Here is a 538,548-nt window from a genome sequence, read left to right on the forward strand (position 1 = left end):
ACCACTTGGTGATGTCATCACCATCTTCATATTTTGTCACAATCCCTTTGGGGATTTTTAACATGTCAGGAGAATCTCTGACCCTATTTATATTGCTGCCACCATTGATGGGTCCTAGGCCCATCTCTTGTCTTTCCCTTTCTATGGCTAGGAGCTGTCTCTCTAAAGCCAATCTTTTGGCCATCCTGGCTAGCAGGAGGTCATCTTCACTGAGAGCATCCTCAGTGATTTCAGAAATGTGGGACCCTCCTGTGAGGGACTCACTATTTCTGACTAACACAGTTGGAGACAGGACTTGAGGGGTCCTGTTCTCCCTATTTAGGACTGGAGGAGGGACATTGGCCTCCAAGTCACTAATTTCTTCCTCTGTGATGTCATCATCAGAGGGGTTGGCTTTTTCAAACTCTGCCAACAGCTCCTGGAGCTGAATTTTGGTAGGTCTGGAGCCAATGGTTATTTTCTTTATATTACAGAGAGACCTTAGCTCCCTCATCTTAAGATGGAGGTAAGGTGTGGTGTCGAGTTCCACCACCTGCATCTCTGTATCAGACATTATTCTGCTAAGAGTTGGAATACTTTTTAAAGAATCTAAAACTGTTTCTAGAATCTAATTTCAAACTTTTAACAAACTTTTAAACTCTAAAAGACAATGCTAAACAGGGACTTAACACACAAGGCCCTAGCAGGACTTTTAAGAATTTAGAAAAATTTCAAAATGCAAAAATGAATTTCTAATGACAATTTTGGAATTTGTCGTGTGATCAGGTATTGGCTGAGTAGTCCAGCAAATGCAAAGTCTTGTACCCCACCGCTGATCCACCAATGTAGGAAGTTGGCTCTGTATGTGCTATTTCAAAGTAAGGAATAGCATGCACAGAGTCCAAGGGTTCCCCTTAGAGGTAAGATAGTGGCAAAAAGAGATAATACTAATGCTCTATTTTGTGGTAGTGTGGTCGAGCAGTAGGCTTATCCAAGGAGTAGTGTTAAGCATTTGTTGTACATACACATAGACAATAAATGAGGTACACACACTCAGAGACAAATCCAGCCAATAGGTTTTTGTATAGAAAAATATCTTTTCTTAGTTTATTTTAAGAACCACAGGTTCAAATTCTACATGTAATATCTCATTCGAAAGGTATTGCAGGTAAGTACTTTAGGAACTTCAAATCATCAAAATTGCATGTATACTTTTCAAGTTATTCACAAATAGCTGTTTTAAAAGTGGACACTTAGTGCAATTTTCACAGTTCCTAAGGGAGGTAAGTATTTGTTAGGTTAACCAGGTAAGTAAGACACTTACAGGGCTTAGTTCTTGGTCCAAGGTAGCCCACCGTTGGGGGTTCAGAGCAACCCCAAAGTCACCACACCAGCAGCTCAGGGCCGGCCAGGTGCAGAGTTCAAAGTGGTGCCCAAAACACATAGGCTAGAATGGAGAGAAGGGGGTGCCCCGGTTCCGGTCTGCTTGCAGGTAAGTACCCGCGTCTTCGGAGGGCAGACCAGGGGGGGTTTTGTAGGGCACCGGGGGGGACACAGGTCCACACAGAAATTTCACCCTCAGCGGCTCGGGGGCGGCCGGGTGCAGTGTAGAAACAAGCGTCGGGTTCGCAATGTTAGTCTATGAGAGATCTCGGGATCTCTTCAGCGCTGCAGGCAGGCAAGGGGGGGGATTCCTCGGGGAAACCTCCACTTGGACAAGGGAGAGGGACTCCTGGGGGTCACTTCTCCAGTGAAAGTCCGGTCCTTCAGGTCCTGGGGGCTGCGGGTGCAGGGTCTCTCCCAGGCGTCAGGACTTTAGGTTCAAAGAGTCGCGGTCAGGGGAAGCCTCGGGATTCCCTCTGCAGGCGGCGCTGTGGGGGCTCAGGGGGGACAGGTTTTGGTACTCACAGTATCAGAGTAGTCCTGGGGTCCCTCCTGAGGTGTCGGATCTCCACTAGCCGAGTCGGGGTCGCCGGGTGCAGTGTTGCAAGTCTCACGCTTCTTGCGGGGAGCTTGCAGGGTTCTCTAAAAGCTGCTGGAAACAAAGTTGCAGCCTTTCTTGGAGCAGGTCCGCTGTCCTCGGGAGTTTCTTGTCTTTTCGAAGCAGGGGCAGTCCTCAGAGGATGTCGAGGTCGCTGGTCCCTTTGGAAGGCGTCGCTGGAGCAGGATCTTTGGAAGGCAGGAGACAGGCCGGTGAGTTTCTGGAGCCAAGGCAGTTGTCGTCTTCTGGTCTTCCGCTGCAGGGGTTTTCAGCTGGGCAGTCCTTCTTCTTGTAGTTGCAGGAATCTAATTTTCTAGGGTTCAGGGTAGCCCTTAAATACTAAATTTAAGGGCGTGTTTAGGTCTGGGGGGTTAGTAGCCAATGGCTACTAGCCCGGAGGGTGGGTACACCCTCTTTGTGCCTCCTCCCAAGGGGAGGGGGTCACAATCCTAACCCTATTGGGGGAATCCTCCATCTGCAAGATGGAGGATTTCTAAAAGTCAGAGTCACCTCAGCTCAGGACACCTTAGGGGCTGTCCTGACTGGCCAGTGACTCCTCCTTGTTTTTCTCATTATTTTCTCCGGCCTTGCCGCCAAAAGGGGGGCCTGGCCGGAGGGGGCGGGCAACTCCACTAGTTGGAGTGTCCTGCTGGGTTGGCACAAAGGAGGTGAGCCTTTGAGGCTCACCGCCAGGTGTGACAATTCCTGCCTGGGGGAGGTGTTAGCATCTCCACCCAGTGCAGGCTTTGTTACTGGCCTCAGAGTGACAAAGGCACTCTCCCCATGGGGCCAGCAACATGTCTCGGTTTGTGGCAGGCTGCTAAAACTAGTCAGCCTACACAGATAGTCGGTTAAGTTTCAGGGGGCACCTCTAAGGTGCCCTCTGGGGTGTATTTTACAATAAAATGTACACTGGCATCAGTGTGCATTTATTGTGCTGAGAAGTTTGATACCAAACTTCCCAGTTTTCAGTGTAGCCATTATGGTGCTGTGGAGTTCGTGTTTGACAAACTCCCAGACCATATACTCTTATGGCTACCCTGCACTTACAATGTCTAAGGTTTTGTTTAGACACTGTAGGGGTACCATGCTCATGCACTGGTACCCTCACCTATGGTATAGTGCACCCTGCCTTAGGGCTGTAAGGCCTGCTAGAGGGGTGTCTTACCTATACTGCATAGGCAGTGAGAGGCTGGCATGGCACCCTGAGGGGAGTGCCATGTCGACTTACTCGTTTTGTCCTCACTAGCACACACAAGCTGGCAAGCAGGGTGTCTGTGCTGAGTGAGAGGTCTCCAGGGTGGCATAAGACATGCTGCAGCCCTTAGAGACCTTCCTTGGCATCAGGGCCCTTGGTACTAGAAGTACCAGTTACAAGGGACTTATCTGGATGCCAGGGTCTGCCAATTGTGGATACAAAAGTACAGGTTAGGGAAAGAACACTGGTGCTGGGGCCTGGTTAGCAGGCCTCAGCACACTTTCAATTGTAAACATAGCATCAGCAAAGGCAAAAAGTCAGGGGGCAACCATGCCAAGGAGGCATTTCCTTACATGCGGGGTCTTGCATTATGAATTTAGCGGACATAGACATGTTGTTTGGGAATGTTGTTCCACAGCCTTTATGGGGAAAGATTCGCCATGCAGACCATGCTCAAGAATTAGGTGACACATGGGCTAATATTGCTGCTGCAGACGCCCGACAAATTGGTGATGCTAAACCTGAGCCTTTAGTGACAGAACTTCCTGGTAGAATTATTGATTACATGAAAACTATAATGCCTGCGATGCGTGTAAACTGGGATAAATTGTCTGCATGTAAGCAAAAGAAAGAAGAAACGGTATCAGATTTCTTCACCAGGTTTGAAGAAACGTTTGTGGACCACAGTGGTCAAGATATGAGCACGGAAGGTGGTCAACGTTTGTTCGTCGATAAATTTGTGCATAATCTGCTTCCTGAGTTGTGTAAAAAGTTAAAAGATTCAGAAAGTTCTTAGGCAGTTTCCTCTTCAGCGCAGATATTGGCTACTGCACAATACTACGAAAATAGAGATAAAGATGAGAGAGATAGAGTAGAGAAGAAAACAAAAGATTTGAAAACGAAGGTTCTGTTACAACAAGCGTACCCGCCACGTGGTGGTCAGAATAGTGGTGCACAGAACAACTATCAGAATAACTATCAGCCCCAACCGTTTCAGAGAAACTCGCAAAGAGCTGAGTATCCCAGTAGGTCCCAATCAGTGTTCATATTGCAAGGAAGAGGGTCATTTCAAGTATAGTTTCCCTGCTTTGCTACAGCGCGCAAATGATACTTCCAGTTTAAGAGGTCGAGGTGTTCCACAAGCACCTAGAGGAAGAGGACGTGGATATGTTCCCCAGAACGCGCGCCCATTCCTCCCTCAAAACTCAATGAACAGATTTGATCAACAGGTTAATGCATCCGGTAGGACGGCTCAGTACTATACTGATGATTACTATACAGAGGGTGAGCATTTGGACAGTAATGATTGCTAGGACAGCCATAGACAAAGAGAGGGAGTTGTTTCAGTTCCAGTAGATCAGAGTGGGCCTTATGTTGAGGTGATTGCATCAGGTGTGTCAGAACCTTTTCTGTTGGATACTGGTGCTACCAAGAGTTCTATTATGCACTCAAAACTCCCTGGCGCACCTTTGTCTGGCGAAACAAATGTATCAGTAGGTTTTTCCGGCGCCCCAGTTAGAAATCCGATTTCTAACCCTATATCTCTTTCTGTTGGACCTTGTAAATTTGAAACACCCCTTATTTTGACGACAGGTTGTGGCGAGAACTTGTTAGGATTAGATTTGTTAAAAAGATTGTATGCGACATTGTATTGCTCTCCTTCTGGAGTGCAACTCACATTGGGTAAGAAAGTGGTTTCACCAATGTATTTGTCAAAAGACAGATTTCCACCAGAATTTTCGTCTCTTCCTAATACTCTTTGGGCTACTGGACCTAATGATGTAGGTCTTTTGGAAATTCAGCCATATGTGATAACATTAAAAGCCAATGTTAAAATGCCACGTATTCCCCAATACAAGATCTCTAGTGAGGGGGAAAAAGCGTTGATGGAAATTATTCGTGATCTGATTGAGAAGGATGTAATTGAAGAGACAAGAGGCAACTTTTGCAATAGTCCTGTTTTGCCTGTCTTGAAGCATACTGACCCTACTCAGCCACCTGTTTATAGGTTTGTAATTGATCTTAGAGAGGTGAACAAAATAGTTGTGCCACAGTTTCCAGTCGTCCCCGATATCACTGCATTGTTGACAATGATTCCAGCTTCAGCCACTTGGTTCTCAGTAATAGACCTGAAAAATGCTTTCTTCAGCATCCCCATTGCAGAAGAGAGCAGGGACATTTTTGGCTTCAATTTGGGAGGACGAAGCTTCAGATTTAAGAGAGCTCCTCAAGGCTATTGTGAAAGTCCATCCATCTAACGTATCCGTTTGAGGTTTTGCAGCTAGATTTCATCCACATGGAGAGGTGCAACAACTTAAAATATGTACTCGTTGTTGTTTGTGCCTTTTCAAGATGGGTGGAAGCCTATCCCCTAAAAGACAATACTGCGCTATCCACAGCCAAAGCCCTTGTGAAAGAGTTCTTCCCTAGATTCGGAATGCCGAGAATGATCTGGAGTGACAATGGAAGTGAATTTGTGGGTCAAGTGATGAAGAAAGTATGCGAAGGGCTAGGCATCAACCAAAAGTTTCACGCTGCAAATCACCCCCAATCAGCTGGATTAGTGGAGTGCTATAACGGCACTCTAAAGCTAAAATTGGCCAAGATACAAGCGAGCTCTGGTCTCAAATGGCCTGACGCTCTACCCTTAGCACTCCTATCAACCAGAATGACTGCGCATTCACGAGTGAAACTTAGTCCTTACGAAATAGTCTTTGGCCGCCCGGCCAATATATGGGGAGTGCCTAGGCCCAAGAAGTTCAGCGAGATAGAGCATCCTGTCTTGCTTGACTATCTGTATGAATTGACGGCTAAATTGCGTGTCTTACATCAACAGGTCCACAACACCTTGCCCCCGGTCTCTGAATCTCCAGGTCATCCTATTGAGCCTGGATCCTGGGTTTTAATAAAGAACTTTCAGCGAACCAAAAACGAGCAGCCCAGGTGGACCGGACCGCACCTCGTTCTTCTCTCCACAAGATCAGCTGTTCGAGTAGAAGGGAAGAAACACTGGATCCATGGGACCCATTGCAAAAGGGTACCCCTACCTCTGCCATGTGACCAGTGGGTTCAGGAAGGTGTCGCCGACTCAGAGACTGAAACCGTGCCACGTTTTCTGCCTTTCAGCGATGCACGAATAAAAGGAACACTCACTGAGAAAGAAAGTGATGACATTTTACAATCAGCAGTATCACCGTCAGTTCGATTGGACACTACAGAACCTGAACTCCTTTTTCAGGACCACACGATACCTGGGACTAACCGTTATAATCTACGACCAAGAATAAAAGACAAATAAAACAGTTTACTTTTCTTCTCTTTAGCAAAGTTCTCCAATATGGAAAATTATTTTTGAATGACTTTTTGCTTTTTGTATTTTTTGAACCTCCATCCGGGTTCAGCTGTAGGATCGTGGCTGAAAAGACTTAGGGGGGTAGCCTGTGGACACAAGGTCTACAGGTCTGGTTTGTTCTAGGGCGGCCTGGAACATTCAGAACACTCCTAAGTGAAGTAAACCAACCGCCACGAACGGCAACGATTAGAGGATGGAATCTTTCCAAAATGGAGAACATGTTGAAAGACTGAGTTTCAAGAAGAGAATATGTGAAACGATAACCAGGAAACGGTTTTTGCTGCTGTGCATTTTTATGTTATTTAGTATACTTATGTTTTTTATAGGATATATTTTATTCTGTTTTAATGTGATATTGGCACCCACTACCTCGTCTGCACCTCCTCCTTCCACTGTTTCCCCACATTCTTTTCAACTCCTCCCTAAACATGAATCTGCTAGGAGACTAGAATTCATTAATAACTCCTTCATCCAGCTTTTGCACCAACACCAACTAGTGATAAATACAACTAACTGTTGGGTGTGTGGCCTTATGCCTCACACAGCAGATAAAGGTATCCCTTATCTGATCCTGCCTTTTAGCCACAATGGTTCCGTGTGGGCATTCAGAACGATATTCATCTATGCACACTACCCCCTACGTTTTGTGGAAGACAACCCTAAGAAAAATGCTTTAGTTAAAGGTATCATAGACATGATGAAGGACAATATCTCTTACGAGACTATCCCCAGAGATGAGACAATGGCATATATAGGATGGAACATGACCGGATATGAAGCCACAATGAATGAGAAACAGCAAGCTAAGATATCTTCCCTGATTTGGGTTGTACCCCATCAGGGTCACCTGTGTCTGCAAGGTACTGGCAAGAATCCCAGAGCTCAGCTAGGGGAAAGCGTCTGCACTGAGACATATGTCTTCGCATCTCAGACCTCCCCTCCGCTCTTGGCAGCTAAGGGTACCTATTTCATCTGCCATGATAGAGCCTTTACATGGTTGCCCCCTGACTTTTCGGGCACATGCTTCGTTTAGTTCCTGTTGCCCCCTACCTACACAGCAGCGGCAGATTACCACAAGACAAGGATAGTTAGAGGCGTCTTCAGTGAAGAAGACACTGCAGGACAAGAATTTGGGGACTTCGTAAAGGGTTTTCTGCCGTTCTGGGGACAAATAAGTAACAGCAGGAGCATAAGGCAATTGATAAGAGTGGTTGAAGCCACCGTGGCTGAAACCGCTGGTGCCCTTGGTAACTTGACTGCTGAGCTCCAGTCGGATCGTCTTATGACCCTTCAGAACAGGGTCGCATTAGATGTCATACTTGCAGACCCGGGTGGAGTATGTACATTGATCCAGTCGAGTTGCTGTGTTTTTGTCCCAGATAACGCTCCAACAGTATACCAGGCCATCTCCAAACTGCATAGAATTTCCGAATCTATTCATTTAGATAAAGGAGATTGGTCATTAATGGGATGGTTCTGGGAACTGATATCAGCATGGGGATGGAAGATTCTAATGGTCATTGGAATGATATTGGCCATTCTTTTTCTGTTCTGTCTATGCGTGCAGTGTGCTCCTACGATATGTGGTTTCTGTGTTACATCATGCATAAGGAAACCTGCACCAAGAGACGAGCTAAATACTAGGATGATGTTACAGCAACATCTCAACGACTTTAGAAACATAGACCTGGACTCAGATTAGCATGAGAATAGGTATATTGCCTATGTAAGGGCAAAAGGAGGGTTTGTGGTTCTAAAAATTCTGGACCCATGTAATTTACTTTGCCACAACAGTACGATTTTAGTATCAAAAGGCTGATAATGACTAGTACACTAAGCATGAGCATTTTCGCTCAATTCCAGCAGCGTTTTCACCTCGAAATCGCCATTTTCGTCCTGCACTCGTGACTCCCATTTTTTAAAGTTGTCCTCACATAGGCTTATAATACAGTCGGATTTGATTCCAAGGACACGTACACCTTGATTGACTTTTCTCTGACCTGGGCAAGCTGGAACCATTGCCTCAGGCCAAACCTGTTTGGTCAGTCCCTCTCCCAGTGGCCGAATCAGATAGCATCAAGGCACACCATGCCATAAAACCCTTATTATCGCTCACACACCCTGCCTAATCTTACTCCCACCTGCACCTGCTCTTTTCTTCTTCTTACTTTACGAGGGGGAGGTGCCCGTTTTTATTGGGGGTCCACACTTATCTGATGAGAAATTCTAGGCCTTGCCGGGTAATTTATTATGGGTTGGATGACATGAAATATGAGGTTTCATCATGACACTGTTTTTTTCCTTTGTAGTGAAGACATGTGAATGACCAACCAAAATGTCAAGAATGTTTGCCTGAAGCTTAAAAAACTGTATATAAGGAAACCTGATTTTGCATTGACACACAGTCTCCTGAGAACATACAAGTCGTGCTGTTGTACTTCTAGGACGCTTGTCAATTGGTTGCAGCCAATAAATTCGATCTTTTACTTCACCTAGAAGGCTCTGAGTTTCTGTAGTCTGAATCAGGAAAGTACCCGAGGTCTTTGGGTGTACCCTGGCACCGCTGGGTTACCGGATCAGTACCGGTTCTGAAAAACCCAGTACCTCAAAGGCCAGCTGGTTCACCACGAACTCCAAGAATCAAAGCAAACCTGCAGACGTTTAGAGAAAAAATGGAGGAACAGCCAATCCAGCGAAGACCTCTCCTCATTCAGAGCCGCATCCGCCGCCCACCGACGAAAAATCAAGAACGCAAGGAAGGATGCACTCCGGGAGCGCATCAACTCCTCCGCACACAACTCGAAGGAACTCTTCTTAGTCATCAACAAGTTCACAGGTCTCCCCTCCAAAGCCACCAGTATCCCCCTTCACAGAACCTTTGCAACAAACTTGCCTCCTTTTACCACCACAAGATCATGACAACTACGACAGCTTCCTCACGGAAAATCCTGGCACTCGAACCTGTGACCGACCCACCCCCCCAGAACCTACCGACCATCCACGGCTGGTCCACGCTCACCACAGAGGAAACAGTCAACATCATGAACAGCACCCACTCCGGAGCCCCCTCGGACCCCTGCCCACCCCACATATACATCAGAGCCAGCACATCCATCGCCCCGAGCTTCGTAACACAATCACCTGCTCCTTCAGCACGGGCACCTTCCCCAAGGACTGGAAACACACCAACATACGCCCTCTCCTGAAGAAACCTTTGGCAGACCCATCCCAACTAAAGAATTGTCAGCCCATCTTGCTGCTACCCTACCCTGCCAAAGTACTACAGAAAGCAATCAACACACAATTACGGAATTTCATTGAGGCCAACAACTCCCTGGATAGCTCCCAGTCCGGCTTCCACAGCAATCACAGCAGGGAGACAGCACTCCAGGCAGCCACTGCGACATCCGATTACTCCTAGACTGCAGCCACACTATAGCACTCATACTCCTCGATCTCTCAGCAGCTTTCAACATGGTCTCCCCCAGCACTCTGCGCACCAGACTCCACACATAGAAATCCACGGAAGAGCCCTGGAATGGATCAACTCCTTCCTCTCCGGGAGGACGCAGTGGGTCAGACTCCCACCCTACACTTCCAGACCCAAAGGAGTCAACTGCGGAGTCCCCAAGGATCCTCACAGAGTCCCACACTGTTCAACGTATACACATGTCCCTTCTTGCTGCCATCGTCAGGAGCCACTGTATGAACATCGTGTCATATGCCGATGACATACACACATTATTTACCTCACCGAAGACCCGCACATGGCCAATAGGAACTTTCATTCAGGAATGAAAGCCATCGCCACCTGGATGAGAAGAAGCTGCCTCAAGCTTAACTCCGACAAGACGGAGCTCATCGTCTTCGGAAACGCCAACTCAGCTTGGGACAACTCCTGGTGGCCCACATCCCTCAGTGCCCCCCATGCACTGACCAAGCATGCCCGCAACTTAGGAATCATCCTTGATTCCTCCCTATCCATGATCCACAAGGTAAACTCTGTTGCCTCTTCCTGCTGGCACACGCTCCGCAAACTTCAGAAGATCTTTAGAGGGATCTCAGCAGACTGTCAAAGGACAGTCACCCACGCCTTCGTCACTAGCAAGCTCGACTACGGTAATGCCCTCTACGCCGCCACGTCAACTAGGAGCATCAAAAAATGTAAACTCATCCAGAACACCGCCACCAGACTCATTCTGGACCTCCCTCGCCGAGAACACATCTCCCAACACCTGAGGACCCTCCACTGGCTACCGGTCGAGAAGCGAATCCCCTTCAAACTTCTCACCCACACGTAGAAGGCCATACACAACGCAGGGCCAGCATACCTGAACCACCGTGTCTCCTTCCACACCCTTGCCAGATCCCTCCACTGTCCCCAGGTGGCCTTGGCCACTGTCCCTCGCATCCGCAAAACCACAGCCCGAGTATGATCTTTCACCTACACTGCAGCAAAGAGCTGGAACAACCTCCCCCTGCACCTCAGACAAAGCACATCGCTCACCATCCTTAGGAAGAACCTCAAGAAGTGGCTCTTCGGATGAGGCCCCTCCCACCCAGCGCTTTGAGACCCTCATGGGTGAGTAGCCGTGCTTTACAAATATTGATTGATTGATTTGCACTTCCACCCAGGAAGGGCTTTGTTCTGGGACCCAGAGAGCAGGATCTCTCACCCCAGGGTTCCAGAATCTTGTCTGGTGGGTGCATGGTACCATGCCAGGGTAGTTAACTTTTGCAGAGGGTACCTGCAAGGTGATCCCTGGGTACATTTTGTAATATCTCCAATACTGGTACCAGTTTGGATTTATCATTCTGAGTTGTTTGATACCAAACAACCCAGGGTTCAGAGTAGCCATCATGTAGCTGTGAAACTCGTACTGACCATTGTCCAGCACATGTATAAAAATGGCTGCTCTAGGGGAATATTTCTTGTGCTTCTATGCCCTTGCATGCAGTATAGTACACCCTGCCTTGGGGATGAAAGGCCTGCCAGAGGGGTGACTTACCTATAGTGCGTGCAGTGTGTAGTGGACGGGGCACCCAGGCTGTTGAATTTGTCTTTTAGGACTGCATCAGAACACTCAGCCTGCAATAGCAGTGCTAGGTGCTTCTGGATGCATGGCCCAAGAGGTTGGCACACTCTGTGCTATTGCCCTCAGGGGCCTACCCTTAGTACCCCATGCCCTAAGTACCATTTACTAGGGACTAATAGTGGCAGCTAAAGGTGTTGCCAATTGTGCCAATGCATCACAACAGTTTCAGGGAAAGAGATCTGGCTCAGAGAACCTGGTTAGCACAGGCCCTCGGCACTAACAATTTTGAGATACATTAAATACCATAACAAAAGTGGGGGCTAACCTTGACAAAAGAGGCCTTTTCTCACAGTGAGGTGCTAGAATATTGGAGTCAGGATAGTGTCTGACATAAATTTGGGGTCTTACATATCATTTTAGTAATATTACCCCATTAGGATTTATAATTACAAAAATTACATCTAACTTGACAATATTTCTGTATATGTTATTTAAGACACAATGTTTGTGCTACATGATACAGCTCTATATGATATTTTGGCATATGACCAGCACTTTATCTCTTTGACCCTGCCTATTCTGGTCCATCTTTTCTCTTCCTTTCCACGTCTTTCTCCATTTATATCACTCTTTCTTCTCTCATAGGTTGCTTTTGCCTCACCTACCACATCTATATCAATGATTCCCATTTCTTTTAGTTTTTCTCCTTCTTTCCTTATTTCAATTGGCCTGTCTGCTGTCCGGTACTTGATGCTTTCTCATTCTCTTCACCATAACTCCTCTAACTCTGAAATTTGATTAACTCCTACAGCTTCTCAGTGTGCCTGCCCTTCTCGTGGCCCTATTCATTTTCCACATTCCTTTTTTCAACTCCAGTCTTTTGCTCACAACTTAGGTGACTTTTTTTTATCCATCACTAGTCCTCCAACAACATGTCTTTGGTTATTCCCACCTGTTTCCATTTTTGCGTTTCATTCACCTAAATACTTAGTCATACTGGTGTTTTTTCTCATGTCTAATTCTTTTCCTCTCGGTCCCTGTTCACTTACTTCACTTCAGTCTGTGTTGAATTTCTTTATTAATTTTTTGCTTCTACTCTCTCGGATTGCCCATAATGCTCCTTTCCTTATTTCTCTTCATTAGCTTCTATTCCATTTTTATCTCCTCCTTCACATTCTCTCTACTGTTTTCAAGCGTATTTTCAGACATTGTTCTGCATATCTTTAACCTCGTGTTACTATTTATAATTCTTGTAACATTTATTCTGCTACTCCAATCCTCCCTGCCACCCCGCATGTGCCCTGCTTGTTTTATTTTTTTCATCCCCTCAAGTCGGAGACAAACCTGGAGTTGCTCTGCTTCAGCTAGGAGGGGGCAGTGCCTAGCAGGCTGGGCAGGGCACCTCCTAGATTAATTTGCATACATTTAACCCTGTTTGTAATGTCACAGACAGTTCCAAGTTATGAAATATAACAAGTTCCGATCCTTGGTTCAGAAATGTATTCACTCCGAGCCTGGGATTCAGATTGCGCAAAGCATTAGTACCTCACCCTTCTTCCATGTTGACTACCTTGTCCTAGGTCGGTGTGGTGTGTCCAGGAAACAGCCCATTGTTTTTAGTCGGTATCACGGGCAGCAAGGGTCCAGCAGAGGACTGTGAGGTAGATGGAAAGCAACCAGCGCAACTAAATTTAAGGCTTCTTTGAATGCTTATGTATATACATTGCAAGTGTATGGATGTAGTAAAATGTGTGAATGGATTGTGGCCAGTGTGGAAGAATTTTGGCATTGTTAATGAGGGCAGGCTGCTGATATGGTCTTGCTGCAAAAGTGTGGCTACACATATGTGGTATGAAACTAAAGCGAGTCATACATTGTCACGCACCTATATAGGCCTCCATCATTTGCATGATTTGTTCCAGTGTTGGGTCTTATTATCCTGAGTTCTGTACTACCCAGTCCTGTTGCAGAATTGGGTGATAGTTCAGTCCACTCATTGTGAAATTGCTTTGTGAAGAGGAAGGTGTTCACTGCTTTCCTGAATTCGAGAGTAGCCTTTCATTTTTCTTATCTTTGCCTTAAAATTTTACATTGGGACTAAACCACCCACATATGTGGACTGTCTTTCAACAAAGAATTTGGTTAATTATTCATTTGAGTGTGTTCTTCTTTCAGTTACTCACTTCTCTTGTAGGTACATCTCCCACAAGGGATCTTTAATTCCTCAGGCTCAACTTATTTGCCACTAGAATTGATATACGCATCAAGAATGACTCAATACTGGAAAAGAGTTGGCTTCCCCGGGGAAGTCCTTTTTACGTATAGATAATTACAGACTTAAACCGGCATATTGTGTAATTTGTATCTAATACATGTTTACAGACTGGAAAAGTATAATGTTGAAAACTACCAAGCACTATATCTGCAGCACATTCTCACGTAGGACAGTTCTACCCAGGATAAACCTGAGCATCCATTAGAGAAAGATGGAAACATTCTAGATCAATGGTCCCCAACCTATGGTCCGGGGACCCCTGGGGGTCTGCAAAGCCTCCTCAGGGGTCCGCGACTGCTTAGAAAATTAAATAATATTAACAGATTAGGTTCCCATCTTTCAGTAATAACTCAGTGGGGGAGTCCTTGGATCCCAGTAATGATTCAGTGGGAGTCCCTGGGTTCCAGTAATGATAACGTGGGGGTCCACAGAAGTCAAAAGGTTGGGATCCACTGTTCTAGATTGAACTTATTTTTTAATTGGACAAACATTCAGTCAAATTGCAATAAAATGAATGGAAATTATGTGGCCCATATTGATGGAAAGGTAAAGAAAATCATAAAACTGGGACTCCTAATAACAAAGGTACAGAAAATCAGGAGAAGCACAAACAACTTCCTGATTCTCACAGCCACCTGCTGGCAAAACAAGCCTGATATTCAGACACGTGTCCAAAGGCTGAACACTGAACGTCTAACAGATATCACACTTGTTATCACAGAATATCCACTCCACCTCTCTGAAAGAAAGCATCATTCCTAAGGAAGTAACTCTTTCTCACATGAACTAAATTATGGAGAAATTACATGTATGTTGTTTATGGGCACATAACAAGTCCAAAATGCTTTAATTGAGAATGCAACTTAAAGTTAAAATCAGCAAGTACTATATTGTTTTCTAACGTTTATATGACTTTCATACCCTGTTTTATGATGTCGAAGCATGTTTTTGGTTGGGTATCAACCTAGACAATAGGGGATTATGTAGGTTGCACAGTATTATATTTGTTGTAATCCTATGTGGGTAGCATTTTGGTGTCATGCATGAAAGGCCAGAGAGGTATTCTTGTCCTGAGGAGAAGTGCCTAGCAATGTGCTGCAGGAGGAGGTCGGAGATATGTGCATACAAAATATGCATGTATTTAGCTTGTGGATTATACTTTACTCTACCGGTTCCATGTTATGTTTCATGATTTTTATTATGCTAGAGACAGTGAAAAGAAGTAGAAATCTACTTATACCTGCAGATCGGAGTTGCACTGTGCACATGTACCCCTTGAACAGCATGTAACCTGAGTGGAAGTTCCTTTGGACTGCCTAAAACATTGTTTTGTTTTTGTGATTTGTCTCCATTAAGGTGCTTTATTTCTTTGGGAAGTTTTTGTTTGATAGATAAAGGGATGCAACATATATTGAGATATAGGCCAATATGTAGACATTGGCGAACTTTAAGTCTAGTCTATAGCGTCCTGCCTTCCCTAAACTTACCTTTCAAGTATACATTAAGTTTGGCAGTTTTCTAGATTGCTCTATATGTTTTGGTTTTCATTCACATGTGTTCTTTTCTCCTCTGATAATAAATAACTGTATGTTTACCTAATTTCTATCTGTAAATATGTCTTGCCAAGTCTTAGGTTTATTTGGCGTATTCTAAGTGCATTTTGCAAGTTGGCTTCATTTAACACTGTGCATTAATTTTGAATGACAACTAATGATAAAGCAGTTATTTTATGTTAAGTGAGAGACAGAGTTATTTTCTAGCATACAAAATTGTAGATTTTGGTACCCGCACCCTAGGCTCAAATCTTTCTTTTCCTTGTTGACCTAAGCGGGTGATAATTAACAATTCACTTTGCTTCACTTTGTCTAATCCTCCTTAACTGCCAAATTTGGAGGCGCTCAATAGTAATTCTTTACCACATATGAACTACACAAAACACTCACTTGCATATAATAATAACATTGGCTATTTATATAATGCCTCTTCGCTTACTTAATAACAGGAAGGCATGTAGGTCCACGGGTATTATTCCTTTGATGTTTGTAAGAGTATGTGAAGATATTGTGAATTTTAATAAATGCTGCTCGGTGAGGTAATTAATTTAATGAACTAAATGTAAACACTTACTTATGTTAAAGACTTGGACTGTTTCATTATTTACATGGCAATTCTTTTGATGGCTGGTCTAATATTTTGGCATTTGGTGCCAAACCATAATCCTGACTTGACTCTGAATTGGTTATCTCTATGAATTTGCAGGCATGTTCACTGGGTGTGAAAGCATGCTAAAACATGAAATAAGATACAGGAAATATCACCGGTTGTAATATCTGCTTTTTGGAAACTCTCGAGAGCACTGAAAGCATCCCCTTCCCCGCCCCCCCCAACCGATACCAAAGAAACACGACAATAAATCCGGATTGGTCCTGATTGATTCAGCCTTAGGTCTCTCCTGATTTCCACAGTGGGCGTTACCCCATCTTGATTTCTGGAAGGCTGTAGCCAAGATGCGTCATGACAGCTGTGACGCACCAGGGATGGCTTTCTCATCACTGTAAAGCTTCCGGAAATGCAAATACTGCTGCAGATATAGTGGAAACGGAACCAGGAAAGTCGCACAGGCTCAAGCTGTTCTGTGAAGGCGGGAAATTTATTTATTTTATCAGTGGCTCCGCTCCCACTGGCAGCTTCCACTCCCCTGCGCATGAATGCAACTGTCAAGTAAAGGGAACCGAGTGTGAAGAGTGGGGGTACTGAATTTCTCATGTTACTTCAACTCAGCTTACTGGCAACCATGTGCTATCTGCAAGGTTCTCTTTCCTATAGTGTGTGTGTGTGTGTGTGTGGGGGGGGTGTGTGTGTGTGAAGTGTGCAGAGAATGTTTGCAACTAGTGCACAGCTTTGCATGTTGTGAGCCCAGGAGGTAGTGCAAGCAATAGTTCTTCGAATGGAAGAACCATGAGGTAATAAGATGTGCTTGGGCCATGGCCAGGTGAACAGCAGTGCCCAGTGGGATACCACTGTAATTGTTCCTCTGTGGGAGTTTTTGTCATGTGAGAGCATGTATACCCTTGAGGCTTCCAAACGTGCACCACAGTTCCATTTCAGTAGACCAAGCGGGGAGCTCGGAGATGACATCTACTGAGCCTTGGCCATGCCTCTTCTACTAAGGAGCAAGAAAAAGTGAAGGTATCACTTGGAGAGGATCTTGACAGCTGGAGGCCTAGCTCCAAGAGAATAGATTGACCCATGGGGTAGACACAGCACCTGTAGGCTATGTTCAGTCACAAGTGTGCAAGATCTCTGGAGCCTTATGAGTATCAGCAGCTTATTTCTGCCAGGCACAAAAATCTAAAGAGTTTGAGGGAATCTGAACCTGATGAACTCTTGCCAGGCTGTAAGTAGGAGATGTGCCATTCTGCACCATTGGTAGGGCTGTCTACCCTGGTGGTATATTTTACCCTAGGTGACACCTCACTCTACTGTCAAAGCGTGGACTAGGTTTTCAACATTGAACCTCAGTCATCTATTTGTGCTGCATGTTAGTCAGCCAGGGACTCTAGGTACACGGTCAAATTTGGACCATTATGGGGCTTAGTGGATTGACAAAAATAGGCGCCGAACCCTTTTGAGTTGGACTGCCTTGAAGAGGGCCAGTGCCGAAGATTGTGGGAGACCTATTGATTTATTCACATATTTAAGTTTAATTTATGGGTTTTAAAAAGCACTGTACATTGTATAGGCTATTTTGTAATGCTGGAACAGAGAGAAAATACCTGATACAGACAAGTCCTCACATCATGAGTGTTAGACTCCAGCTGGAGCAGGACGAAGCTAAATATTTATTGATATTCCCCATGGCGATTTTAGACTTAGTTGAATACCTACTTGAGTAGTTTGGTTTCAGGAGTTTCCTAAAGAGAAGGTAACTGACCTTGGTGCATAGAATGAACTTTTTTAGAGGTTTGACCCCTGGAACTGCAAGGATCTTTCACCCAACTTTAAACCCTTGAAGAACATTTGTTGGATCAAGCACTCCAGGGAGCAATGCCGTTTCCTGGATGCAGCTTTTTGAAGAGCCTTATTCTAAAGGAAGCCTGGACATCTGCCCCAGTATGCTTTATTCTTACCGCATAGTGCGTCTATAACGAGGCCTCATAGTTCAAGAGGTTAGCACCATGAAAGGTAGACTTATATGTTGCCACTATGTGTGAGATGTATCTTTTTGCTCATTCATTATTCTGGATAACTGATAGGCTTATGTAGTTCATGAGTGCCTATGTTTTGCTGCCCAGTGAAATGTGTAAATAAACTGCTGATTTTGGCAGTAGTCGCTCTTGAAGCTTGGAATGAGTCACTTAAAGAGAGTTTGGAAGCAATCAGTTCCCTGCAAGCAGTTGCACAACAGATTAAGAATGTCTGCTGCTCCTGCACAGGGTACCAACAAACCCAGACATACCGACCGAGGGGCTGGATGTAGAAATGTAAGCACCCCAGGCTTACACTTTAGATAACACTGACTGACTATGCAACGAACCTTCTATAAGGACAAACAAGAGCAGATATTGCGGTTACCTACCCACCACACATTTGCATCTGCCAGGCAATGGGCAAGTGTACTGCACAAGAAGATATGTATATATATCCCTGATAATACACAAACCATTCCTTTCAGTGCTTAATTTGTGCCGGCGTTACCCGCTGCTGGGCACCAGCAATTATTTCATAACATCCAAGCATATTTATGACAGTGCACCACATGGAAGCACTGCCAGTCCAGTAAAAAGCACAAGAGTTAACAATTCAATATCCTCTCATACAAATAGTAATTTCAGATCATTCTTACAGCTTTGAGTCACCTAGCATAGTCCAAATTGTCTCTTTTTTTGGACTATAATGGTAAGTAGATGTTGTTGGTATTGGTATTTGGCAGCACTGGCAGAGACCGTGGAGGTACAGACTGCAGTGGCCTCCTGAGAAATATTTTGGACCCCAGCACTTATTTTACAAATTAAGCACCAATTGAAGGCTTGATTCCAAGTAGATGGGTAATCTTGTTTTAGCAGAAAACTGCAGTTAGCAGCTGAAAACCACAATTTTCATCTGAAACTTGATTATGATTTTCAGTATTTCCGGGCACATATCTATGTGCAAAACACAGATGGAAATGTACATAAAACATGCAGAAAACAGTACAGTAGTACCCTTTTCCGTATGTTGTTTCCGATTCCATATGTGGAATTTCAGAATCACCTGATTCAAATGCGGTAATGCAACGCATTGTTGGTAATACCATGTATGGTATTACCGAATGTTCTTCCCTGGTCACTCATGACGGGTTCATTGCCTGAAAGATTAACTTAACATATTCATTCCGTACATCAAAACAACTCCACAAACCACCTCAGGCTCAGCCTAGCCTTGAACTGTTCCCTACCAAATACAGTGCTAATGGCTGCTTGTGCGCTATACAAGTGCCAAAATGATTGCATTTACAATAAGGTAATGCACTGTGACACTAATTCAAAGCAAAGGCATGACCTTCGTTTTACATATTCTCTCTGAATTGCTTCTTGTATGTCTTAGTCCTGCCTTGCTATTTAAGATGTGTAAACACCCTAACATTGTTAAGTACCCAGCAAGGAGATCTGCAGATGCTCAAACCTGATTTAGATCCCTTATGTCAAGACTTTGAGCCTGATTTAGAGTTTCACAGACAAGATAATCCTTCATAAATGTAATAGATGTCTCATCTGCGTACAACCTCATTGTTGTAGCCTATAGCACTCATAATACAACAGACGGGATATACGTCACATTCTGATAGTGTCCCTTCTGCCAAACGCCAAATAAGGCCTGTTGTTTTCTCTTACTTCTACCTGTGACAGTGATACACTGAATCCTAAATCTAGCCAAGTGCCTCTTCTTCAGTCCACCTCTGCTGTTTATATAGTTTCAGATGTTTTAAGGATTCAGCAAAGGGGGCAGTTGCCAAGGGCCTCAAACATCTAAGGGGCCCTAAGGGAAAGGGTTTTTTCTCTTTTTCAGAATCCGTACATCTCACCCTCTTCTCTGCATACCTCTACTTTTGACTCTGTCTTTCTCAGCCGTGGATCACCTTAAGGATTTTTGCGCCCTGGGAAGATATATTTTAAATCATTTTGTATCACCCTTTTACTGAACATTTTGCATATGATTAAGCATTGTTTGGCATCATGCAGTGTGGATTTAGCCGAAAATTGGTAATAAAATTAATAGTTGTTTTGGGCAGGACCCCCAAAATATGCTTTGCCTAGGGCCCCTAAATCCTTACGATGCTACCGTGTAGTCTGTCAACATTGTAAACTGTATTTTAGAACAAATATTCCAGCTAAAATGTTTTTAGTGAAGGATTTTCCAAAAAATTCTTACTCATGTATCTTCCACCACCACGTATGGTGAATTCTTCCCTGTGCCAAAGGTAATACTAAAAAAAAAACATTTTGCAACTGCAGACAGCGACAGTGATTATTTTAGGCATTACACCAATGGTTATATATATATCACACACATATGTATACGCATATATATGTGTGTGTAGGTATATATTTATATATAGATATATTATCTATATATTTATATACGTACATCTTATACATTTATATAATGTTTATTGATATATCTAAATCATTTATCTCATCGTCAAAAATAGCAGTTCATAAATCTAATTAAAACAAAACACATAATACTATCTGCATATATCGATAAATAAATAAAAAACAGTAAAAGTGGACTAATTTAACAAAATCATCAATTGGTGTACAAAATTTAAAAACATACAATATTAAGTAGGATAAAATAATAGATTCCATACTTTAACTGATAGCCGCAAAATTGTATTTCCACCAAAACTTAAAAGCACCTGGAGGTTTACCTAGGGGCCATAAGCTCTTTTGGTCTTATGTACCAAGCAGCAAATATAGAAATTTCGAAACAATTGTTACAACCAGTAGTGAAGAATCGCTTTTACATACTCTGTAAGCGTTAACACGATTAGAAAGTGTTAGAGTTTTGCATAGTAGCTCAATCCATTTTCTCCTCCACGCTACATATTTTGGACAGAAGAAGAGAAAATGTATATATTATTCTGCAAGCGTTCCTTCCTCTGAAGAGCATCCGCACCAAGTAAATGCCACATTTGATTACCACTCCAGAGGTGTTAGTATTTTGAAATATCCTCATTTATTTAGATTCTCACACCATACAAAACAGGTAGCCAACTATTTTCGTCAAATTTAAATATATTAGAGTTGTGCAAACAACTGAAAGCTCAAGCCTGAAGCCTGGCTCTGGCTTATCTCGAGTCCTGTTGGAACCTTGTGCCTCTAATGAACCGAACTTACCTTTCACGTGGCTTCTGCCTACCACTTTCCCTCCAAACAGCATGTGGCATTATCGTTGCAGCTGTAGAAGGTAGAATTTGGGATCCAGGTTTGGTTCTTGGCATCAGCTCAACATCCTGTGATTCTGGACAAATCACTTACGGGCTCATTATAAGTTTGGCGGTCCCAACCCATGGCAGTGGTGTAAGCCCCGCCCTATCACAATGTTTCTGCCGGCCTGCCCTGTCTGACTGGCGGAATCCTTGAAATAGAGCATTCCTGCCGGTCTGATGGGCTGGAACAGTGCTACGAGATAGCACTCAACTTCTTTAAGGGAGCTGAGTGCTATCTCGTAGCACAGAGGGGCTGTCCAACACCCTTGGAATGTGCACTGTCTGCAAAGAAGACCATGCGCATTTTGATGGTGCTGGGCAGGGGGGGCTTGCGGAGAACAAGGCTGTAATCAGCAGGGTGGCGCTGAGTTCAGGACCACCATCACCCCATCCGGTTCTAGGGTCCTGGCAGAGACCGTGGTCGTATGGCGTTCCGACCACCAAACTTGTAATGTGGCAGTCAGACCACCACAACGAGGCTGGCGGTCTTGTGACCACCAGCCCTGTGATGAGGCCCTTAATCTCCCCAGTGCCTATAAACAATGCATGTGACCTTATGTAATGTAACTGATGCTTATATAAAGTGTTTGAATACTTTTGGGTCAAGTTTGCACTGTATTTTAAAAACTGCAGAAGAATGCACTGAGAAGTAAGAACAAAGCCTTAACAGGAAAGACAAATCAACACCCATTTACTGCTTGCCAACCTGAGTGGACCCTTCTTGGGGCTAAATACTCTTGGTGTTTAAATGGTTAAAGGCCTACACTCCTGCGTGCTTGCTTACACCAGGTGGTTCTGGGCTCAGTATCTGTAGACACATGGGGATCTTTCTCAGAGACTGGATGGAGTGTGGGAGCAGGGGATGAGTCTGGAAATACACACAGCCAAGAAAGTGATGGGAATCCACATAATTTCTCGGCAATGGTTCGACATGTGATATAACCTGAAGGAGGCTGAAGCTCTCACTTATGTTTCAGAATGCCCATGGATGGGCCTCCAAATCAGGAGTTGTCTGCTCCTAAAGTGGTTCGCATGTCCACAGAGGGTGCCCTTTTGGGGAAAGAGCATTGAAAGTAGGTCCTTTATGTTATGGCAGAACGGCACTCCTGCCGTCACTTATTGCTTTTCCAAGAGAACCTGGAAGTAATATTAGTCGTTATAAAAAAAAGAACTGTAAGGTCTCCAGTGTGCACTAGGAGATTCCTCCCTGTGTGTAAGTGACATTTTTAGACTTTTCTGTTGAACCTTCATTAACACCGGTAGGAATGGCATCAGAGGTTACACCGTAAGTTGTGCATCCCCCTGTTGCTCTAGCATATGGTCATGTGGTTGTTAGCCACAAGCATTTTACTGGTGGCAAAGATGGGAGCAGCTCTGCGATCAGGAAAACTGCATATACTTAACTTCTAAATAGGGACCTATTTTTGGGAGATGTTCCTTTTCCGCCCTCTTCTAAATGACCGTCAGTCACTGCCTTCCCTAGTATAAGGCAGGTTTCATGAGGGTTTTCCAGAAGAGGTTGTAAGGACATGTCGCCATGAAAGAAAACAGAGTAGCCGCACTGCCCCGATACAGAACAACAGGGCAACTTCTTGCTCTTTTGACACTCCTAACAGGCTTTGGAATTTTATGAAACCAAATCATGAGCTGGTTCAATGCATTTATTAACTGAGGAGTTATGCAAGACTCTAGGCATTCGCCATTGTGGACAGCATTTCTCACGAAAAGCCTGTAGAAAAGAACATAATTTCGATATAGGGGAACCGACTATACCATGAGTGAGAAAATTAATTTCCACAGCAGAGCAACACAGAACATAAGCAGTTTGTATACATTGCTGTACTGTACCATAAATATTTACTGCAATCTCTCAGTTTCCATATCGGAAAACAAGCGTGTCTTTTGTTGTTGGCATTGTAATGTACTCATCACGTTGAAGTGTCTGTCACTCTCAAAGGGAAGCAACGCTCTGAGTGCTGCCTCCCGTGCAGGCACCGTCAGCCGGCTCCGCAGCTGGCATCTGTCACGTCAACACTGAGCGGTTATACACAGCCGTGATACACTGGGCATTGCCGATTTAAAGCCGAATGTGCAATTAACTAGCTATTAAGGCATCTAACAGCATTCATTAGCGTAGCTCCCAGGGCTGGCCTTTAGTATGTGCGAGCTGTGCCCACGCTCAGGGCTGCGACCTCTAGAAGGGCGCTGGAACGCTCTGCAGCAGTCTCCCTTTGACTTAAGTCCAAAGAAGAGTGTGTTTAAACACTGATCCTGAAGGCTGCTGTCCCCTTTGTCTGCTTTCTCTTCGTTTATCTCTTTTCCTGGGCCTCTTTAATCTTGCCCACCTTCCCTTCCTCCTACTCCTCCCAACTTTTCATAACAGGGACATTTAAAGAGGAAGAATGGGATGGGCAGTTTTTTAAACGCAGGGTGCTCTGTGAGCAAAGACCAACTCTGTTAGATCCTTATCACATAAATATATTTGCTGAAGGGTAAGTGCACATACCAAATGAGAAAATGCATAAGTAATTTGGTACAGCCTTCCAATCTCACTTATAAAAAGCTTACAGCCCATTAAAGCTCACATACGTATTGTACTGACTGCAACAAATCAAATCAAATTAAGGTTTATAAAGTGAAGCTACTCACCCGTAAGGGTCTCAAGGCGGTGAGGGGGTTTGTCCTCTGAGCTTCAGTTGAAGGTTTTAAGGTCCTTCCTGAACTGATGCAGCAATGGTGACTGCCTGAGGGGCAAGGGCAGGGTATTCCAGCTCTTTGCCACGAGGTAGGTGAAGGATCTTCAAACAAGTCAAGGTCTTCTGTATATGGGGAATGGTGGCTAGTGCTTGTTGAGCAAAGCAGAGAGGTCTAGTTGGGGACCGCATATCTCCACACACCGAATGAAACTCCGGTCACCAACGGATATTTGAGGGAAGTCGTACCCTAGAAATCATAATGGTACAGCAATACAATAGTGCTGTCTTGCGTCTCGCATTCACCCTTGCATCACAGTAAAAGGGTGTATGCATGATGTCTGTCATGGATTTTGTACTGGAAGGGTATCCTTCAAGTACAAAATCCTACGCTTAGAGATAGTTTAACACTGTTCTAACTTGGTATGTATGCGGTATATTACAGCACACATGCAAAGTTCAAAAAGTTTTAAGAAAATACATTTCTCAAACTTTATGCCTGCCTCGAGAGGGCATACATCTTTCTTAATAGATTGCATATTACATAAAAAAACATGGATGATTACTTGGGAACACCCATATACCAACCAAGGGATGCACCTTTGATGCAAATTAGTGGAAAGTGCTATTTTCAGACATTGGTCCCCTATTCAGGCCAAATATGAAACCCAACTCAAGACTTTGCACCAGTTTGCAACACTTTTTAGGCTACTGAAAAGCCTTTATAAATCTGTCCTGATATGTCATCAAGGACCACATCCTGGTTTGACAGTTTACAAATTGTATTTTTCAGGTATGTTATTCCAATATGTTCCACTGAAGTCAACAAGAAATACACAGTCCTGGGAAAGTGTGTCCCTGGTGCCTCGGCATTGTGTAGCACACTAGCAGCACTAACTTACCGTAACCTATTTGATTTATTGTAACATCAACTTGCTGCCAGCCACATCCCTTAAACAGAACATCTCTGGAAAACTCCTACTTGTGTCTCCTGAATTTTCGCAGAAGTGATCTTGGAGACGCAAACATAGCTTAGAACGCCCATCCATTCTTTATAGGGTGACCCACAGTCAGAGAAAACCAGGCATGGAATATGTCAGACTCTAGGCCAGATTTGTTGGCTCTCTACGTCCATGTCATTTCTTTTGCCAGGGAATTAAGTTTCACTATGTGAATAGTGACTAAATCATCTTGTTGCTCAAAACATGCCTGAAAATACTTTCCCTATCTTTGAAGTCTATTGCTCTTACAAATATTTGTATATCAAGTTCCTTAAATTGTTTATTTCATTCAGTCGTCAAAAGACTCTAGTTACAAAAGTTAAAACCATTTCAAGTATAAAGCAAAGTGAGTTAGTAAAAGAAAATGCCAAAGGAGTAGTAATCAAAATGGACCAACAACTTAGAGGGGGACGAAAGTAGGGAATAATGATTGGCAACGATAAAAATCAAAAAGTGTTGTGAGTAGGTCCTCATCCTGTCAGTTTCTCATTCGTATTATTTACATAATTAAACAAATAAATGAGCACTGGTGATTATTGAATGAAACAATGGTTTCACTTTATGACAAGCTTAGGAATCCAAACGCAAGCAGTAAAGTCATAAGTCAAACATTAAAATGCTGTTATATCACCAAAGTTTCATGGTGCCACAATAAAGAAAAGATAAAGTTATACATTGAGTTGCATATGCAATCTGATAGAGACTTCTAGCTGCAGATTCCTTACATTTGAATTCCCTGCCATCAGCTTTGAATCTGGATTCTTTTTACTGAGAATACCCTACGTGCGCCATCAGGTGGCATTGTTCGGTTCTGCGTGCGTCATCCGGCTCCGTGTGGCCTTATCAGCGTCGCTGGAGCCATCTGCGACGTTACAGTTGTCTATATAGATGCCACCTTGGTGCGAGTACGTCAGTTCTTTTCGTTAAGCGCAGGTTGAAGATTTTTGTCATCTGTGCGAGGATTTCCTCTAGGAAAACAGGGTTCAAGCCGTGCGGCGCCTGTCTTCACTCGATGTCGGTGATGGACCCCCAAAGGGGTATGTCTCTGGTGCCTCGACAGGGACCACGACTCGAAGTCGTGCTCCAACTGCCGGGCCATGGCCCCGAAAGCTTTGAGGGAGTGGTCCCTAAAGCTCATGGTGGCTTGGCAGTCGATTTCGGTTGGTCGCGGTCCCGTTCGAGGAGGAGGTTGTGGAACCGCTCCAGGAGCACCAAGTCCTTTGTGGTCCCATTCGAGGTCCTCGGGGCACTCGGGGAAGAGGCATAAAAAGAACAAGTCCAAAAGGACTTCGACTTCACTGTGCCCATCAGCCGAAGAGGCGTCTCGGGAAAGTTGACGTTCTGAGCACGGTTCCGCAGAGCCGTTGTTAGGGCTGACTTCACGCCTCCCCCCCTTTCCGGGAGCCGGAGCGACCCCCACTCAAATAAAGGACTTTTACAAAGCCATGCACCTTGTTTTTGAGCGGGCTGTCCCCGCAGGTTGGTCTTTGGAGCCCATGGTGTCAGCAGGGCCCCCATCGGATTCGACACTGGCAGCTTTGGCCTCGCGCAGTTGGGAACCCGAGGATCCGATAGTGGATCAGGGCTGGCGCCGGGTTCTCACAGTCGGCCTCCTCCAGTGCTGGGCCCAATGTCGATGCTCCCTCCACCACCAGCGCCCACTGGTGGTGGTAGCTCCATCCTCATTCCTGATGATCCCGAGCTGGAATTATGTCATACGATGCTGATTCCGACTTCGACGCGCCGACTAGACCCAGATCAGTGCCTGAGGCTCATTTTGAACAGCCAGGCACAGGTGAGGAGTGGGAGGGATCTGAGGATCCTTTAGAATATGGATTGGAGCAGGAGAAGGACTGGTATGAGGATCTAGGGGAAGCCAGTGGACTGGATACTTCTCCAGATGCTGGCATGCTCTTACCTCTTTCTGTGGCTATGGAGGAGGGAGCATCTTATGCCATGGTAGTGTGTAGGGCAGCTGAGGTCTTGGAAATAGATTTGCCTACGGTGCCAGTCAGGATTAATCTCCTGAGGTGCTTCAGCGAGGGGTTGCTACATCAGAACTGATGTTACCCTTCACTGAAGCCCTTACAGATGTCCTACTGGGGACTCGGTCTAAACCCAGCACAGGGACTACTTTGAATAGGACAATCGTCCGCCGCCATCTACCAGCTCCAAACGACCCTAGTTTCCTTACACAACACTCCACCCCGAAGAGCTTGGTGGTCCAAGCCTCTACTTCCCGTGGTGCCTTCCCTTCTGCTCCCGCAGATAGGGAATCCAAGAGGCTCGACCAACTTGGGAAGAAGAGGTTTTCTTCCTCCTGCCTGGCATTGAGGTCCAGTAAACACCTCTTGCCCATTGGGCCTTTTTTTCCATACTTTATGGGATACGCTGGCATAGGTGCTGCCCCAGGTCCCAGAGGGCGAACGGGACACTCTCACACAGGCTGTCAAGGATGGGAGAGATGCAGCCAAGTTTACCATCAAGTGTGGTTTGGAAACGACTGACTCGCTTGGCAGGGTGATTTCATCTACAGTGGCACTCCGGCGCCACCCTGGCTGCGTAACACTGACTTTTTGGGGAATGTCCAGTCGAACTTGAGGGACATGCCTTTCGATGGCTCACGCCTTTTTTGGCGAGAAGGCAGACTCTACGCTTGAGAGTTTCAAGGATTCTGAGCTACGGCCAGATCCTTGGGCCTCTCAGTGTTTGTTCGCCAGCAGTCTGCCTGTTGCCCCTTTCGAGGCTTCGGGAGGGGCACAGTACCACACCAACCACAGGCTAGTCACCGTCCTCTGGTCTCACAGCATCTTGTGCGAAGATGAGGTTGTGGTACCTTCAGATCCAGAGGGTCTAGCTAGAGGTCAGCCACCACTCAGCCCCTTTCTTCCGCAACACACAAGCCCTCCTAGTATGGTTCTGCAAGACCATGTCTATCCAGTTGGAGGGAGGACTCAATTTAATCTCCCTCACTGGCGGTCCATAACATTGGACAAATGGGTCTTGCAGATCATACAGAATGGCTTTTCCCTCCCCTTCCAGTCTTTCCCTCCCTCCATCCCTCCGGTAAAAGAACGGCTGATGGAGGATCATTTGCTTTTGCTCCACAAGGAAGTTTGGCTCTCTTGGCCAAGGGAGCCATAGAAAGGGTCCCGATGTCAGAAGTAGGCAGTGGTTGTTATTCCCGATACTTTCTGATCCCAAAAAAGAACAAGGGTCTTTGCCCTGTTTTGGATTTAAGGGACGTCAATCTCTTCCTCAAAAAGGAGAAATTCAAGATGCTCACTCTTGCTCAGGTCCTGTCTGCCCTAGACTAAGGAGACTAATGGTAGCGTTGGACTTGCAGGATGCATATTTTCACATCCCCATCCTGTCTGCCCACAGGCATTACTTGCGGTTCAAGGTGGGCCACTAGCACTTTCAGTTTACTGTGCTTCCTTTCGGTCTCACCAGTGCCCCTCGGGTGTTCACCAAGGTGATGGCAGTGGTGGCAGCTCATCTGCACAGGTTAGGAATGTCAGTCTTCCCCTACCTCGACGGCTGGCTGTTGAAGGCTCCTACGCCCCAGGCTCTCCTCACCCACCTTCATACTACGCTGGACCTCTTGCATTCACTGGGGTTCACAATAAACGTGCCAAGGTCGCACCTGACTCCTTCTCAGAAGCTCCCTTTCATCTGAGCTGTTCTGGACATAGTACAGTTTCAGGTCTATCTTCCTGAGCAGCGAGTCCAGGATATTCAGGTTATGATACCGATGTTTGGCCTCTGTCCTAGATTTCGGTGAGACAGACTCTGTGGCTGTTGGGACTCATGGTTTCCTGCATCTTGTTAGTCAAACATGCCAGATGGCATATGAGGGCTCTGCAATGGGACCTGAAGTTCCACTGGGTACAGCATCAGGGAAATCTTACCAACACGGCTCAGATCTCAGAGGGAACTGCAAGAGATATACAGTGGTGGTTAGTGAACTACAATTGGGTCAAAGGCAGACTCCTCTCCCATCCCCAACCAGACCTCACAGTAGTGACAGATGCATCACTTCTGGGATGGGGTGGCCACCTGGGAGAGATGGAGATCAGGGGCCTCTGGCGACATCAACTTATTGGAGCTCCGGACGATCCGGCTAGCATTGAAAGCATTTCATCCTCTGTGAAAGGGACGATAGTGCAGGTGTTCACAGATGACACCACCGCAATGTGGTACTGCAACTAGCAGGGTGGTGTGGGGTCGTGGACACTTTGTCAAGAGGCTCTGAGTCTGTGGACATGGCTGGAATAGCAAAGCATAACCCTGGTGGTTAACACCTGGCAGGTTCTCTGAACGCCAGGGCGGACTAACTCAGCTGTTGAGCCTAGCGGATCACAAATGGTATCTCCATCCGGAGGTGGCGCAAGGACTCTTTCAGCAGTGGGCAGAGCCTTGGTTAGATCTGTTCACCTCCGCAGAGAACGTGGAATATCAGCAGTATTGCACGTTGGAATTTCCAAGACAGCAACGCTTTTCATCGCGAGTGGAGTTCAGGCCTCCTGGACGCCTTTCCGTCTATGCCACTTCTGCCCAGAGTTCTCAAGAAAATCAAGAACTACTTGGCCCAAGTCATCATAGTGGCTCCAGATTGGGCACGAAGAGTCTGGTATCCCGAGCTTCTCAGAATGAGCATCAATCTTCTGATCAGACTGCCCCTTCAAGAGGATCTTCTGTCGCAGCAGCAGGGGAGGGTTTTCCACCTGAACCTGTCAACTCTGCGCCTTCATGCGTGGAGACTGAATGGTGGCAGTTGATGGCTTTTGACCTTCCTCCCGAAGTATGTAAGGTTATTTTGGCAGCCAGACATCCCTCCACTAAAACGGTATAAGCCTGCCGTTGGAAACTTTTTGTATATTATTAAGCAGAAAGGTCTATTGACCCTCTTTCTTCTTCTCTTTCTGACATTCTTCTTTTCATTCTGTCTCTAGCCCAGCAGGGTTCTACCTTAGGGACTCTGAAGGGCTATCTTTCTGCCTTATCGGCATTTCTTCTGCTGCCTGACCACTCTACTTTGTTCAAATCTCACATTGTACATAGATTCCTTAAAGGTCTTGTAGATATGTTTCCCCTACACCCTTTATTATACGTCAATAGGACTTAAACCTTGTCCTCACATTTCTCATGTGTGCGCCCTTCGAGCATTTGCACAACTGTTCCCTCCGGCTGCTCACCATCAAGACAGCCTTCTTAATGGCAATAACATCTGCCAGGAGGGTGAGTGAGATGCAAGCCCTGTCATCAAAGCCACCGTATCTCACTATCCATCCAGATAAAGTGGTTCTCAGAACTCGTGCCTCTTTCCTCCGCAAGGTGGTGACCCCATTTCATCTGGGTCAGAATATCACCCTGCCCACCTTCTTTGCTCCACCGCATCCATCTAAAGTGGAGGAGCGACTCCATCTACTGGACCCAAAAAGAGCATTGTCGTTCTACCTTGACCGCACAAAAGAGTTCCGGGTGGATGACCAACTCTTTGTGTGGGGTATGTTGGAGCAAAGAAGGGTCGGGCAGTGCAGAAGCTAACCATTCCGTTCTGGGTCGTTCTCTGCATTACGATATGCTACGCACTGGCCAAGAAGCAGCCTCCTGATAGCTTGCAAGCTCCTTCCACCAGGGGCAATGCTGCCACCACTGCGCTAGCTCGAGGGGTACCAGTCCTGGAGATCTGTCAGGTGGCAACGTGGGTGTCTTTGCACATGTTTGTGAAACATTACTGCCTGGACACTCAGGTGCGAAGGGACGGGTACTTTGCCCATTCAGTCCTACAGGACTTTTTAGTGTAAGGGGTACTATCTGCAGCTCACCACCAGGAGGTTATGGCTTGGGCATCTACTCAAAGGCAAAGAATCTGCAGCTAGAAGTCTCTATCAGATGAATAAGTACTTACCTTTAGTAACACCTTATCTGGTAGAGACTCTATCTAGCTGCAGATTCCTTACACCCATCCATGGCTCTCCGCTCTGCGGATATGACTAGTAGGGTTAGGGTTTATCCCTTTTCAGGGCCCTAGTTTTGCACCGACAAATGTTGGTTCTATCCATGACTCTGTGCTTCTGGTGTGGAAGTTTTGTGGATAAAAGATCTGACGTATACACACGGAGGTGGCATCTGTATAGACGACCATGATGTCACAGACGGCTTCAACGGCGCTGACTAGGCCACACAGAGCTGGACGACGCACGCAGAACCGATCTACACCACCCGACAGCACGCGCAGGGTTTTGCTCAGCAAAAAAGTTCCAGATTCGAAGCTGACACCATGGAATTCAAAGGTAATAGGAATCTGCAGCTAGATAGAGTCTCTACCAGATAAATCGTTACTTAAGGTAAGTAACTTGTTCTTTAATAAAACAACTACTTTATTTAATCATGCTCAAAATTACAAGACCTTCACTAACAACTCATCGGAGCACTGACAAACCATAAAAAATGATTATGGTAGTATATCTCGATACTGAAAACATCGACATATACAAATATCGAAATATACAAAATATTGTACACTCCATAGTTATAATTAAAATGACAAAAATACGGAATGCAAAATATTGTTGAATAGAAATATCTAAAGTTTAATAATTGGAAACCCAAAATGTAGATAACAATAATATAGGGCCTTATTACGACCTTGATGGAGGGGTTTCCTCCATCACAAATGTGGCGGATATCCCATCCGCCGTCTTATGATCCCATTATATTCAATGAGGATCATAATATGATGGACGCAATATCCGTCACATTTGTGATGGAAGAAACCCCTCTGTCAAGGTCGTAATAAGGCCCATAGACATTTTAAATTAGCATTAAAAATACCAAAATATAGACTTAAAAACAGTTCATTTGTTAAAATATTAAATAGATTTAACTGTAAGTAATTTAAAACATCAACAATTTACTTATATATTAATACAAATGTGTTACAAAATGAAAAAAATAATAATGACATTGTTTGATGAAAATTATATATACATTAAAAATATTTGAATACAAAAACAATAAGGAAGACCTTTTTAAAAACAGTTATATCTATATATAAAAAGACATTTTTTAAGTGTACAAAACAATGAGGAAAAACAACTGTCTTTTAATTATTTTCAGTACATTAACATTTATTTAGTGGGGAAACATAATTGTCTTTTGGCGAATAATCATTGAAACAGATTACAATATGTGTGTGTACATATATGTCAAGAATTATCCCCCCCTTACAGACACCCCTGAACCCTAAAATCATACTTGTCACTGAGTCATAAGAAATCCTTCTTACAACTATCCTCTGTCCAAACCTGTGTCTTAAAAAAATACTCGCTACCACTATTCAGTACCCATCCTTTTGCTTTAAAAAAAGAATGTTAATGTTGCAACACCCATCCTTGCGCCGTAAAAAGTAACCACTAACTTGTGCAATACCCATTCCTTTTTCCTAAAACGAATCACTAATCCGGTGCAACACCCATCCCTACACCCTAAAAACAAATCAGTAACCCAATGCAAAAGCCATACCTGCCCCTAAAAACTAACCAGTAGCCCAGTGCAAAACCCACATTTGCACCGTGAAAACTAATCAGTAACCTGCTACAACACCCATCCATATGCCCTAAAAACTAATCAGTTACTCTGTCCAATACCCATTTCTGCACCCCAAAAAATAATTATTAAAAAAATGCAGCGCCCACCAATCAACATGTGTAAACCTGAGAACGAACATACTGAAATAATATATCAAATTGTTAAAAATGTAAATAAAAATGATATTTTTTAAATAATGCACAACTCTCTAAACCAAAAAACAACACAAAAATAAAACAGATAACATATAAAAAAGTAATAGAAACATATATTAAATTACAATTGCAAAAACAAATTTTAAACATTTCATTAAAATTTAAAATGTAATACACTACGCACCCAAACCCCTATAAAACACTAAAAACCTGCATAAAGTAACATAAATGTCATATAACAATAGTAAAAAGATAACTTAAAATTACAAAATCAAACTGTAAAAATGTAATTACAATTAGAAATGTAATACATTACCCACTCAAGCCCCTATAAAACCCAACTCTCCCACGAAAAAAATAACATAAGTAACATAAAAAAATTAATAATATCATTATAAAAAAAATACATAAATAAAATAGTTACATTTAAAAACGTAGTACACTACCCACCCAAACCTCTATAAAACACAACAAATTGAACTATAATTAGTTTAAGCACATCTTTCATTTACAAAATTGTAAAAAATATTATTAGCATTTTAAAAGCACAAACGAATAAACTACACACTAAAAACTTCAAAATAATCAACACCACCAAACATAAATAGTAGTAATTAATTTAAAATAAGTTATGAATCTAAAAAATTGAAATTTCCACTAAAATATAATTATACACCAATAAATAAGTTTTAGATATTTAACACTGATATTATCCTATAATTGTTTTAAAAACAATATATTTACTAATGATAATATCTCAATAAAATGATACTCTTGATAGTCTGTCTCTGATATTTAATACCATCAATATTCTGACTTCAATAATAATGGTGCACACCTAACAAAATATGAAAACCAATGGCTGAAGAGGGCTGATCCAAAGCCTACTCTTTCTATATACCTGTGTTGATGACGAGAGATTTGGCATCTGACAGCTAAACCTGTTTTTAGCAAGACCTGCAAGAGCTAAAAAGAATGAAAGGACATTATCCAGTTCAAATCTATCATCTTTACGTTCTGTGGCTCTATAAAGCATGCTGCATCATATAATTACTTTGTTACATATTATACGTTTGTAACATAAAGTTTGGCAGACTGCCAGGACAGTCCCGGCAGTCATGAACAGAAAAAATTGACAAATGACCCCTATACACTGAGAGTAAACTCTAAGGGTGTAAAGGTCATTTATTTTTGTTTTCATAAACAAACTCCCACTTTGAAAGTATGTTTTTGGAAAAAAAAGGTCTTGTGAGTGGCTGTCTGATACATAGTTGCTGCTCATTAAACTTTCAGTGTATTCAGGGAATCGACTGTCACAATAGTTCTTCTGAAGGCACAGAGCTTCCCTCGGTGGGCTGTGTGCTCCCAAAATATAGTCGTTGGAGGTAATGAGGTCCTTAACCCCTTGGGTACCAGAGATGAGCTGGTAATGTCCTTAGCCATGGTTGCCATGTGCCGAGGACGTAACCAGCTCGTCCTGTACCCGGCCCACAGGGGGAGCGCTAGCTCTCCCCCAGTTGGCCTCTCACCCCCTCCCCTGGGCAGGGATGGAAGGGGAATTGCTTCCCCTTCCACCACCAATTCCCCCCCCCCCCCAGTGATGTCTGATGATGTCAGCGCACGATTGCATGCTGACCTCATTAGAGGTCGCCCTCATCGCACTGGAAGCTCAGCTTCCAGCACGATCAGAAGAGAAATGCTTTCATTTCTCTTCCGATCGGTGGTGGGGGAGATCAGAGAGGCATGAAAGGAAAGGCTTTTCCTTTCCTTTCATGTCTCTCTGAGCATTTCTGCAGCACGACCGTAAGGTGATCGTGCTGCAGAAATGCCCACTAGACACCAGGGAGTTTGTTGTTTTTATTATAAACAATGAAGGGGAGTGATCTCTTGAGCAATGGTCGCTCCCCATTTTTTTTAAGGCCTTTTTTGCCCCCTTGGGGGCAGATCAGCTTATTTTAATTACGTCGATCTGCCCCCAGGGGGAGTAGAAGCCACTAGGCACCAGGGATAAAAAAAATTCTGTGACAATTTCACGAAAGGGGAGCGACCCCTTAGGCAAGGGTCGCTCCCCTGGTGGGCAAATTTATTTTAGGCCATTGCTGCCCCCTTTGGGTGCAGATCGGCCTATTTTAATTAGGAGGGGCAGAACCCACTAGGCACCAGGGATTTTCTTTCTTTATTTTTTAAAGATGGGGGGTGACCACTTAGGCAATGGTCACTCGCCCTGGGTGGCAATTTTATTTTAGCCCATTTCTGCCAACTTGGGGGCAGATTGGCCTATTTTTCTTAGGCTAATCTGCCCCCAAGAGGGGCAGAAACCACTAGACAACAGGGAATTATTTTTGCAACAATTTCACGCAAGGGGAGCGACCCCTTAGGCAAGGGTCGCTCCGCTGGGGAGCAAATTTATTTTAGGCCCATCTGCCCCCAAGGGGGGCAGAAACCACGTAGGCACCAGGGATTGGTGTGTTTGTCTTTTATTTGGGGGGGAAGCCCTTTGGGCAAGGGGCGCTTCCAATGGGGCACATTACTGTTTGCCATTTCTTTTTGTAAGGCCCATCTGCCCCCAAGGGGGGGCAGAAAGCCCACCAGACACCAGGGAATATTTATTTTCAAAAATAGAGGGTGGAGATATGGCCATATCCCCACTCCAAATAAATGGGGATAAAGTTGTTCTGCCCACCGGTGGGCAGATGGGGCAATTACTCCCAATTCACTCCCTAGAGGGCAGAAAGGCTACTAGATGACAGGGAATGTTTTTAAAATAAATAAATAGTGGGGTGGCGACTTCCATCCAGTATGGGTAACAGTCTTTCAGCTCTCCCCACGCACACTAAAAGATCTTATGTCAATGGCAAGCAAGAGGACATTTGATTATTTGGGGTTTTGGTTTTACATTTGGGCCATGAGAGCTTGTCTAACTCTCAAAATCGTCCCACTTGGAATGGTGAGGGCTGCACTTTTTGGACTTTGGGACGCTGCCATGTAGAAAAATCTATGAGACCTAGACACATCTGAAAACTAGACATCTGGGTGGGTCCAGGGTGGTGTGCTTCACATGCACCCGCACTTTTTTCTTACCCACAATGCCCTGCAAACCTCCAACTTTGCTTGAAATCACACATTTTCCCCACATTTTTGTGATGGAACCTTACGATATGTGCAGGAATCCACAAAATTCCTACCACCCTGCATTGTTGCATCTATACCAATAAAAATTCTGCCCCACTTGTTAGCCTAAAAACGCTTTTTTCTAAACTGCCCTTTTGGACCCGCTTTGGTTCCCCATCAATTTCAACATGTTTTCTCTCTTCCTTGTCACAGGCTCTTGGCCCACCTACACAAGTGAGGTATCATTTTTATCGGGAGACTGTGGGGAACTTTGGGTGGTAGGGAATTTGTGCTGGTGCGGTGATCCGACACATAAATGTGGGGAAAATGTGATTTTTGTTGTCTAAATTTGAGGTTTGCTGACAATTCGGGGTAAGAAAACACTGGGGGATCCACACAAATCACACCTCCCTGGACTCCCTTGAGTGTCTAGTTTTCAAAAATGTGTGGGTTTGGTAGGTTTCCCTAGATGGGTGCTGAGCCCAGGACCAAAAACGCAGGTGCCCCCCCTTGCAAAAACAGGTAGTTTTGTAATTGATCATTTTGATGTGTCCACGTAGTGTTTTGGGGCATTTCCTGTCGGGGGCACTAGGCCTACCCACACAAGTGAGGTACGATTTTTATCAGGAGACTTGGAGGAATGCTGGGTGGAAGGAAATGTGTGTCTCCTCTCAGATTTCAGATCTTTCTATCACCGAAATGTGAGGAAAATGTATTTTTCTGCCAAATTATGAGGTTTGCAAAAGATTCTGGGTCTCAGAACCTGGTGAGAGCGCCACAAGTTACCCCATCCTGTGTTCCCCTAGGTGTCTAGTTTTCAGAAATGTCAAGGTTTGCTAGGTTTTCCAAGGTGCTGGATGAGCTAGAGGCCAAAATCCACAGCTAGGCACTTTGCAAAAAAAAAAGGTCAGTTTTCATAAGAAAAATATGATGTGTCCATGTTGTTTTTTGGGGCATTTCCTGTTGCGGGCACTAAGCCTACCCACACAAGTGAGATACCATTTGTATCAGGAGACTTGGGGGAATGCTGGGTGGAAGGACATTTGTGGCTCTTCTCAGATTCCAGAACTTTCTATCACCGAAATGTGATGAAAAGTGTTTTTTTGCCAAATTTTGAGGTTTGCAAAGGATTCTGGATAACGACTGTTCAGAGCCCCACAAGTCACCACATTTTGAATTCCCTAGGTGTCTAGTTTTTAAAAATGTATAGGTTTGCCAGGTTTCCCTGGGTGCCGGCTGAGCTAGAGGTCAAAATCCACAGCTAGGCGCTTTGTAAAAAAACAGGTCAGTTTTCTTGGGAAAATGTGATGTGTCCATGTTGTGTTTTGGGGCATTTCCTGTTGTGAGCACTAGGCCTGCCCACACAAGTGAGGTACCATTTTTATTGGGAGACTTGGGAGAATGCTGGGTGGAAGGAAGTTTGTGGCTCCTCTCAGATTCCAGAACTTTGCAGCACCAAAATGTGAGGGAAATGTTTTGCCAAAAGTTGAGGTTTTCAAAGGATTCTGGGTAACAGAACCTGGTGAAAGCACCATCCTGGATTCCTCTAGGTATCTAGTTTTTAAAAATGCACAGGTTTAGTAGGTTTCCCTAGGTGCCGGCTGAGCTAGAGGCCAAAATCCACAGCTAGGCACTTTCCAAAAAACACATCCGATTTCAATGTAAAAATGTGATGTGTCCTTGTTGCGTTTCCTGTTGCGGGCACTAGACCTACCCACACAAGTGAGGTACCATTTTTATCAGGAGACTTGGGGGAACACAGACTAGAAGAACATCTGTTATTGCCCCTCGTCTTTCTCTACATTTTTCCCTTACAAATATAAGACAGTCTATGAAAAAGAAGTATATTTGAGACATGCCCTGTAATTCACATGCTAGTATGGGGACCCCGGAATTCAGAGATGTGCAAATAACCACTGCTTCTCAACACCTTATCTTGTGCCCATTTTGGAAATACAAAGGTTTCCTTGATACCTATTTTTCACTCTTTATATTTCACCAAATGAATTGCTGTACACCAGGTATACAATGAAAACCCATTAAAAGGTGCAGCTCATTTATTGGCTCTGGATATCTAGGGTTATTGATGAACCTACAAGCTCTATATATCTCCACAACCAGAAGTGTCCATCAGATGTAACAGTATATTGCTTTCGAAAATCTGCCATAGCTGGAAAAAGTTATAGAAGAAAATGTGGACAGAAATGCCTCTCTTTTTACCTCAATTTCAATATTGTTTTATTTTAGCTGTTACTTTCTGTAGGAACACGTTGGAGAATCTACACAAATTACCACTTGCAAAATTCAAAATGTCTACTTTTCAGAAATGTTTAGCTGTCTGGGATCCAGCATTGTTTTCACATCCATTTCTGTCACTAATTGAAAGGAGGCTGAAAGCACAAAAAATAGTAAAAATGGGGTACGTCCCAGTGAAATGCCACAATTGTGTTGAAAAATTTGGTTTTCTGATTCAAGTCTGCCTGTTCCCGAAAGTTGGGAAGATGGTGATTTTTAACACCACAAACCATTTTTTGATGCTATTTTCAGGGGGAAATAACATGCTTTCTTCTGCAGACCTTTTTCCCCATTTTTTTTGTAAGAAACAACATTTTAGCTGTATTTTGGTTAATTTCTTGGTTTCCTCCAGGGGAACCCACAAACTCTGGGTACCTTTAGAATCCCTAGGATGCTGGAAAAAAGGACGCAAATTTGGGGTGGATAGCTTACGTGAACAAAATGTTATGAGGGCCTAGGCATGAACTGCCCCAAACAGCCAAAACAATGCTCAGCACAGGAGGGGAAAAAGCCTGGCAGTGAAGGTGTTAATCACCATACACCGAAAGTTGTGAAATGACCTATATTCGTGAATTGGACTCCCCTAATTGATGTAGACAATCTTATATTGTTTCTGTGCACCTATTTAATTTACATTATTCCTTTGTTCACCAGTTAGGTTTGCCCTGTTTTATTGATACATACCAGTCCTGGTCCTGCCTCTAATATATTTAACCTGTACACACACAATTAAGAATATGTGATCCCTGTGCCCTGTACAGCCAGGAGGAGGGCTAGTTTATCAGGAAAATGGGAGACACGTAGACATTACAGGGTCTCTAACAGACCAGTTTTGGATGGCAAGAAAGACCAACTTGCCAGACAGCTTTTTCACACATGTGATTCAATGAACTGAATCCTACGATCGTTTCAGAGACATTGCTTTGTCTAGATAGCTTCTGACCAACAACCTTCCACTTACTATAGCCTCCCAGAACTCGCACCTACAGGGTCAGACTGGGAAATAAAATAAGTCTGGGTACCACATTTAAAGTAGCCCCCATAGCGAATCAGACAGCTAAAAAGTGTCCCGAATTTGCAAATCAGGGCATTTTAAACTTGTGAAGTCAAACTAGGTAGTTGTTTTGCAACATAGGAGAGCCTGCGTGCATTTGTGCTTGCCACAGGCAATGTTTCTAGTAATATTTGGGAAATCAACAGTAAAAAGTGGCATACCAGACAATAAAATAGCCCCACAAACTGTCAAAATAAACCAGGCTATACTCAGGTCTGTCCGACTTGCCCTTCGTACAGTGCCTGATTACCGTATAGGCTAGTCCAACCCTTCACATCTCCAGACTTAAAATAATCGATCAGGCAGCTGAAGCACTTGAAAGTCCTGTTATCCATAATGGGCAGAAGGTTTTTCTAGTGCTGCGGAATAACACAGACACACATACAGATCCACAATCCTCTGCAGTCCCCAGGATCAGGATTTCAGGTTTGTAAATTCTCAGATGCAGGCATTAACTAGTACAAATGTTGGTACACTTAGAGACACTTTGATATTACTTAGAAATAAGAAATCGTCCTATCACGAAGTGAAAGACTGCATTTACATCATAAACATTGTTCCCTGAATATTAACAGCAAAAAACTGTTTAGCCTGCGCAGTCTCAGCTGAATATGTGTTTAATTGGATTGTGATGTGTGCTGGCATTGTTTTATTATATGTGCATATTAGTATATCATAGAATATTCACTGGTTATAGTCCACTGTTTGTTTGGTGGCATGTAGCAACTATAGCCTGTGTCTGGAAACTATTTAAACTATATTTTTCTCACTGTGTGTGATACTAAAATGTATTGCTGGTGGAAAACTTTTCTTCTACTCTGTAGGATTATGATATGTATTTTTATTGTTATGAAACGGTACAAATGGTGGCATTACTCATGTAGGTTCCTCACATAAGAATCGATCATTTGGAGGTGTTCACCCATATACTGATTTATATACACCACCCCACCAGGGGTATTATCACACTAAGGGGGTTATTCTAACTTTGGAGGAGTGTTAATCCGTCCCAAAAGTGATGGTAAAGTGACGGATATACCACCAGCCGTATTACGAGTTCCATAGGATATAATGGACTCGTAATACGGCTGGTGGTAAATCCGTCACTTTTCCGTCACTTTTGGGACGGATTAACACCTCCTCCAAAGTTAGAATAACCCCCTAAGTTAATTGTATGAAGATATATCCACATTCTTGTGGTCGCAGACATGCATGTGTTGTAATGTCCTAGTACCAGACCGAAAACAAACCTTTAGTCAGCAAGGGGGCAGGAGCGTCTTTTGGAATATTAAATGATAAATGTTTCCTTAGCACATTGTGCTGCCACAGAAGGAAATGCAGGCGTCTGGAAAAGATAATCGTGTCCTTGAAATAACTTTACAAAAAACTGGTTCGAATCTGCTTGGTACTCAAATCTGTAGAACCGCCATTTTAGTTGGGATTGCGCTCAACCCTCTTCCCCAAGATCATAATCAGAATTCTATAAAATATAAAATCCACAAAAACGAGTGCTCTACTCCTATTGGGTCTCTCGAGTATGTTTCACGTGCTCAGTTTGTTCCGAGATTCCCTCAATCTGCTCTGTGGATAGCTCCTGAAGTGTTAGCCCCGCCCTAAATTCTTACAGTGTTAGCCCCTTCCCAAGCCCCTAAGCAGGGGCATACCACAGGCCCCTGCGATCCCTGTGGTGCGTTGGGGTGGGGGCATCCTTCCAGCGGCCCCCAACCCTTCAAGAAGACTCCATTCTGCCCAAAGCCAAATAAAATCTCTAGCTATGGGAGACTCGGGGCTCCTCGTCACTTTCTGCCGGGATGGGTGGGCATAATTTCACGTGAAGTCACTGCCCAGGTCTATCTGCGTCTCTTGTCAAAATGTTGCCAGGATGAAGGAGAAGGTAAACAGACTCCCAGACATCGGGAGGCTGGTAGGATCTGGGCGTAGGCTGTTTCAGTGTCTGAGGGTGTGTTTTGTAGCGCTGCTACTTTAAAGACAGTGTCTGGGGCCCTTGCCAGTGCTGCCGATGTCCTCCCATGAATGTTTGATGAGGCCTGGTTTGCGGATTCTTTTCTTGGTTACACTCCTGCCTCCTTCTCTCTCGTTTTCTGCATGTTTATTTGTTTAATGAATTATTTATTCACACCTCACTCTCGCTCGGCTGATTACCACTTTACTCCATTATCGTATCGTCCCCTCCTGCCCGATTTCCTCCCCTGCCAATCCTCGCCGCCCTCCCTCCCCCCAGGCTTAGTAGAATGATTTATTGAACACTGTCTTCGTTTTGTGATTGTGGCTCTCTGTCACAGGAAGATATGTTTAAAAGTTTAACAGGTTTAAAAAAATGTAAAAGAAAATTTGACTGTGGAAGAATGTACCTGGCCACACCCCTGTCGCTCCTGCTGCCTCTGTGTGTCCTTTGAAGTAAGGTTAGGATAAGAGGTGGAGGGTTTACTGAACTAAATGACTTCCTGTGACATCACCTCCGCTTCGCACCGCAACCCTGGTCTCACCGACGCCGTCATCGGATGACTTCACCGAGCTGCTGCTCACACCGTGACCTGTGGGCCCCACACTCCGGCATCGCCTGCTCACACCGCAGCCTGCGCATCTCTGATGATGCCGCTCCTGCTGACACCTGCACCACTGCCTGCACCCTTGCCTGTGGACACCGCTCATGAGGTACACAAAGCACCGCCCCATCCTGCGCCGCAGCCCCGGTCCACCGACGCCAGCACCATCGACTCCTGTGTCGTCACCAGGCATCCTGCCTGCACCATGGCCTGTGGACACTGCTCGTGAGGGTCACAAAGCACCGTCCCATCCCGCACCACTGGCTTGGGCCTACCAACGACAGTGCTTCAGCAGTGACAATGCTGCTGCCTGCACCGTGACATGTGGGCACCGCACGTCGCACCGCCCCGCTTCACACCGCAGCCCTGGTCTCACCGATGCCGCTGGATGCCGTCACCGAGCTGCTGTCTGCACCGTGACCTGTGGGCACCGCACGTCGCAAAGTCCTGCTTCGCACGCAGTCCTGACGCCATCCACGCCGGCGCACCTAATTTTATCGGGCTGGAGTTCGATCTGTAACGCGTGTGACCTCAAGGGTCTGAAGACCCCTGCACCGACTCCGGAACCGACACCACAACGTCAGTGACACCGCTCTCTGGAGCTCACCGCGAGGATCACAACGCCTTGCAAATCCAAGGTACTGTTTGCGGGTCTTCCCGACACCGTAGCTGGCCCGCAACGCCATAGCTGGCCTGAACTGTTGGTTTTGTTGATCACAACGCTGTGATAGCCCCAGGAGGAGCTATTGACTATAAGGAACTGTAGTTTCGAGTAAATCTTGCAGAATTCATATTTTTCTTAAAGTATGTTGGATTTTTATCGTATTTAGTCTTGTTTTATATAGATGCATATTGGCTATTTTTCTAAAACTGATGCAGTGTCCTTTTGTAGTGTTTTCACTTTTTACTGTGTGTTATGTGCAAATGCTTTACACATTACTTCTGAAATAAGCCTGACTGCCCCTGCCAAGCTACCAAGGGGGTGAGCAGGGGTTATCTGAGTGTGTATCTCCCTTCTCCTGACTAGAGTGAGGGTCCCTACTTGGACAGGGTGCAAAAACCGACTGCCACCTAGAGACCCCATTTCTAACAGTAGTGATATATAAACAGTTAACAATAGTAAAACAAAACTAGGCTGTAAATTCAGGTGAAGACTTGTAAGCAAGAAGGAGGTCATTTAGACCTTCCAAGGCAGCGCACCACTCTGCCAAGAAGACAGTCGCTCTGGCCTCCACCCATGGCAGACGAACAGCCCCCATATTTAGAGATCCTTCTGCCTCGCTAAGATCTCGGAAATTAAGTTGCTTGTACACCTGTGGCAGCTGCACTTTCTTTACTTTTGAATACTGATTGGGGTCGCCATCTTAGAGTGGCCCGCTTGGCATTCTCTTGTGCTGTGCATCGGGGTGTTGTTCCTGCAAAGCAAAAAACAAATCTCTGAGATGCTTGTGGATTGTTTCCTGTGCATCAGTGGCATTTGAAAAATTTATTTCCAGTGACTGCCATGCAGAGAACAGTGACATTGCCACTATGCAGGTGCGGCTCCCCCGCTAGGGTGGAGGAGCGTCGCCCCCCTGCCAGCAGCAGCTGCTGCAAACCTTTTGCTAAAAATGATAATAAACTACGTTTATTATCGTTTTTAGTAAACACGGGCAGGGCCACAGGCTGTTACGAGGACTGAGGGGGAAGTGCACAGCACTCCCCCTCACTGCGCATGTATGTTTGGCCGGCAATCTTGGGCCAGCCAAACACAGATTCACAGTAGGATCTCCCCAGTCCAGCAACACAGTTGCCAAGACAGAGAAAGCCTGCACAGGGTCCCAGTCTGCCTAGGAGCGCCCTGGCTGGGCGCTCCCAGACAATCCTGACGCGGCTCTGACCAGCATCAGGCTTGGCTGGCAGGCTGGGAGCCTGTGCCTGCAGCCTTCCTGCATTAGAGGAGCAGTGTGGGGTTGACGGCGGCGACGATGAAGGTACGTTTAAAAATAATAATAATAATAATAATTCACCCCCCAAGCTGGCGCCACCCCGCCCCCTGTTACCTCATCGAGACGCTTCTGCCACTATGGCCTGCTGGTCGAATGGTGGGTGGATCACCATGTGAAGAGCTTCCACTGGGTTTGCTAGCTAAGGCTGCATGGAAGGAAACCCAGCAGCTCCCCATTGCTAAGTGGGGCAGTGAACTATGAGCTTGGCATGTAAAAGCACAACCAGTTTACATGCATTTTTCAGTGTGGTCCTCTGACAATGCAATGACCTACAGCACATAAGGCACCACAGTCACGCCTTGCATCATAGCCTGATGTCCTGCTAATGTTGTGTATTGCTCTGAATAATGCTTTCCAGGCTGCTTGTACATAATACAGAAAATGTCAAACTGGAGAAAAGAACCTGGTACGTTGTTTCTCTTTTTTTAATCCTTCAGTTTGAGCCAAACAAATAAACATATGTAAGAGTGGAGGATTCTTTCCTCTGTGAAGTCTTTGGAAAGACCTAGTAAACGCAACTATATTGTCCAGCCTAATACAATCCTAGTGAAGTAATTTATTCAAATAGCTTAAAAACATTGCAGCATTATTCATAAAATTCGAATATAGTAGTTACTTTTCCTGCAAGAAACAATTTAGTTAATTTAGAAGTTACTGCACTTGACAACGCTAGCATTGTTGGGGAATAAATACATATAGATTCAGGCCCAGACCTTTAAAATAATAGTTCCAAGTAAAACCTTTATATTCAACAAACGGATTATATTGTTGTTATTAACATTAAATAGATCACAAACAGATATAGCACATCTGGTTGTGGCATAAAGAAATGTGTGCACATGACTGGGAAGGTTTGACTTTATGTCAGTGTTGAGACTCCCACATCCTATCTTGGACTATCCTGGCGTGGGCTTTCTTAGGAGAAGGGGGTCAGACCATCAGGAGCCTGAGAGTTTGAGTGGCTAACACTAAGGTAAATGATGCCACAAAAAAAACTCATTCCACAAGATCCTCGTGGTTTCTTGGCATCTTTGTAGTCCATGATGAGGCTGTGATGTGAAGAAGATACATCTGAAACCAGGATATACTGAACTTCACTGCATTGGGTGCAGGGAGTATGGTTGTTCAGCGCTAATAGGCCTACTAACGTGGGTAGATGAACCAGGGTACGGTTGGTACCAATAATGTTGTCCCAAGGGTGAGCCCAAACCAAGCAGATGCCAAGCCACAGTTTCTCATTAAGGTTCCAAAGTCTTCTCGTCTATCCGGTGAGCCAGCTTCTGGACACAAGAGTTTTGCCCACTCTTGTGAGTTGTTACTTCCTGACAGTTTTTTTGGGGCCCCCCTGGGAACGTGGCAAACGCTCCTGAGATTCCTGGAGGTGACCTTGAAATGTCCTAGGCACACACCCTTGCCCACGGAGACACACTGTGCCCACCTGTACGACAGGTCAGAATGTGAGCCTGCTCCCGGTCAGGCTAGCAGACACAGACCAAGAGGTGGTCGCCAACAATAAGCAACTAAAGGCTGCATGTGGACTCTACTGCCAAAGCAAATCATCCTTACGTTATGTTAGGGCGATTTGAATAGGACCTGTTTTACCATTAGGATTGCCTAGTTGGTGTTCTGTACAATAAAACCCTAGTCCTGAGGATCCCATCGCAGAGGGGAGTGACATCAGGATATCTGGCCTGAATCATCTGTGGTGTAGATGTGGTTCTTGTGCTGTTTCATTGTGCATGATTTGCTAATATCTCCATCATACAGGGTGGTAATGTTTGATGTTTGGGCCCGACTGAGAGCCCAAAGCAGCCCTTGCAAAAGTTGTCAGACCAGCCCCCATAGGGTGCATAACCAGTGAGTCTGACCACTACAGTGAAGCTTGGGGGGGAGGGGTTCTCCCCCCAAGTTAATTAGGGAACAAGTGGCAAAAAAAGTGCATCTACAACATACAGTGCACCACAATATGGCATACTTTATTGGGGTTCTTCCAATTAATCCCTCACTGTCATCCTCTAACAGAGCCTCTTATTTTTCTTTAGCCCCACTCTCACATGTATTTCATTTGTTTTTAGCGCCTCTCTTACCAATGTAGGTTGTTGGAGCACTTTACATCACACGCACATACAGAGACAGTGAATCATATCTGTGTAAATCAGTGTATAGAAAATGTTCCATAAGACAACTGGGACTACAGTGTGTAGGATTCACATGTGCTTGGTCTGGGGAAACAAAAATTCAGGATTCAGAACTAATGCGAGAGGGCGGAAGTGTCAGGCCAGCAAACGTATGACCAGCGTACAGGGCTCGGGCCACGGCTGCCCGGGTCCTAAACGCCGGGCCCCCCCAGTTGGGGAGGCGCTCTGTCAGATAACTTTCTAACCTGTACCATGCAGTTTGCACGCAGCTCTTTGATGGCAGGTCATGGCTCACTGTGCTAGATTAAGATTGTAATTTATGAACTGCACAGTAACAAATGATCTCTGTGACAAAAGCAATATCCCACTGAGCTATGCACATAAAATACTGTTCTGTGCTCTGCATAGTACACGTTCTTTGCAAGAGGCACATTAAGCCTCTGCGCTACCTTGGATGAGTCAAAACAGACACTAGAGAAAACCCGATCTCTCTGCAGCAGGTACATTAATCACCAGAGTTATGTTGGGACCTTTAATTGTTGCTTGAAAACTGTTGGATATACAAGGGCCTATGTATTGCTTTTAAAACTGCTCCACTGCTACCAAACCGACCCCAGCAACAAAAGCGGACACCCCTCCCTCCCAGAAACACCCGATGCCGGTATGACCAGACCCAGTGCTTTAAAAGGAAATATAGAAGTGCAGGTAATCTATTTAAAGGGCCTTTTTGCTCCTGAGAAGTGCCAGTACTCATCCATTATAATGTATTGCAACTGTATTGAGAAGTGCAGGTACTTTCCCCTTCAAATTAAGGAAGTGCAAGTTCTCGGTACCGGACAGTACGCGCCCATTTAAAGCACTGGCCAGAACCGCCTTGGATCTGTGTGTATGTTATTTGGGATGAAACCATGCTGCTGTCTCTCGCAACCAGCTAGAACGGAGGATTGTAGCCAGACTGTCTCTTTAAGGTGGACATCATCTGTCGCCGCTCTAGGGGCTAGCAGGCGTCTCATGTTGGCTTCAGCAGGGCCTGGGCTCCTGCAGAGAGGGCCTGACATGCTGCGTTATCTCAGACCCCAGCTCCCTGATGGGCCCAGGCGCATGTCACCGGCATGTCAGAAGCAGCGCTTAATGAAGTGCCCTGGACTGGAGGTGCCAGCCCAGCGCCCTTCTCAGCAGGCCCGAGTAATTACATCTGTACCAGTCACACCGCCCTCTCCTACAAGCCGACACATCAAATGGGTCACCTGCTCAGAGGCCTGCTTCGTGTATATATTTACTTCCTCCCGGCGCTCCCTCTGCGCCTCATTTTGAATTAAATTTATGGCAGCGGGGCCCGGCTGCTCTCAGAAGCCCCGGGTTGGGGATCTGAGATATGTGCGCTTGACCTTAATTGCCGCAACGTCGAGGTAGCTCCTTCTAACGAAGTATCAAAAAGGACCGGAGGCGTGTTGGTGAAGAGGCGCAGGCTTCCGGTGAATCGAGTGAAGGAGGGGTTCGGAAAAAATCCACCTGTGGGTAGAGGTGCACACGGTGAAGGGTCCTGTTGCCCTAAAAATAATTTGCTTTTATTATGTAGTACCAGATCAAGGTAACGTCTCACTCAGAGTTATTGATTTGCTGGGCCACTCTGATTATGAGGCAGGGGAGCACCAAAATATACGACATGGTTTACTAGGTTATGCAGAAAAAAAGGCAAATTATGTGATTGAATGCAGCACATTTTTTAAAGTATTCATTATTTTGTATTTATTTTTTTTTTTACATGGTACCACTGGTCAAAGATTTCACCCCATTAGTACCAGTTTAAAAACCAATGCGGAAATAAACAATGGAAAAATGAACAGTTAACCTTTACGAAGGGCCATCCACTGCGTGCAGACATGGTGCCATGATTTTTTTTTAATTTGATCCGTTTAAATAGGAAACAATATACATTTGTGAAAATCTGCACATTTTTCTGTTGAAGGATTATGTGGCAAATCTATGTGAAGAATCGCATAATTCCAGTGGCTTGTTGATTTGTGAGGGTACAGTAGTGATTGGACTGGTGCTGCACTATTAAGAGTTGTTACTCTTGGATTGAGAAATAACCACTGGTATCCGTTTTGCACACCTATTCTGCACATTGTTCTATAATTCTAAACATTTATCCCTATACAAATGCAACTTTTTTCCACCGGGAAACATGTTAAAGGAATATCCATCCCTAAGTATGCATTTTATCTAAAATCGTGCAATTCTGATTTAGGCATAAAACTGATTATCAATACGTTAATATTGCAGGAAATTTAAATGAAGGAGGCCAAAACTGACGTCCATCACCCCTATGTCTATTACAGTGTTCATATGTTACCTGTGATGCCATAAACAGTAAGCAGCTTTAGGTTATTCTAGAGCTCAAATTCATGAATTATACTTTTATTCCGCTGGAGTTCGTATACATTATTACTCTAGGGCAGAATCTTTGTCCAATGTCTGCTTACAATTCTACCTCACCAAGAAAACCTATCTTTGCTAAACAATGGTTTCATTCTTCCACAACCCGAAAGGTCACCCCTCTCCCCACAGGACTGACTACCAAAACATCCAAGAGAAGTTTCATCCTGAAGGATGACTCCCCATGCCAGCAGTTGCCATTTCTCTACAGGGATCACCTGTTGTGCTCACGGTTAGCCTCTGTGCAAGTGATGTCCAACCTCTTCAACCTACCCACTCCCTAAACATGAGAGATCCGCTGACAACTGACCTCCCTCAAATGATGTCCTCTCTACCCCATAGACTAGACTCTTCAAGTGATGACTTCTTTCCCCAATAGCAGACTTCTTGCCAAAAGTACCCTTCTTTCCAATGGTTCTCCTCTAACAGAAAATATTACTCCTCCCTATTCAGAATTTCACCTCCAAAGGCCAAAAGTTGTGCTCTTTTCATGGAGTGATGGCCTCTACTACTAAACGTATGGCAGCTTCCACACCTGCAGGTCTTTGTCTTTTAATTCCCAGAGGTGGGTTTTGACATGCTTTTATATCACTATTTCTAATGCTCCTGCTTCCGATCACACTAACTTACTTTTTAAGTGGTATTTTTCCTTTTTAAATTCCTTGCTTCTTTCCGTCATGACCCCCACCCTCAATTCCCGTTTCTGAGCCACTTTGTTATTTTTTGTTCATGACAGTCCCCCCATGTTCCCTTGCTACTTCCTGTGCCGTGGCTTTTTCCCACATCATCTTTACATTTGGAGACCAGTACACATAGAAGACAGACCACTTCAATGCGTTTATATAAATATTCCCTAATATTCTTAATTTTTTAAAAGTATTCTTTCGATTTGTACGATCTTTTGAGTGAATGCTTTTCGATTTCACATCTGTAATTCAACAATTGGGTCACTCTGCCATTTTGATGAAAATTCTCAAATGGATTTTTTTGGGTGTTTTTCCAGTACTCCTGACTGGAAGTTAGACAGTCTGGGTTAGCCATACGGGCTTCTTCCAGTTTAAAACCCGTGAAATGAACACACTCGAACCACTGATGGGCATTTCCATCGTGATTGACAGGACCCCGGGGATTCGAGAGACAGAGACCGTTCTCAAAGTGTTTCTAACATACCCCTGGCCCAAGGGAAGGCTCCCTGCTTAGCATCAACTTTCTTCTCAAAGAGGGCCCCATAATTTCACCAATGACTCAAAGCATTTCATATGCACTTTTCTTTCATATTCATGATTACCAGCCAAAGGAGGGTACAGAGACACTCCCACCTTCTAATCGCCGGAGGCACGACTGAATTAGTTCAAAAGAATTGCAATTTTTGTTCCTGTTTTCAGTGTCAATAACCAGGGCCTGACTTGAAAACAAAATTAGCCCCTCAACTCGCATTGTAGGAGACTTTAGCTACAATGGGGTTTTGAGGCCATGGTTGGGTCATAGAAGCTCATTCTACTTCGAGAGCAGCCTAACCTTCAGTACACCAGGATGATGGAAGAAAGGCAGAACTAAGATGTTTGGCCTTACCTTCTATGGGCTTAAGTCTACCTTTAAAGTGGAGGCATGATGAAAGGTTTGCTACATTACGCTACGGAGCGTGTGGTCTCGCCTCGAGTTCACCATAACAAGCACTGTAGATGTTTGATCCCACATCTGCACACATAGCAGTCATGCTTGTGTACTGGAAACAACCATTTTTAGCACATAGATTGCTACATAGAGTGGAGTTCTGAAGTCTGGAGGGGCACACCCCATGCACCCAGTATACTGAAGTTGACTATTATCAGCTATTGGGACTGTGGAGGACTGACAGCGATGGCAGCTGTAAGATTATAGTGCCAAGCCAGGCTGTTATACCTGTTTCCGTAAAGGGGAATTGCTTACAGAGTTTATCGCAAATTCTTGTGGTACATGGATGTGGAATGTGTATATATCACTGTTGTGTGTGAAGTATGTGTGTGTGACGTGGTTACAACCACACTGGAATCCATTTTGTGTTTCCTATTTCAAAGGGGTACCTAAGTTGGAGGGTGGAGGAGAGCCCCAGAATGCTATATAAATTGTATGGCTCCTTCAGAAAATTCTCGAGATCCTTTGTAGTGGGTGAGACTTTTGTATGTAGACGAGAGGAGTCAGTGGGTCTCTTTTAAGCTTAGGGAGTTTACACTGCCCCTTCCAGGCCCATTGTTTAATGCAAAGAAATACATTAACATGTAGTGAAGTGGAACAGACTCTGTTCTTTTTATACTCTTGTTGTGGATCCCTTTGGACAGGAGTCTCTCAGTTTCACCCTACTTTCTGTTAGCACTTTATAACAAAACCCATGGCTGAATTTGTCAGAGTGGAATAAATAAAAGGACCAGAACCAGCCTCAAAGGTTTCTTTGGCATCATCTTTCACCAAAGAACACATATTATGGCTGGAGAATTGTACCTATTATCATGTTATAGCAGAAGAGAAGCTCCTGGGGTAGTGCTGAATGCCATGTGAGCAAAGGGATAAACAATAGCCTTCAAAGAAGAGCCTACAGGATGGGGGCACCATGCATCGAGAGACAAAAGAAGAGGGTAATTACAGCATCACTGAGTGCAAGTCTCATTTTTTGGAGAAGAGCCTCAGTCACTGAGCCATTGATTGCCCTTTCTAAGTCTCCCTCCTTGGATCACATACTCACTGTTTGCCATTTGTACGCGTAAGTGCACAGCTTCATTCAAGTGGTGTGAGTCCCAGATCTTGATACATAGTATCTCCAAGGTGCTTGCAAGTTTAAATATTTGCTGCTCCATTACTCACATTATGTGCATGTCTCACACCTCATTGACTGTCTCATTGACTGTGAGTGTCACTACTTGTAACACTATAGTCCTCATTATCACATTGATGGTAATAACCACCTACCACCGCGGTGACTGTCTCTAAGGTACCACTGCAGCAGCAACTATCCATCCACCAGATTATGAGCACTGCCTGACTTCCGCCACAATAAGGGTGGAAATCCGGCAGTGCTCCTACTGGCGGACGGTGGTGACCTGGCGCTGCTAACACCAGCACAACCCTGCCAGTAGAACGCCACCAGCCATATTTTGAGCATTAATATGGCCTGGCGGTGACCTGCTGGCGGAGCGCAGCTGGCTGTAGCAGCGACCCTTCCTGCCGGACAGTCTCCTCTCCCAAGGTAAGTCGGGCTTCCAACAGTGGAGGGGGTGGGAGGTTGGGGGGGTTGTGTGTGTGTTTTAGAGTGCATGTGTGAATGCGTCTGTGTGTGGGTTGTATGCATGTGAGTGAATGCATGTAACAACGGTGAAGTGAGTGCGTGTCTGCATATCAGTGTGTCTGTGTGTAATAATGTCTGTGAGTATGTCTGGACGAATGCGTATGTGAATGTGTGTATGCCAGTGAATGCGTGTATGCCAGTATACGTGAATGGGTGTATGTGTGGTGCATGTGGGTGTATGAGTGCGTGTATGCGGGGAGGGGGTGTGGGGTGAGGGGCGCTGTGTCTGTAGTGGGGGTGGGGGAGGGGGTGATGTGTGCATGTGTGTGTGTTTATGGGGGGTGAATGCATGTATTTGAGGGTGTGGCAGGTGTTTGGATGGAGGGGGTTCGGGGTGTCAGGTGAGTGTTTGGGGGGGTGGGGGAGTTGCCTACCGGTGACAGGCAAGGAATTCCCTGTCACCGGGAAGGGCCTACCTCCATGGTTTTCATGGTATTGCTAATGCCATGGAAACCATGGTGATAGGCCGGTGATACTCTGTGGGCCTCCAGGTCGGAGATTGACATCTCCGGCCTGGCGACTCATACCGACATGACGGTATGAGTACAGAATATTGCGGCGGTATGTACTGCCAGCCTGTTGGCAGTAATACCACCACATTAACCCTGGCAGTCAAAAGACCGCTAGGGCTAAAATGAGGGCCTATGGGGGTCATTTTGACCTCAGCGGTCTTTTGTCAAGACTGCAGAGGGACCGCCGTGTTGAAGACCGCCAGTGGTGGCGGTTTTCCGCTCGGCGTATTATGACTGTTGGCAGCTCTCTGTCCTTTTTCGGACGGAGAGCCGCCAACAGCCATACTGGCGGTCGGCGGGGAAGTGGAGGTTGCTCCACCTCCACCGCCACGTCAACAGAACACCGCCCACCGAATCACGTCCTGTGATTCGGCGTGGTGGTGTTCTGTTGACGGTGTGGTGTCGGCAGAGCAGCCCCCATGGATCCCGTCCCCTCCCGGATGATCGACGGCTGATAGAAGGTAGCTATGGCAAAGCAGCTTAGGCTGAACTAGGAGACACGCAAAGCTCCTACTATACCACTTATATCATATAGCACAATATCATAAAAAAACACAATACTCAGAGTTACTAAAAATAAAGGTACTTTATTTTTATGACAATATGCCACAAGTATCTTAGTGAGTACCCTCAGTTAGAAGGTAAGTAATATACACAAGTTATATGTACACAAACCCAAAACAGGTAAGTAATAGTAAGAAAAGTAATGCAAACAGTGTAGAATTACAATAGGATGCAATAGGTGAACATAGGTCTAGGGGCAACACAAACCATATACTCCAAAAGTGGAATGCGAATCACGAATGGACCTCAGACCTATGGGAGCTTGTAGAGGGTCGCTGGGACTGTAAGAAAACAGTCAGGGTGTCCAAGATACCCTACCCTAAGACCCTGAAAAGTAGGAGTAAAGTACCCCTACTACCCCAATAGGACACAATAGTCATGATAGGGGGATTCTGCAAGAACCACAAATGATGGAAGAAGCCTAGGATTCTGCAACAATGAAGAGAGCTAGGAACTTCTCCTTTGGGTGGAAGATGTCCCACACAGTGATGAAGGTTGCAGAAGTGTTTTCACGCAGAGATACCGCAAACAAGCCTTGCTAGCTGCAAGAGTCGCAGTAGAGGTTTTTGGGTGCTGCTGGGGACCAGGAAGGACCAGGATGTTGCCCCTTGGAGGAGGAGACAGAGGGGGCGCTCAGCAGCTCAGAGAGCCCCCACAGAAGCAGGAAGCACCCGCAGAAGTACCAAAGCAGGCACTTAGAAGATTTGTGAACCGTAGCTGACTCAGAGTCACAAAAGAGGGTCCCAAGACGTTTGAGTCCAACTCAGAGGGTTGAGCACTGCAGGACGGAGTACTGGGGACCCAGGCTAGGTTGTGCACAAAGGAATCCTTGGAGAAGTGCACAGAAGCCGGAGCAGCTGCAAATCACACAGTACACAGGTTTGCAGTCTAGTGTGGGGAGGCAAGCACTTACCTCCACCAAACTTGGACCGAAGGATCACTGGACTGTGAGGGTCACTTGGACAGAGTTCCTGTGTTCCAGGGACCACGCTCATCAGGATGAGAGGGGACCCAGAGGACCGGTAATGCAGTCTTTTGGTGCCTGCGTTAGCAGGGGGAAGATTGCGTCGGCCCACTGGAGATTTCTTCTTGGCTTCCAGTGCAGGGTGAAGGCAGACAGCCCCCAGAGCATGCACCACCAGGAAATAGTTGAGAAAGCCGGCAGGATGAGGCACTACAATGTTGCTGGTAGTCGTCTTGCTACTTTGTTGCGGTTTTGCAGGTGCCCTGGAGCAGTCAGCGGTCGATCCTTGGCAGAAGTCAAAGAGGGAAGTGCAGAGGAACTCTGGCGAGCTCTTGTATTTGTTATCTGATGAATACCCCAGAGGAGAGACCCTAAATAGCCAGAAAAGGAGGTTTGGCTACCAAGAAAGGAGGATCGGCTACCAAGAAAGGTAAGAGCCTATCAGAGGGGGTCTCTGACGTCACCTGCTGGCACTGGCCACTCAGAGCAGTCCAGTGTGCCCCCAACACCTCTGTTTCCAAGATGGCGGAGGTCTGGGACACACTGGAGGAGCTCTGGGCACCTCCCCTCGGAGGTACTGGTCAGGGGAGTGGTCACTCCCCTTTCCTTTGTCCAGTTTCGCGGCAGAGCAGGGCTGGGGGATCCCTGAACCGGTGTAGACTGGCTTATGCAGAGATGGGCACCATCTGTGCCCATCAAAGCATTTCCAGAGGCTGGGGGAGGCTACTCCTCCCCAGCCCTTCACACCTATTTCCAAAGGGAGAGGGTGTAAAACCCTCTCTCTGAGGAAATCCTTTGTTCTGCCTTCCTGGGCTGGGGCTGCCTGGACCCCAGGAGGGCAGAATCCTGTCTGAAGGGTTGGCAGCAGCAGCAGCTGCAGTGGAAACCCCAGAAAGGTAGTTTGGCAGTACCCGTGTTCTGTGCTAGAGACCCTGGCGATCATGGAATTGTCCCCCCAATACCAAAATGGTATTGGGGGGACAATTCCATGATCTTAGACATGTTACATGGCCATGTTCGGAGTTACCATTGTGACGCTATACATAGATAGTGACCTATGTATAGTGCACGTGTGTAATGGTGTCCCCACACTCACAAAGTCCAGGGAATTTGCCCTGAACGATGTGGGGGCACCTTGGCTAGTGCCAGGGTGCCCACAAACTAAGTAACTTGGCACCCAACCTTCACCAAGTGAGGGTTAGACATATAGGTGACTTATAAGTTACTTATGTGCAGTGAAAAATGGCTGTGAAATAACGTGGACGTTATTTCACACAGGCTGCAGTGGCAGGCCTGTGTAAGAATTGCCTGAGCTCCCTATGGGTGGCAAAATAAATGCTGCAGCCCATAGGGATCTCCTGGAACCCCAATACCCTGGGTACCTAAGTACATATACAAGGGAATTATATGGGTGTACCAGTGTGCCAATGAGAATTGGTAAATTTAGTCACTAACCTGCAGTGACAAATTTAGAAAGCAGAGAGAGCATAAACACTGAGGTTCTGGTTAGCAAAGCCTCAGTGATACAGTTATGCACCACACAAGGAGCACATACAGGGCACATACTATGAGCACTGGGGTCCTGCCTAGCAGGATCCCAGTGACACAAGGGCTAAAACAACATACATACAGTGAAAAATGGGGGTAACATGCCAGCCAAGATGGTACTTTCCTACATCTGTTTCCTAAGATCTTTCTTTTCTTGGCAGGTTTGTTGAATGGAAATTCCATTGCACCCTTCAATACACCTCATGGACTGCTGCATGTTCTATGTCAACATCCACCACCGGTGTTCCGTGGGGCAAGGGGCAAAAGTGAATCGGTGCTGCTTTGAAACTATTTTCTGACAGTACTTCTGCTGTCATGTAAAAGACTGTGAGTTCAAAGATGTTCTCCATCATGAGGTGGACGGTGCACAGATGTTCAGAATGTTCTTTCAGATCTGCCTCAAACAGGGTAGGATATGGGCAGCAGACACATATGCCAATAGTTTGAGGACCAGAGAGCTTTTCTCAGACTTTGAGGGCAAAAACCTTCTGCTCTTCACTGTGCTCTACCTCCTTTGTGGTGTAGTGGTCTCTCGCCACAGATTGACTTGCCAGGAGAATTCAGTGACTTAGAGCCTGATTTAGCGGTTGGCAGACCTGGTACTCTGTCAGGAACGTGATGAAGTACCCTTTTCCCACACCAAGACCTCCATCTGCCCTCTATTCTGAGTCGACGGACCATCAGTTTTTTGCCTTACTCTGATACCCCAGCAGAGTAGGGGGCAACCGGAGTAAGGACAGCAAACTGCTTGCCCTATTTAGAGCTGACAGTCGGATATATTTTTTTTTCCCTGTCTGTCACTGCCAGGAAAAATCTGGTGGTCACGGATGAAAACAAATAATTACCCTCACACCTCTGTAGAAAACTTCATCAATGCGGGGTCAATAATATGTTGTTTTTCAGAAACAAACTGCCACTGTGGGAGTTTGTTTCTGAAAAACAAAAATGTTTGGTGACCGGCTGCTTAACAGATGCTGGACGTTACCATACTTGTAGCGCCTTCAGAGACAGCGATTCATCGCAAGGCACAGTGCTCACTGCTGGGGCGGCAGTGATCTCTAAATATGACGGTCTTTTTTCCACCCAGGTGGCTGATGTCCTTCACCACCTGCTGGACAGAGTAAAGACTGGTATATTTTAAGTCAGGCCCTGAGTCACTGTGTGTGTACTATGTGCATCAAATGATTTTACAGGGGAGGGAGTATGGAGTGTGAAGGCCAGGAGGGACAGCATTTGCAAAACATGGTTGTCTATCTTGAGTGTTCAATTTAATTTGGTATGGAAAGCCAACCTACTGGCAACTAACAGTATTAAAAGGTCATAATGACAGTACTAGCTAAAAAAAAAGTATAAAGTTAATTTAGATAGTACATACTCCCTATAAATGGCCGAATCCAGCACAACAGGTAAACAAGATACTTGCAAGGGTAAAAAAGAATTATCCTCCTAAAAACTGTCAACGCTGCACCACATCTGATTCAGCTGCTTAAACACTCAAATAGTAAAAGATATTTTTGAATATGGGATGTGATTAGCCCTCCCAGTCAGTCAGCTCCTGCAATTCATTGCCTCTTATATGTCGCCATGGTTTACCCTGCGGATCAAACCCAAATTAACGAGCCTAAAGTGCATTATACAAAAAAACTAAGATTTTAGGCGCCCATTAAGTGCGCACTCCCAGATAGTCGTCTGCTCTGATCTAAATAAGAGTGGTACTGGAACATTGCTTCAAGCACAATATGCTTCTTGAGATAAAAAATCTCTAGCCCTTCCTCCAAACTTAACAAATAAAGCAAAACATGATTTGTATATTCTATGGTCTTGTACCTCTGCCGACGAATAGATGCCACTATTTCGCACTTCCATGGCGCTCATTGTAACAACTGCAAAAGAATGATAAGTGAGCCATCACAATTCAGATCAGTGATCTGCAACTTGCACACAGATTTGGGAAGTGAGCGCCTAGCTTGCTCTGTTACCGCACTGTCTGCTGGTGGTATTTCTTAGGTGAACGTCAAACAAGGTGCTACATGTTGTACACACAGGTAAATAGGTTGCCTCCTTTCCATTCAGCACACTCTTGACCAGTAGCAACAAGGAGCTGGTCTCTTATGAGTTTCAGGGCATCCGCACCAGCACCAGCACCTTCCCCTTGGGATACAGCAGCATTACTGTTGATCCTTTCAGGCTAAGATGCTAAGTGCAATGTTTGGGAACCAAAATTCCAAGTGCTCCCAATTTATATTCAAGAAGCAGAAGCACACGAGGAGATTTAACAAAATGGTGGAGGCAGATCACAATCAGTCTGAAGTTCTCCTAGGACAATGATGTGTACAACTGACATGCACATTGAACAATAGGATGTACTGTCCAGCAGATGAAATGAGACACAGCACTCACATAGACTAGGATAATAACTCTGTGGCCTCTTCCTGAGTTCTCTGTCTTCCTCCGGGTGCGGACACGATGGCTGGGCACACTCTTTGGCTTGTGCAATTTTGCAGATGTGCTTCCTGGGAGCAGTACGCACCAGTTGATGAGCTCCCGCCTTGAATGCAGCTCTGCAGAACCTGATGGGTAGATGGGCGGAGAGTGACTCAGTCCCAGTGGAGCCTTTTGCCCATACACACCCCTCTGCAACTGATATGTTCCAGGCCCAGAGGCTATAGTTCTCTCAGTGTAGTTAAGGCTGTCCCTGGTGCACGGGAAATTAGCATAAGGGCTTTTGGGAGCTGTGCGCCAAATGCAAGCAAAAAATTGGATTCTGAAACTTCGCCCCAAAGAGCGACTGGGCTAGCCTTCATCATGAAAAACAGCCATTCTTTTGTGCATGTTGTAGAATCTCTGTTCTGATACTCCTGCCTGGGGATGTCTATCCTGGCACTTACATTGAGGCAGAGCTGTAATAGTGAAGACCCCTGTGGGTGAGCTCCATGGTGGAAATATAGGGACATTCATTGGTCACAAGGCTGTGGGTAGAATGAGAACTGATGCTTCCTCGGCACTTCAAACATGTCTCTAAGATGCATAAGCATTTTAAAAATAAGATTGGCCGACTGGCCCTTCAAAGGCGACAATAGAATATTATTACATTGAAATATTAAAAATGTTATTGTGAGAAATAAATAAGGATGAACACAGTTTTTAATTAAAACGTCCCCAATGATGTATCAGCCTAACATCCCTCAGACATTTTGACGTTCTGTTTTACAGTATATTTTTTATTTCACAAGCTGGATTTAATGAAAGTAAAAAAAAAGCACATAATATATTTTGTGAACGTCTCCTTCAAGATGCACCTCTCCACTGCCACTTGAAATGTTTGGCTCGTTTGCAGTTCTTTATCCAGCATATATTTACTATGGTACATTCGAAAAACACTACAGCTTATCAGTTACTTTTCTTGTAGGAAATGTCCTCCGGCCCCACTACAGTGCTTAAAATTCCTCAAAATATTTGATATTGATTTCATATTTTAGAGAAAATAATGTCACTTGGAGAGGGGATAGTTAGGTCTAGGGATAAAGACGTTTGAAGACGACTATGTTAAGAGCTTTTGATCCCCGCTGAGGGATGTGCACTCTGGTACTCATTATGTGAGCATTCATTGGCAAAATCCCTCTGACCTGAGCCCTTCTTGCAAACCTGTTGATGAGGGATATATATATGTTAGCCTCCTGTTGTGGGCCAATGCCCTGGGTGACATCAGTGCACTCATTGGCTTATAAGATGCTGCGAGTACAACCTAAAGTTCTGTTACTCGAGGACTGTGCACTAGTCAGCTATGTAATGAAAACTCTATTCTTGGATTCCGGAGTAGCGTACTACTCATTGCAAAGAGCTTCAATGCCTCGTCGGGACTAGTGAGTGCTTTATACATATAATTACAAAATCATTTAATCTCATCTTTATAATCTGTATTCTTAGTGGCATTAATTCATCCTACGTTTTATGACAGTATAAAAACAGAAGTGATGTCTCCTCTTTGTCAGTTTTTAACATACAATAAAATCACAAATTCATTCACACAGTGATAAACAAGGTCCAACCACCAGGTGCATAAAATGTTTGAGAGAACCACTAATTCCATCACAAATGTTCGATGTATAGATGTGTGACTTGTCACAAAGCAAATTCTTTAGCATTTTAAAAAGTGTGCATAAAAAGAGGTACTCGTACACGTCTTTACATATTTTTCGTCTAATCCCATTTTTCCTTTGCCGTGATCCAGTCCACATGCTCATTGTGTTACAGTATCGTTGTTGCAAAGTTGCAGTCAATGAGCATCACTCAGTAGGTCTTGTTATACAAAGGAGTGTGAGCATGCACTTACAGTTGCAAAACCGACAACACACAGGTGAGCGCTGTGTGTCAAGACATAATTTTTCCAATGCACCAGTATTTTCATCCTTGTGGATAGCACGTGGGCCCTGCCGTGGAACGCGTGTGTAGCGATGCTAAGCAGGTAGCCTGATAACTTGGTTCTGTCAAGTACAACTTCCTTGAATTGGGAATGTGCACCCTGCAGACCACTGAAGTCCGAGAGAAGCAACATTTGAAGTGAGGCCTTACAGCCGTAAACTCGTAGAGAGATGCTTTTTCAAATAAATTGAGAATCAGAATCAGCTACTTTGAGTTATAGAACCTTTTGCAATATTGCTAGTCGGGTAGTAAAAACTAATTAAGTATACATTTCCCACTGTCCTGTTGATTAGTAATTTGGAAACTTTTGCATATTAATATTATACAATGCTTCCAACTAGACCACACTTCTTGACCACCACTGAGACACACCTCTAGAATATCATTGTGGAAAGCGTTCTGTGTTTTCACTTACGCATAGAGAACCAACTGTGAAAAACAAAAATGGGACCAATCATCGTAATTTCTTGACACTGCTTCAGCCAGAGACCGTGCCATATGCAAAAGAGACTTGGATCTGCTCCAATAGGAACTGTCAAGCCCGAGGAACCGGGCCAGGTCTTCTGTAGATGAGAACACCAGCCACTCGCAACCAGTTTTGGCCTTTTTAGGTATCAGCAGTTGTGTACAGCTTAAGTCCTATGGCACATTGAGCATTGGGTGCACTTTTGTCTTTGCCAGTTGTACCTAGAGTGTCTCAGTTAGAAAAACAAAAGGTGTTAGTTTTTAGAATGCTTGAATTAACCCCAGGAACAGTTTATTAATGATTCGAGACAGTAACCCAGTAAATCACTCTTTTGCCCCCCTGTGCTGGTCCAGAGAGAGACCTGCAATTTTCTAATGAGAATTATTTCCTATCAACTGTTTCAGACATGACAACCAAAGTCTGCCAGGGTGATTGGACCTCAGGGGTGTTCAACATAGTTCCAGGAAGCTGAATCCATACCAGATTTTCAGGCCATACAGGTAACATTACCATTTATTGATTATACATGGCAGTAATATACTTAATGGTTACTTTTAATATATGTCCCTTCTCGGCCTACGTGAGATGACCCAGGTCAGTCTCATGGGTAGCTATCTACCTGATCCAGAACTCAGGGGTGAAGGGGAGCTTTGTGAAGTAGGTGAACCTCACTCCCTATGATATGTCTGCTTTGTGGGCTCCATATATGCCACCACTTTGAGTATGACCGTGCAAATCCAAACCTACACACACACCCGAAAGCTAAGGCCAAGTAATGCTAAGGTAGACGTCCAAAAGTTCCCTGAAACTGTTGTAAGAGGAGGTTTTGAAATAAACATACTAAGCAAATTAAGTAATGCCTCACATTTAGTTACAATCAGTTTCCCAACCATGCCTAAACTGGGTATTCTCACTCACTGATGAATGCAATCTGTAAACAGAGCATGTACGTGAGCATGAATATTTGTGTAGTACAAACCAGCCCGAAGAAAGCTGGAGCACAGAACAAAGGTGGGAACCCAGGGATATGATTCTTGTATCATGTGCAATGCCCAAACGTGGATGGTGAATTCTATCCAGTAGAGCTGTAGTATTCCTTGAAGCAGTGAATCTTCATTTCCTTTCTGAATATGACATTTAAATAACCAACTCTGTTCGTTGGCTCCTTCAGATAGAGAGCATGAGAACTGAGGGATGGGGAGTACAGAATGAGGATATCCTAAAATGGATGCTGTACCTTTACACCTCCATCGGTCCAGAGTTTCATTTGTATCCGATGGCAGGCCTCCTCTGGGGAAGGCGGTAAATGGGCAGCCACGGGAAGACAGGGAACAGCTGACGCAGAGATTACAGGGTCTCTGAACGTGGTCCATCAACACCTAATACTTAACCATTACATGTGTCATTGGCTGCTGCAAACAGAGCCGGATCAATGCGATCTGCCTTTCACTGCATCCTAGGCAGCCCCCAGCCCCAGGAGGGGAAGGCTGCTCTGCTCTGCAGCTGCCTCTGCATCGCATGATATTTACCGCCCCATCGAGACACGCCTTCTCATTTACGTCTAGTTACTGCTCCGAGGTTAAATAAAATATTGCAAAGCATGTATGAGTATAGAATTAACAAATAGGGAGTAAAGAAGCCATTTATTTAGACCACAAATTGAAGAGTCTGGATTTCGTCCAAAAAATCAGCCTACATTCGCGGGAATGCTATGGATGTAGTAATTCAGACCTGGGATCTACCTTAATACGCAAAGATGAGAAAAAAAAAAAAATCCTTCTCTGAAGATCTGTATTTGAGTTGTACTTTTTTCAACCACGTGTTGACGTTTTAAAAAGGAAAAGTAGCCCCTGCATGATCTGAAAATGAATAAGGGAAGTTAGGTATTTTCTAGGCAGGGGCACAGTTTTCAATTTTGCTGGCGGAATCGGAGGAATTTGGGAATTTCGCATTCCAAACTTTAGAAATCACAGCATACCACTCGGCACCCTCACATACTGTGCAGTGACTTAAAGTTTTAATCACGGCAGAATATGCAAGGGCACCAAGTGGAATTTGGTCACACCATTTTCTTATACAAAATGCATCCTTGCACCTATTGTTTGGACGAATGGGTGCATTTTGCGCTAAAAATAACGCCAAATGCTCACTCTGCTCTGTTGCGGAATTTTAATGTCATTCTCCATGATTCTGCGGAATCAAAACTCAGCGAATTCTGCCCACCCTTATTGTGATTGGTTGGGGGTCCTGGTGCAGTCTTTGTTTACCAGTTACTATTCTGTTTGGGAGGTTTTGTTTATCACATCTGAACCAGAACCACAAAGACTGTTGCACTGTAATTGGATAACCACATTCTTAGCTTTGGGCATTTAACTCTTCCTGGATAGCAACACCAAGCAAGGTTTGGTGGTGGAGGCAGTGGGGTTAGAAACTAGGGTTACAGGCTGACATGGCAGAAAGCACTCGCATTAGATGTCCAGTCTACATACCCACAGAAGAGTAGAATTTTTATATAATGCTAAGTAAAAAAGATAATTAAAATGATGTTAGAGGGTGAAAATCGAAAGCTGCCAGTATCTTCTGGGGCCAGGATATAACCCCAAGTGCTTTTTTTATCATGTTTGCAAACTGGAAAGTAGATATTTTGTGACACTAAGACCTCAGGTTAATAGTACGATATGGATCAGTGTTCAGATGATTTGACTGCTCCCGAAGCCGATGTACTAAAGTGTTCTTTAAAAGGTTCTGCAGTGGTCTGCTAGACCATATTAAGAGGTCTGGAGTCCTGTGCTGTGCCCACTGCTTCCTACCTGCAATCTTAATGGTCCGAGAAACGCATCTATTGGGGACCCACTGCCCCATCCTGCGCTGTCAAGAGTATGACTGTGTCTTTCATGCTGGGTTTGCGAGGGGCTCTCAAGGGGTGGCAATACTCCTTCACCGCTCCATTCACATAGTGATCAACTGCGTTCTTCCCTATGCCTAGGGCCGATTCCTTGTTCTTGAGGGCAGTGTGGAGAAACAAGACGTAAATTTGGTATGTGCCTATGCCGCCTGTCAGTGACTGAGCCCTTCCTACACACTCTCAAGGATTCTATTCTGGCACACCCAGGTGGCACCACAGCGGTGGGAGAGGACTTAAGTGCAGTCCTAGACCCTGGCACTCACTCTAAGGGCACATCGTCCAGGTATTTTCAAACTAATCAAGGGACCGTGGAGTCTACTGGCACTCTGTGGTCGGCCTATAAAGCTACCATTAGGGGTTATGCCAAAAATATTCCTAAGTTGAAAGAGAAGTAAAGAGTCCAATGCAAGCCATTACTGGAGGCTTAAGCCCTCTGGCTGGAGGAAAGCTTCCAGGCAACCCCCAAGGGGAGGCCCAACAAGTGTGGTGCATCTCCACAGCACGGGTATACAAATAGGGCTACAAAAATGGCAAATAGCTAGACTGAATAGCTACTTTGCCCAAAGCCACCAGAGTTATCTCTAAGGTGTTGGACTCTGAGGGCACCCCCTTCGGTCCACCCCAGACATAGTCCAGGTATTTATGACTTATTACTCCTGCTTGTATGCAGCAGTTCCCCGACCGGAAACAGAAAAGATCTCCCCATTTTTAAATGACAACCCATTATCTAGTGTTACGTGGACTGACAGACATGACTTAGAGCAGCCCATCGTGACTGAAAAGATTGCCACTGCCATCTCTGACCTATCAACTTAGATAACACCTTGTCCTGATGGGTTCCCTGCAGAGTTTTACACAAAATATAGAGGTCTCCTCTCCCCGCACCTGCTTACCCTTTACAACAAAGCAATCAGGAAAGACCATTTCCCACCAGAACTTGAAATGACCACCATTGTGGTCATCCCAAAGTCAAACACCCCACCCAATACCTGTGCGGCTTACTGGCCCATCTCACTCATCAACGGGGAGATTAAACTCTTTGCCACAATACTTGCCATTCAGCTGAAAACAGCGTTTAACATTCTTATCCACCTAGACCAGTGTGGCTTCATGCCTTCTAGAAGCATGAGGCACTGCATCATACGACTCCATGTTGAATAGCATACTGACACCTCCTGCCCCGCCCATACCCTTACTACTAATAGACTTTAAAAAGGCATTCAGCATGGTGGACTGGATCTACCTGTCACAAGTGCTGCAATAGTGGGTGCTGCTGCCCCACCTTTGTAGTTACGTTAAACTGCTCTACTCCAAACCGACTGCGGAGATGCATATCTATGGCATTGTCTATGACCTGTTCCCTACTCTTCGGGACACCAGGCAAAGATCCGTTGTCCCCTTTCCTTTTTACACTTGCCATTGAACTGCTGGCACGGCTCATTCGGTACCATGCACAGGTGCAGGGTTGGAAGTAAGAAACAGGCCATGATGATCGTATTGCACTTTATAATGATGACAACCCTTTGTTCATGGCGAACATTGCCGTAACTGCCCGTGCTGCCATAACTTCTACTCCTCTAGGTAAAGACCTCTTGCCTACAGGTTAATCATGCTAAATCAATTTTGATTCCTTTCTACCCCTCCAGAGAGTGTGAGACATGACAAACAGCAATTTCTGTGCGGCACTTGAGTTTCCGCTACTTGGGGATTCACGTTGTGCTCCACCCTGAGATGGCACAGACTCTTAATTATACCTTGTTAGTCAAGAAAGTGAAAGCAGATCTTGAAATTTGGCAAGCTCTCCCGCTGAATGTGATGATGGGAATTGCTCTCTACAAAATGATGATATTGCCAAGGTTTTTGTATCTTTTTCAGAACTACCCTGACACAGTGCCCTGGCAATGGTTTAGGGAAATGGACTCCTTAGCGTCATCTTTTCTCTGGCATAATCGAAACTGAGACTAGCTCTCACTAAATGTCAGCAGGCACCTTTCAAAAGGGGTTTGTGAAAGGCCAAATCTATACCTCTATCATTTAGCGACCCAAATCCTGGTTAAATAATGATTTGTTTAATGGTGGTTGGTCAGATCCTGCCTATAGAATGGAATCAACCTCGCTGAGCTTTGAGGGCGTACTGAGAATGCTTTATGACACCCAAATATCCAAGGGCTTACCCAAAGTGACCTACATGATATTTCTTATTTGGCATGCTGCATTCCATTACACAGGCTGGGACTCCAAGTTCACTCTCCAAACCCATTTATGGCGAGGGCAATGACTGCATGAAACATCTGGCCTGGAAGGGTTTACTAACAGGGACACAATAGGCATTTCACTTCTGAGAAATATATGGTCTGGCACTCAGATTTCCTCTTTTCAAGAGCTCTAATCAACTTATGCCCTAGTAACCACACAGTTCCATAAATATATTCAACTACAGCACGCATTGAGGGTTCACATCCCCCCAGGTACGACAGTCCTCGAGTTAAGTCCCCTAGAATCTAAACTCCGGATGGGCACACAATCGAAAGGAGGAACCTCTCAAATATAGAGCTCCATAACCAATCATGCCCCTAACACATTCACATTGCTCCGGATCCAGTGGAAGGAATGGATGGGACAACTGGATGATGATGGTTGGCGAGATGTTGAAATGGTCCCCGTCCCATCACAATCTCCTCTAAATTGGACTGGTGTGCGCTGCAGGGAAAACCAGTGTATGAAGCCAGGGTCTTCCCTAAAAAAACATGTAAAACTCTGCAGCAAATGGTAGGAACATTTGCTACTTGGTTCATTGTTGTAATCTATAGTTGGGTGTACCTTCATGAAAGTACCTCTGTTATCTTTTTATTGATAACTGTGTAATATGTGCTATATCTGAGGTCTGATAATAATGATAAGTTATATCTGGATGTGGTATGGCTTTCTATGTTGCAAAACCTAATAAAGTCATATATGGAAAAAAATGGATTCAGCAAATGTAACTGTGGTGACAGACGTAAATACACAACATAGAACGGTTGCTTTGATGTCTGGCCTTTTGTTACAGTGTCTTCTGCTTTTAGCTCCACTGGACCGGTCAGGTTTGAACACTGGAATTTCCATTAAGCTTGTCCTAAATTGTTACTTGAACAATGCTTGGATGGCTCTCTGAAACAGCTTCTGAGCCTGCCCAGTGTGGTCTTCACTGACTTGGTCTACAAGAGGTTATGGCAACCCCTCCCAGTAGCCACAGTGCCACTGACATAGGAAGCATGCAACAGCTAGTGCCTTCCAGAAGGAGCCACAAGGGGAAAAAGCCGGTGTGGCTAAAACCTCCAGAAGTCTGATGAAGAAGGCTTCAGAACAATGTAAATGCTTGTTGACAGTGGATATCAGCGGGGATCCAATGTCGAATGAGGAGTAGAAACCAGACTCCCAAGCGTCCTAGAAAGATCAGCAGGCAGACTGAAGTGATGATACTGGAACACCAGAAGAAAGGCTGCAGAGGATTAGAGAAGGAGGTGAGACAGTAACTGGCACAAAACCAGGAGAGGAAACACCAGGATTGAGCCAAGATCAGGGAACATGATGACTCCACTACTCGAAGCGTTGCGACACAAGGAGTAGAAGGATTTACCAGCGGCAGGGCTAGCTGGGCTCTTATGAGTTTCATGACTTCAACACCAGCACCCTCTCCTTGGAATGCAACAGCCATTACTGCTGACCTAAGTGCAAGGTTTGGGACCATAATCTCCAGTGCTTCTAATTCATGTTCTATAAGCTGAAGCACACAAAGAGAAGATTAGACAATATGGTAAAGCTGGAGGTACTTATCCAGCTGACTGTTAAAATCAGAATCAGACTGAGGTATTTCTTTGGCAGTGATGTGTATAATTGCCAGGTGCATTTAAGAACTGCTTGTAGTATTCAACAGATGAAAAAAGGCTGAGCACTCACAGACCAGGAAAGTAACTTTGCATCCTCTTTCCTGCATGTTCTGCTTGCTTCCAGATGGGGCGCTAGTGTCTGGGAACACTTTTAGGCTTGTGAAATTTTGATAATGTGCTTTCTGGGAGCAGTATGCACCCGTTGGTGAGCTCCTGCCTTGTTTGCAGCACTCTCTGGACCTTGATGGGTGGAGAGATGACTCAGTTCTATGCAAAGATTTTGCTCATACACACCCATCTACAACCGAGCTCTGCCAACACCAGAGGCTGCACTTCACTCGTTCTAGTTCATCCTGTTCCTGCTCCAGAGGAAATCAGCATAGTGCCCTCAGGAGCTATACGTAAGAAAATTCAATCTCGGATATAGCCATACTGATACTCCCGCCAGAGTAGAGCTGGTCCAGCCTTCATAGAGAGAAACAATCATTCCTTTGCTCATTTTTTGGAATCACTATTCTCATATTCCTGAGGGATATTTTGGACATTCACCCCTTTATAAGTGCAGCACGAAAATTTGTTGTGCTAAAAAGTAGGGTCCAACCCAAGTATAATGATAGTTATGAATTGCCAAAAGTCTCATTGTCCAGTTCATCTGGCTACAGAGGCCTGGTAATCGATGCCCTGGTGGAAAAAAGTCCAATTGGAGAGCAATTAGGAACCCAACAGGTTTCCAAGTTTATATATGTAACTTTCGGAGGAGTCAGATATAGCTTTGGGCCACCGATTGTAGAGTCCTCTCAGTAGTACATATTAGGAGACCTTGTCTTAAAAATGGACCATTTGGATTCAATATTTGGTAGTAGCCCAGGCATGAATGAGGCTTAGACAATCCCACTAATCAAGGGGCTCAATCTGTCCTAAAAATCTCTTGTCGACACTTATTCACATACTCAAAAGAGAGAGCCATGAGGAAAGGGTATGTCCCTGTTAAACATCTCTTAACACTGGAATAAAGGCTCCACTATAAACCTAGACGAAATAGAAGTCAGTGGCTTAAGGGAGTCAGTAAAAACCTGTTTGAGGGCACAGGCAGGAAGTGTGGGCCAGCAAAATGTTTGCTGTATTCAACTTTAAATCCTTGCTCCATTCCTGATGAAGTGCATATTGGCCTATAGCCTTGTCTTGGCAAGCTTTCTGCTGGAGAAGTTACAGGTCAGACCAGTGAGACCATTGAGAAATGGCCTTTGTCAGAAGGGATGTGTTTCTGTCAGAGGTACGTTATAGTAAGGTTCTGAATTTCCTCACACAAAACCGTAGACATTCAGCATTAATAGTTATGGTTAACTCAAGTAACTATAACTCATGTGGCTCCTACTGTTAAAATAATTGTTGCCACGGGGAGGTGGTGGTCCCTGAGGCCTGGGGGAGGGGGGTCTGCTGGGACTACCCATTAATTAACTATTCCTTGCCCATGGGAGGTCGTGGTCCCCGGGGCTGCAGGAGGGTTTGTAGGCCTGACGCACAATTTATGTTTATAGCCCTGGGGAGGTGGTGGTCCCTGGGGGGGTCCTTAGGATCACCCTTATACTTTTTTTTTTTTTACATCTATGCCCCAGGGAGGTGGTGGTTCCCGAGGCGTGGGAGGCTGCACGGCCCCCTTGCATAATTTATAAGCAAATCTCTGAGGAGGTGGGGGTCCCCGGGCTTCAACATGCACTAGTAAGGGGCCCTGTGCACCCCCTCCTCAAAATAATATGCTCCCTGGACCGGGCCCACCCAGGGGCAAAACGAAACACAAGCACATCAGACTGCGCTTGCTTTTTTTTTATTTTTTTATTGCAGCGAAATTTGTGAACAGTCACGATTTTTCCCATATTTAAAAAAAATGCTTTTTAGCCCTGGGGGACCCCTGCACCAAGGCTAGTGGGGTAGGGTAAAGGTACCCTGCCCCCTTTTCTTTTGTTATGTTTATTTTTCAGACTCCGGTGAAGCTGAGTCTAAAAATGTCTGTCAACACTTCCTGATTGATGTGTTGACAGCCAATCAGATCTCTACACAAGATCATCAGTATTCGTGAAGTCGTCTCGACCCTAGATTTCCAAATTTAAAATTCCTTTAATTTCTCCTAAACTACTGAATGGATTTACACCAAATAAGAAAAAAAATGCTCATCTGCGGACCAAGAGCTACCTTTCTGGCAAATTTGGGGTAATTCCATCCAGCGGTTTAGGCTGCAGGCATGTCTAAAGAGTATATGGCAATTAACATTGGATGTTTTTTGACCTCCCTCCTTTTTTCTTAACCCTGCTTGACGGATGATCCAAAAACTTTCTATGCATAATAACATTCTAAGGAGTACTTATTTTGTAAAAGTTTGTGAAGATTTGTCAAGCAGTGCCAAAGATATAGGCAAGCCAAAAAATGCTTTTTCTTTGAAAATTAGGTGCTAAATAAAACTACCTGCTGGCAACTGCCAGTAGGTAATTATACACATATTTGGAGCAACCCAGTTTCTAAAGTATGTTTAATTTATAACGATGCAGCGTTTCCTATGAATTGAATACCGAATAGAATGGTTTTGTAGCCTCTTTCTATTGTTATGAAATCAGAAGCAGTGATAATGAGTATTTCAGACTTCATTTTGTAACTCTTGGAATTTATGATTGCCATCTCTTCATTGATCATTGTATTTGCACGATTCTATCGATGAATTTTGGTGTGAACTAACCCACCGTGGTGTAAGTTTCCGACAATACAATGGGCAATATACAATGAATTTATTTGATTGATTAATTCAGTAATCTTTCTATTACCATGTATTCGTATGCTTTTATGAGCATTTCAAACATTAATTGGTGTTGCCATTTACGTGCTGACAACTTTTTAAATATTTTTGATTTGTGTTGATAAATGAATTTATGTATACAATTATATAATATTTTTAAACTATATACCAACAGTGCACAGTCTGTTTAGTATGTTCACTATATTCACTGTTTTATGTTTGTATTTAAAGAGAGTGAGCACTTTTGGAGTGGGTTTGATGAAGGACATCTTGTCAAAACGTGATACCTGCAATAAAGAAGCAATATATATATATATATATATATATATATATACATATATACACCCATTACATAAGCTGCCTACCTCCGCCTCGACATCCACTCTCAAATCGGCTTCACACTTCAAACTGCCAGGCAGATCAGTAATGAATATCCACACAAATTGCAGTGTTGGGACACCCACGAAAAAACGTACAGCACTCCAGGACCAAGAATTATTGAAATGATATCTTTATTTTCGTAAATAAAGTTACAAAGTTATGCAGCTGTTCTATAACAAAACGTATCTATGAGAAAAATAATAAATGTGCTGCATGCATTTCTGTGGATTTCCTGACACAGTAATTTGTGTTTCTTCTTAACTTTGCATCTACTTACCAGTCGCGGCTTGCAGCACATGAAATGGGTGGGGTGGTGCGCGGGGGCAAGGGGGAATAAACATTTAATTACATTTTTTTTTTTTTAAAACACACTTACCTTTATTGCCAATGCCGCACTGCTCCATCCGCTCCTCTGCTGCAGGCACAGCTCCCAGCTTGCCCTGCGGCCAATCCTGACGCTGCTCAGAGCAGCGTCAGGATTGGCTGAGAGCGCCCAGCCTGGGCGCTCCCAGGCAGACTGGGAACCTGTGCATGCCCTCTCCAGCCTGGCAACTGTGTTGCTGGGCTGGAGAGAGCCTACTGTGCATGGGTGTTTGGCCGGCCCGAGACGGCCGGCCAAACATACATGCTCACTGAGCATGTGTGTTTGGCTGGCCCGTGACGGGCGGCCAAACATACATGCTCACTGAGGGGGGTTGCTGTGCACTCCCCCTCACTGCTCATCATTCCGTGGCCCAGCCCCTTTACAAGAAAATGATAGTAAACACTGTTTATTATCTTTTTCTTGTAAAGGTTTTGCAGCTGCCGCTGCTGGTGGGGGAACAGCGCTCCTCCGCTCCAACGGAGGAGCCGCCCCTGCTACTTACACTGTGCTTACTTTTTCAAGTAGTGATTAGGTCGACATAGTGAATGCAGTATTTTGGTCATGCAATATATTTTTGCATGCAATATTGTTGGGGAATACCCCACTAGTGAGGATAGGCAAGAACTCCATTTAAAGGATTCCAGAAAAAAATTCTAGAAGGGAGAACAGGTAAAAAAGCATGTACACCACACGGTAATCTGCTGCCATCACTGCAAGTTGCTTCATAACTGGTGTCGTGGGGAACCCTTATACTGTTGGGAGCACCTCCATTGGACAGAGTAAAGCTTTCCTTGTCTTATTTCTAGTTAAGAGGTGCGTCACCATAGTGGGCTTACTGGCTGACAAGTGCACTGGAGCAAAGACATACAGCAGAAAATCGCAGGGAAGAGCGGCTCACCTTTTCAAAGCCATGTAATTGACTTTTCTTTTCCATTTGGGTGTCCTGAAAAAACACACAGAAAATTGCGACAGTGACTAATAAGAAAAGTACTGCAATAGAAAGAAATGTATTGTTATAGATCAGAAATACTTTAAAGCCAGTTGGAAAGGGTATAAAGGTATATAAATCTAACATATCCACAAATCACCAAGGACAAGGGGAAGTTAGGATTTGAGCGAAGCAGAACTGGAATGGGGTGTCTCTGTGTTTTACGAGGTGTTATTAGGTCTGGAAACTGTTAACTTTGCCAGATGCACACATTTTATTTCATTTAGAGTTTTGGCTCAGCACAGCTAATTGCTACAAGCAGGTTCAGGGTGTTATGAGAGAGGAACATATGTGAAATCCTGGTACACAAAAATCGTGGGTCAAATGTGACATCTGGTTGCAAAATAAATTTGGAGTGGGAATATGTGCCTGGCCTGAACAATCTCAGGATGGGTTCGTGAATACGAGCCCTTCAGAATTGGAAAACCTTTTGTGTCCCTATCTGTAGTTGCCAGGGTTCTTAGACCTACTTTCCTTTCCCTCTGCTGCCTCGTACTGGTGTTTAGAGAAGGGAACGAGGGTGGAGGTTAGTCGTCTTTGATGTTGGGATTTCCTGGAGACTCCTACAGTGAGGTTGCCCCTAGTGAGCCACTACTGGATGGGACACCTTGTGGGCATTATGTGACTTCAGATCCAGGAAACTTAGGTTTCAGACATGAGACGATGGGGAAGCTTAGCTAACTTTTTAGGTGTTTACGATCTAGAGATGTGTTTGGACATTGCACTGGTTGAAGTCCTTATTCACTGGATCCAAGTTGTATCCCAGAACATCGGAAATGGGAAATCCCATTTCCAGGAGAGAGCTTACAAAGGAAGCTACATACAAGTTCCTCACTTTCTTGAAAATGTGTGAAGTTTAGCAGCTCTCTGGAAGCTTGCTTTCAGCCCCTCTCCATTTTCGAAAATTGCCAGATTCAAGGGGATCCAAACACCCAATGGACTTCAGGAAAACAGAACGCCATCTGTCTATTATTGCATTTTGTTTTAAAAACAGATTTTTTTTCCGTTTCACCTGCCACTTTCTAAGGTAACCTTCTAAGGTAACCTGAGCCTGTTGAATCAATGAGTAATGTCCATATAGATCCGGTCTTTGGCACCAAGAGGCCATTGTTGGGTGAGTTTTGCACTTAAAAATCTGTATATATCCGATCTTTGGCACCAAGAGGCTATTGTTGAGTGAGATTTGCACCTAAGAAACGTCAGTCTATGAAGCGACTTGTAGTGTTTGCAGCAGATTACCGTCTGGCGTATATGTTTTTTACTTGTTCTCCCTTCTAAAGTTTTTTTCTGGAACCCTTTAAATGGAGTTCTTGCCTATCCTCACTATTGGGGTATTCCCCAGGTATACCGCATGCAATGTATTGGTTGACCAAAATACTGCAATCTGATAGAGACTTCTAGCTGCAGCTTCCTTACCTTAGAATTCCCTGGCGTCAGCTTCGAATCCAGAGTTTTTTCTGAGCAGTACCCTGCGCGCGCCCCGTCGGGTGGCGTCGTTCGGATCCGCGTGCGTCGACCAGCTCCGCGTGCGTCATCAGCGTCGTTGGAGCCATCTATGAGGTCACAGTTGTCTATATAGACGCCGTCTTGGCGCGCGTACGTCAGTTTTTTTCCTTCTGCCCAGGTTAAGCGCAGTTTTGGAAACAGCTACCCTGCTTCGACGGTTTGTCAACGCTTTTTTGGCTGTTTGGAGTCATGTCTTCGAGAAAGACAGGATTCAAGCCGTGTGGTGCGTGTCATTGCACCATGTCGGTGACGGATCCGCACCGAGTTTGTCTTTGGTGCCTGGACAAGGACCACGATTCCACCTCGTGCTACGATTGTCGGGCCATGGCGCCAAAGGCCTTGAGGGAGACATCCCTTAAGCTTCTTGCGGCCCAACATTCGTCTTCGGTCGGCGCGACTCCGCGGAGGTCACGGTCTTGTAGTAGGAGGATGTCGCGACACCGCTCTCGGAGCTCCAAGTCCTCTTCCTCGCATTTGAAGTCATCGGAAGGTAAGAGGCACAAGAAGAAGAAAAAGTCCAAGCGGACTTCGTCTTCGCCACGCCCGTCGACCGACGAGGCGTCTGGGGTACGTCGATGTTCCAAGCGCGGTTCTGCGGAGCCATCGCCAGGGTCCACTCCGCGTCTTACCCCCTTTCCGGGGACCGGATCGACCCCCGCTCAAATAAAAGAATTCGAGGAGGCCATGCGTCTCGTTTTTAAGCGGGCTGTACCCCCGGGTGGGTCTTTGGGCCCCGCGGGGTCAGCAGGGGCCCCTTCGGGTCCGACGTCGACGATTCCGCCACTGGCGCCCACCGGTGGCAGCCCCATCCTTATTCCGGATGATCCGGAGCCGGAGCAATGTCGTACGACGTCGACTCCGACTTCGACGGAGCCGATTCGGCCCAGATCATTGTCTGAGCATTATTTGGAACAGCCAGATGCAGGAGAGGAATGGGAGGTGTCTGAGGACCCTTTAGAATCAGGATTGCAGCAGGACTGGTATGAGGATCTAGGGGAGGCCAGTGGACTGGACACATCTCCAGATACTGGTATGCTCTCTCCTCCTAATGTGGCTACGGAGGAAGGGGCTTCTTTCGCTATGGTGGTGCGTAGGGCAGCTGAGGTCTTGGACCTAGATTTGCCTACGGTGCCAATCAGGACGAATATCCTCACAGAAGTGCTTCAGCCGGGGGTGTCAACATCGGAGCCGTTGTTGCCCTTCAATGAGGCTCTTACAGACGTCCTTCTGGGTACGTGGTCCAAACCCAGCACAGGGGCTCCTGTGAATAGGACGGTCGGCCGCCGCCATAGACCCGCTCCCAGCGACCCTAGTTTCCTGACACAACACCCCACTCCTGAGAGCTTGGTTGTCCAAGCCTCTACTTCCCGTGGTGCCTTCCCTTCCGCTCCCCCGGATAGGGAATCCAAGAGGCTGGATCAGCTTGGGAAGAAGATGTTTTCTTCCTCCAGCCTGGCATTGAGGTCTGTAAACATCTCTTGCCTATTGGGCCGTTATTCCCATACTTTATGGGATACGGTGGCGCAAGTGCTGCCCCAGGCCCCGGAGGGCGTACAGGACACTCTTACCCAGGCTGTAAAGGATGGGAGAGATGCAGCCAAGTTTACAATCCGGTGTGGCTTGGACACGACCGACTCGCTGGGCAGAGCAATTTAATCGTCAGTGGCCCTACGCCGCCACGCCTGGCTACGTTCTGCTGTTTCTTCAGGGGATGTCCAGTCCAGCTTGATGGACATGCCCTTTGATGACCCTCGCCTTTTTGGGGAAAAGGCAGACTCTGCGCTTGAGAGGTTCAAGGATTCTCGAGCCACGGCCAGATCCTTGGGCCTTTCAGTGCCGGCACGACAGCAGTCTGTCTTTCGCCCCTTCCGAGGCTTCGGGAGGGGCGTGGTACCACGCCAGCCACAGTTTAGCCATCGTCCTCAGGCTTCACAGCAACCCGGAAGAGGACGTGGTCGTGGTACCATCAGACCCAGAGGGTCTGGCCAGAGGTTGGCCGCCACACAGCCCCCCTCCACTGCACCCAAGCCCTCCTAGTGTGGTTCTGCGGGATCATGTCCGTCCAGTTGGAGGGAGGATTCGTTTTCATCTCCCTTGCTGGCTTTCCATCACCACGGACAAGTGGGTCCTGCAGATCATACGGAAGGGCTACTCCCTTCCCTCCCAGTCTTTTCCTCCTTCTATCCCTCCGACAAAGGAATGGCTGATGGAGGACAATCTGGCTTTGCTCCGCGAGGAAGTTACAGCTCTCTTGGCCAAGGGAGCCATAGAAAGAGTCCCGATATCAGAAGTAGGCAGTGGTTGTTATTCCCGCTACTTTCTGATTCCCAAAAAGAACAAAGGCCTTCACCCTATCTTGGATTTAAGGGACGTCAATCTCTTCCTCAAGAAGGAGAAATTCAAGATGCTCACTCTTGCTCAGGTTTTGTCTGCCCTAGACCAATGAGACTGGATGGTAGCATTGGATTTGCAGGATGCATATTTCCATATTCCTATCCTGCCAAGCCACAGGCGTTACCTGCGGTTCAAGGTGGGCCACGAGCACTTTCAGTTTACCGTGCTTCCTTTCGGTCTCACCAGTGCCCCTCGGGTGTTCACAAAGGTGATGGCGGTGGTGGCAGCTCATTTGCGCAGGTCAGGGATTTCAGTCTTCCCCTACCTGGACGATTGGCTGTTGAAGGCTCCTAAGCCCCAGGCTCTCGTCACCCACCTCCAGACGACGGCGGACCTCTTGCATTCGCTGGGGTTCACTATAAATGTGCCGAAGTCACATCTGATTCCCTCTCAGAAGCTCTCTTTCATCGGAGCTGTTCTGGACACAGTGCAGTACCGGGCTTATCTGCCCGATCAGCGGGTTCAGGATATTCAGGTTATGTTCTGATGTTTCGGCCTCTATCCTGGATCTCGGTGAGACAGACTCTGAGGCTGCTGGGACTCATGGCTTCCTGCATCCTGTTGGTCAAGCATGCCAGATGGTGCATGAGGGCTCTGCAGTGGGACCTGAAGTTCCAATGGGCACAGCATCAGGGAAATCTTACCGACGTGGTTCAGATCTCGGAGAGGACTGCGGAAGATCTGCAGTGGTGGTTAGTGAACTGCGAGTGGGTCAAGGGCAGACCCCTCTCCCTTCCCCAACCAGATCTAACGGTAGTGACAGATGCGTCACTTCTGGGATGGGGCGGCCATCTGGGAGAGGTGGAGATCAGAGGTCACTGGTCTCAGACGGAATCCGGGCTCCACATCAACTTGTTGGAGCTTCGGGCGATCCGACTAGCATTAAAAGCATTTCTTCCTGTTGTGAAAGGGAAGGTGGTGCAGGTGTTCACGGACAACACTACCGCAATGTTGTACTGCAACAAGCAGGGCGGTGTGGGGTCGTGGACCCTTTGTCAAGAGGCTTTACGTCTCTGGACATGGCTGGAACAGCAGGGCATAACCCTGGTGGTTCAACACCTGGCAGGTTCTCTGAACGCCAGAGCAGACAAACTCAGCCGAAAATGCTTAGAGGATCACGATTGGTGTCTCCATCCGGAGGTGACGCATGGACTCTTTCAGCAGTGGGGAGAGCCTTGGTTAGATCTGTTCGCCTCCGCAGAGAACGTGCAATGTCAGCAGTTTTGCGTGGTGGAGTTTCCAAGGGGGCTATCGCTAGGTGACGCTTTTCATAGCAAGTGGAGTTCAGGCCTCCTGTACGCTTTTCCACCTATACCTCTTCTGCCCAGAGTTCTCAAGAAAATCAAGAACGACCGGGCCCAAGTAATCCTTGTGGCTGCAGATTGGGCACGGAGAGTTTGGTATCCAGAGCTTCTCAAAATGTGCATCGGTCCTCCAATCAGGCTGCCTCTTCGGGAGGATCTTCTGTCGCAGCAGCAGGGGAAGGTTCTCCACGCGAACCTGTCAACTCTGCGCCTTCTTGCGTGGAGATTGAGCGGCAACAGTTGATGGTTTATGACCTCCCTCCCGAGGTCTTTGATGTCATTCTGGCAGCCAGGCGTCCCTCTACTAAGTCGATCTACGCCTGCCGTTGGAAACGTTTTGTTTCATATTGTTCAGAGAGGTCTATTGATCCTCTTTCTTCTTCTCTGTCTAACATCCTTTTGTTTATTTTGTCTCTCGCCCAGCAGGGTTCCTCCTAGGGGACTCTCAAGGGCTATCTTGCAGCCTTATTGGCTTTTCTTCAGTTGCCTGATCAACCATCTCTGTTTAAATCACCTATAGTACAGAGGTTTGTGAAAGGGCTTGTACATCTGTTTCCGCCTGTGCCTTTCATTATGCCCCAGTGGGATCTTAATTTGGTTCTTACCTTCCTTATGTGTGCTCCTTTCGAGCCCTTGCATAACTGTCCTCTCCGGCTGCTCACTATTAAGACAGCCTTTTTGGTGGCAATTACATCTGCCAGGAGAGTGAGTGAGCTGCAGGCTTTATCTTCTAAGCCACCTTATCTCATGATATATCCTGACAAGGTGGTGTTAAGAACTCGTGCCTCTTTCCTCCCCAAGGTGGTGACCCCTTTCCATCTGGGTCAAAATATCACCCTGCCCACCTTCTTTGCACCACCACATCCCTCCAAGGAAGAGGAGCGTCTCCATCGACTGGACCCAAAAAGAGCGTTATCGTTCTACCTTGACCGCACTAAAGAGTTCTGGGTGGCCGACCAAATTGCGGCCGGATTCGCAGAATTGGACCGTTTGCAACAGGAAAAAAACATTTTGATACGTACATAGCCTATTTTGCAATTCGGTAATCTATTTACCAAATACCAAAATAGGTTTGCCAGTCGCAAATAGGAAGGGGCATTCCCTTCCTAATTGCGAGTCGCAGTGCGATGTAGCATTGTTTTGTGACCATGAATACGGTCACAAAACAATCACAGTTAGCACCAGTTTTAAACTGGTGCTATTCCATTCGCACACGGCTTTCCCTTTGTGAATTGCAGCGAAAATATTTTTTCAGAGCAGGCAGTGGTCCCACAGACCACTGCCTGCTCTGAAAAAATGAAAACTCTAAACTTTTAATTTTTGTTTTTGAAATGCATCTCGTTTTCCTTTAAGGAAAACGGGCTGCATTAAAAAAAAAAACCTGCTTTATTTAAAAGCAGTTACAGACATGGTGGTCTGCTGTCTCCAGCAGGCCACCATCCCTGTGAAGATGACCATTCCCAATGGGGTAATTTGCGACCCCATTGTGAATCGCAAACAGTGTAAGATACACTGTTGTACATCTGGTTTTGTGACTCGCAAATTGCGAGTCTCTAAGACTCGCAGTTTGCGAGTCGCAAAACCGGATCTTTGTACATGTGGCCCCTAGTCTTTGCCTGTGCCTTCTGTGCGTAGCACTCCCATTGTCTGCCTGTTCCGTGCATGTGCTGCTCTGACAGATTCTGCCTGTATTCTGTGAGTGCAGTTGGCATAGACTCTGCCTGTCTCCTGTATGTGTAGATCTCCCAGAATTTGTTTTGTCCTTTGAGTGCAGCTCTCGCAGTCTCTGCATACATCCTATATGTGCAGGTTCTCATAGTCCCTGCCTGTATCTTGTGTGTGCAGGCTCTCATAGTCTCTACCTGGATCCTATGTGTGCAGCTCTCCCATACTATGGGCCTGATTCTAACTTTGGAGGACGGTGTTAAACCGTCCCAAAAGTGGCGGATATACCACCTACCGTATTACGAATCCATTATATCCTATGGAACTCGTAATACGGTAGGTGGTATATCCGCCACTTTTGGGACGGTTTAACACCGTCCTCCAAAGTTAGAATCAGGCCCTATGTCTGTATCTTGTGCGTGCAGGCTCTCATAGTTCCTGACTGTAACCTGTGTATGAGGACTCTTATAGTCTCTATCTGCATCCTGCATCCAGCTCTTACATAAAGTATCTGTGTTCTGTGAGTGCAGGTTCTCATAGTCCCTGTCTGTATCCTGGGTGTGCAGGCTCTTATAGTCTCTGCCTGCATCCTGTGTGTGCAGCTCTCCCATACTCTGTATCCTGTGTATGCAGTTCCTATAGTCCTGTCTTTATCATGTGTGTGCAGGCTCTCATAGTCCCTGCTTGTGTCCTGTGTATGCAGGCACATTTAGTCTCTGCCTGCATCCTGTGTGTGCAGCTCTCATAGTCCTCTCTGTATCCTGTGCGCGCAGGCTCTTATAGTCTCTGCCTGCAACCTGTGTGTGTAGTTCTCCCAGTCTCAGCCTGTATCCTGTGTGCACAGGCTCCTGTAGTCTCTACCTGCATCCTGTGTGTGCAGCTGTTTCAGAATGTCTGTATCCTGTGTGTGCAGCTGTCACTGACTCACCTGTTTCCTGTGTGTGCAGCCTCTCATAGTCCCTCCTTGTATCCTGTGTGGGCAGGCTCTCCTAATCTCTGCCTGTCTCCTGTGTGTGCCGCTCTTCCAGTCTGCTTTGTCCTGTGAGTGCAGCTCTCATAGTCCCTGCCTGTATCCTATGTGTGGTTGCTGTAATAGCCTCTGCCTGTCTCCTGTGTGTGCAGCTCTCACAGATTCTGCTTTGCCCTGTGTGTGCAGCTCTCATAGTCTCTGCCTGTATCGTGTTTGCAGCTCTCACAGTTTCTGCCCAGGCATTGTCTGTGCCTTCTATGTGTAGCCCTCAAATTGTCTGTCTGGGCTGTGCATGTGCAGCTGTCACATTCCCTGCAGTGCATGGTGTCTGCAGCTTTCCTAGTCTACCTGTAGCCTATGTGCGCTGTCATCACAATACTTAGCAGTGCTCGCAAATGCAGCTCTCAAAGTCTCTACCTGAATCCCATGAGTGCAGCTCTCACAGTCTCTACCTGAATATTTTGAGTGCAGCTCTTTCAGCCTTGGTCTGCATCCAGCATTTGCAGATCTCCGAAGCATTGCATATGGGGGTTCTGAATGATCCCAATTTTACATGTGCGATCTGCGTGTAGCTCCCACACTGTCTGCCTGTTCTGTGCATGTGCTTGTAGGAAAGTACCATCTTGCCTGGCATGTTACCCCCATTTTCACTGTATGTATGTTTTTTTTTTGCCTATGTGTCACTGGGATCCTGCCAGGCAGGACCCCAGGGCTCATAATGTATGCCCTGTATGTGTTCTCCTTGTGGTGCCTAACTGTATCACTGAGGCTCTGCTAACCAGAACCTCAGTGTTTATGCTCTCTCTCTGCTTTTAAAATTGTCACTGCAGGCTAGTGACTAATTTTACCAATTCTCACTGGCACACTGGAACACCCTTATAATTCCCTTGTATATGGTACCTAGGTCCCCAGGGTATTGGGGTTCCAGGAGATCCCTATGGGCTGCAGCATTTCTTTTGCCACCCATAGGGAGCTCAGACAATTCTTACACAGGACTGCCTCTGCAGCCTGAGTGAAATAACGTCCACGTTATTTCACAGCCATTTTTCACTGCACATAAGTAACTTATAAGTCACCTATGTGTCTAACCCTCACTTGGTGAAGGTTAGGTGCCAAGTTACTTAGTGTGTGGGCACCCTGGCACTAGCCAAGGTGCCTCCACATTGTTCAGGGCAAATTTCCCGGACTTTGTGAGTGCGGGGACACCATTACACTTGTGCACTACATATAGGTCAATACCTATATGTAGCGTCACCATGGTAACTCCGAACATGGCCATGTAACATGTCTAGAATCATGGAATTGTCACCCCAATACCATTCTGGTATTGGGGGGACAATTCCATGCATCCCCGGGTCTCTAGCACAGAACCCGGGTAACTGCCAACCTAGCTTTCCGGGGTCTCCACTGCAGCTGCTGCTGCTGCCAACCCCTCAGACAGGTTTCTGCCCCCCTGGGGCCTGGGCAGCCTGGTCCCAGGAAGGCAGAACAAAGAATTTCCTCTGAGAGAGGGTGTTACACACTTTCCCTTTGGAAATAAGTGTGAAGGACTGGGGAGGAGTAGCCTCCCCCAGCCTCTGGAAATGCTTTGATGGGCACAGATGGTGCCCATCTCTGCATAAGCCAGTCTGCACCGGTTCAGGGATCCCCCAGCCCTGCTCTGGCGCAAAACTGGAAAAAGGAAAGGGGAGCGACCACTCCCCTGACCAGCACCTCCCAGGGGAGGTGCCCAGAGCTACTCCAGTGTGTCCCAGACCTCTGCCATCTTGGATTCAGAGGTGTTGGGGCACAATGGACAGCTCTGAGTGGCCAGTGCCAGCAGGTGACGTCAGAGACCCCCTCTGATAGGTGCTTACCTTTCTCAATAGCGAATCCTCCTTTCTGGGCTATTTAGGGTCTCTCCTCTGGGCTATTCCTCAGATAACGAATGCAAGAGCTCACCAGAGTTCCTCTGCACTTCCCTCTTCGACTTCTGCCAAGGATCGACTGCTGACTGCTCCAGGACGCCTGCAAAACCACAACAAAGTAGCAAGACGACTACCAGCAACATTGTAGCTCCTCATCCTGCCGGCTTTCTCAACTGTTTCCTGGTGGTGCATGCTCTGAGGGCTGTCTGCCTTCACCCTGCACTGGAAGCCAAGAAGAAATCTCCTGTGGGTCGACAGAATCTTCCCCCTGCTAACGCAGGCACCAAACTTCTGCATCACCGGTCCTCTGGGTCCCCTCTCATCCTGGCGAGCGTGGTCCCTGGAACACAGGAGCTGGGTCCAAGTGTCTCCCACAGTCTAGTGGCACTTCTGTCCAGATCTGGTGGAGGTACATCCTTGCCTCCCCACGCCAGACAGTAATCCTGTGTACTGCGTTATCTGCAGCTGCTCGGGCTTCTGTGCACTTTTCCAATACTTCCTTTGTGCACAGCCTAGCCTGGGTCCCTAGCACTCCATCCTGCATTGCCCAACTCGCTGAGTTGGACTCCGACGTCGTGGGACCCTACTTTGTGGCTCTGAGTCGTCCGCTGTCCTCAGATTTTCTAAGTGCCTGTTCCAGTACTTTTGTGGGTGCTGCCTACTTCTGTGGGGGCTCTCTAAGTTGCTGACTGCCCCCTCCGTCTCCTCCTCCAGGGGGCAAACTCCTGGTCCTTCCTGGGCCCCAGCAGCACCCAAATTCCTCAACCGCGACTCTTGCAGCTAGCAAGGCTTGTTTGCGGTATTTCTGCGTGGAAACAACTTTGCATCCTCCAATAGGCCGTGGGACATCTTCTGACCAAAGGAGAAGTTCCTGGCACCTTCCATTGTTGCAGAATCTTCGGCTTCTTCCACCCGGAGGCAGCCCTTTTGCACCTTCATCCGGGGTTTAGTGGGCCTCTGCCCCCCCTGGACACTTGTGTGACTCTTGGACTTGGTCTTCTTCCTTTACAGGTGCTCAGGTCCAGGAATCCATCTTCAGTGTTTTGGTAGCAGTTGTTGTTCTTGCAGAATCCCCTATCTTGACTATACTATCTTTCTGGGGTAGTAAGGTGACTTTACTCCTACTTTTCAGGGTCTTGGGGTGGGGTATTTTGGACACCCTTACTGTTTTCTCACAGTCCCAGCGACCCTCTACAACCTACCATAGGCCTGGGGTCCATTCGTGATTCGCATTCCACTTTTGGAGTATATGGTTTGTGTTGCCCCTAGGCCCATTTCTACCTATTGCATCCTAATGTGATTCTACATTGTTTGCACTACTTTTCTTACTGTTACTTACCTGATTTTGGTTTGTGTATATATAATTTGTGTATATTACTTACCTCCTAAGTGAGGGTATCCTCTGAGATACTTTTGGCATATGGTCACTAAAATAAAGTACCTTTATTTTTAGTAACTCTGAGTATTGTGTTTTCTTGTGATATAGTGCTATATGAGATAAGTGGTATAGTAGGAGCTTTGCATGTCTCCTAGATCAGCCTAAGCTGCTCAGCTATAGCTACCTCTAACAGCCTAAGCTGCTAGAAAAACCTCTATTCTACTAATAAGGGTTAACTGGACTTGGCACAAGTTGTAAGTACCACAAGGTACCCACTATAAGTCAGCCCAGCCTCCTACAGTGCTGCTCTCTCAGATTCTACCTGTATCCTGTGTGTAGAGGCCTCATAGTCTTGGCTGGTCTCCTGTGAGTGCAGCTGTTACAGACTGCCTGTATCCTGTGTGTGCAGCACTCACAGAATGTGCCTGGATCATGTGAGTGCAGCTCCATAGTCTCTTTCTGAATACTTTGAGTGCAGCTCTCACCGTCGGTATCCAGCATGTGCAGCTCTTCGATGCCTTTCCTATGGGTGTTCTATCCCAGATTTGGCATGTGCCATCTGCGTGTTGCTCTCCCACTGTCTGCCTGTTCTGTGCATGTGCTGGTCTTGAAGACTACATGACTCCTGTGTGTGCAGCTGTCATAGTCTTTGTCTGTATCCTGTGAATGCAGTTATTATATCCTCTGCTGCATTCTTTGTATGCAGCTCTCAGAGACTCTGCATGAGACCCAAGAGTGTAGCTCTCATAGTCTCTACATGTCCCCTGCATGTGCAGGTGTCACATACTCTGCCTATATCCTGTGTGTGCAGCTCTCACAAACTCTGTAGGAAACCTGAGTGCAGCTCTCATAGACCCTGCCTGTATCCTGTGTGTGCAGGCTTTCATAGTCCCTGCTTTTATCCTGTGTGTTTGCTGGTTTTCATATTCCCTGCTTGTATCCAGTGAGTGTAGCTTTCTCAGTTTCGATCTGTGCCCAGTACTTTAATCTCTCCTAGTCGTTCCCTATGGGTATACTGTCCCAGATTTTGCACGTGCCTTCTGTGTGTAGCTCTCACTCTATATTACCTGGACCGAAAACAAGCATCCTGGGATCGGTTTCAGGTTATCACTCCTCATCTGCCAGGTTAGCTTGAATCCAGTGGCACCGTGAGCAAAGTACCCACATCTGGGCATACTTAGCCACTTAGGGTGACTGGAGTGAGTGTTTGAAAAGGTTCAGCACTCCCTCCATCATCTTTTTGTGTTGCTAAAGTCACCCTAAGTGGACAGGGTATGCCAAGATGTGGGTCCCTTGCTCACTGCACCACTCGATTCAAGGCAACTTGGCTGATGGGGGTGATACCCCAAAACTGGTCTCAAAATGGTTGTTTCCGGTCAAGGGAGGACCTGGCCTGGAAGTTCGGGCTGCACTTTTTCCATGGGGAGCATGGTCAAGACTGATTTGCATAAGTCTGGATCCAAACTGTGGTGGCATGGTGAGCAAAAGAGCGATGGACTATACTTAGATCTGTGACTGGGGGAAAGTGTTTGAAAAGTTTCAGCACTCCGTCCATCATCCTTTTGTGTTGCCATGTTTAAAGTGCCCACTCTGCAAACTTATTGTTAAGATACAAACTCCCGAAGTAGGATTTTTTTTCTACTTTATACAGAAGTGTCTCAAGGTGCGGTGAGTTTTCGCCTTCCACATATTGGCCATTGTACATTTACTCTGCTGTTTCCACCATATCTTGAATGGCAGGAAAAGAGATGGAAGAAAATGAAGATCACCCAACACGCAGTAGGACAGAACAACCATATTTGTAACCTGGTGGCCCTTAGGTGGATGGTTTGGCAGTTCACAAGTCTTCACTGGACCATCCAGTAGAAGACTCCACCATTGTAAACCTTATGCTTCCTGCAACTCTGGATGGAATGTTGAACTGTAAATTTGTTGGGATGGGATATCTGCTGATATACTGTGCTACTTCCTCTCCATCGAACTCCAAAGAAGAAAATGTGTTACTAGTGCATTTTGCAGGTGAAATTTGGTCAAATTTTGCATTTTAAGAAATGTCAAAGAAGTTGTCCATCCCTGGAAGCAGGAGGTGAGTGGAAAGTGTGGGGGTGGTGAATGTGTGTGTGTATATTTGACTTTGCTGAAGGTTTCCTGCCTTCAAGCCTAGCAACTACTCGGATCAGTTTTCCTTGTTCTGTATTAATCCTGCAATCAATATGAAACCATCTGCCTTGCCCAAACAAACACCAGGTTATATTGTTACAAAAAAATTCCAGTATTAGCTATTTGGACCAGCCTTCCGGGCAATACCGAACTGCCAGAATGATCAGCTTAGGACTTGCTCAAGATGGTGGCTGACACTACGCTTTTATATTCTTTAGATATCTGTAGGGACTCATAGACATTAGTTCAGTTATGACAATGAGAGGATACTAAATATTCTGAACAATTGAATCAAATGTCCTTGGATCATCCCTGACCAGAGAGATGATGGGGTCATGGAGGCTAGCAAATTATTCAGCCAGAATGTTGACCTATGGAAGATGCAAATGACAGAAAACCCCTCTCATAGTTAATTTAAGGTTTGAAAGCATGCCATATATCTGTCGACACTCCGTTCACATCCTTAAAGCTCAACGCAATATATTCAGTGGCAGCCAGTGTAAGATCAGATGACTTGTCACAGGTGAGGGAACCAGGTCTTCATTCTTGTCTTGAGTCTTTCGGTATGAGTGGGCGATGGGAGTCAATAGGCTTTACTTCCCCCTAAAGTGAAAATACACTGCCTGATGTATGCACTTCTCGTTTTCTTTCTTTCCTTCTCTCTATTTATTATACTGCCTTAATTCAGAACACTTTACAATTTTTACAGCGCAAATGCTGAAAAATACATGTCTAACCGAGAAATGTGACTGCAGGCAAAGCACAGTTTAAACACTAGCAATTTCAAACACTAAAATCTTCAAAGGCTGGTCTCGGGCTCTTACAGCAATGGTAGTTTTATTTGCTGATCTGGATTCATTCCCTAGGTACCGTGAGGGGGTGGTAAGAGGGAGAGAAAAATACAACGAGCGAAGGGTGAGTTAGAGAGAGAGAGAGATAGAGGGAGAGAGCGAAAGATAGGGTGAAAGAGACCAGGGGAGTGCCAGAAACCTGGGCAGAAAAGGTGGGGGCCACACGGAGAGCGGGGGTAGGGACAGAAAGACAGACAAAAAGGCAGACTACATATAAACAAAATGAGAGATAACGTGAAAGAAGGAGAAAAGAAGATCTATTTGAAAAGATGAACAAAGATTAAGAAGAAAGGACGGTCAGACATTCAAACATGGAAGGAGGGAGAAGAAAACATAAGCTAGAGGAGAATAAAGGGAGAATGGAGAGACCGCAAAGGGAAGAGTGATGGATGAGAGTGAGGAGAGAGATGGAAGGAGTGGGAGAGTGAGGAAAGCATTGTTAGAACGTGTGTGGGGGCGACAGCCAAGAAGCAGACATGTTAATGGGGGTACATGGGAGAAGGTGAGAGTGTCATGAGGGGAGAGATTGAGGAGGAAAAAATATTGAAGAAAGAGTGACAATGATGGACACAAAGAGAGAGCAAGAAGAAATGAGGTGGCAGGTGTGTTAGGACTAGAGTGCTGGAGAGAGGGTAAGCAAAGGCTGGATGAGAGAGCCAGAAGAGAGATAAAGATGGTTTGAGAAGGTGAATCCTAAGGAGGGAAACAGGATTAAAGAGATGGGAGAGTAAGGAGATAGAAAACAAAGAGAAGAGAGTTTGAGCGAATATGAGGAATAGAGAATTATGAAATGCAGAAAGGGATAAATGGAGGATAGAGAGAGAAATGGAGCAAGTGTGAAGAAGATAGATATTGTATGGAGGGATAGAAGTGGAACAGCTGTAATGGAAGGAACGTGGAGAGGAAAGAGATGGAGAGAGTCTGTGGAGGAGATGCCCACGAAAGATAATAGTTGTTGTAGAGTGCACTAACCAAATCCTTATGACACTCCATGGGGGCAAAATAACTGTGGCCCTCCATGATATATCACAGTATGACGCTATCCACGTGTAGGCTTATTTATTGCTTACAAACCCATACAGTTTTCATAGCTCTGCTGTGGAAGTCTACCTCAGTGGCTTAAAGTAAAGTGATTTGACCCTTCTGCAGAATGTGGTGAGTGACCCTGGGATGCCCATAGCTCATGTATATGCAGAGGCCTTAGGCTGAATGGGTGGGGGACGCAATGGTGAGGGCACTCCTCTGCCGCGGCACTAGCAGGGGCCTGTCTGGCACCATTTTATCATTATAGTGTGTACAATTCCAATAACCTCCATCAGTCCTGGCTGTTCATTTCGCTGGTCCACTAAAGGCAACCCATACCTACCTTTTTTATATAAACACATTAAACTCAGTTCCTAGACAGTCTTAGCCACTGAGTAGGACTAAGCAGGGTGGGCTAGGAGATGGAGATATATATATATATATATATATATATATATATATATATATATATATATAGAGAGAGAGAGAGAGAGAGAGAGAGAGAGAGAGAGAGAGAGAGAGAGAGAGAGAGAGAGAGAGGTAGAATGAAAGAGTGAGCATCAGAGAAGCCCTTCAATTTCCATTATTAAATAGTTTCAAGATGCTCTTGTGAGGCCTCTCGGTCTTGCATCTGTGGGGGACTTTCCCTTAGCTCTGCATGCACTAGGGAGAGCCCCAGATAGAGACACTTTTTGATGTTATGAAATTTGCCACTGCAACTTAAAGTTTCTAAACAGGGTGCTGTCTGTCATGATTTACTGCATGGCTCCCAATAGAGTACTTCTGGATAGCTGGGAACGGCTGGCACATAAAATAAATAGAGAGCTAAGCAGTCTGGCAATTAAATGTTAAAGGAAGATTTAAAAAAGGACATTAATGATTCAACTTCACCCAAAGGTGGATATTGCATTCCTAAGCAAGGCGTTGCCCAGTTTTCCTGGAGCAAGAGTAGCAGGGTGGAACTGGAATGATTGATTGAATGCCTAACTAAAGTTTGAAAGAGGCAAATAGGTTAGGGGCTCTTACGGAATTAGCCTAGGCTGACTAACCTTTTCAAAGAGACTAGGAATTGGGCTCCATAAACGTTATCAAAGAGGACAGGAGCTGGGTTCCTGTTGAGGTGGACAGTCGAAATTGTCTTCTGATCAAGGATGTGTTGTGCAGAGATCTGAGGTCTTGATTTGTGAAACGAGAGCCAATGAAGCTCAAGAGCAGAGGGAAAGCTTGGCCAGACAAATCCTTTGTAGTCTGTTGGTGAAATGGACTAAGATTTTGTTAGCTAAGGAGTTCTCTTCTTGGTGTTCAGTCTATAAGTCTTAAGAAGAGATAGCAACTGGGTGTAAGAGTAATAAACCAGTGTCACTCCTCTGCTGTATTAATAACTTACAGAGGCATTTAGGGCCATATGTACAAACACATTTTCCCATTGACACAGAATGGGAAAACCCTTTGCTACATCTGGCCCTTAGATCCATGTTTTGGTGCAAAAGTGGGTGCAAAGTGTATAGCACTTGTGTTAGCACGTGCTCTGATTAGGAGCCGAGGATAAGTTGTGCGTGTTCCTGTTTTGTCCAAACACACTCGACATCAGAATTCTGCAGGTGGTGACTGCCCACTGAAAGTTTAAGCAATTTGGAAATAATATGCAAAAATTAGATAAAAAAATGTTTGCGTATGCTAATCAAGGGTGTGTAGGGCAGGCAAGGGTTGGAAATGTTGATATCCAAAGCTATACCAGAGACAAAGAAAACTGAATTTACTAGAGGTTATCCAGTTTTTCTTTTAACTTTACTTTCGTTCTTTCGATTTTTTCTTACGTCTTGTAGCCTCTAATACGTACTCATATTGCATCATATTTGCCTTAACAACTGCAGCTGTAAATGACTTTCAGCAAAAAACATTACTAACATAAATACTCTCCCAAAGCTTTCTCTCAAAATATGGTACTGTAAATAAAAGAAGAACTATTACCTTGTTTTTCCACTAGAAGCAGTGCTTCATTTGAGCCAGTGGTTTCAGGTGCGAGGCACTGGCACTTATTTTAGTTTTGTGCATCATGCAATTACTGCAAGCAGAAGACACATCTGGGAAAGGCCAAGAGATAAGTGAAAAAGCATCACAAAGGGAGAAAGCTGCAAGAGTGAGCTGAAGGGGCAGGGAGTGGCTGTAAATGGATCAAAGAGGCCCGAGATGGCCTCAGGATTACCATGCCTCAGCATTCAGTGCTCGCACATTTAAATGCAGCAGCCGCGTATTTCAAATGAGAACTTTTGGCACCGGCACGTCTTTATTTACTAATTAAGCACTGACTTGAAGTATGCCAAAAGGTACTTGGTCACTTCTAAAAAGAACAGAAACAAGCCTAATATAGCATAGGAAAATAACTTTGCAAAAATTCTAAAATAACTTGATGTGTCCACCTCTTCCTATTACTTGGGCATCCTGAATACCATATGACATCTGGTTTTGGAATTGTCATTGACACCAAAACCTAGCGATGTCTGTTCGAGGCCTCAATTATGCACAGTCGGCCATGGTTTAATTGCCTATTGTGCTCTGCTGAAATTAATACACTTTAGAGACAAAGAGATGAAAATGACTGCTGTGTGCAACAAGCTGACATCAAGTGCTGGCGTGATCATCGTTCCTGGTACCAATTCTCAGACAGAGTTTAGATTTCTCCATGCCTTTGGCTCAGCCTGATTAGCCGCTGCCAATCTGAAATTGTACCCGGCAAATATCTCTTGGTGATTTAGAAATCTGTGTTCCTGACTTTGATGTGTTTCGGGTCGTTGGTATCCTTAGTAACTGCTGATATGAAAGCATTTCCAAATATGTTACAAATGAAACCTTGTGAAAATCGATAGATTTTTAAAGAGCCAATTCAACAAGTGGCTTGTCACCAGGGCCGGCCTTAGTGCTGGTTGCGCCCTGTGCTGTTTTGTTACGCATTAGGATTTTAATTTATAAACTGCAAGTAACAAAATTACCTCTCTGACAAAAGGAGTAACACGCCGCCCTACTCTGACATCTCTCTAGGCAGAACATTAATCACTAGAGTTATATTGACATATTTATTATTGCCTGAATTTGACAGGAGCATGTGCTTTTAAAACCATAAGATATCTGAAACATGGCGCCCCCACCCGAAGTCAGCACCCCGTGCGGTGACAGGGCCGGTCTCACTACCCTGGAGCAGGCCCGATCTGTCACACTGCATGAGGCTAAGGGACCGAAAACTCAAATATGATGAATCTGTGTTTCCTAACGACACATAGAAGGGTAAAACATTGAAATATGCAAAACACTTCATACCAGAGACAACTGAGTAGATGTTTTCCTGAGATTGCAGATTTCCCTAGCCAGTTCATGTTCAGTTGTTCATATCCTGTGTCCTCTTGTCAGCCTCTATAGCCATCAACATAATCCATCACTTAACAATATACTAGGCTGTTGCAACCTCGCTGCCCGCTTTATGACAGGCCTGCGAACAGTATGAAACATAACCCAATGCAATGCCAGAAGGCCACTTGGACTTCAGTTAAAGAGCACCTAGATATTAGTAGAGCAAGTAAAACAAGAAGGTCACTGTGGAAGGCAGTTAAATGTAGATTCTGAAATGGTGTTAAGATGCAGACACAATCAGGTGATAGACCCACAGTACCATTGTATGTGTTACTTTATTGCGTTATCTCTCTCAGTACATTAATTCTTTAAGTTTGTTGTAACTATGTGGTGGCACAAATAGCTCTATATGCTGTTATTTGTGAACACCCCTCCACAGAAGGTAGGCCCTGACCATTGTATTGTGGCATCCCACTTATTTTGGTCATTGAATAGCCGGATAGGTTATTTTCAGCTGAAATCTTGCTATGTGTTGGAATCACAGGAGATCAGTAGCTTATGAGTTAGGTTTAATCTAAATTCTTCATATTTGACACAGACTTCTAGTTGCAGATTCCTTACCTTTTGAATTCCCCCCAGGTGTCAGACTGAATCTGGAGATTTTTACTTCGAGCAGTACCTCTGCATGCCGTCAGGTGTCATCGGTCGACTCCGCAGGTATCGGTGGCGTCGTGTTCGCTGTGAAGACATTTCGGTCATATATAGGTGCCACCCCGGCACGCTGACGTCAGTTCTTTTCTTTCTGCGCCAGCCTACGCGCAGATCTGGAGAGGAGCTACCTCATTCAACATTTTTGTCGAGGTCGTGGATGCATCGAGAGATGTCCCGCAAGACCGGTTTTAAGCCCTGCGACTCCTGTCACCGAATGATGCCGGTGATGGATCCGCACCTCGTGTGTCTTTGGTGCCTGGAGCGCGATCACTACCCAAATTAGTGCTCTGAGTGTCGAGTCATGAACCTGAAAGCTTTGATGGAGTGGTCCAAAGCTAATGGTGGCCCGAAACTGGACTCCGCGGCACTCACGGTCTCGTTCGAGAGGAAGGTCGCGAGACCAGCCGCAGAGTCACCACCACTCTTCGTCCTCAAAGTCATTGGGACATTCAGGTCATAAGAAAAATAAGTCAAAGAAGAACAAACGTTCTTTAACTTCACCCCGTCACTCGGACGATGCGATGATGGAAGAGTGTTGACGCTCTAGGCCCCCGACCACGGAGCCTCCATCTGGGTCCACCCGCGCTTCTCCGACTTCCTGGGAGCCGGAGCTACCCCTGCCCAGCTAAAATAATTTTATGAGGCAATGCACCTCATTTTTGGGCAGACCGACCCACCTTTGGCGCCCTCGGGCACAGGTGAGTCAGTGAGGGGCCCCTTGGGTTTGAAGTCGTTTGCTTTGGCCATGGCTCTGGAGGGCTCCTCTGGATCCAATCTCAGATCCATCCCGAGGCTGGTCGTGCCTCGGTGACCTTCCCCTGAGTCAAGTCAGACGTCGACGCTCCTAACGTCGGTTGGGCCCACAATCGACGTCGATCCTATTCTCATACCCGATGACCCGGAGCAGGAACAACGTCGATCGACGCCGATTCCGTTCTCTGTGGGCTCTCCTGGGCCCAGGGTTGATTCAGACCCTTATACTTAAGGGTATGGATGCGGGGAGAGTTTAGAGGGGCCGCTGGACCCTTTAGAATACCAGCTTGACCCCCAAATGGACTAGGTACAGGATTTGGAGGATGCCAGTGGTTTAGACACCTCCCCTAACACTGGTATGCTCTCTCCCCCTACTGTGGCTACGGAGGAGGGCGCCACATACTCCATGGTGGTGAGAAGGGCGGCTGAGGTCTTGGACCTTGAGCTACCTTCTTTGGAGGTTAGGCCTAATATCATAACCAACATGCCTCAGCCGGGGTCTTCCACATCCGAACCCCTTCTTCCCTTTAATGAGGCACTGACGGACGTCCTTTTGGGTACCTGGTCCAGACCCAGCACAGGGGCTCCTGTGAATAGGACGATTGCCTACCGCCATCGGCCTGCGCAAACAGACCCGAAATTCCTCACCCAACACCCCATGTCTGAGAGCCTTGTGATACAGGCTTCCTCTTCTTCTTCCTCTGACGCATTCCCTACCGCCCCCCCCAGATCGGGAATCAAAAAGAGTAGATAATTTTGTAATTTTGGGAAGAAAATGTTTTCTTCTGCCAGTCTAATGCTGCGGACGGTGAACACTGGATGCCTTTTGGGCTGCTATTCTCATACTCCCTGGGATATGGTCACACGGGTGCTGCCCTACAGTTCCTGAGGAGACCCGGATTGTCCTCTCCCAAGCGCTCACAGATGGAAGAGATGCAGCCAAGTTCGTCATCTGCTGTGGACTGGATACGACCGAATCTCTAGGCAGATCTGTTGCATCGACAGTGGCACTAAGGCATCACGCCTGGCTGAGAACATCTGGATTCTCGGGGGATGTCCAGCAAACATTGATGGACATGCCATTTGAGACAAGGCGGACTCGGCGCTCGAGTGCTTTAAGGATTCCCGAGCCACAGCCCGGTCCCTTGACCTCCTACCTGCCCCTAGACCCCACCAGTCTGCCTCTCGCCCCTTTCGTAGCTTTGGGAGGAGCACCGAACCACGTCCTTTTCCACCGAGCCATCGACCCGTGCACGCAGTACAGCTCCTACGTGGCCGCGGGATCCCAAGATCTTGGGGATCAGGGAGCCAGCAGGCCGCCAAGTCCACCCCTACCCCCTCCTCCTCAGTCTCCAAACCTTCCTAGTCCATTGGAACACCTAGAACCAGTTGGAGGCAGGATTCGCCATCATCTGCCTCACTGAAAATCCATTACCACGTACAGGTGGGTCCTCCAGATTGTTCGGAAGGGCTACTCCCTCCCTTTCGAGTCTTCTCCTCCAGCCATGCCACCTTCATTCAACCACATATCGGAGGATCACATGGCACTTCTCCGCGAGGAAGTCAAAGCTCTTTTAGCTAAAGGAGCTATAGAGATGGTCCCTGCGTCAGAAGTAGGTCATGGTTGCTATTCCTGCTACTTTCTGGTGCCAAAGAAGGACAAGGGCCTTCGTCCTATTTTAGAACTTCGGTCCCTCAATCTCTTCCTCAAAAAAGAGGCTTTCAAGATGCTGATATTGGCTCAGGTCTTATCTGCCCTGGACCCAGGAGACTGGATGATATAGTTGGACTTGCAGAACGCATACTTCCACGTCCCCGTCTTGCCGGCCCTCAGACGTTACCTAAGATTCGTAGTAGGCCACAAGCGCTTTCAGTTCACTGTGCTCCCATTTGGCCTTACCAGCGCCCCTTGGGTTTTCACAAAGGTGATTGTAGTGGTTGCAGCTCATCTGCGCAAGTTAGGGGTCCCAGTCATCCCCTACCTTGATGACTGGCTGTTGAAGGCAGATACTCCCCAGAAAGTCGTCTCCCACCTCCAGACTATGACGAACCTCTTGCATTTGCTGGGGTTCACTATAAACATGCTGAAGTCACACCTGACTCCTTCTCAGACGCTCCCTTTCATAGGAGCTGTTCTGGCCACAATGAAGTTTTGGCCGTATCTTCCCGAAAAGCAAGTCTAGGATATTCAGGCTCTGATACCGCTGTTTCAGTCTCTGTCCTAGGTTTCAGTGGGAATGACTCTGAGGTTGCTGGCCCTCAGGGCCTCCTGCTGGTTCAAAAGGCCAGATGGCATATGCAGACTCTGCAGTGGGACCTGAAGTTCCAGTGAGCGCAGCATCAGGGGATACTCTCAGACAAAGTCCAGATCTCTGAAGGAACTGCGAAAGACCTTCAGTGGTGGCTAGTGAATCAAGATTGTGTCAAGGGCAGATCCCTCTCCTTTCCCCAACCAGACCTCACAGTAGTGACAAATGTGTCACTCCTGGGATGGGGCGGCCACTTGGGAGATGCAAAGATCAGAGGCATTGAAAAATGTCTTCCCTCTCTCAAAGGGAAAGCAGTGCAAGTGTTCACATACAACACCACTGCCATGTGGTACTGCAACAAACAAGGCGGAGTGGGGTCGTGGACTCTTTGTCAAGAGGCCCTTCATCTCTGGACTTGGCTGGAACATCAGGACATTCCCCTGGTGGTTCAACATCTGGCGGGTTCCTTGAACGCCAGAGCAGACAAACTCAGCAGACGATGCATAGTCGATCACAAATGGCATCTCCATTCGGAAGTGACGCAAGGTCTCTTTCAGGATTGGGGAGAGTCTTGGTTAGATCTCTTCGCCTCCACAGAGAACGCACGTCAGCTGTTATGCACGTTGGAGTTTCCAAGGCGTCACTCGGTTGGCGACACCTTTCGTCTCGAGTGGAGCTTAGGCCTTCTGTACGCCTTTCCGCCTGTGCCACTTATGCCCAGAGTTCTGAAGAAGATCAGGCAAGACCGGGTCCAAGTTATTCTGGTGGCTCCGGACTGGGCAAGAAGAGTCTGGTATCCTGAGCTCTTGAGCATGGCCATAACTCCTCCGATCAGACTGCCCATTCGGGAGGGTCTTCGGTCGCAGCAGCAGGGGAGGGTCATTCACCCAAACCTGTCCACTCTCTGCCTTCTTACGTGGAGATTGAGCGGCGACAGTTGACGGCTTTTAACCTTCCACCCAAAGTCTGTAACGTCATCTTGGCAGCCAGGCGTCCCTCCACCAAAATGGTAAATGCCTGTCGTTGGAACAAATTTGTGGCATGGTGTATCGACAAATCTGTGGATCCTCTCTCTGCACCTCTTTCTGAAGTTCTGCTCTTTGTTCTCTCTCTTGCCCAACAGGGGTCTGCCCTAGGCACTCTCAAGGGTTATCTTCTTGCTGTCTCTGCCTTCCTGAGACTACGTGACCAACCTTCTTTATTCAATTCTCCCATTGTAGGGAGGGTTCTTAAAGGACTCACAGATCTCTGCCAACCTATCCCATTTATCATGCCCCAATGGGATTTAAATTTAATCCTCACATATCTGATGTGCGCTCCATTCGACCCGCTTCATAGCTGCTCTTTACGGCTCCTAACCATCAAGACTGCCTTCTTGGTTGCCATTAGCTCTGCTCTCAGGGTAAGTGAGCTCCAAGCTCTGTCATCTAAACCACCTTGTAAGGAAATGCCTCCTTGGCATGGTTACTGTTGGGTTTATGTTGGAATATTGTGGATGTAATGTTGCTTGGCAACGTAGTGGGATGGAATGGAATGTTGAGGGGCTGTTGCCCTGGCAGTGGTCGTTGGTATCTGCCAGGGTTGGTAGTACTTTGCTTGTCTGGAATAAAACCAAGAAAAAGAAGATTTGAGTGGCGTCTTTTTAGTGGCGACGAGGATGGGATGCCACAAGTGACCAACCCTGGTGGAGCGACATTCCTACGTCACGAAGAATAGAGCATCCAGGTGTGTTACGAGTTTCATACTACCAGCAGAGGAGTTTCAGCGTGTGACAAAGTGCCTGGCTTGTGAGAAACTTGCGTAACGTCAGGTGATATTCGGCCTGAAGAGATTCATGAAGATGGTCGGCGATTCAGTATGAGGAAGTGCACATTAATGTCAAGGTTTGCCGTAAAATTGAGGTACAGCTAATCGGGCATCGCGTTAGTGCAACCTAACTAATTGAGCACTGTATGGAGACTGTGCTTGACATTAATTTGCCGAAGTTACTTACCTATGTGAGCACCTCATGCTGGATTGTTTATTTTTGGGAGCCTGTTGTTAGGTACTGGTGCGCGTGGAGTGAATCTGCTCGCGCTTACATATTCGGGTGCCGCAGCAACGGTGCTAGCGCGCGCAGAGACTTGTTTGTCTTCAAAGGCTGCTACCGCTCGTGCCAGCGCGAGCCAAGGTGGGAGTAGTCGCGCGCTGGAGTCTTCGCGTGTGTGTTGCCATTGACGTTTCCTAGGCAACACGTTGTGTGCCACGCTGTTTCACGCTCAATAACAAGGAGGAAAAAAAAAAGGGTAAATCGATGCTCAGGTCGCTGTCGTGAAGTCTTTCGATAAGAGGAGGACTTTTGCCTGGATCAAAAAGGGATTGAAAATGAAAAGGAACATTCAGACAACAGAAGAAAAAGAGTATTAAGACTAATAATAATAGTAATAATTTTTTTTTTTTTTTTTAAACGTGTGTTCTGTTTAGGCAGCTGAAAGGAAAAGAATCAAAGGCAACACCTTCATACATCATATACTATGCAGTCCATAGCGCCACCACCTGCATTTTTACCGCTCCCTGGTGACCCCCTTGTGCCATGGGAAGATTGGCAAGAGACCTTTGAAACGTATTTGGAGGCATTAGGAGGAGCTATATTCACAGCAAAAATGAAATTAGCCTTATTGAAACATAATTTAGGTATTGAAGGCAGGAAAGTATTGAAAACCTTGCCATACAATGCTGTTGTTGTGAATGATGAAGGATCCGATGAAGAAGGGGAAGGTGACGATGTATACGTGAGAGCTATACAAGCGTTAGAAAGTCATTTTAGCAGGAAAGTGAGTATCGTGGTGGAACGCCACAAGTTTTTTTTCATGGCACAAGCGCATGGTGAATCGATTGACCAATTTGTAAGTGCATTAAGAACTTTGGCTAGTAGCTGCAAATTTAGGGACCTGCATGAGGAAATAATTAGAGACCAATTAATTAATCGCACGAGGAATTTGAAAATCCAGGAAAAACTTTTACGTTTAAAGGATCCATCCGTGGATGAAGCAATACTTATTGCACGGCGTATCGAAGACACGTCACGTTATATAAAAGAATTGAGTAAAAACACGGCAGAGAATGTGACTGTGCAAGAAGTTGACAGAGTTAAAAGCACCAGTAATGATAATAAGTTGGAAGAAAAAAAGAAAAAGTGTTATAGATGTGGTAGTACGAAACATCTAGCATTCTCTGGGAATTGTCCGGCTACTTATGTTAAATGTTTTAATTGTAACAGAATGGGTCATTTTGCTAAAGTGTGTAACCAAAAGAAAGGTGGAATGGCAATGAAAAAGAAAAGTGTAAATTGTTTACAGGGCGACAGTAAAAAGGTGGAGAGAACGTCTTCTGATGATGAAGAAGACCACATACAAATATTGATGTTAAGTGATGCCCCTACGGAAGAAATAACAGTTGCGGACAGTGTGATGCAAATAAGGAATGAGTGTTATAGGCCTCCAAAATGTAGTGTAAGCTTGAATGGTGTAGTAATTGATATGTGGGCAGATTCGTGTTCTCCTCATACACTTATTGACAGAGATCTCGTGGCTCAAGATAGGGAAATTGGAGTTATTTAAATCTAAGATTGATCTAGTGGGTTATGGAGGTACTAAAATACCTGTTGTCGTATGTTTTCAAGGGAATATTGTTTTCAAACGGAGAGAGACCATTGGGTGTGTGTATGTTGTGGAAAAAGGAAGATGCTTGTTGGGTTGGAGTGAGCAGAGAGCATTAGGTATAGTGTTGAACCCAAACTCAGAGGAACAGGTGCTGACTGTGGTACATGAAGACCCTATGATAGAGAAGTGGAGATCCAAGTTTCCGTTGTTGTTTGGGGAAAAGTTGGGTTGCCTTAAGAAATTTCAACATAGGATTGTTTTAAGGGACGGTGCGATACCCAAAGTGCACAAAGTGAGGGCTGTACCATTAGCATTAAGGGATGCATTAAAGGTTGAATTAGCAAGGTTGTTGCAATTGGGCGTAATAGAAGAAGTAGGGTCTTCGGAGTGGTTGAGCCCAGTGGTGTTAGCTCGGAAATCTAATGGCAAAATTAGAATGTGCATAGACCTGAGAGATTTAAACGAGAATATATGGATAGACAGACATCCCATACCGAATATAAATGAGTTGCTGGCCAGTATTCATGGGGGGAAGGTGTTTTCCACCCTTGATTTATCTAATGCGTATCACCAGATTTTATTACTCCCAGACTCTAAACATCTCACCTCGTTTATCACGCCTCAGGGTGCGTATAGATTTGTACGAATGCCATTTGGCCTGGCATCTGCTTCTGCAGTTTTCCAAAGTGTGATGCAGTGCTTGTTGGGCAAGGTTAAGAATGTAACGTTTTTCCAGGATGACATGTTAGTGTGGGCAGAAAATAGTGTGGAACATGATAAGGTGCTGAATAGGGTGTGTTCGATTTTGGAAAGGGCAGGTTTGAGTGTTGAGATGAAAAAGTGCAAATTTGAATGCCATTGTGTGGAATATTTGGGTCATACGGTGTCTGGGGATGGAATAAAACCCATGGTAGGATTGATGGAAGCGATTGAGAAAGCGCTGAATCCACGGGATAAGGATCAACTAAGATCATTCTTGGGTTTAGCGGAGTACTATGCGAAATTTGTGAGAAATTTTGCGGACATAGCTCATCCTCTACGCGCATTGATGAAGAAAAACCAGACGTTTGAGTGGTCGGAGGCGTGCCAACAAGCATTTATTGAACTCAAGAAGAACATTATAAATGCTGTGGAACTAAAGCCTTTTGTGACAAGTGATCATACCGTTATTTATACTGATGCTAGCATGTACGGTTTGGGGGCGAGGAAGGGCAAGGAAAATGTAATTGCCTTTGCCTCAAGAACACTTAGGGGGGTGGAAACGACCTACTCGGCTATTGAGAAAGAAGCTCTTGCTTGTTGGTGGGGGGTGCAACATTTCAGGAATTATGTATGGGGGAGAAAATTTGACTTGCGGACAGACCACAAACCATTGGTGGATATTTCTACAACCAAGGGTGCCAGCCGTGCGTCACCTCGGATAGCAAAGTGGTTATATAGACTTCAGGAATATAATTTTGCTATTGAATATGTTCCGGGTGTGGCAAACGTGAACGCTGATTGTTTTTCGAGACTACGAATGGAGGGTATAAAATATGAAGAGGATGGAGATTGGGTTGTGGCAGATATTCACGCAATTGAGACAAAGGCTATAAAGGAGGAGGTATGGAAGACAGCAATGTTGGAGGATGTAGTGATGCAAACGATATTAACCAATTTGAATAAACATTGGTGGGAATTGGGAGAGGATGTGGGGGAGATGTTATCAAATTTTAAATGTGTGTGGTCGGAGTTATCTGAGCAGGGAGGAGTGTTAAGAAGGGGCAACAAAGTGCTTGTGCCACACAAGCTGAGAGAAAATATTTTGGGAATGCTGCATGAGGGCCATGGGGGTATGTCAGGTATGAAAAGGAAGGCGAGGGAGGATTTTTGGTGGCCGGGTATGGATCGGGATGTTGAGAAGTTTGTCAGAAACTGTTTGCGTTGTGCGTGCAGTGATAAAACGCATATTGGCAAGAGTACATCTGTGGTTCCCATTCCTTTTCCACATAAACCATGGGAAAGGGTAGGTATGGATGTGTGTGGTCCATTTAATTTGGAGGGTGAGGGAAAAACTTTTGCCATTGTGATGATGGATTATCACTCGAAATGGCCTGAGGTCAGTTTAGTCCGTGACGTCAGATCAAGTGTGATCATTGAGTTGTGTGAAGAAATATGGAAGCAAGAAGGTTATCGTGAGGTTCTGGTAACTGACAATGGTCCACAATTCACGTCTTGCGAGTTTGAAAATTATTTAGAGTGTTGTGGGGTTAAACATATCAAGACGGCTATAGCACATCCCAGGGAGAATGGATTGGTAGAGAGATTTAACAGAGTGTTAGAAGAAAACATTCAGTTGGCATTGCAAAGTGGGTTGAATTGGAGGAAGGAGATCAAAGATATGTTGTGGAGCTACTGCACCACCCCACATTCCCTTACGATGGAGACCCCTTTCATGTTGTTGAAAGGTAGAAAACCTTGTACCAGAGCAGTTCCAGGGTGGATGGGCAAGGCAGGTAGGAAAAGAGTGGATGAGGGAGGCTTAATAGGTCGTGTGACGGATATGCAGGGAAAGTACGAAGGTAAGGCTATGGGAAGTGTGATGGAACGAGAGTTGGCAGTTGGTGATTGGGTGCGAACTAAGGTGTGGGACAAAACTAAGAAAGGCGGTTCTAAATGGTCTATCCCTAAACGTATTGTGAAGGTGAGGAGATATAGTGTGGAACTGGAGGATGGAAGGAGGTGGAATGTGGAAAGTGTGGTAAAGTGCAATGAGTTAGAGTTGAGGAAATGGAAAAATGAAATAGAGGATGGTGGTCGGGAAGAGAGCCATGTGGGATTGAGGGGAAGAGAAAAGCGAGTCGTGAAGAGTCCAGAGTATGTTAAAGATTATGTAGTTTAAATGACGATGTGTAATCTGGATTTAGGTATTTACTGAATAGTATATGAAAGTATCTTAATCTTTACATGGTTTAAATGTAAATGTTGTAATTTATATTTAGATAATTTATTAAGTTGTTGTTTGTTATTTTGTAATGTTCATGCTAGAAACTTTTTTGTTAGTTTGGGAAGGCGATATGTTGGGTTTATGTTGGAATATTGTGGATGTAATGTTGCTTGGCAACGCAGTGGGATGGAATGGAATGTTGAGGGGCTGTTGCCCTGGCAGTGGTCATTGGTATCTGCCAGGGTTGGTAGTACTTTGCTTGTCTGGAATAAAACCAAGAAAAAGAAGATTTGAGTGGCGTCTTTTTAGTTACCCCCTGACTTTTTGCCTTTACTGATGCCAAGTTATGATTTGAAAGTGTGCTGAGGCCTGCTAACCAGGCCCCCAACACCAGAGTTCTTTCCCTAACCTGTACCTTTGTTTCCACAATTGGCACACCCTGGCATCCAGGTAAGTCCCTTGTAACTGGTACCCCTGGTACCAAGGGCCCTGATGCCAGGGAAGGTCTCTAAGGGCTGCAGCATGTCTTATGCCACACTGGAGACCCCTCACTCAGCACAGACACGCTGCTTGCCAGCTTGTGTGTGCTGGTGGGGAGAAAAGGACTAAGTCGACATGGCACTCCCCTCAGGGTGCCATGCCAACCTCACACTGCCTATGGCATAGATAAGTCACTCCTTTAGCAGGCCTTACAGCCCTAAGGCAGGGTGCACTATACCATAGGTGAGGGCATAGGTGCATGAGCACTATGTCCTATAGTGTCTAAGCAAAACTTTAGACATTGTAAGTGAATGGTAGCCATAAGAGTATATGGTCTGGGAGTCTGTCATACACAAACTCACAGCACCATAATTGCTACACTGAAAACTGGGAAGTTTGGTATCAAACTTCTCAGCACAATAAATGCACACTGATGCCAGTGTACATTTTATTGTGAAATACACCCCAGAGGGCATCTTAGAGATGCCCCCTGAAAACATACCCGACTTCCAGTGTGGGCTGACTGGTTTTGCCAGCCTGTCACACACCAGACATGTTGCTGGCCACATGGGGAGAGTGCCTTTGTCACTCTGTGGCTAGTAACAAAGCCTGTACTGGGTGGAGGTGCTTCTCACCTCCCCCTGCAGGAACTGTAACACCTGGCGGTGAGCCTCAAAGGCTCACCCCCTTTGTTACAGCACCCCAGGGCACTCCAGCTAGTGGAGATGCCCGCCCCCTCTGGCCACGGCCCCACTTTTGGCGGCAAGGCCGGAGGAGATCATGAGAAAAACAAGGAGGAGTCACTGGCCAGTCAGGACAGCCCCTAAGGTGTCCTGAGCTGAGGTGACTCTGACTTTTAGAAATCCTCCATCTTGCAGATGGAGGTTTCCCCCAATAGGATTAGGGATGTGCCCCCCTCCCCTCAGGGAGGAGGCACAAAGAGGGTGTAGCCACCCTCAGGGCTAGTAGCCATTGGCTACTAACCCCCCAGACCTAAACACCCCCCTAAATTGAGTATTTAGGGGCTCCCAGAACCTAGCAAGATAGATTCCTGCAACCTAAGACGAAGAAGGACTGCTGACCTGAAAGCCCTGCAGAGAAGACGGAGACACCAACTGCTTTGGCCCCAGCTCTACCGGCCTGTCTCGCCACTTCAAGAAAAACTGCAACAGCAACGCGTTTCACAGGGTCCAGCGACCTCTGAAGCCTCAGAGGACTACCCTGCATCTAAAAGGACCAAGAACTCCCGAGGACAGCGGCTCTGCTCCAAAGAAGAAACATCTTTGCAACAAAGAAGCAACTTTTAAAGACCACACGTTTCCCGCCGGAAGCGTGAGACTTTGCACTCTGCACCCGACGCCCCCGGCTCGACCTGCGGAGAAACAACATTACAGGGAGGACTCCCCGGCGACTGCGACCCTGTGAGTAGCCAGAGTTGACCCCCCTGAGCCCCCCCAGCGACGCCTGCAGAGGGAATCCAGAGGCTCCCCCTGACCGCGACTGCCTGCTTCTAAGAACCTGACACCTGGTAAAGACGCTGCACCCGCAGCTCCCAGGACCTGAAGGATCTGACCTCCAGTGCAGAAGCGACCCCCAGGTGGCCCTCTCCCTTGCCCAGGTGGTGGCTACCCCGAGGAGCCCCACCTTGCCTGCCTGCTTCGCTGAAGAGACCCCTGGGTCTCCCATTGAACTCCATTGCAAACCCGATGCCTGTTTGCACTCTGCACCAGGCCGCCCCGTGCCGCTGAGGGTGTACTTTTTGTGCTGACTTGTGTCCCCCCCCGGTGCCCTACAAAACCCCCCTGGTCTGCCCTCCGAAGTCGCGGGTACTTACCTGCTGGCAGACTGGAACCGGGGCACCCCCTTCACCATTGAAGCCTATGTGTTTTGGGCACCACTTTGACCTCTGCACCTGACCGGCCCTGAACTGCTGGTGTGGTAACTTTGGGGTTGCCCTGAACCCCCAACGGTGGGGTACCTTGGACCCAACTTTGAACCCTGTAGGTGGTTTACTTACCTGCAAAGTTACCTCCCCCAGGAACTGTTGAAATTGCATTGTGTCTAGTTTTAAAATAGCTTATTGCCATTTTTGTGAAAACTGTAGATGATATTTTGCTGATTCAAAGTTACTAAGCTACCTAAGTGAAATACCTTTCATTTGAAGTATTACTTGTAAATTTTGTACCTGTGGTTCTTAAAATAAACCAAGAAAAGATATTTTTCTATACAAAAGGCTATTGGCCTGGAATTGTCTTGTGTGTACAACAAATGCTTAACACTACCCTCTGATAAGCCTACTGCTCGACCACACTACCACAAAATAGAGCATTAGAATTATCTCTTTTTGCCACTATCTTACCTCTAAGGGGTACCCTTGGACTATGTGCATGCTATTTCTTACTTTGAAATAGTACATGCAGAGCCAACTTCCTACACACCTTTTCTGGCAGTACATCCTGACAAAGTAGTACTTCTCACTAGGGCTTCTTTTCTCCCTAAAGTGGTAACACCCTTCCATGTCGGTCAATCCCATCACCTTGCCTACTTTTTACCCACCCCCACATCTCTCACATGAGGAGGAGAGACTCCAACGCCTAGACCCAAAAAGAGCGTTGTGTCACGACTTACGTGCTGCTTTACCCTGGAGGCCGCAGAGCATGTGGCGTGGATCCTGTTCTGGAATGTTCGGCCTTGGCCCAAGTAGGGGTGACTCTTTCTGGTAGCCACGGTGGTGCAGGCAATGGGTATGCCAAGAGCAGGCCGTGTGCCTCAGAAGCAGTGCCAGAGGGGAAAAAAAAACTGAAAGGGGGAAAAAAACTCCAAAAAGATAGAATCCTGCAACAGGAACAAAAAGAATAGGTAACAGCAGGAACAAAAGACAGGAAAATACACTGGAACCGACGAGAACCAGCACAGGAATACAAGGAAGCAGGAGCGAAGACACCATCCAAACAGAAAGTGTTGCAGCGCAAGAAGAGAAAGAAACACAGCCCTTAAATACTAACAAACAGGAAACGACCAACAGGAAGTAAAAGGACACCATCTTAGATAGGGAAAAGCACATAGAACAGAATGGACTAGATACCATAGAGAGTAGGGAACAAGGAATGCTGGGAAGAGAACAGTACTATGGGAAAGGGGGAAAAACATAAAAGAAGGCACAACCAGATGTCCAGAAAAAAGAAGAAAAGAACAGGTGAGTGGGGGGTCAGACCTGCCTAGACACGCGGTGCGCTAAAAAAGAACGAGGCCCCATGCCCAATATGGGGCCTCGGAAGGTACAGAGCAGGCTGGGGGCACGGCGCGTCTTATGACCGCGTGCGGTGGCCCGAGCCAAATGTTTGGCTCGTGCCACGCGCAATCGGCGCAACAGTAGGTTCCCCCCCCCCAAATGCCCAGGTCTGTGCGGAAACAAGCGGTGAAAATGGCAAATCAGAAGAGGTGCGTGAACAGAAGATGCATCTTCCCAAGAGCATTCACTGAGAGGGTAACCCTTCCAATAAATCAAATACTGAAGATGTTTGTGAAAGATACGAGAGTCATGAATCTGTTGTACCTCATATTCAGGTACATCATCCACTAACACAGGAGGAGGACAGGGAAACTGACGAGAGTAAGGATCAGGGACATAGGGTTTGAGCTGAGAAACATGAAAGACCGGGTGAATCCTCCAGGTACGAGGCAGGTGAAGACGGACAGTGACAGGATTAATCAGCTGAAGAATACGGAAAGGACCATAGTAACGAGGTGTGAACTTATTTTGAGAAAGGCGTAAAGGTAAAAATTTTGACGAAAGCCAGACTTTATCCTGAAGGTGATATTCTGGAGCATCCCTACGCTTCTTGTCTGCTGTTCTCTTCATGTATCTCTTGGTGTTCAACAAGTTAGCTCGAATCAATTTATCGATCTGTAAAAGTCGTCTGGAGAATGAAGTAACAGCAGGAGGAGAAGAGGCAGACTGAGGAGTAGTGGGAAAAGAGGTAGGATGATAGCCATAAGAACAGAAAAAAGGAGTGACCTTGGAGGCACTATGGACAGTGTTATTGTAAGAGAATTCAGCGATAGGAAGGTAAGTGTTTCAGTTGCTCTGGGTAGAATTACAAAAGCAGCAAAGGTACTGCTCCAGTCCTTGGTTGAGACGCTCAGTCTGTCCATTGGTTTGAGGATGGAAACCCGATGATAGTGCTATGTTCATATTCAGTGTCCTACAAAAATGTTTCCAAAACCGGGAGATGTATTAAGGTCCCCTGTCAGATTCCATGCTGTGTGGAAGTCCATGGAGACGGAAAATATGATGGATAAATATCTGACTTAGTTCTTGGGACGTAGGTAATTTTTTCAGGGCAGTGAAGTGAGCCATCTTAGTAAAGAAATCTATGGTGACCATTATAACCCGGAGTCCTGCTGATGGAGGTAATGAACACATAAAATCAGTAGAAATCGTGTGCCAGGGAGCCGGTGGAACAGGTAATCGTTGTAGTAGTCCTGCAGGTCTGGTACGGGGGATCTTTACTTGAGCACATATGGGACAAGCCTGCATGTATTTTTCGACATCCGATTTCCAGGTAGGCCACCAGAAAGATCGCGAGAGTAGTTCTTGTGTGGCCTTACTGCCTCTATGACCAGCGACCAGCGAATCATGGCACATTTGTAGTGCCTTTTCTCTTACTCCATTAGTAGGGAGAAACAACAAGTTCTTATAATAATAATAATACCCTTGCATTTTGGGGCCTCGTAAGGTACAGAGCAGGCTGGGGGTGCGGCGCGTTTTATGACCGCGTGCTGCGGCCCGAGCCGAATGTTCGGCTCGTGCCACGCGCAACGGCGCGACACGTTGGCGTTCTACCTTGATTGTACTAAAGACTTCCGGATGGACAATAAACTCTTTGTGGGATATGTGGGAGTGAAGAAAGGGAAGGCGGTGCAAAAGAGAACCATTTCACGATGGGTCCTCCTATGCATCGAAATGTGCTATGTTTTAGCAAAGAAGCAACCCCCTGAGGGTTTGCGAGCTCACTCAACTAGAGCAACTGCAGCTACTACAGCTTTAACACAAGGCGTTCTAGTCCTGGATATCTGTCAGTCAGCCACGTGGGCATTTCTTCACATGTTCACCAAGCACTACTGCCTGGACAGTCAGGTCCGTAGGGACGGCTACTTTGGTTGTTCGGTCCTACAGGACTTCCTGGTGTGATCTTGGTTCGCAACCCACCTCCGGGGATGATATTGCTCGGGTATCTATTCAAAAGGTAAGGAATCTGCTACTAGAAGTCTCTGTCAGATGTACAAGTTACTTACCTTCAGTAACAATATATCTGGTAGAGACATATTCTAGTTGCAGATTCCTTACCGACCCACCCATCCTCCCCGCTCTGCAAACTGATTTCTAGGGGCAGGAACTTTCCTTAAAGGGCCCTAGCTTTGGCACACCACTATCAGTGTTCTTCTTGGCTCAGCGCTTCTGGCGTGGAAAGTCGTGAAAAGAAACTAACATCAGCGCACTGGGATGGCGCCTATATAGGACCGCAACATCATCACGGTGAACATGACGCCTTTGACGCCCACTGAGTAGACCAACGCCACCTGGTGCACGCAGAGGTACTGCTCGATTAAAAAGTCTCCGGTTCCAGTCTGATGCCTGGGGGAATTCAAAAGATAAGGAATCTGCAACTAGAATATGTCTCTACCAGATATATTGTTACCGAAGGTAAGTCACCTGTACGTTTCTGCAGTATATTCTGTTTTGGAGATGAGTAATAAGCATAGGCATGGGTTAGTTTTAATTTTAGCTAGACTGTGATGACTGGAGACATTATAAGACAACCACTTCTTGTATCTGGTTCGCTGCCTGATACCCCACCAATTACACACCTCAGATGTCCATGCAAGTGAATATTATTTGTTGCTAGAAGCCCAAAAACTTCTATTGCAGGTGTGTGAATAAGGTTGGACTGCAGAAGTGAACAAGATATTTGGAGGGTATAAAATTGATCATGTTCACTCATCATTTGGGTATTTTTCTGTATAAGTTGGTGTATCTCTACCACATGTTTCCAGCTCTAAGAGCCTCACAGACTGATAATAAGATAGCAATGACAGCTTTTGGCCTGGGTAACGGAATTCACATGTGCAGGGATAGATATGAAGAAAAACATATCCAGAGCCTTAGACCTCTGCTTTGGATGGTTGGTTCAGGGTGGCAGCTATGGGAGCAATGGCTGAATTCTTGACACGTGAGCCAGAGACATCATGCCATGTACCTTCACTGCCCAAAGGTGCCTTGAAGTCTGTGCTCTCCTAAGTTCCGATAGATTCCATGTATAATGTACCATCATCAATCTGTGCTGTGACATACTATGTGCCAACATATTGCTACCTTGTGAGAGCACAGACAAGTCTTGTTATCACGCAGCATGAGGCTGAAGGGTGCCATTATGAAGAGAAATTGGCATGTATAATCATGCCTCTGTTCCTCAGAGTTTGAATGGTCCTGTAATGCACTTGGCTATCATAGAGCGATATAGGCTGTAGCACCTCTGTCCCTCGAAGCTGTAAGGTGCTACTGTGCAAGTGCCCTTTGGGGTGGTGACAAATGCTGTCACATTCTGCCCCTCACAACTAACATATGATGTTTTACCTCTGCCCATAACGGACAAGTTCCACAGTGTATCTGTTCCCTCCCCAGAGCTGACAGATGCCAATGTTTTTCAAAACGAGGGTGATATGTGTCACAGTAACTCTGCCCAAGGAATGGCATCTAACATTGTGTTTCTGTCCCTCAGAGCTAAACATTTCCCATTGTGCCTCTGCCACATTCGAACCTGAGAAGTGGTATTAAATATCTGCTATTTGAGGTGCTGGCACCTGCCACCATCACAGGTGAGAGGTGCCAGCAAATATCTGAACATCAGTGGTTGTCAGGTTCAATGAAATCTCTGCTGCTTGCATGCTGGTTGGCATCACCATGGTTTTGCATTTCAGAGGTAGAAAGGTGCCACCATCACTTCAACACTTGTTCCTTTAGAAGATGAATATTTTATAATGGCCCTCAGGGGTATATTTCATCCCATATTAAAGGCTATATTTAATCCTCATCCTAGGCTGTTTTCCAAACCTCACTGGTTCACCCCTCATCCATGGCTCTGTCCAGGAGAATAGCAGGTGCCATCACACTTTTGCTACTCATAGGGTGGTAGGTGCTGTTACATTACTCTGACTCAAAGGTTGAGAGGTGCCTTCACGCTTGTGCCTATCAGAGGCCAACAGATTTAATCATGCTACTGTACTCCAAGAGTCTGACAATTGCCATCATGCCTCAGATCATTGAAGGCTGACAGATATGTTCTTCTAGCTGCCTGATGAGGACTGCCTGGTGACATCTTGTCTCTGTCCTGTAAGGGCTGATGATTACCATCTATTCTTTGACCAGTGAGAACTAACTTTGTGGCTTTTCCTTGTAGGGATAACGGATGCCATCACTGATGTTTTCTGCGGGATGCTGATGAGCACCATCCTACATCTGTCTTGAAGCTTCTAATAGGTGCCATCATAGCCCGGTCTGTGGGAGTCTGATGTGTGCTCTTCTTGTCTGTATGTTGAAATAACTAACATATCCAATTTCAGTGTGTTACTGTTCTGTGAGAGGCTGGTGGTTACTGTTGAAAATGGCCCTTTTTGCAGGGTCATCCCCAGTCTTTTTTCCTCCTTCCTTCTATTTTTTCCTGACCTGTTTTTGTTGGCTTTAGGACTCTGGGCACTTTACCACTGCTAACCAGTATTAAAGTGCATATGCTTTCTGTGTAAAGTGTACTGTTGATTGGTTTATCCACAATTGGCATATTTGATTTGATTTAGTGGTAAGTCCCTAGTAAAATGCTACTAGTGGGCCTGCAGCACTGGTTGTGCCACTCACATTAGTAGCCCTGTAAACATGGTTCAGACCTGCCACTGCAGTGTCTGTGTGTGCAGTTTCAAACTGCCAATTCGACTTGGCAAGTGTACCCACTTGCCAGGCCTAAACCTTCCCTTTTACTACATGTAAGTCACCCCTCAGGTAGGCCCATCGGCACGTGCAGTGCATGTTTAAGGTAGGACATATAGTAGTGTGTTTTATATGTCCTAACAGTGAAATACTGCCAAATTCGGTTTTTAATGTGTAAGGCCTATCCCCCTCATAGGTTAACATGGGGGCTGCCTTTAAATATCCTTAAAGCGCAGATTCCCTTTGAGAGCAAATATAAATGTGGGGTTTAAGGTCTCTGAACTCACAATTTAAAAACACATCTTTTAGTGAAGTTGGTTTTTAAATTGTCTGTTTGAAAATCCCACTTTTAGAAAGTAGGCATTTTCTTGCTTATACCATTCTGTAACTCTGCCTGTTTGTGGATTGTCTGTCTAGGTCAGTTTGACAGTTGGGCTGTTTTGTACCTCTCTAGACAGTGACACAAAAGGGGGCAGGGGTGTAGCCTGCATATCCTGATGAGCCATCTGAGCTAGGGAGGAGGGAGGAGTGATTGTTCACACCTGAATGGACTGTGCCTGCCCTCACACAATGCAGTCCCCGACCCCCTGGTGTGCGTCTGGGGCCTGGCCTGGACAAGGAAGGATCTTGCAAACACTTGAGACTTTGCTTTGAAGTTTGCCAACTTCAAAGGCAGAACTGGGTATAAGAAGAAGACCCAAAACCCCAGACTTTTAGAATCTTTCTGGAACCTCTGCCCAGGAGAAGAGCTGCAGAACTGAAGAAGGAGTACTGTCCCTTTGCTGTGTTGCTTTGCTGGATTGGCCTGCAGTTGCTGCTTCTCCCTGAAAAGAGTGCAAAGGGTGAACTTTGCTGTGTGTCCTGCTTGAGAAAATTCTCCAAGGGCCTGGAGTAGAGCTTGCCTCCTGTTGGAAGTCTCGGGGACTTCAGTTTCCTTGGCCTGCAGCACTGGGAACTGTGTGTTTTGTGCTGTTCAAGAGAAGAAGCCACTGCGACACCACCAACAACGCCGCTGGCCTGCACTATTACCTGCTGACGCCGCATAGAGTCACATTGCTCCAACACGCACTGCAACCCTGGTATCACTGACTCCGTCATCGGACGACTTCACCGAGCTGCTTCTTGCATCGCGACCTGTAGGCCCTGCACTCTGGCATCGCCTGCTCACACCGCAGCCTAGGCATCCCCGACGACACTGCTCCTGCTGACACCGGCGCCGCTGCCTTCACTGTGGCCTGTGGACACCGCTCGTGAGGTACACGAAGCACCATCCCGTCCCGCATCGCTGGCCTGGGCCTACCAACGACAGCGCTTCAGCAATGATGACGCCGCTGCCTGCACATTGACCTGTGGACCCTGCACGTCGCACCGCCTCGATTCACGCCGCAGCCCTGGTCTCACCGACGCCGCTAGACGCCGTCACCAAGCTGCTGCCTGCACTGTGACCTGTGGGCACTGCACGTCGCAACATCCCGCTTCGCACCACAGCCCCGGCGCCATCCACGCCAGCGCACCTGACTCAGCCAGGAGTTCAATCCGCAACACGTGTGGCCTCAAGGGCCAGACGACTGCTGCACCGACTCCGGAACCGATAACCATGATGTCAGCGACGCCACTCTCTGGTGCTCACTGCGAGGATCACGATGCCCTGCAATCCAAGGTACTGTTGTGGGTCTTCCCGATAGCGTAGCTGGTCCAACACCGCGGACGGCCTGAACTGTTGGTTTTGTTGATCACGACGCCGTGATAGCCCCAGGTGGAGCTATCGACTTCAAGGAACTGTACTTTTGAGTAAATCTTGCAGAATTCATATTTTTATTACTGTATGTTGGATTTTTATTGTATTTGGTCTTGTTTTATATAGAAAAATATTGGCTATTTTTCTAAAACTGGTGTGGTGTCCGTTTGTAGTGTTTTCACTTATTACTGTGTGTTATGTGCAAATACTTTACACATTGCTTCTGAGATAAGCCGGACTGCTTGTGCCAAGCTACCAAGGGGGTGAGCAGGGGTTATCTGAGCGGGTATCTCCCTTAACCCGACTAGAGTGAGGGTCCCTACGTGGACAGGGTGCAAACCGACTGCCAATTAGAGACCCCATTTCTAACAGTTACCACCATGTATTTTTATTGCCACAGCTGTACAATGTGCAAGACTTGTGTGTGCCACCATGTCTTCATCCCTCAGAGGATGCAAGGGGCCAAGATGACTACCTGTCCGGGGGTGGCATGTACTACAGTCTCTTTGCCTTGGTGACACTGTGTGCCATTGTATTTCTGTTCCTCAGAGTGTGACAGGTGTTGTCATGTACATCCGTGAATGGTGACATGTCAAGAACCTTGTGTCTTCATGCGCCGTCATATCTCAGGTGGTTTGATATCTTTCTGCGTAAGAGGTAGACAAATGCCCTCAGGTCTATGACTTTCGTAGGATGACACGGGCCATCAGGGAACTAACTTCAAGGTCATGCAAAAAATAATAATTATCTGACGTAAAGTAGTTAGTAGACATTGTGTGTCTGATCCATATTGTGGTATCAGTTTGTCTTTAATTGTCTTTTCACTGTAGGGGCTCATTATTTCCAAAACTTTGCTGTATCTGCCCTCTTCATATTAACACTTATCTGACACAAAACATCCACTTATTATGAAAAGAGCCTGTACACATTGTTCTGTGACCAGAAGCTCTAAAGAGCTGTTCATAGTACTTTAAGCGATCCCAGAGTTAAAACTAAGATGTGACCTTCCTGGTTGATCTATAACAAAGTGGCTAAACTATTTTTCATTTTTTCTTTATTTCGGTGTTAAACGGATATTAAAGAAATGAAACCTTACATTAGCAAAGCCAAAAACTATTGGATATGCGAGACCTATGGGATTTGCCAATGCTTGTTTTAGTTATGGGTTTCTCACTTTGGTTTGCTTTTAGCAACATTTAGAACCTACATGTTCTCAAAATAAAGGTGTTTTCATGCTCTTGTAAAATAACTGGGAGCCCAAACGGTGAAAGATTTGCTCCTAATCATCAATTTCATTCAGTTAGGCATTGTTGTGAAGATTATTAATATGCAATTGTGCTTCCACAACTGAAAAAGTGACATATATCATAACCCCTGCCTGTTTCCATTCAAGCCAGTTACGGAATAGAATTGCTCTATGCTGCCAAATGACAACAAAAAAACAATGGTTGGAATACTTGATTTAATATCTGCCTCTGATAAGTACTGGAAGCTGTATTCCAGTCCATCATTTTTGCTACCTCATACAAGAACCAGACTTGGACGTGCTCCAATAGGAAATGTCGAGCCAAACAACTAGGCAAGTTACCATGAACGGTAAAAGAACTAATCCCAGATCACTGTCAGTAGGTATACCCTGGTTCCTGTTGCACTCAGAAAGGGATCCGTGTTTGACCATAAACTATGCTCTTAGGGCATTGCACTGAGGAAAACAAAAAATGGGCAATGGAATGCTTGAGGTAATCTAACCCACTAATGATTACTTTGGGTCGCACACAGTCCTTTGTTATTTTGTATACAACAGCATCTCTGACAGGTACCGGCCACATTCTAATCAGCCTTGGTCCTGCTCGATTAGGAACAGCCCGACCCCAACTGCCATGCCTGGTCCCTTTAGAAGGTTCTTAGATGATAGCTGTGGGAATCCATTGAATTTGCTATATCTATCACCTACATTTACCATTGCCAACCTTGTGGACCTCTGAGATGGCTGTTTCTAGCTGGGCTACATACCGGGTTGTAAGTTGGGTTTCCTAGTTTGTTCTAAATTGGTAGGTTTTTAAAAGTCATCACGATATGGGTTTGTGGGGTAATTTCAATGGATAAGCCACAAAAGCGTTTGGTTATTGAGTCCATTGTGGGGGATGTCTGTCATTCATCATTGAGCAGGGAGTAGCTATTTAGTTAATGGAGGAGTTCAAAAACATATGTATCTCGTCAATGGAGCCGAAATTCCTTGAAATTGCTCTGTTGCTCTTTTGTTTTGCCAATGACTTCACTGCATCCTCTTGAAGATGCACTACGGGAGAACATCTATTTTAATACACATTCATAGTAATGCAGTCTTAGCCCTTTTCCAGGTATATCCCTCCTTTAGCAGATATGTAATTTCTTGTCACCAGCTGTAGATTCTCCATACAACTGTCTCTGCCCATCGCCCATAAGTTATCTCTGCCCATCAGTGCAGTGACATATCATGGGTGCTATTAGGCCTTTGCAAACACATAAAAAAGGGTGTGTGCAAATCGGTGGGGTACAAAATGGTAGCCCTAGTTGGGGAGGTAGATTAGCGGTTCCCTGTGTCTCACAGAGGCACCTGTCTCTCTCGGGCAGTATTTGTTGCTGCTAAGGCTGTTCCTCCTTAGTTGCTCAGGTGAGTATGCCCCTCGCCGGCCTCTTCTTTCTCTTCATTTCAGAATTGGATTCAGAACCTTTCTCTAACCACATAAGCCCTGCCCCTGCGCTGCAGTGGCCATATATCCTCCCCTCGGTGGCTCTCGCTGACTGAGCGTCGACAGCTCCAGGGGCCCGACTGTCACCTTCCAGGTAAACCTCGCCCATCGAAGTGGGCGGGACACTTAGGTCCAATCAGCGCCCTCCGGTGGATGCCGACCGGGGGCCGGTGTCCAATGGGAGAGTTGCTGGGCAGCAGCCAATGGAGTGCGCCGGTGGCTCAGAGCAGAGCTGCTCTGGGTGCGTGCGGGCGCGAGGCTGCGGCGCGAGCGGACGGAGGTGCCTCTGAGTCCGGGAGCAGAGGAGCGGGCGATCCAGGGCGAAAGAGCCAGGGAGCGGTGCACGGAGGGGGAGAGACCCAGGCTGCGCGAGGCTGAGGAAAGGGGGAGCGGCGGAGCCGGGCGGTGAGAGCCGCAGCCGCACAGTCCCCAGATGTCTAGGATGGCCCCCCCTGTGCCGCTGCTTCTGCTGCCGCTCCTGTCCCTGGCCGTGACAGTCACCCAGCTCCCGGGGAGTCAGTGCAACCGACACAGCGTGCACTGGAACAGCTCCAACTACCAGTGAGTGCCAAAGAGGAATCGAGGGGAATGAAGGAGGGCGGTGGGCACTTGACTGATGGAGAACGGGGACCGTATGCACTGGACGGCCCATCCACTAACTGCCAGTGTGGGGGCACTTAAGAATGGGGGCAGTGTGTAGTGGAACAGCACTAATTGACCGTGCCAGAATAAGGTCTCAGAAGGGTGGAGCAAGGGTCACTGAATGATGAGGGGCCTTGGGGTTTGCAGTGAAACATTTCTGTTTACCGTTGTTGCGCACCAGTGAGGGGGTACTAGAGGATGGGGCTTCAGTGAGCACTGCAACCGCATTCACTAGCAGTGACAAACATTGCGAGATCACAAAAGGATGGGGGCAGCCTAGACTAGGACACCTACAAGGGACTGCCGGGCGGACTGAGTGAGGAACAATTCCTCCTATCGGTGAGTGGCACTGCAGGGGGTCTGGAAGGAGAGGCACTATAGCCTGGAAAGGTCGGTGTTCACTGCAGGTAGGGTAAGGGATGAACCTCACTGCACTGGAATAGCACCAGGTGTTCTGGTGACATTGAGTGGTGTGTGTAATCCCCTCAGTGGTGTACATGTGAACAGCTCTAACAGCCAGCCCGGAGGCTGGGGCACCCCCAACTACCAGTAGACAACTGAGGGAGGGGCGTACCTAACCACTAATACTTCAGCAGAGACGGATGAGTCCTGCAGGAGGGGATGGTGAATGGGCAGCCCACTGGAGGAGAGACGTGGAGCATGAGAAGCATGGGTAGAAACCTATGGGAGGAGAAGAACGTGGAGGCTTGTAGTAGGAGAGAAATAGGCATGGACCAGCAGGAGGAGAGGAATATGGAGAAAAAAAACATGCAAGAGGACGAGTCAGGAGAGGTGAATAAGTGGCGGAATTAAGGAGATATGCGTGGAGGAACAAAGGAGAAAGTTGCATAAATGGAGTAGAGGTGCATGAGTGGAGGAGAAACATGCATAGGTGCAGGAACGGAGTAGAGGTGCATGTATAGAGAAAGATGCATTAGTAGAGGAATCGATTAGAGGTGCATGAGTAGAGGAGAAAGGTGCATGAGTGGAGGAATGTAGTAGAGGTGCATGAGTAGAGCAATAGAACGGAGAGGCACAGACCTGTCGAAAAAGATCTTTAGGAGGTGAGAAATGGGGCAGGACTTGCAGGGCATGAGTACTGGGGTCAGATCTGCAGGAAGTGACGAATGGGGTGAGGCCTGCAGAAGGTGAGGAATGGGGAAAAACACGGCGGAGGAGGGAATGAGTAGAGATCTGCAGTAAGAATGGGATGAACTGGGATGGGACCTTCAGAAGAAGAGGGATGGGAAGAACATGCACGAGGAGAGATAGGGGGATCTGGGAGCAGAGGAATGGTGGAGGCCTGCAGCAGTAGAGGATCGGACAAGGGGCCGTCCTGAAAATAGGGCTGCTGCATGAGAGGTTTGAAGCAGAATACTTGCAGGGCAAGAGTATTTGCAGAGTAAACTAGCCTCAGAAAAGGGTATTTCAGCATAGGGGTGTAGCTGCAGGGGTAGAGAGGGAAATCCTTGCAAGAGTTGAGATGAGGAGAAGCGGGGGGCGGGTTAACGTGATCTCTATTGTAATTGAAGCACAGCGGTTTTTCCCTCTGTTTCTTTACAGTCGGTGTTTTCCGTGGGGGTCTATGCATGTGGGATTGCAGCCTTTGAGCCTGTTTTCTTGTATTGGCAGAGGGTACATAGCGACTGTGACTGTGGCACAGGCCTTGCTTCCTCATACTGTGCCCTTCTGCAGTGTATTCTCACAACACTATTTTGACTGTCTCAACATTTGAGAGATGCAGTGTTTTTATATGCTAACGCACGTGTAAGCTTTTATGGTCAAGACTTGTAATGGAATCTCGAACTCCTTTTGCAATGTCAATATCGACAACATTGCCACCCAGGTGCCCTTTATTTGATTTGCGGACCAGAAACATTTAATCTTGCAGACTCTGCCTATGCAGTAGCACAAACCCCCTGTAGTAGGTGATACCTACTGAGGTAGTAAAGGTGTGCATGTATAGTAGGGAAAGGGTTAGTTAAGGCATTTAAATGCAGCGGGGATGAGATCTAGAGAAAGTGGTGGGGGGAAGATGTGAGGGTGGGTTGGTTGCAACTCTATAGAGAGAGGTGGGTGACATTGTAAGCACAGGGTGGTATGTTTGTTGTAAACGGGTAGCGGGCAAAGTAACATTTAGAAAACTAGAGCTATGGATGTAATTGAACCTCTCCTCGTTTTTATTATTTTTTGGTTAGTTAATAGAGATGAGTAGGCTGAAAAATACTGTTTTCCTTGAAATGATTAACTACGCACAGATAACTTCCTCAGTCTGGAGCAAACTTGTGATGTATGTTTCCCAGTCCCCCAAACATTTGGCTAAATCTTCCTATTAAAGAGTGACACCTGCACAGAGAAGACGGCTGAATTAGTGGTGGTGATCTGAACTTCATTGGATTGTAACCTTACCCACAGTTTCACCTTGTCTCAAGATGGAGATGTTTTCAGCTTGGCTTGTGTGAAGGATTGACACCTCGTGGAGTGCCAGACCTTTATGCCCTTAGGCACTGCCGCGTCCTATGTTTTAAATTGCTTCCCAGTAGCCTGCTGATCGTTGCCTAAAGTTGTGTAAATCTATGTCCATTTTCACCTGTCTTCTGAGACGAAATGATGAAAAGCTTGTATCCAAACCTTACAACTAGATGGCATACTCCTTTAATGGGAGTGGCAAGCTTTATTGACGAGGATGGAGTAAAACTGCAAAGAACGTGTTGGGCACAATTCATGATCTTAGCAGAGAAGTTTCTTCAAAAGTGATGTAAGTCTCAGTAAAATTGTAACCGGTTTTCTTTTCTTGGACCTCCTCCATGCCTCTAGCAGTTTTTTTGCGCCTGGGACTTCTACACAAAAATTACGCTTTAGCCTTGCAAACAATGAACTGGTATTTTTTAAATACTATTGAAACATCTTTACTGTTTGCCTTTCACAGCGAGCTATTTTACATGCGTAAAACAAGAGGAAATGGGCAGGTTGCTGGGCTTATTTATCGTTTGATCACAAACTGTCTTCCTAGCTACATATATCTGTGGTTGTTTCTCCTTTTTTTTCTTCTTTTTCGGGTGGATGCTCTCGAGTCTCTCTTGTGCAAACGACGTTGTGCCAACGTTTAAACCAGCGGTGGAAAAGGAACAAAGAGAGGGACCTACATCTGCACTTCCAGTTGCAGCATCCGTCATCCCTGCTCCTGAATAATAAGGGGGCTGCTTGCATAAAGCAGGCTGAACCAGAATGTTATGATGGATTCCGGCTTTAGGTTCTGGGTGCAGGGAATTACTAATTAAGGCTCACATAAATCAGCAAATTAATTATGGCATAATTTCATTTTTTAACATACATTTTTCTTAACGCTCCCTCTAGTGGGTTGCAGCCGAATCCCGCTTCTACAAGGCTTAGCTTTTTTCCTATGGAGCTGTCTTTCGGTTCATTAGTTTTAGCTGCGTTTGAGTTATAAACAAAGTGTACAAAGATCTTCCTGTGGGGTGGTGGAAACCAGCAATAGCTTTAAAGGAAATCTTTAACACCTATAGATCCTGGGTGATCGATTCGGTCACATGCCACTGTGTGTTTAGGTACAGACGCCTAGCAGAAGGGAGCCCTATCCGGGGCTGAGGTGAGACGAGCAGATTCTAGTCTCAGTCTTGAATATATATGTGTTTTTTCAGCTTCGTTTCTGTCCATTGGTGCAATGTAACTGATGCACCCGTGATTGCCTAATCGCAATCAAGCCATACATTTCTGTATAAATCTTGCAAGCCTTAACCAGCCTTGTTTGGAATTTGTCTGTTCCAGCGCAGACATGCTTATAAAGCTAAATGGATGCTATCGATGGAAAATAGGCGGCTCTGCTCGCGACTTGGGGGTTCATTCAAACCTCTCAGAATTGCCTGTTTAGTATCTTATTTGTTTCTTTTTATTGTACAGGGTATAAATTAGCCCCTGCAGGTGCTGGATTCAACCGAGCCCATATTTCCGGCATTTAGTCGGCTTTACTTTTATCTGAGCATTGACATTTCAAAATTTTTGATTTTTCTCATCACACACCCTTTTCCGACTTGTTTTCTTCTGTCTAAGACGAACAATAGATCTGGCTGCTATTTGGGTGCACGTTCTGTTAAGAACAAGCGAGGTAGTTTGTGGGCTAAATAGACGTCTTTAAATTATACAATCTGTTGCACAAATGCACTATAACACTGTCTAAAAAACATTCATCAGTCCTTGGATATTGGTGATTTTACGGTGACTTCTTCGTTTCTTGTTGGAAGAAGAATGCAGCCGGTATTATAATCATTTATAAGGCGTGTATCTTAATTACAACCTTGCTAAATTGTTGATGTGCGACAGCAGACCTTACATTTAAAGTGGAAATTGGAAAACAGGTAATAAAGGTAGCACTGCATAGAAATGACAAAACAGTTTTACCAGTCTTAAACACCAACGAACAACACAGTTACCGAAAAATGTCCTAAGTCATCATGTTTTCTGGTCCGTGAGATTTGTATAGTTGTGTTTTTTATGATATGTGCACACACTACTACGTTTTAAAAACGGTTGAGCAGCAGTTAGCGGAGTAGTGCATGAGATCCCTCCCACTAGACCTCAAAGTTTCAAATTCTGCTATTTTTTATTAGAAGAAATATCGGGAGAAATGGTCGAGGTTCAGCTAAATTGAAATGGTTAGGACTGGGCTCAAGTAACAAAATGAATCTTGCACTCGGGTGTCTTTGTGGATGGCTTCTCGTTATTGCATTCATTTTCATTATGGTGATTATGCAAGCTTAAAAAACGAACTGTGTCTCGTGTGAAATGGAGTTTTCAGTTGCACTTCGGACTTTTTACATTCGGAGTTTTTACTTTCTTTGATGGGTGCAACTGCAGTGTGCTTCATCATCTGCAATTTTTAGCGTTTGCGTTAACTGGGCTTGATTCCTCATTCCACGTGGGATGCAGATTGCAGGTTTGCCTGGTGGGTGTTACTTGTTTTTTTATTGAGCCAGTAGGTAACTTGATCAAATCATAAAGTATATATTTGAAGTTCTTTCTTGTTTTGTTACAATTAGTGCATTGAGGATCCTGAAACAGTTTGTTGGATGTTCTAGAACTTGATCTAAATATCGAATGGTCAGCATGAGTTAAACCAAAAATCTGAACTATGCTTTTTGGGGCTAGTTGCTTACTTGTAGTTGCTACTTTTGGGTGGAGTGTTATATGGGTAGCTCTCTTTATGAATGCAGGGGAAGCAATCACATTTCTGGATGTGCCTTTTAACCCATTTACACCAAAAACAAACAGTACCAGTGGTCTTCCCATAAAAAAAGAGATGAGTGAGCATAGTAGACTGATTGTGTACCTAAACCCACGGCTACCCACTGCCCTTCCAAAGATGCTATTGTTGGAGTTTCTATTGCTGGAAAACGCTTCTACATTATGTCTGAACATGAATACATTTAATTCTAAAGCAGGTATCCTGGCACTAGTTACCTATAACAACAAAGTGGAGCGGAAGGGCAGGTGCTGGATGTGGGGTGGTGACTAAAGTAGAAATATACTTCTTTTAATGTTTCTATTCTGGATCTCTAAAGCTTTCTGAATCCTGAAGGACTCATAGAACTGGTGGAGATGAACTGTCAAAGTGTTTCATAGTTGTGGGCCAGAATGCAGAATGATCCACTTGCACAGCATGCCATTTTAAGTCATGGCACGATAAGCATATTTAGGGAGCCCAGTCTCAGGGACCATACATGAACATGAGGCATTAACAAATCAGAAACCAATATCAGTCCAGATCAGTAGAAGGCTCGTTGAACAGAACAATTACCATTTAAGGACCTTTACATTTGTTGCTTAACTGCATTCAGTGATGTATGTGGTGTGCCAGTGCCACATGGAGGAACTTCTGATCCTATTGACAGGCCGGTTCCCAAATACTGCAGCCGAAGCAGCTTCCCCACCAGTGTCGCTGAGATTTCCATATAGACAGTGTTTCCCTGTCAAGACTTGAGAGAACAGCTGCACAGTACAACACATCCCACGGCTCACCCTTTATGTAGGCGTGCATGTTTTAATACAGCTTTGCCGCTATAGACACCAGTGGTGTGTGTACTTAAAATGTAACCATGTAAGATACACAGACTTTGCCAGTTGTGCTAAGAAGTTAGTAGACAATGACAACCGCCCGATGCAGACATCCATTGCACTTGTGCGAGAGGATGGAGCAGTCTTGAGCCCTGCTGAAATGTATTCCTCCCCCATGCCGCTTGTGATCTAGTAGCACATGCTGCCAATGCTCACATCAGGAGATTCCACGGTAGAATGAACTGGACCTTAAGATCAGTGTTTACTGGGATTACGGAAAAGCTAATGAAAATCGACACATAATGGCAAGCCATACTTTTTTGTATTGCCAGGGAAGTGATTGACCCTTTGTTTTCAGTTGTCAATACTCTTTAATTGTGTTGACAGCTGCGTTTTATTCATACAATTTTGCTTGGGTCATAACCTTATGGAACATACACTTACAGATGCGTGACAAAAGTAGTATTATGATGTCCTGCTCATTGATGCTTGGAATATCTCACTCTCTAAAGTAAACTGGGTGGATTCGTCTGAAGTGATTTTATTGGATGATACATTCCATGCTAAGAATTTTACAGCCAGTTTTGTTTCTGTCACCTGCCTCTAGATTACGAATTGGATTCAGAACAGGTTTCTTGAGGGAATTGGTGTGTTCACTCATTGAAGGTTACATGGATTTGCTTACATAGTAAGCAAATAATGAATTAGGTCAAGGATGGGGAAGTAATTACATAGGGCTGTGAAAGATAATCGTTGATAAGTGGGACAGTACCATTATATTGTACGTATGATTTTATGGATCTTTGTATATGCAGATAAGATATAAGTGGTGTTTGTGTGTATCTGTTATTAGTACAAATTTATCACACCATGGGAATTATGTGAGTTATTGCTTTGATTACTCAACATAATCAATGCATTGTTAGGTGCAGCAGAAATTGTGAATCTAAAGAATAGTGGAGTTAGTCTCTGTCAATATGTGTCTTAAAACAAGAAGTCTGAATCTTTTCTGTAAACTACGTCTTGACTCTGTGAACATGATCAGAGTTGGGATCTACCAGAAATGTCAGTTTGTTTGTGTAAATTGCATATTTGCTGTCTTTATGTTTGCCCTCTAATTTGAAGCTATGCCTCTTCATCCTATTAACTGTTTTTTGTTTTTATTTAAATAAACAATGAACGTTTATTTGTCATCTAGTTTGAAACTAATGCCATATGGGGCAAAGTTAAAATATTTAGAAAGGAGGACAGAAGGGGCAAGAATATTGAGAAAAGAGGGCGAGTAGTGAAAATACTTAGAAAAGAAGGCGGAAAGTGGAATCTTCATAAAAGAAGGCAAGTAAGAGCATATGTATAAAAAAAAAGAGGAGAGAAAACGTTTAGTTACAAGTGTAAATAAGGACATGGTTGTGAACATAGGATGAAGAATGAGAATCAAGAAAGTGGGACGAGTAGTGAGAATATCCAGTAAAAGGGCTAGTAATGGAAATATTTAGGATCAAAAGTGAGTAATAAAATATTTACAAAAGGAGGTAAATAGTGAGAATGTTTAGATAAGAGTCTAAATAGTGACGTTATTTAAACTGGCGTGAGAGTACTTGGAAGGGAGGGAGGGTAATGAGAATATATAGAAAAGAGGGTGACTAATGAGAAGACATAGAAAATAGCTGAAGTAGTGAGAATATTTAGAATAGAAGGTGAACATATTTAGAAAAGAGGAGTTGTAGTGAGGTTATTTAGAAGCAAGGTGTAAAAGTATTTTATACAGTGGGTAGCGGGAGATTTGGAAGGAGGCGGGTAGTCAAGGCATTTAGATATCTTTGTGAGTATTTGTGGGTAATTTAATGAGGAATTGTGAGGGGTTTTGAAAAAGATGACGATTGGCGAGAGGTAATTTGAAAGGAGATTGGGGTTGTGATGTTAGGAATGAGGACACACCAGTTTAGAGTTTTTTTTAATTTTTTTTATCAGCATTGATCCCAGGGTGAGTTGGAAAGAATTGACTCCTTCAAAGGATATATAGTTTCATACAAGAAAGTACACTGAAATACCCTTGCACAATCATGGAGAAACTGAGGAAGAGGTCTGACTCTGACCTACAGCAATTTGTTTCTATTTTTGAAATATTTGAGCTTCCTGCGAGTAGATATTTATTTCTAGAACTCTAAAAGAACCACATTAGGTAAGATAAATACCGTAAATATAGTTAGAATGACACTGTGACATCATGAAACTGATGCCGTTAGGATGTTTATTGCTAACTTTATTTTCTGTGCTATTTATGGTTTTGTCTTTAGTATCTTGAGATCACTAGCACAGATTATACTTTTGGCTCTCTTTTGTGGCCCAAAGTCAGTGGCGCGCAGCCTGTATTTATAATGGGTGATTGTACCCAGTAGATCCTTGCACATATACATCACCATCACGTACCTTTGGGTAGTTATAGTGAGTCGTGTTATAAAGGTTAATATATTTTCTCTCCGATGTGCTGATCAGCAGAAACAATGCACTGAAATAATCTGTCTTTATCGCTTAACATGAAACCAGATTAAAAACATGTATTTCATTTTATGTAACTCACGGATGTCTTACAACACTCAAGTTATAAAAAGCCTTTTTAATTGTCATCTAGACTTTTTATTGCTAATCTTGGAAGGATTTCCATATCCTTTGATTTCACTAGCAGCTCTTTCACCAAGCCAACACGCAGCCCTTTGATGTGGTGTATGATTGTTTGACTATCTAAACACTATAATCCTTTTTATACATCTGGGACATGGAACACACCAACTTGGCATCACCAATCTCCTCCTTAGAATGGAAAAATCTTCAGTGATCGATTATTTCTTCCTTACTTCCACACTCCAGCAATCCAATTTATGATTACCTGCGCAACATGAGTTATGGCATTAAAACTTCTCTGTACTTTACAGTTGAATACTATAGATGGGTCAACATGTTCAGTGTAAGGCTTCCTGCAAATCCATATGTCCTTAAATGGGAAGGTTCACCTAGATCACCAATAGGAAAGCTCTTCTTTATTCCTTATGAGAATACTTCAGGATTTCTACTCTGGTAGCACACAAATCTGCTTCAGGCAAACAGTTCTTTCCCCTCCTGTCAGAATTCTAATTTGTAAATAGCCAGAAAGCCTTTTGGGTTGAGTAGTAGTTAGTTGTACTTAATAAACTTCTGTCAGTGAAAGCACCCAGACACAGAATGGCCAGCAGTGTGTGTAACGACAAATTTCCATACTCCCATTTTACATATATAAGTGAGGCCCAAGCAGAACCTCCATCCAGGCATTGGTTAAAATATTGATTTATTTTCTACTGGGTGAGTAATTTCACCTGCAGGTATTTACACTTCATAGGAGCAAGCCTGTGCCCTTCCTTCTCCTAGATTTCCATGGTCAAAACCACCTTCAGGCTGATCCATGTGCCGTGCCATACATGAGCATAAATTGAAATCTTATCTTCCAGCAGTTCCTTTTGTGTAGAGTAGTTTAGAGATACTAAGGTGGCCAGTAGGGCCTTAGAAACTGCAACAGAAGGCCTGATATTTCATTTTAGTTTGTTTCTCATATAGAATTATAGTAGAATAATGTATCTTGCAAAACAAGAGGAAACATTTAAGAAAAAAATTCTCTTGTAAGCACTGCATGACTGGATTATGCCAGCAGAGACTGCAATGGGTAATACTGTCATTTATTAACTGCACAATTAGGTGTTCGGTAACAGGAAGCCTAAGCAGTATCGGGTAAATCATTATTGTTTTTTTAATGCAATTGCAATCTGTACGATCCTTTTCTTTCTTTATTTTAGTTACAGATGAGAAATTTCTTGCGAATGAGTGAGGGATCAGATAGCTGGCTGCATTCTCAGCACTACCCTGCTGGTTGTGTGCAGAATATCTTATGCCTGACGCTTTAGTCGGTACTTGTTCATCGTTCTGCTTATGTTGAGCTATCACAGGAGCTAGAGCAACGGAGCAAGGAAAAAGTAAGACCCAAAGAGAGTAAATACCGCCAACAACTTTTGTAAAATGATTTGCAATATTGCCGCTGGGTAACTAGATAAAGCAAATGAATGCATAAAGTTCTGGTTTCATTAACGTTCTACTCATGAAACACAATCGAGTGTTTATCTGAGCCAGTTGCATCTGATTCAGTTTTGGGTTTTCTCTAGATAATTTGTTTGTTGAAGACTGAGAGCAGACAACCCCTTCCACAATGCACCTTTTTCCTTGGCATCCGCATGACATGATAGTAGTAGCCCAATGATAACCCATTTACCTTGATGACAATCACTTCCTGTTCCATTATTAGAGCTAATATTAGCCTAGCTTAATCAAAATGTAATTTCTGGATAAGTTAGCCTTCTCCACAACCCTGTAGGAAATCTATCCAAAAGATGACCATTACATTACTTTTTAGGCACCTACACGTGCATAGTTAGGGTTATTTTCTTACTACTGATATTATCACTAAGGTTTGTTAGAATTGCTCCACCAGTAGTTGCCATGTCACCAATACAACAATTCCCATATGTATGCATGGATTCTTCTTAGTTTGATGTCAAATATTTTAGCTGTTAATATGGATTGATAAAACCAAATTAAGAAAGTGCTACAGAACCATGTTAAAATTAAGCAGGCCACTCATACTAACAATTTAACACGCCCAGCCTATCCCACTAACTCGTTTTTACTTGGTAGAAATTCGGCAGTGTGCACTTTAGTAACAAGCACTGGAAGCTCATAGGTCTCACCTCTGGGACTGATTGGCCTAGCAAATGGTTTTATCATATGGCTCAGCATCCATAATGCCACGCCAGATGGTTAAACCATTAAAACACTTTTTAACGCAGACACATGTCATTTTATAGGTGTTTGTTCTTTTTATTTTTTTTTATTTTTTTTAAAGCAAGTGTGGGAAGCGTTACTAGGGGTGCGGGATAGGAGCAGCATGGGAGACTAGGGCCAAAAGCAACAAAGGGTGGGTTTGTTAAGCAGTGGGGGAAGCAACAGAGGGTCCTGGGTGTTTGAGTTTAAGCAACATGGTGGGGTAAAATAGACAAAGGATAGCAGTGTGGAACTGGCAGGGAGAAAGCATACAGGCCATAAGGCAGTGTGGGGGAAGCACAGGGGCTGGAGAGAGAAACAGAGTGTTGCAGAAGATGGGACAGAAGCACGTGAGGAAGACAGTGGGGAAAACACATGAAACTAGCATCTGAAAAACCGAGCTGTGAATGGTCATAGTAATGCGTCCATGCTCCTGGGGCAGAACAAACACAAGAAAAGGAAAGCACACACTGCTAACAAATCAGAAGCAAGAAATGTGACAGTGAAAAAAACTAGTGGTAAGCAGCTGGAGTTGTCTGTTCAAATTTTGAATCGAGGCATTTAAATAAGATGCTTACAAGTGTTCAGATTTTGCCAGAAAGTCAGTTTGATGCAATTTGGGTTTGTTTCTCTGCTTTCTTAATGATAAATGTGTTGACGATATTCACCTGTCGTTGACCCTCAGACTTTGCTTCCCGGGAGCTGGCGGTAACCTCTGAGACTGACCTGCGCAGGTGAAGAGTGATGCTGCGCCCTCTTATTTGAGTGCAGCGGATGTATTTCCTGAAGCTCTATTGATGTTATCAGGGTTTGGGGTGGAGTGTGATTAAAACGCAGCTAGCTCCTCATCAGCAGTGTCTTTCTGATGGGCCTTTTGCATCTGCTCTTTGCTTTCTGCTCTTTTGTTGGTGTTGAATTGTTCCGTTTGAGATGAGGTGGCTCTTGGGTGGTGAGTGGTGTTGGAATGCAGCATTCTTCTTTTCCATGCCTGTCACTTAAGAAATTCCACAGTATTTTGGTGATCGGTGAAAGAGTCGGACTTTAAAAAAAGCCGAACTCAACCGGCATCCTGTGCCGATTGTTTCTTTACTCTTTGTTGGCCTTACTACTAGGCCTTATCAGCCGTGTGAGAGTTTATTTTTGGGGTAATTCGTAATGTCTCCTAAGACGTTTTTATTGAAGTACCTTTCACGGCAAGGACTGGGAAGGAAGCCAATTTGCATGTTCTTGGTCCAGTGTCTATTTCCCACATGATTTCAAACACCTGTATTCGCAATAGTAAAGGTTTCACCTGCTAGACAAGATTATTTCCATGCCACAGTCTGACATATCCTGGGGTCCATAGCTAGACTCTGTAAAATGAGTAATGCCCTCTTTCACTTTGGAGTGCCAGTATTCACTTTATTAGTACCACCCCAAAAAGTTAAATGGACCCCTGGATCGGATTAAAGCAGTAACGTATTCCCAGGGCCACCTAAGGCAGGGTTGGGAGCTCTCCTGGAACCTCATACTACAATTATAGCCAAAGTTGTTTTTGTTTCGTTTTGTTAGTGCATTTGACTTCGTGTTTCTCCTGCTGTAGAGTTTGGTTTGACTTCATGACTAGTTGTTATTACATTTATGTCCAGCTTTTTTCTTTTTTTTTTCGTCCACTGAATGAAGACTCAGTAATTCTCAAATTGCGATCAGGTGCTGTTCATGCAGAACTATTTGTTCTGAGAAGCAGCTGCCCTCTGGACATTGGAGTTCTAATTGGGGTTTTCAGTCCCAGTACCAGCCATGTTTCTTTGCTTGAGTTCATGTGCCTTTTTCGTCATCGCTCATTGAATTTCTCATAATGATAGAATATTAGCAGCCATCACCCTGCTGGGTGCTGCTCCGATTAAGGACCCCTAAAGAATAACGAAAGACTGTTGTGCTAGTATTCAACTGGTGGGACATGTTGGGCGTTTGTTGAGCTAAGTGTCTCAGTTACCAAGTAATATGTTGTGTTTCCAGTTTGGAGCACATACAGTTGTGAAATGTTGCAGTGCTTCTTTTTTATGCAGCAAAAGTCACTTTGGTGGCGAAACACTCCCTTTTCTTAACTTGAAGTCAAGGCTGAAGGTATATTTGACACAGAAGTTCAATCTAACTGTACAACTTCAATCCATCTTCTTGCTTTTCTTCCACATTCTTGTGTTTTCCTTCATGCAGTTTATATATAATTTCCTAGGTGAGGCCTTATTCCGATTACCTTTCCACATTGTCAGAATGAAATAGTGTGTTTTTCAGCTCGGATCCAACCTGGGGGAGAGTTCATGTTTCTCCGTATGTTGTTCTTCCCTCGAAAAGGAGCGTGGGATCTTATCTTTGTAGTCTTGTGAGCTGGCAGACAATTTGAAGACCTTCTGCAATGATTGATTTGCATTGTCCTATTTCTTTCTGCTTATCTCTTCTCACAGGTAGGTTGCTTCCTCTCCTGCTCAAATAAACAATAAGCCCCCCCCCCCACTGTCTAAACGCCATCCAGATTTATATATGGCTACTTGGAAAATACTTAGCAATCATACATCATAGTTTTAGACACCATTTTTCGCCACTGCTAGGTTGCATCTGTCACCCAATTTCACCTGGGGCTCTTTCTTGTTACATACCTTCAGGTCAATCTTTCTTTTTCCCGATGTGTCCTGTCCCATTTACAGGGAAGAAAATCTGACAGCAAGTGCACTGGGTGCTGATTTAATGTTTATAATCTTTTATAATTCTGGCCTCTGCCATAATTTAAAACGACCTGCATCTTTCGGAAATCGAGGAAGAATGTTAAGATTTGAATAGATCACATTAATTTTTGTTGCAGTTTTTAGCAGATGGTCAAAAGCAGCTGTTTTATTTAATGAAGGGTTTTTGTCTTTATTCAAACGTTTTGAATCTTGATTCTGTCACAGTTCTAATTTCCATTATATATTGATGTTCAGTGCTGTTGATGAAAGCAGTTCTGCACAAGTGCATCTATTTCGTGAAGAATGTTTACACACACAAAAGCGCCTGAAAAATAAATACTACAGAAACTAAAGCATTCCTTTTTTCGGTAAAATCCATTTTCAGATGCTTGTATCTACACTATAGTACAGTAATGTTATCATTTATGGAGTGTGCACATGCCAGACCCGGCCAAACCTTAAAAGTATTGGCTTTGCCAGTGCTGGTCCTGATACATGAGCCACTTTAAGAGGATAGACTTAAGGCCTCAAAACAATAGGTAGCAATTTTTTTGGGCGGGCTCAGATTCTGTTGCTGGTTCAATTGTTTTACAATTTACCAATGCTTTTTATGTGAGAATAATCTAGGATAAGGAGTGTTTTGTCTTAGTTTGTATATTCATGTTTTTCTCAGAAATGGACAAGGGGGGAAGGTTTTGGGTCTTGTATCTTTAAGTTCACCTGATTAAAATAAGCTGCCATTTCCTCTTCGGTTGTGGCTTGTTGTTTACTGTGCAGGTGGGATTTTCTACAAGTGTTGCTGACTTTGCTTCTCTTCTCATATTATTCTTGAAATGGTTTCAGGTGTGCAGTGCTTCCATCTGCTGCTGTCCTGAGTTAGCGCAGGGGTTGGACAGTGGAGAGTAGCCAGAAGAACGGTTCAGTTGCGTTCAGTGCTTGAACACAAGTTTTCTCGCAGAGCAAAGGAACAACCTGTCCTTTCCTGAAAGGCATTACTTGGTGCGCGGCCCTCTTATTTTAAGACAGTCTGCTGAAACCACTTGGATATGTTGAGTGCAGCAAGGCCGTGATTTATTGCTTATTGGCAGTTGATGATTCAGAGGGTTGGCAAATGGCTTTGAGTCCATTTGCTTGCTAAGTAGGCAGTTTTACTCTGGACGATTTAATTGCGCATTATGTGTGTGTGGTCGGAGAAATGTTGAGTGTGGTCATTTGTGTGAGATGAATTGCAGAGTTAAATGAACTACCGTTCACATCTACATCCCACTCTTGTGTTTTGGAAATTGACACAGTGAGGGGGAAGAATCCCAAACGCCCATAGGTGGGTGTACATACATAAACACGCAATGACGTCAAAAGAAGATCAGAGAATTACGACCACAGACTCCCCAGACTAGGTTTCATTGAAGGCTTCTGTCTGGAGTGCCGATAGTTGGAAAAATGCCTCTTTTAGAATGCACCAAAATTACTAACCTTTTTTATACCCCCAAGTACTTGGAATTCGTCTTTTTGTATATAGAAAATGAGATTGGTTTTGTAAATAGGCTTTATGCAAATTAAAATAGTAAGTTTACAGGTAGGAACTCTGGCATGGATGGAAAGGACATCAAGGGAGTGTTTTTGTTCCAGATGGTCCCACAACCCACCCGTGAAGGAGAATGCGTAGGTGGAAGCTAATGTCGCCATTGCCCATGAATTTTGCTAGTGCTGTAAAAATCAGTCCTTCTAATGCCACTAATCAACCCTCAGATACCTTCACGACATTTTCACAAAATGTTTTAACTGCTTCTCAAAAAATTAATTATTGTCACTACAACTCCTGATTCCGATTAAAGCCCCCATAGTGCACCATACATAAGCATCATAACTCTAAGGTGATTTCATATGGAGGGGCTGTGCACTTCCAAACGTGCCTCTATTCACAAAATGAATGAATGATTACATTATCTTCAAAGATGGCAGATTTGTGAAATAGTCTGCTTTTTAATTATTTTTAAAAACAGCGTTTGCCCAGGATTTCAAATTTTCAATCTGTATTTTGTATATCAATACATTTACGAGTGGAATAAAGTCCAGAGGAGCTTTCTGAACTTTTCATCCAACATCACAGTACAGTTCAGTGCCAGGTCAGTCAGTGCTTGTGCACCAGTTTTGATATTTCCAATCTAACGTGGGGTTTATACTGTTGGAGCAGTGTGAGAGCCATGTGCATTAGTGCTTGGAGCCTTTTGCATGGCGGTGAAAGTTGTTGTTAGAAGCTACAAACTTTCTGATAAGTGACATGTTTCTGATATGAATAAGAATATGTCTGCAAAAAAATGACACCCATCTTCCATTTAGTGTGCTAAAACCCCACTTTTCAAGAAGCCCGGTCTAATCTCTCCTCTTTACACCGACTCACCATCCCAAGCTGAGCCTAAGTGAAGTCAAGTTCGAATGGCATGTGGAACCGCCCCTTTCCCCATGCAGTTCCATTTGAGTAAATTCGTACAAATCAAGTACTTGCATTAAGGCTTTAATGGATTGAGGGTCCTTCACCAGAGCAGGCTTTGAGTACGTCCATGCATACATTTCCTCACCTACAGTACTTGAAAATGCCATCTGAATTTGATCAGATGGCACTTCGGAGGAAGCAGACAATTTCTCTAACCTTTTAGTGTCTCTTGCTTGACGACTTTGGGTTGAACCTGCCTACTGTCTCCTCGCTCGCTTCTAGCATCTCATTACCTTTTCACAATAAGTGCTTCCTTTGACCTGAGAGTTATGAGTGGAAAACAACGTGAAGGGGCATGGGCACAAATGATGAGGCTGCTACTTAAAAAAGATTCTTAAGGTAGAATATTACAGGCATATCTGATAATATGTGTCGAACCCCTGTCGAGTCAAATGTTGCTCTTTTCTGCTTTGAGGTACTTATTGCTGGTTTAAATTGTGTGCTTGCTGAAGGTGTCAGATATGGAGCCCTCTGTACCGATGTTCTTTTCAGTTGCTAGTTCCCTGCCTGGAGTCTAGTTTTGGAGGCCGTTTATCTTAAGAGCAGACTGTTGAGCGAGCAGTGTTAGACTCACACATGGTATATGCTGCATGGCTTTGCAGACAGCGTCAAAAATCTGATTATCTATGAACTGGAGGAAGGTGGGTATGGTAGATGCTCAGTTTCATCAAGAGAATAAAACCATGAAACGGAAACTCGCAGAGGTCAGACTTGTGATACAACAGTGGATTGGATTGGCTGGAGATACAGATTCCGTAGTCTTCCTATGAGAGAGAAGCTATGGGGTGAACACCTTTGCTGCACGAGTGTTTCATAGACTCGCGGTAACATTTTAAGCATTGCCAATTCCACTCAGCTTCGCATGCATCCTGCTGGACGCTTCATAGCCCGCCTATGTAGAGCCAGACATTCATTGTGCTCCAGTGTGTCAGCAAGTAGAACATTTATTTGCCGGTGTGGCCTATATGTATATGATAGATACTGATGAAAGGAAGATGCATATGCAGAGGTGTTGCCTGAGCATTTAGTATGTTGCAAAGTGACACGCATTTCTGTCTGGTTCTTTTTCTCTGTAGGGCCAAACCTCAACCTATGATAGGTACAGAATGGGATTTGATGGGGAAGTATGTGTGCAAAGATGAGCATCTTTCGGTATGTGACCTTGCCATGGAAATGGTAATTACATCTAACAACCGATTGTGATTTGATCTTTGTACATGCTACCATCCCACACCCTGACCTGATTTCCCCCTACGTCTTTTTGTGGCGGGATAGAATAAGTCTGCTGAATCCTTTGCCCACCTTGTGGTGGTCAACAAGGATTTAAATTCATGCTCAACCTCAGTTTTAAGTTTATTTAGATGTCCGTGCCTACTGAACATAAACTTGAATCAGCAGCTCTTTTCCATGCCCTAAATGAATGCTACACTACAAAATAAAATAAAGACCGAGTCTTTCTTCGGAGTTCCCGAAGCTACATAGGAGGCAGCAGATAATTCAGCGTGGCCACGGCCTGTTATTACAGAAGGCTGGCTCTTCAGTGGTAAAACCTCGTTTTTCTAAGAGCTGTGACGTTTTTGGGTGTGGAAAGATTTTGGACTTGTTATGTGTGTGTATGGTAGATATGTGGTTTGCCGATGGAATAACCTGGTCAGCCTTTTCCCCTTTAATGTAGGACCCAGTTTTGTTATTTATGCTGTATAGATGGCTTTGTACTGCAGAAAACCAAAAAAGCTGGTTATTTTGTTTCGTCCTAGCCAGGCACATCTGATCGCTCCTTCTTTACATATTAAAATTCAGGCAGGACGAAATCGAGAATGCTGGGCTGTTTTATCGAGACAATGCTTGTGTTCGTTTGAAATACCATTTATTTTAAGAAGGGTTTCTTAGGGAGCGTTTCAGCTTTTAACGTCTCTCTAGTGCTTTGAGTGGAAGATCTAGTTTTTCGCAGATTCTATTTTTAGCTGCATATCTTGACTACGCTTAGCTCGTTTGCATCTGTCATACAGTTGTGGGTTCGGAGGTAATAACACAGTGCTGATGTTTCTTTCTTAAATGCTTCACGTTTATAAAAAACGAAAGCTAATAAAAGCTGCAAGCTGGCTGAACTATTGTTTCACCTTTTAAAATTGAAGCACTTCACCAAAACGACATGCATGAGTTAAAGGTCTTCTAATAATAACTTGTTTTATATACCACTTGGTACTGCAGTTACAAAGCCTGTAAATAGCATGTCACTATATGGAGTCATGGGTGTGTTTAGCCTATTCGAATGTATCCTTCCACTTACATTGAAATGTACGAGGGACTATTTTACATCTGAAAAGCACTTGCAATATTCATTTTAGTGACCTTGGAAAAGATAGAAGGCCTTACCTGGATTCGGCCCCGATCTGCTGATAACCACTTTGTTCCAGCTGCAAACATCATCCAGTTGACCTGTCTCGCCGTCTATTACAGGATGTTTCACTGGTGTTTTCAGCTGAAGATCTTTTGGGGATCCTGTGGGTTGCCGATTTCTCAACCAATGTGGTTGCCAGGAGTGGACAATGTTTTAGGCACATCCCTACATGGTTATGCTTGGAGGACATAGCCATCCTCATCGGAGGTGTGCTGATCTACTGGATCTACCACAAAGCGCTCTCTCATTCTTGAATGGAGAACCTGCACACAGCAGTACGGATACACCGCAGTGCTGGCACAAAAATTGAGACACTTACATTTCCTAAGAAGTTAAACATCTGATTTTTAATTTGTTTATTTTTTAACTTTGCTTTCCTTTAATTGCATTCTGAGTGGTGTGTGTGCTCGCAAAATTAAATATTTTAAACTATTATCAGGGCCATTCTGCATCAATGATGCAGTCTTTTTGTTTTGTACAGTGCCAATGCATTTTTGCACCAAGCATAATTAGTCTGTTTTTAAAATAACGTATATAGGCATTGACCACAACAATATGTTTGATGCTTACCAACCAAGCACTGAAAATATTAATGAAAAATTGCCAGCTATAAAATGAGCTGCTGTACTTAAGGGTCCCCTTCCTGGAGAGATGTGTCTTCACTCTTCATGCATTTCCACCTTCTTCTTTAGGAGGGCCTCAGCCACAGTGACCACCAACCCGTTGAAGATTTCAAGTGTGTTTTTGAGTGCATCATGTTGGTAAGCAATCACCAAAGAAGACTGTACGAGTAGTTTCAGCTGTTTCGGAGTGATGTAAACTTAACCTTGCTCTCTCCGTAAGTCACATTTTCATAGGTGTTTGGGTGAATCATTCCACTGAAAAAGAAGAGAAAATCCAATGTTTAATAAAAGCACCCATTAAAGTTATGAAAATGTTGCTTGAACGTACTAGCTGGTGACGTAAGAGTCAACAGTTTGCCATCTGTGGATTTTATTTAGCTGGCCACGATCTGCCCATGAAACTGCTTCAGGTGTCTAACAGATTTATACGCCTGGTGTGTTCCTGTTCGGAACTCTCTAGGCAGGTGCTGCAGGGGAACTCACAGCTATTTTGTCCAACATTTTGCTTCACGCTGACATTATGAATCACTGTAGTTATGTTTTTTATTTGAATCCTCGTTCCTTTATACCTTTGGGAGTTGGGCATATATATTTGAAATAAATGTGTATATCCCCTAAATAGAAAGATATAAAACTACTATATTGCAAAAAGAGAAAGACAAATCACATTTTCTTGAAACTCCTTTTGCTGTATAATGTTAATTTCGTTCTTGGAAATAGTATTTTGGTCTGTCTAACCTATTCCTTAAATCTGCAAAATCTTTTCCAACGTTGACGTGTGGAGCATTGCTTCGGTGTTATTAATTTTCTACTCAGACATTATTTGATGAAGTGGAGGAGAATAGTCAAAATGTGTATTGGTCTTTAACGGGTTACGATTTTCGATTGTGCCACCAAGAAAAAGAAATAGCATCCTGTACTTGGCTATTATTCCTGCACCACAGTGTGCCAGACATTGAGTTGACATGTTGAAAAACAAATGGCGGAGTGAGTGTGCCGTTCGAACGTTGTTGCATATTTTTTCTATTCATGTCGAAGTTTCAAAAGTGAAAGTGATGTATCTATGGTGCCTGAGCAGGACCAGCCTCAATGTTGGAAGTCTTCACAATCGGGTCCTGTTTGAACGCCATTGTTGCCGGTATTAAAGTCATTTGACAGAGATTTTTGGGTAGCATGAGTGAAAATAGTGTAGGATTTTGCTTTGTTTTCATAGTGGCGTCCCCTCAATCTCACCTCTGAAGAGCTCTCCCTGGTGTAGCTAGCACAAGTCAAATAGCTACTGATTTAGACTGAAGCCTACACTAAACACAGCAAAGTTTTCCAACTGTGTTTAGGAGTGGATAGTGAGTTTCCCTTGCCCACGTTTACTGAGGTAGAAGAGAGTTCCTGGCTTGGTGCTCCATGCTATACCAACGATGTTTAACATTTCTAGAAGGACTTCTTTTGGGGGGGTTAACTATCAGCTTCACTTCATCCTGGACTTTGCTGATGCTGAACTTCACAAATTCCACTCTTCTTTCTGTTACCAACAAAACTGTGTATTCTTTGGGATCTTCCATCTGAAATACAGTTTTCCTAATTTCCTTTGGTAGTAACATTTAGATGAAGCACATTTGGAAATGAAAGCCTAACACAGGAAGACCTGGTTCACTAAAAAAAAAAAATACATAAAAACCTAGACCATTCTTAAACAAATCTGTGTTGGAAGACTGTGACCCCGCTGCCCATTTGGATCTTGGTGCAACGTTGTTTTGTATAAGGCTGAGGTCTCAAAAAGTAAAATGAAGGGTAACACAGTAGTTTTCAGGACTTAGTAAAGGTTTTCGACTTGGGGAGGTTTGCGGCCCCTACTTTAAACTGGATGTTGACCATCATTTTTAAGATGGGACATATTTTGAAAATTATAGAGCAGTGGTGAAGTATTTTGCATGTGAACCATTTTATCTACCTGGCATATTGACTTGCATCCTATCACATTTTAGAACTATGAAAAGTGAAAATGTTATCCAACCCTCAGTGACTTCCATTGTAAAGGTACAGAATAGGTAGTGGTACTTCAAGCTTCCCTAACAAAGAGAACTGGGTAAATGCTACACTTGGCTTTTAGAGGCAACCTCTGGTGTGTTCGGTCACAGACTGTTCAGTACTGAATACCACCTCTTAACTAGTTATTTTTATTTTTAGCAAACACTGCTTGGTGAATACTCACGCTTCAGGTTGAGGGGTGGGGCTTATCTAAGATGTGTCCATTTCTGGAGTAGCCACTGTTATATGCGTTGAGTTATGAAGAATGCCTCTAACCTACTTCTCCAAGTGCCTGAGTATCATCAGGATTTTTCTGTCTGGTACAGGAGACACCAGTTTCAGCACTGATATTCATGAGTAATTGGACTGTGGAGTTGGAGTGGAGAAGGATTAGGAGAATTTGATGGTGCCTTGTATTGACACCTCAGATGTACGTACGTCTAAGTTCGTTTGGCACATTCTTTGCACAGTAGTACAACAGTTACTGCTGACTAACATTTGGTACTACAACAGATAAATTACATTCACTAATTGTGAATCTTGATATAGACACAACGTGTAGTACTCTACCTCTGAAGATGTGGTTTCTAAATTTTATAGTCATTTCCAGAAGTGTACTAACTGAAACCTCTCATGTTAAACAGGGAGCATTGTGTAGCATTGTGTAAGACAAACCTTGAAGAACCTTTTGGATGACAGAAGATTGGAAGAATGGTGCAGTGAAGCCACACCTTATGGCAAGCCACTGCCACACAATAGTCTGATTCTGTAAACATTACAAGGCATGAACTGCAACTAGAGACATTGAATGGTGCTTTGGGGATTGCAAATGTCCACAGCGATCATACTTAATTCTCTATTTGGTATCCTTAGACTGGGTAAGACAGTTAGACCTGGTGCTTATGTCTGTAACATTTTGTGTGGAGCGGAATTGAATGCCTCATGTGTTGTATTACCTCCAGCTGTGCATTTTCCCTTGACCCTCTGGCTTGTGAATCCCTGCATTACACTGAAATAGTAGGAGCCCGCTGTGACGTTTCTCCTGCCTGTTGATGCGTGAAAGCCTAGGGTCACTATGTGTTTTTTACAACAGTGCGTAGAATACTTGGGGCGTCTACCCTTGGTCCTAATATTGGGTTGATACTTGATCAGACTTTCCATGTTCTCCTTTTTCCCACCTGTCCACTTCCCCCGATTTTATTTTTGGCAACACACACATTGTTTGTCAGCAAGTGCAAGAGAAGCTGCAGTCTCTCTTAGGCCTGTACTTCAGCGTGAGGGACACCAGTGGATAGATTTAACTGTTTTGCAAAAATAATCCAAGTACATGGGTTTTTGGAAAGCACTTGTCATCCATTAGTCTGTGTTTTTCACATGTTGCTTCTGTATGTAGCTTGCATCATGGAGCTATGAGTTAGTTCACCTTCACTACTGGTTCTCTTCACTTTGAATGATACACTTGTCCACATCAAGGTCGAAAGTAGTTCACTTCTGTGCTAGGGCTTGTATGGCAGTATCTCCCTTCATTTTGAGTTTGTGATGGGTCATTTACTTTTACTTTTTTCCTAAAGATATGCAGGCCGCATTCAACCAGCTCTTTTTTAACTTTGATCATTTCCACATGTTTTAATGCTTGTTTTGATGTTTGACAATAAATAAATACATAAATTGCTTGCTTCCAAAGGTTTATCCTATTAGCTCTGCCAATGCTTGTTTTTTTCTGTTGTTGAAAATGTGATTCCTATGTAAGATTGGTGTTGAGTATAGGAAGCCCATGGGCACCAGGGAGAAGTCTGAGCTTCTACCCTTTGTCCAATAATGCCAGAAACCTTGCATCAGTTGCTGTTCCCCTTTTGTCCGAGGTGCTTACTCGGAAGGGTTCATGATTGTTAAGAAAATTTTAAAAGATAAGCAGCTTAATAAAGTTTATATGTGTATATAATACATTTATATATATACACACATTTTTTTTATTTTAAAACGCCCTGTAAATGTGTACGAATTTGAAATTGGAGGCTAAACATTGTTTACATATTTTCCTTGATTTGTGGGACCACAGCACATGAAGCAGAGAAAATCTGTTGTGGATAATTGGTGCCCTCAAAATAAGCATTCGTAAGTGTAGAGGAAAAAAGAGCATGCATTAAGAATAAAAAAAAGACAGTGGTATGACAGATTCTAGCATATTGTTTTGTAAGTGTAGAGGAAAAAAGAGCATGCATTAAGAATAAAAAAAAGACAGTGGTATGACAGATTCTAGCATATTGTTTTGTCTTTTTAGAAAAAAAAGTCACATTTAGAAAAGATATAACTTTCCAAATAAAATGTTGATTTTTGTATAAATATTTTTAGCCAGTTAAATAAAATACATCAAAATGTAATGTTGTCTTTGGTGCACGCCTCTTTCAGCGGATTTGCCATTTGTTTTGGGTTCCGATCGCTTAGGTCGTGGTCCCTAGCTTCCGGTAATGATCGGGGGCCCACAGATTTCAAAAGGAAGAACCGCAGCAATACACAAGGTCGGCTGCTCTGTGATTATACGCACTGACATGTGTAGATCACAGGGGAACAGCCTTGTATTCTGTTAAAGTTATTTTCGTCCCTATCTGAACAGAACAATTTATTAAACTAGAGCTTTAGACCAGTGGCCGTGTTTTCTGGTCTATGAATGGCTGGCGTTGGTAAGACTTGTTTCTGCTTTTTCGCAAGGTGTGCTTGAGCCACGTGCGGGGATTAGCCAGTTTTCGGAGACAAACCGAGAACATACATGTGTACAACAACATTTGTTGTGTTACCATTTAAATAGTCTATGCCCAAAATCGGCGGCCATTTATAGTGTGAATTTTTAAGATTGTAATCTTGTGCTTGGCCCTCAGGGTGGTGGGGGTGTATGTGTTTGGGTGTGTGGGGTGATCATTAGAAAGCGCGCGAAGATAAAGCAGTTGGATTTTTAAATCACGCGGCCCATTTGATTGCCTTCTTTCAGATTGCAACAATAACAACAAATGCAGCGCCCTACTTTGTCCCTCTAAGCGATCAGTCAGAGGGTGTCAGGGGACAACATTGTGTTAAGTCAGTCTTCTGCTTGCATTCTGCACTTCAAGGAAAGGCTTATATTTTTTTTCTTTTTGCTAAAACTTCAAGTGAGCTCTTGAAAGGACCTTTCAAAAGACAGCATCCACTTTTTAGCTCGATCGTGGAACTTTGGGGGCATTTGCGTATCTAAAGGAGATTAAAAATGTGTTTATATATTGCAGGTATTTATATGCAGTTCCCATGTCAAACGTGTCTTTTAAAAATGTGATATTTTGAAAAGAATTTTCCAGACGGCCTTTGCGTTTCTAAAAGACATTTTGCTATTCCGAAAGTAATCCTTTCCACATGCTGTGATTTTTTTTTTTTAACGCAGCAAGCAAGCGGTTTCCCAATAGTCTCCTTCAAATTCTCCCCTGCACATTTTTTAAACATTTCTTTTATTGAAATCTTTCATAGAAAATAAGCCAATCCCGGGGTGTTTTGAGATACAAAAGTGAAAGTTGAATGAAAGGCCCTGCATAGTAATCTGTTTTTTTTTTAACTTCCCTTTGAAGGTAATTTTATTTGTGCTAACTATATATTTTGAGAAGTACTTTACATTCTCTTGCATAAACCATTTGAATGTTTATGGGGGCGTTGAGGGCAGGGTAGAGAGGGTAATCTGCCAGGTCAGTTACTTTGTCCCAGGAGAGAATCCATTTCTCCGCAAAGGCTTCCCAGCCATGGAGGGATGAGGAGAACACAATGTGCGATGAGAGATATTCAGTTTCTGGCTGAAATAAAAAGAAATTGGAAGTGGCTGTGGGAGGAGTGAAACGTGATCTACAAAAAAAGATGATGTATGACCAAGTTTGAGTAATTGGCCGCAGTTGCATCTCTGCGATTCTGGTGACATTACCAATCCACAGGAGCTTAGTGCTCTTGGCTTGTGATGTCACATGAACCCCTCAATGGAATTACAGCCTTATTGTACAAAGTAGGTCATGCACAATTCCTTACATTAATAGCTATGCTGAAAAATTGCTTGCAGTTGATTTTTTTTCCTTTCCCCTTAAGATACTACGATGGAAGTGTAGGCCAGAAAATCCTACATGAAACAGTTAACACTGCTCCAAAATAAGCAAAACGTGGTATTGTTCGAACCAAGCTGTCCTGTGGCATGGTAAACTCTAAGCGTTTCAAACTGAAAAAATTGAGGCACTTTGTAAGATAAACTGTCTAGCAAATCCGAGAAATTGACAAGCCTCAGATTTAAATATGTTCTTTTTTATTTTATATATGGTATTTTAATAGCTTAAACCTTGCAGTAGCGACACTAAGTGTGAAACAACATACTCCACTTGTTGGCTGTGCTTCCTGGTCTACAATGGACTGCGTGATTGATATTTTTTCAGTGGAAGGCTCTTCTCAAAAGCACATACAATTTTACATTGGATACTAGAATGGGGTGACATTTGGCATTCGGTTAGTTGTGGTGGCTCTGTTTCAAGTCATTATAACCTGTTTGCCAAAGTATCAGTGGTATAGTATCTGAAAATGGTATCTGGTGAATTTTCTAAGAAAAGCCATTTGAATACCCGGGGTGGGAATAACTGTTTAAGGAGTTAAACCTACAGCTGATCTGGTAAGTCATTAAGAATACCGTTCAGCCGGGGCTACTGGAATTATGCAATTCCGCTACTGCAGCGTTTTCTGCAAGATTATGGATTTGCAGTACTTCCCACATACCTCATCATCTACTGCATAATTTGCGTTTTTTATCAAAACTGATTCCAGTTCAAACGTCAAAAGTTAATAAAACACTGCTACATTTGCTACCATGGAGTAACCGATCGCCTTTCTTTTTCTGATTTTTAAATTTAGGTGGTAAAATGAAAATAGATGCAACCTCTGCCCAGACAGTGTCAACATCGTAAAAATTACTAAACAATGAAGAAGACTGCCACAAAATGTACTGCATTGCACCGCATAATTTGCCTTTTCTTGCTGGATTATTTTTTTAACCTTGCCACCTAACTTGTTTCTCCCTGCTGCATAATTCCAGTGGCCCTGCGTTCAACCTCTTGATAAGGTACAAATAGTGTCAATAAGTCAGGATTTTGTGATCCATGAATGCCTTCAAATTCCACAGTGCATGAGGAAGCTGGTAAGGATTTGTGCTACTTGGAAACTGAAATCGAATTTCAGGAGTTACATTAAGGAAATAGTAAAGCTTCCATTGTGTGTGGTTTGTTAAAACTATTGCATGATCACAACAGATGCAAGTGCTTATCTCTTTGGCACCTTCTTGACTTCAAGGTGGGGAAAAGAAGAGTATAACCTTGTCCTTTACCTTCCAGTTGGTAAGGTGTTGAAGCAATGTATTCTAGGACAAGAAGCACTCATGGTTAGAACAATGAGTACATTTATTTAGGAGGTAGTCTCAATTTCTCTATTGGGATGGTTTGCAATTGTTGAAAGATACTTTATTATAACAAATATGGATAGTGTGTTCTCAATTATTTGTGTTAGCCCTACTATCTTTAAAAAACATATGTTCCATGCGGAATATAGCCTTAGAGCCCACTGTAACAGGCTATACTGACCATTAAAGGGCTGCTTCGGCTCAGGCCTTTAACAAGGGAGCAGGACTTTAATTGCCAGTTTAGCCTTACTACGAAGGGCTATAAGGCTATTAGAACATTCTGCCTCTAGAGGTTAAAAGCTATGTAAAGGGTGACTGGCCTGAGAAGACTGGTGCTCCTGATGCGCTGTGCTGTTAGGGAAGAATTAAGGAATAAAGTTAATCTCTTATTAAAACATTGGAATGTTGAGAGCTCCATTGAAGACAATGAGTGCTCTGGACTTCTAATGGCTGGTAGAAGCCTGGAGCACCAACATCCCACTGTTTGTCTCACAGCAACAGCTGTGAACAAAGGCCTCACGGTGCCCAAGAGGAGTTCATTCCCCTCGGGCTCTGTGAGGCCTTTGTTTTATTTATTAGAACATTTTGCCCTCTAGTGGCAGAATGTTGTAACAGCATTATAGTCTCCTGTAGCTGGGCTATACCAGCCTTTGGCTCAGGCCTTTAACGTTGGAGCAGTCCTTTAATGACCGGTACAGCCTGCTACAGTGGGCTATAAGGATATTATGAGAGGAGAACTATTACTCTCTCTGAAGGAAGTGTGGAATAAACTGCGTGCTTTAGCTTATCCTTTAAAAGTCAGTTAGGAATCTTCATGAGTTTATACACAGCTCTTTTGTAGAGATTTGTGATGTACTAAGATTGGATAATGAAGCAGAAAACATAATGTAAAATGGAAAACCATGCACAAATTCTCAAAAAACGTGTGTTCCAGGATCACAAAGAAGAACTTTGGTCAAGTGGAAGGAGTGAAATTGACTGCAAAACAATTAACAGTTATAACGGCATGATCAACACTTCTTTACTACAACAAAGTATAGACAGTTTGATTGGTTGTGCTGACGGTCATGTTTGAAATCTGGATGTGATCTCAATGTGAGAAAGCAAGGGATTGGGAGAAGGCAAATGACATGGTCCGATGTTTAGGAAGCATCAGAAAAGAGGTGCGGAATTCAATTCTCCCCATTTTTTTTATCAAGATTCTCAAATTAATCTGAAATGGTTCTGTTTTGTTTTCTTTTGTTTGGAAGTCTGTGAGTGTGTTGTGTGTCAGTGGAGCCGCAGTGGCGTTGGAAGAGCAGCTTTAACTTTGAGCTCTTCGGTGTGGTCTTTTTATGATTGACCTACAAATTGTTGCATTTGAAATACCTGTTGTGTACAGTACCAGTACTACTTAAAGGGGCTATGGGTCAGCCCATTGCTAGTCATTGGTTAGCTTTCCAGTCATTCTCATTTGCCAGCTTCTTATTTGATGTCTTTCTTTCCTATTTTTTTGTGCTTGTCTTTCTTCTGGCACATAGCTTCTATATAGTCCTTTTTTACCTAGTTGCCTTGTATCCTCCTTTGCGCACACTCAGGAAACAACATTTTCATTTGCTTTTAACACTCCAATAGTAGTACAGTTGTTTTTTGCACACTTCTTCATGTGCTGCTCCCGTCTCACATCTGTATCACATTGATGTCTCTGTCTTGCCCCCTATACATTCCGTCAATTGCTTTCCACACTTGTTTGACTTTTTTTTAATTTAAACTCACTCCACCCAGCTCTACTGGTGCCAACCACCCACCATTAATCTCACTGCTCTGCTGTGTTTGTTTCCACCCCTCACCATCTGCTCCACCATTGCCCACGCACCCACAATTTCACCTTTCAAAAAAAAAATAATAATAAAGTATTGAAGCTTCAGCAGCTCTAATGTGCTGTCTGCCCATCCTTTCTAAAAAAAAAAAAAAAAATTGTGCAGTTTTTTAATTTTACTATTATTTTTTATTTTATTACTCCTTACAGGCATCCACCATCTTGAAACAGTATCGACATACTGCTAAAAAATTGACTCCAGTAATTTAATAAGAAACAAATGCTGCTGCATGGTGATGATGATGCATGCACATGTGTACATCATAGGGGGTCTGCAATGCCTACTCAGGGTGTCTGCAACTACTTTGAAAATTAAATAATAGTAAACAAATAATAAAGTGCATATTAATAAGAAGCTAAATTTGACATTTTAAAACGTTTAGTAAATGTAGAAGACGTTTGCAGTGGGACACTAAAAATGAAGTTGGTGTCCTCACATTGATTTGTAGGAGCAGTGCACATGTATTAAACAGATTATAGTATGACCGATGGGTGGCCTCAGTTGAGTTTAGAAACGGCACTACTGTGCCATTTAAAATTGTGATATTTTTTCTATTTGTTTATAAATTAAAATATTTTATCATTTGAGTATTTGTTTCATGAATGCTTGTTTCTGTATTTGTATGTATGGTTTTGTGGTTCAAAATGTCCGAATTGCTTAAGCCAGTGTTCCTGACTTACAGTAATGACTCATTAGGGTCCCCTGGTACCAATAATGATTCAGTGCGGGTCTCCGGATTGCAATAATGATGAAGTTGGGGGGAGGCGGGAAAAACAGTCAAAAGGCTAAGAACCACTACTTTAAAGCATTGGTATTGTGTTCTTTCTTTTTGCCAATGCTGAACAGCATTGGCAATGCCAAAAGGTGATACTAATTGGGGTTGCCAATGCTTGTTATTTATTTACGTCCTCTGCTGGTTAACTGTTCCTCCCTGTCCACAATGAACTACTCTGATGCGTGTGCTAAACGACTATTGTTTTATTTCTTGTACAGGAGACTGTTCTTCCACATAATGTACTGAATTTCCACTCTTGTTTGACTGGTTGGTACCTTGGAAGTGCCAAGGTGCTCTTCAAAACATGTCATAGTCTTAGGTGAGATCCATCTAGAGAGTGGCATTGTTTCAAACACCTGGGTGCAGCAGCTCCCAGTTATTCCATAGTTGTCTGTTTTTGGTGTTTAAGTGCCCTGTGGCGCTTTGATATGTAGTATACATCAGGGAGACATTGCTTATTCTTTTAATGGTGTTTGATTCTTAGCTGGTCTTCTAAGAGCAATAGTGTGCAAACATGAGTTGGGTTACACTTGTTCTTACTGTAGAACTGTTCTGAGGACCTGGATGCCTTGCTTGTTAGCTTTTGGCTTCTGGAGCTTTAAATTTGTTGTCCACAATACTAGTTGTTTCTAGGTTGTTTGCACACCTGTCAAGAAGTATAATCACAACCTGTGTATAATAGCATGGATTTGGAAGTTATCTTCTGATTTCTCAAACATGCTTAGTTGCAAATACCTGATTGTGTGCTTTAAGCTTTCCCAGCCTGTATTCACCCTTTCCCAGACATGTTTTCCATATTTGGCCCCATTTCTCTTACGCATCATGTTGTTGCACGATGTGTACAAAAAGCCTTCACTCGTCCTACGGTAAAAAGTCACTTGATACGCTTCAGTTAACTAGTAGTCTTTCATAAGCTAGCATGGAGTCTCAGCGTCTTAAGCACTCCCTGCCATCCTCTGTGTGTGAGCTCCAGGGTGTAGGTTTCAGTCCGTAAAGGCATATTCATCCTTCAATCCTTTCAAGGTAACCGTTATTAAATGATAACCCCTGTTTACGGAGTTTACAAATGTATACACACTGGTTAAAAACAAGTTATCATCATAACTTTATCTTCAGTTTTTGTCCATATCCTCTAATAAAATTTGCGAAGTTAATCCGTTTTCACTAGTCCATGTGTATGGACTAGTCCGTGTGCATGATTTTGAGTGATCTTTCAAGAGCATAGAGAAAGAAGATGCTCCTTCTTGTGTTTTTGTGATCCTTGATCGCATATTTTTTAAAGTTATTTCTTCTTAATTGGGTTGTTTTTTATTTAAATGGTCATACAAACTTCACTTTTTGTTTTATGGAAGTATAACTTTATACACAGTCTCCTTATTAGGTTATGCCCTTAATCGGATATGATCTTATGAGTTACTGAATACTTTATCCACTTACTGTTTTTATCTAAGGTATCTTCAGAATCCTAGCCTAGATAATCAAAATGACCACTGCTATAAATATTGATTTTGGATATTAATTGCTGCCTCCTTAGATTTTCTTCACTTCAGCAGGGACTAGCATATGTAATTATAATTCTGTTCCTCTTATTTTTACCAACTGCGTTTATAAATCTGCCTTGATAATGCTTCTGTTTGCTTACTCTTTTTCTTACAGTTCTTTAAAATGCACATAAAGTGGGCTTTGGCTGCTCCCTCATTGAGTAAATATCACCTCATACTGTTGGCTGGGTGATGTATCATTCCATCTCTATTTATATCTCAAATGTACACTGGATTGTGACACATTAGATGTGGTAAATTTAATTGACATGTAAAGCATTAATTTTTGCTTTGCTTTTTTTTTTTATTTTTTTTACTGCATCAGGATTCTTATAATATTTTAGTCATCATTCCGAATGCAGGGCAAATCTACCTTCTTGTTTAATGGTCCTTTCTGGATGTAGATGTAGTAGCAGCTATTACTCTTCGAAAACAGGATTCATTCCTTCATAGTCTTTGGGTTAGATCTAGTTTAAATTTCTACTTGTAAACAAGATATGTTTATCTTTGTGCCAGTTACATTAACAGTCTTATTTAATCTGTTCTCGCATTTCGCACAATATTGTTTTTTTTTTTCATTGGATGGTTCTGTAATATTGAATATGCTAAGTACGATTTCATCACTTCATGAAAACACAGAGCATTCACTATCACTGTAAATACTTTTGTACTCGGTTATAAATGATGGTCTTCAGCACAGCTAAAAAGCCCAGAACTGGAGAATGACCCAGTGCATGGAATATTGTACACAAAACAGAAGGCTCTTACTTAGGCACTCGTTGTAAGAGGATTGTGTCCCAAGGAGAACCAGTCCGCGTTCCCCCCCTAACCCTCTGCAATGACATGTTTTGTTTGCTCTAATGCCTGTGCCCAGGCAAGGAACTTAAGTGCTGGATTATTGTAAAACCATCCACGTCAAGCTTGGTATGACATTAGCATTCTTCATTCCAGGTAAAATGTTGAAACTTCATCTGAATAAAAAGAAAAATGAATACTTTGCCTGGAGTGGTGAACGTTTACCATTTTTCCTCATGGCATGATTGAGTGTCTACAAATATATTAGCAGAGAGCAGTCACTTGAATAGAAAAAGAGCCTGATTTAGAACTTGGTGGACAGGTTGCTCCATCACAGCGGTGACGGATATCACATCTGCTGAAACCTTAAATCCCGTTATAACCAAAGGGATTTAGATTTCAGCAGACAAGATATCTGTCACTGTTGGGACAGAGTAACCCATCCGCCGAGTTCTAAATCAGGCCCAAAATCTTCTAGCTGGAGTTTGGTGCTCATCTCTTGAAATGTTCTCTGCTTACAAGGAGAATGTTCGTGGACCACTTTTTAAAATCTAAAAAAAAACTGGTCTCTAGCATTCCTGGGTTGTTCTAAAATCTAGTATTGATCTCTTAATAAGCAACTCTTTATCAAAGTTAATCATTTGCTACATTAGTTTTAATCAGGGTTCTCCAAACGTTTCAGTACGAGGGCCCCATCAAATATTTTACAAATATATGCGGGCCGAAAAAAAACTGTTTAATAAATGAATGAATACAATTTAAATGAATGAATAAGGTTTACTTGTATCTTCTTTGTAATTAGCATGATGTGATTCAGAACAAAAGAGAAATGTGGCAACTACAAATTAAACTGAGAAATAATCAATTACATAACTGTAAATAACAACAGAGGATCAGATAAAACCTTGTAGTGGGCCAGATGTGACCTACAGGGCTTAGTTTGGAGACCCCTGGTCTTAATGCTTAAATAATTTGTTCCATTTGCCTTGTGCTCACAACACTGAAGTCTGTTGGTCACAGTTCCTAAGAAACATAGGTGATCCTTCGGTGCAGGACTAAAGATGGCACGTATAAATGCAAGTCTAATATCTGAGGGTACAGAATTACAGATTACTGGTCCATAAGTAAAAGAGGCCCTCCCACCTCTAGATATAAGCCTATGACATGGATGGTTACCAGCATCCTATGTCCCTGATGTTCTGCTTGTGAAAGTATTGTGAGATTTTATTGGGCAGTTAAGCTGGGCACAGGTTTTTAATGCATTTAACCCCATGACACCCAACTTGAAAGCAAATGCAGTTTCTGATTGGGAGTCGGGTTTGACATTTCCTTCCTTGTTAGAGGTAATACCTCCTCTTGTCTGCAGCCCGAACCACCTCAGCATTAAGTGGAGTATGGGTGCATCTTTTGTGATTGTGAACAAAAAACTTGACAAACCATTCTCAAAGATTAGCTATCGAGGATCAGTTCAGCAGTTTATCAATAATTGCATTACCAATCCAAGATTGAAGCGGGGCCCATTGATATATTTTATTTTGTACTTTCTTTTAATTGGAAGCACTTGGCCTTCACAATTATGAAGAGCTGTTTCCTTTTCCTTCTTTTTTTTTTTAATTTATCTTACATATGCCTGTTGAGTTTGTGTGCATGTTTTTTGGTTGATCTGTGAGTTGATAAACACGAGTGAATGTGAATGAGTTAGTGGCCAGATAAATTGATGCTTTAGTGCAGGGATGAATGACTGAGGTATGAATAATGGCGGTACTCAGTGCCTACACTTGCCAGTGACGGAAGAGATGCTTTCAGGTAAGCACCAGATCGATTGACATTGCTTGTGCCTCTTTGTTGTGTTGTTGGTCTTAAAGGGAACCCCGTTTTTTAATCTATTCTCTAGTTGGTAACTTCCTACTTGTGACATTTAACAGGACATTCTGGAATGGACATAAAAAACTCACCCGAAACCATCTCCCCAACTGTCTTCCTGCATCATGTATTTCTTTCAGCAGATGTAGGAGGATAAAAACTAACTTTTTCTTCTTAAATATCAAGAAGTCAGGTGCTTTTGATAACACTTTCCATGATGAGAAATTGTCAAACGTTATGGGATGAGTGCATAATATCATGTGTTTCATACCTCATAAACATCCATTATGAGAGATTGTAAAATGTTATGGGATGAGTGCATAATATCATGTGTTTCATACCTCGTAAACATTTCAATTGATGTTGTTTTTTTTAATCCTTTGTAACTTACATTTATTTTGCTTATTCTTCTGGTTGTTTTGATGTCATAGCTGTTTTTTTTTAGTTTTAGCCAAGGTCGGTGAACCACATTTTTTGTTTATTGAAACTCGTAGGCTAGCATATTCTAAAGATTAAAGTATCCCACAGACTACAGCATTCCACATACAATGAGCATGGATGCAGTGGACACTGGTAACACCCTGTCTATCCTTGGCCATAAGGTCTTGTACATCAATCCTTAATCCCACAGCTCGTACTGTAGATGAACCAAGGAATGAGCTACTTGAGGAGGGCACAAAACACTATATTAGGAATGATGAGGAAGAGCACATATTGCTTTGGTCTGGTCTGGTTCATAGTATATTGGTAAAGTTTCAAATATTGGCCACTAGGGGGCTTGTTTCTACACATTGTGTTGTAAGTCACTGAGAAAGTAGAAGTTAAGGTCATGTGATAAGGTTTTGCATGCGCTACCCCACAACAGCAGTCTCTTTGTTACATGTGTTCATGATGTGGTTGTCAAGCTCTTAAAAATAAGATCATTTGAGTGCAAGAAAATTTGATACGCATGTGGGCATCAAAAACCTGCGTGGTTTTGAACACAACGGTCCGTGTTTTTTTATTTTTTAGGTGGACTAAATCAATTGCTTTCAAGTTTGAAGCTTCGGTGTGGAAAATGAAGATGCCACTGCTTTACAAGGAACACTTTTTAAAAAAATATGATTTTAAGTACGGAATGGAATCATGTTTACAATTTTTTTTTAATTTCCTAACGGGGTTGTCATTCGATATACATAATAGAACCACACTCTGACACATAAAAGGACCTTGGTGCACACCATGCTTTATTTTTTTACACGAAATCATACAGTGGTCTGTTTCAACCTCTCTGTGCACTATCTTGCATTACACATCTTCAAGCATTACAAAATTACTGCTAGATTCCAGTGCAACAGTTCACTCTTAACTTCGATTAACAAGACCAAGTGATAGGAGTCATACTAATGGTGGTAAAGTGCTATACTAATGCAAGTAATCATAACTGATTCCAATTTGGTGTTGTGGCTCAACAGGCACTCAACATCTGAGCTGGTATTTCTGATATGGGCCCAATTTCGGTCATCTTGCATTCCTGCAGCATTTGGTTCATGCTTTGGTAGGTGTGAAGAAAAATCAGTTTTACGTTCACTATCTTATGGCATGCTTGCAATACTTGCCCGGCTTTGGACGAGGGGCCAGTAGTTGTGCCAGAATTTATTGAGTCCCTGCCCGACAGCGTGGGTTTATTCTTAGCTTGGGACCAATGAAAGATGCCAACAATAGCTAGCTAGTTTTACAATGAAGTAAGTAGTTTCTATTATTCTACTTTCTTTTATTTTTTTTTCTTTGACATGCTCCTGGGTGTGCTCCAACTTTCTCCTCGCTGCCAGTAATTTCTTGTCAAATAAATGCTAGGCAGTGGGATTTTCCTGTTTGGTGTTCTCAGAAATATTGATGTGAAACTTAAGTCTTTTTTGTTCAGCTCTACTTGGGTTGGGTGAAGATGTTGTTGGCTGTGCAGTTTTGTAAGGGCTGCTTGCTTCCTGTGTCCTGATCATTGGCCGGGCTCAGCAATTACTCTTGTAATTAGATTTTTCCCCTACTGCTCCATTGATGAATTGATCGTTTAGCTGCCTTCTCGAGTTGAGCTGGGACGGTCTATATCTTGGCCTGACAGCTCATTCTAAAGGTCGCAGTCTTTACCTATTTTTGGAGCATTTGACCAGTTATTATTACCTCCCTATCTTATTCACTGCTTGAGGGATACTAAAACTTATTTTTTTAATAAGTTAGAAACTGATAACGACTGAGGGTAATAAGCTCGTTTAATTAAAAAGGTGCTCGCCCCCATAATCAGTTGACTTCACTGCCCACGTTAATTTATACAGTCTACCTGGCAGCAATACTCTCCATGTAGCTTCCTCAGTCAAAGGATTAGAGGTAGTTTTACATTCCTTCCAGAGGGTAACGGCTGTTCTGCCTCTGTGGAGGAAGCGTATGCTTGCCATTACAGTAAATTCAGAGAAGGAAAGGAGGCGAGAAACCTCCAACAAAATTTTCAGAGAGAAGCGTGCCTGACAAGTGGGTGAGTTAAAATTCCAGGTGGGAACTTGACAGATTGTTATGGTACTAAGTGAGATGAACAGATTACCTTTTGGGGCGGGGGGGGCTGTTTAAAGGCTTGTACCTGACTATTAGAAAGCTCTTGATAGCTCCCAATTTTCTGTCACCCAAGATGTTTAAAACCACGGGGCTCACCCATCACTTACATAACTGTGAGGAACAGTGTCCTCCTGCAAGCAATGTATATCCATCCTCTGGTGGTGGTTGCTCTTGTTCAGTTAGAGAGGAAGACCTGTTCCTCTTTCTAGGGCTGTGGTGGAGTGGACCTCCTTTAGAGAGCTATTGGTTTTGCCTATTTTTGTAGGTCTCGGGACAAGCACAGTTGGAGCTGCTTTTCAAGTCTGGATGGGACACTGCTTTCCAGGTCTGAGTAGGCGACTTGGTATCTGTGTCTGGGAGCAGGCGAGGAATGGGGCTTCATTATAGGTCCGAACTGCTCTTTACAGATGTGATGGTAGGTGAGGGAACATGCTTTCCAGGTCTGTATGCATGGGAGAATGGGGCCTGCTTTCCAGGTGTGAAAATGGGAATGCCTTCTGGGTCTGTGGGTTTGCATACGCAGTGGTCTGGGGTGTGCAGCTTTCTAGGTCTTTAGGAGCCCGATTTGCAGGTCTGTGGGCATGGGAAGGTGGGACTGATTTCCAGATCATATTGGGGCCTTCTTTACAGGTCTGAGGTTGAGGGTCCACTTTCTGAAGTCTGATGAGATCCACCTTTCTAGGTCTGATATGGGAGCCTGCTTTCTAGATAAGGTAGGAACCTTCTTTCCATGTGTGAGGAGCACTGCCATTCAGGTATGAGGGAGAAGGGGACCTCCATTCCAAGTCAGTGTGGGCGAGTGATGGTGTGTGTGGGGGGACCTTTTTTAGGCCTGTTTGCAGCTCTGCATAAATTGTAATCTTCATGTTCACTTTGCACAGTCGGAGCTTGCGTGGCAGATAGCACAGTAAAAAGTCTCGATTCATAGGAGAGTCTCAAGTAGTACTGTGGCAGATAGTCCATATTCTAATTCAGTGCTGCAGTTCAAAACATGCTATTCTTTTGGATTTGCCTGGTTGTTGCTTTTGTGCAAACTGTTTATTTGGAAGCACTCGCCGTCCCCTTGGGGTGTTAGGTGATGCAGTATTTAAAAAAAAAGACCATTAATGTGCCAAGTTGGCACGCAGTCATCAGGCCAGGCCCCTTCAATTAAAATGGCCTGATCTAAAACGAAATCGAGAATGCATTGACCAGGCTCAGAGTTGGACTCCGCAGAGACTGAACCTAATTAAACGGTTATCACTGGCCTGATGTTTTTGCTAATTTCAGTGTTTTTCTTTCTTGTTTGTGCAGCCCATGAAATGAGGCAGTAGTATTTGTCAATTTTTTTATTTTACCGATGAAGACTCTTTCTTAAGCTTGCAGTTTCTTTAAAGTTTGGATTTTATTGGTGTTTACATTGTGTTCATTTATAATTCACAGTCCAAAGACCTATCAGCAGCAATTAACTATGGAGGTCCTTATTCTGAGAGGTTTGTCTATGGAGGGTTTGCCAGTTTTGAACCACAATGGGCTTTATCGGGTTATGACTTTTCACTCAGATTTTTACCACCTCGTGAACCTCTTCGCTGCCATAAACTTTTGTTTTTTTAACCTATGTGTCAAAAAGTCCTGACATCAAGGGACAACAATTCTTCTTTTTTTAATAGAAAAATCCATCCTGGTCTAGTCCTTGTATGCATATTGTTAAAAGTAGAGTGCAAACACCTTCCTTGTCTATTCCCACTTTCCATTTTCTTTTCGATGTCTGTCAATACCTCAGTAGCTGATACATCTCGAGGCAGACGTTTAGGGAAAAAGTGTATGTTTTGAAATAAAATCTTTAATATACTGTGTGTAAACAAATTGTTCTGTTTAGTACAGGGCGGCCCGACCTTATCTCTCTCTGTTGTATTTCTGTGCTTTGTAAATGAGATGTAGAGTGTAGCCCAGGAAGGATTTTGGCCTCGGCTACCCCGCAAAGTTAGTTTCTTGTTGTATACGAGTTTGCAGCCTGGGATAGCCTTTCTAATGTTCAAGCAGACGTCATCTACTCAAAGGCAGGCCCTTTCTCAGAAGTTAATAAAAAAGTCACATTGAGACCTGAGCTTTAAATATTATCTCTTATGAAGCTAAAAGAGGAAAACTGCATGGGTGTATGCTGTGGCAGAAAAATATGTTGCAGAGATGTAATAAAATGCCACCAATGTGGACTGTGTCCCCCAGAACGAATAAAGCATCATTCCGTGTTGGAAGGCCGAGGTGTAACCATTTGCATTAAAAGAGACATGCAAAGGAGTCATCATAGTTTTGGAGAACAGTTAATACATTTTCTAGGGGTATAGTGTCCAGGTGGTGGTGTGTGTGGTAGGGGTGGTGGGGGCGGCTGAAGAGGTAGAATTAATTTGCCACTTTAGTGGTGTGATATTTTTAAAAGGTACTATATCAGGACACTGTTTTTTCACAGAGATGTGAAAAATAATCAGCTGCTGATCAGAGAACGGACTATTCTTGGAGCAAATTGCTGAACGCCCTGAGGCGTTCTAGAATCCATGTTTTACGCATTATAGAGCTTGCATAAATGTAATGCCTGCCAGGCCGTTGTAACATGAGACTGCATCACTTATGTATGCACACATATTTCAGCTCATCCAGTAGTTAGGGATGAGATTTTGTTTCTTCAAGTCAGATGCTTGCCTCTAACCAAACATTGTAACCCCTGAACTCCCCGTCAGATATATCAGCCCTTTTGTGATCTAGATGTTTCCTTTCCAGTTGATACGGGTCTCTAATCCTGTATCTCAGTTCGCTGTCCAAAGAGCTCTTTGGACTCTCTCACTTCCCCTCACTGGAGTAATGTGGATTCTGAGTCCTGGGATAAAAAGATTCTACTGAACTAATATTGTACCTTCGATGTCTGCCAATGAGAGGGATCCCTATACAATCAAAGCTTGCTCCATTAGTATTGCCAATGCCTGTTTATTTTGGCTCTTCCTGATACAAACACGACTTTGAGGAGCCTTTACACCACAGTCCTTAGTATGCAGTGTTTAGGTTGCTGCCGAGGCTGCATTGATTGTGGTGGGTGGAGCTAAAACTAGTGGTTAGAGCACATCATGTATTTCTAGCCCTCCTCGACTGACGTCTATTCACTGATTTGGCTGCTGTGCCTGATAGATCAGCGAAGCACTGTTAATATTTAATTTCCGTGCCCTGGGTGGTTTGGAAATGGAGTCCAGGATTTAGTTTTGGACGCAGTTTATAATAAGGCTTCGCAGGTGGGAATCGCTCTCCGCATCTTCGGCTTGTTATTCAGAATCTACCCTCAGGGATTTGTGGGGGAGACTTCCCGGGGTTGTCTCTGCTGGGACAATTTAATTAAGCAGCTTCTAATTAGCTGTGTTTCGGAACTGAGGCCTCCCTTTGGGTGTGATACCAGGGAAATAGGCTCATCGGCCTCCAGAGCAGGGATTTTCGCTACAAAGCACAAGGGGAGCTGCCCAATGGTGGGGTGTGGAGGGACTGATAACCTGTTGTTATTGAACACATCTTTTGGGGGTATTATGCTATATGTATCTCTTCATTCCCATCTAAGAGTTCAGACTCCTTAGTCACTAAAAGGCCTTCTCCACGATCTTTCAAAGATGGGCAGACATTTTGGCCATTTCACAGAGGGACTGGAGCCTGCCATATTCTTAATTTCTTATTCAAATATTTGCTGTTTTAGGAATTGGCACTTAAAAATTTTCAGAAAGCACCTGAAACGCCGCTTGCCAGTTTCATTGTTTTTGAATTAAAAGCATTGATATGGTTAGAAGGATGCTCGGTTGTTCATTGGAGAAAGCCGATTTTAACTGCTATTACTGTACTCAGCACGGCTTTCTCCCTGTAACCCTTCCATGTATATTATGGGTTTGTCCCAGTTGTGCTTTCTTAGGTTTACTCTTCTCTTGAAAGCTTTGTGATGTGCACATGAACTTAAAGGACATTCGCTGCTAAGAAAAGTTGCAAAGGGCAGTATATTTAATAATAACCTCCTAGTAAGGACTTCCTGCATATGGAGTCTATGGTGGATTTAAATTAACTTACTTTCCGTAGCTGAACATCAATGGCTAAAACAGTGTTCTTTTGAGAGCCACAGGTAGTACTTTGTATGAGAATGATCATTACACGTGCATTAAGCTAAAATCCATTATTGCATAGAGGGCTTATGACCAAAGTTCATAGTGATTATAAACTAATGCAAATCCGTCCCATAAGTAATATTTATGTTTTTATATTTTGTTTTAATTATTGACTTCTCCTTATGCTGTGTCTCATCTATACGTTTTTCCACCTTTATCACTTGGAAAGTTATGATTTCCTCTGCCATGCGACACGCCAGAAAATAAAGGACATACAAGGTTGTCAAACAGAGACTGGATGCTGGACCATAATATAAATCTATCAACATGACCTAGAGATAAGCTCCTCAGTAAGCCTAACTGGGGGGACTAAAGAGTTCTTGACATGAATGTTTGCTGTTTTTTTTATTTTCTTTCATCTCCTTGCCTGGGACCACTTAGTATGAGATGCATATGCTGCTACGTTTACAGCAAAGGGCTACTTTATGCCTCCTGAGCAGGTAGACCTCTGCTTTCATTTCCTTTTTCAGTCTCCTGTCAAGGAGACTCAAATTTCACCTTTGACATTGCGCTTCTGAAATATCTAGCAGAGGTGTGCACACCTTGTGATTCATTGGTTTGTACAGCAGCTATTCATGAAATTGACGGTGATTGTGATTCATAACTAACGTCAGCTGGCAGGTTTGATGGGGACAGTTCCTTTTGTAGCTAAATGTTAAAGTGAGTTCATTATCGTTCCCAGGATCTACATGCCTGCCACTTTTTACTTATTTTGGAAATGAAGCCTCCATATTTTTGTTTAATTCACTGTGTGAAAGTCGCTCCCTTCACTTCGACCTGGTTGCCTCTCTTCAGCAGTTGTTCTGAACTGTGGTTTAATCCTTCATCTAGACTAAGGGGGTTATTACAACTTTGGAGGAGGTGTTAATCCGTCCCAAAAGTGACAGTAAAGTGACGGATATACCACCAGCCGTATTACGAGTCCATTATATCCTGTGGAACTCCTAATACGGCTGGTGGTGTATCCGTCACTTTTGGGACGGATTAACACCTCCTCCAAAGTTGTAATAACCCCCTAAATCTCTTGTGTCTGCTGCTCTCCACAGCGCACGTGTTTAATCTCAGAAGAACTAGTCTTCTGGCTGCTGGAGGGCCAGACTTGGTTATTACCCATAGTGCTCACACCACCCTCTTTGCAAAGGGGCTAACTACCTTACAATCCTTTCCACCTTCCATACATTAAGGTCATTGGGGATCGCCTGGTTTGCAAACCCACCTTCCACGCTAACATTCCTCACCTCCTTTGACTTTAGTAGGGCCATCCGTCTCAAGCAGGTGACTTTACCCTCCATGGACACTCAATTTTTTTGATATGTGGAAGTTTGGCCCATCCTGTTTAAGGTTGAAAAAACTCACTTGCTTGGCAATGATTGATTGTTTCAGAAACTGACATTTACTGAAAAACCCGGAGAATAATAGCCCTCTTGTCCTCAAAGCTTTTCTTCTTTAATGAAAACTTGAAATATTTTGCCATTACTATACCAAAGTTCTCAATGGTAATAGGATTTGAATCAGATAAATATTCCTTATTTATGGCGCAGTAACAAGTGTAATTTTTATAGCCAGATTAACGTGATGGGCCAACTCCACCATAGGGTCGCTCCATTATTATAACAGTGAGTTAAAATTTGCTTCTACAGTAATTCCATAAAGCTTAAATTGTTGCTTTATTATGACGAGTTAAAAAAAATATAGGGATAATGTGCTACATTGATGAGGCACATAAGAAACTTCCCCTGTGATCACAGGCACGACCTATTCTTAAAAGTTTCAACTCAAATTTTTGGCAGATATCGTAGGTGTGTGAGTACTCAGACAATCACATGTTTAGAGGGACACTCCCTTTGATCTCGGATTGTATGCTAGGAACACAGAAAACAAGAAGTGTGGGGGGGTATTGTTCAGCATGTGTAACAGCACACCCTCAACCACTGCTTGCATCTGAAATATCTTCAAGGGTTTTGTAGGACCATCTGAGCGGATAAAAGGTTGAATTTCTTCACATTTACACATAAATAATATTTACACTCCTTTATAGTAGGAAATATTCTTTGAGAAGATGAAACCCATCCATAACCTTTGTTCTACTGCGCATCATTCAGGAGTTACTTTGATGTTTTGTATAGTCCCACAGGTTTATCTTACTCTATTTCCTCCATTCATATCGCTTGGCCCCTCGCCACTAGTCTTCAGAAGTTGGTATTTTTATTTAATCAGAAATAATGCAAAAATAAAGTGCCTTTTCTCTGATCCTCATACCAGGCAAATCATTTGAGGAGTAGCGTTTTCTCAATAGCTGAAAGCTGCTATGAGTTGTAAGAGAAGAAGTGCTCTTATTTGGCCCACATCCCTCAGGATAGGAGTTCTTCGCTTGCATCCAGAGTTATGGTTTCTTATACATGCACAAGGAGGAAGCTAAACTGATACACTGATGCCTGAAAAACTTGTGGGTCTCCAGGTGGAGTTAAAGAAGCCCTATCAAGACTGCCACAGAAGTCTTCTAGGCACAGTCAAAGGCATGATTTGGTATAAAATGTGCTGGTATGTAGAATGTCTGCAATAGATATTTTTTTTTAAGGGTGAGTGCGATTTTGGGGCACTATAAGTATGTTGTTGTTGAAGCACCAAATCTTCATATAAGAGTTTGAAACCATTCAAATAGGAAGTAAGTTGTTAATTTCCTGGTACTCACTTACGCAACAGCAGGTAGGTCCTGTGACTGCCCATCCTCTCTAACTGTCCCTATCTCCTAACTTCCGCTCCCACACCAGAATCCTATTTCATTTTTCAATAGTGGTGTTCTAGACACCAGCTCAAATATACAGTGAATTTAAACACACAGCGTATTCCACACACCCCTTTCTTGCCAACAGTGAATAGCCATTCCCTTGCATATAAAGCAGGACGACAGCCATTCGCAGTCACTCATTCTCCGGCATGTCTACTTTACACACTCGCCCTCCAAACCAACCCGTTAAATTCTCCAGTACTCATGCAGACAAACAAAGACAACAATTACAGTCACAGAAGCTCTGCAGTGGGTCAAGATATTAGCCTCATTACACCTCATTTCAAACAAAGAAGCAGAACAACAATCAGATTGTGATTATAATTGCACAACGATCCAAGATGAGCAGGTCTTGGGACTTCCTCTGTCTTGCGCTCTTACCACCACATATCTGCATAACTGCACTCGTTCACAATGTCCAAGACGTCCACTTCACATTACTAAACAACATAGCACACCAAACAAACCATCACACCTTTCCCATTATCCATAAGCAAAACATACATCCCCATAAGAACAACACACTGCACAATGTACATACACACAGACATTTAGTCCCAGTACTCCAACATAATCCTACACCCTGTTACACTAGCTGGCCAAATAAACATGACTAAGTGTTGGGCCGAAGGAAAAAATTAATTTGCAGCTAGTACTATGCATTCTGGGCATACCATCAGAAAAAGTTAGGACATTTTCCTAGCACAATGATGACAGCCTCTAATAGACGAATACTGACAAATTTACACAACACAACAATTAAAAAGTAGCGTCAGGCAATGCCACCATTCTACGTTGGCAACTAAAGAAATACTTACTGCACACTAGATCTACACTAGATCTACATTAATCACTTGCATTCAGACATGTCACTGACAGGCTCCATTATATGCAAGCTAAATAAAAACACCACAAAACAATCACAGACACACTCTGCCTCCTGTACCTCACACCTGTCAAATCTTTCCACTTGTATACAGTGATAACTGGCCGCAGAGCACACTCAAACAAAAGCTGTGGCTATTAACCACAACACAACGGAGCACTATACTTCCCCACCTTTTCACTCTATAGCATACTTTCCATTGCATCCCCTTGCAACATGCTACTTCTCTTCTGACCCCTCAAACTCTGGGCTTCTCCCTTTAATTGCTGGTACTAAGCTGCCGCACGTTTTCACTCCATGGGATACTTCCCCATGCAACCTGTCACAGCAGAGTACTTTTCTTCCCCAATTTAGTACACTGGGGTACCCCCATGCATCGTCACACAACAGGGATCAACACTTACACAATTTTACATACCGCAGGGTGATTCCTGCATACAATATATAGTGATAGGATGCTACTCTATACTCTTGAACCAACACAAGGTGTAGTCACTCTTGTACCTTGTGACGGGGTACTGTGGTTCCACACATCTAAGACACTTGGAGAAGCATAACAGCTGCATCTATATAACACACAGATGGGTACTTCACTGTCTTCCACAATCTGCTAACTAGACTGGTTAAGAAGATAAGTGCTTACACAGTACTCACAAAATAGCCTACAGGTGGATTATTTAATTTTACCAACCTGTGTTGCAGCACTAAGGAATCTGCATCACAACCATAACATAAACGGCTATTGCCAAACCGACATCAGCTTATAGAGAAACCTACTAACCTGACACATTCATTTCGAATAGGATGTGTATGACACGTCAATATGCAAGAATCACCAACCAAAATGTTCCCCAACCTAATGAACCTTCTATTGGTAAACAAGTTACTTTTTTTAAAAGAAGCAAATTGAATAATACAGACTCCATGAATGGCAAATAACTTTACTGAATAATTAACTGAATACCATATTTTTAGGGTCGAGCCTGCCTCTTTAGTGTTCAGAAAAGGGCTCGGAGCCCTGTCAACATGACGTCAGTGTTTTTTATTGGTTCGTGGGCTTGCCTAATAAAATCTGCTTGCTTTAATTAGTCGGAGGCACGCATAGGTCATGCCTTTTCCGGTGGCTGGCCCTCCTCCAGCGCAGCGACCAAGTACAGAAAACATGCGAGACTCGTTGTTTTCCATCGGGCTCGTGGACCTCTTTTTCTCTAATTTACGAGCGCGATCTCGCTTGGCAGAAGTCGAGCGCTTTACATAGTTAATCTCACTTTTTCGGGTTATGTACATAAAGCACTTTTGCCCTAAAGGTGAAAAGTCGGGTTAGGAGTTTACAACGCGATCAGCTCTAACATGAGCAAACGCGAGACCCGTTGCATTGTAAATGCTTGTTAACATTGCAGTTGGACAAAAAGCAGGCGGTGTTTCACCTTTCCATGACTTCAGGATACATTGTACCCCCGAACAACTTTAGTTTCAATTCTATCTCCATGTCCTTGGAGATAGTCCTTCTTCTTGTAAATTAACCAGGAGCCTTTGAATAGTCTTTCTTCATCGCCCCCAGACCAGTCTCAGTCGGACATCAGTTTACTAACTTCCTTCATGATGTCAAAGTCTACAAAGCCAGTGCCTCCTGTTTAGCATCCAGCTTTGGAATTGAAGACCTTGATGAGGCTATCTCATGAGAAAGTTGCACTGCTATACTCCCAAAAAACATGCTGCTTTTTCCATCACAGACTGACTCACACCAGAGAGAAAAGACCCCATTTAACAGGTAATGTGTATAGTCACTGGACCTCTGTTCATCTCCTTGAGCACAGTACTAGCAGGAGCCATGTTACCTCTTCTGGTCACTCCGCCTTGAGTACCATAAAATATACAGATGAAACTGCCACCTTAATATGGAAAATCCTCTGCGCACTCACCAACGCTTGTTTTTATTCGATCATCTTCATGAATGTATAAATGCCTTCATCTGCATGGGTTATTTGAATTTCAGAGTTATGTTTACTATAAAGGAGATATCCTGCCTCTTCCACTGTCTCCATAGCACCATCTCCACAGTGCTGTCTTTATAACACCGTTTCCATAGCATTGTCCTTAAGCTGAGACACATTACGTAAATTTATTACTCCCCTCAGCTGGATTCTTCTCCTTGCCAGACCTTGTCCATCCTCCTCTCTGGGCTCCTCCTGCTCAACACTTTAGCTGAAACCACTTTACTATTGGTCTGAGGATATGCAGTCCTAAAACTAGACCACCAAGGTCATAGAGCTGTCTTCTTTCTCACGACAGGCCTCCTCCTGTGCCAGAAAAAAAGCTCCCAACTGCCACCACAGTCTTGCTGCATGTTTAGGCATTACCTTAACAAGTTGTCGCCAAAATGTTGTAGCTAGAGGGCAGAATTTTCATATAAGAGTGCGGAGCCATTCAAGTAGGAGCTGCGTTATTTATTCCATGTTAGTCAGTTGGGTTACAGCAGCAGCAGCAGGTAGGTGTTGTCAGAGCTCCATTCTCTAGCCCACTGGTTCCCAACCTGTGGTCCGGGGACCCCTAGGGGGGCCGCGAAGCCCCCTCGGGGGTCCATGACTGCTTGGACAATTTATTAATGTTAACAGACTAGATCCCCAGCTTTCACTAATGACACACTGCGTGGGTCCCCGGATTCCAATAATGATTCAGTGATGGTCTGCAGGTTCCAGTACTGATAAAGTGGGGGTCCACAGAAGTCAAAAGGTTGGGAAACACTGCTCTAGCCTCTCCACTCCCCATACCAATGTTCTATTACATTATTCACTCTCAATATTCCCGACACCAGCTCAGACATAAAGGGAATTGGGACACCCAGGATACTACAGGGATAGATTATGGAGAGTATTGGCAGACGCAGATTAGTTACATTAGTGTTTCATATTAATGGTTGGTGAGGTGGATAGTTTGAATGAAGGGTCTTGATAACACCTTTCATCCATTCAATAAAGCTGATGTGTTCCTTCAGTGATAGTAGGCCATGAAGAACAGTCTTCAAGAATAGATCGGGTAAATTAATCTATCAACAAAGAACAAATGAATGTAAAATCAATAAAAATTCATAGAAAGCAGCAAAATAATCGGAATTGTATAACCAGATATCTAAACATCAATAAACCTAACACACCTGCTCGATGTTTTAGATCTTATGAGCCATGACTTAGAAACAGTGAAAACTATAAACAAACTAGTGTCGGTTTTCCATATTCTCAGTCCATCGATATGATAAACAAACATCGACAGAAAGGCACAACCCGTCTGGCTCTAGGTTTTGAATAAACTTAACAGTAAAAGAATACATGTTCCTCGTATTCCTCTGAGCAAGCAGCATATGAGGCACAGTTTGGACTGATGAGCAGGGAGCGACAACGAAACAATGAAAGTGGCTATTGGAAGGATGCCATATCGGAACATCGAAAAATCAGATATAATCAAAATTCCTTTTGCTTAAGTGCACATTTGTGGCGCTAAAATGCTTGTCTCTATCTACCAAGAGAGTCAGAAGATTCTCTTCTTTCAGTAAGTCGACCCTAGTATCTGTCCTTCACAGGAGCAACTAAAGCTGGCTTTATCGAAGGAGGTTTGTGCCAGCTATCTCTCATTCCTAAATCGACCAAGGACTCCTCAAGAATAGTCTTTCCTTGATGTTTATATAGCAGTGGACGGGTGTAATCTATATTTTATTTTATAACATAACTGTGGTCACTCTGTAACTTGCAGATATGTAAAGCTGTTGAATGTTTTTTTCAGAAATGTCTTAGCTGGACACGAATCTGTTTTTGCTAAATTGCTTTTTCTCATTGACATTTTATTGTATTTGAATCCTCGGCCATGGCATCTCTGTACTATTTTTTGTAAGCAGTTTAGGCTGCAGATTTTATTTGCTTAAAACAGAATTTAGTTTTGATGCAGTACCTACATTGACCTCAAATTTTGTTACATTAATGTTTGGCCATGGACACTGGCTTTTTTTGTGGTTCATTATTTCAATATATGTAGAGTGCTGAATGCATTTGTGACCCTGCGCACCATGTAGGCTATTGGGATTGTGTGCTCCTACATGCCCCATGTTTCCTTCAAAATGGATTGTTTCAGGCATTGTATTCTGGTTCATCTCTAAAACGGTTATGTCCATGTACAGGTTGAAAACCGAGATATCTTTCATGAGGGTCTCAAGTTGTAATTTTTGAAGTTTGGTGGCAGAGCCTTATTTATTGAGTCGTGGGTTTATGATTGTAGCTTGGGAGTGGTATAGGCAGAGTGCTGTTCTATTTGTCTTCCAAACTTAGGTTGCTTTGATGCCTGTTTCCCAGCGGTCTTTGCATTGTATTGCACAGAATGTGGCATGTACGATCAGTAGTGGAAATGATTAATGTGTTCTGTATGTGGCATGGATGTCTTATTAGTTCTGTTGATATTGATGTGATAAACTTGAATACATGACAAGTCTGTGCAGTATTGATGTGGGTGAGTTGTTCCTACTAGTGTGTATTCCTGTTCTTTCAGGCTGCATTTGCCATACTGATCAGCAGATGGTCTTAGTCTGTTCAGGTTCTCCCAGTTGAAAAACTGCACTTTGCAAGAACATCTCCACCTTTGATGTTACCACTTCAATGCAGGGTGTCATTTTACCAAGTAGGTTCATCTTCGCCATCAGTGATGGATATTGCTCAAGAAGGGGGGGGGGGGCTTTGAAAAACCTGGATTCTCTACTGAATCCGAAATAAAGTATCTACTAAATATACTTTTTTGCTCCCAGAAAATGTATCTTCTGGCAGAAAGTACAGCAAGATGTTTTGATTTGATACTGTGAGTTGATTTGATATGGCATCCATTGACTGGCACTTTGTGAGCACCTTTGTCACTGTACCTCAAATAGTAACCCCATGAACTGTTAATGTTTTGGACTTAGCCTAGTTGCTTCTTTGACCTATCAGGATAAGGACAGGTATGCACATCATGCCCGCTGTTGTCACGTAGCGGCAATCCTACACTAGTGGAATCACATCCATTATCTTCAGTCTGACCCATGTGTTTAGCAGTGTGAAGTCCATTAGAGGTCCTGACTTTTCTGATTTTCTTTGGTTTGAGAAAATATATTGAGTTTTCTTTCTAATAATCTTAGGTATGCTTCTACCTGCTTTCAGTTATTCAGGATATGGTGGCTGTCCATTTATGGTTGGCCCAGCTTTGGAATAAATCCTGACACTCCCCTGTTGTCATGATTCCCGAAAGGCTAAATAATTGCAGTTACCTTCTGCCTTCTCTGAAAGCCTGTTTGTTATGTTAATATGGTTGTAGTGCAACTCTTTTAGGACAGTTGATAAAACAAATCATGTTGTTTTAACATGGGATAAAAACATCATTTTAAGGTTTGGATCGGTGGTTGTTCACTATTTTAGACAGAAGAAAGGGGTTCCTGGCATTATCTCTTTTCTCAATATTCCCAATACACACACGCTACTTGGAGCCACTTGGTGTATGTACAGGGGAGATATACGCCTTTAAAATTCTCTGTAGTTAGGTGTTAAGCTGTGAGAGGCCATCCCCAAGAAGGTTGACCTTTTATTCTCCCTGTAGATGACTTGAATGTGCTGGAGGCAATGGTCATACAACTCTTTGTCAGAGCCCCCTTTTTAAGAGCTGCTGCTCTCACTTATAATTTAACCTTGTCACAGAACTAGTATTGATAATATTTTTATACCATAGAATTGAGTACTTCTTTGATCCTGTGCCTTCCCGGGTCATGATTTGAGGCATGTTGTTTCCTTTTAGTTGGTACTTTGAGTGGAATCATTGAATTTTGGACCCAAAGTTGATTATTATTCCTAACAAAGATACAAATTAGAATAAAACAAAACATTTATCAAAGCCACTGAAATTCATTTCTGCCACACGATCCTTGCAGTATTTGCAGTAACTGAGATTTAAGATGAGTCTTCTGGTTTTTATTATTTTTTGCGGTTAATTTGCCTGGGCAGATTGTGGCTTAAAAAGTTAGATTATGTCTCTGTTACTGCCAACAGCCTCCTTTTTTTCCACACTTTAACACAATCTTTGTGTCTGTGTAGTTGCACATTTATTGTATCAACCTCATTCTGCCCCTCCACCACCTCGCAACATCAATCCATTGGAAACTCTTGAGTGAATTAGTATTTTGAGGGTGCGTGGAGAGTGTACCACCGGGAGTGCTGCTTTGCTCTTCCTGATCACTCTTGAGACTTTACTAAATTCCCTTTGAGCTCAGAATTTACGGTGATGGATGACTGTTCTATATTTTCTTCCTCGGATCAATAAAATGTAGCATCTCGGCTGTCGCATTAAGTATGACTCAACGGGGGAAAAACTTAAATCGATTCAACTTTTTTGCCTGCCCACAGATCGATTGCAAACCACATTTGCCAAAAGGGCAAACCTGCCAGATCAAAACGTCAAGGCCCTTTTGGAGGGATCAACATCTTGTCTCCAAGGACAACTGCACAGATTACTGACTTGGAGTTGGGTAAATGTCTCACGATATGGAGTGAGGTACAACTTTTTGGACTAATACCTTAACACAAATGTCCCTATGTCAAGGCACTACATACGGTACAAAGATCATGTGTCACGGTGTCACCCTGTACAGTGTGACAATGGATTCCAAAGACATTGTACCACTCTCTGCCAAGTGCCTCAGTTTTGTGCACACTTACATCTTCGAATGTAACCTAACCTGTTCATCCGGCAGACCTTCAGTGTCTGGATAAAGGCATTTTTTTAGCCTCCTCCATGCATGTGTGTTTGTGTCTGCAAGATTTGCCACCACTTTGATGCACAGAGCTGTATGTGTGTTGCGGATTACCTATCCATTCTCTACATCACAATGTAAAATCCTTCAAACATAAAAATAGAGGATACGATGAGCAGGTTACTAATCTTCCCCTCGCCTACAAAAAATTAGGTATGGCATTTATGTGCCGACGTAGGTTAGTTATCGTAGCCATTCATGAATGCTGTTTACACTCATTGTATGCAGGAATGCTGTTTATCGTGTTAATGCTTACCCTACTGGCCTTGACATTGCCAAGGAACAATGTAGCAAAAAATTATGTTTTATATATAAAATGCATGTAGGAGATAAAGAATTGAATGTGATAAACAGAATGATGATTGAGTGTACTTTTCAGATGTAAAATAGTCCCTCAGAAATTTCAGACAAGCAATTTTTGGAAGGTGGAATGACATAATAGATAGCCAATAGCATGTGATTAGACAGTACTTGACTGGGTGGCATCAAAGCCCACTCTATGTATTCATTAAAGTATTGATAACCGTACGATTACAGACTTCGAATGTGTCATGCAAGTATATTACAAGAGGCTAACTGAGTCATTTAAAAGACATGTACACAAGATATATATTTGAATGTTTCTGTGAACGTTATCCCAGCAGTTCGAGCTCAGCAAGTACCAACTTTCATCAACAAAATGTGCTTCTTCCTTTCTGCAAGGTTGCAGTTTTAAACATTAACTGCCTGAATGTGGGATCATTTCAGGAATAACTTTTAAAAAAAAAAGGAGGAAGAGGAAAATGGCAAAGTAAGCTTCACCAAGACTACCTGATTTTTCACGTGCTCCCTGCTTTCCACTGTTATGTGTTTAATCCGAATCACCGTGGTTGTGCACACCCTTGGCACGATTCAAGCCAGGGCCAGTTTTAGCATGGATGAGCTGGACCTGCCCACGGTTCCAGTTTTCAGTGGGGCGTAGTGAAGTCAGATCACAGTTTGATTCACGGGCAAACTGGAGTTAAGCATTTCAGGGGTGTACGGACAAGGTGAGAAATGTAGTAATTCTCATTAGAACCAGCAAGCTCTTGAAGTTTTTAGTGAAAGGGTTGCTTTGGTGTCACTTCTGGCTTTTTGTTCTCTTGAACTGATGCTCAGGGACCTACTGTTATTTTGTAGCTAACAATTGATGGTCAGATTATACATATTCGATTGTAAGTGCTTATAGATGGGTTTTGTGGCCGCATTGATTTGGGAGCTTGAACCATTGTCGCACTTAAGCAAACCAACAGTTTTTTTATCTGGGTTGGCATTGCCTTTGAGTCTTCTTGCTCGCTGTATACTTGGAGGCATTGTTTTGTGGGCAACCTGTTTAAGGCAGCTATACTAAGAGCTTTCTGAATTTAATACTCGTGTTCATTGATGTGGTCTTCAATATTTTTAACTTGGTTTTGAATGGCTTTTCACATTATTCTTGCTTGGATGCTCCCAAGTGACTTGTACTGATCAGCATGCATCATAGGACAGGTTTCTGTTACACCTACTTCTAAAATCGATTTTTCATAGACATCTGACTTTGTTCTGTGGAGTTAAGTATGTTTTCCACAGTTCATTGTTTCATCATATTAGAACACCAGAGGTCCTCCTCACCCCATCAAAACCCTTAGAACTGGAAACATCCACTTTAGGCGTGTGTGCCACATCCCATAAAGTTGTCAAGCAAGACTGACTCGCCACCTTCCTTGTTATGCTGGAGCCACAGCTCTACCAGTACTAAACATTAACCATCTGCAGCAGTTGTGTTCTGTGCCCCTTTTTTGGGTTATCTTGCCTTCATTCCTCCTCCCTAGGTCTTGAGTGAGTCCTCCATTTACTAATGGACAGGGACTCATATATAATCAAGCCCACCAGTCTTGTGTGCTGAAGGAATAACCAGATCCTTTCAGGAGGAGTCTACAATCGTAGCTTCCAACTCCCTTCTGCATTACTGGATCCTTTGTTCTCCTGGTGGACTAGGGGTCTGTAATAATCCTGTTCAGCTCTCTGCTCTACTGATGTATCCATCACTAAAGCTATTTTTACTATGGCCTCTAACAACGTGTCCAACGTTGAAGTGTGCTCAAAGAACCATTTTAGTTCTGCTGTACCACCATTCCTATGATCACACTCTTCAGCCATCGGTTGTGTTATAGATACATTGCTTAGTGTACTATAACCCCCTATGACTCCATAACGTTGTACAATTCTATGCTGTGTTTCAGAGGTATCGGTGCTTTTTGAGCATTATGCCTAAAGCCTTCATGTGGTGTAGTAACATGTATGCACTCCTCACACTAGGACTCGGAATCTTTGTGTTCAACCCTTTTCTGGGCTGCTGTAAATGTCTCTGTTCTAGAAATGTAACCATTACTGTTCTAGGACCCTCTTACCTTCCATAATCTATGGTCTGCAGTCCCCTTCTATGGAAAAGATTCCCTTAATTGAACTAGTGCCCCTCCTTTAGTTGCTACCAATATACAACTTGTCATTATATGGTACACGACAGTCTTGAGGATCGAGCAGAGCACTTATCCTAAATGCATCACATGACTGCTCTGAACATAGTCTGCATGAAACCCAGAACTTTAGAGAAGCACACATCCCAGACTGCCCACAGTGCTATGAAGTCATTGTATTCAAAGATGTGCACTATACCACTGATAGTAGCATAACAAGTCTATTCTTCCAGTGTCCAAAGCTCCCACGATCGGCGTCACCAACGCACTTCTCTGGCACCCCTTTGCTCTGCTGTGCTACAGAACTCAGGCGCCATGATAGCCTTCTCCTGAGACACTGCTTTTTCGTTGTAATACATAGACCAATTGTTTTGCATGTCCAACCATCTGCTGTGGCATAGAACTCCTGCCATCACTATGTTCAACATCTGCTGCAGCACAGAACTATCTCAATCATTATGTTCAACCCCTTGCTGTGGTACAGAACTCTGCATTGCAGAAGGCACTGCTTTCTCAGTACAAGCCGCCAAGCTCTGGAACTCACTGCCACTCAAGATTTGAAACATTCGGGTACCTAGAAAGATAATTGCATCTTTAAATACAATCTAAAGGTGACAGCTCACAGATATAGAACCGCCCAGCCAGCATCTATTTTCTGTATCATGGTGAGGGAAGAAAGGCTGACTCTAGTTAGCCTGAGTATATATGGTAAAGGCAATTTCATAATTAGCCCTTCTGGCCCACGCCAACGCTAGTACCATACCAACCTGCGGTATGCAGCCAGTTGTAGCTTACTAAGACACATCTGCAGTGGGTCTTGTGCTTCACCGAGTAGAGCACCAGTCAATAAACCAGCCATCACCAACTGTACATGCATGGAATAATTGAAGATCTCTGTAAATTCTGACCAGTCCGAGGACTCTAATTCAGTCTATCTCTGCAGATCCCAACTAGCGAAGTGCTATGACTCCTTCTTTGTATAGCACAATGACATTCCACCCCACTAGATGTGCCTACTATTCTCGAGCCGAGCCTGATCAGGACTATAAACTTTTTTAAAAAATCAGGTTGCGCAATCCAGTGCAGTGACCAGCTAAGTATACTACCATACCAAGAAATGCCATAAGGGGAGCTGCTCAAAGCTGCCAGCTTAATAAAATCCATAAACTGTACGTCTGCCTTTGACATCTCTTCGTCCACCGCACTGCTAAGTGCTGCTTCCCAGAACAGATAACAGCACCTATGTGGCCATCACACACACCATTGGAACACTTCCCAAATAGGATCACAAAAGAAAGACAACCCCCTTCCACCCACACATCCTGCACGGCGTAGCTTCCAGCGGTACAGTGCCTTACATGTGGGAAGTAAGCGCAACAGAATGATGCAATACTTTATTACTAGGAGCCCTGTTGGCATTGTGCTAGTTAGCACAGGATTTGTGCAGTAGAGCTGCGTATGGACCTATATATCCCTGTGGACTTAAGCTCCACGCACGTCGAGAGGTTTGCAGGAGAGAAAAGCTTCCCTGCAGTTCAGCTGCAGTGAGTGAAAGGTGCTGCCCGAAAAAGCCTTGCTCTAAAAAGCCACCCATGCGGAATCAGCGTAACACATTACACTTGCTCGCTTAAACCATTCGCAAGTAAACAACTGTGACTCAGATCCTCTCGCTTAACCCTGTGCTGCACAGGGAGAGACTGCGCCTGTCCCTTCCGAGGCACCGTTGTGCCTGAAGCTCGTGCAGAAGTGCTTAATTTCAGCCAGAGGTTGCAGGTGGGAGGCACCGGAGCTACTTGGGGGACTGTCACAAATTTTTCTGCTTCAGACATTTATAGAGGAGAAATTAAAAAAAAAAAAAAAAAAGATGGAGGATGGTTGCAGTCTTGAGCCAGTGTGCAGTTGTACCCTCTCTCCGCTTGGGCATATCCTACGTGTGTCCACACCTACCTAGCCGTCCAGTTAATATGAAAGGTGGTGTCCTGTGTCCCTGCATCACACCTCCCCATTACACGCACTTAGGTACCCTCTACGTCACGTTTCCCTAGCCTCACGTGCACCGAGCCTACCTGGAAGCCGCTGAGCCTACTGGATTGAAGTCGCGGTATTTATTCAATGCAGCCCTTAAACGGGTGTTAATGAAGCCATTTTCAGGGAATGCATTAGAGTTCTCACTACAACTAGACACAACGCATTAGAAAGCGAAAAACAGCAGACCCGGATAAAAGGAACATGATGCATTATTGGTGGGAGAAGGAGGACTAGACAAGAAGTGTTTTCAGCGCCTGTAAACAACAGGCGTGAGTTCCACCTCCTAGGTGCTTCAAATAATAAAACCTGGGTTATTTTTTTAAAACTTGATTTGTCACATAGCGTTTAATAGACAGTGTTTTTGTTTGTAGATTACAGGTGTTATTCGTGCAGAAGCTAATAGTTAAATCTGTTATTTATGGCGCTTGAAAGAGACCGAAGAACGGAATGAAGTTGTGGTTGAAAATGCCTGTGTCTTTTTATGAGCATTATTTGTGTTATTCCTGGCTAGGATTCAAAAGCGGGGCCTGCAGGTCAAACCAGATGTCAGCAGGGAGCACTTAACTCGCTAAAGCCTTCATTGCAGTGGCCTTGTTCTGTGGTTTGCAAACCGTGTCTCCACAGTTCACTCTAGAAAGACCGTATTCAGTCATTTGTGTGTGGAGGGCTGCAAGCACCGGGAGTCCGTTTCTCGTTGCAGTTGGGATATTGCGCAGGGGTCTGTGTGCAGCTAAATCTCAAGGCATCAAGAAGGCAGGGCGAGCTTCAGGCTTGGTCACAGCAACTCGTCACTATTGCTCGGCATCTCCCGTCTTAAGGGGCGCACATGCCTACTGGAGGCTGCCTCCCAGACGGATGAAAGGATGAGGTGTTGGTAATGGCTAGAAGGCTTGTCCTGCTTTTTCCGCCTGGCTTTCTTCGTAGTGTCCGCCTAAGGCCAGAGAGAGGCCAATCCTAAGGTGAAGCTTTCCTTAATGGGTTGTATCCCGGCCAGACTGCTTTAGGAAGAAGGAAGGCCATATCCCCTTTCACCCGTCTCTCTCTTTCTCTCACTCACACTCTTTCACTCACTCTCTCACCCTCTCACATTAGTTCTTTCTTTCTGTCTCATGCTGCCTCTCTCTCTCATGCTCTCTTTCTCATGTTCTGTCGCTCATATGCTCTCTCGTTGGTTATGGAAATGTCTCACCCTGGCAGTTGAGGATTGCTCGTATTTACTGGAGTAAAAACAAAAAAGTGACCCGTGGATAGTTTGATTTAATCTAAGCCAGTGGTTGTGCTGCATTCCAGGCCACCATTTTGTTAGCCACTGTACCCCATACGAGTTAGGAAGAACTTCGTTGCAAATTATCCCTTTTTTGTTTGTCCCATCGAGGACAGTCCACTACAAATGCTTGACCCCCCCCCCCCCCCCTGAATAGAAACAGAAGCAGCTCCAGAGCGGTGTGAGCATAGTTATGCCTCATTCAAGATGGGCAGCTCTAGTCATTTGGCACCGTGAGCACGGGACCCAAAGCTTGGCAGATTTCAGAAGTTTTAGTTATCCAGTTTGGTTTGTACACAGCACATACGTCAGCGAATTGTATTGGTAAGGTTTATTTTAAACGAGGAGGAGGCCAGCCTCATTTCCAGCTTGCAGAAAAACCACTTTAGTTGTCCATGGAACGGCTGCGACAAGAAACTTTTGTCCTTCAACTATAACCACTACATGGTCTATATTGCCCTACAGGAATGCATATAAGTCAGTTAGCATAATGCTTCTAATTCCAAAACATTTGAAAGTCCAGACGCTTCATTGGCAAGTTCTTTGCTCTCAACAGTTAGGAATGTGCATGAAGTATGGCGTTGGGAAAAGGTAATATTTCATTATACAGCTTGATGGCACACCCTTTGGGGTTCTGGGGCCAAGTCCTCTTTTTCATGGAGTGCTTGTGATGGGCACCATTTTAATAAAAAGGTGATGATTTTCCTCGTTGGGCGATCTGCCATGAGGATAACTTTCCCTCCTGGCAAACCCTTTAGGGAACCAACAGCTGCCTCGTTAGTTCCTGCTCGGACACATTCCATCATTTCCCTTGCACCTGTAAGTAAGGAGCCCTGCAGTGTATTGCTTTGCATATGAGACCACCGGCCTAAATATGACAACAGCTCATTAAAAACCATAAGGTTTACTAAAACTGCATGGTTTATAAATGTATTAAAGAAAGAATCAATTCAATTGTGGAATGGTTGTGGCTACGTTTGCAGGAGCCTAGGGCTGTCAAGGATTACTACACTAGGATTGTGTGAATCAGAGCCTTTTATCTGCAGTGTTCTGGGGCGGAACATTTCAGCTGGACCCAAAAATGAGCATAAAGTTCACCCCTTTTGTGCCTACCATTCCAGCTGGCGAAGTGGAGCAGCCCAAGTCTTACTCGAGGAGTTGGTGTGAGATTAAGACTCCGCACAATGGCCAATACAAGTTTATAACCGAATGTCCAGTTAGTGCTTTACCTTGAAAGGGTATCACGTAAATCACATGTATAAACTAATACTGTATATAATTGGTTCTAAAATAGCGACTACACAATAGCAGAAGCTATTAATAATCACTTGTTCTGGACAGTACTATACTTTTGCTTATGCCATCGAGACTGATCCAGCCAAGGTCTTTGTAACTAGGTGTGAGCAGAAAGGTGGGGAGGAGCTGAGAGCCTCAAAGCAGTAGAACCCCCCCAAAAAGGTCTCAAAGAGCCAAGAGGCTGCTACATTTTATGTACCTGTTATCCAGTGGCATGTAGCCCTGACAAAAAACTATTAATAAAGATACGACAGGGGAAACTTCTTTGCTTCAAAGGGACCCTCTGCCTCCTCTGCTTAACAATCCTCAGTCTGATGAACTTAAAAGGTTACCAGGAGTGGCCGGGAAGAGGGGGAGGGGGGAGTCCTGCAGTTCGTGTCTGTCATATGGGCTCATCACCATGTCCTGGTTTTTGTAAGTAGCACTTGAATGTAGCAAATACAAAATGGATCACAGTGTAGCCACCTGAGTTATACATTCTCCATGCACGTACCCTTTACATACTACACAGTACCTGTTTTCGGCATCCTTGTTCTAAGTGGATGGGTGAAGGATCTGGTTGGAAGGAACCAGCAGACCATTTTGAAAAAGTTGAGCAAAGCTAGTAGGCAGCTCTCCATGGGATGGATGGTAATGAAGCCCACTGTGCTGCTATAATAAGTATCACTGCACCACCATGAGACCCCTACAGCCCTGTGAGGGGGAAGTAGTCCCATTTGGACAAATACAACAGATATGGTGTGCCACTCTAGGTTACAGAACCGTGCTCTGGGTATCCTTCTTTGTCACAAAAGTTCCTGTAGCAACCGCGCATGAGTGTTGTGAGTGCTGAGGTAGGGCTCAAAAGCGAAAGTTTACCATGGTGAAATTGATGCAGGTGTGTGTGTTGTTTGGAGCCATGCAGGGGACTTTTATCCACCCTCTCGGTTTTCTTTAAGGATACATTTAGGGACTGATTACTACCTTGGCACAGGGGATTATTGCGTCCCAAATGTGACAGATATCCCGTCCGCTGTGTTACAAGTTCCATAGGATATAATGGAACTTGTAATACGGCGGGCGGGATATCCTTGACATTTGGGATGGAGTAATCCCCTTTGCTAAGTAAGTAATCAGGCCTCTAGTGCCTTCTCTTGAAATTCACTCGCAGAGCAGTGATGACTAGAAAAAACAAACGCAAAAATAATATTGAGAAAATGGAAAAGTAACAGCTGTATCGACTTAGAATATAGGTTCAGCAAACTCTCTGAGTTGGCCCTATTAGAGAGGGAAGGTATTTTTTAACAGAAATTGAACACATGTTTTCATAATAGTTTGGAAAACGTCATTAGTAATTATATATGAGAAGAACCTTGCAATGAACTTGGTGTAGGAAGTTGGGCTCTAATATGTTTAAATTGTTTTATTTCTGGACTTTAAAATAACTTTGATTTTATAATTGTTTTTTTGACAAATATCTTTTGAATGTTGACTGCTTCTTTGAACAAAAAGAGGTATAGCAGACAAACTAAAGGCAGGAAGAGCCCAAAGAAGAGGGGAACACCATGTGGAAAAGAAAGCGACTGTGGTTAGGAAGCAGTTGCAAATTAGGGTGATGATTTGTGTCCTTTGAATTGAAAAGGTAAAACGCAATGTTCTGGTAAATATATTTCAATCCTCTTGTTTTCGGGCCGTCATCTAGGACCCATAAAGTTTGTGGTTGAATGGTTTTAGTAGGCAGTGTAGTGTGTAAGTTACTGTGTAGTTCTGAGCTTCCAGACATCCCAAGGTGGCGTATGTACGTTTGTAGCCTTCTTTTTTGCCTCCCTGTGCAGACTTAATAGTGGAGACTGGAAATGTTGAGTAGCGAGGGGGAATGTACATTTTACAAGGGGACCCAAACATCTCAAATTGCTATGAATGATGGTGGATAATATGTTTCTAGCTTAGCCCCCCACCTGCTCAGCAGCACTGTCTGCTGCTTACATGCCCCAAGAAGGCCCCTCCAGGTGTGGGTGCGAGCTTTCACGCCAGAAGTCAGAGGCCAAATGTAGGCTTTTTATAAAGCGACAGGTACAGTTTTAACCGTTAGTGGCATTTAGTGTATTTTATTGTATTTGGCATTAGAGTGGTGCATTACTACCAGTGGCGTAACAGAGAAGAGGAGGGTAATCCTTGTCCAGGGCATTGCAAAGTGGTCTCTTCAGTTCCGCAATTTCTAATCAAACTCAGTTTTAAGAATAGAGGTCTTTTAAACAACGAAGTTCAGAAGTGGCCTGAACTTGTGAAAGGTGTAATATAGATGTTTCCAATTTATGACTCCAGAAGCGGTACTGCTCAATCACTGCATTGCAGCGATGCATTCTTGGGCTCTGTTTTTAAAAGAACCACAGCTGCTATTTTACAGTGGAAAGATAAAAATAGCTGTTTTCGCTCAATTTTGCATCACAAATAGATGCCAACAATTGGCATTTTAGAACCTTCCTTTATTTGATGATATCAGCTTGGCCTTTGTGACCTCATTCACATAATGCCCCCTTTTAAAAGTCTACTGTCCTGGCCGTTGCTATTTTCTTTAAAGGTAATTAACAGTGGACCTGAAGCAACAACTCGAGGGGTGTCTGTTTTAATGCTCCATCAAACCACTTCAAAAGCTCAAAGCTAAATTGAGATTAACACAATGGATTTGTGGAGTGTGCATCACATGATCATTCAAAAGACAAACCCTCCTGGTAGCCGTTTTGTTCCATTGACTGCCTCTCATGTGATCAGGCTGCAGCATACCTGTCTGGTTTGCTAAAGACGTATGGGGACTTACCGAAAGTTTAAGTTGATGAGCACTGGCTTTGTGGATCGTAATTCACACTTTCTGGCTTTCCATTCACTGACTTTATTTGCTTTAGGCCCTCCAGGTTCAGTTTGTCCCTTCTGTTGCCTAACCGGGTTTTCTGTATTCTTCCACAAACTCGCTTCCTGTTACCAGGCCTTTAAATCTTGTTCTTATCTTGTCACATTTGCTGTGCATTCAAAGACCAAGTTCAAATGTCAGGCACTGTCTTCTGAGGGTGCTTGTTTATTTTTCTTTCTCAGACTTCAAAGTGAGAGCATTTATGTGACAATCTTGCTGAATACCGGGGGTAGGAAAGAGTTTTTTCTAGCACATAACGACATTTAAGTGAACTGCGTAAGTGTTTCAGGATATATTAGAATTATGAACGTACAAATGAAACACATTTTTTATTTCTGAAGTGTGTTAGGAACAAATTCTTTAATATGATCAAAATGAATTATTAAACTAGGTGATGCAAGTTCCACACATTCACTTCAGTGCACTGTGTAGTTTTATTAGTAAAACTGTATGTCTGTGCAAATGTAATGGTAATTTCCATTGAAAATGTGGTGCCTGTAATGGCAGTGTGCTACCACACCATGAATACTCCACTTTACACCACTCCACTCTGCACTACTCAACACCACTGCACGCTATGCCTCTCTACTCTAGCCTGTGCCATTCTACTCTGTTCCGACGCACTCTTCGCCACTCTATGCTACACCACTGCACTCTTCGCCACTGCACTCTATACCACTCCAATCTAGGCCACACCCATCTATTCTGCACAAATCCACTCTATGGCACTGCACTCTGTGCCACACTGCCCTCTACACTACTGCACTCTATGGCAATACACTCTACACAATTCACTTTAATCTGTAGCACTCAACGCTATGCCCCTGTATTCTACGCCAGTCCACTGTATGCTACTCTAGTCTACTCTGCACCACTTTACTCTATACCACTTTACTCTACGCCATTACACTCTATGCAACTGCACTCTAGTCTGCACCACTCCACTGTACACAGCTTCACTCTACTCTGAAACAATCTACTCTATGCCACTGCCCTCCATGGCACTCTACTCCACTCTATGCCCCTCTACTCTTAACCACTGCACTCTATGGCAGTGTACTCTACACAACTGCACTCTACTCTTCATCACTGTAATCTATGCCACTGCACTTTATGCAACTCTACACAACTGCACTCTGACACTCTACTCTGCAACTGAACTCTACGACACACTACTCTGCCCTAATCCACTCTATGCCACTGTACTCCGCCACTATACTCCACTCTGCACCACTCTGCTACTCTACACCACTGTTGTCTATGCAACTTGACTCTACACTGCGCTACTGCCCTCTGCATCACTCAGTTCTACGTCACACCACTCTGCACCACTGCAGTCTACACCAGTCTGCTCTACTCAGTGCTACTCCAGTGTATGCCATTCTGCTTGACTCCGCAGTATGCCGCACCAATACACACTATTCTGCTGCTTCACTCTACAATACTCTACTCCAATGATCGCCATTCCACTTTGACACTCCTCGCCACTCTCCTCAATGAGGCAACCTTTTAGCCATGCTGAACAGCAGCCACGCTAATGAACAACATGGCTAAAACACATTGGCATAGCCAATAGCTCTTGCATAGTCAAGACCTGTGGGCTTTGCCAATGCTAGTCTTTCTTTGGGCATGAGAGCGGAAATGGCTGTTAACATCGACCGGGTACTTTGTGCTGCCATCATTGGTTGCTTTGTCACACACTTTAGGCATGTTAAATCTTCAAGGGTTTGCTCTTTCCATTGACGTGGTAACTGACGTGGAGAATGACTCTTTGAGCTAAATCTTAACTTTGCTTATCACTTTGGACAAAAACTACTGGAACGCACATTCAAATACATTTAAGGGAGCCTTTATAGTTCAATTGTATGCCTGGGAGCTAGTGCTCCAAATTCCTTCGCAGCCTGCAATGCACAAAGTTTTGCACATTAGAATACATATTCTTGGGCAATTGCTTTAGCAGAGACACAGTGACATAACTAATCCAATATATCTGATAGAGACTTCTAGTTGCAGATTCCTTACCTTTGAATCTCCCCAGGCGTCAGACTGAATCCGGAGATGTTTCTTCAATCAGTACCTCTGCACACCATCAGGTGGCATCAGTTGACTCCGCGGGCGTCGTTGGCGTCATGTTCGCCGTGATGATGTCACGGTTGTATATAGGCGCCACACCAGCTCGCTGACTTCAGTTCTTTTCTTTCCGCACCAGCCTACGCGCAGATCTGGAGAAGAGCTACTTCAGTCATTTTTTGACTACGCCAACACTTTTGTAGAATTTTTGACGAGTTCATGGATGCGTCGAGGGATGTCCTACAAGACTGGATTGAAGCCCTGCGACTCCTATCACCGAATCATGTTGGTGACGGACCCGCACCTCGTGTGTCTCTGGTGCCTGGAGCGCGATCACGACCCTAAAGCTCATGGCAGCCTGACACTCGGCTCTGTGCTCATGGTCCCGTTTGAGAGGAAAGAGACCGGCCGCAAAGTCACTGTAGGAGGCTGGCCTGGTTTGTAGTGGTACCAAGGGGTACTTACACTCTGCACCTGGTCCAGTTATCCCTTATTAGCGTAGAAGAGGTGTCTAGCAGCTTAGGCTGATAGAAAAGGGTAGCTTAGCAGAGCAGCTTAGGCTGAACTAGGAGACGTGTAAAGCTCCCACTATACCACTGGTGTCATATGCACAATATCATAAGAAAACACAATACACATATATACTAAAAATAAAGGTACTTTATTTTTATGACAATATGCCAAAAGTATCTCAGTGAGTACCCTCAGTATGAGGATAGCAAATATACACAAGATATATGTACACAATACCAAAATTATGCAGTAATAGCAATAGAAAGCAATGCAAGCAATGTACAGTCACAATAGATTGCAATGAGAGCACATAGGTATAGGGGCAACACAAACCATATACTCCAAAAGTGGAATGCGAATAACGTATGGACCCCAAACCTATGTGAGCTTGTAGAGAGTTGCTGGGACTGTAAGAAAACAGTGAGGGTTAGAAAAATAGCCCACCCCAAGACCCTGAAAAGTAGGTGTAAAGTGCACCTAAGTTCCCCAGAGAGCACATAAGTTGTGATAGGGGAATTCTGCAAGGAAGACCAACACCAGCCATGCAACAACGATGGATTTCCGGACGAGAGTACCTGTGGACCAAGGGGACCAAGTCCAAGAGTCACGATCAAGTCGGGAGTGGGCAGATGCCCAGGAAATGCCAGCTGTGGATGCAAAGAAGCTGCCACCGGATGGTAGAAGCTGTGGATTCTGCAAGAACGAAGAGGACTAGGAACTTCCCCTTTGGAGGATGGATGTCCCACGTCGTGAAGAAGCTTGCAGAGGTGATCGCACGCAGAAAGACCGCAAACAAGCCTTGCTAGCCGCAAGGGTTGCGGTTAGGGTTTTTGGATGCTGCTGTGGCCCAGGAGGGACCAGGATGTTGCCAATTGCGTGAGGAGACAGAGGGGGCGCCCAGCAAGACAAGGAGCCCTCTCAGGAGCAGGCAGCACCCGCAGAAATGCCAGAACAGGCACTACGAAGAAGAGTGAACCGGAAGTCACAAAAGGAGATCTCATGACGCCAGAGGACAACTCAGGAGGTTGTGCACTGCAGGTTAGATTGTCGGGGACCCAGGCTTGGCTGTGCACAAAGGAAATCCTGGAAGAGTGCACAGGAGTCGGAGCAGCTGCAAATCACACGGTACCCAGCAATGCAGTCTAGCGTGGGGAGGCAAAGACTTACCTCCATCAAACTTGGACTGAAGAGTCACTGGACTGTGGGAGTCACTTGGACAGAGTTGCTGAGTTCCTGGGACCACGTTCGTCATGCTGAGAGGGGACCCAGAGGACCGGTGATGCAGTCTTTTGGTGCCTGCGGTTGCAGGGGGAAGATTCCATCGACCCACGGGAGATTTCTTCGGATCTTCTAGTGTAGAGAGGAGGCAGAGTACCCCCACAGCATGCACCACCAGGAAAACAGTAGAGAAGGCGGCCGGATCAGCGATACAAGGTTGCAGTAGTCGTCTTTGCTACTTTGTTGCGGTTTTGCAGGTGTCCAGAGCAGTCAGCGGTCGATTCCTTGGCAGAAGGTGAAGAGAAAGATGCAGAGGAACTCTGATGAGCTCTTGCATTCGTTATCTAAAGAATTCCCCAAAGCAGAGACCCTAAATAGCCAGAAAAGGAGGTTTGGCTACCTAGGAAGGAGGATAGGCTAGCAACACAGGTAAGAGCCTATCAGAAGGAGTCTCTGACGTCACCTGCTGGCCCTGGCCCTGGCCACTCAGAGCAGTCCAGTGTGCCAGCAGCACCTCTGTTTCCAAGATGGCAGAGGTCTGGAGCACACTGGAGGAGCTCTGGGCACCTCCCAGGGGAGGTGCAGGTCAGGGGAGTGGTCACTCCCCTTTCCTTTGTCCAGTTTCGCGCCAGAGCAGGGCTGGGGGATCCCTGAACCGGTGTAGACTGGCTTATGCAGAGATGGGCACCATCAGTGCCCATCAAAGCATTTCCAGAGGCTGGGGGAGGCTACTCCTCCCCAGCCCTGACACCTTTTTCCAAAGGGAGAGGGTGTAACACCCTCTCTCTGAGGAAGTCCTTTGTTCTGCCTTCCTGGGCCAGGCCTGGCTGGACCCCAGGAGGGGAGAAACCTGACTGAGGGGTTGGCAGCAGCTGCAGTGAAACCCCAGGAAAGGTAGTTTGGCAGTACCCAGGTCTGTGCTAGAGACTCGGGGGATCATGGAATTGTCTCCCCAATGCCAGAATGGCATTGGGGTGACAATTCCATGATCTTAGACATGTTACATGGCCATGTTCGGAGTTACCATTGTGACGCTATACATAGGTAGTGACCTATGTATAGTGCACGCGTGTAATGGTGTCCCCGCACTCACAAAGTCCGGGGAATTTGCCCTGAACGATGTGGGGGCACCTTGGCTAGTGCCAGGGTGCCCACACACTAAGTAACTTAGCACCCAACCTTTACCAGGTAAAGGTTAGACATATAGGTGACTTATAAGTTACTTAAGTGCAGTGGTAAATGGCTGTGAAATAACGTGAACGTTATTTCACTCAGGCTGCAGTGGCAGGCCTGTGTAAGAATTGTCAGAGCTCCCTATGGGTGGCAAAAGAAATACTGCAGCCCATAGGGATCTCCTGGAACCCCAATACTCTGGGTACCTCAGTACCATATACTAGGGAATTCTAAGGGTGTTCCAGTATGCCAATGTGAATTGGTGAAATTGGTCACTAGCCTGTTAGTGACAATTTGGAAAGCAAAGAGAGAGCATAACCACTGAGGTTCTGGTTAGCAGAGCCTTAGTGAGACAGTTAGTCATCACACAGGGAACACATACAGGGCACACTTATGAGCACTGGGGCCCTGTCTGGCAGGGTCCCAGTGACACATACAACTAAAACAACATATATACAGTGAAATATGGGGGTAACATGCCAGGCAAGATGGTACTTTCCTACAGTCACCACCACTCTTCGTCCTCCAAGTCATTGGGACATTCGGGTCACAAAAAGAAGTCGTTGAAGAAGGACAAGAGTTCTTTGACTTCACCCCGTCGATAAGATGATATGACGCGGGAAGAGCGTCAACGCTCTAGGCCTCCGTCAACGGAGCCTTCTTCTGGGTCGGCTCCATGCATCCCCGACTTCCTGGGAGCTGGAGCTACCTCTGCCCAACTTAAACTTTCGGGCACAGGTGAGTCGATTGGGGTCCCCTCGGTTTCAAAGCCGTCAGCTTCGGCCTCGGCTCCGGAGGGCCCCTTCGGATCCAATCGCAGATGTCGACGCTCCCGATGTCGGTTTGGCTCACAATCAACGTCGATCCCATCCTCATACCTGAGGACCCGGAGCCGGAACAACGTCTATCAACGATGATTCAGTTCTCTATGGGCTCTCCTGGGCCCAGGGTTGATCTAGACCCTTATTCTTGTGGGTATGGATACAGGGAGAGTATGGAAGGGACGCTGGACCCTTTAGAATACCAGATTGACCCCCAGATGGACTTGGTGCAGGATTTGGGTGATGCCAGTGGTCTAGACACCTCCCCTGACACTGGTATGCTCTCTCCTCCTAGTGTGGCTATGGAGGAGGGTGCTTCTTATTCTGTGGTGATGAGAAATGCGGCGGAGGTCCTGGACCTCGGGCTACCTTCTGTGGAGATTAGGCCTAACATCCTAACCGACGTGCTTCAGCCGGGGTCTTCCTCTTCCGAGCCCCTTTTACCCTTTAATGAAGCACTGACAAAGGTCCTTTTGGGTACTTGGTCCAGACCCAGCACAGGGGCTCCTGTGAATAGGACGATTGCCTGCTGCATTCGGCCTGCGCCGTCAGACCCGAAATTCCTGACCCAACACCCAACGCCGGAGAGCCTTGTCATCCAGGCCTCATCGACTGCTTAGAAAGTTATTAACACATTAATAAAGTGTATATAAATAAAGTGGCTAAATGTACAATTTAAATTTTTTAAACGTACTGCAAGTGTCAAGGAATTTGAAATTGGAGGCTGAAAATAAAGTTAGTATCCTCAGATTGATTTGTGGGAGCATTGCAGGTGTATCTTACAGAATATAGTGTGGTCGATGTGTGGCTTCAATTTTAATATAGAAAAGCTCCAACCTTTCTCTCAAAATATATATATATATATATATAAACACTTCGTTTGGCGCTTCTCTCTCTGCACCTAATCGCCGATGGTGCTTGGACTTAGACGCACGCCACCTCGTCTTGTACTTCAAATACACTTCCTTAAATAAACATTAAGGCTCCAGCACTCCACGAAGGTTAGAAAGGTTTATTATAACCGAGCAGGAACGCGTTTCGGCGTGACCGCCTTCTTCAAGAAGGCGGTCACGCCGAAACGCGTTCCTGCTCGGTTATAATAAACCTTTCTAACCTTCGTGGAGTGCTGGAGCCTTAATGTTTATTTAAGGAAGTGTATTTGATATATATATATATATATATATATATATATATATATATATTTTTTTTTTTTTTTTTTATTTTAGATTTCCAAATTAAATAAAATGTGGTATCATTTGTGTAACTGTTTGATGAATGATTGTATTTGTAGTTTTTGTGTATTGCTTTGTGCTTCAAATCATCAACAATGACTCAGTGGGAGGGTCCCCAGATTTCAATAACGATTCAGTGGGGATCCCCGGTTTCCAGTAATGGGTAAGTGGGGTCCACAAAAGTGAAGAGATTGAGAACCACTGCCATACAGTTTTTCCAAACTAAAAATGTAAGTCTTCAGGAGCCCCAGCTCTGTTTTTCCAGGGACTTAATTGTGATGTTTGCTAGTGGTGAGGCTTTGCAGAAATGCACATCCTGTGTTACTCGTTCCTTTTCAGGCTCCTAGAATGGAAGGATTCTTACAAGCTGATGAGACGCTCATGCTGCTAGCTGGTACTGGCTCAAAATACTTATGCATGCATCTCATCCTGAATCTGGAGAGCTTACTCTAATGAATCACAATCAGAAGAAGAGACAAATGTCAATAAAGTCAAGACATGACTGGAGACCGTAAGGACACGATACTAGTTAGTACTAAAATTGTGACCCTTCTGTATAACATGGTACTTACTGCCTGCTCTAGAAAGCAAATATACAGCGGTTTAGGTTTTTAGATTCAACATATCGACTCAGTGTTCCCAAATTTTCCACAGGAGTTGGTTTACTAATTTCGGATTGGTCACATAGCGTTATGGACAGAGTATCTCTTCTCAGATTATTATGCTGTTTGTAGAGGTTGAGTATTATTCTGTATCTGTGAGATGGGTAACATATGGGGCTAGAAGTAGTACTTTACTGGAAGAAGCGTTGTGCAATGTGCATATTGTTGCAGGCCAAGAGGAAGTGAAGGAGTGGGTGTGAGCTCTTCCATGTCAACAAAGACTGCTCTGACAGATGAAGCTGGCATCGTAGCCGTGACTGTCACCAGGCCAGACGCTTCCGTTGTCTAGAACTGCAGCTTCACATATGGCTCCCCCATCGCAGAAGTTTACCTTCCCCTCGGAGATGCTAATGGTGTCAACTTGTACCACATGCACTGTCAAACAGATCAACTTCTACAGAAGGGGGCCGAGATAAAATATGTTATTCGGAATGCATTTTTTTTACTGGCAGAATGTACGAGATCTATAATCATTTTGCAAATCAATCTTCTATGGCTGACATCTTTTTCTACTCTCTTGTGATTGTTTATTTTTTATTTACTTTTGTAGGTTTATGCAGTGCGAACTAGATTCAGAGGTACTAAAATGCTTTACATGATAAGTTATGACTGTGCAGTAGGTTCACATGAGGACGGTTAATAGTTTACGTTTACAAAATAACTTAAGAACATGCAATGGCATTGACAAGTACGAGAAGTGAGTAAAAGACAACAAAGTTAAACAAGAATTGTCTAGTTGTGGCTACGAAAGTCCCATTGAAAGCTGCACAGCCCCGGTGCAATTATGAATGGGTAAGCGTGGTTCCAAAATAATGCTGATGAGACCATTAAATATGGGATGAACACAGAGCAGTCCGGCTGATGGTGCCAGTCCATATAAGAAAATAGCAGCGTCCTGTCTATAAGGGTCTTGGTCTCAAATTTCTCCCGTATATTGTTCAAAGTGGAGACAAGAAAGAAAAACCCAAACTCTTTCCCAAGGTGGCAAAGATTTGCGTGTCGGGCAACAATCTTCATATGTGCAGTGGCCGCCATCCTCATGGTTAGGATGCTCCATACAAACATGAAAGCGCGGGTGAAGGTGCTAGAGATGGAGTAATTGGCACTCTTCTTTAGATTCAATTTAATCGCAAGCCTTACCTGGCACATACCACCAGCTACACCACCAGTATTTCAAACGTGCTGCAACTGCATAGCACATTGGCAGGTACAAAATTAAACCATACCGCAGCAAATCTGGACTGAACTCCAGATCTGGCCTCCAAGGGCACTGCCAGTGTGGCAACATCCGCGACCATGGGTCAAAGGGCTTTATGGCTCCAGATGTCCTTCAGGAGTGGCGCGGGATCCCACGCACCCCTAGGGCATCTCCGCCCACCTCTCTGGGCAAGCGGGCAGATGGCGAAGTGGGCAGTAGGGATCCTTCGATTTTGATCAGTTTGTGTTTCTTCATTTGAAATAGAGTGCCAAATTACTGACGGTTTCTGTGACATCATGAAGCCCGGAAAAAAAACAATTATTGTGGAACTCGGAGCATGGCTGGTTTTGTTCCTAACATTCTAAAGGTATCCCTGTAACTCTTTTCGGTCTTACTTATATCTACCCTTTTTAGATTACAATAGGGACACCATAAGCTGTGTTGTTACCTAATTGGAATGAGGAAAATGTAAATAAAAAAATACATATATGCATACATAGGCAGGCTTTGGGTCAGCCTTTTTCCTTTTGTCCGTTCAGATTCACGATTTGCTTATTTCAATCGCCATAGTAAGTGGGTCGGCCTACTTATAGGTGCTCAGCATTTCCCCAATTACATGTGCACATTGGCCTAAAAAGTGCTTTTTAGTGCCAGGGTTGGTGGGACCAGTACCTTTACATTGTTAATGCTGTTTCCCCACCTTCTAGATTAGTTGCTTCTTTTAGTCAACTGTATGTGTTTAAACTGTGTCTTCCGGTTACAGCCAATGTTTTCTTTTCCCTGTAAGAATCTTATTTTCCTGTGAAGCGCATTTAAACTATAAATGTTTTGATACCCGCTCTAAGTGGACCTTAATCTAAAATTGTTATTGCAAGCACATAGCCACCACGTTTAGGCAACAACATGTTTTCTTTTTGTTACGTATGCTTGCCTTAAAAAAGGCCTTCACGCTGTATGGCAGTACCACTTCTGTTGGCTTGGCCAATAATTTTCATACTAGTCTTGTATAAGAAAAGGGCCTTCTTGCCAGACCCTCCTGTCCGTTTCATTGCCATGCTTCAGATTTATTTGTTTGCAAATTCCTTGTGTATGACTACAAATGGGATTTAATCCATCACTTCAGCAAGGTGCTTGTCTACCGCTAACGATTTAAATGGCACCCGATTTCTAAAAAATTGTATCAAATTCTAGTTTGAGTTGCAATAATGACAATAAAGGAATGCAGAAGTATTGATCGATGTGCCTATGACAAATAGACGCGTAAATGAGTTTTGACTTGTCATTATTTATAAAGCTGTGCTCATCAGTGCGCTTATAGAATTGATAACCAGAACAATCCGTATTACACCTACATTAGTCTCTATTACGCCCACAGTAGTCCTCAATTCACCCATGGCAAGACCAGTACACATTTACACAGGTTTACCCATCTTATATCTTTTTCAGATTCATTATTTATACATCAATTTCAACTATGGAAAGTCTTGCGTTCGTAAGTATCTATGGGCCACATGTACAAAGTATTTTTGCAGGTGGAAATGGCCGATCGGGCTGCTTCCGTCCGCAAAAATGCTTTTAGGTATATACAAACACAAATTGCGATCTTGTAACACATTACTGAATCGCGATCTGTGTTTGCAATTTGGTGCTTTGAAGGGTTGTGTTTAGGGTGTCCCTTCCAAAAACTGAATCTGATTGAGATGTGTGAATGTTTTACAACCGAATTACATTCTCAAAGCATTCAAATTTTACTGACTCCTTGAAGAAGGTGGTAATCCATGTGCAATTGGGAAGGGACCTGTTCTCCTTTGAGAATAGAAAACAAATATTTTCAAGAGCAGGCAGCAATTACAGACATATGGTGGTCTGACTTAAGCAGGCCACCAAACCTGTGATGGCTACGATTCCTAATGGGTCACAAATTGAAACCTACCTCAATAATATGAATGAGGTAGGTATATTTGTGACCCAATAGGAATCGCTAATGAAACTCAGAAGAGTTTCATGGATTAGGAATACAAATCTCCTAATTGCCATTCGGAGAGAATCACAATTAGCAAATTGGTAATCCTAGTGTTAGTACATCTGGCCATTTATCACTTAGTTATACAGTAATTGCACCTACAACCTTCATTCAGTTGGTCAAGTTCTCACCTGTCTCACTCCCCCTGAGCTCGTTCTCAGTTTGTCTTTCTTGCTGCTTGGTCCAGGGCTCTAAATTAAGATATCTCCTGTTACTAGTCTTTTATCCTCTCTGTATTTAAAAAAAACTGATCAAAAACAAATACTTATGTTAGCATTTCCTCGTTAAATTAATGCTACTTATGTGCAATCATCTTTTCCTTACGCTGCAATGCATGTGTTAAAGGTGTTAAAATATAATGGTGCAGTTGTATTTCAGTGCCAACAATCTAAATAAAAGATCTGAGAGCAGAGAGCAATTAGACCCACCAGCTTCTTACCTTGCTTCTTACACTGCCACCCATATGAAATTCTTAATATCACCCACTATTGGAAGCAACTCACACGCCGTCATAGCCAGGTTCTCACATTTGCCAATAATGTGATGACCTCCCACTGCCCACAGTATCAGCTTCTCATATGCGCCACCTGTGCCGGTTTTCTGCACCGCCAAGCAGTACTGTTGTCTCATACTGTCATAATGTGCCAAAATTTGGAGCATTATGCATATGTGAAAAAGACACGTAGTAGGAGTTCAGACACCAGTCGCATTTATTGCTTGGTCACTAGATGCACTGAAAAAGAAATTCAAGCTATGGTGGGGTTTCGAAGGTCTGGCCTAGAGACCCGTTTAGTTGTTACTTAAGCTTTTGTACCAAACAGCAAGCACATACATACAGACATTACAGGCATGGGCTTTTGGGCAGACCTTTGAAGTCTGTTCAAATGTCATTCACGTTTTAGTGCAGCCCTCATATCATTAAATATGGACAAGTGATGCATACCACTTTATGCATTGCTTGTCTTAGACTGTGAAGATGCCATTCTGCTCGATGACATTCACGGCCGCTGTCTATTAAGGACTGTGAGGGAAGCAACCATGGCCACCTTTACCCAAACGTGCAACAAATATTATAAAAGGCCCTTGTTATGCTGTGTGTCCTATATATTTTCTTCCCCGAGGTACTTTGGTACTCCATAAATCTTGTTCTGTAATGTGGCCCCTGATGTATTTTTTATTTCGTACTTGGTAATGTGCCTACTTAGTATTGAACGTGTATTCTATTGTCCCTAGTCATGATACGTAGTCTAGACACCTAAAGGTGAAGACACCTCCAGGAAACACCAAGGGACATCACCGTAAATAGGGTCCCACACTTCTCCTTAGTGTGCTCACTTCTTTATAACATGGGATACCCAATTTTTGACAGATGGTGATCCAATCAATGTAAACCACGCCTATGAATGTCCTGTCACATTTTAAAGCTCACAAAATCTGTGCAAGCATTTGTCACGCTGAGTTTTTAATATATGCCAGAACACAATAGAATAAAGGCAGTGGTGTTTTTGAGACAACATTTTAACCCGACTGGGATTCCTATTGATGACATGCACGGAAATCAGTGTACACATGAACAACTACAAGCTTTTCCCCTGGCGTTGATAAGGGAAAAATGAGACACCATTTAGTAGCAAGGTGCCCCAACACAAAGGTATCCTAGAGCGGTTAGTGCCAGGATGTTAGCAAGGATAGATCACATGTTCACCATCTATGATGCAAGACAATAGCAGGTAAGTTCAGTACCTAGGATGGAAATTCCCAACTTAAAAGATCAAAACTATCATCAAGTTTCTAGTAGTGATATACATGTATCTCCCTGCATAAGTAAATGTATGGGAAACACTGAATAGCCTGGGGCTTCTATTAAGGTTGCAGCACATCTGTTTGTGCACAGCTGCCCGAAAAGAGTGTACCTCAGTACCAGTGCTGTTGTGCCTCAACTGCTGAGTCACTCCAATAATTTTAATTTTTTTATATATTTTTTGCCCCAAAAAATACTTGCTTCCCAAGACCAGACCAATTGACTTTGCCAGTGGTTTTAGGAAATGTGACGGATATTGGTGAAAATGTACAGTTTAACAGTGTACCGAATACATACTCATATGTAGTTAACTGGTAGGTAGAGGTAGATAAAGCCTCTGGGATGAATTGTAGGATGATATATAAAAATTAACTTGAATGTAATTTTGAGATGGATATAGACCTTTTGGGACGTGTGAAATTATATGTGTTCTTTCTGATAAACTTAAGAAAGACAACATAAAAAGGTTTAGTTTTGCTAGAGTATGTATTGTCAATTAAAAGTTGTGAACTGCAGCACCATTTATAATAAGGACAATATGTTGAAGCTTTCAGATCTTCCTACTTAAAGTTGTCCTCTTTCTCTAGTGCCATTTGTAAAGACATTGTTTGGGCTCAATAAGTAACATGATGTGGCACAATTTAAAATGTGTTTCACTTAATGGAATGGCACCATCTTGGCATCAGAGTCTTAGTTGGTAGACTGAATGTTGTTAACTTAATCAAGACCACTCTTATCAAGGTTAGGTTGCAAAGGGTGAAAAAAACATGAATTACTAAGAGGTCACACAACAGATAGGAATTTAGACGTACCATAGATTGGATTTATCTTGTGTGAGGAGATGGTATGTTGTAACAAGTTCTCAGTGTACTGTGAAACTAATACTCTATTCAGGGGTGTAGAATTGAATAAAATACCTACTCAGCCATTGGACAGGTTTCTTCTTAAATCTACTTGCCCTGTAAAAAACAATCTACTTGTCTTTTTGGTGCCATGTAGGGCGACAACAAATTATGGCAGCAATCTCATTATGTAAGATCTCTGATAATAGCCTCTCTGATCATGTCTGGGCTAGTACTATAGTAAAGCTTGAATATTTGCAGTTTCAGTCCCTACTACAGCAATTTTCATTTTTTGCTACATTTCCGCAGATCTATGTTCCGGGGCTAGAGGAAGCAGTAAGCAATAGTTCCAGGCCTGGAATGCCTTTGAGTCTGCAAACCTACTAACTTGCGTGTTGCAAGGACGTCCACTAGCTCTTCTCTAATCTTTTCCCATACTGAGAAAGGTTGGAAATTTACTCCTGATAATGATAGAAGTAGAAGTTCTTCCAGGATTGGGAAAAAGGTGGTTGGAGCCATCGTGAACTTGTAAACATTCAATAGATTTTCGTATGAGCAAATCTACACATGCATATTTGCTTGTGCTAAAATACAGTTCAGAAATATTTTCTAGGAGTACGATTTCCTGGTCTACTTCTGTAAGTTCTTGTGAATTAATGGAAGCCACTAATTCAAAGACATATAGCATGGGTGTACTTTTGTGACTTTTTAAAGAATTGGATCCCTAATTAGGTCTGGCATTGACCAAGACATTTTGTTTTTATTACAATTCTATTTCTCTTTCTTATCAGCTGGCTTTACTGTGAGTGATCGCATTCTGCTGTTCAGCAAATAGTATATTGGCACACAAAGTAGTTTTGTTTCGTGCCAGGAACCGCTGGCAATCAGTGCCGTAATGAAACTGGAGGGGTCCCCTCTACAAAGAACATGGATGCCCCCCCTCCAGACTCACTCAGGGCAGGTGCTGTGCTGAGGGGGGAGTCCCCTGGACGGGTCCCCCCGCACCGCAGGCGCTGCAAGACCTTCGTTACACCACAGTGGCAATGTGTGCTTTTTGAGACCAAAAAGCTTTTTTTTTTTGCTTTTTGCCAGTGTTCGTTACAATGGTGAGGGCCTGCCAGCTCCCACAACAATAAAGTGTTACAAAAGCCATGTCAAACAAGGCATGCATTGACGAAACCAAAAGACTCACAACAAATGTCAAATTGGTTGGCTTTGCCAGTGCTTGTTTATGTTCATGTTTCTCATAATCTTGTTGAAAATGGTTACACTGATTTTCCATTAGGAATATTTTTTTAGAAATACTAGCGTGCAGCAACACATTTGCCTAAATGACGCTTCAAAGAAATACCACCTAAAATTTCATAGTAGCAAAACGTTTTTTTCCTACTTGCATTTTTTTCTGAACATTTTATTTTGAAAGCAAGGAATCAGCACTCTTGCTTACAAGCTTTTTTTTTCTTTTTTACTGGAACCACTGTCATTAGTGCAGTGTAACCTTAAAACATTTATTTACCGCGCTCATCCTAATAATTAAGACTTTTCAATAATAAACCATAAATACAAGTTCGAACACCGTTAACATATGGACACACATTACTGCAACTGCAGACAGTCCCTTCTCTGTAAACTGACAGCCAAAGGTTTTGTGCTGCAGGCGGTTGGGCCTACTTGTCCCAAGGACAAAATAAACATGAAAAATTGTTGTCCTTAACCCCAGAGAATATGTCCGGGCATCGGGTGATAGGAATTCCACATCCCTGCTCTATTGATACTATTGACCAGGCAGTGTGTCTGAGTGTGTTGGTCCTTCAATGGTGGGAAATGCAATTTGGAGTCTGGGAAATGTAGTCCTAAGTATCACACAGAGTAATTTCCATTATTCTATGTGCCATATGTTGCCATTTCCTGTACACCATCTTGTCTTGTGACGTTACTGTACACAAATAGACGGAAAGACAGATGGAAAATTAAAAAAAAAAAGGAGAAGAAATTTGTCTTAATGTAGTTTTGCAGTAATAATTAGATGCACATATTTAGCTGCTTTACAATTTTGAGCATGAATGTGCCAGAAAGTAGGTAACGGTACTGACTGATTGAGACCAAACTACTTGAGATGACCTCAGCAACTTTAACCTTCTGCGCCAAAGAAAACAGCAAGGCATACTAGCACAGTACAGCAGTTAAGCTCCACTTCATGAAGAGTCACTGTTGAATTTCTCCCGTTCAGCCAGTTACAAAGCCTGCCTTTCCAAAAGCATCACAGTGACATATTTTTATATACTCACAAAGGCTTTGTGTGAATAAAAGCCACAGGTGACGTTCATTAAGCCAGTCCTAAAAAGCTCTTGCAAATGTGATAATTCGCTCGTCATTATTTACTTTGCATGGCTCATGGCTGGTTTCTGAGACTTGTATGGGTGTTTTTTTTGGTTCTGTCTACAGCGTCATTAAGACCCAAAGGCAGATGCTGTGAAAGATCAAATCAAGGAATGGATGTAATTACAGTGAATGAGTCATTCGTCCAAATGTTCAGATGCCAGACAGCATCAGTTTGTAAAACGTTATTCGGCATCTTAAGCATCCCTGCAATCTAGTAGCTTCCGGTGCAATTTCAGGAAGTGGTCCTTCAGACTGCTTCTAAACATTTTGACACGTTTTAAACTCTTTGCATTTTGTATGTTAGTCTTGCCAGCACCTCACCTTGGTGCATTTTATTACGCCGTCTTGCTAGATTAAAAAAAAACCAGCTCTAATAAATCTTAACAGCTCATGAGCAAATGTTGAGCTTGCATCATGAATGATGTTTTATACATACTAGTTTTGAGAAGTTATTCACCATTGCAGTGTTTCTTTGACTAGTGTTATAACTACAGGAGCTCATCCCTGGACCTTGGCTTTATATCCAAGACTAACATACTTGCTATGCATTTGCTGCCTTGATGTTTTAAGAATGATCATATATTTTCATTCTCTAACGAGTAGAGAATCCCTCTAAAGGTATGACTTCAGACACCTGCCCCGGCCGCACTGTGTTCAACCAGAAGTCAAAGATTAGTGCAAGTGCTCTCATCTACGGGATGAAGTAGCCAAATAAGCTATTTTCTACAAGTAAGTGGATAATTTATCTGGATTGCTGTAGGCCCAAGAAACTCGCTGCCTTTTCCAAAGGCATTTGAAAACATTCGCCAAACAGTCATTCTACATGCTGTTCATGCATCAGACTCCAGTGACGGAACAGGCAATGGCGGTCGGAGTGTGAATGCCATTGGCTACTCACTCACTCGCTGTCAGTTAGAAATCTCACAGTAGGTTGATGTCTAACTGGTGTCCAAAGCACTACGAAGTGTCACAAGGTATAACAAAAAAATGTATTACTTTGAGCCTGTATGTGGTCTCAAAAATGTCAATTGAGCAAACCTGCCTTTCATGTTTTCTGTTGTGTTCCACCTTCATTAGATTACTTGTTGGTCTTGGACACCCGAATGAAACACAACCAGCTGCAGTCTTGTACGTCAGTGATATTTCATTAGTTGTTGCTGATTCATGTTTGCACGTGCTGGTCAAGATTTACCATAACATATATAAGTGTTTGGGTGAGATATTGATCGGTTGAATGTTTAGTGGGTGAGCATTGAAACATAGAGAAAGAAGTAGGTGCGCTGAGGTGTGCTTTTCACTTTTGTTTACATGCAAATCTACGTACACAGACGTAGTAGTACATCAGATGTTCAAAGTGGCATGCACTTCAATGCAGAGGAGAGCCTGGAGGAAGCAGTGAGAGGTGGTAGCAAGTTGCTAGAGATCACCCACAGGAACATTTCTCTTCATGTTGTGTATCCTGCCACATGCAGCATTCTTCTTCTCTCCTCCCTCCCCCACTTTCAGAGGGTGCATTCTCCAGGGAAGGCTGGCTGCTCCGAGCTGCCTCACTGAGAGAGAGCTCACATCTAATCAGCTGGATTTATTCACATTTGAATTTACTGCCAGCTCGGGGACTGAAGCTTGCCGTTGCCTTGCGTTGTTTTTGTTTTGAATTTTGCTGACAGATAGATTTGACAGCAGAGATGAATCAGCTGTGCAGTGCCTGGATGCGAAGGTTGGGAGGCATGACCCTCATCAATGAGGTGGTGGGTGGGTGGAGGGGGGAGTGCCATATTACAAGTGACCTGTGGGGGGAAATGGGTGCATCCTATAGGTTACTCACCCCCTCCAGACCATTACTCTCTTTCCAGCCCTGGACCTTTATACATTAGCCCAGTGTATTCTGGGTGCTGTAGTCTTGTTTTGCGTCCGTAAATCTAATTACACTAACTCATTTAATATCATTGAAGTTTAGTTGAAATGTTGAGGGCTGGAGACTGTCAGGTAGTCCTAGAGTGAAGTGGTGAGGTGGTCACCTTAACATCAACTGCTAACCATCGGGATTCAACATTCGACCCAAATCAATTTTGGACAAAATGATGAAGAACCTAGTAAACACAATGCTAATTTCCACGGGGCCACATGCAGCCTGTGAACAGGCAGCATGTATATTAATCAGTAATCAACTTTGCAAGGTGTGTTCTTGTAAGGCATCTTAGGGCCTGCTGTAATATTTACTTGCACAGCCTGTTATCAAGGTTCTGGAGAAGGGGATAAATCGGAGAGAAGAATTCTCAATGGATTCTGAAGCTGATCAGCAGTGGTAAATTATAGAAAGGGCGGACTTGGACCACTTGGTAAACACATTAACTTTTCAGGGACCATCATACTGCTCCTGTTCCATTCTCTTTTTTCCCCTCGGGATGGGAGATGCGTACAATTTGTTTTGGAGGATTCATGAATGCCTTAGTGGCCTTCTCTGTTGTGCCTTGAGTTGGTGGAGATCGGGAGGAGGTACCTACATGTCACATGAATAAATCAATGCATGAGCATCACCTGGTGTCAGTGCTGTGCATAGGCACTGGAAGTAAAGAATGGGGAACAATGGGCCAGCTGAGTGGTTATGAGAGGGTGCGTTGGCCTGTTACAAAGTAGCCAACGCTGTCAGTGAGTTAAACTAAAGCAAAATCACACCAAGACATTGAGGAGCTGAGCTTGTGAAAACTGAGGGACTAATCTGGGACAAGTCACAGGGTTAAGACGCCTCACTGTTGGGTGCCACACACTTTTTCCATGTCTGAAACCAGTGTACCTCTAACTACGCCACAGTCATTTTGGATGAATGGAGCCAGCAACGCATGAGGCTGACTGCTTAATTGCAGATAGCGAATGTCCCTAAAGCCAATCAAAGAAAATGACTGACCTCTTTCAAAATTGAGAATTTCTATTCTGGGATGCCTCCAAAATGTCAGTAAGGCTTGGAGAGGGTCAATCACCCTGACTTGCTAGGGACCTCGCCCTTCTTCTACTATATTGTGCTTAAATGTCCTTGTCTTCTAGTGTATAATGTTCTTTTGAGGCAGGCAGTCATTGTAGGAAAGTGCCTCTCTTCACATGGTCCCACACACACACACACACACACACACACTCACACTCACTCACACACACACACTCATTTTTCCCAATTGGCAAACCTCTAGTTGCCACTGTAAGTCCTTGGTAAATGGTACCCCTGGTGCCTAGGGCATGGGGTACTAAAGGAAGGCCCCTGAGGGCTGCTGCATTGATTGTGCCACCTTCAGGGACCCTCTCACTAAGTGCACCCAGTGCTGTTTTCGCAGGCTGCGTGTCTTGTTGATCTAAAATGAAAACACGACATTGCACACAGCATGTGTGCCATGACCCCTGCACACTGCATGCAGCATGTGAGTCACCCCTCTGGGGATATATAGGATTTATTACTATATGCACTCACAGGGCTTCTTAGATGTGCTCCTGCAAACCTACCAACTCCTAGTGTGGACACTGACTAGTCAAAACCAGTACAGCCACCCTAAGACAAAGTTCTGCCCCCCTGAGGTGAAAGCCAGTGCTTCGAAGGCTCAGAACAAAGGCCTGCTCTGGGCAGAGATGTGACCTCCTCTGCCAGACAGGATGGACATTCCAGGGCAGGGAGCTGCAAGGCCTTGCTGCCTTTGAAATGTGACCCAGGCCTCTCCAAATCGTAGAGGAGGCCGACCCCCCTATTCCTGACCCCCACTTTTGTTGGCAAGGCCGGTGGGAAAACTAAGTAAATTAGGAGGTGTGCCCACTTCATACCAGTCCTACCCCTACGGTGGAGGAGCTGAGGTGGACACTACTGTTTAAATTCCTCCATCTTGCAGGGAAGAAATTAGGCAAATAGGGTTAGGGCTATGCCCACTTCCCAAAGGAAGTGGTCATAGGTAGGGTGTAGTCACCTTAAAGATGAGTACCACATTGGCTACCACCTGGCACCTCCTGAAGCGCCCCTAAATTCAGTATTTAGGTGGCAAATCTGAACCCTAGAATCAGATTCCTTATTGACCTAAGAAGAACCGGACAAAACAGACGTCTCCCAGCACAGAAGACTGAAGACACCAACTGACTTGGCCCCAGCCCTACCAGCCTGTCTGCAGCCTTCAAAGAAATCTGCGAGGAGAAAATGACTGTTGTGCAGCCCAGCGACCTCCAAACCCTTGGGAAGACTGCCTGCCTTCAATAAAGAACAAGAACTCCAGTGGACAGTGGACCTGTCCAAAAGAAACATCTCCAAAGAAGAAAGAAGTCTGCCTGAGGAACCACAAAACCGCCACCTGGATCCACCTCTGCCCCCGACACCCATGGACCAAGTCCAAATGGCCCACCAGTCCTGTGGAGGTCCCCCAGAACTTCTTACCCAGAGTCCATCATGAGCTGACCCCTCCCGGACTCCACAGCAACGCCCGCAGCCTAAGTCCAAGGGTTCCCCTGAATAGTAAGCTGTTTCAGACATTAAAAGACACCCTTGCCCCTGGAACCCCTGGGCCTTGGGGCGCTAGACTGTTGGTGTCCCTATGACCTCTGGCATCTTAACTTAATGGGAAGCTCTGGGTTGACCTCTCCTGGCCCCCTGGCCAGAGCCTGCAGTCTGTTTCTGAAAGTGATCTGCTGCATTGGTTAACATTGAGAGCCCGACCCTTTGTTGGCACCCTGCTGCCCTCGTGCCGCTGAGGGTGTAAGTTTGGTGCTGCCTTGTGGCCCCCCTTGTATTTACCTCAACTCCAGAAGATTGACCCCTGACCTTGCTCTACTCACGTGGGAGCAGCCCATCTTTGGTTACACTCTGTCTCCATAGGATAACATTGGACACCCAACTCTATGTTGGCACTCTGCACCTGGCCAGCCCTGTGCCACTCAGGATGTAAGTTTGATGCTGCCTCCCCCCCCTTTCTCCCCACTCCCCCCCCCCCCCCCTAGTGCTTACTTTAAACCCCAGAGACCAATGTCTAACGCCGCTTTTACTCACCTGTGAGAAGTGCATCTTCGGTCCCCTCTCCAGTCTCCATTGGTTAAGATTGGACACTGACTCTGAATTCGACCTCTGCACCTGGCCGTCCCTGTTCCGCTGTTGGTGCACTCTTGGTGCTGATCTGAACCTTGCCTGGTGTTGACCTAAAACCCCAAAGACTGGAACTGTAAGTTGTGTATTTACCTGCAAAACTGCATCTTTGTTTCTCTCCATAGGTTAACATTGGAGACTCTGAAAATTTCTCTGTGTTGATTTTTGAAACTGAAAAGTATTTATATTTTTTAAAAACTTGGTGTGGAGCATATATAAAAGCAAATGTTATTTTTCTAAATTGATCTCAGATTTATTAATTGAGTGTTTCTACACCTTGAGTACAACAAATGCTTAACACGACTCCTTGATAAGCCTAGATTCTCGCCCACACTACCACAAATAGAGCTCTAGACCTATCTATTTCTACCTCTGCACATCTTTGGGGATCCACTGGACTCTCTGCACAGTCTACTTCATTTTAGTATACTAAATAGAGAGCTATCGTCCTACAGTCTTGAAGAACTGTGTCCATCACCCATGAGAACGGTTTACATGAATCCAATAAGCAATGGCTCCTTTGTTCTGTGCGCCAGCAGAAAGCTTGCAGTAGGTCCTCTGTCCTTTGCTTTCTCCGGGGCAAAGCAGTTACTTTGTTGCCATAAAATGATTATTTGAAAGCTGATGTTTTGTGTGGGTCTCATTTGATCTGTCATGGGCGCGGTTTGTGTACACTCTGAGAGAACAATGCAATTCTTGTGAACTATTCTTGGACTGAGCTTGCAAAGATAAGAAGTCCAGGTGAGAGATAGCAGGGCTTCTATAGCGGTCATACATGGAGTTTAGTTGAAGAGCTACAATGAGTCCTTGAGCTTGAAGAGCTTCCCAAGGATTTGGGCCATATTATTTTGTATACAATCAATTTGAGAGCTCTGAGGAACTGCATTCTGCTAGATATTTAGAAGGCTCTGTATTGCTGGCCACTGTTAAACCGAGGTGCTAGTATTCACCATGTCTTACTTGGAGCATAGTTTGATACATTCATGATAAGCAAGTTTGCTAGCAATAGTGAGATATTGATAGAATTTGCTCATCTGTCAGTAGAAATATACTGCTCTTTGATTTGGCTTGTACTACAAAAAGCAAAAATGGAGGCAGTAGCCCATCTTGAAGCACCATTATGGCCTGTAGCTGAATGTGCGAGTGGTAGCAGCAAATAATGACACCTCATTCAAAGAAATTATGGTTCTTGATGGTTTGACCAGATGGTAGAAAACAGTCATGTGGTTTCCAGATGCTCTCATCCACTCTCATCAATTTTTAACTGATGTCACATGGTTTGTAATTCCAGTTTCATTTCAGCAAGGCTTACCTCCTTGGTTTTAAGACTTTTGGTCCTTTAGTGGAACAAGTGGGTCCTATGGTCCTAGATAAATGCATGCAACAATATCCTAGCAGCAATGGATGAGTATTAAGAGAGCATGAATTGCCACATTGTGTCTTTTGTTGGATCAGGCTGATAAAGTCGGCAAGAGTTGGTTATGTCATCTCGCCCAATCGATGCATCCAAGACACTACTTCTTGGTTTGTTTCTCCGAATGTATCATGGCATTAGCTTACACTACTTGAATAATCAAACTTGTTCCCTCTTCTAAGAACTACTTTGATTCAGTGCATGCCCTAGTTCTACCACCCACATTTGGAGTTAATCCTCTGCCTGTGGGTCTACCTGAATACTCATTTACACCAATCAAAGCTGGCTACAGAAATAGTACAACCTTCAAACTCACCTTGAAAGACCCCTCCTTGGCTCCCTTTTGCAGCATTGATCCACTTCAAGTCTGGTGCGTGATCAAAAGGGTACTCCACCTGAATAGACCGGACTACCTTTCTTGTGATGTGAAAATGTTGGGTGACACTCCTGAAGACTCAGAAAGAACTCACTTTAAATACTTTCTCTGCGTAAGGGCCGGCACTCTGCTATGACCACCCTTTAACGTCAGACTGGCCACTTCATTGGTGCAAACCTGGAACGATATACAAAACCTACAATCTTCCAACCAGCCAACCATTTTCTTTCATTATCTATGCCCTCCCCCTTTAAACTACTATATTGGTATATGTAGATAGTGTCCTCAGTTAATGTTGCAAACATAACACCATGGAAGTATTGTGAGTTGTTTGAGAAGAAGGCAGGATGCTGATCCAGAGGCATGGATGTTTGTGTTGGATAAGGTCCACTGGTTGACTAGAATGGACTGACACTTAGGTAGTTTACAGTTAAAAACCAAGACTGCAGAAACTAAAGGGACGGTAGAGGAGAACATGGGGCTTGATGGGTAACTTTCGTACCCCTCTGTGGATAAACACCAGGAAAGGCCCTATGGAGATGAGCAGTCCTTTTGAGGTTTTCATCTGATGGAACTGACGCCTGCTTTTATTTCTATGCACTCTCCGATATGAGCCCACGCACCATATGCTTTTAAATGCTCCTGTGGGAATACCAGTCTGCACTGACTGCTTTGATATTTACCTAGAAGGAAATACCAAACACCTTCACTATAATGAGATTAGTGATCTCTCCAGGTTCCCCTGAACGATGCAGTACTAAGGGATTGGTGGTATGGTGTATAGGGGAGACCAGAGTGGGAGCTTTGCAAGCAAGGATTGTCCAGAGCACAGGAAAATAATATAACTGGCGGCCTCTTGTGCAACCATAGATAAATACTCTTGCCTTTAGTCCAAGCATCCAATAAGATTCGGATTCGGACTGTTTAATTACTTTTGAATTATCGGCACAACAGTATTTCTTTGAATGAAGAATAAATCTGGTTTTCAACTAGAATTTAATATTTTTTAAAATATGAAATGATATTCTATTTTTTTTTAAATTGAATTTTGTGGAAATCCATATTTTCTAACCTACTAATTCACGTGTGCATGTGATTTTATACAGCACAACTCTTGCCCTCAGTTGTGTTCTACAAGTATTTGTAAGATCAAGGATCACAAAAAAGGTTTGCATCCCTTCTTTGGTTTAGTAGCGCAACTCCTTGCAACATCTGCAGAGCAGGTAGAAACAGTGGAAATATACTTCCTTTTATGTTAAGTACATTATAATACCACCACATGTCTCAAGAGTAAGGCCGAGGACTGGCATGACTTGAAGCATCACATGTTCTGCCTTCTTTGTGCATCACGCAATAGTGCATGTTGGCATGAACAAGTTGTAGTGACCTCTGTCACATAAAATACTGATTAATGAGCAATGGAAATCTATGCAAAATACGGCCTTAGGCTTTTCTAGGGTTCAGAGACTTGATTCCACCAGGCCAGGCTGCCCATATTCCACTACCCCCAGCGCTGTTTGATGGGTGCAGGGCTCGTTTTTATATAATATATTTGCCTCGTTTTGAGGAGTAAGGTATGCAGGTACTACTTCTCTGGCCTACCTCTCAGTGAAATTCCCTCTGAAAGCTTTGCTGCTATCTGGGCACGGGGTTTTCCATCTTCCATCTGATAAGTACATCTTTTTAGCCTGTGTGTGCTGTCATCAACCCAGTTCCTTTATGGTCCTCATTTTATTTGCTGAGGTGCATAACAGGGATTGGGGTGTGCAGAGGCCAGAGTCGGCTTTAGGGCGTGCGATCAGTGCCACGCCATCGGGTGCTGACGTCGGGTGGGGGCGCCTTGTTTGTAGGTTTCTTATGGTTTTAAAAGCACCTGCTGCGAGTTCATTGCCTCCAGCAATTTTCAGGCATTAATAAATGTGTCAAGATAACTTTGGTGATGAATGTTCTGCCTGGAGGTATGACTGGATCTCTCTTTTTTTCTTTCTTTTTGTGTGAAACAATTAATAAATAAAAAAAAAGATTAAAAAAAAGGTTCTGCCTGGAGAGAGATCGGAGTAGGTCAGCAGGTTACTACTTTTTGTCAAAGAAGTCCTTTTGTTACTTGCAGTTTAAAAGTTCAAATCCTAAAATAGAAAAATAAGCTATCAACTGCCATCATAGAACTCCGTGCATTCTGCAATGTATAGACTAGAGCGTCATGATTTTTCCCAATCTTTCATTATCCTAATGTTGCTAAATGGGTTCATTTGAGTAGAAATCGATTCTTATGATTAAGAGAAACACCAAACCATAGTGTTACTTTTTAAATTCTGAGATTGTACTTCTCGAGACCAAGAATAGCCTACCAGTATGGATGACATGTTTCTTATACACTGATTTGCACACCTATGGTGTATTGTCCCTATGTAATGTGTGTGCAGTAAAGTGTTCTGTCACCCTACCATGGTATGAGTGGCACTATAAAACTACATGCATCAGAGGGAGCCTGGTAAGAGAAACTTGAGGGGCCCTGTTAAAGGGTTGTAGTGAATCCGTGGCCAAGTGGTCTTCAGGGGCGCCAACAAACATTGTCCCACATGCGCCACCAGCACTAAGGCCGGCCCTGGCAGAGGGTGTTTTACGGTGTTTCCATTACTGACTTGCCTTCCTTGCTTTTCACCCTGACCTCGTGTGGCTTCTTCGTGAATACTTGTAATTGGAAGCTTAATGTTACTGTTCTCCGGAACGTTTCCCTGTGAGGCAAATCCCCCCACCCCCATCTCTCCTCCTACAACCCATCTTTCCTCCCTTAGCCCCTTCTTTTTCTTATCTGACTCCTTCCTCTGCGCATTTTTTTCTCTTTTCTCCCCGGGATCTAAGTGAACCAAAAGAGGTTTCCATTTTACCCCGTCTTCTGTGGAGTTAATTATAATTTTCCTGCACCAAGACTGCGGGGCAGTTTTTTAATAATGAGCGCACATGTATTTTTTTTCCACACTACATCAAAGGAGTAGCTTGAAAGGTCGAAGGCATTGCACCTCGGCTGATTTTTGGCAGCACCTTTCTTGACACTGCTTTGATGTTTCTCAATAAAGAAATAAAGATTATGAATTATACATCTGATTTTTCTTCCTGACTCCAGAGGGAAAACCCTGTCTGCCCGACTTTCTATTGTTGCCTTTTTATGTTGGAGTTCAGCACCGTTTCCTGGTTTCAGCGAGCACGTGCCGAGCCTGTTTTCCATAAAAACGAGATTATGAAGCAAGAGGACCAGGCGCAGCCACATTTTAAATGTAAGACCATGCCCTCCACAAGCGCCACAGGCCTCTTTTCATGTCTGCAACTGCCCAGGTAATACCTTCGAGACTTTATCCCACCCATCCATCTTTTCATCCTTCCATCCATCTTTCTTCTGCCCTGTCAACAATTGGAAATACGTCGTCTGCTTTTCTGCACTAGCTGTTCGTTCCCACACTCCGCTTCTCCTCTGTTTATAAGTTAGCATCCTTCCCTCCCTCTTCAAACCATGGACGCCCAGTCACCAGAATGAAAGGCTGGCAGGAACGAGAACACACGCTCTTTGACCCTGATTGATGGCATCACATGGCTGAATCCTTGTCCCGCCTCCAACCCCTAAACACCCTCCTGTTTGCTCGAGGGCGAGGAGTAGAACAGCCTTCTCCAACGAGTGGCTCTTGAGCTACTGGTAGCTCACCAGCTACCCGTAAGGAGTTCTGAACTGAATTAGAAGCTTTTGAATGTTGAATTATTATGTACATAACACAACTGAGAAGCGTGTATTTGCCAGGCAACAGACTGGGTCTCTGTGCATTCCTTCCCCGGTCAGTTCTTATCACCCTCTTATATCCCACCCAAACTATGGCTGTGAATTAAATTTCTGATAGTTTTGCCCCACCCTCTGTGTTCTTAGCTTCGGAGTGGGCGAGTTAAGAATAGGGTTGAATGTATGTCACTGGCTTAAATGTGCACTTATATGTGCTCCCAACATCGTTTCCAATGATCATGTGACTACAAATGGCATTGAATGGTACTATATGGCACCTTTTTATTCATTAATGCAACACAATTTTCCGTATCATCTAACGCCTGGCAAGATGTACATAAAGGAGCCTGTAGGCGTTCATATTCATTATAAATACAATTTATTTAAGTCCTACAAGTATTAAATCTATCTTGGGGTACATTTCTGGCCTTTGACATTTAAAATATATCCGACAAACAAAGAACCTATGGGCATGCACATATCCTCAGAAAAAGCATTAGCTGAGGAACCTAACTTGTTTTTCTCACGGCCTTTGCCAATAACAAATATTGAATATTTGTTAAATAAACCTGGAAGAAAAACCTGTAGATCTTGTACTAACTACTTGTGTAACTCCGCAGTCCATCTCAACGTTTTCATATTATGAAGGTCTGTTGTGTCCAGTTCAGCTGGCCTGTAAATAATAATTATCCCAAGGCGAGAGGGCTTGCATGTGTTGTTATGCTTAAGTGGCCTGTGGACAATATTTAGCCTTGGGCGACTATGGCAATTATGCTTCCTCTTATTATGCAGGCCACCTCTACCGAGAGCTGTTTCACTGTATGAATCAGATAGAATATTGAACCTTGAAGGTTCTGTCACGCTTATTTCTTGCAATTTGAACCCGCTTAACATTATGTGGCGCTTTCATGTACACATAATCTAACGTTCTTAGAGCAGAAGGGTCAAGCCAGGTGGTGGCATAAAACACTGGATTAGTCCCCTTACACTGCCATCATACCTTAATTTGTTTTTAAATGTGGCAATACGTGTAGTATTACAGCAGAGCTATCCAATGGCTTGTCTTGCCTCCTCGAAAGTCATAGATTAATCACTGACCGTTGTTCTTCTGAACATAGGCACACCGGTCCTCTGAGCATGAGTCTCCTGTGAGCCGGCGTCTTCCTCACCGGAATTTATCTTTTCCTGCATGATGTTGAGCCAAGTACGTTTTTCTCCAGATGAGTCGGACTTTGAGTTACAGTCTTAACGTTTTTTCGGTTTTCCGTTAAAAAAAATTAATAGCTTGGGAAGGATTTTTCTTGTCGTAACTGTTTTTTTTAATTTTATTTCAACATAGCATTCTTACTTTCTGAGACAATGTTTGTGCAAGACACTTTTGAGCAGTTCCTCATGTGCAGAGGCAAGGTAATCCACTCCAGACTTGCCTGGCATGCGTCTCTGATTTTGTGGAGACCTATTGGCTGTTCGACTGCCCCTGCTAGTGTGGTTCGTGGCGAACCTAATACTCTTTGAAAGGTAGTTTGATCCTCTCGCAGACAGCAAGCTCATTGGCTGGCGAAACGAACATCAGTCTTCCTTTGAAGCCTCCATTCTGTAAGTGGGATTGATATCCTGTTTCTCAGCCGCGCTCAGTGACTTAGATGAATACAGTGCATGTGGCGTCCTCACATCTGGGCTAAGGAGGTGGTGCTTACTCCCACTACATAGACCCGTCAGCATCCCTGGGGAACTGAGTTACGACAAATGTGTTTCTTGACATAATAAATGTTGCGGGATGAAGCCCTTGCCCTCTGTATGATTTAAGGCACTGTAAGTGAGGTCATGGATTACATTCTTTAGCAAAGTTTTTTGATACACCAGAGCTGTTTTAACAGCACATGTAGTAAGTGATAAATGGAGGGGACGAAGGGTTGGAGGGACTTTGAAATTAATGAAGAAGGGAAGCAGGAAAATACTGTGTTAATGAGGGTCGGCTGGGGTGGGTAGCTGAAATGGAAAGGAGCGTATGGGCAAGTGAGCTGTCTTATTTCATTTGCTTGAAATATGTGGAACACTATTAACAGTGCAAAGTAATAAAAAGAACCATCACTTCGGGATTCTAAGAATTTACAACATGGCAAAACTACCACTCCACTCTTTTAATTTGATCTTTAATTATTTTACGATCATAGAGCTAGGGGGGTCTGCAGATAGAGGTCTTATCCCCAGCCCATGAAGAGTGTATTTGTTCAAATGATCACCATGGAGGTCTAGCCTCTAAATCCATGGACATCAAACAATTTTCTGTAGTCTCTTTACATCCAAGACATGCTCTGCAAGGGAGGTAACATATTAGTGGGTGCCTTTGGGCTATATCCTCTGGCTCAACTGTGCTTATATTTGATGCCTAAGTTGCTTTAGAGTTGTGGAATACAGATTTTTAAATGCAGTCTAAAAGAGAGAGAATATTGTTTGTCATATAATGTACTATAATAAAGAAATGATTTCACTCAATGTTATATGTGAATAATCAAGTAACTGCATGATAGGAAGGGTGAATTCAGGATCTACATTTGCCCTTTGCTTTTGTGCTGCTCGGGGTATGAATTCCCTGTTCCCTTTACTCCAAGTTTCCATTTTGTAAAGCTTGAGCTGGGTTGTTCATTGGCCAGAAGTAATTTTAACAGCTTTTACACTTGCGTGTTGGGAAGCTATGTATGTGTATTTCTACTACATAGCTGTGATCCAATCTCACCGAGTTATTACCCTGTCCAACTTTTGTTCGTCAGAGCTTCTTTCTTCCAACTAATCGGCAATAATTTTTCCACTTGAAGGTAAAATGCCTATTTGTCTGAGCTGTAAACAAGTCTCAGTACTCTAAAGTGTATAGGTTTTGTTCTTAGGCTTCAAAGACTGTCCACATTGAAGGAGGGAACTGGGTGCAGTGCGGATATTGCTGAAAGTTAGCAGCACACCCACAACATATGTGTTAGAAATGGGGTCTTTAGTTGGCAGTGGTTTACACCCTGGCCAAGTAGGGACTCTCTCTCTAATCAGGGCAAAGAAGACACACAGCTAAGATAACCCCAGCCCCCCCCTTGGTAGCTTGGCATGAGAAGTCAGGCATATCTCAGAGGCAATGTGTAAAGTATTCACTCACACTCAAACTCTCCACACCAGTTTAGAAAAAATAGCCAATGTTTATCTGAATTAAAGAACAAAATGACAAAAATCCTACATAAAAAAGTAAAGATGTCACTTTTAAAAGCTGAAATGAGTCTTAATCTGTAGGAATCAATGATTTTAACTTATTTAGAGCAAAGTACCTGGTATGCGTCAAAAACAAAGATGATGCGGCCCACAGTAGAGGCGCAGTGCTGAAAAGCAAAGTGATGGGTTGGTACCTTATTGCGCAGGGGAGGTGATGCGTCAATTCTTTCCTCGCAGGACAGGTCATTTCGGTTCCTTACTAGCAGGGGAGGTGATGCATCGATTCTTTCCTCGCAGGAAAGTCGATGCTTTGATTTCCAGACACGTAGCCTCCGTTCCTTACTGCGGTGCGAGGTCGATGAGACAGTGACGCCCGAGACGATGTGTGGAAAATCCTGGTGCGCTGTGTTGATGGACCCGTGGTGAAACAGGCACGGAGTCGATTCTGCAGCCACAAGACAGGTGCTGTGTCGATTCTCCAGTTGTGGGACAGGCACTGCGTCGATTTTTCTGCTGCAGTGCGTCTGTGAGTGGATTTTTTTCCTTCAGGTCACCAACCTGCACTTCAGAGGGCCCAGGGACTGGAGTTGGCACCACTTGGTAAGTCAGAACTCTGAGGAATAGCCCAGGCACTGGCAGATGAAGTCTTTGTCCCTGAGATGTCTTAACAGGAAGAAAGCTCAGTTCAAACCCTTGGAGAATCTTAGAAAGCAGGATGTTGAAAGCAAAGTCAAGTCCTTTCACTCCCAGGAAAGAAGTAACAAGCAGCAGACCAGAACAACAAAACAACAGTCAGAGGGACAGTCCCTCCTATGGCATCTAACTCTTCTTCCTGGCAGAATGTCCTCAGACAAGAAGTGTTTTAACTTTGTGGGTCAGAGTCTTATACCCATTTCTGCCTTTGAAGTATGCAAACTTCAAAGAAAACTCTTTGTAGTGCACAAGCCCTTGCCTTTCTCGCCCTGGCCACAGACACACTCCAGGGGGTTGGAGTCTGATTTGTGTAAGGACAGGCACAGCCCTACTCGGGTGCAAGTGTCAGCTCCTCCCACCACTGTAGCCCAGGAAGACCCATCAGGATATGCAGGGTACACCTCAGTTCCATTTGTGTGACTTTCTAGATTGAATTCACAAACAGCCCAACTGTCATCCTGACCCAGATGCGTCTTCCACAGCCAGGCAGAGGCACAGAATGGTTAAGCAAGAAAATGCCCACTTTCTAAAAGTGGCATTTTCAAACTTACAATTTAAAACCCACTTCAACAAAAGATGTATTTTTAAATTGTGACTTCAGAGACCCCAAACTCCAAATCTCTATCTGCTCCCAATAGGAAATTACACTGAAAGTTATTTCAAGGCAATCCCCATGTTACACTATGGGAGAGAGAGACCTTGCACTAGTGAAAACCAAATTTAGCAGTATTTCACTCTCAGGGCATGTAAAACACAGCAGTATGTGTCCTACCTTTTAAATACATTGCACCCCGCCCATGGGACTGCCTTGGGCCTACCTTAGGGCAGACTTATACGAGTAAAAGGGAAGGTTTGGACCTGGCAAGTAGGTGCACTTGCAGGTTGAACTGGCCGTTCAAAACAGCGCACACTGACACTGCAGTGGCTGGTCTGAGGCATGTTTACAGGGCTACTCGTGTGGGTGACACAATCAGTGCTGCAGGCCCACAAGTAGCACTTGATTTACAGGCTATTGGCACACTGTTGTGCACTATACTAGGGACTTACTAGTAAATCAGATATGCCAATCATGGATAAACCATTCACCAATATCATTTAGACAAGAACACTTGCACTTTAGCACTGGTCAGCAGTGGTAAAATGTCCTGAGTCCTAAAAGCAGCAAAAACAAAATGCAGCACAGTCAAAAACAGGAGGTCAGAGGCAAAACGTTTGGGGATAACCCTGAAAAAAAGGCCATTTCCAACAATATGTTTTCGTAGCCACGTTGCAAACCCCTTGAAGTAGTTTTTCTCTCTATTCCCATCTCTTTTCATCTTGTTTTTGTAATCGTGTTGTTTCTTTGTTCTGTATTTACTCTTAGATTATTCTAAACTGTTTGAATTCTCTAAACTATCTTCTTTCTAATTGTTTTACGGTCATCCGATTAGTTTACAGGAAACAGTGGTTGTCAAACTGTGTTCCTCACCTCATAGTTGTCTTACCTAGAATAATAAATATTAGTAGACAGAGATATATACCATCTTTAGTAGTGTTTCAGGCTGACCAGACACTTATAGCGATTTGAAATTACTTACCTCTGTGTTGTTACAAAACGCTCCATGAGGGATCTGCAAAGAGGCAAAAACCATAATGATGGGAAAAGAAAGTCCACAATCGACAAATCCTTGGCAGTAGCTGAAATACAGCTTACACCACTGCTCTAAAGAGCTCACGCTCGTCTACAAAATACAGCGAACTCTGCCGACTTAAGTGGGAACAGTGTTCTTTCTTCCCTTCAAATTAAATACCACATCTCATTGGCACAATGTCTAAACGCATTTGCCAGTGATGTCATTACTAGTTCCAGTCTTCTGTGCTCCATGCCAGCTATTGTATCCTCCCACTAATTGATGCCCTCGCTTTGCCTCGTTGCATTCGTGTCTTGTTGAGGCCTGAAGCTGTGACGCTTTCTTTGGCTCTGGACCAGTGAGTCGGCCACCCAGGCATTGGCAACCATCTCTCTACGCAAACATTTGAAGTAGAAATTGAGTTAAGCTAAGATTATCCACCTTGCGAATTACCACAGTCACTGTCTTTAGCAGTGTTCCTCTGCTGCGGGTGGTATGTAAAACAAAACACATTTGTGTATGTCCCCCTGCTTGTACTTGTGTCACTCTGTGAATGTGCCAGGACTTAAGGGTGTATGCTAGAGGGCTTTTCATGTTCATGTCCAAGACCGTATGTGTCTGTTTGTGATGTGAAACGTCCCGTATGTGTACATTTGCAAGGCATGCACACAAGTCTTCTATGCATATACAAATGCCCTTTGTGTATATGTTAAGGATCCGCCATGCCAGTATGCCATTTGTGCTGTAGACTGTGTGAGTATGCAGCCCATAAAAACACCAGTACTTACTTCTTGGGTGGGATACTTGGTTCTTATGAATATATGCTTGAAATGCTGCATTGCTGTGACCTCTCTGGAAGTCACAGGGGCACTGTACAATAGTCTAATAGAGTAGTGTAGAAAAAGGTGCAAGTTGCGTATGGAAGGTTTCATGTAACGTCGGGAGGAGCAAGGATACTCTGGCCCTCATTCTGACCCTGGCGGTTCTCTACCGCCAGGGCCAACGGGGGCGGGAGCACCGCCGACAGGCCGGCGGTGCTCCCTTGGTCATTCTGACCGCGGCGCTTTGGCCGCGGTCAGAACGGGAAAACCGGCGGTCTCCCGCCGGTTTTCCACTGACCTTAAAATCCTCCAAGGCGGCGCAGCTCGCTGCGCCGCCGAGGGGATTCTGACCCCCCCTACCGCCATCCTGTTCATGGCGGGAAAGCCGCCATGAACAGGATGGCGGTAGGGGGGGTCGCGGGGCCCCTGGGGGCCCCTGCCGTGCCCATGCCAATGGCATGGGCACGGCAGGGGCCCCCGTAAGAGGGCCCCGCAAAGTATTTCAGTGTCTGCCTTGCAGACACTGAAATACGCGACGGGTGCCACTGCACCGTCACACCTTCCCACTCCGTCGGCTCGATTACGAGCCGGCATCCTCGTGGGAAGGGAGTTTTTCCCTGGGCTGGCGGGCGGTCTTTTGGAGACCGCCCGCCAGCCCAGGGAAAAACTCATAATACCCTCCGCGGTCTTCTGACCGCGGAGCGGTATAATGGAGGGCGGGATCCTGGCGGGCGGCCTCCGCCGCCCGCCAGGGTCATAATGAGGCCCTCTGTCTGCTTACCTATAAACAAGATAGGAGTCTTCTTTTCCTTCCAGAAGTGGAGTAGGAAGGAACATTTCTGATTTGTGTTGATATGGATTTCCAACTCTTGGTTACTCGAAACGAATAACTGGGATTGCAGTTGTCTCGCTGTTACCTAACACTGTTTGTGCAGAGGGTTCTGCATGTCGCAGCGGATCTAGGGCAACATGTACAAAAGGTTTCAGCAGTCCCAAGCGGAGAAGCGGGCCATTTGCGACCGCTAAATAGCCTTTTGACGTGTACTTACCCTGTTTTGCAATTCAATAACCTATTACTGAGTCACAAAATAAGGTTTGTGAGTCAGTTTTAGGAAGGGATGTGTTAAGAGTGTCCCTTCTTAATAGCGCGTTGCAGCGGTATGTGAATGTTTTGCGTCCGGAATGCGGTTGCAAAGCGTTCGCAGTTTACCACCAACTTCAAATTGGTGGTTACTCAATTGCAAATGGGAAGGGGTCCCCAAGGAACCCTTTCCCCTTTGTGAATGTGAGAGCAAACTTTTTTTAAGAGCACGCAGTGGTCCCACGGACCACTGTCAACTTTTAAAAATGAAAATGAAACTTTACATTTTTGTTTTTGAAATGCATCCCGTTTTTCTTCAAGAAAAGCGGGCTGCATTACAAAAAATAAAATTGCTTTGTTGAAAAGCAATCACAGACATGGTGGACTGCTAACCCCAGTGGGCCAACATCCATTGGCCATTCCCAATGGATTACAAATGTGTTAACCGATAATCCTGTGGATCTCATGAAAGTAGACATTTTCCTGGGGATTCACAGCACTGCCACCAATAATCGGGAAGGTCATTGAACACCCTTCGTGTAAACACTCATCTTACCACTGCACTCTTGTACCATGGAGTTGTTTAGTTCCATACTGATCTGTCTGTTATCGTGGTTCACTGCGAACCATTTTAGAAATGTGTACACCTCCAAGTTCTGACTAATTGAACAGTTCACTTTACCAACCTACATTTAAGACACTGTGTTTGCCTGTAGTTTTGCATGTTTTTTGGAATGTGTGATTATATTTTATATGCAAGTGGATATGTTTCTCATGTAATTGCTTATTTCATAGTTTAAAGCGAAAGCTTTACCCAACAAGCTTTTTAGGCCTTGCACGGAACGGGAGGTAATCAACCTGTCTTTTTATTTTTTCACAGTATAACCTCTGTGATTTTTTTTTCCAACTTTAACTGCTGCAAATTAACAGGAGATAGCCACCATATTCCTGCTTCCCTGCTGTTATACTCTGACATTTTTTAAGAGGCACTTGGTTACTTCACGTTGGAGACAAAGTCTAATGCATCCACATAAAATAATAAAAATGCCGAAACTGCTCATCATAAATTGAAATGTGCTAGAAAATAGCAGCAAGGGAGAATCATGGAAACTGATAAAGATAAGCTTTGCGGAATTAAACTTGGCAAAAATTGACATAAGTTAGATGGAAACAAAAAATGTATGGGTGATTTTGGGATTTTGCGTCCTGGGCAGTTCAGTGCCCAAAACATATTTGGTGAAACGTCTGCCATTAAAGAAAACATTTCAGTACAACTATTAGGAAAAAGTAAACAGTGAAACAATAAAATACCCTTCCGTGAATTGTTCAGACAATTTATTTAAAAAAATAATTCAAATCCTTGTATTAAATGTTTTGCCTTTGATGTAGCGTCACAGCATACATTAAAAAACACATTGTACAGTGTTCTGTCCCCACTCAGCACATTCCTAATCAAGGTTTTCTATTCTTTTTCAAAATGAGTTTTCCCCTTCCCTGATACACCCAAATTCCAACTTCAGTTCCAACTGATGTTCTTGAAATTCACAATTTCTGATGGATACAACTACTTGTGGATTCCTCACCTAAAGGATTCTCCCAATGCGGCAGCATTCGACGGAAGTGTTCTTCCCAGCTCTGCATGTCGACGAGGACGTCACAATTGACCGACTTCCACGCAACACCGTCTGACGTCATCGAGGCAATAAGAGGTCCTGTGATAGTTTCATACAAGGGGATTTTTAGGTTACAATACATTTTTACTTATCGGTTTGTGTGTGATGTCAGGTTTTTGTTACACTACAGCCTTGAGGATAACTATATATTATGTGTTAGCCTTCATTTATACATCAGTATATGGAGTACATACAGAATGACTCTAGCTTCACAGCAACAGAGAGCAGTAAAAAATGTATGTTGCAGTTCACAGAGTGGGAATGGTGTGTATATAGTAGGATGGAACACGCCAGAAAAGGAGGGATATAGATTCAGGTCCTTTTTTTTTTTTTTTAAATATGTTACGTATAAGAACACATTTCTCTTTGTGTACAATAGGATATATTTTTTATTTGAGGCTGCATGTTTCTCTGAAACGTTATATGTTCCTGTGTATTTTTATGTTTTTCTCTTTAAAGTTGCTGTTTGGGTTCAAGATTATTTTGTACTTTACTCATTGTCTTAAAAAATGTCAGATTCTACCTTTGCCGGAGCTAGCTAAAACACCCTTCTGTTTTTCATGTAAGGTTACTACCTTATTTTTTGTATTAAATTGTTTGGTCACATATAACCAATGCGGTCAGTCAAGGAGGGATGGGAGGATGAGAGGGGATTGGCCTCTAGAGTCGCACCCTCCCAATCAATTATACCCAAAACAAAGACCAATTGCAATAACAAAATATATATCTAGTGTGAACAGGATAATATATATTGGGATTACTCTTTGGTTTGAGTTTGTTTTGTGTCAGCGCACAAGCTTGAATGTCCTGTATGTTAACATACAATCTTAAATGAAAATAAAATAACAAAAGGGTGCATTTTCTGGCAGCATGTAAACAAAATAGTCCATTGTTTTATTAAAAACCTGTGATATGCCTAGTGTATAGGCTAAACTCCCCATAGCTGGAATTGTTTTGGCCATTGTGTGCGGAGGAACACCGACAAGAGTATATATCACACAGGAGCGCAGTTGGTATTACAACGGATCTGCTCCTGAAAGAGGGGGAAGTATTTTTCCATAAATCCTTGCTCTGCATTAGACTATTAGCAGCTACATACAATCTCCTTACTCTATCAGTTGTTATATGGAAAAGTGATGTCTTCAGTTAACTTTTAAGTACACGGATGTAGTCAGGGGCGGCTCCTTCGCTATGGCGAAGGAGCGTCGCCCCACTGGCTGAACCAGAAGCAGAAAAATAAAACAATAGTTTACTATCATTTTATTTGTCTGCTTCTGGCACACCCAGCATTGCAGGGGGGGTGGAGCTAGGCCACGGGAGGTTGGAGGAGGGGAGAGTGCACCTAAGTGCGCATGTGTGTTAGGCCAGCTGTCTGAGGCCGGCCAAACACACATGCACACTTTGGTTTCTCCAGCCCGGCTATGTTTAACAGCCAGACTGGAGAAACTGCACAGACCCCAGACCAATCCTAGTGCTGTTTTCATGCTAGGTTTTGCATCAAAGCTGCGCCAGGTTTCCTGGGAATCCTGTGCTGGTGTCCCAGCAGTGAATGCTGAGACACCAGAGGAAGAGGGGCGTGAGGCGGCAGGGACGGAGGCGAAGGTAAGTGCTTTTTATTTTTTTTGTACATGTTTACCTCGTCTCTGTCCCTCCTCCCCTTGAGTTATGTGGCGGCCGCCGCTGGATGTAGTCTCTTTCATATCTGCTTCAATTTCAAGGGGCAAAGAGGTTCTTTCTCTCCACAATTTTCTGTTGAGCTTCCATGAATAAAAAAAAATGCGTTGTTTGTGGAAACCAGTAACTCCACTGTAAAATGGGATTCCTCAAGGCGATCTGTTCAAATTTAAAACAAAATGAATCTCACCACCAGAGAGGACTTTAGATGACTTCCATTAACGAGAGCTAGAAGTCTTTCCAGAGGGTCACGGTTTGTGTTTTCTTCTGGAGCAGTCAAGCCCTAGAGCCTGATGTTCACTACTTACATGTAAGATTTATTGCTGTCCTAAAGTATCTAGCTGGTTGCACCTTGGCACGTGCTCCAGGTTATTAATAAATCACAGCTGTAAGTAGAAGCCAGCGTACACTGGAGGTTGGTGCATTTGTTGAGAATTTTAAGTTTTGCTGAGTCTTGGCAGTCTTGACCAGACTATCGTTTGGTGTCAGTGTTTCCTTTATGTTTTGGGTCTTTCAACGAACGTTCAGTGTCGTAATATGTGTATATAACAAGAGCAAGGACTGGGATATGATGCTTGTGATGCATATGACTGATTTCTGTATGAAGTATATGATGTATAGAACACTGTAGCTCTTAGTTGGGCAGCTTTTATGTATGTCGGTGTGCCTCGTTACGCACTTACACTTGACAGAGGCAGGCTATGTGCATGGGGAATTCAGTGGTGGTCTGTCTGCTTTGGCATGTTTCTACCGGTTGTTACCACCTTTGTCGTGTTCATTAAGTAAACCAAATATAATTTGCCTTATGGAACTGCATCTTGACCTTGCTGATACCAAACTGTACCTTCTGCTGTAGGTAAATATATAAACCCTCTAAAATTACACTGGTATACCAAGCACTTGGTGAGTGGCTGCGTCCGGTTTCGGCTTAAATGTTGAATCATGAGAACTTAAATGAGTCTCTAGGGCTTTCCGAAAGGCTTTTATTTATTTGTTTATAAACACAGGTATTATCTGGGGGTATTTTGGCGCTAGGAAGGAGGTGAAATAGTGAGAAAGAGCGAAGAAGTGTTCCCCGAAGCTCCATAGCAAAATTGACAGAAAAGATGGGTTTTCAGAAAGCTGACAGAACTGAGAATGGGAGGCAGTGTGACAAATTACAGGAGACAGAGTAAACGTATTTCCTACTTAACAGAGGCATTGAAGTGCTCATTTGTTGGCTTGTTTTGTAACTGTATAGTCTGTCTGTCCTGCTTTTCCATTGTGGTGGCTTCTGGGCCTAACATTTGGTTGACTGCGAGCATTGAGGTGTTGATTTAAGTTGGAACAAGTGTTGGTACCATGAGTATATTATTACCGTGCCTAACAGACTCACTACTTTGAGACCTGGAATGGAGCATGTGCAACCAAATCCAGTGTCTTAACCACAAGACCACTATACCATCCTAAGAAAATAAGTGGTGGCTGTTCTCTGGTGCATGTTATGCAAAACCCACTTTCTCTACTTTGGAGGGTTCTGCCGTGGTTCGTTGCAGAAGGCTCCTGCTGTGCACCTCCACTGTATTTTTCATTCTTACTCTTCCAAACTGCTGGTTCCTTGAGCTGTGCAAAAGCCCCTTAATGCACCCAGCTGACTGCGCGTCACGATCTGGTACCCCTCTGATAGGCTTGAGAGGCAAATGAGACATTTTCTTGGGGGGCTTCACTCGTCTCGAGATTGACAAAGTACATCGAGGAGATGAATTTGAAATTCCAATGCTAGCCATTCTGTTTTTTGTTTGTTCATCCAATCGGAACTTCTGTTCATCCAGATCTGACAGTGACAAGCAGCTATGGTGGATGCGGTACAGAAGCCCACAACAAGGAGGGACTTGTTCCATTGGCCCTTTCCCTAATAAGATAATTTGTCCAGTATTGAACTTTCATTTGTAGATTGAGATTTTCAACCCATTAAATCAAATTTTAATCCATAGTCACTTGTTACTTAAACAAGTATCATAACTCTGTTGTTAGTCAGCGACTGGTACGATTCACATGTAATGAACCCTCTTGATATTTCACTGTTTACAGTTTTTAAGACATAGTGCACTAGTACTATCGACCTAACAACATTTAAGCATTGCTTCAAAATGTCAGCATTGCTAACCACAATATAGCTTCTGCTTCAAAACAAGCTTACAAATTACAGTACTAAGCTTCAACAAATCCAGACTTACATATTGTACCTTCTCAGTCCACATAGGGAAACTTCCAAACCATTCAGGAAGGTCGTAAAAGCATAGCACTTAAAGCTTCAGACTATTGGGAGATTCTCAATCTCTCTTCAAGACAAAATCTTTTTTTGAAGCACAATAGTAAGTGTAAACGACTGTAGCCTGATTAAAATAGCTTCTGTTGCATTTGACGCTTTAAAAACGATGCTGTTTGGGTGCCACACACGAAGACCCTTAATGAATATTACTGGTTAGAACACACACCATGAGATGTGTCATCAACAAGGTTTGTTGAATAAGTAACACATGAAACATGATCTCTCCCCACATAACCTTGGCATTGGCAGTCATACTAGCATGGGCAAAATTGCACCATCAGGACCCAACCGTATCTTGTAAGCTTCTGGATCATACAGTCTACACTTCTAGGACATTCTGCAGACAGAAAGGTCTGCCGGTAATCACTTTGATCATTTTGGGTGCTCGGATCCAAATCTAGTGGCAACTGTGTACTATGCAAGTGCTCATTGTGAAATTAAAAATCAAATGTAATTTGATTTTGATTGTGCAATTCCATGATGTTTGGTTCTCTTAGATGCTAATTTCTAGGTTTCTCCAAAATAGCTTTAGCATTTCCAGATTTTTTTTTTTTTTTTTTGCAGTTTGTTGGCTGTCCCAATTTCCTTTATTGCTGATGCTGTAATGCAATCACCTTCTTTGAGCCATCCTGTCTTTAGATGAATGTGGCACCGACAGGAACCTGCCCTGCCAATAGGCATTAACACTGGTTCCCTGGCCCAGTAACTCCCTCTCCTAGAAACCTCCCCCTTCAAAAGCCATCCGAGGCAAGAAAAAGCATCAGTATGTTCAGAGGCACTAAAGAGTCTTGTGAGCTAGTGTCAGTAGTTTGAGTGTGTTTTCTGATTGTGACAGACATATGACTGATGTCTTTCAGCTTTGCTCACTTTTGGACTCTTGCGGTAATTCTATTCTAATAACTTGGGAATGTAGCACAATAACCTATTGAGTTAGTGGAATATTAGATGTCGACATTTTGTTTGTCAAGAATGATTGATTTGTTCATAAGATAGTGGTTAGATAAGTTTAATTTGCCAGTAACTACATTCTCTTCAGTAGTGAACCCCTTAAACGCCATTTTGTTCACTTGACTTTGAGTGTGAGGGTCTGTAAACATAACTTTGTTGTTTATAATGTGTTTTGAGATTTATAAGGATATTGTAGCAAGTCATATATAGTGGGTTGTGAGTTGCCTGATTTCATTTTTTGTACTTATGAAGCTAAAGTGCTGTAATCATGCAATTTTGCTTTTCAGGATTAGCCTATTCCTTCACTGCATCCAAATCTGGATGATGGTGAAGATGTGGTTTTTCAGAGGCCCTAGGGGGTATCTTTGATGTGCATACGCAGACCTTTTGAGATTGCAGAGGTTGTCATTGGTATAAATATGGAATCCTGTTCAGAGCTTCAGAAGAGTTGCAAAGATGTCTTCCCTAATTATTGAATGAACAACACGAAAAAGTATAACCTTATCACAGAAGAGTGTTTAGTGATGAAGAAAACTTTGTGTTGAAACGATTATCAGAATGTTGGAAGTTAGTTCTTGCCTAATCCAACACCATTATCCCTTTGGAAAGTTCTTTGAGGCTACTAAATGTGTTATGATTTGTTATGATTGGTGGTATACCACTTGCATGTTTGATTGACATCTTGGAACTATGGCTAAATTTCCAGACTTCTATAGGATGAATAATAATTGAGCTCAGGAGGTTCTTAGAATTACTTCCTAAATTTTGAACAAATCATTGGAGTTCTAGATACCATTAATTTGTAGGGATAACAGATCTTCTCTTTCTGGCTTTTTGTTGTAGCAAAGTAATAGTTTTTTGATGGAGAATATGGATCTATTTGTGATGGCTAATATTTCTGTGAACTATTTTGTTAATATGTTGTCATTGTTTTCTTTCATAATTTTTGGGCATGTGTGAGACAGTCCTATTTTTTGGGTTAGGATGACGTGTATTGGCTTTATAAATCACTACTCTATTTTCATCTGCAGGCATTTGATGATTTAGAAGTCAATTTGTTTATTGGTTGAAAACATTCTGTGGGTTAGTACTTTTCAGAGCAGGTAATTTGGGCGATAGATGTTGACTTTATTGTGGTGCTGCTTCACAGTGAAGAAGGCCAACGTTATTTAATAATGGTACTACATCCAATTTAAAACATTAATGATTATAGCTTAATTCTATATGTATTTTTAATTGCAAATTGAGAGCGATTCCAACATAATTGTTTTTCTTGGTTTATTTACAGGAGGGAGGTCACACAGATAAACAATTAAAACTATTGGTGGTGGAAAGGACCATATTGTACATTTTAAGTATAATTTTCATAATCTACATCTTTTTATGCAGGAGGTTAATGAATTTGTTACCCTAGGTGGAATAGCAGTTAATAATTAACTGTCCTGTTGTACACTTAATCCCTCTTTCTTAATCTTACTTAAATTACTTAGATTTAACAGAGATGATTACCCCATCCAACCTCACCACTCTCTGTGGCCTAACGAAACATGAGGTGGGTCCCCTTGCAAAAGTACATGGAGGAGCCCACTCCGGACTTACTCAGGTGCTCTCAGGCCCGAGTAATGGCCTGAGGGCGTCCCCTGGAGCTCGCCCCCCCTCGAAAAGAGGGGGTTGCGGGGGCCTTTGTTATGCCACTTTACTCTGTAGTCTTTGCATGGAGGAAGGGTGAGTGCCTGACTACTTGCTAAGTGACGTTAGCAGAGAATAATCTGCATACCCAGAACTAGTTGATAATTTGGTCCTCTGGACGGGGAGATTTATTAAATCATGTAAATAATGTCATTTTGGTCTTATTTTTCATCTTGATGAAATCTTGAAAAGAATGTCCTTTTAGTCGTATTTTAGTCTTGCTATTGAGTGTCACAGAAAGTGACGCGATTGAATGATGTGTAAAAGAAATGGCATAGGCGATTCGCATAACTAACTTGTTATAAATTCATTCCTGCTATTCTTCGTTATGCTAATTGGTTCAGATATGGCACATTGATTGCATTTATGTAAATCAATGCATATGTAGCATCCACATGTAAACTTGCTCTGTATATTTTTGAGGAGGGCTTAATTTGTGTGCCAGGGAGCACGTCTAATCCTAGTTTTCTTTTCCTTGTGCTGTGGAGGGTTTAGCAGCTTCGCTGATGTGCCTTAATGGTTTTTAATATTCCGGAATCAACTACAAACATTCAGAAGTAATAAATGAAAGTAGTAGCGAAACACTGGTAAAAATGTGCCAATTAGGGCACAAAAGACAACACTGAACAGTCTGTCCTAGAACATATTGCGCAGGTGCAGGTTAAAGATTACAATCGCCTAAGCTATAAAGCCCTGGACTGTCTGAACTTGTTCGCACCTAATTAGGTCCTGAAAAACTCTTGTATAGCGTTTACCAAACTGTGGGTAGTGGGTCGGGAAAGTCCAAACAAGTCATTTCATTCTGTGTTCTATCTGGTCACATTTACCCACGCTTCAAAGACCGATTAAATGCCAGGCTATGTCTTCTGGCAACTTTTTTCTTTCTCGGACTACAGTTAGAGAGGATTTTTTAAGTGAATTATGTGAGAGTCATGCTCGGAAAGACTGCAGATTTAAAAAAAAAAAAAATATTGCAACACGCCAAAATATGAATCGCTGTTAATGAACTGTGTGCTTTCAACAGCTCGAAAGTAAAAATGGAGTACATTTTTTGTTATTCTGAATTGTGCTGGAAACAGAGAGGAATAAATAAAATTAAGACACTTTTTCTTGGTTAGGCATAAATTGTAAATATTCACAGAACCCAAATTTCCACACATTATCATTTGAAAGCCATATTGTTTTATCAGTAAAACTGTATGTCTGTGGAAATGTAATTGCCATTTCAATGGAAAATGTGTTGTCTGCAAATGACCATGCACTACCACAAAATGCTTTAGTTATTAAAATATTGCCCTGCCTCACTCATGTCCATTAAAGGTAGGTGGGTTATAATAATTGGGTTGTGTTTCTAAAAAGTTTGAGAAGCACTACCTAGAAGTAGTTTCAGACCAGCTTTAGACTGCACGAGCACCCGTGACATCATGACAGTTCCTGCTGAAGTGGGGTTTTGGTCTTCAGTGTTAACAGAAGTGACATCCTAGGCTGAAGCATGCCTTCTTAAAAGGAACAAAAGAAATACATAGTCAATAATACATCTTCGGTGAGAGAATAGGTGCATTTATGTATTTTTTTATTAAATACCTATTCTTTGATTCAGCTAATACTCTATTTTACTTATAGGACTATTGAGTTTAAAAATAACTCTACATTAGTGCTTTGAATCTGGCAGATGTCAGTTACTTTAATGCTTTAATATTTGTTGCCAGAATTATGGGGACCAGACTGACAGGAAGTGGCGTGGCCCTATGCACTGGTCAGTCTGCAGGCAGTTGCAAATTACATTGACAACTTGCCTAGAAATGAAGAGAAATATTTGACAAATATACTAAGCTTGTTCTTCATATAAAGCGTAATTGTGGTGTACTTTAGTCTCCCTCGGAGAGCCTTTGGACCAAAACAATTCCCACACTGTAGGAATAGTGATGGACCACGTTGCTGTTGTATTGTTACTGTGTTGACATATGGAGGACTGCAGTATTGTTGCCATTTATATATATCCCTTCCTACCCCGGACGGGGAACTGAATTGCGCCTGGATGAGTAGCACACTACTCATAGATGCCTCGCATAACTTGTTAGTCACGTATGGAAATAGCGTAATTCTTGTTATTCCGTTGTAGAGACATGCAAGGTGACAAGTTTTGGATGGAAGTTTGTGCATTTAGTGTTCTTCATATGTGGAGGTTGGCTATGTGTACAGGGCAGTTAATCTCAGTGTTGGGAACACTGTCACGGATGTCCTTTCGAGGAGAGTAGGAAGCTGCTCCTGGGTACCTGCTGTTCTTTGTTAGTCACGTAAAGAGATGAGGATTTTTCATAGTATTCCATATAAGGTCCTGTATTTGAAGCATGTTTCTCGTGCACGTTTGAGCCGGCAGTGTTATTTATGTATGGAGGTGGTTCTGTGTGTATCCTTCTGTTAGGAACAGTGATATGGGTGATTTTATTAGTCAAAGCTGTTATTCTTGTGATTGTCATGCCAACCCATTCAAATTCTTCTCACACTGCTATGCATTGCCTTATAATTGCTGCTTTGGAAGAGGTCTTGTAAATGATTTTGTAATGTGGTTTAGTTTTAGTGGTGGTGTTGAAACCTACTGCATGCAGAGTATAAAACGGAGGCAGGATGCTGGAGGGCAGGAAGTGTGTGCAATAGACGCATGCTCTCCATGCGATCTTTTGGGCTGCAGGTGAAGCGCAGAGGTGCACACATCAAGTACATACCAACAGTTCTTCTGTTTACTTTGGAATCGGTGGAAACGACACCAGGCCGCTGATTGCTTACTGTGGCCTGGGTATTTATATAAACAGCTCAGTTTTTTGGGCCCGGCTCCTGATGAAGTGCCATTAGATCCACATCAGAAGAACAGCCTGGTAGGGTTCTGCAGGTAGGAAAACTCCTGGCGATCCACTGTGGTGCCTGCTTCTCCATACATGTATCCCCCCCCCCACTGCTATTTTGTTCAACAGAGGTTACAGAAAGATATGAGGATATTCATTGCTGTTTAGCGCAAATCTTTCTTGTTGTAATCCCTCACTATTATTTCTTGATTAGCTTTTAGGAGTGTGTTGATGGCTTCGACCAGTGCTGTCCTCAATTCTTTCAGGATCTCCTGTAGCCCTTTGATTGGGCAGAAGGTTTGGGGAAGGGTCGATAAACGAGTTCACCCGGTGTGCTATAGAACTCCAGCTGCAGCTCATTGTTAAGTCCCAACAAAGTGAAACCAGTCACACGTTGCTTGTGCTCCCATCTAGAGTGGACGTGGCTTAGAAATTTGGGATGAGTGTTCCATTTGAGGCAGGGCCATAACTAAGTTGCGTCTGGGTAAAAGCAGTATACTGGAATACATCCCACAGTAACTACTAGTGGCTGATATTAATTCAAGCACTCTACCCATCTCCCTTTGTGCACTCTAGTTGCCCTAGAATACCTGGCTTGCTCTATGCTACTTGCAACTAATTCGGTGCTCTCACTCGGACACAAACATAGGAGACTATGCACCGTGTTTCTCCAAAATATATTTGTAGCCCTTAAGTCGAACATCCATTATAGAGAAAAAACCTGTCGTGTTTTCCCAGTCCTGCTTATTTTACAATCACCAGGTATTCCAGAATGCTGCTTTGTTTGGTCACATCACCTAGGGCTTTGGAGGTGGCCTGTGACATTTAGAGCACGACCCTTTTAAATGACGCTGAACTGTTTTTCCATTGCAGAGATGCAGCGATTCCCTTCCCGCCTGCTTCCTTATTTGATGGCATTGGGTGTAGCGGGATCGTTTGTGCAATGCTGCCTTCGATCCTTTCCGGGTCTCCCAGTAGGCCTGTGATTGGACGGAAGGCGGGGGGGGGGGTCTGAAAACAAGCCCCCTTTGTGGCTCTCTAAAGTGTTTAGCGTGCTGGAGCTCTTGCTGTTGAGGATATTAAACGTTGTGATGTGTGCTTTTAGCGGGCCGCAGTGCATGTTAATAATTAATTGCCGCGGACGGCAGGTCACGGAGTGGAGTGGTTCAATGGTGTGATTATCAGAGGGCCTTCAATTCAATCGGACTCGGATTAGGAGGCTCGGGTTCTCTCCTGAGTGGATCTGAAGGGATTGCAGCTCTTAATCAATGTAAATGAGCTCCCCGAAGGCGGCCCTTTACGGCATTAGCAAAATAAAAAGGGATTTAATTTTTAACAGGGCGAAAAATTCCTCTTTCTCTGCGCTTTCCACTTGGAGAGTCTTGTCAGTGTGCGGCGGGCTCTCTTGACTGTGACTGCTAATGGTGCACAGGATGCAAATCCTGTCCTGAGCACGTGCTGTGGGCTTCGGGGGGCTCGAGCTGGCCCTGGACTGACGGGGTTCTCCCGAGGTGGAAGCGAGGCCGGCTGTAGTTATATGTGGGTGTCGCAGTAGCAACTGTGGCTGGGGGGCCTCCTTCAAGGCCGGCGCAGATGAGCCAGGTGCTTTCATGCACCCAACGCAGGAAAACCTGGCAAGGGCACCATATCTGTGAGAAGCTCTCCTCCTACTGTCCTGCTTATGAGTTGTCCATGATCTGATGCAACGTCTAAGATATAGGCATCGGTGCTTCCCCCACCCTTCTCTATAAATGCCTTTGAAGGCGGCCTCAATTGTTTTATTTTTTTAAGGGTGCATATGATAAAGCACCTGGAACCCCAGGGATTGAGGAATGGATGGTCTCTGGTATAAATACTGCAGTGTGGGTGGTGAGGGTTGGAGATACAAGAGACCCGTTGTATCTGAGTATTATATGCTTTTCACTAACTAAATCGGGTTTTTTTGTTAGCTTGGATTAGAGCCCATGCTACCATTGCTACACCACGGACAATTGTACTGTGATATAGGTGCATTAGCTTTGTGAGGGAACCCATTTAAAAGTATCCTATGGTGGAATGTGCTCCACTATAGTTCTGCCAGAGGCACAATTAATGTACATTTTGCAACGATTTGGGGTACAAGGCTCAGTGGTGTTGCCAGAGAAGCACTTTGGGGTTCTGCCGAATTGGAATGGCACAAAAAGTTCACGTTTAAACTAGCATGCCCTCATGTACAGTCAACCAGTATGGTGGAAGCTCACCCCGAGGGCATCTCTGTTAATCCAGGCAGTTTTGCTATGAAAAGGGAGCTTGGGGAATTAGTTCAGCTTGCATCCATCAATGTGCCAGGTGAGTCAGACCACACCATATTCAGCTGGTCCTAAAAGATGCCTTCTTAATATGGCGGCCTTCATGTACTGGATTGTGTTTTTCTTTTTCTGAAGAACTGTCTTTATCTCAAGGACTGAAAAAAAGACGTTTAGCCAACAGAATAAGACATCACGCAAAAAAATGAAACTTCCCTTTTCTGTTTTTCTGGCATTTAAAAAAAATCTTACTTGCTTCACCTCTGATGAGAAGCTCTCCATTCGTGATGTGCTTTTTTCGTCCACCTGCTGCAACCAAGGTATGGCCTTGAAAGACACCCACTCCTCCCTGCTCCTCTGCCAACTTGCGGGGAGGCACCAGCTCCAAATTTCTTGTCATCCCTGGGCTTCTCCCTGGAGGCCTCATAATAGCTTGATAGCTTCTATTGGGTTCAAGAGTCACCCATGGGAGCTCTGTTGAGTAAATACAGTTTGTTTTTCTTCTGCCAGGCGCTTCCTCCCCAGAGAACAGGGCTGAGAACACCAAACTTGCTGTCCTTGCATTTTAGATTGGATGCTGCAGTCTCCAGAGAGCCCGCTCACGTCTTACTGCTACAAAACCACCTCCTCTTGTGTGCCTGTGTCTGTCTCCAAAGATACGTCTGTCTAGATAATGTGATCTGGCTTATCACCTACCTGCAATTAGATCTTAACATGTAAGCAGCAACTTCTGCTTTAAAGAGACAGGTGGTACCATTAACTGGAGCAGCTGCCATCACCCGTCGCTCCCGCCCCTACTATCCTTTTAAGAGTCAGTCGCTGCCACTGCTCAGATGGTGAGAGTTGGCGCACTATCTAGTTTGTGTGATTTGTCAGGCATTCCGAGATGCACTAAGTAAGGGAAATGGTTTCATGATTTCACCCCTGTACTACTGACCTTTCTTTTCTTGTGAACATAATTTTTTTTTCTATCTTTCGACGTTGCTAGCTGTATTAACAAAAAAAAAAAAAATTCAGATGGGTTTCTCGGGAAAAAATAAATTTTCTTACACCCAGGAGGTATTTTTGAATAATTCTTCACTTCACTGGACATGTTAAATTGTTTATTTGTTTTTTGTTTTTGTTTTTTCAGGAAAGATCAGACAGGATGGGTGCCTCTCAGCGAGCCATAGAAACAAACTTTCTTTTGATGTCCTTGGGGGTTATCATATTTTTCAAATTTTTTCATATCCCAAATGCCCTTAAAAGGAACAATGTATGTGCGATGCGAATAAAAATGCAAACTTCAGATTTGTCCGCCATCACAGAAGGATCGGTGCAAGTTGCAATACAAGGTTCAATTCCGGACAGGTACCCGCAAGGGATGCTTTCCGTGGCTGCAGCGTGGAGACCATAGGAAGGCCAGAGTGCGTCATCATGTGCTATAGCAGCTGTCGTCCCCTGGGCAGACTGTTTTGGTGGCTGACATTGAGGAGCTGTCTCCTCGTGTGATTCACCTATTAGTATCATGCACCTGTGTCCCAGCTCTGTATCTTATGCATGGAACCCACGCAGTGTGATTGTTACAGCCTCTTGTCTGCGAAGGGTGGTCTATACTGTGAACTTGCCCAGGTATGCTATGAAGGATCTCTTCTATAGGATATCGAATATGTAGCTCTAGGAGTAAAGCGTTGGTGGTTTCCCGCCTTCTGGGTTCTCCTTGCTAGTTTTGTGAAGCAGCACCTTGCTGGCACACAGAAGGAACTAGCAAGTTTCCTTTAACTCCCAGACATGTCGAGAATTGAGGCAGGATTGTAGTAGGGGAGGAAATGAGATAGTTAAAGTCATTCTTCTGTGTATATTGATTAATAACACTGCTTCCCTTGTCAGTACCTCACAGGTCTCAACACTTAGATTGGTAGATACGGAAACAGCATTATTATCCTTATTATTCGGTAGCACTTGGCCGACACAGCTCTCATACAACTAGCTTTTTGGTATATTTTGTGACGCTGAGATAGGAACATTACTACATATATTGGACTTTCCATAAAACTGCATTCATTTGTGATTGGAGTGTCATTGTCTGAATACCTCAGATAAAACATCCTCTGGCAGAATTATGGTTTACAAAGATAGCATGCCATTATTTTTTGTTCTTCTAATGATAATCCAATAGGGCTTGTTTTTGTAAAAGGATATTTAGGGCACAATATTTCAGCCTAACAACATTTTGGTTTCGAGAGACTAGTACCATACCCTATCTGTGTATATTTTAAGTAATAAAAACCCTAAATGCCACTCGAACATTGTAATCCCGACTCCAAAAAATTGCTGCACTGCTCCTAAAGTAAAAACATTTAAAATTCAAATTGCCCAGCACACCATTCATTTTGGGACTGTACATATGCTCTAGGAATATTTTTTTTAAAACGCACAAAAGACAAAAAAGCAGAATTGTCTTTTTTGTATGTTTGCTTTGGTGCAGATTACATTGTCCTTTTTAACATGTCCTCATTATGAGACTGAGATCCTGCTGCACCCAATCCTTCCACCAATGTTCTGCAAAATATATGTCCGCTTCAGCTAGAAAGAACCTTTTCCAGCTGCTACCCGCACTTGGAATCTATTTTTTCTCCCAGACTCTCAGCCTTCGAGGGCTTTGGTGTCTAGTCTATAGCTATTTTACAAAAGGTTCAAACAAAATACTACCTTTTGACAACCCCAAATTTAAAGGAACAGTGTTCACCATTGTAGCGTAAGCATTAAAGTTACCGAAATCTCATGATTGACCTTCTGTTGTGTTATATCCGACAGGTGTCTATGTACAATGCCGGCCATGTTTGAATCTGTTTCCTATAGGTTCTGCAAGTACAGTTGAAACATTTGACAATGTTTAAGGCGGAATAGCGGCGAAAAAGCAAAACTGAAAATCATCAAACCTTTTTGACTTAGTAAAGGTCAAGTCAGCTGGTCGGATCAGCCTGTATACTGTGATTAGTGTTCCATATTCTCTTCAGCGGCAACTGAATTCACCACATAGGACAACAGAAGATTGTGCAGAGAGCCTGCTGAAGAATTATCTGTACAGTATAAATTGACTCAGTATGGAAGGTAACAATAATATACATGTATGAACTGTGTGCGTGTGTATATAGGTGTATCTACGTGTGTGTATTTATATATATATTTTCCCAAAATCTTCGTCTTACTTTAAGTGATGGATAACTGCAGAGAAAAAACGAAAGTCCCAGTCACAATGGCTTGCTAACGCGAGTTTTTAATGGCAATGGCACACAGAAATACTCGATGCATTTCGGAAACTGAATTTCCTTGTTCACGAGCAACAAACCTCATGACAGTTTCTGTTTATATTCCACTACTCCAAACTACAATTGACACACAAAAACGGACTACACAGTCTTCTAAACACAGCAGGACCGTAAACATTATAGAACAGGTTGCTTCATATTATAATAATTTCAAATACATTACAAAGGTTCAATGTTACTAGCAACAACTGCTATGACAGTTTTATCCCTGTCAGGGTTCACAATCCAATTAACACTATAGCTGTAAATTCATCCACATAAGAGCAAAACATTGGCGGCCACCTTGAAGTGGCTATCTTACACTAAATGTTAACGATGACAACTTAACGCCAATAATTTATTCACCCATAATTGTTATAATCATGCCCAAGTGGCATTGTTGCATTTCTGCCGTTTCTGCAGTTAAGATTTATAATTCAGTGCACCGGCAATAACTTTCTTGTCCTGTTAATATCCTTGACTCTCTTCGGCCATGTTGAACTAAATGTTTCAGAAAAATCCTTTAGAATGAATTCTTCTACTCTCCCATATTGCCATATTCATGCATATTGGTTAGAAAGTTCAAACGTTTTAGAAGATGCTCTAAAAACGGACTTATTTAAAACAACATGGAAATTGCTGCAAGAGGTTTCAGTTGTGAGCAACTCAAACATGTTGTACGTAAGTCCACATATCCTCCATTGAGTACCTTTTCCTGTGTTGCTGAATTTTCATTAATTGGCTTGTGAGTTATTATGCAAAACCAAAACTTCAGTGTGCATAAGTTACTGCTGTGTATGTCCATAAATGTTCACACACACTTAATTGTTTAAACAGTAAAAATTGTTGGCTGCATGCTTGCACAAGACGGCACGCATGTTTTCACACCTGACAATGCTTGTGATCTTTGTGTGTTATGAATACCAGTGTCCCAAACATCAGTGGTCCGGAGAGCACAAGTTATGTTGGGTTTACGAAATCGAACATACTCCCCTTTTTGCCATAAAAAACAGAACACTTCAACAAGCCATACGTAAACAGAAGTGGGTGAACTTTTATAAAAAATCTATAACAATAGTATGCATCAGGTTCTCAACGAAGTAGCCCTCGTGGTGATGTTTGCAAGCCCAATATATGGTAAAAAAATAACTCCAAGCCATACAATGCTATGATGTACAGAAACATCTGAATTAGCAAAACAAATCTTTCAAATGAGCCTCAGTCATCCGTTATAAGAGTTGTAAATCCTTAACAATCAATTACATTTGCCTAAAAAATATAAAGGTTATTAAGTTAGACGTGTTTGGCCCATAGTATAAAACTGTAAAAGACAAGTTAATCACAAGATAGTTGTTTCCCATCCTCGCTGTAAAAAAACAAAACAAAAAAAAACAACTCGTAAAATCCACACATTCGCGTGCTTTTACAAAAGTCACTACAGTGGCACTCAAACTTTAGCTTTAATTGAAAAAAAAATTCCCGAGAAATTCCTAGTATATAATGTTTGTGTCTTCACTGACAACTAGCACGAAGGGATGTTATTTATGTGTGCTTACAATTTATATAGTGCAAACCCACCTACAGGGCACCAACGCTCAGAGGGCACATGAAGGAGCAGGAAAGGTGGTGTTTACAGTAGAGTGGTGCAGGGTTAGAGGGAAACCTACCCATTGGGTGGATACGAGGAGGACCTCCAGGGCACCGGAGCTTTGTACACATGTAGGATTCTGACAAGTCAGAGGGAACATGGAGGAGCAGGAAGAGTGGTGTTTGCAGTAGAGCAGAGCAAGGTTAGAGTGAGACCTACCCTGTGGGTGGATACGAGGAGGACCTACAGGGCACTGAAACTTTATACACATGTAGCACTGATACAGCTCCAAGGGAACACGAAGGACCAGGAAGGGTGATGTGTACAGTACAGTGGAGTGGTGTTGGAGTGTGAGCCTTATGCATTGTAGTGCAAGCATTACATAGAAGGCAGAATGGTGAACCAAAAAGCTAATAATATCAAGATGTGAGAAAGAGATTCTCCTCGGGGCTGGCTGAAGATATTTCCAATAGTGTCTCACGCCAGTAGCTGAAAGAGGCGGATACAAAAAAAGGCAAGGGTGGAAAAGGGTTGACCTGACCCAACACTCACTCTGAAAATTGTAAGCAGTAGATATTCCAGACTGCTGCACTGACAACCAAATCTAAAAATGTCACAAATACCAGTAACGGGAAATGCACCTTTTGGGATCCCACTGTCCACAACACATTCGCTCAGATTCTACATCCATGCAACTCCTGATAAGTATTTCACTATTTTTGATCTCTTAAATGAGAACTTTGTGAATAAATGTATTGCCACATGGACAGCCACAATGACTCTGGTGCAGTGGCTCTTGAGTACATGGATTATTAAGCAAAGCATCGGCTGAAGTTGTGAAGTTGAAGCCTAACTACAATACATATAAGTACAAGTTGGGAAACCAGAACATGTATTGCCGCCAAGAAAGGCACCTTATAGTTATGGGATTCTTTGATGGAGAGCACGCAAATTAAACATTTTTTGCTATGACAATATTGCATGATTAAACATCGACGGCTAGATTTTTCTAGGGGGCTTTAGACCAGCATTTTGGCCTTTTCTTAAGCCCACCAGATTTTAGCACATTTGAACTGAAGATCAAGGCAATAACGTGATTTGCCCAGGAAAACACATTCCAGGCAAATGAGGTGGCCCAGATTAGGTTCACAACACCATGAAATTGCATTTCATCCAAAAATTTTAGTAACTTAAGGAGAGCAGAGTAAATTCATGCCGAGAACATGTAACATTTTAATAATAAAGGAGTAAACTGTTCATATCCCCTGATTCCTTCCAATGTTACATTTTTTCTGTTATAGTTAATATAATCCTTCATACCCCTCATGAGCCACTTAAGCAGCTCGATACTGTGCTGGAGTGCTACGGGTGGAAGAGAGGCGCATTGCTGTACTGGTAGTGTTCAGATATTGTGCATGAGGACCAGAGTTGTGCTGTTTTGTGTTTTATCGCTGTGTCCTTGCGTAGTTTTGTTGGTCGCGCATGTGATGTACCTTATATGCAGGGCAGAGATCACAGAGGACAGATCCACCGAGCTATTGGGGAGGGGGAGAGGGGGGAGGGGATGCAAGGCCGACCAACCCACTTCAGCCGTTCATCTCATAAGTCATTAGAGAGCTGAGTGGTGTAATCTGAAACATTTGATCATTAAGAACTTGCTTTTAACAGTCTATTGACTAAAGTGCCTGTTCCTGGAGAGCCCCCACGCCCCAGCATCAGCAAATCATGCTGCTCTTCCCAGGAAGTAATGGCGAACCACTTCCCCCTGGTGGAGTGTGGTTTGTAAAACCATCATCTCCTTCCGACTCTGAAACAACTTGGCTGATCCCCACTTATCGTTGGAGTACTGGACTAGAAGCTCTGGTGTTGGTGATGCAACGCCAAACCTCCCAATCCGAGCAGGTCCTCGAAGCAGTGCTTCCTCTGCTTGTTAAATCTTAGATATTGATGTATGTCTTGGTTCATTTGAATTATTGAACAACCATGCCTTTGCAGATGCGCATATGCGTAGGCAAGTGAGTAGCTGCTATGGCATTAGCAAACTAAACACAAGCATTGGCAAAGACAACAGGTCGTGTGTTACAAGGGTGTTACCTACCCTTTTGACTTTGGGATTTACTTTTTGCAAATGCCGTTCTGTACCAGAAAACAAAAAACATACTTCTTTGCCTGTGCACAACAGCATCGGCAATCAAACGTGGAGGAGCTGTGTGTTGATGTATTGGCGCACACGCTTTGTTTGAGCAGCCTTTTTTCCTTTTTTAACTTTTAATTTACCATTGCAAGACACTGGGCGCCAGTCTTGGCACAGTACATTTAGAAATATATATCCAAAGCATGTCAAATAGAAGGAAAGGGCCTGGTAGCTAGTTTCTGTCACCATGTCCTCCAAAAAAAATAAACATGATTTTTTTTTTCTAAAGAACAGGATGGGTTGGTCGGGGAGGAGCAAGTAGCTAGTCAGTTGTGGAAGGGTAAAGGAGCAACAGAGGAGCTTGGAGTGAAGTGGATTAAAAAAAAAAAACAGCCTGAAATGAGTGAAGAAAGAAGGGCACAAACTTGGTGGTTTGGGGGCGATTGAGGGAGGAAGCAGCATCCTAGGATGAGAGCAAGAAAACACATGCACATACATGGAGTGCATGCTGAATGTAAAAGAAAAAGTTGTTCCCTGAGTGAATGTTAGTGTAAGGGTAAAAGTCACCCGATGAAAAGTTAAGGAAACTATATTTCAGGGGAGGAACAAACACAAGAAGAGTAAGGAACGCCATTGAAGAAGAAGAAGAAAGCAAATGAGGTTGACAAGAAAGCCAGCCAATCAATCAATCAGGTGTTGTTTTATATAGCACGGCTTGTCACCCGAGTGGGTATCCAGGTGCTTGCTGTAGCTGTTTATTCAAAAAGCCATGTTTTCATGAATTTGTTTTTGGCTTGCTGCACAAAATCAGTGACAAAAGGGTGAGCAATAGGTACGCTTACAGCGCACAGCAGGGCCCTAACCATTTGTAGGTAAAGAGTGCAATAGTAAACTTCACTAACTTGCCGTCTTGTTAAGATCCTTTAATTGAACAAGCCTACTCCCAATCAGTAGATATCAGCTGTGCACCCGGGATTACTTAAGTGTAGGATGACTGTATGTTCCGTTTGAATGGTCTAATCTTCTGGTTCTTAGTCCATAGGAGAATGGCCTGGGGATCTTGTCCATGTTCCTAAAATTTCTATTGTGATGACCCTATGTGAATTCCCAAAGAGGTGCTTCTCATACTCCCATGATATCCAACTCTAAGCATTCTGTTTCCTTTTGGAGCTATATAGTAAAAAGTGCTTGGCTGTTGTGTAAGTGAAATGATAAACAACTTGAGTTTGGCTCAGTTGATCGAGATTGGATTTTGTACTGAAGAGGATTTGATTGTCCCATGTGAGTAAAGCCCAACCTAGGTCTCACACAAGTTTTAGTAAATACCGGTGTACACATTTGTGGAGAATAATTTCAGACAGTGCTTAATTTGTGTCCGTGGGTGCAGATGATTAAAAACAAGCACTCATCTTTGGGAACAGAGACTTATTTTTCGAATTAAGATGTTACTGAGAGCAACAAAGAGGTCAGAAAAGAAAGAAATAAGGCGGAAGTGACAGCTAGGAAAATAATGAAAAAGGAAGGAAGCATGAATGAAAAGGCGCCTGCATGAGTGAGTTAAAGGGACAGGAAGTATACGGTGGTTAAAGGGCACAAGGTGAAAGCAAGACTAGATAACCTTCTTATGTGGCTACTCCAGAAGTTGGCTGCTCCACTGATGGCTTGCTCATAAATACTCCTGCTTTTATATTTGTGCATGCAGTAATATATTTATTTATTTAGATATTAAACATTAGTCTCGGTACTCCACTTTTGCATATTATTACTAAGACGTTTAAAGCCTGACTGCTTCTCATATCTATATTAAGAGAAAATATTTGTTTTTTCAAGGTGATGCCAAGGAATGTATTTGCAACCTCAAATTATTCTTTTACACTGTATGGATTTCTCCCTTGTGTGTTGGTTGCTAGAAGCCGCAGAACGGATTTTCCCTAGAAATGAAATGGATAAACCTTTTCAAGGTATACTTGGATCTAGCACACTGTTGACGGCCCATTGGTGACTGTAGTGCACTGTAAAGGGGCTCTTAGCGGGCGGTTTATTGATGCTAAGAAGATATCTATGGAAGGAGAAAAGGTAGCTATCACTGCGTTTGATAAATCTGTGACTCCATCTCTCTGGCTTTTTTTGGTGAAGCTTTGGAGGAAGTCCACAGCTCCTCTATGCGCGGTGAGCCACACTAGGGGACTTTGAAATTCTTGTCATTTTCTTAAGCATGATTATATGGAATAAAAAAAAAAATACACAATTCTGTATGAAATGCCAATCTGACATTTTGCGTTTTTATGTAGCGCCAAATGCACCTTTGCGTCCAAGGTTGACGCAAGGAGGCCCTTTGCACAGGAAAACACAGTGCAACAAAACTTGTCGTAAACATGAGACACTTGTTTTCTGTCCGGCCACATTTTTACAGTGCTCCTGCTATATCTTTTTAGGTCGAGCACGTCAGCACTCTGACATGTTGTAATCTATATGTGGGCTTTCAACCACGCCCATCACTATGACTCGTACATGGGCTTACCTTTCAAAAATCCTTCATCATTGGTAAATGCTTTAAGTTTGTCCCTCCTCTGGGCAGCCTTGGCCATCAACCCTGTTACATGGATAATTGCACGTTTGCTGATACGTTTGATTGCGAGCAAACTTTTTTCTTTGTGTCTCTCCTTCGCGCTTATGCTCATGGCGGCCGTGGCTATTGGAATCTGCTTGCCTATATCAACTGTTTATCTTTTAATTTTCAATTTATGTGGCAAGAAAAGTCCACTTAGGAATTTACAATGCTAATAGCTCTAACTCGAGCAAACGCGAGACTCATTGCATTGCAAATGCTTGTTTAACGCAGCGTCCATGATTTACGTCATGAACGGTCCAATTTTGTGGAATTTCATATAAAAAGCAGGACATGAAAAGCCAGAAAAGCACTGGCCTAAGCGAGTTAGGCGTCAGTCACTGCTGCAGGTCTCTACCTCCCTTTTGTTGCTCCCATTTATGATGTGCCCCTCTTCTTAGCCCTTCAACTCCACTACCTCCTGTGTCTGGCCCATTACACATTCTCACGTACAGTTTTTTAAATATATTTTTTGTAAGAGCCCAACATTCCATGGCATCTCTTTGGAAATGAGGACAGGCACTGATTTACTTCAAGAAAAGAGCAGGGGAGGTCACGCTCACTCGCTCTGGTGGGTTTCATCTAAATGCATTTTAACAAGCGCAGTCTAGTTTCATTGTTGAAAATCGGTTTTCAATTAACAGGGATGGAGTCTGAAGGTTGCTGCTTTGCCTTTTTGTCATGGGTCCTGGAAGGTTAGTTTTTGGCTGCCTGGGAACAAATGGAACGGATCCTGGGTCGCTGGGAATGTTTTGCTCGAATGACCAAGTCATGATGGAACTCGCTTGCTGTTGAACATGCCTGTTTGAATCAGTCTTTGAAGAGAATTATGGATTAAGTGTAAGATTGCTTGTTCTTTTTTGGTGAAATATTGCTTTTTTTTTAAACGTGAATTAGGTTATAAAATGTTATTTGCTGTGAAGAACTATAAAACATCACCTGCAACCCAAAAAAATACAAAACCTGTGCTTGCAACGTGCCAAGTTGCTATTTTCTCCCCTGGTAAAATTCCAGCCCCTTGGTAAGTGGACAACTCCCAGGCTTGCTCGCCTGCTGAAAGAGTTGTCTGTAAGCCCATAAAGTGTGCCTAATTCTTTAAATTATTTGAGTGCTGATGATTCCACTCATGCATGCCCCATCTACATGGCCACGCTTGCCATCCACAAATGATGCCTCTATCGCCAGTTTGCCTGTTTTTACCCTGTTGATGTCTAGAAAACTGTAATACTAATTTGGGAATGTCTGAGGTTTTATGTCTTCAAGTTAATCATCCCTAGGGGAATTTCAGGTTTAGATTACACTTGCAGGAACAGAGAGATTGTCCTGAAGTTATCAATGTGACTTGTATCCATTCGTAATTTAGGGATTGACTTGGGGTTTGGTGAAGGGTACTCTGGCGAAAGTAACCTATCTACCAAGCTAAAGTCCTGCCTACCCGATTAAGTGAACCTTAAGAATGTCATCCACATACTTACCCCGGCGGCCCAATGGAGTATGAGCTGTCAGAAGTTAACACATAACACCATCTGCAGAGTGAATGGTATCATGGGTTTTATTTGCTGCCCATCAACGCTAAGTTTTAGGACAGTAAAAACTAAAATGACCCCCAACAACATGGGATAAACGTCCCTTGCTGAGGGGGTCATTAGTTTTTCATCTTTCAAAAAAACAAAAAACTCCCTTTCTGGGTTTTTGGATTGAAAAGTGAAAATTATGTTAAAGCTTAATGTGCGGTGGTCATGGTTGACAGAGTTGTCCATCAAACGTTTAAAACATTAACAGAAACCACTGCTAATGTTTAGAATTGTGCTCTGGGATAGCTGCCAACTCTAGATTTTGTGGGTGGATTTCCCTCAGGATGGCAGGGGGCATTCCCCTCCCATCATGGTGACCTCGCCCTCCACCATACTTCCATTCCCCCCACCCCAGCTCAGCAGGTTGTACACTATGCAACAGTACAAGCAACAAGCACTTTGAGAAAAATAATACAGGTCGTAACTGGACCCTAATTCAGAACCTTCTTAAGGTCAATGTAATTAATTCCTAGATGTTAAATTATGTTTTCATTATTTTTTTCAGTATTGCTGTCAAGTATGTTAAGTGTTTATCAATCTGAAGAAAAAACTCCTGACTATTCGTTTTACCAGATTGATTTTGACTCATCGAAACATGTTACTCTCCTTTTACTTGACAAAAAGACATTTTGTGAGGCATGACGGAGAGTTGGGCTTCATGACGAGCGTATCGCTTCCTCCAGGAGTTCTTCGATTCAAACTTGGTACTGCGCACTAAGCTTCCACCCTGTTACTTGGGCTTGTAGATTGGTCAGCACAGCCCTAAAAATTGTAATTGGACTAATAGCTGTGAGGTAGTTCACCATAACGAACAGCTTATTGAGGTTTTGTTCACGTCATAGTCTGCTTCATGTTTATCTCTGCCCTCCCCACCCTGTTAAAGCCCAAAAGTAGAGACGCATAACACAATAAGAGCACAACTCTGGTCGTCATGCAAAACATTGGAAACAGGGGAGTAGCTTCGGTGGGGGCGGGGATGTTTGGTATTTTGCACCCCCTAATGTATTCTGTAGTAAAGAGTTGGGTTCAAGTGCATGAGCTGGGGTAGGGTGAGGTGTTAGACAGATTTCACATACACATGCCAACAAACACAAAGGCGCAGACACACATACACACACACACTCTCGTGTTTGTTTTAAAGGTCATAAAAATGTTTATTTTACAAAATATTGAGTTATATGTACCCTTAACAATCTACAACCCTCTCCCTTCCTACTGCTCCTTAAGCACCTCCCCCCTGCATTGCTTCTCTATATTTTAACAAGCGTGATTGTTAGGAAACGTGAATCTCACATCCCCCTAGTCTTAATGACCAAGCTAAGTTCCTGGTCAAACTGCAAACCCAAACCTTTCCTTTGAAGCACAACCTATGAAGCAATCAGCTATGGATTTGCCAAAGTTCTTTGCCATGGGCATGAAGATCTATATTAATGAACTACTATAGGATACCTAAACTATCAGTCTTTCATTGAGTTTAGAAGCTTTAAAAGTTATTATCATCAAAACACAAACTTGTTTATCCTACGCCAGGCAGAGGAGTGGGTGGTGTGGTGGACTGCTGCAGAGTCTTCCTTCCATATTAACATTCTGAAGGAGGCACCACCAAGGCCAGGCTGTGTGATAAGCCACAGTGGGGAGAGGCGGCGTGTTCCCTCCTCAAGACTCCTGCAATTCCCTGAACACCACGCAGGAGGGCTGCAGCTCCGAGGGCTGCAGCTCCGAGGGCAAGTGTGAAGGAGGCCATGCATTCCGGCGCTTTGGGGAATATGAATGTGCTGGATAATGAGTCCGTCCCTCATTAGTAAGACTTTGATGCATTAGCATGAAATTCAACATATTCAGTACATTTTGGTGGTGACTGCACCCTATTTGAGATGAGAAATTACTAGATTTGAATTTGTTTGAGCCTTTCTTTTAAAGAAAGGTTGAACACATGGGTGGGTTTTAGGTCTCACCTACAGAAAGCTTTAGCTGTCTGCTGTCTAAAGCTATATTGTGTACAGTACTGATACGTACAGTGGGGTTTGAGTCAGCCCATTGCTTATTATTTGGTTGACTTGCTTATTGGTCTCATTTCCTCGCTCCTTATTCCATGGCCTGCTTTTATCTTCTTATATTTGTCCTTCCCTTGGAACATAGCTTCTTTGTCATCCATTTGACTGGGTAGCTTTTGTCCTTCCTTCTGCATACCTTTTGAAAACCCTGTTTTCTTTTGCTTTGAGCTTGCCATTGAAATTCAGGTGTTTTCTGGCTCTCCCTTTCACCCGTACATGCTGCTTCCCTGTTCACATCTCTGCCCCCCTACTCTGTTTTGCTCTCCCACGCTGTAGCTCATCCGTTGCTTCTCCCACCGCTAATTTCTTTTCTTTTTTTTTTTAAGGGTTCGCATCTGCAATGTGCTACTATGCTGCTTTCTTGGCTTAATTTCATTTTGCATACTCTTTACTTTTATTTTACTCTACCACTCTAAGGTGGGTGTCGGTTATCTTGGAATGGTAAATTTTTTTAAAAAATGGATTCTGCATCATGAAATAAGCAAGCACATGCTTCGCGAGGCATGTGCACACAAATCATCATGCTGAGGCTAATTGTTTTTTTTTTCTGATGCCATTCAGCATCCGTAGCAAGCATTGGCAAGGCCAAAAGGCAGGACTACTTTTCTATTGATCAATAATAAAAGTGACCCTTCTATTGTGGTTGGTCACTCATTAATGATAAACCAGCCCCCAAGGTATGCCAGAGGTTACAGCTTGTACCTAAATGAGCATGAGACAGTCTACTCTCTGGCCTGCTTAAAATTCAAATGGATGGAAAACAGGTATCAGCTTTTAGAGATGTGCTTCATCTTGTGTTTACTGAGCCAACATTCAGTGTGCTTTAAATGTTTGTTTTGCGTTAAGTTGCTCTTTAGCCAAATTCTTGTGTGGCCGTGAGGGCTGCATAGACCTGTAACTTTACTGAAAGCGGCACTTACCCCCAAGATTGAAGACACCACTTAAAAGAGTAAGTTCAGTGTAAATCTATCCTGAGATTAACTCAACTGATGAAAAACCTGCTTAAGAATTCTGGGGGTTATTCCAACTTTAGAGGAGGTGGTAATCCGTCCCAAATGTGACGGATTTACCACCAGCCGTATTACGACTTCCATAGGATATAATGGACTCGTAATACGGCTGGTGGTATATCCGTCACTTTACCATCACTTTTGGGACGGATTACCACTTCCTCCAAAGTTGGAATAACCCCCTCTGTCTCTAATGGACCGTCTGTAAATGATTTCACTATATGCCTGAAAACCCAAGCGGACATTATCAAAGAAACATACTACAACAATGATTATTAGTGACCGTGAGCAAAGCAGAACTGTATTAGGAGAACTATGTTCTTTCTCTGTGCTGCAGAGCACATTTAAAAGCCCCATGAGAATATCGTACTATGAAGGCCTCTCTGATTTTTGAGTAAATGTAGTTGTAGGAAGTTGACTCTGTATGTACTATTTCAAAGTAAGAAATAGCATGCACAGAGTCCAAGGGTTCCCCTTAGAGGTAAGATAGTGGCAAAAAGAGATAATTCTAATGCTCTATTTTTGTGGTAGTGTGGTCGAGCAGTAGGCTTATCAGAGGGGAGTGTTAAGCATTTGTTGTACACACACAGGCAATAAATGAGGAACACACACTCAAAGACAATTCCAGGCCAATGGGTTTTTATATAGAAAAATATATTTTCTTAGTTTATTTTTTACTTTAAATGAAAGGTATTTCACTTAGGAACTTTAAGAACTTTGAATTAGCAAAATAGCACATACAGTTTTCACACAAATGGCAATAAGCTATTTTAAAACTAGATAGTGCAATTTTCAACAGTTCCTGGGGGAGGTAAGTGTTTGTTAATTTTGCAGGTAAGTAAACCACCTACAGGGTTCAAAGTTGGGTCCAAGGTAGCCCACCGTTGGGGGTTCAGGGCAACCCCAAAGTTACCACACCAGCAGCTCAGGGCCGGTCAGGTGCAGAGGTCAAAGTGGTGCCCAAAACGCATAGGCTTCAATGGAAAAGGGGTTGCCCTGGTTCCAGTCTGCCAGCAGGTAAGTACCCGCGTCATCAGAGGGCAGACCAGGGGGGTTTTGTAGGGCACCGGGGGGGACACAAGTCAGCACAAAAAGTACACCCTCAACGGCACTGGGGCGGCCGGGTGCAGTGTGCAAACAGGCGTTGGGTTTGCAATAGGTTTCAATGGGAGACCCTGGGGTCTCTTCAGCGAAGCAGGCAGGCAAGGGGGGGGCTCCTCGGGGTAGCCACCACCTGGGCAAGGGAGAGGGCCACCTGGGGGTCGCTTCTGCACTGGAGGTCGGATCCTTCAGGTCATGGGGGCTGCAGGTGCAGTGTCTTTACCAGGCGTCGGGTTCTTTGAAGCAGGCAGTCGCGGTCAGGGGGAGCCTCTGGATTCCCTCTGCAGGCGTCGCTGTGGGGGCTCAGGGGGGTCAACTCTGGCTACTCACGGGCTCGCAGTCGCCGGGGAGTCCTCCCTGTAGTGCTGTTTCTCCACAAGTCGAGCCGGGGGCGTCAGGTGCATGGTGCAAAGTCTCACGCTTCCGGCGGGAAATGTGTATTCTTTAAAAGTTGCTTCTTTGTTGCAAAGATGTTTCTTCTTTGGAGCAGAGCCGCTGTCCTCGGGAGTTCTTGGTCCTTTTAGATGCAGGGTAGTCCTCTGAGGCTTCAGAGGTCGCTGGACCCTGTGGAACGCGTCGCTGTTGCAGTTTTTCTTGAAGTGGGGAGACAGGCCGGTAGAGCTGGGGCCAAAGCAGTTGGTGTCTCCGTCTTCTCTGCAGGGCTTTCAGGTCAGCAGTCCTTCTTCGTCTTAGGTTGCAGGAATCTATCTTGCTTGGTTCTGGGGGCCCCTAAATACTTGATTTAGGGGGGTGTTTAGGTCTGGGGGGGTAGTAGCCAATGGCTACTAGCCCTGAGGGTGGCTACACCCTCTTTGTGCCTCCTCCCTGAGGGGAGGGGGGCACATCCCTAATCCTATTGGGGGAATCCTCCATCTGCAAGATGGAGGATTTCTAAAAGTCAGAGTCACCTTAGCTCAGGACACCTTAGGGGCTGTCCTGACTGGCCAGTGCCTCCTCCTTGTTTTTCTCATTATCTCCTTCGGCCTTGCCGCCAAAAGTGGGGCCGTGGCCGGAGGGGGCGGGCAACTCCACTAGCTGGAGTGCCCTGGGGTGCTGTAACAAAGGGGGTGAGCCTTTGAGGCTCACCGCCAGGTGTTACAGTTCCAGCAGGGGGAGGTGAGAAGCACCTCCACCCAGTACAGGCTTTGTTACTAGCCACAGAGTGACAAAGGCACTCTCCCCATGTGGCCAGCAACATGTCTGGTGTGTGGCAGGCTGCTAAAACTAGTCAGCCCACACTGGTAGTCGGTTAAGGTTTCAGGGGGCATCTCTAAGACGCCCTCTGGGGTGTATGTTACAATAAAATGTACACTGGCATCAGTGTGCATTTATTGTGCTGAGAAGTTTGATACCAAACTTCACAGTTTTCAGTGTAGCCGTTATGGTGCTGTGGAGTTCGTGCATGACAGACTCCCAGGCCATGTACTCTTATGGCTACCCTGCACTTACAATGTCTAAGGTTTTGCTTAGGCACTGTAGGGGCATAGTGCTCCTGCACTTATGTCCTCACCTATGGTATAGTGCACCCTGCCTTAGGGCTGTAAGGCCTGTTAGAGGGGTGACTTATCTATGTCATAGGCAGTGTGAGGTTGGCATGGCACCCTGAGGGGAGTGCCATGTAGACTTAGTCATTTTATCCCCACTAGCACACACAAGCTGGCAAGCAGTGTGTCTGTGCTAGTGAGGGGTCCCCAGGGTGGCATAAGACATGCTGCAGCCCTTAGAGACCTTACCTGGCATCAGGGCCCTGGGCACCAGGGGTACCAGTTACAAGTGACTTACTTGGATGCCAGGGTGGGCCAATTGTGGAAACAAAAGTACAGGCTAGGGAAAGAACACTGGTGCTGGGGCCTGGTTAGCAGGCCTCAGTACACTTTCAAATTATAACTTGGCATCGGCAAAGGCAAAAAGTCAGGGGGTAACCATGCCAAGGAGGCATTTCATTACAGTTGTAATTTAGCAAATTTGATAGTAACCAAGCTTCGATGGTAAGTTAAGAACTATCCGGATGATAAAAAAGTGAAGAAAAGCTTGTTGCTGAGAAAGTAAAGTTAGACTGACCTCTCTTAAAGGATTGAAGGTAGATTATTCAGTGAACGCAAGTGTCCTGTTTTTAAAGTGTTCTGATTCCCTGTCCTTCATCCTTTGTAAGCATAAGATAAGATTTTTCTTTTCAAATTAATAATAAAGAAAATGTTGCACTGTTGGACGCAAACGTGATAATGCTTGCATATTACAGGTTGCCACAGTGGCACGACTTTAATGTACAAAGCCCAGCTCTAGCCACTCTGGCCATAATATTGGTTGATGTATGTTCTGATGAATGATGAGCCGAGAGTGACTGAATCATTTTACTTTCTATCTAGCCTCCACGCCAGACAGTGTGCCACCTGTAACATATATGTATATAAAGTGATTCTTATATATGTGATTGAAAGCCACTCGCAAAGGCTCACCACTATTCTAGATATGTTTGTCCATGCAGGTCCTTTTCATAGATTTTTATAATTCTTCTGGAGTCATTTTAGTAGTAGCTGTGCCAGTTCCATTACTGTCCTTGGTACTGTACAAGGTCATCACATTTAGTAAGTGCTTTCAAAGAGATGTTTGCCCAGTACACCTCCGCTTACCCCAGTGTGTCTAAAATGCGGCTGGTTTGAGGAGCACATGAGGCCTCGGATGCCACTGAAGCCTAGAATGGAACCAGGATGTGCACAAAGGTCTCCGGAATATTTGCCAGCACTTCAGCAGCTGTCATGTCATTCCCACCTCTTCCCTTTCAAGCATTTTGATAAGGGAGCTGCCGTCGTCATTGAGGCAGAGGGCTGGCGGAGAGGGAGTGTGCTGAGCGACGACGGAATATTCATAAGGTGCGCCTCTGTTCATATGATGGTATTCAATCTGCTCTCCTCCCTCCTCCTGGACCTGTTTCCGCTGCCTCTTCAGTGCACAAGCTTTGATTCACTCTCTGCTGCATCCCGGAGGATGTTTTGTTTTTAACTGGGACAACTTGAACTAAATTTAGGTGCCAGAAATAGAGAGCGTTTGCTTGGCATCCAGGGAGGATGTGTCTTTGCCAAAGGCTGTAAGAGTGGGAATTGCAGATGGTGGAGGCTTCAAGCACTGACTTGGCTCAGCAGCTTCACTGAAATGTGTAGCTGGAGGTGCATCCTTCCAGCTCCCTCTGCATGTGTGACTAGTCCACATATTCTGAAATGGTGGATGATAAAAGAACCAGTGTATCTTCCATCATGGATGGCAAAACTCACAACTCTTGGAGAGCATAGGTCATCCATCTGGCTCAACTGGATGTGGTCCTTGTTACAACTCTTCTGTTGACCTGCAGTCTATTCTTTATTTTGCTGTGTTTTCTGGCATTATGAACATAGCAGATGTTTGGAACAGATGCCCATTTTAAATCTTGTAAGTGTGAAGTTGACACTAATGAAAATGTGATTGATCACGCTTGCTATCCAGGCACATAGATGTAAAGCTTTTATACTCCCTTATAGAATAATCTCAGCAGCATTCAAAGCTATGTGATTAGAATTGTGTAATACTGTGATGCGTGGAGGTTTTTTTTGTTTTTTTTTGTTTACCTGTTATGTTCCGTTACTGACTCCCTGTAAGCGTGCCTCACGGAACTCGTTTTTAAAGCATTTACCGCTTTACTGAGTATGTTGCTAATACAGTTGTGTGAATACAGTATACACTAGACACCGGTCACGTGTTTGTGAAACAGAAGCAATGTCCTGTTAAATAAGTTCCTGACAACAGAATTTATGTGAAGAGATCGAGTTAGAACATGAGGCTGTGTGGTGGTTTTCTGCTCTGAACTGAGTAAGGGACATGATGGACATGATGTTGCATCTTCTTTCATGGTGAAATGTTTTGGAGTCCCAATTGCACAAGATGCGACTTCTGGTGAAGAGTGCTGGTTTGGGTGTTCCATCTTTGCCACCTTTGGTTCAGGCTGGATTTTGGAGAGGCACTTCTGATAGCTGTAGTCCCTCTAGCGACAGTATGCTTCTGTCATGCCCCTTGACTCCTACTTCATTCTTTTCACTGAATGGAAAGTGAGGGTCACAGTGGATGCTTCCACTGTCAAGAGTATATTAGTGAAGACACTCCATATTTTTCTCTGAACCATTAGTGTTTATTTTCTTGGAAAAGGATGCAATCACTTATCCACACTAGGTGACATGCGTCCTCATTGGGGTTGCTCTTTCGTCTACACGGCACTGTGTTTTAGGAACGCAGTGAAGAGATTGTTGTGAAGTGTTTGGCGTTTTAAGCTCTTTAGTACATCTCTTCGCGGCATGCAGTGCATCCTCTTATGAAGTGCTTACCATAGACTAGAAGTCTGTGGATTGGCCCAACCATACCCTCAGCCATCCTCAGGGCACTGTCAGCTCTCTACCTGCGCACCCACTTTTCTAGTGCAATGCCAGGAGTTTAGATCTTATTCCAGATGAAGGGGGTTAAATCCTGTCCTAACCCTGTACTGACTTTATGCTGTATTTATGGATTTCATCTGCCTGTAGCGTTCTTTTTTTTCTTATAATAAGAACTGTTGTAATGTTAGGTGCGGCCTGCGTGTGAATGGTAAAATGAACTGTGATGCTGCAGAATGATGTGGCATTAACAATTCAATGTACCTTATAATGGTGACAACTTCCTACCACCACATTACTCATGTCACATAGTGGAGCATAAGAGCTTAAAGTGTGTTCCCTGATGTTATTTTCTTTATTTAGAATTCAGTATATTGTAGGTTCTTTTAATTGTAGTAAAGTTCAGAACTGTAGAGAGATAAGAAATCCTATTACATGTTAATGCGGGAGAGCAGGCGAAAGGTAAGGAACGCCCCATGTCAAATCATACCTGGGGCCCAGTGAGTACATCAGTGGAGCATTCTACGCAAATTCTAATACAAAGAGATAACATACCATTAAAATACTGCAGAAGAGAACATAAACCTGCCGTTAATTACAGGCACAGTGTGACCATTTCTGGAGGGAATAGGGTGTGATGTGGCTGCTCCCAGTCTGTCTTTAGCTGAAGCTGCAGGCTCGAATCTCTCTCATCATGGGGAAGAGATCCCCAAGGGAGCTGAGGCCCTTTTGGTGGAAAAGGGAACAAACGCTGTGTAGCAGGGACTGATTCCGGGTATGCATCCTGGCTGTGTTGATTTTCGTTTGTCGCTCATCTGTGGTTAATACACTGCAACGAGGACTACTCTCCTACCTCGTGGCCCTGTTTGAGAGGACAGTGTATTAGACAATCCTGCGAGTATTGGTTTCATCAGTGAAGGATAAAAGAAGGAGCTGTGATCAGCATTTGAATGTCACATATCCTTTGTGGCAGGAGCACATTTGGAACGCATCTGTTTTTCTATGGTAGATTAAACGATCCATCCACTGAAGAGAAGCTACCCGTTCTCTTTACTCAGTCCTATATTAACCATAGTCGCCAGCGATAAGCATTTGAGAATATTCCTCTGAATATGTCATCCTGGCCTTTAGGACCCACTGGAACATTTTTCACCTAAAGGCCAAAGTATGCGCCCGCTCACCTGCTCTTCTCCAATCCAGAGACGGGAAATGTGTTTGGTTGTTTAACAAAAGCCGCATCTTGCCGTCCTGCGCCTCGGTGCTAATAACTTCATTAAAACAGAAGGCCGGCGTGTCAGCCGGAGCAGAAGAACAATGGCGGGGTGTGCTCTCGGCTTGTTGTTCGATGTTCCTGTAATGGAGCGGCGTGCTTGGGTTTCCAATCGCTCGTCTGGAAGCCCTGAGAGCGAGAGCTTGGTACAGCCCCATTATAAATCAGCCGAGGGCCCTGCCTCCTTCAGGAAGTCTTTTCTCGGCACAGCCGGACCCCCTCCACCCCTCATTCTCCAAGAGCGGGGATCTGTGAAAGCCATTTTAGCGCATGGCCCTTGGACAAAGGGCCTTTCTAAAACCCTCGATTTTCCTGTGCCCCTTCAGGAAACAGGCACGGCGCACAGCTGTCGTCAGGGGCGGTGCCAGTGTGCCTGCCAGCAACCGATGCCCTAAACGAACCGCGCATTTCCCATGTTTATTTTGTTGAATTAAGTATGATGTTTGTGCTTAGTTCATCCATGTGTATGTTCGTTGTATTTAAGAGCCTAGAAACTATAGCCCTTTAGCAAGGATTCTGGTCCTTCCTACCAAAAATACTCGGTTTCCATTCAGGGAACATTAGAATGTTTTTAGTCTCCATATGTGTTTTTCTAAAATAAAAAAATATATATTAACATTGTCTCAAGCTGTTTTTCCCTTGGGAATAGGAACGTGATTCTTTAGCGTTCTCAAAGAAAAGCATCTAAAACTTTGAAATATCTTGATTCCTGCACCAACAAGATGCTAAGTTGTTCAGGTGATCTAAGTAATTGCAAACTTGGATCTATTTGAACGCATACATTGTTTATTATTTATGACTGAGGTGCCCAGGCAATCTAAACATGTTTTTCTACTTTGTAAACCTGCGTGTTACATGTTATTAAACTTACCTGGTCAAGTGGATTCCTTCAGCTACTTTGTGCGTGTGCGACTAGACGTGGTCAAGACCACAAATGAACAGGGTGAGCAGAGCTGAGCCGTGGGTCTGGCTTGGCTGTTAGAACCCGCGCATGAGCTCAAACCTGAAAATGTTTGCCATGTAAATCATACAACAAACATCGTATCAAATATGATGAAGTCAAATCACAATTCAATAAAGTGTATTTCTTTGACATGGAACCTTTGACATTAATACGTCCATTACAGCACTCGCTGAGAAGTACTTAATAAAAGTGATAGTTTTTAAACACAAACTTCGAGCCATTCTGCCCCTGTCTCCACCCTGCCAACAGACCTATTAGCAAACTACAAGGCCAGACAGTTGTCACGTGAACCATGTATGTGGACCAGATTCTTGTAGACAGATCAGCATTATAGTCCACTAAACACAAAAAGCTTTTGTACAGTAAATATTTGGGCTTACTTTGTAGGTGGCAAAGTATGCTTTTTAATCTTCTTTGTGAAACAGGATCACATGCTCTTTGAATGATACATATAAACTATGCTTCTACTGATCATTTACTGCTGTTTGCCAAACAATCAGATTTGATTCATTTGACGATTGCCTCATTTTGAATGCCTCTCGACCTGCATCCTGTGGCCTGTATATTTGAAAACACAGTCTTAGCTTTCCTCGCAGATCCTTCAGTGTGCCTGTCTCTGCAGGTTAATTCTGCTTTGCAATGGTTAACTTCTGACAGTTGGCTGGAGATGACATGAATACTGTTTTGAAAATCTGTACTAGTTTGTTCATTCATCCTTTGCTCCATTGGTTTATCGTATTTTTGAAGATGCCTCAAAGGAACTTAAGTGCTGAACAAAAAAAATTGCTTTAGCACATATGCATATTTTGTTAAGGGGCTCCTTTTTAGGTCTTGTATGAGGGTTACCAATTCATTGAAATATTGATAGAGTGGCTGGGACGCCACGCAAAGGAGTGTCACTCTCACCTCAAGATTCTTTTGGTCTTTTATCTTATCATTAGTTCTCCTATGCATTTGCTTCCAGTACAACACATGTAGGACTATTCCACATTTGTAAAAAACACTTTGGTGGTCATTCCAACCCTGGCGGTCGGTGTTAAAGCGGCGGTAATACCGCCAACAGGCCGGCGGTAAAATATTAGCAATTACGACCGTGGCGGAAACCGCCAACAAAGACAGCCACTTTAACACTCCGACCGCCACGGCGGTACAAACAAACAGCTTGGCGGTCACCACCAGCAGACAGGCGGGAGACAGTGTACTGCCCACACTATTATGACAGGCCAATCCGCCACCTTTTCCAGGGCGAATTCACCGCGGATAAAAACATGGCGGAAACTGGAATCCCAAAGGGAAAACGCTCACCTCTACACACCCCACGAGGACGCCATGGATCCGGAACTCCAAATTCTCCCTGCAATAGTCTTCTTGCTCCTCTACCAGGAGCACGAACGACGGCGGCAAAGACCACGGTGAGTACTGCACCTACGACACAGGGGAGGGGGGAGGCAAAAAACAGGGACACACACACGCAACACCCACACCCCTACCCTCACCCACTACAAAACACAAACTAATGCATATCAATAATCACAGTTACACCCCCCAAACCCCCCAGAAGAATGCAAAGACAATAGAAAATGAGTGTAACCATTGTAATATATTAAAAGCAAGTAGGCAGAAATATATATATACACCATGTACATAATATATACCAAGCATAGTAGTCCAGGTAGTGCACTAAGAAAGTCCGTGGAACACTGGGACCACACGGTATGGGAGAGGCACACACAAGATCCCCGACCATGACGGAGAGAACACTGCAGGGGCATCAGAGAGCAACTAAACAGGCACCTCAGGGGGAGGGAAAGGGGGGCACCTCAGCCGCTTGAGTGCACGACGCCAAATCCACAAGGGGGCCACATGCCAACTGTTCAATCCTGGGGAGTGCAAAGCCAAAGTCTCTCAAGTCTCTACAGTGGGTGGGTTGCCCACTGTTCAATCCTGGGGAGTGCAAAGCCACAGTCTCACAAGTGGATGACAGTCTCCACTGGTTCTGGAGGGGGCATGGTGCCCAGTGTGCTTCATCCTACTAAGGACAGAGGTAGTGGATGTATCTCTCCACTGGTTCTGGAGGGTCATGGTGCCCAGAGTGCTTCATCCTGTGAAGGACAGAGGTAGTGGATGTATCTCTCCACTGGTTCTGGAGGGGGCATGGTGCCCAGAGTGCATCATTCCCAGAGTGCACCATTCACCCGTGACGGACTAAGTTGCGTCAGTGCCTCTGCCGCTCATGGGCTAGAGGTGCTTGAGACGGCGGTGCCCTGTTCAGCGGTGCTTGAGATGGCGGTGCCCTGTTCAGCGGTGCGTGAGGCGGCGGTGCCCTGTTCAGACGGCGGTGCCCTGTTCAGTGGTGCTTGGATGGCGGTGCCCTGTTCAGCGGTGCTTGAGGCGGCGGTGCCCTTTTCAGCGGTGCTTGAGATGGCGGTGCCCTGTTCAGCGGTGCTTGAGATGGCGGTCTCCATTGCAGGGTCTCAGCTGCTGGCGATCCTTCATGGCCCAGTGGGGCTTTTGCTGGGGGTCCTTCATGGCCCAGCGGGGCTTTTTCTGGCGGTCCTTCATGGCCCAGCGGGGCTTTTTCTGGCGGTCCTTCATGGCCCAGTGGGGCTGGTGCTGGCGGTCCTTCATGGCCCAGCTGGGCTGGTGCTGGCGGTGGCCTCCTGGGCAGCTGGGCTGGTGCTGGCCTCCTGGGCAGCTGGGCTGGTGCTGGCCTCCTGGGCAGCTGGGCTGGTGCTGGCCGCCTGGGCAGCTGGGCTGGTGTTGGCGGTGGCCTCCTGGGCAGCGGGGATGATGGCGGTCTTCTCCGCTGTGCTGCTCTTCCCAGACTTGCCGGGTTTCTTGTGGCCCTTCCCCACCTTGGAAGGTGTCACAGCTGACTCCACACTCCCACCTGTACCCCTGGGAGCGGCTTTGGTGGCTGGAGTCTTCCCCCTCTCACGCCGGGCACTGGCCAACGTCTGATGCTTCACAGGTGGGGGAATGTCTGTGCTGTGGCTCCGTGCCACACTGGATGCCCTGGTGGCCGATGCACTCCAGATTCCGGTGACTACAGGCACCACTGGTCCCGGAGATGTTGTGGCTGAGGTGCTAGTTCGGGACCTATGAGATGGACGGGATGGGGGAGGTGTGGGAAAGAGGTCAAGGTTGGACAGGAAAAGTTTTTGGGACACACTGGGACGGGTAGCTGGAGGGGGTTTGGGAGTGGAGGAAGAGGTTATGGTTGTAGGAGGTGTACGTTTGGTGACTTTGGGTGAAGGTGCATGCGCTGGAGGCTGTCGTGAGGTGGATGACTGTTGGGCGGGTGTGTGCCTGCGTTTGTGTATCTTGGGAGGGGGGAGTCACAAACACACTGGGAGAGGACACAGGGGATGTGTGAATGGTAGAGGGGGTGGTGACTGCACGTGAGCGGGGTGTGGTGGTGGGTGTGCTGGAGAGGGACGTAGTGGCTGTAGAGGTAGTGCATGCAGGTGTGAGTGTAGGCGAGACTGGGAGGGAGGAGGGAGACGAGGAGGAGGGGGACACAGTGATGGCAGTGGATGTCGTTGTGTCTGCATGAGTGTGATGCTTGCATGAGTGCCTGTGGGATGTGTGGTGCTTATGTTTGCCTGAGCTTCCCTTGGGTGTTGAGGTGTGTGTATGTGGGTCTGTAGGTATGCTTGGGTTAGGCTGAGGTACAGGGGATTGGGTCGGGTGGAGGAAGTTGGAGGGGGGAGGCTAGAGACAGGGACAATGGCTGCCATCAGTGCTGAGGCCAGAGTCTGAAAAGCTCGATGAAGGGCCGCCTGACCAGAATGAATGCCCTCCAGGAATGTATTGCTTTGTTGCAACTGCCTCTCTACATCCTGGATGGCATTCAAAATGGTAGACTGCCCAACAGTGAGGGACCTGAGGAGGTCAGTGGCCTCCTCCTTGAGTGCAGCAGGGGTGACTGGGGCAGGGCCTGAGGTGCCTTGGGCGAAGGTGATGCCCACCATCCTGGGTGAGCGGGCACAGGGCAAAGGCTGAGGGGCTGCTGGGAGGGCGGTGCTGGTAGAGGGGGTGGCGGTTGTACCTGTAGATGCGGGGGGCACAGATGGGGCCGCCACCACAAGGGAGCTCCCATCAGAGGACGAGTCTGTGTCACTGGTGTCAGCTCCTGTCCCCGCCGTGGAGCTCCCCTCACCCTCCGTCCCACTGGTGAATTCAGACTCTGTAGTGTCGCCCTCCAGGGCCATGTGGGATGCAGCTCCCTCGTGCTCCGGTGCCACTGCTCCTCCGCCTGATGATGCTAATGCACACAAGAACAGGGAGACCACAAAAAGGGGGGGAAGACAGAAGAAAGACATGTTGAGTGCATGCATTATCGCTACCGTTGGCGGACGCGACAGACACAGAAGCCCCCTGCACTACGCTGCGCTCTTGGGCTCCACTGTTCCATTTCTGGGAAATGGCGTACAAGGCTATGGACGACATCTGCACACATAGATGACACAGGGGCATGACTAGGTGTCATTGGCATTCTACAGAGGTGGGCTGGGGTGCCACATGGCCTGCTTACGGAGGGGCCTTGCCTATGGCACTCGCCCTAGCCTAGGGAAACCCGCAGCCCACCTCCCCCACCCAGACCCCTCCATTGCGCGCAAAAGTCAGCAGAATGAGAATGTACTCACCCCATTGTGGCTGCTGTGATGCCCTCAAGCGCCCATCCAACTATGGGTAGGCCACCATCAGGATCCTGAACATGAGGGGGGTCATGGTGCGACGGGCACCCCTCCCACATTGGGAGGCCATCCCCAGCTGAGCCTCCGCCATCTTCTTGCTCCAGCGGCGAATGTCCTCCCATCTTTTCCGGCAGTGGGTGCTCCGTCTGTGGTATACCCCCAGGGTCCGGACGTCCTTATCGGTGGCACGCCAAATATCTTTTTTCTGGTGGGCGCTGACCTACATGAAATGTACAGGGGAAAAAGAGAAGTTATTACCAACTGCACCGTCAAAGTGATTGGCTCCCATTCCTACCCTTGCCATGTGGCACATGCATTCACCGTCTTTCATGCACGCAGCACTCTTCCCCCCTTCCTTCTTACATCCAACCCTCTCCACACAGGCATAGCCCATACAACATGCTCCCTGTGTACTTACCTGTTTGTCTGGAGGACCGTAGAGTAGCGTGTACTGGGGGAGGACCCCATCCACGAGCTTCTCCAACTCCTCCGATGTGAAGGCAGGGGCCCTTTCCCCAGACACTCGAGCCATTTTCTCTTCCAGACCGAGGTCACAGCAGCACTTGCAGTGTAGGTCCTCTCCTGTCGCAGATCAGGTATCAAGTGACTGAACAGATAGAAAATGGCGGTCACGTCTGCGGCGGTGCATCCCGTCATCGCCGGCGTACATCGTCATTGGCTCCTGGGACCCATAGGGTCCAATGTTAACCAATGCAGCATTGCGCTGCGGTCTTCGGCCGCCTACCGCGACTGTGTACAACGCCAGCGCAGTTACCTCACATACCATTGTCCCACTTTAGAGGTCAGGCAGCCGCCATTTGAGGGGCCCACATGGCTTCATTTCCAACTGCGTCACACATACCTAGGCCTAGACTCAACACACATACAGGCCACCTTTTGTGTATGATTGGTGTTCTGGGTAAACTGTGGGTACGTACCTCTGAGTTGTTTGATTCTGTGCTCGCTGTTGTCCTTCATAGGCACAGTCCGCTGGGACATGTGAGGAGATGGCGGCATCCTCCGGTGTACCGACTGTTGGTGGACCTGTCGACAATGGAGGAGCGACATTTGATTATCACATACAGGCTTGACCGTGCCACAATCCAGGAACTGTGTACCCAGTTGGAACCAGACCTGATGTCAGCAATCCGCCATCCCACAGGAATCCCCCCTCAAGTGCAGGTGCTGTCAGTGCTCCATTTCCTTGCAAGTGGGTCTTTTCAAACAACAGTGGCCATAGCATATGGGATGTCCCAGCCTATATTTTCCAACGTATTGTCCAGAGTGTTGTCTGCCCTTCTGAAACACATGCGGAGCTACATTGTTTTCCCTCAGGTGGAGGATTTGCCTACAGTGAAAGGTGATTTCTATGCCCTGGGACACATCCCCAACATCATAGGTGCCATTGATGGGACCCATGTGGCTTTGGTCTCTCCCCCCCCCCCCCACACACACAGGAGTGAACAGGGGTACAGAAACCGGAAGAGTTATCATTCTGTGAATGTACAGATGGTATGTTTGGCAGACCAGTATATCTCCCATGTGAATGCCAAGTTCCCTGGCTCAGTGCATGACGCCTACATCCTGCGGAATAGCAGCATCCCTTATGTGATGGGTCAACTCCAGAGACACCGTGTGTGGCTATTAGGTGAGCACCTTGAGGCAAGTCAGTGGGAATGGTTGTCTGGGTCTGGGGATATCCCTCCAGGTTAGTGTGTGTCTAACAGTTGTCCCTCACCATTTGTAGGTGACCCTGGTTACCCCAACCTGTCATGGCTACTGACCCCAGTGAGGAATCCCAGGACCAAGGGCAGAGGAACGCTACAATGAGGCCCATGGGCGAACTAGGAGGGTGATCGAGCGGACCTTCGGCCTCCTGAAGGCCAGGTTCAGGTGCCTCCATATGACAAGTGGATCCCTATTCTACTCACCAAAGAAGGTGTGCCAGATCATCGTGGCCTGCTGTATGCTTCATAACTTGGCTTTGCGATGACAGGTTCCTTTTCTGCAGGAGGATGGTCCAGATGGTGGTGTTGTTGCAGCTGTGGAGCCTGTGGACAGTGAAGACGAGGAAGCAGAGGAAGAAGACATGAACAACAGGGACTCAGTGATCCAGCAATATTTCCAGTGAGACACAGGTAAGAGTACAGACCTGCCTACTACATGTACTTTAACACTACTACCTCTCTACTGTGTGTCGTTTTCACCCAGTGTATGGTCACTGAGTTGTCACTTTCCCTTAAGATTTCACAGATGTGGGTCCCACTGTGTGACATCTGCTTAGATTCCTCATGGACTAGAGCTGTGTGACATAGTTATGTTGACATTACAATTGAAAGAGCATTTTGTCACTGTAATTGTAAATACACTATTTCAAAATCACAGACAGACTCCAGATTGTTTTGTGCTTTAAGTGTGTTTATTTAAGTGCTCAGTATTGGAGGGGGTAGTTAAATGGTGAGGGGTGATGGCGGAGGAATGTCCATGGCAGAGTCAGATCTATTAGTCTCACAGGTGCATTGCCCAAATGGGCATAGGAAGTGGAGCTGGGGCAGTTAAAGTATGGACAGGGTGACAAAGTGCGACAGTAGGAAGACAATCAGGGTGGTCTCATTTCTTGGCGGGGGTCTTGGCATCGTGCTCTGTCTTTGTCCTGGATCTCAGGGACCATTTGCGGGGTGGTTCTCCCTCTGCAGGGGGTGGGGTGCTGGTGTAGTGGTCCTGTGGCGGGGCGTCCTGTCCACTAGTGCCGGCGGAGGTGGTGGGCAGTTCATCGTCCATGCTAGTGTCAGGGGCCCCTTGTAGTGCCACAGTGTCCCTCCTGGTGTTGAGTACTTCCTTCAGCACCCCTACGATGGTGCCCAGGGTGGAGCTGATGGTTCTGAGTTCCTCCCTGAAACCCATATACTGTTCCTCCTGCAGGCGCTGGGTCTCCTGAAACTTGGCCAGTACCGTTGCCATCGTCTCCTGGGAGTGGTGGTATGCTCCCATGATGGAGGATAGGGCCTCGTGGAGAGTGGGTTCCCTTGGCCTGTCCGCCCCCTGTCGCACAGCAGACCTCCCAGTTCCCCCGTGTTCCTGGGCCTCCGTCCCCTGGACCGTGTGCCCCCTACCACTGCCCCCAGGTCCCTGTTGTTGTTGGAGTGGTGGGTTATCCTGGGTTCCTTGTAGTGGTGGACACACTGCTGATTGACATGTCCTGGGGACGGAGGTATGGGCCTGCTGCGTGGGTGCTGTGCTGGTGTTTCCAGAGGGGAGGAAGGTCTGTGGTGGCCTGTTACTGGGTGAGGGGAACCGACAGTCCTGAGGTCCCCGATGGGCCGGGCTGGTCATCTAGATCCAGTTGGACAGAGCTGCTGTCATCATTGTGGGCCTCTTCTGTTGGTGGTGTGGACATGTGTGGACCCTCCTGTCCGGTGATGTTGGGTAGGGATCCTGCAGGGGTATAAAAGGATGGTTATTACATCTGTGTGTGTCATGGTGTGCAATGGGTTGGTGACCGTGTACCCCAGTGCTTGCATTCCTGTGTGGGACCTTGTGTGAGGATGGTTTAGGGGGTTGTATGGGTATGTGCAGTGGGCATGTTTTAGTGATGGGTGTCCATGCTTTGTTGTTGCATGCAGGGCTTGGTGTTGGGATGGGTGGTTTGTGATGCTGGGACATATGTGAGGAGTTGGAGTGCTGGGGGTGACGGTGAGGGTGGGGTATGTGATGGCATGCAGGTAGGGTGGGGGATGTAATAATTAAGTTTTGTCTTACCAGAGTCCATTCCTCCACCTACTCCTGCGAGGCCCTCAGGATGCAGAATCTCCAAGACCTGCTCCTCCCATGTTGTTAGTTGTGGGTGAGGAGGTGGGGGGTCCGCCGCCAGTCCGCTGAACCGCCAGGTGGTGTCTTGAGACCACGGAACGCACCTTCCTCCGTAGGTCGTTCCACCTCTTCCTGATGTCCTCCCGATTTCTTGGGTGCTGTCCCACTGCATTGACCCTGCCCACTATTCTTAGCCATAGCTCCATCTTCCTTGCTATTGAGGTGTGCTGCACCTGTGCTCCGAATAGCTGTGGCTCTACCCGGACGATCTCCTCCACCATGACCCTGAGCTCCTCCTCCAAGAACCTGGGGTGTCTTTGCCGTGCCATGGGGTGGTGTAGGTGATGTGTGGGGTGGAGTGTGTGTGGTGTTAAGTGTGCTGATATGTAGTGGTGTGTTGTGTGAGGTGCGTGGAAGTTCTGTGGGTGATGGTGTTGTGTGCCTGTGGATGCTTTTGTTCTTGCTGGTGCTATCTCTCTCTCTGGCCTTCTTTCGGAATTTTTGGTCGTGGGGGTTTGTGGGTGATGTGGGTGTGTGTTTTATATTGTATTGGGTGTGTGGGAGTGGTGTGTGTATGTGTATCAGGTGTGTTTATTTTGAATTGTCCAATGTGGCTGTGTTTTGTAAGAGTGTGTATTTTGAGCACGGCGGTGTGTACCGCCAATGGAATACCGCGGTTGAAAGACCGCCACGTGGATTCGTGTGTCGTGATAGTGTGGGCGTATTTGTTTTGGCGTGACGGTGGAGGTTTTGTTTTCACTGACCTTTGGTGTTGCGGATTTGTGTGGGTGTCTGAATTTTGGCGGATTCCGAAATGTGGGTCATAATAGCTGTGGCGGAATTTCGCGGGCACGGCGTTGTGTTGGCGGTCTTCTGCACGGCGGTAAGTGGCTTTTACTGCCAATGTTGTAATGAGCGCCTTAATCATCACACGTACATTTTTACTTCACATATGCAATGTTTTAAAGGAAACTTGTTTATTTTCTACAGTATGTGTTTTTTCCTATGTGCATAAACCTGGGAGACTCCAGAAGCTAGAGTTACTAACATGATATTAGTCTATATCAAACCTCTGTCACCAAAGTCTATTTGCCTTTCAGATTATGCTCATGCCCATATCATTTGTTAGTTGGTAAAACTAAATGATTGACCCTGGCCAAATATCTGACCTAAGCCCTTTTTACCCCTCCCATACCTCCTTCATCACTAATAGACAAAGCATCACTACTGTTAGTTCTCGTGAGAATTGGCAAAAATAGCCACGTTAAGCTGTACAACAACTTTATTAAATGGCAAAACTACTTTTTTTAAATAGAAATTTCTCATACATTTTATTAATTGCGATGATTGGGTTAACATGAGCAGTCTAAGCATCAAGTTCTAATGAAATAGTTGACACCGTTCCTGAGAAAGCTAGTCTTCTAATTGTAACCAGCATTTGTCTTGTCGTCCATTAAAGCTCATTAAATGTAAAGGGCTCCAGTCTTTCTAACATTTCTTTTTAATCAAACTCCCGACTGCCACCCCTAGAATAGTCACCACAGTTGCTTAGTAGTCCAAATGCCGTTGAATAGGCTTCTGAGGGACAGAAAAAAGTTATCTTTAAAAAGGTCTTCCAGTAAAGGATGTAACCTCAAATCCAAAGCAGGTGTTATCAAAACCTTTAGGAATGTCTATTTGCAGAGATGCAGTATTTGGTAAAAGGAACATTTTTACTGAATGACTCTTTAACCTTTTATTCAATGCTAACAATCACCCACAATAGCCATTCTAGAGTGCTGCTGTGATGATGTGTGCTTGAATGTTAAGAGGCTTTGTACATCTTTCACCGGAAGGACTGCCCTCAAGTTTATCTCGGGCCCCACCACAATGAGTCCCTGTCACCGGAAGACTATCTTGTCTGCCATATTCACTAACTGGACAAAGTGGTTGTTCCTTTCAACTTTAGGATCGCCCTGTAACTCCGTATGCTTGGCAAAGGTATTTTGCTATAACCAAGACACCACCCATCTTGCTAGAGGCCACATCCTGAATGGTGCTTCTAAGAGCCCTTTTGAAGAACAAAAGTTATCTTGATTGGAGAAGCACTACGCTGCAGTCACCTTTGTCACCATTGGATGACTTGGCCTCCTACGTTCTTCTAGTCTGCGTAGCAGAATGTCCGGATAAGAGTCAGTAATCTTTACAATACAACTAAACTTGTGCAACTCAACATCACAAGCACCAATTGAGGACTGAAAGACCATTCTCACTTTCCCTTCCACTTGACACGGACAGACATAGAAGTTTTGAAACCCTTAAAGATCAACGTGTCTATGTGTAATTGAAGTTACACATAGACACATCATCAAAGGGAACTAGAAGAGCTTTCAAAGATAGCCCTTGCGAAGGGCTGAGTCGCTATGAATAAGGGAAAAGAGATCCTATATAGGCTAATTCGATGCTCCAACTCGATGGAGGTGAAGATCCTTTAACACATAGGAAATGGAAGTGGGGATGAGAGCGGAGAGGAATAAATGCTCAAAATGAGAGCTGGATGTCACAGCAGGCTACACCAAGCTACATTCAGTAGCGAAGAAGCAGAATAAAGCAGGTGACATCATGCAAGTAAGATTGTGGCGAAAAAACATAATTGAAATATCTGCAGAGAGATTAATTAGCAAGGAAGGCCAGTCTCAGCATACCTTTTCTGCATTATATTCCATTTTGACAGATTCGGTTAACCTATTGTATGTCCGAGGTATTGAATATCTTTTAAAATCCACTGTTACTGAAAGTATCTAATTGAACAAGGTTAAGTTATATTATATTTTGATGTGCATTCATTAGAAAATCATTGACTTGTTGGGTTAGTTGAATGTTATCTACTTTACATATAATATCACTTTAGAGATCCCTTGCTGGGCCAACCAACATTCACTCTATCTTCTCTCTAATATTTTGGTCTGTTTGGTATCTGTTAATTTCGGGAATGGGTGATTCTAGTCACTTGCACTTCTTTAGATCTCTGCAAAGACATTTTCTTCTTCTGTATCAAATTGTTCCTCGGTGAATCCAACTAAGATTAAGGTCCCTGTTAAAGTTACTATGGTGGCTTTCTCCGTTGGTGGCACTCAACTTGGCTACTCTTCAGCCTCTCCCCTTTCCAGAACTTTACTAGTCCAAAGGCCTAAGCTCCGTATGGTGTTCTGTGTTGAAGGAATCCTCCGTGTCCCCTCCTGCTTCTTCTGTCTCTCTCTTTCTCCCTAACTCACTTTTACCTTGGCATTCAGGATAATTGGGCCTGCATAACTCTGCTCAGCTTCTGTTCATCTGTTATCATACCTCCCTTTAAGGAACTACTTAGTTCTGAGGCGGACCGTGCACTGAATTGCCGTGGCATGATCCTCAGTTTGGTACTGGGTATTAGCAGGATAAGGATCAGGGTGGCATGTTGTCCTTCTGAGAACTCCGCTGTTTTTCAAAGTCGAGGATAATGTGGTTCATTTTCAGAGGGCCCCAAAAACACAATTTATGAGCACTGGCTATCTCCCATGCCAAGTACATCTCTGTTATTGCAGTTTTCCAGTGGTGTATGCACACAGGCTGGCCTCCTGCTCCTTGTCCATAGAAGTACCCAACTTGCTTGGAATGCTTCCCGAATCTCCCATGTTTGTAAAGCCGTGTCATCTTTCCTGTTTTTACTGGTCTTAACTGACTCCCGTTTACAAGTCGAGGGCTTTGCTCTGTGTTTCCTATTAATCCTTTATTCACACACTGTAATGGGTGACATCTTACCAGACAGTAGTTTTTCTGTCCCTGGTGATCTGATAATACTGACATGACGCAGTGGGCAAGTATGTTTTTAACATTGATTACCCTTTTAGAGGCATGTAGCAAATGTAACTGTTCTTCTCTTGTCCAGATTCAAAAGAGGGCAACAGAAGGTTATCAGGCTCACTTGTGGAGTGTGGTTGAATGTTTTTATAAGGTGTCATGGCTGCTCTTCCACACATTCGTGAATCTTGAAGGATCAACTGTTCAGATGCACAGATTCTAGTTTAGCCTGCTCCAAACATAAACAAATGCCGGTATAAGAACTGCTATCCTTGCACACCCCGATTCAGGTACTTGGAAGGTTCTCAAACACACCTGTTGAAAGTGATGTGCTTGAGACGTCACCTGGGGGGTGGCAGCTTCGTGTGGATTCCCCTGCGACGTACAGCACTTTTCTGGGGCTGAGGGAATCCAAGAAGATGCAGCCACTAGTGAGGCGACCATCCTTCCATTAATACCTCTTTCAAGGCTCTGAGATGAGAGGAGGGTGCCTAACCGCTGAACTACTAAGGCTCCCGCTTTTTGAGGATTGTTGGCGACCACTAGAACTAGCCCAAAAGGGCTTCCAACCAGTAACCTGAGAGTCCTTACAGAAGGTCCATAGGGTGAAAAGGAAGGCACTAATTATTCTTGTAGGTAGTTAAAAGCCTGAACAGCAGGGAACGGAGCTGCCATCACTTGCTCTATCCCAGACCTATATTTTCCTGGGGTATGAGTCCCAGAAGTGGAGGGAACACCAAAAATATTTCAGCAGCAGACGGTGTTGATTCTTGATGCTTTTAGGCAAATCAGGTATGCAAGCAACTTAGTTAATATTATCACTTGCTACGCTTGGATTGCCATCAATAAACCCATAATCCAGTCCAATAAGTATACAACATGATTTTCTCCCAAAGAAAAACTGTTGTTTCAGCATACTATTGCTAATTCTTTGAATACATGGATGAGCTGTGTGACTTGGCTATGGGATATCAGTGGTAAGTATTTTGTGAACCAAAGCTTAAACACATGGATGTCAATTTACCAAAATATCAAAGTAGCCAAAGTGGCATAACATGCCGTTTGACCTTCACTTTCATTCACACATGCTTAAACGTACACGCATTCACACTCTCACACATAACACTCTCATTGGCAAGCATGCAAACACATTTGAAAGATGCTGCCACTGTGTTCCTGGCACTGGTTTTGCCACCTCTGAGGCCAGGTGTCAGGCAGCGCCAAGGGTCACGAGGCAAGCCAAGGGTCGAAGCTGCGACCTCTAAATGGGCTCCATTCTTAAGCGCTCATGGTCGATCTCTCACTGCTTTCTCTTTGTTTGTAGGGGATATTGACTCCCAGACAGTGACTTGGGACCTTGATGCAGTAGTTGTATAACTTGACTTCATCAAACCGGAAGCTCATGGTGAACTTTCTCTTCAATCTGACATTTTAGGTCACTGCATTTCTGATTATATAGATTCACATGGACTAAAGGTCAGGCTACTTCTGTTGAGCTGTGCTGTATAGTGTAATCACCCTCTGACACCATTTCAGGAGCTTCCTTTGGACCATGAAGGTGCTCCTCATACGGCTTTTAAAATATAAACCAGTCATTTGGAACTTTACCACCCTACCTCAGATACCTTGGAATTACACAGGACACTGAAGCTGCTGACTTCTGAAGGGTGAAGACTCTTTTCATTCCAGACTGTTCACATTTTAAGCATGTAAAGTTCAGATTGCTAAATGTGGTATTTAAAGTCTACCACATTAAATGAAAACCAGACAGGAAATACCAGTAACACCTATTCACAGGTGTGTAAGGTGTTAATAACTAGAGAAAAAACAGAGCAAAAGGTGAAAGTGTAGCACTGACCTCTCTGCATGTGCTATACTTAGCATCCACTCCTAGCAAGGCACACAAAATTATCTACTTGTAACATATCCCAGGTCTGGAAATGGACAGGCAGCAAAACTCAGATTAGCACCAGGTCCTGTCATCAGTGTGACTTGAGGCAGTTTTTAGGTGGAGCGTAGCAGCGCGCAAGCGCTGCGCTTCTCAACATGTTGTAATCTATTCTGTGGGCTTTAACTACGCCCATCTCATGCCCATCATTTTAATTCGTTCCTGGGCCTGCCTTTCAAAAATCTCTTGACGTTGTTGGTAAATGCTTTTATTTGTCCCGTTTTGAGGCAGTTTTGTTGCCGCCTTGGAGACTGACCCTGTTACATGGATTATTGCACAGTCGGGGAAGGTACCTTAATGTGACGCAGCATTTTTATTTTTTTTAGTTGCCTCTTTGCTCATGTTAATATGTTTCTTCGTCTTCCTTGGTTTCAGGCATCTTGCTGTTTCTTTGCGATGTCTGCAGAGGCTTTTTTTATTTTATTTGTATTTTTTTGAAGTTTTATATAACACAAACTCGATACAAAGGTATTACAGCACTTTACATGAGCACTAGTTGCATTACATAAGACCACATTCATTTTTGGTAGCAAGGGGAGATTAAGTGATTGGCCCAGAATCGCAGGATGTTGAGACTGCACGAGAATCGAACCATGTTCTCCAGCTCCAAAGTCGGCAGGTCTGACCCTTAAACCACAACCTCTCCCCTAGGGTTCCTTACCTGGTGCGTGTTGAGGCAGTCTGGGAATAACTCATTTTTTTTAATATAGCACTTGGTAATACACATATTGCCATTTCATAGCGCTGCAAAGCAGGTGCCATTCTTATCAAAATTGCTATAACTCATTTGCATCGACCTTTGCAGAGATCACAAGGTGAGGAAGCTATATCTGATAGAGACTTCTAGTTGCAGATTCCATACCTTAGAATTTTCCCCCAGGCGTCAGACTGGATCCGGAGACTTTTCTTCAGGCAATACCCTTGCGCGTCGGTAGGTGTCATCGGTCGACTCCGCAGGTGTCGTGGTCACCGTGATGACATAGGGGGTAGTACATAGACACCGCCCTCGCGCAGTGACATCAGTTCTTTTCTTCCCACGCCACGCGCTGATCCGGAGAGAGCTAACCTGGCTATTTTGTGGCCGAATTAGACCGTTTTGTCGACATTTTTGTGTACGACTTTGGTGCATCGAGATGTCCCCGAAGACCGGGTTCAAGTCTTGTGAGGACTGCCATCGGACGATGTCGGTGACGGATCCTCATCGTGTTTCTGTGGTGCCTCGAGTGCAACCACGACCCGAAGTCGTGCTCTGAGTGTCGGGCTATGCACCCGAAAGCTTTGAGGGAGCGGTCCCTAAAGCTAATGGTGGCCTGGCACTCGAATCCGCCTAGGTCCTGGTCTCGCTCGAGAGGAAGGTCTTGAGATCGGTCGCGGAGTCATCACCACTTGTCTTCTTCGAAATCCTCGGGTCAAGGTAAGAAGAAGAAGTCGAAGAAGTCCCATCGCTCTCTGACTTCACCGCATCGCTTGGCCGACGTGACGCGGTACGAGCGTCCATGCATTAGGCCTCCGTCCTCAGAGCCTGTGCCTGGGTCGACTCAGCACTTCCCCGAGTTTCCCGGAGCCAGAGCGACCTACGCCCAACTGAAGGATCTTTACGAGGCCATGTGCCTCATCTTTAGGCGGGCTGACCCCGATATGGCGCCTTCGGGCCCAAGGGGTTCGGCTGAGGGGCCTTCGGGTTCCACACCGGCGGCTTCGGCCCCAGCCCCCAAGGTCACCTCCGGATCCGTGCGCTGATCTGCACCGACGCCAGTTGCACCTTCGAGACCTTACCCGATTATCGACGCTCCTGACGTCGGTAGTGCCCACTATCGACATCGACCCAATTCTTATCCACGACGACTCGGAGTCAGAGCGGCGTCGGCCAACTCCACTATTGGCTTCGGTGGGGCCTATTCGCCCGAGGTCGGATTCTGACCCTTTTTCCTATGGGTACGAATACGGGCAGGAATTGGAGGGGTCCCTGGACCCTTATGAATACCAGGATGACCCTGCTATGGACTGGGCACAGAATTTGTGTGAAGCCAGTGGTCTGGATACTTCTCCTGACGCTGGCATGCTGTCTCCTCCTACCGTGGCTACAGCATAGGAAGCGATTTACAGTATGGTGGTCCGTAGGGCAGCTGAGGCCTTCGGCCTTGAGCTACCTACTGTAGAAGTCCGGTCTAATTTCCTGACAGAAGTGCTTCAGCCTGGGGCTTCTACTTCAGAACCCCTTTTACCATTCACTGAGGCCCTCACCAATGTCCTTTTGGGTACATGGTCCAAACCCAAACACAGGGGCTCCTGTGAACAGGACTATCGCTCGCCGCCGTCGGCCCGCACCGAACGACCCAAAATTCCTGTCCCAACACCCCACGCCTGAGAGTCTTGTCATCCATGCTTATCTGCTTCAGGTGCGTTCCCTTCCGCACCCCTGGATAGGCAAACCAAAAGGCTGGAACAATTTTGCAAGAAGTTGTTTTCTTCCTCCATCCTCGCACTGCGGTCTGTGAACACTGCATGCCTTTTGGGCCATTATACCCACTCCCTGTGGGATACGGTTGTGCAAGTCCTGCCGCAGATACTGGAGGAGGCCTGTGCTATCGTCTCCCAAGCAGTGAAAGATGGGAGAGACACGACAAAGTTCACTATCTGTTGTGGGCTGGATACGATACGACCGACTCTCTGGGCAGATCGGTTGCAACGACAGTGGCCTTACAGCACCATGCCTGGTTACGCACTTCTAGCTTTTCGGGGGATGCCCAAAAGTCAATCACGGACATGCCCTTTGATGGCACCCGTCTCTTCGGAAACAAAGCAGACTCTGCCTTGAAAAGATTCAAGGATTCCTGGGGTACGGCTCGGTCCCTTGGTCTTTTCTCCGCCACTGGCCCACCAGAGTCCACTTTTCGTCCCTTTCGTGGACAAAGAAGGGGCGCCCTGTTGCGTCCTCTACCCAGCCACAGTGCCACGCACGCTGGCCAGCCTGTGTGTGGCCGAGGACGCGGAATCCCACGTGGCCGTGGACAGGGAACCAGAGGTCTGTCCAGTCCACCTCTGCCCCCGCTGCAGTATCCAAACCTTCCTAGTCCGTCCCCTCACTCCCACTCAGTTGGTGGCAGGATCCGCCATCACCTGCCCCACTGGGAACATATCACCACGGACGGGTGGGTTTTGCAGATCATTCGGAAGGGCTACCCCCTCTCTTTCGAATTTGCACCACCACACATGCCACCATTCTTCCTTCATCTTCCGGAGGATCATTTGGTGCTTCTCCGGCAGGAAGTTGCAGCTCTCTTGGCCAAGGGAGCTATAGAAAGGGTCCCTGTGCCAGAAGTAGATTGTGGTTGTTATTCCTGCTACTTTCTGATACCAAAGAAGGACAAGGCCTTAGGTCCTATCCTAGACCTTCGTGACCTGAACTACTTCTTCAAGAAGGAGAAATTCAAAATGCTCATCCTGGCTTGGGTTCTGTCTGCCTTAGACCCAGGAGACTGGACTTGCAGGACGCTTATTTCCACATCCCCATCCTGCCTGCCCACAGATGTTACTTACGACTCGTGGTAGATCACGAGCACTTTCAGTTTACCGTGCTCCCTTTCGGCCTTACCAGTGCCCCTCGGGTGTTCACGAAAGTGATGGCGGTTGCAGCTCATTTGCGCAGGTTAGGGGTCTCAGTCTTCCCCTACCTCGACGACTGGCTGTTGAAGGCGCCTTCGCCCCAGACAGTCATCTCCCACCTTCCGACTACAGAAAACCTCCTGCACAAGCTGGGGTTCACTATAAACATGCCAAAGTCACACCTGACTCCCTCTCATATGCTCCCTTTCATTGGAGCTGTTCTGGATACAGTGCAATTTCGGGCTTATCCTCCCGACAAGCGAGTCGAAGACATTCAGGCTATGATTCTGATCTTTCAGCCGCGGTCTTGGGTTTCGGTGAGACTGACTCTGAGGCTGCTGGGCCTCATGGCCTCCTGCATCCTGCTAGTGACACATGCCAGATGGCATATGCGGGCTCTGCAGTGGGACCTGAAGTTCCAGTAGGCGCAGCATCAGGTTAATCTCTCTGACATGGTCCAGATCTAGGAGGGGACTGCGAAAGACCTGCAGTGGTGGCTTTCGAATCCGAATTGGGTCAACAGCAGATCCCTCTCCCTTCCCCAACCAGTGACAGATGCGTCACTTCTGGATTGGGGCGGCCACTTGGGAGAGGTGGAGATCAGAGGCCTCTGGTCTCTGGCGGAGTTGGGGCTCCAAATAAATATGCTGGGGCTCTGGGCGATCAGGCTTGCGTTGAAAGCATTCCTTCCCTCTTTCAAAGGGAAAGTGGTGCAGGTGTTCACGGACAACACTACCGCCATGTGGTACTGCAACAAACAGGGTGGGGTAGGGTCCTGGACCCTTTGTCAGGAGGCACCACGCCTCTGGTCATGGCTGGAACATCAGGGCATTACCCTGATGGTTCAACATCTGGCGGTCTCTCTCAACGCCAGAGCAGACGAACTCAGCCGCCGACGCACAGTCAATCACGAATGGCGTCTCCATCCGGAGGTGGCGCAAGGTCTCTTTCTCAAGTGGGGAGAGCCTTGGTTAGATCTGTTCGCCTCTGCAGAGAATGTGCAGTGTCAGCTGTTTTGCACGTTGGAGTTTCCAAGGCGGCACTCGCTCAGAAATGCTTTTCGTCTCGAATGGAGCTCCAGCCTCGTTTACGCCTTCCCGCCTATCCCTCTTCTGCCCAGAGTTCTCACGAAAATCAAGTATAGCCGGGCCCAAGTTATCTTGCTGGCTCAGGACTGGGCTCGAAGAGTGTGGTATCTAGAGCTAGTGAGCATGTCATCGATTCTCCACTCAGACTGCCTCTTCGGGCTGGTCTTCTGTCGCAGCAACAGGGGACAGTGCTCCACCCAAACTTGTCCAACCTCCGCCTTCTTGCGTGGAGATTGAGCGGCAACAGTTGACGGCATTTGCCCTTCCACCCGAAGTCTGCAATGTTATCTTGGCAGCCAGGCGTCCATCGACTAAAACTGTGTACGCCTGTCGTTGGAATAAATTTGTGGCATGGTGTACCAACAAATCTGTTGTTCCCCTTTCTGCCCCTCTGTCAGAAGTTCTTCTGTTCATTCTTTCTTTAGCCCAGCAGGGCTCTGCTTTGGGCACCCTTTAAGGGTATTTGTCTGCCATTTCCACCTTTCTTAGGCTACCTGAGCAGCCCTCACTCTTTAAATCCCCTATTGTGAGTAGGTTCTTAAAAGGGCTCACCCACTTATTTCCTCCCACTCCATTTATCATGCCTCAGTGGGATCTTAATCTTGTACTTACTTATTTGATGTGTACCCCCTTTGAACCAATGCATAATTGTCCTTTGCGGCTCCTCGCATTCAAAACTGTCTTTCTGGTCGCTATCACCTCTGCTCTCAGGGTGAGTGAGCTTCAGGCCCTTTCTTCAAAACCTCCATACTTGTCTGTACACCCTGACAAAGTGGTGTTACACACTAGAGCGTCTTTCCTTCCTAGGGTGGTTACACCATTTCATGTAGTCCAGTCCATCACTTTGCCTACCTTCTACGCACCCCCACATCCTTCCCATGAGGAGGACAGACTCCACCGTCTGGACCCAAAAGAGCATTGGCACTCTACCTCAATCGTACTATAGATTTCTGGGTGGACGATCAACTCTTTGTTGGCTATGTGGGTGTGAAGAAAGGGAAGGCGATGCAAAAGCATACCATCTCTCGATGGGTGCTTCTTTGCATCAAAATGTGCTACACTTTGGATAAAAAGCAACCTCCTGAAGGCTTGCGTGCTCATTCCACCAGAGCAACTGCTGATTCAACTGCGTTAGCACGCGGAGTTCCTGTCATTGACATCTGTCAGGCAGCTACGTGGGCATCCCTGCACATGTTTGCTAAGCATTACTGCCTGGATAGTCAGGTCCGTCAAGACGGCATCTTTGGTCATTCGGTCCTGCAGGACTTTCTAGTATGATCTTGGTTTGCAGCCCACCACTGCAGATGGCATTGCTTGGGTATCTATTCTAAGGTAAGGAATCTGCAACTAGAAGTCTCTATCAGATGTACAAGTTACTTACCTTCGGTAACAAAATATCTGGTAGAGACATATTCTAGTTGCAGATTCCTTACCGTCCACCCATCCTCCCCGCTTGCGAACTAATTTCTAGGGACAGGGATTCCCCCTTTCGGGTCCTTAGCTCAGGCGCACCAATCTCAGTGTTCTTAGAAGCTCTGCGCTCTGGCGTGGAAAGTCGTTAAAAGAAACTGACGTCACTGTGCGGGGCGCCATCTATGTACTACTCTTGACGTCATCACGGCGACCACGACGCCACCTACTGACGCGCAAGGGTATTGCTCGAAGAAAAATCTCCGGATCCAGTCTGACGCCTGGGGGAAAATTCTAAGGCAAGGAATCTGCAACTAGAATATGTCTCTATCAGATATTTTATTACCGAAGGTAAGTAACTGGTACGTCAGTATTATTATTATTATTATTTTGTAGCAGTTTTATATAGTGCGAACACAACACAAAGGTATTGGAATGTATTTTTTATTTTTTTTTCCAGTCTTATATGGCAGAACTCGATACAAAGGTATTACAGCACTTTACATGAGCACCGTTTACATTACACATTCGTTTTTGGTAGCAAGGGGAGATTAAGTGGTTTTCCCAGAATCACAAGATGTTGACCTGGTGCAGAGACTCAAACTGTGTTTCCCGGCTCCAAGGTCGGCAGCTCTGGCCCATACGCCACATCCTCTCCTCTAGGGTTCTTTGTCTTGTATATGTTGGGGCAATCAGGGAATAACTCATTTGTTTAATTAAGCGCTTGGTAATACAGGTTCTGCCATTTCATAGCGCTTCAAAGCAGATGCCATTCTTAACAAAATCTTTATCATTAATTTGCATAGACCTTGCAGAGATGAAGCGATTAAAAAATCTCTCTGTCGGGATTGTAATCTGTGACTTTCTCGTTCTGCCAAGACTTCTACAGTGGGTGCATTAATCAACTGACTTGAGTAGAGCTTAACACTAGGCGATAGCACATGCTCTTGATAACTTCCGAAGGGTCACCATCCTAGCATATAGGTTAGTTCTAGGCAAGAAGATGGTGAAAGGTGTTGTTTCCAAAATGGTGGAAAAGGAGTCATGACTCCAGGCAACAGCACTTTACGGCCTCAAGCTTGATAGCAAATAATATCTAGCCCTTGGATGTAAGTTGGACCTCTTCAAATAGAATTCAGCTAGTGCAAACTTGATACAGAGGTATTACAGCGCATTACATGAGCACCTATTACGCTATACAAGGACACATTCATTTTTGGTAGCAAGGGGAGATTACGTGATATGTCCAGAATCACAGAATGTTGAGCCGGTGCCGAGACTCGAACCATGTTCCCCAGCTCCAAGGTTGGCAGCTCTGGCCCATACGCCACATCCTCTCCCCTATGGTGTGTTTAATGCAAGTTGGGCCAGTCATGGAATAAGTCATTTTTTATTAAAAATACAGGTTCTGCCATTTCATAGTGCTGCAAAGCAGGTGCCATTCTTAACAAAATCACTATAATTCATTTGCAGTTAAGCTGCCTCTTCTGTTATTCTCTTTGTATACAATCAATGTTTTTAAAAGTTAGGCTGGTATTGCAAATGTAGAGGAATAATTCATCATCATCAGACAAGCTTTATTCGGTCATATTTAACCATCAAAGCAAATATCACAGCACCTAAAAATACAATAAATACATAATAGATACAAGAATAAAAAGAGATTGAATAAAAAATAAAAAAAAATATTTGCATAAAGTCCTTAATATACTTCCCATGGATCCACCCCAGGCTATCTAGCCACTAATAATATGAGGGAGAATCATCTCTCTTTGTCTTCCTGGTTTACAGCTGACAGAGGGTCACAGTCATCATAAAACTATTGTGTAAGATCAAAAATAAATAAGTTAGGAACTATGTTCACCTGAGAACAAATCATTTTGACTTTTTAAGAGATGTGTACGTATATGCCATGCGGCCGCAAGGAACTTGCTGACTGCACAGATTAAAAGGGTAGAGGTGTCTCTCATCATCAACCTTAAAGCGTATTTACAGTGTCTCATACCCATATTCCTACAAGCTGAACAAAGCCGCATCCTCCGGGCAGTCCTATAAGCAGGACAAATAAACACAAAGGGGGTTATTACAACTTTGGAGGAGGTGTTAATCCGTCCCAAAAGTGACGGTAAAGTGACGGATATACCACCAGCCGTATTACAAGTTCCATAGGATATAATGGACTCGTAATACGGCTGGTGGTATATCCGTCACTTTACTGTCACTTTTGGGACGGATTAACACCTCCTCCAAAGTTGTAATAACCCCCAAAGTGTACTATAGTTTCCGTAGTACCATTACAACTTGGACATAAGTCTGTTGACAAAGCGGGATGCCAGGTGTTAGTAAGGTACCTCAAAGGTAAGCATCCGTACCTGAACCGGACATACAAGCTTTTGCTTAATTGGTCAGGGATTAAATCGAGAAAGGGTTCAAAGTGGGGGTACCACTTGAAGTCAAGAAATTGGGAAGTCAGTCTACCAAATGATGTACATGACAGATAGTTGTTCCTGATGTGGGACCAATAGACTGTTTTCAGATGTTGCTTCTGGATCCTCCTTAAGTTATACGGTTGGCTCCAGAAGTCACTGAGTCCAAAAATATGGAACCATCTCAAAATATGCTTGAGCCAGGGAATAGAGAGTTCATTGGGTCTGTCTAGGATGTCTTGTAAAGACTCCTTATATGCAGCTAGTTCAGGGGTAGTCCAAGTACGTACCCAAAAGATTAAGGGTCTTAATGCTATTACGTCAGAAATGCTGGAGAACTCAAGATCTAAAAACACTGGAATCCATGGTGTATTCCGAGGGCATGCCAGAAGAGATCTTACAAAGCTATTTTCCCCCACAGATAGTTTACTAGTATTTGAAAAACCCCAAACCTCTGCACCATAGGCCTTGGCACCCTCGGCCTTCGCAAAAAAAAAAAATTATAGTTGGAGAGACAGCTTTCACAGTAGTGGATTTATAAAAACGCAAAACGGCCCCTGATCTATGTGATAGGAGAGCTGTGCTTTCATCAACCTGGGTCTCCCATTGCATATTGTTGCTAATTCTTACCCCTACGTAGTCAATGGAGCTTACCTTGCTTAGAGGGGTCCCATTTAATAAGAAGGTACATCTTTTAATGGGACCACAGCCAAAGGTCATAAATTTGGTCTTAATAGAATTAAGCTCCAATCCATAATCTGGACAAAACACACTAAACCTGTCCACTAAAACCTGAAGGCCCATTGGTGTTTTAGAAAGCAAAAGAGAGTCGTCAACAAGTAGTAGAATCAGACTTTTCTAATTGTTCAAGGAAGGAGCATCATTTAGACAATCAGATACAACTTGCACCACCTCGTTAATAAACAAGGAAAAAGGAGTAGGGGCAAGGACACAGCCCTGGCACACACCCTATCTGATGTCTGTTGGGTCAGTGAGTTCCCCTTGATTGCCCCATCTCACTTGTGCATAGGTATTCTCATGCAGCCTTTTAAATAAATGCACTAAATTCCCCGGAACACCAATTTTGTTCAAAACTTCCCATAGCTTATCTCTAGGGACAAGGTCAAAGGCAGATCTTAGATCCACAAAAGCAACATACATTTTTTGTTTGGCTAGAGTAACATATTTCCAGAATAACAAAGAGAGCCTAAAGACTTGGTCCATGGTGCTAGTTTTTGATCGAAAACCGGCCTGGAGAGGGGATAGTATCCGATTGTCTTGGACCCACTCCATGAGCATGTTTAAAACTTGCTTGGCAAAGATCTTTTGCAAGTTGTCGATGAGACTGATTGGTCTATAATTAATGGGCAAGCCCACATCACCTTTTTTATATATAGGGATTATTTCTGCCTGAGCCCCGAGTCCGGGATTGGGCCACCTGCTGCTATGGTATTCAACAGTGTGTTTATGTACCACGCCCAAATGACTGGTTCATATTTAAACAGATCCCCCGGTATCTTGTCAGGATCAGGCGCATTGGCTGGCCTCAAGGAATTGATGGCTGCAGTAGTTTCAGCTATTGCAAAAACGATGTCCTCCGCAGAGCCCTCGGGGGAAAAGCTGCAATTGTCACCCCCGTAGCCCACAAGATCTTGTTGTGCAGGTGAAGCGTAAATCTCGGAAAAGTGGGCCACCCATCTTTCGGGTTGAATGTGCATGCTGATGGTGTCATTACCCCCTCCATGTCTACTGGCCATCAACCTCCAGAAGGAGCCATTGTCTCGATTCTTGACTGCATCCAGCATCCTCTGCCAGATCTCATATTCCCAACTTTGTTCTGCTAGTTCCAAAGCCTTGGTATACCTGAGTCTATCATTTATGATCTCCCCCTGTGAGTGCTTTTGGAGGGCCAATTTTAAATTGGACCTTGCATGGACACAATCCTTGTTAAACCATTCCCTAGATTGAATAGTGTCAGTGGTATGGCTGGAATTAATTTCCTTATAAAAATTCCCTTGTAAAATACCTGCCATTTCTGCATGGATGGTCAGGATTGGGATAATATCAACCTCTTGCTCATCAAAGCTAGAAAAAAGTTTTAGAAACGATGAGTAGATTTCCTTAATCAAGTATGGGTTTGATAGTACTTTAGGCCAACTAACACGGGTTTGTCTATGGTTCAGGCAAGGAGTCGGGACATCAGTAATCTCTAAATGCTGGACTCTTCCAAATGCGTGACTAGTTAGAGTACTTGACCAAAGCCTGATATCCACCAGGAGATAGTCAATGGTGCTAGAAGAAGGCCCTCGCTTAAAGGTGGGAGCACGATTTAGATCAGATCTGGTGCGACCATTACATTCTCTTAATCCAAATCTTAGGCAGAGGGAAGCCATCTGCACAGCGACACAAGAGCCAATGCACGGGACATCCGCCTTCGATTGAGGGATACCCCAAAGTAAATCTTCCTCTGTTGTCAAACTGCTAAAAAGGTTCTTAGATAAAAAGGAACAGTTCATATCACCCACAACCACCAGATGGTCAGATGGATGCAGGAGCTCCATATGTTCGGCTAACTGAGCAAGTACCCTAGACTCCATGCCTCGTGAGATGGGCTTTGCATACACATTAACCATAATCACTGTGAGACCAGGTTGAAACGTTCGTGGAACACCCAGTAAATCATATGAGTTAAAACGTGTTGCTGAGTGCTCACGTCAGTCTTTTGTTCAGCAAGATCATGAGCCCACATATCGGTCTACCAAAACCCCCAGAGGCAGGTTGAGCCGCAGAGAAATACGTTTTGAACCCGCCTACATGGATCACCTCTTCAGCCCAAGTTTCCTGAAATAAGCATATATCTTGCTTGTTAATGAAACTGGTCCACTCAGGATCTCCCAGCTTATTCTCTATTCCTGCAACATTCCAAGACATGATGGTAAGTTTGGGGGGGCATGGATGTTTTAGTCCTAGTTCTCACATATAGGACAGACTCTGAATTCCCAGGTCGTTCTTATCTACTAGACTTGATAGCTACATTGGGATTCCCTGCAGGAGGGGCAGCATTTAGTCAGTCCAAATCTGATAGTGAGGGAGAAGGATTCTCTGTCATAGGTGATGGGCAGCTCTTGAGTAAAGCTTGAGCCCCTCCTGTGTGATCATCGGATGAACTGCAACAACTGCACGTCTTGTCCCCAGGTGGATGCGTACAAAGACCAATGCCAGTTTCTCTACCAGCTCTCAAGGAGCCAGTCCCTATATCAAAGGCAATAAGATTGTCAACCACGGTAGTATCAGTAAAAAGAATGGAGATATCGGTTTCTGACCCAGGTGGGCCATGTCTGCACACCTCCAGGATGTCAGACCGGATGACAGAGAGGCATTTCCTCTGTATACGTATCCAGTAGATGACTTAATTAATAAGAAAGTCGTGCGTCTCTCTGTGGCCGGCTGGCATCCTGGGGACCCCTGTCCTAGATGTAGGCATCTTTCTTCCTCCGACCATATCTCCTTTTCGTGTCATGCACCTGTGTTGGTCTAGATTGACCAAAGGGTGGAACTCTAGAATCCTTAGAAGTGACAATTTGACGGGAAATACTATAGTCCCCTGAACTGAGTGTGTACTTGTTTGTATTTATATTTGGGTCAAAGTTGGGTGTTCGCCCAGTGGTTGCAGGTGCGGAAGGGCCGATCGCCCTTCCGTACATCACCGTACGTCTGGACTTTGCCCTGGGCTTTGGGCGTGTGGGGAGAATGGCCACTTTATATCCGATATCCGCTACAACTGACATACTTGGCCCCTCAATCTGCTCAGGATTATAATCAACCTCACTGGACAATTTACAGTTGCATACTGCCCTCTGTTCAGGTAGTCCAGAAATGTTATTTAAAATTGTTACTACTAGGGACTTTAGATCATCAAGCTTCTGGGAAATGGTTGCCAGTTCAGGTGCTCCATAGGGTTGCATCTTCCAGTCCTGTTTCCCCATATCGGATTCATCTGGGGCTGAAAGTTGGGGACGTCCTGGGCTTTAACTCAGAGTGGACCGAGCTGAAAATGTGTTTGAACAGGGAATATCAGTAGTGATTAGGGCCTTGTGTCTTGGAGGCAAAAGGTCATTGGCTTGAGTGCGTTCAGCAGATTCCACATGCAGAGCATGTCTCTTCAATGGTTGAGAAATTACAACCTGGGTTTTAGGAGGGGAGTGGAGGTCCACCTCTACAACCCAATGGCGCTTCTGTGGTTTCTTTCTAGAGAGGTCGGGAATCTTCCTGTTCAAGGAGGTATCAGGGTTTTGGAGGGTAGAGATGGATGGGCTCCTTAGTATTGCCTCAACCTGCTCGAACAACGAATCAAGAGTTTTAAATTGGTTCCTACTGATATTGGAACGACCATCCGCTTTCCCACTGAGTCGCTTCTTATGTTTTTTTACACCGGAGTGAGGCGCAGGAATATCGTCTGCCTTTCGCTTCCCCATTACTTGTGTGCAATACTCAAGATTTAATAAAGAGAAGGCAAGGAATAAAACAGATGCCAGGGACTTAATCGTGTGTCTCCTTACCTGGGACACTGTGTTCCGAGACCAAAGGGGATCGCCCAGCCCAGGCTATGACAGGCGAAGACGGGCCTATTTTGGCCCGGTCTTAGCCTGGGCACGCGCCTGTCCCGCGCCGCGGTGTTCACTGCCCCTGATAAGGGCCTGGAGGTGCCGGGAATGCTGGGGGGTGTGGTCCTCGTTCCCCCAGCAACACAGTAAGCATCTGCCCCAAAACGCGTCCCGTGCTGCGGAGTTCACTGCACCTGACAAGGGCCTGGAGGTGCCGGGAATGCTGGGGGGCGTGGTCCTCGTTCCCTTAGCAACACAGTTAGCGTCTGCCCCAAAGCGTGTCCCGCACCGCGGTGTTCACTGACCCCTGATAAGGCCCTGGAGGTGCCAGGAATGCTGATGGGTGTGGTCCTCGTTCCCCCAGCAACACAGTAAGCGTCTGCCCCAAAGCGCGTCCCGCGCCGCAGTGTTCACTGCCTCTGGTAAGGGCCTGGAGGTGCCGGGAATGCTGGGGGGTGTGGTCCTCGTTCCCCCAGCAACACAGTAGGTGTCTGCCCCAAAGAATAATTTCTTTAAAAGTATAGCACACAGAAATATATGGCTGCCCCCTTTTCTTTGCTCCTAACTCTTTTGACCTCATTCTCCAAATTAAATGCCACATAGGTGCCTCTTTCTGGCTTGTTTGGTGCTATAAACGTTCAGGTAAACACACTAGAGAGGGTTACATCTCTAGGGTGTCAAGCCAGTCTGTAGGAACGAGGCAAAAACACTTGCAAGATGGTAGCCTTGTTGTGCCCTCTCTCCTGCAGCGACTGGGTTGGGAGGGTTGCTGTGGCACCTGACATACATCCATTACACATAGGTAAAAGACATTGTCATTCACAACACCAATAGCTCTAACCCTCACAAATGTTAGACCAATTGCATTGCGAATGCCTGTTTAACCTCTTTGGAGGTTCACTGTTCGAAAAGCCAGGTTTTGAGGCCCTTCCTGAAAAGAAGTAGGTTTTGGGTCTTGCGAAGGTGGGTTGTGAGGGCGTTCCAGGTTTTGGGTGCAAGGTAGGAGAAGGATCTGCCCCCGGTGGTGGTGTGTTTGATGCGGGGGACAGAGGCGAGAGAGAGGTCAGCTGAGCGGACGTTTCGTGTGGGGGTGTGGAAGGTGACTCTCGTTGAGGTAGGCAGGGCCTGTGTTGTGGAGTGATTTGTGTGCGAGGATGAGGATCTTGAAGGTGATCCTTTTGTCAATGGGGAGCCAGTGGAGGGATTTGAGGTGTGGAGAGATGTGTTCGTGTCGGCGGAGGTCGAGGATGAGTCGTGCTGCTGAGTTCTGGATGCGTGTAGTTTGCGCTTGAGTTTTAGAGTGGTGCTGGCGTAGAGGGCGTTTCCGTAATCAAGCCTGCTGCTGATGAGTGCGTGAGTGACAGTTTTTCTGGTCTCTGTGGGGATCCATTTGAATGTTTTTCAGTATACGGAGTTTGTTGAAGCATGAAGAGGTAAGAGCGTTGATTTGTTGGGTCATCGAGAGGGAGGAGTCTAGGATGATGCTGAGGTTGCGTGCGTGGTTGGCGGGGGTGGGTGCAGGGCCTAGCGTGGTGGGCCACCATGAGGGGGTCCCAGGTGTTTTTGTGTGGGCCAAAGAGGATTATTTCGGTTTTGCTTGAGTTGAGTTTAAGGTGATTGGCTGTCGTATATATATCACTTTTGGGAGGAGGGAGTGGGAGCACCAATAATGATTGTTGGACTGGGCGCAGGAGGTGCTAAAGACTGTGACGAATGGTATGTGACAAGGTGTTTTTTGAGTGTCTTGAAAGTACGTGCTGATTGAGGGAAGAAGCGCAGGTAAGGTGGCCTCTACTGTTGCACGTATCTCACACACACCATCGATTTTGTGACTGTCTATGTAGGCTAGTGTTTTAGAGCAACAGTTTAGCCAATAGCAGAGATGGCATCTTGATGGATGACTGCTGCCTGCACTCGGGTTATAGAGGACCGCTCTGACATAGGATCAGAGACTGAGACATCAGATACTGAGACAGCATCTGAGGGATAGGACAATGGCGCAGACTCTGGGAATGATTTTTCAGTCAGAGGAGTCCCATTCGATAACTCCTCTTCCAGTACATTATAAGGGAGGTGATGAGGACAGTCCTGCTGTCCCTTCGCAAGCTGTTCGTGCAACTGGGTAATAGTGGGTTAGGCCAACCCAGAGAGCAGGTGAATGCGGCGGCAAGCAGAGAGAGAGTGCTCTCTTGAGAGCTCCCCAATTTAGTTCAGCCCCAAATTCCACCACCCAAATCATATTGTGGAGACATCAAAATTGTCAATGGCAAAACAAACTGGTTTTGTAAGGCAGGCACCTGTGTTTTTGGTCCTGGATTCGGCGGCCATATAGAGAAACACACTAAACCCAAACATTTCTGGAAACTAGACATTCGGGGGAGTCCACAGAGGTGTGACTTGTGTGGATTCCCCAAAGTTTTCTTACCCAGAATACCCTGCAAAGCTGAAATGTTGAAAAAAAACTCAATTTTTCTCGCATTTCTGTCACACAAACTACAGGAATATGCTGGGATCCACAACATTCCTACCACCCAGTGACTCCTCACCTGTCCTGATAAAAACACTACCCCACTTGAGTGCCTACACCTAGTGCCTGTGTCAGGAATGGATCACCCCAGGGTCAACAGCTGCCTCACGTAAGGACCAACATTGACCGCTGTGTGATCTATTCCTGTCGCAGGCACCAGGCCTAACCACACAAGTGAGGTATCATATTTATCGGGAGACTTGGGGGAATGCTGGGTGGAAGGAAATTTGTGGCTCCTCTCAGATTCCAGAACTTTCTGTCACCGAAATGTGAGGAAAACGTGTTATTTTAGCCACATTTTGAGGTTTGCAAAGGATTCTGGGTAACAGAACCTGGTCCGAGCCCCACAAGTCACCTCATCTTGGATTCCCCTGGGTTTCTAGTTTTCAAAAATGTGCTGGTTTGCTAGGTTTCCCCAAGTGCCGGCTGAGCTAGAGGACAAAATCCACAGGTAGGCACTGTTTTCTATGAAAAAATGTGATGTGTCCACGTTGTGTTTTGGGGGCATTTCCTGTCGCGGGCGCTAGGCCTACCCACACAAGTGAGGTATCATTTTTATCGGGAGACTTGGGGGAACGCTAGGTGGAAGGAAATTTGTGACTCCTCTCAGATTCCAGAACTTTCTGTCACTGAAATGTGAGGAAAACTTGTTTTTTTAGCCACTTTTTGAGGTTTGCAAAGGATTCTGGGTAACAGAACCTGGTCTGAGCCCCGCAAGTCACCCCTCCTTGGATTCCCCTAGGTCTCTAGTTTTCAGAAATGCACAGGTTTGGTAGGTTTCCCTAGGTGCCGGCTGAGCTAGAGGCCAAAATCTACAGGTAAGCACTTCTCAAAAAACACCTCTGTTTTCTTCCAAAAATTTGGATGTGTCCACGTTGCGCTTTGGGGCGGTTCCTGTCGCAGGCGCTAGGCCTACCCACACAAGTGAGGTATCATTTTTATCGGGAGACTTGGGGGAACGCCGGGTGGAAGGAAATTTGTGGCTCCTCTCAGATTCCAGAACTTTCTGTCACCGAAATGTGAGGAAAACTTGTTTTTTTAGCCACTTTTTGAGGTTTGCAAAGGATTCTGGGTAACAGAACCTGGTCCGAGCCCCGCAAGTCACCCCTCCTTGGATTCCCCTAGGTCTCTAGTTTTCAGACATGCACAGGTTTGGTAGGTTTCCCTAGGGTGCCGGCTGAGCTAGAGGCCAAAATCTACAGGTAGGCACTTCGCAAAAAATACCTCTGTTTTCTTCCAAAAATGTGGATGTGTCCACGTTGCGCTTTGGGGCGTTTCCTGTCGCAGGCGCTAGGCCTACCCACACAAGTGAGGTATCATTTTTATCGGGAGACTTGGGGGAACGCCGGGTGGAAGGAAATTTGTGGCTCCTCTCAGATTCCAGAACTTTCTGTCACCGAAATATTAGGAAAACTTGTTTTTTTAGCCACTTTTTGAGGTTTGCAAAGGATTCTGGGTAACAGAACCTGGTCCGAGCCCCGCAAGTCACCCCTCCTTGGATTCCCCTAGGTCTCTAGTTTTCAGAAATGCACAGGTTTGGTAGGTTTCCCTATGTGCCGGCTGAGCTAGAGGCCAAAATCTACAGGTAGGCACTTTGAAAAAAACAGCTGAAAAAAATAGGATGTGTCCATGTTGTGTTTTGGGGCATTTCCTGTCGCGGGCACTAGGCCTACCCACACAAGTAAGCTATCATTTTTATCGGGAGACTTGGGGGAACATAGAATAGCAAAACAAGTGTTATTGCCCCTTATCTTTCTCTACATTTTTTCCTTCCAAATATAAGAGAGAGTGTAAAAAAGACGTCTATTTGAGAAATGCCCTGCAATTCACATGCTAGTATGGGCACCTCGGAATTCAGCGATGTGCAAATAACCACTGCTCCTCAAAACCTTATCTTGATCCTATTTTGGAAATGCAAAGGTTTTCTTGATACCTCTTTTTCACTTTTCATATTTCAGCAAATGAATTGCTGTATACCCAGTATAGAATGAAAACCAACTGCAGGGTGCAGCTCATTTATTGGCTCTGGGTACCTAGGGTTCTTGATGAACCTACAAGCCCTTTATATCCCCGCAACCAGAAGAGTCCAGCAGACAAAACGATATATTGCTTTCAGAAATCTGACATCGCAGGAAAAAGTTACAGAGTAAAACATAAAGAAAAATGGCTGTTGTTTTCAGCTCAATTTCAATATTTTTTTATTTCAGCTGTTATTTTCTGTAGGAAAACCTTGTAGGATCTACACAAATGACCACTTGCTGAATTTAGAATTTTGTCTAGTTTTCAGAAATGTTTAGCATTCCGGGATCCAGCATTGGTTTCACACCCATTCCTGTCACTAACTGGAAGGAGGCTGAAAGCACCAAATATAGTAGAAATGGGGTATGTCCCAGTAAAATGCCAAATTTGTGTTGAAAAATGTGGTTTTCTGATTCAAGTCTGCCCGTTCCTGAAAGGTGGGAAGATAGTGATTTCAGCACCAGAAACCCTTTGTTGATGGCATTTTCAGGGAAAAAACCACAAGCCTTCTTCGGCAGCCCTTTTTCCCCATTTTTTTTGGAAAAAACAAAATTTTCACTGTATTTTGGCTATTTTCTTGGTCTCCTCCAGGGGAAACCACCAACTCTGGGTACCATTAGAATCCCTAGGATGTTGGAAAAAAAGGACGCAAATTTGCCTTGGTTAGCTTATGTGGACAAAAAGTTATGAAGCCCTAAGCGCGAATTACCCCAAATAGCCAAAAAAGGGCTCAGCACTGGGGGGAAAAGGCCCAGCAGCTAAGGGGTTAAGTAGTTCCAATTGAACTGCAAGTGGTGCTTGACTCCATTTCAGCAGGGGTTTTACTGTAAGTTTAAGTGTATGGATTAAGAGCACTGGAGTCATGAGTCCTCTATAACGTGAAAGACACATGCTCACCAGGGTTGAGTTCAGAGCCAATGCTCCCAGACCTTTTCCGATAAGTATTTAAACTCTTACGTCCGTTGGCGTGCAAGCACTGGCAGCACAGAGCATTCAAAATATTTTTTCATTGGTCCAGGTTTTCAGAATTTCTGTGCCGGAGTCTGGAGTACGGTTTGTGGTTCCCTTCAACACTGATAGGTTCAAGTTTTATTTCTGAGTTCATGCGAAGGCCGTTCCAAGCTTTTGATTCCATTAGTGGAAGCATTTTACCTCCCGAGGATTTTAATTTAACTTAAAACTATTCGTTTTCAGCTGATGATGTCCCAGGCTCTGGTTGGTTTACAGGCTGTAACAGGATTTGTAGACGGGTTGCGTTGTATCTGCTCTTGCAAACTAAAGTGAAGTTTGAACCCAGCTCTTGATGTCTCCTGAAGCTGCTTAGTTGCAAGAGGACTGTAATATGCGGGCCGCTTGCTTATTATTATTCTTGTTAGTACTTACTCCCTTCACAGCCCTGGTCAGCATGTTTACATTGAATGTAGGCATCCACTAGACTATTTTGAAAGTTAGTACACTGAGGCCCGTACAATCGGATTTTTCAGTCTGTCGTTTTGCATGCCATTGATAAAAAGTAAGCGTGTCTATTATATCAAATGTGTGAACTATTTGCAGATATTATCTGACTGTCTGTGAAATCAAACCCGGAGAAGCTGCTGTTGAGAACTAGTTGTCTTCAAGGCGCATTCTTTTAATTTTAACAATAAATGTAATACGCCAAGTTGATAAAACCCTACCTAGTGAATTTCCTTTGAGGAAACATACTTTTCGTTTGTTTTGTTTTTTCCAACTTTGCAGCAAAATGCCTTTTGTAGAGACTTCCCCATCCTGATTTAGCTTCTGTTTCTCAAATAGTTTATTTATTTCAATTAAAAAAAGCACCGCCCTGAAGTCGCCTCATTTACTTCCCGATATTAAACCCCACTCCCCTGTATGTTTTATAGCCCTCTCTGCTCCATCACTTTCTTTTTCCCCTTAAACTCCTCTTTTTTGGTGGGGAGGCTGTGGGAGAGGGAGGGCCAAACCCTCTTCCTGCTTATCTCTGTTCCTTCGCCCTCACCATTTTCGTTATTTCGGGAAATGCAGCTTCACCCTTCTTCTTTAGTCTACCTTTGGTCCATCCAACCCCTTTCCCCTGCTGTGCTTACACCATTCTTTGCCCTCTATCCCTGGCATTTTGTTGCCTCCTTGGCACATGTGCTTGTTTGTTTCGTCAGCTGGCAGTGCTCTCTGATGGTGGAAGAAATGGTAACCCATAAACAGCAACTCTTTATTTTTGTTTTATAAGCTAGTTCCATTTTTCAAGAAACGTATTTTTTTAAAACTCATTACCCCTACCATTTCTTATTTGTTAGGAATGGTGGAACTTAATTTGTATTTCAGAAAGAAAAGTGTTCTATCCAAATCCTTAATTGGTACCCAGTCTGAAATTTCCCATTGCATTGGCATTATACCACTTTGCCAGAAAGGGATTTCACCAAGAATGACTTTTGACAGCCTGTTTTACTAACACAGCTTTTACAGAATGACGTAGAGCCCTTATTCTCTCAGTTTCATCCACTTGTGTTTCAGGTGTTTAGGGGAAAGAATTACATGTGACCAAGGGAGGAAGGAAATTGGAAGAAATAGTGAGTAATGCTGTACTTAATATTACAACTATCTATATTGGGTTTATGTTCAATCACAGGCAACTTTTTTTTTGGTTTCTGGTCATTTAATTTTTAACATCCAAGATAAAGGTGAACTACCTGTTTGTGGTCATCTACAGAGTCCGCCTCTAAAGGGTGCTCTTTGAGATAAAAATATTGTAGTAAATGTGTGTGTTTTGTGTTAAATTGTGTCTTATTGCGTAGCTTGGTCACAGTATCGGATACCCAAGTGTAGTTGTTCTACCCATGCTGCCGAACACACCCCGCCGCAACCTTCTGCAAGATTCTTGCAAATTAAGATGGGAGTGGCAGCCATTAATCTTTTAAAGAAGATAGGGGCTATGTGGCTATCGCTTACTTCTTTCATTTTTGGTCTGCACATTAGGAGATTTTTTTCACCTTGGCTTTCCTAAATTGGCTAAGTGTTTTAACGCATTTTTTATTAGCAGGGATGGTGCCTTGTACCACTTGCGTAGGAGGTTTAATGTTTTGGCTGTTTTTTTGTTTTTTTTAAAAAAGGCTTTGTCTGTTTTATGACGAGGCCAGAAAGAATGAATGCATAATTTTATTACAGGTTTATGAAATATCAAATCAACACATAAAACAGTATATAACATTGCATGGCATTTATGTACAGATTGCTGCAATTCTGCATTACCAAAAGCTCGTTAAAACAGCGCATACAGGTTAGGATAACTAGCACATAAGACTTTGGCTTTGATCTTGCAGCTGTTCCAGGCTGCTCATTATGGCATTCATCAGTTGCACAAAGATGCTTAATAGACCGCCATTAGAGCAGTTGAAGCAAGTGCTGATTGTATCTTTGCAAGTTCTGAGCCCTAAACGATGTGAGAGATGGAACTTAGAATTTCTTGCACTGCTTCAAAAAATCTGGACAGCAGCATGTGATGTGGCCAAGCTTTCTTATTTACACTTGCAGACAAAGCAGTGAGCTCATTGTCTATAGTACCTCTAGGATTGTGAGACCTCTCTCGGGTCAAGCATTCCAAAACATAGGTGGAGATATTCTGTGTTCAGCTTTCATGGTATTGCAGGTTGTTGATAAATCGGGGATCGCATTGTGAGCAGTCAAAACCAAGCTACTGTGCAACCTATTTTTAAAGATTGCTTTATAGTTTGTACCAACCTCAGATCAATAGCATTTTTTTCATGATTTTTTAAAACATTGATACCAGGAATTGATCTTGTAGTGGTTGTAACAGAAGTTTCACTACATTATGCTGCGGTGTTTTGTTGACATGAGTGAGTGAGTCGCGTTCCTTGCTGAGGGTCTCTTGGAATGACTTTTGGGCAGCATATTTTAGTTTGAACCAGCAACATAAAACACAGGAGTTTGTGGTAGCAATTGATCCATTAGCTTCAATATCAGGTGGATTTGCCCCTGACTTGTTGAGTGGGCAAACGAAAGATGGACCTACAAAGGTTGCATTGTGTTTTATTCACCGAGCTGTTAAGTTGCCCTGGGAATGCCGTCAGCACATAAGTTAGAGTTGCAAAATATCTTATCACATTTAGAAGTGATGTTATAGATGGAGCTGCAAGGTTTCTGGGTAATTTCTAAAAAACAAACTTTAAAAATGCAACTTTTTCTAACGATACAAAATGTGTATTAATTGATCCTTTTGTTTGAAACCGAACTCCCAGATATGTGTAAAATGGTGCAGGTATTCTGTAAAACTTTGTTATGCAATTTACATACCCACTTAGAACTTAGCTTTATTAAGACTCACTGCCAGTCTATTAGGTTCTGGTAGTTGATCGGTGCTCCTTGAAATAAATTGGGAATGTCTTCATCCAGTGTTCTGTAGTGGGAGGAAGGATTTTGTGATGATTTAAAATATATATATATGTTTTAAGTGAACCAATATGCAGCTTCCACCATTTGAAAGCAGAGGTTTTCAGGCAGGAACAGTTATATTTTATTTTACACAATACATAACTCATTCGCCTGTTTAAAAGTGTTTGTTGTTTTTAATGTTGCTGGTTTGATTGCCTCATTCGTTTACATCATCCAGTGAAACGCTGATTTTTTTTTTTTAATAAGAGTCTTTTTTCAAAAAAATGCTTCGCCTTTATTGAGGACCTATTTTGTTTACTTTAAAAACATTGAGCTATTGGTTTCCTCAAGAGAATCCAGATTTTGAGACTGCAGTGCTGCAGTTTTTGGAAGGATTTATCCCCCTGAGATATTGTGAGTTGTTGAGTTCTTGGTATGGAGGCATAGGAAGCCTACAGAGGGGAGGTTTGATTTCAGTATGTGCTCTCTTTTAGGTCTTGCCTAAACAGCGCAGATGCGGTTTCTTTGAGACCTTTTGTTACCATGGTAGGGGCTCAGAGACTGCCTATTGCCTACCATTGGTTGGATTCATTGTCACTCTCATTTGCTTACTTCTTATTCATCAGCTTGCTTCTTATTCATCCGCTTCTGTAGCCTTGCTTCCTCCTTGTGTGTGGAGCATGGACTGATTACTTGGGTTCTTCCACAGCTCGCTTTTTCAGGAACTAATTTGGTCTTTAAAACACTACTAAAGTGCATGTGTTTTTCTGCTGTAACCCTTTTGTATTTATCCCTTCTATATGTTCCTCTTCAGTCCTATTTGTTGACTATATGCTTGCACAGCACCCTTGCCCAGTCCGATCCATTGACAGTGTGCTTGTCCTAGCACCTCACTCAAGCTTATACTGTCCCTCTGGTTTCCTCAAGCCCCTCCCCCACCATTCTTTGTTTGCTTCCTTGTCCCGAGCTCCTTTCAACCACTCACTGTTGTCTGCTTGCTTGCCACCAGCCCCTCCACACCTTCCTATGTTGTCCTTCTGCTTCCTCCGCTCCTTCTAACTACCCACCATTATCATTCTGCTTGCCCTGCCCCTCCTCGTCCCTGTGGTTGCCCCAAACCCCACCAACCATGCACTGTCCACAAGCTTTCTGCTAGTCCCTCCCAACAATCTTCATTTGTCCATGTTGTTGCCTTAGCCGCTTCCACTGGCCCCCCACTGTCCATATGCTTGCCCCACCCCTCACACTCAATTTCTATTGTCTGTGTGGTTGTCCTATTCCTCCCACCTACTATCAGTTGTCTGTGTGGTTGCCCATGTCCCTCCCTCCTATGCTGTGTTGTCTGCTTGCCCCAAGCGACTCCTTGCCACCCTTTGTCTCTATGCTCCCCTATACCATCTTGTCTGTCCTTTGCTGCTTTTTTTTTTTTTTTTTAAGTGTTAGCCACCCTATACCGCAGCCGTACTTCGGTACAGTGTGGCTATACAAAAGTGTCAACGTCAATAGCTATTGCAGACCAGACCCACTGGCTTTGCCAGTGCTTGTTTACTCCAAGTCTTCTTTATTGCTTCTGAGTTTTAGACCATGTAGAGAAAGAAACGTAGGCATATCCATAGCCTGTCTCTGGCACAGAGAAGTCTTGATGTCCAAGCTCCTAGAAACCTATGTGTTTGTCTAAATCAGAATAGTGAAGCAGCCTGTTGCACTGTACTGTGCTTGAAGATTGGTGTTTTTTTTGTGCAAGGCTACACGTTATTGCCAGCTTTCAGACCGTTTAGACAATGGAGAGCTCGGCATGTGTCTAGCCTGTCCCTGGCACAAAAGCACTAATGTCCAATCTCTTAGGAACCTGTGGGTTGGCGTACATCCTAGCAATGGAGCAGTTTGTCATGCGATGCCACAACTGAGGCTGGTTGTGTTTTATTCCAAAGCATCAGCATGCCTGCTAGCTATTAGACCATAACGAGAATAAAGAAGTAGGTGCTCCTCCAGCCTGTCACTGGAACAGAATCGTTGATGTCCAAGCTCCTAGAAACCTGTGGGTTGGTGTACATCCTAACAATGAAGCAGTTGCTGTTGTGGGGGTACTGCGATTGAAGATGGTTCAGTTTTATTCCAAAGCATCAACATGACTGTCCGATATTAGTCCATGTGGGAAGTGGAAAGGTAGGTGTGCCTCCATTTGTCCCTGGCACAGAAGCATTGATATCCCAGCTCCTAGAAATCTATGGGTTGGTTTATATCCTAGTAACAGAGCAGTCAGTGTGGGGTACTAGGGTTGAATATGTTGCGTTTTATTCCAGACATCAGTATGACTGCCAGATATTAGACCATGTGGGGAATGGAGAGGTAGGTGTGCCTCCAGCCTGCCCCTGGTACACAGAATAATTGATGTCCAAGCTCCTAGACACCTGTGGGTTTGTTTATTTCCTAGCAACAGAGGTGGCTGTTGTGGGGTACCGCGGTTGAAGATCGCTGTGTTTTATTCCAAGACATCAGGGTTACTGCCAGATAGTAGACCATGTGAGGAATGGAGAGGTGGCCACGCCTCCAGCTGGTCCCTGGCACCTGTGGGTTGGTGTACATCCTAGTAACAGAGCTGCCTGTTGTGGGGTACCACGGTTGAGGATTGCATGGAGTGACAGGTCGTGCATCACCCGGTCTGTGCTTGTGTGCCTGCTGGCTGCTCAGGCATCCTTGGGCTGCTGTCAGCTCTCCACCAGGAGGATGTTTTTATTTTCAGCCAGTATGACAGTCCCGGGGGACTCCGCGAGCACACAACCACGTTAACTCTACCCTCCAGAAGAGAGGCGACGACTGCTTCCGAACAAATCCCTGCCATGATGCATTCCATTTCATGCAGCTCTACAATTCTCTTTGGCTCAGCTGACAAGTCAATAGCATTGGCTTTCTGAAGCCCCCTCCCTTTGCGCCCCTTGCACCCTGAATGTTTCTTGGTCTGTTATTTTTCATTGCTTTTTTTTTTTTTACCTACGTGAATGTTGGATGACTTCCAAAAGCAGGTTATGAAATCATCTTTCTTGTTTTGTTTGGCTGTCATATTGCTGACGGTAGCCGGTGATGGTGCCAGCTGTTTTTATCTGTCGGTGGCTGATGTTTGTAGCTTTTCTGCTAGCTGTAATGGGCTCACTCCGGCAGTGGAGGACGCTTCCCTTCTTTGCTTTCAGCTGTTATTGTTCGATTGTACGTACTGTATGCTGTCCAGCTTAACGTGTTGTGTATGAGTGGTGCACCGAGGTTCAGGTTGCTATTACTTAACTCAACAATCGTGTGATCAAATCAACTTTTCTGTACTGCCCAACATCGTTTGTATGAAAAATGTAAAAAAAAAAGAAAAAAAAAGTACAGTGAATTACATTCCCCTTCCACCCCCACCCCAAAACAAAAATATTTCTCATCTGTTCTCCACCGAAACCCCCATTCTTGATAGTTTCCTGAATAATGCATGTCATATGTCAGATGCACTAGCCACAGCAACAAGCAGTGGCAAATCAAGTAGGCCTAACTTGTATTTGAGCTTTTGCTAAACATTAAAAACATCACAAAATAACACAAAATGAAATGATGGACGGAGTGTTGAAAGTTTTCAAACACTCTTCCCCAGTCACAGATCTGGGTTTAATCTATCATTATTTTGCTTCCCACGTTGCCCCAGTTCGAACCCAGCTAAATGCAAATCAGTCTTTACCCTGCTCCCATTAAAAACAGTCTGCACCAGTAGAAAAAAATATATATAAAATGCCTGATTTCTGTATATTATGCATGTACTTTGAAATGTAAAATATTCCTTGATGCACTGCAGCGCAGCCCTTGCATAGGAGGCAGAATGGTACACAAACCAGCCAATGGCATGAAGTTCTATGGCAATACCTCTTGGTTGAACCAGACAGCTGTGCGCTCAAGGTATATCTAAAAAATTATTTACAGCACCCTGTTCACCGTGTAACTTAGCCTAGAATGCACCATAGAGAAACCTTAAATGTATAAATAAATATTATGGCCGTCATTATGAACATGGCGGTGTGGGCCGCCATGCCGGCGGGAAATCCCGCCAGCCAGCATGGCAGCCCACACCGCCGGATAATGAAACCAGAGCCTGGCGGTGGATGGCACCATTATCCGACAGGGCAGCACAGCTGCCCCTCGGATAATGATCCCAAATCCCCCAGCCTTTCCCTGGCGGGGAAACCCACCAGGGAAAGGCTAGAGGAAGGTGTGCTCCGGGGCACCCCAGGGGGCCCCTGCACTGCACATGCACTTGGCATGGGCAGTGCAGGGGCCCCTGTGCAGTGCCCCCTCGCGCAGGTCGGATCTGCACGACTGGTGCAGCTGCACCTGCCGCACAGAGGCATTGGCGGCGGAGCTGCCGTCAATGTCCCGGCCAGGCATTCCTCTAGGCCGGCGGGAAGAAACAATGTTTCCGCCGGCCAGCCCAGACGAATATCCATTATATAGCCAGCGGGGTTCCGGGGGAGCTGGCGGTCACTGGGAAGACCTCCAGCCTGAACACGGCGGTTTTGACCGCCGTGCTCATAATGAGGGCCTATGCACTTGACATGAATGATAATAACTTCCATTTGGTTAGTGCAAGCAAAAAATAGTTTGTTGGTCGTGTGTTCCATATTTTGAGAAACTGTTCACAGGAATATGTGAAGTCTACAATTAAGAATGGCTTTGTTAACCCCTTTCACGTTGCAGTTGCCCCTCCACCCTCACAAATGTCACAAAATGTGTTTTGCTATAGGATGCATGCGTGAAGACCATACTGCAGGAAGAGGTTGACTTCCTTCCCAAAGCTCCATGGTGCATGCAGGTTTAGATCACTCTTTTAGAGGAGTTTGGGTTTAGGGTGTTCAGACTCCTACTTTCCCATTCAAATAATGAGAAGGACTGGACAGGTTCCAAAGAAGCAAGTAGCATTTACTGTCACTAGTACTAGTACCACGGGGCTTCATCGGGTCTGTTCCCCAGCACACAGTGGCGGGGATCACTGGTAAAGGAAGGGTGCATGTGGGTCCATTCTTACACAGTCTGTCAATCAAATCATCGTCTAGTACTCAGAATGATAAGAGAAGGCAGCAAACAATTCAACTCCAGTGTGAATTACGATTCAAGTCTAAGTATGCATAATTATTTTAAGTCCTTCAGGACACATCTGTAGAGGTGGTCAGGTGTGATACTTTACTTGCATGTGAAGCTCATGGAAAACAGATCAGCCCAAGGATCCTGGTCCATTAAAAAAAAAAAAAAAAAAAAAAAAACAACTTGCACAGTGTTTAGTTGTAACATCAGACTAGTTGGACTGGCAGCTCTTAACCTGCAAATCGGGATTAATACAAAATTTGCTGATCGCCTTGAAACTATTAAATGTTTCTGTGAAGGAGGAGTTAGCATAATGGGAAAATGTCTCAATTTTTTCCAAAGATGTGCTAGAAGTCACATACTATTTAAAAAAAAACATAGACTGCACACTTTTGTTACATAACTTGTAAAGTTTAAACTCCAGAAGAACTGTTAATGGGACATGTGCTCTGTTGATGACACCTTGGTTTCGACGGGGCTTTATGAAGATGTTTTGCTATGTGTAGATGCTGTGAATAACAGGGAGTACTATTCTAAATGTAATGGTACACTAGTTATCAGTGTTGGAAGGATGGAAGGGTGAGTTGGCAGTACAAATAACCACACTTGAGCACTACAAGTTAAGGCGGATGCTGGTGTGACCTCAGATATCTTGAGTTCGGAGTTTTATTGCCTTGTTGATATATTCTTTGCTCATGCCATTTGTTCAGTATTTTCATGTCGCACTGTTACTTGTTAACCTCAGCCTGAAGAGTAGTGAAGATTCTGGAGCTGCTTTTCAGTTCACCTTGTGCACATTAGGTTGAAGCAGTTTCCAATTTAAAAGTTCACCCACTGAAGAGAATGAAAGGTCTGTTCTGCATCACTAACAGTGTTTGTAAGGAAATGCCTCCTTGGCATGGTTACCCCCTGACTTTTTCCCTTTGCTGATGCCAAGTTATGATTTGAAAGTGAGCTGAGGCCTGCTAACCAGGCCCAAGCACCAGTGTTCTTTCCCTAACCTGTACATTTGTTTCCACAATTGGCACACTCTGGCATCCAGGTAAGTCCCTTATAACTGGTACCCCTGGTACGAAGGGCCCTGATGCCAGGGAAGGTCTCTAAGGGCTGCAGCATGTCTTAAGCCACCCTGGGGACCCCTCACTCAGCACAGACACACTGCTTGCCAGCTTGTGTGTGCTGGTGGGGATAAAATGACTAAGTCGACATGGCACTCCCCTCAGGGTGCCATGCCAACCTCACACTGCCTATAGGTATAGGTAAGTCACCCCTCTAGCAGGCCTTACAGCCCTAAAGCAGGGTGCACTATACCATAGGTGAGGGCACACGTGCATGAGCACTATGCACCTACAGTGTCTAAGCAAAACCTTAGACATTGTAAGTGCAGGGTGGCCATAAGAGTATATGGTCTTGGGAGTCTGTCATGCACGAACTCCACAGCACCATCATGGCTACACTGAAAACTGGGAAGTTTGGTATCAAACTTCTCAGCACAATAAATGCACACTTATGCCAGTGTACATTTTATTGTGAAATACACCCCAGAGGGCATCTTAGAGATGCCCCCCGAAACCATACCGACTTCCAGTGTGGGCTGACTAGTTTTAGCAGCCTGCCACACACCAGACATGTTGCTGGCCACATGGGGAGAGTGCCTTTGTCACTCTGTGGCTAGTAACAAAGCCTGTACTGGGTGGAGGTGCTTCTCACCTCCCCCTGCAGGAACTGTAACACCTGGCGGTGAGCCTCAAAGGCTCACCCCCTTTGTTACAGCACCCCAGGGCACTCCAGCTAGTGGAGTTGCCCGCCCCCTCCGACCACGGCCCCACTTTTGGCGGCAAGGCCGAAGGAGATAATGAGAAAAACAAGGAGTCACTGGCAAGTCAGGACAGCCCCTAAGGTGTCCTGAGCTGAGGTGACTCTGACTTTTAGAAATCCTCCATCTTGCAGATGGAGGATTCCCCCAATAGGATTAGGGATGTGCCCCCCTCCCCTCAGGGAGGAGGCACAAAGAGGGTGTAGCCACCCTCAGGGCTAGTAGCCATTGGCTACTAACCCCCCAGACCTAAACACACCCGTATTTAGGGGCTCCCAGAACCCAGCAAGATAGATTCCTGCAAACTAAGACGAAGAAGGACTGCTGACCTGAAAGCCCTGCAGAGAAGACGGAGACACCAACTGCTTTGGCCCCAGCTCTACCGGCCTGTCTCCCCACTTATAGAAAAACTGCAACAGCGACGCGTTCCACAGGGTCCAGCGACCTCTGAAGCCTCAGAGGACTACCCTGCATCTAAAAGGACCAAGAACTCCTGAGGACAGCGGCTCTGCTCCAAAGAAGAAACATCTTTGCAACAAAGAAGCAACTTTGAAAGAACACACGTTTCCCGCTGGAAGCGTGAGACTTTGCACTCTGCACCCGACGCCCCCAGCTCGACTTATGGAGAAACAACACTACAGGGAGGACTCCCCGGCGACTGCGAGCCCATGAGTAGCCAGAGTTGACCCCTCCTGAGCCCCCACAGCGACGCCTGCAGAGGGAACCCAGAGGCTTCCCCCGACCGCCTACTTCAAAGACCCGACGCCTGGTAAGGACACTGCGCCCGCAGCTCCCAGGACCTGAAGGATCTGACCTGCAGTGCAGGAGCGACGCCCAGGTGGCCCTCTCCCTTGCCCAGGTGGTGGCTACCCCGAGGAGCCCCCCCCCTGCCTGCCTGCATCGCTGAAGAGACCCCTTGGTCTCCCATTGAACTCCATTGCAAACCCGACGCCTGTTTGCACACTGCACTCAGCGGCCCCCGTGCCACTGAGGGTGTACTTTTTGTTCTGACTTGTGTCCCCCCCGGTGCCCTACAAAACCCCCCTGGTCTGCCCTCCGAAGATGCGGGTACTTACCTGCTGGCAGACTGGAACCGGGGCACCCCCTTCTCCATTGAAGCCTATGCGTTTTGGGCACCACTTTGACCTCTGCACCTAACCGGCCCTGAGCTGCTGGTGTGGTAACTTTGGGGTTGCCCTGAACCCCCAATGGTGGGCTACCTTGGACCCAACTTTGAACCCCGTAGGTGGTTTACTTACCTGCAAAACTAACAAACACTTACCTCCCCCAGGAACTGTTGAAAATTGCAGTGTCTAGTTTTAAAATAGCTTATTGCCATTTGTGTGAAAACTATTTTGCTAATTCCTAAAGTTCCTAAGTGAAATACCTTTCATTTAAAGTATTGTTTGTAAATCTTGAACCTGTGGTTCTTAAAATAAACTAAGAAAATATATTTTTCTATATAAAAACCTATTGGCCTGGAATTGTCTTTGAGTGTGTGTTCTTCATTTATTGCCTGTGTGTGTACAACAAATGCTTAACACTACCCTCTGATAAGCCTACTGCTCGACCACACTACCACAAAATAGAGCATTAGAGTTATCTCTTTTTTCCACTATCTTACCTCTAAGGGGAACCTTTGGACTCTGTGCATGCTATTTCTTACTTTGAAATAGTACATACAGAGCCAACTTCCTACAGTGTTCATCAAGAAGCATTATAGGATGTTTGTTTGAGGATGTCAGCTGGGGTTTTGAGATGCATTGTGATATCATTCACTGAACCCTAGAGTGACTAGCGAGCTTCTTGTCCCCAGGACACCTCTTTTACTGTCAAGGACTTTGCATTTGCAGATCATTGTTATTTGATGTGTTGGCCCAATAGGATTAATTAAAATGAACCAAAACTACAATTTTCAGAATGCACTGAGATGTAAAAGCAAAGTCCAGGAATGGAAAAGTGGTATCCCAGTTGCATTGCCCGATCTGGTCACCCTAGTGTGATGCCAAGTATTGTTTCCAATAATTAGAGCCTTCTTAAATGTCTCATTGTACGGGGCAAGACTGCCACCAGAGTTCTTAGAGTTAAAATGTCATTGATAATATGCACAAGCCAGTGGCCCGAAGGAAGGGTACGTATAGATACTGTGCAAAGGCCTGTAGTCTGAGGCTGCTGCCCAGGCTGTTTAAACCAACCTGAAGTGTTTGAGGAAGACTGGTTTTGTCAATCCCCTCCTCCAACTAAGAGGTTCACCCCCTTAATAGCATAAGATGAAGGGCCTGATTCTTTAAGGAATTGCGACAGTCTGTGGTGTTGTCCTACAAAAAGAGTTTCTCAGCGTGGGGTAAATCCTTCGATGCCACATGTCCCACCTGCCTTTGAAATACTCGTAGTACTGATATGTTTCTGCTTCAAAAGAATCGAAATTGGTGTCGGCTGGGGAGAGGTGGGAACACCAGGTCATTTTCACCTATTGAAGTTGAGAGGTAAGAAAAGTGGGGAAGAAGTTCTCTGAGCCACCCTCTGAAGTCAGGAGAAGCATTGAACCACCTGTGACAACAAAGGAGATCTCCCTGCCAAATAACTATTTTTATAGATGAGGAACTTTCCAGTTTGCTGCAAATCATGCTGGGAAGGTTTCTGAGGGTACTATGTGGGAAATAGTAATAGCAGTTTTATGGGAGAGCCATAACCTCAGACAAACTTCAGTGCGTTCACCGTTTTGCTCTTCTATAGAGTAGAATCTTAAGGCCGGAGATTAAAATAAAATCTTCATTGGGTTAATTGCAGTCAAGTGCCCTGCACAGTGTTTATGACCAGATAAGGCAAAGACGCCACCATTCAAGTTGTATCCGTTTTTAAAAATGTGTTCTAGTTTTAATTCTGGCTGACAGCCTTTGATCAGGTTTAAGACACTGCAAGAACTGTACCATTAGAGAATATACCAAGCCAATAACTAACATTTTGACCTTTGTTGCAGATGCTCGGTTCTTGAAAAGATGGCAGTTAGCATCAATTGTAATTTTTTTCATATAATTAAATCAGACTTGGAATAGTGTTTGGTTTCCATTACCTCTATTCTATGTTTTCATTATAACAAATAGGGGCCCACATCAGATGTCTTCTCTCTCTTATCTTTGTATTATTCGTGGAGTTTGTTTTATGACAGAGTTCTGATATGGTGTGAAGCATTTGTGGCAGTAATTCACCCAACCCACCCCATACCCATGCAAATAATTTTGCAAAGAAGCTATAGTTGTTTTCTGGGTGATATCTTGCAATAGTTGTCTTTTACATGCTTTCTTGCTTTTCTAGCCTTTTCTGAAAATCTGAACTTAGATTTTTGACTTCTGTGGACCCCACTTAATAATCACTGGGTTCCAGGGACCATCACTGAATACTTGATGAAAGCCGGTGACCCCGACTTAAGTAGTTTCAATTACTTGAACCTTGACATTCTTAGCCTCCAATTTTAAATTCCCGTAAATTTACAGCACTCTTTTTTACATTTTTCAATATTACATTTTATTTCTTTATTTATATACACTTTATTAATCTGTTAAAGTTCCTTTATTTTCTAAGCAGTCACTGATTCTTGAGGGGGTGTCGCAAACATCCAGAGGTTCTCGGACTACCAGTTAAGTAAGAACTGCTGTCCTAGGAGATATGAATGATTCAAAGTTATAATCTCTCATGAAGTAAAACTACTCTGCTGACCTCTCAGACTCGTTTGTACTTGATCCCATCTCTGCTTCAGCTTCTTATCCCTTCAGAGTCATGGCTTTCACCAAAAAAATCTTTGGTTGCTCTTCAGATTACCTATTGTGTGGCGACAAGTGAACGGGGCATTGCATGGGCTGGTTTGCTGAACGTTTAGTTCTCCGAGCTTTACCCTCTTAATAGAAGAAGCTTTGGTGGCTACTGTTTCCAGCAGGTGACCACATTCAAGAGCCTTGTAGTATCTCGAGGGGGTAGTGAAACACATTTCCTTTTTCCTCAACTTTTACATCAACTAAGCAATATTTGTTATTTTTTTATCATGTTCTATGTACCACTGTCCTTTGATCCTTTGATTTATTATTTTGTAAGTTACTCCAGCTCATTTTTCAGCTACCGTAGAAGCAGTGGCTATCGCTATTCATTTTTCTCCATTGATACTCATGTTCATAAGTTCCTCAAGAAATCTACTCACCCACTTGCTATGGCGAGTCAGATTTTATCAGGTTGAGCTGTATTTAGAACCTACTCCCCTGTTCTGGTGAGTTGACAAAGAACAGGTGTTCTGTTCACTCAGAAAGTGAATGAGCAATAAAGATGCCTTTAAATCTTGTTTTTATCTTGTCACGTTAGCTCCCGCAGAGTTCTAGGATTTTGTAAAGTGAACTGTCTGTCTGGCTGTACAAAGTGTGAAACAAAAGGCTGTAGGGTGTCATATTTTTCCTAACACACAACATTTAAGTAGCTAATAAGTCAATGGTACAGCACATCAAAATATATTTCAGTAGTTGTGAAAGACTGTTTTTTGTACTTCCGTGTGATGAAAATATGTTTTAATAGGATGAAAACAAATTGGAGCACTTAACTTGGTGATGTGCAAATGATAAATATGTTTTCTGAAACCCAGTCTCCACACATTATTGTTAATATACTATATAGATTAATCAGTAAAGCTGCAAGTTAGTGGGAATGTTTTTGGCCATTTCAATGGGAGATGTACTGTCTGTAAATGGCAGTGTGCTACCACATCATGCTTTAGTAATATATTATTAAACATGAATGTTTATACATGAACTGAGAAACACTCCTGCCCATGCCCTGATAGCAATGCTATTAATAAACTAAGAGGCAAGTCAGGGATCATGTGTACCCTATACTTGGGCTAAATACTTATTATACATGGATCAAATGTTCAGTCTATTTAATAAAACAAGAGTTGTTTTGTACACCAGAAATGCTGAACTTATGCATTTGAAGATGCACTCCTATGTGAGGATTGAGAAAAATGCTGCTCTGTAAAATAAAATATTTTCCTAGTTACAGGTTAAGTACATTTCAGTTAGATCGAGTAGATTATTCAATTTTTTCATTTTTCATTTTTATGGTTATTCAAGACCTGTGCTTGTGTTGGCACTTGTCTGTACTGTATTAATGTGAGTTCATTCCATTCCATGTTGGTTGAGCCAGCTAGTACAAACCCATTGCAGAATGGTCCTGCACCTCTCATAGATCATTCTTGGAGAAGTTGACTGAAAAATGCTGAAAGTGTAGAGCAGGGTATTGTTGACTGTTTGTGTAGTGCAGTGGGTGCTGCAGAAGCGTCTTGTGGTACCAGATATGGGAAGAGAGTTTATCGTTGTTTTAATCCCACTTTGTTGCCTGGTTGTGGCATCAGGTGACCGATTTCTCATATGAGGGAGCTCAGCTGCAGAGGTTGATGCCAGTCAGACTTCCTCCCTCTACGACCGCCCTAGTCTGAAGCCTGTTGGCAGGCAGAGACCCGAAGGGATTTACATCCTTTCTGCTAATTAGGCCTCTGTGTTTTTGCATTAGGGCATGAAAAGTCAAAGCTGCCCTGGAGCTCAGTGGCCTTCCTGTGCCAGCTTGGTTTGTTTTCCAAAGCGGTTCCTGGCAGACAGATGCGGATGGCTACATCAATCGTGGCTCTATAGGGGGATTTTCTGAGCTAGAATGAGTGTCCGATACCCTAGTCGCATTTTTGTGACAAGGCTGATTCTTCAACATGCACACACTGTACCATCTCCACCAGTGCTTTAAATGGAACTATAGAAGTGCAGGTACTCTCTGTTTAGAGTACCTGCCTGCTCCTGTGAAGTGCCGGTATGCACCCACTATAATGTATTGCAACAGTGCTGAGAAGTGCAGGTACTCTCCCCTTCAAATTAAAGAATTGCAGGTACTCCGTACCAGACAGTACCTGCCCATTTAAAGCACTCATCTCCACTCTTCTTGGATCACAGCATGGCTATGTGTGGTCCTAGCAATGCTCTTCGCATGAGTATTTAAGGTTTAGCCGCCAGTGGCTGAAACTGAATCTAGAATTGGAAAGTTGAGGGTGTAATCTAACCCGGCAAAGGCAGTATTTTTTCTGTAGGAAGCAATAGTTGAGCTTTGTCCGTTGGAAAGCTATCGGAATTGAATGCTTTTAAAGTACACTACAGTGCACCCTTCGCTTCATTTGAAGTGCGATGACCTGATTAGGGGCCTTGGATATTTAGGAAATTAAGTTTAATTGATGGGGATTCTGGTATGATGATGGTTTATGGAGGATGAAGTCGGATGGGACTCATGATTTGGGAGGGTTATAGTTTTGTATCAATTGTGGTTGAAATGCTGCGCTTGTATATGTTCAGATCTGTGGTTGGAGTGTAGTACATTGTGTATAACTTGTGGTTAGAATGCTGCTGCTCGGTTTGAGGATGCTTCACAGTGAAGGAATATTTGATTTGATTTGAGATTGCCTAAAGTGTGTGAATACCTAAGGGCGTCTTGGCGCTAGCATTATCCTACATCTAGACTGATACCGCGATAGGGGAGGATGTTGGGGAGAGAAAACTATAGGGAAACCGAGAACAACCAAGTTTTTAAATACTTGTGAAAACAGAGAACATTGGCCTGGCTTTTATTATGCAGGAGCAATCTGTACCTGAGTTTACAGGTGGAATAAACAAAACTGTGTCCACCCCGTAAAGCCGTTTTGATTCTAGGAAAAAACATTGAACTGCAGATTGTAGCAGTTTTTTAGTGGCATACCACCTGGATTTATTTGAATTTTTAAACTTTCTTTACTGGTATTTTTATCATGTCTGGCATCAGTCATGATTGAACGTTACAGTAACACAAAACATACCAAGCAGTGCATTTCGGTAATTCAATGAAGGAACAATTTCAGAGTCTCGAGCATGGGCAAAGGGAGTGCATACCATGCTGGATCATGTAGCCACATGAGCTGGGCCCCCTGCTTTGCAAAGCACATCAATGCCCAGGTGACCCAACCACCACGCATGGAGTCCACCCGGCAACACCATTTGTCAGCAAACGTTACAATCATAGATAAGAAAACACAACAATAGTGTCTGCACATCACTCCCCCTCACTTGAGCTGTCAAGAGAATCACACTCCTCCCCCTCTGTAAAATTGTGTGATAGGGACACCTGGATTTATTTTTTAAATACTCTGGTCCAGTTCCATGCAAAGCTTTGCATGCCAGGCATATAGCCTTGAAGGAAGGACTGCCTATGAGCGGGAATGTTCGGTTGGCCTAATCCTTTATGGTTGGTGAGTGGTGCACTTATAGATTATGCTGTCTTTTTCTTTGGGACTGGGATAGTTCAGGAAGACTGGTTTGAGCATTTTATCCTTTGTGTCTAACAAGAGAGTAAAACCTGTGAGAGTAGAAAAAAATCATAAGTCACTAACCGTTTCAAATGTTCTGCATCTTACGTAGCATCTTCCTGAATGAGCAGCGTCAGTATTGGTTGGGTGTAAAGGGCTGTGCGAAGGCAGTGATGTCAGCGTGGCAAGCTCCTTATTAAATGTAATTGTAATCAGCAGTTTTGATAAGACAGCCATGCTCTCTTGTAATTTGCTCACTTGCTGCACTAATACTTTCGTGATGGAAAGGAAAGGTGGGGTGTCTGTAGCCCTATGAAGGAGGCTCTTAGGGTAATCTCACTTGCTGATGCCTGGCCAGGGTGGTTGGCAGGTGGCCCAATGTGTTTACTGTTGGAGGTTTTGATGTAGTGCGGACCACACAAAGAGGCTGGGTACCCCAAAACAGTCCAGTTGTAAAGGGTATAGTTATAGGATTACGTTACATGAAGTTACAGTAGTTTACATCGGTTTTGCATTATATTATGTCATTCTGGCAGCTTATAGAGGGCTTAGGGCTGCCTCGACATGAATGAGCGTGACTGAGTAGGGCTGTGGCTGGCATTCCATACGTTACAGCATTATCATGCTTACTTCCTTACACTCCCTTGTAACAGCCAGCATCTCGCACTGACCCGCACTTTACCTTACCTGGCATTCTATGTGTAATCTATTTGTGCAGAAATGTAGTTTACAAACATGAGTAGAGTGGTGGTCCTTCTCTTCACTTACGTAGCGCTTCCATGACACCTTTTGGTTGTGTAATAGTGCTATGGGTTTTCATACTGTTAAATGTAAGGTAAGCTGAGGTGATGCAGGAAAAATATCTGGTAGTTGTACGTTGCCCTCTCATAAGACAGACAATAATTGTGGTCACTGTTCCACTGTGCCCGTCGTTCAGATCTGGGTTTAAAGTGTTGTGTAATGTGATTTCCAGCAGCTTTTTTTCGGTGGATCAGTGTTTAGTTCAGGTGATGCCAAAGAACTTGCATTATTATCTTTTTTAACAGTTAATACTGACAGAAAGTCTCGGTTTGTCCTTGGGATTGTTTTAGTAACTAAATTACTTTGGAACCTTTGGCACCAGAAGCTCCCCTGGCAGTGGAGTGAAAAAACACTTTCCACTTCCTCATCACCATTTCATCCCTGTCTTTAGTAGTCTCTTGGCGAGACTCTAGTGTAATATTCTCATACGTGATCCCGTGTTTTGGGCTGCCCTGAACACCTTTTTAAAGTAGTGGTAACGGTGGGAGTATCACTGAGCACAAGAGCAGACTTGATAGTATTTGATTGTCATACCTGCAACTGTTTGTTGAGCGGTAGTGCATCATACAAGTTAAAAAGCCTAGTACTCGGCTGCTCCTTTGCTTTCTTTATCCATGATGCAGATAAATTGCCAACTTCCCAGATCTGTGGAATTCATTTTAGAAACTTCTACAGATCTTGACAGAACTGCGTCCATTTTAGCTTTCTTAATTACTCAAAGGGCTGAAGCTGATGGCCAGTAAACAGACTGCACTTCTGCTTCCCTCCACACTCTAACTGCAGAGGAGTTTGTAAGTGTCAGAAAGAAGAACTTACTTCATACACTTGGCTTTGTGGTTTCAAGACCTATCTGTAATATATGTGGGGTGTTAAAGAAGTGCGGGCGCTTTGTTTTCCTTGTTTAAATTTGGTTGATCTGGGACCGACGAGTGTCGTAGTTCTGGAAGACCAGTTAATGGTTTCCTGACCAGTATGAAGCAAATCCTCAGACAGCATTTGGATTCATTTGTAATAAATATGGTGTAGAGTGAAGTGCTGTTTTTTCCTTCTACAGCTGAGGGATCCCGGGCCGTTGCTGGTGGGCAGGTTTTTTGAATAATCACAGATGATGGAAATGGATCTTTCACTCTGGATTACGTTGGACACTCCTAGCCTACATTTTGTGTCCACATTTAGTTTGCCTTTTTAGCACACACTAAATACATTTACGTCAGTCAGGCTTTGTATACATATGCACCAGAGATGAAAGAATAAGGAGCATAAATGCACCGTTTTTCATTAGCTGTGGCAAGAATATCCATTTCAAACCGAGGGCAAAATCTTGCTTCATAGTGTCCTAATTGAAAGTCATTGGCTGTCCAATTCTCATACTTGCCAGATGTCCAAAAATTAAAGCTTTTTTTTCATTTTAAAAAGTGGCCTTTTGATGTCTGCCGCTTTGCTTTCAAGATAATCTTTCGTGCATAGACCTTCAATTTCCAGAAAACGTCAGGCTTTGTCCATGTTTAATTGTTGAAAAGCAAGAAGACTACATAAGATTGGGCTTGAGCATAATGACTGCCCCCCCCTGCTAGATCAGTCCATGCAATAGGGGGTTCTGCCCCTAGTCCCCGAACTAGAGTACTGCTGGGGTGAGAGTAGTGTGGGACACAAACCACACTTGAATTTACCCAAGGCAGTGAAGAATCTATACATAGACTGTGGGAATCTTTAAGACTTGTGCTGCTCATGTGCACAAGTCTATTCAGGTGAGGTCCATGGTATGAGATGTGAAAATGGCCAGATACGAATTCGCATATATGACTTCTGTGTTAAAGAGGCATCCGGTGAATGATGCAGTAATACATATCAAAACACCGGCAACATTCTGGATTAGTTATTGTTGATGATTGTTGGAGAAGTGGGGCTTGGGAAAGAGAACCGCTTTCCCCACACTGTATGACCCCTGTAAATATGTGCGTTGGCAATAGAAAATTACACATTTAGAAATCAAAGACTTACTTATGTGGAAATGATTTTGACAGCATAAGGAGGTTGATGCAGTCTTTGTTCATTTGACAGTTTTTTGATTTCTGCATAGCCGCGACCGCACTGCTGCTTCCTAACTTGGAAGCCACTGTGAAACCTAGCTGTCGGGCGGCCCCATGTTATGCAGGACTGCTTACACCAGGTCTGCCACTGCAGCCTGGGTTTCAGAGCTATAATGTGTAAACACCGTGGATTAAGGTTCTGGCCAAGACTGGCAGAAAGTATCGCCCAAGAAATAAGCCTATCCATATGTGCATGTGTTAAATTATCCGTCTGGGGACAGACCTTTTCCTTTGTGTATGGACTGTTGATCAGCCTGATGTCTTGTGAAGCTATTCTTTTAACAATTGGGTATGATTTGCTTTTGTATCAGTTTGTCTTGTCCACTTTTGTAATTTATTTTTATAATTGCAGTGTAAATAATTAATCATGAATTAAAAAAAGAGACCAAGCAATATATGCACAGAGCGTTGATACACTGTAAGAATCGTATCAATTATTCAGTGAAAGTTCGTTCTTGAATGTAATTTCATGATGTACTCCCGAATTCTCTTGTTTGTATGCATTAGGTAAAGCCACCGTTTTCAGAGAATGGGTATGTAGTGCTCATGCAGTGGTCCTTGGTTATCCCTCTGTTCGAAGTTTTTTTCCCAGGATAAACATGGCACAGGATCCTGAAACTGCAGTATCAATTTATTTGGTGGTGTATGGCTAATTTAGGTTTACCATTCCAGAGCATCTATATTTGTGTTGATAATTCAAGAATTAGTCGTTGTGTAATTTATATCTGTGCCTTTTTACATGATGTACTTTCTCCTGTCTGGTAGGACTAGTACCCTTTTTGGAAAATGTCTTTCACTAGGGAACCCTGGTGAACCATAAGGAATCGATTGCGCACCAGGAACCCTTTGTAGCTTAATACAACGCCCATCAAGAAGCTTGTGCTGTGGAAAGTTACTGAAACAGATTTTTACAAAAGGCGTTCACATCAGGTATTGGGGTTCCTGTTTGACTGCTCTCAAAACTCAGATGTACACATTGTGTTAGATGGTGTTTCCATAACTTGAGAACTGGATTCTTACACGCACATGCATTTCTCAAGGATGAATCCATTTCTAAATGCCTAAATAGGCCGGAGTTGCCTCTGTATAGTGTGTATTGGTCTGAAGAATATTTCTTCTTGTAAAGCAGCATTGCACAATGTGCAAGTCTCTTGAATCTCCTCCCATTGTGAACGCTTGTGCAAGGTGTATGTCTTGTGTTGCAGTGGCTTAAAGCCTAAACCCCCTACTCCTTAAAGTTGCGTTGGCTTTTGTTCCACGGAGCTTGAAAAGCAGGAACACAAGTTGAATGAAGATCACTCACACTCCAGGGTCTTTATGACAGCGTAGAGTCTTTACTGTGAGACATCATTGATTTAGAAATGGTTCTCTCTTCATACTTTGAGACTATCGGCCCCTTCGTTTCTCGCTGCAGTGATCCACCCAAGTGGCCGTTCTCATCTTTGTTTATTAAGAAATAAACGTCTCTTCATTCCCCATGTGAGCCACATGCATTTCAGGGCAAAGCCCTGCGGTCTTCCGCACGGCACGTAAGGTGATTCAGAACAAATTAAAGATGGTTCAGATGATAAAATCTCCCAGTTATTGGAAAGTGCACCGCTTTTGGTCATTCTGTTCCTTCCACTGCTATGATTACAGAACAAAGATAAATATGAGATAGATAAAGATAAAAAGAAGCAATAACGCAGAGCCCTGGGATGGCCCTCAGGAGTCCTTGCAACGCAGACCTTGCGATGCTTACCATCATAATCCTACTATTCTGTTTCAGGTCTTGCACAGCGTTATATCAGGTATATCTTAAGCTGACGACATATCTCTATGCCTTCTTAGGCTGGGGCATTGTTTCTTTGCTGAGCAACTTTTAATGTAAAGTTTATACTTTTTGTTCACCTGTTAACCTAGATCATTTCTATGGCAGGTGTCTAGTGTCTAGGGCAACTGATGGCTGTGAATTTACATCAAAAGATAGAGAAGCAGTTTGTTCAGTAGTCCAATTTTAACTAGACACGTTTTAACTTAGCCAACCTGTTAATGGTAAAGATTTTGCAAAGCGCCCCGTGTGCCAGTTTTGGGCAGTGGTATATAACTCATGTCACATTCATGCACATAAGGGAAGACAATCTAGAGCCTGGAAGCCTTAGCCAGTTAATACCTCTGTTAATATGTGTTCTAATGTTTCTGTAATGCCTTCCATGCTCTGCTTGTCCAAGATTGTGATGTCCTAGAATGTTGGTGAGTTACTGTGATGCTGGATAAGCAGATGACGGGAAGGGACTGAGCAGAAAGGATTCTGCTCCTGATAGGTGTTCTACAAAGTAACCTGCAATCTACCATTACAATAAACCTGCAGCCAGTTAATCTTCATGATCCAGCTACCTGATTCCTCCTGATCAAGGAGGACTCTTCAAGTGCATCAGTAGTTTAAATAAGCCTGTCTGAGTACGCCACCCCACCCTCTTCTTGATTCCCCCTACAAGTTAAACATTGTTGTTGCTCCTAAAATCTTCTGTGTTCATGCAGGTAAATGGGTGACTGCCCCATATCTTACGCGCAGTCCTTAAAATTGTAGCTATATATTATGGTCCCTACTGGGACTAGAGAGATGAAACAAAGGTCTCAAAATCAGTATAAATGGTCCCAAATCATGAAGAGCATCCTGAGATGCTCCGAATCAGCACATACTACCGTTTTATTAATCTGGCACAGATGGACATGGGTACAAGGAAGATCTGAGGAATTATTTCCCAGTTGAAATTTGAAAAAGAATCATCTCCCCCCCCCCCCCCCCCCCCCCATTTTCCATATGACTTGGATCTACTGGGTGGACATGACCACTACTCTTGAGGGTTGTAGGTGCATCATGCCGATTGTCATCAGACCAGCTCATCACATTTTTCTTCTAGGACTTGTGCAAGAGTCCCAGTTTTTAAGGTTTTGCCTTTTGAATTGCATTGAGTAGCTGGGTTGTCAGTCTTCTCATCTTGAGCACATTGTTTTCCTTGCCCTCGTGATATATTTAATTGGATCTCAAGTTTTTCCCACACAGCCAGGTGCACATCTTCTGCTAAAGGCAGGCTATCTTGAAGCTTTCAGAGCTCATCAACTGGGGAATCGCTGCACTTTAAGCCAAATCCAGGTGTTGTCAGTGACATTACTGTGTCATTCACTCAGTACACTGTTTCCTCAGTGTGAGTGTAGAGAGCTTATTCACAAGTCATAGGAGAAGTGAATTCATATCTATAGGTACTGGTAGATAACCAGCTTTCTTGGTATAGAAGGCACACCAGCTGTCTCCTTACAATTTCAGGTGACTGTACAATTGATTTGAAGGGCATCACTCTGCCCTTCACCTCAGAAAACAGAGGCAATAGCTCGAGAAGGGAAATAGCCTCAGGGGTGTATTATTGACACTTATTTCCTATGGCCCCTTTACTCATCCCTGTTGTCCTATAGCAGGTTATTGTTTATGCTATATACATTAGGAGTCCAAAGCAAGACAAGCAAGTAGGGGAGGGAAAACCGTGCTCCTGAAGAAGCTAACATGCAAAGACAGGAACACATTATAGGGGCCAATGAACCAAGAAGAGCTCACATGTCTCATTATATTTTTGGTTTTAGTAACCATACATACACACTGTATCCTCATGGACCCCCTGTAATTGACTGCCAACTGCTGGCCTTCCATAGTGGCGTCATAGGAGAAGTCATAACAACTTTTGAACCACCAAGTAACAAGATTCAAGACCAATGAGTAAGAAATATACTAGGACAGACAAAAACTACAAACTAGTGGCAGAATGTCATAGTTCATGCTGCATTTGGTATCTTTCGACCAAAAACGTCTAAGAGGTACGATTAATTCTCATCACAATAGAGCCAGTGAAATCTTTTGAGTGCATGAGGTATGGGTTCCCATTTCGGTACCCAGTCACTTCTTTTGTGTCTTGATTCTATATCTTGTTGTAACTTAAGAAATCAGATGATGACATGGAAACCCAGTCAATTAACCATTGGTAGTGTCCAGGAAGGAGCCAATAATTACTCCAACAATGGGTTGCCTATGGTTTAATCCTTGTAAGAACACAAGTGTGTTAGGAGTTTGAAGTAAAATCCACAGTTTTTGCTTAATAGTTGACTTGCTCCTCCAGTTCACTTCTTCCCATCAAATAACACTCCTGTGCCCTTCACTCACGTTGGTAGGTTGATTTTAATGATACCTACTAGCATGTATAGGATTTTACCTTTCTGTGATGCAGTGCAGCAGTTGATGATTATAGCAGCATTAGGTGTGTCTTGCTGGCATTTACAGTCACTCGGGTTTTGTCCTTGTTATCACTGATGAGCTCAGAGCGCAGATTCACTGGGCCTGCATTGTGCTCATTCCTCCCTTATGTATGGACGAACAGCTGAGTCTTTTAGAACATGAAATCTCATGCTGCAATAAACCTACAAATCCTTCAGCCTCTTAAGTAGATGTTGTAATACATCAGGAATAATCTGATATTGTTATTTTATCTTGCATTGTGCACCATTTGCCATTAGTATGGCACATTATATTATGATTAGGCAAATCATCTTTAATGTTGATAACATCCAGTACTTATTTGTTCCATTGCCCTTCCTCGGTGGCAGAATTTTAGTAACTGTTTTCATGCACTGTGTTGGATTTCTGTAGATGTGACAGTTTATTTTATGCCTTTTTGTCGTGGCTGTCCTTAGCTTGGCTTTCATACTGCTCAACTTTACTTAATGCCCGCTGTGATTAACCTTTGCTTTAAAAGTGGAAAGCTTCAAATAGTCTAGCCTGTTGGTGATCTCAATTAGGGTGATATTATAGAATTCTGTTAGTATATTTCTGTCAGTGTTGAAGATCTGTCTGCGAGGTAAAAGATGTTTAACTGTCTTAACAGCAGGAACATGATGCCAGGTTTTATCTGAATATTTAGATTGCATGCCCACACGTTGCCAGACGGCATCTGAAGGAGCAGAAGAGCACTGAGCTCTCTGCAGGGTAGGGCTCGGTAAGAAAGGCAGCCTTTTCTAGCCTACGTGCCCATGACGAGAGCCGTTCAACCTTTTCTTCACTCAGCAAAATAGTGTTGCAAATTCCCAAAGTTCAACGATTTCATACCTTCTGTGCTACAAATCAGCCAGTTATGCCGAGAATACATTCTACTTGGGAATTTTCTAGAATACGTTTAAACTGTGTCTACACTCTATAAGTAAAGGGTATTAATGTCTGTATTACAAGCCTTAATTTTCAGTGTGAACCTGCTGAGATTTTATTTTTTTTGGTAGAAGAGACTGTCTTTCCATTGTTTTTTGTTTTGATCTGTTGTGCATGACATGTCAAATATTTTTAATACTAAAAGATTGGCAGTTTTGTTTCATTCAGAATCCACCCTTTGCTTCAGACGCCATCTGAGCTATTGCGCTTTTCTCTTTTTAACTCTGTAGTGAAGCGCGCTCTTGCGCTGTTGACTGTATATTTGTAGTGATGTAGCAGATTAGACTACGGAAACACCCTCTACGCTGGTACCACAGCCAAGCTTCAGCAGAAACTCAAGTGTATCCAGAACGCAGCTGCACGTCTCATCCTCACCCTCCCATGCCACAAACACATCTCCGCTCACCTCAGATCCCTTAACTGGCTGCCCATCAGAAAAAGGATCACCTTCAAAGTCCTCATCCATGCTCACAAATCCCTCCACAACACTGGACAAGCCTACCTCAACGAACGAGTTAACTTCCACGCACCCACTCGTCTCCTCCGCTCTGCTGACCTCACCCTTGCCACAGTCCCACGCATCCATCGTACCACCTCCGGAGGCAGATCCTTCTCCTACCTCGCCTCCAAGACCTGGAACTCCCTCCCCACCAACCTATGCAAGACCCAAGACCTCCTGACTTTTAGAAAGCACCTAAAAACATGGCTTTTTGAACAGGAATACGGCTCCCACCCCCCCCTCCTCCCCCACCCACACACACTCACACACAGCACCTTGAGGCCCTTTCGGGTGAGTAGCGCACTTAATACATTTTTTTGATTGATTGATTGATGTTTAAGGACAAAACTTCAAACAGTTTTGTTTAGTCAATTATTTTTCTAAGCATTGGTAGAGATGCACTAGTTTAGTGTCATTCACATCTAGTTCGTGTTTTTAAGACAATTTCTGACTTTGCTGAAACTGTTATTCCCTTCCTTCCTTAGCATAGCGGTTTTCTTCTGGCTGCTCATTAGAAACAAGCCTGGTGCTCTGCTCTCCTTTCCCCCAGACAATTCTCCTGTCCACCGTAGCTGCCAACGCCACCCATTCTGGGCAACTATCACATTTGTCTCACCTGCCCGCTCCTACAATATTCTACGCATATTTAATTTCCCTCTCCCCTTTGTTTGAAACTCCTCCGCTCTCTCCCACACCACCAGGACAGTCCCTCATTTTCCAGACTGCATCTCCAATCACCAGTGAAGCTCTGGTCACCTCAAATCTTCCACCCACTCCAGAACACAGTCCCGCATGTTTCCCGGGAGCTCTGATCCTCACACCTGACTAAGATTACAAATAGGGCAGTGAGAATCAATGTTTGGCATTTTAGGAGACAAACTGTGACCTTTTATTGTGCACTGTTTCATTGCTTAGCTGCCATGACGGCTTCAGCATGGGTATAGCGGTGCTTTAGTGCATTGGCATTACGGCCATGCCGCATTGGAAGACCTACTGGCTGGGTGACTTCCCGGTCGCTCATGTTCTGGGTCTTGGTGCTTCTTCCAGTGCAGGTCCCATTGTGCTGCTGCTCACACACAGTAGCTGTTGTCACTGAAAAAAAAATCACACCTCTTCCTCTTGTGAGAGAGGAGTCGCTGAGTTAAGCGCTCCCTTCTGGATCTGTGATTACCCTGTACCACTCAGCAGAGAATCTTGGCAGTTCTTCTGTCTAAGGTCAGTAAATCAAATATCCTTCTTTGGTGCAATAATTATTGCTTGCTTTGAGGAAGATATGAGTCTGCACACCTGCTTTTTGCACAGGGGTGGATGTGTCTTAGTGTACTGTGCTCGCAATTGTGATGTACTTGTGTGATGAAGGGAGATTTAAATTTAATACCCCTGGCATTTTTATTCAGTGTGCAAGAAGAGCTTGAACTGTGACTGCCTGTTAAGTATTTTACCTGTTTTATCTATGAGTTTGGGCTTTTAGTGCTTGATACTTCCAGGGCAGGGCCCAAAGGGCTTGAAATTATGTGCTGAAAGGGCTGCTGGTACATGGTGCCAACTATCACCTCCTCCTTGCTGCCTAGGGTACTTTCACCCAGAGAGTAAAAAGTGAACAGTGAATGAAGGTAGGGGGGCAAAATATTCTATTCAATTGCAGTAGTTTGATGCCGGTTGGTTAACACACATTTTTAGGTCTAGTATTAGCCCAAACTTTTGATTTCACTGAGAATTTATGTATTATATACTTATTTATAGGAGGTGTCGTCCATTGCTCTGTTATTGTGACATTCACATGTTTCTTCCACCCACTACAGCATACAGCATGAGGAATTGAGTCAGCTTACTTCAGCACATCTACACATAAACAAGTATCATTTAGTGCCAGGCACTACTGTGGCAATGTATGTGTTTTTGAGACCAAATAATACTGTTGCTGTTACTGTTTTTTTAGATTGACTTTAGATCAGCAGCTTCCCGTACTATAACGTTTTACAAAACACCATGACAAAACAAGCATTAAAAAAAGCTAGTAACCAACACCCAACCTGTTGTCTTTGCCAATGCATGTTTAGGTCTGGCTTGACAGCCCAGTTCTGGATTGCCTATATTACCAATTGTTTAGCATATAGGTAGTGGTCTCCGCCCCACAGGAGCATTACTCTCTCAACTCATACTATTGACTTACGGTGTATTATTCCTCCTCGTATGAAGTGCTTGCTTTTTAATGCATGCGTTGACTTCTAAAAAGTACATTAAAAGATCACTTAATTGAACTATTTATCTCCTACGTGTTTTCTTTACTGACATTTTTGTGTTGTTCTTTTTTTCACTGTAACAGGTTTTTAAAGATATTTCTGGTAAGACCAACATGCTAGCTGGAACTATTAGCTCTGTCAGTGTTTTTTATATTTTCTGAAGGTATAAGACACCTCCACAAAAGCTTTGCTCATGTACTCAAAAGGTGCTTGGTTATTGTTCAGCCTTTGTATGGCGAACAGCTACTCACCTGATTGCCTGCTTGTTTTACATTTGTTTTTTTAAATTTCTGGTTATGTTCAATATGAGGGGACAACACTGGGCAACTCAGAACCAATGTCCATCAAAATAAGCATTTGTAGTGCATTGGTGAAAGAGGTGGGTAGGTTAAATGCAGTCCCTGCTCTCTTACAGTGTCAGTAGAAAAGCACCCTGATGCCCCTCCATTTCCACACGATGACTTCTTACCTCTTGTGGTTTATCCTCAGGGCTCACTGATCAGTTTATTAACATTGGAGAACTTTCTCTTTCAGTAGTCGTCACAAAGGACCTTTGGATGTTTTGACACTTTCTGAATGTTACTTACAGTACAATACACTGTCTTTGTGTCAGTACGTGGTGTTTAATTGCGTTAAAAAACTCCCAACCACCTTTCTGAAATCTTTGTTTTTTATTTAGTCCTGGCTTTACTCTCCTCCCAAACTGGACGCTGTCCCTCATGCAAATCTGTTGCACTGCTTAGGGCTAACCTCAAATTTGGATGTACAGGAATAAGATGGGAGTGAAAGGGCGGTTGAAAAACCAGTTATGTATAGCTATCGCTCTGACAACCTACTAACCATACGTTTATTTTATGCTAATTTGTTTCACACATTTGTAATTTTTATGCTTTGGGACCAGTGCGCTTTATTTGAGCAGCATATTCTTAGGAAGCAACATGTTGGTCTTCCTCAGTTAGATGCACCTAGGTAAAAGACCTGCATGTTGGCTTAGAAACTGTACTCACTGCGCTATATAGTCTCCAAAGCTGCAGTACTAAATAGGTTGACTCTTTATAACATCTTTGCTGCTACCTAAGTGGTCGCTGAAATACCTCTCTTTGTTATTATTTCTGTTGACCAGAGTCACTTTTGATATTCGTATTTACCATTCAGGTATGTTTTTAATAGCTTATCTTGCAGGCAGATCCCTGTTGGTTTATCCCAGCACCAACTAATACAAGTTTCTCCATTATGTACAGTCTAATTCCAGCTTGATAACTGTTTTTTTATTTTTAGGATGAGAAAACTGTTTGTTTGCATTTGAAAGCCCATTGCTTTTAATATAGCGTTTTCCGCCCTCCATTTGTAATATTGTTTTAAAACAATGAAACTTAAAACAAAGGCAATTAGAGTGATTTATATTTGTGTCTCCTTAATGTGTCTAATAATAACTATAGCTTGGATTTCCTTCACTCCAGAGTGAAGCCTGATCTGTTCTCTTTATTTACTGCAGAAAATTCAGCACATTGGCCATTAAAAACGAAGGATATTTAATGTCGCAAAAGCTATGCAAGAATCTGTGACAGAGCTCTATTGCTTCCTTAACAAAGTATTCATATTTCTGCAGTCTTTTATATGCCCTTAGTACAAACTTAGATTTCCAGTTTAATTACTGAGAACATACTCTCTCATTCTGTAGCCTCCTTTACTCAGTGACCATCTGTACTTTTCGACGACCATTGAAGCTCTAATTCCTTCATTCCCAAAATGAACATCTGGTTCTGCTGAACCACTGCACCTCCAGTCCCTCTTCTTTTCACCCTAGAAAGCCCCAAGCCCTAGTCTTGCCCTTTGTAACCCCTATCTTGCCCCAGTTTGTAAACTACTTATTGAAGTCTTGGGTCAGAGTCTATTAGAATTGTTTGTTTCATGCTAAGGAGCAATTTCACAATGACCTCTACGCAATATTACATTACTAACATGTGAGGGGCACATCTGCAAACTGTTCCATATGGGTGTTTTGCGCTGGTCTCCTATAACATGGGCTAGGCTTGTGATAGGCCGAAGTCTGGTTAAAATATTTGTATTCAAGACGTTCCAGGGTGGAGTTGATACAATTGTCCAGTGCAGTGTGTGTGTGTGTGTGTGTGTGTGTGTGTAGTAGGCCTTTTTTGTGACATACAGCATATATGCTATAGATCAGCGGTTCTTAACCTTTTGACTTCTGTGACCCCCCCTTACTTAACCATTACTTGGAACCTGGGGTCCCCCAATGAATCGGTACTCCTGTCTAAGTATTTTCAATGATTTGAAACGTAACACAATACATAAAAAATACAGAAACAGGCATTCATCAAACAGATACATATAATATGGCATTTTATTCAATCTGTAAACAAATATAAAAAATATCAACATTTTAACTTTAATGGGAAGTTTGAAGCTTTTCTGAATTCAGGTGGGGGGCACCCATTATCTTTGCTATACTCTCTTTGATGCACTTGCACTGCTCCCACAAATTAATCTGAGGATACTAACTTAATTTGTATCCCCCAATTTCAAATTACTTCATATTTACAGAATGTTTTCAATTTTACATTTTGCTTCTTTATATTCACTCTATTAATCTGTTAATACTGTTTCATTTTCTGAGCGTTAGCGGACCCACAGGAGTCTCCGAACCACAGGTCAAAAACCTGTGGTATAAAGTCTGTTTATTTTTTGCTGCAATGAGTTTTGTGCATAAATGTGGTGGGGGTTGAACCTGCCTTGTATTGTTTATTTGAAATAGTTTCTCTTGGTAGTGTTGTGAATCCATGTGGCTTTGGTGATTCAGTGGCTGCATTCAAATGTTTGTGTAGGTCTTCTAAGAAGCACGTTTGTGTTTATTGTCCCCAAGAGCAGTAACCACCTAAGCAGACTATAACATAAATAAAACCATAAAGGGACCTCAGAGCTGTTCAAAGCTTCCAGGTTCCTGAAAACCATGAAACTGCATGTCTGTCTCTCACACTTCATCATCCACCACATGGTAAGCACTGCATCCCGTAACACGATAACCGCACCTCCGTGGTCATCACACAGGACATGAAAACACTTCCTACGTAGGATCAAAACAAAGACAACCTCTTTCCAACCACGCATCCTGCACAGTGTAGCTCGCTACCGATGTAGGCAAGCGCTTCAGCGAACCACGTAAGAGTAGTAAGCACTACATAAATGTTGCCATACAATAATATTATAATGTTTATGTATGTCTTCTAAGAGGTATTTTTTGTATTTGCCTCAAGTGTAGCGTCTTGACATTTGTGTCAGCCTTGTTGTTGCATTGCAAGTATTTGGAGTGTTCATTTACTTTATTCTCTTAGAAGCACGAAGACTTATAACTTAGTTCCTGAAAACTAAGCCCTTAACCACATGAGTGAAAACTTGTGATTTTAAAACAAATAATTCAGTCACTCCCCTTCTCAGGGAAAGAGCAGTGTCCACCAGGGGCTGCACTCTGTGATCCGTTCGAGATCCCTGGATGGAATATCTCGGCCCTAGCTGGGCCACGTGGTTTCAGTGTCATGACTGATGATCTGCATTTTTATGCTCACGGCGCGACACCACTCTACTAAAATGCACTTACACACACGAGAACAGTTGTGAAGGTTATTTCGAGATTTCTAGCTGCTGCTGTGTACATAGATTTTTATTACTCTTAACATATTTGTCGCCCAAGGAGTGCTTAAGAAATGTACAATGCCTTTTTGCGCAGTTTTTTAGTGTATTCTATTTTAATCAGTTTCTCTTGAGTCCGAACTACTTTGACAATGACTGCTCTGGAACACATGTAAATGCACACATTCTTGGTTCATTCTGTGTAGAGATACATTCGGGCACACTCACGCCCTTTCTAAGTAATTCCTCTTAAAGAACACCTACGGCAGTGATCCCAGCAACTAAACAATATGTTCAAAGCGCGCAGTTTTCCCTTCTGTCGTGTAAAAAAAAATGATGAAAACTCTCACTCCGCACCCCACACAGTGCTTGCTGTTAAATTAATCCAATCAATCACTTTCAATGTTTTATTCTCCAGTTTCCGAAATATACGTGTAATACACCCGGACTGTCTGGCTTTTATTCTCTGGGCGCTGAAGAGACGTTGCATGTGTTTGAAGCCCCTTAGCAGTAACTGCAGCTAGCTCGCGCATGCGCCGTGAGCGCACCTTTGATTCATCGAGCTGCTAGAAGAAGGGTTTTGTGAACAACGGCGCGCAGCAGGCTCGGCATTCTGACTTTAATCCTTAGAAAGCGCTCTTGTTAAACACTCGACAACGTGCGTCTGTGCAGCTGAAAACCCGAATTCACGCGACCCGCCAGTGCTTCCAGACAGATAGCTCTCTCGGAGGCCTGCTGATCTGCCCCGCTGATCTGCCCCGCTGAAAATGGGATGTTTTGTGCAGGAAGGCGATCGAGGGGACAGATATATGGGCGATGATATCGGGTGAAGTAATCCATGGAGTCCGACATTTATTTGATGTTTTAGCATGACTGAAAATGACATTTGGACTAGGAATTAACTGTTCAGGTGCAGAACACAGTATTAGGAAATCTCTACAATGCTAAATGATAGCCCCTTCCTGATAAACTGCCTTAAACCGCATTTCTGGTATATCAAAGGCTTGTAAGTCGTTGGTTACTATTATCCAATGTAAGGGGTCTCAATTCACTGACTTCAGTAGATGGAGGTGGTGTGGGCAGGGACATAGCTACCAGTGGTCCAGCCGGTGCAGTGGCGCTGGGACACCGAGCTCCGAGGGGCTCACTGAACCCTGATGATTGCTGCATTCTAATACCAAGCAGCATTATGGGTCATATTCTGGGACGAAGGGCACTCGAGAAAAAACAGTTCAGAATAGCCCAGCGGAGGCAATGGACTAGTGCATGAAATAGGTTTACGGCCCAGAAGGGTGTATTGGAAATGACTCAAGAATCATGAAGTTGGAAAATGTTTGCCCGTGATGTTGCTGTGCAACTATACAAAGTAATTTTTGATGTAGGCTGCACCCTGAGAGTGGTTGTGTCCTCTTCATAAAGAGACTACTGACACACGGTCCCAAGAAAATCAGGGAGCCCATACATGGATAGTCTCACTGACAACCACCTTCTACACATCCTGTGTCTCCAAGAACAGCAGCGTGCCTAGACACTGCTCCCTGGTGTTCAGGCTCTCGGAAGAGGAGAGTGATGCTGAGGCTCTTACCATTGAGTGGAGAGGATTGAATTGGAGGTCACTGGCATTCAGTTAAAGCATGGATACTGAGTCTTTGACGCTTGCTTTGCAGTTTGAAGAGCCGCAGTCTTAAAGTTTGTTTCTTGGTACCTCAATGATAGTTACAAAGGAAACCTTGGGTTCTTTTCTGCACTTGCCAGCACTCTCATAGTGGTGGCTCTCATTCTAACATGGGGATCGACCGGTTTACAAAAGAGAGATCTGTACACTGTGCGTCCACGAAAGCCCTAGGGTGTGCGGTTGGAAATGTAATCGCAAACCGTTTCAGGTAAGGATAGGATATGTGGTTTGCACTTCATTTTCTAGTACACAGTATTCTTGAAACAACAAAGCAGCACCTTGCACCCAATGCTGTTGAGAAGTTGCTAAATAAAGCAAGATATGAACGAGCATTGGCACAGCCAGTAGCTAAGATGTTGGTTGTCAGACTTTTGTCTCAGTCAATGTTCCTTGTGTTTGACATGCTTTTGTAAAACTTTATTGTTGTCGGAGCTGCAGGGGCCTCATCAGTCTTTAAAAAAACAAAAAACGATGTTCTCAAAACTCTCATCTTGTCATAGTAGTCTCTGGTACTCAAAGGAACTACTTTATGTGGATGTGTTCTTTGTGAGAGGGAAGAATAGCACCACTCAGTGAAGCTACCTAATGGCTGAAGTTGGCTGAGCCATTACCACATACTGTATTTAGTGGGCAGTAGAAAAATGTGAATGGCACAACATCAGACCAATCCATGACGAGTGCTGACTGAAAACATCAACCAGCATATTTTATGTATAATCTTTATGAAACCAAAAGGTCTTGGCTAAAGTCAGACCCAAAAAAGCAAAGGACTCTGTGATGCAGCACACTCGCTGAATTCCTAGACCTGTAAACCTCTGCTTATATAAATTAAATGTTTTTATATTCGTTCCTTTTTATTTATCCAAGCTAGACAGGAGCTACAGGGGAACAGAGAGAAGGTCTTGGTCGGTTTCAGTCTGTACCATTGTTGTCTTTGTTCCATCCATGAAGAAGCCTCTCTCGCTCACGTCAGGCCCATTGCGTCGATCGCCTTTTTGACAGCCCGACAATAGCTTCGTACAGAATAGATTCCTCTTCATCACAAAGGCCCTATTAGAGGTTGTACTACAAGAGCCAAGCATCGGTCCAGACCATGCAGAGTGCACCTTAGTTCCACTTTGGACGTGGAGCGTTACACCGCCGCTTGGTGATGTGTCAATGCCAGCCGGAGAATGAGGCCTGGTGCCAGTGTGATAATGAGATTTGTTTTCAACCACAGGACATTGTTCCTTCTTTCGCTCTCTGGGGAGTTAACCATCCGGCATTCTGTGTCTGTCTTTCTCTTCACACCGCGCTTTCTTTCATTCCAGCGACAAGTACCTGGCTCTCATGCATGCTTTGTAGGGGTAGCTTGCCAATGGAAGCAGGCACAAGTGGCGATTGAAAAAGCACCTTCCGCCCCCTATTTAGGAAGTGAAAGTGTGGGGAGCCTTGGCTTTGGATCTTCCATCCTTTCATGTGTTGTGATGAATTATCCTGCACCACCAGAAAAGGGGCAAAAGACTTTATGGAAACATTTTCTTTCGTAGCCCAGACGTGCCCACAGAAATTGAGAGAAAATGTTCAGTGGCATCTCTGAGGAGATCCTTTTTCAGACGCTAGTGGAAGACCACTTAAAGCAATAGTGGAAGACCACTTAAAGCAATAGTGGAAGACCACTTAAAGCAATAGTGGAAGACCACTTAAAGCAATTGTTCTCTCCGCTGGTTCATTTTTTTGTATTTTGAATAATTTTGTTTCTGCTTTTGATTTTTTTTAAAATAAGGAATAGAAATCTATATTTGTACTAATTACCTCTCTTGTTCAGACTTTTTCTTTGTGAAAAGTGTGTTTTGGCTTCTTCAGTAACTGAGGCAGGAGTTCTCTCTTCCTGCTGTGAAGATGTGCTTTGGTGGACGGGAACCTCTTCCCAGGCCATATTCACGTTGCATTGTGTCAGGCCATTATACACCACTGTACTCTTCCTGTGAAAGGTTTGAGAAACAATATTTCAATATCTTATAGTGAGAAAGAATGCAAGAAAACAGCGTCTATCGGGTTTACACGAAACGTAATACAGTATCAAACCGGCAGTTAAAAAAACAAAAGAAACAGTTACACATAAACCATATTCACTGTTAAGGGTTTGGTAACAATGTTGTTACGTGCAATCATTCGCTCGTGGTACAATTGATTCAGCTGTTTCCCTCGGCAAACGTGGCTGCTCCTCATTACGCTTTTAAAAGGAAATGGCATAGCGGTCCTTTGATTCAGAGCGGTACTTAATTTGTGCGATAGTTGCCAGTGAGCGTCACCGACATTTATTTTGGGGAACCGGGGCCATTACCACTCGCCTCACTGCTCCAATCATGATCGGGAGCTGTCTTAATTTACAGTTGTTGGAGACTTCAGATTAGACCCTCTTTAATGTTCACTAAGGTCATAGAAACAGAAGGACTGCCAATACAGCGATTGGTAACCATTCCGCGGCGTTGGCAGTCTTTATTCAATTTCCACAAACCACAGTGTAAATAAAAAGACTGTTCCTCACACTTCAAAGTGTTATTCCTTCTCCCCGGCCCTGCTGCTTGAAGCCAGCTTGCAGGACATATCAGAAGCGGTAGCAGGATCCAGTGGTGGTGTGCTACAGTGGTGAATTTAAGTCCTGCCTTCCTTACATGGGCGCCACTCCCAGTGACTCGGGGGAGGTGTTAGAAAAAAGAAGACAAAAAAAACACTTAACCTTTTTGGGGAGACACGTTCGTCTTCCCTCCGTCCTCTTCCCGGCTGCACACAGGCTCCCAGACAATCGCAAAGCTGCTGTCACCAGCATGAAAGCAGTTTTGTGATTGGTCTGAGCTGCCTGCTTCACTGCTAGGACTGGGAATGGGAGCCTGTGCATGTTCTCCACTCATCTACTCAATGCAGTCAGGTAGAGAACATGCAAAGTGCGCATGTCTGTTTGGCCGGCCAAACAGACCTGCGCACTTGTGGTGCACATACCCCTCCTCCAGCCCTCCTCCTGCACGCTCTTGCCCAGCCCTGACCTGGCACTCCCAGGAAAAATAAAACGATAATAGCATAGTTTTATTATCATTTTATTTTCTTTTTTCTACAATCCATTCCGGCAACGCTCCTGGCCACTCCTTATTCAGCTGGGAATGAGCCGGGTATCAGGGACTAATCACCAAGTACTTATTATCATTTTGTACATCTCAACCATTCTTGCCTTTTCTATGCCATGATGTTTTGCCTCCACTGAAATCTGATGCCTGTCATGCTGCTTCAGCTACCCAGTGCTCATGTGTGCAGACCATACTGATAATAGGAGCGAGTCCTACTGCAGGTCTGGTGCCCGGCGGTGTGCACAAGGACTTCACTTTTCTATACAGTGCAAAAGTATAGTGATTCCAGTACACTTCATCTCCTTGCTTCTGCACAGCTTTGCTGTTTTTAACACCCCATTATAAGAAAGTGCCATTTTCTCAAATGGCTGTAATTGTTTTGGTTGAAGTAGGAAGTTAAACACTTGGTGCCAAAAGGTCTATGCATGTTATTTACATTTATACAGTACACAGTCACGCTTTATTATGACACTGCTGTGCTTTCAGTAGCCAGGTGGTGCTTTTCCTAAGGGTTACAAGGTTTAATTTACAGACGGGAGGAATTCAGGTTCCGAAATGTTTCCAAGAGTTTACAATCTCCTCCCACTTTGCAGTCCAAGAAAAAAAGTATATTGAATTATGTCACTATCTTATTGGGGTACAGAGGAAGTGAAAGGAAAGGCTGAGAATGCAATTTTTTTGTAAAACACACAACAACATGTAAATACCGGTAAATTAACTGTACACCTGCTGAAGTTTGAAAATTGAGAATGAAGCACATTTTTTGGAATTCTGAAGTGTGATGGAAACAGAGATTTTAATAGGATCAAAACAATTAAGACACTTTTTCTTGGTGATACTTAAATGATAAATATTCACTGAAACTCGATTTTCATACATCATTTGTGTGCAATATAGTTTTATCTGTAAGACTGTATGTCTGTGTACACTTAATTGCCGTTTCAATGCAAAATGTGCTGTCTGTAAAGGACAGTGCACTACCACACAATGCTTTAGTTATTTAGAAAAAGGCCTGCCTCAGGTCTCTTAAAGCTAGGTGGTTTGCGAACGTTTGTCATGCTAAATAGTGGACCGTGGTTCTCAAAGTTTGGGAAGCACTGTGCTAGGATAATCTACATGTCTACATGGGAGTGCTGCTGGGTGCCTAATAGCCAATGGCATATTTAAGGTGAGTTTCATGCTTTTTAGGAGTTGTCTCAATGTGTGGTATGCTGGTGTAGTGTGGTAGGTACCAGATGGGTCATGCTGATTTAAGAATGTAGAGACACTATGGGGGTGATTTTAACCTTGGCGGACGGCGGAGGCCATCCGCCAAGGTACCGCCGTGAAATGACCGCACCGCGGTCAAAAGACCGCGGCGGCCATTTAAACATTTCCGCTGGGCCAGCGGGCGCTCTCCGAAAGAGCGCCTGCCGGCCCAGCAGAAATGCCCCTGCAACGAGGACGCCGGCTCAGAATTGAGCCGGCGTAGTTGCAGGGGTGCGACGGGTGCAGTTGCACCCGTCGCGTATTTCAGTGTCTGCAAAGCAGACACTGAAATACTTTGCGGGGCCCTCTTACGGGGGCCCCTGCAGTGCCCATGCCATTGGCATGGGCACTGCAGGATCCTGTTCATGGCGGGTTTCCCGCCATGAACAGGATGGCGGTAGGGGGTGTCTGAATCCCCATGGCGGCGGAGCGCGCTCCGCCGCCATGGAGGATTCAATGGGGCAGCGGTAAACCGGCTGAAGACCGCCGGTTTACCCTTTCTGACCGCGGCTGAACCTCCGCGGTCAGAATGCCCTCGGGAGCACCGCCAGCCTGTTGGCGGTGCTCCCGTGGTCGGTGACCCTGGCGGTCACCGGCCGCCAGGGTCAGAATGACCCCCTATATGGTTTATCAGTGCACTGCTTGATGTGTGTCTATTGTTCTGCTTGATGTGTGTGGATTGCTCTGCTTAATGTGTACCACTTGATGTGCTTGATGCGTGCCCATTGCTGTGCTTGAAGTGTGCCCATTGCTGTGCTGGATGTGTGCCCATTGCCCTTCTGGATGTGATCCCAGTGCTTTGCTGGATGTGTGACCATTGGTCTGCTGGATGTGTGTCCATTGCTCTTCTGGATGTGCGTGATGTATGTCCATTGCTCTGCTGGATGTGTGTGATGTATGTCCATTGCTCTGCTGGATGTGTGCCCATTGCTCTTCTGGATGTGTGCCCATTGCTCTTCTGGATGTGTTCCCAATGCTCTTCTGGATGTGTTCCCAATGCTTTGCTGTATGTGTGTCCATTGCTCTGCTGGAATTGTGTCCATTGCTCCGCTGGATATGTGTGGTATGTGCCCATTGCTCTGCTGGATGTGCGTGATGTATGCCCATTGCTCTGCTGGATGTGCGTGATGTATGTCCATTGCTCTGCTGGATGTGTGCCCCCTGCTCTGCTGGGTGTGTGCCCCCTGCTCTGCTGGATGTGTGCCCCCTGCTCTGCTGGATGTGTGTCCATTGCTCTATTTGTGTTGTGTCCAGTTGCTCTGCCTACCTTGTATACTGCTAGATTTAGTCATGTGGCGTTTGAATAGAGATGTATACCGCCGAGACCATGGCGATTGTCAACTACATGGTGCATCTGCGCTGTTCTAGATGTGTGCAGTGTTCTACCTCCCATGGCTTGTTGAGGGTTTCTGCAGGCTGATCACCCTGAGAACGCATTGAGAAAGCTGGAGACCACCAAAGGTAATAAATTAGGTGGAGAAAAGATACCTACTAGAATATGACCCCTCTTCAATTCAACCTTAATTTAATGGAGGAAGGTAAAAGGAGAGCTTGTCTGTGTTTCCTGTGAGGTTTGAGCCTACCTGAAACGCTTAGGTTGACTACCACACTAAGCCCACGTGCCAGAGGACAGTGATGAGTAGCCGACCTCTGCTGGTATATTTCATCTGGTCACCTGACTCCTTAATAACCAGTAGGGTGGTGCCAAACTTCAGTAGGCATAACTATGTGCTTGATTTACCATTGTGCGCTTTTTGGTGCCCTGCTGCATCAATGCCATCAAAAATAATAGAATATAACCCTTAATAGATGCAGGGAGAGGTAGCCCTTCTGTACCCGAGCTCCTGTGCATGCAGCAGCAGTAGAGCGGCGCTAGTGCAAAGATCTGCAACCTCTACTCTCCTAGACTGCTGGGATCCTCCCACCTTTGGGAAGCAATCAGGATCTTTTACTTTTCAGTGTCGAAATGCCCTTCAGGCAGTCCCGAGCTGCTCCAGACCGATCTAATATTGGCCACCCCCAACCATCCCTTGTCTCTGTCTCTCTCCTCTTTGTTAACCAACGCAGGGATGTGCACAGCCTGAACCCGCCTTCATCTTATGTTTTATAAATGATCTTCTGTTTTTACCTTTTAGTCTGGAAGGGCATGTGCTAAAAAAAAAAAAAAAAAAAAAAAAAAAGCAGAAGCAGCCGGGGGCACCACTCTCCTCCCGCTTGGTGCGGACGTCAGTGGGTCAGCAGTGCTGGGACCACTTCAGCTGATGTTTCTGTCCTGAGCAATTCCTTCCTGCGTCAGTCAAGAGCTTAGCTGCCTTTCTGATGTATAGGCAGTCTAATATGGTTTCAATTATTTATGGGCACAGCCCTGCAGCAGGCCTGCAGAACACTGCAAAAGGAAATCATTTGAATATGCTTTAATGTGTCTGCAGGACCCGTCAATGCGTTATATATAGATCTGTATTTATATGCCACATCTGCATGTCTTGATTGCAAAGTGGTAAGGATGATATTCTGAAATTTGATTGGACATGGAACACCCTGTCACTCGCTGTTCATCCCTATCAAGGAGCTGTCACTCAGTGCGTGTGCAATCATCACTTCACGGCTTCTTAACCAGTCACAAGGCCTCTCTAGTTGTGTAGTTAATGGAAAAGATACACCAGGCCTTTATTTTGAGGATCCAAGCATCTGCCTTATGCTCCAGGGACGCCCAGGTAGGTTTTCAAACATAGACCTGAAGCTACGCGCCAAAGTTCAAAGTCAGATAAATGATACCTAGCACAAACTTTGAGTAATGCTCGCGGACGCCGAGTAGTGTGCCTGCAGCTGCAACAGATTGCTGCAGAAATACCTGATAGCGATTATTGCTTTGGACAGCACAGACCGGCAATGCTTGTAACCCTCCAGTGCATAGACTGGCGGGAATCAGGAAGCATCGAATCCCTAATTTTTAAAATGGATCTATCAATTTTGTGTATTTTGACATATTTTGGTCCTTCATTTCTGGCATTCATTTTGTAAACCACCACATGTAAGTGCTTAAAAAGAGGAGACCTGTAGGCAGCCCTCCTTTGTCACTCTACTTGGAAAGCATGGTGAAGAGGGGCAATGCACGCTTAATTGGATAACCATGTAGATTGGGATATATTTGAATGAAGGTAGTTGCTGAGGGCTGGCGTTGTAGTGTCAGGATGTCAACCACATATACATTTCATATATTGAATGAAAATGGTTTTAATTTACATAGTATAACAAATGACTGGTTTGGCTCTGGCCTTTGTGGATCAATACTTGGGGAGAGAAGCATTGCTCAGATTTGGATGCAACTACTAGGTTGTCTGCTTTTCCATAAGCCTGACACTTTTTGAGAACCTGTCCAGAAAACAGAAAGTGAGTCAGATTTGTAGATAATTTGATCTGACCTTTAAAGCAGTGCATGGCACACACTTCTAATGTTATCAAGTTTGTGCTTCAGACAGAGTCTAAGGTATGAGGAAGAAGGCTTTGTAGTCTTTGTAAGTAATCTTTGTGGTGAGGCAATATAGAACAGTAGCTGCTCATCTTCTACCTTGCTCAGCACTATGGGCACGAACTGGGACCACACCCATCTAAACCCTTATGGTCTGGATCTAATGCAATTACTGTTATGCGAATAGACTGCTTTTATCCACCTATGTCTGTACATAGTGAAGCAGGATTGGGCTCTTGCAGCAAAGTGATAACCACTGAAATAAGGCTACCTTTGTTTGCTTACAATTTCTGATTCCTTCAGGATCACAGCCATATGGTCCATTCCACAAGACGATTACTTTGTGACAATGAGCAGCCAGTATGAATGATCTGGTCCTCAACTGGACAGGTCTTGCCCAACTTGCATTACATACATAAGCCTTGGAAAGTAGACTATTTTACTGGTTGTAATCTGTTGACTGCACACATTTAATTTATTTATTTAAATATAAAGTATTTAGTGTAGATCCACAGCCTAGCGGAGCACTTTGCAAGTAATGTTGCATAAGAACAGTTACCAAAGAAACTGAGAGAAATTAGTAGAGGAAAGAGAGCATAGAACATAAGGCAGAATGCTTTATAGTAAATTGTGATTTATGTGCAATAGAAAAGATTAGATGGAGTAAGTCTAACATCAATACAGGAATTAATGTTTGAAATGGATACGTTTTTCCTGAAAGTAGGAATATTAGGATTTAGTCCTCTGTGATCGGAAATACAGTTCCACAGTCTAGAAGTCATTCATGAGAATGCTTGTTTTGTAGTTTGGGTTTTTTACACTGTGTGGATTTCAAGAGTCAGACGATCTCTGGTATAGATTACCTTATGTATGGTGCATACAGTCTTGCAATCTTGAAATCATCTCTTGCTTTGAGGTATAGCCAATGAAGGTGCTTCCAGAATAGATTTTATTGCTCCTGCGGTTAGTGGATCCTGTGTGTGGGAATGGCTTGGAGGGGATCAGTGGAGGACTTTGGAATGCCTGCTGGTATTTCATTTTTGACATAGCGGTAGTTGGGAGCTAGAGCCTTTACTGCAGACCGGAAGTCTGATTTTAGTTTCCAGTGCAGGTGGATTTGATAAGATGTCCAGGATGTAGCTTAGCGGCTTCACACATGGGAATGAGGTTTGATATATACTAAAATGATGATGATCCTGCTTGCTAGATTACAGAGGAAGGACTCTAGAAAGGAGCATTTTTGGGAGATTAGTATATTTGATATAACAGTAAAGTTGTCTTCCATTTACCCCTTTAACGTGACTCTGCTTGTTGCATCTTGTTGGAAGTGTGTTTCATGTTTTCACATTATATTGCAGTTACCCAAAGGATTATTCCTCTGACTTTGTTTGTCACCTGCTTGGCAACAGGTTGTAAACACAGTTTATACTCAATCCATAAAACTTGGTTATTTGTATGGTATTGCTGAGCTTTGTGCTTTACAATTCAATTTCATACATAGGAACATGCACAAGATGCTATAGCAGGAGAATTTGTTTGAGAATCTCGCCAAATTCCTATGTGGCACTAAGTTCTCCCCAGCCCGTGGCAAATTTCAGGCTGCACATTCCCAAAAATATTTTTTGTAGGGTAGATTTTCCTTCCACAGATTTGCTTTGTCAACCACCTGACTTAGTAAAACTCATTTATCAACCTCAGAGCAGTAAAATGCTCAGGAGGCTTACAGGTATTTGAACCTGTGACCTGCACGTAGCATTCAGATATTACTGAGTTATCCTCTGCATGCTGCAAAGCAATGCGTTTTTTACCTGTTCAGCGTGTACCATTAAAAAGTGCCTCTGTGTTTCATGAATGGGTGCTAGGAGACAATCTGAAACTAAAACCAGTCGGAATTCATCCTCCTCACCAAAGACAAAAAAATCCATAATACAAAATGGTCTTATTAGTATAGACTTGGATAGTTTGATACCACATCCTGCGATGAAAACAAAGCAGCAAGGCTCTACTGTCAACGCTGACCATTTATTTAAACCCCCACCAAAATGCAAATGGACTGCATGATGTAAACTGTCAAACGGTACCTCCTTGAAGCATCTTCTGAACTACCCTTGGAGCTGTCCTCTTCACTTTGTTTGGTGACAGAGCTCACCAGTGTCCATGCAGCAGAACACCTACTCAAGCAACTGAAGAAATTTGACCACTTGGGCCATAATTTACATTAGTTCTCTCTTTCAACCTACATCATCTTTAAGATGTGCTGAACCTGTCAAAGAAAATCGAACGTTACAACAGCCTAGTATCACACAGGGCCTGGAAAGTGCCAGACTGGAAGTGGAAAGGCCTCAAAAAAGAAAAATCCCAGCAGCATGCTTTCTTCAGGTACGCATCTAGAATGCAGCAAAGCATACCTCAATGTGTTGGACTCATTTCTTGTGCTCTAAAACAGAAAAGGACTAAAGATTCCTTTCTTCACAGAACTTGTCATCCATCATCAGTAGGGTTTTCCCAGCTCCCTTGGTTTCCCTCTCAGATGAGATTCTATGTTTGAACCAAAGGTGAGGGTTATTCATTCTTTCTCTGCTTCTTAACCTGTCCCACTGCTTTCAAGGTTGTTGTACACAATATCGTCGCTGTAATAATCCGTTACTTATCAACCTGGTTTGAACTCTATAAATACCAGTACATACAAACAAAAGTGCTCTTTCCTAGCAGGGAGAGTCAAATGGATCCTTGTACTTAATTGTTTTGAGTCACCTTCTAAACTGGATAATTTCAAGTTCGAGGGGATGTGTCATAATCATACAAAGGGAGCTTAGACTACTTGTGTATAATCAGTCTGACTTTTAGCAGATCTTGCCACCTATAATGCTCTAATTATTATAGAGCACTTCTTCTGTAGATAGTCCCTCAGTGAGCCTTAATATTTCTAAAAGCTCCCAGGAAATCTATGGCTTCAAGACCCGAAACACAATGCTACAGTTTCTGAAATATATGTTCTGGTCTCAGATATCTGTTTGTGTAATATTGCATAGTTCTTACCAAAGTCAAAGCCAGTTGTTTGTTAAATATAAATATATATATATTGAAAAAAAAACGTTCAGGTAACCTTATAGTTGGGTGAATGTCGGTGACAACATTAGCGTTTTGAACTTAAAAAAACACAGAAATTCACCTGTTATAGTTAGCAGAGCTAAGTATAACGTATGCCCCCACTATGCGATGCTTACTTATTATATCACTCATGACATGTTTTATGACATCATTTATGACATCTCAGATGATATCAGATGAAAAGTCTGCTCTCAGCTAGCGGTAGCATTTTCAAAGCTCCTGCACACTGGGGCAGACTCCGGTTATCCTGCCTGGGCTGTTTTAGGCCAGGAAACAGTTGTACCCCGAAGGTGGGCTCCCCGGAACACAGCATGTGAGCTGGCACTGGAGGATGGAGTCCCTGGTGGCCAAACCATGTTCTTTTTAAAAGTTCCATGTTCTTTTTAAAAGCATAGAAGCCTCAGGGATGGGGCTCCCCGTGGCCTTTAGAAGATCAGGGAGGGGGGTGCGTGGCCCCCTTCTTATTTGATAACATTTGGGCCCAGGGGTGAGCTCACCTCCGGGGGCATGTGATGGCTCAGGAAGAGGGGCTGCGCACCCCCCTTCCCTTAATGAAAGAAAGCAGCCCCGGCTTACATTTTTTTGTTTTTGATCTTGCATGAGTTTGGTGTTATTGCGGCACATTTAGTTTTTCTTTTTTGGGCCGGGGAGAGGGGATCCTCCTGGGTCTCTCGATTGGTGTCTAGGAGGACAGGCTATCCATACTCTCCGCCCCTTTATAATTTTTTTTTTATTGAACACTGAAGGCAATGGACTAAGTCCCAGAGTTCTGTAATTGCTGCCACCAATTTATTTTCTACTGTTGCTGGCAGCCAATCAGCGCACTCGCTTCCACAGGATTCACACTACTGCAAGAGTGAATTGGCCCAAAGGTAAAAAACAAAACAAAAAAAAAAACTTCTAGGGCCTGTCAGTACCGGCAATTTATAAATTGGCACTCCTGCAACAGTCTTTCAAGCCTCTCGCAGGCTCAACCGCCCATATATACAAATATTTTTTACTCTTAAGTTCTTTAAAAAACACTACTGAACGGATTTACACCAAATCACAAAAACACAATCTGTGGACAGGGATTTTGCTTCCTGACACATTTAACGTATCTGTTCAGCAGTTTGCTGTAGCCCTTCCTGAAGAAGTCCATGGAAAATGCAGGGGGATTTTGCATTTTGGGACCCCTCCTTTTTCTCTGCCCCCACTTGATGTATCACCTCGAAACTTTACATGACAAACTAGTCTAAAAGTAGCGCCTTTATGGAAAGTTTTGTGGAGATTTATAAAACAAGGCCAAAGTTATTAGCAACACAAACGCTTTTCCTATGGAACTACCGAACTAACTATAAGTACGCAGTGACAAGTGCCACTGAGATGTCAGTCCAAAACACTTCAGAATGGAGGAAAAATTCTCACACACTCTCAGCAGAAAGCTTGTGATCAAGACAATGTGAGTGTTAAAACTCATTGAGTCCATTGCCGTAAATAAGCTTTCCGCTAGGAGTGCATGTGAATTTCTCCTCAATTGTGGAGTGTTTTGGACTGATGTGCCGGGTTCGCACATCTGATAAAAGCAATTTGGGGACAGAAGAGAATGTTGGAAGTTGTTGTGCTGATATATATATATATATATATATATATATATATATATATATATATATATATATATATATATATATGCAAAAAACAAAGGAGAACTCTGGGAAGTTCCCAATTTTAGGTGGAGAGCTGCTCTAGTAAGGAGCACCCTGCAACACCAGCGACACTCTAGATTTGCTCACCTCAAATGTCTGCTTATCTAGCAAAGTCTTTAAGCATAGGATTAGCACAGTGCTATCCTTGCCGAGCTAGTGTCTGGACAAAGCTATACCCCTCTGAAGAGCTCTAATGAGAGCGAAACACGTGTCAGGGGTTGCTTTACTCATTCCAGGTTGGCTTGGATGGTATTTGACCAGTCCAAAGCTGTAATACTGTGCCTGGAGTGGTAAATGGCTTTTGTCATTTTACAGCTCGGCAAGGATGACACTATGTCAATCCTATGCTTAAAGATTTTGCTGTACAAATGGCAAAAGACTTTGTCACTATCTATCTCGGCGAGGATAGCACTGTGCTAATCCTACGCTTAAAGACTTTGCTAGATAAGCAGACATTTGAGGTGAGCAAATCTAGAGTGTCGCTGGTGTTGCAGGGTGCTCCTTACTAGAGCAGCTCTCCACCTAAAATTGGGAACTTCCCAGAGTTCTCCTTTGTTTTTTGCATAATTTATGCGTCGCTCTATCCCTGAAAGGGTTTTGGTTTGAGATATATATATATATATATATATATATATATATATATATATATATATATATATATATATATATATATATATATATATATATATACTCTTTTTTAATAATGGTGGGCTCGTTTTGGCAGATAATAATAAGACCATTTTTACTTAGATCTGATTTTTTTCCCCATGTTTTCTGTTCAGCCGATTTGCCATGTTAAGGTGTGTCCTACCTTTACTACCCCCAGCTTTGAAAGCTTTTGCCTGGCTTGATCTGTACAGCCCTGACTCCTTGATAAATGTGGGTCACTAAAACTGATGACAAATGTAGGCACTACAAGGGCAGAAAAGCCTTTGTGTAGTGTTGAGCCTGACGTGAAGTACGTAAACAGCCCGTAAGTTAAAACTACAAGGATTGGCATTCAATTACTTCTATTCCAGAAGGGAGGTGCAGGGGAACTTGGTGATTCCGAGAACCTCCTCTGATTTTTGATGGCTGAAGCTCTGGTTTGGTTGTCTGTGGTGTCCTTTTTGCTCCTTAGTTCTCCCTTCAAAGCCTTTGACTTTTTAAGATCAATCCACCTCACAGATCTTCGTGAGTGATGTTAGCTTAACACCAGGTGGCCTCCTCTGTGGCACTTGGCAGCCATGGTTCCTGTTCTCTGGGGTTAATTTTATGCAGTAGATGAGGGATGGCTGGTCCTTTGATGACTTATGAGACTTAGGAAACAAGATAGCTTCTTCTCAACATATCCTAATAACCGGTCACCATTATCTAGAAGAGAGGTTTGATAGACCGACCCAGATCATGCTGCACTCCAACAATATATTTTTATGGTGAACCTGATTGAGTCAACATTTTGGTTTATTCAGAAGAGGGGCAAATGGTCCACACTTAATCTTCAGCAAGAAGTATTTAATCTGGATTTCTGGGAAGGTGAATACAATCTTTAGTGGTTTGTTGTTCTGTGGTCATCACTACATGGGGGTACCTTCAGACTGGATGGAGCACCCTGTGTTGTCTGGATTCTCCTTGTCCCGCTGGTACGTATTCGTTTTTATCCACTGTGTGCTTCTCCACTACACTCTTCACATTATTCCCAAGGTCTGATTCTCATTTATCTCGGTGTGTAGGTGATTGTCAAATTATAGTGATGATATATTTAATTCACTATTCTGTTAAGATTTAGTACGCTTACTTTTGCCGTTAACATCATTCTTTTCTTTTCTGGGTAGAGCCTTTATCTAATGGATTCCATGTTCAGAAAAAAAGGTTACAAATGCAAATCACAAATTATGCATTTATTCAGAACATACTCTAAATTGCATAGTCTCTTGGTGGACGAACAAAATAACCATTTTCATAACTTGTTCAGTAACAATGCATAATTTTGTTATCTCATGCAAACACTGTCTTCGGTACTTCTTTCTTTAAGCTGTGTACTGACAACTGCAGAATTTGTGATCCATGTTTTATCTAGAAGGTGTATCTACGGGACACACTGCAAGCTCCCTGAACTTCGTTCGCCCTACTGAACTCCTGTTTAGGTCACAGCTGTCTGGTTTGCTAAAGACATATTGAGGACTTTTAGAAAGTTGACCTAGAAATGCATTTCACTTGTTGATTACTATTGGCTTTTTGGTTTGTAAATCACACTTTCTGGCTTTCCATTTTCCTAGCTTTTGTTTTTTATTTAAGTTCTCCAGGTTCTGTTCGTCCCTCCTGTTGCCTAAACTGTGTTTTCTGTATCCTTTCACAAACTGGCTTTCCGTTAACAGGCCTTTAAATCATGTTCTTATCTAGTCACATTTGCTGTGCATTTAAAGACCAAGGTCAAATGTCAGGCGCTGTCTTCCAAGGGTGCTTGTTTACTTTTCTTTCTCTGTCTTGAAAGTGAGAAGATTTATGTGACAATCTTGCTGGATACTGGGGGTAGGAAAGCGTTTCTTTCTAGCACACAACAACATTTACATGAAATTTGTAAGTATTTCAGAATATATCAGAATTATGAACGCACAAATGCAGCACATTTTTTGTTATTTCTGAAGTGTGTTGGAAACAAATGCTTTAATATGATCAAAATGAATCGTTAAAGTAGTTGATGCAGTTTCCACATATTTTGGTCTGTGCACTGTATAGTTTTATTAGTAAAACTGTGTCTGTGCAAATTTAATGGTCATTTCATTAAAAATTTGTTGTGTATAATGGCAGTGTGCTACCATGAATACTCCATTGTACGTCACTCCATTCCACTCTACTCTGCACCACTCTTCTTTACACCTTACCACAACACTGCTCTCTGCGCCACTTCACACTATTCATGCTATGTCTCTTCTCTACCCTGTCCACTCTACCCCAGTGCATTCTTTGCCACTGTACTCTACATCACTGCACTCTACACCACTCCAGTCTAGGCCACACCAAACTACTCTGCACAACTCCACTCTACGCCACTCTGCCACACTGCACTCTATGGTGATACACTCTACGCCAATTCACTTTACTCTGTAACACTGAACTCTTTGCTCCTGCACTTTACACCAGTCCACTGTATGCCACTCATCTACTCTGCACCAGAACACACTATGGCACTGCACTGTACACCACTATACTTTATGCCGTTACACTCTATGCCACTCTACACAACTGCACTCTACCCTGTGCCACTTCACTCTACTCTGAAACAACCTACTCTACGCCACTGCACTCTACTTTGCACCACCCCACACCACTGCACTCTGCTGCAGTTCATGCTACATCTCTCCACTCTACTACGCACCACTCTTCACTACTTTGCTCTATACCACTGCACTCTACACCACTCCAGTCTAGGCCACCCCAATCTGCTCTGCACAACTCCACTCTGTTCCACTGTACTATATGCCAGTCTGCAACACTGCACTTTGACAGTACACGCTACAACAATTCACTTTACTCTGTAACGCTCAACTCTGTTTCCCTGCACTCTACACTAATCCACTAAATGCCACTCTAATCTACTCTGCACAACTATGCTCTATACCACTGCACTGTACACCACTTTATTCTATGCCATTACACCCTATGCCACTCCACACAACTGCACTCTCCCCTGCACCACTTCACTCTACTCTGAAAAAAAATACTCTATGCCACACTACTCCACTGCATTCTGGGCCACTGCACTCTACACCACTCAATGCCAGGGCACTCTACACAGCTGCACCCTGTCACTGCACTGTACTCTGCATCACTGTACTCTACGACACTGATCTCTACGTCACGCTAGACCATTGCACTCTGACACTCAATTCTGCAACACCGCACTCTTCCCCACTGAACTTTACTCTGCACCACTCCACGCTACGCCACTATACTCTACGGCAGTATATTCTATTCTGCACAGCTCTATTCCATGCAACTCTACTCTGAGCCATTGCCCTCTGCATCACTTAACTCAACACCACTCCACTCTGCACCACATTGTGCCCCTGCAATCTGCACCCAGCGCCACTCCACCTCACTGCACTCTAGTATGCACCACTGTAATCTATGACACTGCATTGCACACAGCTGAATTTCATGCCACTGCACTCTACTCTACAATACTCTTCAAAACTCTACATCAGTGCCCTCTGCACCAGTCTACTCCACTCTCTGCCACTCCACTCTATGAACTCCACACCACTTTACTCTATGCCACTAACTTTTAGCCATGCTGAACAGTAGCCATGCTGGGGAACAGCATGGCTAAAACACATTGGCAAAGCCAATAATTCTTCCATAGGTGGGACCTTTTGGCTTTGCCAATGCCTGTTGTGAACCTGGCTTGTACCAGGAAGTCTAAAGTGGCTGTGGATATCCAAATTCACTCTCGGCCTCCATGGTCACTTTCTGAACATGTTTTTTTGCTAAGGTTTGTACCCAGGCCCAAAACTCAACTGCAATGTGTAAATGTTCCTAATACGAAATAACGCCATGCCTCGCATTGATTTTGCCTGTTTAGACAGAGGCTATAGCAAAAAAGACCTCAAACATGTTTAGATTTTTTGCCCCAGAAATTCATATGTCTGGGATTTTCATTTCGGGGTTATTAGTTCCAAACTCCAAATGAATGCATTTTAGAAAATGTTTAGTAGCCTTAAAATGATCAATTACCCTACCTTAAAAACTACACAATCAAATTTCATGACTAACGAAAATCACTTTTCGGTGCAACTGCTGTTACCACAGCATAGCATGCAGAGTCCCAGTCCTGGATATCTGCCAGGCAGCGACATGGGCATTCCTGCACATGCTCACTAAACATTTCTGCCTGGATAGTCAGGTCCGCAGAGACTGCTACTTTGGCCGTTCAGTCCTGCTGGACTTTTTGGTGTGATCTTAGTTCGCAGCCACCATGGATGTTGTTGCTCAGGTAGCTATTCTCAGGTAAGGAATCTGCAACTAGAAGTCTTGAAGTCTCTATCAGATGTGCAAGTTACTTACCTTTGTAACAATATATCTGGCAAAGATATATTCCAGCTGCAGATTCCTTACCCACCTGCTTATCCTCCCAGCTCTGCGAACTGATTTCTAGAGACAGGAACTTCCCTTTAAGGGCCCTAGTTTTGGCATACCATTCTCAGTCTTCTTCATGGCTCCGTGTTACTGGTGGAAAGAAACTGATGTCAGCACGCCTGGGTTGTGCCTATATACAACCATGACGCCAACGACACACTTGGAGTCGACAGACGCTAACTGACGGCGCGCAGTGGTACTGTTTGAAGAAAAATCTCCGGATCCAGTCTGACGCCTGGGGGAAATTCTAAGGTAAGAATCTGCAACTAGAATGTCTCTACCAGATATATATTGTTACCGAAGGTAAGTAACTTGTTCATTGTGGCTTTTTAAACCTCAGGCAGCTAGGACTACAGGTCTAGTGGGAAAATGCCCAAAGGCTGTGTAGTGGTTCTATCATTTTAGAGTAAACCGTGTCAGCGGCTGGCACAGCACCGAGCTCGTAAGTGCCAGGGAAGCATGTTGGGTTATTTGTTCCTAACTTGCAATACCATTGTAACCAAGTGTGCCATAATCAGGGCCACTGGAAATATGTAGCAGGAGAGGACCAGATTATGGGGCAGGGTTGACTACCTCATGCTATGAGAAAAGGGAATTTATGTGGCATAATGCAGCACAACGTTTGGTAGTATTACTTCATTATTTTGTCATTTTTATTTTTAACCCATTTTAACACTGCCTTAGCAACGGTCTCAGATCAGTAGTACCTCTTATACACCTAAATACAGCAGTAAGCTACTGCATGGTGTCCAGTAAACCTTTGTGAAAGATCTTTCACTGTGGAAAAGTACGTTTTGCTGCTTTTTTAAGTGACCTTTGTTCCATTTGAGCTAGAATTTTTTTTTTTTAATTTGCAAATTATCCAGCAGAAGATGGATTATGTTGCACAAGGGACAAACCCATAATTGTATGAAAACTCTGTCTGCATAATCTCATAATTTCAGTGGCCCTGCCTATAGTCATGCTGTATTGTATGCTAGAAAACTCCTTACAAAGATCGATCATGTTTATTGGCCATTTGCTATTACACACATTCAAGAAAAGAGATAAAACCACAAACATTCTTGAACATGTGCTATCAAAAAATAAAAATATTGAACCAAGAGTAACTTGTCCCATACAAATATGTCCCATACAGGACAACAGTCCCCATTCAGGCAGGAGACTCTTGACGTTTCCCCCGGCTGAAACTGGTTCATTTTAAATGTCTCCTGTCTCCAATTCAGTGCAACTCAGTGGAGAAAATACATTCCATTTATATTATTTAATTACGGTTTGTCTTCTCAAAGTGTCCTTCTTTTCTATTTCCAAACTTTGGCATGTATGTTAAAATATTTTAAATCATAAAGACACCCCCCTCATTAATGGGACCTTAGGTCATCCTCAGCCCAACAATAGCCTCAGGTGTAAGCTTAAAAAAATGCACATGCTGTTCCCATGGATGCTTCGAGGTTCACTGATACCTTCAATAATTGATGAGTATCGCTAGGTTATAGTGTTGTGAGAATAGTATGTTGGGCCTGTGGATAAGCACCGTGGATGGAGTTGCAATTGGAGGTGTGGATCTACTACTTTTACTCATTTATTGTTGCACATGCAAAGCCAGTACCACACTTTATTTGTCAAGGATCACTCACTTGCACAGACTTGATAAGGGTTATGTGGTACAGCTGTTTGATAATGATTTGGGTACCAGTGAAGCAGCAGCAGGATGCTTCTCTTCAGTGATCAAATACTACTTGGATTTGGCACATAGGGCATGCCCTGCGCCCTGGTTTCTTAGACCTACCAGATCTTTGATAGAAACCACAACATGATCGGAAGATGTGACAGGCGGTGAAGTAGTTGTTCATAGCAGAGTCTTCATTTGGTAGATCGTGTAGCATTTCTATATTTTTCAGCAGACAAAAGATGTCTTTCCATTGAAAAGCAGTAATTCCTTGACTAAAGAATTGATCTGGATTTCGTGAGTTCACCAAGACGATTTTAGATGTTTTTTTTGTGGCTGGTGTTGGATCTTCAGTGCTTATGGCCTTGCGCATCATGTTTGCATGGCCCTACACCCTCGGGCAGGGCAGATTACTAAATGCATGACTGCCAGGGTTTCCCACAGAAAAATCATATTTCCCTTGTACTTTGAGTCTGACTGAGCCTTTTTTTTTTACATTTTTGGTCTGCCTTGAGAACGTAGCTGTCTGTAAGAGGTATTGTGTCCATTGTTTTAAGTATACACAGACTGGGCTTTAAATCTGCACCACAAGAGTATTACCTTATCACCAACTGCTATTGGCTCTTTGGTTTTATGATTCCATCGCCAATGGAATAATTGCTATGTAGTGCTTGAAGGAGCTGTTTCCGTATCACAAGTACACTGAATCATCGCAGATTACATTGTTTAGCTCAAAGATGCATTGTATACAGAAACCAGTTGTTTTTGTGTAGTTTTCAGGAAAGCCGGTCATTTTAGGAGTTTCAGGCACGACTTCAGCCAGAGCTATTGGCTTTGCCAATTCGTGTTTCTTCAGAAGTATTGGTCCGCTCAGGGCAATGGCATCGTAATGCTTTATTGTTTAAAGAATTGAGGAACATTTTTCAATGACTTGTTTGTGAATTTCTTCAACGTATGTAATAACTTAATATATTGCATCACAATATTTTTTTCAAATTGCTGTGTATTTTTTAAATTTCGTTCTAACATTGTTTATTGATAGTGAGGAGTGTTGTAATTTAATTACCAGTCACTGCAAGAAGCAGTTAGCTGAATAAATACAAATTCAGTGATAACATCGATTTAGTCTTTGATTCAATTTCTTTCTCACAAAATGTTGACTTATATGTTATGTGATGCACGTTTATATAACACACGCACTGATATCGGCATGCCAATGCAGCACTAATTCATAGTAAAAGAAGTGGGTTTAGCGCGACGCATTGTAGTTTCAGACTCTTTCTCTGTCGAGAACATTAGAAAGCCCAAGACCACTTAGATTGAATTCTTGTCTATAGGTTTTGGATCGGTGACTTTAGAGTTTAGAGCCTGTAATAAATAGGATGTATTGAGTGAATGGGCACTTCTCAAAGAACCACCCTCTTTCCCTCCAAGTCTGGAGTGTATGTTGGATCTGAGAGTGCGCAGTGAAGATGTTTGGTATGTTGGTGTGCCCGGCACCTTGAAAACCTCTTAGAATGCTGCGCACTGCACCTGCCCCAGTCTGAAGGAGCAGAGAGCGCATGAATAATGCAGCATGCCGTTTCCATCCTGTTACGCTAATCCTAAACCAGCGGAAGGATGTTTGGTGCATTCCAGAGGCGATCACATTATCTGCATGGAGGAAGGCTGCCATGTTAAGCAGTGTGCATGCATAGACCTGAGCGGGCTGCGTGCGGACTCCAAATCCCACATTAAAGAGACTATTAAAGTTCACTGTTAGCTTGTTAGTCATGGGATTGAAGTGCATTTTACGGCTGTACCGAAGGCGTATCCATACTGCCGAAGCTGATGTGCGCTCTGATCTGCACTCTGAACAGAAAGTGAGTCTATCCTGTATGATCTGAATGTTTTTTTGAGCGACACTGTTAGACACAGCGAAGACACTTGGTGTGCCAACTAGCAGGCTTCTGTGTGAACAAGTAAGCCCACACCAACGTGTTTGCGGACGAGGTAGCTAATGACTGCTTTTGTGCACAGGCCACCATGCTCAGTCAAGACCAGCAGCTTCTACCCAACGCTTTCCTTCAAATCCCTTGAAACAAGAAAGCTAGGCCACTGTTTGATTTCTATGTACCCTTACTAGGACAGGGTTTGCGGTTACAACGCTTACCAGGCTCACAACAGTTAAATACACAATTATTATTAGTTAAGAAAGGTCAGCATAGCTACCTCCATGACGTGTTTTTGCCAGTTTGTAAAACAAAAAAACAGAAAAATGTATAGAGCAGTGGTCTCCAAACTTTTTATTGCTGCGCCCACCCAGTTGAAAAATAAAAATAATTGGACGCCCTTCAGACTTTTTCACAATAATTTTTATAACGATGGCAATATTTAAATATGTCTAAACCTAGTTAAATATTGCAGTTGAGTACTGTTACCTTTTTAAAACTGCAATAACACGCTTCTGCTTAAAACAAAGGCATGTTATCTGTATAATATTTATTTTGGCCAGAGTATGCCCCCCCCCCCCAATCACTTGAGGCCCCCAGTTTGAAGACCTCTGGTATAGAGTGAGTGGGCCTTGGCTCCTCGCACAGGAATATTTATTTACTTCTCACTTTTTGCAATTGGATGTTTGGTGCTCCTTTGGAACGCTGTCATTGGAATGCATGAGGGACTATGGTACGTCTCATAACATTGAATTGTCAGACATTAGATTTTTTATCTATGGTTTCTTGAATGCAGAGTGCAATAGTTCTTTTTCGTTTGTTCTCCACTGCAGCAGTACTTAGAATACAGTCCGGGCATAAAATGCAAACCACACCTATTGCTTTGCCAATGTTGTTCAATGAATTTTGAGATCTTAGGGAAAAGATGTTCGAGCTTGAAGCATTTACATTTTTTAATTAACAACTGTGCCCCTCACTGTGGATCTGAGAAGACCTTCAATTGTTTTTGAAGAACCGAATGTTGGGAATATTGATTTTTTTTAAACTTGCTTCAAGGCTATGCAGTAGACACCAACACGAGCTCGGACAGATTAGTTTTGGACTCCATTGCCTCTTGTTTTAACTTAGTTATATTATTGGCCTTCAAAAGAAATATGAAAATGCGAGTTGATTTTTTTATTCTACTGTGTTACTCTCTAGAGTCTTTGGTGGGTGAGTAACATCAGCAACTTCCAAGGAGTTATTGCATTTTAATTTTTTCTTCAGCGACCAAAAAATTGCATATTCTAATTATACTTAGCAGCAAGCTGTTGATGCTGACCTCAGGAAGTCCTGCTACCTTCCTCAAATAGATAATTTTGTACAAAATAAAACTGTTTTCTGCATCTCTTCGTCACACAGGTCACACATTTGAGAGAAGGCTCTGCTCATTTGGATGAGCAGACAACTGATGTAGGGCAGGCTGGAGTATCAACACAGACAACAGAGGCAGGGCGTGGTTGGTGGCAATAGGTATAATAGTAGTAGAAAATACTAGTTAGACTAGTTAGAATTAGTAGGTAGACTAGGTGAGCGCGTGTGTCCGTGTTTTAATTTACCAAATTCAAAATTTCGAATTTTTTAATTATAGAGTAGTACATTTGCATAGGCACTTTTTTAGACTTTTAATTATCCTTTCTGGCACCAGTTTTATCTTTTAATGAATACATCTTATCACCATTTTAGCGTTGCTTGGTAGTTTTACCTGTTACATTGCTGTCATGAGCGCTCTACACTTTTGCATTAGCGCTCTGTGTGGGGGTTGTCTGGGGGCTTTTTTTATTGAAATTTTGTAGCCGGGGGGTCCATTTTCGCAGTAGGACCTTGCAGGAAGTTTTGGCCTGTTAGAGCCCACTTCCTGTCTACCGGCAGGACGCTTCCTGTTGGGTAGCCGTCCATTTGTTTTTTCAAGGGAATTTAATGCGAGCAGAAACACGGGCGCGCAGCGGACGAGCCGATGGCGCGCCAAAGGCAAGCCCGTCTGCGCCCGTCCACGCCAGGACGGGCCAAAGGACCAGGAACCTTACATCTCCCCCTGAAGAAGGCCTGCTTGCCTATCCAGATATTCGCAGTCTGGCAGGTAGTCCTTGTCTTCATACGCTTATACCAGGTAATCCGGCCCCCTGGAAATGTGCACGCTGCAATTGTTCTTCGCCGAGGCCACTAACAGTGGAGGAGCATAGAGCTCTGAGGGAATCTGGGAATAAGGTTGATCATGCTAATGGTAGGGGTACAAGGGGCACTAGGGAAAGGGGGTCCTTTGCTCTTATTAACGCCAGATCCCTTCTCAAGCATAAAGTCGAAATTAGTGAACTTATCTCCACCCTCAATATTGATTGCCTTTTTATAACTGAAACCCGAGCTAGGCCTTACTCGGACCCGGGCTTCATTGAGGCTTCCCCCTCAGGTTATTCGTATTATAGATCAGATAGGACAACGGGCAGAGGAGGGGGATTGGCCATTATCTGTAGGTCTGATCTTACCTGCACTTGGACTGCTAGGAGCACCACTTCTGAGGCATGTGAAACAATGGTTTTTAAACTTTTTTATGGCAATTCTTTAGTTCCAGAAGGGCTTTTAATCTATCGTCCTCCTGGTCACCGCCCTAAGTTTCTTTTGGAATGCACAGACTTGTTGGAACCGTTATGGCCCCTAAAGCGATTATATTAGGGGATTTCAACATTCATTTAGATGACAGTAGTGACCCGTTGGTTACTGAATTCCTTAATCTTATGGTCTCCTTAGACTGGGTTTTAAAGGAAGGTCTGGCTACTCATGTAGCTGGCCACACCCTCAACGGAATTTTTACCCGTCCTGAGGAAGAATTAAAGCTTATAACTATCCCGTTAAAGTGAACGGATCATTCACTTCTGACTTTCAATTTCCTAAAAAAACAGTCTTTTCCCACACATACACCCCCGAATAAATTAATAGGACAATGGAAAAGCATTAAAGCTAAATCCCTGGAAACAGCACTAAAATGCAGTTGGAAGGATCCTAAGATGTCTGTTCTACCGCCACTGGCCCGTTTTAACCAGGGAATTACTTTGGCGATTAATTCATTAGCCCCTCAGAAGGTATATACACCACGCATGGGAAAAAAACCCAGCCAACCTTGGTTCTCTAAGGACCTTAAGGTACTCCAGAGGAAGTACAGACAACAGAAGCGTTGCTGGAGACTTAATCTGGGTGCCAGTGAGAAACTTCATTTAAAATTAGCCTTAAATTGTTATAAGGATGCTTGCTTTACAGCTAAATCGGACTACTTTACGCAAAAAATTAGAAAAGCTGCCAATTCCTCTAGAGAGTTATTTAGAGTTATTAATGCCCTTACCACCCCCCCAAGCTGGAAAACTCTCAAGATTTTTGCAACAAAATAGCAAAATTCTTTGAAAGCAAAATTCTAAATATTTACTCCAGCTTTACTTTAGACAAGACTCAGGGGCGTTCTCTCCCTACCGACACCATGGCATTGTCCCCCTCCGTTCCACCTACAGCTATATCTGATAATTGTAGGTTACTTTCCAAGTTCAACATGCCATCCCAAGATATAATTGGTAAGCTGCTTTATGAATGCAAATCTGGGTCCCCGTTAGACCCCTGCCCTCCGGCAATTCTGCAACTGGTTCCGGAGTTGGTGGCATCTGCATTGGTCCCCATATTCCAGTAAGTCCTCACTTCCAGGATCTATCACTCTGCTTGGAAATAAACTACTATTATTCCACTAAAAAGTAAGGAAACTGGGACATATGATGATTTAACCAATCTTCACCCCATAGCCTTGCTTCCTTTTCTGGCTAAAATTTTCGAAAAATACATCAACAGAGAATTGGTCAATTTCTTGTCAGATTCAGAGGGTTTTGACATTCCTCAACATGGATTTCGGAAGTCCCATAGTTTGGAATCTGCTCTCATCTCCTCATCAGACACTATTCGGAGGCTGGTCGATGAGGGACAGGGTGTTTTCCTGGTTCTGCTGGACCTATCTACAGCATTTGACACCATTGCCCCCCATATTCTGCTAGAACGTCTACATCAAATAGGTATCAGGGATCAGGCCCTGAAGCTCTTTGAGTCCTTTCTCACTAACAGGTGGTCTACAGTAAGCAGTGGAGATTTTAGATCCCCCTCTTACCTTCTGCCCTGTGGTGTTCCTCAGGTTTCATCACTTAGCCCTACTTTATTTAATGTTTTCGTGGCCCCTCTGGCAGAATTAATACGCTCGTTTGGCTTCATCCCAACCTCATACGCAGATGACTTTCAAATTATCATTCCTATCAATAAAGACGTGGAGGTAGTTGTGGCCCGTTTTAATGCTTGCATGTTGGCGGTAAGCAGCTGGATGAAGGCCAATTGGCTCAAATTGAACTGTGATAAGACAGAGGTTCTCTGCTTTGGGAGACGTAGGGCACAGTGGTCCCCTAACTGGTGGCCCAAAGAGTGTGGCACCCTGCCTTTACCTGGTTCCACTTCAAGAAATCTAGGATTTCTTTTTGACGACCGCTTATCTTTTCAACCTCAGGTCAACCAGACCATTAAATCCTGTATGTTGTTTCTGAGGAAATTGAAGAAAAATGTTCCCCTATATTTTAAAAGAAAGGAGAATTACTGCTACCCTGGCCCTGGTCCTGTCCAGATTGGACTATGGCAACGCCCTCTTGCTTAATTTGGACAAAGGATCACTCAAAAAACTGCAGCTGATGCAGAACCCAGCTGCTAGATTAATATTGAACTTGCCACGATCAGCATTAGCTAAGGAGAGCCTTAGGAATCTACATTGGCTTCCAATAGCCCAACAGATTTTTTTTTAAGGCTCTCTGCATCTCTCACAAAGCCACGCACAGGATTGGTCCCAAGTATCTGACTACCCAACTACAGTGGCACCGATCTACACGACTGCTGCGTTCTGCCAGCACCTTTCAAATTCAAGTTCCCTGCACCAATAAGGTGAAGTGGGGGGATAAAGCTTTTACTATCACTGCCGCTAGGATTTGGAATTCTCTCCCGTTAGATCTCAGGAAAGAGCTTCAGGAAACAGGTTAAGACCTGGCTGTTCCCTCAATAGCCTGCACTTTTCTCTCTACAGACATTGTTGCCTCACCCTAGTTAGCGCTTCGATGCCCCCGGGCCGGAATGCGCTTTACAAATACTCTATACATACATACATACATATAACCAAGGATGGGTGAGTGGGGGCAATGTGGACAACAGAGGGAGGGCAAGTGGGGGCAACAAGGAAAACTGAGGGAGGGTGGGTTTGTCAACATGGACAATACAGGGTGGGTGTGGGTGAAACGTACAACAGAGAGAGGGCAGGTGGGGGCAGCATGGGCAGACAGCAGGTGGGGCAAAACAACAGTTGGCGAGCAGTGGAACACAGAGGGTGCAGAAGTACCTAAGGGAAACAGCTGGAAATTATGCACTCTGCTACAGTGCTTAAATACAACAACAAAAAGTAGCACCTAAACAAATGAGAAGTGGAAGGACACAAGCAATCTGTCCATGCTGCAGGTAAGGGACAAACATAGGAAGAGGATGGAAGCTTACAGCAGCTGACCAATAAGAAGTAAGCATATTAATTAAAGACATTGAAGCCAACCAATCTTAAACAATGGTTGCCTCCAAGAAACAGTATGTCTTCGAAGAGACAGCCCATGTGTAGTCTTAGGCAAGACCCAAAAAGGAAACTTTTGATTTTTTTTTTCTGTATTTTTCTTTGACATGACTTGCGTGAGTGTGCCTCTCCATGTCTATGTACCTACACACACAAGCAGCACATACACTGCAAGCAGACTCTAGTATGGACAATGGGTGGCCTCAATTGAAGCAATGTTGTGTGCCGACAAAAGACGCATGCATGGGAAACAAGAAAGACTAAATAATATGTTGGAGTCAAGCATATCACTTTGGGCCAGATGTAGCAAATTTGGAAATTGCGACTTGCAATTTGCGAGTCGGAGCGATTCGCAAATTGCAAGTCGCAATTTCCAATGCAGAACGGTGTCTCAGACACCGTCTGCGAGTCGGTATGGGGTCGCAGAGACCCACCTCATTATTATTAATGAGGTGGGTCGCAAATTGCGGCCCCATACCGACTATAGGCACTCGCAAACATGGAGGCCTGCTGTAGTCAGCAGACCTCCATGTTCGTGACTGCTTTTAAATAAAGCAGTTTTTTTTTTTTTTTAAATGTAGCCCGTTTTCCTTAAAGGAAAACGAGCTGCACTTAAAAAAAAAAAAACGAAACCTTTAGTTTCGGTATTTTTTCAGGGCAGGCAGTGGTCCCTTGGACCACTACCTGCCCTGAAAAAATTGTTTTGGGTCCATTCACAAAGTGGAAGGGGTCCCATGGGGACCCCTTCCAATTTGCGAGTGGGTTACCATCCACTTGAAGTGGATGGTAACTGCGACACCATTTGCGACCGCATATGCGGTCGCAAATGGTATTGCATGCCACTCCGAATTGCAAATAGGAAGGGAACACCCCTTCCTATTTGCGATTCTGAAATGCATATTGCGAGTCAGTCCCGACTCGCAATATGCATTTCTGCATAAGAAAATGCGATTTGCGAGTCGCAAACGGCATTTTTTGCCCTTTGCGTCTCGCAAATCGTTTCCTGCATCTGGCCCTTTATCTTTTAGATGCATTTCAAATTTTGAAAAGCTCCAACCTTAACTTTAAAGTCTCTATTTTAGTATTATTTTTTTATTGTGAATGTAATAAAATAACATAATTAGTTTATTTTTTCAAAGTATGCGTGTTTTTTTTATTTTTGTTTAATTGTTTGAGGTTCAAATCATTTAAATTGCTTTTCCCCTGTGGGTTCCCAAACCTGTAGTGATTTAGTGAAGGTCCACAGAAGTCAATAGGTCACAAATCGCTGTTACATAGAGAAAAAATATTAGAGTGAATCAATACCAAATTTACAGGGATATGGAGCTTTGATCACAGAAGGGGTAGTTTGTGTTAGGTCTGTATATGTAGTACCTATTGAAATAATAATAAAAATATATCTGTTGAGGGCATAAACATTTTCAAACATACTCCAAGTTCAAGAACCTCTGGAATGTCATAGGGCGGGTGACAGGAGTTTTTCCCCAGTGGCCATTTAGGAAATCAAGAACTGGCTTTGGAAATGTCTGAACTGCCACTCGGCTCCCCAATTCAGTATTGCCTCAAAACTTCGAAAACAACACTTATAAAAATGCACTTCCCAATTGTAAGTTCTAAAAAATATTTTTTTTAAAGGATCAATTCCCAAAGTACTAGTTTCCAAAATATATATGGTGAAGGGTGTAATGTTTATGTGTGAAGGTTATAGAATACAGAGTACAGCGGATAAGGAGATAAAGAAAAAAGTTAAGGGTTTTGGTTCATAGGATTCTTAGAGGTTAAAGGTATTGAGATTGAGATTCGGAGATTAGATGATTATGTTATAAGATTAAGTGGGGCATGGAATATAGGAATGCAAATTAATGGTTAAGGATTATGGAATTAGGGTTAATGGTTGGTGTAAAGGGTTACTTGTTTGGGAAATGGGTAAAAGGTGTAGGGCGCGTGGGTGTATGAAGTTATTGCTTACAAGGTTAAGGGTTAGAGGTTACGGTATCAGCAACTGGGATAAAGACATTGAGTTAGGGTTTAAGGCATATAGGTATAAATGCTAAGGATTTAGCGTTGGTGGCATGAGGCTAAGAGTGATAGAGTAGAGAATATAGATGGTAAGGACATGGGGGTCAAGGTGAAGGTTTACAAGTGTTGGGTGATGAAGTTAGGGTTTTAGCTGTATGGTTAAGGAATTGGTGTATAGGATTGAGTGTATGTGTTATAGGGGTTAGCGCAGGGGCGGCTCCTCCATTAGGGTGAAGGAGCGTTACCCCCTGCAAACCTTTTACCAGAAGACGATAATAAACTGTGTTTAATATCGTTTTTGTAAAAGGAACGGGTCACAGGCGTGACGAGCAGTGAGAGGGAGTACACAGCACTCCCCCCTCAGAGCACATGTGTGTTTGGCTGGCTTTCTCGGGCCAGCCAAACACATATGTGCAGTAGGCTAACTCCAGCCCGTCAACACAGTTGTCGGGTTGTAGAGAGCCTAAACAGGCTCCCAGGCTTCTTGGGAGCGCCCTGGCTGTGCGCTCCCAGCCAATCCTGACGCTGCTTTAAGCAGAGTCCGGATTGGCCGCAGGGCAGGCTGGGAGCCTGTGCCTTCAGTCTAGAGCTAAGAGGGACAGAGGAGCAGCGGCAATGGAGGAGGTAAGTGTTTTTTTTATTTTATTTTTTTTATTTAATTTTGATTTATCTCCCCCCCCCCCCCCCCCCTTTCCGTGTGCGCCGCCACACTTTTCTGCTTGCCGCAAGCCTCAACTGGGCTAGCGTCTAGGAGTGTAGGGTATGGTTATGGGAGAAGGGGTTTTAAGTTTATATTGTAAACACTTTATCATAACCTTATACAGTTTATGGTCTGGGGTAAAGGGTAACCCTATGATTAAATTTGTTTAGTGTCACCATTAGATATGTTTTTAATTTGATGTCTGTTGTTTTTTCAGTATTTTTAGTCTATCCGTTTTAAATAAAATTAAAACAAACAGTGCTGCTTTGCACAGTAACAGTACACTTAATTTTCATAGCAAATGCTACAATTTCTAAGTGATGCTGTAAGAAGTGTTAATAACAAACTGATGCTGTTCGCAGTAGAAAAATTGAATTAAAGTACAACTCCAAATTTACCAGGCCAAGTATAATATAGTTTCTATTTCCGCAGTCGAGTTTTGGAAAGGAACATAACCAAAGCATAGCAGAGCTTCGAGGAAGTCATGATCCCTCCACTGTCTCGGCCATGCTGATAAGCAGTACATTACTGTAGAGAGATATGCGTGTATGGATTATGCAGTGTTTTTTCTCATACGTAGTGTTTACAAACAGTTGAATCACAGCACGATTTACTACTTCTGTGCAGAGAGATAAAAGGTCATAGAAGTGGGTTTGTGAATATGGCCCAGCCATGTCATCCATGAAAGGATTGCGCTCGGAATCTAGGCGGGAGTCAGCACTGATTAGTCTTTACTGTATTATTACTTTAGAAACTGGCCTTTGCAGAGCGGAAATGTAGAGTATCGGTGTACTTCATCCACGTAAAACGTTTTATTGTCACTGGCATGGAATACTTCATTCAAAGTAATATATTATGCTGAACTCTGATTCTCGAGTAGTTGGCACTGAAACAAGGAATTTCATGGCACGGGTATATATGTAACCCGCATTCCCAAGGGGGCGAAAGCCAGAATGTGTCTTAAGGGTACATAAGCAGTTGCTGTTATAAGTAGAATAGCCTGCAGGAAAAATAGGCTTGCAAGCTGCGCAGCTCATGCGAATGAGCATAAGATTCATAGAAGAGCCCAATTCAACATTTGCCTTGCAAATCACTTTATGTTCCTGACTTTATTAGGGTCTCTATTTTCAGAAGTGACCTCATTCTGCCTTTGAAACTTTCTAGAATACCTGTGTTAGCTGAAATCCAACTCTTGCCTCCGTTTTGGTCTCCTTTGGGTAAGATAAACAGTCCTCTTTGCAACACATTTTAAATCTAGACTTGTGCCACTGGACAAATGTCCCTTGGTTCTGGACGGTCCTTTATTTCAAAACGGAAACCAGATAGTTTTTTGCATCCTAAATGGATTAAAAGTACATTTTTAACAAAAGTTTAGGTAGCTAAGAAGCCACGATGTGAAAATTTCTCCCACTGTAAACCCAGCAAACACTTATAAGCTGGCTTCGTGATTCAAGCGCTAGAGTGAGCTGTGTGAGACAGACTGTGTAGTGAACAGCCTCTAGCCAAGTCTGTGAATATTTTGTTTCTTAAAGATTCTACACTGAGTTATTTGAAGCCAATGTGTTACAAAGGGAGGTGCCTTGCGCACTCTGTCCAACATTGTGCTTCTCAGTGGATTCTCCAACCGCCAATGTCTGTTTTAACAAAGTGAGAATAAACAATTTTCACACAGACCTATATGAACTTGTTGCTACATCAGACACCCTGGTTACCATCATCTCGACACCATGCTTTTGTAAAGGCTGAAAGATCAGCACAACCACCACAGTCTTATTTCTTATTTTGCTATGGCCAATCAGAATTAACATCATCCAGTCACTTGATTGAGTTTTTACTGTAGTCAAGTTACGAAAAGGATGACCCACTTGACACTCTCTGCTCTGGCTCTTCATTGATGTCTCGTTCACCTTTAAAAGTCCTTACCAATCAACCAAGCATTGTCTAGAAATTGTTAGCAATACAATATGGCCACTGTCTACTGTTTGAGTCACTGAGAAATCGAACTTTAAGGTACTTCTGGACACCATTTATTGTGTCCAGACCAAAGCCCAAAAATATACTCTTCATTAATCTGGACTATGTGTTTGAAGTCAGTTCCACCTCTCAGCCTTTTGGAACTTGAAAGTAACTCAAAGTTGTACCTTTAAATTAATGACTCTACACATATATGTTGCTTAGTAGAGGATGGTAGGAGGATTTTCACCCCGAAAGACCGACTGTGGGTACAGGCAAGTTATGTGCTGGTGGCCATTGAGTTACGCCGCTGCCCTTGGTTGTCCCAATGCACTGCTTCAGTATGTTGATGACCATTCAACAATGGTGACTTACCTGGTTGCCACTTACCTAGATGTCCAGATCTACATGCCCCATTACTCTGCCTGCAGAAAGGCTCTGATTTTTACCTTCTATTTCAAGAAACAATTTCCCACATTTTCTGTTGAGCTCACGGTTTATTCCTTCGCACGTCACTCACCTCATTACTTCTTTCTCTTCCACTCTCCATCCCCCCGTATTTGCTCCATTTTTTTCAGCTCTGTATCGGTTGAGGCCACTTAAATTTTTTTTTTCATCCTGCTCAATCTCCAACACTAAATAGACACTGTGGTTATGCCGAAGCGAGCTGGGCACTGCTATAAAACCGGATAGTAGATTGCTGCAGTTTCACAGGGCAGGTGTGGGGGTACAAGAAAAATGAGGAAAAACAGACTTCACAACAGTGTTTAATGCACTGATCTCTAGAGCCAGGTTGAAGGGAGACTGCTGCAGGTTGGCCTGGGTGCGGGCCAAGGTCACCCATGCTAAAAGCTGGCCCAGTTCTCCACCATAGAGGCTATTTTTCTGTTGTACATTTCTAGTACAATAATTTCTGAAGTCACATGCTTTTCTCAACGGTCCAGAATTCAACAAGTGTTTCTCCCAGCGTCGCTTACAGTTCAGTGGCCTAAAGGATAGTTAAAATGCTTTTACTCGCTCCTGCTATTGTTAATTATCCCCGTGAGCTTCCTGGTGGTCCCAAACAGTGCCCTCAGCGCTGCCCTTCTGACCGGGCTGCCATATTTAAAGTGTAATACTCCGGTTTTCCATCAAAATGCAGCTATAAACCCTCCAACCAAAAGAGTGCAGGCCTCCCTCTAACTACGAGCCACCACTGGTTGTTAATGTAAATGATTTCGTTTGCTTTGTAACCTACTTAAAATCTGTAAGTGGAGGCACATCTTTTAATGGAAATATCCAAAACGGTTGATTATGGTCAGGTTAATCTATCATTGCTCATGTGTCCTGCTTGCAGTGGGAAGCATCATGGTTTCAATGTGTTTCTCATCATGTTTTCAAAGGATTCGGGGTCGTTGTAACATGCTTCAGCAAGTCTTTCTTCATATGGGGAAATATTTTTACAAAGAAGAACGTTAAATAAGCCTTGGTTAGTAGAGAGGCTTCACAATGGATTTGGTGACACAATATTGGTGTGGTTTGCTTTGTTTTTATTTTTGTAGAAGGCTGACTGTGTATTTGAACATTTTGCACATTCAACCAATATGAATTTATTTCATATTTGAATACTATCATCCTATTGCTTGTGGCGTTCCGAAGGGCCGATTTAAGGTTTAGAAGGACAGGTCTCTGATAGAATAATATGGCTTCCTAGCAATGTCTCAAGAATGTTTCTTTCGTTACGCGATTGTAGTTGTTCATGAAACTGCGGAGGGCCTGTCTGCAGGTTCCAAATATCAGATGGAGCAGGACACGGCTCCTGTGTGGTATTGAATACCTAGTGACATAGTTTATCAAGAAACTTCCATGTTTCCCTTGTTCAGAAAGTAATAAGGAGTGCCAAGGCCATGCTACCAAAACCAATAATCTGCATGTAGGTACCAGAAATCTACCCAATCAAGGGGGTATTCAGTTACTTGCCGACTTGAGTCATCAGCGACCCCTCCACAAATACTGTACATGCTTCTTTGTGGGACAAATTTGTGTCCCTAAGAATGAGACATTGTACTCTTTGTCCCTGAAGGACATATCTCCTTGTGAGACTAGACTCCACCCTTGACCGGCTTCAGTTGTATGCTCACCCATGTGTTAAGAGTCTGCCCACCTGGCACATTCAACTCTCCGTTGCATCTGAGCCCGTTGTTTGGCACCTTATGGCAAAGCTCTTTTCCACTTGTAAGCTTAGGCAGGGACTGGGAGATATTACATTTACCTTTCATTCTAGATTTAACCTCGGCATCAGTCTGGGGCTTCTATACTCTTCTCTCTTGCCTACCAATAATGACTATCCCTCGTGGATTACATTATCTATCACTAGCCGTAGCCAAAAGGACAGATTTAAAGGCCATCACTGTGTTCCACAGAGCAACCTTGGGTAATGGGCCCAGATCTCTGCTTGGTCGGGGGATGCCTGTGTTCTCTCAACTACAGCACATCAAAATTAATGCATTTCTCTAGACTACGGTTTTGAGGTTAGCATGGATCTACTCGTTCATAAAATAATAAAGACTCTGGAGTGCTCAAATCTAGTCTTTTCACCATTTGTTGAACATTTACACATACAGAAGAAGCAGCAGTGTTCTGTAGTGTTCGATGTCTGGTGAGCAGCCCTGACCAGCTCAGTATTGCACGTGGCCCTATACAACCCTGCTCTACCAGCAAACAAATGAGCCATGTCCTACTGGATGTTGACACGAGAGTCTAAACAAGGCTGCAGGGTGGAAAGGCGCTAGTCCTGTAGCCGTTCTGCTCCTCCTTTCAACGTTGACACATCTGGTGCGTTTATGACTGGTGGCCGAGTCATCTGGCCGCTGTTCTATATGATTTGTGTGCAGCCCCTCTATTAGAGCTCTGCACGGGGTTCACCATCGGGAAACTCATTTTAACAAGGACGACTACTGCCCCCATGACCAGGCCATGATGCTTGGTCGGCCGTTTATGGATAGTTTGGGTGTGGGTGTGAAATACATGCCTTCTTACAACCTACACACCAGGGTGCAGTGATTTCCTACTGATTTCGCCTGGTAAAATCTTTGGTGTCATGACTGGGGCGACTCATTTCTTGACCGAAAGTGACAGTTTCTGCTTTTCACGTTCAATTTATTTTAATTACTAGGCTCCTGCACACCTTCTAAGCTATTGAACTTAAAAGACTAAGGGCCAGATGTAGCAAAGGGTTTTTCCCATTCTGTGTCAATGGGAAAATGTGTTCGTTCATATGGCCCTAAAGGTGCTATTTTTTTCAAATAAAGCTGACCAGGTAATACCATTCAGTACATGCCAGCACACACCAAAGCATGCACTATCATAGCAAGTAATCTCTCTGAATGGCTGCCGCCCAAACAGTCCTCATCAAAGGAATGTTCCAGAATGGTTATTGCTAGAGTTGCAGGGGTGGGTAATGAAAACTGCTTTTTTTCTCTACAGTGGACAGCCCTTTGATCCTGAAGGAAGCCCTGTTTCAGGAGCCGAATCCCACGATTGAAAAAGTCTGATCACAGGATGCTGAGATGTTGATTTATGCTCGTGCTGTGTGAAGTATGACACCTACTGCAAAAGGGGGCAGATTTTCATTCATAATAGCCCTCACTAGTAACTATGTCCTCATGCACCATCCGTATTGTGTCAGTGTATTTTTGTATTAGTCTGAAGGTCTGTTGAGCCCTGTTAGAGAATGTACACCCATGTTGGTACCTCTAGTATAGTTGAGGCCTGCAGCTGGCTCTTTACAGAGTAATGAAGTCAGGCCACCTCTTAAGTATGTTCATTAATTTGAGAGGTTTGGGAGTCAAGTTTAAAGCCTTGGCACCAGTGAAGTGATCAGAAGTTATTAAAAGCCACTCTAAGTTGATTATAGTGCAACCTTGGAAAGACTCTAATTTGTAGAACGATTGTGCAACACTGCTACCATCTCGTGGCCTAATTATTGCAGTCCTGAGTTTTAAGCACTGGCAATTTTTGTGTTTTCTACAAACAAATTCCTCCCCAAGATCAAACAGTGTTAGCAGAGATCCGCAAAACAAATTCTGCATTCTGTTCTTTTCAATGGGAGAGCAAGTGTCATCTATCATTTTATGTTCGTGGAAACGAGAAACCCCAGATGATTTTGGTACCTCCAAACGTGATGGAGGTTTGTGGAATAATGATTCTTGCAATACCTTCCCACTCCATTCCCTGACTTCCCCTCCCCCACTGCCCCTCTACCTTCGGGAGCAACGCAGTGCGTTCCTTCAGAACCTGCCCCAGATGTGTCAGCTCTAGCTCCGGGGCTGCGCATTATGCCACTCAGCGTCGTCTTATTATCGCTGTTCTTGTGCGGGGGAGCCTTAGCATGTACTCTTCAGACCTTTACCTTGGTGCTTAATGAATAAAACAGCTGTGCCTGCGTGGGAGTGCTGTCTTCCAGGCACCACTAAAGTAATAGAAGGACACCATGATGCTGTTGATCACCGAACCCAATGTCAGCTACCATCATCATCGCCATCCTCTTCCTATAGGGAGCAAGATGTGGTAGTAGAATCGTTTCTGCATTTAGTCGTCAGAGCCTGACCTGAAAATACTACCTGCCCCCACCCTCAAATATACTTAGGAACCTCAAATCTGGTGGCAAATCTCTGAATTTTCAGCAGAGCTGCTGCAATGCAGTGATCCAGTGAAAAGCGTTGTGATAGTAGGCATGTTGTTAAAAACCCTGCTTAGAGTACTGTGGAAATCTACCTTGTGCATCACCAATAAGTATTCCAAAATTAGGTCGATAGTCCTTTATTTCATGAGCATTAGGGCCTAGGAATTGTTCTTGTTCTGACGAACACGCTGGGCTGCATGAAATGAGTTGGAAAGAACCACTAACATACCAGCTTAATCTTTTTTTCATTTTATTTACCGTGGGAGTTATTATGCTTCGCCTTATAATTCTCAGCCTTTGTTGTGTCTGTGCATCACTCGTGCTGGCTAGTGGTAGTGCTCAGAGCAGGCATTAAAATGGAGCACCCATTGACACCAATGGGCCACTTTGCTACACTAGCGTCAGCATTTTTTACCCTATTGTTATAACGACCGCCATGGTGTGGCGTATTATAAATACGTGAGATGGGGCAGAGGCGACGCAAGAAAAGTGGTGCTTCAGTACTGATGCACTGCTTTCTTGTAAATCTGGCCCAATGTTTCCTGTGAACAACTGGAACATAAAACTTAACTGGAGCCAGGATATACTTGCAGCCTTTGCTACCCACCCTCTCCCTTCACTACCAGTTTTCACACTCAAAAAGTAATCACCATCTTGTATTTTAAGCAATAGAAATGCTCAAGTAATATATACAAATGAATAATGCAAATACGAAGTGCCCCTAGAATGTGCTTCGGTGACTTGAGAGTATGGATCTTGAGTATCTGAATAAATCCGGGACCTGACCTGGTACTAGCAAGAAACCTCCTGGTTGACAAAGCCTGATCGGAAAGTTGTCAATTGGGAGGAAGAGGTGCAAGAGAAGAAGCAAGAGGTGTGTTACACACACATGGAATTGGTAGCCTGGTTATACGCAAAGATAGAAAATCTGGAAAGAGCTAGACTGCAACGAATGCCCCTGTTGCTGTCATCTCAGAGGTGGGTGTATTTATTAGTACTGAGTCATCAATGGCACAAACATTCTGATATTGATCACATTAGGGCTTCATCTTCGGTGTTTGGTGTCTTCCAGTCAAAACACTATTCCCAGTGAGAGTGTCCCCCGCGTGTTGTGATGCAGGCAGGCCCCAGGGCACTGTGTGTCACATCTGCAGGCTCTCCAATCCATTGGTTCATGCCAAGCTTCTCTAAGTCATAAGGCGGCCCCCAAATGCTCAGCAGTGCAACTGAATGAGGCTAGGCTTCACCTCACAATAAATATGCCACAATTCCATCTCCCACCGCCTTTCCTACCAAACAAGAGCTGAAAGTGGCTGTCTATTGCTGGTGTTCACCTCATTTCCTTTGATTGCTATGAACCTCTTTTTTTCTTAGACCTTGATATAGGAAAACCTGAATTTTGTGTGTGAGGCATCATGCGTCCATGACAACAGCACGAGCCTGCAAATTGTGACAATTATCTTATCATATAGGTATTAATAATAAAATATAATGGTAATGTGAATTCTTGGAGATTTGCAAGAGATTGTAAGGAAAATAACATTTCGTCTTATTTCATTAAAGTTGCTTTATTGGAGTTCTCAATACAGCACATGCAAAATGGAAAATAAAATGAGATGATAAATCAGTTAAGAATTTCTACTATAGTATTACATTGTTACATCCAAAAAAGTACCACAATAGTACTTGAGACAAAAAAAAAAACAGTAAGAATGAACTGCAAGCCCTTAATTCCCCCCAAAAATAAGTGTCCATGCCAAAGACTACCCCAAGAGACTGGTCTACCAAGAGGTAGCCAAACTATGAATCCAACTGACTCTTCAGTGGCGGTTGTAACTTCAAAGGTCCCAAGGAAAAAAAAACACATTACAACATCACCTGAAACAAGGTTTCTCCCTCGTCAACAAACTGTTCGATAAGAAGTAATCTTTAGACTTGTTCTACTTCTGTTTATACATAAGTAGACTCATGCACGCTTGGGTGTATATCCACTTGCTCCAGTGAGGCAGATGCCCAACAAAATGCACCAGGCCCAGCGCCTACTCCAGTTCCAGAGTATAAAGCAAGCACTAGGTTAGTGATTAAGCCATGCTCTCTTGTCTTTGGGGTGCAGGTAGGTTTTTCCTCGGTCTCACAAAATTCTGCTATTTTGATTACCGATGTCTGGTGCTGGATGATCTAGAATGAGAGACGTTACACAGTGAAGAATGAATCTGAAAGAATTCACACCACAAGCAGAAGCCACCTAATTATTTTTGCCAGACAAATCTCATTGACTGGGGTTTGCAAGAAAGCTACGTGGGTTTCTGCTTATTTCTGCATTACTGTATGGACCTTAGGGCTGACGCCAGATTATGCACAGCAGTCCTTCAACTTTTTTTATTTTTATTTCAGCATTCACTTTCTTCGTCCCTTATGGGTTCAATTGGTGAGATCCGAATTGAAATTTGGATTTCAAAAGATACGCTTTCTAAGCAGGCCAGAATTCCTTATCTGTGGAAAAACATCAAGTCCCATCCAAGGAATGAGTGCATGACTTCCCAAACGGTGGCAAAATATGAAATTCAAATACACATTTAGTTACTATATTGATTGGTTTATTTTTAGATTGGTGAATCTTCGCTTGAATATTACTAGAATACTTTAAAGGACTATTTTTTTCGGAGGGGCATATTGCAGTGAGTGGATCAGCCCTTTCTGGTATATGAGAAGTGGTGGTTTCCAAGACAACAGAAGTGTTTGGCAGGAGAGGTGGCTGGATTAAAAATTAAGGTTGCAAGGAACGGGAGATTAGAATCTTAATGAGGCCGACCGAGGAAAATTGTAAAGAGAGCACAAAATATTATTTTAATGGGTGGACATGTTGGGGAGAAACGTTGAAGGTGCTGATGCTGTTATCCCAGTAAAATTCTTCGGCTCCTCTTTAAATAGGACATCACAATCTCTCAAAACATCTTGCGGAGGATCAAAACGCTCTGAAGATGGGTGTATTAAGAGTGGCAAACAGAGGAAGTGTAAAGTGGTCTCAGTTGTTTTTATTTTTGGTGGCGTAGGCATTATTTAAGGCCTACACATTGGGCCCCTGCTGTAGAGTGAGTCACTGGTGGAAGTAGACGTGTATAATTACCAACTGTGGAGCAGCCACAGAACTACGAGCTGGTGATGTTTAGGGGGCTCCTGATGTGCGAGCCCAGAGTCGGCCATCCTTTCAAAAGTGTACCTAAATGATGAACACATATATATATACACACACATACACACATACGTAAAAAGAATGCATTTCGTATTACACTCTGCCTCATATAACTGTATAAAATGGATCCGATCCACGGTGTTATCGGGGTTCATCTAGCTACTTCTGGTTGAAGGGTTGTGAAATTGTTGCTGAAGCCAGGTAACATATTTCCGACCCTTTGGCACGTTGCAGGCCGGTAATGGCCGCACGTCTGTCGCTTTTCAGTCCTTAGCCTCGCCCTCTGTTCCGTCACTCGCCTTTTATTAGCTTACACTGTCCCCTAAGCCCTCCTGGCTCTCACAGGGACTCCCCGCCTAGCCTGAAGTGCGCCCTACTTTCATAGGTGTTCTTGATCTCTCCTTTCTTCTCTGCAGCCATCTACTTTTCTAGGTCCTGCTTCCCCTCTGTGGGTCTTCCCCCCCTTCTCACTTGAGTGCTGCTCCTCCTCACTCCCATCCAGCTCTCGTACCATAGGGTCCCCCCTCAACCCCCCTTCAGCCACCTTCCTTTCCTAGGCCCGCCATTCTCTCTCATCCATCCTCCTCTTCCGCTCTCATCCATCCTCCCCTTCCTCTCTCATCCATCCTCCCCTTCCTCTCTCTGCTGATACTGCCGTCTCTCGCCTTTCCCAGGTAGCCAAGCTCTCTCCTTGACCCCTTCACTACCTTCTGCTCTCCAAGGTCCTCTCCCTCTCCGACTCTTCGTGCTCTCCTGAACCCTCTGCCCTCGCTTCAGCCTCCCCTCCCGATCGTCTCCTCCATGTTCCCCAGGTGTGTGGGTTCGTTCCAAGCCTGCCCAGCCCCCACTGAACTAAAGGTGCGGAGTCATTCTTCGGTTAGTTATTCCTCCCCAGCCTCCTTTTTGTTACATTTGGGTTGATCTCTCCATGTTTTGTACACCTCCCACATGCTGCACCCCTTCGCCCCACCCCTCGGTGTTCCCCCTCCCCTCCGACGTGTAATTTACTTGTTCGTGCCGTTTTCTAGTGCATCTTCCCTCCTCTGTTAATCTTGAAGCATCTCTCTCCATCTCTGCTAGCAGCCCTCCCGCCTTGCTGAGGGCTCTTCCCCTCTCCATCCTCTCTGCCCCATTACACGTTTGCTTCTGGCAGGCTGCAGCACAATAGAATTATCCTGTAAAATAGATGAGAGCTCCATCTCGCAGACGCTTGTAAAGGGAATTTGAAAGCGAAGCAGAGCAGGTTACGGCTGCGAGGACTTTGCATAAGGTTGATTGTGTGAGATCGGAGCTCCCCCTATTGGTCATCACCCTGCATTCACTGGCATTCCCTCTATCCCCACCAGATATGTGCGACTTTGCTATGTTCAGAAGATAGTTGTAGCCCTTGACCTTGACTTGTCAGGAGTTGTGACAAATGAACGGATTAGTGATTCAGCTGCAGCCCCTCTGGAGCTGAACGCTGTCGAGGTCGGGTTCCGAGTCCATTGTAAATGCACCGGGTTTCCAGTCTGTATTCCAGTCCTTGTTTCCCGCCTGATGCTCCCTGTGACCTTTGACAAATGACAATCTCCCGGCGCCTCTGTTATCTCCACTGCAGTGTTTCTGTGGTGGACAGCGCTTCGCAGGAATGGGCACGGTACAAATAATTCGCTCGACACTTTGCCGGGCCCGGTGGCTTAGTCGACTAGTGTGTGCACCCACTCCAGAAATACGAGCTTGACCTGCTAGTCATAGTATCAAATCGCAGAGTTTTACTCAGACTTTCACCCTTCCAAGGTCGAAAAAAAAAGTACCACTGTTAGATCTGCATAGCTCTGAGAGACACCTGGGGGTGAATAAGCCTCCTTGTTATTGTTTGTAAGGGTCTGTATCACTTTTGAGCCTCTGACTGTAGGTGAGTGAGAGCCTGTGCACTAGGGTGACCAGACGTCCCGAATTTCCCCGGACAGTCCCGGTTTTCAGGGGACTGTCCCGGTGTCCCGATGCTTCTCTTAATTTTAAACAAATGTCCCGGTTTTGGGACAAAGGTCAAATTATTACATAAATGTCCCGGTTTTTGGGCCAAAGGTCAAATTATCTAGGGAAGCATAAGTTAAAGATATGCTCTCCTTTAACAAACGCCTACAAAGTATGCAATAATTAAGTAATTTATCTCTTACTGTCAGGCAACACAGTCCCCTGTCTGCTCCCAGCAGAGAGATGGAGTGGGGGGGCAGGGAGAGGTGGGTGGGGGGCGGGTTGGGGTTGCAGGGTTGGAGGTCAAGACATAGCTAATTTTATATGTATAGTCTTGTAAATGTTTGTGTGACTCTACATGTGTGTGTATATATATATATATATATATATATATATGTGTGTATATATATATGTGTGTGTGTGTGTGTATATATATATATATATATATATATATATAAACACACGCATGTATAGGCACACATTCACAAAACTACGCAAAAAAACGAGACAGGCCAGATATAAAAGTGAGTGTAAAGTAGTTAGTCCTTCTTTTATGTCTGACCTGTCCCGGTTTTTGCTCCTCAAAATCTGGTCACCCTACTGTGCACATCTTCTGACACTATCCAGGAGTAAGTGTTCTCCTTTAGAAGACTGTTACCGTGTAGAGGGAGCTTGTACTGTGCGCTTAATGTAGCCCCTTAGTTGACGCAATGCGAGACTTGTGGTATGGTGCGGATAAAAACATGATCATTGGAAGAGTCTCCACTGGAGCCCATCACAAGCGCTGACTCGAGACATCGGTCTGGTTACTCTTAAGAAAGCTAAGGAGGACGTGATGCAGCCACCTGCTTTTGGCGACAAGTCTGGAAAACATGCCATCTCTTTCCCTCGAAGAAACGTGTGACGTCATGGAAACCGGCTCCTCTGAGAGACTGACGTTTCGTCCAGCACGGGCGAATATCACGAGAAATAAAGAACAAACCTTACCGAGGGACTTTAATTAATCCACACGGATGTTTCCTTCGTCTGGTGCTCAGTTTGTGGACATTCTGGACCCACTGTGAAAGATTTGCAAGGCGACCATCCACTCTCGCCTTGTGTGCCACGAAGAGTCTCAGATGAGAAGGGTTCGGGTCAAAGATGTGCTCAGACTATGGTCTTGCAGGTTCCAGTGAGTACTCAGTCCCCACAACATGCCTAAAAGCATAAGAAATGTATAGGCATCTATCTGCTTCTTAAATAATTTTCTTTAAGACATTGGTTCACAACTTGTAGTCCGGGGAGTCCTAGGGGTCCACGAAGCCTCCTCAGGCCTCCCTGTTTAGAAAATTAAATAATATTAACTGATTAAGTGTGTATAAAGAAAGTGGCTAAGTATACACCTGGAAAATTTAAAACATACTGTAAATGTAGGGTGGCCAGAATTTTAAAGGCAAAAACCGGGACATATCACAAAAACAGAGGAAGGACTGCAATTTTACTTCAACTGAGCGCACAGAATGACAGCCCTTATCAGCATAGAATTCCAGAAGAAGCACTAAGAACATAAATAAAATGCATTTTTTAAAGCCAGTATCATGCTTGTTAATTAGTGGGCTTTCTTATAACTGGTGCTTTTGAAAACATAAAAAGGCACTTCTCACCGTTTTCAGTTGACCCTCTGTAAGTGTGCTGAGACAGCTGGTGAAAAACCGGGACTCTTCCGGTAACTCCAGGACACTTGGGCATCCTATGTAAATGTCAAGAAATTCGAAATTGGAGGCTAAAAATTAAATTAGTATCCTCATATTTATTTATGGGAACAGTGCAGGTGCATCAAACACAATATAGTATGGACAATGTGTGGCTTCAATTGAACTTAGAAAAGCACCAACATTCCTATTAAAATTATTATTTCTTCAATTTATATTTGTTTGCAAATTAAATAAAATGCGTTATCATTTCTGTATGATTTTGATGGAATGCTTTTTTTTCTGTATTGTTTTGTGTATTGTTTTGCAGTTCAAATAATTGACAATGTTTAGGCAATGGTCCCCGCTTCCAGTAATGAGACAGTGCAGGGTCCCTCGATTGCAATAATGACTCAGTGGAGGTCCTCTGGTTCCAATAATGATAAAGTGGGGGTCCAACAAAGTCAAGAGGTTGGGAACCACTGCTCTACGAGTAGCACCTCGTTCTCACCCTGGACCCTCTCCTGCTTTTCCAGTGGGAAGTAACTTACTCCACCCATGCCCTTTCCCAAGTCCCAATTCTTTAAGTACCCAAATGCATATCCTTTAGACTAATTCCAAGCTCTCAAACAACTTGGATTTTTGTTTTATAATAATCAGCATACGAAAATAATTTTTCCTTTCCACGTTTTAAGATATTTTTTTTAAACTTGAAAAACCTACAAAAACGTTTTAAACTGCGGTCTCCAGAGAAAAACAAAGGCAGCTTCTTTAAACATGTTAAGTGACTTGGGCTTACTTCAACTGAAACAGCCAGACCTAGGAGTGATTTTCATTTGTTTGTTTTTTCGCTCTGTTAGTGGGCGACCTTGGACCACCTCGTTTTTTACTAGTTTTCGCCTCCTTTAGTGTCTGTTTTTTAATTCTGAAGTTTTTGAACACCCAGTCAAACCAACAAATGCTTGTTCTGTGAAGAACCTGTATGACAGCTATTTATATAGTGTAATTCTCTTTCTTGCTTGCTGTCAGACTGCTATGGCGCCTGAATATTTCCGTAAAGACCAACACTTATTGCACTTGTACTGCCTGGAATAGTACATGACATTTCTGTGTGGAAGTATTGTTTTCTGGTTTCACATATTTTTTTCAGACAGTTCTCAAGAAAAGGCCAATAAAATCTGCCAGCAAGCATTCAAAAATCCTCATCTGCCTAAAGCTAATCTCATCTACTCGATGTGAGGTGTCCTAAAAAAAAAAAAAAATGCCCACAGGAAGACCTACTTACATCGGGTGAGGTCACTGCACCCCTTTTTCCTCGTTGATGAGCTCTTCCACCCACCTGATCTCCTAATAACTAGTGTTTTTCATTTCCAAGGCTCCCTTAAGCACCAAGTTAAGCTGTGTCGCCATCAATCTATCCTGATGCAGATAGGATTCACAGAGCTGATGGGCTCATCAGTTCCCAGTGAAGAATGTGTTCCATCAACTACAGAATTTGCAAGGGGATTGTCATTGAGAAACACTGCGCCACAGAGCAGTTCACCCAAAAACGATAGGCTTACAGCTACCTTGAAAGGTGCATGATGATCTTTAAGACTCCAGTCTACTGTGTTCTTTTCACATTATTCTTTAAGAAGCCAGAATCCCAGCAGGTGGGACAGTATGGAATCTTTCTAGTGGTCTCTTGGGAGGACATGTTGGGAGAAGGCGTACAATATGAGGATTAAGTTATGTAAAACCAGATAAGATATGATAGTGTTGCACAGGCATACATGGGGTGGAGAGATTTGCCACCATTTTTCAGGACTTCTGTGTTTGAATTATTCAGAGCTTTTGTGGGACAAAAAATAAGCAGTGAGCTCAGTAGGCATGGAGCAGAAATGACCCCTCCTAAATACCTTCTCGGCGTTGACTGAAAAAGATCCTACCCATATGGTCCAAATGAAGGTACACATTTTTAAATCACAATCTTTTTTTCTTAATACTCATTTCTCTACAAACGTTTCCTTATCCTGGTGATTGTACACTTCGCTGCACCGGTAGGAACAAATGCCTTTTGGGGTGCAGCACTATTCATAGTTCTGTTCTATTCTATTAGTATTTATACAGCGCATGGCTACCCGTGGGCATTCCAGCGCTGACAAGCGCACCACAGAATCCACCCGCTTTGATCTGGGGGAGATCATTTGTCAAAAATCGTGATTTTAGCATTTTGTGGAACCTGAGTTCATTTTCAGTGAGTCTGAGAGTTGAGGGGAGGGTGTTCCATATCTTAGCCACATTGTAGCCAAAGAAGTGCCCTCCGCTTCTTGCTCTTCGAATGGAAGGAACCGCAGCCAGACAGGCATTGGAGGATCGTGGCACTCTTTTTGACATGTAGGGAGAGAGAAGTGGTCTGAGGATGAAAGGACCTTTTTGCTGAAAGGACTTATAGGCGATGCAAAGGGTTTTGAATTTAAATCTCTGCTCAGTGAGTAACTAGTGTTGGGTAGCTAGGGTCTACTGAGTTGAGTTGCACTTAGGGATGTCGAGGAGGACTAAGGCAGATGCATTCTGCCCTACCTACAATTGTTTGGTAACAACTCATGAGGCACCCTGGTATAGCGAATTTCCATAGTGCAGGCGGGAGAGATTTAATGCTTAGACTACATGTCTCCTAGAGTGGAGGGGAAGCAGGTGTAGTATTCTCAAAATGCCAAAGCAGCTGGTGGAGAGTTTAGTGGTTTGGACTTCAATGTTTATTGATACGTCCAACCATAACCCTAGGCTCTTGATAACTGCCTTGGGGCCGGGGCTGTGCCCAGGCAATTTGGTCAGCATAGGTTCAGATGGGGGGTTAAGTTGATCCCTATTAGCATGAACTTTGTTTTCTCCCCATTGAGTTTGAGGGAAGACTCTGCTATCCATTTTGCTACTCTCTCCAAACATGGTCCCAGATTGGGGGAAAGGAGATCCTGTCCTTGGGGGAGAGAGAGTACCAGTTGGATGTCATCGGCATACAGCACCAATGATATATCGTATGACAGGACAATTTCTGCTATTGGATATATATCTCCAACCTGTAGAGCTCCGCAATGTAGTGGGAAAGTGTCTGAGGAACAAGATCCTTCAAAGACTTGACATGTCCTGTCTTTCAGGAACGAGGAGAGCAATTTTAATGCCGGTCCTATAATACCTATACTGTAAATTATTTTAATGAGGATGTCATGGTTCACCATGTTAAATGCTGTGCTGAGGTCATAGTATGAAGGCAGCAGTGTCGCCATGATCAAGCAGCATTTTTGACCCCTCTACAACCGCCAGGAGGCTGTTTCTATACTGTGTTAAGGGCAGAACCTGGTTTGGGTAGAGCGTAGGATACTATTTGTTTCTAAAAAATCGGAGAGATGCTGATTGACATGTTTCTCTAAGACTTAGCTCAGACCAGGGAGTAATGAGATTGGTTTGTAGTTCCATTGGACAGTTTTCTTTTTTTTTGGAAGGATTTTTACCATGGTGTGTTTCCATATGAGCTGCACTGTGCCTTTTATCACCTATAGGTTGGTCATCTCTAACAAGACCGGAAAGGGGACCTTGGCTACTTTGGACAGAATATGCAGTGGGGCTGTATCCTTTGCATAGCCTGATTTGACTTTGCTAAAAAGCAGTGTGAAGCTGTCAAGGATGAAAGTGGGAAAGTTAGCAAGTCCGCCTTCCTCCTCTGCCTGGTTATAATTGAAAGAGTTTGGAATGGTGGTGGTGAGGGGGTCCAATCTGTGGAGTGCTAGGTATATGTCTGGGATTTTTTGAAGAAAAATTCCTCAAGGTTATTACCGCCTACTGCTGTGGGTTTAAGGGTGACATTGTATGGAGTTTGTTCCACGGAGATTTCACAGTTTGGAACATTTTGCACGGGGAGTTGGAGGCATTGTTAATCCTCACTTCATAGTAAGCTGGCTGTGCTTTTTTGGTTTCAGAATGGTAATTCCTCGGGTATTCTCGATATTCTGCTTTGCTTACTTATCCATACTTCTTCCTCCATTTCCTTTTGGCATCTTCTATGAGTTAGGAGGTGGGGGGTGTACCACAGGACGGACTTGCCCTTAGTATACTGCGTCAGAGTTCTAAAGGGGATGACTTGGTCCAGTGAGTGACTTATCCACTGGATGACCATGTCATTTGCCGTTTGCAGGTCCGTGCCTAAGTCAGGTATGGAACCTTTAAATATGTGTTTTCACTGCTCGCTGTGAAGTTGTGACCAACTACGGCCTCTCCGGGTGATTGTGCTAGCGAGTGGGTTGCCACTAGGAGTTTTCACCAGTAAGGGAATCAGGAGATGGTCCGATCATACACCTGGGTAGGATCCAGGATGTGAAAATTAGGTCTATTAGAAAAGATTGGCTCGAGCAGATGGCCTTTCTTGTGAATGGAGCCTGTAACTTTCTGGGACATTGGTAATGCTGAAAGATCATTCAGAAATCCAGAGGCTTGTGGGCCAGCTGGATCTTCCAGGTGCATGTTGAAGTGCCTAGTACAGTAAAGTTGGGTTTGTTAATAGCCTAGCTGGCAATTGCGTCCGGAAGTGCCTGAAAAAAGTGGCTACAAGGGTCAGGCGGCCTGTATAGGAGTACATTAAAGAAAGTATAGGTAAGGAGACGGCGAATGCCATGCTTTCACAGTCTAGGAGGGGTTAAGGTTTGTGTAAACATTTGAAAGTGTGCTTAAAGACAATAGCAACCACCCTTACCACCCTTCTTCCTGTCTGATATATCTCTTCTGCATATGTGGTAGCCAGAGGGCAGGGCTTGATTTATCTCCAGTCCTGATTTGAGATGGAGCCAGTTTTCCTTCAGAAACGCTACGTCGGGTTTGTTTTTCACCAGAAGTGAGAAGAGTCCTAGTTTTTGAGCAGGCAGGGCCCTGCAATTGATCAAATATATGTTCTAGTTGGTTGTGGCGCTACTGGTGGTTGCAGGTTTAGGAACGTGAAGGGGAGATAAGAAGCAATTACTGCATAGTTATGTCTGTACCATAGTGTGTTGTTGGCCAGTCTGCTCTATATGAGGCTTCGATTTAGGATTACGTTTAGAGGCCATGTTTGTATTGAGATGGACAGGCATTATCCATCGGAGCTCGGGATAAATATTGGCTAGTAAAAGTGTAGTTATCTCAACATGACTTATGTAGCAATTACTCCTCATTGATTTGTCCTTGAATTGGAGACCAGCAGGAGAGGCCTTCAGTGTTATTCTTTAGAGCCCCGTCTGTATTTGGGAATGTAGCAGGAGATAATTTTTTGCACACATTATTTCCCCACAGCACACGCCACTCGGGGAGATTGAAAGGGTCAGGACAGACAGTACTCAAAAGTCCTTCGGTAATAGTCCAACTTCGAAGCATGTTCATGTCCGGGGGAAGGGGGGGGGTTAGATGGTAGATGGCAAAGCTTTTCCATAGGCTGCTGTACATGCTCCTATGAAAGCATTACCCTTCGGATCCATGTCACGAAGACTGCCAGGGTGGGTGACTACCTGGGCTAAGCCATAAACCTTTTAAAGTATTGTATGTCAGGACCATGTCTGTATCATGAAGATCAGCAATATTATCCTTGTCCATTTGGTAAGCATTACTATTTAGAAGCATGTCTTTATTTTGGAGATCTGGAAGGCAGCCACATGAACTGCCCTATACGCCTTTGCCTTTCACTTGGCATCCTATCCTCTTCATGGAGATTCTTTCCAGGCCGAATAGTTGGACCTTCTTTGCTAGCAGTGCATGTTTGGCTTCCTGGCCAGTGACAGGGTACAACTTTTGGATTCGCCGCAAGTCCTTCAGCTTCTAACCATTCCTGTCTTCACTCTGCATTGGCACCCTTTTGCTAGAGAAATATTGACTTTACGCACAAGAACATGTATCTATAGTAGCCTGCCAATTTGGTGGAGTTTTTTTTTGTTAATTTCGTTTTTTCCCCGTTTTTAAAGCGAGGAATTGAGCTTGTGTACACATAAAAATACGGGGTCCACCAAAAAACAATATCAACTGAAACTTGTTAAAGGTGTTAATATGTGACACTGCCTAATGAAGCTTTGTATTTATGAAGGAATAAAATTGTTAAGCGTACTGCCTGCGAAATAACTTTGCCTAGAATCGGTCAACCTCCCATCCGCCCACTCCCCGCCAGAGAACTTCGTGCGCAGAGCCATCTCTCTAGGATAATTGGAAAACATAATTTAAATGATTGAAAACTGCGGGGTATAATGTTAATAAAAAACACTTGCAATATCAGCCTTGGCTTCCTAGTCTGCGAGGCCTTGTTTATGGTTCCCTGACACCCTTATTCAGGGGCTGGCCAGCTCTGGCCGTGCCATGGCTCTCTGAAATAGCACTTTTATTAACTGCGCTGTCAGCAGAGGTCGGCGCTGCGAGCACCTACCTGGAGGAAGAGCTGCAGCCGAGGTGTATTTCTCACCGACACTCAGTGGCAGGCGTGGGGCTGTAAATAATTCAGCTGCCAATTAGAATACGGCTGAGCATCAACACGCGGCCCATTTTTATTTCACTTTGAAGGTGACATCCAGGTTTTGTTTTCTACCTACAAGTAGGAGTTCGCCGACGTGCCTGGTGCTGGGAAGAAGGGGGGTGGGGTCAGAGTAAATTAGTGGGTACCAGTGGATGCTTTCTGACAGCAGTGAAGGCCTCCTACTGCAATCTCGGTCTGGACACATTAAGGTCCACGGGTTTCTTAAAAACATTTAAAGAGCTGGCTCTGTCTTTGCAATAGCACGACTTCAGGTTTCTCATAACAGTGGGACAACAGTATTGTATGCTTTTTGGGCAAATTGGTAGCCATGAGACCTTCACACTTTCCTCTGGCAGGGATCTTCGTGTATTTGTGTCCAATGTAGTTCATTGCCCACATTCTCCAACATCTTATCCACGAGTAGTGAATGTAATAATGTAATTTAATCTCTCACAATCCAGTTTCTTCTGCTGTTACCTTCTAACGTTTTGTTGGTTTTGGGCCATATACAGGGCTTCGCTGTCTTTTTGCCTTGTTGGCACTATAGAAGTACCGTATACGTACATACATTGAGCACTGTGTATTTGGGTAATACTAAACCACTCTTTTTGCCCTTCAATGAAATGTCAAAACTGCTGTAGCGGGTGATATATTTATCTGTTACTGGCGCTTTAAGTGCAGACATGCCCCCTTTGAACAATTCGGAGTGCTTGATTGCAGCTCATATCCACGCACTACAACTGTTTTTTTAAATACATTAGCGTCAGTAGTATAACTTGAAAGTGTCTTGGTGTCTGGCCTCTTCCCTGGCATCAATGATTATAGTGCAGGGAATGTGGCTGGGTGGAATGGCATCACGTTAGTAGGGGATGTAGTGGATGAATAACAGTGTCTGTCTCAATATGGTTTAGTCAGATACCAATCTGCAGTTGGGTGACCAGTTGGCCTTTTTTGGTTACTTATTTCTGATGGATACGTCTCCTGTGGCTCTCCTTCCTCTAAATCTTATTGCTCCTCCAGATATTGTTGCTCCTCCAAGAGCCTCAAGGCCTCCCTTCTAGATCTTAATCTAGACTCTAATCGCAGCATCGATAAAGAGTGCGTCGACCCGTGAAGCTGGCGCCAGGACTTTACCCCGGGAAGGAGTTGAGTGACTCGACATCTGACAAGTATTATCCAATGTTGGTATCCCCGAAAGTTATGGAACCATGAGCAAAAAAGGGATAAAAGGAGCCTGTTTGTACGGCACCTGTAAGTCCTGATTAAAGGCTAAAGAACCCGTGGGGCCCACAGGCGCACTGAGGGTCATTGCTCTATTAAAAATGATGAACATAGCATTTAAAAAGGAAGGTGGATCCGCCCCAGGAGTCAGGAATGCCGGATATTCTTGATGAGGCTGGATCTGACTTGACTTTTGCTCCTCAATCTCCAGTGGTGTAATAGGAGAAAACCTTGCCACAGAGTTTGAGGGCGACGCCAAGATCTCAACCAAAGATGGCGCCAGTGACATCTCTAGCGACTTTGGTTCTAGAGGAGAAAGGGTGGGGCTCACCTCCCAGGTCAAATGGTGCAGAGATTTGGAAGCCAGTGAAAAAAGACCTTGGGCTAGCATCTCAGGAAGAGTGATGCAGAGAGCTGTAGTGACACCACTTCTCGAAGACCTATGGGAAGACAACTCCTCTCGATGCCTGAATCTTCGACGGGCTGCTTCTCCTTTTTGGCCTTAGCCAGCAACAGTTTTGCTTCTCTTTCCTTCTGTACCCTCGGGTTCATACTCTGGCAAGAACAGCATCCCCTAATGTTGTGATCAGAACTCAGGCACCAGAAGCAATGTTTGTGTGGGTCAGTAACTGCCATAGTACTTCCACACTCTCTACAAGGCTTAAAGCCCGACTTCTTCGGCAGTGACATTGTAACATGAAGAAAACTCGACAAAGAAGCACCCTCGACCCAGTGTAACACTGGGAGAGGTAGTAAAACTGTTAGTGTGGAAGGCGCAGAAAAAAGGGAACTGACGTCAGCACACTGGCGAGGACTACTTATGGATCCGATGACGTCAGACAGAGTCGCAGACGGAGCTGTTTCATTGTGATGTCCTAGTCAACATGAAGAGCTAGAAAGAAAAGATTTCAGTTGAATGCTGGCGCTTTGGGAGTATTCAAAAGGTGAGGAATCCACAGGTAGATACTGTATCCACCAGGAAAAGTGTTACCGAAGGTAACTTGTTCTTTTGTTCCCTATCACTCATGTTAAATGCACCCATGGTAGTATTCTGTCCAAGCTTTCCGGCAGTTGATTCCTGCCTCCTCTGCCCTTCCCACATAGGTCTTTCAGGCACACTGATCGCGTGGTTCTGATCAGGTGCATGGCATTTGTTTTTCAGCGTCCGCAAAAATCATGAAGACTATTCCACTCTTGATTGGCTGCTCTTTCATTTTTGCTTCTAGTTGAAGGTTATCCTATTAGTTTTATTTCCAGGAGTTTCCTGAAATTGATATGGTTGTATTCAGTTTTGTGTCAGATTTTGACCTTGGACTTACAGCGATTAGGCCTGCGGTTCTGGAATTTGAATGTCCGGTGGAAGGCTGAATAGTGGTTTCTAAGACAAGTGCTCCGTTTGGTATGAAGTCCGGATATCTGATAGCGACTTCTAGTTGCAGATTCCTTACCTTTTTTTACTCCCCCAGGCATCAGACTGGATCCGGAGACTTTTTCTTCGAGCAGTACTTCTGCGCGCCATCAGGTGGCGTTGGTCTACTCTGCGGGCATCAGTGGCGTTGTGTTCACCATGATGACTTTGTGGTAGTATATAGGCCCCACCCTGGCGCGCTGATGTCAGTTCTTGTCTTTCCACACCAGCCTACGCGCAGACCCGGAGAGGAGCTACCTCAGTCACTTTTTGACTATGACAACATTTTTGTTGAACGATTTTGACGAGGTTGCGGATGCGTCAAGGTATGTCCTGCAAGATCGGTTTAAAGCCCTGCGACTCTGGTCACCGAATGATGTCGGTAACGGACTTGCACCTTGTGTATCTTTGGTGCCTGGAGTGCGATCATGACCCAAAATCGTGCTCTGAGTGTCGGGCCATGAACCCGAAAGCTTTGAAGGAGCAGTCCCTAAAGCTAATGGCAGCCCGACACTCAACTCAGCGGCACTCAAAGTCTCGTTCGAGAGGAAGGTCTCGACACCGGCCACGGAGTCACCACCACTCTTCGTTCTCAAAGTCATCGGGACATTCAGGTCATAAGAAAAAGAAGTCAAAGAACAACAAACGTTCTTCGACTTCACCCCATCGCTCGAACGACACAGGGCGAGGAAAGAGCGTCGACACTCTAGGCCTCCGTCCACGGAGCCTCCACCTGGGTCTGCCCACGCTTCCCCAACTTCCCGGGAGCCGGAGCCACCCCTGCCCAGCTAAAAGAGTTTTATGAGGCAATGCACCTCATTTTTGGGCAGACAAACCCACCTTTGGCGCTATTGGGCACAGGTGAGTCGCTGAGGGCCCCCTCAGGTTCAAAGTTGTCGGCATAGGCCACGGCTCCGGAGGGCTCCTCCAGATCTAATTTCAGATCCGCCCCGATGCTGGTCGTGCCACAGCGACCTTCCTCATTGCTGGGTCAGACGTTGACGCTCCCGAAGTCGGTTAGGCCCACAATCGATGTCGATCCTATTCTCATACCCGACGACCCGGGGCCAGAACAATCTCACTAGACGCCGATTCCGTTCTCTATGGGCTCTTCCGGGCCTAGGCTTGATCCAGACCATAATACTTTCGGGTATGATACGGGAGAGTTTAGAGGGGCTGCTGGACCCTTTAGATCATCAGCTTGACCCCCAAATGGACTGGGTGCAGGATTTGGGTGATGCCAGTGGTCTAGACACCTCCCCTGTCCGTATGCTCTCTCCCCCTACTTTGGCTACGGAAAAGGGCGCCACATACTCCATGGTGGTGAGAAGGGCGGCTGAGGTCTTGGACCTTGAGCTACCTTCTGTGGAGGTTAGGCCTAATATCTTACCGACGTGCTTCAGCCTGGGTCTTCCACATCAGAACCCCTTCTCCCCTTTAATGAGGCACTGACGGATGTCCTTTTGGGTACTTGGCCTAGACCCAGCACAGGGGCTCCTGTGAATAGGATGACTGCCTGCTGCCATCGGCCTGTGCCAACAGACCCCAAATTCCTCACCCAACACCCCACGCATGAGAGGCTTGTGATCCAGGCTTCCTCTTTTTCTTCCTCTGGCGCATTCCCTACCGCCCCCTGTGAGAAAGTAGCCTCTTTCTAGCCTTGCTACCCCCACTTTTGGCCTGTTTGTGACTAAATGTCAGGGTGTTTTCACTGTCTCACTGGGATCCTGCTAACCAGGGCCCAGTGCTCATAGTGAAGACCCTATGTTGTCAGTATTGTATTGTATTGTAATCGTATTTATATAGCGCTTACTACCCCTGACGAGGCGTCGAAGCGCTTTTCGATGAGTAGCACGCTACTCCGGTACCCAAAAGAATTAGTGATGGATTAGTATAATTTAATAAGGAGTACAGTTTTAGTATTATTATGAGTTAATTTGAGTTGCGGATATGAGAGTTTGTTAGTTAGATTGACTGGAGTAATGGAGGGGTGGAGGAGGAAAGAAATCCAGAAGTGTTAATTGGGAGTTTATCCTTCATTTACTCAATCCAAAGGCTTGAGATGAATAAAAGGGGGAGCGGAGGGGAAAGAGGATGTGGAAGGGTTAGGGAGAGCATAGTAGGAGGGTGAGATGAATGCAGGAGAATTTAGTAGGGTTGTGTGGGAGGTCACAGAGGTACAGTGAGGTTTGGTGAGTTAGATGTGGAGGTGGAGGGAAGAGCTTAGGCAGAGATGTTTAGGAGATGAAAGTGGTCGAAGGGATTTGGGATGAGTCCGAGTGAGAATGGAGGATAGTTTGATAGAGACATGACATAAGAGTGATGAGTAGATAAGTGTGATAAAAGAGAGCAGAAATTCATAGATATCTAGTATAACAACCCAAAAAACCAGGAGCCATGCAAAGATCCACAAACATGCCAGGCACAGAAACAACATATACACATACATACACATATATATATATATATTTATACACACACACATATGAATACAACACACATATGCACATATAATACATAATTAGAATCATGGGTAAAAATATACTTAGTCATCCATCCATCATCCTGGTAAAAGGCGGGAATTCCTTTACCTACTTCGAGGGTGGACGGGGTGTGGCTCAGCGGGCGGAGCTTACAGGTGCTTTATAAAGGGAGAGCCTTCTACTCTGTGTCTCCAGCAGAGGAAGATAGAACCCGCGCGTCTCAGTCATATACAGATTACGCTCCAGTACATCCTCAGTTCACCTCCAGGAAGGATTCTAGATCTTTTCTGCTATGGGATCTCTGAGCGCACAGCCTTGCTTTATCTTTGCCAAGTCCAAGAGTTAGGGTGGCTTGTCCTTTCCAGAAGGTGAGCTTCAACTGCGGCATCTGCTGCGTTTATATTGTACACTAGGGGTACGTGATGGGCCATGGGGTAAACGTCTCCAGCAACCTTGTGTGCCTTTGGCAATGTTATTGTTACTAGTGCGTCTTTGTGGAGATGTCCTCGTGCTTCTGAGCATCAATAACGCACCACGTGAATCGGCGGTAAACGCAGTGGGGTCGTTTGGAAAGATGACCATCATCCTGGTAAGAGGCGGGAATTCCTTTACCTACTTCGAGGGTGGACGGGGCGTGGCTCAGCGGGCGGAGCTTACAGGTGCTTGTTATGTGTCACTGGGACCCTGCTAGCCAGGACCCCAGTGCTCATAAGTTTGTGGCCTATATGTATGTGTTCCCTGTGTGATGCCTAACTGTCTCACTGAGGCTCTGCTAACCAGAACCTCAGTGGTAATGCTCTCTCTGCTTTCCAAATTTGTCACTAACAGGTTAGTGACTAAATTTACCAATTCACATTGGCATACTGCTACACCCATATAATTCCCTAGTATATGGTACTGCGGTACCTAGGGTATTGGGGTTCCAGGAGATCCCTGTGGGCTGCAGCATTTCTTTTGCCACCCATAGGGAGCTCTGACAATTCTTACAAAGGCCTGCCAGTGCAGCCTGAGTGAAATAACGTCCACATTATTTCACAGCCATTTACCACTGCATTTAAGTAACTTATAATTCACCTATATGTCTAACCTTCACCTGGTGAAGGTTGGGTGCAGAGTTACTTAGTGTGTGGGCACCCTGGCACTATCCAAGGTGCCCCCACATCGTTCAGGGCTAATTCCCCGGACTTTGTGAGTGTGGGGATACCTTTACACATGTGCACTGTACATAGGTCACTACCTATGTACAGCGTCACAATGGTAACTCCGAACATGGACAATTCCATGATCCCCCGGGTCTCTAGCACAGAAACCGGGTACTGCCAAACTGCCTTTCCGGGGTCTCCACTGCAGCTGCTGCTGCTGCCAACCCCTCAGACAGGTTTCTGCCCTCCTGGGGTCCAGGCAGCCCTGGCCCAGGAAGGCAGAACAAAGGACTTCCTCTGAGAGAGGGTGTAACACCCTCTCCCTTTGGAAATAGGTATGAAGGCTGGGGAGAAGTAGCTTCCCCCAGCCTCTGGAAATGCTTTGATGGGCACAGATGGTGCCCATCTCTGCATAAGCCAGTCTACACCGGTTCAGGGATCCCCCAGCCCTGCTCTGGCGTGAAACTGGACAAAGGAAAGGGGAGTGACCACTCCCCTGACCTGCACCTCCCAGGGGAGACGCCCAGAGCTCCTCCGTGTGTCCCAGACCTCTGCCATCTTGGAAACAGAGGTGCTGCTGGCACACTGGACCGCTCTGAGTGGCCAGTGCCAGCAGGTGATGTCAGAGGCTCCTTCTGATAGGCTCTTACCTCTCTTGGTAGCCAATCCTCCTTCCTAGGTAGCCAAACCTCCTTTTCTGGCTATTTAGGGTCTCTGCTTTGGGAATCTCACCAGATAACGAATGCAAGATCTCACCAGAGTTCCTCTGCATCTCCCTCTTCACCTTCTGCCAAAGGATCGACCGCTGACTGCTCAGGACGCCTGCAAAACTGCAACAAAGTAGCACGATGACTACTAGCAACCTTGTATCGCTTAATCCTGCCGGCTTTCTCAACTGTTTCCAGGTGGTGCATGCTCTGGGGGTAGCCTGCCTCCTCTCTGCACCAGGAGCTCTGAAGAAATCTCCTGTGGTTCGACGGAATCTTCCCCCTGCAACTGCAGGCATCAAAAGACTGCATCACCGGTCCTCTGGATCCCCTCTCAGCACGACGAGCGTGGTCCCTGGAATTCAGCAACTCTGTCCAAGTGACTCCCACAGTCCAGTGACTCTTTAGTCCAAGTTTGGTGGAGGTAAGTCCTTGCCTCCCCACGCTAGACTGCATTGCTGGGTACCGCGTGATTTGCAGCTACTCCGGCTCCTGTGCACTCTTCCAGGATTTCCTTTGTGCACAGCCAAGCCTGGATCCCAACACTCTAACCTGCAGTGCACAACCTTCTGAGTTGTCCTCCGGCGTCGTGGGACTCCCTTTTGTGACTTCGCGTGGACTCCGGTTCACTCTTCTTCCAAGTGCCTGTTCAGGTACTTCTGCGGGTGCTGCCTGTTTCTGTGAGGGCTCCCTGACTTGCTTGGTGCCCCTTCTGTCTCCTCCTTCCAAGTGGCGACATCCTGGTCCCTCCTGGGCCACAGCAGCATCCAAAAACCCTAACCGTGACCCTTGCAGCTAGCAAGGCTTGTTTGCGGTCTTTCTGCGTGGCAACACCTCTGCAAGCTTCTTCACGACGTGGGACATCCATCCTCCAAAGGGGAAGTTCCTAGTCCTCTTCGTTCTTGCAAAACACCAAGCTTCTTCCATCCGGTGGCAGCTTCCTTGCACCCTCAGCTAGCATTTCCTGGGCCCCTGCCCACTCTCGACACTGTCGCGACTCTTGGACTTGGTCCCCTTGTCTTACAGGTACTCAGGTCCGGAAATCCTCTGTTGCTGCATTGCTGGTGTTTGTTCTCCTTGCAGAATCCCCCTATCACAACTTCTGTGCTCTCTGGGGGTTGTAGGTGCACTTTACACCTACCTTTCAGGGTCTTTGGGTGGGCTATTTTTCTAACCCTCACTGTTTTCTTACAGTCCCAGCGACCCTCTACAAGCTCACATAGGTTTGGGGTCCATTCGTGGTTCGCATTCCACTTTTGGAGTATATGATTTGTGTTGCCCCTATACCTATGTGCTCCTATTGCAATCTATTGTAACTTTACACTGCTTGCATTATTTTTCTTGCTATAACCTGCATAATTTTGGTTTGTGTACATATATCTTGTGTATATTTCTCATCCTCTTACTGAGGGTACTCACTGAGATACTTTTGGCATATTGTCATAAAAATAAAGTACCTTTATTTTTAGTATATCTGTGTATTTTGTTTTCTTATGATATTGTGCATATGCCACCAGTGGTATAGTAGGAGCTTTACATGTCTCCTAGTTCAGCCTAAGCTGCTTTGCCAGAGCTGCCTTCTATCAGCCTAAGCTGCTAGAAACACCTCTTCTACGCTAATAAGGAATAACTGGACCTGGCACAAGGTGTAAGTACCTCTGGTACCCGCTACAAGCCAGGCCAGCCTCCTACACCCCCCGATAGGGAATCAAAAAGACTGGATGATTTGCTGCCTATAGTTCTGGAGGAGACCCGGACAGTCCTCTCCCAAGTGCTCGCAGATGGGAGAAATACAGCCAAGCTCATCATCCACTGTGGACTGGATATGACTGACTCTCTAGGCAGATCGGTTGTATCGATTGTGGCACTAAAACATCATGCCTGGCTGAGAACATCTGGCTTCTGGGGGATTGTCCAGCAAACATTGTCAGTTCACTGTGCTCCCCTTTGGCCTTATGAGTGCCCCTGGGGTGTTCACAAAGGTAATGGTAGTGGTTGCAGCTCATCCACGCAGGTTAGGGGTCCCAGTCTTCCCCTACCTCAATGACTGGCCGTTGAAGGCGGATACGCCCCAGAAAGTTGTCTCCCACCTCCAGACTACGGCGAATCTCTTGCATTCGCTGGGGTTCACTATAAACATGCCGAAGTCACACCTGACTCCTTCTCAGACGCTCCCTTACTAATTCCGGGTGGATGATCAACTCTTTGTGGTATATGTGGGGGTGAAGAAAGGGAAGGTGGTGCAAAAGAGAACCATTTCACGATGGGTCCTCCTATGCATCAAAATGTGCTACGCTTTGGCAAAGAAGCAACCCCTTGAGGGTTTGCAAGCTCACTCAACTAGAGCAACTGCAGCTACTACAGCGTTAGCACAAGGCATTCCTGTCCTAGATATCTGTCAGGCAGCCACGTGGGCATCTATGCATTCCTTAGCAGAGCCCTGGAGTGCTTTGTGCACAACAGGAATCCAAAAAAGGCCAACAGAATGTTTTCTTGCAAGGGTGGCTCCAGCCCTTTTATTTTGAGGCTAGTCACAGGTGACAGTGATTAGCCATTTTAATGTGTACGAACCTCTCCATGTAATGTGCAGTAGCAATCTTTCAACTGATCCTTTTCCCTCTTTTTCTAAATTTGTAAAAATCCTGGAAGTTGAATGCTCCTTTTGGACAAGATCAATGGTGGATGCTTTCCTAGCAGAACAACTTCATGAGCCCCACCTCCTCTAATTCTACCTCCTCACTTTCAGGGAGGGTCCCACATCTTTATTTTCGGAGACATACTGTAAGTTACCACTTGGATTCTGCCCTGTGGAATCACCTGAGGAAGACTAAGCAGCATTTGGCAGGAGGGCACACCTACTTACTCAACATTAGAATACCCCCATTAATTTGCCTGCATGGGCCTATAATACCCATCCGAACTTTCAGGGAAGAAAAAAGGCTTTGACGTTGCAGTAAACCTGATTGGCCTACTCAAAGTCAAAGTAACCATATCATTGAAAGTGAGAATTTGCATTGCTAATGTAAACTCTGGAGTATGAGCAGGAGCCCACTCCCTGAATGAAGAAGAACTAGGCCTGACATGGACCTGCGTGAACTACTGATGCACCTGGATCAAAAGATTCTAGCTGTTTGTGTTGAAGACTGGGACCAAGCCTTAAATTCAGGTTGCTGTGGTGTTGCTTACACGCCTGCTAACTGTAAGTGATGCTCAGGAGCAGAAGTTATGCCCGTAAAAATAGAATTTAGAACCTGTAAAGACCCACTAGAAAATCTCTACAAACCCTTTACCTGAGATTTTTGAGAGATAACTGCAATAATAGGGCTGGCTCCCCAAGCAGTAATTCTACCATGTAAACTATATTTCAGCACAACAAAATCACACTTTTGTTAATATGGGTATCCCAGCTGTACCTCGGGCTCAGATGCTATAATAATATCCCAAAGCTTCACTAGGAGCTCTCCTGTGACCCATCTGGACTGTCCGTAGGACCATCAGCTGACCAGCCCATGCACTCGTATAATTCATAATCCATGAAACTGGGCCGAAAGTTCCAGTGTGTGACTTTTGCTCCACCTGGTTTGTGATTACGAATCTTATTTTGGGCCGAGAGCACGTTCTGACTCTTCTGTTGAGAAGGATGATGTCCTCTGCATGTTGCTTGCCTTTGGTCTTAAAAGCTAGGCCACTTTAAAATTTGAGTCGGAGAGTCAAGCCAAGAAGCACCAAACTTTTTTGATGCTTCATCCATAGTGTCCGAGATAATCTTTCCGTGATCCTCGGCAACTCCTAACCTCAGTCATCAAGCATTAGAGGGCCTAGTAAGCCTGGAGTGGTATATCATATTGAAGGTGTCGAGTAAATAAATGAACTTCTTACAACTTTAATTAACCTTGATTCATTTTAATTCAGGCTTTTTTTGTGCAACTGGCTAAATACAGACCAAATACTCAGTAGTTGTTACTTTTACACTTTAAAATTCATTCCTTCCAAAACGCTTTTTGTAATGTTCTTTGCTTATATATTTTCACCCTCCCGTAGCTGCTTCTTTTCACTCAACCGTTATTTCTCTATTTTTCTACAGCTTGGCTTGGCTAAATTTTTGACACCAGGCCACGATAACTAGCATGGCTAGGTATGCTTTTTAACGCCTGCTACCCATCAACGTTGTGTGTTACTCCTGCATATATTTGCACGCTATTGTGCTCCACAATTAGTGGAAATATATGAATTTGCAGCTGAGATGCGTCCTCATCTGAACTGTACCTTTATAATAAAAAAATGGCTTTATTGGACCACCGTGTACCACTTTTGCAGTCGGCCATTACTTTTTGTGCAACGTGGGTGCATTCGATACTTATTTTCGAGCCCTGGCCTTGGAGCTTTGTGGTCTGACCAAAACGGGGTCATGAACCAAAGAGGGTCAAATATAGGTGAGCATATTAAAAGCAAAACAAACTGTACCACCCCAGCAGAAGCAAACTGGTAAAAGTCAATCGACATGTGAAACGCCGTACACATGTAAGCAGTTAAGAGGCCAAAACTTTTGTGTACAAGAGGCCTGGTGAAAACTTCCCACAGAAACATATGTCCTGTGACAGATGCACTTGACGTCTACCATGGAAGGCGATATAATGTCTACCCCAGGTAACGCTTCCCTATGCGCCTGGTAACGTCCCGTAAACCTCACGATTGCACGGGAAAACGCAGGACAGCTTGGAGAGCTGAACCCCACCGCATGATGCGTTTGATTCCTTCCCAGAGAGTTAGAGACCGTGCCACTCTTTAGGTTTGAAGTATCAGCTTCTTTCTTTGGACAGTCACTTTCAGTCTTGGCTGGAGGGTTTGCCTATCTGTCCTGCTCAGCCCAGGGAGCACGCATCCCTCTCTCACCTAATGCTACTGTCTGTTTCAGTATATATGATCCCCTCCACTCCTTTACCTGCACAGAGCTGTATGAGACTATTTTACAATTATACCCCTCTGTCGAGTGTCTCGATCTAATGTGCTAATGCCTGGCCTATTGGCTTTACCATTGCTTGTGTATGAAGCGTCGTTTGGTTTATCCTATTTTCTGTGCAGACACTAGATGACACTATCGTACCAGTATTGTCTGCTGCCTTTGCAAGAATTGAAAATCCTGACCTCCCGAATTGCAATGCAGAGCAATACCGAAGATCAGACTAAAATCAATTCACCTGTAAAGCTTTCACATTAAGTCTCAGAAATGAACTAAAGTTGCTACAGCTACTGAGAAGTCTAATACATCTGCTTCAGAAATATCTAAACTACAAAGGGCTCGAATCACGGGGGAGTATTATTACTTATTTTTTTCAAATCTTATAAAGTACTCAGTTGGCCCAAAAAGTCTATCTGAATACTTTACACAGAAGAAATTAAAGATTCAAGTGATAAAAGGAGAAACTCTAACATGCGCATTGAGTTACAAGGTGAAAGAGAAAGTCTGACATAGGCATATGAGAAAAGACTTATAATTAAGGACAGAATTAGTCGTTTAGAGTGAGAACACACGTTTTGAGAGATGAGACATGGATATAGGAACTTGCCAAACATTGGTGCTGAGTGACGATATATAACATTAAATGTAGGCATTGTGAGGTATGAAAGTCTCTTGAGTATTAAGAAATATTAGAGAAGTCCTTCTCAGATGTGGATTTGTTTTCTACAGATGAGTCTGGGGGGAAAAAAGAGTGGGTATTTTGGGGTGAGAGAGTTCGCACTCCAGTATCTGCAGAATTCAGGAATTTGTGATTTAAGGGTTTCTCTTGGGGTTGTCAGACAGAGCTTACTTTGTGAAATAATAAGTGCAGGTGCCCTTCGTTTTTGACTATTTTTTAAATAGTGATGAACCAATCAAGTTGTAAAGTATCTAGGCCCGTATTTATGAGGTCCTTGCGCCACCGTTGTGTCACTTTTTATGTCGCAACAGCTGTGCAAACACTACCTCATTATTGAGGCCACACAAAGCCACTCTGCATGGCTTTGAATGGCCTCATAAATATGAAGTAAGGCAAGGCAGCGTAAATCGCTGGGTTGCCTTACTCTACCCTAGGGATGCATTCCATGGGCATTGCGATGGCTGTTTCCACACAACACCTATTGATTTTTTACGTTTGTCGCATCCCCAGATTTATCAGACCACCTAAACCAAGGGATGCGCCAAAACCTTACGCCTCCTCCGATTAAGGCAAAATGAAGAGTACTATAACAACTTTTCCTTGTTTTTTTCCTCTTTCTATGTGTGCTGCATTCTACAGCATGCATAGAAAGAAGAAAAAGCCGCCCAGGATTGTTTTTGTGCAGGAATGTGCCCCTTCCTGCACCAAACAATCCTGCGTGCAATGAAGGCACTCTTGCACCATGATGCAGCGATGCCTGTGTTGGCGCTAGGCTGCCGAAACAACACCAACGCTCTGGGAAAGGACAGTATGCCGTAGATAGGGTGCATTTCTGCCCTTTCCCTGTGACGGAGGGCAGAGCTGCAAGATAACTTGCTGTGCTGCTCTGCGTCACAAATATCATAAATTTGGGCCCAAGTTTAAAGATGGTTTATCTTTATTTGTGGTTATGGTACAAAATATGGAATGCTCTAGTTCTAGGTAGATTGTGGAAGGTGGTGGGAGCAGATTTTGCAGAATTATCATGAGATCAGCTTTCACTTCAGATGTAGTTATTAATTAAGTTGTGATTGAATGGCATTCCAAATTGTAACTGGATACATTCATGCACAAAAAGAGGTGCTTACAAAAACAAAACTGACAACTTCAACACAGTTGCAGAGATTTTGCAGTTTTGAAGTGGTCTTTCCTAAGTTTGTGTTCAATATGATTTTCCATCTTGGTAACTCCCCAGTCTCTCTAATTGTTGACCTTTCTGTGGCCTTGTTTTTCAGCTTGAGGAGAGAAGGGTACACCGTTCAAGTGAACGTGAATGACTATCTGGATATATACTGCCCGCATTACAACGAGACCATCCCTGAGCACAAGATGGAGCAGTACATACTGTACATGGTTAACTACGAGGGCTACAGGACCTGCAATACCAGCCAGGGCTTCAAGCGCTGGGAGTGCAACCGACCACACTCGCCGCACAGTCCCATCAAGTTCTCGGAGAAGTTCCAGCGCTACAGTGCGTTCTCGCTGGGCTACGAGTTCCATGCCGGACATGAATACTATTACATATGTAAGTACCATGAGAGGTTTCAAAGCCACGCTCTGAGTATAACATATGGCCACTTATACGAGAGTGAAATGAAATGTCACCCCTTCCTTCTGATTAGACTCTTCCTCCTTGGTAGATTTGCGATCCCTGTGTGAAGGGCTGATGTAACCCATATGTCCTCTGATTCTGTTGTGGACTACCTTGGATGAGTTGGTTGAAAGGAAACACCGGCTCTAATAATGCTTGTAAGGACCCCTTATCCAAAATGGGAAGCTATTTCTTCTTTCCAGATTTGTTATTCCTGAGAAGATGAGCAGTGTAAGCTCCAGGATCCTTCTAGTAGCGTGTAAAACACCTTATATGAGCCGGGTGTGATAGAAGCACCAACTTAATGCATGATTCCTCTCACTCTAAACGAAGGAAGAGTCATGTGGTAACTTTAGTATACAGAACATAAGTTATTTCAATATTGAATGTTTCGATATTTGTTTAAGTATACATCAAACTACAATGAGGTATGAGTGGAGCATTGTGTCCTTGCTGACATACTCATCTGGTAACTGTAGTGAAAAGGGCTAAAGTTGTTTTAAATATTGAAACTGTCTGTATTTGTGTAAATGTGCAACAAACTAGAATAAGGTTATGTATACCCTTCCCAGGTGTCGGCAAAGCATCACTCCTGGAAGCCAATGCGTGCTTCTTCCTTATAGAAGAGCTCACACCTCTGTCATCACGCACAACAGCTTCCCACCTAAGCCACACTAAAAATTCACACCCTGCCAACTAACACAACCTATGCAGTAGCTCGATACCCGCCTGCCAGAGCGGCAGTGGTGCTTACCACTGGTATGAATCAGTGCTTAAAGGCAACTGCAATCCAATAATGCCCGGATAGAACAGCACCGTTTGGATGGGAGTCTTGTATCTCGAGTCCACAGGCAGCCATGCCTTCCCTCTGAGTGTGTTTATTCAAAGCTAATAAGTGTGGTTTCACAATGATCAAGGTTGTGTTTTATGGTGACCAGTCTCTTCAACTGCAATCCAATAATGCCCGGATAGAACAGCACCGTTTGGATGGGAGTCTTGTATCTCGAGTCCACAGGCAGCCATGCCTTCCCTCTGAGTGTGTTTATTCAAAGCTAATAAGTGTGGTTTCACAATGATCAAGGTTGTGTTTTATGGTGACCAGTCTCTTCACAGTGGTTTCCCCTTTCATTTCAGCAACGCCGACACACAACCACCGGCGGGCCTGCTTGAAGATGAAGGTGTTTGTTTGCTGTGCCACCAGTAAGTATGGTCCTTCAGTTATACTGTCCCTCCTCTCGCATGCTCCGTAGCAGAGACACACTTTTGAACTCCTTATCAAATTTACAATTATTCTCCAGAAAATTCACTCGCACCGGAGTCTGGTAATGCTAGGTAGACACTGATCACATTTGGGTAAACATTTTCCAGTTTTTTTTAGGTTTGATGTGTATGGAGATTGCAATACTCATGACGAAAATACTGTATTCTATACTTACTTTAAAAGGTGTAGGTCATCCTCCTTCAGCCATTGGCATTGTTTGCTGTGGAACCTTTAGTCAGCTGCTTCAGACATTGACATTGTTGATTATTACGCCGCAGTCTCACATTTTTTCTGTTGGTTGTTTGGTTGTATCCTTCCTCCTGAATTGGATAGCACAGTGAGTTATTTAACATCTGAAATCACGCATCAAGGGGGCCGGAAGATCTGGGTAACAAGCTCAGACAAAAACATCTGCAAATGGATGCAACAGAAAATAAGCATTCCTTGTTCTCTGTGGCATCCATTTTTCCGATGCTTTTTGTAGGTGCTTCGGTACAATAAGTTCCAGGTTTGGACAGTGTGCACGTTCCCGATACGAAAGTCATACAAACTTCAAACCTATTTGTTTTGCCGATGCTTTTAAAATGTAGTCATCTAACCCAGTTGTTTGAAGATGGATGCAGATTTTGGTAGTCCTGTCCCAAACGTTAAGGCGAGTGCTTGGAGGGTGAAGTTCGGTTCCATCCTCAGCCAGATTGAGAGCAGTAGTCTAAAAAAACACTGTCTTGCTCAGCTTAGAGTTGCCACTGGAATTATGCAGTACTGTGGTGTCTTAAGCATCATTGTGGTTTTTCAACATTCATTTTCCGTCGTTTGCTGCACAATGTTTTTTTTAGCACAAATGGGTTTAAGTTCCTAACCGAAAAGTGCCATATGTGGTTATGAACTTCGTAAAGGATAACTGGCTACCTTTCAATTACTGATGGCTGTATTCAGATTTTAAACTTTTATTAATGAGGTACAACTTTACCTAGATGGTATTAATAGTTAAAATAACAAGCGTACAAAACAACAAACAAAATATTTAGCTTTTGCAGCACAAATCCTTTTCTGGATTCACATGCTGTGCATAATTCCTCAATCAAGTGGTTGGGTCTGGATTTATCTTCTCTTTTCCCTCCCCTTCCCCCGTGGGCGTAGTCAACAACTATTTAGTGGTATCTTCACCCCTTTTTATGATGTCAGGTGGCACCTGGATGTTCCTGTGTGTAGCCGCCTTCTTCAGATTATTGTTTCCGCCGTTGGGTTTGGAAGCAATGGTGGAGCTCCGAAAATATTTCGAAAAAAAGTTTTTGAAGAAATATATCGATTCGCCAAAGACCGCAAAAGGAACAACTAGCAGGGAGAAGGGAACCCTTCTCTTTTTTCTCCCGACGGGGGATCCCGCTGGTACCAGCCACATGGTCGGAGAATGAAGGCAGGTAGGGGCCATGGAAAACACCCCATTTAAATTCTGCCTAAGCTGCCACCACAGATTTGCCTTAAGAGACCCCCACAAGATACGCAATCTCTGCCTACCCAGAGACCACAGAGATGAGGACTGCGAGGCCTGCGCTGCATTCGTGCCCAAAACCCTGAAGGTATGCTGAAAATAGAGGCTGGAGCACTATACCACCATGGCCTGCACCAGAGGACACAAGTTTAATTGAAGGATCTCAGCCTCTTAAGTGACGACGGGGAAAACGTTGAGGAAGCCGAGACAGCTCATGGTGAGGGATCGGATATCGAAATATATGCGACTGATGTGGAAAAGAAGCAGGCAGTGAAGAAACCACCGAAGGACTCTGAGAAGTTAAGACATAAGGTAACAAAACCACCTAAGGCCCTGAGTGAAAACGCTCACACAGTAAGTGCCTAAAGGTAACCTTGGCGCCCAAATATTCGCTGACCAAAGATTAGCTGACCAAAGGACAGCCGTAAACAAATGTGTCCAACAGATCCCAAGTGAGCGCCACCAATACTGGCAGTACTCAGTGCTTTGTCAATATTTTGACTATCCAATCAGCTCGAGAGTGAGCTAGAGAAAGATCCAAGGCCCCGGGGTCAGCTGAACAATCAATGCTGAAAAAGAGATCTTCACTGACGCTCGAGACTGAAGAGAAAAAGTTTGAAGTCGAGAGAAAGAAAAGAAGACTCGAGGTAGAAATGGCAGCACTCCTGCAAAAGGAAATTGATGATTCCTTAAAGGATTTTCAGATCCCACAAAAACTGCCAACATTCTTCGACGGTGAAGGATGACCAATATGCCCTGGAGGCTCCAGCAACACCAGAGCCCCATGAGGAAGAGCAAGAAGAGTTCTATCAACCCAGTGGAAGCGTCAGGCTTTGAAGATACATTTTGACATGATCTTGAGACTGATTCCCCAGAGGAAGGAGTCGACAGCTACCCTCTGAGGCCATCACCACCAGATGACCTCCATTTCCAATAACCTAATCAAAAGGGCTGCTGAGACATATGGAGTCCAGCTGGCAGAAGAGAAGGGAGATTCATGCTTCCTCCTCAAGATACTAATACCAGCCAGCAAGGGGAATCTATATCTTCCAAAGTTTTCCAGCATATTAGATCAAGGAAAGAAGGCTTTTCGGGAACCAGCTACTGCTAAAGCAGTAACCCCCAGAGTAGAGAAAAAATACAAGCCATCTACTCAAGACTCGAAAAATATACAAGAGAATGCAGCGGCTGATTCCATCATTGTGGCAACTGGAAGAAAGCGGAAAAGTGCGCACACCTCCACAAGACCACCACCTGAAATGGAGAGCAAGAGGCTGGACATGGTGGGGAGGAAATGGAGAGGGAGGCTGCAATCTAATGGCAGATTGCCCACCCCAGTGCCATCTTAAATAGATATGGCCACCAACAATGGGATGAGAGGAGTCCCTCATGTAACATCTCCTAGGGTAGTACAAAAAGAGGCCTAAGGCAGTCATGCAAGAGGGATGGAACATGTCTAAAATCAGCCCTGGGTGCGGCAGACACTGCCGGGAAGCAGATGTGCACAGGCACAACTTTGAAATGACGTTCATGGCTTAGAGTATTGGTATTCAAGCCAGAGGAACAAACCTCTTTCATCTACATGCCCTTTACAGGACATGTCCAGTTCAGCCTGGCAGTCGAGGAGTCCTTTCAACAGCTGAAGAAGGACAATGAAATGGCCAAAGCAAGGAGGGGCTCTAGTATACAGAGGCACATTCAGAAGGAGAGATGGCACATCCCGAAGACTTACTGGCAGAGTGCCTTTACATTGGGGCAGCAGCGGCAACCACAAGGCAGCACACAGCAGGCCACGTACTAACAGTGGCAACACCCCAGTAGACAACCCTTTCGGGCATGAGGAAGTGGGGTTGAGGATAGACTCCTCGAGGGGAGGCGCAACAAGCAAGTGACTTGAGCAACAACACCTGCCCCCACATAACACCAGTGGGAGGCTGAATAAGAAACTACCCACAGGAGTGGGAAAAAACTCACATCAGATTAATAGATTTTGAACGTGATACATTAAAGATGCTGTATAGAACTTATCAAGGAACCACCTCCAATCCCCTCCAAAACCAAAGTATTTTCAGGGTGGAAAGATCCTACAACTAAGTTAAGGGGTGAAATAGCTCTTACAAACGAAAGAGTACCAGCAAGGGAAAGAAACAATGGAAATTATTCCCCTTACTTCTTGGTCCCAAAACAGGATCTGACTCTGAGACCAGTGCCAGACCTCAGACTCTTAAACACATTCATCCCTACCCAACACTTCAGGATGACAACACTTCAGAGTTATAGCATTCTTAAAGAAAGGAGAATATATGGCAAAGCTAGACCTAAAGGATGCCTACCTACACATCCCAATGAATCAAGCACACAAAAAATACCTCAGATTCATTTTAGACAAAGTGCACTTCCAGTTCACAGTGCTGCCCTTCGGCATTAAAATCAGCACCACGAGTCTTTACAAAGTACCTCGCCACAGTTGTAGGATATCTAAGAAGGAAGGGTATCCATGTAAACCCAGACTTAGACGATTGGCTAATGAAGGTGAACATAAAACAGAAATGCCTAGACATTCAGACAGAAACCAACACTCTAGAATGTCTAGGTTTCTCCATAAACCACAAAACGTCGTCCCCAAAGCCAGAGCAAGAAGAGGTGTTTCCGGGAGCAACACTCAATTCAAGAACAGCCAGAGGCTACCCTGTCCAGAAGAGGGCACAGGCGATCACAGATCAAGTTCACCTTTACCAGAGAGGAAACTCTGACAATGAGGACAGTCATGAAATTAATGGGCATGGTGGCATCATGCAGACCGCTGGTAACACATTCGAAACTGCATGTGCCTCCTTTCCAAGAATGGATCTGCAACAAATGGTCACAAGCCACAGGGAATTGAGAGGATCTAGTGATTGTCACAGCAAAGCTACAAAAGGAAGCTCAGTGGTAGAAATTTCAAGAACGTGAAAGTAGAGAGACCATTCAAAACACCAATTCCAACAGTGACCATTACAACGGATGCAGCCCACAAGGGTTGGGGGTTACACACACAGGCAACCTCAAGGTACAGGGACAATGGACCAATACAGATGTGCTGAGATTAATCAATTAAGTTGAAATAAAAAAAAAATCCTGGCCCTAAAGGCATTCGAAACACACATTATAGGTCAAACTGAACTAATATAAACAGACCACACAAAAATGATGTTCTACCTCAAAAAACAGGAAGGAACACAAATATTCATCCTGAGCAAGCTAGCCCTAGATATGTGGCAATTGGCAATACTAAGGAAGACCACACTGAAAGCAATACACCCGTTGGGAAAAGAAAACACAGAAGCGGACAGATTGAGAAGACAGGAAAGCAGTTCTCATGAATGGGAACTAAAGCAGCCGGTGCTGGAGAAGATCTTCAAAGTCTGGGGAAGACTACAAATAGACCTGTTTGCAAAAGCAAGGAATGCAGAATGCCAAAGCTTCACCTCCTGGTTTCAACACCACCAATCAGAGGGGAATGCCCTGTCAATAAACTGATCACAGAGATTTGCTTAGGCTAAGCCAGACAACCAGGCAGGGAACACCTCATTCTCATAGCGCCACAGTGGGGCGGACAGGAAAGACTTGGTAGTCGGACCTACTGGAAAAGTTCTGACGTTGAATGATAACAATCAAAGCAGAACAAGGCCTAACAGTTCAGGAGGGGAGAGTGTACCACCCGGAACCAGCAACACTCACCCTAGCAACCTGGTTCATGAAGACTTAGAATTTGGACAACTCCAAGTATTACCTAGGACAATGGAGATCCTTAAGGAAGCTAGAAGCAGCTTCTTCACATCACCAGTGGTAAAAAAATTCCTAGAAGGAGCAAAAAGAATCGCTCCACCAAAATCAGATCCAGCTCCATTATGGAACCTAAACAACACGCTAAAACAATTAGTGACAAAGCGCTTTGAACCTATGCACAAAACAGATTTAAAATCCCAAATGCTCAAGACAGCGTTCCTAATCAAAATCTGATCTTTACGCAAGTAATCGAACTGCAGGTACTAACAATACAGGAACCATACTTGCAAATACACTGGGATTTTATTATGCTTTAATTTATTTTAATCAGCTTTTGATTCATATTAACAACCTGGAGACTGATTTTAAAAGCTAGCAGGCATGGTTTGAATAAAAAAGTTCTTCCTTACACTGCAAGAAAGTGTACATGTTGGTAAATAATATTACATATTCTTTCTGCTAAAAGTGTAACATTTTACTTTCTAAAGCAGGGATCTGTTGGCTAGATAATCACTCCATGGAAGGTGTCCTGTGATATGCACTGTGATACTCTCCATAATTCACATTATCACTGCTACTAAATATTCTGAAACATGTAATGTGGCCCTGCTTTGTGACATAATTCCAAGGCTCCAGGTACCAGATGCCGTTGAGAGTGGCCAACCCTGAGCTCCATGCTGCTGGCACACAATAGTCCTTTTAGAAGGTATGCCTAGTCGGCACTTACCTGCCTCACAGTGCATTGTAGGTTACAGCTGAAGTGTCTAGCCCTACATACAGTGATCCCGCTTTAACTTGGGATTCATGTGCAGAACGTCAGCAGTACAATACCGGACCAGTTACATAAAGTTCAAAGGGCATTGCATAGATAACTGAAACGAGAGTGTACAGACCTGATGTTTGATGACACACATTCTGAAGCAGCATTTTTAATGTATAAGTACATGTTTCGTAAGCTAAAGTTTGCAAAAGTGGGTTTCTGTTTTTGATTTGAGATGAACAACCCCAGTGAAGTAACTGCTGGAGGATGCAGCTGTCATGAGATGTGAATGGTACATACATTCCAAAAATGCATGCTGTCTGCAGTTGCAAGTCGTGGACATGGAGCTGGCTAAAGTCATCTAACTTTTCTCAGGATGCTAAGGATAAGCTCATCAATGTACCTTTCAATAGTATTAACTTTCTGGATTGGCTCATGTATTGGGTTTCCATAATTAGTGTTCTCCAGTTTTGGGGTATCTTTCATAGATTCACATGCTTGAATCATTCCCTGTCATTGAAGTGGAAGTCCCACGGTACATAGAAAGCAGTAAAAAATAAATTGTCTTTTTTCTCTTTTTTTTCTTCATTGTAGTCAATGGCAAAAATACATCCACTTTCCTAGCTTATTAGCTTCATTAGGAAAGGTCCAAAGTTCAGCCAATCAGGCGAGACCACCCCTTTAGAACCCTCAGCACAGAGGCTCAGTCTCTCAGATTTTCTACCGCACATCATTTGTACGGGAGTCTCCCTGAACTCTGCTCAGTTTACTTTCTCTTCAGGAGATATTATTCAGCTTTTTCATTCCTAGCTTGGCTGTAGTTCTTTCTCCATCATGTCTACAGCTAGAAAAGGTTTATTTAGACCTTGCGGTACCTGTGGGAAATTAAGACTTCATTGTGAAGACCCTATCAAGGACTGTATCTACTGTCTCCATCCTGAACATAAAGTGAAGGGTTGCAAGATCTGCAAAACATTTCCCAGTAAAACTCTCGGAGACAGAGAAGCCAGGCTCCTGCTTTGGGTACAAAAGCGGAAGTCCAGAGAGTCTTTGTCTGAGGAGGAGGACAGTGATGCTTCAGTGGCCTCAAGAAAAAGGAAGAGGTCTGTGGAGAGCTCCTCCCCCAAAACCAGTAAGTCAGCCAAGAAGCTGCATCTGTTTAAGGAGAGAGCAGAGGAACATAGCACAACTTCCAGGGAACATAGTGGTAAGGTTTGTTCTGAGCCACTACTCCAGCTACCACATCAAAGAAGTTTTAAGAAATCTTCAAGTTCCCTACCACCGTCGACATCCAAGATTTTCGCACCGTCAACGACCGCATCGTCAACGTCAGGCTTTGCTTCATCGATGACTAAAGTGACGGCCACATTTTGTCACGTACTGCGCTGGACTTCTCACCTCTGGATTTCGGATTGGCGAATACACCAAGTCTTCTACAGGTCCTGGATACTCCCAGATAAGGGCGACCCCTTCTAGTAGCCACTGTGCCGCTTGACAGGCTATGCCAAAGCAGACCGTACCCTCCAGAAGTAGTCCCAGAGGGAAAAAAAACCAACACTGGGGAAAAAAACTCTAACAGGAACTCCTGAAGGGAAAACAAGAAAAAACAGGACTTGACAACAGGAAACAAAAATAGGCAATATCCAGGGTAAAAGGCAGGAAAAAAGGAACAGGTAAAAATATCCCAAGGCAAAAGCAGGAACAAAGAACAGGCAAAAATCTCCCAAGGCAAAAGCAGGAACAAAGAACAGGCAAAAATCTTCCAAGGCAAAAAAGCTGGAACAAAGAACAGGAGCGAACAGCACAACCAGAAGGAAGTGTTTGCAACGCAAGGAGGAACAAGACTGACTGACTTATATACTGAGAAAAGGGAAGTGACATCACAGGAAAGGGAAGTAACACCATCTTGGATTGGGAAAAGCCCATAGACCAGTATAGGAAAAAGGAAGTAGTATAAAAGAAAAACAGAGCATGCTGGGACAAAAACACGAAGAAGACAAGATGGACACAACATGGATATAGACAGGCAAAAGGACCAACCAAAAACCCACCACCACCAACAAAAGAAGAAAAAAGGCTACAAGTAAGTGTAGCGCGACCGGAAGCGAAATATATGCTTCCCAGAAAGCATAGGCAAAAAACGCGGGGAACGGCGCTCCGAATATCAGTAGCGCGTTCCACCCACGAGGACAGAAAGAGACGCCGCGTCAGAGCGCGGCGTTACAGTAGGTCCCCTCCCCGAGGCACCAGGTTTGTCAGGATGATTGTCAAAAAACAGGCGAACCAAACAGGGAGCATGGACAGAGGAAGCATCCTCCCAAGAACAGTCACTGAGGGGGTATCCTTTCCAATGGACCAAAAACTGTAGCTTGCGTCGAAAAATTCTGGAATCACAGATCTCCTGGACTTCATACTCAGGCTGTCCATTGATAGACAGAGGAGGTGGACATTGGAACTGACGATGGTAAGGATCAGGAACAAAGGGTTTTAACTGGGACACATGGAAAACAGGATGAACCCTCCAGGTATGAGGTAAGCGGAGACGCACAACTACAGGATTCAGGATGTGCGAAATTCGAAAGGGTCCATAAAAACGTGGTTTGAACTTATTGGTGGAAAACCGGGATGGTAGAAATCTGGAAGAAAGCCATACCTTGTGGCCCACTTGATACAAAGGTGCGGCTTGCCGATAACGATCCGCTTTTCGCTTCATAGCTTGTTTCGAAGCTAGGAGAGTTGTGTGAAGTAGGCCCTGGATTCGACGGATCTGTCGTGAAAAAGAAGTGACTGCAGGCACAGAAGAGGATGTTCGAGAAACAGTAGTGAAAGTCCTCGGATGAAGTCCATAAGTACAATAAAAGGGTGTGGTCTTGGTCGCACTATGTATTGTGTTGTTATAGGAGAACTCAGCAAGAGCAAGATATTCCGACCAATTGCTTTGTGTAGCATTACAGTAACATCTCAGATACTGCTGAAGTTCTTGATTCACTCGCTCAGTTTGCCCATTCGTTTGTGGATGGAAACCCGAGGATAAAGAAATCTCAATGTTAAAGAAGGCACAAAAGGCTCTCCAGAAACGTGATACATATTGAGGCCCTCTGTCCGAAATGACCTCTTGAGGAAGACCATGGAGGCGAAAAATATCCCGTAGAAAAATGCGACTCATTTCTGGGGCCGTTGATAGTTTCTTCAAGGCTGAAAAATGGGCCATCTTGGTGAATGAATCTACGGTCACCATGATTACTTGGTTACCAGAGGAGGTAGGTAGAGAGCATATGAAATCCGTGGATAGAGTACACCAAGGAGCGGAAGGAACCGGTAAAGGTCTTAATAAACCTGCCACCTTAGGGGTGTCTTAGTCTGGGCACAGACTGGGCATGCTGACACATAGGTTTCAGTGTCTGTCTTTAGCGACGGCCACCAAAAAGATCGCTGCAGCAGCTCCTGGGTCTTCCTGATACCTCAATGACCGGCTATAGGAGAATCATGGCACATTTGCAGGGCTTCTGTCTGCACTTTCTTGGTAGGTAGGAAAAGAGCATGTTGATGATAGAAGTAGTTGTCCTTCTTCTGCAAAAAATGAGTCACTTTATCCCATTCTGAAGCAGACAGAAACTGGTACTCGGATTGAATGTGTTCTTGAAAAGATTGAGTAGCTCCGATGATCCTGCTAGCCTCAATAAGATGTGGAGAGGAGTTCTGGGCTATGTCAGGATATCTGCGGGATAAGGCATCTGCCACTAAATTCTGGGAACCAGGTATGTACGTGATCACAAAATCGTACTGGCTAAAGAAGAAAGCCCATCGAGCCTGACGACTGTTGCGACACTGAAAGCTCCGAAGACACTGGAGATTACGGTGATCAGTCCTCGCTTCAAAAGGCTCTGTGGAACCCATCAGGAAATGCCTCCATTCCTTACAAGCTACTTTGAGAGCGAGTAGTTCAAGTTCCAGTACAGAATAATTTTGTTCAGCCTCTGATAGAATATGAGACAGATAAAAGATAGGATGTTCCAATCCATCATTGTCTTGCTTCTGCAGCAGAACTGCTCCAATAGCTCTGTCCGAGGCATCAGTCATGACGATAAATTTCTTGGTATTGTCAGGATGACGCAACACGGGTGCTTGGGTAAAGGCTGTCTTTAATTCTTGAAACGCGCGTTCAGCTTCCTTGGTCCAAATGAAACCCTTCTTCAGGTTCTCTTTCTTAATTGTTTGTGTTATGAAACTTTGTAGGTGGGCAAAGTTCTGAACAAACTGACGATAAAAGTTTGATAAACCAAGAAAACATTGCGTTTCTTTAATGGACGTTGGAGAAGGCCAATCTAATATGGCACTGACCTTGTCAGGATCCATGGATATTCCGTGTTGATTAATACAAAACCCGAGATACCTTACTTCAGATTTATGGAACTCACACTTCTCAGGTTTACAAAACAATTGGTTCTTCTTGAGTCTTTCCAGGACTTGCAGGACGTGTTCTACATGGTGCTCAGGATCACAGGAATGTATCAAGATATCATCCAAATAAATGACTACATATTGGTTGAGTATATCAGAGAAAACTGAATCCATAAATCGTTGAAAAACAGAAGGGGTGTTGGTCAGTCCAAAGGGCATAACACAATACTCATAGTGCCCAAAAGGGGTACGGAAAGCAGTCTTCCATTCATCTCCTTCCTTGATCCAAAGGAGATGATAGGCACCCGTAAGTCTAATTTAGTAAATATCTTGGCTCCTTGAATAGCATCCAATATATCTCTGATTAAAGGCAGTGGATATCGATCCTTAATCGTTATCCTGTTGAGTTCACGAAAGTCCACACAAGGACGCAGATCCTTGGTCTTCTTTGGGATGAAGAAGAGAGGAGCCCCAGCGGGGGATGTGGAAGGAGCAATCAAACCGTTGTGTAAGTTGTCGTCTAAATATTCCCTTAGCACCTTCTTTTCTTGGTCTGTCAGAGAATACATTCGACCGAAGGGGACGATTTCATCAGGAATTAAAGGAATAGCACAGTCATAACTGCGATGAGGTGGCAAAATAGGATTACTAGGTTTCTGAAAAATCCTGATATATTCCTGATAACAATCTGGAACCCCCTGGGTAATATTGATAGAGTTAGTGTTATCCTTAGTTGACTGACAGGACCTTTTTGGAGTCCAATAAGAAGTAGTGGAATAACAATTCTGTTGACAAAATGAAGACGTTAGGGATATAGTTCGTGTTTCCCAATTGATATAGGGGTTGTGACGGGCTAACCAGGGAATTTCCAAAATCATGATGTGATTTGGTGAGGCTATGAGATCAAAGGCAACGTGTTCTTGATGCCCCCCAAATGTCAAACAAAGAGTAGGAGTTGAGGCCACCACAGGTCCTGAGGTTAACAGAGAGCCATCCACCGTGTGAACCTGCTCAGGAGTTTCTTTAGGAATGCGGGGAATTCCTTTACTCGTAGCCCAGGTCTCATCCAGATAGAGTCCACTGGCTCCACAATCAAGGAGAGCCAGAAGATTTTCTTCTTGATCTTGTGAACTTTGTAACTTGACAGAGAGGATAAACAGGGTGGACATGCTTTCTTTGGAGGAACATATTGATGGTACTTCAGCTCCTCCCGTCTCCTTCCTCCTTACAGGGGACGGGAGCTGGCGTTTCCCGCAGGCCTTGAGGGATGTACCGGACAACTGCGGATCAGGTGGCCAGCCTTACCACAGTATAGGCAAAGTCCCCTTTGTCGTCGTTCCTCCCTTTCTGACTCCGTCAATGGCCCACAAACCAGATCTATCTGCATGGGCTCTTCATGGGGAGGTGGAGAGGCTTCAGATGGATTATCTTCCGTTCGCCGACTGCTAGCACGAAAGGTACCGGACTGGTATGGAGCTCTAGTTTAAGTTTTTCCATCTTGCGCTCTCGAAGTCTATACTCGATGTTCATAGATTGATCCATTAATTCTTTCAAAGAACAAGCTGGAGAAGAGTGTACAAGCTCATCTTTAATTTCTTCATGCAGGCCTCTGCGGAAAAGGGTTACGAAGGTGCGTTCTACCCAGGAGGTTTCAGCTGCCAGCTGTTTGAAGCGGGTTATATACTGCAGTACATCCTGATTACCCTGCTGAATGCCACATAAGGCTTCTTCAGCTGCTGCTTCTACCCCAGGTCTCTCAAACATTTGTTTGAAAACAGTCAGGAAAGCGGAATAGTTAGCCAGGACTGGATCATCTGCAGAAACCAGAGGAGTCGCCCAAGCAAGCGTTGGACCAGACAAGGCACTGATCAGATAGCCCACCTTAGCATTATCTGAAGAAAACTGGAGTGGACGAAAGGCAAAGTAAACCATCAGAGCGTCCAAAAATTCCTTTATCTTTAAAGGATCTCCGGAATATCGAGGAATAGTAGCAGATACAGGTGGTATGTCCATTGATCGGGAAGACAAGACCTGTCGTAGCGCAGTGTTCTCTGCCTGTAACTGTTGTAACTCTTGGGCTTGTTGTTGGACAGTCTGTAACATGGCTTGAGCATTTTCTGATGCCTCTCCCTGTGGATCTTCCATGGCACTTTCGCAACGCAGAATCTTTTTGCGTTGCAATCTGTCACGTACTGCGCTGGACTTCTCACCTCTGGATTTCGGATTGGCGAATACACCAAGTCTTCTACAGGTCCTGGATACTCCCAGATAAGGGCGACCCCTTCTAGTAGCCACGGTGCCGCTTGACAGGCTACGCCAAAGCAGACCGTACCCTCCAGAAGGAGTCCCAGAGGGAAAAAACCCCAACACTGGGGAAAAAACCTCTAACAGGAACTCCTGAAGGGAAAAAAAGAAGAAACAGGACTTGACAACAGGAAACAAAAATAGGCAATATCCAGGGTAAAAGGCAGGAAAAAAGGCACAGGTAAAAATATCCCAAGGCAAAAGCAGGAACAAAGAACAGGCAAAAATCTCCCAAGGCAAAAGCAGGAACAAAGAACAGGCAAAAATCTTCCAAGGCAAAAAAGCAGGAACAAAGAACAGGAGCGAACAGCACAACCAGAAGGAAGTGTTTGCAACGCAAGGAGGAACAAGACTGACTGACTTATATACTGAGAAAAGGGAAGTGACATCACAGGAAAGGGAAGTAACACCATCTTGGATTGGGAAAAGCCCATAGACCAGTATAGGAAAAAGGAAGTAGTATAAAAGAAAAACAGAGCATTGCTGGGACAAAAACACAAAGAAGACAAGATGGACACAACATGGATAGAGACAGGCAAAAGGACCAACAAAAACCCACCACCAACAACAAAAGAAGAAAAAAGGCTACAAGTAAGTGTAGCGCGACCGGAAGCGAAATATATGCTTCCCAGAAAGCATAGGCAAAAAACGCGGGGGAACGGCGCTCCGAATATCGGTAGCGCGTTCCACCCGCGAGGACAGAAAGAGACGCCGCGTCAGAGCGCGGCGTTACACATTTACAGTTCCGTCATCGCCAACGATTATGACTTCTTCCCTATTGTCAGCTTCTACCATAACGTTGGTGAGTTTAAAGTACGGTCCCTCACCTGCTCAGACCATCAAAATTTCAAAGAGACCGTCGACAGGCAAGAAGGTGAGGTCTCTAGTGTCAACGCACACACCGTCGACATCAACGAATAAGCTGCAAAGCTCAAAGTCGATGATTCCACTGACGACCGCATCGACGACGGCACGAAGATCTACTTTGCCGTTGACGACATCGCCGATGACACAAGCTCCGTCGACGACCGCACTGTCGATGACAGCCCTGTCAACGGCTCAAATTTCTGAGTCTTCAACCAAACAATATGGAGGATCTCCTTTCTTGCCCCTAAGGATTCTGCCAATAAGAAGTAAATCTACTCACCTTTTGCTTTCTCATACATCACCTAGTAAGGTGTCGCTAGCACCCCCACAGCATCTGTTTGCTGATGATAAGGAAGAGGACTATATATATTCAGATGACGGCCTTTTCCTGGTGGCAGGTAGCCCTTCAGAATTGCGCATTAAATGTCAGGAGGAAGATGATGAAGAAGAGAGTGATCAACTCTATTTAGGACAACAGGCGCAGAGTCACACAGAACCTCAGGAGTTGCAACAGGAACAAACTATCCAGATGCCTGTCTCCTTGATTGCCCATCTTCAGCAGATGATGCAAGATTATTATACTAGATTTCCTCCACCTGGCTCGACTACTCCGGTGCAACTTCTGCCCACACTGCTGAGCACTCCCATTCAGCCATCGGATTCTAGGGGACCCATCCCAATCCGTCATCTGGACAGGATATTGATCCACCTTCATCAGGTGACGAACAAGAGGAAGGCGAAATACAAGACTCTGACTCGCTAATCCAGGAATGGGATGAATATCAGATTGAGACGCCATCCCCTTCTACACCACCACCGGTCGACTCTCCACCGCAAGACATTGGTGGTTTCCACAGTGTAATGGAGAGAGCAGCAAAAAGATTTCAACTGCCAATAACATCCAAGCAGTCAGACTGTTTCCTCTATGATTTCAAGGAGGACACTAGAAAGTCAGTGAGAGCAATACCTATTGTTAACTTTATTTGGGAAGAAGGGCTTAAGGTCATGCAGACACCGTCTTCAATACCAGCGGTGCTACCAAGGCTCGAAAAGAAGTACAAGGCACCAGATAACTCACCAGCCTGCTTGGTTAGTCACCCTAAGCCGGACTCCATGATCAGGCAGCTCAGCGAAGGTCCAGGAATCCGTCTTCACGTTTGACTGCGCCCCTGGATAGGGAGGGGCGGGGGTTAGATTCAATTGGCAAGAATTTTTTGACTGTGGTGGCCACCACGGTCAGAGCAGCGAATTCCCTGGCAATCCTGGGAAGATACGACCGTCAAATGTGGTCAGATGTATCACAGTTTATGGACCTACTACCTGAGGATAGTAGAGCGGAGGTGCGCAAGATATTACAGGAGGGTGAGAAGATCTCAGCTGAGATTATAGATTGTGCCACCAATGTCTTGTCTACCGGGTTTCTGCCAGTTAGCCGGGGCTGCTGTACTCAGATGTCAGGGGTGGCTGAAGGCTACATCTTTTCGCCCAGAGGTGCAGTTAAAGATCATAGACATGCCCTATGATGGTGAACTGTTATTCGGTAAGCATGTTGATGATGCTTTGCAGTCCATTTAAACAGACACCGAAACAGCCAGATCCCTGGGTACATTACAGTTCAGAAGACAGCCCTTTCGAGGAGCAAGAGGAAGTGGGCTCTATTCTTACAGAGGCGGCTCACACCAGTATGTCAATATTCATCCTACCAATGCCAATTTCGTTCCACCATTGGTCAACAGCAGCCGCATACTTATCAACAACCACCATATACACACTTCCGGCAAACCTCAAGAGGAAAATCTGCTTACAAGGCCAAAGAAGCAGCAAGAAAACACTGACCTTCATCAGTTGCCTGCACCCAACCCCTATCCCAACACTCTGATAGGGGGCAGAATTTCCAATTTCCTTCACCAGTGGTCCCAGATTACATCAGACAAATGGGTCCTCGATATTGTCAGCAAGGGACACACACTAGAATTCAGTCAGCCTTCCCCTCACGTACCACTAAAAGGACCCCCACCTGCCCATCTAAAGGAACTCCTAGTGCAGATTGCCATCTTGATAGACAATGGAGCAATAGAGATCGTACCAAAGAATCAGAGGGGAGCAGGCTTCTACTCTTGCTTTTTCCTTATACGGAAAAAGGCAGGAGACTGGAGACCTATTTTAGACCTTCGCTCTCTGAACAAATTCCTGAAAAAGCAATCATTTCGCATGATCTCCCTTCAAGATGTCCTACGCTTACTCAACCAAGGAGATTTCATGGCATCCTTGGATCTCCAGGACGTGTATTTCCACATCCCCATTCACCCCAGTCACAGGAAATTCTTACGGTTCAGGGTTGCAGGCACCCATTATCAGTTCAGAGTGTTACGCTTTGGCCTCAGATCGGCCCCAAGAGTTTTCCCCAAGGTCTTGGCACCAGTTGCAGCCTACCTCAGGCAGCGAGGGATTCAGGTGTTCCCGTACTTAGATGACTGGCTAATAAAAGCGCAAACAGCGTTAAAAGCGTCCAGGGACACAAGTACATGCTTATCTCTCTTCAATACATTAGGCTTAACAGTCAATTACATAAAGTCTCACCTAGACCCTTCGCAGAACATCACCTTTCTAGGAGCCGTCTTCGACACGGAGCAAGCGAGAGCTTTTGCTTCGCACGACAGACAGAAAAGACTTCAAGATCTAGCGACCCGTCTCAGCAGAAGAAAGTACGCTTCTGTTCGGACCTACAAGTCTTTTCTGGGGATGCTTTCTTTATGCATTCCGTTGATAGCAAACTGTCGCCTCCACATGAGACCACTTCAGCAACAATTGGACATTCAATGGAAGCAAATAGAAGGATCTTTCGACAATGTAGTTCAAATAACTTCACCAGCGAGGCAAGCGCTAAAGTGGTGGAAGGACACCCCTCTCATCTCGGAGGAACTCTCCTTCCTGAAAGACAAACCAGTACACATTATAACAATGGATGCGTCCTTGGAGGGATGAGGTGCACATTTACAGGACCTATCAGTGAGAGGAAGATGGTCCACACAGTAATCAGCTCTCCACTTAAACATATTAGAATTAAAAGCAGTTTCCTTGGTGCTCAAAGCCTTCCTCACCAAGTTCAAAGGTTCCTTGGTGTTGATAAAAACCAACAACACCATAGTCATGCATTACCTCAACAAGCAGGGGGGTACAAGATCATGGGCGATGTCTCTGCAGGCACAGGAACTATGGCATTGGGTGCTTCGGCATCAGATATCAATCAGAGCGAAACATCTTCCAGGCGTTTCCAATACTTGTGCGGATGCCTTAAGCAGAACTCGAACCACCTGTCACGAATGGGAACTCAATCAGACAATTCTAGACCGCCTCTTTCGTAATTGGGGCAAACCGAGTCTGGATCTGTTTGCGACAAGAGAGAATAAAGAATGCCAACACTTCGCAAGCTGGCAACCGCAGAGAGGGTCAAAGGGGAATGCGTTTTTGATCAAATGGTCAGGGATTTATACCTACACTTTTCCCCCGCTCCCGCTCATCCCAAGACTTCTGCAGAAGATGAAGAGGGAACCATGCCGGCTTATATTGATCGCTCCCAAATGGCTGCGCCAGTTTTGGTTCACTGAGCTTCTACTACTCTCGGAACAGCCTCACATGCGGCTGAGACCAACACCAGACATGCTAACGATGAATCAGGGGCAGGTCCGTCATCCCAACCCAACTTCTCTTCGATTATCGGCCTGGCTCCTGAATTCTATGAGTTTGACGGCTTAGATATCCCTTCAGACTGTCGAAGTGCTTGCCTGTGCCAGAGCCCAGTCTACATATAAGACGTACAAACTCAAGTGGAAAAGGTTCTGCACATGGTGCAAAACTTCTAATGTTCATCCTCTGATGTCTTCTCTAGAACAGATTCTTCCATACCTGTAACACTTAGTGAACTCAGGTCTCTCCCATTCATCTATCAAGGTCCACCTAGCTGCCATATCTTGTTTCTGCCGGACGGCAGTATTACCATCTTTATGGTCATCCAGGATAATAAAACAATTTCTAAAAGGCTTGTTCAGGATGTTTCTTCGGATTCAGCGTCCTCCACCTTCCTGGCATCTGAATATTGTGCTGTCCCAATTGATGAAGCATCCATTAGAGCCTATTCATAAAGCAGACCTGAAATACATCTCTTGGAAAACGGCTCTCCTTCTGGCCCTCACTTCGGCGAAGAGGGTTAACGACATTCAAGCATTCACAGTCTCACCACCCTTTCTGCAATTTAAATCCGATATGGTCATTCTGAGAACTAACCCAAAATTCATTCCCAAGGTTCCTTCAAACTTTCATTTGAATGAGCCGGTGGTTTTGAAAACGTTTTTTCCGAATCCTCAAACTCCAGCAGAGCGAGCATTACATTCCCTAGACATTAAACGATGTCTGAAATTCTACATACAGAGGACTAGCAGCTTTCGTAAAGCTGAACATCTATTTATTAGCTATGGCCAAGTCACTAACGGCAATGCTGTTTCCGAACAAACCATAGCATGCTGGATCTCTTCTGCCATACAATTCTGTCACCAGCTAGCGGGAAGACTGCTATCATCCAATGTCAAGGAACATTCCACTAGAGCGGTGTCTACGTCAGCAGCTCTCCTCGCAGGAGTGCCTCTGAACCAGATCTGCAGAGCGGCAACGTGGACGCGTGCCCACACCTTTACTCAACACTACTGCCTGGATGCTACTGACAGGATGGATGCTGCGGTAGGACAAGCAGTGTTGCGTAATCTATTTGCATAGGGTGAGCCAATAATCTTCTTTACCCACCATCCTCGAATGTTATTTCCACACTGATATTTATCTTATATATATATAAAGTAGATGTATGTGTATGTTTTTAGATATTGATAAGGATATCTAACTTCCTACATAACTTAAAATATAAAGAAATGTAAAGAAAGATGTTTTCTGATAGTTCCAGAACTCAAACATCTTCTTGTACTGCTGACTATTCTGATTCAAACATGTGAATCTTTGAAAGATACCCCAATACTGGAGAAGAAAATAAGTTACTTACCTGTAACTGTGGTTTTCCAGTACTGGTATATTTCATAGATTCACATGCGACCCACCCTCCTCCCCATGGTGGCTCACCTCTCTTGTCTCTCTTGAAGTCACTAGTGCGGGAAAATCTGAGAGACTGAGCCTCTGTGCTGAGGGTTCTAAAGGGGTGGTCTCGCCTGATTGGCTGAACTTTGGGCCTTTCCTAATTAAGCTAATAACCTAGGAAAGTGGATGTATTTTTGCCATTGACTACAATGAAAAAAAAAGAGAAAAAATAAAAAATTTATGTACTGTGGAACTCCCACTTTGACGACGGGGAATAATTTAAGCATGTGAATCTATGAAAGATACCCCAATACTGGAGAAGAAAATAAGTTACTTACCTGTAACTGTGGTTCTCCAGTATTGGTATCTTTCATAGATTCACATGCGACCCACCCTCCTCCCCATGGAGGCTCACCTCTTTTGTCTCTCTTGAAGTCACTAGTGCAGTATAATCTGAGAGACTGAGCCTCTGTGCTAAGGGTTCTAAAGGGATGGTGTCGCCTGATTGGCTGAACTTTGGACCTTTCCTAATGAAGCTAATAAGCTAGGAAAGTGGATTTATTTTTGCCATTGACTACAATGGAAAAAAAAAAAAAAGAGAAAAAATACAATTTCTATGTACCGTGGGACTCCCACTTCGACGACGGGGAATGATTCAAGCATGTGAATCTATGAAAGATACCCCAATACTGGAGAAGAAAATAAGTTACTTACCTGTAACTGTGGTTCTCCAGTATTGGTATCTTTCATAGATTCACACACGACCCACCCTCCTCCCCATGGAGGCTCACCTCTTTTGTCTCTCTTGAAGTCACTAGTATGGGATAATCTGAGAGACTGAGCCTCTGTGCTGAAGGTTCTAAAGGGGTGGTCTCGCCTGATTGGCTGAACTTTGGGCCTTTCCTAATGAAGCTAATAAGCTAGGAAAGTGGATGTATTTTTGCCATTGACTACAATGAAAAAAAAAAAAAGAGAAAAAAGACAATTTCTATGTACCGTGGGACTCCCACTTTGACGACGGGGAATGATTCAAGCATGTGAATCTATGAAATATACCAATAGTGGAGAAGCACAGTTACAGGTAAGTAACTTATTTTCTTACTTTCATGGCTTCAGTGTAAAATACAAAAACAACAAGGTGATGGATGCAATGCTTGAATTATCTTAGCCACTGGCAATTGTTCGGGGCTGCAGCCCAGTCCATCATTTTGCTCACAATACCACCTCAGGTTGGACCCAGTCATATGCAGTCAGTCCTTCCGCTGCTCCTGATGGGAAAATCGTCCAGCCCGAACTGCCAAACCAGGTCCTTCTTGAACTGGAACACAAGCAACTCAGGATTGGTTTCACCCTTGTTATGCACTCTTCAGCTGTGTATAGCTTGGTTGCAGTGGGACATTGAGCTTGGGACCCAAGTCAGGGCATACCTGGTGCACTTAGGGCTTCAGGTGCAAAAAACAACAAGGTGACGGATGGATTCTTGAATTAATCTCTGCCACTGACAAATGCTTGGGGATGCATCCCAATCCATAATTTTTCGCCCACCATGCCACTGCAGCTTAGACCCAGACACATACAAATGAGCGTCAGCCCTGATCCTCATGGGAACAGTCCAGTCCAAGTTTCAGGGAGGACATGGCCTAGCAGTTTGTGGCTGGACTGTTGCCACGAGGAACAGGGTCATGACTGATTTACATATGGCTGGGTCCAAACTGAGGTGGCATGGTGGGAGAAAAAGGATGGATTGAGATGTGGCATGAGGAGTTGCCAGTGTCTGAGATTAATTTAAGCATTCCATCCATCACCTTGTTGTTTTTGCATTTGACGCCCTCAGTGTAAAATGCAGCAAAAACTGCCAGAAGGTGGTAGCACCTGACCGCTTCATTCTGTAAGCCAACAGGTGAAGAAACAAGGCTGCCTTTATAAGGGACTGCTTTCCATAGGTTTAGGCAACACCCAATATGTAGCAGGATATATTTCTCCATACAGAGCTCACCTTGGTTACAGCAAACTGTCCTTAAGCAGTGGAACAAAAGACATGTTATCCACCAGAAAGACCACTTCAGGGCACTGAGTGAATTCTCGAAATTCGTTTAGAATGACAGTAGCGGCCAAGTGTCATTCTTAGTCTGATAATCTCTGCCCCAGCATTCTAAAACCTTATCTTGGACTACTTATTTAAGAACATATGTTTTGACTTTTGTCAAGATTTGGGTGTCCTGTTTCAGAAATTGAAAAAGATTCAAACATATATCTGGACATCAGTTCTTTTTTTACCCTTTAAACCTGTCAAATTTACATACAGATGTTGAGAAGATTCAAAAAGCATTCACAGTGATGGTTGTGGTGTGCTATGTTATCACCACACACTGTCAGGTTCCCACTAGGAAATAGATGCTCCCTCCCAGGGCCAACCATCAACAAAAGTCCCAAACTGAGACATTACTCCACAGAAGAAAAAAAGGAGGAGCACAATAGTCAATAGTTTATGAAGAGTTCTTTTAATAAAGAAACATAAATAAGGATTGATATTCCATGGAAACTCTAAATTTAGAGATCCAATCAATGACAATGAATACCACGGATTAGATGTAGACTACAAAGTTCATTCTTTATTATTTGTTTGCATCGAGCATGAACATAGTCTTAAAATGCAAACAAGGACACAGCCAATGTGTTTCGTCTCAAAACACAGCTACTTCTTCAAGGCTGTTGAAAGACATATACATAGTATTTAAAACACATAATTTTGAAACACAATATCAAAAACATTGACACTACAAGACATACTCAAAACACTAATTACCATACATAAATAATCTTAACACAATCATTTTCTTATATTCGGGAAAGACCCCAATCAGATAATTTATAGTGCACATCATTCCCTTATTGGTCAGCATTCCCTCAAACAACGTGTTTAGCATGCCTAACTAATCTTTATATGTTATTCTAAACAAGGCCACTTTGTCTGTGATATTCAATTGCTCCATTTAGCATACACATTTCTCCAGGAGACTTGTTTTCTTGACAACTCCCTCTTGTTCAGTTCCCTCTTTTCCATAACCCATGTATAACAAACAGAACTCTACAATATACCACAAATAAGAATATACATATCCTTTGTGCAGTGAACCACCACCACCAAACATTGATGTCATAACATATCAACTATGCTCACCCCCAAATAGATGATGAGGTAGTATTGTTTTGTAACCCCTTTACTCCTATTTCTTCAGGTATAGTTTCCAAAGGAGCTTGCAATGCCCGCCCACATTTTTAGGTATGGGTTTTAATTAGTCTAAATAAAGTTCTCCAGTTGTTGCTTATTTTAATCTTCCTGATCCTAAAGGTACAAAGAAGTAATAAACAAATTACATATGCACATCCCAAATCACGTCAATATTAACTTTAAAGAGTCACTCCACATACACATACAACAAAAGGCACAATCAAATGCACTCCCATCACATTCAACAATATATACATATTGCCAAAATATAATTTTCTATAAATTCACACCCTTACATTCAAATCGCAGTAGGATTCAAGCTGCCACAATATCCAAACAGAGCCAGGCAATCAGGGCATATACACACATTGCACTCATTCCCATGTCCAGCATCCCATTTACATGTCCCTTCAATTATGCCATGCCTCACATAAAGTTGCTCTATCTCTACACCCAAAGCCCATTACATAGTCTAAAATAAAACCTACCCATTTAATTGTACAAATCATAAACATGGACAACATACTGTGACTAGATCAATATTTATAGTCCTTCACATCCTATTTAAAGTGAGCAGCAAACCCAGATAGCCTTGTCATTAAACCTATCCATTCCATTATGGAGATTGAAGTTACCTACAATATGAGTGAGAATACCCAATCTATAGCGTGCTGCCACACTTAAAACACTTGAACCACCATCCAAATAGACTTGGTGATTTCAGAGAGTCATCGGGTATTCAGAGACACATTGACCCTGATTTCAACCTTGGCGGAAGGGATACTCCGCCACATCGTGACGGATATCTCGCCTGCCGTTTTACACGTTCCATAGGGTATAATGGAACTTGTAATAAGGCGGACGGGATATCTGTCACATATCCCATCCACCAAGGTCGGATCAGGCCCATAGTGCTATGTCACCGCCCAACTGCTTTGTATTACTGCAGCAAGACTTAATTATACAAATTAAGATCATCAGCAACATACTGTGGCTAAATCAACATTTGTGGCCCCTCACATCCTAGTTAAGGCGAGCGGTAGGCCCAGATATCCTTATCATTAAGCCTGTCCATTCAATTATTGTGGTTATCAACCATATAAGTGAGAGTACCTACTCAATAGTGTGTTAGCCCACTTAGAACACTAAGAGCACTCTCCAAATAGACTCGGTTATTTCAAAAAGACATCTGATGTTCAATAACACGCAACGTTATAACGTCACCCAACTAAGTTCAATTGCTTCAACAATACATTTTATACTCTGAAACTCGCAATACAAAAATTATAACTGCAACCTACCGAACAAGCAGTTTTCGCCTGGCCTGGTGTTCCTTCCAATATATACACTAGTTTATAAAGCCTTGCTGGCGTTAACCTCTCCATTGAAATACTCAAATCCTCCAGACATACTCCATACCTGTGAAATATAGCGCTCAGAGATTACGTCTGTAAAAAACATGCCGGACCTCTTAGAATGTTCTGTGTAAACCAGACTTAATTCCAAATCACAATATAGACACCTTCAATTACAAACTCAAATCTTCTGAATACAGTTCACGTCACCTGTGTTATATGGACTAGTATTCTGCTTAATATGTGCACTACTTTGCAAAATCTTGCTGATGTATCCTCTCGATTTGAATACTCAAATCATCCGGACACATTCCACAGCACCTGTGAAAGGTGAAGTTCAGAGATGGCATCCACAGAAAGTGTCGGGCTTCTTGGAATAGTCTGTATATACCAGACATAATTCCAAACTGCGATAGACATATCTCCCAAACCCTCTGAGTACAAGTTACATCATCTGTGTGATGGGACGCTCACAGTTAACATCTACAAAAAGCACGTGGATCATCTTGGAAGATTTCGTGTAAGCTTAACATTTATCCAATTTAGGTTGAAAGTCATAGAAAGACCTGTCCAGATTAAACAAATTGGACGTATACCACTAAAACTAGAACAGTTTAAACCAAGTGAACCCTATTGCGAGTCAAGTTCCTGTCAGCACCCAACACTACCCTGCCACACTTCAATATGGTCTCTTAGTATCCTAGTCCAGTGCCATCAAGTATATTCTACAAATAGAGGCTGAGTGTAATTGCCAATCATAAAAAGTGATGGAATTCATGTTCTCGTTTCAAATTAAATTCTACTGTACATCGTCATTGATTGGATCGCTAAATTTAGAGTTTATATGGAATATCGATCCTTATTTATGTTTCTTTATTGAAAGAACACCTTATAAGATGTTGAGAAGATCACCATTATATTAGAATATAGTTGCAATGTTAATGCGATTATTGCAGCTTTTATGGATCGGCATGTGGCAGAAACCCCTCTGCAGTTCTTTACAGAGATTGCAGCAAGATTGAGTTAAGACCCAATACGTGAATTTAAGTCATTGTGTTGTGATATAATTTTCCATGCGTTTCCTACAGAATATAACTTTCTCCGAAATAAACAAGTGGCAGCGTACTAAAAGTATACTTTCTGGATATCTGTCGAGAGAAAATGCATAGCTTATCTTGCAGCGCTTTATTATCTGTTTACTTTAGACCTTGCCTGTGATGCCTCCTCCTGTCAATGATTTAATGACGTTAGCAGTAGTAGTGAAGGAAAACTAACATTTTTTTCACTTACAGCTTCATACCATACCTTGGTACTTCTAAGTGGCGTACATGGCAGAAATAATTTTATAATCTTAATTGACAGTGCTCACTGTTTTGCCTTGGGAGGCTGATGCAAAATCTGACTTTGTGGAAAGCAGAATGAGTATTAACTCCCTGATCCACCTTACCCATCTTTAAAAAGGTTTATTTGTGTGCCTCATTTGCGACGCCATTGGTTGAGTTCATACTGTATATGCCCTGCACATTTAGAAGCACACGCCCACCTTCTGCTCCTCCAATTTCACTGGACGGTCCTACTAATTGTCCTTTAACATTGTGATCTGAGAGGCGAGATCGCGAGGACTAAGGTTGTTAATAAAATGGAAGGTACAGCGACCGGTTACTTCCTCCTCGCAGGGTGGAACTTTTAAAACTGCCATATCAATTGTTTTAAAAGTTTTGAGGTCCGTGTTCCGTCCCTTGGAGAGTGGCTGGGCGGTGCTGCTGTGTTGGGCAGCGCATTGTCCATATTATCTTGTGACTCCCAGTTAGTTGTTGGCAATAAACGCCAGATTCTTCTGTAGCCGACATTTCACAATCACACTCCAGATACAAGCCTAGCTGTGCGGATCCGGGGTGTACATGTTGTTTTATCAGTAGAGAGGACGTGGCCAGGCCGTGTTGTCTGGTTACATTGCAGCAGATTGACTCATTTTCAAGTGGTCCATTTTACACGATGAGAACACAGTTGGTTGCAACGAAAAGAAAAGGAAGGCAGCCCAGGGGCTGAATCTACAGGAGAAGGCAAGACCGGTTTTCAGGCGTTCTGATCGCATCCGTGCTATTTGAACTGTTCCTGCGTGTGTCATTTTACAGAGTGATTAAGGAAGGTTAAGAGGCTTTTTTGAGAATGAATGTGTTTAGAGAAAGTTAACATTGGAATGATTTTTGGCATGGGTCTTTAAGTGCCTCAGCTTTATAATATTCCGCATAGACTTAACCCGGGTCATTGTCTCGCTCCTTTTTCTGTGCCCATCCTTCTGCTATTTACAGAAGTCTGAAGCGTTTCTGTAAATGCCTTAGTTATATACGGGTGTTTCTTATGCCGTCCCCCCTCCACTTTGTGGTGTTGATTTTAGAACACCCCCTCCATGGTGCCAGATCTGGAGTCATAGCTATCGACCCCCTAACACAAAGTGACTGTAAGCACCAATGTGTCATAAACTCTAGTTTATCATGTGGTGCTGCTCTGAAGTACCAGGTTATCCTATGACATTTGCTGTCTGGTGCGTGTGATTTTACACACAGCATTCCCTTTGTGTACTCCACAGATCCACTCTCCTCACCAGTCTAACCGGGGCTGGTATTTTGACTCCTCTCCCAAGCCCCTTTGAAACTGATTTCCTGGAAAAATCACCCATTGAAAGGCCCTAATTTTCCCAAATCAAAGGATGCAGTTTTCGCTGGAAAATGGAACTAGACCTGCATGGCTTTTCCAGGTACCACACAGCCTTCAAGTCCATCACAGTATCACCGGAGTTCTCCAGTGTTGAAATTGTTTTTTCACAATACTTGATTTGTATGTCAATTTGCATTTCTCAGTAGGTAGAACTTAAGTCTCCATTATGACAAACCGCATTACCAGAACTAGCTTCTCCAGCTCGCAGGCACACCTCAGCGTTGTCTGAGTCCATATCTGTCTTAACATGTGGGGCCTCAAATCAGAAGTCAGCTATTTCATCCGCAGTCCTGCCTTGGTGCATTTCTCCCCAAAAAGTTTACCCACCATCGTTTTCAGAAATGTTTGGTTGTGTGATATTTTACTTCTCCCAATCATCCGAGTGATGTGTAGCAGTGAACAGGCATCAGGTCATGTGATACAGTCAACACATTGGAACATCTTGCAGATGCAGGCCAGGTTGATGACCAAGTATAATTATTTTTTGGGAAGGACATGGTTGTCACTTTTACATCAGTAAATGCCCTGGTGCAAGCCAGTGACTGATCTTTCCACCATGGTCAGCTAATGGAGAAATTGGAGAGAGAAAACCTTTCCTTTGATTCAATCAAATGAATAAACAAGCAGTGAGGTGTGGTCACTGAATATAAACCATAGACAAATAAAGCTGACTTAAATATGTAATACATATTTAAATTAAACATACACAGTTCAGATAAATGAACAATATGTTTTTTTTTTTTGGGGGGGGGGGGATCTCTGCTTCCTGCCATTCACTACTGAAGGTGTAAGATTCAAGATAAACTAAGTATTATCATTGATCAAACTGGTCAGTATACACATTGACTTTTCTCTGAATCGCTAGTATTGTTGTTCAAAATTGGATTGCAGGGAACAGACCAAGGGCAGTCCTACAAATGTTAATATTGGACTATCAAAACTAAGGCCCTGATTAAGACATTGGCGGTAACTGCTGCCTACCGCCACGATGACAGCCGCCAACATACCGTTGCCGCGGCTACCAGACGCCCAACCGCATTATGACCCTCGACAGAATTCTGCCAGAAGGCTGGCGGAATACTGCTGACGGTCATGGCGGCAGATGGCGGTAAGGTGGCTTTGCTGCCAGCAGCAGTGCCACGCCAGCAAAACAGCGCCTACTGTATCATGAGCAATGATACGGGCTGGCGGTGTTTTGCTGGCAGATGCTGCTGCTGACAGCAGCACCGGGTCCCGTCTCCAGCCGGAGGACCCCCTGCAAGCAGGTAAGTTGGGTTCTCCAACAGGAGAGGGAGAGGTGCGGGGTGTTGTGTGTGGGCCTGTTGTGTGTGTGTGTGTGTGGGGGGGGTGTCTGTTTATGAATGCGTGCATGCAGGTGTGAGTCACGTTGAATCAGTGCGTGAATGCCTGAATGTAAGTGTACGTGTATTTTGTGTGTTGTGATGAGGTGTGTGCGACAATGTATGTTTGTGTGTGTTGCGGTGTGTGGGTATGAATGTGTGAATGTGTGGGTGGATGTGGGTATGCATGTGTGTGTGTGGGTGTGGATACATGCGGGGGGCAGGAGAGGGAGGGGGGAGGTGGGGGAGGACTCTGGGGACGGAGAGGGGGCGGGGAGCCCCCTATCAGTGCCAGAGAAGGAATTCCCTGGCACTGATCGTGCCTACCACCATGGTTTTAGTAGTGGTACGCTTGCCATGAAAACCATGGCCATAGGCAGGGTCATAATCCCGAGGGTGGGATTGTGACAGCTGCCGGGCTGGGGACTCAAGTCTCCAGGCCAGCGGCCGTTACCACCTTGGCGGACAGAGTGGTACATTGGCGGTTTGGCTTGAGCCAAACCACCAATGTCATAATTTGGGAAAAGGTACCGCCAGACTGTTGGCAGTACCTTTCCCCAAATTACCGCCGACCGCCAGAGTCGTAATGAGGGCGTAAATGCCTTCTATCAAGAGAACTATTTATTGACTACAAAATTATGTTGGTGATGGTGCCTTTTTGCCGCAGGGGGAACAACAACCCCTACAATCCATCTGCTGAGCCCAAGAAGTGAGGCTTTGGAGGCATAAAAACCCACTCTGGACCAGGGGCGCTGTTGGTGTTGGTGCCAGTGCTCTGCACTTGGGCACCACAGCCCCCACAATCCATCTGCTGAGCCCAGGAGGAGGGGTTCTGGATGCATAAAAGCCCCCTGTAACCCGCTGGCATGGGACACTGTTGGTGCTGGTTTGCTGCAGGGGAGGGGGACCACAACACCCACAAACCATCTGCTGAGCCCAGGAGGAGGGGCTCTGGCGTCATAAAAGCCCATTCTGACCCATGGGACGCTGTTGGTGCCAGTTCGCTGCAGGGGGTAATACAGCCCCTACAGTCCATCTGCTGAGCCCAGGAGGAGGGGCTCTGGGGGCATAAAAGTCTATTGTTATCTGCAGGACGCACCCTGGTGTGCGACCAAGCCAAGACCAGGCCAAGCGTGGGCCCATCAGAATCCGGAGGAGGCTAGGCTCGGCCATCCCTTTTGGATTATCCATCTGAAGGTACTTTTGCTTTTGTCTGCCTTGGGCCCACGAGTTGCTAAGTGGTGTACATTACTGCCCTGTTCAGTATGAGCAAAAGGAAGATTACGGGCACTTTAACAGCCTCCACTACCCCAGTGAAATATACATCCATTGAGCGGATGTTAGAAAGGGCTGCGAGGGTTATAAGCACAGAAACTGCCTTAACTAAATGAAGACTCTCTATGAGAACACGGTCTGTTAGAGCCCCTCTAGCCAATTCTTTGCCCCCAAGCTCGTTGACAAGCTCACGCTCTAATACTATATTAAGCTGCCTTACCAGTGCGACCAATAAAGCTACGTCTGACATTGTCAGCCCTCAGTAAGTTGTTAACCACAAGAGGGTTAAAAGTGGCACCCGGATTAAAACAAAAGAGGTTTTCAGCCAAACTAGCCAAGCCTTGAACCAGAGATGTATTGCCACTTCTCCGACAGCTGTGATGGGAGCTTCCACTGGCAATTTCTTTTAATATTTAGTATTTTATGGGGGGTTGCATCACAAAATTTAATGCACTCTTACAAGTTGCACTTACCCCCTCTTTGAGCACTTGAAAGCTATTGTCAATCGGCTCTTTCACAGCAACCATCCCAATTCCTACAACCATTTATATGGAGCGCCTTGAGCACTCAATCCTCGCTGGTTGGTCAGCCCAACCCATTCCGCTCTAATTCATCTTGGGAAGCTTAGGGGGGATACTCTCCAGCAATGGCTGTAGTAATCCTGTTTCCCAGCTGGCAGGACTAGCTTTTACTTTAACTCCTGGTCTGCAATTAACCGCTCAGAGAGAGATTCTTTTCCAGGGGATTCTCGTCAATAGTCATAAACACTGAATATTCCCGCCCACGTGCGGGGAACCCAGAGCATATATAAACACACATGTATACACATTAAATGTATATGTAAGAGTAAAAGTCGTATAGACAATTTTAGTACATATATATATCACATACATGTGTAAGCAATAATGCAGTCTGTGTTGACAAACAGGCTAAAAATGTCTCATTTTTGTGAAGTTTTTCTTTAATCAAACTCCTCAGTTAGAGCTAAAACCGTTCTGCAATCGAAGAGGAGAGCATAGAAAGTATAAGCAATTCCATGTAGAGAGAAAAACCTCAGTGAAAATATAGAGGACTCATCGTCATCATGGAGATTCTCGTCGCCGTCACGACTCCCGGCGCCGATCGAGTAGAGGTCGGTCCAGGTCCTGATCTGCATCTCCATCAGCTCGGCGCCGTCCGATGTGGGAGATTAGCCCGACCGTCACTCCTCCGCCTCCTACGACTCCGACTTCACCTTTGTCGGTGTTTGAAGTCGAGCCTCTTCCGGAGCCGGCGGCTTCTCCGGAGCAGGAGTTGCCTGGCCCATCATCGGCTTCTATGCCGGCGCCGACACTGAAAGCATACCCAGCTTTCCTGGCGCCGGGTACGGATCCTGCGGCATTTTTAAATGCCATGTTCAATATCTTTTCCACCATGGTGCCTGGTGGAGGGCATGCAGGTCCGTAGGGCCCTTTGGCTTTTAATTTGGGTGCTCCGGCTCCTTACAAGCCGACGCCCTTCATGCCTTTTTTGCCGTCTGGAGCCACTACAGCTCCGATGCCCGTGGCGTCACCAAGGAGACTAGCGACGCCTACAACGTCTGCAACTCCGGCGCCAGTGGATTCTCCACGGATCCAGTCTGTCAAGGTGCCTGTGGCGCCGGAGGGTCCGGTGTCGGATGAATCCGAAGAACGGCGCCGGCGAAGATCTTCGGCGTCGGCCTGTCCTTATCGACATCGGGTCTCGAGTCCAGACTCTGGTCCAGACGTCTAGCTTTGCGCCTCCTGGAGGAGGAGGAATATAGCAGGCAACATCTGGAAGAAGGCGAGATCTTGGAGCCTTCGGGTGATTTTCAGGGACTGGACACTGCGAGCGGTATTGATACTTCCCCTGAATGGGATTTGGCTTCCCCTGGGGAATTTACTGAAGAGACTGCATCTTTTCATGCAGTAATAAGGAAGGCTGCAGACTTTTTAGATCTTCCTCTTCCGGCTGCTGAGGTGAAAAGGAACCTTTTGACGGAAGTGCTGCATCCGGCCTCTGTGGTGGCGGAGCCTCTCTTGCCCTTCAATGAGGCTCTCCTGGACCCCATCAAGGACATTTGGAAAAACCTGTGACTTCTACAGCTGTCAACAGGGCGGTAGCAAGGCGCTATCGTGCGGCTTCAAGGGACTCAGACTTCCTCTCCAAACATCCAACTCCGGAGAGTTTGGTTGTTCAGGCTTCCTGTTCTTCCCGGGTTTCTCTCCGGTTCGTTCCCTGGGACCCCTGTGGACAGGGAGTCAAAGAAAATGGACCACGCTGCAAAGAAGGCCTTTTCGTCAAGTAGTATGGCCTTGAAATCGACCAATGCAACCTGCATTTTGGGACGTTATATTCATGCCCTTATGGAGGAAGCAAAAGGTCATCCAAACTTGCCGCAAGAGGTGTTGCATGTGCTAGCGGACGTTCAGGCAGAGGCGACCCAGGTGATCCAGTCTGGGTTAGACACCTCTGACTCTGTGGCAAGGGCTATGGGCACATCCATAGTATCGAGACATCAGGCTTGGCTGCGCTCATCAGGCTTTTCTACGGATGTGCAGGCGACTCTCCTGGATCTGCCTTTTGATGGAGAAAAACTCTTTGGGACAAAGGCAGATTCTGCTCTTGAACGGTTCAAAGAGAGCAGGGCCACAGCGAGGTCTTTAGGACTTCAGACTTTCGTGGCAGATTCCGGGTGCCACAACAACAATCTGCAAGCTCCCTGCCTTACAGATCCTTTAGAGGCAGGGGCAGAGTACGTACAAGAGGAGCAACCCAGCAGCACTCTGCCTCTTCCTCTTCCTCGGGAGGGGTGCAGCACGGAAAGCAGCTTTAGTCCTCCTCCACTTCCTGTTCACTTGTCTCCGGTAGGGGGGAGACTTGCCCAATTTCTTCCAATGTGAGAGTTTATAACATCAGACTCTTGGGTCATCGACATTGTGAAGAGAGGGGACGCTCTTCCCTTTCGGGAGTTCCCTCCTCCCTTCCCTCCCCGCCCATCCTTCTGTTCGGAAGACCTTCTTCTGTTACTGCAACAGGAGGTGTTATCCCTATTGGCAAAAGGCGCAGTAGAGTTCCTTCCCGAGCAGGAGAGGGGTCAGGGCTGTTATTCAAGATACTTCCTGATCCCCAAAAAGGATGGTCGGTTGAGACCAATTCTGGACTTGAGGATTTTGAATTGGTTCCTCAAACAGGAGAAATTCAAAATGCTGACCCTTTCACAGGTTCTTTTGGCGTTGAACGAAGGAGATTGGATGGTGTCTGTCGATTTGCAGGATGCGTACTTCCATATTCCGATCCTCAAATCGCACAGGAAGTATCTCCGGTTTGTGGTGGGATCGCAGCATTATCAGTTTGCGGTCCTCCCGTTTGGTCTTACTTCAGCACCTCGAGTCTTCACAAAGGTGATGGCGGTGGTAGCTGCAGAGCTCAGAAGAAGAGGGATAGCGGTGTTTCCCTATCTGGATGATTGGTTGATCAAAACCAGGAGTCCGGAGCTCGTGCGGCATCACCTGCATTCGACAACTTAGTTGTACGACCTGGGTTTTTCAATCAATGTGCCCAAATCTCACCTGGAGCCCTCTCAACGCCTCCTGTTCATAGGGGCAGTACTGGACACGACATTGAATCGGGCCTTTCCTCCGCCCCAGCGGGTTCAGGACATTCAGGCATTGATTCCGATGTTTCGAAATGGAGCGGTAGTTCCAGTTCTCAAGGTCCTTTGTCTGCTCGGTCTGTTTACTTCTTGCATACTGCTGGTCACTCATGCACGCTGGCACATGAGGGATCTTCAGTGGTGCGTCCGCAGGCAGTGGTTTCAACACAACGGGGATCTCAAAGATTCGATTACGATCACCAGAGACACTGCAGTGGATCTTCAGTGGTGGGCAGCGATCGGCAACCTGTCGCAAGGAAGGCTGTTCTCGCTGCCTCCGCCGGTTGTAACGGATGCCTCCACTCTAGGGTGGGGAGCTCATCTGGGGGACCTGGAGATCAAAGGCCTTTGGTCTCCAGTGGAACAGAGATTTCACATCATTCTGTTGGAATTGCGGGCAGTACGTCTGGCTCTCAAGGCCTTCCTCCCTTCCATTCGCGGTCAGTCAGTCCAGATTCTGGCAGACAACACTACCGCAATGTGGTATATAAACAAGCAGGGAGGAGTGGGGTCGTACCTTCTTTGCAGGTAGTTAATGTATCCACCAGAAAAAGCATTACCGAAGGTAAGTAACTTATTCTTTTCAACAATGGGGGTATCTTCAGTTAGACCTGTTTGCCGATGAAAACAATAAAACATGCAGAGACTTTGCATCCAGGTTTTAGCAACCAGGGACGAAGGGGGAATGCCCTATTGATAGACTGGTCAGAGACATTTCTCTACGCTTTTCCTCCCATTCCTCTAATTCCCACAGAGATCAACAAATTCTACAGGGCCAAAACCAGGATGATATTAATAGCCCCAGAATGGCACAGTCAATGGGGGTACAAGGATTTCCTCCAGTTATCAGAAAAGCCTCACAAGAGGCTTCAATGCAGACTGGATCTTCTCCACAAATTAGAGGGGAAGGTTTTTCATCCAACCTTCCCTCGCTGAGCTTGACGGCATGGCTCCTGAATTCCTGCAGTATAGCCATCTAGGCCTCTCACATGAATGCATGAATATTCTAAAGGAGTTCAAAAGACCCTTAACACTGTGATCTTATGCATTCAAGTAGAAAAGATTCTACATATGATGTATCCAGAACGGCTTCAATCCAATTCTGGCTCAAGAGGAGGTTATTCTACCCTACCTCCTTCACCTTGGGAAATCAGGATTGCAGTTTTCTTTAATTAAGGTACATTTGTCAGCCATTACTGCTTATTGTAAATTGCCCTCACAAACGTCATTCTTTACTATGCCAGTGGTTAAAGATTTTCTAGAGGGCTTGAGAAAAGTATTTCCACCAGTTTGTGCACCTTCCCGTCCGTGGGAATTGAACGTGGTCTTGTCTAAACTCATGGGCCCTCCCTTTGAGCATATACACAAAGCCCCTTTACAACATCTTACATAGAAGACAGCTTTTCTTGTTGTGATTATTTCAGCCAGAAGAGTCAGCGAAATTCAGGCTCTCTGTTCAAAAGAACCTTATACAGTGTTCCATGATAACAGGGTGGTTTTAAGAACCCATCCAAGGTTCCAACCTAAAGTGGTGTCTGACTTTCATATTAATCAGACCATATCTCTTACAACATTCTTTCTAAACCATCTACACCAGCAGAGAGAACTGTGCACTCCGTAGACTTTATAAGAGTGTTAAAGTTTTACCTCAATAAGACTAAAAACATCAGACATCTGATCAATTATTCATAAAATATGGCCACGTGAAAACGGGCAGAGCTGCCTCAAAACCGACTATTTCTAGGAGGATAGTCTCATGTATTGTAATTGCTTACCAATTGGCTAACAAACAATTGACTGCCAGACCTAAAGCTCATTCGACAAGGGGCAAGACAGCAACAACAGCCCTTCTGAAGAATGTACCCATCTCCGAAATCTGCAAGGCTGCAACATGGAGATTGGTACATACTTTTACAAGGCATTACTGTTTTGATTCAGATGCTAAGGTAAACAGGGGTCAGGCTTCATTAAGAAATGTATTTAACTAAGACAAACTACCTGGGCTTCCACCTCTCCATCTGCAGGGGTATGGGATGGGCTTGCTAATCTATTCAGTGTTTATGACTATTGATAAGGATCCCCTGAAAGAGAAGGATAAATTACTTACCTGTAAATCCTAGTTCTCCTCCAGAGGTATCCTCATCAAAGTCATAAACAACCCACCCTCCTCCCCGGATGTAATTCTGGAGGTACAGCAGTTTTCATTTGTCTAGCCTATTCCTCTTATCAACGTAAAAAAGTACTGACCTAATTGTAACCCAACTGTCACCTCACTCTCACCTCTGAGGCATGGAGGGATACTGGAGGTGCTCAGGGCCTTAAAGGCACAGTGCCAGTTTTTTGGTTCTGCTGTGTTAATTAGGATGCAACCTATTGGCTAATAATCCCTCTGTATTTTCACTGCAGTTTTTCTCTCCACATGGAAATGCTTATACTTTCTATGCTCTCTTCTTTGATTGCAGAAAGGTTTTAGCTCTAATTGAGGAGTTTGATTAAAGAAAAACTTCACAAAAATGACAGTTTTACCCTGTTTGTCAACATAGACTGCATGATTGCTTACACATTTTTATGATATATATGTACTAAACTTCTCTACAAATTTTTACTCTTACATATGCTCCGGGGTCCCCGCACGTGGGCGGGAATATTCAGTGTTTATGACTTTGATGAGGATACCCTTGGAAGAGAACTAGGATTTACAGGTAAGTAACTTATCCTTCTTCCTCCTAATTTTAGGGATGTTGGCCACCTTACAAACGTCCAGCGTGCTCAAAACGTGGGCAGCAAGTCTGTTTTCAAGCTGAGCAGACCAATCATTAACCTCCCTCCCACCACTTGTCCTTACATGGTCATTCTTGCTGGAGTTTGCTGTTACGTGGAGATTAGGTGAACTCTCACGAGGAATTATTCAGTAAAGTATTGGATTGGTTTACCCACAATGTGGGTTTTCCTCGTGGATGACATTTTATTAATCAGAAGGGTGGGGTGTGGCCAAGATGGCCAATGATGAGGGCGAACGGTAATTGAGCTCTGTGAGTCCCACCGCCTACAGCAATCCTGCAACTTTGTGAACCTTATCCGAGCCTGCCTTGCATTGGGGATCACATATTGAGTGCCACCTCCATGTCCTGGGCTTTGCGGAGGGAGCGCAGCCATTCATGGCTGCGAGAGCGGCTATGAGGGGGATCACATTCGAGACCTGTGTTAGGAGGCTTGGCGGCCCTCGTGAAATTTGGTCCCCCTCCAGCCCCCATTTGGACACAGATTGATTGCTCCTGCAGAGAGCGAGGGGTGACTTCTACCTGCCTTGTGGTGAGGAGGAGGGCCCCAGCATCCAGTGGCTTACTTGCGCCTGCCGAGGCCTGATTGGTGACACCTGAGGGCGCATGCTGCATACTGGCCTCCTGAAGGCCCAACATTTGGAGCCAACAGCTCCTGCTGGATTACTGGTGCTTGTCCACCCCCGCCCACCATCATTGGCTGTCGCCACTGCCGGCTAATGAGGTGAGGAAGGGTACTGCCATTGCCCTCTTGACCACGATTAAACTGCACTTTCTCCTTCTGCACACTACCTCCAGTGGAGGGTGGCTGCTGTTTTACCGGGCAGCGCTGTGAAGCCAGATGCTGCTTGTGCATTCGCTGAAGTTGCAGCTCTTAAATTCACCTGGTTCCCCCTATAATTGTGAATCTTTGCTGGTCGCTGTGCTTCTCTCCACTGTTGTATTCTTTTTCCGTTGACGGGCATTAACTCTGCAGGCACTTAATCCCTGTGGGACCTCTGCCACCCGAGCTGGTGGCCCTGTGCCCGGGTTCTGTGACAGTTTTCCAGCGCAGACCTCTGATACCAAGACTGGGGCAGGATCACTTCCTTGGGTTTTAGTGGCGCCACCATTGACAAGCAGTGGGGCACTAGGGGCGGCCCCAAACAAGATAGGGGAGTAGCGATACACCAGCAGGATGAGAGGCACCCAAGGGCAGAGGGCGCTCGGATGACGCTGGCAGATGCCACTGACATGAACAGATTTGATGAACCCTTAGGGACAATTAGAAATATGAAGGCCAAACTAGACACTAAACTGGATGCCCTAAGAGTTGAGATGAGCCTCCTGCGGGCTAATCAAACTAAGGTCAGGGACTACATAAATCCAATGAATCTGCCCTAGTGGGCCTGCGCCCTACTGTATCTGACATGCAGAATCAATTGCAGACACTTCAGACAGAGGTAACATTAGTGCTAGCCCTCATGAACGATGCAGAAGGCAGATCGTGGCGCATTAATATCCCATTGCTAAGCCTTCTGGATGGTGTGGAGGACCCCAGCATGGACCTTTTCTTGGAGGACTGGCTAATCCACACAGTTCCAAGGGGCAGATGATCCACTTTCTTCTCAATGAAAAGAGCACATAGAGTGCATGGTAGGCCACCTTCCTCAAATCAGGTGCGGGGATTGAGTGGGACGCCTTTAGGGTAGTCATAAGAGGCCTTTGTATAAAAACAGACTACGGGCTCAGGCTATAAAATGCTGGGAGTTAACATCACTGGTGGCGATGATTCGCACAGTAGACACACATTTAGGACAGGGTGGGATCATAGAGCAGAACTCATTAGACTCTGGACAGATTATAGAGCTGTTGAGGATAAACTGGGTCAGTGGACTAACCGGAGTACACCATGAAGCAGCATGTGGAGGGCAACAAGGCAGGGTGGGTGTTTGAATGGTTGTTGCGTTCGGCACACAAAAGGCCTGGGCTAACGGCTATCCGGTCACTTACAGGTGAAATACTCGCCTTGCAGCTGGCCGTCCACACAGCTTTCTGTGATTATTAAAAGGCCCTCTATCCACGGGCTGATGGGTTAACTGGACCCGGGCTTGAGGTATATCTGGATTCCTTCCCAATCCCTAGTCTGGATCCTCTTCATAGGCAGACACTGGACACCCCTTTGACGTTCGAAGAGATCCTGTTGGTACTGGAGAAGACGGCATGCAATAAGACCACAGGAACAGCTTGCCTCCCTGTAGAGTTTTATTCCACATACTGAGCCACACTTGCCCACGACTGTTAACAGTGTTTCAGGCAGTCAAAACAGTAGGCATCCTTCCACTCTTAATGAGAAAGGCGCTTATAGTGGGACTACCGAAAATTACAAGGATTCATTGGAGGTCTCCTCATAGAGGCCTCTCTCACTTTTCAATATTGATTGCAGGGTGGCGGGTAAGGTTATTGCCATTTACCTACTGCCTCATAGGAATGTTCTGGCCCATCCTGAGCAGAGTGGCATCCTTCCAGGGAGGGACACATTTGTGAACCTTAGACAATTGTTTCGTAATATGGAGGATCAGAGTACCATACCCTTGTTAGGGGTGTCACTTTCCTTGGACATTGAGAAGGCTTTTGACTCCGAGTTGGTTGTATCTTTGGGGTGTCTTGAAGCAGATGGGGTTCGGACTAGAAATACTACGCTGGACAGACTTGCTATACAAAGATCCGATTGCCAAAGTGTGGATGGAGAGAGATGTCTCGCCACCCTTCGAGATCTGCTGAAGGAATCAACAGGGCTGTCATCTACCCACCTCTTGTTTGCATTGGCCCTGGAACCCTGGCTGGCCTCTTTTGAATGCAAAGTCTGCAATGGGGCATACGCAGCAGTTTTGAGATTTGCCCGATGGCCAGTTCCTGGAGCATAATACACTGGTGGCAGTCATACGGGTGACTTAGAGTGCGGGTCACAGACTCTACTGACCCACGGATCTAGTAGACATGCTATCACGCTGTTCTATAGCGGTTTGCTTGCATTAGAACTGCCTGACATCCGAGGGTTGCACGGTAAATGGGTGTATTCCATCAGGGTAAATTAACTGACAAGCAATGGGATAACACACTAGCGCAGTTATGCAGTGTGTCTAGAAATGCTTGTTTGAAATATACTTATTTCAATTACGTTCACCAGGTCTACCTGACTCTGTCCCGCCTGTGCCCTATATTTCTGTGTGTCTCCCCAAAGAGCGTATCCCGCCCACGGCAGAGGTCACGACATGGAGAGCACTCCCTGCCACACGGGGAGTGCCTCCACTCCTAGACGCCTGGGACTGGTACTTGACCGAATTTTCTGCCAAATCTGACACACATCCCCCCTGAGGAAGCACCATAGATACTTAAACTAGTAACTGCTTGAATGAAGCGTGGCAAAGGATTGCCCTCGCATGGGACAGCAACGCTTCCCATGCCATCCTTTCGGGGGTTGCCCTACTGGACTTGTGGGACTGGATACCCCACGCCCTCCATCTGCAACTTCACCATGACGGAGATGCCATCATCTGTACGGGCTGTACCAGGGGCCCTCTCCACCATCCTGGCCCCAGCCACCATTGCCTGTTCTCCAGGAGGGCTTTCTTCTGGGCGGTCTGGCTTACGGCGTTCTTAGCTGCTTGTCTGTTGAGACCAGACCCCCAATGACCCCACGCTGCTCGGTCAGGGAGCTAACCCCCATTTACTGCAGACATATCTTCTCTCACTCAAGGGGCATTTGTATTCTCCCGCTCCCAGTCATGCATTGTTACCAGCTTGATTATCGCCTGTTGACTGCATCTACCATTTATGCTACCGGAACATGTGCAGCTCGCTGTCCTCCCTACTGTTCTTGGAAGAGCTGCGACATAGCTTCTTCACCCCCAGACAACACAGTTGTTTAGTAGGTCACCAGATGAATGTGTTGCACTGTACACTGTTTGTAGATAAGACAATCATAATATATCCTCTAATAGTTGTTGTAGCAAAGTGCCCCTTTTGGCATAGTTACCACACCCCCCCCACACTTTTAGCCTGATATTGATGCGGACTTGACTGAAAGTGTGATGGGATCCTGCTAACCAGGCACCAGTGTTCTTTCCCTAAACTGTACCATTGTTCCCACAATCGGCACACTCCTGGCACACAGCGAAGTCCCTTGTAAAAGGTACCAGTGGTACCAAGGGCTCTGTGGCCAGGGAGGATCCCTAAGGTTTCCAGCATGTATTGTGCCATCCTAAGGGACCCCTCACCAAGCACATGCACACTGCCATTGCAGATTGTGTGTGGTGGTAGGGAGAAAAGGTAAAGTCGACATGGCATCTCTATCAGGGTGCCATGCTCCTTAACCACTGCCTGTGGCATAGGTAAGCCACCCCTCTAGCAGGCCTTATAGCCCTAACACAGGGTGCACTATACTACAGGTGAGGGCATAGCTACATGAGCAATATGTTCTAAACTGTCCAAGTCCATTCTTAGACACTGTAAGTGCAGTGTGGCCATATTATGTACATGGGCTGGGAGGTTGTCATTACGAACTCCACAGCTCCATGATGGCTTTACTGAAGGCTGGGAAGTTTACTATCAAACGTCTCAGCCCAATAAACCCACACTGATGCCAGTGTTGGATTTATTGTACAATGCACCCAGAAAGCATCTTAGAGATGCCCCCTGTGTTTTAGCCAACCCCTTAGTGTAAGGCTGACCAGTCTGTGCCAGCGTGCCACCTAAAGGCAAGTTTCTGACCCCATGGGGTGAGGGCCTTTGTGCACTCTGGAGTCAGAAACAAAGCCTGCTGTGGGTGGAGGTGCTTCACACCTCCCCCTCAGGAACTGCAACACTTGACAGTGAGCCGCAAAGGCACTGGCCTCCTGTTACAGTGCCCCAGGCACTCCAGCTAGTGGAGATGCCGCCCCCGGACAAAGCCCTACTTTTGGATGCAAGTCTGGCATGAAAATTAGGTAAAACAGGGAGGAGTGACCACCCCAGCTAGGACCACCCCTAAGGTGTCCAGAGCTGATGTGACCTCCTCCCTGCAGAATCCCCCATATTGGTTTGTGTAGGAAAGTACCCTCTTTCTTGGCATGAGTACCCCCTTTTTCAGCCTGATGTCAGTGTGCTTGACTGTGTTCACTGGGATCCTGCTAACCAGGTGTGAGAAAGTAGCCTCTTTCTAGCATGGTTACCCCCATTTTAGGCCTGTTTGTCAGTGTATTTGGACTGTGTCACTGGGATCCTGCTAGTCAGGACCACAGTGCTTATGGTTTGTGGCCTACTTGTCAGTATGTTTCACTGTTTTCGTCAGAATGCTTTACTGTGTCACTGGGATCCTGCTAACCAGGACCCCAGTGCTTATGCGCTCTGTGATTTCAAATGTGTCCTTACATACTGGTAACCCGGTATTTCACTCCAAATTGGCATACTGCCCCCTCCCCCCCATTAAAAATCCGTAGTACATGGTACAGAGGTACCCAGGGCATTGGGGTTCCAGGGGATCCTTATGGGCTGCAGCATTTCTTTTGCCACCCAGAAGAAGCCCATGCAAAGGCTTCTACAGGACTGCCATTGCAACCTGCGTGAAATAGTGCATGCACTATTTCACACACATTTGCACTGCACCATGTCACTTATAAGTCACGTATATATATGGTCTTCCAACCCTGAAGGATGGGTGCAAAGTACCGGTGCGTGAGGGCACCCCTACACTAGCAGAGGTGCCCCTACGTCGTCCAGGCCCATTTCCCCGGACATCGTGAGTGGGTGGAGGCCATTTTAAGTGTGCACTGGACATAGGTCAATACCCATGTACAGCTTCACAATGGTAACTTTGAATAGGGCCAAGTAAGGTGTCCAACAACTGGGAATTATACCCCAATACTGATTCCAGTATTGGTTGCACAATCCCATGCACTCTGGTGGCTCCACAGTGGACCCCCAGTACTGCCATACCAGCCTTCTGAGGTTTTCAATGCAGCCCCAGCAGCTGCCACCTCACAGACAGGCTTCTGCCCTCCTGGGGTTTGAGTAGCTTAATTCCAGGAAGGCACAACAATGTATTTCCTTTAGGAGAAGGGTGTTACACCCTCTCCCTTTGGAAATAGGTGTTACAGGCATGGGAGGGGTATCCTCCCAGAGCCTCTGGAAATGCTTTGAAGGGCACAGATGGTGCCCTCCTTGCATAATCCGGTCTACACCGGTTGAGGGACACCCAGGCCCTGCTCTGGCACAAAACTGGACAAAGGAAATGGGGATTGACCACTTCCCTTTCCATCACCACCCCCGGGGTGGTGCCCGAGCTCCTCAAGAGTGTCCCTGGGTTTTGCCATCTTGGATTCCAAGTTAGTGGGGCACTCTTGGAGCATCTGAGTGGCCAATGCCAGCAGGTGACTTAAGAGAACCCACCCAATAGGTGCTTACCTGTGTAGGTGGCCAATCCCCCTCTCAGGGCTATTTAGGGTCTCTCTCGGGGTGTTTCTTCAGATTCGGATTTCAAGACTCCAGCAGGAATCCTCTGCATCCTTTACTTCATCTTCTACTGACAGATCAACTGCTGACTGCTCCAGGAGCTGTACAAAACTGCAACAAAGAATCAAAGATGACTTCTGCAACATTGTATCTTCAGCTCCTGCCAGCAACTGCAACAGTTTCCAGGTCGTGCATTCTCCAAGGACTGCCTGTCTTCAGCCTGAACCAGAACTGAAGGAATCTCCCATGAAGTGACGGAGTCACTTCCCTGCTTCAGCAGGCACCTCTCTGCAGCTACAACCAGTGGCTTGGGTACCCTCTCCAGACAGGTGTGGATCCAGCAACACAGGTGGTGGGCTAAAGTGACTCTGACAGTCCCAACGTCCAGCTGTCCGACTTTGGTGGAGGTAAGGGCTCGCCTCCCCCACGGAAGACAGTACCCCCATGCACCGCGTGACTTGCAGTTGCCAAGGCTTGTGTGCGACCTTCCAAGAAGTTCTTCGTGCACAGCACAGTTTAGGCCCCCAGCACTCCATCTTGCGACTCACAGCTTCCTGAGTGGTTCTCCGGCAGCGTGGAAATCCTTTGTGTCGTGCTGCGTGGGCCTCCATTTGCACCTTCGTTGTCCCCGTGCTGTGGGACTCCTGTGCGTGCTGTCTGGTCTTCTGAGGGCTCTGTGAGTTGCTGAGAGCCCCCTCTGTTTCCCCCTCCTGAGTAGAGGCCACTAGGTCCTTCCTGGTCCAAGGCAGCGCCATTTTCTGCTAACCGCGAGCTTTGCGTGGGCCAAGGCTTGTTGGCGGAATCCCGGAATACAAACCAGACTGCATTCCTACATCCGTCGAGGGACATCTTCTGCACAAACTAGGAACCTGCATCTGTCTTCGTTGGCAGATTACTGACTTTGTCTTCTTTCCGGAGGTTCCACTTTTGCACCTTCATCTTGGTTAGCAGGGGCACCTGTTCTCCCTGGACTCTTCAGTGCTTCTTGAACTTGGTCCACTTCTTCCACAGGTCTTCAGGTCCAGGAATCCATTGTTGGTGTCTTGCAGTCTCTTCTGGTTCTTGCATTATCTTCCATCATGAATTGTAGTTTTTAGGAAACTTGTTGTGTTTTACTCCTGCTTTCCAGGGCTCTGGGGTGGGGTACATTACTTACCTTTGGTGTTTTCTTACACTCCCAGTGCCCCTCTACACACTACACTTGCCTAGGTGGGAAACCGACTTTAGCATTCCACTATTTTAGTATATGGTTTGTGTTCCCCCTAGGCCCATTGTACCTATTGTGATTTTCACTATTTGCACTGTTTTCCTACTGTGTACTTACCTGTTTTTGGTTACTAGTGTATATATTGTGGAATCTACTTACCTCCTAAGGGAGTATAGTCTCCAAAGTATCTTTGGCATTGTGTGACTAAAATAAAGTACCTTTTCTTTTTGTAGCACTGAGTATTGTCTTTTATATGTGTGAGTAGTGTGTGACTACAGTGGTATTGCAAGAGCTTTGCATGTCTCCTAGCTCAGCCGTGGCTGATCTGCTTACAGCTATCTCTAGACAGCCTGGTTTCTACACACTGGCTACATTTCACTAATAAGGAATAACTGGACCTGATATAAGGTGTAAGTATCTTTGGTACCCACTACAAACCAGGCCAGCCTCCTACACCAGGACCCCAGTGATTATGCTCTCTCTCCAAAAACTGTGTATTTCACCCACAATTGGCATACTGGTGCCCCCTTATAAGTCCCTAGTATCTGGTACCCAGGGCATTGGGGCCCCAGGGGATCCCTATGGGCTGCAGCATATATTTTGCCACCCATAGGGAGCCCATGCAAAGGCTTCTGCAGGACTGCCATTACAGCCTGCTTGAAAAGGTGCAACCACCCTTTCACTGCCATTTTCACTACACCAGGTTACTTATAAGTCACCCCTATGGTAGTCCCTCTAGCCCAGAGGGCAGGGTGCAAAGTATCTGTGTGTGAGGGCACTCCTGCACTAGCAGAGGTGCCCCCACAAATTCCAGGCCCAGTTTTCCAGACTTCGTGAGTGCGGGACACAATTTTACATGTGAACTGGACGTAGGTCTCTATCTATGTCCAGCTACATAATGGTAACTCCGCACATGGGCATGTTTGGTATCAAACATGTTGGAATAATTCCTCAAGGCTTTTACAAGCATTAGTTGTGTGATTACATGCACTCTGGTGGCTCCTTAGAGGACCCCCACTATTGCCATTTCAGCCTTTGGAGGGTTTCTGGGCAGCCCAAGCTGCTGCCACCTTCCAGACAGGTTTCTGCCCCCCTGCTGCATGAAAAGCTCAAGCCCAGGAAGGCAGAACAAAGGATTTCCTTTGGGAGAGTGGTGTTACACCCTCTACCTTTGGAAATAGGTGTTACAGGCTTTGGAGTGGTAGCCTGCCCAAGCCACTGGAAATGCTTTGAAGCGCACATTTGGTGCCCTCCGTGCATAAACCAGTCTACATCAGTTCAGGGGCCCCCAGTACCTGCTCCGGCGCAAAACCGGACAAAGGAAAGGGGAGTGACCACTCCCCTGTCCATCACAACCCCAGGGGTGGTGCTCAGAGCCCCTCTAGCCGGTCCCTGGCTTTTGCCATCTAGGATTCAAGGTTGGCAGGAAACTCTCGAAGCATCTGTGTGGCCAGTGCCAGCAGGTGACATCAAAGACCTCTCCTGATAGGTGCGTACCTGGCTAGGTGACTAATCCCCCTTTCAGGGCTATTTAGGGTCTCTCCTTTGGGTAGTTCCTCAGATTTGGATTGCAAGACTCCAGCAGGAATCCTCTGCACCCTCCAGTTTGACAGAAGAAACTGCATCTGGACTCTTCAGGACCCTACAAGCTGCAACAAAGAAGCAGGACACCTCCTGCAACACTGTATCTCCGACTTCTTCCAGCAACTGCAACATTTCCCTGGTAGTGCATCCTCTGAGGACAGCCTGTCTTCAGCTTGCATCAGAAGGAAGAAGGAATCTCCCTTGGGGTGAAGGAGTCACTCCCTGCTTCTGCATGCACCAACTGCAACAACGACCGGCTGTGTGGATCCTGTCTCCTGCTGAGCTGCGTGGATCCTGCAACACGGGTGGTGGACTGAAGTGGTCCAGATGGTCCTCTCTTCCAGCTGTCCAACTTCGGTGGAGGTAAGACCTTGCCTCCCCACACAAGACAGTACCCCCGTGCACCGCGTCTCTTGCAGCTGCCAAGGCTTGTTGGCATCCTTCCAAGATCTTCATGCATCTTGAAGCTCTGGCCCCCAGCACTATATCCTGCGACGCACAGCTTCCTGAGTGGTTCTCCAGTGGCGTGGGAGCCTTTGTCATAGTGCTGAGTGAGCCTCTTCTGCAACTTTCTTGTCCCCGTCCTGTGGGACTCCTGTGTGTGCTGCCTGGTGTTCTGTGGGCTCCCTGTGTTGCAGAGGGCTCCCTCTGACTCACCATCCTGAGTAGAGTCCACCTGGTCCTTCCTGGTCCCCGGGAGCGCCATTTTCCGCTAACCGCTAGCTTTGCATGTAACAAGGCTTGTTGGCGGACTCCGACGACGCAAACCAACCTGCAATCCTCCATCCGGCGTGGGACATCACTTGCACCCTCCAGGAACCCGACTTCGTCTTCTTTGGTGCAGTCCTGACTTTTCTTCTCCACTGGTGGTTCTCCTTTTGCGCCTTCATCCGGGTTAGCAGGGGCTTCTGCTCTACCTTGACTCTTCTGTGCTTCTTGGACTTGGTCCCCTTCTTCCACAGGTCTTCTTGTCCAGGAATCCACTGTTGGTGTCTTGCAGTCCCTCCTGGGTTTTGCATAATTCTTCTCGTTTATGTGTGTGATCTGGGAAACTTACTGTGATTTACTCCTGTTTTCCTGGTCGCTGGGGTGGGTTGCTGTACTTACCTTTGCGCTTTCCTAGTACTCCCAGCTCCCCTCTACACACTACACTTGCCTAGGTGGGGCACCGACATTCGCATTCCACTTTCTTAGTATATGGTTTGTGCTCCCCTAGGCCCATTTTTTCACTAATTGCACTGTTTTCTAACTGTTTTTATACCTATTTCTGCATACCAGTGTATATAATTTATGTATTACTTACCTCCTAAGGGAGTATAGTCCTATGGTACTTTTGGTATTTGTGTCACCAAAATAAAGTACCTTTAGTTTTGTAACACTGAATGATTGCTTTCATGTGTGTAAGTACTGTGTGACTACAGTGGCATTGCATGAGCTTTGCATGTCTCCAAGATAAACCTTGGCTGCTCATCCACAGCTACCTCAAGAGAGCCTGGCTTCTAGACAATGCCTTCATTACACTAATAAGGGATAACTGGACCTGGTATAAGGTGTAAGTACCATAGGTACCCACTACACACCAGGCCAGCCTCGTACAGTGTGGAGGACAGGGACCAATAGGGTTAGGAATCTGACCCCTCCCCAAAGGGAGTGGGCACAGGAAGGATGTAGCCACCCTCTGGGACAGTAGCCATTGGGTACTGTCTCTGACCCCTGTAACACCCCTAATTCTAGGATTTAAGGGCACCCCTGAACCTAGCTCACCAGATTCCCGCCAACCTCAAGAAGAAAGAAGCAAGAAGGACTGCTAAGCAGATCCCAGGAGACAAGACTACAGACACCAAGGGCCATATTTATACTTTTTGACGCAAAACTGCGCTAACGCAGTTTTGCGACAAAAAAATTAGCGCCGGCTAACGCCATTCTGTAGGGGGAAAATGGCGTATGGGCGTCCACAAATGGTGCAAGTCAGGCTGAGGCAAAAAAATCGCCTCAACCCGATTTGCGCCATTTTTTTACGACGCCCAACCCCCATTGAAATGACTCCTGTCTTAGCAAAGACAGGAGTCATGCCCCCTTGCCCAATGGCCATGCCCAGGGGACTCCTGTCCCCTGGGCATGGTCATTGGGCATAGTGGCATGTAGGGGGGCACAAATCAGGCCCCCCTATGCCACAATTAAAAAAAAAAAAAAATACTTACCTGAACTTACCTTAATGTCCCTGGGGTGGGTCCCTCCATCCTTGGGTGTCCTCCTGGGGTGGGCAAGGGTGGCAGGGGGTGTCCCTTGGGGCAGGGGAGGGCACCTCTGGGCTCATTCTGAGCCCACAGGTCCCTTAACGCCTGCCCTGACCCAGGCGCTAAAATCCGGCGCTAATGCGGGTTTTTTAGACCCGCCCACTCCCGGGCGTCATTTTTGCCCGGGAGTATAAATACGACGCATATGCATCGGAGTCATTTTTTAAGACGGGAACGCCTACCTTGCATATCATTAACGCAAGGAAGGTGTTCACGCAAAAAAATGACGCTAACTCCATGAACTTTGGCGCTAGACGCGTCTAACGCCAAAGTATAAATATGGAGTTAGTTTTGCGTCGAATTTGCGTCGAAAAAACCGACGCAAATTCGGCGCAAACGGAGTATAAATATGCCCCCAAATGTCTTGGCCCCAGCCGTACCGGCCTGCCTGCAGCTTCAGAAGCCTTGCTACCAAAAGGCAACACATCCAGCAGGACCAGCAACCTATACAAATCCCCACAGGACAGAACTGCCCCGGATCCGGTAGTCCTGCCCACTCTGCACCCGATGCCCACAGCCCAAGTGCAGGTGGCCCGCTGGTCCAGAGCAGGTCCCCAGGTGATGCTGACCATGTGTCCAACCTGGGTTGACCGCTCCTCGCCAACACAACGTCTGCAGCCTAAATCCAGAGGACTCCCCTGACCGTGAGATAACTGGAAAAAGATATCCCAACGCCCAAGTACCCCTGCACCTGCAGCCCCCTGGCCATGGGAATCCAACCGACAGTCCATCAACGGTCAGCAGGCAGCCCTGCTCCTTCTCCAGCCTTTGGTATTCCGGAACCAACCCCCCCCTGGACCCAGCCTGCAGCATCTTTGTGACCCCTATGTTTCCCCTATTGGAAAGTATTGGGAGCCCAACACTGTGTTTGCACCCTGCACCCGGCCGTCGCTGAGGGGCTGTGTTTGGTGCTAACCTGTGACAACCCCCCTCCTCCTCCTCCCCCCTCCCTCTGGTGCTCACCTAAACCCCCCAGGTCATCCCTCCAAAGTGGCGGGTACTTCCCTGCCAGCAGATCTGTTTCCAAGTGCCCCCAGTCTTCATAGGATTCCATTCTAAATCTACTCCAACTTTCACCTCTGCACCTGGCTGGCCCTTGTTGCTTGTGATGTATGTTTGGGGTCATCTTAAACCTTGACCAGTGAATATCCTAACCCCTGGAGACTGGAACTTTAAGTCGAGTACTCTGCTCAAAACTTCACTAACACCCCCCCCCACCCCGCAGGACTGTTCCAAAAAAATTTGGAAGTCAATTGCCTGTAAACTGTTTTATTTCCCAAACTTAAACAAAGTACATTTGATACATATGCTTGATATATACTTACAAATGTACTTACCTGCAACAAGAACCTTTTGGTTCTAGAAATAAAGTAAGAAATATATTTTTCCCATGTAAACACAATGGCCTGGAGTTAATCATTGAGCGGGTGCTCCATTTCTTCACTGGCCGTGTACAACAAATGCTTTGCACTACCCTCTGATAAGCCTAACTGCTCAACCACACTACCACAAAAGAGAGCATTAGTATTATCAACTTTGGCCTCTGTTAAGCCTCTGGGGAACCAGTGCTTAATTTGTGTTGGTGGTTTCCGGTGCTGGGCACCAGCTCTTAATTTTGAGGGCCGGCACTTATTTTTCGGCCTCAAACATTCACTGTGAGCAAACGGCAAATATGGGGAAGATGGAGGAAGATAAAAAAGAAAAAGCGTGATGAAGGGAGAAAGCAGAAAGCTGCAGGATTGAGCTGTAGGGGTAGGGAGTGGATGTAGATGGATTAAAGAGGCCTGAGATGGCTTTAGGATTAACCTGCCTCAGTATTCTGTGCTCTCACATTTAATTGCAGCAGCTGCGTGTTTCAGACGAGAGCTTTGGGCACCGGCACCTTTTTATTTACAAATAAAGCATTGTGGGGAACCCCCAGACTCTGTGCACACTATATCTCATTTTGAATACAGATGTACGGTTGCTGATCTAATGTCGAAATGAAGTGTTACTCATATATGGGCATCACACACAATGCAGTACTCCATCCACAATTATGCTGTTTCTAACTTCTGACACATTTTTTGTTTTCTTTGCTCTTGTTGAAATAACAAATCTCAATACAAAACTATTTTTTTTTAAATTAACCAGAAAGGTAGGGTGGATCGGTCCCAGGATGGCTGTGTCATAAATTTTAGGTCTCCTTCCTGGCGCAAAGCCTGTTGTTTGGGCCCTTGACCAAAGCGACTGTTAGGGGTACATATCCTTAGTTCCTTTTGTAGGAAAGTACCCTCTTCTTGGCATGGTTACCCCTAATTTTTGCCTGCTGTCAGTATTTTTTTGACTGTGTTCACTGGGATCCTGCTAACCAGGACCCCAGTGACTGTGCTCTCTACCTCTAAATATGGTTGCTAGGACTTTGTGCACCCCACAATTGGCATACTGGTGCCCACATACAAGTCCCTAGTATATGGTACTTAGGTACCAAGGGTATTAGGGCAACAGAGGTTCCCCTTGGGCTGCAGCATGTATTGTGCCACCCATGGGAGCCCATGCAATATATGTCTGCAGGCCTGCCATTGCAGCCTGCATAAAAGGTGCATGCACCCTTTCACTACATGTCACTACAGGTCACTGTAAGTCACCCCTATGGCAGACCCTCCTAGCCCAGAGTGCCACCAGAACCGCAACTGGACTCTGTAGGAACAAAACAAGCCTCACACTCCCAAAACGACCTCGCATTGTTTCTATGGCTCTTCCAGCAAGTGCAACATTTCCACAGCTGTGCATACTCTTGGGTTGGTGACACTACAGCAGCACCAAAGATGCAAGAAAGAATCTCCCATGGAGTGAAGGTGTCACTCCCCTGCATCCGCAGACACCTAAGGCAATGACGACCGGCTGCTGGAATCTTCTGCCATCTGGCTGCAGCAAGAATCTCCAACACAGGTGGTGGGTCTGAGTGGTTCCTTTGGTCCTCTCTATCTGCTGTCCAACTTGGGAGACGGTGAGCCCTTGCCTCTCCTTGCAGGACACTACCCATGTACACCACAACACTTGCAGCAACCAAGGCTTGTTAACTCCTGCTCCAAGGGATCTTCACACTCCAAGTAGCCTCGGCCTTCAGCACTTCATCCTTGCAAGGACACTCTTTCCTCTGCTGCTCCAGTGACGTGGGACTCCTCTCCAGGTGTGCTGACTGGATCTCACAGCAACCTACTATGCCTGCTGCCTGTGGGTGGCCTGTGGGGGCTGCGACTGCTTCTGCTGGCTCTTCCGACTGCTAAGGGTCATCCCGGACTCCACTCCAAGGGTTAGGTCCCCTGGACTTTGCCGGTCCTTTTCAGCTCTGCAAATCTTCTTTTGCTCCAACTTGCATTTGCCAAGGACTGCTTGTGGCCCTCCTGACCACTGACCAACTCCAACCCAGCTACCGATTTGGGACATCATCTGCATGGCTCCAATGACATCTCTGCAGCTCCTGCGCTCCACTGCTGATGTTCATTTTCCCTCCTCGACCTGGTTTCTTTGTCCACAGAAGGGCGGGTAGTGGCTCCTGCCCTGTCTGGACACTCCTAAGTGGATCAGACTCTGTCCCCTTCTTTTTCAGGTCTTCTTCTCCTGGAATCCACGGTTGGGCTCTACCGGACTGGTCCTGGTCTTGCAATCTTCCTCTTTCTAAGTCCTCTTGTTACTCCTTGGGAATTACCTCTGCTCTCCTTGTCGCTGGGGATCACTTAGGTACTCACCTCATAGAGTCCAAAGTTTTCCCAGCTCCCCTCTAACTACTCCATACCCTTGGGTGGGGGACTTCACTTCGCATTCCACTATTTTAGTGTATGGTTTGGCCCCCTATAAGGCCCTAACTATTTTTCACTAATTATTGCCAATGCTTGTTATTTCTATATGCGAATTCCTAAATATTATATATATATATATATATATATATATATATATATATATATAGTGTGTGCACTTACCTCCAGTTGGGGGGGCTGCCTATAATTAATCTAGTTCGGTGCTACTATAATAGAGTACCTTTATTTTTGTAGCTCTGTGTGCTTCCATTCAGGTGTGATAAGTTTCTGTGTGTGTGACTGCTGTGGTATTGCAAATGTTTTACACCCTTCCTAGATAAGTCTTTGCTGCTCACCACAGCTACCACTAGAGAGCCCTGGCTTCCTAGACCCTGTCTTCATTCACTAATAGGGGTTGCCTGGAACTTGTATAAGGTGCAAACACCATAGGTGTCTACCACACACCAGGCATTCTTCCTGGAGGCATTTTAACACTTCACCCTTACAGATCAAGGAAAATTGCATATGCAGGCAACTTCTTTCTCTTCCCCCTACTACCTCCTACTTTGTCATTCTACGTTGCGGACAAAGCAAAGCTGCTCCCTATTCTGCTTTGGGTCAGTGTCTTGACTAGCTCAATGGCCAGTCTAACCAGGGACATTATATTAGATTACCTAAAATAGATGAAGACTTGGCAGTCCCATGGTTGGGTTACGCCTCTTAGGGCTAACTTAGCTTGCCCAATATGTTTTCTGCTCCTGTCACTTTACGCGAAATTGATAAGCTGATGGTCAAACATCGCTACCAAGAATGTAGTTACTCCTAAGAGTGGATTGTAAACTTAGAAAGAGCTCTGTTAAAGAATATATTATGAACTGCAGTGCTTTATCTGAGTCGGTGGGGGCACATGCACTTATTTCTCCACATAAGGCCTTTCCTGAGAGCAACAGAAAGAAAAACAAACAGAACAAAAAGACGGAGGAAGAGAAATGCAGAAAATCCGTCACCAATGGAGAAAGCAGACACCTTGTTTCTAGCGCCAGCCTCTGCTATATGAGCAATGTTTTGGGTACCAGCACGTGTTATTTTACAAATAAAGCACTCATGCTCTGCGCGTCTCCGGAGACCTCCAGTTATTAGGTTGAGCGTGCAAGTGCTTGAGACCTGTTGTATTCTATTCTGTGGGCTTTAACTATGCTCATCTCACGCCCATCACTTTCATTTGTTGGGCTTGCCTTTCAGAAATCCCTTAATGTCATTGCTGCATGCTTTGTTTTTTGCGCTTTGGGGCAGTTTTGTTACCGCCTTGGACACTGACCCTGTTACAGGTATAATTGCACGATTACCGATATGTGTTACTGTGAGCTAACTACTTTATTATTTGCTCTCTACCCTTTTCACTCCATGGCACTTTCACGTTTTAAACAATGCGAATTCAATCTGCAGTATTGGAGCACTTTGCATGACTACTAATTACTTCTCATTGTTAACTTTGTTTTTCATTTGCGGTCATGGCAGCCACGCTTTGCATGACTACCAGTTACTTTTCATTATTTACTTTTTCATTTCCGTTCATGGTGGCCATGGCGCTTTCATGTTTTACACAGTGTAATCCTGATCAGCAGTATTGGAGCGCTTTGCATGACTACCAATTACTTCTCATTGTTAACTTTGTCTTTCGTTCGTGCTCATATAACGGCCGTACTTTGTATGACTTGCAGTTACTTCTCATTGTTTACTTTTTAATTCTTGGCCATAGGGGCCGTGGCACTTTCACGTTTTAAATAGCGCAGTGGGCAGTATTGAAGCGCTTACTTCTCATTGTTTACTTTGGTTTTTTTTTGCGTGCATGGCGGCCAAAACACTTTCATATTTTACACAGCACAATGGCCACTAGTGGAGCGCTTTGCATGACTAATAGTTACTTCTCATTGTTTACTTTGGTTTTTATTCACGCCAATGGCAGTCAAAGCACTTTCACGTTTTACACAGCACAATGGCAACTAGTGGAGAGCTTTGCATGACTACCAGTTACTTCACATTGTTTCTCAGTTACCTCAAGTCACAGTTACGGAGAGGACGGTGCATCCCGTTTAACTATAGTGAAACACTTTAATTTTCTTCATCATTGTATAGTGCTGAGATACCCTATCCTTGACAATTCTTATTTCACTGCTTCACATTAAAAGTTTCCTTTTGTCATGCATGGTCTTGCAGAGCTGCTTGTTGACTCAGTAAGCCTCGCTATGGTGCTATTTCTTGGCTAGAGATGCACAGTATCACTTTCAGTGCTGACAAGCACGGATCTGGTAAACTGATGTAGACCCTATACTTTGCTTTCAAGCTTCCCAGTTCCATGCATGAGAAACTCATCCTGCTACATGCAAGTGCTACTTTTCTTACTTGTTGTAATCCATTTGTGTACTTTAACCACGCCCACCTCACTCCCATCACCTCCATTCGTTCCTGGGCTTGCCTTTCAAAAATACGTCAGTCATTGGTAAATGTTCCTGGAGTAGTTTGTGTTTTAAGAGCCTTGTTTAAATTATATTCCAGTAGGCCTGCTAGCCCTTTAGCTCCATGCAGAGCCACTGGAATTATGTAGCAAGAAAAGTCCAGTTATACATTTACAACATCAATAGCTCTAACTCAAGTAAATGCAAGACCAATTGCATTGTAAATGCTTGTTTTCATTTGAGCTTACAGCAGACATCTCTTCTTTTGCGAATCAGAGCCGGCACAGTGTGGCAACTTCTGTGTTTCTCGGAGTCCTGTAGTTTTGTGGGTGCTTCCCTGCTGGCCTGCCCTGGTGATGGTCGTCTGCTCAGGTTGAGCTGCACTCGGATTTTATAGAGCCTTCTTCCTATTCTAACAGAAGCCAACTTTAAAGAAGTAAAATTTACGAAGGTGTAGAGATGGGCTAATCTGTTTGCAGCTACTGGGCAGTTCTGACGTCTGTCATAGTCTGCTACTTCTTTAAAGCGGCAGTTAGATATAGAAAATTGATGGGGAGCGGAGTAAGGAATTAAATTATGTTTTCATGCGAGTTTTACTTGTAATTGTCATCCCTATGCCAGGTTCATTTTTATGCTGTAGGTTTTAGTCAGTATATTTAACCATGTATGCTGAAATATATTTGGGGTCTTATCCCTTTTTACATTTCCTTATTTTTATGGCCAGCCCCCAAAAAGTTTTCTCATTCTGTTAGAGATTGCACGTTTAACTTTTAATTTATAATGCTTGATTTCATCTGTAAACATGCTATATGATATCCACATGCACTTTAGGCGAGTAGTGTTGAGCATATTACCGAGTATCTGTCTGTTTTTCCATTTTTGCAACATAACGGGAATAGGAATCGGCCACGTGGTGAAGCTAGTGCCCTCTCTTTAAGGCGCTGAGATGTTATATTGTGCACTTCATTTTTTCACGATGTTGTGTAATAATTTTTTTTATGATGTGGAATATTTTTGATATGATTTTATGATGTGTATTGTCATGCTTTTATGGTTTTGTTTTAAAACCGAATGAAGCTGATTGAATTGACTACAGGAAGTAAAAACTTTGGGTCCCTTTCTCAGCATTTTGCTTTCTGTGTGCTAGTTATTTTTTGAAAGCTATTTATAATGTGATTCATGGCGTTCATTTTGCATAGTAGTGATTGAGTTTGTTATAAGTGTGAACTTGATTAAACAAAAAAGTCCTCCGCGAAGTTCAGCCACTTTGTCTCAAATAAGTCAGTACATATTGGCATGCTAGAACTGACGGTCATTTTTCTAACACTGAAATTCTTCCAGTGTTTACCCTTCACCTTCCTCCAGGTCACTATAGGCACTCTTTACAGTCCTGTGCTTTTTGTGTGACAATCTAATGCATTCTGTGTGTTGTAGGCTTGTTTTAGCTATAGTGTACTAAGTAGGCCAACACACCTAAAATCGGTGATTTGTAATTATAAAGCTCAGGGTTGGAGACAGTGTCCATAATGACCTGCAGTGTGGAGGACACTCTAGTTTATCCCGAAACAAATTGGTCAAGTTGGCTTCAGACAACACCCCACTACCCTATGAATGCAAGCCATAAAGATTGGGCATTCGGTCTTTCACTGCATATCCATTACTTCCTTCTTTCCTGCAGGACACAATTGTAAAGCAAGGCTAACTGTAGTCTCTATTATAAACATTGACAGTCTGGACTGGGAGGGAGTCTTGCAGTGTTTTTGTTTCTCAAAATGTAGGGTGGCACTCGAGAAATCCTTTGTCACAGAACACTGCTTCAATACACAGATGTATACCTAGTCCAGGGCCTGAAGGTACAGCGGTTAGTACTTTCCAGGAGATACCTCCCTGAGACAGGCTCGGTTTATTTGCAGTGAAAAATAGTCTTTAAGATAGTGGCGGTGCTTATAGGTCTAGACTCTAGATGAATCATTCTGAACATATTACTGTAAGTGGACATGGGACTATAACTTCAATCTCCCTAACCATCCTTTACAGTACAGATGTTTCCTGCCATACTGTATGTTTACCATTAGATAGATGTCCTGTATACACACACTGTCAACTATAATCAGTGAAAATAAAAAAAATTGTTAAACAAACAGATACTTCCAGTGCATGAAAGTCAACTTTCTCTGGGAGCTAAGTACATAACCAAGGCATTGTCTGTCTAATCAAAATTTTGAGGAACTCCTAAGTTTGGTTGGTAGAATGCAATTGCTGGTAAGAAACAGTATTCTTGATCCTCTGCTGGAACTTGGGCTCTTTTCTCAGGAATACAAATAAGATTCCTATTTATTGTCTCACTTATGTCATACAAATCATCATTTTGGTTTCAGCCATGGCAAATGTATTTTAATCTGAAACCAATAATGTTTGTTTAACATCTCTCCTTTAAAAGTGAGAGGAAATATTTAGAACGTTGTGTACTCCCCGCTGTTTCAAGCCTCCAGAAGTTACCACATTAAAAGTGAGTTTCTGTTGCAGACTTCATTTTTGTTACTATTAAACTTTGCAGTAGAATATTAACTTCTCTGGTCCTGTAGATGTTTCCCGGTATTACTGTTTACCGTTTTCATTTAAATTTTGATTACTGGTATTTCCTACTAAACTATGGATTGATTAAAGTGAATATTGCTCATTCTTGTTCGAATAATCGACTTGGAAGGTTGTTTTCTGTTTCGTCACCCACCTCACTTGCGGCGTTCCCTGGATCCAGCCATTCACTGTTAATGTCCTTTCTGATTTTCACATTTATCAGTAGATTTCATCCCTGCCTTTCTTAATATATGCATGTGCTGAGACCTAAAAAATAACGTGACAATTTGAGACACAACAAGACCTGTAAGGTTTTGCATTGATTCATGAAGGAGGAGTAAGACTGTCTAAATTCCATATGATGTTGGCTGAAATGTGCTTTAGTAGAAGGCCTCCAGGTGTATTCAGCGTCCTTCTTTGTTATGGCAGACATTAATAGATCACTCTACTCAACCAATCCTTTTAGATTTATTACTGCTCTCTGAGTGTAAAGTTCGCTAGATTGTTCTCTGAAACCATTTAATACTTCTGAACTCTCTAAGCTTTGCTCACCACTGTACTAATGCTAAATACTGGAATCAAGGTATAGTACAGGCTCTCATTTTCGCGCAGGTGGCACTACCAAGCATGGCACAAAAAAGGCACTGTCTCTAAATGTTCTGTGCTTTGTAATCCGTGCCCACAAGTTAGGGATGGAAGAAGCAAATCTTAAAGGCAGAGTTGTCAAGATAAACAACCTGGCTGCTCTCTTTACCCTCAGAACTGCAGTGCACTATATTGGTGCTTTTGGGTGGGTTTCCATATGCAAACTGAACATGGAAGTGCAGGAGACATGGGGACCTTGTAGGCACATGAGGATTGATATGTGTTTAATTGCACCACCGGCTGGCAGAACCCATAGGTATAAAGGCCTAATGCCAAAGTTTCAACAACTTGATGTGGCAAGTTGTGTGTCAGTATTAACAGGTGAGTAATGTTTGTTCATACTAGATGCAGTTTATAAACGTACTTCTGAAAATATGTGTTCGATTTTTAAGTGACTTGCACTATGTATATATTGGATGCAGACGGGCCCTATAGTGTTGGCTGGAAAGGACAGGGAGTGAGAGAGAGAAAGCCTATCTTTAACTTTTGCACTAATGCCAAATGATACAAAGGTATTTCAAGCTGGAATGTATCCGGAGTCAAACGTGTTCCAAAGCAGATAAACTGTACTCTTAAGCTACCACCAAGCACACTCGATCTCTATTCCAAGACTCTTGGATAGCGTTCCAAGTGTTCTTCCAGCGTCAGAGTATGTGAGCTCATTGCTGTGAAACCCCCCTACTTCCCTTGGGTAATACTTGATAACCTTCTCTGAGTGTGGAAAGCAAACTTCCTCCCTTTCCATGGAATGCGTAGGTTATTTTATTCAATCTGTTCTAAAGGAAGCTGAAGACGATCAGCTGGAAGATATCAGTATAGGAGGACACATTGCAACCACAAACAACAAGATTTTTTTTAAAACGTTTCTACAATTCGTACCTGAATAAGAGGACCAGGCAAACCGGATTTTCAACACATATCCAGGCAAAATACAGTACATTTATTACATAACCCAGTTTCCAGAGGAGGGTGACTAACACACAAATAGGGAAATTGTGTGTGTTCCAGCTCAAAATGAGTAACCCCTTAGAAGAAAGCAATTTAACTAACAAGAGATTGTGTATAAAAAGTTATATTTAATAAACTTTTGTGACACAGTGGTTTGGTTTTGTATGTTGAAGAATGCAGTCACAGAAGTCATTCTGTGCCCCTTAGTTTATGCAAAATGTTATTCCTACTACTTTGTTTGTGGAATGTCCCTTTTTAAAAAAATTCTAGACACTTTATGACTGAAGTTCAGTCTGTTTTAAGTGGTACCGTGAACTGAAAACATTTATTGAGGAAAGTGCTACTCTGTTCATATACTAGTAGAATTCTTTAACGTGGGTTGCCGAGATTGAGAGCTGCATTTCAGAAATCAGAGTGTGGGTTGAAGATGAGGTGGTGGTAGGGTCGTACACATTGCACTAACCAGCTCAGCCCTCTTTTGCTATGCTGCACAAGTTGAAACTGGCATTCATACAGCCAGTAATTTGTAAAGTAATGCGATTTTGCACAAAAACAGAAAAGACATTAGCAGAAACAATCATACTGGAGATTATCCTTACTCTAAAGTGATACATGTGCTATGTGGGCTTGTTTTTCATTCTGATTCACCTGCTTATCGTTGAAGTCTTTCAAGCAATACATCACTCATTTGTTAAAGCCACAACCTCATTGCCCTGCTTTTACTACAGCGCTTCTGCTTTGTTTTCGCCAATGTAAATTGTTGTGGTCAAAATGTTTTCTGTAGTCTTGCAGCGTTAGAAAGCCCAGCAGTATCTTGTTTGAGGAGGTGCTTGACAAATTGTGATTAATCCCCACTTTGAGAAAGGATTCAAAAGTCAAAATTCCTAATAGTCAAGAATGTATGTAACATAGAGGCTTCTATGATCTGTACGACCCTGGTGGCCGCTGCCCATTTTTCCTGTCCAAAATTATTTCCACTTTGACTTGAGTGTAGGTTAGAGCTTTGAAAGTTTGTGTATAATTATTTTCTTCTTATTTCCGTAGCTTCGTATTCCAAGGAAAAGCTCTCTCCGACCCTCCCCCAGTTTACAATAGGACCAGAAGTAAAGATTGAGGACTTAGGTGAGTGCATTTCACAATTTATCTTCCCAGTATGCAAATGTTGCTTGTTCTATACTGGGGTGAGCTAGAAGACACCCGGGTTTTCCTTTTGACAATTCTTTGGGATCCCTGCTGCCTATGAGCATCTCTCCGTTCTCCAAATGGGACTGGAAGTTGGTGCGAGTGTAGGAACGGAGATCTTACCAGGGAGAGCCATTGCTGGGCAATCAAGCCTCTGGAGCTCCTAGTTTCGACTCTTACTGCTCAGGAGACTTGCTAGGAGTGAAACTGTAAGACTTTCAGGAGGCGGGCGTTATTCCATTGCTAAGACCTCTCCTGTTAGAGGTGTCTTCCACAAGAGATGCTTTTTGGTCCCTGCAGCCAGATTCTAGCCCCAGTCTTATTTCCGAGGAGATGTTCAAACCGCTCCTGCTCTCTACAATGAAAGAGTATTTCCTTCCAATGCCTCGTTCTTCGAGGGCCCTGGAATTGCATGACTCCATAGCTGATTGTGTAAAAAGATCCTTGCTTTCTTAAGCTGGATCAGACAGTAAATCCCTTGCATTACAAGTTCATTTTCCGGAGATTTTGTTGAAACTTAAGGAATGAATTATGGGAAATGTGTTGTGTTGCCCTTTGGCATACTTACAGCTACATTAGCAGTAACTAAATAAAGAAAGCAAACAGAGGTTTTGTTTACCCCCGTTCGACCCTCAGCGTTATTTACTTTACAATTTAAAATGTTTGCACAATTCTTGGCATTAAATCCAATTTCTCTTTTCAAGGACTGTAACAGAGGATCAGTACAGGAAAGCTATTTAACAGGCTGATCGTTAAAACAAACTTCGCCCGAGCTCTTAGTAGAACAAAGTGCATCTTCCCATCAAGCCCTGTTGGATGAGTCTGTAAAGGTGATGGGCACGCAGACCAGTGAGAGGAGACGGGTAGCTGTGCTTTTCACTGCAAAGCCTGGCATTTTGTTTAATTTGTTTATTTTACTAAAATAAAGAGTTCTATTGACCACAGTAGGTTTTTTTGGTTGACTTAGAAGGTCCTACTTACAAGCATGAATGCAACTTTTATCTGTTTTTGCCATGAAGTGGCCTTTCTCGTTTTGCTCAGGTTTGCAGATTATTCAGGTGTCTTCACGATAGTTAGCTCGAAACAAATGCCCCTCTGTCACAAGACAAGGTTGTATTTACGAAGCTACCTCAAATAGATGGTCGAGTTACTCGTACATAGCTTGCCCACCCTCCCCATGTTCTGTAGTTTAATATTCAGTTCTGTCATCCACTGAGTGACCATTCCGCTTCAAAGCAGAATGTCTGGGATGGAAGATCTGTCTACTCCCCACACCTATATGTCACCTATTATTCTCTTAACAGCCTGCAGTTTCTTAAGGATTCTGGGGTGGGGATGAATGGATGAATGAACAAATACTGTTTGTGTGCTGGTACCCCAGCGGGAGGGGTATTGGTGCTGAGGTTGAGAGATATACCTATTGTGTGTAGGATACTTGATGAACACAGATGTGGACGCAAGAAATACAGGCACCCTCAGTAATGTCCGGCCATTTGTCCATGTTACTGGTAGGCCGAGATGCAGGACAGATTTTGTGGAAATGTCTCAATGGCATTTAAAGGTCTATGGCTGAGTTAACAGTACCACAGTCGTACTTCATTAGTCAATAAGTACTGGGCTTGCTGCAATGTTCTAACAAGAATTCACAGTAGGAAAGTGAACTAAGGAAACCTCAAAATATATGCAGTATCTCCATAAAGAACACTTATACACACTTTTTATTATAGTCTCCATTTCTCTTAACAGAAAACACCCTTGACTAGAAATTGAAAGCACGACAGAAGGCCATAGACATATAGCCATAACTTTCATCTTCTGACCCGGTGCAATAGGTTCCTAATCTGGAGATTTCTCGGTCTGCACTCGTGATCTGTAGAAGCATCGAAAATAGTCAATAAAAGTGACATACTACTTGTCCAGTGCAAACACGATGGTTTTGCACCTGTCTATTGTTGAATATCAGATCAACAAGTCTGCCACAAACTCTTTATTTTAGTTCAGGTTTTCTTGCATTGCAACAAAGTGTGCTCAGCCTTGTGATTCGTATTCTATATTGAATACTTGTTTCTTGAGTATGTAGGAAGTGTAGGGCATTTTCTTAAATTGCATGAAAATCTTCCTTAGCTAAAAAGATTATAGTAGATGGTTACATGATTTGTTTTTCTGTAAAATGTTATGGTGCTTTTTAGTATTGGTGACCGGCTGCTTAATTTGCATTTTTTGTATGGTACTTCACCTGTATGCGTTCCACAGTATTGTATTCCAGATGGTGATGTGTTGCTTATTACGTATTGGATGGTTAATTCCACAAGCAGTTTCATTGATTTACTTGCTTGTCTCAACTCACACTGAGCTTGTTGTATGATCCACAAATATATCTTCAATCATGCTGCTTTGGTTGGGTCCATAGTGGTGCATGTTTTTATTCATACAGCAGCATTTCTGTTTGCACGGTTATATTTTAGTCATAAGCACTCATTGCAAGTTTCGTGGTTTTTCATACCTGTGCCCATCATATAGTTCTTGGTTTCCGTAATATCAGTCTAAAGTCGTGCGGTTCTGTTAAGGCCCTCGTTAAGAGTGGACCAACAACATCAAAATAACCCACCTTCATTAGTAGTACCAAGAAAAAGGAATCACTAAATATAATAAGCACAATTCATCAAGCCAAAAGTTTCAAATTACGTTCATATCTATATCAATTCAATCATATCAATTTTATTTTACAGTTGTAGTCTCATTCATGTGGATATTTTATTGATGTGCATTATACAAATAGTCCTATGACTCCTGGGAAGAAATAGAAACTCGTATTCACACATTATCCAGTATTGGATCTTTCATAAATTCACATGCTTGAATCATCCCCGTCGTCGAAGTGGCAGTCCCATGGTACATAAAAAGCATTAATTAACAAATAACATTTTTTTTTCTATAGGCTATAATGGCAACACCAGTCACTCATATAGTCTATCCAAGTCCTTTTGTGAAAAGGTCCCAGACCTGGCTGCCAGCCAATCAGGTACCAGCACCATCTAAAACACTCTCCAGAGAAGCTCCTTCCCTCAGATTTTCTACTGCACGTCGTGTGAAGGGAGTCTCCCTGAGCTCTGCTCAGTTTTCTGCTTCTTCAGAAGTATTTTTCTCTCAAGAAAACTCTAAGGATGTCAGATTCTTCTAGAAAAGGCCTTTTCCACCCTTGCAAGACTTGTGGCAAGAAAAGGCTCCATGTGGATGATCCACATAAAGACTGTTTATACTGCCTTTACCCACAACACCAGGTGAAGGACTGCAAGATATGCCGTACTTTCTCCACAAAGACCCTCAGAGACCGTGAGGGTAGACTTCTGACATGGTTACAGGCAAAATCCTGTGCTTCAGGTGAGGAGAGTGGGTCAGAAAGGCCACGCAAAGGTCCAAATCTGAGGACCCGGGCCAGGCGGAAAGATCCAGAAAGCGGCAGAAATTGCATCACAGAGAAGGTGCAAAAGGCTTACATTGCTCAATTTCTTCTGAGCAATCCTCTCCTCGTCAAAAGAAGGAGTCGTCCCGCCACTCTCCTTCCTCTGAGCCTTCTACCTTTAGAAAGGTATCCATAAAAATTAAGTTGCCGACGACTGTGTTCACATCTTACCGTCTCCACCACCTCGTCAACAACAACTACTTTGACGTCGGCGGTAAAGGCTCCTATTTCTTCTATTAAACCTCAGTCGATGAGGATTCCAGAAAAGACTGCGTCGCTGACAACATCGATGACAACATTGTCGTTGATGACATCGTCTACGAAAGCCCCGTCAACTGCAATACCACCGATGAGATCTTCGTCGTCTGCATCATAGTCAACAAGGACACCGTCGACGACACCATCGTCGACGACACCATCGTCGACGAGACCATAGTTGATGGAAGGATCATCTGTCATAACAGTGCCGTCGACGGGACCATCGTCATTGACACCATTGACAATGCCAGTGGTGCCTGTGAGCCAGATAGAGGCCATTCTTACCTCTTCCAGGTCTCCTGATCTTTGAGCCATGGTTAAGATCACATCTTTGCCCAGATCGGCGATCTATCTTACAGACACTTCACCAAGTAAGGTGTCAACCCTATTACCTAGCCATTTGCTGGACTGGGAGGAATCTGATGAGAGTCCATTTGGAGATGCACACAGTCCATCCCAGTTGCATGTTAAATACCAGGAATAGGATGACCATGATGAGTATGATCAATATCAACCTTATTACTCTCATCAAGAGCGCTATTATCAACCACCTCAACCAAGAGACTCTGTCCAGATGCCTGCCTTCTTGATCCAGGATTTACAGTCAATGTTGCAGGATTATAGGAGGAGGTTCCCAGCTACAGCAGAAGATCAACCACCACCACCAACTTCTCCTGTTACACCAAGGAGCGTACCTCCACCCCAGCTACTCCCAGGATGATGCCTCATTCCGTGTTAGCTGCTCCTCCTGGAGAGGAAGTTTCAACATCAGGGGGAGAAGAGGAAGAAGGGGAGATATCAATGCCACAACATTCTACTGCGGAATGGGATGACTACTTAGCCCCCACTCTTTCTCCACCGCCTCCTCGCCCTTCAGATTCTCCACCAGAGGATATAGGTGGCTTTCACAATTTAATTGATAGGGTGGCCGCATGCTTTCACCTACCAACATCTGTCTCGCAGTCTGAATGCTTCCTCCATGATTTTAAAGAACAAGCAAGGAAGTCTGTAAGGGCCATTCCTATTATTGACTTTATATGGAGCGAGGGGATCAAGATTATGCGCAACCCGGCAACAGTTCCACCAGTGCCACAAAAGCTTGACAAAAAATACAAGGCAACTCCGGACTCTCCGGCATGTCTAACTGGTCACCCAAAGCAGGACTCTGTTATTTCTCAAGCGGCTCAAAGGCGTTCTAAGAACCAGTCGGCGCCTAGCTCTACTCCTCCAGATAGCGAAGGAAGGAGATTAGATAACGTGGGCAAAAGGTTCTCCTCCATGTCAGCAATTACTGTTAGAGCAGCAAATTCCTTAGCGATCTTGGGTCGTTATGATCGACAAATGTGGTCTGATATGCAGGCTTTTATGGACCTCATCCCTGAAAGCAAACAAGCAAAGGCACGGAAGATCCTCCAAGAAGGTGAGCGTACGTCTGAAGAGATAATTGACTGCGCTCTAGATATATCCTCCACTGGTTTTCGTCAGCTGGCTGGTGCTGCAGTATTACGCCAACAGGGTTGGCTCAAGGCCACATCTTTCAGACCGGAAGTGCAGTCCAGAATTCTTGACATGCCTTATGGCGGAGAATCTCTCTTCGGCAAGCATGTAGACGATGCACTGCAGGCCATCAAGACTGACACAGATACTGCTCAGTCCCTAGGTACCTTGCAGTACCTGAAACAGCCCTTTCGGGGTGCAAGAAGAAGAGGATTTACCTCATTTTGAGGTTCCTTTCACAGTATCAGTAACCCCAATATAGACCATCCTATCAGCAGCAGTATAGACAACCATACTCTGCCTCATATGCCAGACAGGGAGGAAAGAGAAGACAGGGTTCCCAAAACCGCGATCAACCCAGAAAACAATGATCATCACCAAGCACCGGCTTGTCTTACTCAATATTTACAGACTCAACAAGTAGGAGCGAACATCTCCAATTACATCCAGGAGTGGAAAAACATAACATCAGACAAATGGGTGCTGGATATAGTGACAAGAGGTCATACCTTGGAATTCATACAAAAACCACTGCATCATCCACCAGGAACATCCCTACAGTTCCATCTTCGCCTGCTTCAGCAGGAAGTATTCCTGATGCTTGCCAAGGGAGCGATAGAAAAGGTTCTGGTTCAGCAAAAAGGTCTTGGGTTCTATTCCCGGTTCTTTTTGATAAAGAAGAAGTCAGGGGAATGGAGACCGATACTAGATCTCAGGAAGCTCAACAAGTTCCTTCGGAAACAATCCTTTTGGATGATCAGGCTGTCGGATATCCTGCACCTTCTCAATCCTGGAGATTTTATGACAACAATGGATCTCCAGGATGCTTATTTCCACATACCAATACATCAAAAACATCGCAGGTATCTCCGCTTTACTGTGGTCGGTGCCCATTATCAATTCAAAGTTCTCCCATTCAGTCTGAAGTCAGCTCCACGAATTTTCACGAAATCTCTTGCCCCAGTCGCAGGTTTTCTCTGCAACAGAGGTTTTCAGGTGTTTCCATACCTGGGCGACTGGCTCATAAAAGCTCCTTCTTCACTACTAGCGTCCAGGGCTACAAACGCTTGCCTGAAATTATTTCACAGTTTGGGGCTAACAGTAAATATACATAAGACAGTCATCCTTCCCTCACGCAGGAGAGTCTTCTTGGGTGCAGAACTAGACACCATCAAAAACAAGGCATACCTCACCCCGGCACAACAGCAGAAACTAGCCAACTTGGCTGTCAGTATTTCCAGAAAAAAGTTTGTTTCAGTACGACTGTTCAAGTTGCTTCTAGGCATGATTTCCTCAGCCATCGTCCTAGTTCGTCTAGAAAGATTGAGAATGAGACCTTTACATGAGGAGTTACAGCTCCAATGGAGCCAGTCGCTAGGATCCTTCGACGACTTAATAAGTGTTACACCAAGAATTTGACAGGCTTTGCGGTGGTGGTCTCAGACCAACCATCTCTCCCAAGGACTTACTTTTCTAATGCCAATAACAGATTTTATCATCACCATAGACGCTTCCTTAGAAGGGTGGGGAGGCCATTGACAAGACATGCCCATTCAGGGAAGATGGTCGGATGTTCAGAAAGGAATGCACATAAATCTGTTGGAATTAAAGGCGATCCATCTCACATTCAAGGCTTTTCCTCCACGCATTGCAGGGTCATCAGTGTTGGTCCGGACGGAAAACACAACAAGTATGTTTTATATCAACAAGCAGGGAGGAACAAGATCCTTCTCCCTCTCAAGGGAAGCACAATCTCTTTGGGACTGGCTCACACAGCACAATATTCGCCTCAGGGTGGAGCACCTCCCAGGGGTTAACAACGCCCTAGCGGATTCTCTCAGCAGGACGGACGACAACTGCCTCGACTGGGAACTCAACCAGAAGGTACTCGACGGCGTCTTCCAACGCTGGGCACAACCGATCCTAGACTTGTTTGCCACCAATCAGAATGTCAAAAGCCAATTCTGCGCCAGTCGATACCCACTCCCGGGGTCGTGGGAAAGTGCTCTTTCGATGAGATGGTCCGGGATCTTTGCCTACGCTTTCCCCCCCATCCCGTTGATCCCCAGGCTCCTCAAGAAGATGAAGTCATTCTCATAGTTTCCAGATGGCCCAGGCAGTACTGGTACACAGAGCTTCTACTCCGGTCCATGGCAAATCCCATGCGCCTTCCCTGCAAACACGACCTTCTCACGAAGAATCAGGGTCAGATTCTTCATCCCGATCCAACATCTCTTCAATTGCACACTTGGCTCCTGAGTTCCGAGAGTTTCAGGGTATGAACATTGATCAAGAATGCAGAGGATTTTATCTAGGGCACGAGCGGACGGTACAAATAAGACGTACAAGCTCAAATGGAAGATATTTTGTGTTTGGTGCTCTCAGAACAAGTTCCATCCTTTACAGATTAAGCCGTAACAAATTCTCTCATACCTTCTCACCCTCTCAAAGGCCGGTCTATGCCATGCTGCCATGCATCGGTTAAGATTCATGTGGCAGCTATAGCCTCCTATAGACGCTCTGCTGATATGCCCTCACTCGGCTCATCCAGGATTATTAAGCAGTTCATGAAAGGCCTCTTCCACACTTTCCCTCCGGTGCCTCCACCTCCGCCAGAGTGGCATTTGAATGTAGTCCTGTCTCAGTTAATGAAAGCTCCATTCGAACCTATTCACAGAGCTGAACTCAAGTACCACACATGGAAGGTGGCTACTCTGCTTGCTCTTACTTCCACCAGGAGAGTCAGCGATATACAGGCTTTTACCACTAAAGAATCTTTTCTGTTTTTTTCAGATTACTTTGTTCTGCTCAGGACCAACCCCAGGTACTTTTCTAAAGTGCCATCTTCATTTCACCTGAATGAGCCTGTGATACTATGAACTTTTTTCCCAAATCCATCTACAATCGCAGAAAAGGCTCTGCATTCTTTGGACATCAAGAGATGCCTCAAATTTTACCTCCAGAGTACCAGACAAATAAAGAAATCAGATCAGCTGTTGGTATCTTATTCTCATGGACGGCAAGAAGCAGGGATCACTAAGGCCGCCATAGCCCGGTGGATTGCTTCTACAATTCAGTTTTGCCACACCAAAGCAGGAAAACCGTTGACTAAGAGCCCAAGAGTGCACTCCACGAGAGCAGTCTCCACATCGGCTGCTCTGTTTCAGGGCATTTCTCTAGATAAAATATGTCAGGCTGTGACATGGAAGACTACGCACTCCTTTATGCATCACTACTGTTTGGAGTCGTCGCAGAGAACTGACTCTCTAGTTGGACAAGCTGTCTTACGTCATCTCTTTCATTAAGGTGAGACCTTTCCTTTCTTGTGTAGAAACTATTTTAAATGCAATAGTCTATAATTGCTATGCAATATAGTTTGAGATACTGTTATATCTATATGTATATTTGAGGTATATATGTATGTGTATATATATATATATATATATATATATATATATATATATATATGTATATTTGTTTTGGGCTCACAATACAAGATTTATGAGCTGGTTATTTGACAATGTGTTTTAGATGATTTCTATGCTCGCACCCTCCATCCACTGCGGGCATGACGTTTATCAAGAGTACTGCTGGCTATTCAGATTCAAGCATGTGAATTTATGAAAGATCCAATACTGGATAAGAAAACAAGTTACTTACCTGTAACTACAGTTATCCAGTATTGGTATCTTTCATAAATTCACATGCGACCCACCCTCCTCCCCTTAGACGCTCGCATTTCCTCTCAGGTCATAATCTTTTTCACTCTCGTGCTAGAACCTCAGAAGGGAAGGAGCTTCTCTGGAGACTGTTTTAGAGGGTGCTGGTACCTGATTGGCCAGCAGCCAGGTTTGGGACCTTTTCACAAAAGGACTTGGATAGGCTATATGAGTGACTGGTGTTGCCATTATAGCCTATAGAAAAAAAATGTTATTTGTTAATTATTGCTTTTTATGTACCGTGGGACTCCCACTTCGACGACGGGGATGATTCAAGCAGAAATTATGATAGATACCAATACTGGATAACTGTAGTAACAGGTAAGTAACTTGTTTTCTTCACAATCATACTATTTAAAAAGCAAAGACGGACAACATAAATAGGACAATCTGAGGTCAAATAAAAGAAACCCACCAGGGAGGAGAGAACAATAGTACAGCTACGCGTTCAAACCAATAGGAACAATATGATCACTATATATTTTTTAATAGTACAACTTGATTACAAAACTTCAGTATTCAAATCTTCAGTGTTAAAAAAAATGCACAATTATAAGAAGTCCTCTTTTTCTATTTTAATTCTTGTTACTTTATGATGATTTTTTTTTTCATTGACGGAAGTTGATTTCCATAAGCCATAGATCACAAAAATTCTATTATGAAGGGGAGTTAAAGTCCAAACAAATGTCTTTATCCTTAGCGCTGGTGTCGGCGTGCGTTTTGGTGACAAGTGACCACAAAGGGTCACTCACCTTCCTTAGGGCACACAGTAATCAAACACATAGAGCAATCCCAGGAGAGACCATAGCATTCATAGGCTCTATTCCTGCAATGCAAAGTGATTACATAAAGCTAATGGCTTGACAAGAAGAAAGAGAAAAGAAACGAAGGAAAGAAATAAAAAGAAAAAAGAAAAAAATGAAAAATGAAAAGTTCACAGATCTATATATAGTGGTTCCATCTACACAAGTGATTCTTCTCATGCAGAAGAGGCCTCTGCGTGGGTAAATAATCACGGAAATTCAAAAAAGTGTCTACATGCATACAATCATGCATTATCTATTATCTGTTATCTTGATTCATCCCGGTATTTTTAACTCCTCAACACTACATCGAAGAACCTTCTAAGGAAACCTGTACTTATATATGTGACCAATAATAAAGTGCACTCTAATAAAAGTTATCCCAAATGCTGCTGGCCAGTTCCCTTATTATATTCCCCTACACCGTGGAAAAAGATATATAACACATAAATATCTTACTACTACATAGGGAAATCGTGGGGCTCCAGGACCCTCTCAGAGTACTGGGTTCCTTGCTCAACCGTCTTCTTATGAGAGAAGATCCTTATGTAAATTAGAAACATACAAGAAGATTATTTAAACCAGACACAATACCAATTTAAGAACATATGATGGAGTGTGAGAATGGCCTTGATCTGTTAGCCGTCCCAAAGATAATATTATGCATATACTAGAATTTACTTTCCTATTGAATTCCAGCGAGTGATTTAGAATCCAGCGAAGTTTCTCAAATAGCCGTCATGACAATCATCTCAGTGGTGACATGCACCGACAGAGAAACAAAGCACACTGCTTGAACTCCAAGGTAGAAGAACGCTGAAGAATTGCGCTGTTGCCCGGAAATACTTACGCTTTTGGGCAGAACAATAGTTTGTTAAACGACGGACTACACATAGGCTGTTTCACAGACAGAATACGCGGTCGCCATATTGGAATATTTTATTGCAAAAGGGGCCATAGAGGGGAGCAGATAACCCTAACTAGTAGACAAAGTCTAAGCAGACGTCAAAGGCTCATCAAAAAACAAGGGGTTTCAGCTTCAGCCACCATATGTGAACAATAATTTGTTAAACAACCGATTTCGCAAGGGCTGGTTCACAAACAAGAACAAGCAGTCGCCATATTGAAACGTTTTATTATAAAAGTAGTCATGGAGTGGAGCAGGTAACCCTAACTAATGGACAGAGTCCGAACAGTTGTCAATAAAGGCTAATTAAAATGGGCCGATCTGCCCCCAAGAGGGGCAGAAATGGCCTAAAATAAATTAGCCCCCCAGGGGAGCAAACTTTGCCTATGGGGTCGCTCCCAGTGCGTGAAATTGGCGCAAAAAAATCGCTGGTGTCTAGTGGTTTTTGCCCTGCTTAGGGGCAGATTAGCCTAAGAAAAATAGGCCGATCTGCCAAATGTCCTAAAATATATTTGGCCCCCAGGGGAGCAACCCTTTAGTGAATCGGGTCGCTCCCCTTTAGTGAAACTTCACTAAAGTGAAACTTTAGTGAGATTGGCCTAATAAAAATAGGGCGATCTGCCCCGGAGAGGAGGGGGTAGAAATTGGCTAAAAATAATTTGACCCCCAGGGGAGCGACCCTTGCCTAAGGGGTCGTACCCTCCTGTAAAAAAAAAAAAAAAAAAAAAGACAAGTAAATAATCCCTGGTGTCTAATGGTTTCTGCCCCCGCTGGAGGCAGTTCGGCCTAATTACAGTAAGCCGATCTCCTGGGGTGTCTTAGAAAAGGCCTTAAAAACAATTAGCCCCCTAGAGATCAACCGTTGCCCAAGGGTCCGCTCCCCTTATTCATAAATATAAAGAAAAACATCCCTGGTGTCTAGTGGGCATTTCTGCAGAAATGCTCTCAGAGGATTGAAAGGAAAGGAAAGGCCTGGCCTTTCCTTTCCTTTCCTTTCCTTTCCTTTCCTTTCCTTTCCTTTCCTTTCCTTTCCTTTCATGCCTCTGCTTGCCCCCAGCTCCTGATCGCAAGAGAAATGCTTTGCATTTCTCTTCCGATCGCGCTGGAAGCTAGTGGAGGCGACCTCTGATGAGGTCAGTGCGCAATTTTGCGCTGACAACATCATACGTCACTGGGAGGATGGGGGTCGGGGTGGAAGGGGAAGCGATTCCCCTTCCCTCCCTACCCTTGGGAGGGGGGCACTCCCCCTGTGGGCTGGGTGCAGGACGAGCTGGTCTCGTCCTCGGTACACGGCAACCGTGGCTGAGGACGAGACCAGCTCGTACCAGGCACCCTGGGGGTTAAGGAATCTATATTCCCCACTGTTGAAGAATCCATAACTGTATCAATCAGTTAATTTTTCAACTTTGTAGAACAAGAATCCATGAACACAGCTTGTCTTTGTTATGTACACTTCAGAATATCATTATAATATCATTTTGAGATTCACTCAACAGGTTATGATATCAGCCATCTAATAACGCACTCTTTTTTAAATAAAAAAAAAAGGTAGTTGTCATGACATAATTACAGATGACTTTCCCAGGGTGGGGTGGATGGAGCCCTACTAACATCTCACCTGAAGTGTGTACCTACACTGGTGGATAGAAGTCTTTGAAAGATTACATCATCGTTTGTGTGGTTTGTCTTCTAGGATTCTCCACAATTGAGCAGTGTGCCACATGTCACAGGCTGTCCTATAGAGGATTAACTGTGACGGACATCCTGTGAATGCTAATCCAGGCTTGCAGGAATAAAAAAACGATCCATCTTAGCAGAAGCGCTGTGGCAGTGGTTCTACAGCCACAGAGGCGTCCTGAGGGTCACAATGACGTCCTGAGGGTCCCTGAGAGAGGCAACCGCAGGTGGAATGGCTTACCCACTTTTGGCAGGAAGGTAGCCCTGGTTAACACTAGCTTGTTTGGAAAGAAAAGGATAAATAGAGGTTAAACTGAAGTTTTACAGATAAGGCCTGTAATTCCCTAATACGTCTAGCACACATGATAGCAATCAGTCATAAAAGTAAAGAACCTTAAAGGGCAACTGCAATGGATCAAAAAGGGAGCACATAAGACATTTGAGAACAGGGTTGAGGTCCCATTGGGCATAATACACAGAGCAGTGGGAAACATGTTGGTGAGCCTCTTTAAGAATCTGATACCTATAGCCGTCTTAAAGAAGGACGGCTGATCTGGCAAACACAGAAAGACCTGTAAAGCTGCTAAGTAACGTTTAATAGGGCCTACAGCACATTAACGGGCCTGAAGAGGATTTACGGGTTTTGGGTAAGCCATCTACCTAAATAGACTGTTTTAGTAGAGTATCTTCATGAGCGTAGTATAACATCAACCACTTCAGGGAGCAGAGAGAAAGAACTCTGGATGCCCTGCATAATCTCCAGGCATTGAGGTGTAGTCTGTGGATGCTAGGATGTACAGTCTGCGCCTGCGAGAGGAGGTCTACCCTATGAAAAAGAAGCAGCAAAGGGCACAGGAACAATTGAATGTGCTCTCCATACCATGCCTTTCATTGCTGGTCATGGCAAATATTCATCAAAATATGAGGAATCAAGGGTGTGGGAGGAAATACAGTGAAACGTGTCCCTGTATACTCCCTGCATCGGACACTGGAGGGCACAACTTGTCAGGCAGTGAGCGTTCTTATGAGTGTCCAAGTGTTCTATCTGAGAAGCCCTCCCATAGCTGGAAAATATTGTGGACCACTTCAGATGAAGTCTCCATTCGTGGTCTGCAAGATGATGCCAGATGAGACTGTCTGCTCACATGTTGAGCATTCCAGCCTAGCGTCTTGTTACTAAGCAGATATTATGGTCCTGAGACCCCAACCAGAGTCGCAGAGCTTCTCAGCAGAGGAGATGCAACCTTACTCCCCACTGCTTGTTGATGTACCACATTGCATTCATACTGTCTATCAAGATCTGGACAGACTGACTGCGAGTGGAATGGAGGAGGCCTTGAGAGCTAGACGTATTGCCCACAATTTGAACAGACAGAATTCAATATATATTCTTCTAGAGACCAGAAACTTCTGACCTTGTGTTCCTCCAGATGGTCCCTCCACTCTAGGTTGCAGGCATCCATGATCAATGTTGTCACCAGAGGGAGAGGGTGAAACCGCTTCCCTTGTGTTAACGTTGCTGCTCACACTTCACCATTGTAGGTTTACTGAAGTGTCCCTGGAGATTTTGATACAGCTTTGAGATCTCTGTTGTGTTGGAACCACTGCTTGAGGAAGCACCACTGGAAGGCCCGCTTTTGCCAGAGGGACCTACATAATGCAGTAGGTAAGCAGACAGATAATGATTTGAATGATTGCTCCACTCGGAAAGTTTGAAATGATAGTCTGAATATCTTGAATCCTCTGGGAGGGAGGGAAGGCTGGCTTGACTCAGTGACATGTCCAGTACTGCTTCTATAAACAGGATGCTCAGAAATTACACCAGATGACATTTGGTCTTGTTGATCAAATGGCCAAGGTCAAACATTAACATGGTTGTCGCCTGCAATTGTCAAGACCCCATCTCTAGAGAGCTGACCTTGATTAGCCAGTTGTCCAAGTTCTGAGACGGCCGCAATCACTGCATCACCGTCGTAACAACTCGAGGAGTGTAAGTGAGGCTAAACTAAAGTAGCGCTCGACCCGACGGTAAAACAAACTTCTGTTTGACAGCGGGATAGGGATGTGAAAATAGACATCCTGCAGGTCAAAAGACACCATCCAGTCTTCTGTTTCCATTGCAAGTAGAACCTGATCTATGGACAGCATCTTGAACTTTTCCATTTTGAGGAACCATTTTAGAACCCTGAGGTCTAGGGTGGAGTATAGTCTGCCATCCTTTTCGAGAATCATGAAGGACTGGAAATAGTATCCTCGCCTCATTCCTGCTCTTGACCCTCCTCCTCTGTGCCCTGTTGGGACTAAGGGTTGAACCTCTTGTTGGAGGACACGCAGATGATCTAGCAGGATCTAACAGGAGTATATCAGGTTGGGGGAGTTGTCTTTTGCACTGAAGAGACAAGATTTGTTGGACAGAGGACCCATCAACATGGACTGTACATCTTGCGAAAATCCCGTACTCTGCAGCCACGCATGGTGACGTAGGGATATGGCTGTTCTCATGACTCTAGCCACTGAGTCAGCCGCATCCCAGCCTGACTTTGACCCCTGTTTAGCAGTAGGCTTGTCCATCCCCAATCAGCTCCGTAAAATGTGCTTGCAGGTGGTCCGATAAAGTGTGAATTGCTGCTTGAGCTGAATCCAACAGGACATGCACCCGTCTACCAAGAAGACAGGTGACATTTACAGACTTGAGAGCCATGATACCCACTGAAAACATCACTTTGGCAAGCTGCTCTATTTTCTTTAATTTCCTGTCCCATGGTGTAGGGGGAAGGAACCTGAAGTCAACTTTGATGAAAAAGAACTCTTCTGCACTGCTATGCTCTCAAGAGAGTAGTGAGCTGAAAGGAAGGTGGGATCTCCAGGAGCTGCTTTATATCACCGGATAATTGGTCTTGAAATGGCAGAAGAAGTTGTGGCTTTTCAAATATTTGTCAGTATGAGCTCTGTCAGAGATCCACTGAATGGAAGCCATGGTCCTGTGCTGTGCGGGACGGGAATGGAATACAGGACCTCGATCAGAATGTTTGATTTGACTTCTGTGGATGGCAGGTGCAAGTCTGACATGTCCTCTGCCCTTCTGATGACCATATGGTAGGAGGTCACCCCGGTGAAGTTAGCACCATCAGATATAGCGGTTCCCACTCCAGAGAGATACCAAGCCAACTTGCATCATTCGAGTTCAAAAATCCAGGTTGTGTGTGCCATCCACCTCACTGTCCGCAAGAAGTATCTGCCTTCCTTTATTAGTCTCTGCACCTCCCATCTGGAGCAGTAGGGCATCAGTGTCCGGCTGAGTTGGATGTGGTGCCAGCAGATGTGGAAGCAGTGGTTTGAGAAATAAGCAGTGGTGTCATGTGCGGTGCTGGTTGAGTTGTGTGCTGTGCTAGAGAAACGCTGAAGTCCGACTCTGAAACAGAAGGATGTGCACAGACCAAAGGTGGTGAAGTCACTCTCTGTGTTGATCCCTATGGTGGCTTTCAATTTGGTGCCATATTCACCCAAGATAACCAGAGGCAATGGGGGAAACGGCGTGAAGGGTGCCGAGTGGCAGGACATCTGCATATCTCCTATTGAATATGCCATTGGACTAATGTGGCCTGCTAGCGCCACAGAGGGGGATCATGCCTCTGCTGAACATTGTGTTCAGGAACACAAATGGATCCAGCACAGGTGCTGGAAACTTTAGGTACGGATGAGAAGGCTGGGGCCTCAGAGACAGTGATGCAGACAACTGAGTGCAGAACTGGTACTAGGTCTTCAAGGATTTCCTCCACTGGATCTTGATCCACCGCCAGGTAAGGTGAAGTCACAGGTTGTGGCTACTTGCTTCTCTGTGTGACAATGAGATTTGTGCCTTCTCTTCTTCTTGTGCTTCTTCCTAAAAAAGTTTGAAGAAGGTGGAGACTCTGAGGATTTTGACCTTTGTCAAGACTTACAGCGCCAACATCGCCCATCTTCCGTTGGCTGTAAATAGCTTGGCATCTATTCCTTTGAGCATTTTGGGTGCATGTTCTGGCATGGCATACAAGCACAGATGTCACGGTTGAATCCTAAACACCAAAGGCAGATTTTGTAAGGATTATGGTTATTTGGGCTTCACAATCTTGACATGCTTTAAAGACCAGACCACGCAAGCAGCAATATTTTGATGGAAAACTGCACCTAAATAGGATATTTTGAAGAAAAAATGTCAACACTGCTGGAGAGAATATGGAAGACTCTGGAACACATTCATGGCACGGAAAAAAGGAACAGACCTTGTCACGCCGACGTGGACCTTTGTGGCTCTGTTGACGTCATAAGTAGGCCTGGTTAATGTCAATTATGTCAGAGTAATTTTGGTAATTCCGTGTGTTGGATTTGGCCCTTTTTGAAGAGTCATCCCCAAACTTTTTGCCTCATTCCTCCTATTTTTTCTGACTTGTGTTTGTCGGCTTTAGGACTCTGGTCACTTTACCACTACTAACCAGTGCTAAAGTGCATATGCTCTCTGTCTAAATTGTATTGGTGATTGGTTTTTCCATGATTGGCATATCTGATTTACCAGTAAGTCCCTAGTAAAGTGCACCAGAAGTGCCCAGGGCCTGTAAATCAAATGCTACGAATGAGCCTGTAGCACTGATTGAGCAACCCACATTATTAACCCTGTAAACATGTCTCAGACCTGCCATTGCAGTGTCTGTGTGTGCAGTTTTTAACTGCCACTTAGACCTGGCAAGTGCCCACAGTTGCCCAGGCACAAACCTTCCCTTTTACTCCATGTACGTCACCTCTAAGGTAGGCCCAAGGTAGCCCCATGGGAGGTGTGCAGTGTATTTAAAAGGTAGGACATGTACTGGTGTGCTTTACATGTCCTAATAGTGAAATACTGCTAAATTCATTTTTCACTATTGCAATCTCTCCTATAGTTTAACATAGGGATTGCCTTTAAATACATTTTGAGTGCATTTTTCCATTGGGAGCAGATGGAGAGATGGAGTTTTGGGTCTCTGAACTCATAATTGAAAAATACATCTTTGGGCGAAGAGTTTATTTAGATTGTCTGTTTGAAAATGCCACTTTTAGAAAGTGGGCATTTTTTTGCTTAACCATTCTGTGCCTCTTCTTGGCTGCTGAATTCACATCTGAGTCAGACTGACAGTTGGGCTGTTTGTTAATTCACTCCAGACAGTGACATCAAGGGAGCTTAGGTGTGTCCTGTATTTCCTGATGAGTTTTCCTGGGCTAGAGTGGGAGTGAGCAGCTGTCATCTACACTTGAATGGGCTGTGTCTGTCCTCTCAAAATAGTCTCCAACCCCCTACTGTGCGTGTGGGCCAGGTGAAGGAAAAGGCAGGGTCTTGTGCACTACAAAGACTTTCCTTTGAAGTTTGCCTACTTCTAAGGCAGAAATTAGTATATGTATTGGACTGCTGACCCCACTACTTTAGATTACAAGATAGAGACTTCTAGTTGCAGACTCCTTACCTTAGAAATATCCTCAGGCGATCAGACTGGATCCAGATATTTTTCTTCGAGCAGTACTCTTGCGTGCTGTCAGGTGGCACCAGTCGACTCCGCATCCATCGTTGGCGTTGTGGTTGGTTGCCGTGATGACATTGTGGTCCTATATAGGCACCACCCCTGTGCACTGACGTCAGTTCTTTTCTTTCCGCGCCACCATACGCGCAGATCCGGCGAGAGCTATTCTTAATCATTTTTCGAATAACTTCGTCAGTTTTGTCAAAATTTTTTTACTCTTTTGGTGCATCAAGGATTCAAGGATGTCACGGTAGACCAGGTTTAAACTGTGTGTTGTGGTGCCTGGAGCACGACCACGGCCCAAAGTCGTGCTCCGAGTGTCGGGTCATGAACCTGAAGGCTTTAAGGGAACAGTCCCTGAAGCTCATTGCAGCCTGGCACTCAACTTCGTATCACTCTGGTCTTGTTCGAGAGGAAGGTCATGAGACCACTCGCAGAGTCACCACCACTCCTCGTCGTCCCATTTTAATTCCTTGGGACAATTTTGTCACAAGAAGAAGTAAAAGAAGGTCAACCGTTCATCAACTTTGCTCTGTCTTACGGGCAACATGACGCGTCATCACCACTCCTCCTCGTCCTATTCAAAATCTTCTGGACATTCAGGTCATAAGAAGTCGAAGAAGGATAAACGTTCTTTGACTTCACCCCATCGCTGGGCCAATGCAATGCCGGAAGAGCGTTGACGCTCTAGGTATCTGCGGAGTCTACTTCTGGGCCAGGTCCGTGCCTCCCCGAGTTTCGAGGAGCCAGAGCCACCGCTGCCTGGCTGAAATAGTTTTATGAGGCCATGCACCTAATTTTCGGGCAGACCACCCCCCTCCACACACACACACCAGCACTTTCAGGCTCGGTGGGGTCGGAAGGTGGTCTCAGGTTCCTTGCCGGTAGCTTCTCCCCTGGGTAAGGAGGGCCCCTCCGTTTCTGTTATCAGATCTATGCCGACGCCGGTTGTGCCAACGCAACCTTCCCCCGCGCCAGCAAAGACGTTGACGCTCCCAATGTGAGTTGGGCCAACAATCGACTGCGACCCAATATTTAACCCTGAGGACCGGAATGACGTCGCTCAATGCCGGATCCGGCTTTGATGGGGCTGGATCCTGACCCTTTTTACTATGGGTACAGGTACAGGGAGAGTTTGAAGGGGTTATTGGACCCTCTAGAATACTAGCTAGAGTATCCAGAAATGGACTGGGCACAGGAATTGTGCGAGGCTAGTGGTCTGGTTACTTCTCCAGACGCTAACATGTTTTTCCGCCTACCATGGCTAGGGAGGGGGGAGCATCATATTCTATGGCGGTCAGAAGGGCGGCTGAGGTCCTGAGCCTCGAGCTTCCTTCTGTGGCACTCAGGACTAACCTCCTGACTAAGATGCTTCAGCCTGGGGCTTCCAACTTGGAATCACTGTTACCCTTTAATGAAACCCTCACGGATGTCCTACTGGGTACCTGGTCTAGACCCAGCACAGGGGCTCCTGTGAATAGAACAATTGCCTGCTGCCATCGGCCTGTGCTGAACAATCCTAAATTCTTGTCCCATCACCCTGAGAGCCTTGTCATCCAGGTTTCGTCCTCATCTGGTGCATTCCATTCTCCCCTCCGCATCGCCAATCAAAAAGACAGGATCAGCTTGGGAAGAAGATGTTTTCTTCCTCCAGTTTGGCATTGTGGTCTGTAAACATCGTATGCCTTTTGGGCGGCTACAGCCAGACCTTATGAGATACGGTCGCGCAGGTGCTGCCGCAAGTCCCGGAGAAGGCCTGGGCCATCATTTCCCAAGCAGTTGCTAATGGGAGGGATGCAGCCAAGTTCACAATACATTGTGGGCTGGACATGATCAACTCATTGGGCAGATCAGTTGCATTGACTGTGGCCTTACGGTGCCATACCTGGTTGAGAATGTCTGGCTTTTCGGGGGATGTCCAACTGGATGTCAGTCATGGACATGCACTTCAATGGCACCCGTCTTTTTGGAGACAAAGCGGACTCGGTGCTCAAGCTTTTCAAGGAGTCCCGGGCAACAGCTCAGTCCCTTGCCTTCGCAGCAGTCCCTTACCCAACACAGTCTGCTTTTCGTTCCTTTTGTGCCCATAGAAGGGGCTACCTCCTGTGTCCTTTCCCTGCCAGCCACTGAGCTGAGCTTGCTGCACAGCCACTCTGTGGTTGCAGATGTGTAAACCCATGGGCTTGTGGGTCAGGGAGCCAGAGGTCTGCCCAGTCCACCCCCACACCTGCTGCTTTCTCCAAACACTCCTAGTCAGTCGCACCATCCCAGACCAGTTGAAGGCAGGATCCACCATCACCTACCCAACTGGGAATCCATCACGACGGACAAGTGGGTTTTGCAAATAGCCCAAAGGGGCTACTCCTTCGCCTTCGAGAATACACCTCCGTCCATGCCACCGTCTTACGACCACTTACCAGTGGATCATTTGGCACTTCTCTGCGAGGAAGTTGCAGTTCTCTTGGCCAAGGGAGCCATAGCGAGGGTCCCTGTGCCAGAGGTAGATCATTGGTGTTATTCCTGCTACTTTCTGGTGCCCAAGAAGGACAAGGGCCTTCGCCCTATCCTAGACCTCTGGGCCCTCAATCTCTTCCTCAGGAAGGAAAAGTTCAAAATGCTCACCCTGGCCCAGGTCCTGTTTACCAAGGAGACTGGATGGTAGCGTTGGACTTGCAGAACGTCTACTTCCATATGTCCGTCTTGCTTGCCCACAGAGGCTACTTGCGAGTCGTGATAGGTCACGAGCAGTTTCAATTTACTGTGCTCCCCTTTGACTTTACCAGCGCCCCTCGGGTGCTCACGAAAGTGATGGCGGTGTGTCAGCGACCTGCCCAATCACTGGGAGAACGTTATCTCAATACGTCCCTCTTCACCCTTGCAGGACGAATACCATCCTTTTATGGGAAGTTTACATTCCGAAGAGGAGGAGTGCCTAGAGGATAACTTCCGGGTACTGACCCTGGCGTCAGGAAACAAAAAGGGGCCAGACTTGAAGACGGCGTATTCGCAGGGGCAACCGGAGGCAAAGCCAGGAGAGAACAGTGCCGAGTGACTGGAAGAAGAACCGATGCTCAGACATCTTCGGGGGTCGACTGGAGTTGAAGAAGATGGTGGGAACCGCCTCTTTCGCTGTGATCCAGTGCAAGAGATGACAAAAAGGAAGCAACCCGAAGCAGACCAGGAGACGACTCGGGAGGCCATTTGCCGTAGAGCTGTATCTTCCTGCCACGCTTCAGGAGGAGCGTGGCTCTGTCAGGTGTGTGTGGCCGCGTGCAGGGACTGGAAAATACGCTTGTGGCTATCCAACCGCCCCAGTAGTCCTAACAAAGAGAAATCACAAAGTGGAAGGTGGGGGGGCTCTGTCTTGCATGTCAGGGAAGGGTCTAAGTAGAAGCCTTACTACCCCATCGGGGCAACATATACATTCCTTTATATTCCCCTTTTTCCTCCCATACCTAAAAGGGAAAGAAGACATTTTCTCTTCCCTCCCACCCCCAAAATCACATCCCTTTGAGTTTCAGTGCACATTCATGGTGTTTACGGTGATGGTATCAAACTAAGAAGAAGAATCAAATGCTCATTAATACCTACTGAGCTTCTCTCGAGGGAATGGCAGACGGACTTCCTCCTTGGAAGCTAGAAGAGAGAAGAAAAAGAACAAGCATTAATCTTCATCTGATGTTTACATTGAAATCTCTTGAGAATAATAAATATGAAAAATGCAATCCCTAATTAGAGTTCCTAAGAAGCGCTGTCAAAGCATCATAGTTGGTTGCAGCTCGTCAGCGCAAGTTAAGGGTTTTAGTCTTTACCTACTTCAACGACTGGCTGTTGAAGGCAAACACGCCTGTCGTCTCCCACCTTTAGACTATGGGGAACCTCCTGCATTCGCTGGGGTTCACTGTAAACATGCCAAAGTCACACCTGACTCCCTCTCAGATGCTCCCTTTTGTGGGAGCTGTTCTGGACAAAGTTCAGTTTCGGGCCTACCTTCCTGAACAGCAAGTCCAGACTCTGATACAGATGTTTCAGCCTCTATCCTGGATTTTGGTGAGAATGACTCTGAGGCTGCTGGGCATCATGGCCTCCTGCATCCTGCTGGTGACACATGCCAGAGGGCATATGCAGGCTCTCCAATGGGACCTGAAGTTCCAGTGGGACCTGATGTTCCAGTGGGTGCAGCACCAGGGGAACCTCTCGGTCATGGTCCAGATCTCGGAGGAAACTGTGCAAGATCTGCAGTGGTAGCTTTCAAATCGAGATTGAGTCAACGCTGTATCCCTCTCCCTTCCCCAACCAGATCTCACAGTAGTGACAGATGCATCACTCCTGGGATGGTGTGCCCACATTGGAGAGGCAGCGATCAGAGATCTCTCTACTCCGGCGAAGTCCGGACTCCACATCATACTTTTGGAGCTCTGGGCTACCAGGCTTGCATTGAGAGCTTTCCTTCCCTCTCACAAAAGTAAAGTGATGCAGGTGTTCATGGACAACACCACCGCCATGTGGTACTGAAACAAGCAGGGCGAAGTGGGGTCTTGGACCCTTCGCCAAGAGGCTCTACGCCTCTGGACATGGCTCGAACACCAGGGCACATCCCTGGTGGGTCAATGTATGGCGGACTCTCTGAACGCCAGAGCATACGAACTCAGCCATCGATGCATAGTCGATCACGAATGGCGCCTCTATCCAAAGGTGGCGCAAAGTCTCTATCAGCAGTGGGGAGAGCCTTGGTTAGATCTGTTTGCCTCCACAGAGAACGCACAATGTCAGCTGTTTTGTGCGCTGGAGTCTCATCTAGAGTGGAACTCGGGCGTCTTTAACGCCTTCCCTACAATACCACTTCTTTTCAGAGTTCTGAAAAAGATCAAAAGTGGCCGGGTCCAAGTAATCCTTGTGGCTCCAGACTGAACACGAAGAGTATGGTATCCTGAGCATGGCCACGGAAACTCTGATCAGAGTGCCCCTTCAAGAGGGTCTTCTGTCGTACCAGAAGAGGACAGTTTTCCACCCGAACTTCTCCAGTTTCCGCCATCTTGCATGGAGATTGGGCAGAAGGTCGCTCAAAGTCTGCAATGTTACCTTGGCAGCCACCCATCCCTCCACCAAAACGGTACACACCTGTCACTGACACAAATTTGTGGCATGGTGTACCAACAAGTCTGTTGATCCTCTTTCTGTCTGAGGTTCTACTGTTCATCCTTTATATTGTCCAGCAGGGCTCTGCTTTGGGTACCTTAAAGGCTACTTATCTGTCATCTCAGCATGTCCATCCTGACAAAGTGGTGCTTCGTACCAGGGCTTCCTACGTTCTTAAGGTGGTTGCACCTTTTCATGTAGGCCAATCAATCACTTTCCCTACTTTTTATGCATTCCCACATCCCTCTCATGAAGAGGAGAGACTCCACCGTCTGGATCCAAAAAGAGTTTTGGTGTTCTACCTAATTCGTACAAAAGATTTCCGGGGGGGTAACGATCAACTCTTTGTAGGATATGGTGGTGTGAAGAAAGGATGGATGGAGCAGAAGTGTACCATCTTGCGATGGGTGCTGCTCTACATCAAGATGTGCTGCGCTTCAGCAAAAAAGCAACCCTCTGAGGGTTTCCATGCTCACTCCACCAGACCATCTGCTGCCACCACAGCTTTAGCATGCAAAGTCCCTGTCCTGGACATCTGCCAGGCAGCAATGTGGCTATCTCTGCACACTTTCACAAAGGATTACTGCCTGGACCGTCAGGTCCGCAGAGATGCCTACTTTGGCTATGTGGTCCTTGTAACGGAGCCAGAACGGCCCCCTACAAACTGAACCCAGGGGGCACTTTTCCATACCCGGAAGACGCGTCAAACAACGCCGACGCAGACATCAAAGAAAAGGCAGTAGATTTCCTGTACGCGTGCACTCCGCCGGAAAACAGCAAAGAGGGAAGGTTTCCAAAAGAAGACCCCGATCCCGGGCCAAAGGAACGAGGAAAAGAAGCGTTGACGACCCCGACGACATCCCGAAGAGAATTGCTGCGGGATAAAGATACAGACCTAAGTGCCAGCCACGTCCCTGAAGGGATATGGCTTTCACAGGTACGTGCCTGCATGCTTAACCCTTCGGGGTATTGGTGGTGAAAGAGGCTCTGGAGCACCTTACTACTTGCATCTATTTTTTCCCAATTTATTTGGTTTTCTTTCTTTATTCACTGGGTATCCGTTTATTTCATTTTTCCTACTCTCCCTCTCACACTGCTGTCAAGTGGAAAAGGAGAGTGAGCTCAAAAACGGGGGTAAATCTAAGTAAGTTCTAGTAACCCCAAAACACCAAGATTTTAAGAAAGCTCATTCTTTCCTTTTTTTCTCAAGCTCGAATAAGTTCATAAAATCTGTTCACAGTGAAAATACTATTTGGGTTTTCAGTGACAACCTTCCGCCACCCCCGGCCCCCTAAAACAAATTAAAAGGTCTGAATAACAAGACCCTTACCTTTATTTTATCCTTTTGTCTCTCTTCTTCGGGAAAACGCCACCAAACACCGCTCCTCTTTGGAAACTGCGTCACACCTGAGAAACAAAGGAAAAGAAATAAGGAAGAGAATCCAGAAAGGCAAAGAAAGACTCAAGAAAAGAAGAAAATAAAAGACACGTAAAGAGTAGAGATAAAGTAAAAACAAAGAGAAAATCTACTCAATTAAGAAAAGTCACGCCATCTCATTTGGTCTATTAGCGTCGTCTATATCCATAGTGAGAGAACCCACAACAGTCCTGCAGGACTTTCTAGTCTGATCTTTGTTCGCAGTCCACCGCCAAATATGGTATTGCTTGGGTATCTATTCTAAGGGAAGGAATCTTCAACTAGAAGTCTCTATCAGATGAACAAGTTGTTTACCTTCGGTAATGAATTATGTGGTGAAGAAATATTCTAGTTGCAGATTCTTTACCGACCCACCTGTCCTCCCCGCACTGCGAACTGATTTCTTTGGACAAGGATTCCCCTTTTCAGGGCCCTAGTTCTGACGCACCATTCTCAGTGTTCTTTATGGCTCCGTGCTATTGGCTTGGAAAGTCGTGAAAAGAAACTGATGTCTTCGCGCTGGTGTGCCACCTACATTTGACTGCGATTTCATCACCACAACCACGACGCCAACAGCGGACGCGGAGTCGACCAACACCACCTGACTGTGCGCAAGAGTACTGCTCGAATTAAAAGTCTCTAGATGCAATCTGAAGCCTGGGGAAAATTCAAAGGTAACGACTCTGCAACTAGAATATGTCTCTGCCAGATAATCTGTATCAAGAGGAAACTGCCAAGGAGAAGAGCTTGATGCTTGAGGAGTACCTGTCACTACGCCTCTTGCTTTGTTGTGCTGGTCTGCTGGTGCTTCTGCCTTAAGAGGGAAAGGACTGGACTTTGCTTTCCGAAACCCTCCTTGTGACGTTTCTCCAAGGGCTTGGACTGAGTTTTCCCCGTGTTCTGAAGTCTCAGCGCGATCAAAGACTTCATCTGACAGCACCGGGGCTCTCTTGCTGATACCCCTACCCTTCTTAGTGGTGCCAGATCCAGTCCCTGGGCCCTTGTATGGAGAAGCTGGTGAAAGCAAGGTGAAAATCCATGCACCGGAGCCAAGCAGCAGAAAATATCAACACAGCGCAAGCACCACAGCTCAAAATCTGCGCATCGTCATCTCAGCATGGATTCATTGCTTCTGTGCATCTGGATTTTCCACACATCATCCCTGGACGCCACAATCTTCAAAATCTCTGCATGGACCCGAGGCTGCTTGTCGGTAAATCGATGCATCCCTTCCCTGCGATGAAAGAATCAATGCATCGCTAACCTGGCAGAGAAAGAATAGACACACGGAATCACTTGCGAGTAAGGATTCGATGCTTCACTTGCTTTTCCCAAGCACGCTCGCCTCCATGGCTTTATTTTTTGATGCATGCCAGGTACTTTGTGCTAAAACAACGCATCCAATCATTTCTGTTAAGGTTCTTTTTACTTTAGAAATTGATATCTCTTTTTGTGTATGTTGGATTTTTGTTGTTTTGATCATGTTTCATTAGATAAATATTGGCCAGTTTTCGAAACTGGTGTGGAGCCCTTTTGTGGTGTTTTTACTGTGTGTGGTTGTACAAATACTTTACACATTACCTCTGAGATAAGCCTGATATCTTGTGCCAAGCTACCAAGGGGGTGAGCAGGGATTATCTGTAGGAAGGTGGCCTGGTGTGTGGTGGACACCTATGGTGTTTGCATCTTATATCAGGTCCAGGCGCAACCCTTATTAGTGAGACATTGTTTAGGAAGCCAGGGCTCTCTAGTGGTAGCTGTGGTGAGCAGCCAAGACTGATCTAGTAGAAGTGTAAAGCACTTGCAATACCACAGTAGTCACACAGTAACTTATCTCACATGAAAGGAACCACACAGTCTTGCAAAAATAAAGGGACTTTATTACAGTATCACTGAACTAGATTACTTATAGGCAGTCCCCCGCTGCAGGCAAGTACGCACTAGATATACAAGGTAAGTATTAGGAATTCACATAGGGAAACAACAAGCATTGGCAAGTAATAGCAGAAAATAGCTAGGGCCCTATAGGGGGTGCCAATCCATATCCTAAAATAGTGAAATGTGAAGTTAGTCCCCCACCCAAGGATGCTGAGTAGTTAGAGGGGAGCTGGGAGAACTCGGGACCCCAAAATGTGAGTACCTAGATGACCCCCAGCGACCAGGAGAGCAGAAATAAGTTACCTGGTCTTCCCAAAGATTAACAAGGGGACTTGAAACAGGAATATTGCACGACCAGGACCAGTCCAATGGAACCCAACGATGGATTCCGGTAGAAGAGGACTTTCAACAGAAGGGTACAGAGTCCAGTCCACACAGGAGTGTCCTGGTGGGGCAGGAACCACTACCCACCCTTCTGTGGATGAAGGTCCAGGTCGACAATGGAAGATGAAGATCAGCTGTGGAGCTCAAGAGCTGCAGAGAGGTCCTTGGAGTTGTGTAGAAGGTGTCCCACACCGGTTGCTGGGTCGTAGATGGTCAGTGGTCAGGAGGACCACCAACAAGCTTTGGCAAACCCAAATCAGGGCAGAAGAGGATTTGCAGAGCAGGAGAGGACCAGCCATGTCCAGGAGACTCGTCCCTTGGAGGGGAGTCCAGGCAGACCTTCAGGTGTCGGGAGAGCCAGCAGAAGCAGTCGCAGCCCCCACAGGCAACCCAGTGGCAGCAGACAAAGTAAGTTGCTTTGCGACCCAGTCAGCACATCTGGAGAGGAGTCTCACTTTGCTGCAGCAGCAAATGAGAGACTGTCCTTGCAAGGTTGAAGTGCTGGAGGCCGGGGCTTCTTGGAGCCCTTGGAGCAGAAGTCAACAAGCTTTGGTTTGTGCAAAGTCGCAGTGTACAGGGATACTGTCCTGAAGGAAGATATATTGACTCACTGTCTCCCAAGTTGGACAGCACGTACAGAGGACCCAAAGGAGCCTTCCACACCACTTCCTATGTTGGAGAATCTTCCTTGGCTGTGGGGCAGAAGATCCCAGCACCCAGATGTTGTTGCCTTAGGTACCTGCTGATGCAGGGGGTGACTCCTGCAATCCAAGGGAGATTTCTTCTGGCCTGTTTGGTGCAGCTGAACTTTTGTCGACCCCAGAGAATGCACGGTGGTGGAAATGTTGCAATTGCTGGAAGGACCTGGAGAAGCAATGTTGCAAGGGGAGGTCATCTCGGGAGTTGCCGGCTTGTTTGGTTCCTGTGAAGTGCAGGAGCAGAAGAGGTCGATGCATGTAGTCCTTGTGGAGCCTTGCACGCCGAATAAGGAGACCCACCTGCAAAGGAGTCACTAAATAGCCCTAACAGGGGGCTTGGTCACTCTGCAGAGTGACCACCTATCAGAGTGGGTCACTGACGTCAGTCACCTGTCCGGACTAACCAGATGCTCCCAGGGTCCTCTACACATCATGTTTCCAAGATGGCAGAATCAAGTAGCCACCTGGAGGAGCTCTGGGCACCACTGCAGCGGTGGTGATGGACAGGGGAGTGGTCACTCCCTTTTCCTTTGTGTGGTTTCGCAACAGATAAGGGACCGTGGGTCCCTGGACTAGGGCAAACCGGATTATGCAAGGAGAGCACCAATGTGTCCTTCAAAGCAAGCCAGTTGAGTGGAGAAGCTACCTCTCCCCAGCCTTCTAACACCTTTTTTGCAAGGGAGAGTGTTGCACCCCCTCTCCCGCAGGAAATCCTTTGTTCTACCTTCCGCTGCTTGAGCTGGCCAAGCAGCAGGAGGGCAGAAACCGTCTGAGGGGCACACAGGAACCTGCACACTGCCCTCTGGGCTAGGAGGGCCTACCATAGGGGTGACTTACAGTGACCTGGTGCAGTGACCAGCAGTGAAAGGTTGCATGCATCTTTTCCCACAAGCTGCACTGGCAGGCCTGCAGACAGTTTGCATGGGCTCCCACGGGTGGCATAATACATGCTGCAGCCCATGGGGGACCCCTGGTGTACCATTGCCCTGGGTACCTAAGTAACATATACTATGGACTTACAGGGGTACACCAGTATGCCAATGGTGGAGTGTAAGGCGTACCAGTGCAACCAAATTTAGAGGAGAGAGCACAATCACAGGTCCTGGTTAGCAGGATCCCAGTGAAAAGTCTAAACACACTGATAAACAGGCAGGACATATCAACCGTTCAGTATGAGGTAATCAATTAGAAGTATTTCAATGGCAATTATTCAAAAGCAAATAAGTGATGACGGCAGCCCATGGAGATTTACGTAGACAAAGGCATTTACCGTTTCACAATAGTGCTCAAGTGATCACACAATGAGTGGAAATTAAAAAGGATCAAACACAATATGTGTATTACAAATTTGGCAATGGAACAAAGTGTTTTGTTGCTTGCACTGTTTCAGTCACAAATATTTAAACAATGGAAGAGTCTATTAACAAATCGTTTCAAGTGCCATAATCAACAAGGTTTTGACCCTTTAACATTACAGAGTCATCATCAGGACAATATGAATTGTATAAAGCAAGAGCCATACAATGAATGCTTGATTGAGGTTAATATGTGGAAGATTAAGGCAAAGCAATGCATACCACTGTATCGATCCCCTGATTTAGGACACAAGTTAGCCAGGTTTCGGAATCAAAAAGTCAGGAACAGCTTGTGCCGTTCCAGCTTAGTTTTCTTTAGGTATTTAATAAAGCCAATCAAGCCAGCTTTGTCCAAAGTCTTGATCAAGTTGTCATTGTTAATCCTGTCTATGGCAGTTGACAAATCTAAAAGAATCAGTGCTCTGAAATCAGTACAGCCAACCAGCGTGCAGAGATCATCCAGCATGAAGAGAATCACAACAGTGATGCTGCTGCCTGGGGAACAATGCACCGGGAAAGGGCCCGAGTGGTCATTTCCTTAAACAAAGGTTTGTGGCTTGCAAAAACAAGCTTTTAAAGCAACTTTTCCCAAGTATATTGGCAGGGAGATAGGGTTAAATTAATTTGCATCTGTTTGAAGGAGGGCCTTTTCCCAAGTATATTGGCAGGGAGATAGGGTTAAATTCATTTGCATCTGTTTGAAGGAGGGCCTTTTGAGTAAGGGTTTCACTTTTACAGCCTGCCAGACTCCAGTGACAGTACTTTGACTTGGAGACTTCTTTAACAACTTTTGAAATGTGTTTATAAGAACTGAATGGACATGCTTGTTCGTTTTACTGGTCAGAGGTCCTTCAGAAAACTAATAGGACAGTTTTCAGTGGAGTGGCTATAATTTACGTTTCAATGATTTACCCAATTGTTCCCTGCAGGATTCAGGGAAATTACATTTATCAAGTGTAGAAAAGTACCCTCTTTTTGACACGGTTACCCCCACTTTTTGACTGCTGTCAGTGTGGTTTGACTGTGTTCACTGGTATCCTGCTAACCAGGACTCCAGAGACTGTACTCTCTCCCTCTAAATGTGGTTGCTTAGGACTTAGCACATACTACAAATGGCATACTGGTGCTCCTCATATAAGTCCCTAGTATATGGTACTTAGGTACCCAGGGCAATGGGGCAACAGGGGTCCCCCATGGGCTGCAGCATGTATTGTGCCACCCATGGGAGCCCATGCAAAATGTGCCATGCAGCCTGAGTGAAAAGGTGCATGCACCCTTTCACTATCTGCACCAGGTCACTGTAAGCCACTGCTATGGTAGGCAGTCCTAGCCCAGAGGGCAGGGTGCAGGTACCTGTGTGTGAGGGCACTCCTGCACGAGCACCTGCAACTCCAGCTCCATTGCTCTCGACTTCGTAAAGTGCGGGGAAGCCATTTTACCCGTGTAATGGACACAGGTACCCCTGTCTCTACTACATAATGGTAACTCTGAACTTTGGGTATCAAACATGCCAGAATCATACTCCAAAACTGTTGCCAGTATTGGTTGTATGATTCCATGCACTCTGGGGGCTCCTTATAGGATCCCCAACATGGCTTCTACTAGTCTTCAGGGGTTTTCCAGGCACCCCGCGCTGCTGCCACCCTCAGACAAGCAGCTTCCCTCCTGCTGCTTGACAAGCTCAGGCAGGGGAAGGTAGAACCAGGTATTTTCTGTGGGAGAGGGAGATAACACCCTCTCCCTTGGAAATAGGTGTTACATGGCTTGGTAGGGGTAGCCTCCCCAAGCCACTGGTATGCTTCGAAGGGCACATTTGATGCCCTCCTTGCATAAACCGGTTTACACCAGTCCAGGGACCCCAGTCCCTGCTCTGGCGCAAAACTGGACAATGGAAAGGCAAGTGACCACTCCCCTGTCCATCACCACCCCAGGGATGGTGTTTAGAGCTCCTTCAGGTAACCACTTGATTCTGCCATCTTGAATCCAAGGTGGGCAGGGGCCCCTGGGAGCATCTGAGTGCCCAGGTCAGGCAGGGGTTGTCACAGCCCCCTCCTGATAGGTGATCACCCTGCTAGGTGACCAATCCCCCCTTCCTGGACTATTTAGGGTCTCCTTCTTGGCGGGTCCTCAGAATCAACCTGTAAGATTCCAGCAGGACTCCTCTGCATTGTTTACTTCATCTTCTGGCCACCGGGACAGCAACTGGACCCTCCAGGAACTCACAATCTGCAACTCCAGCAACGACTTCGCTCTGCAACATTGTTTCTCCGGCTCCTTCCAGGAACTGCAACATTTCCCTGGCTCTGCATCCTCCGAGGGCAATGAGTCTTCAGTCTGTACAAGAAGTAAGAAGGAATCTTCCTTGAAGTGAAGGAGTCACTCCCTTGTATTCGGAGGCACTAACTGCGTGGATCTTCTCTGTTCCAGAGGTGTTTGGATCCTGCATCACAGGTGTTGGTCTGGAGTGGTCGCCTTGGCCCTCTCTACCAGCTGTCCAACTTTGAAATTGGTAAGCTCTTGCCTTTCCTCGCAGGACAGTACCCTGCCCAAGGGTCGCCTGTGGGGGCTGCCTCCTCTTCCTGCGACTCTCCCAGCTGCTGAGGGTCACCTTGGGCTCCCTTCCTTGGGTCGAGTTCCCTGGGCTCGCTGGTGCTCTTCAGCCTTGCAAAACCATATTCTCCAACTCTTGCATTTGCCAAGGCTTGTTGGTAATTTGCCAGCACCATTGACCTACTGCATCACAACCGCTGATGTGGAACATCTCTTACATCACTTCTGGAACTTCTCTTCTCCTTCTGTGCTGCACTGCTGATGTTCTAAATCCACCGTTGACCTGGTCCTGTATCCACAGAAGGTTGGGTAGTGGCTCCTGCCATAGCCAGACACTCCAACTCGATTAGGACTTGATTCCCCTTCTTTTGCAGGTCCTCTTCTCTCAGGATCCACTTTTGGTTTCTTCCTGTCTTGTCTGGGTCTTGCACAGTCCTTTTCCAAAGTTCTCCTGTGGGTTTGGGGGAAAAACAGGTACCTACCTCTTCTCTCCTGGTCGCTGGGGGGGACACCCTTATACTTACCTTTTGGGGTTCCTAGTTCCTCCAGCTCCCTTCTACTGATTCCACTACCTTGGGTGAGGGACTGCCTATCACATTCCACTTACTTAGTATATTATTTGGTTTCTTCCTAGGGCATTCACTATTTACTATTGTTTTTACTATTTGCTATTGCTTTCTATGCTAATCACTGACCTCTAATGTGTACATAAGTGTGTTTACTTACCTCCTATTGGAGTATTGCCTATCCAGTATTTTAGTATTTGTGTTACTATAATAAAGTATCTTTATTTTTGTAACACTGTGTGGTTCTTTCATGTGTGTAAATGCTAAATGAGTGTAGTGGTATTGCAGAAGCTTTGCATGTCTCCTGGATAAGTCTTGGCTGCTCATCCACAGCTACCTCTAAGAGAGCCTTGGCTTCCTAGACACTGTCTACAGCTCACTAACATGGGATACCTAGACGTGGTATAAGGTGATAACACCATAGGTGCTCACCACACAACACACACCAGGCCAGCTTCCTACATCATACATCAAGCCCTTTCAAAGGTGATATTTGTACAAATGTTTGAGATTTTCCCTGTGAAGAAAAGTGAAAGATCTTCATAGAGCTGAAGTGAGGACAAAGAAGAAGAATAGCTAACTCTAGGGAGTTGCAGCTCAGCAGTGATGAATCAATTATTTGATAGAGCTTCCCTAATTTAATGTTTCTACATGGTTGCTAGGACACCATAATGTGCCTAGCTCAGGAGAATAGCAACGTCTCCACTTTTTTGCTTGGTTGACCTTCTTTTTTTGGACTGGCACAAAAAATCTTGTTTTGCGATTCCAAATCGACAAGACTCATTTCAGAGAATCAACATGGCCTTTTTTGTAGAGATCAAGTACAACCTAGGATCAAATTGGAGAATAAAATACTAGAATAAAGACACAGCACTGATCTTAACCAGGGCCATAGCTTCTAGGTCAGAGTTGTTCCAGCTGCGCTCAGATTGAGTTTAATTAAATCTCTGGACTTTCTGAAGCCTAGGAAGGAGACCTCACAATAGGCTTTACCAGTCAGTGGCATTGGCTCTGTTTTTGTAATGGCTTTACTCATAGTCCATATGGGACTTATGAGATATCCAGGGGAAATTGTTGGTTTTCTGATGAGCATATTAGGGTTTCCTTGTCACAGGTGGTAGACGCTGGCCATACAAGCAGGAGTCTTAAGAATTTATTTTATAGCAGCTGTCTCATATCCTGGAATTTTTTTGTTATAGGTCTTCTGTACACTCCCCCCCCCCCCCACCCTATACTCCTCCAATTCCCACCCATAATCCACCCACTAGCACAGGAAGCTTTCCTTGAACACGGATGCGTGGGCAAGGAGCCACAAGAACCATTATTCATTGGCTGTCTACTCTGCGCTCACTTCAGTGAAGCCATGCAAGAAATATTTTGAGCTTGGGCATTGTAATGTCTATATCTGCGTCCACCAGTAGAGTTCATAATTAATGCTGTATTGTAAAGAGGCTTAAGGAACAACTTTGAAGTAAACGTTTAATTCAAGCTTTTCCGCTTGGAGATTATTTTCTCCTATGTACTTTATGTGACAACCTACTAGCCACATTCTCACCTCCACTCCTCCCTCACCTCTCTCACAGAGAAAGTGCTGAGGACTTCAAAGCCAGTTTTTGTAATTGTGACGCACTTGTGCCTGGGATTCTGATTTTTAATGGGCGGAATGATGTGCTCTGAGTAAGTGGTGTTGTATCGACTCGTATTGGGATTGTTGTGCTTTTCGTCTGTTGTAAGAACTTCGGCCCATATTTATAGTTTAGCGTCGCATTTGCGTCATTTTTTGACGCAAAAGTGGTGCAAACTTACAAAATACAATTGTATTTTGTAAGTTTGTGCCGCTTTTGAGTCAAAAAGTGGCGCATATGTGGTGCCAAAAAAGTATAAATGTGAGCCTAAAGGTCCATGCCAGCCCAGCGAGGATGTCCAAATGCGGCCGGCGGGTTTCTGGCCACATGTGCGGCCGACTGGCGGTTCAGCCATGGCGGTCGGACGAGGTTGTAATGAGGGCCAAAGTCTAGAGTTTCGCCACGGAGAACATTGAAGGGCTCCAAGCAGGGGCTGAGTTCTGCCATCAAATTACAGGGAAATGTAATACAGAAAGTACTAAGTTGACACATGGAGCACTAGGTAAATGCAAGATACAGAGGTCATCTGGTCATAGAAAATTGGCAGGTTCTGAATACTTAAACAACAACATAACATTCAAAACTATGAGGCACGTGTCAGATTTTGGCCCCAGCGTATTAGTGACTTTGCTTGTTTAGATTGTTGCATCCAGGTACTCAGATCTGATGTGGAAACTGAAGCTTCCCCCCTGAATCAGACTTATACGTTTGTTTTGGATGCCTCAAAGATCTCCACACCATCTCACAGCCTGTGTGACTCCGATAGCCTAGCAGCTGGCATTAGCATGGTATTGCTAGATGATGTGAAGGACTGTGGGCAACTCAACATGACTATTGAGAGCCATGCTGAAGGTTCTGTGGATACATTTGTCATACCTGGCATAGAACCCTCAACTGAATCAACAGAAGTCCCCAGTAGTGGCAGTACCTCTTCTTCCCAATGTCTGGACAGTTACCGAACAAGTTCAAGCCTGTTAGAGAGCAGCTTGGAGGACAGCAGTACCTATTCACCCCGGGGCTGTTTTTATTATTTGTCTTCAGAGGACTCTGTTTCTAGCTCTGTTTTCGACAGCTACTCCAAGTCTGGCCTCAACTCTCACCCAAGCATCATATCCATCAGCTCAACTGACAGAGACCAGGAAGATTCTGCAAGAGACACTGATCGAGGTACGAATGAAGAAGTAACAGAGAAGTGTTGTACCTAAAACAAATTCACAGCCGGTGATATAGTGATGGGCAAAAGTGGGTTTATAGGTAATATTTGCAATGCATAGGGAGAATCGTTTCTCACACAGTCATGGGTCACATACAGAGCAACTAGTCACAGTAAAAGTGTGAAGGCCCATATTTATACTTTAGCGTTGCATTTGCGTCATTTTTTGATGCAAAAGTGGTGCAAACTTACAAAATACGATTGTATTTTGTACGTTTGCGCCGCTTTTGCGTCAAAAAGCGGCGCAAATGTGGTGGTAAAAAAGTATAAATGTGAGCCTAAAGGTCCATGCCAGGGTTACTGCTGTGGGTACCTTGTATATGTTATGTTTGTAGTCACTACTGCGCAAGAGCACGTTTCATATTTATAGAATGTGCACACTCAATTAATATAGGCTGACTCAGTGCCCTCTGGTGAAAAATTGTACAGCCAATGGCCAACGATGCTTGTGTTGGTGGTGTGTTTTCAGCATAGTCGGCAACAGCTTGGAAGCTTTACTTGTGTCCAGAGATGTAAGAAGCCAGGTATGACAGGTTCATCCTCAGACATGCAATTCTTTGTGTTCCAAAAATTAGCTTAACTTACATCTGGGCACCACAATGTTTTCATGTTTTTCCACCAATGTTGAATGTTTTTTCTTGTGCCAGTTGTGTTTCCTCCAGTTTTGGTAAGAAATTAATGTATCTTTTCGCCTTTCCTTAGATAATTTTAATCCTGAAATTCCAAAACTGGAGAAGAGCATCAGTGGGACGAGCCCAAAACGGGAACATTTACACTTGACTGTGGCGGTCTCGCTCTTTCTCATGGCCCTCCTGGCTTCCTAGCTGTGATGCCTTTAGAACAGAATCTGAGGCCTTCGCAGAAATAACAAAAGCGTTAAGACTGAAAATTAAGTCAAGGTGATTGTGAAACAATGCCAAGCACAGCTGATGAAGTGTCAGAGTGAGATGGGACCCTTGACTTCTAGGAGACTATTTACCCCTTCTCCCAAGTCTGCCTTCCTCTACGTTGTGCGCACAAAACCACCATCTCTTGAACGCTTTTTGACATCCTGCCTGGAGAACATAACTAATTCAGAAGAAACTTGCATCTTGAAATGTGCTTGAAGATTTGTGGGCCTTTGGGCCATTCTACCGCACCTTCCTTGTCAGTCACAGCTCCTGGAACCATGAAGTGTCTGACTGTGAAACACGCTTGTGAGGAATATTTGTGGGAGGGGACGTGGGGTGAGAAGGTCTCTGCAGGAATTGTTGCCAAAGGATTATTTAGAAAATATCGGGAATCCACAATGAACCTTTTTTTTTTTTTAAATCCTAGAAATCTTTATCTTCAGATCGAGGTGACCTGGTGGTCCAATTAAGCAAAACTCCTGTAGCCAACGAGGCTTTTGCCCTGGGAGAGTGCGGCTGAACAAAGCAGTGGGGAATGTTCTTTGTTGCCTGAAGCGTTCCTGAATCAAGAGTGCCTATCCCTCTCAGTCTGCATGGACAGCAATCACTTGAATGCTGGCTGGTGAGGGGCTAGAGAACGTTTGCTCCATCGAGGGGCTTTAGCAATGCTGAATCAGTTCTCTGCGTTCCCTTTGGGCCGCTTTTCCCAGCACCAATTGTGAGTCCAGTGTTCAAGGAGGACCCTTGTCTGTGCCAGTTTCCCAATCTCCTGCCACTTACCAGTTCTTCTTTATGACTGTTTGCGAGTGACATCTTGTCATGTCTACATCTCTGATGCTTGCTTTGAATTTGGCCAGAGTGACTAGCATGGTCGTTAAATCCCCACCCTGTTTGTATCCAAATCTCTGCTGGCCTCTACTCCCCTCTACCCACCATCTGCACGTGGCTCTCTTGTTGGTTATAAGAAAAGTGTAACTTTCAAGGAAGTGTATGTTTTGAAGAAACGGGATTTTGTATCCATCCTAGACCCAAAAAAATGTACTATGTTACTCTCTTAGGTTTTCTAGGCATATTGCTTCAGTGTTCAACAGCCCGTTGCATAGTAAGTCATTTCTACTGGTGCGAATGACCGCATTACACAGTGGTCCATTTGCAAACGTCTAACTTGTCTTTCGAGAGTTGTAACTTGGTAGTGCCACCTTGTTTGATGTTGTCACTGATACAGTGAAGAAGCTTTTAGTGTTGTTTACAAGACAATATGCAGGCGGAAAACTCAAATATCCCGACTGTATAATATTGCAGATGTTGAGAGCTGCTCCATCTCATAAGTACTGATTGCTGTCATGCTAAGTATTACTAGTTGGACTTCCTTTTTTGGTTGCACTTTTGCAAGTGATGGCAAACCATTGCAGCTCCTGCTGGACTGTGGGGGACTGGTGTAATTGTAGCCAGATTATCACATTATGGCGTAGGTTAATGCCTGAGCGAAGGTTATGCTTTGAAAGAGGGTGGCTGTAAAGTCGTTCTAGACTACAAGTGGGAGTAGAAACAAGAGGTTTGATGATGAACTCAAAGCTTAAGGGGGGAGGGGAGGAGCTCTACCAGTGGTTCTTCTTGGATATCTTATATCCATAAGCCAACATGAAGTAGACAGAAGCATAATGACTAGCCAGTTGAGTGACGTGCTGATGTAAATGAGCAAGAGATCCAAGCAAATAGAGTAAATGAGAAATATTTGGAAACACTTTAGATTTTTGTTTTGTTGTTTCGAGGGCTGCAGAGTTCACAGAATCAACAATAAGCAAAAGGCATAGAAGACCATGAACACTTTCTAGCCTACCTCTAAAATAGCCTCTGATGTCTTTACCCATTTGTTAACTTAATTTATTTTGCAGCCTGTAGTCTTTTAGAGTAGGTTTCAGTATTCTCTTTATTGGTAAACTTGACTGTTGTTTTTGAGCTCTTCAAGCAGGTAGTGCTGGATTTGTGTACTATATCCTGTGTATATGTTAACACTAAGCCTGCTCAAGACTGGTGTCTAGAATGTCTTTCTTAACAGAACATACGCTATCTAGTCTAGACCACCACACCAACATGTACGTAGTCTTAATATCCCATATCCCACCTCTTTTACACTTGTTTTTGAATGGCTCAATAGCTTATCCCACTGTTATCTTCCCACCTAGCCATGTGATGGTCTCCTGAAAAATTGGAAAGGACTTTTTTCCATCCAGTTATCCTTCAGAAATTGTACTTATTCCATCTGTAACGCCACAGAATTGTGATAGTTCGTGTTCCTGTTTATATCGTAGGCAACATGTTTTTAAAGTTATTTTTTCCGGTCTTTCTTTCGCCTGATAATGGAATGGGACTTGTGGATGTTTTTCTTAGTGTTTTGGCAACAGATGCTATAAAATTCTAAAGAATGACTCGTAGTAATAAACTAATGATGCCAGGCTTACTGTATGAAGAGTCTGCCACAGGAAGTTGGCTGACACGACACTTGCAGCACAGCTAGTTTTCTGCATTGTCTTGTTCTGTGATATGAAATTTGCCCTTGGGTAGATATGGTCCTGGTACCAAACTTTTCTGTCTGATGTGACTGTATATGGGGCGAGTCAGCATTGTCCATGCTCAGCCTTGAGCTAGCAAGTGGGTCACTCAGCCCCCCCTGGTTTGTTCAAATCTGGTTTCACAGTTAGCATGATTAAAGTAACTGCGGCTGATGAGGATCCCAGCTCCAGCCATTAGCTGCCGCTTGGAGCCAGAATACTTTTAATATAACTCACTTGCATACTTTAATCTAAATAGAATTAGAGCCATGGTAGCCTGCTGATATTACGGAACTCCATGGAACGGGAATATCATACTCCGAAGTCTCGGCATGTGATGAAAAGATTTTCTACCACAATGTCTTTCTGTGCAAGAGAACCGCACTAGTCCATTATAAATACAAAAGTGTTATGTTATAGGTTGGAATTGGTGCTTCATCAAGTTTTGCCAGCCAGAGTTGAACCACTTAAAGTTAAGAATTTCTGCATTGGAAGTATTAGCATTGAGTGCATTCACACTCATCCTCTTCAATTGCCAGCAAGCAAGGCCTAAGAGAACAGAAGGGTCCCAACGTTGTCCTTCTCCAGTCTAAAGATTATTTAAGTAGCATAGTCTTGGTTGTGGCAGGTAAGACCAAATTAATTGATACATTCTAGTAGGAGTTAGCATGAAAAGTTTGGGTTACTATCATAGGTAGATGAAGTACTTTAGAGAGCATGTGCCTCACAGAGAAGTATGTGTCTGAGGATTCCTGGAATGAATGCAACCAATCCTTACTTGTTGAGGAAAGCTTTAAAACCAGGTGCCTTGCAACCTTGAGGAAAATTCTTGTTTTTAAGTGTGTTATCACAATGGCTGTGAAAACAAAAGTAAGTGGATGTTTCCACAATTCCATGGAGCAAGGATTGATCTTGAGTAGCTGAAGAACTCTCTAGACATTCTTCCACTTAAGATGTACAGGAGGTGAAAAAAAGAGGTGGGCATGTCCAACACAAATCATTTTAAATCACTGAGGTCCATGTTATATTGCAGGAGGTGTTTTGGTCCTTAAAAACTGAACCAGCACCTAAGCTTTCTTATCAAGGGATTTGCTAGGGCCTCATATAGATGTTGTGAAGGAACGATATTCCTCAGTGTTTCTGAATTTGTCACTGCTCTTAAATAGTTACTTGTATAGACACTTGGCTTCAGAGATACATGAAGATAATTACTCTATATTTCCTAATAGACGCTTTTTACGTTGTTTGTTGTTGGAGACTTGCATGAAAAGCAAGTATATGTTGAATCATTTTGCTCTTCATGTTTTAGCAGGTGTGCTTTCCTATATTGAGTTGGAATAAGGGAGTTAACAGCATCCTTGAACCACAAGTCTACTGAGGTGTTAGTAGTTGTTATGAATTAAGTAATGTGCGCTGTGGATGCATTTTCTGTCCAAAATTAGTGAGAGATCAGTTCTTCACAGAAAGGGTGAGACCCATAATTTCAGTAATTATGCATGTTTGACCTTCAAAGGTAGAAGAATGGCCATCGTGATTGCGTGACGATCATCCCTATTTTCAAGAGAAGTACCCCAGTTACATTTGTTGGGATGATATAATTATATTGTGATAATGGAATTCGTAAAAGCTTCTGTGAAGGATGCACATAGATATGGGGGTTGGTTTATGAAAAGAAATTAATAGGTTGCCACACCAGTTATAATTCCATCTGCCAGCAAGGAATATTCTTCTGCAGAGAAGGAACTGAAGGTAATGGAAGAGCAGCAGAAGAAGCACAATTCATAGCAAGACAAAAGATGAATGATACTTTGTGTGATTCAATAGGGCATCATTTCATCATTCAGAAACAGAGCAGACAGGAAAACGTGGCTTAGCTGGAAAATGGGTTAACTTCCATGCAGTTGAGTACTGAGGGCTGCACTTCTCTGGTGTGGCCCTAAAGCCTTCCAAACACCCTTAAATAATACAAGGGTTATTAGTGGGTTGGATAATAGTAACTCTGTTAGATGGCACAGTGTGGAAGCTGGAACTATTTACAAAACACATGACTTTATGCGATTATCACCCATCTTCACCATCATTCTTTAAAATTTGAGAGCGATCTGTCTTCAATTTAACTAAATAATTAGCTCATCTGATTACAGCTTCAGTGCTGCTTGAATTCACGAAGTCGACTCATGGCTAAAATGCTGTCTTATGTATTGGTAAGCACGAAGTTTGTTAAGTTCAAAAGGGGCGGTAGCTACTATCAATTCATGGCACATTTTCTAAAATTACAATTAACATTAGGCTGGTAATGTAATACCTGGTTCTGTCGCCTTACCTGTGTAGCCATGCCAAATTTACTGAAGGTTTTGAAAGCTTGTCACTTGCGATTGTTGCATTGTGCCCTTCTTTCTTGAGAAAGAGCGTATTTAGTGTAGAAGGATGAGTGAAAGTTTGTACAGCGTTTTTGCTTTTTCCAGTCTTCCCCACAGTTCATCCGTTTAATAGCAATAACGCACCCTCTAGGCCTTCCTTGCTATCAGCACAGTGTGAGAACCTCTCTGGCCAAGAATCAATGGATGTGGCTACGGTCTGGACTCATGCATTGACCTCTCCTGTGCAAGATGCCCCATATGTGAAAAATATTTAATGCAGAGAGGAGAGATAGTGTTTACAAGCAGAGTTTCCCTCCTTCATTGTCTCATGTTCATACAGACCCAGCAAGGGAGTTGCTGGCCATTTGTAAAGCAATGGGATTATCACACCCACCCCTAACTTTGTCCAACAACACTTGTTGCCGGAGCAGATATCGAACAACCATTTGATCTCTTCATGCGTGGGTGCAAATAACTTGCTAAGTAGAAAGGGTAGGTAGATCATGGGCCATTGTGTACATATACATTCCCCACCCTCCTTCACCTATAAGCATTCACCCTTCTCTGTACCATAGTCCCACCTGTGGATCTTTGTCTTTTCCTGTAACTTCCGTGGTGAAATGGAGTAGAAGACTGCTCTGCTTTGGGCAACATCCCTCTTGAACCAGACGACTGACTAGCAGCTAACATCTGACTTTGTTGACGGATTCAGCATTGCGTTCCCCTCACAAGATACCACGGAGCAGTCAATGTACATATCTCTGAGATCTATATATACATATATACATAAATCTATATAGAAGGATTGGTTCCCTCTATAGTTGTATTCAGAGCACATGTATAAATGTGGCTTCCGACCTATTGTAACGTGTAAATACGTTTGAAAGTGTTTGATTTCTTTTGTATTTTTTTGTTGGTATTTGGTTTTGTTTTGTCTTCTGTGAAGACCGACCTATGCAAAGCACAGACACTTTTTTGGGGGGAAATAACGTTTTTAAAGAACTGCTTTGGCCGTCATTTTCATATTCTGCTGTTAGTCTAAAAAAAATAAAATGTAATAAAAACGGTCTCTTTTGTTTGTGCTTGGAATATTAGCTACTTTTACAAATATTGTTCTCACATCTGTATTGATGAAGTTGTACAACAGTGTCCTCAAAAAAATTCTGAGCAGAATTTCCAGTTCCACCAGAGTTTGCAGGTGAGTCCCTCTACCCCTATTTTAAAGCAGTGTTGATCTTGCTAATTTTAATATGCTATTACATTAATTGAACTTTGGAATACTTTGAAAGCACTAGTCATTCCAATTTAAAGTATTCTTTCTGTATTTGATAGTTCGACTGTTTCATTTTTTAAAAATATAAAATCAAGGTTCGTCTTTAGTTTTAAAAACGTCAGACTTAGGTATCCAGTCAGTATGCTCTTAAGAAATCAATTTTTAGGTCTGGCCAAAACCTTTTTACTTTACTAAAATTATATGTATAATATACTTTTACTTAATGTGGCTTTCAGCCAGTCCTCTTCATCCACTGGACCGTTATTGTCATTCACCTCTTACTTCCTCCCACTACAGCATGCAGTATGTGGCAGTAGGCTTGCTCATTTCAGCCACTGGTCAAATTCACTGTAAGTGATAGCATTCCAATTTTTCACAAGGAGTACCTCTACACACACAGCACCCTAAGGTCCAAAGGATTACTTTGGCAATGTGTGTTTTTTGAGACCAAAAAATATTTTTGCTTTTAACATAGTTTTTTTTAGGTTGAGGAGAGCCCAGCACCTTCCCTAACAGTAAGGGTTTGCAAAAATCATTACAAACAAAATAAGCATTTGACAAATCCAAAAGGCTGGTTACAACGTCCTGTGCTTTTCAGTATTACTGCCTGCATTAGTTGGTAAACTGATTTCTCTTCAATTTCTGCAGTGAGTCTAATTCAATTAATTCTTATGATTAAAGGTCTCGAAATCAAGATCCCCCAAAAACAAATCCACAGCCACATTAAAAAAAATAAGAATACAAAGCTTTTTTGATTTTTTTTTTCCCCTCTTTCCGGGGGTATTCATGAATACCTCCTCTCCAAAAACCCCATCTTCTCTTGTATAGAATTTCCATGTATAAGTCACAAGCGGTGAATAGTCCCGCCCACGTGCGGGGACCCCGTAACAGTTCTTTAATATTTCTTCTTACCTGTAGATGTTCTCTTTTCTTCAGGAAGGCCTGTAAAGAGGCAGTTAATGCAGCCTATATATCCAGGCTACAATGGACACATTCTTCATCATGAAGTAAAAAAAAGGCCAATACATTACAAATGAGTATATTTTAAGATGTTTTGTAAACAGTATAAATCTCCTTCACAAACCCCTTTTTATGACAGAGAAGAGGGAAAGCATGGCAAAGTAGCCTCATAGGCTGCCATTATAAGGCTAAAATAAAGGATGTGCCTTCAAAAACCCAGGGACCGCCACTGTCCCATCACGCCCAGCTGGTGGAAGTTGATACAGTTCTTTTTTCCGGCTCCTGCTGGCAGGACCCTGATGCATTGAGCTCGACCTTTTATAGGTTTTTTTCTCCCAAAAATGTTTGTCAGAAATTAATGACAACACCATTACACGTCTTTTAGCTTTTCATGTTTTTTTCTGTTATTTTTTTTTCCACAAAAAACTGAGGCATTTTGTTGAATAAAATGCCTTCATTGTTTTACAAGTGTCCTTGCGGTGGCTGGAAGAAGGCCAAAACCAGACCCTCATGAGGTCTGTATCATCTGTCTACCCTCCTCTCATCTTCCTGACTCCTGTGACATCTGCAGGAAGATTTCCAGGCGCACACTGCACGACAGAGAAAACAATTGCCTTCAAGGGAGAGAAGAGAGAGATCGACAGCAAACACAGCCTGCCAGTGGGACTTCAGAGCGAGGGGAAGGTCAGTCTTCCACCAGGGCTCTTCCCTCAGCATGCAGTGGATGTGTAAGGTCTAAGAAGCATTTTTTCACGCCAGAAACATCGGTCCCAGTCGACGTCAAGAGGATCGATGTCTAGGCACGGTACAGGGCCGAATTGTTTGCCGTCAAGGGCTAGTTCGAAATCAAGGAAGTGTTGACGCATGCTGTCGACACAACACCAGTTGATGTCAAGGGATTACATGCCGTTGATCCATTGTGGCGTACAACGTCGAAGTACTGGTTAGGTCTGCATCGAGAGCTAAATGTCGATGTGAGAGGTCGACGTCAAGGAGTTTGTGGACGTCAAGTAGAGAGAGGAGAATCATTCCTCTTCTTCTACAAGAGACTATTCACCAACTCTATCGGACTCTCCTTCGCCTCGTGTCTACCCAGTACATATTACCACCTTTCAAGAGGTTCTAGTCCGAGGGGCTGCCAAACTAAATATACCAATGTCAGTACCCACACTGTCCACATCGGTAATCTTCAAGATGCTACATCAGTGTACAGCTTCAAGGCTGTTATTTCCCCTGGTTCCGGGTCTCCTCGAGCCGGCCATGGATGTGTTCTTAACTCCAGCCATTGTTACGCCTGCCCCATCAAGGCTTCAAAAGAAATACCGGCCTCTGGATCAAGACCCCTTTTTTCTCCGCTCTGATCCTCCACCTGACTCTTTTGTCTGCGAGAAAGATCCATTCCACCTCTCCATCATCCTCTTCACCTCCAGATAAGGACAGTAGCAAATTGGATTGAGCAAGTCGCAAAGTCTGCAGTACAGTGGCCACTTCAATGAAAGCAGCCAGGGAAACAGCCCTCTTGGGCAGGTATGACCGAGGCCAAGATTTTCGCTGAGTGCCTGACAAAGAACAAAAGGGAAGACTCCCTGGAGATCGTTAACGAGGGCGCAATTGTCTCAAATCAAGTTATCAGTGCAGCTGCAGATTCTTCCCTCCTTGCCGGACATGGCTATTGTCACGGAGTGACCTTGCGGAGGCATGTTTGGCTCCGGCTAACACCTTTGAAACCGGAAGCGCAACACTGCATCCAAATTTGCTGTTCTCAGTGACATACTGTTTGGCAGCCATGCTGACAACAAGATGGCAAGAATGAAAACGCAAATGGACACATTAACAGCTGTGGGCATGGAGAAACCAAGAGAACAGCGCAAATTGTATTGACCTTACCAATGTCGGTTTTACTCAGAGGGTTCAAACTTCATTGGCTTCCAGGTAGATCTCAGCAACAACATCAGAGATCCTACCAACCACAGTGCAAGCAGACAAGAAGACGCTCTGCCCACCCAAGCTGGTAAACAAACATCAGGCACAAAACCATGCATCCCCAACTTTATCAGGGAGATTGGCTTTGCTCCATCGAGCTTCACAATGCATACTTTCACATTTCCATCACCAGGAAGCATCAGAAATTTCTCAGATTCCTCATGGGGCACAACCATTACCAGTACACATTACTACCATTTGGCCTCAAGTCAGCACCCAGAACATTCTCCAAGTGCATGGCTGCGCTGGCAGCGCATCTAAGAAAACACAGAATCTTTGTTTACCCCTATCTAGACAACTGGCTCATAAAGGAGTCCACTTCTCACGAACCCCAACTGCATTTCGATTGGACTTGCGATCGCTTTCATCGATTGGGTCTTAACGTCAACCTCAACAAGTGCACGTCAACACCAGTCCAGGCGTTGCATTGCTTAGGGGCCTTCTTCAACACTATTTAAGCAAAGGTGCAACGCTTATTGATCCTTCAGAAATGTCAGACTCTCAGGGAGGTCCTCATCCAACAGCAGGAGCAGTGTCATCTCTTCTCGGCTTGATGGCCTCCTGCATCTTTTTCAGTCTCAAACTTGCCTCCACATGCAGCCTCTCCAGGAGTGTCTAGATGACCAGTGGGCCAGCTGATGGGCAACTGGGAGGACAGGATCACACTCTCCTTACATGTGACACAATCCCTTAAGTGGTGTGTTCTCCAAGTAATCTCCTCCAAGGGATGATGTTTCACCAACAGGTCCCTTCTCAAACCATTGTGAAGGCTACATCATTGCTCGGATGTGGAGCCCACATGGATTACTTCCACATTCAAGGCTCATGGTCACAGTGAGAGATGTCATACCACATCAATCTCCTTGAGCTCCGCACAGTTCATCTGGCGCTCAAGGCCTTTCACCTATCATTCACCACTGACACCCTGCTTGTTCAAATGGGCAATACAACCAGAAAGTACTACCTGAACAAGCAGGGGGGCACCAGGTCCAGAGCCTTGTCACTAGGGGCCCAGACAATTTGGAAATGGCTTTGCCCAGGAACCTGAAGGTCCCAGACATCCAGAATGTTCAAGCAGACGCTCTCAGCAGAGCTCTCGATGAACATCATGATTAGGTCTTGCACAAAGAAGTTGTTCAAAGTATCTTCCAACTGTTCATCACAGTGGAAAACAAAAAATATTGTGACTTCGTCTCCAGGTAATACCATCCAGAGACACTGGGGAATGCCCTGTGTATTGAATGGTCTGGCAAATATCTTTACGCCTTTCCACCAATTCCCCTGATCGCGGCAGTCCTGATCAAGCTGTTCCACTCCAAAGCCAAAATGATCCTAATTGCTCCAGGGTGGCCACGTCAATGGTAGTTCCCGGACTTTCCTCACCGGTCACAGCTGTAGGAAGCTGGCCTGGTGTGTGGTGAGCATGTATGGTGTTATCACCTTATACCAGATCCAGGTATCACCTATTAGTGAGTTGTGGGCAGTGTCTAGGAAGCCAGGGCTCTCTAGAGGTAGCTGTGGATGAGCAGCCAAGACATCTAGGCGACATGCAAAGCTTATGCAATACCACTGTAGTCATAAAGCACTTGCACACCTGAAAGAACCACACAGTGCTACAAAAATAAAGGTACTTTAGTATGGTAACACAATTACTAAAATACTGTATAGGCAATTCCCCATTAGCAGGTGAGTAAACACACTATTAGATACACATTAGAATTCAGGGATTGGCATATAAACAATAGAAAACAGTGAAATGACCGAAAATAATGAAGACCCTAGGGGGAGACCAAACTATATACTAAGTAAGTGGAACGTGAAAGTCAGTCGGAAGTGAAATTTGTAGAGTGGAGCTTGAGGAACTAGGAACCCCAAAAGGTAAGTACCAGGGTGATCCCCAGCGACCAGGCGAGAAGAGCTAAGTACCTGTTTTTTCCCCAAGCCCACAAGTAAACTTTGGAAAAGCACTGTGCAAGACCCAAGCAAGACAGGAAGAAACCAAAGATGGATCCTGACAGAAGAGGACCTGCAAATGAAGGGGACCAAGTCCAGTTCGGTTGGGGCAGGAGCCACTACCCACCGTTCTGGAGATGCAGGACCAGGTCAACCGTGAAGACAAGTAGTCAGCTATGCAGCACAGGAGCAGGAGAAGAGTTCCAGAAGTGATGCAGATGATGTCCCACGTCGGAAGAAGAGTTGCAGTCAGTCACTCAAATCCACCAACAAGCCTTGGCAAAGGCAAGAGTCGCAGATGAAGAGTTGCAGAGCTGCCGGGGACCAGGAAGGTCCAGGGGCCTCGACCCAAGAAGGGGAGTCCCAGGTGACCCTCAGCATTGAGGAGAGTCCGAAGAAAAGGATGCAGCCTCCACAGACAACTCACAGGCAGCAGGCTCAGGAGTCACAGTGAGGCCCACTCAGCACGCCTGAAGAGGAGTCCCAAGTCATTGGAGCAGCAGGCAGGACACTGTGCCTTCCAGGAAAGAGCGCTGGATGTCAGGGCTACACAGAGCCTGAAGATCTCTTGGAAGAACAACCAAAAAAGCCTTGGTAGCTGCAAGATTCGTGGTGCACAGGGGTCCTGTCCTGCAAAGAGAGGCAAGGGCTAACCGTCTCCCAATTCGGACAGCTGGTAGAGAGGACTGAGGGACCCACTCCAGACCACCACCTGTGTTGCAGGATCCACGCAGTTTTGTGGGAGAGAAGATGCACATAGCCGGACATCACTGCAGTTTGGGCCTGCAGATATAGAGGAGTGATTCCTTCACTCCAAGGGAGATTCCTTCTAATGCAGGCTAACGACATGTCTACCTCAGAGGATGCACAGCCTGGGAAATTTTGCAGATGCTGGAAGGAGCTGGTGAAACAATATTGCAGAGCAGAGTCATCGCTGGAGTTGCAGATTGTCAGTTCCTGGAGGGTCCAGTTGCAGTCTCGGAGGCCAGAAGATGAAATGAACGATGCCTGCTGGAATCTTGCATATCTAATCTGAAGACCCACACCGGAGGGAGACCCTAAATAGCCCAGGAAGAGAGACTGGTCACCTAGCAGGGTGACCACCTATCAGGAGAGGAGGCTGTGACGTCACCTGCCTGACCTGGCCTCTCAGATGCTCCCAGGGGCCTCTGCACCCCTTGGATTCAAGATGGCAGAATCAAGTGGCCACCTGTAGGAGCTCTGGGCACCACCCCTGGGGACGTGATGGACAGGGGAGCTGTTACTCCCCCTTCCATTGTCAAGTTTCACGTCAGAGGTGAGACTGGGGGTCCCTGGACTGGTGCAAACCGGTTTATGCAAGGAGGGCACCAAATGTGATCTTCAAAGCATACTGGTGGCTTGGGGGGGGTTACCCCTCCCAAGCTATGTAACACATATTTCCAAAGTTAGAAGGTGTTGCCTCCCTGTCCCAAAGGAAATCCTTTGTTCTGCCTTCCTCTGCCTGAGCTGGTCAAGCAGCAAGAGGGCAGAAACCTGTATGTGGGGTGGCAGCAGCATGGGCTGCGAGGAAAATCCCAGAAGGCTGGTAGGAGCAATGGCGGGGGTCCTCTAAGGAGCCCCCAGAGTGCATGGATTTATACAACTACAACAACAGTATTGGGGTATGATTCAGACATGTTTGATACCAAACATTCCCAGGTTCGGAGTTACAAATATGTAGCTGGACACAGGTAGTGAGTTACCTGTGTCCAGTAGATGGGTAAAATGGCTTCCCTGCACTTACGAAGTCCAGTGCAATGGAACTGGAGTTCTTAGGGGCGCCTGTGCTCATGCAGAGGTGCCCTCACACACAGATACTTGCATCCTGCCCTCTGGGCTAGAATGGCCTGCCACAGGGGTGACTTACAGTGACCTGGTGCAGTGACCTGTGGTAAAAGGGTGCCTGCACCTTTTCACACGGGCTGCAATGGCAGGCCTGCAGACACATTTTGCATGGGTTCCCATGGGTGGCACAATACATGCTGCAGCCCATGGGGAACCCCTGGTGACCCAATGCCTTGGGTACCTAAGTACCATATACTAGGGACTTACAAAGGGGCACCAGTATGCCAATTGTAGGGTGTGCTAAGACCTAAGTAACCAAATTGAGAGGGAGAGAGCACAGTCACTGAGGTCTTGGTTAGCAGGATCGCAGTGAACACAGTCAAAACACACTGACAGCAGGCAAAAACCGGGGGTAACTATGCCAAAAAGAGGGTACTTTCCTACAGCAGCCTCCACATCTCAAGCTGCCATGCAGATAAGACCTACTAACGAAATTTGGAGGCCAGATGTTACACCCCAATCTCTCTGCCTTGAATTTGGCTACATGGCTCCTAAGCTAGTGCAGTACGGACACTTAAACTTGCCACAAGACTGCATGGAGGTCCTCAAGGAGGCTAAGCGCCTTCCACTCGCTCTGCGTATGCCTTCAAATGGAAGAGATTTTGCATCTGGTGTTCTTCTAAGAAAATGGACCTGACTACTTGCCAAGAGGATGTGATTGTACCATACATTCTACACTTGGCTAAACCTGGTTTGCAATTTTCTTCCATAAAGGTTCATCGGACAGCGCTTACTACCTACAGGAAATGTCCAGATCCCTGTCATAAAAGATTTCTGAGAGGGGTTGAAGATTTTCTCTCATTAGGCGTCCCTCGCCTCCCTCAATATAGTGCTTTCACACCTTATGCGGGATCCCTTTAAACCCATCCACAAAGCTTCCCTACAATACCTTATGCGGAAGGCAGCTTTCCTGGTAGCGATAACATCAGCTCGCTGGGTTAGCGAGATAAAAGCACTGTGTTCTCATGAACCATATACTGTCATTCATTCTAGCAAAGTGGTTGATAACTTGCCTGAAATTCCTTCCTAAGGTAGTGTCAGACTTCAATGTAAATCAGACTATCTCATCGCCTACATCCTTTCAGAATTCCTCTGCTCCAGCAGAAAGATCTCTCGGTTCACTGCATGTTAGGTGGGTTCTGAAATATAATCACGAGAAAATATATCCGCCGAATGGATCAATTGTTTATTAACTATGGTCCGGTCCACACTGTATTAGCCACTTCCAAAAAATTTGACCCCAGATGGATAGTTTCATGTATTTTGTTGTGCTACCAAAAAGCTCACGAATCACTAGCAGCTAAACCTAAGTTACACTCTACTAGGGGAAAGCAGCTATTGCTGCTTTACTGTGTAATATTCCGATTCCAGAAATTTGCAAAGCAAATACCTGGAAATCAGTACATACTTTTAACAAGCATTACTAATCAAACTCTGATGCTGGAGCAGATGCTCAAGTAGGGTAGGCTTCCCTCCAAAATCTGTTTGTCTAAACTGCCTAGGTGACGCCCTGCCTTCTTCATCGTGATATGTGGGAATGGGCTTGCTACTCTATTCAGTGCTTATGACTATACCTGGAAATCCCCTTCAAGAGAAGGAATAGTTTGATACCTGTAACTCCTGTTCTCTTGTAGGGGTATTTCCATGATAAGTTATAAGCAACCCTCCCTCCTCCCACGTGGAATGGACAGGGGTATCCTAGCAATCTTTATATGCCACACATAGTCTTCAAAAAATAAATGAAGCAACTTCAAAAAAAGAAATAAAAAAACTGCCACCAGCTGGGCATGATGGGATACTGGTGGTCCCTGGGTTTTTAAGGGCACACAGCCTCTATATTATTAGCCATATAATGGCATCCTATGGGGCTACTTTGCCCTGCTCTTCCTCATCTCTATCATAAAATGGGGGTTGTGAAGGAGATTTATACTGTTTGCAAAACATCTTACATGATGCTCATTTTTAACTAATTACCCCTTTTTTGACTTCTCAATGAAGAATTTGGCCATTGTAGCCTAGATATATAGGCTGCATTATCTGTCTCTTTTTTAAGTGTCTTTACAGGCCATCCTGAAGAGAGACAAAAATCTCCACTTAAGAAGATATTTTAGAGAACCGCTCAAGGGTCCCCGCATGTGGGGGGGACTATTCAACACTTATGACTTATCATGGAAATACCCCTACAAGAGAATAGGAGTTACAGGTAAGAAACTATTCCACCAGTCTCTTTTTAGGTACTACCTCAACCATTTGTTGAAGCTCTGTTTCTGACCCTTCTGATTGGTTTTGGACTTAAGACTTAGGCCCATATTTATACTTGTTTAGCGGCGCAAATAAGTTTGCAAATGCGGCACTAAAAAAGTATAAATATGGGCCTTATTTTGTTGTGAAACCACCCAAAACTCGCTCACAAATTCAGTGACCCTTTTCTTTTTTTTTTTGACCAAATCTATTCCTAATATGCAACCTTTAGAATATATTTTTAAATTGCACCCTTAGATATGTACACACTTTATTGCCACATTCTCCTTGATGGTATTGTTCCCATTGCGCTCTGGGAGTGTAGATCAGGGCAGGGGGGGAAAAGTAATAAGCACTGTCAAAGTCAGTAGTCCTCACATTTGGAACCTACTGGCTTTGCCAAAGGTTTTCAGCAAAGCTGCAAGCATGCCCGATGTTGTGCAGCATGGCCAAAGAATTAAAATAATGCCTTTGACATAGCCACCGACGTCATTTTGCACATTCGTCTATAAAATGAGACTTGTGCTTTTTATATAAGTCAGAGTTAAATTGGTAAATAAAAAGGATATAATGCACATTTTTTACAGCCGGTAGCAGTACTCAATATAGAGGGTGGAAGCAACAAGGTGCTGAAGCAAATCAAGCGCAGACAGGTAGGAAGCAACAGAGTTTTAACAGGGGAAGTAAGCAAGGGCAGAGGTGCAGAGCAAAAATGGAAAGAACGTGTGAGAGAAAGCAATCTGGAGAGAGATAGCGCAAGGGGAAGCTGATGGAGAGAAGCATATGGGCGAGAGAAAGGAACAGAGATCATAGAGGAGGCATTAGGGAGACATCAGGAAAATGCATGCACTCTTGTGGAGTGCTTCACAAAAGAAGAAAGTAGTGCCTGGAAAACAAGCAATGGAAGGACACAAGTAATATGTCCATCTTTCAGGGCAGAGACAAACTGAAGACGAGGAAGGAAAGTCCACATAGTCTGACTGATAAGCAAGCAAATGGGTGTCAATATTGCAAAACAATGGTAAGCAATGTGTAGCACTGTCTAGTCAGTGAGACCTAAGAAGTAGTTCCCTAATAGTGAATGTGAGAAACTGGCAGTTTGTTACAGTACAACTCCCTCCAACCCCCAACCCCCCCTTCCTGGTCACACACACACAGTTTTGTCTGGTTTCTGGATGCAACCTCGACTGGAGGGCACTGGAATCCTGCTAGCCAGGTTCCCAGTGCCAGTGTTCTTTCCCTAAAAATTGCAAAGATAATTGGCAATACCCTTAGCCGTCACTATAAGTCCCTAGTAAATGGTACTTAGGTAATCAGGGCATGGGCTACTGAGGGTAGGCCACTTGGGGCAGCAGCACTGAATGTGCCACCCTCAAGGGCCACGCCTTCACATGCACCAGCACTGCCATTGCAGGATGAGCGTCCTGGTGCAATTCTAAAACACAAACTCGACATGGCACATTGCCTGTGTGCCCTGTCCACCATACACTACATACACTATGACACTCCTCTGGCAGGCCTTTCAGCGCTAAGGCAGGGTGCACTATACTGGATTTGAGGGCACAGCTGCATGAGCAATCTGCCCCCACGGTGTCCTTATTAAACCTGGGACATAGTGAGTGAACAGAGTCCCCATTTTAATACATGTGCTGGACACTGGCGAATACGAGTTTCACAGCTCATGATGGCCACTCTGAACCCTGTTTTTTTTGTTTATATCAAATAACTCAGAATGATAAATCCAAACTGGCACCAGTATTGGATTTATTACCAATGTACCCAGTGGTCACCTTAGAGGTAACCCCTGCAAAAGCTAACTACCCTGGCATGGTTGCTGGCCAGCCCTATCCAGCAAACCAGATTATGCAAGGAGGGCACCAAATGTGCCCTTCAAAGCAAGCTGGTGGCATGGGGAAGCTACCTCTCCCCAGCCATGTAACACATATTTCCAAGGGAGGGGGTGTTGCCACCTTCTCCCATAGGAAATCCTTTGTTCTGCCTTCCCTTGCTTGAGCTGGTCAAGCAGCAGGAGGGCAGAAACCTGTCTGAGAGTCTGCAGCATTGCAGGCTGCCTGCAAACCCTGAAAGATTGGTGTGAGCAATGCTGGGAGGTCCTCTAAGAAGCCCCCAGAGCATATGGAATCATGCCACCAATACTGGCATTAGCATTGTAGTATGATTCTGACATGTTTGACACCCAACATGCCTAGGTTTGACGTTACCATTATATAGCGCCTTCCCCGCACTTACGAAGTCCAGTGCATTGGAACTGGAGTTCATGCAGGCACATCAGCTCGTGCCAGAGTGCCCTCACACACAGGAACCTGCACCCTGCCCTCTGGGCGAGGAGGGCCTACCATAGGGGTGACTTACAGAGACCTGGTACAACAACAAAAAACTAACTTTGCACTTGTATAGCGCACTACTCACCCGTTAGGGTCTCAAGGCGCTGTACGCATACCACTGTGGAACCCCTCCTGGCTTTTCCCTGTGAGCCGCCCACTCCTGGACAGCCCTAGGGTGAAGCCAAGCATCCAAGCGCTGTGAGGGCCGTTGTGGAGATTAAGCAAGCTATTGCCAAGAGTTACAGAGTGGGACCCATTAATTAGATTAGGCACTGATGCGAGAATTATCTGGTCCAAGGGAATTGAGCCCAAGACACGCCGAGGTGGGAATTGAACCCTGGTCCCGGACCAGATTTCTGCATCAGGGTCTGCCACTCTAACCACAGTGACCAGTAGTGAAAGGGTGCATGTACCTTTTCATGCAGGCTGCAATGGCAGGCCTGCAGACAGTTTGCAGTGGCTCCCATGGGTGGCATAATACATGCTACAGCCCAGTGGGGGGAGGGCTGGTGTAGAAATGCCCTTGCTACCTAAGTACCATATACTAAGGACTTACAGCTTACAGGGGTACACCAGTATGCCATATGTGGGGTGTAGCAGATACCAAAGCAACCAAATTTGGACAGAGCACAATCACGGGGTCCTGGTCAGCAGGATCCCAGTGAAAATAGTCTAACCACACTGATAAACAGGCAAAAAGTGGGGGTAACCATGCCAAAAAGAGTGAATTCCTACAACCCCAACCACTGGTAATGGAATTAAGGGGGCCTTTGGAGTGCCACCTGTCTTGCCACTTGCTTAACAGGTTACACAGAAGTGACAAAACTCCTTTCATTCTCAGACATGTGGGGCCAGTGAAAGTGAGAGACAAGCCTGTGCCAAGTCTTGCTTTTCCCTGAATGGCCTGCAAGGGGGATGTGATGTGCTAAGTGTAGGACACTGGCCCTCTATGTAGTGTGCAAAGCTAGGCACACTGTGCAGGGGGTCCACAAAACACACGGTTTACAGGGGGTAAAAACGAGATCACCTAATGCTCTGGTGGGGTCGGGGTGTTCCTGAAGTCCTTTGACTGGGGCTTCCTCCTAGTCCTTTTTCTGCCCCAGGCGGGTTGGTTTTCCTAGTGTCCGACGTTAGCTGATCAATACCTAAGTATTGGTACAGTCTGACCACTAGAAGGCACTGTACCACCAAACTTGGCACACTTGCAGGGTTTGTCATCGTGGTCATCGAGTAATTGGGTCCAACTGCGACTTCCAGTTTGGGAGTTAGCGGCTAGTCAGTGAAGTGACCCTCACTGGTTTTCTGGTTTTGTCTTGTTGCTGAGTGATACCTCCACTCTTGAGGGAGTTCTTGGGGTTTTTCGAAGCCTGGACGTCCTCTGGGGTTCTTTAGAGTTATTTCAGTGTCCAGCAGATCCTCAACTGCAATTGTCAGGTCCTGGATGCAGCTAGCAGGGTTTGGCACAGCAGGTCCACAGTTTTCATGCTTTGGATCTTTTTGTTGCTGGTCTTCTTTTGTCCGCCGAATCTGATACCTGGTCTAGGGATGCCCACTAAATATTTAATTTAGTGGGCGTATTAAGGGGAACCTGGTAGTGTCCAATGGGGCACCTAGCTTTGGGTGGCTACACCCATTACAGAGACCACTTCCTGTGGGAAGGGTCAATTGCTATCCCTGATTGGTTATTTTCCTTCCATCAAAGATGGAGGAAAATTAAATGGAGTGTCCACCTCCCAGGCAATACCTTAGGGGTGGTGCATGCCAGTTGGGGCCACTCCCCCTACTCTTTGTGTAGTTTCCCGCTTTTGCTCCCACCAAAAGTGGGGGTTTGCAAAAGGGGTTGACCATCTGCTGCTAGCAGTAGGCCTGGGGGTCGGGTTTCAAAGGCAGTAAGCCATTTGAAGCACACTGCCAGGGCAGTGCACACTCCTGAAGGACGGGGTGTTAGCACCTTCACCCAGGAAGGGCACTGTTCCACAAACCAGAGAGACTTCTCTCTCCCCCAAGGCTTGTAAATTAGGTGTCTGGAGGTGGCAGGCTGGATAGGACCAGTCAGCAGCCATGCCAGGGTAGTTAGCTTTTGCAGGGCCACCTCCAAGGTGACCCCTGCATACGTTTAGAGATAAATCCAAAACTGGTACCAGTTTAGATTTATCATTCTGAGTTGTTTGATACCAAACAACCCAGCGTTCAGTGATCATCGTGTAGCTGGGAAACTCGTGTTGACCAGTGTCAAGCACATGTATTAAAATGGCTGATCTGTTCACTATGTCCCAGGTTTGGCAAGGACCCAGTGGGGACATATTGCTCATGCAGCTATGCCCTCACATATAATATGGTGCACCCTGCCCTAGGGCAGGAAGGCCTGCCTGAGGGGTTTCTTATCCATAGTATATGCAGTGTATAGTGGACAGGGCACACAGGCAGTGTGCCATGTCGAGTTTGTGTTTTAGGTTTGCACCAGGACACTCAGTCTGCAATGGCAGTGCTGGATGCATGTGGATGCATGGTCCTAGAGCAGTGGTCTCCAAACATTTTAATGCTGCGCTTCCCCCCTAACAACCCCCCTCCCCAGTTGAAAAATAAAAATCATTGGGCCCCCCCCTCAGAATGTTTCACAAATATTTTATAAAGATGACAATGTTTAAATATGTCTAGACGTATTTAAACATTGCAGTTAAGTACTGTTACATTTAAAAAATGCAATAACATGTTTCTGCTTAAAACAAAACACTGTTATCTGTGTAATGCTTATTTTGGCGAGAGCCTTGCGCCCCCCTCCCGCCCTCTGGGATCACTTGAGGCCCCCAGTTTGAAGAGCCCTGCTCTAGAGGGTGGCACAATCAGTGCTGCTACTCTCCGGGGCCTGCCCTTAGTACCCCATGCCCTAAACACCCAAGTACCTTTTACTAGGCACTTCTAGTGGAAGCTAAAGGTGCATCCAATTGTGCCAGTTTATCACAGCTCTGGCCCAGGGAACCTCATTAGCAGGGGCCCTGGGCACTACAATTTCTAGGCTACATCATACATCAGGCAAAAAGTGGGGGCTAACCATGTCAAAAAGAAGCCTTTTCTCGCACGAAGGTAAAAAAAACTTCAGAAACTTTTGTGGAATGACCAACCTCCTGGTGGCACCAGGATTGGGGTCCCTTGCCTCAGAATAAAGGACGTTATTGTCCCAATGGACTCTATGGGTCCCACTGACACCCCCTGCCTCTGAGCTCCAGCTTTCTGCCTCAGACTTTCTAGAGTAGGACAGGATTTCTGCTCTAGACTAAGGCCCCGATTTGTATTTTTTGGGGCGCTGCATTAGTGATAGTTTTGACGCAAAAGCGGCGCAAACTTACAAAATACAATTGTATTGTATTGCTGCGCTCCTCCTCGAGTTTTCTGAAGCCGGAGCGATCCCTGCACAACTCTGTTTTATGAGGCCATGCTCCTTATTTCATGGGTAGTCTGATCCCACTGTAGCGCCATTGGGCCCTTTGCGGTTGGAAGGGACCCCTTTTGGTTCTGCATTGGAGGCTTCTGCCTCCGCTCTGGGGGGCACTCATGGATTCATTCCTGGATCCGAACCGGTGTTGGACATGCCATCTCTACCTTTGTTGTCAGTTCCAACATTCCCCACACTGCCTGTGCCCCTGGGTGGCGTCAACCAAATACTCATTGCCGACTCTGACAAGGATCGGTGCCGCGCGGAGCCAATTCTGACTTTGACAAGGGCCTTGCTGATGTTTTGCTGGGTACCTGGTCCAAACCTAGCACAGGGGCTCCAGACCAGGACAATTACCCACTGCCATTGCCCTACTCCAACTGATCCAGTGTTCCGGACGTAACACCCCACCCCTGAGAGCTTTGTTCTCCAGGCCTCTACATCCCAGGGTGTGTTCCTTTCTTCACCCCTGGATAGGGAATCAAAGAGGCTGGACCAACGTGGGAAGAAGATATTTTCTTTCTCCAGCGTGGCATTGCGGTTTGTGAACACTGCATGCCTTTGGTACCCTTATACTTATGCCCTATGGGATGCGGTTGCGCACGTGCTGCCATAGGTCCCAGAGGAGGCCCAGGTTGTATTCTCTCAAGCTGTTGCTGATGGGAGGGATGCAGCAAAGTTCATGATTTGATGTGGACGGGACAAAGAACTCACTGGACAAAGCGGCTGCATTGACGGTGGCCCTTAGGCGCCACGTCTGGTTGAGAACACCTGGCTTTTTGGGGGATGTCCAATCGACCCTTATGGACATGCCCTTTGATAGTACACGTCTCTTTGGAGACAAAGCAGACTCAGCGCTCAAATGCTTCAAGGATTCTCATGCTACAGCCAGGTCCTTGGGCTTCGCAGCTGCTGCTCGGCCCCCACTCAGTCTGCTTTTCACACCTTTGGTGGCTACAGAAGGGGTGCTCCACCACATCTATTCCCCCTCCAGCCACATGCTCCACTGGCAGTCCATCACATCAGACAGGTGGGTTTTACATATAATCCAAGGGGGCTATTCCCTCCCCTTAAAGGCTTCTCTTCCATCCATGCCACCATCCTACAATCAGATGACGGAGGATCATTTGGGACCTAACACCAATGAGGTTACAGCTCTCTTGGCCAAGGGAGCCATACAGAGGGCACCTGTGTCAGAAGTAGGTCATGGTTGTTACTCCTGCTACTTTCTGATGACCAAAAAAGACAACGGTCTCCACCCTATCCTTCAGTCCCCTAATCTTTCTCAAGAAGGAAAGTTCAAAATACTCACTCTAGCTCAGGTTCTTTCTGCCCTGGACCCAGGAGACTGGATGGTAGCGCTGAACTTGCAGGATGCTTACTTCCACATTCCTGTCCTGCCTGCCCACAGACATTACTTGCGGTTCATGGTGGGCCACAAGCACTTTCAGTTCACCGTGCTCCCCCTTGGCCTTACCAGTACCTGTTGGGTGTTCACCAAAGTGATGGCGGTGGTCGCAGCTCATCTTTGCAGGTCAGAGGTTTGTCTTCCCCTACCTTGACTTCTGGCTGTTGAAGGCAGGCTCACCCCAGCCTGTCTCCCCCTTCAGACTACGGCGGACCTCCTGCATTCACTGGGGTTCATTATGAATGAATGACTCCCTCTCAGATGCCTCCTTTCCTGTGAGCTGTTCTGGATACAGTGCAGTTTAGGGCTTAGCTACCCCATGGGCAAGTCCAGGATATTCAGGCTATGATACTGATGTTTCAGCTTCTATCCTCGATTTTGGTGAGAATGACTTTGAGGCTGCTGTGCCTCATGGCCTCCGCATCCTGCTAGTGACACATGCTAGATGGCATATGCGGGCTTTGCAGTGGGGTCTAAAGTTCCAGTGGGTGCAGCATACGTACCCTTGCACACTGGTAGGCGGTGGTGTTTGGCTCAGCAGCGTCCGTGCCGGAAATGACATGCGCAGTCTGTATATGCGTGCCACCTCAGCGTGCTAAAATTCTTTCGTATACACGCCAGATAGTGCTGGTCCGTGAAGAGCTGCCCACAGACGTTTTTTTACTGTCTTTTTCTCAACTTTCTTCAAATCCTTTTTTGAGAGATTTTATTTCCTGGTATGATAAGATGGAGAGAGCCTCTGTTAGATCTATTCACCGCGCAATGTCAGTATTTTTGCACGTTGGAGTTTCCAATGTGGCTCCTGCACAGAGACGCTTTTCATCTTGAGTGGGGTTCAGGCCTCCTGTGTGCCTTTCTGCCCATACCACTCCTGCCCAGAGTTCTCTAATCAGGAACGACTGGACCAAAGTCATTCTTGTGGCCCCGGACACGGACAGTCTGGTATCCTGAGCTTCCGGAAATGAGCGATCAGCCTGTCCCTTCAGGAGGATCTTCTGCCGCAGCAGCAGGGGAGTGTCCTCTTCCCGAATTTGTCAATTCTGATTGCTTGCATGGAGATTGAAAGCAACAGTTGATAGCTTTTGAACTTCCTCCCGGAGTCAGTATCATTATTCTGGCAGCCAGGCGCCCCTCTTCCAAGATGTTATGCTCCTGCAGAGGTCAGAAATTTATATAATATTGTACAGAGAAGTCTATCGACCCTCTTTCTGCCTCTTTATGATATTATTCTCTTCAATCTTACCTTGCCCAGTAGAGCTCTGCTATGGCGTGGGAGTGCGTAGGAATCTGTCTCTATATGGTGCACTAAAAAGAAGTAGACCGTGCAGAGAGTCCAGTGGATCTGTACTTGGTTTGTAGAGGCAAAAGTAGGTAGGACTTGTGCTCTATTTTGTGGTAGTGTGGGCGAGCAGTTAGGTTCATAAGAGGGCAGTGCAAAACATTTATTGTACTCACCGAAGTAATAAATGAGACACACACTTAAAGAATAAATCTGAGACCAATTTAGAAAAATACTTCTGTTTATATATACTTTAAACCCAAGAACTTAGCTACAAGGTAAGTACATTTTCAAACATAAATACTTTTTATTTTCATAAATCGACACTTAGTGCAGTTTCAGAGTTCTTCAATGTTAACTTATGGAGGAAACAATGCTCAGCAAATACACGGTTAACAACGACTTACAGGGCCAATCTCAGAGAGTTAAGGTAAGTATTGGGCACTGATCAGAATCACACCACCAGGTCACTCCGAGCAGCAATAGGGCAGCCGGATGCAGGGATGCTGCAAGGCATTGGGCACCAATGGTTTTCTACGGGAATTGGTCCTTGTGAAGTCAGGCTGCAGGCTCTGGCTAGGAAGCCAGTTGGGGACAACAAGCAGGTGGGCTGCAGACTTGGGGTGCTCGTGGACATAGGTGCACCTTTGGTCCTTTTCTCCAGGGCTGACAGATGCAGGGGTGTCCTTAGGCATTGGAGTTCCGCGTCCTGGAGCACTTGTGGTCAGAGGGTCCTGTGTGTTAAGGGTGCAGGTGTCGTTGGGGAGTCCAGCAAGGGTGAAACCACAGTGGACTTAAGCTCAGGGTAGCCGGGGGGGGACATCATTGGCATGAGTGACCCGCATCAGATTGGGTCGTGGGGGACCGATACAGTGGTTGCTGGAGGTGTCAGGTTTTTTCTCACCACAAGACTGCAAGAGAGGGGGCCTGCGTGCCGAGGCTGCAGGAATCTTGGGGGAGTCCAAGAGGGGTGAAACCTGAGTGATCTCAGACACTGGACAGCGGGGGAACCTTGCTGGCACTGTTGGTTGACTTTGCCTTGGGTCATAGACGTGGGGTGCAGGGGTCCCTTCGGATGTCAGGTCGTTGCTGTTCAGGAGGCTGCAGAGTCCTTTCTTGAAACTTTGTTGCAGAGCATATCCACTATTCACAGGAGTCAGGGTCTTTATGGAAAGCTGGCAGTCCTCCAGGGACTCTTGGAGGCTCAGTTGCAGGACAAGTCATCTTTTTGGGTAGAGTCCGTCGATGTCAGCAGGCAGGCCAGTGGGGCTGGTACCAAGTCAGCTGCTTCTTCTTTTCCTCTTCTGCAGATGCGTCTCTTCTTTGGTCATCAGGTTCTGAGTTCCAGGGTTCAGGGGTGCCCCCTAAATACTCAATTTAGTGGTGTTATAGGGAGTCCCGGGTGGTAGCCAATGGGCTGACCACCTTTTGGGTAACTACACCCTTCTTGTGACCACTTCAGCTGGGATGTGGGCATAAGCCTAACCCTAGTGGCCTAATTCATTCATCAAGATTAAGGATTTAAAAAAGTAGTGTCCACTTCATCTAGTCCACCCTAGGGGTGGGACTGCCAGCAAGTGGGCCAACCTCCTAATTTGACTAATTTTCCTACCTGTTCTGCTGCCAAAAGTAGAGTCAGGACAAGGGGGTCGGTCATCCCTGCCATCTGGAGAGACCTGGGTCGCATTACAAAGGAGGCTAGGCCTTTGAAGCTCCCCGCCCTGGAATGTCCATCCTGCCGGGGTGAGGTGCTAACACCCCCGCCCAGTGCAGGCTTTGACTCTGGCCCTCAAGACCACTGTCTGTCACCTTGGGGGGGGGGGCCAGGAACGTGTCAAAGGTTGCTGAACTGGTCAAGACTGGTCACCCAACATACTAGTAGCTGGTAGGTTTTCATGGGGCACCTCTAACATGCCCTCTGGTGGCAGTTAACAAATCCCTCACTGGCATCAGTGAGGGTTTATTAATCTGAGATGTGATACCAAACATCCCTATATTCAGAGAAGCCATCATGCAGCTGGTAAGCTCATAGTGACCAGTGTCCAGCACATGCATTTAAAAAGGCTTCCCTTACTTGCTAAGTCTGAGAATAGACATAGACATAGCAGCGATATATCTGATCTTTCAGATATGCCCGCACATATAATATAATGCACCATGCCTTAGGGCTGTCAGGCCTGCTAGAGGGGTGGCTTAAATATATTGCATGCAGTGGTTAGGGGACATGGCATACAGACTGTATGCCAAGTCTTGTTTTCACTTTTGTCTGCACCAATACACGCAGCCTGATAAAGCAGCCTATCATGTGCTTGGTGAGGGTTCCCTTAGGGTAGCACAATTTGCCCTGCAGCCCTAGGGCACCCTCCTTAGTACACCAGGCTCTAGGTACCAGGGGGACGATTTACTAGGGACTAACAGTGGGCGCTAATGGTTTTGCCAATTGGGAAAACCGACTGCAGTTGTGGGGGAAAGAGATCAGGCACTATGGTCCTGGTTAGTAGGAACCCAGTGCACATTCAATCGAAATTACACCAGAAACCAGGCAAAAGGTGTATGTGTGTGTGTGTGTGTGTGTGTGGGTGGGAGGGAGGGGTGGGTGGGACCATGTCAAAAGAGGCACTTTCCAACACTGACCAACCCTTTTTAAGTCCCCAATTGTAAATGGGTTTCGCAACAGTATTATGCTTATGTTTCCCCCGTTGCCCTTTATCGTGCCTTAGAGGGATCTTAATTTAGTTCTCACATACCTCATGTGTGCTCCCTTTGAGCTGCTGTACAATTGTCCACTCAGGCTGCTTACAGTCAAGACAGCCTTTTATAGTGGCAGTAACATCTTCCCGGAGGGTGAGTGAGCTGCAAGCTTTGCCATCCAAGCCTCTAAAGAGGAGGAGCGACCACCATCTAAACCCAAAAAAGAACCTTGTCGTTCTACCTCGACGCGACAAGGGAGTTCCAGGTGGATGTCTTACTCTTTGTGGGGAATCCTGGAGCAAAGAATTGTCGGGCAGTACAGAAGCAATCCATTTCCCACTGGGTCATTCCATGTATTAAGATCTGCTACACTGTAGCTAAAAAGCAACCTCCGGAGGGCTTACAGGCTCATACCACCAGATGAAAAGATGCAACCACAGAGTTGGCTTGTGCAGTTCCAGTCTTGGACATCTGTAAGGCAGCAACATGGGCATCCCTGCACGTTTTCAAAACACTGCTGCATGGACAATCAGGTCTGTATGGGTCGGCATTTTGCCCGTTCGGTCCTGCAGGACGTTTTAGTCTAAATAATTTGTCCACAACCCACCACAGGGATTGTATTGCTTGGGTATGTATTGAAAGGTAAGGAATCTGCAGCCTGAGGTCTCTATCAGATGAAGAAGTTACCTTTGGTAACACATTGTCCGCTAGAGACTCTATATATATCTCTGCACATTCCTTACACTGGCCCATGCCTTCCCGCTCTGTGGACGGGTTTTCTAGGGTTAAGGTTGATCCCTTTCAGGGCTCTAGCTTGGGCACACATTTGTCAGTTCACTTCATGCCTCTGCGCTCCTGGCGTGGAAAGTCATGAAAAGTAACTGATGTCTGCACACCTGGGTGACACCTATATAGGTGACTATATCACTTCCAGTGCTGACCCAAACAAAGCCACCCGACGCGTAGGGGGGTACTTCTTTAGCAAAAAATCTTCTGGATCCAGTCTGATGCCTGGGAAATTCAAAGGTAAGGAATCTGCAGCTAGATATAGGGGGTCATTCTGACCCTGGCGGCTGAAGCACCGCCAACAGGCTGGCGGTGCTTCATTGCCCATTCCGACCGCGGCTGTAAAGTCTGCGTTGGAGGCTGTGCACGGAATGGCATCCCCTTTAGGAGATTGGCTGGAGGGCACCATCAAGTTAGAGAACTGATTGCATGGGTGGACTGACGAATTCAGTCTTCCCAGTTCCCTGACAATTGATTCCATTGGTCCTCCAGGCATTCCTGAAGCGGTCGCATGTGGAGGCAAGCGTTGGGTGTCAGAAAGATGCAGGATGCCATGGAGCCGAGAAGTGAGGAGACTGTTCGCACTGTTGGGTGACGCATTGATCGGAGAGCCCGACACTTCCAGAGAATGGATAAGTGTCGTTCCTCCGAAGGACACACTTTTGCCTGCAGTGTGTCTATGGTAGCTCCTAAGTAGTGTAACATCTGGACAGGAACTGTCGTTGACTTGTGAAAGTTGACATGAAGGCCTAGTCGATACAGGAGCTCGCAGGTCATCTGGAAATGCAGTTTGGCTTTTGCATAAGTGGATGCTTTGATTAACCAGTCGTCCAGATACGGGTATATGAAAATTTGATTTTTCCTGATATGAGCTGCTATCACCGGCATGCACTTGGAAAAGGTTCTGGGTGCAGACCTGAGACTGAATGGTAGGACAGTGGATTGGAAGTGATCTTGACCCACCACAAACCTCAGGAATTTCCAATGCTTCTTCGCAATGGGGATGTGAAAAAACGCATCGTGTAGATCCACTGAGCAAAGCCGTTCTCCTTGTTGAATCTGAGAATATATCTGGTGTAAGGATAGCATGCTGAACTTTTCCTTTCGGACCCATTTGTCGGCAATTTTGAGGTCTAGAAAGGGTCTGAATTAGCTCTTGTCCTTCTTTGGGATGAGAAAGTATTTGGAGTAAATACCCTTCCCCCGTTGGTTGAGGGGAACCTATTCCACTGCTTTCTTTTCGAGGAGGATGGAAACTTCCGCCTTTAAGAGGTCTAGGTGCGCAGTTGAAGGATTTGGCGGAATGGCCTGAGGCGGTGTGGAAAACCTGAGACAATATCCATTCTGTACAATGTTTAAGACCCAAGCGTCTGTTGTGATTCTTTGCCACTCTACCAGGCAATTGGTGACTCTTCCCCCCACCGGAGTGGTTAACGAATTTGGGGGGAGGAAATTCTCAGGGTTTTGAGGTGGTAGGTTGTCAGGTACTCTGAGTGGACTGATGGGTCGATCGTCCCCTCTGTGATTTACGCTGAGGCTGATAGGCTCGTTGGTACTGCTGATGAGACCTTGTAGGGACCCATTGAGGGGTTTGAACTCTCTGCGTGGTGTAGCGGTGATGGAAAGGACGGAAGGACTGACGTCGCTCTTTAGGTTTGTCAAGACCCACTGCTTTTAATGTGTCCACCTCAGCCTTCATCCTTGCCATTTCATCATCTGCATGGGATCCGAATAAGGTGGATCCTGAAAATGGCAGATTCATAATTCTTTGCTTAGCATCCGGCCTCAATGACGTAAGCCGCAGCCACAAATGTCTTCTCAATGTCACACCATGGCAGTAAGAATGTGCTGAGAGTAAACACGCGTCCGCGCCGCACTTATGATCTGATTGGAGACCATAGCACCCTCCTTGGCTATTTCTAGGAAGTCCTCTCTGTGATCTCTCGAGAGATGCTCTGCGAACTGCAATATGGAATCCCACAAAGATCTATTGTACCTGCCCAAAAGGGCTGTGGCGCTTGCAGTCTTCATAGATGATGCAGCCGAACTGCAGACTTTACGGCCTGTTGAATCCAGCCTTTTACTCTCCTTATCCGGAGAGAGATGGAAGACGGAGAGGTAGCATGAGCTTTGCGAGCTGCCAATATAACCACTGAGCCCGGTGGAGGGTCGGCACGCAAAAACACAGGATCTTGCTCAGGAGGGCGATACTTTTTCTGCAGTCTAGATGGTGCAGGTCTTGTCGTAGCCGGTGTGAGGAAAACTTCCATAGCAGGCTCTAAGAGGCCAGGTACTAGGGGTAGTAACGGTCTGGCGGCTGTACGCTGTTGTAGAGTTTCAAAGATAACCGACGTAGATGGTGTTTAGTTTTGACGCACCTCGGACCAGCAATTCATGGAAGGTGTTAATATCATCAACCGGCGAGGACTGAGGTGGGGGAGAGTCCGATAAGGTAGGGGAGTAGTCTCTGGTAGAAGACCAAGACTCTCTCTCATGACCCCTTGAACTTGATCTATGTCTAGATCTGCGGTGAGATCTTGAGTGGGATGAATCATGGCCATGATGTGAACGGTGGCGCGATGTAGAGCGCGGTCTAGTTGGGACACTAATCGGTACTTGAGGTACTGGAAGCGGTGCCGGTTGTGGTAACACCTGACCCGTAGGCTCGGTGTCTGTGCCTGAGGTGAAGTTGGCGGCAGATCTGGAGGAGGAGAGGCATGAGGAGATGTATGAGTAGAAGGCGACGAGGGAAGCAGCACTACCGAAGTAGATCGCTCTGAGGAAAAATACATTCTTCTTCTCTTGTGTCTCCTAGACGTCGATCTACCTCTACGTCTTGACGTCGACGCTGTGCAGGACCTCGACAGATGATGTCTCCGTTTACCTCTCGACGTCGATTCCGACGACGCCGATCTGCTCCTTGACGTCGTGTGTCGTGGGGTCTTAGACGTCGTGCGGTGCCTTGATGTCGAACGGCGACTCCTATACGACATCGAGCTGGACTTCGACAGCGCGCATGTCGCGCCGTACCTCCTCTCGACGTCGATCTTCTCGGCGTCAACCAGGTCCGATAGCGTTTTCGCCCTAAGGAACGCCTCTCGGACCTTCCACGACCACTGGAGGCCGAGGTATGAGCCCTGGTGGAAGACTGACCTTCCCCTCGCTCAGAAGTCCCACTGGTTCCTTGGCGTCTTCTCTCTGCTCTCCCTTGAAGGCGAATCTTCTCTCTGTCACGCAATGTGCGCCTGGAGAATGTCTTGCAGATGTTACAGGAGGCAGGTATATGTGAGGACGGCAGACAAATGATGCAGACCTCATGAGGGTCTGTTTTGTTTTTTTTTCTGCCACATTTTGGGCATTTGTCAAACAAGGAAGGCATTTTTTGTGTAAAAACGCCTTAAATTCTTGTCAGAAAACTTCAAAATCCAAGAGAGAATGACAAAAGACGTCGACTGAAGCCTTTTTTCTCAAAGTTTCTCTATATTTTTGAAGAAAAAAAACTAAAAAGGTCGAGCTCAATGCTCCAGGGTCCTGTCAGCAGGTGCCGGAAAAGGCATGATGGGATACTGGAGGGCTGGCTGTTCTTAAAGGCACAGTATCCTTTTTCTTCATTACTAATGGCAGCCTATGGCCTACACTGCTCTGCACTCCTTCATAGGGGTTTTCTGATATAAAAAGGTTTGTGAAGGAATTTTTCTAAAAAAATATATTAAGTGGTTCAAGCAATTTAATGCATTTACTTCAACAATCTGAATGAAGATGTTTAAACACTGTAGCCCTTCCTATAGGCTGCATGGGAACATTCTTAAGTGACTTGGCAGGCCTTTCTGAAGTAAGGCGAACATGGACACTTAAGAAGTTATATTGGAAAAAGTGCTCCGGGGTCCCGGCAGGCGGGTGGGGAATATTCAACGCTTATGACTAGACATGGAAATCCCCTACGAGAGAAAGATAAAAAGAGGAAACCTTAACAAGGAAGTGCAAGAACAAAAGGAAAGAGAAGAAAGAGTGAGCATGCGGAATTACAGACAGGTGATCACCCTAGCCAAGCAGTGTGGCAGTTACCAAATAAAATAATTTGTCACCTTAAAATAAACAAAACATGATTTGTTCTTGCCAGACCCCTGTCACAGGGAACAGACGTAAAACAGGAAGTGATATTTGTAGCCCAGGCTCTCATGGGAAATAATGGAGGCGGGGCTATGGGCTTGTCCTTCCCCTTTTATTTATGCTTGCTAGACCTCTGTCCGGAGGGAGTAGGGTTGCCAGCTGTCCAAAAGAAAAATAACGGCTATTTGTTGTAGTTTTAAGAGTACAAGGGCCTAGACATGGTACTAAATGGGGCTATAAATAAAATTGATTGTATTCATTTGTAACATTACTTTTCTGTCTGTTTACTTTATTTCTTTGTTGAGGAAACTTAATGCAGCTCTAGAACACATTTAGAAGTGTGTTCTATTTACATTTGCTGTTTGAGGTATATACAGATAAGGGCTCAGGACATTAAAATGCCGGGGGTGTCCACAGAAAACCAGTTAGATGGTAATCCTATTTGGAAGTCAAGCCTCGTTAATTAGGACTGTGATGAGGATTGGTGAACGCCTGGGTAATTCACAACGATATTGCAACATTTATGGAAATAATATTGCTGTGTTTCTGGCACACATATCCCCAGAGGTCATGTGAACAGCAACAAGACATTAGAAACAACATCTAATAACAAGCATTGGCAACCCCAATAGGTCTTGCCTATGATAGAGCTGTTGGCTTTGCCAACGGGTTTTAGTCATTGTACACCTGCGTGGTTGCTATACAGCATGGCTAAAAGACAGTGGCATAGAGGAGAGTGGCACAGAGTTTGGTAGAGTGGAATAGCGAAGAGTGGAGTGGCATAGAGTGGAGTTGCCTAGAGTGGTGTACAGTGGAGTGGCATAGAGGGGACTGGTGTAGAGTGTGGCAGAGTATTGTGGCATACAGTGCTGTGTCAAAGAATGCAGTGGCATAGATTAGAGTGGTGCACAGTAGAGTGCAGTGGTGTATAGTGGAGTGCTGTAGAGTAGAGTGGGATAAGGTTCAGCGGAAAAGGGTGCAGTGCTGTATCAGAGTGCAGTAGTGTAGTGGTGTAGAGTTGCGTAGACAACAGTAGTGCAGAGTAGAGTGCAGTGGTGTGGAGTTCAAAGACAGCGCAGTGGTTTCGAGCAGAGTGGCATAGAATGCAGTAGCGTGGAGTGGTGCAAACTAGTGTAGAATAATGGCATAAAGTGGTGTACAGTACAGTGGTATAGAGTGCAGTGGTGCAGAATAGATTAGAGTGGCGCACAGTGGATTGTCATAGAGTGCAGAGGCATAGAGTGGAATGGTACAGACTAGAGTGCAGTGGCAGAGTGCAGTGTGCAGAGCATAGTGGAGTAGTACAGACTGGAATGATGCAGAGTGCCTTGGCATAGGGTAGAGTGGTGTAGAGTAGAGAGGCATAAAGAGAAGGGGACTGGTGCAGAGTGGAGTAGAGCGCGGTAGTGCATAGTGTAAAGTAGAGTGAAGTGGCGTATGCATGGTGTGGTAGCACACTGCCATTACATACAACACATTTTCATTTGAAATGACCATTTCATTTGCACAGACATACCATAAAGAAACATATAATGAAACAACACTGCACGCAAATCATAATGTGTGGAAATAGCATCATCTAGTGTATTGATTTGTTTTGATCATATTTATTTCCAGCAAACTTCTGAATTAATAAAAATGTGCTTCATTTGGACTTTGCTAATTTTTAAATATTCTGAATTACTTGCACAGTTCATTTAAATGTTGTGTTCTAGACAAAAACCCTTTCCTACCCCTGTCGAACCCCTGTATTCATCAAGATTGTCAAATAAATCCTCTAACATTGAAGTCCCAGAAAGAAAAGTCAACACTAGGCTCTCTGGAAGACAGCCTGACATTTGACTTATGTCTCTGAATGCACAGTAAATGTGACAAGATAAGAACAAGATTTACAGCCCTGATTACAGAAAAGGAGCACTTGTCGAAAAATGCAAGGAGAGGTAGTGTGAAAAGGCTTTGCTCCTTCGGAGGGATGAACTGAACCTGGACAGCCTAAAACCAATAAATTCAGCAAATAGAAAGCCAGAAAAAGTTACAAACCAAAAAGCCAATGGTTAGCAACAGGTAATATGTATCCCTAGGGAAGCTTTGAATGTCCCCCAGGTGTCTTTAGCAAACCAGACAGCTATGCTGTTTGGTAGGCTTCGGCTTAAAAAGGGGTATTACGAAGCCAGCGATTGGAATAAGGACAATGGCAGGTGAGGGAAGACAAGGGTGTGAGGGAAGTGACAACATGATCAATGGCAGAAGAGGCCACAGGAACAACGGGGGTGGGGGCACTTGGGACAGTATGATAGACAGCATAGGGTCTGTGGGTGGAAGGAACACCGAGGCGGTAGAAGTACAGAAGGGAGACTGCGGAAAAAGACGCCCTCTAGTAGAGTGCTTAAATACAGAAAAAAGTAGAGCCTGAAAATATGAACAGTAGAATGACATAAGTAATGCACCCATGCTTCAGGGGAGAGACATACACACGAAGAGGAAAGAACACCAGAAAGAACAAAAGGCCGTTTCCAATGTGGTGAAAGAACTGCCCTCCATCATCTGGAGAGTTATTTGCAAAGGAGCATGTGGTCCGCACCAAAAGGTTCGGGGACAGAACCAACAAAACTCTGGATTGAGAAATTGTTTCAAGGAAACAGTGGTATGGCTAATTAAAAATCAATGTCAATAAATGTTCATTTAGCATCTTGGGTCCACGGTCAAATACTGAGCCCACCTTGGATTCAACAACCCTTGGAGCCACGTAGAGGGATGATTCCTCCATTGATTCTTGGCACTACGTATTTCAAGAAAATAAAGTGTTGTATTGAGTTCAATTTTTTTTTTTTGTGGGGGGGGTGGAGGGGTTGTTAGTTTTCTGTTTTGTTTTTTCAGGCATGCGTTTATGGCCCCCAGTGTGTGGGTGTCTGTGTTAATGGTGCCAATTGCAGAATAGTACCAGGTACTGCAGGTCAGTACTGCAGTGCATTGGTTGGGGTCAGCAGTATCCAGCTGGCTGGTTTCAGTACTGGAGAAGCTGAGGGTATGTGCTGGTACGCTTCTTTTCAAATTAATTATGTGCACATACTCAGGCCCATATTTATACTTTTTTAGCGCTGCATTTGCGTAATTTATTTATTTTTTTTACCCAAAAGCAGCGATTGTAATTTGTAAGTTTGCGCAGCTTTTGCGTCAAAAAGTGGCGCAAATGCAGCACTAAAAAGTTTAAATATGGGCCTCAGTGTCTACCCATTTAAAGCACTATTTAGGACATGACCTAGGCACAATAAAAGTGCTGCTCCATACCATGGTAAACTTGTTTTGGGAAGTGAACACATCTTGTCTGGGAACTGGAGCACCGTTACAAAAGACAACCAGATCCGGACACAGATATTGTCAAGTCTGACATCCCCGTAGTGTCAACCACCCATTAATGCATGCCTAGGCTTTCCTTTAACAAAGGTGGTTAACCTAGCGTGTTCAGTTCTGCACAATGCAGATGAACCAAGACTATAACCAGGACCACTGGAATTATGTGGCAGGAGAGGGTCAAATTACACGGCAGGGTTTAGTAAATTATGTGGCAAGAAAAGCTCATTTTGCAGCATGTTTTGTAATAGTATTGCTACATTATTTCATCATTTTTAAACTTAGTAACACTGTCTAGGCATTGGTCCCAAGTCATTAGTACAATTTAATTATCCAAATATAGCAATAAACAACATAAAGTTGATTGGTCCAACTTTCCAAAGGGCCTCTCGCTGCACGGAAACAGAGGTCACTGCATTTTTATTAACTTTTTTACAGTTTGAGCTTGAAACTTTTTTTCTGTAAATTCTGAAGATTATGAGGGAAGCAATGAATTATGTGACAAATCAGTGATTATGTCAAAACTGCTGCGGCCGCACAATCGCATAATTCCAGTTACCCTGTCTATAACTCCCAGAATGGATTAGATTGTCAAATAAAAGCTAAGGACGAGAAAGCTGGGGCTAATAAAATAGAGGCAAGTGACAACCCTAGCCCGCTTCTCCACTTTCCTTTATTCTCAGCCCACACCAGAACCACTTCCCCTACAGCGCTAGGGAATAACCTGTGCACGAGAAAGGCCCCATTTCACATTAATGACCGGAGGAGTTAAAGGCCCATATTGATAAGGCCAACTTGCTCACACCGGGGTGAATCCAAGCAAGTAAGTGGCTGTCACCTGCCCACCCTTAGGTACCCAGAAGTCTCCGGGAGACAAAAAGATACAGCCCAAACACCACCTGTCCCATCGCAGCCCCCGCTACTCTCACTAGGGAGCCAATCAATGACACCCATATTGTTCACCTAGCTGCATCCTATCACCACCTGTCCAATCACAGTTCCGCTCTCTCTCAGGAGCCAATCAACGATACCTGAATTGTTCACCTGCCGCATCCAGCTCCCACCTGCTTTCTTTTCGCTGCCTCCAAGATCTCACAGAAGCCTTGAATTGGCCAGGAGAGCGTCACATGACAGAAATGAGCGGGGCTTGTAATTGTCGGCGAGCCTGTGATTTGTCCAAAGGTGGCCAGTGAACCAATGCCTCCGCAGACTATGGATTTAAAAAGGGGTAAAGAAGGCCTTTGCTGGTGTTGTCTTGGTACATTGGTTGGTATGTCACACGAGCGTGTGTTTGTCTTGGTCATTTTGACATCAAAACTTGTTTTTTTCTTCAATAAGTTTTTATCGGTTTGTGCATGTTACGTTTTTAGCAGTAGTACGAAGTGTTAGTACTCGCCGAATGTACGCGGATGGGTTTGGTGTCTATGATTTACATGTTTTTTGGTTTCGGACTTTGATGCTCCTCTCTCCTCGAAGAAGGAGGTATCTTTATTTCATTTACTTTATAAATCTTCATTTGTCTTACAGTTTTGTTCCGTAACTCGTTTCGAAGATGTTTTATGATCAGGTGAGCCCTTGAGAAGCGGTCAATTCATTTTGAAGTTATCGAATTGATTATTCTGTTCTTATTTTGTCTCACTCGTTCTGAACAAAAGCTTAAACTAATGTTTACGTTTATATGCGTTTCGGCCCTGGCCGTTTTGAGCTTTGATTATAACTTTACGTTCTTTAATTGTGGCGTTTACTATGACAAATGTGTATCTTTTCTCTATTGCTTAGTGCTTCTCTCTGTTTCCTTAATAAAGCTGTAGTTATTTTTTCGGTATAGTTATGGATGGATAATTTAAGGGTACTTTTTTGGGGGGGGGGGTGGGGGGTAATTAATACACGATTTTATTCTGGGAGTTGTAGTTCACTGTCGGAAACTGGAATAACTTCCATGAAAAAAAAATGCTACCTGGAAGGGCATCACCGGTCTGGGGTTATTTGGATTTCTCTAAATACTATAAAAAGTAGCCACGTTAGTAGGTTAAACTAATCTAATTTACAGATCCAGTGCAGGTGTGTTAAATCTCCCAAGGAAAAATGGGAATCCCGGAAGTGATAAGAAATGCAGATGATGGCGACTGAAATGTTGTTTTCTTTGCGTTTGCAATGTTTGTTTGTGGAAAAGCGTTTTTTTTTAAATAGAATTTGGGATTTACGGGGGGGGCAATTTGTGCGTGCTGTTGAAATAGCAGTACATTTCGTGATTAAATTGTACAATAATCCTGTTTGGTGCCACCACCAGGTGATTCCTGAAGCTCCAGGTCTCCGGCTCCAAGGTAAGGTAGGGATTGCTTAGAACACTGGGACTTGATTCAGAGGTCGTGGGAGAGGCACCCCTAGGGTGAGGAACGCTTATTATGGAAGTGGGAAGGTGGTGCCCCGAACACAGCTGTTGGTGTTTTGTCTCAATGGTACTGCGATTCCTTAGCCTGGTTTTGGGATCTGTTAGTGAGAAAAATATTACTCGTTTTAGGGTTCTCTTCCCGATTTGTACCATTACAAAGTACCACAGTTGATACGTTGTTTAGGGGGTATATTTCTTTCTTTGAGGCAGTGGTCTTGGGAGCGCTGTTGAGACTCCCATGGTTTTTCTTTAACGGGTGGAGTGCACTGCAATATCTATTTTTCATGCATGTTTGTAGTTGGTTCCTTGTCTCCTGCAACGTTTCAGAACTTCTCATATTAGTGAGTACAGTTGATCTTTGCAAGAGGTGGGGATGTAGGGAGGAATGGTATTTTGCCTGCTAACCTGTGATTGGCTAGAAGACCGTCTTCAGTGTGGTAGCTTTGACCGTCTGATGGTCAGTGGCATGTTTTAAGACTTAACAAGAAGTGACATTCATTTCTCAATTTGCTTGTGCACTTCCCCCAAAACTGAGCGCGCTGCTGTTTTGGCTTGAGTGTTCTACTTTTTCAGGTTGTCGCACAGGTGTACTATAACAAGCTGGTACACCTTGGTATAGCTTGCATTGGCAGTCCCACCACTTTCAATTGCTTTGGCTGTCATTCTTTTGATATGTCTTGGGAGTACTTCGCTGGTTCTCTAGTGGGTCTTGCCTGTTGACTTTATTTAATGATTATCCACAAAATGAGTGTGCTCATGACTGATTTCTACAAATTTATTTGTTCAGCAAAACCTGGTGATTGTCACTTAAACAATCTCTCAATCCTGGGATCTGAATTTTCAGGGTTTTGGCCAGCATTTAATTACTCTACTTGGGGTTGTGCTTTCAGGAAAGATTCAGGTGACAGCATTAAAATGTAGTGTAAACCTGAGTAATCAAGCAACTCTAGTGCTGATGCATGTGGTCAAACTTTAACTTAAGCTGTCGGACAGGACACGGCAGCGTTAACACGCGCTGCCTGCTACGCGCACACGTACCGGTTGTGCTGTTTTCCCGGATCTGGGGAAACACTGACTGCTCTCACCAAAACCACAATCAGAGTGTTCCTCTTACCACAGACACACTCTATCTGCATACGCACTATTCGCGCACCTATTCTATAAATGGACTTTGTTACTGAGATGGAGAACCCTTCGGTCTCCCTGAATTTCCACTTGGAACTCCAACATTAACATCGTGATTCCCATTTACATTTTAGTTCATGAGCCTTGAAGAAGTCCATTGAGGACGAAACACGTGTTGGCTGTTACCGAATATACATGTATTGGTCACTTTATATGGACATTAATTTTACTATATGAACAGGCTGTTACCGAATTTTCATGTATTGACCTTAAGTACATGGAAGGTTTTATCATGAAGGTTTACCAATAAATCTTTTTGTTATTCTACGTATCTCGGTTCTATGAAGTTTGGAGTGCCCTGGTCGCTTTCTACCTTTAAACTTTAACTCGCGAAGGCTTCCTCTGTTCCAGGATACAGTGTGGCTCTTTGTAACCAGACTCCATGAAGGCTGATGGGGAGGTCACATGCAGAACTAATCTAGTACAGTAACTGTGCACACACAGGGACGCAAGGAGACCTGGAGGCCTACAAATTAGGGGGGTGGGGGTGGAATCCTAATCGCAGTAGTGTGATTAGGTTAAGCTTCAATTTGGCAGAAAATGTTTCTGCCCTCATTATATGAACTTGAGTGCCCTCATTCGATTAACCTGACCACCTCTGAACTTAACGCTTTAAAGGGGGTTTTTGTAAGCCAAATCTTATCCTGCCATCATAAAATTGCCCAAAGCTACACTTTTTTTTTTTTTTTGGCAAGAAACCAGACCACTTTCAGGTCTACATTTCTCGAGGCTAGAAAATCACTCTTGAATGAATATATACTTGTCCACTTTTCCCCCTTCCCCCCCCCTCTCGTTAAACATCTGCTTAGTATGAAGGGGCAGCTTTTCACAACTTTAGATATCCGTCATGGCTCGGATCTGTCTGTTAACTGACTTGCAGGCAAAATGTTCAATGCTGAACCTCCTTCCAAATAGCCCTTTTGACTCATTTTAGGACCACAGTGATCGTTTTGAGAAACCTTTTATTTGAATTGGAGCGCTCTCCTTCCTGCTCGGACAAGGAAAGCCCCCCCCCCCCCCCCCCCCCCCCTTCACGAGGATCCAGCAAGCTTTTAAAGATAACTGAACCTGTAAATGACAAACTAATAAGTAAAATTGACAATAGTGTAGTCCTTAACTAGCTGTGTGGTCTTTGCATCTACTTGACACGAGGAGATGGTGGCCTTAATCATTTGGATCTGAAGTTAACTTGCATAAACCAAGTGGTAAGGAGTAATCGTCCCTATATTAATCAATCTTGGTTGCAGTGCTAGAACTTCTACCAACTTGCACTAGTGCTGTTGAGGGCCCTGAAGGTTGTGCATTTCAGCTATTACCTTCCTGTTACTGTATCTTCAGCCTTGCCCTTATGTGCAGGCTCTGAACTTCACAACCAGACGAAGCTGACCTTCTAATTAGGGGAAAGGTACAAATTGCGCACTGCAAAGGACTGGTCCCTGTGGCCTATCCCACAAACGCTGATTACCACGAATGACATTATCTTCTGTACTCCATTCCAAAATTAAGGCCAGAATGTTTAAACTTTCCTATAAAAGTAATCTGAGATTATGAAGACGTGGCTTGTGGACAGGTGCACCACGTACAAGTTCTAATCCATGCATTCTTGGGGGCTTATCTTGGTTAAATTTTTGGGGGAGGGGGAGGCTTCAGTTTTTCCAACAATCATGCTATCATAGGAGGTATACATTATACGAGGGCAAGGTACATGAGAAGCACGTAATGGGCAGTGGAAAAGGAAGAGTGCTAATTGGTAAGGGGAGCTAAACACCTGTATCCAAATATTCACTGGGTGAATAGGCTGCAGTGCTGATATCGATTGAGGTGACAGATTGGCACTGGTCTGTCACCTCTCTTGAGAGCCTGAATTCTGGCCTCCAAGGGCCGCTCAGAACACCTCTATTCAGACCTCTCCGTGAAATAAACTCCACTCTCTAGAGGAGAAACCCCTATGGTGGAGAAAGCTGCTAGCTTTGACATTGAAATTATTTATTGCTGGTAGAGTAAGCACAAATATTTGTCACTCCTCCCGAAAGATATTGGATTCTCCATTGGAGCTTTGTACCAATGTGTCCTTGCTATCTACAGATTTCCTACAGCTTCAGAATCAGCCATCAGTGTCTCAGTGCTGCACCATCAAGCTGCCGTCATATCTGCTTAGAACCTATCCAATTCAAGGTGTAATATTAAGGGTAAGTCATGGGTTTATATGATGTATAACAATTAATGGAAATGTATACCGAGGTAACTAAATCATGTAAATTCAGTTTTAAGGAAATGTTATTTAAATTACCATAAAATGAAATCAGTAAAAGTATTTTGATTTGGGAATGATGTGGAGAGGTGAGGATTGGAGGTTGCGGTAAGGACTGGAGAGCTTATAAATGTACCCTTGCGAGTGCTGCTTCAGATCAGCAGTGCCTGCTAATCTGGTAGTACCAATTTAACATGGTGGATCTAGTCCTTGTACTTTGCCCTTATGGTGCATGGTGCTTCTTCCCTCCGGCTAGTGTACATGAGGGGTAGCTGCTAAGGCTGGTTTGCATCACATTTTGGATACAAACCTGAGTGCTGAGTCCCAATGAGAAATATCGAAGTTGTGTAATAATTCAGTGTACACAGTAACTGACAAGACTTTGCCCTGCCTCTTACCTGTCTTCTCTTGTCATTTATATTCCACCTTTTGTTAGATTATGCTTTCATACAGTCATTCAAATATATAAATGACAGTTTTTAAAACTGTTTTATCCTGACTTAAGCTGGGGCCTCACGTGGCTGCCTGTTGTGCCACATGGCTACCTGTTTTCCTTGGATGTCCCATGGGGTGAACTGGCTGTAGGTATTTGTGTCATCTGAGAAGTGGAAGAGATTGGTCTGATCTCTTACATCTCGAGTTAAGGCATCCAAGAGAACCCCAGAGTGCCTTTTTTGAGTGCACAGTCAAATTTCTCCATATAACCAGAAGTGACCTCCTCGGAGTGGGACAAAAGCTGGAGCCTCCAATACTGAAGAGTCTTTGGGTCTTACTGTTCGTACATTATTTTTCTAAATTAATCACCCCCTTGACTTCGTGGATTATCTACCCAAGTTTTGTACCAATTTTCACTGCAAACTGAACATAGTGGTGTCAGATTTTAATGTTTTGCATTTTCCCACAGCCTTCTGCGGCTGACCTGGTGTTGCTTGGATTTCCACTCTGCTGTGTGAAGCCTGTTCTGCATCCAACGTTGTTTGCACTATGGAAGGTAAGGTATGGGTTCATAAAGTGTGCATGTTGCATGCACCATACAAAAGTACGCTACACATGTTTGTTTTTGTTAGTCGTTTGGATCAGTGACTTCTCTGAGGTGGTGGCAGAAAGGCACTAGTAATGAGACTGCTGTGAGAACTGGAGGTGGAGTGGACTTGGGAGAATAGTGTATCAAATAAGTAGCTTACTGTGCTATGGTTAACATCTGAGAGCTAACAGATTATAGCATTTGGGAGCGTCCTCATTCTTACGCAGCCTGCAACCCTACATGCATGCACTTGCAGTAAATGTCAATATAGGGTTTTAGGCTTCATAGGAATGATGAAGCTCCCAAATGATGTAACTTCTGTTTGCAAAGGGTGGTGCAGCAACTCGAGTTTCAAGGAGTGGAGATTACCAAAAAGAGGGGGTGGGGGGTGGTGTATGTATGCATTTGTACTTGAAACATCAATTTCAAACTGCTCACAAGGCAGTGACCTATGCATACTCCACTTTACTATTTAACTTGCATATACCGGCATGCTTGGACTAGCATTCTATTTTCTGTAGACGAAGGGGGGAAACATACCTGTTTGGTTTACAATAGTGTAGGAAACTTTTAAAGAATGTTAGTCTTATCTGATCATTTTGGATGTTTGAACATCTCGAGTGCCATAGCTACCCTCACTCACTTTCGTGATCTTGTTTTCTTGTAGGTGACTCTCCTCCCACAGGATGCCTCTTGGAGGAAATCTTTGACAAGGCCTTGTCTCACTTCACAGCTTTATGTTAATGTAAAATAAAGTATTAAAAAGAATTGTTGTCTGTGCTCTTTTGAGAACGGCATGAGTGATCAAGGTTTCCTCGGAGGGGTGCTCCTGTGAGTGGATAGTTTGCAAATATCATTCAGGTCCATCTTTACAAGATGGAATATCACACCACTTTATGATGGGTAACTGCTTCTCCCAGAAGTTTCTTCCACTGCAAGCTTGTTATTGGAATGGTGTTTTAATGAGGTGTGCGTGATGGAGGTGAGGGAGTTGGTGTTCTTGAGGTCTGGATGTTTACATGCGTTACACTACAGTGCCATGGCGTTCCTTTCTGAATAGTTATTTGATCACAATCCTCTTGACTTTATTCAGTTTCCTTAGTTAAATCGTAGTATACGAGTTAAACATTTCATCATACATATCCATTCAGTAAGCAAAAGATCAGGGAGCGGAACAATATCTATACACAAAAGTAAAACTTGATCAACAAAGAGACAGCACCCCTTGCAAATAACCTGCCTACTTGTGTAACTATGGGAACTCAGTGGTTAACCCTTAAAACCGAAAGGAATGGGGCTAGCAGCATTATACAAAGATACATGTTACGAATCTGCTAATATCTAGAGCAAAAAAACAGCCCGAAACCAAGACACCTACAATTTTAGGTGTGTCAATAGGCAGGACTGGCCTGTTTCAAGTATGTAGGTAACAAAAGGGGTCTAATAAATATGGCACAAAGTATTGAATCTGGAACATATAGAGCGCATGATATCTATAGTTGCTGCCGCAGCAGGCACAAGCCAGCAAATGAGTTGGTTTAAACCAAGCACCTTTTGCAAACAAAAAACTGAATAACCCCAGTCTAAAGTACCTCACTCACTGATGGTGAGTAGACCTATCTAACAAAGGATAGGGTTCTAGGCCAGGAACTGATCTTACCATGCAGTACTGTTGCATCGACTTCTAGGGTGAAGCCAAGGATTCCCTCTCAGCTGCCACCCAGAGAGAAGGCGTGTTTCAGCCAAACATTGTGAGATTTAGTAATGACCTCTGGGTTAGTAAATAACTCTGGCTTTCCAAAAGCTTTAAAATGTGACAGTGTATTGTAGCCAGGGTATATACAACTACTTGTTGAGGGTCAAGAAACCCTGTATAATCTAGGTAAGCTTGGCTCCTCCTTAACCCAGACTGAAAGGTAGCCTTGGTTGGGGGGTGGTGGGAGGGGACTACATTTTGCTTCATACAATGAATGGTATGTATTAGCTTGAACCCTAGGTGACAGGAAAAAATAATTTAGACCAGCAGTAGCCCTCAGAGATCCTGCATTCTTTCTAACCAGGGGCTGGTCGCTCAAAACTGAATCAAATAAAATCCCTAAATGGGTAAAATTGTTTCCCACCCCCTCTTGATTAGTGCCTCTGCCTTGCAAGGGATGCGCTGCCGCACAACTTAAATCGGCCTGATCCAGTGGCTCTGGGGGGGGGGGGGGGGGGAGAATTGGAACACTAACTCCCCAAGTACACTCACACTGGATAGAGGTGCCCTGGTAGTGGAAGGTGTACTGAGCAATGAGCAGATGAGGTCCTTGATGTCTCAGACCTCAAAGCAGAATCTGGGGCGAGCCAGCAAACCTTAGAAACTCAAGGGGGCAGGGACAGAGTTCAGTCTTTCTCATGCAGGATGGATGCAGCATATCAATAGAGCAACAGCAAGGTGGCAGTTCAACACACAGCAATGCAGTTCAGAGTGGCAGTCCCTCCTGGCAACACAGCAGTCCTCCTTACTGACCGTGTCCTAAAGTTCTGATTTTCAGGGGGTTGGAGTCCATTACTTATTCTCTAAAAGGCTTTTTTGTATGAGGGAGACTTCAAAGGAGTTTTCTGAAGTGAAGTTCATCTTTGTGGGCTGATGAATTGAGTACCATTGAGTTGTGTACTAAAAACCTAATCTACAGTGCCATTAAGCTCTGTACGCTCATATTTCAGGAAGACTTAATAATTCTTAATGCTTCCCGCAAGCATCATAGGCCCACAGGATAGGTGCATGCTGTAACCATCAGGTAACATGACGTTGCTTTTATAGCAAGATGTTAAAACGCTGTGGTGGTAAACTCTGCCTGTTGCTAGTTGTTCTTGTGAGCCCTTCCTTTAACGCCATTTATGATAATGGCTCACTAGGTGGTAACCTCAGTCGGAAAGAAACTAATAAAACCACATGCCGTTAAGCGAGGTCCCTGGAGAGCCGGGCATCAGCTTTCAGAGTAGCACAACTCCAGACAGAAGGAGAAAATGGAGCTCAGATTGTTTGCTGCAAGATTGTGTATTTGTAAAGCGCAGTATCACCCGTGAGGGTATCACGGTGGGCACTTACCAATCAGCTTGAAACAAGGCATCAGGAGTTCAAATTTAGAAATATAAAAAAAGGTAAACAATATGGCAAATAAAACCCTTCTCTATTGATTACATACAGGCAACTTGTGGGTTGAGACAGATGCGCTCCCTTGATGGTGTGACTATCATGCAGATACACACACAATGGCAGCTGCCCCCGCAGTGAAAGAACTTCTCACTTCAAGGCCTCCCTTGATATCAGAAGCCTATGTGTAAAGTACCATTACAATATTTGGGGAATGTGTTTAATGCTTGCTGCTCTTCAAGTGGACCTAGGAAGCAGACCAACTGAGATAAGGGATGGGCACTCAATAGTAATAACATCACTGAAAGTCAAACAAGGTGACTACAAATCCTGAACCAGAAGCCATCATGCTTACTACCATAAAACTAGAGTACAACACAGGAAACAAAGGAAAGGATGGGTTTCCTTCCAAATGACTACAGATATATTTTTGTGAATGCAGGTAAATATAAACTGACTACCATTAGGTTGCCTTGAGCACAGCAAGGATAAGGCAGAGAGTATCCACAGTTCTGAAAGTTCTATGTGACACAGGCCAACCTATTAATAGATAACCAAAGTGCAAACATTAGACAGGTCTTCATCTGGTGCACAGCTTCCACGTAAACGAATCCTGCCACAGGGCATTTTGAGCTGCCATAAGGAAACATCTGAAGGTCTGAAAGGCACCACTCTTGTTGGCCATTACATTTTCAGAACATAGCCTCAGAAAAGCTTGTGGGGCTAGGGCATAAAGCTTAGAGCAATCTGCAGCTGTCAGAATGCCTATAAAGCGTTCGCTAGCATTTCACGATGCTGCAGAAAGTGTGGCTCCTCCTCTGTGTTCTGTCCCTGAAGTTCCCGTTCACACTGCAGATCACAGACCTTCCTGGTCATGTACATATCTGCAAACCCCATGCTGACACCTGTAGGAAAGTGCCCTTGTTGGCATGGTTAACCCCCCACTTTCTGCCTAATATTGATGCCAACTTTGATAGTGTGCTTAGATCCTGCTCAGGGACCCAGCGTTCTTTTCTAAAATCTGCACCTTGTTTCCACAGTTGGCACATCTATTGCCCACAGTTAAGTCCTTTGTAAAAGGTACCCCTGGTACAAAGGGCCCTGTGGCCAGGGGAGCACAGCATGTCTTAAGACACCCTGAAGGACCCCTCACCAAGCACATGCACACTGTCCTTACAGCTTGTGGGTGCTGGTGGGGAGAAAACGGCAACGTCGACATGGCACCCCTCTCAGGTTGCCATGCCCACAAACCACTGCCTGTGGCATAGACAAGACACCCTTCTAACAAGTCTTACAGCCCTAAGGAAGGGTGCACCAGTACTTGGTAGACTTAGATCTGACCTGTCTCCAAGAATTGCGAAAGAAGGCAGACAAATGGGTCAGAACAAGGGTGAGCAAAAATGCTCATACAGGGAGTGACAAAGACAAGAAGAAGGATGGTAAGTCTCATTAGAAAGGTGGGGACAAAGATAAAAAGTCAGTCTCTTCCTCAGGTCCCCAAAATATCTGAGGGTGGGCCCAAATCCCCTTCAAACCAACAGAAAATGCCTTGGTGTTAACTGTGTAAAAGCAAAGGCCATTGGGCAAGTGACCCTACTTGTCCCAAGAACACCACCAAACCTCCCACCCCCACTGCTTCCACTAGTGCCCCTAGTAATAGCAGTGGTGGTGGGGAAAACTCCAACTATAGCCAATCTAAGGGTATAGCTGGCCTCACTTTTGGTAATGTAGTGGGGGTTGGTCTAGTTAGGGAGACCACTTTGGCTGTTTGAGTCTCAGATGGTAGCATTGACCTTGCCACCTTGGTTGCTTGTCCCCTTAATATGGATAAGTACAAGCAACTACTCCTGATAAATGGTGTTCAGGTTGAGGCCTACAGCGACACAGGTGCCAGTGTAACTATGGTGATGGAAAAACTGGAAGCCCCTGAGCAACGCCTAATTGGTCATCAGTACCAAGTTACTGATGCCCATAACAACACTATTAGCCACCCCATGGCTGTTGTGAATGTCAACTGGGGGGTTACTGGTCCAAAGTAAGTTGTTGTATCCACTGACCTACCTGTAAAGTGTCTACTGGGTAATGATTTGGAGACTTCAGCTTGGGCTTAAGTGGAAATGGAGGCTTATGCGGCAAAGCTGGGTATTTCTGGGCACATATTTGCTCTCACCAGGGTTCAGGCCAAGAGACAGAGGACAGGGAAACATGGATCCTGGAAGAATGGACCAAGTGCTCCCAAAAACTAGGGTTAGAAAGGACAAACCCTTTTCCACTATCCCTCCCTCTGCAGAAGATTCCCCTTTTGATGAGGAGGTGTCAACTCCTTGTGTAGAACCTACACCAGAGGAGCTTCAGGCTGACACAGCTGAACTCTTGGGTGCAGGGGGGCCTGTCAGGGAGGAACTGAGTGTGGCACAGCAGGCCTATCCCACACTAGAAGGTTTAAGACAGCAAGCTGTCAAAAAAGAAGCATGGGATGTCAGTGACTCTCATAGAGTTTACTGGGAGAACAATATCCTTTATACTGAGGCAAGGGACCCAACATGGTGCTACCAGGAGACTGGTCATTCCCTTGCAGTATAGGGAATTCCTCCTAACTCTATCACATGATATTCCCCTTGCTGGACATCTGGGGCAAAGTAAGACTTGGGACAGACTGGTCCCTCACTTTCACTGGCCTCGAATGTCAGAAGACACAAAATAGTTTTGTCACTTGCCAAGCCCGTGGCAAGACTGGTGGCACCCCAAAGGCCTCCTTGATCCCACTGCCTGTGGTTCGGGTGCCATTTGAAAGGGTAGGGGTTGGCATTGTTGGCCCCCTTGACCCTCCAACTGCTTTTGGAAAAAGACAGCTCCTGCAGTGGCAAAGGCCCTCCTAGGAATATTTGCCAGGGTGGGCGTTCCTAAAGAGGTCGTATCAGACAGACGTAGCAACTTCATGTCTGCATACTTAAAAGCCACGTGGAAGGAATGTGGTGTAACCTATAAATTCACCACACCCTATCATCCACAAACAAATGGACTGGTTGAGCGATTTAACAAAACTCTCAAAGGCATGATCATGGGACACTCTGAAAAACTCAGAAGGAGATGGGATGTCCTACTGCCATGCCTCGGCCAGCCTCCTACATCCTGCCCCTAACAACCATTATGGGCGTGCTGCCTCTTCAGCTCACCTGTGCCCTAATTCGATGGCGGTGATGTATCCAATCGTGTGTTCTCCTTAATGTTCAATCACATGTCAAACATTGTATTGAAGTACATAATTTACTTTTAAATGCTAAAATGAACCTGTCAATTACCTCTATAATGCTCTTTCTGATAGAGACTCTATCTAGCTGCAGATTCTTCTCCTTTTGCATATTCCCCCGGTGTCCGACTACATCTGGAAACTTTTCAGCAATTCCTCTGAGTGCCCATAGCTGGCACCATGTGGCTCTGCACTGACACTTATGTTGAGCTTATTTTTAAAGCGCACTAGCACACCGTTCTGCCCCGGAAATTACATGCAGAGGCTATGTAGGTGACACTCCCACACAGGGACATCGGATGCTTTTGAGGTCATCCACTCTCCCAGACAGAGCTCCAAAAGCAAATTGGTTGTGACCACTGTGCAGATTCCTAGACTTGGTATCTTATTAATCTGCATAGGGTCCAATAAAAGAATGAGGAGTGCCGATGGGGAACCTGTGGCTAGATGGAGTCTCTCCCAGAAACCGTGCTGCTGTAGGTAAGTATTTTTTTTTCTTCTAAGGCTTCAGGCAGCCCATTCCTCACCTTTTTAATAGATACCAAAGCAGAACTTATTTAGATGTAGGCCTGTGAATGGACACAAACCAGAAAATCCAGCAGTACTGAGTGGGCAAAATGCTTTTCTTGATGAACCAGACTTATCTGACAAAAGTGCTTAGTGAAAGTGTGAAGCAAAGCCCACATAGCTGTCTGGCAAATGTCCAGAACAGAGACTCCATGGCCCATATTTATACTTTTTTGCGGGGCATTTGCATAATTTCTTAATGCAAAAGCGGCGCAAACTTAGAAAATATAATTGTATTTTCTAAGTTTGCGCTGCCTTTGCGTAAAAAAATGAGGCAAGTTCGGTGCAAAAAAAGTATAAATATGTGCCTATGTGTCAACACACTGGTTGCAGCTTTAACCCTCGTAGGCTGAGCATGCAGTCCTTCTGGAATCTGTTTTGTGGCCAGTGAGTAACAGAACTTGATGCAAAGCATGTGGCAGTGGGAGTTGGTTCTCTTCTGCACTACCTTGTCTTTTCTCGCCTCAGAGAACCCCACTAACAGCTGATAGTCCACCCTGTGTTCCTTTCTATTATCAATAAAAAAAAGTTTGAAGTTCTTTTGGGGACCAAATGGTGGAGTCTCTCCTGCTCCTTAGATGGGTGAGGCGAAGCCCAAAACGCCAGCAAGGTAGTATTTTGACTGACGTGGAATGGTGTCACAACTTTATGAAAGAAGGATGCCCATGTACTTAATACCAGCTTGTGGTGTACGGCGAGTTGACACAGAGAGCCTGAAGCGCACTCATGTGCCGCTTTGATGTTATGGTGACGAGACTGTCTTGTGCGTGAGATGTCGAATAAGACAGTTGTGAAGTGGCTCAAAGGGAGAGTACATCAGATCTGTGAGGATCAAGTTAAGGTCCCACTGTGGTATGACGAAAGGAATGGGAGGAAACAAATGTTGTAAACCTTTCAAAAAGCAATAAACTTGAGACTTAAACAAAGATGGCTTGTCTAGCAACTGTAAGAAGGCTGAAAGAGCATTGGACTTTTCTGAGTGCTTGTCACGTTTTTTATTGCGCCATATTATTTTATTTTCATAAGTGAGTCTCAAATTGCGCCCTAATTTGGGGGTCTGTCATTTTGCTTTGCCAAAGGTTGTGTTTTAATTGGGGACACTGTGGAGGAACAACTGTTTTACATGTGTAACTTGCGAGCCTGTTAGAGCTCGTACCCATTGGGAACAGTGCTCTAATTTAGAGTAGGAAATTCTTGGTGGCCTTTTGGGTGGGCTACATGGATACAGGTCAGTACTTCATTGTGGATGCAGATCCTGCTGTGTGCCCAATCTACTATAAAAACAGGGCCAATGCATGGATGAGCAGTGTACGCACGGCTGGCGAGCAGTAGGCGTGCCCAAGGCAAGCCTGTCTGCACCTGTCCACACAAGGACGACGCCAGGGACCAGGCCCTCTGTGCGTTTGGATTCTACCCCCCATACAATATACTACTAGTGTGTTACTGAGATTGGCCCCAACTACACTAAATGAATATCAGCACTCATTGGAACTAACCAAAGTGAACCTCCTTGGCGGGAAGGCCTCGTTGGTAAACAATGCTAATATGAGTGAGGTTCTACAACCCTCTCTGGGGTGTACTTTTATTCTTTTAACTGTCATTCACTAGTCAGGAACAAACTAGAGATATGTGACTTCCTGACTATTTGCTTGATGCAATGTTTTTATTGCATACATGGCTAATCAAAAACTCATCACCTGATATTTTGACAGCCATTCCCCAAGAATATGCAATTGTCAAGTTGGATACACAGTCGCAAAAGGCGGGGAGAAATGGGATAGTTTTAAAACAGTCTCTACACCGCACTTTCATGGAAGTTACAGTTGCAGGTAGTGAGGCAGCTTTCTTCTCTCTTACCCTGTGTAGCAATTTTAGTATACAGAGGTTTTGAATCTACTGCCCTCCGGCACAGCCTCTAATTTTATAACTTACCTAGCAGACAGATTGCTACCTTTTGTTCTACATTACTTGAATGTTATAGTTATTGGAGATCTTGATCTGCATTTTGAGTATGCTGCATGTTTGAGTGCAGGTGCATTGGTTTCAGACTTGCAGACCCTTCAGCTAGTTAATGCTCCTATCCGTAATTTGGGACATACGCTGGACCCCATTTTTTCTAATGTTACTAGTCTAGTAGTGGATTCCCCTTTCCCCCTTCTCTGGTCAGACCATGTTGCTATACCTTTCCAAATCCCTATGACGACATCTGCAGCTGCACACACCTCTGGTCAGCTGGGAAGGACACGAAAATGGGCCAAAGTGGCTTCTGCTGCTCCTTCCCAAGCACTGGCTACGAATCTCCCCTTCTCAAGTAGAGGGATGGATCAGGGGAGCGCTTGATCAAATCGACCTGCTGACCGTCCAAATTATTGAAAGAACCAAACCCTTGGGGGAGTGGTTTAATGATGAGCTACTTGCTTTGAAAAAAAGAGCAAAGGGTTGGAATGTATCTGGCCTAGGAATTTAAACCCTACTGACAAAGCCAATTATCAAGTGGCTTTAAAAGATTATAGATAGATCAGGGCTACCCATTGAACCTTGTATGCCAGTAAAATTGAGATAACCCAGATTTATTCTTGCAAACTTTATAATCTCTAGAGTGCATTGCACCCACCACGCCCTTGTCTGAGGGAACAAATGCAGTGATATTGCTCAGTTTTTTTTTTGTTGGACAAAGTAGCCTCCATCTAGTCCTCTTTTCCGGAGAAAGTTAGTCACCCCTTGCCTTGACGGCTAGTCTGAATTTTCTGCTGACAACTTTAGACTCTCCACTTTTGGCCCTGTTACCACCTTAAAAACTTGTCTATTTGGCTCAATCTGAGTGGGATGACCATGACTAGTTGCCTAGATATGTTTAGAAGCTATTTTTAGCCTTGGGATATTTCTTTAGAAATTACTATGCGCTTTCTGGATTGCTTCATTCTTACTAAGAGAACTCTTAACTGTGCCCAATACAAAGCCTTGCTGGGAAAGAGACAGAACAAACAAGAAAGCATCAGATAACTGGCCCAAAGTGGATCCATCTGTTGTGTCATGCACCAGACCACAAATCTATCACAAAGACATGCATATACAGTTCTCGTTAAGGGACGTCTGGTTGACAAGATGACATCAACCACCTACGTAAGCAAGCCCAGCTGTCTGCACTCAATGTCCAAGCATGTAGGTAAAGATTGTCAAGGCCTTGGTGAAGAAATATGCCCTGCTGCTGAAACAGAAGGTCCACCCAGAGGGACAGCATGAGTGGAGGAGAGATGCTCATGCTCAGTAGTTCTGGATGCCACACACTCCATACCCAATTTGGGGCCAATAGGATGACTTGGTTTTCTTGAGAACTCAGGGCAGCCATGGTATCGGCGAGAAGGCATATAGGAGTCCAGAGATCCACTCAAGGCTGAACAAGTCTCTGAGCGAGAGACACTTTGGAAATCCCAATGCGTATAAGTGCAGACATTGCATGTTCTCGGTGGTGACGAACAGATCAAGACAAGGTTCTTCCCATTTGTGGAGGAGAACTGCCACTCGTGATCCACTAGGCACCGGCTACTGAGCTAGTTTGCATTGAACAATCTTTCAGGTTTACACCCACAGGAAAATTCCTTTGTAGTCCAGCCATTTCCAGATGTGCAGGGCCTCCTGGCACAGGGTCCATGACCCCACTCACGCTGTTTGTTGCAGTACGACATGACAGTGGTGTTGTCTGTGAACAGCTGTACCAGCCTCCCCTTGATCTACCGAATGAAGGCTTTCAGCACCAAGCACATGACCCTCAGCTTCAGAAGATCGATACGGAGCCGGGACTCTGCTGGATAGCAGAGGGCTGTGATCTCCACCTCCCTCAGATGGCCACCCAGAAGCAATGCATCGGTCACCACTGGCAGCTCTGGATGAGAAAGGGAGAGAGGTCTGCTGGTGATCCAATCATGGTCCAGCAACCACCACTGAAGGTCATGTAGTGGATCCTAATGGGAAACAGGCGATAGCTTAACCTTCTGGCTTGTAGGCATGTTACCCATTCACCTAGTGACTTTTAACCTACTTAGATTCCTCTGTCTTAGCCTATTTATTTATTTCTTCCAAGATGGCTGCTATGTTTATAGTTAGGAAGATGTTTTGTTTCACATTATCAGTGTCACTCTGTGAAGGCGACACAATCAGCGTCAAAGGCAAGTGATAGACGTAGGTATTCACATCATGTCCCTTTCCCACTTACGTGTGACAGGAACATGTACTTTTGGACTGAATTGTTTATGTAATGACCGCCCCAATCATGCCTTCTTATGTATTGTTTGGGAGCATAACTGTGTCAGGGGTCATACAAGAGCTGTATAAATACATGTCTTGCAGACAAGGTTGCAGAGTGATTCCTATCTGATGCCATCCAAGCTATCTATGTAACACGTTGCCTTGATGCATACCCAGCCTTTGGGTCCCCATGCAGTCTGATCTAGATACCTCATTCCAAGGTAATGAGGGTTGGGGGGCCACTTCTCATGGACATGGAGCAGATTAAGTTTCCCATACCCAGCTCGCTTTAGGTTAGAGATTAGGTTTCCAATGTTAGGGTATTAGGCCCTATTTCACATCTCATGTTATTGCAAGATGGTGGGGGTCTTTATCTTCATGACTCTCCTTTTTAAAATTCGGTTTCTTGCATTGTTCATTACCCTAATTATTGCAGCCCATGCATCCTACAGTAGATTGCAGTCTTGTTAATAAAACCTACTGAAAATTGTACTGCATCTCCTTCATTGCCTGTATGTGACTGAGACTTATTACTCATATGAGAAAAGGGTAATCTGTTTAACCACAACTTCTGAGATCTCACACTATTGAGTCCATGCATAAATTGCCTTTTACTGTTTGGGTTTTTGGTGAGGTACTGCTTGTGAGCCAGGAGGGTTGGGACGACAGATGCAACTTGTTGGATTGGCCTAGTTGCCTACAAACAAAAGTGCTGTCATCTTTAAACCAGCAATCTTGCCTACAGCAAGAGTCTAACTATGACAGTCGTTTGCAAGGTGTTTTGAAATCTGATCATGGTTAGAGAGGTTCCTTTGCTGGTGGGCCACTGGAAATTCAGATCCCAATGCAGAACTGTGTCCAGATTGGTTCAGATGAAGGGGAGTATCTGGGGAGTAAGGTGAGAGTTTGGTATGTTGATGGTGAACCCTAAAGATAAGAGGTTCACTGTAGTCTGGAGGTGGATAATGACTGCCTGGGACGAACATGCCTACAACAGCCATTGATGGAGTTAGTGGAAAAATTGAACCTCTAACCTCTGATGGTGCGCTTTCACCTCTACCATCACCGGTGAACACCCAGGGTTCACTGGTGAGAGCAAGGGGGAGACAGTAAACTGAAAATGCAGCTGTCCCACCATGAAGCACAAACCACAAGTAGCACTGATGTGCCTGCAGGATTGGTATAAGGACATACACGTCCTACAGGTCCATCTGTAGGCCACCATCCAGTCTCCAGGATCAACGGTAGATAAGTCCTTGGCCAGTGTGAGCATCTTGAATTTTTTCATCTGGAGGAGAGTGTTGAGGGGGCACAGATCTAAAACAAGGGGATGTCCTCCGTCCTTTTGTGGCACCAGAAAGTAGAGGGGATAACCATCATGACCTACGTTTAGCACAGGCACCCTCTTAATAGCCCTTTAGGCAGATGGTCCTCCACCAGTCATTGGGCGGATGGTGGAAGGTATGGTGATATGAAAAGGAAAGGTAGGGCATACCCCTTACTAAGAATTTATAAGAACCACCTGTCCAATATTGCAGCCTGCTAACCTGTCAAACATCATTGAACCCTGCCTCCCAGTAGATGGATGTGCTGCACTAAGGGAACGCTAAAGGGGTTTTTCAAGTGGCATGAAAGGAGTGGTGGGCAGTCCATTGATCTTGACCACTGGGGCGATGGGCATCATGGCCTCAACTGCAAAACAGCTGGGCACCTTGTTGAGGTTGGTTTGACTGACATTACAACAGAAGCCATTAAATGAGTGGTGGACCTGATGCGTTTGGTTAGGTGGGGCAGATAAGCCCAGGAATCATGCTGTGGCCCTGCCCGCTCTCAACCACTCTAAAGCGGTTTCTGCCTTGTCCAAAACGGATGAGACCTGCCCAAGGACATGTCCGTGAGGGACGACTGGACATTTCCTGAAAAAAATATTGACCACAGCAACTGTTGGTGATGAATGGCTACACTAGTGCCAATGGCCACCCAATGCAATTGGTGGTGTCCAAGCCACAAGCAATTGTGGACTTGGCCACATCACAACAGTACTGTATAGCCTGGCAAGGACAGGTGGGAGATCTTGGGCCACCAAAGGCCAGCTGCACCCCTAACTGAACAGCAAACTAGTGGATGAGAAAATTCTCTTTTCAATCGTCTCCCCACCCATTTTGACTCCCTAATGATGTAGACTCAAGTCACGGTAACAGAAGTGCTGGATTTTGGGCTGCAGCACCAAGCATAGGGGACTGAGGCTAATGCCACACCATGTGCCAGCCTTCAGACTAACACTTTCCAGTTAGCTAGCAGCAGAAGTAATTTGTGGCAGCCTATCACAAGACACTCAGCTCAGAGTCCTCATAGAAGTCGTGGTGGAACAGATCTTACCCTTTTCTCTCAGTTATACATATCTCATACATGTAAGGACAAACCAGATGCACGATTTTGGTTCAATAGGTTTTATTGAAGCAACTGCGTTCTATGTAGAAAGGCATGAATTGCGATTATGAGGATAATGAAACACAGCGTTATTACAGCAGTGACCAAAAATGTCAAACACAAGAAGAGTCCAACCATGCTGTCATAGTAGTGTAGTAGTGGTAGCTCTAATCCACCCTTCTGGTCCGGGGAAGAAAGCCCAACCGCAATACCTGTGCAGAGGTAAAGAAGGATAAGTTACTTACCTGTAAATCCTAGTTCTCTTCCAGGGGTATCCTCATCAAAGTCATAAACATTGAATATTCCCGCCCTTGTGCGGGGACCCCGGAGCATATATAAATTACACACATTATACATGTGTAAAACAGCAATGCAGGCTATAATGTTAAAACAGGCTAAAATGCTTTATTTCTATGAAGTTCTTTTTTTTTATTATTATTTTTTTTTATTTTATAAAATTACAATAGAGAATAAATATCTACCCAAGCCCCCAAAACTGGGCTTAGGGAAGTAAGCAGCAGTAAACTCTAGATAAATAAACTGCATTGAAAAACAATGGAGCATTCTTAGCCAATAGGCTGCATGCAGGTTAACACAGGAGAACCATAAAAACTTTGGCACCGTGCCTTTAAGACCCTGAGCACCTCCAGTATCCCACCATGCCTCAGGGGTGAAGGAAAGGTGACAGTTGGTTCACAGTTAGGTCAGTTCTTTTTTACGGTGACAATCTGTGTAACTGATTCAAAATACAGTCTGTCCTGCACTTCTAGGAGACGTGCGTCCGGGGAGGAGGGTGGGTTGTTTATGACTTTGATGAGGATACCCCTGGAAGAGAACTCGGATTTACAGGTAAGTAACTTATCCTTCTCTTCCAGGGGATCCTCATCAATAGTCATAAACATTGAATAGATTAGCAAGCCCATCCCTAAACTCTGCGGACTGTCACTTGGGCATCCGCTCTTGCATCTGAGTCTAAACAGTAATGTCTAGTAAACGTATGTACAGACTTCCATGTAGCAGCCTTACAAATCTCAGATATTGGAACATTGTTAAGGAGGGCAGCAGTAGCCGCTTTTCCCCTTTTCGAATGCGCTTTAGGCCTCGCTAGTAATTGTTTATTAGCCAGCTGGTAAGTATTAACAATACAAGAAACTATCCATTTTGATATCGTTCGTTTAGATGCTGCCTCTCCTGTCCTCAAATGACCATAATTTACAAACAAGCTTAAAAGCGTAAGAACGCCGCGTGGAAGGCCGTTTGGACTCTTTCAAGATGTTCATGCCCTCCTGTGAGAGCCCTAGGTGCCCATACTGCAGGAATTCAGGAGCCATGCTGTAAAGCTCAGAGAGGGTAGGTTGGGATGTAGAATCCTGCCCTCCATTCTGCTCAGAAGATCCGGTCTGCGCGGCAGCCTCCTGTGAGGTTTTTCCGATAGGTTGAGGAGATCTGTGTACCAGAATTGACGGGGCCATTGTGGCGCTATGAGAATCATTCTGGTTCTGGATCTGTAAAGTTTGTTGATCACTGCCGGTATGAGGGGAATCGGCGGAAAAGCGTAGAGAAATATCCCTGACCAGTCGATCAACAGGGCATTCCCTCGAGATCCCGGACGGTAGAACCTGGATGCGAAGTCTGGGCATTTCTTGTTTACTTAGTCTGCGAAGAGGTCCAGTTGAGGCCGACCCCATTGAGCGAAGATGTATTCTGCGACTTCGCCGTGTAGGACCCAATCGTGAGCGTCCTCTAGGTGTCTGCTCAGAAAATCTGCTTCCACGTTTTGTTGACCTGGCAGGTGAACCGCTGTAAGTGACATTCCTCTGGCCAGGAGCCAATGCCATATCGCTTGGGACTCTCGAGATAGGGGTAGGGATCTCGTTCCCCCCTGTTTGTTCAAATAATACATTGTGGTTGTATTGTCCGTTTGTATTAGGAGAGTTTTCCCCTGAATTAGTGGTATGAAAGACTTGAGAGCCAGATGGACCGCTCTGAGTTCTAGCAGATTGATGTGGTACTGCTTTTCCTTGTCTGACCACAGGCCCTGAGCTTGAAGGGGACCCAGATGAGCCCCCCATCCCTGAAGAGACGCATCCGTTACCAGAGTGTCGGATGGAACTACCTGGTGAAACGGAGCACCCACTGACAGGTGAGGTCTGTGCATCCACCATCTCAATGACTGAAGTGCTACTGCCGGTAGTCGCACTCTGTCCTCCCAGCGACCTGTCCTTTGGCTCCAGTTGCTCTCCAATGCCTCTTGGAGGGGCCTCATGTGGAGTCTTGCATTTGGGACAATAAAAATGCATGATGCCATGGAGCCCAGCAGCGATGTCACCTGACGTGCCGTAGGTGCGTTGGCTCTCAACAGGTCCTGACACTTCCTGTCTATTGAGGATAGTCGTTCCTCCGAAGGATACACTCTTTGGAGTTCTGTGTTTATGATAGCTCCCAGGTAGTGAAGGTTCTGTGTTGGAATCAAGGTTGACTTTTGGTAATTGACCTGAAGACCTAGAGACTCGCAAACTCCGAGCACAATGTCCTGATGGCTTCTCGCCTGCTCCGGAGAAGAAGCCTTCAGTAACCAGTCGTCTAGGTATGGATATATGAATATCTTTTGTTTTCGAAGATGTGCCGCTACCACTGCCATACATTTCGAGAATACGCGTGGGGCAGATTTCAGGCCAAATGGTAGAACTCTGAACTGGTAATGCTGTAACGCTACTTGGAAGCGCAGGAATTTTCGATGTTTGGGAGCTATTGGGATGTGAAAATATGCATCCTGCAGGTCGATGGAGCACATCCAGTCTCCCTGATGTAGCTGAGGGAAAATCTGGTGAAGCGCTAGCATCCTGAACTTCTGTTTCCTTATGTATTTGTTCAGCAGCCGTAGGTCCAGAATTGGCCTGAAAACGCCCTCTCGACCCTTCTTCGCCACCAGAAAGTAACGGGAGTTAACCCCCTTTCCTCTGTGCGCAGGTGGAACCTTTTCTATGGCATTCTTTTGTAGGAGGGCGAGAGCCTCTTTGCGCAGCAGGCTGAGATGAGATGGATTGCCTTTGGTGGAGGCTGTTTGAAAAGAAGAGAATAGCCATGTTTGACAATATTGAGCACCCATTTGTCTCTTGTGATAGAGTGCCACTCGTGAAGATAAGCTGTAATACTTCCCCCCACCGGAGTGGTGTACAGTGTCGAGGGAAGCGAGATCTCATTGTTTGGCCGGCGCTTTTGGAGTGGACTGTTGAGGTCTACTTGACCCTCGCTCCCTTGTGTTCCTTCGCTGAAAAAGAGGGCGTCCCTGCCGTTGCTGTGACCTTTGGGACCAGTGAGGGGTTTGAACCCTCTGCTGGATAGGGCGCCTGTCATAAGGCCTGTACCTCCGCCTGAAATCTTTCTTTCCAGGCCCACTGCCCTCATGGTATCCACCTCGGTCTTCATGCGGGCCATTTCCTCGTCTGCATGGGCACCAAATAGAGAGTTCCCGGCGAATGGGAGATTCAGGATGCGTTGTTGTGCTTCCTGCTTTAAACCAGTGAGCCTCAGCCAGGAAGACCTCCTTGCTCAGATTCCATGCGCGTACCCATGCGCAGCTAAATCCGCCCCATCTGCTGCTGTGCTGATAACCTGGTTGGATACCAGGCATCCTTCTTGCAGGATCTCTTGAAAATCTTGTCTGTCCTCTCTGGGCAATTTCTCTGTGAATCTATTGAGAGAGTCCCACAGAGAACGATCATACCTGCCCAGGAGTGCAGAAGCACTGGAGACTTTCATTGCCGAAGCCGCTGTCCCGCATATCTTTCTCCCCAGAGAGTCTAGATGCCTGCTCTCTTTATCCGGCGGGACCGTGGATGATGATGCCACCGAGTGGGTCTTTCGGGCTGCGGCTAATATTACCGAGTCCGGTGGCGGATCCTTCCTGAGGAACAAAGGTTCCTGTTCGGGAGCCTTGTATTTTTTGAGAATCCTAGCCGGGGCAGATTTGAGCGAGGCTGGGGCCAGAAAAGTGTCCATGGTTGGCTGCAACAAACCAGGCACTAGAGGCAGCAGCTTTTTTGATGCTGATCTCTGCTGTAGAGTCTCAAAGATGACTGACGAGGATGTAGATGGCTCTGGAACCTCTATGTTTAGTTTCTGCACTCCTCTTAACAGCACCTCGTTAAACGTGGTAATGTCATCCACCGGTGAGACCCTAGCAGGTGGAGAATCTGTTAGGGTGGGGGAGTAACACCCGACAGATGATCCTGACGACGACCAAGAGGGTGATCTTCTTCGTGAACGAGACCTGGATCGTCGTTGAGAACGAGACCTGCTGCGAGACGCTGTAGCAGAGCGCCCAGGCCTCGCGGCCGGTTGACAAGGAGCAGAACGAGCCCGTCCTGCCCTTGCTGTCGGTGATTGTGTTCTTGGCAGGGTGGCAGTAGGCGAGTACATTCGCAAATATTGCGAATCCGGGGAGGCCGCTGGTCTGTTAAGGCTCTCTAGCCATCTTGGAGATAGATTGATGGGCGAGACATGCCCAGATGATGCCGCTCTTGAACGAGATGAGTCGCTCGGTATGGAGACCACTGGAGATGGTGCGGCCTTGTCTGGCGTGGGGCGATGTTCTACTCTCTGCGGGACAGGTAAAACCTGTGTCGACGTCGACGGCTGTGTCGACGTCGAAGGGCGCCCCACCGGTTGCTCTTGCCTCGACGTTGAGTGCCTCGACGTAGAGTGCCTCGACGTCGAACGGCGATCTTTGGACCTCGACCTGCTCGCCGTCGTGTGCCTCGACGTGGAGCGGTGGGAAGCCGACGGCGGATGTCTCTCATGCCGTCGTGGAGATTTCGACGCCATGTCTCTTGACGTCGGGGGGCGCACAGCCTTTGGCGGCGACCGGGCACGCCGGCGATGGCTCGACGTCGATCGGCGGGCTGCCGTCGACGGAGACCTGCCCCTGCGATGGTGTTCCCTCGACGCCGTCTCCTTCGACGTCCGGTGTGTTGCCGTCAACGGCGATCTATGCCGGTGAGACGGTGGTAGCGACGACGTCAACGGGGAACAAACATGTACTTTCCTACCTGCTGACGTCGACCTAGCCATTCTCTCCTGAGAATGGCCTGCTGGTTGTCTGGGAAGTGAAGAGGACGATGTTTTCTGCCTCTCCTGAAGCCCATGTAGCCTGATCTTTTCTCTGTCCTTCAGAGTCCTCTTTGACATATTCTTGCAGTGCTTACAAGTGTCAGGGCAGTGACTCTGAGGCAGGCACACTATACACAGAGAGTGTGGGTCTGACTGGGCCTTCTTCTTCCCACAAGCAGGGGATTTGACAAAAAGTGAAGGCATTTTTCTGTCAGGAAAAAACTGCCAAGCTCAGACAAAGATGTTATCTGTCGAATGAAAAAGGAAAAAATGCTTTTTTAAAGGATTTTTCTGAGAAAAACTCAGAAAAACTGAGAGATCAATGCTCCAGGATCCTCTCAGAAGAAGCCGGAAAAAAGAACTGTCCTAACTGTGAACCAACTGTCACCTTTCCTTCACCCCTGAGGCATGGTGGGATACTGGAGGTGCTCAGGGTCTTAAAGGCACGGTGCCAAAGTTTTTATGGTTCTCCTGTGTTAACCTGCATGCAGCCTATTGGCTAAGAATGCTCCATTGTTTTTCAATGCAGTTTTTTTCTCTTTTTCTCTAGAGTTTACTGCTGCTTACTTCCCTAAGCCCAGTTTTGGGGGCTTGGGTAGATATTTATTCTCTATTGTAATTTTATAATATAAAAAAAAAAAAAAACTTCATAGAAATAAAGCATTTTAGCCTGTTTTAACATTATAGCCTGCATTGCTGTTTTACACATGTATAATATGTGTGTATTTTATATATGCTCCGGGGTCCCCGCACAAGGGCGGGAATATTCAATGTTTATGACTATTGATGAGGATCCCCTGGAAGAGAAGAGGCCTATTAGTCTGCTGAGAGTCCTCCAATGTAGATGACGATGAACCAAAAGAATCTGTTGGAAACTTTGACAATGTGCAGCATGAGATGGCAAACTTGCAGGAATGTCTCCTCCAAGATGGTGTGGGTATTGTGATGTTTTATAATAACATATCTTTTTCTGAGAATGGCCCTGATGTGACAACACCTATTTTTCTATGCAGGGTAGACCATGTCCCCTTTGGACCGGCAATAGTTGGTAAACATTGTGTGCAGCCTTGGGTTGAGCACAGGATGAAAATGTTGTGCAAAAAATGAATAACAGATTCTGCAAGGAAGAACTGATGAAAGGAATAAAAAAGATCTCTACTAAAATGAAGCTTTGCTAAAATAATAAAAGGAATGAAAGCGAAATGTAACTAGGTAAAAGAGCACAGGCCTCAGGCCCAGTGCTAAATAATGTGCCAGTGTAAAATGTCAGTCAAAGGTGCAGAGGTATATAATAAAACGACCTATCCTACATGAATTACTAAAAGGAAGCTAAAATAGAGTGAATGAGACGAAATGTCCCTGTCAACAAGCAAAACAGACCAAACTATGAGCCAAACTAAAAAAGATCAATTTACATTTTTTTGCAAAACTCGATCATCAATTAAGGACAAATGTCAGCGAATCAACAATAATCATGGTCTTTAAGAAAATTACCAATGTCATCAATTGTTACTGAGTCCAGGAAAGACCCCACTTCGGCAGCTGTTAAAGCAACCAGTTTGTTGACCAGGAGAGTGACAGAGCACTCATGCTCGGTTGCCTCAGCCATAGATCCAAGGCAGCAGCATCCCAATGCGTTGCCAGGTATTGTAGCACCAAGAGCTACTTGAGCCACAAATGGTAGCTCATAGCAAGCTTCCCGTAGCAATTGCCATCTTATTGTGCATGTCTGGTAATGAAATCTCATCAAAAACACCAACAGACCAGCATCCAAGGAAGGTATGTGCTGTATGGTAAGACACACGTTTGGTGCATGTTCGAATGAGCACCACAAACATTGTAAGACGGGCTGCCCGCAATTCAGAACTGGTCTGAATGACAAAGACCAATTAGGATCCAGTTCTTCCAGGAGTGTTGCTCTGAAATACAGCATCATGTGTTCGCGGCACAGTTGGGCTGGTGGAAAAGCCATTAGACCTCCTTGTTGGGACGAGGCAGTCATTGCGAAGAAAGAATACCAACAACAAAATGCCACCAATTAATGCCAACGTAACAGAGATTCCCCCAAAGACACTCGTAAAAATAGAATGTATGGCTGAAGCTATTATGCCAGGTACAGAGGTAAAGGTGCCGACAAAACAAGAAGTATACAATCCCAGCGGTAATAGGCGTGTTAAAAATGCGACCTATGAGTACACCGAAATGTCCTGGAAAAGTTGTGTTCAAAAGGGACTGTATCTTTGCAGATGACCTCACCACTTGGACAGCATAGGTCTCGCGGGCAGATGTAAGTGCCAGGTCTTTTTTGAAACAAAAGAGCCTTCAGTCTGCTCAGCTTGTCAAAATTTACACTAGAAGTAGCAATATGCAGCCTAATTTCTGCTACTTTTATCTCATGTGTGGGGGGAAGCACATTTCCGTAACACACAACCATTTGGGAGACTGAAACTTCATAGCCTATTCTGGCTCGCATTCCACAACAGCTGATTTAATTTAGCATCACGTAACTCCCATTCGAGAGCACCTGGTACGCTGGACAAATCAAAGGGACGGCAACACCCATCAGATAACAAGCTAAATTCGCAACTGAAGCATTACAGCTGTTTACAAATTATCGAATGGCTCACAGAAGTCTTGCATTCGCTTCTGCTAAGAAAGACCTCCTTCATGCCATTGAAACATTTGTATGTAAAGGGTAGCTCCCACACCTCATGCACAGAACTATCTCCTAACTTCTCAAATCTGCCAACAGTAATGTGCTTCAAGCAAAAGGTGAATTGGAGTGTTGAAATGGGTAGATTAATAACCCTGTGTACTGCCATACCAGCCTTCTGAGGTGTTCCAGGCAGCTCCAGCTGCTGCCACCTCAGAAAGGTTTCTTCCCTCCTATTGCTCAACAGCTCGAGCCCAGGAGGGCAGAACAAAGCATGTCCTTTGGGAGAAAGGTGTTACACCCTCTCCCTTTGGAAATAGGCATTATAGACATGGGAGGTTTAGCATCCAAGAGCCTCTGGAAATGCTTCGAAGGGCACAGATGGTGCCCTCCTTGCATTATCCAGTCCACACCGGTTCAGGGACCCCTAATCCCTGCTCTGGGGCAAACCTGGACAAAGGAAAGGGGAATGACCACTCCCATGTCCATCACCACCCCAGGGGTGGTGCCCAGAGCTCCTCCAGAGTGCCCCTGGATTTTGCCATCTTAGATTCCAAGGTGGTGGGGCACTCTAGGAGTATCTGAGTGGCCCGTGCCAGGTAGTGACATCAGAGCCCTCTTCTGATAGGTGCTTACCTGTGTAGCTGACCAATCCCCCTTTGAGGGCTATTTAGGGTCTCTCCTCTGGGTGTTTCCTCAGATTCGGATTGCAAGACTCCAGCAGGAATTCTCTGCATCCTTTACTTCACCTTCTACCGACAAAACTGCATCTGGACCCTCCAGAAACTCTACAAGCTGCAACAAAGAAGCAAAGATGACTTTTGCAACATTGTATCTTCAGCTCCTGCCAGCAACTGCAACTGTTTCCAGATCGTGCATCCTCAGAGGACAGCTAGTCTTCAGCCTGCACCAAGAGAACGAAGGAATCTCCCTTGAAGTGAAGGAGTCACTTCCCTGTTTCAGCAGACACCCCTCTGTAACGACTGGTGCCGTGGGTCCCCTCTCCTGAAGAAGTGTGTGGATCTAGGAACACAGGTGGTGGACTGAAGTGGTCCGGATGGTCCTAAGGTCCAGCTTTGGTGGAGGTAAGAGCTTGCCTCCCCACGCAAGACAGTAACACCGTGCACTGCATGTTTTGCAGTTGCCAAGGCTTGTTGGCATCCTCCCACGAAGTTTTTCCTGCACCATACAGCTCTGGCCCCCAGCACTCTATCCTGCAACGTACAGCTTCCTGAGTGGTTCGCCTGCGGCGTGGGATCCCTTTGTGTAGTGCTGCATGGGCCTCCTTTTGCACCTTCTTTGTCCCTGTGCTGTGAGACTACTGTGCGCACTGCCTGGTCTTCTGAGGGCTCTCTGAGTTGCTGAGAGCCCCCTTCTGTCTCCCCCTCCTGGGTAGGGGCCACCTGGTCTCGGGCAGCGCCATTTTTGTCTATGTAAAAATTCCTATGCAATCCGACAGACCTGACGAAGCACCTGTATCCAAATATTGACTGCAGTACATTTCTTGGAGGGCAGAGGGTGTAGTGTGCCCCACCAGCTATGCCCTTTTAGAATCTGTTCTGTGTGGGGATGATTATTAATGCAGGTTGTGACAGTACCAAAAGCAAGCATCCTACAAGTCCTGTCTAGTGAGTGCAGATTGTTGGATATGAATGTGGCTTAAGTTGGAAGTTGTTTTTGTGAGTGGTCAATTCAATAGGGGTGCGAGGGGTTGCAAGACACTAGCATCCTGCCATACATTGCTCTTGTAGGTTTGGTAGCAATAGTTCCTCTTATCTTTTTTCTATATTCTGTATCTCCACTTTCTCTACCTTCTTATTTCTTGCTATTTATGGTATGACTAAATTTAAATAAGGATAAGTTACTTACCTGTAAATCCTAGTTCTTTTCCATGGGTATCCTCATCAAAGTCATAAACACTGAATATTACCGCCCCCGTGCGGGGACCCCGGAGTATACATAAAATACACACACGTACAAGTATGAAATATGCACGAAAAATATATATATAGCATTTTTAGTAGACAATTTTCATACCAAACTCGTGTATAAATGTGTACAACAGCAATGCAGACTATATTCATAAACAGGCTAAAATGCTTTATTTTTATGGAGTATTTTTTTTTTTTTTTAAACAGTCCCTTTCCAAATTACAGTAAGAGAAGAAACTTTCCAAAGCTCCCTAACTGGGCCCAGGGAAAGAAGCAGTAGCAACATCAGTGAAAAAGAGAAAAAACTACATTGAAAACAATGGAGCATTATTAGCCAATAGGCTGCATGCAGGTGAACACAGAAGAACCATAAAATTCCGGCACCGTGCCTTTAAGACCATGAGCACCTCCAGTATCCCACCATGCCTCAGGGGTGAAGGAGAGGTGACAGTTGGTTCACAGTTAGGTCAGTTCTTTTTTTGCATGATAACGTATCCAAGCGATTAGAGAGATAGTCTGTCCTGCACTTCTAGAAGACTCGCGTGTGGGGAGGAGGGTGGGTTGTTTATGACTTTGATGAGGATACCCCTGGAAGAGAACTAGGATTTACAGGTAAGTAACTTATCCTTCTCTTCCGGGGGATCCTCATCAATAGTCATAGACATTGAATAGATTAGCAAGCCCATCCCTTATCTCTGCGGACTGTCTAATAGAAGTGCAGGAAAAGATATACACTATGCAAACAAATTTCTCAGAGACGCTTGTCCAACTTGAGCGTCTGCTCTGGCATCTGAGTCCAAAAAGTAATGCCTAGTAAATGTATGTACAGACTTCCATGTAGCAGCCTTACAGATTTTAGAGATTGGAACATTATTAAGGAGGGCAGCAGTAGCCACTTTTCCTCTTGTCGAATAAGCCTTAGGCCTAGCCAATAACTGTTTGTTAGCCAAATGATATGCAGTGACAATACATGAAATTATCCATCTAGATATGGTTTGTTTTGAGGCTGCATCGCCTGTTCTCATATGACAGTAATTTACAAATAGGTGGTGAGATCGTCTAATCAAATTGGTCTTATCCAAGTAAACTTTTAGCACTCTTTTCAAATCCAGAGAGTGCAAAGCTTTTTCTGCCGGAGTATCTGGATTGGGGAAAAAAGTTGGTAGTGAAATAGTCTGATTAATGTGAAAATCCGACACCACCTTCGGTAAGAATGATGGATGAGTTCGTAGAACCACTCTATTTTTATGGAAAACCGTGTTCGGTTCCTTGGAGGACAAAGCCTGAATTTCACTGGCCTTCCTCGCTGAAGTAATGGCTACGAGAAAAGCAGTCTTCCACGTAAGGTGTTGCAAAGAAGCTTTGTGGACAGGTTCGAAAGGAGGGCCCATGAGTCTAGATAATACTATGTTTAGTTCCCATGGAGGAGAGGGTTTTCGAATGGGTGGAAAAACCTTCTTCAAACCTTCTAAGAAATCTTTGACTACTGGTCTTGTAAAAAAGGATTCCTGAGAAGGTGACTTACGATAGGCTGCAATGGCAGATAAATGTACCTTAATAGATGACACCTGCAGACCCGATTTTGCCAGATGGAGCAGGTAAGACAGTATGACCTCCTCCTGAGCCAGTATAGGATTCTGACCTTGCTGACGACACCATATGTAGAACCTCTTCCACTTGAACGTGTAAGAACGCCGCGTGGAAGGCCATCTGGACTCCCTTAAGATGTTCAGGCACTCCTGCGAGAGCCCTAGATGCCCATACTGCAGGAATTCAGGAGCCATGCTGTCAAGCTCAGAGAGGGAAGGTTGGGGTGAAGTATCCTGCCGCCCAACCTGCAAAGGAGATCCGGTCTGCACGGCAGCCTCCTGTGCGGTTGTTCTGATAGGTTGAGGAGATCCGTGTACCAGAACTGACGAGGCCATTGCGGGGCTATGAGAATCATTCTGGTGCTGGATCTGTAGAGTTTATCACAGCTGGTATGAGGGGAATCAGTGGAAAGGAGTAGAGAAATATCCCTGAGAAGTCGATCAACAGGACATTCCCTCGAGACCCCGGACGGTAGAACCTGGACGCGAAGTCTGGGCATTTCTTGTTTTCCTCGTCTGCGAAGAGATCTAACTGAGGCCGACCCCATTGAACGAAGATGTCTTCGACCTCGTTGTGAAGAACCCAATCGTGGGCGTCCTTGAGGGTTCTGCTTAGGAAGTCCGCCTCCACGTTTTGCTGCCCTGGTAGGTGAATTGCTGTAAGAGACATTCCCCTCGCTAAGAGCCAATGGCAAATGGCCTGAGACTCCTGAGGTAGGGGCAGGGATTTCGTTCCTCCTTGTTTCTTCAGATAATACATTGTTGTCATATTGTCCGTTTGTACTAGGAGAGATTTCCCCTGAATCGATGGAGCAAAAGGCTTGAGAGCCAGATGAACTGCTCTGAGCTCCAGCAGGTTGATGTGGTACTCTCTTTCTTTGTTGGACCACAGGCCCTGGGCTTGAAGGGAACCCAGATGAGCTCCCCATCCCTGAAGTGATGCATCCGTTACCAGAGTGTCGGACGGGATCGGCTGATGAAAAGTAACTCCTACCGATTGTTGTGCTCCTATCTGAAGAAGCATTCTGTCCTCCCAGTGGCCTGTGTGCTGGTTCCAGTTGTTCCCCAGAACCTCTTGAAGAGGCCTCATATGCAATCTGGCATTCGGGACAATGAAAATGCAAGTGACCATGGAGCCCAACAGAGATGTCACCTGATGGGCCGTAGGTGCGTGGGAACTCAGAAGGTCTTGACACTTCCTCTTTATTGATAAGTCGTTCCTCCGAAGGATACACTCTTTCGAGCTCTGTATTCAGTATTGCTCCCAGGTAGTGGAGGGTTTGTGTTGGGATGAGGGTGGACTTTTGGAAGTTGACTTGTAGACCTAGAGATCTGAAAACACTGGGCACAATGTCCAGATGGTTTTTCCCCTGCTCCAGAGAGGAGGCTTTCAGTAGCCAGTCGTCTAGGTATGGATAAATGAAGATTTTCTGCTTCCTTAAATGCGCCTGTACCGTTGCTACACATTTGAAGAAAATGCGAGGGGCAGATTTTAGGCCGAAAGGAAGCACCTTGAATTGATAGTGTTGGGAGGCTATCAGGAATCGTAGGAATTTCCGATGTTTGGGAATGATCGGGATATGAAAATACGCATCTTGCAGGTCTATGGAGCACATCCAGTCTCCTCGATGCAGTTGAGGGAAAATCTGGTGGAGAGCCAGCATCCTGAACTTTTGCTTCTTTATGTACCTGTTCAGTAGCCTTAAGTCTAGAATCGGTCTGAAAACTCCTTCTCGACCCTTCTTTGCTACCAGAAAATAGCGGGAGTACACCCCTTTCCCTCTGTGTGCGACTGGAACCTTTTCTATTGCTTTTTTCTGTAAAAGAGCATGAGCCTCTTTGCGTAATAAGCTCATGTGAGCCGGTATGCATTTGGTTGGTGGCAAGTGAGGAGAAGGTTGTCGGAAAAGAAGAGAGTACCCATTCTCTACAATGTTCAGCACCCATTTGTCTTTTGTTATGCCACGCCACTTGTGAATGAACGCTGTGATCCTTCCCCCAACCAGAGTGGTGCACGGTGTTAAGGTAAGCGAATCCTCATTGTTTTGCAGGAGCTTTGTGGGTAGACTGCTGAGGTCTGCTTGACCCTCGGTCTCTTGTGGCTTTACGAGACTGGAAGAGTGGACGCCCTTGTTTCTGTTGTGGCCTCTGGGACCAATGAGGGGTTTGAACCCTGTCGTAAGGCCTATATCTTCGCCTGAAGTATTTCCTTCTCTTGAGGCCCACCGCCCTCATGGTGTCCACCTCCGCCTTCATACGTGCCATCTCCTCATCTGTGTGGGTTCCAAAAAGCGAGTTTCCGTTGAACTGAAAGTTTAGGATACGCTGCTGCGCTTCCTGCTTCAATCCTGTGAGTCTTAGCCAGGAAGACCTTATCGCACAAACCCCATGTGCCCAACCATGTGCTGCTAAGTCTGCACCATCTGCTGCCGCACTGACGACCTGACTGGAGACCAGACTTTCCTCCTGAAGGATCTCTTGAAAATCCTGCCTGTAGTCTCTAGGCAGCTTTTCTGTGAACCTGATCAGCGAGTCCCAGAGTGACTGGTTGGATCTGCCTAGGAGTGCGGAGGCGCTGGAAACCCTCATCATGGAAGCCGACGTGCCACACATCTTCCTCCCCAGAGAGTCCAGGTGTCTACTCTCCTTGTCCGGTGGAACCATGGAGGATGATGCCACTGAGTGCGTCTTCCGGGCTGTGGCTAATATGACTGAGTCCGGTGGCGGATCAGTCCTGAG

The 538,548-nt window shown here is 44.8% G+C and overlaps 1 protein-coding gene across 2 annotated transcripts; it reads left to right on the forward strand.

Moving 5' to 3' along the window:
- The first annotated feature begins 113,358 nt into the window (after positions 1–113,358).
- Positions 113,359–475,432, forward strand: EFNA3 (ephrin A3). 2 transcript variants are annotated; one of them, XM_069218411.1, is made up of 5 exons: positions 113,359–113,694; positions 374,101–374,390; positions 375,591–375,656; positions 433,752–433,829; positions 469,266–475,432. In XM_069218411.1, the coding sequence occupies exons 1-5, from the start codon at positions 113,567–113,569 to the stop codon at positions 469,385–469,387; spliced, it is 684 nt and encodes a 227-aa protein (XP_069074512.1). In that variant the 5' UTR covers positions 113,359–113,566; the 3' UTR covers positions 469,388–475,432. The 2 variants fall into 2 exon arrangements, with proteins under 2 accessions (XP_069074512.1, XP_069074513.1); XM_069218412.1 differs by lacking the exon at positions 469,266–475,432 and adding an exon at positions 434,594–434,772.
- The last annotated feature ends 63,116 nt before the right edge of the window (positions 475,433–538,548 follow it).

The sequence above is a fragment of the Pleurodeles waltl genome, chromosome 12 (assembly GCF_031143425.1).
Source record: "Pleurodeles waltl isolate 20211129_DDA chromosome 12, aPleWal1.hap1.20221129, whole genome shotgun sequence".
Classification (NCBI taxonomy): Eukaryota; Metazoa; Chordata; class Amphibia; order Caudata; family Salamandridae; genus Pleurodeles; species Pleurodeles waltl.

What these genes read in the sequence shown, in the direction of transcription:
- EFNA3 (XM_069218411.1), top strand. Translation starts at nt 113,567, where the DNA reads ATGTCTAGGATGGCCCCCCCTGTGCCGCTGCTTCTGCTGCCGCTCCTG. An exon ending in TGGAACAGCTCCAACTACCA is followed by an intron (nt 113,695 to 374,100) that starts GTGAGTGCCAAA and finishes CTTGTTTTTCAG; the next exon opens with CTTGAGGAGAGAAGGGTACA. An exon ending in AGTAAAGATTGAGGACTTAG is followed by an intron (nt 433,830 to 469,265) that starts GTGAGTGCATTT and finishes GCCTTTCCTTAG; the next exon opens with ATAATTTTAATCCTGAAATT.